This window comes from Rhipicephalus sanguineus, chromosome 3 (assembly GCF_013339695.2).
Source record: "Rhipicephalus sanguineus isolate Rsan-2018 chromosome 3, BIME_Rsan_1.4, whole genome shotgun sequence".
NCBI lineage: Eukaryota > Metazoa > Arthropoda > Arachnida > Ixodida > Ixodidae > Rhipicephalus > Rhipicephalus sanguineus.
The window spans coordinates 37,456,570-38,033,285 of NC_051178.1; the positions used below are offsets into that span (position 1 = coordinate 37,456,570).

The following is a 576,716-nucleotide window of genomic DNA, read 5'->3' on the forward strand; positions in this document are numbered from 1 at the left end:
ACAGAACTTGTTGACCCACAAAGAATCGATGTGGCCTAGCGTGCCTTCCAGTGTCAGCGTACTGTTTGTTATACACCTTCCGGCGTAGTTCTGTTGACCTTGTACCATTCTTGTTAGCTGCTTTCGGGGAGGGAATGTATTGAGGAAGGAGATTCCGCATTGCCCTTCCAAACAATAGTTCATACGGGGTCCGTTGAGTGGTGCCTTGTGGTGTCGATCTGTATGACATCAAAAATGTGTCTAGCTCTGACTTCCAGTCACTGTTCTCAAGTTGGCTGGTGTGGACTTGTTTCTTTAGTGTCCGCATGAATCTTTCAACCTCGCCATTCGCTTGAGGCCATAGAGGTGTGACTCTGTGATGCCGAAAACCGAGTTCTTCAGCGAAGTTTGCAAATTCTGTGCCTTGGAATGGAGGTCCGTTATCCGTCCGTACTTGTTCAGGGATTCCAAATTGAGCAAAAACTGCTCGGAGAAGTGGTAGCACTCTACGAGCATCTGTAGAGCTTATGATGTGCACAACTGGGTAACGTGAAAAGTCATCAATTATTACCATGGCATACTTTCCGTCGGGAAATGGGCCACAGAAGTCGACTGATACAGCTTCCCACGGGCTGTTTGGTGGCTCTGTGAGAGCAAGTGGTTCACAACTTGACTGGGGTACTGCTGCTTGGCATGGGAGGCAACCCTTGATGAGTGCATGTACTAACTTGTCCATGCCTGGGAACCATACTTTCTCTCGAAGGAGTTGTTTTGTTTTTATAATGCCTTGATGGCCACGGTGTGCAAGTTGTACCGCACGTTCCTGAAGATTCATGGGGAGGACCAAGCGTGTTCCCCTGAGAATGAGGCCATCAGGTGTGGTTGTCAACTCCGTTCTTATTGCAGCAAATGGTTTCAATTCTGCTGTTTGCCATTTGTCCTGCAAGTTATGTATGGCTTCTTTGACCAGCTTCAGTTGTGGGTCCATTTTCGTTTGTTCAGCCACTTCTTCGATTGAGAAGGCTTTTGGAATGCAATGGCGCTGGACGAAATGAACATACTCATCTGGAACTTTGTCAATTTGACAACCTGGCTTCTCAAAGGGCACTGGGTGTCTTGACAGGTAGTCCGATGGATTGCTGCTACCAGCAGTGTGCTGCACATCATATGCATATTGCTGTATACGGAGGGCAAGGCGTTGTATGCGGGCAGAGGGCACTGATTTGGGGTTTCCAAGGATGCTGACTAGCGGTTTATGATCTGTTAGAAGAAGGAATTTCGTACCGCACAAGTAGAGCCGGAAGTGTTCCATGCCCCAGACAGCTGCTAACATCTCTCGCTCGATTTGAGAGTAGCAGCTTTCAACCGGCGTCAGTGCTCTGCTTGCATATGCTATCACAAGGGTGCTTGTGTTCTCTCTTTGGATCAGGATTGCACCAAGGCCATGAGGGCTTGCATCAACCACAAGTTCTGTGGGCCTTGATGGGTCGAAGTACGCCAGTGTAGAAACATCAGACATGGCCTGTTTCAAACTGTCAAAGGCCTTCTGGTGGCGGGCAGTCCACTCCCAAGTCGCATTCTTCAGTGTCAGTTCACGTAGAGGCTGTGTGAGGTCGGCAAGGTTTCTCAGAAATCTGCCTGAATAGTTGATCATTCCTAGCAGACTCTTCACTTCTTGTGGTGACTCTGGTGTTTTGATTTGTAGGAAGGCTGCTATTTTCTTGGGATCAGGGCGAACTCCATCAGCTGAAAAGATAAGTCCAAAGAAGGTGAGTTCACGTTGATGAAAGTGACACTTCTTTTCATTAAGTGTCAATCCGGCTTCTTGGAGTCGCTGCAGAACGGCTTCCAGGGAGGTGTCGTGCTCCTGTTTTGTTTGTCCAAAGACAAGAATGTCATCACTGACATTGAGAACGTTGGGGATGCCATTGAGCACTTGACGAATGGTGTTTTGAAAAATTTCAGCTGCACTGCTGATGCCAAAGTTTAGGCGTTTGTATCGAAACAAGCCAACATGTGTTGAAAATGTCGTGAGCTGCCTTGAGGGTGCATCGAGTTCCAGCTGATGATATCCATTTTTCAAGTCAAGATTTGAGAATACTGTTGCTCCATTTAAGGCAACAATGATGTCATCCACTGTCGGGCACAAATGTCGTTCACGTTGGATAGCAGTGTTGACAACACGCATGTCAATACAGATTCGGATTTCATCAGGCTGATGCGGCTTAGGTACAATTACCACGGGGGACACCCATGGTGTAGGTCCGATGGCTGGCTCAATGATGTCTTCTGACAGGAGGCGTTCGAGTTCCTTTTCTGTGGCAACACGTAAGGCAAATGGAATACGCCTGTGTGGTTGAGCAACAGGTGGGACCGTTTCGTCCACAAAAAGGTGAATGTGCTGGTTCTTTAGCTTTCCAACTCCGTTGAACAACTTGGGAAATGCTTCCACGATTGACTTGTTATCTAGTTGGTCGTGAACTTGGTATGTGATCTGGACAAGTCCCAAGTTGGATGCTGCTGTGAAGCTCAAGAGTGGAGCACAGTTCCCGGGAATGACGAAGATGTCTTCTTCAATGCACTTGTCTTTGTATCTCATCGTGACAGCAAAAGTTCTAGCGGAGATGTTGCTTTGTACGGAAATACTTTGATGGATGTTGCCTGGAGATTCACATTTAGGCGGTAGCTCTTAAAGTCGTTTTCACCAACAATAGACACCGTAGCACCTGTGTCGATTATAAAGGTAACAGGCACATTGTTCACAGTAACAACGGCTTTTGGAGATGAGCCTGCTTGAGGGGAAGTCATGGCAACAAAGGCATATTCGTCGCTGCTTGAACCTGACTCAAAGGAGGCAGAGTGTTCTTTAGAGCTTGAACACCTCTTACTGCAGGCTGCCTGCGAGTTCCTGTTTGGGCCACTGTCACAGTGTACTGCTTGCACCATTTTCTTAGTTGAGCGACAAAATCGTGCGAAGTGACCAACCTTGTTACATGCATTGCATGTCTTGCCCCACGCAGGGCAACCTGATCGCCCACCTTGATGAGGCCACTTGCCGCCGCAGTTGTGACAGTTGTTTGGCGTATCGCGTTTGCCTGTGTCACATGATTGTCGAAAAGGTGGCTTCAGGTTTCGACGACCCTTGTAGCTGTGGTGCTTCTCCGAGTTTTCCAGATGGTTTTTCGCGCCTTGTTGCAGCGAAAATGCCGACTGAGTGCTGTCGACGCTTTTCTCTATCTCAGAGACGTCACGTTCAACGTCTTCGAACAGCCGTCCTTGCTTGAGGATTTCGGGCAGCTCTATGGCGTGCAGCATGGCATATTTCCGCCGACGGGTCGACGTTGTAGCGAGGATGATCTGACTCTTGATTTCAAGATCGACGTTCGCGAAGCCGCAGTGTCGGGCGAGCTGTCGGAGTCGGGCGTAAAACGCGTCCAAGCTTTCACCCACGTTCTGTTTTGTTTGTCTGAAACGATACACTGCAAAGGTTGGGTTGATTCGTGGTGCGAAGTGAGCGTCGAGTTTTGCTTTTGCCGCTTCGTACTCGGATGTGCTTTCTAACGTGCTGGCCGGCAGAGATTGGAATAGGTCGTACACCTCTTCACCGACGTAGTGAAGCAAAAGAGCTTTCTTGCGAGTGTCCGACGTGATGTTGCACGCAACGAGGAAGTTTTGGAATCGTTCTACCCACTTTGTCCATTCAAGTCCGATGTTGTTGGCGTCGGTGACTCGAAGGTCAAAACTCGGGAACGGCGGGAGTGCATTGGCCATGTTGCGCTTGCCTGAGAGTTTTCGGCTGCGTCGACGATGTAAATTCCTCGGGATTGTTGTCTTCAAGCTTCTGGGTGGTACGTTTCACACTTCTGACACCAATGTAGTGTTTGCATCGTGCCGGATGGCGTGGATTATGATGGAGACAAACATGATGAGGCGTGTTTACTTAAACGCCATGTTTATTGAACTCTCATAGTTGCCTACCGAATGAGCGGGCTTGGCTATATCCGGATACTACAATCAGCAACACAGGTCTGGTCTGGCGATCTACACACGATACCTCCTCGACCGAACTGTCTCACATCCGTTATCGTCTGGTACAGGGGAGTGGCAGCATGAAGCGATTCCTGGATAGCATGAGGGTTGTTCAGACGAATGGAGCCTCCGCTAGATGGTACCAAAGCCACCGGGATGCTTGTGACTCCGCTGCGAGAGAAAAAAATCACAGCATATCCACGGAGTGAATGATGATGAGTGGGCGAAGCTGCGGAGGTTCATCGGTAAACCGTGAATCTTCCGTGAATTCTGCCCAGTACATCATCACCGACGTGAGATCGGGCGCGTTTATACTAAAGGTTCGATGAGTTATGACGACTTGCAGCTCACTTTAATTTTACATGTACGCTGTGAATTTTCATTGTTTAGAAAACCATTGCTTTAGAAAACACCTTGCGTCTTTCGTTAAGCAGCTGGCGTCTTTTTCGTTTTGCTTTAGAAACATCTGGCGTTCTTTCGTTTTGTTTTTACAAAACATCTGGCGTCTTTCGTTGGTTTATTTCATCAATCAACGGCGTTTTGAACAAAATTTTTATTGTTTAATCACGCACAGGAGAAATCTCACCAGGCACTACCTTGGAGGTAAACAATGGCTGCTAATGGGAATGAGAGACAGAAGAAGTCGGCTTTTAGCTAACACTTACACTTCTACAGAGACAGAAGAATTCGGCTTTTAGTTAACGCGCACGCTGCGAATTTTTTATTGTTCAACAACGCACAGGAGAAATCTCCCACCGGCACCACCTTGGAGGTCAAAGGGTAAGACTTGTTACTCACTACTACGAGCACGACGAGGGACGAACGGGTGCCGCCTTAAGGAGCTTCGCCCCTAAAAATCCAAAGGGAGGTCGTTAGGTGGGAGAGATGCCATCCAAGGGGAGAAACCTTTTCCGCGCAGTGGCTCTTGGTGATTACTTTATTTTCCGTGTGTATTTTTTTTTTTCAATGCTCCGATGCTCGGCGCGCTCGCGCAAGTAGCACGTTGTACGTCGTCCTCGTCGTCTTTGCTGTTCCAACCATCGGACGCACCACACTCGCGCACTTCACTCATAACAGAAGTATTGAAGAACATGTCAAAATATGCATAAATAATATGATTGTTTCTTATCACTCAGAATACCTGGGGCTACCTACAACATATCAACAACAAAGATCAAATCTCCTCAATTCTTCCTTTTTTTTTGACAACTCCATCAGTTACCATGCCCATTCTTCACCCCCGTTCCTATCTAGCAAATTCTCGTAAAAACACGCACTTAAAAGCGGCCTAGCGTTTAGCAACTAACTGCCTTTCAGCGGGAACCACATGTTTCGCACGGTAGCTTCAGATCTCTTGCGAATACTGGCCTCCGCTCTTATCCCAAGCCCTGGCTTTGCTGCCAACATGAACGAGTGGTAGGTCATCGGAAGCATACGATCCTCATTAAAATGCTTATAACATGCATCGGCGAACGAGAGAAATTCGCGCTCCTACTCATTACACTAAACAACAATTTTGCTTATCACATGTAAAGGGAGGCTAAAAACTGTGATGTTTAGCCTCGCTTTACGAGTGAAGAGCTCAGCCTCTGAAATGACAACATACACCACGTACTGAAACACGAGCCGCAGCGCAAAGTTACCGCAAAAACTATCCTACCTGCAGCAGTGCAGCCTGCCACTCACTAACGCTTGCCCTCTTCAACTTCCGGCGGTATTCTCACGTTGCATTCCTTCAGACCGGTCCATTTAAGGTTACTGACAGCAAAAACTATTTTGCCTTCGAAGAAACACTGCGATTCGACGCCACAGTCCAGAAACGTGAGCAGAGCGTTGACGAAAGTGCTATATCGGTACTTCGAAGTCGTTTAAAAACGGAACGCCACCGGGAGCACCGGGAGTACTAAAACCTACCGCGCGCTCTGACGTTTTGATCACGTGTTGGGCCGACGCAGTGGGCTTCAATCGCGTGACGTAATGCTCCCTCCTTTCAATTTCCTTCCTCCATGGTTTTACGTCTCAAAATCACGATATGTACGAGATACGCCTTAGTGGAGGGCTCCGGATATTTCGACTATCTGGTGTTCTTTAAAGGCCAACTCCGGCGATTTTTCGAGGTCCATGGATCTCAATAAAATTCGCTGGGTACGTTCATTTTCACGTTCCCGTCATTTATGCTAAATTACAAGCTGAAGACATATGCAGATTCATTGCAAATGAATTTTATTGATTGCCCCGACTCTCCCACCTCGCTTCCCAGAATTATTGGCAACATTGTGTGCGTGACGTCATTTTTGTTAAAGCGGAAGTGACGGAACCGAGGGGCCCCTAGAGCGTCTGCTATCAACACCCTCTAGTGTTGCTGCTATCCGCAAGGCAACAATCGCGTGTTTGGCGATAGCTTCGTTGGCTGGGCGTGTGAATTTGAAGTTCCTTGTGCTAATGCGTGCGATAGGTTGCAAGTGGTGTCGCGTTGTGGGCTGCACACGATTCCCCGTTGGCAGTCACGAAACACTCGCACCTAACGATTGAGTGTTTAGCTAGCAATGCCGGTTTACCGCACGGAAAGTACGGTAATACCGTACCGGCTAAAGAATGCACATGCGTGAACACCACCAAAACACTTTCCGTAACATATACAGGGTGCACCGTGACCGGGCCTATCGGTATGCGGTGAGCTGCCCATCGTGCGAAACCTGGCAACCTCGAAATTCGGGAGATTCGTAAAGCAGGAGCAAGTGGGGGTGGACAGGAAAAGAAAACTGGCGTACGTTTTTGTGTATTTGTTTCTCAAGGCCGCAGAAACGCCACGCACGGCAGCTCCAAATGATTACACTTCGGCGATCATACTAGTACTGGTAATTACACGGTGCGTGCACGAATGAGTAATTAACGAATCAAATGTGCTGTGTTCCTGGCAGCTAGTACTAATAGCCTCTTTCCTGTCATCTTATTTCTTAGCATTTTTTTACGGGGCGCTACACCCAAACCTGCAACTAATAGCCCCTTCTAAATCTCAGTACGGTTTTCTGCAGGACACCAGTGTACTGCGGTAAAAGTGGCTTAAAGGGACACTAAAGAGCAAAACGATTTTTCTCGCATTAGTAAAGTAGTCTTCCACGAAAGCAAAAACAGCACGCTTTCTGAGCGAAGACGCTTAATAAGCGAGAAAACGCTCGAAAAAAAAATACAGGTGGCGACGCCACCTTGGAATTCCCACACCATTTGCCGTGACGTCACATATTTTTGACGGCGCCTGCTTGGGCCTACGTAGTTTCTAATCGGATAAATCGAAGAACATTGTCCTCTGAGGGGGCCAGAGACTTGACATAACGAGTTTGTGGAAATTTCGTCGAGCCAGTGGCGCCAAAATACGTTAAATGCTCTTTGAAGTATTTTACGTCACGAATTGCAAAGTTCGGCGCGAAATTTAAAAATCAAACTTTGAACTTGGTTTCCTCCTCTAATAATAAACCTACGGTGGTGAAATAAATTACACAAGAGTTCTCCGAGCACACTTTATCAATCTAAACCACTTCATTGTTTCTCTTTAGTGTCCCTTTAAAAAGCCTCCTGCACGCAATAAAACAAGCATCAGGGAATTTGAGAACCACTGTCCTTTAACTGCGACAGCAATTATATGGACACTCTCGGCGGGTTTTTGCAGTCATGTCCCGTATAAAGTCCAAATTGATAACATACCCCCGCGCATAGTATGGTCTACCGCGTGTATGAGCGCGTGAGTGCGAGCGACGAATGCGGCTGAAGCAGAGATCAAACAAGCCAGCCCATCTCCGTCGCTCGGAGGGCGCATTCGATAGCACCACGCCGTTCGGGAGGCCTGCCGTCGAAGCAGAGAGGAAATGCCTCGCCCGTCTTGAACGAGCATGAAAAGACGCGATAGGGGAGGGGTGTCGCTCGAGCAACAACTTTGAACTTTGATTCTAAGGGCGCGGTCGCGATCGCTGGCGCGCGCGCTATATTTCAGCAGCCGTCAGCGGGCGGCTCGTGTACCCTTCTACGTGCTGCGCTCTCAATGCGAAGACACTGTGCAGAAACAGCATCTTTCCCTAGAGCGGCCGCATTCTCTTACACCGACGTTTTGTAGAGTTACGCGAGATCGGGTACGTCCGCCGCGGTGGTATAGCGGTTACAGTGCTCGGCTGCTGACCCGAAGGTCGCGGATTCGGTCCTGGCCGCGGCGGTCGCATTTCGATGGAGGCGAAATAGTAGAGGCCCGTGTACTTAGATTCAGGTGCACGTTAAAGAACACCAGATGGTCGAAATTTCCGGAGCCCTCCACCACGGCATCTCTCATAATCATATCGTGGTTTTGGGACGTTAAACCCCAGGTATTATTATTAGATCGGATACAAAAGAGTTTGCTGCCAGCCTTACCCAGCCTTACATTGTATAACATATTAGATGTGAAGCATCTTATAGCGGAGTTCAATCCGGTAGTGGTGGTGTGCGGCGTGACCACCCTTACTGCGCATGCGCAAACCTTCTCCACTTCCCCTCTCCACATCACCTCTCCCCTTCCCTTCACCTTCCATTCGCCTTTCCCATCCCCTCTCCACTCCTCATCTTCCCTCCCCTTTCCCCCTCTCCCCTTCCCTCTCTCCTTTCCCCCTCACCACTCCACCTCTGAAACGCGGGCTCTACATGCCGAAACACTGCTTTGCATCGCCTCATGGTCCCCTTTTCGCAGCGAGATCGGGCTATAGGTGGCAGCACCGTCGCCACGTTTGTGTGCATAGGCGGTCGGCGGCGCATATACAAATGTACGCAGCGGCGCTTCGCCGTATGCGGTTTGAGTCGATTGTTGGAGAGTAACGCGCGTTGACGGCAGCCTATTGGTGAGGTATGTGCCCTCCATTGCCACATCAATGCACGCAGCCGTCCTAACGTACCTATTAATTGTGAGAGAAGTGCAATCTACCAATCAATGGGGTATTGGCCTTCAGTCACATTCGTGTTTTGCCCTGTGCTCGATGTTTTCTCTTGCTTTATTTGCACGTGCTTAAATTGTGTTTTGCCTATAACACAATATAAACTGTGTTGCGCGACTGGGCCATTGAAGTATTTACTTCTTGCTCTAGCGGCTACAAAGAAAGAGAACCTGTATTTCTGCGTAATTAGATAAAGTAGAACTTTGTGCACCCTACTTTTCTGTTTGCACGAATACGCGTAATGCTGTAAAAATGCGTGGCTTCAGGTCTTTTTTTACAGCTTACCATCCTCTGCAAACGCTAGTTCATGCTTTGCGGTATCGCAAGAATTTCCAAATTGCCAACACACTACGAGATGGTGTCGCTAAAATTCTGCATTCACACCTCGACATTTAGTACTTTTTTTTCGTTGAGGAAGACGCCGAATGAACTATGTGGCGTGCTTGAACGAGAAAGCAGTACCCACATTGAAATGATTTTGGCGAATGGACGGTACGATGGTTAGACCTAGCGCCATACCAACACGGGCGTGTACTCACTTATTAGAGTTCATACAAGCCTGGTAAGGCGAAATGCTTATATATATATCGTGTAGGCAAACGAACAAGCATTTGATTCTGTGCTAGCACAACGGGATAAGCTGTAATCTGAGGACACGCATGACGTACGCACACATGCGAACAGTGTGGCTAGCAGACGACGCAAGGAGCCTTCCACACCGCGAGGTTTCGTCCGCTCGCCGCTAGGTGCCGACTCTGCTCGATCTCGCCGCCATTAGCGGGAGATGGTGTCATTTTTTAGATGCGAAGTATCTTAAGGTCGAGCTCAATCCGGCGGTGGTGGTGGTGGTGGTGTGCGGCGTGACCACCCTCACTGCGCATGCGCATACCCTCTCCACATACCTCCTCTCCACTTTCCCTCGCCATTCCCCTTTCCCTCTACCCCTTTCCCCTCTCCACTCACTCTCTCCCTTCCCCCTCTCCACTTTCCCTCTCCACATTGCCTTTCCACTTTCTCTCTCCCATCCCCCTTTCCACTCTTCCTCTGAAACGCGGGCTAGACATGCCGAAATTTCTCCTGCACAACGCCGCGATGAGCTCGAGCGCATGCGCGTCCCCTTCCCTTCTCTCTCCTCTCCTACGCTGCCCCCCCCTCTCGCCCGCCTGTCGACCGCGTTCCCCGCTCGCCCTGTGAGAATTAACGGCCAGGCTAGATGGAAGACACGACGCGCGTAGCGTCCCTCTTCGCGTTCCACGACACGAGGTCGGTAGCATGCCCAACGAACGCCAACGGAACGCGATCGTGCAAGTGCTCCGGCTTCGCATCGCCTCATGGTCCCCTTTAGCGGGAGATGACGTAATTTTACAATTGGTTGCTATCGCATTCACTGCTTCGCCCTTGCGGTGAAACTGTGACTTTTTTAGCAAGGGTGGATCTTTGGCCTTGTTGGTGCGACATATGCATAACGTTAAGCGCAATACTGAATCGACGAGGACGGGACAGGGAGTGACACACACACAAGCGCTAACTTTCAACAATGCTTTATTGTGAGCCGGATCACTGCATAAATACATGAAAATTGCGGACATCAGGCATGCGCAAATGTGAAGGATCTAGAAATGACAATTCTTTTCTGGACAATGATAATGAAGGTGCGCTGACACAATCTTGGCCTAACTCGTGTATGGTGGCTGATTCAACTATCAACCGCGTGGTCTCATCTTTGTGCGTGCGTACGACAGAGTCCCGTCCCGTCCCTGCGTACGACAGAGTCCCGTACGACAGAGTCCCGTACGACAGAGTCCCGTCCCGTCCCTGCGTACGACAGAGCCCCGTCCTCCCTGTCCCGTCCTCGTCGATTCAGTATTGCGCTTAACGTTATGCATGTGACTTTTTCTTTTCATTCGCCCGGGGGGGGGGGGGGGGGGAGGCAGTTTAGGGTCTGCGCGTCTGTATTGGATGATGCCCACACTGCAGGTGACCAACGCGGCCTCCATTTCTCGCTAAAATTTGCGCAACTGAGAAAATTTTGAGGCTGGTCGGGCATTTTGGCGCAGCGTGGCGCAATTTCAACAAATTTCACGGTTTCGGCTCAGCTTGGTGCAAAAATAAGGAATTGTATCAAATTGGCGCAATTGGCCCAGCTGTTGCAGCCCTGAAGATGCTATAGATGGTCTTTTATTGTCATCGATGACATCGTCTTTTCATCAATCGTCCAGGCTATAACCACTTGAATATAAATGCGAAACAGCAGAGAATGCAGATGCCGCATGTTCGCGTGTCTTTCCATCCCCGCTGTACGTATTCCGCAGGCAGTCTGTCAGGCCGTGCTGCCGGTTCGATACTATTTGATAGTATGTTCGCGTTTTTTTTTTTAATTTCAGGCTATTGCAACCGCCCCAATGCCTTATTATGTCCTACTGTTGTGTTCCACTCTGCAAATCGAACTGAAAGAAATCACGATTGTCTTTTATTTATTTCCCTTTATTGATAAAGAAAAATCTCACAGGGTCCCTTATGCATTCATCTAAGACGACTGAAAGGCGAAAGCCATCTTCTTTTTTTTTTTTCCAGTCAATGCAATGAACATTCCCTGCCTCCCTCCGAGAAATTTCTGCGCCTAACGTGGTTTTCTTGCAGCCTCAAGGATCGGAGGCAGCGCAAGCTTTCTGCACATCAGCGGAGGCATGCACTGCCTCCGTGATCGGCCCATTTTGAGCAAGCGAAAATGTAATATGACGGCGTCACCTAATGTGACGTCACGATGATGGCACAAAATTTTATGATCTCTGACGTCATATGATGACGTCATCACGTAATTATTTTTTGCATCACTCGTGCTGACGCCACCGGCGGTCAATTTTCGTGTTTGATAAGGCATCTAAGGCTTTCGCCTTAAAGGGACTGTCTACCGTCCTTCATCGCTTTTCTCTTTTGTACCGCAATAGAAAGCGTACAGACTGAAGTGTCCAAACTTGCAGCGGTTTCTCTGGAAAGTGAGTAGAAATTTTTAAAACAGAATTTTTCGATCTGCGTTCGGTCTTCTTCCATTGGCGTGAAACATGCCCACAACACCGGTTGGTGGACGCGATGACGATTGTAGTGCCGGTAAAAGTTAAAACCGAAAGCCCATGTGATTTTTGTAGGATTACTTTATTTCCGCTGAACACTAACGTAATGAATGTAACAGTCGTTTTCAGCGCGCTAGCGCTTAAATGAAGCCTTATCATAGGATTACAGAACACTCGTTTTGCTGTAATCCCAGTCTATGCGTTTATTTTAGCACTGCTGCCGCAATCCAAGGCAAGTTGATTCGTCAAAAAGAGACGAAAAATGCACGCCTTCACAGCGCATCACATGTGAGACATCCTAACAACAATACAGCGGCCAGGTACGATAAGCGCGCGGGCCGCAAGACCTAGCGTATGAGTTGAAGCAGACGAAATCGAAGGCGGCGCCGCAAGCTGCGCCATCGGGCGCCTTTTAGGACGCGGGAGAAAAAAAAAAGCAAAAAATTGCTCTCTGACGCAACCGAAAGCTACCTCAAGTGCGTAAAATACAATTTCAAGTTATACATGTTTATTTTAAAGCAAAATGAGTCTACCTCCGAGGATTTCATGTCCTACCAGTAGATTGAACCACATCGCTGTTGGGTGGCGCTAGCGGTCATTCTTTCACAATTTTCAGCATCAAATTAAAAATATAAATATTCTTTGTGGGACAGAAGCATGCTCGTTGCCGCCGATGTGACGAACGGTCTTCTCATTTTCACCACAATCAGATAATTTTTTCCGAGCGGTAGACAGTCCCTTTAATACACTCTTCGGCAGTCGTTCCATGAAATTCCAGCTGCCGCTTGTGTTCGGTATATAGAGGTGGCTTGCAGTAGTTAGGCGGGATAACTGGTCTCCTAATACATCTTCAAACTACACTAGAATATGCAGCCGTCGTTTACGACGCGAAGATTTCATAGAATATAAGCGGCGGCTTAAGAAGGATGCAGTAGCGTCACTCTTTGCAGGCTACGCTTCACGTTTGCAACCCAAGGTGACAACTGAATCAAGCATGGCAAGTATCCCTAAACGTGACCGTGTTGCGTCCGAACTGTCAACGAATGCATGTAGTACCAGTAGCAACGCTGCCTCGCGATCGCCGCCATGTGCATGCAGCGCTGACACAGGGTACCGAAGCTGAATATGAGCCCATGGACACCACATGCGCTACCTGCGAAACAAGCGACAATCATTATGTACAGTGTCACAATAAATGAGTGCACAAGGCTGAGCACGCTGCCCCATGCGACAAAAGCGTCCAGGTCGACAGCCATTTGGCCTCTATCAGGGATGCAACAGCCAAAATAGGATTTGGAGCAATTTTTGGAGCAGGGAAATCTCTTTTGGAGCAGGAAAATCCAAATTTGGAGCAGGTTACGGGGAAAAAAAACTCCGTTTTGGAGCTCAAAATTCCAAATTTGGAGCAGCTTCACAAACAAAGCTTGCTTTTGGAACAGTAACAAAAAAATATAGGCAAACATTTCGATGCCACCACCACAATCATGTTTTCAGTGCATAACATGCTGAATAATGCCAGTGAATTCTTCGGAAACCAGTAAGGCCTTGTGCATTGGTGAATTTGCACCAAGGTCCATTGCACCTGGCCTACGCCACTGGCTGATCACGTCACTGTTGCAATCCACTTCATTCAGCACCGATGCGCTGAATTTTGTATTCCGCCCTGCTAAGATCTCAAGGAGAAAGTCCATTTTAAAGAGAGCCGCCATGTGCAGTGATGGAAGCGACATTTTGCTTTTTGGAGCACATTCTGGAGCAGAAAAATTGCTAGTCTGGAGCAGCTATTGGCATTTTTGGAGCAGATGGCAAAATATTCCAAATGACTCCCGTTAAAGCATTATTTAAGCATCTCATAAGCATTAATACTTATTATTAAACATATTGCACATACAGTTATCACTGCAAACTGCAACAAACAAATAATTAAGCAGATGGGTGGCCACTGAACACTAAGTAAGATGAGCTATATGTTTAAATTTTTGGGTACTTGTGGCAGAAATTATATAAAACCGATAAAGCTAAGCCCCAAATCATAAAAGAAACCACAATCACGTACAGCAGTTTAATAATCGGTAATAGAGCAAAGCAATCTGTTATTTTCATATTTGACCAAAATAGCCTGCATTTAAAACTTAAAAAAAGAGAAACTTAAGTGCAGATAGGTTGAAAAAACAGCCTTGCCATTTCTTGTGGCAAAAATGAGGCTGGAGCTGACAAAGTGATTAATATGACAATGGCACTACTTGTGGCATTGTCGATGTGCTAGTATGGAGCTAGTATAGAAACTCTATACTAGCATACTATACATACTATACTCGCGGACTTTTCTTGGCATTGAAGGAAAGGCTACGGGGGCGTAGCTACTGCACATGTACTGCTCCGCGACGTAGTCCGATTTGGCACGCGTTTCCAATTTTGTTTCAGTTTGTGAACCATCCGTATCTCCTGTGATGGCTGTTCGATTATTCGAGCGGCAATGGTCGAATAATAACATTGCATACTATTTGCTTCGTCTGCTTAGACAGCCATTTGTTAGTGAAATTCGTCTCAAGCTCCTTTGGCGAGTCATTGGAAAAGCTAGAGGGTGACAAGTGCTCACCTGAAGACGAAGACGCTATTTTGACTGTGACGCTATTTTGAACGCCATTTTGAAGACGCTATTTTGAACGTTTTCGCACGTGCAAAAACATGAATAGACACTGCGTAAAGTAAAAAAAAAATATTAATTTTATATCTCCTTGGTGCGTGCTGAGTTTCAAAGAGTGTCTCATAGAAAACAGAGTAATGCTGTTGTTTTTAATTCTCAAGCAGAAAACACGGCTACAATTGTGGGACTATATTCTTCAGTGGTAGCACACGCATAGTTTGGCTCTGCAGCCTTCTCTTCATTGCCAAGAAAAGTTGTCTGCTAGTGTAGAATGATAGTAGACAGCTTGTTTTTTTGTTTCGTTTAGGCTCGCTGGATGATCATGTGCTTAAAGTTCATTGTTTTCAGTTTACCAGCGCCATTTTGGAGCAGGTCCGGAGCAGTTACTAACAAAAATTACAGTTTGGAGCAGCATGGAGCAGCATTTTTCTTTTGTAGCAGCTTGGAGCAATTGGAGCAGCACTTCCATCACTGCATGTGTATATAGTTCAAGAGAAAAGACTAAGTCCGGTGTTTATATGTCCATCACCCTGCCCCCCCCCCCCCCCCCCCCCCCACGCGCTCATGCACACAAAGAGGAACGGGAAACGAAATAACAGCGAGCTGCTTTCTTTTCTGCAAAGCGGTGACGAAAATGAGTTGGAGAAAGAAAGAACGCAAGAAAAAACAGGGAAGTTGACCATACAACCCGCGAATTCGTGCACGTGAGTACTGCTATTTGAACAAAGGCAGCGTTGAACCGGAATCCACCAAAACAATAACGACATCCCCACTAAGATTTGCAGCACGTGTCAAACGGCTCGTTTGTCAGCTAACATTCTTTATGCGGTGCTTCCACATTAAATGGGCGTTCACCTTTGCTCATGCTAAACGACCCTGTAAAGCAGCGTTTGAACCAGCAGTAAAAACTTCATTTAGGCCCACCGGCCCACCAGGGGCGTAGCCAAGAGAGGGTTGGGGGGGTTCAACCCCCCCCCCCCGAACTTTTTCAGTTTTGCTTGCGTATATATACACGCACACATACAAACGCACGCACGAACATACAAAAAGTATGGTTGAACCCCCCCCCCCCCGAAAAAAAATTTCTGGCTACGCCCCTGCGGCCCACCAGCAAACACACCGGAACAGATTAACGTCCTGTTTGAGTCAAGCGCCACTGGGTCGAATTGGATTGGATGAAAGTGCCTCTGGTGCTTCTCCCAACATTAGGTCGCCAATACGGGCTTCGTTTTGCGTTAAAACGAGGCTAAAACTAGCGCAACCGAAAAATTTTGCGGTTACCGGGGGCGTTTTGGCGCAGCGTGGCGCAATTTCGAGAAATATCGCGGTTTTGGCGCATCTCGGCGCAGAAAAACTAAATTGTATCAAAATGGCGCAATTGGCGCAGCTGTTGCATCCCTGCAAATGCTGCTTTCGAAAATCGACTTTCAGTCAAAAACCGACTCTCAATCAAGCGAACGTAACGGTGAAAAAACAATTTTCCGCGCATCATTGGCATGCACTCTCTGGTATCGGGCTAGCAGACGACGCGCGAGCGTCTCGATCAAATAGTCGCGAAAGACACATGCCTTCGAAATGGGCTGGTTGCCCAGAATAAGTGCTTCATGATTCCAGTTTACAAGTTTTCATTATACTTTAAGCAACGCCAATACAGCCGAAAACTGAACCATATAGCAGCTTCGAATGCAGCCACGGCATTCGTTTCCGCGAGCGACGACGCCAAGGCGGGTCTACTACTATGGCGGCTAAAAGCCGCACTAACGCCGATGGTCGGTTCCCATCGCGCTCCGCTCCTTCGCCCAGGCACAGAAAAATAGAGGAGGCGTTGCTACTACACATGCGAGCCGCGATTTAGCAACGACAATAAACGAAGTACCACAGACAGTGAGAAGAGCAGTAGTGCGAACCAGCAGCAAAAACGCGTTTGTCTAATGATAGTACTTGCAGCGCCATCCCGCCTCGCTCTGTTGCAGCCAAAGGTACACTTTCCATTCCCTAAAGTGGTTCTCTGGTGACATCTGCTTCCTGAACGATCGCTTGCAAGATCACCGTGAGCTATACATGTACTGCTACCGCCTCTACGACTACTACGGCTTGTCACACAGCGATAACAAAAACACCGTATCAGGCGCTAACGCACGGTACACACGACACGAATACACAACTGCACTGCACATTTAATCACAGAACACAGTGATGTGATTGACTGAAGCTGTTTTGGAGCAGGTTTTTGGAGCAGCAAAAAGTGCGTTTTGGAGCAGCAAAAGGGGCTTTTGGAGCAGCTAAAAACACGTTTTCGAGCAGGGAAAACAACTTTTGGAGCAGCTAAATGCTCAATGCCAAGTGGAAAAATAGACCGTTTGAAGCAAAAAACAGTCAAATAAGGAACTCTGTTGAAATAAAAAGTTCTGTCCAATAATGGGTGTTGCATAACTCCACTGAATCACCGAACAGCCCCGAACATAACACAGAGCAGCCCCGTAAGCGCGAACGTTGGCGTTGCGGTCTTATAATGGCATAGAGTGGCCAAACAAACAACGCAGGTAGGGTATTTCCCAGATACAGTAGAACCTCGGTGATACGAACCTGAAGGAGGAGCCACAATATTCACATCGCCCGAAACTTTGTAAAATAAAAAAAAAACTAGCGAAATCTGTTTTCAAAACACGATATACGCACAAAACATTTATTTCTGTTAAAAAAACTCGCGTATGCCGTTCAGGTGTGTCCCACGTGGACGGACCAATAAGGGACGGCGCAGCTGGCTGCCGCGAAAGCGCGCGTCAAAGCTTTGCTTGAAGCCAACTGAAAACTATGTGCCAAAGTCCGCTCCACCATAGTGACAAGCGAAGATCGACACGAACGCCGAAAAGCTTCGTGCCTTTTTTTACGACTATATTGCCTTTAATCTACCGCTGCGTTAACCACGTACCTTCGGAGCTCGTAATCGCTATCAATTATCGCGTTGATAGCGACCGTGGTTTCGTGCGCGGCGGTTGCGGCAAACGATAGTTCCATTTTCAATCAGCGTGCGCTGGCAGCGCACGTGCCTTCAAAACTACGTCGTTTGTCGCTATCTATAATCGCATCTGCCACGGTTTTCTCCGCAGCGCTTGCGGATAGCAGCGTCGCTTTGACTGGGTGGGCGTTGGACGCGCTTGCACTTTCCGAGTTCCGTCAGTTTCATCGTCGCCATACATGCTCGTGTCAAGAGCGTCAAGAACGACCGCGGTTTCTTCCACAGCGGTTGTGGCAAACAATAACCACAGTTTTGACCAACGTCTAGTTCCGACAGTTGTGACCAACCTAGTCCTGTAACGCGCTGTCCGGGCGCGTACTTCGGAAGCTTCCAGCATTCTGCTCTCGGCCGTCGCTCAACGGATTCGGTACCAAAGTTCGTATCACCCGCCGCGACGCGGAAAAGTGTTCGGAACATCCGAATTTCGGCCCATTCGACACAGTAGAACTCTGCTGGGGAACTGCACGAATTCGCATCAGCCGGTTAAGTTTACATCAACGTCTCCTAAATTGGTTTACTTAAATGATATATGCGATGGGGTTCGCAAAATGCCTGCATCAGATTGGGTTGGATTTTTTGCCAATGTGGCTAGATCACGCACAGAAATTTTGATTTCCGGGAGTTTTCCTGCCAACCGTACAAACATAAGAAATGGTCGAAATCCGGCGCCCAAAAGCCTAAGCAAGCCAAACCAGCCCTGAACGAGCCTCGCCATCAGCATCCGGTCAGGTTAAAGTCCCTAGGTTTTTCCCAAGAAGAGGGAAAAATCTAGCGACAGGTCAGGTCAAAGCGCCGGGCGGCGTGCCGCGAAAGATGATGCACGAACCCATTCCTCTCGTGGCATGAAAATCCTGCTGCGCGGTAGCTTTGAAGTGTCGCGTTTTGTCGGCGGCGGCGCGCTACGCACGTTTTCCCGCTAGTGTGCTTATAGTCTGGCGCACTTTTGGCGCAGAACAGCGGAGATGTAGCAGGACGTAGCAGGTTTCACGCCTTGGCGCAGTTTGGCGCAATTGGCGCAGCTATCACATCACTGCAGAACACCTAAACCTTGCCTAAACGGTGCGCGATACGATGTGCTGTGGGTTCATGGTTGCCGCATGCCACGCCTCGACCGGATGCTCTCCGATTCCGCCGCTCCGAAGTTGAGAGCAACGAGGTGTGCCCCTTCCACCCAGCGGCTGCGCGATTTTTTTAATGAAAAATGTGTTCACAAAATGTCGATCCAGCGTTACCGCCACCTTTCTTCCCTTTCAATGAGGAACAGTAGTTTTCCCGCTGGGAGCACAAGTTCCCAGAGTATTTCCAGAGTACCGAAAATCCCGGAGATTTCCCGGTCGGTAGACACATTGTGGATTCTGGATGGATGGATGCTATGAGCGTCCCCTTTATAACGAGGCGGTGACATGTCTGCCACCATGCTCGAAGAAAAAAGAAGCTTCCTTGTTTCATGCTGGCCTAATACCTTATCTACATTTCATCTATGTTATTATACCAAAAAAAAATTATAAATTCACGGTCTATCTCTCTGCCTCTTAAGGAAGAATGACCTTATTTTTTTCCCCATTATTTATTTTTGTACTTTATCTCTACTTTTCTGCGACCAATACTCTAACCGTCTCTTACTTATTTCTATCGCGGACGTGTTCAGCTTTCCATTGTTGTCCCTAAAACCCAAGGCTTCCTGTAGACTCGTGCCCACAAGTATACCTGGGTGAATATCGCCACATTCAATCAGTACATGTTCCATCGTTTCCAGGTGCGCCGCCAGCTGGTGCCCGTTAAACAAACAACTTTATAACAAATAACTTTAGAGAAGTCAACAAGGTGTGATGATCCTTTTTTATTGTCGCCTAGATGCGAGACGGATAGAGCATGATGCGCACCCGCCGTCCCATGGCGGCTGCAGGGAGGTTGCGCCTGAACTTGGCACGCACGATGCCGCTGTTGCCGTGAGCACGTGTCACCTTGCCCCAGATGGCCCGCACCTTGGAGTACTGCTTCTTGCGGCCAGGCACCCGCGTCTTGCTGCAATGCAAACGCTCTACGTTAGCTCACAATACCCTTGCGGGACACACTATATTGTCTGCATGCACTGTTTCCCGCTTATGCCGCAAGTACACAGCCCATTTACAGTGAACCTCACCATACACACAACCCAATCCAAAGGAAATCATACAAAACAAGATGCCTTCAGGTCACTGAGAAAAACATGAACTTCATACAGCACACTAGAACAGGAAAAATATGAGAAGCCGCCCTTTTCAAGGCAGTTCAAGGTGTGATGGGAAAATTTGTTTCTCATAAAATAAAAGAGGTCACCCAGTGAAAGCACATTTGCTCAGAACCTCTCAGGGGAAAGAATTGGGGAATTCCAAGGTTGCAGATGATGGCACACGTATACAGCTGATTTGGGGCGATGATAAGCAGTTCTGTGCAGTGTCAAAAATAAACTGAGGCCTGAAAAACAGTGCAACAGTTAATTTTTCAGACAATGTAGTATAAAGAAAACTGCCTTTAGCATTTTGATTTGCAACAGGTGTGTTCTATGCTTCAAACAAGCAAAAAAAATCACGCCATATCCATGAAGTGAATGATGATTGAGGAGCTGGCTTGGAGATAATCGGGTAAACCGTGAATGCTCAGTACAATTCATCTATTGTCATATAAGGACGTCACACGTTGTTATAGCAGCAATTGTGGTCAGGTTGTTGTCGAACCACAAGCAGTCGCAGACCTTGTAGCTGTGGCCAAACGTGTGGTCGAGGAAATCGCGCTTGAAGCGCGCATTGAAGCCGCCAACTTCAGGTAGAGACTGCTTTCGGCGCTTGGCCGCTGCATCCCGCGCCCGTACCTCTTCGAGGTTCTCTTGCCGCCGCTTCCGCGCTGCTTCGGCTTCACGGGCTTGTATCTCGGAGTCTGCACGACGCTGACGTCTCTCTGCGGCCGTGCGAGCTCTCACCCAGGGTCTTGGCGGCGAGCCCTCCATTCCGGCGCCTTGTCTTCTTCGTTCATGTTATTAATATCGAAGCGCACTGCCGGAGTGGAGTGAGCGCCGCATGCTACAGTTGGCTATGCTATATGTGGTTTTGTCTGCGTTAATATCATCATCAAGGCACCCGAAGAACAAGAGAAAGAAGACCTCTTTTGCGCGAACTGCGCCTATAGCGGTCGCCTATGGAACTAAGGCTACGCTTACGGCGCGGGACTTTGCCCCAGCTTTAGAACCTGGCGAGCCAGCTCCTAAAAGTAGGAGGTATCTCGCAGGACCAACTCAGTTACATGCAGTTACAACAAAAGACCCTACTATGATAGCAAATTACTCTTCTGATCCTATTAGAAAACCCAGTGGCACTGTCCCAGTGCCATACATGACTACTGGTCCATTGTGACGCTGGGTACTGGGACGCTGCACGAGGCACGCTGGCGCGCTGCACACTGGTGCATCCGTTATGGGCCAAAATCGTGCTTTTAAATTGGTTTTAAAAACTGCGGTCATGCCCAAATCGTAATTAGGAGTGAAACACAAGCACTGCGACAAAAAAAAAAAAAAAAGAGAAAGACCTCAAAAAATAATAAACGAGCGAGCAGGAGTCGAACCCACCACTTTAAGGCACTGTACATCCAGAGTCTGACACGCTACCGCTACACCACACCTGGAAGACGAGAGCAGAGTTGTTTTTTTCCTTCATGTTATAACCACTTCCGGTAGCCAGTATTTTCACTTTTCTTGTTTAGAAAAGCAAATTTCAGTCTCTTCGTGCTCGCACAAACCTAACAGAAGATAGTTAATTTGTTTGTTATGTGCTGCCTAGGATCAGAACGTCTATCTGGCACGTTTTGCCTCAAAAGATATTAGCTAACCGCAGATGTGTTGCGGCAATTGCACTGACTCGTTGAAGTTAGTCATACTTATGTAGAAAACAATATGCATCTGAACTGCACACTGAACACTAATTTTCGTCACCTGTTTGTACATATTTTCTGTCCCTTTTGTTTATGTTCCGCATACTATACAGCAGCAGTAGTTCACTCTAGCCGAACCAACCGTTAGGCTTAGAGCTGTACTCCGTGCGACACGATCGCTGTGAAGAACGTGGATATTCAATTACGAAGAATCTAATAACCGTTCAAATGTAGTTTCGATCATACCTGACTCAAGCGAGGCCAATTTTGCACCTTCGACTACACAAATCAGAAGCTAAAAACACCGAGATTGAGCGTTACATTGGCTCACTGTGCTAGAGTAGGTTGATGCTGTTTATCAGACTAATACTAATGTCATGTCGTGTTGCGAATGATAAGTTCTTTCGATGCAGTTATATGAACTACATTCACGACACTCGATCACACACTTCAGTGAAAACGCACGCGCGCGCGCTCGGACAGATGAATGTGTTTGGCGTATACGTAAGTCCGTCGCCTAACTAAAACTAAAGCTAGATATGTGTAGTACAAAGAATAGAATAATATTTCGCATATTTCGATAAATCTTTCTTTCGAAATATCGCAATCCAATATCAAATCTTATACGAAGTCCACCCAGCGAGCCTAGTTTTTTACTAAGTGCCGCCAGTATTCCCAGTGCGCGGGCAGACACTGTACAGCGTGGCCAGTGCCTCCCGCAGTGTGCTGTAAGACACTGGGCCACACTGCACAGTATTCCCAGTGTCTTTCAGTGCGCTGTAGTACACTGGGACACACTGTATACAGCGTTCCCAGTGCCACCCAGTGCGCTGAAAGGCACTGGAAACAGTTTTTTCCCGATAGGAATGTTAAATAAATACCAAGAAAGAAAAAAGAAAAGCTGGATAGCCGAGCTGTTACAACGCTCGCCTTTGGATTGTGTGTAGGGGGGGTTCAAATCTCGCCTCGCTGGGAATCTTGTTTCGTCAAGAATTTCTTGATTCTCGCTCTCTCTCTGTCCCCGTTCTCTTGCCCATCAGAGTTATTGCACCCCACGCTGGACAAAATCACCACACGCATTCTGCGAGCGAAGCAGAAGGGGAAGAGAGTGCGTGCCGGCTCATGATAACCTTCTACGACACACAGCAAACCTCGAGCATAACAGCTCTGCTGTAAAAAAAAAAAAATCCAGCCAGCTCCACTTCGCGGACACTGTTGACACAGAGAAGCCCGTCCTCCTTCCATTCGTTGGCGCTCAGCTTCGGCCTTTCTTGCACGAACGTCGCGGTTGGCTCGGCAACGACATGCCGCTTCTCGCGTTGGCTCTCACTGACACTCGCGTCGGGCGGCTTCTTCATCGGGAGAATAGACAGTTATAGTTTAGCGGGCTTAGCGGGATCGAAATACGCATGCGCAGTATGCTAAATGACCTGTAGCGTTTACCGTATGCACGCTATTTTTCAGATTTAGCAGTACCGTGTTTGCGTGGTTAACAAAGTGTACATAAAACATGACGGCGGTTTTGGACGCCCACTTCGAACGGAATTTAGAGTTTATGTGGATGGATCCACCACTTTCGTAGCAAACGACTGTGTAAAATGGCTTCGCTTGCCTTCAGGTAGCTTCGACAACCGCATATTACAGATAACTTAGCGTAGTTTTTGAGATCGCTTTTCATTTCGAACGTCCCTAGGCCTAACTAGAAGATCGGTGTAAACAAATCTGCAACAAAAGTTTTCGCTTTTGGTGTGTATTTCATATTTATGTACTTTTATTATCACTAAAAAAAGTGTTGTTGCGTGCGGGGATACAAGCAAGCAGTCTCAGTTTTCTTCTATTCACTTTTTTCCAACGTATTCACCCTCCGCTAGGTGACGCAATCGTCCCAGCTAGGGCACGTAAACGCCTGTCCCGCTAAACTAAGCCTTCTGTCCGCCACAAACATTTGTGGCACGGTAACACTATTCCCTTAATACCCACTATCACGCTAACGCTAAACTGTAACTGTCTAATGAGAAATGTTCGCCATCTTGAAAGCGCAAACTCCTGAACACTGACAGTGACACGCTATTTTACACTCCACTGCGCCTCACCGTAACCACATCTTGGTGCGTTTCTCGGGAGGTTCACCCCTCGACATCTTCCGCCCTCGCCTCTCTCAGCACACACAGCCCTCCCCTACCTACCGAGCCTCACTCTCGCCCACACTGCGAGGCCATGTGATCACCACTACCACGACCCTGGACATGAAAGCCTAGACTAAGAACAGCTTCGCTGTTCAAAATAGCCGTTCCACTCGCACGTGGTCGGCCTCGGCGTTGCGCGCTTCCCTGCACCTCCGGCGGGTGCTTGAAGTGAAAACCAGGATGCATTATAGTCACGTGGTAGACGAGCGGTACATTTTTGCCCCTCTCACAGTCGCCCATCCACCCTGCCCTGCATGATGTGCTGAGTGCGTGCACCTGTTCAATGCTGTGGAACGCTTACAGAAGTAACGCCGTTCTCTCTGCCATTCCTTTATAAACGTAATGAGTTACCGTTACAGTTACACAAATCCTGAATGAAACAGAGGCAGAAGCATTCCTCCAAGAAGGAACCAGTTCCTAAAACGTCGTTCCTCAGAACGCCGTTCTGCACAACTGTCAGAAATCAGCAGACGAGGCATCGTTGAATGTGTTGAAGCCACGATGGCACGAGCGATCAGTGAATACATCTCCACAGTCACTATGCTGGTGGTAACAATAACAGGCGGCAGCGCTCCTTGTCGGCTACTGGTACGGCCACTAGCTGTCACGATTGTGTTTTCCGGGCAGCACTACCATCGTGTTTTTTTCAGTTTCCATCATAAACTAGCAAGTTTGCTTAAAAACATAAGGTGACCCTAGAGTTTGGTACGTATAATAATAACAATAATAATAATGATAATAATAATTCAACTGAGTACGTACAGTATCGTACGGTATGATCGTGATGATTGGCTCCCACCGGCAACATGTCTTTTCAGTTGTTTATTTTTGCATCAAATGGAAGGCCAAGCCCTCAAGAACCTAGAAAAGGCAGTGCTAAGCACGAGTGCACCCTGAAAAAGTAAGTACTGTATGTTTTTAAATGAACTGACAACTGCCCAGAACATAAAATGAGATGTCTCCACTGATGGAAAAATTGTCCGTCGCATTGACTCAAACCAACCCCGTTTTTTTCGTGAGAGATGAATTTATATTTTTATTTCTTAATTGAAAGTTGTGAAAAAGAACCTGTGCGCCTCTGGCGGCAAAAACGCGAACGATCCAATGAAACCGGTGACACGGCCGTAGATTGCTGTACGTGGTCGATGATTTGCTTGTTAGTATTGAAATATTGTTCGTTTCTTTATATAAAAAGTATTACTCCATAAAAATGTACATATAGGCCTGCGTTAGTAGTATGTATTAAAGTGGCGCTGCCTTCGCGTGACGTAATGATCCCATGCTCGTCAGCGCGTCTTGAGCAACTTTCAGTGTGCTCATGCAACCGTGCACGCAGTTTCCAGCTCGCTAAGATTTTGGAGCGACATAGTTTTGCTACCTACACTTCGTCTCAGAAATGATGCGCGCTGCTACTCGGCACATCCCCGCATATGCGTAGTGACGTTTTCGATGACTTGGCTTGGTTCGTGCATCGAGAGTAACGACGCCGGGACAAGCCACCCATGACACAGGCGCAGGCAACCTTGGACGCATGCGCACACAACACAGTACAGATACAGGGAAGGTGTATAATGCCACATCATCTCGTTGTAACAGCTTGTTATTTTCAAAAATAGCTGAAAAGCTATAAAGGTGGTTAAGCATAGTTACAGGAACTCCTGCGAAATCAGAACGACAGCTTTCACAAATCGCGAGAAGGGCTGGTGGCATCGCTATCAATTCTCAGCGTTGCTGGAGGAAGGGTGTGTCTGTGTTTAGAGCCTTTCAGATCGAAAAATACTGCTTGTAAAATAATTACGTGCTTTTGGGATTAAATATTGCAGCTACAAACACTGTGAAGGGTGAGCTTTCTGTCACGCCGTAAAAAAATGGGTCGAGAAAAATCAGTTGTCGGTCCCTTTAAAAGCTAGTTTCGATTCCTACTGTACCCTGACGTTACAACACGGCATGAGCTTCCAGTCACGTGCTCGCACAATATAGAGTGACGTTTCCATGGCCGCTCCGCACCGTGACTTTGTTGGTGACGCACAAGCAGCCATTTTGAAAGTTTTGGTGACGCACAAGTGGCCATCTTTGAAGTTTTGGCACCTGACATCATCACAACTAGCCAGACTGCTGCGTGAAGTCACCAGAATTAGTACTATAGCCTGACATCAAGCCAGTGTCGATGTCAGTAGTTGCACCATGGAAAAATTGACTTTAATATTAAAATAAAATATCTTATCAGCATTTGCTAAGCTTCACACTTGCTCAGAGCCGTCTCTACATACAGATTTGTATGGCAGAGTAAACTCGCCTTCGAAAAAAGGTGTCAGTACCCCTTTAAGCTTTCGGTAATATTTTCACATTTCAACCAATAGAACAAGGAATTTCCTTTATGCTTTCTTCAGCATCATTGCCTGCCATATGCTGCATATGATTATAGCAAGCGCCTGCTATTTACTGCATATGACGACAGCAAGCACACCTCCATATCAGCATCTTGTGTAAACAAAGAACAGGAGTGCCAAGAAAATGTCTGCCAAGCAGGGCTGTAACAAGCCATGCATTGCTAGCACCCATGCCACTGTCTCAGCAGTTCTCTGTTGCAAGGTTGTGATAGGCAAAGTGTCATGTGGTTTTACACCATGCCCTCGTTCCCTTGCCCACACTACACCATCACTCACCAGTGTTCCACAACGAAAAATGTTTTCCAAGGCCTCTCCACAATAAATCAATACAAATGCGCACACATCGAAAACACTGCTACTATGTCTTTTTTTTTTTTTTGCTCGTTAACATTAACGACAGCTACCCTGCCCTTGATAACAGACACATGGGAGCTGAAGAAAAAAAGAATTTCATTTCCCAGTTATATTTCTAAGCTTTAACAAGCACCCGCTAGAGTAACTTTTCACAACACTGTGTATCCATTATCACATCTGGGCACTTACAGCGATGACAAGTGGTGTCGTTTGTGCATCGACCCACGCAATACAGACACATCGTACGTGACACCGCAAACAAACATAAGGGTTTCCCCAGTGTTCCTTGAGCTGTACTGCGATAACAGTGAATGCCCCGAGTCACTGCTTTCCGCCGCACATAGTTCAAGGAGTATGTGCAAGAAGGTCACCCCATCAGTTCCAGTGAAGAGAGGAGCTATCGAAGTGGCAGCTCACATCATGGCTTTTTCGTAAATGTGAAAATTTTGGTGGCCACACATGCAATATGTATCGGACATTTGTTTTTCTTTTGCTATTCTTGGCCAACCAATGCCCACGTATCACAAGAGCTTTATTCCAGCGTGCATGGAAAACTGAGCTTTGGCTTCAGATTGTCTGTGACTAAGAAGCAACTCAAGCCAGTTGCGAAAGCACGGCAGTCTAATCGCCGTCACTATCAAGCTCTGGCGGCCCCCATGATAAGTCAACAGTGGCGGTTTCTGGTGGTGCCAACACGCAATTTAGACTTTGAAGTCATATTTTCATGTTCTAAAATGCAACAAAATGTTTGAGATTGTGTTTATTGCACGGCAAATTAAATTTTTGAGCTCTGAACTGCATTGTCAAATTTTGCTGAAGCAGAACAGCAGCAGAAAAAGCGTTCATTGTGGCGAGCATATTTATGCATTGACTCCTATGGACTGTTGACAGGGAACCGAGAATGTTTCATTGTGTCGGAAATTTCGTTTAAAGGGCTACTGACACAAAAATTTTGGCCTTGCGTTTTTTTTTTGCTACAATGTGTTGCTGGGGGCCTTGCAGTCATAACACGGCCCATCATTTGCTGCAGCGCGCGACAGATAATGAATTACAGGCTCCTCATTACCGACCAGTGTCAGTTTCGGTTTCAAAAATGACAAGTCACTGGGTGCAACTATCACCACCTAGCGGGAGCAGTGCTCAATCACGTCAGCACACAGAACTATGACGCACTTCCACACGATTCGCGAGCAGCCACCCAGCAGTACGCTGCTGGAGCAAATGCAGTAAAAAAAAAAATAGCGGCTATGACGTCATCATAGCTTGTTGCAATGTGGTCATATGAGGGAAGTAGGGGGTCACCAAGGGTCACCTTTGAGGGTGTCAATAGCCCGAGGGTGTCTATCGCTCAGGCAAACTTCAAAATTCATCTAAAATACCTTCCAAGCTATATTTATATTCGTTGGTGATATTTTGCAGATGACATACGCATGTTAACGGGAATCGATCCTGCAGGCTATCTCGGTTGCGAAATTTTGTGTCAGTACCCTTTTAAGCGGCGTTCGTTGTAGCGGGGTGCGACTGTAATTACTTTTCCAGGGTGCACTCGCACTTAGCACTACCTAAAGGAGGCTCTTGAGGGCTTGGCCTTTCACTTGATGCAAAAAACGACAACTGAAAGTTTTCGTGTCAGCACCCTTTTAATGCATTATTTATAGAAGGGGTTTACCAAGACCAAACTTATTAGTTGTAAAATGTGGGCCGTTGTAAAATCAAGGGAGGTATAATCAGGGTTCCACTATATTTCCTTATTAAAGTTGCCAGAACCCTGGGACTATTCTAGCTATAGTAAAGGTAATTAGAGTCTTGATATCAGCATCATAAACTCTGCTAATAACTAAAATTTCAAAGCTCTAAGTCAAGAAACAAAGAATTTTTTTTTTTTTGAGGCAGCACCGCTTTATAATATAAAGTTTTGTATCGTGAAGCAAATTGGCAATTTTGTCAACTGCCATATTAAGTCTTGACTGATTAATGACCAAAGCTTACTTCACATAAATATGCACAGACTCGCACTGTGTACAAACATGAAGTAAAGCAGTTTTTCACAATGATGTCCTACAGCAATTTCACCCCACATAACAATCGCAGCCCAAGCTTCGGTCAATTTTTTCAGAAAAATATGTGCGGTCATTATGTGGCTACATAGGGCAAACAAACCGAGGAAGTGTGATACCAGTACGCAACTTCCCTCCAATACTGGGCCGAGTACGATCCCTTGACGGATGCACTCAATTACAGTCGAACACGGATACAGTCGCCGACCGTTTATTCGGACTCGGCGGGAACCGCCGAAAAGTCCGAATAATCGGGAGTCCGAAAAAAAAAAAGGATTCACCAGAAAAAAGCACTTTTATTGGCCCAGCGGCCGGGAAAAAAAACTTGTCAGTGGGCAATTGTACATGTACGCGTACGCGCGACCAAGTCGGCCTGTATTTCAGCCAATGTTTGGCCACCCGTGATGGTCGACAGTAGCACTGTAACGGCCTATGCTAAATCCGCATTTGATGACTGGTGCGTCATCACGGCAGTCACTGTCCACATGCACTGGTTCGAGTAGCTGACGGATATCTCATCGCCCAACTCGGCGAAAACTCCCAAGCAACTTCCACCTGGTGAATAATCGCCGCTTTTTTCGCCATCGTCACGGCCTTGTAGTTGCCGCGTTTCTTTAGTTCCGACGGTGCACATGGAACGGGCAGCGTCGGAGCAATTTCAGCAGATCAGGCCTCGCACGCCAAGCAACAAACAAGGGAGCGGGACACTAAGCTCGGGATGCAGATCAGGCCTAGCCACAGAAACATCTGACAACGCAAACCCTCACACGCCAAAAGGAAACAACGTTGGGCTAATTGATGTTGCAGCGCTTCTGTTGTCGTACTCTCTTTGTCCGAATTAGGATCCGCGTCGTACTCGTACGCGCTGTCATTCTCCTCAAACGCCGCACCGAGCCGATTCCAATCTTGGCTTGGCTTGGCCTGCTGTTCGGCCGTGGTAGCTGTTCAATGGATACTTGACTGGCTAAAGCCAAAAGGCAACCGTTACGTGTAGCCAACAAACAGCCTTCGAGATCGGTAATTTCTGCGTGGATTTTTTACACTGGCACGATCTCCAGTTATAGCCAGTGCAACATTTCAGTGCTGGCAACCTATCAAAATTTTGTAAACATTGCTGACAGCTTGTCATGGCGGTCAACGTCGCACTCGATCAGCCAGCCGGAGTCTGAAAAATCGAACGGCGGACTGTGGGGCGTCCGAATTTTCAGTCGTGAGTTTACATTACTTAAATGGGTCGAGTGGCGGTGCCGCGAAGGTGTCCGAATAAACGAGCATGTCCGAATTTTCGGCGTCCGAATAAACGGTCGGCGACTGTATATCAAACCCACATATATCGAATTTTCGGCTATATTGAACTCGTAAATTATTCCCTTGAAAATCCTTTGTAAAAGTATAGAAGTTCGCACGTCTGTATCGAACAGTATTTTTACCCGCCAGCGGATATATCGAACGCCGCGCGAGCTGGAAGGTGCGCTTCGGCACTTGCTGCGCCCCGCGACCTTTGCAGCACCTTTGCAGCCTACACCCGAAACACTCGAAAAACGTGAGGGCAAGAGGGCTCAGACTGTACTGCTGTTGGGTGCGTTCTCCAACTTGTAGAACGCTTTTCCTTTTCTCTCTCTCTTTCTCATGCTTTCTCCGCATTACCGTCGGCTCGGAGAGCAGGAACGAAGGAGCCGGAGGCCTCCTCCTTTCGCCTTCTTTTTTTGTTGCTGTTTTGTGAGTCTTGATCAGTCAAGCACAGCCCAGCCCTTTTGTATTTGCTTGGCCGACCACAGCTCGCGCCTTTCGTACATCACTGCTGTCCTCGCAGGTAGCCCGGGCGCCCGGGTAGCCATCGCCGCCACCGCGACTGATCGCGAGCACTTTGTTGGCGGAGTTCACTTCCGTGAGTTGTCGCATACCACTGCATTCCTCTTTTGCATGCGTGCTCCCGTGTGAGCTCAAAAACATCGAGCTGAAGTTTCTGCTGGCCAACACGACAGCGAAGCTGCAACCGCTCGACCAGGATACCATCCAAGTCCTTCAAGGTGGGCTACAGGAGGCGACTCCTTGATAGGCTGCTAGTCAACCTCCGCATGGGCATCGAGCTGAAGGTTGACCTGCTTGGTGCCATTCAAATGGTGATGGGCGCCTGGCAAGACGTGAAGACTGACACAGTGGCCAACTGCTTCCGGAAGGCAGGCTTCGTGATGGTGGAACTAGCAGAACCCAGTGAAGATGGCGACGACGAGCGCATAGACGACGCATTTCGCGAGTTGTCGTCCGTCTTCCCTGCTGCCGTTCCATCCGAAGTGTCTGCGGACGATTTTGTGGAAGCGGACTGCAATGTTCAGGCTGTTGCGAGCCTCGTTGACAAGGACATTGTAGCTGCGGTTGCAGGGACCCAGGATGCCCAGGCCGACAGCTCAAGTGGCGACGAAGATCATCCGGACGAGGTGGCGGCTACATGCACGTACTCTGCTGCTGAAGTGGCGGCGGTGTTCGGCTCGATTTGACGTTTTTGCGGCGACATGGAGTGGACAGGGCTGTCGCACCTGGACAGCCTCAATAAGATCGAGGCCAGCGTCTTCAACTTCATTTCGAAGACGAAGAAGCAGGCCAAGATGAGCGATTTTTTTTCGCGCAAATAAAACATTCTGTTGCATCGTGTGTGTGGAATTAGTTGTCCTTCTTGAATGCGCTGATTGTAGGTGATCGGCCGCCACTGGTAAGGTCTCGGGGCCTGTATTTTTTTTACATCGAATTTTTCATACATCGAACTAATTCGCAATCCCCTTCAAGTTCAATATATCCATGTTCGACTAAGTGTTTTGGAACAGCTCTGGCACAGTGCGATGTATAAATGAATCGTAGCTCTTTGGACCCCATCTCTGGTTATAGGGAGGTCAAGTGTACAGCTACAAGCAACAACACCACAAATGCAGTGCAGCACTCACTTCTTCGCAGTGTAGACGAAGACAGCACGCTTGCCTAGGTAGAATCCTGTGTCCCGGCGTGCATCGACACCTTCAATTTTGAGCAGGGACGTGTGCTCATGCTGGTTGCGCAGGCCCCTCCGGTAGCCAACAAACACTGCCTTGCAGTACAACCTGCAAACAGCACACCAGAGCAGTGAGTCGGTAGCACACGGGCAGCCCCTATTCTAGATCAAAATTACAATGAAGCACACTCCACATGATGCATCATAATGACAAATGGCGATTTTGGTGCGTAAAATGAGGTGACAATTCACATGCCAGCAACCTACATACGCTTTGTCGCAGGTGTTATCATTACTCACGGAGAGTAGGCAAGTGCAAGCTAAAGTCGAGGATCAACCAATACATTCAGCTACCAAAGAACCACATATAACAAGTTTCTTGCTTCTAGTTGGATAAAATGATCAATATTCTGCCTACTAGGCAGCATTTTCCATACAAAGTATGACATTACTGTAACTAAAAGCCCTATAACGATGCTGACGTTGGGCAAAAGCTTTGCATGTGCGATTCTGTATGCAGCTCTCTGAAGACGACACCAATTGCTTCCAGTCCCCTACAGTATTGAGAGAGAAGCTAAGTGGGGGCACCCCGAATGCAACTCTGCCAAGTTCTGTCAGCATTTCGGATAGGTGCTGACCAAGTGCAAAGCTGTGTTGCTGAAGACAAAGCAACACATTTAGAAGACTTCGTCTTCAAAGTGAGCACTCTCATCAATGATTTTGAGAATGGGGAGCACAGTGACTGTGGTCAGCAATCATGCCGACCAACAGAAAAGTTTTATAGACCCTTTGTATGCCAACACTGCACAGGCACCGCACCAATGGCTTGTCACTACCTATGCACAGGATGTTCCCGTCAATGGGCCAGTACAAGCTGCCAAGGCAAAGAAGCTCACTTTCTTTTCTTGGAAGAAAGAACTTCAAGCCTGGTCGAGGAGGCTGGATTTAGCAACTAATGACTAGCACGGCATCGTCTAAAAGACAGGCAAGAGGTTGTTGAGCGGCATTTGGATGTGAAGGTGAAACAAGATAATAACTGTTGTGGTTTAACGTCCCAAAACCATGATATTAGAATGCCGCGCGAGATGCTGGCAATACGATTATGAGAGACGCCGTAGTGGAGGACTCCGAAAGTTTTGACGGGTTCTTTAATGTGCAACTAAATCTAAGCACACAGGCCTCAAGCATTTTCGCCTCCATCAAAAATGACGTCACTGGGATTCGGTCCCACAACCTGTGGGTCAGCAGCTGAGCGCCATAACCACCAGACCACTGTGGCGGATTGAAGGTGAAAGATTTTGCTTTTCTTTCTTCAAATGCTGCTGTCCAAGGCCCACACATTTAAAGGAGATTCATGCCGTCGAAGCAATCACTCCAAACTAAAGGTTACTGGGTATTTACGTGCAAACATGGTTGGGCATCACCAACCTCAAGCTTTGTGACAGGACGATCTAGCAAGTCTACATGCACCCAGTATACTATCGTAGCAATAGGAAGGCCTGGATCGCTCGTGACCTCTTTTGTGAAATGGCTGCACGAGCTTCATGACATCATCCGTGGTTGTGTTGGTTGACAGTTGCAATGTCCAGAACACTGGCCTGAAGCTAACATCAATTGAGCTGATGTTCCTCTAGCTGTATTGGGCACCCCATACAACAGCAGGCCTGCAGCCACTGGATGCCGGCACAATCATGATTTCAAAGCTGCTGCATTGGCAGCCCATGCTACCTTTGGCAACTGATTGGGATTTGGGCCTGTCAGGGTAGGCTTCCAACTTCATGAAAACGCTGTTGGAAGGCTGTGCACTTCATTTACAGTGCACGATTTGCGGGTCACGACATAGTAACGCGACTTCCTGTCGCGCACGTCATGAAATCTTTTCTACCAGTGCCATATGCCGCACATACCCACATACCGTGGCCCATAGAGTATGGGCATGCCCCACAGGTGATTCTCCGCATAAATCAACCCAGACTTTGGACATGTTCATCTGACAGTGTGAAGGAGCCCGTGTCACAAAAATGCGATGTTGGGGTCGGCGGCTTTGTCAATGGTTTTCCCTATGGAAGCAAAGAATAAATGTCACAGCTCAAGGCGGGAGTGAGTCAAGGCATTCTGCATGGCACTGAAGCCCTCTACAACTACAAAAGAGCGTCAAACTTTTGGAAAAAGGCCCTATACAAACGTCATGTCAAGACAATACCAATTACGGTGTCAGTGTCTGCTATCCACTTATATGCTTATTGTAACAAACATTCGCTGTCTACAACTCCTGAAGCTATAGTCAAGCGTAGCACAAATACACGTATGACCGCTAAGCCCGACATGCACATCATTGCTCTGTAGCGAGCACTTCATGGCTATGAAACTGACCCCTCTGACATTACGCCCAACTATGCACTATGCTTTACACACCAGTGTACTCAGCGCACCTGGCATGCCTACAATATGCGCACAACTACTCAATTTCACAAAGATGTCGATCCACCTTGTGTGACACTTGGCTTAAAGCAAATTATCGGGCATAGGGTGCAACTCGCTATCCACCTTGCATGAAATTGATTCCCACAATGCACAAGCTCTGCCAGATTTTTTAACCAATCATTCTTTTTGGATTGGTATACTGCTGTTGTCTAAATGTTTGCTTGACACCATTTTGTATTGACGTTCCTCATGTACAAGTACTCTCCTAGCCCCCCGCTCCTCGAATTCTATCTTGCTGCTAGCTTCTCAGCCCTCGAATCATGTCCATCCCATGTCAACCCCCGATTTGATGTATTCTCGTGAGCTCCCAAGCAACCATGCTCGAACCTCTCATCTCATGCACAAGAGCGCGTTGCTGAACCAGGAACCCCCCAATCCCCCCTTTCAAATCCCTCTCACCAGCTTGTACTTATTTTATTCCCCAGTGCCCTATTCATTACAGCTGCATTCCCGTTACTTTTAATTGTGTCGTTTAGCATAAGTCATTTAGCCGTTAGTTGTTATGGCGGTAAGTAGTGGCGTCCTCATGCAACAGTTTTGGCAACTACCCGAACATGCGACATTTGAAAGCTGTGCCACATTCTGCCGTCAAGAGAGCCATTATGAACAGGTTGCCCATCCATAGAGATGGTGGTCACCACATTCCTGACCATTGGAGTGGTTTATCAGCATGGCCGCTGCACAAATGAGCTGTCTAATGGGATGTGTGCAAGCCGTGTGATGACACTTCTATAGACGTCAGAACTATGTGGAGTTTCGAATACCACCTCTCGGAGCAGTATTGGGAAGTGCAAAGTCAGATTCCCTAGCACAATTTGCTATGCAACCAGGTGCAACTAGCGAGTGCGAAACAAGAATTTAGCTTAGTACTGTGTATTTTGCATATTTAACACTCTGATGGAGAGATATGAACTTCTCTAGTTGGACGCACCACCGAACCGCCCTGAAGTGTTTGTTGGATCAGTCGCCAGAACGACGGCGAAAACAAAAGCAGACGCAACAGTTCCATGTGCTACAAAGGAACGCTGCAATCGACGCTACTGTTGTGTTGTGAATTGGCATGGACGTAAAGGACTGAAAGGGACACTAAAGGCAAATAACAATTTATGTCAGAGTGAAAGCTCAATGTATGACGTCTAAAACGGCAATATTATCAACAGCAGTACCCTACTTACCGAGCAATTAAGCTAAATGTATCACACGATGAGCGCCACAAGCGGCAAATTTTCAAAATGATCCCGATGACGTATGAGAGTCTGCCTACAATTAATCACTAGTAATCAAACTAGCAGCAATAAAAAAGAACCTTCCGTGCATCAAGAGACGTAATAAAATGCTGTTTGTTCGTTTCTGCTTGGTTCATAGAAAAAAGAACCTCTTTGGCGTTGCCATGGGGAGCGGTGCGCGTGGTTCAAAGGTTCAGTTTTCGCCGAACTGCGCTTCGCCTGGCGCCCTGCTTCGCTCAAGCGGTCGCGTCTCAGTGGTAGTTTCGGTATCGCACACTGCCTCGTGTGTTTTGCGAGCTCGTGAAAGTCACTCTGACAGAAAGTTTGACGAAATGCCGCATGCATGTGATATTGCCAGCTGCCCGAATGGTGCACAACGCCAGGACGCGCCGCCGCGCAGCAAAGGCAGGCAACGTTGAGCACGGCAGCAGTGACGTGTGACTGAGGCACAAAAGTAGCACTACAAGGTTCCTGGACCACTATTTCAACAATCAACGTAAACTTAATATTTGCCTTTAGTGTCCCTTGAATAACAACGTTCAGTTTTACCAATTTCCATAGCTGTCTTACGAAGTAGGAAGGCAAAAACGCTGGATACGGGATGTTGAATGTGTTGGGTAAGCGAATTACAATCTCCACAGCCAGTCACACGAGAAAGTGTGATAATGTGGCTCCGCTGTTATTGTTCTGCCTAGCCCTGACGGAGAACCGTCGAGTTGGCCATGGTAACCATGACTATGAACCTCAGCAGAGTCTTTGACCGTGGTGTGCGCCGTGTAACACGAAGTGAGCCCCTATAGGCAGACTGAAGGCGCATAATAAACATCACGCACACTGCCAACTCCATAATCTGAATTGGCCATCACCACACAGCATCGTGCACACAAAGCCCAATGTTCCAATCTTAACTGGAAAATGCCAATATATGCGTCATACAAGTAAATAGCAAACTGTTAAGTCGTCACCACCTCGTTTGCAACTCGCAAGTACAAGCCATGCTCGCTTGTACTTGCGAGTTGCAGCATGCCGACATAACTTTTGCACTGTAGCTGCAGTTTGCTTTGATGAGCTTCCTACTTTTGTGAAGCATGGAATGGCGAAAGAATATTTCCAGCCTCCAGGTCCTTTATTTTCAGGACATGCCTCGACACAAACGAAAGAGTGCTTGCAGACTGCTCTCTCTGCACTACAGAGATAGGGCCAGGGCTACGATGAGGGCGCTGGTGGATGTGTTTTTAGCAGCGCCGCCTGGGCAGACTGAAAGCAACCACATGCCACTGTGGTGCAACCCTAAATGAGCGCATGGAAGCATAATAAACGTTGTTAGAGATCCAAACGGAAAACGAAGCACAGTTAAGGTAGCCTCTTCACCACCCAGAGCTACTACGTGCGCCGATTTGCAACATACCCTAAACGTCGAGTGAGCACAAATGAGTTCCGGCTAAAGAACAAGTCTTCGGGCAGGTAAGAGAGCTCTGTCTTTTCATGACGTGAACTTAGGTGCTGGGGCCCATTTAATAGTCGGAGAACAACAAGACATCGAGGATCCAACGTCACAGCAGAAAGTTGATTTGACGATCGTGTGTGCAGAAGTGCCCACAAAGATGAGCGTTCCAGCGGGAACACTTTCGAACAACGCCAGACGAAGAGGAACAGATGAACAAGACGAAACCCAAACACTATGACGGTTCCATCACCACACACGCAGGAACAGCGCTCACCTGCACAGGGGCCTTTTCCTGCCGCTCTCTTTGGCTTCTGCAGGTGCAGCGGCCTTGTCCGCCTTGGAAGAATCAGCGGGCGCTCTGGCGGGCTTCTCCTTGGCCATGTCTGGCACTGCACACACACAGGACGGTCACGCACTGCGTACTTGCCGATTCAACCGGCCAAGTACGCTACACGGTTCACGCGCAAATAACTCCCGACACCCAGTCAGCTAACGACTCCCTGAATGTGCCGGCACGTGAGCAAGCAGGCGGTTCGACAGACCGTACACAGCGCTTCAGTAAGCGGCTCACAGCGACAGGGCACAACGCGATCTGAATGAATCCGTGCCAGGAAAAATAGAAAACACCTATCCAGCTCCTATCTCATCAAGTTCAATTGTTGAGCGATACACCTATTCAATTATTTTGGTCTAGGAATTGCTCACGTTAGACAAAAATCACATTCGTAAATCGAGAAATCGCACGCGCACCTCACCTTCTAAAAAAATATGGACGAAAGGACCGGCTTTGGCTAGGCTTGACTCAGACCAGTTAAACAAACGTTTTTTCTAATCGTCGTGGCGGCGCTACATTCTAGTGATATAAATAACTTACCAGTACAGAAATATTATTATATGTAAAGCATTATCTTAAATATAACATAACTTTTTCGCTCAATCGACGAAAGTTTTATTTTGCTCAGTTTTAGGCATTAAGTTTCTCAGAATCATACCTAGGCCCGTATTTTCTATGTTTTTGGAGCTCTCTTAAACCGAAACTGAGACTGGTCGGTAATGAGGAGACTCTAATTAATTATCTGACGCGTGCTGCAGCAAACAGGGTCCCCAGCAACACTGCAGCAAAGAAACGCGAGGCCAAAATTTTTGAGTCAGTACCAATGAAAACCAGCAGAATTTTTTTTTTTTTTCTCCTCGTTTGTCGTACCGAACGTTAGCATGTTCTAGCTTCAAGAACAATCTAGTGAGTACTAGCAGAATCCATCACCAGAGTCATTCAATTGAAGGACTGTAGTAGTCGGTAGCATTGTGTAGCTGTGGATGACGAAATTAAACAAACAGCGCTAGACGCGGGATGGTGCTCCCGTCTTTGTGATGTACTTAGGTGCACTATGTGCACTCCTATAGGATGTCGAAAGTTCGCATCGTCCAATTTGTGCAAAAACGCCAACAGTCGAATCGAAAATTGTGTCATCTTCATCAAATCACTGGTGCGCCGTTTCGTCTAACCGCCTGAGCCCCCGGTGCGATTTGTCGAAGTCGGCATACTATGTTATTTTCTGAAAATTTACGGCGACAAAATTAGACATTACGGCGAGGACATTTGTTGCTGTCCAGTCTGTTTCTTTTGAAGTGTGCAAAAGCAACCAGCCCGTGTATGTGTAGCGTGCAGCCAGTTAGTTTTGGGTCTGAAGGATATATATATCTAAAATTCTGCGCGTGCGCAACTCTCACCGTCAAGGGCGTAGCCCAGTAGAGCAGCCGACCTTTTTTTTTTTTTGGGGGGGGGGGGAGGGGCTTTACGTATCTTTATGGGTGGGTTTGTATGCAAAATTGAAAAGCTTATAGAGGGGAAAGGTTTACCCCCCCCCCCCCCCTCATGGCTACGCCAATGCTGTAACAGCGCCAAAATACGGACGAGAACACCAAAGAGAAGAAAAAAACACAAACAGCTAGGCGCTGCCAGTTGCGAATGAGGGGTTAAACACGTTTAGTCTACTTGCATGCATGCTGTCGGCAACTACTGAATATACATTGTAGTATAAACTGCGTAGTCTTTCCCTTGTGCAAAATGGAATATCAAGGGTTAAATAACCACCAATATATGCCAGCTAACATGGGATGTTGTACGTAATTGATAAATATCTCAGTGTGAAACCAAGGAAAGCATCTGAAGGTACATACATGCTTCCTCAGGTGCATGATCGTTATGATGCGTGTGTGTAAAGTCTGAGTGAAGACAGCTCTCTTATTGTCTCGTGCTGCGCACGTATGTGCAGTAAACACAAAACAAATCTTTCACCGTTACTTCGTCTGGGCAGGCACTCGATGGCTCGTGAAAACACCCAACACATCGCGCAGCGAGTTCGATTTACACTATGCGCGCGACAAGTGGCAAAAACAAATGAGTACGCCATACCACTGCCGCATAGCTGCCAAGATTCGGCATATGCAAGACAGAACAGCTCTGTCATCATTCTGCGAGAAGGTTCTAGAAGAAACTCGAATTTTCGCGCCTCGTTTTGTATTCGTCATTGGTGACGTCAACGCTAGTAGCCAATAGTACATTTGTTGTGGAGCGCTCTCATTCGCCAACAACGATGACGTAACAACTAATCACGTGATAACAACAAAGTATAAATGCTTCACCGGAGCGAGCGGTAAGCGAGCGCTCCCGAGTGCACCCATATTGTTGTGCGCGATCGCGGCTCGCCATGGCTTCGATGTTCGCGAGGTTCTCTCTGACGCCGTGCCGGCGTGCCGCGATGGTCTGTTCGCGACGGAACCTGTGGAGACGCTACCCAGTCACCATCGGGGACGTGTTCGGCGAGATGGACCGGCAGCTGCGGCACTTCGAGCACGAGATGTCGCGCACTTTCCGCGACCTCGACCGATCGGGCGCCTTCGGACCGGCCTTTCGCTGGCTGCGTTCGCGCGACGTGCCCGTCGAGTCTGGCTCGGGCGACAAGTTCCAGGTGCAGCTGGATGTGAGCAAGTTCAGACCGGAGGACGTCAAGGTGTCCCTGTCGGGCAACCAGCTCACCGTGCGCGCCCGCTCCGAAGTCAAGGAGGGCAACTCGACCTATGTGCGCGAGTTCTCGCACACCGTGACCCTGCCCGAAGACGTAGACCCGGACACGGTGCGCTCCCTGTTGCTCGCCGACGGATCGCTGTGCATCGAGGCTCCCCGCGCGCTGCCCGAACCCAAGGAAGTGCCCATCGAGAAGTCTTCAACCGAGCAGCCTCCCAAGTGAAACTGTCTAGCGAGTGTGTGTACCTATAGTGTGTAAATAAATATGCGTATGTTTACCCCTTAACGATTTGTTTTTCTTACGGGCTGTCTGCGAAACCCCGATTCGTGGCAGCTATTACAGCAACGAATTGGCTAATTTCTCGTCCGTAATCCAGCGGGTAAAGCCGTCTGTAGCATTAGCTTGGCCTTCATGAGCATCTCGCACTTAATTACGTGCCAGATACTTCGTTCACGTGCTACTTGCAGGCAGGGGCGGATCCAGCTGCCGACTTTGGGGGGTGCGGTTCCTAGAACGGTAGAGGGCGGGGACAAGGTTCTCCTTTCTCCTTTTGGTAGTGGTAGCCGAAGCAACCCGACAAAGAAGGTGGGCGACAGGCACTAAAGGAAGGGGGGCAAGGGCTGACAGGCTTGGGGGGGGGGGGTGTCGATCGCCCCCTACCGCGCCCCTCTGCCATGCGCCCCTCTGCCATGGATCTGCCACTGCTTGCAGGTTCCCAGGCATACGTGACTACCCCAAACCTCCCGGGGTGCTGGCAGGTTTTTGCAGCGCGCGAACATAGGAAAAAAAGGACAGAGTAGACAGCAAGAGCGCTGATACTCTGTCGCTCTTTCTGTCTAATGTTCTTTTTTTCCTATGTTCGCGCGCTGCAAAAACCTGCCAGTACTATTACCAACCAACTAACCCAAGCCTCAACACTTATAAGCTCCGAGGTTGAACAAGTGGGCCGAAGAACTTTCTTCTGGGCGAGCCAGTGCTTGCGTTTGCTAAACATGTAATTCTGCTCCTCTGTCTCGTCTCTGTCCTTTCTTCATATATCAAGCATTGCGCCAAGAATAACATGTTAGGGGAAGAATACAGGTGCAGGCGCAGTGGAGAGATAAACTTCTGGGTGTAGGGGAGACACTGGAGTTTGGAAGGAAGCACAAGAGACATTAGTCATAGCCGATATGCATTTCAGATATGTTGGTCATGCATTTAACTAATAAATATCTTGAAAGTACATCGCTATTTGCTAGAATACGAGCATAAAAACACATGCAACTTTCATTTTTCTTCGATTAGCCTTGCATGCTATGGTGATTCTCAACACACCTAAAGTCAATAGCAGGAAGAAGACTGCCGGGCTCTCATCAGGGTTGAGTCTTCATCCTATACCCGCCATCAAACAGACTGGGAAAGAGGTCACGGCAGCACGGGGATTGCATTGTAATCAGGGTATGGATGCCCAAGAAAACTACTCTGAAGAATTTAAATATGTGCCGATCACATCAATAAATTCTCTTTACCAGACAATCTCGTATTACTTTACGGAAGGACACTAAATATATTTCGACAAGGTCCGAGACAAGCACATGGTGAACTTTTCATAGAACTTTAGAATATCGTGCATTAGAGAAATTTCACAGAAAAAAGGCAGCTGAAAAGAAATGTTCTTGCACAATCTCCACCTTTGTGTCCTCGTACAGTAATGACAGGCGATTCTTTGATTACCTTAAATGAAAAAATGATGCAATAATGAGCTTTTGTTGCATGGTTGGCAATATATGCAGGCACTGCACGAGTGAGCTCCTCGTTACGCAAAACATTTATTGTTGTATACATTTTTCGATATCCAGCATCACGTCAAGCACAACGTAGTAGACGTCAAGCATCATAAAACATGGCACAGTATATACACACACATCAAACTACGATTTTGTGACTCCTTATTTCGAAAAAGGCACAGTCTATTGTTGTAAGCAGGTGGAACAAACAACAGGTTTGTAGACTTGAGGGTTGTGTAGAGCACAAGCACCGTATATAAATCATGCATAGGATTAGACTGGGGACTACACAACAAGTTTACGCCGAAACACACAATAGATTGTGCAGTCAGAACCCATTCTTGGAATGTGCACCTTTTCTTAATATACACCTAAGCAAAATGAGAATGCACTAATATATCCGAGCAAAATGCACACTACGTAGCATAAATAGGGACACATGAGAATATGACTCAGGAAGGCGATCACAGGCAGCGTCCAAGAGCCTGCAATTGACTCGGGGTGGACTAAAGACGTTAATGAGACGTGCCTCCAAAACAAAGAGACCTCTTGAGCTACTAATGTTTTGATGCTAGAATAGCATGTTGTGGCCACTCACGATCAGGTCACACAGTGAAGAAACGTTCATAAAAATGACTGAAATGGCAACAAGAGTGATAAAATGCCACGGGTCGTTAACAAAGGATGCTAAGAATGAAAGGTCTAAAGCAGGAATCAGGCGAAGCCGATGACCTCCAAAATGCGCACGACAAAGTCATTACTGCTGGCCAGTGGGCTGTTGTTGAAAGTGTCGCAACGCTCGGTGCGACCATTCTCCAAGGACTCGTCTATGTACAGCCCCATTCCGCTCCTGCACAAATATGAGTGAACGCATGCATGTTATTCGTGCATGCCACATTTTCAACAATTAAAGCGACTGTCTGCAAAAGGTTTCCATATAGGCACATTTCGTGGTGCAATAGTCCTCACACTACAGAAGTGACTGGAAAGCTGCAGAGGCAAAGTGTGTGCAAACCCTACATGTCATTTGCAGCGAATGAGATCAACGCCCTTTTCCTTGTGCCTGCATGGGCAAAGCAAGGAATGAGACTCACAGATAATGACATTCGGCCAATTGATGCACTTTCGCAATTCGAGTAGGAGTGACTTGTACAGTCTCGACTTGGTAAATATTTGCACAGTTGATAGTCTGCAAGACAGATGCCCTTCCCAATTTACCACTCAATACGATCAACCCAGGCCGGTAGCCAGGCATTTTTTCCGAAGGGCGGGGGGGGGGGGACACTTGTTGAAAACCTTGATTATTTGAGAAAAATACCTATTTTACCTATTTGAGAAAAACACCTACCTTCATGAAAATTTCGGGGGAGGGGGGGGGGGGGCTAGGCCCCCACCCTGGCTACGGGTCAGGTCTAACCTTTTACAGGTGCAAATTTTCAAATTTCATTCCAGCACCTAACCCTCCGCTGCATTTTCCATACCTTGGTGTCCATACCATTGTTCTATCTGGCCACCAGCTGTCTGTTGTATGCATTACAAGACCCACCTTAGTCAATTTCTATTGCTTAATTAAATCAACTAGAATATCGGTTACCAACTTCTTCCTGCATGGGAGCTATGCTGAGTCACATCAGTTCTTACTGCACTGCGAGAGAAGTTATTGGAAGGAGGACAACATAATGTGGGCACCACCCACTCCCGCTAAAAAGATTCTTTTTTCTTTCATTCATTCATTCATTTATTTTCTCAAAGATACCTCGTTGAGACATTACGTGAGGGAGTAGGTAATCAAAGCCTAACAATATAAGTTGCAATGGGATGGTTTTGATAAGCCGTTTAAATGTTAACGGGTCTATGACAACGGCAGCTTTGGTGGGTAGGCCATTCCAGTCTCATGCTGTGCGCAGGAAAAAGGACTGCTGAACGGTATGGGCTAGTGGGAGATACTTATACTGCAGCAGAGCAACTAGTTCAGCCATCACGTGACGATTCAGAAAGTTTCAGAGGCCCAAAAGAAAAGCCAGAAAACTGCGAGAGTTAATCGTTCACTTTTAGAGTAAGAAACGTTTCACGATTGCCATTCATTATATCAAACCCGCGATGGTATCCTTGCAACACAAAAGTAAATGGATAATTTTACAAGTTCAGCAAAATGAAAAGATTGAGCGGATGTTTTATGACACTGTGATGTGTAACAAACTTTTACAGGTCACAAAACATGTGCTAAAACACCCTTTGCTGCGAAACAACATGTATGCGTCCGGAGGTGCATGCCACTTGAACAAAGAAATGACCGTTTGCACATTTATAACGATCCCGTAGTGATTACATTCGTTATTCAACTAAGAACTCCAAAGTACTATGCAGTAATTTGTGAGAAAAGGGAACTGCGACTGCTAGATGGAACACACAGAAAACGACGGCACTAGCCATAGTGCCTGTTCGGCGGCACGACGTCTCGAACCGGAAGTCGATGCAGTGGTGAGATTTTGCACGCGTTCTTAAAACGGACGGAGGCGTTCCGTTCTATCCAGCTGCACGCGAATGGTCAATGTGAACCACGATAGACGTCAGGGCCTTACATTGACCAATTGCGTGTGGCTGGACAGAACGGACCGCCTCCATCCGTTCTAAGAACGCGTACAAAATCGCACCACTGACGGGCGCCGTAGCTCACAATCCTATCCTTTGTGAGAGCCACGATTTTGCTATCCACCTATTTAGCCTTGTGGAAGAACAATATTTGGCAGATAGAAACGGGCATTTTTATCTTGTTATATAGTTGCCTGAGTGATACATTAAACCGCCGGCCTTTTGTTAGTGGCACGAGCACAGAGTAAAACTATTGCTTCTTTTCTAAGCATATGCAAATGAGCAGTTACTTCCGGTTTTCTGAAAGTCTTTTAGAAAATAGACATCGATAGTTCTGGTTTAACTGAAAGGGGCCCTGCAATACTCTTCGAAGTAGCCGTGGAATGGCTTCACTAAAGGAGCTTATTTCCTCACGAATCGACCACCGCAAAAATTTTTAGAATCCCTCCAGTACGAGCGGAGTTACAAAGATTTGTCGCATGCTGTAATTGCTTCCTCTCTTCTCTCGTCCTGACAAAAGAGCTGGAAGCCAAGCAGGGAGGGGTGACACGGGGGAGAAGGTAGGTTACACGCACCTCATGACCTTGAGCACTTTTTCTTTCTTCTTCTTCGAGTGCGCAACATATTTTGAGTGCGATCGCGTGCGCACGGGCAAGTGACGGCCTCCCGCGGCGGCCGCAGTAACTACCGAGCGCGACATGTTCAAATCAGCCAACTTGCGTCAGTGATGCAGTGATTTTGAGTCAATAGCACCATTTGTCGAGAGAAGAGGAAGTGATTTTTAGCTGACTCGCGTGTTCTCGGGAGCCTCGACTACCGATCGGCAGCATTTTCTGACCATGTTGAAAAAGTGTTGCAGGGCCCCTTTAACAGTTATGCTGGGTACGTATGATACCGGAGTATAACTTTACTTAAGATAAGGGCATATGATCTGTCAAATATTTAATTAAAATGAATTGGTTGAATTCACTGAAAGATTGTGAGGAGCTGGGATCGTTGTGGCACCTGGCGGAGCAGATCTCAACCATGCACTTTTTTCTACGCAGCCTCTGAGATCCGCTTTGATAGCGTGTGAAACACAATGCTAACCCAAATAATACGGCAGGGCACATGAACACCGATGTACGAGAGCCACTACAAGACACCTGACAAGGGTTACCACCACAATTTTACAGTTAAAGCTGACACGAGATCGCAGCAAGAGTGCCATAGTTGTCCGCCGCCAGTGTCCGTAACCGCTATCGTGCGAAATGAGAAAAAAATATCCAGGATCGAATCAGATTTGAACCCCAGCCCTCTGCGTGGCAGTAGAGTATTCTACCACAAAGCCACGCTGGTACTTGAAACTCATTTGCAAAAAGACCCTATACAGGCGTCACGTCAGGCAGGGAATCGTGTTAACATATGCAATCTTGCGTGGCAGAAGAGTAAAGTAACAACCGGGCGTCACACAATGCTAATTATGCAAACAGTATGTGGTTTTAAGCTTCCCACCCACTACAAAGAGCTCAGCCATAATTCTTCTTCATCATCAATCACATGCAGCATCAGCAAAGGGCATATAATGCCTTACAGACGTGTAGCGTGCACCTCGCTTCTCCACAGAAAGACGAAGAATGGCATAGTGGGTGCTTCCCTACCTCACAAAAATTATGATCAGTGGCGCAGTGGATACCTTGCATGTGTACTTGTATTAGTTGCCCCGAGAGAGTTTAGAACAGGCTCTAGAAAGGCTGCTCTTGCAGCTTTCACTGTGACTGTGCTGCGCGTGCCTCACAGGCCTGGCATTCTTTTTCTTTCCATTATTGTAATGGTCTATAAACATAATAAGGCGAAAAATCACTGTTTTGAAAAGTAACCGGTACGAGTCAACAAAATTTAGTGAGAGGTTAACAGCGTTTTGGGGAAACCAGTGGCTGAGTTATGCGATGCCTGGCCAAGTTTCACAGTCGTGTAGGTGCGTACCCTCCTCCAATCTGGATCATGTGCTGGTTGGCCGAAATGAACAGATGGGATGAGTGAGGCACATCCCGACTGGAGCCCACGCCAACCCAGGCGAATCGCTGTGGCTCGGGTACGAATGTGAAGAGGAAGGTCTCGCCGGTGCCAAAGTAAGTCTTGGTGCGCTCCTGCCACCGAGTTGAGCAGTAGGCACCAAAGCGCTCGTCACGCGTCGTCAGCACTGCCAGCAGCGTGGGCTCCCACGTGTCCGTGTGGAAGAAGAAGTTTGTCAGACTGCTGCCGTGCTCGTTGGTCGAGTAAATCACCTCTGGCTGCAGCATGGTGATGCGTGCAGGCAGCCAGCTCCACACGAGGGCCATCTGCAGTTACGGCAAGGGCACTAGGTGGGCAGAGGCAAAGTTTTTCAGGGCCCTCCCCTCTCCCCGTTTTCACCTATGCACATTTTCTCACTATACAATCGGCTTACTATCTCACTTAGTGGTGACTCAACATGTATCTATTGCAGTGGTCATGCCTCCCCTTCTTGTAAAGCTGGAGCAAATGATGCCTTGATAACTGCATTCCCAGAAATCATATATGTCATGCTTACCTTGTAACTAATGCTTCAACGCAATGCACATCTTGTACGTTTAGGTAAAACCAGCACAGGACATTATTTCATGGGAACAACCTCATTAATGGATGCTCTCTGAATGTACGTCTCGCCTCCTTGTTTATATTGGAGCAGCATTTTCTGTTTGTACACTAATAAGTAAAAAATGCATACTCAGGGTTCATACAGGTTTGAAAGGAGAAAATTCAAGGACATTCAAAGAATTTCAAGGGCATGTCACACGTTTTTCGAGGACTCAAAGAACATTGTGGCATAACAGTGCAGAAAACGGGACAATGAACACACAGGACACCTGCCCTGTGTGTTCGTTGTCCCGTTTTCTGCACTGTTATGTCACAATCTTCATGAGCCAACTAGCCCACCTAAGAACACTTGTGACTAAAAAACAACACCCATATGAGGATTTTTTAGTATAATAATGTTTCAAATTCTGACCAAATTTATCACATTTATACATCTACACTTGAAACTTGATGTAATAAAATCATCCCTACGCTCAAATTACTTGTTTTCACTAGAGCTGTGCGAATAGCAAAATTTTGGGTGCGAAGCGAATTCGAATAATAAAGATTGAGTGCAAATCGAATAGAATAATTTCTAATAATTTTCGAATATTTCTCAAACATTTTTCGAATAATTCGAAGTGAAATTACAGAAAAAGTTGCAAAGAATCCCTAAGTATGTTCTCATGAGATAGCAACATGAAAGTGTTTCTTTTTGCTAGGTTGATGAAGCGCTGGCGGGGTGGTGTTTCATAGCTGTCTTATCAAGAATGAGGCAATGTAGAGGCCGAATCGTATTTATGTACATGATTTGGTGCAACCAAAGTGTTGCCGACAACACTTTACACATGATAGGCAAAGATGACATTTCCTCAGCCTCTCCTTCTCTTTCAACTTCTGTGGAAGGCCAACTGATGTGGCGGACAAGGGTGTGCTCCCTTTAAGTCCGGAGTTCCAAATCTGCCTCGTAGATGTCGATACATAAGAACATCTGAAATTTTGGATGCTAAAAAGCTTTGGCGTCCGATTTTTCGGACTTCCTGCCCAAATTTCAGGTCCAAAACAGCATTAATTGAGCCCCCAACTCTGCCACATCTTTCATCTCCATATTTGGAACCAGCGTTTTCTTGCCATTTGCGACCGTAGCGGAGCTTGAAAGGCAGCTTTGCCGCAATACGGGGGTGTGAGGAGGTGAAGCATATTGAAAATCTAGGGACCACTTCCAATCAGACGTTGACTGTCTCTTGCCTAAGTTCGACCGTAACGGAGCTTGCAAGGCAGCCTTGCCGCAATACGAGAGTGTAATGAGGTGAAGCATATTGAAAATCTGAAGGGGTCACTTTCAACTGGATGTTGACTGCATTTGTCTTTGGGAAGTTCGAATAGTTCGAATAGTAAAATTTCAGTGCGAATCGAATTGAATAGCAAACACTACTCGAAAAATATTCAAAATTTCGAATATTTGTACACCCCTAGTTTTCAGTCCTTCGAAACTTAAAATTGTAACATAGAGACACTCTAAATCTACCCTAGAATTGTTTTTGCCGCTAACACACGCATGCTCGTGAAAAGTCTGTTCAGGTGTACCGAACATTGAGCCTCACGTACGTGGTCCGGGCAATGCAGGCTAGGTAGACAAGGTCACATGAAATGTGCCATGCAACCGAAATGCAAAGACGGGGAGAATGAATGCAGTGATCATGGAAGCAGGGCGAGCAAGAAAGTTGTGATCAGTGTCATCTGTCGCATAAATCATGAAATGACTAAAGCACACAGTAGGGTTCCTGTGGGAGCATTGACAGGAACAATAAACCACCGTTACCCGAAGTACCATCTGGTACATAACAGCGTGACTATTGAATCCACTGTTGCGTGCATGTGGGTGGCGTGTAGCCTTGTAAAAAAAATTCGGCAGATCTCATACCTTCTGAAAATTGGTTTCATGCAAAGCAGGCGGCGAGTAGCTAGCTGTCTATGCTGCATTTTTTGGCTTTGAGCCAAGCATTACGAGGTGGATCGACGTGTTTCTTTAAGTGTAGTAGCTTTATGCACATCGTGGGCTTAACAGGCCCGCCGACTACACTGGTGTTTAAAGGGTTACTTATGGTCTGACATAACGTCAGCACTCACGTTAGAGCACAGACATCAGTATTATAAAAACGAAGTGCACTTTATGTTGCGATGATGTGAATACCATATGTAACATTCGTTAGCGTATTCCTCCGGGGTCGAGCAACGCTTGATAATAGGTTCCTGAATCATAGGTGTACAAATGTAATGTTTATTAGACTGCTATAAAAGCGGAGCCAACCCTGGAACAAAAGTTGACGTTAGCCCGACATGACGCCTGTATCATAGGACTACATATATGTAATGTTTATTGCCTTGTTATAAAATTAGATAGCCAGCACTGCAACCACAATTGACGTTGCACCGACATAACGCCTGCAAAGGGTCTTTTTCCAAAGCAGTTTAAAGACCTGGCATTGCTCTGCGGTAGAATAGCTAACTGCCACGCTGAACGCTTGGGTTCGATTTCTGCTGGGATCCCAATTTTTATTCTTTGCATTCGTTGGGTCAACAGTGCCGATGTTTGTTTTTCTTTATGCTCTCGCATTTATATTACCAAAGTCTGTTCTCGTCGTTCCTTGGCATATTTATACAATCAGTCAGTCACCTGTGGTGCATACCTGCATACTGTGGCCCGTGGTATGTGGGTATGTGCCACAAGTGTCTGGAGAAAGGGGTTTGAGGACGAAAATTCTGTCATTTACATGTTATTCATGTCATGACCAGACAGTCATGTTCGTCAAATCCTCATACCCTCCCATGCCAATTTTGGTCTACACCAAGTTAAGGAGACAACTACGGGAGCACCCAGACGTAGATGGCTAGATAGATAGACAGATATGTAGATAGAAACGCTAAAAGTGCCTTTGGTTCACTAAGAAATGCTTCGCATTTAATAAAACCAGGCTCATGACTACGGCTGACAGATGTTTTAACGCAACAGCGTTAGTGCCCGCGCTTGAAGAAAAAAGCCACCTGTGTAAAAAACATTAAAAATTATTTCCAGAAATAACTTCGTTAAATCAGTTTTGATTCCAAGTTAGTTTCGTTATTTCGGGTTGACAACGATGTTGAACCTTGCGAGTACCTGCCGGGGAATGCAAATTTCCTCTTAGAAATTTTAGGAACTACGTAAAATCGGGTTTTCTTATATTGAGTTTTAACTGTATTATTATACTGTAGAAAAGTCTAGCTTTGATGCCATCTAAAGTAGTTATGAACACACTACAAATGTTCAGGACAGGTGCTGAGACATCTCTAGTATTAGCAAGGCTAATAGTACAGATGTAGAGGCTAGTATTAGCAAGGCTGCTAATACTAGCCTTGCTTAGCAAGCATCGTTGCAGTGTACTAACCACATGCACCGCTCGCTTGACAGGGAGAAAAGCAGCATAAATGCAGGAGACCAGAATGAAGTCATAAGGAGATAAGCAGAGAGAGAGAAAGCAAGACAAGATGCACTGATGGGTAAGGAGTGAAATGAATGACAGGACAAGGCACGAACAAACAGAATACATGCAAACTCGCACAGTGCATTGTTTCTGATATGGAAAGCTTGCGGCATCGACGTTAATCTACAACCAAAAGCAGGTCGCACTATGGACTTTAGACTGCACTGGTCCCGAAATCCAAGGGTTTTCAAGGACAGAATACAATTCCAGGACTTTCAAAAGCTTTGAAAATGTACTTTTCAAATTCAGGGGTTTTCAAGGACCTGTACGAACCCTGCATGATACTGTTGTACTGCTCCAAGTGATCCCAAATGTGAGTTTGTCTGCTTCAAAGCTTCTCCAAAACAATTTTTCAGCTCCAAACCTGCTCCGAAACACAATTCCTTCTGCTCCAAATCTGCTCAAAAACTAGAGCTGTGCGAATCAAAATTTCGAGTGTGAAGCAAATTCGAATATTAAAATGTGAGTGTGAAACAAATAGAATATGTTTCGAATAGCTGTTGAATATTCGTCATATATCTTTTTAATACTTCGAAGCGAAATTTAAGAAAAAAAGTTGCAAAGGATCCCTAAGGATATTCGTATGAGACAGCAACATGAAAGCGTTTCTTTTGGCTAGGTTGGTGAAGCGCTAGATGGGTGGTGTTCCCTAGTTGTCTAATCAAGAATGAGGCAATGCAAGGGCGAAATGTAATTATTTACATGATAATTGATGCAACCAATGTGGTGTCGAAAACACTTTACATGCCAAAGAAAAAGACGCCAATTCCTCAACCTCTCCTCTCCCTTCAACTTCTGTGGAGGCCCAACTGATGCGGCGGACAAGGGCACGCTCCCTTCGAGTCCAGAGTTCCTAATCTGCTCCGTAGACGTCAATGTATAAGAACATCTGAAATTTCGGACGTGGAAACTCTACAGCGTCCAGTTTTTTGGACTTTCTGCCGAAATTTGAGGTCCAAAAGAGCATTAATTAAAGCCCCCACCTCTGCTGCGTCTATGATCTCCAAGTTCGAACCAGCGCTTTTGTGATTCGATTCGTTTGCGGCCGTGGCAGAGTCTGTAAGGCAGCTTTGCCGCAATGCCAAAGTGTAATGGGGTGAAGTGTGTCGAAAATCTAAAGGGGCCACTGCCATGGCACAGTGCGGCTGGTGCGGCGACGTCTTTAGGGACTATACACGCGCTATCCGCACACCCGCTCCGCACGTGGCGGGACACCTGCCGCCCGCAAACGGAGGAGGAAAAACCGGAACGACGCCAATCGTCGCACACGGGGTACCGGTTTTTCCTCCTCCATTTGCGGGAGGCAGGTGATCCACCACGTGCGGAGCGGGTGTGCGGATAGCGCGTGTATAGTCCCTTGCAGATAAGCACCGGAAATGCATGGAGGCATGATGGCGGCAGGCGGCAAACGCGCCAGTGCGGCATAATCGCCGACAACCCTTCTGATAAGCATCTTCAGCTAACTGCTCAGTAGTGCATGTGGTCTAGCGCAGAGGTATGCGTATAACCCTAAAGTTACTGCATATGCTACCTTTACTAAAAAGTAGCATATACACTAACATTATATAACCCGAATGCGCTGCGCCGCCGTTCGTGCTGCTGCTTTGTGCGAGACCGCTAAGTGCACCGCATAGACGCGTTGCTTTCCTTTGTGCGGTCAGGAACGGAGCGGGCATCACGAACAGTTTCCTGACAAATGCGTGCGTACGGTATAGCAAGTGCCCCGGCAGTGACGGTGTCAGCTTAGTTGGCGATGTGCTGCTCACAACTAGGAATGATCAGCTTCACGCAGCAGCAAATATTGTGTATAGGTGGAGATTCGGCGATGTGTGTGTGCATATCGTTAACGTGCGCACACGCATTGTGGAAAGTCGAACAAGTCGTCCGCTTTTCCCCCACAGTCTGTGTTCCACGTCATCGTTTCCAAACGCTCCATGCGAGAGAGCCATAATCTATTCCGCGCTTTGCTGGTATCAGCGGCGCTCATCACAAGACGCAAATTTGCAATTGGCGGTTAGCACAAAGTTAAGCGAAGTTCGCGGCAGGTACCGAATGTATTCACAAGAGTCTGGGCGCACACCAAAATGCCTGAGAAGTGTACTGGGAGGCATTAAAGCTATTTTGGACGTGGCTGTGGCGATTTTACCGCTTGAGCGGAATACAGAAGTATGAACTCGTTTTTTTCGGAGTGGCCGATTTTTCGGACGACTTCGTGGTCCCTAGAAAGTCCGAAAAATCGGATGTTGACTGTATTCCGGAAGTTCGAATAGTTCGAATCGCATAGCAAACACTATTCGAAAATATTCGAAAGTTCGAATATTCATACACCCCTATCAAAAAGAACTTTTGCCTGCTCCAAAACTTGCTACAAATCCTTAACTGGTTGGACCACCACTGCAAAATGCTCAATTTAGCCAAGGTTTTGTTTTAGAGTAGCTTCATTGGCACAGCCGCATCTATGTTTTTGGCCAATTTTCACTTAACAGCAGCCAACACAAGCGCACTTGCAAACACTTATATGTAATCATTCTTATGATGGCACAGTGCCCCTTTGGAAACTCGCATAGACGGTCCCTCGAGGTATTATTGTGAGACCTCCTATGGAAAAGAGGAGGCATGCTTGTTACCTGCTCAGAGCTGAGCACTTCCGATCGGAAATTGGCCAGAGGGATGATGCCGACAGACATGGCCCGCATGGCTTTGTTCGTGCTCCCCTTGACGGACAGGCAGGCAGAAGACACATCCAGGTGGTAGCAGGAGCCTGGGGGGCCACTCTCCGACGCTGCCCGCAGACGTCCACTTGAGCAGCTTCGGATGTACATCTCGGACTTGAGCAGCTGCTGATTCAGCAACTTTGCACTGAAGCCCTGCACAGTTCCTCAAGTGATGTTCAAGTCATGTGTGTGGACGGCAGGCTCTTTGCAGAAGAACGTTGCGAAGTGGCCAAGTGTCACACGCATTCCCATTGCAAAGAGCAACGACCGAGTAGGGCATTGTTGGGACGAGCTACAATATGAACATGACACGTCCACTACTCTCAGTGTGAAGATGGCTGATGCTTACTTCTAGAGAGTGACAAAGCTGTGAAAGATAAAAAAGCGCAAGACACAAGTTTTTATTTGTGCTATTGCAAGTTGACCCTTTACACAAGTGCTTCATTCACATAATCTTGTGCCTTCCATTTAATAACACCAATTTTGTACCCTCAATTAAATCCCGTCTTCATGCAATATCCACCCATGCAAATACACACGCACCTGAATGTTGTAGGCAGTTTTGAGGAACCGGTCAACGTTGTAGGGTATTTGCTTGCAGAACACTATGATCCTGTCGAGGAAGTTGCCCGTGTCGGATGTGGAGTCTCCAGATGGGTCTTCCACTGCACAAACCACACCCAAACATGGAGTTCAGGAGAGAACTTATGCACAACGAATGGTGCGAGCACCTCAACCACTTGACTTACCCAGACAAGCGACACCTCAGCAGACATTGAACCTGAACTGGTTCAGTTTGGGTTCAGGTTCACTGCACTTTGATTTCATACCGGTGCAGTTATAGTTTAGAGAAATGAAAATTTATACACGGAATAGGTTCAAGAACTGATTCAGCACAGAAAACTTTACCTTTCCCTATGGCAACACATTGCACACTGTCATAGACTTGTATACATTATAGGGGCTCTTATTCATTCGAACGCACAACTCCACTCGTCTGGACCTCTCCCTTCTACGAAACTCCTGTCCCTTCTTCGAATCACATAGAATTGTGAGCACGGCAGGATTCAGGCTAGTGGGAACGGAGACTAGTGCTTTGAGTGACCGAGTTTATTCACATCAGTACACCACCACACACAACAATAAATATGTACAAATCTGAAGCAGCGGAGAATTTTGCATGGGCAACAAGAAAACAAAACAAAACAAAAACCCTGTGTAGCGATGGGTGTAGTTCGAAATCCTGCGCTAAATGCAGCTCCACTACTTTGAAATCCGAGAAAGTGCGCAGCACGGGAATCCAGCGATTTCCATTCGTAGAGTTCCCACTGCTCCCTTTACCAAACCGTCGATGACGTTGATGTTTGAGGTAAGCATGCACGGTTTCCTCGGTGCGAGTAGAATCTTGTCAGGGAGATTCGCAAACTGTGCGACATGTGCGCTACTTGCGACATGCGCACTACTTTTTGCTGTGCTTTATCGACATTCTGCTTCTATGGCAGACGAGATACGTGTCATCTGCAGCGAGTTCTGTGAGGTCGTTTCCCCTTCACATGTAGCAACGAAGCGTTGGAGAAGCGATGTTGAGAGGAGCAATCTGGTGCATGGCGAGATGGTGGCACCCTCTCTTGCACAGTGCGGGTGTCAGCCGCATGTTACTGAAGTGTTTTTAGCATATTGAAGTTAATTATCATGATTACTTCTTGGTTATTTCTGTTAATGATATTGTTTTAGACCTTATTCACTTATTTTTGTCCTGTCTTGAGCATTGCTAGCCTTGTTTGAGGCCTGTATTGAGCACTTGATTGTCAGTGTGATCCCGCCACAGGAGATCTACGGATGACAAGCTGAGCCCCTTAAGTGCTATGCACATAAAAATAGCAAGCACATGCTGAGAGAGTGATAATTGCTCAAACTCACTTTGTGTGACTTTCGCTGCAGGGTGTGATGGCAGCAGTGGAGCTCAAGGCTCAGTTGTCATGTGGTCAGTCACACCTCTCGAGTTGCAAGACAGACAGGCCCCCAAGGAAGTGATGTGCTTTCTCCAGGTCAGGGGAGGAGTCTCCCCAAGAAAATGGTAAGGAGGGAACGGGCTATTTCAATTAGTGTTGTTCGTGCCGGCACAGGAGAGCTGGCTTGGGTGCTCACAGGTCGTTGCCCTCTGGTATGGTAGAATGGTTCCCCTGTTTTTCCTGTAACAGCTCTCGTCTGGGTGGTGCCTTTGCTGCCCTAAGACTATTGGCACGCAAAGCAGCAAAGGTGCACCGACCCATCCTGGATGGCGGCTTGTTGCTCAGTAGGGGTGGTAGTTTGGGCTAGTTGGCGTTGCATTATCAACAAGGGTGAAGCGCTTAAAGCACGACGTGGACTAGGGTGGACAAATGACAGGCACTTACTTATAACTGAGGTTTATTGTGAAAAACAGGAAAAATACATACATGTACGGAATAGTGGCGCCAAAGGTCAAGGTCAACACGTGCAATGACTAACAGCGACATAACTTTTCAGAACCTGGAAAAGAGAGATTAACAGAGCAAGAGTAAGCAAGATTAGACACTGATGGTGAGATCACGGTGGCCACCGCATGTGCGGACCAGTCAAAAACATTAATTCTTTTGTGCTGAGGGTCACAGACGGCTTGCTCACACAAAAATCTCCTTCCAAGTCCATCTGCGCAGCTTCCACAATGACAGGGGGTCTGCTATGCTTCCACGGGCGAAGTTTGCAGTTCGGCCATGGGTGCCAGCTGCCTGATCGCGGGGCTCACAATGGTTGTGCGGCTTTATCATGATTCTGCGAATTCTTCACAGCCGCAGCCAGGCGAAGATGGTTCCTCCACCTTTAGTTTGGGATCATTACCAACCAGCATTGTAGCAGTTGCTTAGCTCTCAGGCTCAGCGTTGGGCATGGAAAGCTGAGCATTAATGTTGCTGTACTCACAATCAATGGGTGCTCATGCAAGTGCATCTGCCACAACATTGTTCTTTCCCGTCCAGTAGCAAGTGGTAATGTCGTATCGATGTAGAAGTGCCCATCACACCAGCCAGCCGCTGATCTTCCTGCTCAGTGTTAGTTATAGTTTCCTTGCCTAATGTTCGCTGCAGGGTTCAAAGGTGAGCTGTTACTGCCGCTCCGAATTGTTGCCCGTTGACAGCAGCCACCCAGGGAATGGCCGTAAGCCGGCCCCATATGCTGCCACGGTTCGTCTTGTCGAGTGTCAGTCATGCACACAAACAGACTTGACCTGTCACAACACTGGCCGCCCCCCGTCGGGCACAAAATGTAAGGGTTCTTATAGTTCTCAGTTAGCATGCACACAGAAGTCCGCACGTGCGAACCAGTCCCTTCTTTAGACTGCACTGCGCGCTTGCACTTCTGCAGCAGCCCTAACAGAGCTGTGAGCTCCTATTCCATGGTTCGCGTAGAGTCGCGACCACGGTGGTTTCATGCCAGTGGGAGTCCTTTAGATAAAGGTGCTTATTAACCCCTAGTTTGACACCGCTGCCAACTGCAGCCGATACACACAGGAACACCTCCATGCTAATGGGGGTTAAAACAACAACAGCAAGCATACATCGAGAGAGTGATAATTATTTCAGCTCATCTCACGTGGCTTTTGCTGCAGGGGGTGATGGCAGTGGCGGTGCTCACAGCTTGATTGAAATGCGTTGGGTCGCACCTCTCAAGGTGCTTTACAAAAAGGCTCCCAAGAAACCAACCCACATTCTGAGGCTGAGAGGAGGAAACTCCACCGAAAAGGGGAAGGAAGGTCTCTGCTACAGCACAGGGTGCGAAAGGAAGCGGAGTGGCAAAATGCCATCTCCGACACAACCCATCTCACTGCTGCGCGTGTAAACATCTCACGAGCCAATGCACACCACTTTGCAGATACTGGGATGCACATGCAACCCTACAACATGAAGCATGCACAAGATCTTTGCAGATGGAAGACGGCAATTAAGAGGGTAGCGAATTGGGCGAGTTGGAAAATGTCCATGATGGTTAGCGCAAACGCAACACGTGACGAAAGGAAGAAAAAACGCTTGTGTCATTGTTTTTTCTTCCTTTCGTCCGTGTTCCGTTTGCGCTAACCATCATGCGATAGTTGAGTGGTTTACCACATTCCACTAACTTACAGGAAAGTGTACATTGGGCAGACCGTACGCTGTAGAATGAGAAATTTTTGCTCACAGTGCAGGATAATAGTGTGGAAGGGGTTAAAGGGGCCCTGCAACACTTCTTCAGGTAATCATTGAATGGCTTCATTAAAGGAGCTTAGACTGCCACACTTTTCAGTGCTTTCCCTCTCTTTTCGTACTAGCGAGCGCACTGAAAGCTACGCAGGGAAGCGATGACAAGGGGGCAAGAAGCTACATCCATTCCTCAACACGCGTCAGACCTTGAGCACTTGCTTTTCTGGCAGTGAATGTGCAGCCACGTGGCGGCATCCCACGGTGGCCACTGTAATATGCAGCTCCCAATGCTCAAATCAGCCAATGGCTGCGAACTCTTGGCTTATGGCGCGGTCATTTGCGTTTATGGCATTATTTGTTGAGAGAAGAGGGAGCGATTTTGGGCTGACTGAAAATTAGAGTTGAACCTCTTTATGAGAGACACCGATGTAAAAGACACCAGTGTGCCTACACTGAAATGGGGGTTGGTCAGAAAATGAGAACATGGTACCCTTTATAAGAGACACCTCATATAAGGGGCAAAAACCGCTCCCCGGTGCGTGTCTCTTATCAAGGAGCTCAACTGTAATTGTAAATTACAGGCTGTATGCTGCACTATAATGTTTGACTCGCGTGTTCTCAGGAGCCTCGACTGCCGATCGGCAGTGTTTTCTGACCATGCTGAAATAGTGTTGCCGGGCCACTTTAAACAAGGCCTTTATGTTACAAAGTGAGTAAGTCACATCTAAGTCAAAGAAAGCATGGACTAAATTAACCGTGTCAACATTTCTACATTTCAGTATTTATGAAATACTGAAATGTAAAAGGAAAGAAGATGACTTTTAGGGCCTTGTTTTTCTTTGTTAGACATACTAAACAAACAATAATGCCATAACAGACAATGCCTGTTAGTTCTCATGAAATGTAGGAAAGATATAGACAAAAAACAGCTCATAATTTTCGACAGTAAAATCTTGCATGGAAAGTTACCTTTCTTTTTCTTCTTTCCTGGCAGCACAAAAGAAAGCGAGAGATGTACACACACTTGACAGACAGTCACCCATGCATAGCAAAATACACTGGCTTGATGCAATTCTTTCTTACTACAAAGCTGCGTTGATATAACAGCACAAACGTAGGCTGATAGTTGAATCAGCAGCTTGACTAGGGCCATCAATCTCGTGCACAGCAGTCGTGCACAGCAGTAGGACATGAACTTACACTAATATCCTGAGCAAGCCAAAATTACTGTTCCCACCAAGGAAAGACAGTGCATGTGGACTTCCTCAGAAGTCTTCTCGCTTTTGTTCGTGGCACAGCGCAGCATTACAATGACGGCTCACAAACACAATGGCAATGCGATCAGACTGTGGGAAGCATGGCGTGGAAGTACCTCCAATAATGAGCCAACACAACAACTCTAACAAACACAGATCTTGGAGGCCTTACTTTTGCTCGCAGGACCCTAAAAATCCTCATGGGTGTCTTGTGCTAAGTTCAGGGCGCACTTATTATGTGGGGGAAAAAAAAAATCAGTATTCATGACAGATTTCAGGAGCATGCACGCAGCGACCAGGCTGCTAAGCAGGATTACATGAAGGCCAGTGTTGCATGGATGAGGAAAGGGCCTGTACCCGGAATGGAAGGGAAACTTGAAGTGAGCAGTGAAATTGGAAGAGGCACTCACTCGTAATTTTACGGTATACACATTTTGAAAAGACCAAGAGCTTTAGAATTAGAAGGTGATTTCTAATAAGGGAATTATGTCACTTGTAGAGTACTAAATGCAGGATATTGAGCAAAAATAAAAGCGAAAATAAAGACTGTGCAACCAGTACAAAGAATACATCAGTTCAGAAGAAAATGTTTGTGAAATACTATAAGCTGTAATTATAAAAAGGCGGTACTTCAGCACATACCATAACCATTAGCAAGAATTGAGGAACTATTCATTTTGTATAACTTAAACAATACCTGGGGAAGTAACATTAATTAATTAAGAAAGCAAGTGAATACAGTAGAACCCCGCTGTTACGTTCCTCACTGCTGCGTTTTCCCGGCTGTTACGTCGTTTTCCGCCGGTCCCGGCATAGCTCCCATAGGATACAATGTATTGGGAACCCCGCTGTTACGTCGTAACTGTCGGACCGTTCCCGTGTGATACGTCGCGAAGTGCGCCCGGAGCCGACCGAGTGACTACCAAAGAGAGCGGCCATGGTGCATTTTCACGCAGCTTGGCCTCGTTTGACCGTAATATTAGCCGCATGAGAGGCGCAAGCAACAGAATCTTTCAATTGATGCAAACAAAAGCATGGCCTTCGAGATTGGCATTTACTATTGACAAAAGCATAGCCTCTGAGATTTGCATTGCACAAACATGGCGTGTATGACGTAATTGCTTGCGAAAGCAAGGCCTTCGGGATTGGCATTAACTTCTGCCATCGCGTTGGCGTAGACTCATCATCATCGTTATTTGTCGGAGAACGGGAGGAGTTCGAGCTGGTTGGAGCTCGCATGCTCGCATGGTCGTGCGTGCGGTTCGGGGTCGGACTCGCCGCGCCGGTCGTGATTGCATGTGCTTAGTTCTTTCATGCCTACAGCTGTTGGTGTTAAAAAAATCACATACGTTGATTACATTTCTGTGGATAAGGCCGTCCTAAGCTCCGCGTTTCTATTCATCGACTAGATCGCGGCTGAGCGCGCCAATTTTCGTGCTGCTCGTAAGAATTGAAATAAAATTCTGTACCACTAAATATTTTGCCGCTTTTCCTGTTTTTCGGCTCTTACGTTTCCCGTCTCTTACGTTTATTTCCTACGGTCCCTTCAAAAACGTATCAGCGGGGTTCTACTGTATTTGACTTTCTTAAGAGTACAATTACACTCACATATTCATACCTGCTTAACATGGCTGGGAGATGATCTTAAAGGTACTGTAATCTCTCATTTCCAAAACTATTCAAGGAATTAAACTACACACATATATGCATCCAGTTTCTTCATGATGGCGAAGCGCTAGGAAGAAGGGAGACTTTTGAAGAACACAGGACAAGGCATTACTAGCAACTGAAAGTCTTATTTAGAAACAATGCCCCCACAGGTATGTACGTCATTGTTAAAAGCCAGAATTAACCACGCGACCAAAAAAAAGAAACAAACAAACAAGAGATAAATATCCACGCATGCACTCACAAGAACACTCCTTTTGCATTCTCTCTAAAAACGCAACCTTGCATTCAGAGAGCAAAACGGACGGTTGGCTAACACAACCACTGCCACTTTTCCTGTTACGAAAGGCTTCAAAGATCTCTCTGACTGATCGGTTGATGTGCTTGTCAACGACAGCGTTTTTTTCAAACTCAGGTTGGCACGTGCACTCTTTGCAGTGCATTGCAAGATGCAAATATGGTGCCTCTTTTAATGCGCTTTCACATTCGCGAAGGCGTACATTTAAGCATCAGCCCGTCTGACTGACATAATGCTTTCCTCATGTAAAAGGAACATAGTATACGACACCTTTTTTTTGCAATTGACAAAATTGGTGCCATGTCTGATGTAACACCCATGCTTGGTTTTGGTTCTGCATTTGTTTGCCAATCTTTGCACTGCAGGGCATATTTCTGCCAATTTGTTTTTGGTTAAGAACAGTACATGCACCCCATACTGTGACGCTACCTTCTTCAATTTATGTGACGTGTTGGAACAACTGCCATCTTTTTGGTGCCGCCCTCAGCCTCACTCTCCCCGACCCGTGCCTTGATGCTCAACTGTCTAATCTCGCAGCGATTTTTTTCAGAAGGGTTCACTGACCAGGAAAACTGGCTCCTTTTAAGCGGTTGACCTGGGTCCAAACACTTTTTTCCCTCAAATGCTTGCACGATTAGGCTAGGGCTGATTTGATGCACGAAGTCGCTACGCCATTCTTCACTGTCTTAGAATGTGTGTGCTGAATTATAGCTCAACAAAGGTTTTTCCCTTCTAAGGTGGTGCATCCAGCAAATTTTATCAAGCAGAAACTTAATTAGCAAATCGAGGAACTGAATTTTACATTCTATCGGCACTATATCAATGAAATGAACTTTGCCTGAATTAAACGAAGGCTAAGGGTGCGTGCTGCTTTGTGTGTTTTGTTGGTATGACAATCACATTCCAATTACTAGTTAACTACACTTGCAATCTTCAAAAGAACCTGTACAAAGCACACTTTCAAGGCTTTTAATTTTTTAAAGCTTTAAGAAAACCAGAAATTTTTTTTTTTTAAAGCAAGAAGAGCAGAGCATGTGATAACCATACAAGTTGTATGCTCTTATGATAAAGTCCAAACCTAGAAAAACAATTGTGCAGTATAAGACAAGCACAATTTGGCTTCACCAGAATGCAAAACTTAACATTCACTTTGTGTGATCTAGTTTTTCTGGCCTCATTCCTGTGCTGGCTGAGCCTCCTCACTTGCAGCACCCACAGACCGGAGTTCCCTCTAGTAATTATTGTAGGAAATTGTATGCTCGCTGGAAAATGTGATAACACAATTTTGTGACAGTGGTGATGTTTAATCTCCACTGATTGTTGGCTCTTGCTATGCAGTAAACGTGGTTGTAATGTGCAGGCAATTTTTGGACTTGCGTAGTCGAAAAGAAGAAAGGAGAGAGAAAGAAAGGTCCGTGTTATACTGGAGCAGGCACGATATGCCCCATTATAAAAAGCCAGCTGGTCGAGACACCGGATAGTGATGTGCCTCAACCCCCCGACCTTCTGGTGCTCCTTGTTCTTTGCCTTGTCCTGTTTGTTCTTTTATGTCATAATATGTGCTAGCAATGTGAAGGAGATAAGAGGAACAGACATCCAAGACGAAGAAACGGCAGCTTTGGTTACCAGTTTTTAACACCAAAGCAGTGCTTAACTCTGAGGGCCATGTTTCTAGAGATGTGCATCTACTCATCCTTGGATGATAATGTAAGCACAAAACAAACTCACGGGACAAATCCTGGGTGAAGAGGATGAGGATGGTCATTGCGATGCGGTAAAGAGCACGCACACCCTCGAGCAAAAAGCAGTCCATGGAGCGCACCTGCATGGGACCACCACCGTTCGCATGACAACTTTTGCGCAATGCAGACAGAGACTATAGCAGATGCTTTAGAGTAATTATGCTGACTGATTTATTATTAATTTATTCATTCAAAAATATCTTAGAGGCCCGAAGGCATTGATTAAGGAGGGTTACAGTGAAATCAGAAGTAAACTTATAAGGAACAACGTTACAATGCAAGTTAATAATAACAAGAACAAAATACCACACAACAAAATTATTTCTAAATTTACAACTTAATACAGTAGAGTCCCAGTAAATGAAGATACTTTAATAAAATTGCTACTTAAGTAGAACAACTCCCACCAATATAACTGGTGTCGTACTAAAAGGGCCCCCGACACCCAAAAGCAAAACCTTGAGATGTTTGTGTTGTTTGATTGTCCTGTATACGTGGACACTTCTGGCCGATTATTAATGGCGAACAATACCATTAGGATATTTTAATTTGCTTTTAAAGTAAGCGTGAGAGCTCATATGAGTTGGCGGCACCTCACGACATCGCCACTGGTATGACGTAAACTGAGGTCTTGTGTGATGTTCCACAACAAAAGCAAGTATTGTCGACGCCGCAGAAGATTCACGGGGCGCGCACAGTACCCTGACTGGCACCCGAAGAGGGCTATTGTTCCTCACCCCTCTCGCTTTGTTGTCGGTGTGGTGTTGCATCGAACGCGACAAGTGCTTCGAGGAAGGCGTATCGAAACGCATGGACATGCTTCGCCAGACGACCGAGCGACGCCCGTGTTCCTGGACCAGCTGCGGCATCTGAACTCGCCGGTGACTGCTCCGCCCACTGATGCTACAAAAGCGAGACAGACAATAAACGGGGGGCTTTTTTGGTTTGGGGCTTGAACGCTTGCCTGTTGCATTCTTTATTCTGTGCGTCTGCCCCGGCACGATGGCAGTAACGCGACATGGTGTCAGAAGTTACTGGCTGACGTTAATAAAGTAGCATCACGCAGTACTTCTTCGCCTCTGAGGATCGCTCTGCACAGAGGACGACGACCCCAACATGCCTGGTGACGAGTCAACAGGGACTGACGTCAGTCAACACGCTAGCAAGTGCAGTGGCCAAAGCCTGCCGTCTCAAGAAAACAGTACACGAGCAACAGCATCAATTGTGAAACAATGCCAGTTCGTCTGTTACTACAATGGAAACTGATGTGGACACAGTTGAAAAGAAGAGCACGCCTTCGCACCCTCTTCAAAAGGAGCATCAAATGCATCGCGTCGGGGGCACAGCTCCTGAAGGTCAGCGGTGTCCTTTCTGCGGACAAGCGTCGCATAAAAAGCTGTTGTGCCCGGCAAAGGCAGCCAAGTGTTACCACTGCAACGTGAAGGGACTTATGATCAAAGTGAAGGGACACTTCAGTGCGGTCTGTTGCAAGAAGGGCTTCACTACCAGCAAGGTGGGACTGTCCTCGCTCCAGAAAGATAATGCATTGTACTTTCTCAGTACTGTTGATAATTGCGCCACGAGTGCCAAGATTATTGAAATGAGTATTAACGGAATGCCAGTTTCCACGAAGGTAGACAAGGGCGTTGAGGTATCGGTGGTTCCTTCAACATTCCCTGGGATCTCATCAAAGTTAAGAGAGAATGGGCTGTAACCAAGCCTTGGAACTGCGTAATGGATTACACTCTCCAGCACCTTCTAGTGGGCCGTCCTCTTTGGTTTCTCCTGAAATAATGCCACATGCGCTAGGGGTCCACGCTTTGCCTTGAATGTCGCCAATGCATATTGTCGCTGAGTGCCGCCAAATAAACACCTTAACAAACTGGTGGAGAGTGCTGTGCTCCCATTCGATGCCCCTGGAGCTTCGATCCTGTACCCTGCCATCTACCATGCCTCAAAACGCCGCCCAGCAAATGCCTCCTCCTGCACCGACCACATGTCCCGGTGTCCCTCGCATTTGCAATCCACCTATCTTCACTGGCGCCGATGGCACCGATGTGGAGGACTAGCTCGCAATATATGAGTGTGTGAGCGTACCCAATAAATGGGACGAAGCAGGCAAGTTGAGCAACTTGGTATTCTACCTCACGGGTGTGGCCAGCTTGTGGTACAACAACCGCGCATCCGATTTTGCGACTTGGTCCGATTTCAAGACCACCGTCATCAACATTCTTGGCCGCCCTACAGTTCGTAAGCTGCAAGCAGAACAGCACTTATGCAAACTAGCTCAGCAGGCCAGTGAATATTTCACAAGTTATATCGAAGATGTCGTTGAGTTGTGTAAGAAAGCCAACAGCACCATGTCTGAGTCTGACAAGATCCGGAACGTTCTGAAAGGCATTGACGACGATGCCTTCACTTTGCTAATCGCCAAAAACCCATTCACAGTGGCCGAGGTCATAACGCTGTGCTAGAGCTACGAGGAGCTCCGCCGGCATTGTTCGATGACCCGTCGCTCTCCATCACGCAAAGCAGAGCTTGCTGGCTTGGCGGCCATATATGACCAGGCCGCGTTGCTGGCAGAAGTAAAGTCATTCATACGCGAGGAAATTGCACGCGAGTTCTCTCTCCTGGCCTTTGCCCACCCGCCGCACGTTCAACAGTCCTCAACCACCCTTTTTCCTCCTCTCCACCGAGCGAGTGAGCAGGAAATTGCGGAGGTCATGCCTGAGTACCACCAGCAACCTCCGGCTCCTGCGCCACTGAGTTACGCTCAAGTTGTCGCCACGACGCCCCAAGCAACCCCTGCGGCTGCCCGACTGAGTTATGCCGAAGCCGCTGCTAGACTTCTGTCCTTCGAAGCGGATGTGCCAGCTACGTATGCTGAAGTCATCCCTAGGCCACGACTGCAGCCCACCATGCAGCCAATTCAGCAGCTGCCCCGTCATAGCATCCTGCGACATGAGTAGGACCTGCCCCGGCGAACCGATAGCGCACACCCGACAACCAGCCCATCTGCTTTGCATGCGGTTACGTCGGTCACGTGGCACATTATTGCCAAAAATATTCTATTCGATTCACACTCACACTTTAATATTCGAATTCGCTTCACACCCAATATTTTGCACTTTGCATAGCTCTACTTTTTCCACTGGCTGAATGTTGAGCACTTAGCATGAAGTGTCATACCAGGTGGTAGAAGGGCAGCCCACGGAATATCCAAAGCTCCCAGGTGTGGAAGATCTTCTCCAGGTCTTCCTCCTGTTGAACTTTGCGCAGCAGTCGCGAATAGGTCTTCTTCTGCTCAGGAAGGAAGTGAAAAAAAAAAAGGGATTGTGTTTCTGAAAAACACACACAAACAGGTGACTGGGTTACGGTGACAAGCAGAATGTCACTCACTGCTAGGCGCTTTGTCAGTTGCATGAGCGTGTAGGCCGAGGTGTCGTGCATCAGCCGGGTCTGGCTCAGGTGCCGCACTGTTGTACTCTCGATCAAGGAACACACGCACTCGTAAGCCTGCATGGAGCTCATTTTGTCAGCTCAGACAGCAGAAGTGGTTACAACCTAGGAAAAAAATAACAGATCTGCCCACAGAGAATTGCATTCCATCCACTAGCGCTTACTCATTTCCATGAGCACTTCTCCTCTCTTTCAGACGGTTGGCTTTCCCATACAGACACACCTTTGTGTCGCTGGTTTTAGGTCACAAACTTGAATGTCCTGGTAAATTTCGTCAGGAACTCTGACATTGCTGCTCTGCCACATCTAATGCTTTAGGCAGTAATGACGAACCTTTAGCTCTTAATATGCATAGTATTTACATTAGCCGAGAAAAAGTACTTACAGTTTGAGCGGAAACCAGCTAGCAGGACTGTTTCACAGGTGAAGGGCAGGTGCACTGAGATTCTATGGGCGGAGCTCACATTTTTTGCTTAGGTTGTAAGCGCGTATAGAAGCATGCGACGGCCGAAGCTACGTCAGTGCACTGCTCAGAAAGGCACAAGCACCACCAACAAGAAGTGATCTGCTACCAGAGTTCTTCAATCATACCAGTTGCAAAGCTCCTTCTGAAAACCAGACATGCCCATAGACAAATTTGCAGAGGATAGCAAACCGACTAATCACCTGGGAGTAACGACAGAAAAAACACCTCACTGCCGTGATCACTGCAGTCATCACTGTCATGAATCACTGCGACAAGAAATGCTTCACGTTGCAAAACAGCAAATGTGCTGGACACGAACAAAGTTACTGTAATTCAGGTTGTTGTCCCACATGCACACAATTAGGTAGAATAAAGCTGTCTTTTGCAGCATGATGATCATGGTGTGCTTGCGAGATTTTCAAGTCTCTGAAGAACAGCGGTTTGGTTAAAGCCCTTGCTGTAGTGACATTCTGAGTGACCCCAAGATTACATTGGCACCTGGTGGTGGGACAAAAAACACAGAAACTTCACCTACATCAATTACCATGGCGAATTGGAGCAGCATCATTTTTTGTTTTGGCTCTCCTCATGCACCATTGTAGCTGTGGAAAGATCTTTAGTTTGTGTAACTACCCGATTATGTCCATATTTCATGCGACCCCTTGTTGTTATAAATAGTACTTCACATCCCAATTTCAACATTACAGAAATTTAACGTAATGAAGGAAACTACCAACTTTACCAATTTCATTTAATCCAAGTTTAAATGTGCATGAATACTGCAAGAAATATGATACACATTTGAATTGAACAACTTCAACTGGTGCAAGAGCTTCAAGACAATGTTCACTGCCCGCCAACTCAAACACTTACAGACAAAGATCATTTTAATTCTAAGATTTCATTTCCAAAAAACTGTGCAATGTCTAAAGAGGGGTGCCACAGTTGAAGGCTTTGGATCAATTCTTGCCTCGTGGAGTTTTTTGATGCGCAAGTGTTTCTGTGCTTTGCCTCCATCACAAAGAGGCCACTATAGCCGGGAATGTAACCTCCTAATTAGTGCTAAGCAGCAAACAGCTGCAGTCACTCAGGCGAATATTAGAAATGGCACAGTGAGTGGGTGGCGCATGAGCTTATAACAACGTTCTTATCTGGTTCACCACGCACCTGTTCCTCGGACAGATAGTGGAGGAGCAGAGACGTGACGGGGTGCAAGAGTGGACAGTAGGTGATGTACGGGTGGCTGATGGACACAATGTAGAGGACCCGCTCGACGTGCTTCTGCCCCTCAGGCGACAGCAAGTAGTCCTCGCAGAAAATTGGGTCGGCAAATGCGGGCAGGTTCATGGGCCACAGTCTCCCCAAGGACTCCTTCACTGTGCGCTGGTAGTAGCCCTCTGCCAGCTGGCCCTTGCAGTGGTGCTGGCACAACCTCAGCCACAGCTCGCCTCGACTTGGGTGGTCTATGGACCAGTGCTGCGTTCGCACCACACTCTTGGCCTGCACACAACAGTGTTTGACTTAGTGATCAAAGTGGTTCTCACTTTGATTCTCATCGATGCCACAATGTGCTGCACCGTCATTTGCAGCTATCTGCTCGGCTACGTGTGTGGCATAAACTGTGTGGATTGACCGCGGTACAAGCAGGCCACGCTGCCGTTCGCAGGTTCACCGCCGCCGCGTCGTGAGAGACCGCTTTACAGTGCACGTCACTTTGTAGAAGCAAAAGTAGCTCGCTAGTGTTGAGCGGCACGGGCACCGAAAAATGTCGATGCACTGACAGCGAGCATATATACTGTAAGTTTTATGAGGCAACAACCCAAGTGTGCCATGTCTCATCCTGCAGGACCGGCCCAGCATCACTGAGACGTCAAGTGACCGTTGCTCGCAAAATGCCTGTCTTCACCGTGTTGAATGAACAGGCTACTCGCCGCACTCGTGCACGATCCAGAGTGAAGCAGGCATGAAGAATGCACAAACACGTGCATACAAGCGGCCTGGCAGTGATGGCGTGAGCCAGGTAGGCAATGCGCTGCATGCAACTAGCCAGGGATGATAGGCTCCACACTTGAGAGAAACAGTGTCAGTTCATAGCAAAGACTGTTTAATGCACTTGTGAACACGCAGCAGGTGTCGCTTCACAACATAAAAAAGGCTTAATAAGAAAAATGTGCAGAAAAAGAAAACAAGAAACAGCTTATTCTTAAGGACAAGTTTTTAAGGGGGAGTCCATATACAATGAACTATTGATATAACAACCGCCTTTCATAGCGCTTTCGAGTTCATTATAAACAGGTTCGACTGTACAACGATTTCCTCGGTGCATGTCTTTATAAAAGTGCAGCCATGCTGATGACCAAGTATTTAGAAACATGGGGCTTATGTGACTTACCAACACCTTTTAAGCATTCTGCACTGAAAAAGAGTTTACTATCATTTTTATTTTGAAAAATTGTCACACTAGCAAAGATGCACTTTGAGAGCTGTGAAAGCATACAACAATTAGTAGTGCAACTGCCAGATTGTATGCGGCACTACTATCTTTTCCATGAATAGCAGGCATGAAAAATGTTCTTCCCTCTCAAATTCTTAGTACAGTTGAATTCCTGAATAATGAAATCGCCGGGAAGGCGATTTCTGTTCGTCATCGTGAGAATTTCATTGTTACGAAAGTAGGAAAATACGCACACTAATTACTTCACACAACCAAGCTTTATTTAAAGAAGTCGCTGATCTTGCTTCGTGCTGCATTGAAGGAGCTTGACTACTCGAGTCTCGCAGCTTAACAAGCTTTGCAATGCTTCGTCACCATCGTGGGCACCGAGGAAAGTGCAAATGATGATGAAAGCATCAAGAACTTTGCACACTCACTTGCCTTTCTTGTGTTTTGTTGCTTTCCTTACTCTCGTCGTAATGTCATTTTCTCTGCACACACTTTTGATGTCTGTTGGCATGGCATCACTTTTGTGGGTTTCGTCCCTTGAAACGTCATGTGCCGACGTAGCTAAACGTTTTTTTTTTGTAGTTCCCAATAGAGGCATTAGCACAAAACTGTTCTCAGCGAAAAAGAAGAAGTGTTGTTGCCATCATCATCATCCGACCGAATATAAACAGCAATCGTCGCACCAATGCTTGCTGGCGGAAACGTATGTGCCCGACTTGTCGAATGAGCAGTGCTGCAACTTTCAAACTTCTGGGTTCCCAACTAGCTCACGGGCTGAAAGAAAAAAAAAAAGTCGCGGACCACTACCTGAAACTTTCGTTATTGCGGGAATGCTTTTTAATATCCCTTCGATGTTGAGAGGGGGCCAATGTATTGAACTCTATGGACGTTTGTTGGGGACGCCAGATTTCTTTGTTGCAGAGAGAATTTCGTTCTTGAGGGCTTTCATTATTGAGGGGTTCAACTGTACTCATCTGCATCCTATACGTGGCAATGTGCAGAATGTACAAAGTCCCTTTTAAGAAAGCTATGAAGCACTTCAATAAAAGGAAATTTTGAGGTTTTATGAGACGGAACCACATTATCATAAAGCACTAGATTAGAGCACTGCACGGGCCGGATTTTACGGCCCGGGCCCGGCCCGGGCCCGCTTTATGAAGCCCGAGCCCAGCCCGGGCCCGTGGTTCCAAGCGCGGGCCCGGCCCGGGCCCGGGCGTACATGACCGAACCCAGCCCGAGCCCGGCCCGGGCCCGTCGTTCCAAGCCCGGGCCCGGCCCGGGCCCGGGCGTTCATTGCTAAACTAATCCAGGGCGCGCTTGTTCATGACCAGGCCCGACCTGGGCCCGCTAGAGGATATTAGTTGTTGATGATGATTATTAATGATGCCGTGCGCTTTGTAGCGGGCGATCGGACGGAAAATCGGGTGTGTACATGCATCGAAACGTTGCTTTGCCCGCGGTGGTAGCTCAGCGGTTAAGCTCTTTCGCTGTTAAGTCCTAGGACGCGGGTGCGATTCCCGCGGCCACAGCGGCTGCAGTTTAGTGGGGGTGAAGTGCAAGAACACCCGTGCATATACTTATCTTTAGGTGCACGTTAGAGAACTCGAGGTGGTCGAAATTGATCCGCTGCCACTACGGCGTGCCTCGTAATCATATCGTGGTTTTGGCGCGTAATAGCAAGGAATATAAATGAAATGTATCGTATGTGTCAACCTCGAATAAAAGACCGAAATCTTTATGCCTCCAATGGGAACAACCGTGATCTGGCCCATTGTTAGTGCTGTTAATATATATATATATATATATATATAGGTTGGACACATTTCAAGAAATGTGTCCAACCTTCTAAAAATATCAGGAAAATGCGATATTTGATTGCTGCCTTCAGAATCGGTTTTTCTGTAGTGGCAGGGATTTTAAGATGGTTAAAGAAATTATTTGAGGCTGTAAATAAAAAGTTATATTAATTAACCTTTTAATTAGTGGACTTAGGTGGTTGTGTCAAATGGGAGAATTGAAGTTCTTCATGCCACAAACCCAACCCTACTTTGAGATTTCGACAAAGTGGCATCTAGTGATAATTACGAAGTAATTAAGTTCAACCAAATTCAATGGCGAAACCTAAACAGAAACATGGAAGAACGCAACTGCCATATTCTTCCGAGACGTCCAAAATGAGTGAATTACTTTTTCTGTAGCGCTAGGCATCTGAAGATGGTTAGAGACATGACTTGAGACAGTAATTAAGAAAATTAAATAAATAACTTTTTAATTAGCGGAGTTAGGTGATTGTGTCAAATTGGTGAATTGAAGTTCTTCGTGCTAGAAACCCATCCCAACATTGAGATTTCGAAAAAGCGGCCTCTAGTAATAATTACAAAGTAATGAAATTCAACCGAATTCGATGGCTTTCGCTGTTGAAAGCCGTTGCATTTCGTTGAATTTCATTACGCTACAACAATTACTAGAGGACGCTTTTTCGAAATCTCAAAGCTCGGATGGGTTCCTCGCATGAAGAACTTCAATTCTCCCATTTGGCACAATCACCTAACTCCGCTAATTAAAAAGTTAATTAATGTAACTTTCTTAATTACTGTCCTAAATGATGTCCTTAACTGCCTTAAGATTCCTGCCCCGCCACGGTGGTCTAGTGGTTATGGCGCTCGACTGCTGACCCGAAGGTCGCGGGATCGAATCCCGGCCGCGGCGGCTGCATTTTCGATGGAGGCGAAGATGTTTGAGGCCCGTGTACTTAGATTTAGGTGCACGTTAAAGAACCCCAGGTGGTCGAAATTTCCGGAGCCCTCCACTACGGCGTCTCTCATAATCATATCGTGGTTTTGGGACGTTAAACCCCAGATATTATTATTACCTTAAGATTCCTGCCGCTACAGAAAAAGCAATTGTGAAAGCCCCGAGCAAATATCGCATTTTCCTGATTTTTTGCGAAGGTTGGACACATTTCTTGAAACACCCTGTATATATACGTGTCACTTCAGCTTGGCACAGTATACCTTAGACCATGGAATGCATAACATTCGCGTGTGCTCGAAGGCCCGACTTACGCCTTTTAATGAGCGGGTCCGAGTCCGGCCCGGCCCGCATCCTCAAGCCCGGGCCCGGCCCAGGCCCGCGGCTTCAAGCCCGGGCCCGGCCCGGGCCCGCACTTTCAAGCCCGAGCCCAGCCCGGACCCGCCAGAAAACGCTTCGGACGGCCCGGCCCGGCCCGCGGGCCGGGCCGGGCCCGGGCTTTCGGGCCGGCCCGGGCCCGTGCAGTGCTCTACACTAGATACAGTCGAACCTTGTTAATATGTACCCACTTTACGCATACTAACGGCTTAAACAAAGTTGTGGTGAATTGTCGCCCAAGTTTCATGGAGCCTAATGCACTCGCCGAGTGCTTAAGACGTAGTTGTTTGTCCTATACCTACTGGTTAGTGTGCATGAAATAACTTCTCGTGCCACAAATGTTAGCTGCATCCCTGAACTTGCCGACGCCACAGCGTGCCACAAGAGGACTTTCACCTATTCAAGAAGTGCAACGATCTCTTGATCAATGATTTTGAGGGTAATCATCCGACTTTGATGGTAAGCGATGCCTTTGAGGGTAAGCATCAGAAAAGAATGAAGGCGAGATGGCCGACACTGACAAATGCCACAGTATGACTTCTCGTTGACAACCTTATCCCAATAAGTATCTTCAGCTATCTGCTCGGGTGTGCACTTGGCGTAGTGCTACTTTAAGTGTACTCCACACTTTTAATAGGCAACAACCTAAGCGCACTGGGCCACCAATCACTGCCATCTTGTTGTGTGGGACGGCTACTAATGTTGATAAAATATACATGCTTCAGAAAAAATGTATTAGGCATATATTTAAAGCTCATTCTGGGGCAGCCACTAGACCCTTATTTTGTAGCTAAGGAATAATTAAGGTGCACCAGCTGTACAATTATATTATATATATATAAGCCGAAAATTCAGATCGGAAACTCTTAGGCACATAAAAAATCTACGCAATCTAGCCAACCTGCGTGCAAGGAATCTAAACTAGCCCACCCGTCATGGAGAGAAGTGGGAGGTTGATATAACACGGTTAAACTCGGCAAACAGCGCTTATCTTACACTCTTCCAGCTCTTCTCAATCACTGTGACCTGAAAGGTTTTGACTTATTCAACTGCTCATACCACGATATCCATGAATCACTTGCAAAGATATGATACTTGATCTTTAAATCAATAGCACATTCAGTTACATATTTTTCTCAGTCCCAAAACAAAACTCTTAGATATATATTTGCTTTTTTTCCAATTGCATGTAGGTACTTCTAGGGTTGTAATCTATATAGTGTATAATGTTGTAATCTATATAATGCCTTGTTTGTGCAGTGTATTATGCGTCTTATATTTTGTTTCTGGATGACAATCGCGTCATCATGCTTGTTTTCTACACAGTGTAATAATTTCATTTTCAATCTGCGGTTCATATATGTATTAAAACCACAACTACAATGTGTACACCCTGTTGTGGCGCATTGCCCATGAGGTGCCATATCGCCATGCTTACCGCAGTGCTGCTACCGCTCCAACTTTTTACTTTATATTTATTTTTCTGCTTTCTTTTTCTGCATGGGGCTGTGAACTAGTCAAGATGTTTTAAAACACAGCTTTTTTTCACAGTCCTTTCTTTCTGTACGACAGAATGGAAAATAAACTTTGACTTTGAATTTGAGAATAGTATGCACCACTTTGTAGAAATGAAAGCAGTTCACTGTTGCTGAGTTGAGCATCGTGTGTGCTGAGAAAGCACTGTTAATATCATGTCAAACACATGTATATAGTAATACGTACAGCAAGTGCACTGCATGCTTTTATTAGCCCTTTCAGACTCCACCTATGAAGAACTCTCTGTAAGTGTGTCAAATTGACACGATGTTATTTCAAGGCACTCGATATACATAATGCCCGGGTGGCCTGAGCCCGGGCCGGCAACCTTGCAGGTGTTTTTTTTTTCTTAATAAAGTTTTTTCCGTCCGTCCGTATTATAACTCAACAAAAATAATGCCGTAATACATCAATTTATGTGAGTTACAGAGAGGCACGTCACACCAAAATATGCTCAGGAAAAATGGCAAGTTGTCCTAAACACCCAAATGGACCTCTCATTCTTTGCATTTGGTACTCCCCTTCGTGTGTTTGCCTTCTCTTGGAATCGAGTCTGTAGAAGCACTTATCTTGTCTTCTAGCTACATAGCCTGCCCATGCTCTTTTTTTAACAGCTAAGCTGTTTCAGCCGGCCATAATGTCGAGACTGTCGCAGAACTATCATCGTCATAAATGGGTATGTGCCACAGAATTTGGACAAATCCCGCTACTCACCACTATGGCATGGCCTGTAATAATCCTGATGGGTGAGAGAACGAGTACAGAGAGAGAGAGAGAGAGAGAGAAAGAGAGAACAACAGAGAGACGAAAAGAAAGACATAAAGAAAAAGAAAAAAATTCTTGCCGAAAAAAAATTATTCATGAGGTGGGATTCAAACCCGCGTGCCTTTGATCCGAACGTGAGCGTCCTAACCACTCAGCTATCCAGGCACACTAGCAGAGCATGGCATAGCCTTGAACACTATAGTGTAGCAAAGGAAGTGAGCGTTAGGAGCAGAGATGTGATGTTGAGGAGGAGGGAAAGGAGTTAGTGTCGAAGCTCGGGCATCCTGGTGAAACACTGGAGGGAACACAGCGCAAAGGAAGGCTGGGACAAGGAAGGGCGATGCACACACAGTGCTGGCTTACAACACTTTGATGAAGTGTTGTAAGCCAGCACTGTGTGTGCACGTCGCCCTTCCTCGTCCCCGTGTTCTTTTGCGCTGTGTTCCCTCCAGGGAAAGGAGGAGGGGAGAAAGTAAAGCATAGCACAGAAAGGATGAGAAAGAGAGAAATAGAAACAATGGACGAGCGGCGATGGGCCCGTGCTTCACTGTGCCAAATTTTGCGCAACTTAGTGCAAATATTAAAATTTGTTTCTTCTTGATTTCAACCAAGATGTCCTACAATGTCCTAGGACTAAGATGTGCACTAAGATTTCAACTAAGCATTTCCAATGCTTGCCCCTTAGACGTCACGGAAATTGCATGGGAATCAGGCTCACTAGTAGACCAATCTATGACCTTAGTGAAAAGGCTGAAGGTCTTTGCGAGCACATTGTGAAGCCAGCCACACCACGAGCTGATGGTTGCAGTAAACAGAAAAGTAATCGTAGTGCTGCACTGCCAGGTAGGCATACAACGAGCCATTAGAGAAGTTTTCTATAGGTGCGAAAGTCTCGAGGAACTGTGCGGTAAGTAATGGCATGGCAGTATTCAGAATAGGAGCGGCTGCACTGTTTTTCCGAGGAGAAATCAGCTTTCTCTTTATGGCCACTGGCACAGTACGCATGCCGAAGCGGTTCTGGCACAGCGTAGTGCAGGAAGCTGCATTTGCATCAAAATGGTGCAATTGGCACAGGAGGACCACCCATGGTACTGCGCTCAACCTTTAAACCTATTCAACCAGCCAGGCAGTCCAGAAGCTTCTTTCACTCGGTCAAACACTGCATTTTATGTGCTCACCTTACATGTCTGCTCATGCTTGTTTCTGAAAATCATGAAATCGAAGCTTGATGCATGACAAATGTAACAAATTTCTGGATGCAAATCTGAATAACTGCTCACTATACCAGTGCAATAAGTATTCGCTTACAACAAATATAAGTCACAACAGAGGCATCTGTGCATATGATGCAACTTCACTAGTGTTACAAAGTTCCATTGTATTCCATGGGAAGTTGGGTCATTTACTTTACAGGTAGGACCTACGATGTTAAATGAATGAAGTACTCTGTTCTGTTCTGTCCAAAGTGTCTGCAACAACAGCAGGAAGAAAAGCAATTATAGCTGCGTCACATTTCATCCATACTGTATTGGTCCCGAAAATTCTACTAGCATGCTTTCCCCATTTGTTTCCATTTGCTTCACTTGTTCAATGTGCAGAACAAAAAATTCACGCACAATCTCTTTCGGGAGCTGTGCGACTGACGCTTATGCATAGTAGGCCACGGCAGCCTTCTCTCAGCATCGGCACAGTGTCATCATCTTTCTAGTGTTCATTGGAATCTGGAATGGCCCCATGACCATCAAAACAAGTGTCTGGCATTACATTTTCGCAGTTGGAATTTTACAATGTTGACTTAGCATGCTTTTCTTCCAGCAAGACAAGACACTTCAGGGAAGCCCTTCACATTTCTTTCACACTGCCAGTACAACACATTCGTATGGTTCAGATATATTCACAGTCCGCAAGTGAGGCTGTGTAACCCAGTAGCTAAGCCAAGAAAAACTTTTTTGGTTTCCCCCATTCATTTTTTTTTTATAGTCTTACGAGACAGAGCGAGGGACAATTATCTCGTTCGGTTAGTCAAAAACTGACCTTGTGCCTCTCAAGCAGAGCCTGGCAGGGGTAGGATCTAAAACAAAAGCTGGAGGCTTTCATGCCTTGGGCATTCACCAATTTGCAAAGGGGCTCACCTCTTTCAGCCTCTCTTGCCTGATGAGCTGGACGACATCGTTGTGCGTTCTGTTGATTGGCGTTGGTGATGTAGGGATTGGATAGGGAAGCTTCGTCACGTCCACAAACTCTTGCTTGAAGACAAGAGGCAATGCCATTGTTCAGTCCTGCAAGCAAAACTACACCACACTCCTTTCCACCACTTGCATACTTTGTTGGTCAACACTTGTTGTCCCCAAGAAACACGGATTCGGTAACATGCGATTTTTCTATTCTCGGAGGTGCTAAACTTGTGGCTGGTAAACAAATAACAGTTCAGATCACCAAGCAAGTCCCTTCGGCCAAACTGCTTATTTTATTGCTTTCGTGGAGCACTGAATCCGAGCACGAAAATGTTTCGCAAAGTCAGTTTTTCAGTTTGTTTTCTAAGTCTAAAGCTGACTGAGACCAAAGATAATTTAATCCTGCTTATAAATGACAAGAATCACAGCCACTGCATGTGAAACAACAATGTAAAATCAGCTTTGCAAAATGGCAGCATGTGAGTGGGAGTCACAAAAACATTTATATCTCTTTGTGGGCTCAAAAACATCCCACATTTCGTCTCAAACTTGTACAAATATTCTAATGAAACTTAAGAGGAACTTATTTTGGTCTTGATACTTCTCTTATCCACTGAAAGATTACTGAATTGTGTCATTAGGGTTTTGCATAGGCTTGTGCAAATAGTAAATTTTAGATTCAAAGCAAATAGTGATGTTGGTTGAATAATTTCAAATCAAATTCGAATAGTATATATGACACATTATAAAGAAAAATGAGCATATTTGTCATGACCCAACTAACCTCCACAATACATATCTTAAAATTGAAACAAGGCATGTGCAAATGTCCTTCTTTTTGGTTCAAAGGGAAGTGGAAGAAACTTTGAATAGTAGCAGGATTTGACTTTCGGTAGACTGCAAGTGATAACCTGTAAAATACGTCAAGTTTTAAAATTGACTCTACTTAGAGCATATAAGCCAGTATGACAAGCTTTTAAACTTAAAAAATGATGAATCGATGTGAGAGTAATATGTTCATTTAACCTTGAAGTGGGGCTTCGTGGCAGTGCGGGTTTCCCCTGGATAGGTGTACTCACGGTATAGCACACCTGCACTGCAGAGAAACCACCTTTACAGGGGGGTTTCATGCTGTTTTATATGTCTATTCGTTCATTTTGAATACTTCGAAATTTCGGATAATTTAAATTCGTGTTAAAGCAAATTTGAATACTGTAATATAAGTTCGAATATTCACACAAGCCTACTTTTGCAGGAATGTTGTAGATAACAGTAAGTGTCAAAGAATAAAAAGTTTTCCCCCAGTGTTGCCATGCCATTCGCAACATGCTAAAATATACTCTGACGTCACCTTAACATGCCAGATAAGTGTCCCTGTTCTCAGTTTTGTAAGCTAGTAATCCTATATCAGGTGCGCAACAAAATCTGCGCAATTATTGTCAGCTAAGAGTCCAGTTGTCAACACTTCTGTTTACAGTTTTGTTGTTGTTACGTGCACGTTTGTGGTTGTATGTATACCAAGCTTACGTTGCAACTCAGCGAGCATGGTCCCCTAGCCATGAGTGATTACTTCTTGCGAGACTGTCCTTGTCCGGCACACGGCAGCAGTGCTGGCAATGCAACAAGCACCGCAACTCACTGTGTGTACGTTCTCTGTGCAAAAGTGGCTGAACACCACCAGCATACTGGTTAGCCGGCAAATGTAAATGGCTGCCAGTATAGCAGCACAATGAGTGTGGATTACATCGTCAATTTCATTAGGCCTATTGAGCCACAGGAGTATTAACATTGAAGCTTTTCCGGAGTTTAGGCGAAGCACCGTCGTATGTCATAGGAAACTTTTTATGTACACACAACTCCAACCAGGGAAAAAGCTGTAAAACCCAGCTGAAAAATAGTTAATGGATATTCAGGTGCAAAGTGTGCAACATGCCCGAGTGCTTTCACTCTGCTGCACTTTATTACAAGGAGCCGCTACTTGATCCTAGTAGCAATGCTACGTAAGCTTGTTGTTTCGTGCATTTCAATTAAATATTTTTTTACTTCCCAAACATCATCTTTACCCATATTTTCCGATGCATTCATGAACAGTGGGACAAATGTGACCCACTTCTTTGAAGCATGTAACAGCGCTAGGAGGTGAACTTTTCCAGGAAAAAATGTTCTCAGGCTTGCACTTGCTTACTGATGCACTACATTTAAAACAATTCTGTGCAAAAGAGAAAGGGTTAAGCAATGAATGCGAGCTCACCTTCGGGCCAGTCACAGCTCCCGCAGTGTTGCCGGCTAACCAATGCGCTGGTGGTGTGCAGCCACCTTTGCACAGAGAACATACACACAGTGAGTTGCGGTGCTTAATTGTTGCATTGCCAACACTGCTGCCGTGTGCCGGACAAGGACAGTAGTGCAAGAAGCAATCACTCATGGCTAGACCATGCTCACTGAGTTGCAACGTAAGCTTGGACAAGCTGGTATACATACAACAACAAAAATGTAAACAGAAGCATTGACAACTAGACTCTCAACTGACAATAAAACCTCAACAGAAAAACAATAAATCTTACAATGCATACGATTTAAAAACACAACACTTCTTTTTCATGATAAAAAAATGGTTCACACATTTCTTTTCCCATGCAAATGTGGTGTACTGCTATAATTTTCCTTGTAATTGTATAACTACACTAGAACAATCAACAAATTATTGCACAAAGGTGCGCCAAACCATTTACAGTTTTCATCCACTAAAGCCATCTCCGAGAAGAAAGACAGGCAGCCACGGCAGTTCCCTTTTATAGAAATTCTTAACAGGTGCACAGATACACACACAAATGGGGGTCCCCAGAAAAATATTTTCGGCTATGCCCCTGCAAGATGGACAATGAAAAATGGTTGCATGCTCCAGCAATATTCCCTGTTCAATTTTTCATTGCATTTCTTTTTTTCAGTCACTAAAAGTGCGACCTTTCAGTTGACAGTTGGCATTAATGTCACCCGTTTCTTTTTACCTATGTCGGCCATACATAACTACTTCTAAACGAATGCTTGCCAACGAGCTAAACCTTCCATCATTCTACAATTACCACTGACCTATATCTTTATTTGCTTCAAGACAATTTAGTCACACCATCGCTTCAAATAAAAAAAATTATACCTTTTCCATTAAGTGATGCTTAGAAAGCCAGCACTGCATTTATCTGTCGCTACAGGAAGGCACAGATGGTTCTTCTCAGGCCACACAAACTTTAGATGATATCCAACAGCTTGTAATGCGCAAGTACCAGAGTAACATCTTTATGCGCAGAACGATGACTCGCATGCTCTGCACTCTCCCGGATTGCTGGAGGTGCATAACAGATGCCCTGCCACATTAAACTTATGACTTTTTAAGTTCCGATACAAGTCTGATTGTTCAGCTACAAAAATACGGCATTGCATAAATCTATAAAAGCATGTGTAAAAGTAGTTTCTTCCCAATCAATGTGAAAACAATCCTGAAACGACACAGCTATCAAGTCGCATATAATATGCGTACTCCTAGTGTATTGCATCAAAGACTGGTGGGTGTGAGAAGGCACAAAAATGGGACTTACGTTATCCCCGACCACTATGCATGCAAGAGAAGCACAACTTTAATGCAGCGATGAAAGAAACAAGTCCTAGAACACACTCCGTACTATATTTGAGACTCGCAAATTAAGGCCACTCTGCGCTTTTTCTGGAGCGCACTTTTGATTGCGATCAGGGACAATGCAGATCACCTGTAATTGCAATCTGGCCTCCAGATCATTACTCGATGGGCGTCTGTGCCAAACTGAATCAAGATTAGCTTGGACCATGTAGAAGTGACCATCGTTGATTGTGATAAAGAAATCCAACCTAGATCGGCCCTGATAGTGATCAAAAGCGCCCATGTGACACCGGTGTTACACAACATATTTTGAACACAAACCTTAAATTAAAATGAACTCAATGGCTGGGTTAAGTCATAAACAATGAGTGACAGTCCAGCTTTAGTGGCAATGCACATGTTCCATAAGAAGGCATTATACTGCACACAACTCTGCATCAGTCCACAGCATTTTCTTTCCTTTTATACACTGACAAGCTCAACCACAAAAATTTGCGTACACACTCTCCCACTAAATCGCAGCAATATGCACGCATTTGAAAACCGAAAAAGAAGGAGAGCGGGATGTTAGTAGGCTTTCAAACCTAGCACAACGTTCGTGTCTTTGCATGCCAGCTAAACTTACCCCCTAAATTCAAGCCGCATATCAATTACAGAGGAACCACTTCATTCGTGAACTGCAAAAAGGTTAACAACTACGTTAGTTACCAATAGGGTTCTGCATGCTTTTCTCAACACTCTAACATTCAAAACACACCTACCGGTGAAATAAAACCCAACAAGCCGCATCTCTCTATAAAACTGAATTTCGGGTTCCCACGTGCAATCTTTTGTAACAAATGCACTTGCAGAAAGAAGCCCGACAAGCCGACGGCATGTTTTACGCCAACAAATTCATAACACAACAAGCTGATGTTCACCAAGAAAGATTCGTGTTAACTAGCACAAATACAGTGAAACTTTGCTTGAACATACTTCAAATAAAAACCCAGGGACAAAGATTGTGAATGACCAAAGTGATGTTGAAGCTTGCTAAAGAAAACATCAAGTGTTCAAATGAAATTTCAACCTATATTTTGTCATTCTGCTCATTCGAACATGAATTTGTGCTTCCTCTTGTGAAGAATGCAGTAAATTTTTGCTGCACTGCAAGGGTCAAGAACTGAGTCACTGTGTCCAAGATCTCATGAACCTCCTTGGGCACAACACTCTGCATACTGAATGCCAACATAAGACATCCAGTTTTTGGCACTCATGATCACCTGCACACAGTTATAGAGCCAAGGCTCCAGCTGGCTACGGAAATATGTAGGCAGCCAATCCAGTTCAACGCCAATCAGGACCCACTATTTGACATGTGGTAATGAAGGTAGGGTCACCACCTTTTCCCGCAAAAAAAAAGAAAAAAAAAAAGAACCGGCCCTTAAAGCAGGGGCTGACAGGAGATTAAATTAATGTTGAACAATAGACGCTATGCCAAGTCTTCAGCCAGCAGTGCCATTTCATGAAACATTGCTTTCCTTGAGCCAAATAAACTTCATGTACAAACACAAACAGCACATTCAGTTAACCGACTAGTCTAACTGCTGGCATGAAAACACACGTGATTGGAATGGCGCAGCGCTTATTACTCTGAATGTGATGCACTGGAAAAGAACCGCAATACTTTGTCCAGAAAACGCTTTTCTTTGCGTCTGAATCTGAAAGGCCAGTGGCATTAAAGACAAACAAACATTAAAATGTATACAGTCCACATGCCACAAAAATGTCTGATATTCATATACATACACGCACAATAATACACTCTATTTCAATGGTCGCTACACTTGAAAGAGATCTTAAAAAGTGGTTGACTAATAGTGTAAGAGTTTTGGTGATTGACGATAAATATTCACCGTCGCAGTTGTTGAACTGACACTTATAAAACGCCCCAGAAAATAAATATTTCCGATATTGTGACAAAAAAAAACAAACTGGCCAATGGAGGCCGGTGTGCACTGGCAACCGGCCCGCTATCTAAAAAACCGGCCTGGCCACTCTAAAACAGGACAGGTGGCAACCCTAACCAAAGCGCAGTTGTCAATTTAAAATTGTGGTCTCTGCATTAGCTCCAGTGCCATGCCATTGGCAGAGCTGATCGGAGAAGCCATGGAAGTGAGCGTCCGTCCTCGTTTGCTGTTTCTTTTGTCTATGTTTAAATTAGCACCGTGTTTTTAAGATGAATCCGTACCAACGAGCTCGCATCCAAACTCTTCTAGATCATGGTAAAGCTATGCGTCCTCCTTACCAGCAGCACTCAACATGTATGTGCCTTTGTTATCTGCCTTTCTACAAGAGGTCCCAGCCCTATTGTGCATGTGTTGGAAGGACAAATTGCCTCACTCCATCAATAAGAGAGTGTGTAAAAACGTGACCTTTTAGTTTTTTTTTATTGTAAATGTCGACCGTAAATATAAAACCATTTTCCTGCCTTGTCTTTTTCTCCACTGAAGATTATTTTGGGAGGTCTCTGTGTGTGTATACTATGCAAGAAAGGCGCTAAACATGTCATTTTCAAAGCGCCATAAAAGAATGCACGCGTAAATTCTGAACTCACGATTGTTGTCAAAAACATTGAATTCAAGATCTTATAATATGCCTCAAATTCAGCACTGAAATGATATTTCGGCAAATCTCCTCATGGACACGATAGCAATACTTCGAGGTTCATTTTGTTCTCTGTTTTTTTTTTTTTTATCTTCACGTTTTTTTATCTTCGTTTTTTAATCACGTTTTTTTTTTTTTTGCCTTCGCCACCATTCATAATTAAAGAAAACGGCTTACGAAGAAGCGCGTGTAACATAGTACGCAGAGCTAGCGTTACACAGCGATCGTGAACATTTTGCAGACACGGGGCTCACTCCTAGCTTTGAAAGAATACAAACAGGCCCGCAGAACTGCAGCATCTACCGAGACAAGGAAACCAGCAGTAAGCTACTTGTAGTACCACCGCTACTGTGTGATTTTGCACAAGTTTCGCTTTTATGCGTCCGGCTTCATCTTATCGCCTCAAAAAATCTGCAATGTTTCTTCTCAAGGCGCCGTGCATAGATCTCATCAATACAAGGGTAAGTCAAAATCAAGAACCACGACTCGCGCGAGATTAAACATCGTTATGTAAGCACTGCGAGAAACACGCCGGGCCCTCAATTTAAGCTCTCGAAGCAAAAGAAAACGAAGCGTGAAAAAAAGTTCATCCCAGGGGGGTGGGGCGCGATGTCGAAAGAACACGTACCGAGAGAAAGAGAGGGCGAGCGGCACATTGCCGAGAAGTCCAGCGTCGGCCACATCAACAGAACTGGGCGGCGTTTGTTCAGAAAACTATGCGTCCGCTGTACGCTACACTCGCAGCGATTCGACCCCCGCTTGAGTGCGTCCTCTTTCAAAGCCCATCTTCGAGGCGAAAGAAGAGTTTCGCGAGAACACAGCCAGCAACGACTTAGCTGACACTGCGGATGGCCACCCACCGTCCGTTATAGTTTCGGTTTCCGTAGCAAGTGGAAATTGTGAAATGCTTCCCGTTCAAAGTGTGAAACAACGATGGCGCCGCATTAGAGAAAAAAAAAATTGGTCGCTAAAACTCTTGACAGCCACAAACAGGAAATAACGTTGGTCAAGGTTTCGAAAGTGAGGATCGGCAGTTTCGTAGCCGTGTGTTTTCGGTCGACTGTGTGTGCGTCGTGCGTATTGTGCTCGGGGATATTCGTCGGCAATTTCGATCCCATGCCGGTTCCAGCAGGAACCACAGCCGCCCTAGTTTGTTCCCGTTAATGGTAAGCGAACATCGTGCACGTCGATCACTCATCGGAGACCTTTGGTAGGCCCAGGAGCCCGGCTCTGCCGGCGTCAGCCGGGCTAGTACCCCGTCAGTAGTTCATTGCTCCATGCGCTCTTCCTACTGACGGGCCGCCTTGCAGCGAAACAATGCCATCGAAGAGCTTGGCTTTGCGCTGAAACCTTTTGGCGTGTCCGTTTGCGAGCCGTTTTTTCGTCCGCCTCGATGGAGCGAGCTCGCGAAGCCGTGCGAACCGAGGCGGTGGCGACCGAAGTAGCGGCTCCTTTGTTCCTCTCCCTGTTGTTGGCCTCGATGCGACCCGACGGGAGCACCGTTGCCCGACCGTGGACGCGTGCTTGACTGTGTCCGATGTCGGTCTGCCTTGCAGCAAATGAACACGGTCCCGGTGGCGTAATTGTTTTGCGAGTCCGATGTCGAGGCGGTTTAGTTTGCTCGCGGTCGCATTGAACAAGGCCGTGCGCCTCGCGTGATCTGCAATTTTTGGTTTGCATCACACATGCCACTGTGTTGTCGCCTGTCAGCTGTTCGTGCAGCGACGCACGATGAATTTCCTCCCTCTCGTCGTACGTTCGAGTAGCTCCGCTGAGCTGGTATTTGGAATTTACGCTGCCTGCCAGTGCATCAGAGAATCACGCCTTCATTTTATCAATAATACAGCGGTCACCCTTGCAGATGAGTGAATCGGTGCACGTTAACAGCATCAACTAGTTGACGACAGTTTGGTCTATTTGTTGGTTGTCACTGAAGTTCACCGTCTTGTTGTACTTTCATCTACGTAGCATTTAATTCTGCGTCTTGCAAGTATATATATTTGTTTCGAAGCAAAACAATTTATTGGCTTCTTCGCGTTACTGAAGCCGCATAAACCCACACACAGTGGCAGTTTTCCTGGCATACATTCAGCGCTGCCTTGCCTCCATTAAAAGTCTCGCATATTTTTATAAAAACAGGGAACATAGCCATGTTTGGCCACATTTGCTTCAGCGCATTGAAATCCCTTACAGAGTCATTCATTGCAGCATCAACAAAGCCTGTTTATAATGTCAAGTTGTGCCATGACAGGGATTACAAGGATAAATATTACATCACTTTGTACTTGGCTATTCTTTAACATGTCTATTTTGATTTCATCCGCTGATGAAAGTGATTAGGCGACAAAAGTGGTCACTAAGCAACTCCTACCAAGTTCCTTATTTACGCTATGGCATATCAATGTTGTCATTTTAATTTGCTGGTTAAAAAAAAGAAAATAACTTAAATCCTGAATTGCATGCTCTAGTGTGAAATATCTTTAAGGTATGAGACAAAGTGGAAAAAGTGATTTTTTCTTTTTCAAATCTCATATTTTGGGGTTTTTGCTCATGTGAAGTGCGCAATTTATCGCCCATCATTTTGCTGCATAAAGTTTCTCTCTATGCAGTTTCTTTCAAAAGGTACAAGCAAAAATGTTAGACGAACCATCATCTACGAAACTGAAAGTGCCAGTTCTGTGTGCATCATAAAATTAGCTTGATATGTAGTATTTTGTTGGTTATTTAATAATCATATCAAGTGTGAACATGTAATAATGCTCTAATATCAGTGTAAACCCATCATTTTTAATCATAAAAGTCATAAACTTGTCACCGGGTGGATGCGCAATGTTGTACATATCAGGGACACATGTATGAGTTTGCAAATCATCAAACTTGCTGTGTAGGACGCTGTGTGTCATTTAAATAATGGCAACAGAAGCACATTTGGTATTTTGAAGCAGTTTGGCATCGAGCCTGGCCTCTACACTTCAAAAGCTTGCCTCACAAATGATTGGCACTGCGTCGTGAAAGCATCCCATCATGGCACTGATGCTGCAGAGCAAGCTGGAGAAAAAAGGGAAGTTGCCTCTCAAGCAAAGGCACACAAGAGTACGGTCCAGGATGGAACTAGCTACAAATTTTAGGGCTCTTCATCACCTTGTGTAAGCGCTGCACCTGTTTCAAATCTTGTTTTTGTTTTTCTCAGAACTTGCATTTTTGTTATTTTTCCGTACGCGAACATTCATATTGTTTTTGCTAATAAAGATTTTTCTTTAATACTTGGCACACTTCCTTATCGCATTAGTAGGTGTGCAATGAACCTCAATAAGCAAAATCGTGCCACAAGATTTAATTACGGCTGCCTGTTATAGAAGGTGCCCCCTAGTGTTAGTGCATAAGTTCTTGGTTATTTAATCGCTATAATTTTAATATTCATCTGATCTCATTTGTTTTGGTTCATTGCACTGGCCAAAGCTTCTTTTATGTCTCTGCAAAATTTTATTTTTTTTTTGTTGCATCGAATTTGAGTTGGGACTGTTAGTGTAAGGCTCATTTTAAAATAAATTTTTAATTACGAAAAATTAACAAGAATGGGACCTGCTTCACAATGCTTTATAACACATACCTTAATCTCAACTTTGCCATTTGCCTTCTCCGAGGTTTGGGAATGTTTTCAAAACATGACCAACTGCACAAGACAAGGGTACAGAGGCATGAAACACACAAATGCTGAACATTGGATCTATTCATCACTGTGTAAGCTTTTGTTATTCACCGAGAACATTTGAAGAAAAGTTCAAAGATACTAAGCTTTTATTACATAAGTACCTGACAGCACCCTCGCTCTGTTTGGCATCCTTGTCATCAAATGCGAAATTAATAATGAGCACGTTTCACCGTTCCTTCCATTGTCTCCCCTTTCTCAGCATCTTGATAATCAGCCAAGATTGCATCGTCAGTTCTTCCTGTCCACAATGAATGGGCTTACCAAGAAGACTAACACTCACTCACTTCCTTTTAAAGCGGTATGACTTGCTGTCTACCACCTTGCCACTTTTTGTCCTCTCTTCGAAAAACATAGCCACCCTGTTCACAGGATTTATTTGGTTTCCAATGCTGCATCTTATTATGTTGTTCATTCGTAACCAATCCCACTCCTGCAATAGCCCTGAATTAGGGATGGTCGATTAAAATTTTTAATTGATTAACTGTTAATAATTTGTCAATTTAGCCATTGATCTATTAATTGCTTTCGATGTGATGTTTTAATTGATTAATAGACATTTTTGATGGGTGCTTTAATAAAGATTTCTCATTGTTTGAGAGGAATCGTTTGTGTTTGATCTCGACCCAAGTCTTTCTATCAGATGTGCTAAAGATCACATGTGCGCATTTGCACCTGCTTGAAAATTTGCATGTTCGCCCACTGGGCACGGGCGCCTGTCGTCTTTGGGTTGTGTCACGGATTCAAGGATCTGTGGCCATCAACCATGGACGGTTTGGCAGCAGGTCGTATTTCCTCGAAGCCTGCCTACTCGAGCGCACTGAAATCGCAGGCGCTTTCGGCGACCGCACTAGTCGAAAAGTCGCGCTGGAAACATGCAGCGTGGCCGAAGGAGAGGAAGAAGAGGAAGTAAATAAGACACTTGCACTTATAGGGATGGCATCTTTTCTTCGTTTGTCCGTTATACATTGTGGAAGCCCTCGATAATACTGTGATTGCAGACTGACGTGATCTCTTCCTTCCTTGAGGTCATCTATGCGAGATTGCACAGCAACGTACTGGCTTCAAACATGCCATCGGTGCAGACATCCGTAGGAAATAGGGTGACATGAGTTTTTGCCTCCTGGCTAAAATAAACGGCAGCTGCACCAGTGTATTCCGCAGGTTTCACCTGGTCATTGCCTTAACTTGGTGCTACGTGCACCTCTTCAGTCGTGCGTACAGCCGGAACTGTAATAATAATAATGATTCTTGGGGTTTAACGTCCAAAACCACGATATGATTATGAGGGACGACGTAGTGGAGGGCTCCGAAAACTTCGACCATTTGGGGTTCTTTAACGTGCACCTAAATTTAACTACACGGGCCTCAAGCATTTTCGCCTCCATTGAAAAAACGGCAGGCGTGGCTGAGATTCAATCCCGTGACCTTCGGGTTTGCAGTCAAGCATCTTAACCACTAGACCACTGTGTAGCCTGAACTGTGAGCACTGTCTAATGTATCAGACTTTAGAACACAAAGTATTTCGTGACTGTCCTCCCTTCGTGTCACAGCAGAAGACAGGGGTCCTTATGCTGGCTGACATGGGATTGCAAACATTAGCTCAAAGCTGCATTTCCCCCGAATATGCAAACATACAGTATTGCCAAATGCTACAAGGGCATTTTTTCAATATTAATGGACTGTATGCTGGTCGTTTGGTAAACCGATGCATAAGGTTGCGCATATGAAAATAATCCGCAAGTACGCTTGCTTGCGCTGCATATTCGCCCAACCAATGACGGTACCTGTCGTGCTTCAAATGGAGACGAGGTCCTAGTTGCACATGCTGGGGTTGGTCTATTTTGCGTGTTTATGTCAAGTGAGCTAAGTCTACGTTTTCCATGTCATAGCGCAAGCAAACTGTGCTTTAACATGCTGTTTGTAGAAGTGACTAACTGCCATCAATTGGGCTAACTGCATCGCAGGAAATCTAGCTTTACAATCGTGAAAAGGGTATATACGCTATAAGGTGGAGTTGGGCTAGTTGGTGTATAGCATAATGAAAGATTATTATTAGCGTCCTTGTCCTCTTTACACTAGTAATCGTGTCCTATTATATATATATACACACATGTCACTTATTGCTGCCCCCATCATCATGCTTCATCACTCTTTTTCCCCCCGTTGTGTATGAATGAATGTGTGGTTGAAGGAAAGGAAGAAGGCACTATTTTCTGCAGCCCTTGCGGGAGCACAGCTCAGCGCCTTATAGGGGTGGGGGTAAGGTGGGATAAACGAAAAGTAGGAAGAAATAGGAAAGGAAGTGATAGGATGTCGACAGGCGCGACGAAGAGAGAAGAGGACAGGAAAGATTGAGGAGCCGGTCACAGGAGTTCACGGATGGGACCACGATTCAGCCAGGGGCACGATACATGTCGGTGATGAGGCGGCAAAGGCCCCGTCGATGAGAGGCGCACGGCATGGCAGTCGAGGCAGCCGTCACGGGGCGTCGATCAGCAAGAGGCATGAGGAGAGATCCAGGGCGTCGCGGACGATGCGACCGTTCTTCATGAAATCCTGCGAGCAACTCCTGTGTATTCCCTTCCCCAGTGCAGTGTAGCAGGCCGGGATGTACTAGCTCAGACCACCCTCTCTGCCTTCTAATTTATTTTCTCTCTCTTTCATTGGTAAACAATGATATCTTATTTGCTAAGGAGTAAAATATAATGGCAATAGGAACCAGTAAAAAAATAAACGCATATTACAATGTAGCACGTCTTGGACCACTCTCGCCCTGCGAACATGATTGTCCAGTGAAGCTGCATCAAACACCACACAGGCTGATGGGGGGGTATGTTTTATTACTTTAGAGTAATGGTAGTGAAAATTGCTTTGTGGTCGCTGTGGTAGACCGGGATTGGTTCCGTGACCATTTTCAGCAAGACAATTGAGTTTCTTTTGTCAGGCATTGTATTCATGCTATTCTTCTGGTGTCATTAATTTCCTTTGTCTACCCATGGCAGTCTTAGAAGGAACTGAATGAGTTGCTAACTGGGTCTCCCTCTTATATGTTAAAGCAGGAAACATGCGTGGAGAAGGAAGAGTCGTTTGACGGCGTTCGAAGCCCTCGTGTGAAGTGCAAAGCAGCTGCAACCTAATCTTTCCGGGAATGCATGGAAGGGTGTTCGCAGGGCGCCTTATGATCCATCATGCGGTTTTGATGCTTAGTTTGGTGGTTTTCTTTAGTGAAATGAATACTGAGCTCTATGCTGTATTCCTGATTGCAAAAAAAATATGCCATTTGCCTTCAATTGTTAAAGGGCCGCTAAACCACCCAGAGGTCGAAACTTGGTTTTGGCATTGCATAAGTCTACAGCAAAAGCATTCATTAGCTCGTCTGTCCACCTCTCCGAATGCCCATCCTCTGCGTCCGAGGTGAAAACGCAAGGAGCGCCTGCATCCGCTAGCAGAAGAGCACACAAGCGCGAGTGCCTGTTGGTGCTTTAGGAGCCTGTGTTTTGTTTTTTTGCCCGTGCGTTTTTCTGCCCACGGAGACGAAACCGTTGCCAGGTAGAGGTATACAGCTTCGCTGTAAAAACAAGTAAAAGCTGGCGGTTAAATAAAATTTTCCAGGAGTGCTGCTGATCAAGTGTTGCACAGCACTTAATTAAAGCATCATTCATTACTAACAATATTTGTTACATATTGCCGCAGAAACTGCCAGCACTCGAGTGCTATGCACACCACTCTGTGCATTGCAGGCGTCGCGAACCAAGCGAAACGCCAACATCGCTCGACTGCTATGCACACCACTCTGTGCAGCGTCGTGAACCAAGCGAAACGCCGACAGCTCTGTTACGACAAGCGAAGCCAGCCGCAGTGCACATGCCAGCCCTGCATGCTCACGAGCTCCGACCGAGGGGCCAGTGCGCGTGACAGATGAAGAAAGCGAGGTTAGAGGCAAATGGCTCATAATATCGTCAGACTCCACGTTCGCTCTCTTTCGTCCTCGTTCGCTCTGTCGGTTACGCCACCAACACCAACGGCGACGCCACTCTCCTAAGAACTGTGCTATAAAATGTCATCTCATGAATTAAAGCATGCCTCCTTGTCGGAGCAGCCGCACTTCGGTTTTAATATGCGCAGCTGTCAGTAGCGGGCCTGTCGCTGACGGCCTTGGTGTCGGAATGCCCGCTGTGAAGCGGCTGCGCCATATTACCCATCCGCCCCTTGCTTTCCAGGGTCAATAGCTAACAGTTAAAAAATAACATCCCAGTTTCGCTTAAGGGCGAAACAGTGAATGCGATACCAACAAATTGTATTCTCATACGAAGTAAGGCTAGCAGCTAACTCTTTTGGATCCGATCTCGCGTAACTCAACAAAACGCTGGTTTAAGGTATTGTTACCACCTTCGAGAAAAAGTTTTGCAGTTGTAGCCTAAAAGTTATAATTATGGCTTTGGTTTGTAGGGCTTAGGTAGATTTGAGTTTTAAAACGATGAAATTGCTAAAAATGTAAAAAATAAAACTTACAAAAATCAAAATGGGCCAAACTATGCATGTTGCGCCAACAGTAATAACTACAAAATGGTAGCTGGGATTCTATTGCGACTTGGCAGGTACCTAGTGAAGACAATATCCTGTGCATCTAACCTCCACAGTCACACCATCTCTAAGCTAAGGCGTGCTATCATAAAAAGATTGATAAAATTGATATTTGGCAGGTTTGTTTCGTGCACATTTGGCCCTAGTACAAAAGGTTATTGCTCGTTTTCAATCATTCTGTTTGAATGCACAGTCCTACCTAGTAGGAAATAGCACACAAAATGCGATGTGAAAATATTTATTAGAAGAAAGGTTATCACTGTTTACGTAATGTAAAATGTAAAAAAATCATGTTCTGAGAAAAATGGCTTTAAAGATTTGAACTGAATGTTCATGTAATAAAGGAACATTCAATATGTCTGAGGTTCACCAGGCTCATACCTTGGGACATCCTTTGAAGCGGCACAATCTCCTTTTGAGCCAGCTGAAGCACACATTCGTTTTTTTTTTTTTTTTTTTGTCGATGTTTTGCGTCTCCAGCTGACTCTCATCCACATGCTCCACAACGGGTCCAGGCTTGGTATATTGATTCCCCAACTTGCGTTGACACTTATTTTTCATCCTATACTTCACCATATTTCATGAAGTACTAAAGCTTTCTCGTTGAAAGGCCAGAACTAAGTTCAAGAGCTTGGAATAGCATTCGAAAAAGCACAGACAGCCAAGCGCAAATGTGCACAACTTGAACAACAGAATGCCACAGCTGGGTTTGTGGAAATCTTTAAATAAATGGAAAAATATCATGTCCCACATGCTTTAGAACGTAGTTAGACAACTTAGCATTACGTAATGTGTATACAAAGAGACATTTATGACAAGATTGCAGGTGCTGTGGAATCGGGTCAGGTGCATCTAGGAGGGGCTGGAAAAATAGTCATAACTTTCTAACGGCTCAAGATAACTATATAATTCTTTTTGCTAAGTATTCTTGAATAGACAGGGCGCTTGAAGGTCAGGGGTGAGACAGCTGCGCATATTGCTCATAATTGATAGGATTCTGTTTTCCTGCGCCAAGCTGCTCCAAAAGCATAAAAACCGAAAAAATTGCACGGAGCTGCTCCGAAACTGCCTCAAAAGCAAGAATTTTGATGCCCACGTCAGCTTCAGTGGGGAAAAAAGGCCAAGTTAACATGACTTTTTAAGCAGCGCCAGGAATACCAGAAAAACAAGACGTTCGCAGATCATAGACGCGCCCAAGCATGTTTCTTCTGTGCACCTTTCTAATGAAGGCTCCCATGGTGCCGCCGTAATCTCCTCTGGACTGGTGTAAATATGCGTCACCCCGCGAAAATGTGCTGCTGTGCCCTGAGCGTGCTGCTTCTACTTACTAGGCTGTGTGTTCTGGCACTACTGTCCTACTGTCGCTTAGCGAAAACTACCTAGGGGCATGCATAGCGGGGCTGAATATTGGGTTCTTTGTTGTGCGTAGCGTGTTCCTCCGGTCATTGCAGTTTTTGTGTCGATGCTGCTGTGTGTAGTCACCTACGCGCGCATTTGCCGTGAGCGAGTACCTTGTTGCGTCTACGCGGCGTCAACTAGCTTCCTGCATGTGACGTGTCTCTGCGATGCTCCGGCACATGGGTTCTCAAACTGGATTCCGCGAGCAACCAGAACGAATGCAACCCGCTCCCATTTTACCCCCATTAGCAACTAATTTATTTATTTAGACCAGCAAACTTTTCTGTCTGCTGCTCTAAATTTATTTATTTAGAGCAGCAGACAGAACGCACGGAGAGCTGGTAACTCATGCTCGTAAGTGTTCAAACCAGTTAAGCGACATGAACGGGCACATCGGTGCTTTATTCGTGGCTCATGGCGCGTCGGTGTTCACGTCGCACACTTTTCATACACAGTGATTTGACACTGCTCTAGCTATGTCAGTTTTGTAAACAAAATGCGCAACAAGCGCTTTGTTATATGCATGAGGCATCGCTTCGCGCTGACTGTGGGCTACGCAAGCATTTAGGCTTAGCTTTACGACCAGTGTATCGGTCGACGGGCCTTTCACTGTGCAACTGGCATGCCTTGTTTTTTGTTTTGGAAAAAATAAAACAGGCCTCTGTACGTCCAGCGCTTCGTTTGCGTTGCTTATGCTGTGCGATGCCTGAAGCATGCGACTCGCAGAGTGGCGCTGGGGGGGAATCGCAACTCTGTGTATTATGGGGGGTTCTGCATCAACGGTGATGGCCTTCGATATTAAAGGAAAGAGAACAGGCCAACGAGGGCAGTGTTAATTGGGTGTGAGGCCCACAGGCGCTGCGATCGTTGTGGCGTGCAGGGTTGGATCACGTGATCTCGTGTTGCTCCGGCAAACGGAAGCGGACGGTTGAACACTTGCTTTTAACTGCGATTTCTGGCGTTTTACACTTTGAACAACATTGTTTTGCTCTCAGTTCCTGTTTGTGGACATCTAGAGACTACACAATGTGGGCAAGAGCAGTCAAAGTTATTGGCGGCATGGCACTTTATAATGCTCTGCACCATAGTGCGAGCCTGTGATGTGAGCTTTCACTTTCACCGTTACCCTGCTTTGCAAGAGCGTGATGTGATACTGCTGTCACCTGACAATCCTTTGTTATTATTTGCAGCTCATGGGGTTACTTGTTTATAGAGGATATCTGTAGAATGAGCCCATCCAGTGTGACTTCTTTTTTATGTTGCGCTACAGGCGACAACATGGCCAGCTTCAAACACCAATTCACCGTCTGTAATTGTTGGGGTTTCACGTCACAAAACTGCGATATGATTATGAGGGACGCCGTAGTGGAGAGCTCCAGAAATTTCGAACACCTCCATGGGGTCGAAATTAAGCTTGAGGCGCGTACGTGTTCCTAAATCCAAGTATACCGACCTCAAGTATTGATTCACCTTCTAACAGCAGCCGCGAAGTGTCATACTGCTTATCCATGAAGTTGTAAATGCTGGACACTGTGAAACATAAAATTGCGAACACAGCTATCTGATTTAGTTGGAATCGGTTCATGCTTATGAAGCACGAGAAACAACACAGGCTGTTGTCCTGTGTGCATCTCTGCTTTGTCTCGTGTTTTTCGCGCTTCATAAGCATGAAATTTCCGTCTAGACCACAGTAAGCCACCCCTTGCAGCATGCTCGTGCATTCACCTTCGCTATTGAGCCCTACTGGGACCGTATTTATCGATCGTGATTGCCCCTTTGTGCGAGCTGCAGAACAGAGTAAATCGTAGAAAGCTTTCATCCAGATGTGGCTCGATGGCAATCGAAAACGCACCATGTGAAAACCGTAGAAAATTCACGCAATAAGGAGCAACAGATAAGTATTAAAATCATGCCGTAGACAAATGTGTGCATGTTATAGGTACACGTAATGTTATAGCTACAACTCTGAATGAGGTTCGCACGTGCATATAACTCTTGTGCGTTTGCCTCCAATAATTTGAGAAAGGTTGCGGCTGTATGTAGCAGTAAGCATGTTTGGTTGCTTCGCACAAAGCGGACAGACCTCTCGCGTCATTCTTTATACTATAGGCCTATGTGTACTAAACAGGAAGACAAATTAGCTGATGCCCTTTCTTTGTCGTGTCAATCGCGACCCGTCTTTAGATGCATGCGAACCCACACTGAATGAAGTTACATGGTGGTCACGTTTCTCGCGTTTCTTGCAACGAATATGTGCTTCTTGACTAAAGCACACAACTCGACGCAAAATGGTTCATTACCTTTTACAAAAGCAGCGTGCTCGGCCCTCATGGCTTCCATATCAGTGGCCGTAGAAGACAACGCCGGCAGTCAAGGTGGTGTCAGTTATTTTGAGGAACGTAATATTTTTTTTGGAGCACTTATTTCGCATTTCATACAGTCAGCGATGAAGCCACAGCGGTATTTTACTAATTTGTTGAAAGTGAAGAACAACAATAATAATAAAAAAGAAGACGCGAAAGTGGCCGCAGGCTGAGCTGGAGAGGGCTGGCGGAGCAATCCAACTTTGCACGTCACACGGACACCTCCTCATGGTGATGCCACGGTATGTCCTCACACCTAATACTGTGGCTGCGCGCGGCGAGAGGCGGTATCCCCCCCCCTCCCCCCTCCTTTCGATTGCCTTAATGCTGAAGAAAAAGTTAGGGGTTTCGTGGCACTCTGGAAAAGCCGTTTGGGGTTCCCCAAGGCCAGATAGTTTGAGAACCCCTGCTCTAGCGGTTTTGCACGAGAAGGCGGCAGCGAGCTGATGCGATGCGTGTTTGTGTCGTCCCCCATAAAAACGTACAGTACACTTACAACGGCGCCACTCTTGCAGTACCACACGCGCGTTTGACGAGATAGTCAGTGCGGTGAGGTTTCTTGGCACCCATGCCACACTCTTGAAGGTGGTCCCGCACGAGGTGGCAGCGAACGACGGTGTAGCGCGCTTTTGTTGTCTGTTAAAAGCGTGCAGTACACTTGACGCTATGTCAACCGCGTGGCCGAGCATATAGCTGAAGGCGCTTATTGTGATGTTCTCCTGACAAAGAGTAACGCTAGCCCACAGGAAGCTCTTGGGGAAGCTTGAAAAGCTAGGTGCATGTTTGGGCTAGTTGGTACTCCATTTGAACATCTAAATAGCGCGAACTTCAGGGACGAAAGACAGGAGAATGCGACACACACAAGCGCTAACTTCCAACTGAATTTTATTGAAGAAAACACGTGAATATATAGGGTAACACTACGCCTGCACAGCTTCACATCCACGTAACCACATTCACTCCTAAGTGATAAGATTTATCTCTCTAAAGGCACACCACCAGTTACATACCACTATCTTGCAATATGCCCAAAAAACATAGTTCCTTTGCTGACAGAGCAATGGAAGGCACGCTTATACAATGCCTAACATCCTTGGCCATCTCTGCTGCTTCTACTATCTCTCGCGTTTTTTGGTCATCATGAGCGAACAGTACAGCACATTTTTCAAATTCCGGCGTACACCCGCAGCTTCGGCAATGCGTCGTTGAAAAGCTAAATAAGCAGACGAAGCAGTAATCTGCTAAATCATATCACTGATCCTAAGCAGAGGCGTACGGCTATGTAACTACAGTCCTTGTGCAATAACATTTTTTAAAAATTTATGACAAGTGTGATGCTTCGTCACTTTATTTCTTTTTTTTTTCGGAAGTTCAAGGTTAACTTAGTTTCCAGAACCTTTTTTCAATTATTTCATATGTTTGTTACGTGGGCTAGATTAGTCGCATGGTATGTAAATAGGTAGTGTAGTTCATACCTGGCAATAATCTGTTCTTTCTCCAAAGTCTGTTTCAGTGTTATGTATATTCTGAGCCAATTAAAATATCTACTTGTGCCCCCAAGTTGCTACATATTTGTTTTTTCAAGCTCCTAGGACGACACAATAATGCCGCTAACTGCTCCAAATCAAGGATCTTCTGCTCCAAAATAGAAATTTTGCTGCTCCAAAAACTGCTCCCAATTCAGTTTCAGTCGTCTCACCCCTCGAAATTATTAAATCCCCCAAAAATCTGTGGTTTTTTCATAAATGCGTTTTTGAAGGTAGTGACCTAGCTTAAGGGAATATGTCTGCTTTAGGGTCCGAAGCGGTTTGGTGCTGTCAGTTCTCTAAAGGGACACTAAAGGCAAATATTAAGTCGACGTTGATTGTTGAAATAGAGGTCCAGAAACCTCGTAGTGCTACTTTTATGCCAAGGAAGTGCTTATTTTGAAATGAAATCACATTTTAGTGGTCCGCATCACGTTAGTGCACTTACAATCACCCGCCTGAAATCAGACTTTCATACGTCACTGCTGCCTTGCCCAACATTGCCCGCCTTTACTGCGCGGCTGCCGACACTAGTAGCAGCAGAGCGAAAGTAGCGGGACCCACAGCAGCCATCGGCCATCGAAGCTTGCCGCAATCGCCACAATGGATGTGGACAGAGAACTTGACAACGAGACATTGGCTCGCGACGCTGGGCTCTAATTCAGCGACTTGAGCCCCGATGAACGCGGCATGCTGCTAAGGGCTCGTAGTGCCGGCGTCGTTGCATGTGGCATTTTGTCGAACTTTCTGTCAGAGCGACTTTCATGAGCGCGCAAAACGCACGCGGCAGTGCGCGATCCCGAAACTACCACTGAGACTCGACCGCGTGAGTGAAGCAGGGCGCTGTGCGAAGCGCAGTTCGGCAAAAACGGAACCTTTGAACTACGCGCGCCGTTCCCCATGGCAATGCCTCAGAAGTTCTTTTTTCCATGAGCCAAACGGAAATGAACAAACAGCATTTTATTACGTCTTTTGATGCCTGGAAGGTTCTTTTTTTATTGCTGCTATTTTGATTACTAGTGATTCATTGTAGGCAGACTCTCATACGTCATCGGGATCACTTCGAAAATGTCCCACTCGTGGCGCTCATCATGTGATACATTTAGCTTAATTTCTCATTAACTAGGGCACTGCTGTTGATAATATTGCCGTTTTAGAAGTTGTCATACATTGAGCTTTCACTCTGACATAAATTGTTATTTGCCTTTAGTGTCCCTTTAAGCCAGAAGTAAGCGTTGAGAGCACAGCTAGTTTACGAGCAGTCTCCTCATGCCTCGAGATAGCGCGCGCGTCAGCGACTGCACCCTTCGAGCGAAGGAAGCCCCCTCTCCCTTCCCATGGCGTTCCATCATGCTTCTTATAAAAGACTGGCGGGGTTTTTCCTCTCGATGAGCAATCGAAAACAGGCCTCGCATGCGGGGCATGTTATCGCGTGCACTCTTTGTCTAACGGAGTTGGCCGGCTTGTTTCATCTCCGCTTCAGCGTCGCTGGTGCTCGCGAGCTTTTACTCGTAGGTAGAACATACGGTGTGCAGGGCTATCAGGGGCGTAGCCAGGTGAGGGGGTTGGGAGGTTCAAACCGGCGCGAAAATTTTCAGTTTTGCTTGTCAATATACACACGCACGAACGCTTCTTACACAGCATCGACAATAATTTTAACAATTCGGGCGTGATCCCTGCACATAATCTGTACAAATATAGTTTGAGTCACATATACAAACAAGATAACTATCGGAACATAAACAACATACGTAATCTTGTCCAACTTCAAAGAAAAGCTCCAAGCTACGGTACCAGACACTGAGAGGAATGGTTAGTGCCCACACCGCGTTCAAACTTCCAGCATTATTAAAATCTAACCCACGCAAATTCTGGTCTTCTATTAACCCCGCTAGAACCGATACAGTTTCCTTTATATTAGATGGCACGGCAGTTTCAGACCCTATTAAGATAGCTAATGCGTTCAATATCTATTTTCAGTCAGTGTTCATGCACGACAATAATGCTCTCCCTTCGCTTAGAAGTTCTAATCCAGAGCTGTCCGTCGACGATCTGGTAATTAGCACACATGGTATCCTAAACTTGATTCTCAAGTTAGATACGAAGAAGTGCACTGGCCCCGATAACATTCCAAATAGCTTTCTGGTGCGATACGCCCTGTGGTGTTCACGTTATTTGACCATCATTTTTAACAAATCTTTGTCTTCAAGTACAGTCCCCGAGTCCTGGAAGTTAGCCAAGGTCCTGCCTCTGCATAAATCAGGAAACAGACAACTCCTCTCCAACTATAGACCCATATCACTTACTTCCAATTCTGGAAAGCTGCTCGAACACGTCATTCATAAACACATAACTGAGTTTCTTGAATCGAATAATCTTCTGTCCTGCACACAACATGGATTTCGTCGCGGCTTCAGCACAATAACGCAACTGGTGGAATTTTCACATGATATTATTAGTAATTTAGATATTGGTAATCAAATTGATGCAATATTTATAGATTTCTCGAAGGCTTTCGACACCGTTATACACAGCAAGTTTATAGGTAAACTAGAGGTACTTTTAAATAATCCGCAATTAATTGACTGGTTAGCAAGCTTTCTAAACTCGCGCTCTCAATTCGTCTCATTCAATTCCAAGTCCTCGTCAGCAGTAGAAGTTACATCTGGTGTCCCACAGGGCTCCGTTCTCGGTCCCCTATTATTTCTGATTTTTATAAATGACCTTCCCAGCAATATTAGGTCCCAAGTTCGCCTGTACGCCGACGACTGTGTACTTTACCAGGTAATTACTTCTCCTAATGATTATGCCATACTTCAAGATTCTTTCTCGCAGTTTTGTTCTTGGTGCTCGGATTGGCAGATGCAGATAAACTTCCAAAAAACAGTAGTTTTGTCTTTCACGAACAGCCATTCTCCATCACAATATGCATACTCCTTCAACAACATCGCAGTTCCTCGAGCACAGACATACAAATACCTTGGTGTTATGTTCACATACAACATGCAATGGTCGCATCACATAGATTACATTACATCTAAAGCATTAAAAAAATTAGGTTACTTAAGACGTACATCATCTGCATCGCCAAAATCCACCAAATTACTAATGTACAAAACACTGATCCGCCCTATATTAGAGTACGCTTCGTGTGTGTGGAATCCATACAAAGTGTGTGACGTGAATAAAATTGAATCTGTCCAAAGGAAATCTGTTCGCTATCTCATCGCTATGACCATGATTTTTCGCCCTCATCTGCAATGAAATCTTTGAAGTTATCTCCATTGTGCGCTAGGCGTGATATTGACTCTTTGAAAACTTTTTCACTCTTATGTTCATTCATCATGCCGGCTATCTAATGATAATTACATCGTGTATGCTAATGCTCTTGCAACTAGACGTGGTCACAATCTTAACATAAGGCCATTCATCGCACGTACTATGTTCAAATACAGTTTTTTCCGAAAATTATTGTCTACTGGAACGATCTACCCGGTTCTGTTCGTGAAATGAATATGTCAGATTTTTTGGAGGCACTTGAATGACATTGTTGTCCTTTTTTTTTTTTTTCTTCTTCTTTTCATTTATGTACCCGGTTGTGCTCAAGAGGTGGCGATATTTGTTCTGAAGAAGAACTTGTTGTGCTGTTACTGTTATTCTTTCCTATTGTATGTACCCCACTCCTGCAATAGCCCTGCATTGGGCTGCAGTATTTGAAAATAAATAAATAAATAAATAAATAAATAAACTACAGAAAACAAATGCTTCATTACACAGTACCTACGCTATTAAACAGCTATAAATCGATGCAGTTTGATCTTTTTATGGCCTCCTTCAAAGAACTTAAAAAGGATGTATCTGGTTTCTGCATAGATTAATGTTGCAGTGTTTACACATCTTTGATTTCGTTGCCTTTTAAGATGAAAGTGTGAGTTGAAATACGTTAAAGCACTAGTATTCCCCTGTATATGTGCATGTGTGTGGCTTTGTGTTTGTGTAATTATTAGGGGTGTGCGAATATTCGAAATTTTGAATAGTTTTCGAATAGTGTTTGCTATTCGATTCTATTCGCACTGGAATTTTACTATTCGAGCTATTCGAACTTCCCAAAAACAAATACAGTTCAACGCCCGATTGAAAGTGACCCCTTCAGATTTTTTATTATGCTTCACCTCATTACACTCTCGTATTGTGGCAAAGCTGCCTTTCAATCTCCGTTACGGTCGAACTTTGCCAAGAGACAGTCAACGTCCGATTGGAAGTGGTCCCAAGATTTTCAATATGCTCCACCTCATAACACCCCCGTATTGCAGTAAAACTGTCTTTAAAGCTCTGTTACAGCTGCAAATGTATTAACTCAAGAAAACGCTGGTTCCAACATGGAGATGAAAGATGTGGCAGAGGTGGGGGCTCCATTAATGCTGTTTTAGACCTGAAATTTGGGCAGGAAGTAAAAAAAATCAGAAGCCGAAGCTTTTTAGCATCCAAAATTTCAGATGTTCTTATATATTGACGTCTACGAGGCAGATCTGGAACTCTGGACTTGAAGGGAGCACACCCTTGTCCGCCACATCAGTTGGGCTTCTACAGAAGTTGAAACAGGAGGAGAGGCTGAGGAAATGGCATCTTTGCCTATCACGTGTAAAGTGTTGTCGGCAACACTTTGGTTGCACCAGACCATGTACATAAATAGGATTCGGCCTCTACATTGCCTCATTCTTGATAAGACAACTATGAAACACCACCCCGCCAGTGCTTCATCAAAGTAGCGAAAAGAAACACTTTCGCGTTGCTATTTCTTAAGAATAAGCTTCGGAATCCTCTCTACCCTTTTTTCTGCAATTTCGCTTCGAAGTATTCGAAAAATATTCTAGAAATATTCGAGAAATATTTGAAAAATACCCGATTCGATTCGCACTCACACTTCAGTATTCGAATTCGCTTCGCACCCAAAACTTTGCCATTCGCACAGCTCTAGTAATTATGTAAAAGTGTAAGTGTATATATATGTATGTTCATGTTTAATACTGCCTCACTGCCAAATACAAAGGGTTGTAGGCTAGTCAAGCTGTCCGGGGACAGCTTTTTTTCTACAATCCTTCCATCTGTATCTCACAGAGATAAAGATGGCAAATATACTTATTATTAAACATTATTATTATACATAAAGTATGGCTGAACCCCCCCCCCCCTCGGAAAAGATTTCTGGCTACGCCCCTGAGGGCTATGTTATACATTTGGACTGAATACGGAAAATGTTGGCAACGGCGACAGCAAAAACCCGTCGAGAGTCTCCATATAATTGCTGTCGCAGTAAAAAAAAAAAAAAAAAGATTGAAGAGCCATTCCACTCAGTGAGGTGGACTAGCGAAACTGTTTAGCGCACGGCACAGGGGTGACATGGTGGAGGCTAGTTTGGTATGTAAGGCCAGGTTGTTAGCAGCCAGGCTGTTAACGTTCAATACATAATATTAATGCTGTAGCGAAGCCTTCGAACTTAGTAATGTGTTGGTAACAAAAATAGTGGTGCTGCACTGAGTGACTTGCACGGTCGCGAAAGGTATCAGAAACCCTTTCCTAGTGCAAACGCGGTCAGATGCTGAAAGGAGTACAATGGTGTCGGAGAGACTGGTTTTTCACCCTTCTTATTGTACGGCAGGCACCCGTCACACACAGTCGACACGATCCTTCCATACAAGCCGGATCCATCTGAGTGCGCACCGCGCAGCGAGAAACAACCGACCAGAACTATTAGTTGCCAGCAGCAGCTGTCAACACTGCCTAGTTGCGCGGAAAGGAAACCACAAAACATTGAAGCAAGTTGACGTAATGCACTGGGCGGGGCACCTCAAACGGCACGGTCCTCGCCTCCGGAATGAAGCGAGTTGAGAGGGAATGCGTCAGGTAAATGTAGCAATCGCTATATCTCCGGTTCTACTTTACCTTTTCGGAAAATTCTTTTGGCTCTATATTTCTGGTAAGGGTCCGATTCATTCCAGTGTGTTTTTCAAGCCAAGCGCGAGGTGTGGGTCATGACCTCTTTATGTCAATGACTGCGCCGTGCTGTTTCAGGAAATCCATGCTTAGAATGACGTCCCTTGAACAATGCTGTAGGACCACAAAGCTCGCCGCATAAGTCTGGCCGTCATTCGTGACTCGCCATGCAGGCTCCAGTCGGCATTATTAGGTGGCCTCCAGCTGTCCGGATTTCGGGTCCATCCCAAGTGGTCTTTATTTTCTTCAGCTTGGCGGCAAACGGGCCACTAACGATGGAGTAACCGGCTCTAGTGTCAACCAAAGCGGTGACATTGTGGCCATAGATAAGAACGTTGAGGTCAGTGGTTTGTCATCTTGCATTACGATTTGGTCGTGGCGTCAGATCACGTCTGCGTCAACGTGCTCCGATGCTGTTCGGGTGTGTTGTCAGGTCTTGGTGTGGCGGGGGAGTGCTCTCACAAAGGCGCTATTTGGTAGGTGGTGAGCTGTTATCTGGTGATTGCTGAATTGTTGGTGTCGTCGTCGTCGGATCTTCAGCATTTCGTCGTACAGCAGCAGTACCTCCATCAGTTGCTGCCCTTAGCTTTCCGGATAAGGTCTCTCACATTAGCCCAGAGTAGGACCGGCGTACTGGCTGCGCTGCGGTGACGTAGTGGCCTGCCGACGGTGATCGGGAAGGTTGTCGGGGTGTCCACTGCGCTCCTGAGAGGTAGTCGGCGATGTCTCATGGTCGTTCATCCCGCTGTGGATGCGGCACGTCGATGGAGAATCCACGCAGTCCCATCTGTCGGTATTGGCAGTGGCGATAGGTGTGGCCAGCTTCTCCTCAACAGTAGCAGAGTGGGCGGTGGTCGGGGGCGCACTAAACGTCGGTCTTCCTTGGGGTGTAGCGCTGGTCGAATGGTGGGTTGTATGATGCAGATGTTGGGGGCGGCGACGGTGTCTGGCGATGGAACTGTGGCTGTGGGTCGTCATGGCTGGGATGTGGAGGGGGAGCGTTGCATCGGGTGGCAGCAGCGTAGCTCGTGGCTTAGTGCTGTGGCTGTGGCGGTTCAAGAATGCTCAGCGACTGCTGGATTTCATCTCGGAACAATATTTTCGATCGAGACCGCTCGAGGCTGGGTTGGCGGGAGCATCCTTCGCAGCTCTTTGCTCACTATGGCCCTTATAGTCACGCGCAGATTGTGCGAGCAGAATGATTGAACATCTGCGTACCCTGGCGTCGAGCGGCGATGGAATTGTTGGGTGCGCATCTCCTGCTTCTTTTGAATCGTCGTTGCTTGGGAGACGAATTCCTGGATACTGCTTGGTGGGTTCCACATCAGTCCCGCGAAGAACTCCTGCTTTACTCCTCGCATGAGGAAGCGAACTTTCTTGTCTTCAGAAATTTCGTGGTCTGTGTGGCGAAGAGAGTAGTCATCTCTTCCTTGAAGATTGTCACATTTTCATTCGGGAGCTGGACCCATGTTTGCAGTAAAGCGGTGGCCCTTTCCTTTTGCACGACACTTGTGAACTCTGCGAGGAAGCTGGTCTGCAAGATGTCCCACGTTGTCAGGGCAGACTACCTGTTCTCGAACCTGGTCCTGGCGCTGCCTTGCAACGTGAAGTACACAAAGCGCAACTTGTCGTTGATGTCCCAGTTGTTGAAGGCAGCAGTTCTCTTGTACGACTCGAGCCACATTTCTGGATCCTCACATCATGATCCCCTAAAGATCGGTGGCTCCCTGGGATGCTCACGATCATGGGCGGTGGTGCACTGGCTGTCATCATTGACTTGCCGCAGTCGTGGTCATGGCCTTGGTCTTCCGAGCCGTGTCGGGTAGAGGCCCATACTCCTGTGGTAGGCTTTGTTGCCTACGGCTAGCTCGCTGGTTGTGGTTGGCGTCAGTGTCTTCACTGCGATGTGGGCTGGGTTCATGGCTTGACGGGGCCGTCCTGAACATGAACGAACAGCACATTCACCAGATGTCACGGGGTCATGACGTCGACGAAGGCAGCAGTTGGCATGTCCAAGATGAAGCTCTTTATTTGGCCGAACTTGTGGCTGGGAAACGGAAAGTAAAACTACAGCAATACACACTGTGCACTGATAGCGGCGAACAGAGTGTCGGCCGTCAAAAAACTGACCAGCGGTAAAGCGTGTCGGCTTTTATACGTGTGCTATCAAAGATTCCAGCGTTATCAGTGGTGGCCGCGTAATCTCTCGAAGAAACTAGACTATTCACGTCCTGCACGCAATCCTAACGAAATGATCTAAAACAATCGTGAAGCTTCTGAAACATCGCGGCGCGGTCTGCGCGGGGCATTGCAAACAGCCTTTGCGAGTGAAGCCTGAATACATCAAAATAACACGCATGGCAATATAATATGCAAAGAGGGGGAGAACGAATGCGGTGATTGTGCTAGCAGGCCAAGCAAGAAAGTTGCGAGGAGACGATCAGTGCTGGCTGTCACAGTAACCATGAAATAATAAGGCAACTACTGTGGTGTTCCTGTGGGAGCATTTAGAAGGACAATTAACCACCGCCACCCATAGTGCCACCTGCCCCGTGAGACCGCTACCAACTGTTGAGTTCAATGTCCTGTGCATTGTCCCATGCAGGCTTGTCAAATTAATACTAGGGTTGTGACTAGGACGGCGAGATGTTTTAATGCGATAGCATTAAGAATGCATGCTCGAAGAAAATTCCACCTGTGTAAAAATTGAGAGTAAATCACTGCTTCCTTTACTCATATATTTCAGGACAACCTTGGTTAAATCGGTTTTGGTGCCACGTTAGTTTCGTTAATTGAGGTTGACGACAACATTGAACTCTATGGGTACCTGTTGGGGAATGGAAATTTCCTCGTTAGATCGAGGTTTAACTGTGTGTGGTTGTGTGATATCACTACTTCATGGTCAGTGTTGGTGGTGATGCGTGTGCAGGTATGGACTTGTCCCTTCCGTCCACCTCCAGCTGTGGTGCCACTGCCATCTCGTGCAAGGCTCCCGCTGCTCCTTCCCCAGCTGCCCTGACCGAGTGTATCCAACTACGCCCACTCTTCTGGTGAGGGACTTTACCACTCCCTGCATTAACTCATGCATGTATGACGCTCCTACTGCAAGCCACTAAAGATCTATGGTCATAGGATACATGACAAAACATTCCACAAAACACTGCTTCAGCTTGCACGCAACACAGGCCCTGCAGCACACGTATAATGCACACGTAAACGTCAAGCATTACGCCTCGAGAGCAAGTCATCATCATCATCATAATGACAGCCATGAAAAGAATCCAGACATAGCTGGGCTCATTGTTGTTTGAAAAAAAAGGGTGCACCCAAGAGAGATGAAATACCAAAACGTTATAAGAAGTCAGAATTGCTACTTTCCATTATTTTTTTTTATGTTTTGTCTGGACATCGATGTATGCCGAGGCAGGCACGTAGCCAGAAATTTTTTTCGGGGGGGGCCCGAGGTCTAATTGTTCGAAAGAAAGTCTTTCCATGGCAAAAAGAAGAAAAAGTTGCCCGGAAATATAGAAGGTTGGACGAATTTCGGGGGGGGGGGGGGGGGCCTGGGCCCCCCCCCTTGCCTACGTGCCTGTGCCGAGGGTCCTCTTTGCAATCGACTTTTTGACGTTGGTCTGCATAATTGTTTGTACACAAACATTGCAATCAAATGGTTAACAGACTGAAACCATAAGCCGAGCTGAGTCTTGATCTGGCACATTTCTTGTGCTGTGCATGCTCTTTCATAGATTTAATGTTATCTGCACTAATCTTTCCGTTTTGGCCAATCCGGCAGGTAGGGCTTGTTTTCCATTCTGGTATGTGTGTGAATTTGTGCAGTTTTTTAGGCAGTACAGCATAGACCGCTTATAACGTAAGTCGCTGGAGTCGCGAATATCCGCACTATAAGCGGTACCGCACTATAACCAAAGTGCAAAACATGACCAACGGGTAGGCGCGCGATTCCGACTATCGAGGCATATGCGACTGGGACGTAAGTTTGCGTCTACTTACATTTGGAAATGTTGAATGGTTAGCGTCCGCGGACCTGCGGTGCCGACGTAACGAACGCGGAAAAAATGCGCCATCACGGGAAGTCGCTGCGGTAGCACACTGCGCGTGCGCGATGTCGAAAACGGTGGCGACCACAAACCACCACTCGAGTGTTTCACACGCCCACCCGCGTTTTTGTTAAAGATGTAAGTCACCCCTTCTAAATGCAACAACTGAAAAATGTTTCATTAACTCAGCACCAAACCGCAACTTCTGTAGTCTGCGGCCGCTGACATGGCAGCTAGCGCTCGTTAGGCCTAGCGTGCGCATTGCAACTTGGCATGCCGCCGCGAGAAGCTTGCCCTAGGCAACATGGAGATTGGGCGTAGAAGAGATCGCACTCGCGAGCTAAACCGAGGGCATCACGCGTGAAACGCAGTTTCGGTTCGTGGTCGGGAGAACAGCCGCGGCAACTACCCTGAAAAAGTCTCTCAGGCTTGTAAGTCCGCCTGTTGGTGGCAAAGGCGAAAGCTCAATCGCGTCTCAAAGCATTGTTACTTGCGGGGGAATCGAGGTTGCACACGCGATATCTGCGCTCTACGACGAAGCAACTATTTTCCCGACGGAGACAAATAGCGGTAACGCGCTCTTGATGCGGACGCGGGCGCCCGTACGTAGCGGAGCGCGCATGTCAAGCGGCCGGGGCAAAGCGCGCATGTCAAGGGGGGCAAAGGCTTCTCCGTCGGCCACGCAACCGCTCCCCCTCCTCACACCACGCACCCGCGCCGGGCTGCTGTCCCCCACCGCCGCCCCTTTTTTTCTCCCCCCGCTCCTTGTTCGTTCGTTCCGCGTCCGCTCCTCCTTCGTAACGCCGTCGCCGCTCTCTCCCCTGCCGGCGCATCTCCGCTGAGAAGCATGCTCCCTCCCTCGCATCTCTGAGAACGTTCCGGCAGCCGCATTATAACCGGTCGTTCATCTCGGGGGACTGCACAATAAGCGGTATGCGTATGCATGGAGTTCTATGGGAGGGTAAACGGGAGTCAGAAAAAACCGCATTATAGCCGGTACTGCACTGTAAGCGGTTACGTTATAAGTGGTCTGAGCTGTAGATGTATGGAAAGAAAGAGGCCTTCATGCATTTGTCTTGTATATTCGCTGTGTGTGCAGTAAGTGTTCCCATGGTGCAGTCCTCTGGAATGGCCAGCCACAGTTGAAGAATTGCACTGTTTTCAATGTCTGTTGAGTGAAATAGCAGTGGGACCTCTTTCTGAGCCTTTATCTGCTCTGTGGCTTGCTCTTATGCTGAAGATACTGCTAGAAGTGGTTCGCTTGCTAGCTTGGGAAAGCTTCCATAAAAGTGTATTGCGTGTCCTTCTCACAGCACCCTGTCGCCTGAGACGGAGCGTGGGGGCGAGCTGCCCGAGGAGGTAGCCGGCGGGGACATGGGTCTCCCCGAGGAGGAGACTGCGCTGTGGCCCGTCCAGGAGGAAGGGGGACCCCTGTCACCCCTGTTCAGCAGCCTGCAGGACGTATCGCCCCTGACACCACACCACGACCACACGCCCAAGGGTGAGCACGGGCACCTCGAGCATCTCTTTCACCGTGCAGGCCAGTCTCTGGCAGGAGGGTCAATCTGTTCACTGCAGAAGCAGATCTATACGCTAGTGTCCGGTGATGCATTGCACAAAAATTGTGGGCTTGTAGTACTGTACTATTTCACGATGTGCCGACTTGTTGAGTGATTGCAGATGACAATAAAGCAAACACATTATTTCAACAGCCTTGTCTTTTATTTTTTATCATTCATCCTGCTGAGTTAGGCGTCCTGGCTGTTACTGTGGGCCTCTACTTCTGGCTGCCAGAGTGCTTTCATATTTCTCGGGTTGCCCCACACGCACACCAGGAAGCACACTTTCATTTTCTCTGGCTGGATAATTCGGGCGTGGCCGTAACCATCCAGCCAGAGAACTGTTGCAACTTGGCCACGCACTGCTCTATATGCGAATGCAAGCCATCCTTTTCACAAACAAAGGAAAGAGAAAAGAGGCTCTTCTTACTTATCCCTTTCTATCACAAGTTATTTGTAGGGCGGAAAAAATTTTTTGATTTATTGTCTAGTTAAAGAGGTTATTGAAAAGCACGCAAAAAAAAATTAAGGAGACGGTTAGTACAATGGTTTTCACAGGACAACCATGTCCAGTATACTGGGCAGTAGGATTTATTTATTTCACTTATGGGTACACACATACGCTTTCTTTCTTGAAAGAATGTTGCTTTTGGTCTTGTCAGAAGGTAATTGTCTTCGAAAACACAACAGTTTGTTTTGACCTGATAGAAAAGAAAAAAAGAACATTTATTTTTTGCTGGGCTCATGGAAAAAAACGAATAGACGATCGCAAGTCAACCTCCTCCTATGCGTCTCCCTCCTTGTGGTCTTGGTAGAATTCCCAGCATGCTTCTGCTTCATTTTTTATAGCTGGGCTTCAAGATTGTCACGCTCCCTCCATGTTTAGCTCGATGCACACCAGTTGCATCCTAGTGTCCAGTGAACTGGGCATAAATGCATTCTCGCATTGAGCAAACTTGTGATTACAAAGGCTACTTTTTCGCAACACTGTTTCAAAAGAACATAAGTTAGCTCGCATGATTTAAATTATCTGATTGGCACGAAGATACTTCCTAAAATAATGTCCCTTACTTGAGCAACCCAAGTGCGCGACTTTCCTCATGGACGATGCCAATACTCTGACGCACCCTCATGAGGAAATGTGGCTTAGCGGGGACCTACATTACAAAAGCCTCTGATAGAAGCTGCATAAGTGGTTTTGGTTCAGATTTTGGCTTTGCTTGGTTTTCTGCACCGCCTTTTTTCTTATGTCCAGTACACTGGTCGTGGGGTCTGAAAGGGTTATACCAGTGCAGGCTTCGTCGGCTCGCGTGCGATCGTCCTATCTCAAAAAGAAATTGAATTTTTGAAGGCAGCCACGACACCTTAGACACAATTGCTTTGCAAATGCTTATTGTGGACTGTGACGTATTTAACTGATGTGCAACATGTGTTTCTTGTTTTCTACTGGTTTTCTGTCTTTTTTCTTTCTTTCTCTTTCCTTCTCGTGTCGTATACAACTAAGTGTCTGGCACAAAAATAAATCTGTTGTTATAGTCGGGTACAACTCAAGAAAAAAGCGGCTGTTCGCCATCAAGGGACCCCACTCCAGCCAATGGCGTCGCCTTGTCATTGTGACGTCACGCAGACCGCATTGGTCGCCGCGCTCACAAAAGAATCAAAAAGCGTGTTCGGACCTCAACCAAAATGGCCGCCTCCTCTGTTCGCAACAATCCATCAGCGTCTTCAGTGAGACTGCGCTCTCGCAAGCTGACTTTAAACCATAAGATCTTTCATGTGTTCTATACTAATGGGGAAATAAAAGAAATTGAACTAAAATTTTATCTTCGCTCAAAATAAAGGCTTCCAGAGGAACTACTTTACGGCACGGACGTACTCATAAAAGCTTGGGTCCAAGTGCTGCTTGTAGGTGCGTAGTGGTCGACTGCGACGTCACGATGACACTGCAACGCCATTGGCTGGAGGGGGGTCCCTCGATGGCGAACAGCCACTTTTTTCTTGAGTTGTATCCGAGTGTAGTATGCGCATCACCCCGTGTGCATCTTTTTTTTTGCTTGTCCTTCCGTGAGTTCCTGGCAGCGCAAAGAGTCATGAAGTCATACCAACTAGCCCCCATAGCAGCTTTACTGGGGAACCGCTATCGTTGCTGAAATCAAGTGTGTCGATGCGGCGCTCTTAGTCGTATTGCACAAAGGGGCATCAGTTGAACAGCAGTGCGGTGCGTTTGGGTTGTCGCCTGTGCAAAGTGTGCAGTACACTTGCAACTGCATTAGGCCTGATGCACTACCAAGCAGTTAGCTGAAGATGCTTGTCATAATGTGGCTCTCAAGTGACTGAATTATACTGGCACATTTGCCGCGTGCCGCCATCATAGCTGTGTGCATTTCCAGTGCTTATCTGCTGCATGCACACTGTGGCAGAGGCCCCTTCATATTCTCAATATGCTTTGCTGCATAAAGCCTTTGCATTGCGGCAGAGCTGACTTTTGGACTTTGCTGGGGGCACTAATGGATCGTCTCGGGAAAGTGCTGGTTCAAGCCTGCGAGATGATCGACCCGGTAGTGTCGAGTAGAAGGTTAAAAAAAAATTGGACTCTGAACTTTTTCAGTTGAACTTTCAGATGCACTTGTACATTGACCATATGGGGCTTGTGGCGGTGCCGTGAAAGTGTCAGAATTTTCAGGCATGTCCGAAAAATCGTCCGTTAACTGTATATTATTGGCTGTCTAGGCATGATGTCTTTCTAGTCTAGTGTGATGCTTCCTAAGTGGGCTACCCAGTGACAGTCCTGGTGTTTGCAGGAGGCTTGTTGGTGTCTGAGCAAGCCATTCCATCGATGCGGGGTGTGTGTGGTTTGCGCAACCTGGGCAACACGTGCTTCATGAATGCGGGCCTCCAGTGCCTGCTGAGCAATGGCCGCCTGGTTTCCTACTTCCTGGCTCGCTCGGGGCACGCAAGCGAGAGAGAGGACGAAGATTCCCTGACGGCGCAGCTGGCGCATCTTCTGTGCCAGGTGTGGAGTGGCAGCTACTCGTGCCTGCGGCCAGCTCCCTTCAAGGAGGCCTTGGCACAGGCCTGCCCTCAGTTCAGTGACTGCCGACAGGTGAGGCCACATGGAATGCAGTTTGTTAAATACACACTGGACAGATGGATCATTTTACTGCACCTGTCATTTAGAGCTTGAAATGGGATGTGTTCCAGCAGGTTGTGGTGTGCCTTGCGCTGTGACCCCTGCATTGTTTACACGGCATAGGATATGGATGCCATACACAAAATTTAACTGTGAAGCAGTTAATATGCAAAAACAGTCTCACTTCGTTCATTTTTAACGCCGCAGCATGGCTTTTTGTGTCATCATTCTCTTAACCTTGTCATTATTCTTGTCACATTGACGCGAAGTACTGTATTTGCATGACTAAGTCGGCCCCTCATATCAAGAGACTAAAAAATAGTGCTAAAGAAAAGAAAAAAGAAATGAATGGAAGGCAATGCAACTTTATTACTGTAGTTGCCGCACGGACTACTCACCCTCACTGTTACCCTTTAAACACCTGTAAGGGCCGCACATAAAAGAAAAAAGAATTCAAGCGGGAATTTTATGAGTGCACGAATATATATATATATATATATATATATATATATATATATATATATATATATATATATATATAAATAATAATTATCGCATTCCTGAGTTTTGTTGCCAATATTTTATTTTTTTTTTCCTTTCCCTATGGTACTGTATAGACCACTTATAATATAACCGCTTATAATGCGGGAACGGATATAACGTGGTCTTTTCTCTCGTAGAACCCTATGTATGCACACATCGCTTATTGTGCAGTCACGGGAGGCAGTGTGCCGGTTACAGTGCGAATGCCTCGAAGTCCGGCAGACAACTGTGACGGTGAACTCCCTCCTCAATGGGGTGCGGCAGGTGCCCCAAGGAGCGCTGGTGAAAGAAAGAGGGACAGAGGGAGAAGGGCGCACAGAGCAAACAAGCAAAAAGCAGGAGCAGCAAAGACACGGGTGTGTTTTCGTGGAGCACTTGTATTGGGTAATAAATTAAACAGTGCGGCGTTTTCTCTGCCAGTGTTCTAGTCTTTAAATCACATCTCAGGTGAGATGGCAGCACCGCTGCTGCAGCATGCATAGTCGAATGGTCGTGCGATGCAGTCGGTCGGTCGGTCAGTCTGTAAGCCTCACTCTCTTTGTGTCGGATTTTGCTTCTCCTGAATGATTGGTTGCTGGGCCTACTTTTCATCACTACCGCATGCTTTTGATGTCTTCATCCACACCTTCAGGCGCCAGGAAATGACAAGCCATTACACTGGAAACGAAGGTCACCATAGTAAAAGAAGTTGAGAAGGGCATGAAGAAAACTGCTGTGGGCTGTAAAATATGGCATCGCAGATACCACTGTGTTGGCACTTTGGAAGAATTGTGACAAGATGCGGCAGCAGGTGGACATGAATGCTGCTTCATCGTCCAAGGAAAGAATGCGCACTTCCAAACATGAGAATGTTGACGCTGCCTTGTTCCGGTGGTTTAAGGAAGTGTGGGCACAAAATGTGATGATTAGTGGGCCTATTCCGCAAGCGGAGGCCAAGTGCTTCGCATATCTTTTGGGGCACAATAAATTTGTGATTCGGAGATTCAAGAATCCTCATGGGATAACCTGTAGAGTTATTTCGGGTGTATGTGAAGAAGTCGACGACTGGGGCACAGCGTGGCTGAACATAAACGTTGAGACAATGTTTCTGCCACATGCGGATCGCTATATATTGTCACGCTGCATGAGTTCGCTGGAGCCAAGAAGCCAATATACAGCGCTTACGAAGCCGGGCTATTCTAAAACCTGGTCACGAATCGCACTCTCTTTATGAAAGGTGAGCCCTGCACTGGTCGTAAAGCTTCAAAAGAGCGTGTGACAGCTTTGTTCTGTGCCAGCTCAGATGGGTCAGGCAAGTGCCGCTTGCTTGTCATTGGGAAGTACCATATTTATTCGAATATGAGGCAATCACAATTATAAGGCGAGGGTTGAAGGACCCAAGAAAAACAAAAAAAAGTTTGCACACTAATGACTAATGTAAGGCTAAAAATTCCGTCGGAAAATTCCCATCTTTGAAATGCACAAAATGCAACTGTGTGTAATCATGTACAATCATCATCTGATGCATCAGTGCTCTCCTTGTCGCTGTTGCACTCCCAAAGTTCACTCTTGTCAGTGCCATCCAGCGAATTAGAAATGTAGCACTTGTTGAAAGAAGCTGCCACCATTGCTTCTGGTATAGCTGCCCAAGCATCAGCTATCCACCAAGCCACCACGCTTCAAACGCACGCCCAGACGGATCGTTGGAGGCCATCCACTCTTTGTAGAGGCGTCTCGCATGGTCCACGAAAGGCTTGACACACACGCAGTGGCTGTAACTGACTTGTCATGCCACCAGGGATGACAACCAGATTGGTGGCGTCTTCGTATAGCTTCTTCTTGTCCTCAGATGTCCCCGGAAAGCATTGACTGGCGAGCCAACAGTGTCCCAGGACGCTGGCATCACACAGTCTTGATCGAATTGATGACAAGTGCCTCAGTCATCCAACCATTTTCCTGGCAGCGAATGTGCACACCCTTGGTGAAATCTTCATTTTTAGGCATCATTTTTCTTTTTAGCACTACGTAAGGTGGCAGCTTGTGCCCATCAGCGGTGCATGTTAACATAACGGTGATCCGCGCTTTTTCACACCCTGCGGTACGTATGCGTACTTGGCGATCACCTTTCGTGTGTATCGTTTGAGCCGACAGCATGTAAAAAAAAATAGCGGTCTTGTGTGTGTTCCTGATCTGGCCGAGGAGGAAGTTTTGCTCTCTTCGCAATCTGATGACGTAAAGGTGAGAAGACAGCAGCTTTTCTTCATAGTCAGGGGTTGCACGATAGAGGTTCACCTTCTTAGTGAGAACTCGGCTCTCTTCATTTACTTCTGAACCCTCGACCTCGAACTGCAATCCGGAGATGCCTCGATCCACTGCGAACTCTCGTGCCTTCATCTGTAACATTTTGGTTGTCACGGCCAAGCCACGGCTCCTGGTTTCTCTGACAAATTCACTCAGACTTGCCTCCATCTCGGGAAACACACCCTTCCGCAGTTCCTGGAAAGCTTTCACGTCGCAGCGCATGCAAAGAGGGTCTCCTTCACCTTTCTCTAACGACGCATGTTGTCTTCAGGGATGCCATACTTCCAGCTTGCTGCACAGTTGCCCAATGCTTTGGCTGAGGTACATAGTTACTTTTCTTTTGAATGTTGCACTGTAGTGACGATGATGACTTGTCATGATGACTAGTCACAACAGAATGGATAGCGTAGGCAGTCCAGTCAAAGGACATGGGAGGCTACACGCACACCAGCAAGGAAACACAAAATACATAGAAAAGTGGCTGGATGGTGATTGCGGTAACTGCAGGACTGCGGTTTTGAACTTGGCTAATGGATTGCAACATACTGGATTTTTGCTGTTTTTGGCTGTTTTACGACGTCACGAGATGCACTGTTGGTGATCTCGGAGCTTGTGATGTTCTCGGCTGTACCCTTTGTGGACACGACTACCGTCAGATCGCATCTTTTTGTTTCTTTTTAGCTGACGATGACCCATTTGGTTACTGGGCAAACATGTAATAGTGTTACAGAGTTAAATATTCGGGTTTATTTACATTTTCATGAAAGGAAAATAATAGCATGCCTTGTCCCACACTGAAGCGGTAATTGATGTTAACATTGAATATAAGGCGGGTTTAGACTTTTAGGCCACAGTTTTCGGAAAAAAAAAAACGCGCCTTATATTCGAATGAGTACGGTATGCATGTATGCATGGCCGTGTTGCTTCCGCAAAATGGAGAATCATCCGATGACGAATAAAGCCAACGGCAAGGCTTTGATGACGCAAGACTTGTTCAAAGTTTGACGAGCAAATGGTGACGCAAAAGTGCCGTGTTGTCCTCATTTTGGACAACTGCACAGATTACAATGTAACGCCAAAGCTGACAGCTGTGAACTTGAAGTTCCTTCCGGCCAACACCACCATGAAGAGCCAGCCATTGGATCGAGGTGTCATCACAACTGTCAAGGTGCTCTGCAAGAAGCGCATGTGCGAGAAAGTTCTGTGGCATTTGCAGCAGAAGGAGCCTCTCAGAGTGGATTTTAGAGCTGCGATAGACATGACTATGGTGTTTTGGTATCAATTTAATCCATCTACCATCAGGAAATGCTTTGAAAAAGTAAGCTTCATACACAGTCACGGTACCGATGCACCCGCTGAGGACGACGACAGCCAACCGGTGAGCGCGGATGAGGTATGGTCTGATTTGGTCGCTAACCATATAGCATCCGAAAGCAACACATTCGAGGACTTTTGGCAGACATCAACGATGACATGGACCTGTGTGAAAACTGCGTAGTTAAACGCTCGAAGATGAAAGACATGAATAACAGGACTAGTGTTGAACTACCAGCTGAGCTTTATTTGGTAAAGGTGCTTTTTATAGCGTTCCTCGTCACCACTGACAAGAAGCCATACGCTCAAAAGTAGCCAGTAATAATAAGAACCCCAGGTGGTCGAAATTTCTGAAGCCCTCCACTACGGTGTCCCTCATAATCATGGCATGGTTTTGGGACGTTAAACACCAACAATTATTATTATTATTTAACAGTGCGACAAGACAAGTGATGGCGATCCCTCTTTTAATAGTTTCGAATGTGCACTATCTTACGGAAGAAATCCTTTTGCGGAACGCGGGTTGTACACCCAGCAGACACGAGCTCCATGAAAATGCAAGTGTGTAGACATCTAAGAACTGTATGACGTCGTTCTCTGGTTTCTCAAATGTAAAACCTAATCCACTGCCATACAACTTGAAAGTGCTGATCACACCATCAGTACAACCGTCAAGATCAGAATTAGGAACATGTTGCAGCACAAGCACAAAATCATCAGCGTATCTAAAAATTTTTACTACTCCTGAATCAGTAAGGTTAGCCTGAACGTTGTGATCAATACCCGACAAAAATATACAGTGGAACTTCGATTATACGACTTTCAGCGGACCGCGCAAAATCGTCGTATAATCCAGGCGTCGTATAATCGAAAAACCGAGAATATAGGCAGTGACGGTCATTGTTGCCCCACAACAGCGGGCACATAATGCCTAAGAAAGTCCGCGGCACAAACCTACGCTGCTCCGAGGAACGTAGATTAAATTAATTGAAAAAATGACAACCACGCATTTTATCGGAGGTGTGAACGAACCTTTATTTTTCACCTTTTAAAAAAATCTGTGATTTTCTTCTGAGAGTTTGCCCAGCCATGACGCATCAGCTTTCTTTCGATAGCTGCAACATCTGGCAGCAAGTCGCCGATCTCGTCGCGTGCGCAAGCAAACCGCCGAATGTGGTCGACGTAGCACAACACGTCCGCGTAAGTCGGAACGGACGCGCTAGCCTCTGCAGCGTCGTCAATCTCTTCCTCGTCGGAAGTTCCCGCAGTGTCGGGACGCACAGTTTCGATAATGTCATCCAGCGACACTTCACTGCACACTGCAACGTCGTCGTCGGCACCAACATAGTCCGTGAAAGATCCAGGCAGCTCCGGGCTGCCGAACTCTGGTTCGTCGTCAACAGGCACTGCAGCTTCACTGGTAGAACAAGCACCACTTCTATTAAAGCCGCAGTGCCTGAAGGAGTTGGCGATGGTTTCTGGCGTGACTGCGTCCCATGCACTAGCAATGTAGTGCATTGCATCAAGCACAGAAAGCTTCTTATCCAACTGCTTGCGTTCTATGCCCGCCAGCCGACGCTGCACCAGAAACTTCCGATATTTCTGTTTCATGCACTTGATGACGCCAGCGTCAAGTGGCTGCAGCTGGCTAGTGCAATTGGGGGGCAGAAATACAACTTTCACATTTCTCAAATGCGAAATATCTGATGGATGGCATGGCGCATTGTCAAGCAGAAGAAGAATCTTTCTGTTCTTAGCCCCCATTTTGGAGTCCAGCTGCTGCAGATATGTAGAAAACATAGCAGCCGTCATCCAGGCTTTCCGGTTGAACGTGTACTGGCACGGCAGCCTTTTCAAATTCTTGAAGCATCGCGGCTTCTCAAACTTGCCGATCACGAGGGCAGGAAGCTTTTCAGAGCCGTCTTCATTAGCGCAAAGCAATACGGTAAGATGCTCTTTGCTTCGCTTACCCCCGTGACAGCTCTCTCCTTTGAATGCCAATGTCTGATCTGGCTGCATATTATAAGATAATCCAGTTTCGTCCGTGTTGAACACGTCGGACGGCTTGTATTCCCGTATCAATTCCGGCAGCAATGCAGTCCACTTTTCTACAGTGTCGGAGCTGACTGACGCGCTCTCTACACAGCAGCGGCTGTACACAACTCCACTGCGTTTTTTAAAGCGATCCAACCAGCCATTGGAGGCTTTAAAGTCGTCAGTGCCGCAGCGCAATGCAACTGTCTCAGCCTTCTCCTTCAAAATTGCGCCATCCACGGCAATTCCTGAACTGCGGGCCTGACGCAACCACTCAACGAGGGCCTTCTCCATGGCAGCATATTTGCCATCTTTCGCGGCCTTCCTGTTTAGGCTGAACTTTGCCGCATTTAGTAGGATGCCGTCCTTCTTCGCGAGGATCGTTTTCAGCGACGACTCGGGAATGTTCAGGTCACGGGCAATGCTGGCCTTTGTTGCTCCATTCCGCTTCTCCGCCTCCTCGATTATGCGAAGCTTTTCTCCGAGCGTCAGCGGTTTTCGGTTCCGCGACATTGCGAGACGCAGCACTCGCAACCAAGAATTCGAAAGCTTCCTCGCACACCAATGTCCGAACACAGAAAATTTTGCACGTGGACACAGCAGCTGCGGCGCAGCACAACCAACCGATGAGGCAAACACGTGAAGGAATGGCTGAATGGCAGCACGGCAGTAGGCCTATTCGATTTGCAAGCTTCGACCAACCGCGAGCGGCTAAAACGCCCCAGCCCTCTGGTAGCTAGACAGCGGCGAGTTCCGGTTCCCACGGCTGTCGCAAACGTTGGCTCAACAATCGCTGTTCAACACGTCCGGTATAACGACACGAAATCTAGTGAAAGTTATCGCATACTAGAAAGCGAGCTCGAAATTATCTGCCATGTTATCTTCTCACAGCGGTCACTACAAAACCACCCAAAAGAAGAGAGAGAGAAAAAAAAAGGCGACAACGGAAGTGCGTAGTGCAATGCGATAAAACGAATGCGCTCTGGCTGGCTCCAGCCAACGTTGGCTCTGGCTAGCTATGGCCGATCGCGTGTCGAAAAATTGAAGAGGCCCTGTGGTGGCAGCGCGGATACGAACTCGGTTCCTCGGTTTCCCGACTTTTTTCCCCCGGCTGCAGTGTGTTTGCGTGCCAGCCCGCGTCATCGTAGGTCCTTTTTTTTTTTTCTCGGACAGTCCAGCGAAGCGTCGTACGAGGCGGGGCCGGCGTAAAATTGCGTCGTACAATTGAGGTTTTTAATACATTATTTCTATGGGGGTTTTGCCGGGACCAAGCCAATTCGTCGTAAAACGCGGGTCGTCGCAGGACCGGGGGACGTATAATCAAAGTTCCACTGTACTCTGGTTTTAGTTGAAGAAGCTGAGAGAATCATGTTACTCGCTCAACGTCACACTACTACGTAGGTCAGAATGACCATTTTGTGCTTCGCTGCATCCTATGTGAGTGCAGTGATGGTGATCGAGTGTGGCGTTGTGTGTTTCTAGCACGACTGCCAGGAGTTCCTGACGCTCCTTTTGGACACGCTGCACGAGCAGACCAACTGTGCCGGCCGAGAGACGAGAGGTTCTCCTTCGCAGGGCAGCGGCAGTGAGTCGTCAACCAGTTCCTGGGAAACAGCTGTCCCCCTTCGGTAAGAACCTCAGTGGCTCACATAGTGTTTATTTCAGCTACATGGCTCCTTTTGCAGCAGTGTCACACTGTACAGAACAAGCTTGCACAAACTGTGGACACTGTAGGCATTTTGGCACGAGGTGTATCGATGCCAGGCTGGTCGTAGGCACATTACAAAGGCTCAAAAGCTGTGGTTCATAGAGAAAGGGAAATGAGGTAAAAGGCTGCAATGGCGTTTCAGCCAGCATGGAAATGTTGGGTGGTACATGGATCGGCCTAAGCTTTGTTCTTTTAGCTCCGTGTGGCCGGCAGCTGCTTTGTCGCTAGACAAAGTTCAACAAAAGTGCCATGGTCTCGCTTCACCACCTCTACCCTCCTAGGCTCATCAATTCAAGCCACCCCCCGATGTTCACAACGAGCAATTTTTTGATCCGAAACAAAAGCCAAAACACAGCAATAAAGAAATCCAGAAGTGCATTTCAAGTCGCAGGCGGGAAGACTCTGCAGATCTATGCACTACCCACTATTCTCGAGGTGGCTGAACAATTGCAGCGCCACAGTTCCTTCTAGTAAACATTGTCGGAAACTGTATGCACCAGGGCACTCAAAAGTGAAGGTTCTCTCCTTGCTGCCGTCAAAATGCAGCAGGCAGCACCGCATTCGTGTGTTCAAGAGTGCCACTGTGACGAAAAAAGAGGAAGAAAGATAGCTCAGTGCTACACCTTCTACAAGTGAACGAGAAAAATGTATGCCACCAACAGTGGCATGCGAGCAGCTGTCCTGCAGTTGTTGGTCTGGCGAGGAGGTCTTGGTGATAACTCATGATGGCGCTTGCGTGAGTGTTCCTTCACAAATTTTCATCTTGTGAGAAAATGCCTTTGCATCTAGAGGAAAAGAATAAAAAACATAAGAAATGAAAGACACAGTGGAACCTCGGTGATTCAGTAAAAACTCGTTAATTCGGATTTCACAGGACCGGAAAAACTGTCCAAATTGACCGAATGCGGAATTATCGAAAGTATCGAGAAAACAATGGATAAATGCCTCCTACATCAGTACATTTTTATTTTCTTGAGAAATATGTCAAGTGAGTAATTATTTTGCATAAGAGCAGTGCAAAAACTGCAATTTTCGTCATTTGCGACATCGTTCTCAAGGTGAATGCGGCTCAAGACCCACGTGCCTTAATCCGAAACATGCTCTGAACCTTATTACTAGAGACCACTTTGATATATGAGCATGAATTAGAAGTTAAGAAGGGCTTTTATAGTGTTTTTATAGTGCATGTAAGTGCCTATTTTTGGCATTTGTGCCTAAACACCTATAAGTGCCTATAAATGCCTATTTTCAAAATCGGGGCATACAGTCAAATCCCGCTACAACGAAATTGATGGGGCGCACGAAAAAGTTTGTTGTCGCGGAATTTCGTTGCAGCGAAATTTCATCTATAGACCACAGAAGTTAGGAAGATCTGATGATCGTGACTCGTCCTTTGGTCCCGGCAAGCGCATGCATTGTCCTTTGCATTTAACTCTCGCTAACTCGGACACACTTGGCCGCACACCGAGTGAATGTATTTTCTCGCGTATAACACGCACAAAATATACAGAAAATTTAGCACTAAACTTTGGGTGCGGGTTATACGCGAATTTCGGTGCGCAAGTTGGCTTCACGGTAATGCAAGGAAGGTGGCTTTGCGTCAATACGCGAGTTATACACATGGGTTATACACAAGCATATACTATATGCAGGCTACCCTCGAAGCGTGCCGAGAGTAGCGCTGCGTAGGAGCGTGCCAAAGTTCGCTAGAGGCTAACTGAATACGAAGTGCCGACGCTCCGCACTACCACAATTGTAAGCGAGTGAAAGGAATGCCGAAACGCTTTGTGCCGTTTTACGACTTTGTTGCCTTTAATCTTTCTTCCGGTGTGTTAGCTGCGCACTTGAGCATATTCGCTATCGATGATCGCGACGATAGCGACCGCGGTTTTCTGTGCAGCGGCTGCGGCAAACGGTAGTTCCGTTTTCAATCTGTGCGCGCTGGCCGTGCGCGTGTCTTCAAAACTGCGTCATTGCAATGTGTAATCGCGTCTACCGCAGTTTTGACCGCAGCGTTGCTTTGAATTGGTGCGTGTTGCGCGTACGTTGGATGTACGCGTATTTTCGTGGTCGCCCATGATCGCGTCGACACGACCGCATTTGTGTTCACAGCGGTTGCGGCAGAATGTAGTTACGCTTGGACTAGGTGCGTGCTGGCCTTCGAGACGCCGTAGATGTCAATCACGATCGCAGGGCTTGTGACGACGAGCAGTAGTTTTGTTTTAAGTGCTACGTCAAAAACATGGCGGGAGTTCTTGAAGAACGATTCTTGCGCGGCCCGCACGCGCATCAAACCTGCCGGCAGCATCATGGCGGATGGACAATCTGCCGCCGAGCATCTCAATGGCGAAAAATTTATCGGGATGTGTGTGCGGTGGTAGAAAGCGTGTCTCCGATGAAGACACGGGTGTTGCGATGCGGCTGCACGGCTCTGGCAACGAGAAATGGTCGAGTTTCTAGCGAAATTTCGTGGCAATCCTGGGCAAGCTCCTTTTCCTTATGTGGCGACACTCACGAAAACTTCGTTCAAGCGTAAATATCCAGAAAAAGTATTCATTGTGACGAGACGTAGTTCGCATTGTTTTGTATGGGCGGCTGATGGGGAATCCAAAATTATTCGTTGTGGTGGAAATTTCGTTGTAGCGGTATTCGTTATAGCGGGATTCAGCTGTATAGAAACACTATTTAGCCTCAAGTTTTGCTTTCTAGTGCAGTTTGAGACCGTTATTTATGCTACCGAGCAACACTGACCGTTCGGAACTCTAAGAGCAGTGGTTCTCAGCCATGAATGTTTCGGGGACCCCTTGCGGACTGGTGGAAGCCTTTCAGTGAGAAAGGTGGGGGGGGGGGGGGTCATATATTAACTCAAACCCTTGCAAAGAATGGTCAAACTGAAGTGCCACGCTAATTCGATCTCCACAGCTTGTTAATAAGTTGTGCGGTCTCCAGCCACATTCAACCTGTTTCTAGCTATGTTTGCTCTTCAAATATGCAAGCTTGGAAAAAGTGTGCTGACATGCATATTTTGTAGAAAACTGCAACTAAAGCCTTACAGCCATCTAATGGAGAAGGGGAAGGATAAGTCAGCTCCGCCGCAATGCAAAGGTGCTGTGCAGTGAAGCATGCCAGAAATCTGAAAAGGCCGCTGTCACCGGACTTAATGTGTCTCCAAAAAGTGTTCTTATTTATTTATTTATTTTTTCGAGGATGGGTTTCGCGGACCCTCAGAAATGGCTTCGCAGACCCACATTTGAGAACCACTGCTATAGAGTTCAAGATATTCCTGTAGTTCAACCTATTCCCGAAAACAACCGCTAGCAGCTGTGAAATGTGATTCGCCGACCAGCTTGCTTGCCGTCCTGACATGGCGCGAGCGGTTGGTGGATACTGAACTGCAGAGAGCAAAGGAAGAAAAAAAAAGTGTGCACGTGGCTTTTGTTTTGTTTGTAATTTACTTTTCAAGGTGTTCCCTACGCGATTTGGCCCGGCCAATGTGTGGAATCCCTCCATTAAGGTCTTTTAGCAGTCTGGCTATCTGCGCCTGCTCTGCCCTTCCCAGCCATCCGGAAAAGAAAGAGACCCAGGAGTGTGTCTATTAGACTGTGTACACTTGACTCACCATGCTGAAAAGTAAAAGGAGAGACTGTGTTCGGCGAACCGTCCAGGAAAAAGGGCAATTGCATTGCTATGTTGAACTGTTGGCGCCTTTCTGCCTTCATAAACAATAACATTTCTTGCTTTCCTGTTGTAGATACAAGTCACAGACGTCTTTGTTTTGAAGTTGTTTTGAAACTGCAGCCGCCCCCTTGTTCAGATGTGCTAGCCCGATTGTTAATGCTCTGGGAAAAAAAGAAACACTGCGATTTTGCATGTTTAGTGCTTCATTGAACAAGTCAAGATAAATCTGATTCTCGTGAGACACAAAACTTCCGTAAAAATACGTGCTGACGAATCCTGGGCAAGTCACGGTGCCAATGATGACCCTCAGCGTACACATTTCAGCTCCACGAATTTTTTGTGTAGCCACGTAGGCTAGCAACGTGTTATTGTATGTTCTTTTCAGTTGCTGTTGAAACTAGTGCTCTTTGGCTTATTCGCCTTTTCGGTCGGTTTCAAGATTGCGATAGCAGCAGCAGGTGTTGCACCCAAGAAACTTCCGGTCACTTCAATTATCACTCTCTAACACCGAAGCAGAAAGCATGCTTTTGAAGTTGTGCCAGAGTAAGGAAAGACTCTTTTTCCGCTTTCAGGTAAAAAGAAGGCGCTGAAAGTGAAGGACTAACTCTTATAATGTTGTGTGTGCAGCTCAGTAAAATACTTTATAAAATATTTGGCCAGACACAGGGAAAAAGTGTTGAAAATGTGCCGGTTACTCGCTAAGGCTTTTGTTCCTCGACAACGCTACTCGGCTACTCCGGCGCACAAAACCGGAAGTCGTCCAGCAGCTTTGTTTGTAAACAGCGAAAGGGTCTATACACAGCGTCTGTCGGCATTTTTGTGGTGCATGATATGTATATATCGTATGTGGGTAGTCGCGTGAGCTGGCGATGTCCTCTTCCTCTTTTACAGCTGAACAATAACACGGCATTTGTAACAAATCGGTGATACTGAGAACTGAGACGCCTCATCTTCTGAATGAATCGTGTGCGCAACCATTCAGTCATTTGGAGCTGCGTTCACTCCATTGCTATCGCGAACCGACCAAGTACCCGCCACGTCGTGGGGTCGGTGCTGTCCTCAGCAGCCGCGTTCCGATGAAGATCAAACGTGATTGACTGATGGAATTCGTTTATATCCACTTTAATAGACCCCAGCTGTCTAAATTTGATCAGCAGTCCCGCTCTCTGCATTGTCCTTCATTACCTGTGTGTTGCTTTCAGATCCAGCACATCGTCGGTTGCGTCAAAATCGTTTTTTTTTTTTTTTTTTTTTTACATTGTTGATAGGTGGGAGCATGCTGCAACCGATTTTCTTGTTGTTTCGGGTTGTTGACACCGTAGAGTTTCCTACAATACTTACTAGAAGGAACTCTGGCGCTAGTGTCTATGGGAGCTGCAATGCATCGCGCTTCAGACAGCATGAGAATCATGGTTAGTACACGGATTTGTCTAAACTTCGTTCTTTCGGCTCCGTTTTGGCTCCGCGTCGCCTGCATCCGCTTTGTCGCAAAACGAAGTTCAGCAAAAATCAGCAGTTTCACTTCACCACTTTAACTTCGTTAGGCTCACCGATTCAAATCTGGTCATGAAGTTCACAACGATCCATTCTTTTATCCGAAAGAAAACCAAAACATAGCAATAAACAAAGCCACAAGTGCGTTCGAAGCCCACAAGCACGAAGACTAGGCAAATCCATGTACTACCCATCATTCCCATGGTGGCTGAACAATCGCAGCGCCAGAGTTCCCTCTAGGTCATTTTAGGAAACTCTATGGTTGACACCACATGGAAGATATTCGCCCACAGTTCTGAGAGTGAAATGTTTTCCAGCCCAGGCACATTTCTCTCATTGTAAGCATGGTGATGTGGAGAAGTCGAGGGTTCTCAGAGAAGGAAGATTGTTTTTAACAGGGATGTTGAGAGCAACCATCTTGGCGACGAGGATTTTTCACTGGACTTAAAAAAAGGCTGTGACGGACGACTACTCGTTACTTCACACCTTTTCTGTGAACATCTTTGTTTGAAGAGCAAAAGATTTGCTTGAAGTTGCCAGAGTAGTTTCTCTTAACGTTAAGACGTTTGCACAATGTCTACGCTGGACTAGTTAGTGGCTGGTCAATAATGAAAATTAACTTTCATTTCACAACTTGCTTCCTGAACAAAAATATGGCCTAAACAAGGGAAAAGGCTTTTAGAATCTCGTATTGTTTTGCAACAGAAAGCTGTTTGTGGTGTTCATAACTTCGTAATAAAATACTGCCACTGTGATTTGGAGTGACATTTATGGATGAAAACATAAGCCTTTCATTTCCGTCTATTCTGACCCACCGTTTTTTTTTTCAGCCAAATCAAGGCAAATCAACTTGTTATAAGTAATCACGAGCCGTTATGTGTTCGCAGGGGTCGCCATCTACCGTTTGAGCCATGTGTTGGTGGAAAGTATTCGGAAGCTGAAGAAAGTGCAGTGGTTGGCGAGGTACGGCCAGACAGCCCCAACGCAGCCACTGCAGTGTCTGCCTGCAAGCCTTCTAAGGTAAGGGTGGCAACTAAACATTTGGTTGCTTCTTAGAGGGATGTACATTCCTGTGACCATGACAAGTGCGCTGCAGCTGATCATGCGCATGCCTCTGGACAGTTTCGCTGGCGTTATGTCCTCCTACGGTTTACTGTATTTACTCGAATCTAAGCCGGCCCCCCAGAAGTTTGTGGCCAGAAAAAAAAAAAAAAAAAGGTTGCCTCAAGTGAGAATGCTAAATGAGTATGCTATAAATTGTCACAAGCTTTCCTACCTGAACAACTGCCCTCAAGTCAATAATTAAAAGCTATGGCAAGGTACTATTGCTGACTCAATGCAGAGTTTATGTGAGAAAAGGACAGGAGCCTAACTGTCATAGGTCCTTTTTATAAAAAATATCACAGTTTGACCGCAAGGACGAAGCAGTGAATGCGATAGCAACAAATTGTAATGTTATACGAAGTAAGGCTGGCAGCTAACTCTTTTGTATCCGATATTGCGTGACCACAACACGCTGGTGTAAGAGAAGGCGGCAGCTCCAGAGAGCAGTGCTCTTTTCGCACAGTCTCTTCGTGTTGAGAGCGCAGCACGTAGAGTCGTGCGCTGATGCTTGGCGAGACAGCGCGCGTGCCAGCGACTGCGCCCTTAGAATCGAAGTTCACAGTTGCTGTTCGAGTAACCCCGCCCCTCCCGCGTCTTTTCATGCTCGTTCAAGACGGCCGGGGGTGAGGTGTTTTTTCTCTGCTTGAGCATTCGACGACAGATTTAACACGCGGGTGGTGTTATCACATGTGCCATCCAAGCGACGGAGATGGGCCTGCTCATTTGATTTCTGCTTCAGCAATGCTCGTCGCCCCCGCTCACGTGCTTGTACCCGCGGGCAGAACATACGATGCGTAGGGGGATGTTATCAATTTGGACTTTATACGGGACATGACGGTGACGGCAAAAACCCGTCGAGAGAATGCCCATATAATTGCTATCACAATATAAATCTGTATGGTCTAATAAAAGACACCCTGTAATTGTATGTCCTAAGTATCCAGCATTACCCACTATAGCATCGTGAGTTTTGGTTGCCACTATGCATCAGTTCAACAGAAGTCTTGTAAGTCAGTTTTATCACAGAAATAATCTTTGAGAGAGTTGGTCACAGTGCAGCGAGTAACTGCAAGCAGCTCCAAAAAAAGTTGGTCGGCTACTCAAAATTTGGTCGAGTGGTGCGCTTATGAAAAAAGCTTTCATTTCTGGTAAAAGTGTTGTTAGTTCCAATAGCTTTTGCTTGAAAGTTGAGTTCATTATGGTTTCTCTGTTACCAGATCTTTTTCAATTGCGGTAAGGTTTACGTCGGCCAAACTGGCTGCTGTTTGAGCATTTGGCTTCATGAGCACCATAGTTCTTTAAAAGGTGCTCCTTGATCCAATTTTAGCTTTGCATTTCCAACAGTGTGGCTGTAAGCCTTTGCTAGGGCTATTCTAGCCTGCCACAAGGAGCAGTTATGTAGAGACATAACTGAAGCTTCTGTTGATCCATAGAAATAGCCCTATGAGCCAACCCTCACTGCAATGAGTTACAATTTGCGGGATTAATGCATGCATTAATTGTAGTGAACCTTTATGTGTGTTGTCATTGTTTTTTTGATAGAATAGGGCTTTTTGTGTCTTTACACGTCTTTGATTGTGCCAGATCAACGCGATTGGTAGTATGTTTCCAGATCCTTGTATGTTCCCAAATAAGTGTGGTTTGATGTTAGTGCCAGTGCCGTCTACAACTTGCATTGTCCCCATCTGTCGTGCGCTGCTTATTTTAAGTCGTGCGTTCTTACCAACCTGCCCGTGCCTTGCCCCACTTTACGCACGTATGGTTTAGAGGCACGTTTGATCATTATGCCTGTGGCAGGGGCGTAGGCAGAAATTTTTTTCGGGGGGGGCACCTCCTTGATCAGTAGTGGGGACGAGCAGGCAGATGTGGTCGAGTGTCATTTTCTGCTCTGTATGCTATGGCAAAAAAAAATTTCGGGGGGGGCACGGGCCCGGTGTGCCCTAACGTGGCTACGCCCCTGGCCTGTGGATGTTAGGCTGCTGTGAACAGGAGCACGGTTGTGCCGGCATGCAGGAGGGCGACTTAGTGAATGGCCGCTGCTCACCCCCACTGGCCAAGCGTCCCCGCCTGGACGAAGGACTGAAGAGTGACGAGCAAGAGCAGCGTGCCCAGGAGGCCTGGGACGAGTACACGGCCCGTAACCGGTCCGTGGTTGTCGACACCTTCCAGGGCCAGTTTCGCAGCACGGTGGGTGCACCAACGTATCTCTTCACAGCAGTACTTTGTATTCATCTATTTGATGTTGTCCAAGCTGCACTGTATGCTTACATGACATACTCCATTTGGAAAAATTGTTTAATGCACCTGGTATACCCCAAAATAGGACGTTTGGGGATTAACGCAGTGAGCCCAGGTAGCTTCCCACTATTTCTAGACCTCTTAGAAACTCTTCTGAGGCCTCCTTAAGCACCTTTGTTGCAGCCCTTTGGACGTCTTCCGCATTGTCATGTTTGTGTCTCTTTCGGTGCACGTTTTTTTCTTGGAAATGGGAAGAAGCCACAGGGCAGTCTGGGCTGTATGGTGGTGGTGCTGATAGTGGGGTAATGCTTGCCTGAGCAAAAATTTGCCGGCGATTGTGACAGGCCACCGTCATGGTGCAGGACCCGCAATGTCGCCAGCTCTTGACACAAATGTAGCTTTCATTGACTCAGCAGCAGACTGCACTCGCCGCTGTTGGCTTGGGCCTGGGACAGGTGCTCGAGCTGCACTGAGACGACGTCTGGAAAGGAGCGAGCAACCTCTTGGGCAAAGAATTCTACTTCATTCACCCGGTTGGATGGAGGAAGAGTCCAGTGGTGCGCGCGAAAGCTTATTGGCTGTTGGCAACAGCTTCCCCAGTACGTAGAATACTTGGTACTGGAAACACATCAGCTTCATGCAAAACCACTGGATCCGTGGTGCCAGTAAGTCAACATCCATGGAACCCAAGAGCGCCACCGGAGGTTGGTCGTCTGTCTCGAGGAAAAAACTGAAGTCGACGGACGTATTCCTCGAACCTTTGCACCGCCCAGCTGGCCGCCAAAGCTTCTTTCTCCGTTTGGCTGTACCGGTGTTCTGTGGGTGTGAGGGAACGGGTCACAATTGAGAGGTACTGTGAAAATATGAGAAAGGAAGAGGAAGAATTCAAGCATGGCATGAAGACCAGAAGAATATGAAAACGAAGTGGGAGATATAAAAAAAGAAGGTGACGTAGGCATAGGGGCCCTGGCTGTTCGATGGTGAGCTGGGTACGAGCGTCGCCGGCTTTTGTTCCGGGCGCTCCGGCTCCTTCTGTTCTATGGTATCGCACCGTAGTCTACGGCTTTTCAAGGACACCTCCAAGTAACCGAATGGCAGCCACGGAAATCTGCAGCGGCCAGGGAGCAGCACGACTATTAATTACGCTAATCACAGCATGAATACAAGAAAGATATGTAATTATTTCAGTATACGACCTTATTAGATAACAATATCTTCTTTTCTGTCATGTCTGTCACACCACTCCTTCAAACAGAGAACTTGGCTTGAAATCCATACTTGTTCTTTGTAGATCAAACGAAAAAAAGGTTATGAAAAAAAGAAAAACAAAGGTACACTGGAGAGAGGCCACATGTCCAAGAAGTCAAATATCACAAAACAAACCAAGGATGACAATCTTTAGAGAAGTAAAGAGAAGGTGAAACTTTAAACGCAGTTTTCTCAATACTGTTTCTTTTTGTCATGTTGCTGAGCTCGTGGAGCAGATATCTTGGCAAATACTTCACAGATTTTGATTCTGTTTCCTTTGTAACGCCCCTTGAACTATGCTTCAGGGGGCTGCATTTTTATTTTTTCATTTTACTCTTATAAGAATTTTTAGTAGGGCTTCTCGTTTGTAGTGCAAGTGTGCTTATTGCAGTGTCGCTGAAGAAAACGTAAATTGCAAGTTTTAGTGTTGCAAAAAAATAATTTTGAAAATGTTGCACCCTTCAGCATACATTTGGCTGTGCATACAGTATTTACCAACTTTTTACTTCATTTTGTAAATCCTCCAGCCCCTCCATGAGGTTCAATAGAGAAATAACTTGTCTCACAGGAATTTTTTATCCTATTGCCTTGAAATTTTTATGGAGGCATTATGGGGCCATTCTTAGTCTCTTCCAATTTTCATCAAGCTCCATCCAGAAACAAGAAAGTTGGTTCCGAAAAGCATGTCCCTTCTTAAATGGGTGAGGATTTCTGTGTGAACTCAGTGAGAAAGCTGCAGTTCCATTTGTTGCTCTGTCACGGAGGACGGAAGAAATAAGTGTAAAACAAAATTATTTTCTTGGTAGAACTGGCTTTTGAACCTTGGGTCTCACATTCAGAAGCTGAGTGCCTTGCCCACTGGGCTAAACACCCACACTTGTGAAGTATTAACGCAGTTAAAACATGAATATAAATGGAGTTGAGTTTACGCTGCTATCATGTTCACCAAACTGAACCACTTGCTCTTCACACAGTCCACTAGAACACGCAGCATCGAAAACTGCCATGCCACGAAAACAAGAAAGCTGCAGTCTAAAATTGCACGAAACCAAAGTGACAACCTGGATTATGGTCCTTCTGTTTATGGTGGGCACATTTTCTGTTACGTGACATCGCGTGCCAAATAAGAGTCGGCTAAGAACCATTAAGGCGTTGTTAATTTTGGTTGCCGCTCTGCACCGGCTCCACATAAGTCTTGTAAGTTGACTTTATCACAGAACATTCTGATAGCGATGCAGCTGGTACCTACGAGCGGCCCCCTAAAACACACGGTTGGAACAAAGCTTGTTGTAGCAGTGCCCTTACTGAAAAAACCAACTTTAGTTTGGGGTAAATGTGTATGCTAGCTTTGATTGCTTTCGCTTGGAATTTATTCTAGTCTTCATTGGTGCAGAATCGCTTCTTTCGAGTTCAGGATGAGAGAGTGAGTTCTGCAATATTCCCACTCAAGCGGCAGTGTCTTTTTTCTTGATGTTCGAAATAACTTTCCCTATATGCAACATCCATTCGAATGTTTAAATTTCTCTTATTAAGCCCAGGCGGTGTTGAGACGTAGAAGCCATGTTGAAGAGCGATGTCTGCAGCCATATGGGCCAAGGAGGAACCAAGGGTGATGGTTCCCTCTTAAGCACTGGTCTGTGACTCACACAACCAGTCAATGTTTCTTCCTGGTCTGTAGAAACAAAACCGAGGGTGCAAGACAAAATCAATGCTGTAGAACCTCTAGGCAAGGGTTACCACTGCATAAACCAGCAGCGTAGGCATACAAATATAAATCAGCTTATTTTCCAGCAATTTCGCAACAATAGATGTGATAGCATGTTATACAGATTATGTGATGGATGTTCATTTCCTTTAGTTTTGGTTATTGGCTAGGGTGCTACAGGTGAAGCCCTTTTCTAAGAGGCATTGATGTAACAAACAGTCATGTACAAGACACCAGTATGGCTAAATGGAAATGGCTCAGAGCCCTGCTTATAAGAGTGACACTTCATATAAGGGACAAGAACTTCTCCTGTGTCTTTTGTTGAGGGGTTCAACAGTATTCTTCTGAAGGAAAGAGCCGTGTACATTGTGAGCATTGATAAGAAGGACGTACCATCTGACATAACAGAACTTGTATTTCTGCTTGCCGACACAGCGAAGCACACAGATGACAACACTGAAGCACCAGTTGTATTTGTAAACCGGCACAATCGTTCAAATTGTGTTGTACTGAGTGTCATTTCCTGAGGCATTGCAAGACCTTGTAGAACTCACTCTCTGGTTTGTTGTAGGTGGTGTGCTCCGAGTGTGGCCATGTTTCGGTGACCTACGAGCCATTCATGTACTTACCCCTCCCCACTACCTCATGCCATGGAGAGACAGATTGGTAAGAACCTCTCTAGTATCGCCCCTTTTGTGAGTGCACTGTGTAGACTTGAGTTGTGCACGAGAATGGTGGCATACTTTTTGTGGCTCAGTCTTAAACACTGAAAGTTCCAGTATAGAGATTAATCTTGTTTTTTTTTTCAAAACATGAACAGAGCCAGAGTTCATTTATGCGTTTATTGAAGGCTATGCTTTAGCACTGTACAAAAGTGAAAAGGGAAATGAAGACTACACAAGAAAGGATGGGTGTTTTGTGTTGTCTTTAACTTTTTATGCTAATATACCTCCACTGTGATGCTAGACCAACTAGGTGAACAATCAAATTCTTCTATAAACGGAGTAAGCCTGTGGGTTCGCAGGATTAAGGGGGGACGCGGCTTTCGTATCGCGAAAAATGGCAAAAAATCGATTTTTTGAAAATCACATTTTCAGTTTCTGTAGCCCCTTTTATATCCGATTCCAAAATATCTTCACCGAAAACCACGTAGAAGTGCTATAAAAAAAATTGTTGCACCTGCCGGGGTGGCGAAAATTATTGGGGAAATTGCAAAAAAACACCGATTTTCAAAAAATCATAGCTCCGCAACGACGCCACCGGGCGCCGATATCTTGGGCTCATCGGAAAGCGCATTTCTCAGTCTTCAAATTCCCCGCCGCAGCTGGCTCCTCCCTTCGAAAACAAGCGCACAAAAAGCAAATGTTCGAAGGTCGTTTCGAGCCTTCCGATTGGTCGCGTCCGCCATGTTGCCTCAGCGCGCCTCGCCATTGGTCCGATGCTCGCTTCGGGAGATCGTCGTCTGCAGCTCGTGCGTCTCGAGCTCACGGCTGTCGAAAGTCGCGCTACTTCGTGGTGTATTCGCAATCGCTCTGTGTTCACGGCTCGACGATAACTTTGAACAAGAACTACGCCTTAGTTTGGAGCTACTAGCGGAAACTCGGTGGGATTACGATGGCGCGCCGCACTCGTAGCGAACATCGTAAACACGCGTCTCGGACCGATTCTCTAGCGTTGAATCATCGGATCCGTGGTTGGACGTTCTGCTTATGTGCACTTCGGACGTCGTGACGAAGATGATCGCAGGACGACTCTTTGTACTCGCGACCACGCATTACGTACTTTGAAACATCGGGCACCGCGGCCGGCGCGTCTACTGCTCGGAGTCGTCACTAGGCCTAACTCCGCTCACGGCGTCTGCACGCGAGACGAACCTCGAACTTTGCGGGCAAGAACAACGCGTTAGCGGACTCGCGGCAGTGTGCTTCTTCGCAAGGAACGAAGCGCCTCCCCCGCCGGCTCCTCGGTAGAGCGGATGGTCATTTTACGCATCGGTAGCGGACCCCGCGGCCGAGCTCGTCGCGCAGCGTGCGTGCGTCGGCGTCCCGAAATGCGAGGCCAAACACGTTGCGCGCCTATTTTTCGTCGCCGCACCTAGGCATATTGCGCATCGTCACCGAATGCCGCCACCCAGCACATCGCGTGCCGACTTCCCGGACTATGCGGCCGAGCACTTAGAGGTGAAATAAAGCACTGCATGGTGATGCAATTTAGGCGCGCTTGGGGCCGTGCTTGGTATCGCCGTAAGCGCTCATGAATCATCTGAAAAAATAAAAGCCTCGCAGAAAACCGTGTCCGCGACCGGGTGAATGATGAAGCACATCGCAGGCGAGGTTTACAAATTAGCTTGACGAGTGAAACAGGGAGATGAATTCATATCTGCCCAGTTCGCGTCTTGAATAAACTGCTAAGGAATTCCTATTCCACCAATGTCTTGGCCATAACTGCCTGTTATTTAGGAGGAAGGGATAGGTTGTCATGATGAGAGCCGCTCTTAGTATCCTATAAAAATGATTCAATGATCAATTGCAATCAAGACTGTTAATTATGTTAATGAGAGCATGAATACAAGAAAGCTGGCAAATCATCATAGTACATGACCTACTTGCATTACAATATCTTGTTTTTTGTCATGTCTATTACACCATTTCATAACTTCGTTTAAAGTCATGCTACATGTTCTTTGCATATCAGAAAAGGATTTTAAGAAAAAAAGAAAGAAAACAAAGGCACAACAGATGAAAGGCCACATGTGCAGGAGGTCCAACCTTATAAAACACATTAAAGATCACAATCTTCTTGTGTTTTAGAGAAGCAAGGCACCTCAAACTAAAGACAGGGCACTCGAGAAACTGCACATTACGAAGCACACAAAAGATTACGACCCCAGTGCCTTTTGATGAAGTAATATCGTTGGTACAACTTTAAAAGCCGTTTTCTCAAAACGGCTTTTCTTGCTTCCTGCTTCGCTTGTTCCGCTGATTTCTCACTGACCGCTGGGTCTATTTCAGTTCCGTTCTTCGTTCTATATTCCTTGAAGCACAGTTCAGGGCGTGACATTCTTGCTTTTTCAGCATGGCTTTTTGATAATTAGCTATTTGACGAGTTGCACAAAGCCTCGATGCCTGTTGCACAGTCACCTCATGAAAAATGAAAACTAAAAAAAAAATTTGTTGCAAATAAAAAAATCTAAGAATGTCATGCCCGCAATAAGACATCTTAGAATGCATAGCACTTTGAACGAATTTCCTATCGCATTTTTTAAGTGAGTCAGACTCGGAACAAGAGCAGAAGGTGAAATATATTGTACATCAAAAAGTTGTAAAGATATATTCATGAAATTTCTACAGTAGCATTAAAAAAACATTTCAAATAAGTGTGCCAATTTTCATCAAAATCCATGAAGAAATAAGAAAGTTGGTACCGAAAGCCACGTCCCCCCTTAAGTTTAGTTGGGTGCAAGTTTACAAGGCGGCAGTATTTCTTTCTCCGAGGCAGATGAGCCTGCACAAGTGGGTGCGTACTCAAGACCGATGACATAGCCGTATGGCCAGTGACTCCACCTTTCAGGACACAAGAGTTCTTTAGTTGCAGAGGCAATGGACCCTTTTTCCAAACATGCAGCGTGGCGCTTCCCCTGGTGGCAAAGTTGGCCGAGAGGGCACACCAGCCAACAAACATTCATGAGAATGTGAAGGTGTAGTGCGGAATTGCATTTTTCTGGCAAACTATTTGCATATCTTCTGCAGCAGTCTGTTGGAACACACTAGTGCATACACTCTTGAACCTTCAGTAAGCATTTGTGAGGATTTTACAGCCTTTAACATGTGGCAGGAGCACAGAAGGAGCGGCCAGCGAACTTGCTATCTTGAAGGCTGTGCTTTACCACCATACAAAAGCCAAAATAGGCATAGCTCTCAAACTCTGTGCGATGATAATGTGACAGAGTGAATTCAGCAGCCTTTTTCTTTACAAATGAAACAATTAACTATAATAAGTGTTACATTGAACAATTCGAACCATAGTATGCACATTTTGTTGCAAATTTTGACATTTTTTTGCACGTCTGTGCAATTTTGCATTGAGGCAAAGGATCACCTTTGAGATTAGCATCCAGGAACTGGTTGGAAGTGTTTGCGGGGCGCCATCGAAGACCAATTCCTTGTTTTCTCTTGAGAAATCGGGCAAGTATGCCAAGTGCTAGATCGAAAAGTCATAACTATAATGTGGGAGCTTTCTGAAATATTTGAGCACAAACAGAGCTGCCATAAGCAGAAAATTTATCTTAAACAGAAAAATGCCCATTCCTTCGATGCATTTTCAGTAACAAGCGATGTAAGGAAATGCCAACTTACAGTATACTTTCAATAATGCAAGCTCTGATAATCCAAACTTTCGGTTACTTCAGTCAAACTTAAGTTTTTGGTTGGCCCTCTCTGTTTTCAATGTATTTTAAAGCTACTTAATTCTAACTGCTCTGTCGCACAAGTTCAATTAATTCTTATCTTTTGCTTGTCTGTGCCTGTAAATATCTGCTGCCTTTGTCACTTCTGCTGACGATTTGCATTCTTATATGACTAACCGTCACAAATAAAACTGATTGCCTGCCTACGAAGGGGCAAAACTAGCTAAACCATTGACACCAACAATTGCAGGTTGACTGAAAAAGAAGTGAAAGAAAATTAGAAGAAAAAACACTGGACAGTCTGGCCTCGTTCTTACATGTGCCAAACGCTTCTTAAAGGGACTCTAAAGGCAAATATTAAGTCGACGTTGACTGTTGAAATAGCAGTCCAGAAACCTCGTAGTGCTTGTTTCGTGCCAAGAAAATGCTTATTTTGAAAGAAAATCACGTTTTGAAAGAAAATCACTCCAATAACCTTGCCAAGACGCAGCCACAGGCCACTCCGAAACTGCATATTTCACTGTAACGGAGCTTAGCTTGGCCAGCAACAGCAGAAGTAGAGTATCGACTGGTCAAAAATAGCAAGAGCCAAGCACATGTAGCAGTATGTGATACCGAAACTACCACTGATACGCACAGCTCGGCGAAAACGGAACTTTTGAACCACTCGCGCCGTTCCCCATGGTAGCGCCAAGAGGTTCTTTTTTCCATGAATCAAACAGAAGCGAACAAGCAGCATTTTATTACGTCTTGTGATGCACGGAAGGTTCTTTTTTTATTGCATCTACAGTCAACTGCCGATTTTTCGGACGCCTGATTTTCCGGACATGCTCGAAAATTCGGACGCTTTCGTGGCACCGTCACCAGCCCCATAGACGTCAATATATAAGAAAGTCCGAAATTTCGGACGCTGAAATTCTCCGGCGTCCGATTTTTTGGACTTTCTGCCCAAACTGCAGGACTGAAAGGATTTAACTGAAGCCTCCACCGCTGCCGCGTTTTATCATCTCGTAGGTTCGAACTAGCGCTTTCGCGAGTCGATCTGTTTGCGATAGTAACAGTCCGAAAGTCAGCTTTGCCGCAATGCGAAAGTGTTATGGGGTGAAGCAGACCAGAAATTCAAAGGGGCCGCTATCACGGCGCAGTGCGGCGATGTCTTTACAGATAAGCGGCGGAAATGTACGGAGGCGTGATGGCGGCAGGTGGCAAATGCGCCAGTAAGGCTTAATCGCCGACAACCCTTACGATAAGCATCTTCAGTTAACTGCTCGGCAGTGCATGTGACCTAGAGCAGTTGCATGCATACTGTGCGCAGGCGAGAATCCAAACGCGCCGCGCCGCCATTCATGCTGCCTCTTTGTGCGAGACCGCGAAGTGCGCCGCACAGACGTGTTGCCTTCACGAACGAAACCAGCTCGCCATTGCCGCGCCCGTGTGCGGTCAGGAATGGAGTGGGCATCACGAACCCTTTCATGACAAATGCGTGCGTACAGTACAGCAACAGTACAGTGACGGCGTCACCTTAGTTGGCGATGTGCTGCACACAACTAGAAATGATCGGCTTCACGCGGTAGCAAATGCTGCGTATCGGCGGAGATTCGGCGATGCGTGTGCGCGTCATTTACGTGCGCACGCGCGTTGGGGGAAAGCCGGACGAGTCGTCCGCTGTTCCGCCGCAGTCCTTGTGCTCCGTGTCATCGTTTCCAAACGCTCCATGCAAAAGAGCTGTAATCTATTCCGTGCTTTGCTGGTATCAGCGGCGCTCATCGCGAGACGCAAATTTGCTAGTGGCGGCTGGCACGTAGTTAAGCGGGGATCGCGGCAGGTACCGAATGTATTTGCGAGAGCATGGGCCCGCACCAAAATGCATGGTAAGTGTACTGGGAGGCATTAAAGCTATTTCGGACGGGGCTGTGGCAATTTGACTGCTTGATTGGAATAAAAAAGCATGAATTTGTTTTTTTGGACTGCCCGATTTTTCGGACGATTTCGCGGTCCCTAGGGAATCCGAAAAATCGGCAGTTGACTGTAGTTTGATAAGTAGTGGTTATTTGTACTCGGGACTCTTTGACGTCATCGGGATCATTTCGAAAATGTCCCACTCGTGGCGCACATCGTGTCCTACATTTACATTAATTTCTCGATTACTAGAGCACCTGTTGATACTATTGACGTTTTAGACGTTCTCACACGTTGACCTTTCACTCTGACATAAATTGTTATTTGCCTTTAGTGTCCTTTTAAGTCACTTTCACCGCTGGTGTTGTGTGGAAAGGCATACTAAGGTAAGGAAAGGGCTAGCAGCTGTCATGGGACGCAGCATATTTTGTCCCATAATTACAAACACATGCATGTGCCATGTACAGTCAAACCTCTTTTCAATTAATAGGTACCCAATTTAAACGTACTAACAGTTAAAACGTAGTTGTGACGAATCCCTGACGGGGTCTTATAGAGCCTAATGCATTCGCTGACCACCTAAATGGGCCCTCGCCAGGTCTGACCACATTGAGCTGACGAGCGCAATGCATACACTGGGCGTTCACAATCATGTCTGTCGAAATTTGCAATGCTAAGAGCTGCGGAAATAGGTCAAATTTCAAGCTGAACGCCGCTTTCCCTTCGTCTCGCGGGTGCACGCCCATAGAAGGAGGGTATGACGTACTAATAGGAATAGCCCTACGTAGTTGTCAGTGACGGTGGTGGCTTTTATTGCGGGCGTAATCTTTGTGGTCGCCACACTGTTTGAACAGCAACTAGCTGACATTTAAGACCACAGCCGCTTCATTGTTATGTCAAAGTTAGATGTATTTCTACCAGTGCTCTCGCGCTCAATTTATTGTAGTCAACTAAATATAGACATATTGGTCTGACAGATTCGCATGACTTTTTGCGTACATATAAGATGCATCAGCGAAAGTATCGGAAAAATGGTGCGTCTTAAGGGGAGACGCGGGTCTTTTTTTTTATTTCTTTTATTAGCTGGGTGAACTGAACGAAATTTAACAAACTTATCCCATTTTTTCTGCAGATTCCAAATCTCTAATTACCGTATTTACTCGATTCTACCGCACCCTCGATTGTAACGCGCACCCGTTTTCCGCGACCAAAAAAAAAAAAAAAAGTAATACATCGATTGTAACGCGCACCCATTTTTCGTGAGAGAAAAGAACAAAAAAAGTCCGTAGGAGTCAAACTTCGCACATTCAGAAGAACAAGTATTTCGATTTTAAAGAACTAAAGTTTCAAAAAAGTAAAACACAAAGTGAAAAAGCGGGCCTTGCCGCTAAAACTGTCACCACTACGGCGGCGATATGAGTCGCATAATGGATCAGTCCTCGTCGCTGTTGGACAACTCCTTGACGCTGTCAACACTCTTCGATTTCGGGAAACCGGCCCTGCTTTGATCCACTGAAACCTTTTCGTGAAGCTTTGCTGTAAAGAATATTCTGCTTCTATTTCCGCCAGTCTCGCACGCACGTTTCGGGAACTCCGAACGACCGCGATGCGGCCCGATTTCCGTCCGTCTCTCTGCACATGTAATAACTATTCTTTTAAATGCGGCATCGTGGTACACTCGTCGAGTATTTGGAGTCGGCACTTCCATGCCGTCGATGCGAACGCAGAACGGGATGACGAGCTCCTCAGCACACGTACGAACTGAAACAATGGCCGAGGCGCGTAGGAGGCGGCCATTTTGAAATGCCGATAGCAATATGATGACCGAGTTTTTTTTTTCGGTACTCGATTCTAACGCGCATGCGATTTTCGGACTCGTTTTACCGAAAAAAAGGTGCGCGTTAGATTCGAGTAAATACGGTAGATTTTTGGTAGCTGCATTAGTACAAAAGATGTGCAATCTCTAAAAGCATATTTCTTCGGGGAATTTTTGGCAACTTTGCTTTGTCAAACACAGAAACAAAGTATGTGGCAAGGCTGCCAGAGAGCTGGTTTAGCCGGTGATGCTAATCCGATTGTCTTCAACAAACATTGAATGCAAAATAAATAGACGTAAATGTGAGTGAAATTTTTTTGCTGCATACTGATTCTGATAATCGAGAATTATAATTTGGTGAACAACATTATAAGAAAATAAATAGCGTCACCGGCTAGACCAGCTTCCTGGCAATCTTGCCACATACTTTGTTTTTGTGTTTGACAAAGCAAAGTTGCCAAAAATCCCCGTAAGAAATATGCTTAAATATGTGTTAGAAATTGCATATCTTTTGTTCTAATGCAGCTATTAAAAATCTACTTAGAGATTTTGAATCTTTAGAAAAAGCTGAATAAGTGTATTAAATTTCATGCCATTCACCCAACTTTTAAAAAACCATTTTTTAAGACCCACGTCTCCCCTTAAACACAATATGGTACATACTCTACTGGCAATCATGCAGAGCTGCCTATATAACATTGCTGCAGCCCTGAGAAAGAAACATCATAAGTTGGTGTGTTTTCCCGAGTCATATTTATGACAACTTCTCATAATTCAAACAAAATCCTGGGGTCCCCTCGGGTTTGAATTATCGAGAGCCCACTGTACTTGATGTTTCGAGCGTCTAAGCACAATGATTGGAGATTTGCACACATCAGAAGAAATCGTAAAGTTTGCATACTAACTGCTGATCCAGAGAATGCTTTGTGACACTGGCATCTGTCACAACAATTGAAATACGTGGTGGTAACAAGCCATAGCAACGCCGGCGCGCTTACACCCCAGCACTTCGACCGGCCATTGCTAGGGGGTCATGTGACTGAAAAAGGTCCGTTGACGGTCGTAATTTGGTCATCAGCCTCCCCTATTTTCGTAAGTTCTACGGGATGCGAAACCCACAAGTAAGCCTAAGCGCAGAAGCTTTTTAATCTCTCACTTTGGATGTTGCCGAGAATAGTGTAATGCCTTGTCTGGCCTGTTGTGTGCAGATGTGACCTATGTACCCCTGGGTGGAGGTGATCCGGTACCGTACCGGGTGCGGGTGCCCAAACGCGAGAAAGTGCGCAGCCTGGTGGAGGCCCTGACGTCCCAACTGGAGGAGCCACCACCGCATGGCATAGCCCTGGCTGAGCTGGCCCACAATGGCCACATGGTGCAGCGCATACTGGTGGGTATTACCACTATGGTTGCATTTAAGACAGCTTGAAGCAAAGCTGTGAGCTGGTTGCACTGTTCTGCTAGGGCATCGTTCAGCAATGCAGCGAAAATGTGGGCTTAGAGAGAAAGAGCACTGCTCTTTGCTACAAATGCAGTAGAATCTCTTTGAAAGAGAACCTCAAGGGGTGGGGAAAATGTACACATATACGCTATTCTAAGCACCCTATTTCTTTCTTAATAGTGATACAGTCAATGGCTGATTTTTCGGACGGCCGATTTTCCAGACATGCTAAAAAATTCGGACACTTTTGCGGCACTGTCACTAGCCCCATAGACGTCAGTGTATGAGAACGTCCGAAATTTTGGACGCTGAAACTTTTAAGCGTCCGATTTTTAGGGCTTTCTGCCCAAATTGCAGGTCTGAAAGGCATTAAATGAAGCCCCCACCACTGCTGCGTCTATCATCTCGTAGGTTCGAACCAGCACTTTCGAGAGTCGACCTGTTTGTGACAGTAGCAGCGTAGTCCATCAATACTTTTTACTGGTCACGAAACTTCCCCGTCACTCTATGGGAGAGCTTTGTGTGTCGCCAATTTTGACCGCGGGGCGGCGCCACCAGTGTTAGGGGGGCACCCGCGGCACTCGTCGAAGCAGTCGGCGAGGCCTGGCGAGGCGACGGCGTGGTGTGTTTGCTTTTGTGTGTCGTGCTGTATCGCGTGTGTGTGGTGCTTTCTGTGCGTCTTATCGTATTCAAACGTGACGAATACTTAGCGGCAACGTGACGAACGATGCAGAAGACGTCCTGCGTGCCGCACGGTCGCTCCGGCGAACAAGGCGCTCGTCAAGGCCAGCGCGGCGACGGCGTGCTGTGTTCGCTTTGTTTGCGTCGTTTTATCGCGTGTGTGCCTGTGACCATTTTCGTATGCGACAAATAGTTAGCGGCAGCTTCACGAACGATGACGAAGACATGCTGTGTGCCGCACTGTCCCTCCGGCTATAGGAAACGCTGAAAAAGTATCGTTGTTTGTGTTCCCCAGCGACCTCGAAAGCCGCGAGCAGTGGAGGCGGGCGATACCACGTAAAGAAACGGGCGCATTCTCGTTCAGTTCACCAAACGTTCGAGCATGCGAAAAACATTTCTTTAACGAGGACATTATTCGCGAAGACGAATGCGTTATAGAAGAGGTTGCCGCGCGAAAGAGTGAAGCTGAGGGCCGGCGCTTTTCCTCGATTATTTGAATGTCTCCCGGCTTACTTGGCCAAAAAGAAGCCGGCACCTCGGCAGTTGCCTCACAGGCGGCCGGTCAAGCGTCATTGGGAGTCTTCGGAGGATTCCAGTGGGGAAAATGCTGTGCAGAGGATCCGCGTGGACGTCTCCGACGAATTGGATGCAGTAAATCATGGTAAATATCGCAGTTTTACGCGGCTTGCTCTTCTGTGTTCTTCGGCACGCGGATTATAACGCAAGTTGAGCAAACGTGATGGATTTCGTAAACCTTTGTGTTTTTCCCCTTGTTCTGCAGAAAGTATGCCGACGGTAAACACGGCTGAGGACAAAGCTTGCAAAAGAGAGGAGGCTGTGTGCAGCGCTTCGGAACAGTTGTTTGTGCTGCTAAGTTCTTCACTGTTTGCCTTCAGTTTCTGCTTTCAAAATAAAATGATTATAGCCAGCAATTTACTGTTTTGTTATGAGTATATAGAATAGATACAGCCCACTGGCTTTCACCTTTTAATAAAGTGCTAAAAGGATTGAATATTTCCTCTAGATCAAACAGCTGCACAGGACCCTTGTTCAACTTTCGTCCAAGTGAAAGAAGCTGCTGTAGAGCATGGCTGGGAAAATACAATATACAATCGCTTGGCACTTCGCAGAGTGCGAGGGTCCTTAGCCATTTTGCAAGAAAGAAAAAAAAAAAGAATCCAGGCCATGTGGCTCTGCAATGTGCCTGTAAATCTAAGTACACATGTTTTTGCGCCTCATCTCCCTGGAAGGCGAGCGCTTCAACAAGCATGTTTAGCAGCACACCTTAGCTGCTTAGCCACCGAGGCTGGTAAAAGAGCCTTATCAGAGTTTTCGCTCGTATTATTACAATATTGTTGTGATATTCACTTCAGAGTTTTGTACGTGCAGTCTGCCCGAGACAGAACTTAGCGACGCAAGGGCCGTCTACAATTTTTTTCTCTAACGTGGTATTTCCTACGTCGAGCGTCGGTGGCGCACGGAAATGTACCAGTAACGTTTAACTCGGGTCATGTATATTCAGAGGAATTTAAGCTAAGTCTTTTTTCAAAGCATGGATAAATCACCGGGAGAAAGTATCATCGCGTAAGTTGCGCGCATCAGTACGTTTTTTGGTGAAGAGACGGGATTCACGTTTGTCGTACGTACGGCTGTGTTGGTCGCGGTTCTTCCGCTGACGTCGGCTACAGCCTCGTGTAAAATAAAAAGCGTCAAAAAGGCATGACCGAGCAGTCTTTGCTAAATCAGCGTGCAGGGCGTGGCTGCACGCCGATTTCGCCGCGATCGAAAGGAATAGAACACTGCCGCAACCGAACAGACATTTATGGCCGCTACGCGCAGATACGAGTACGCTTCCTATACGCGATGGGTGATCAGTATATAAAAAAAGCCGCAGAAATATGTCCGTGAAGCCACCAGAGCGAGTCGCCGCCACGGAAACCTCTTGACGCACCAAAAAGCCGTTTAAGCGGCCGCGATGAAAGCCCCCTTGTCTGCACTAACGCCCCTGGCGGGAGACTATGTCCCTATACCAAACTTGGCCCGAAGTTTCGTGACCATAAAAAAGTATTGAGGGACTATGGTAGCAGTGTCTGAAAGTCAGCTTTGCCGCAATGCCAAAATGTTAGGGGGTGAAGCACACCAGAAAATCAAAGGGGCTGATATCACGACGCCGTGCGGTGGTGTCTTTAGAGATAAGCAGCAGAAACGTATGGAGGCATGACGGCGGCAGGTGGCAAACGCGCCAGTACGGCTTAATTGCTGACAACCCTTACGATAAGCATCTTCAGTTAACTGCTTGGTTAGTGCATGTGACTTAGTGCAGTTGTATGCGTACTGCACGCATTTAATAGGTGAGAAACCCATACGTGCCACGCTGCACCGCCATTCATGCTGCCTCTTTGTGCGAGACCGCTAAGTGCTCTACACAGATGCGTTGCCTTCGTGAAAGAAACCAGCTCGCCATCGCCGCGCCCATGTGCGGTCAGGAACAAAGTGCGCATCACGAACCCTTTCATAATAAATGCGTGCGTACGGTACAGCAACAGTACAGTGACGGCGTCAGCTTAGTTGGCGATGTGCTTCACACAACTAGAAACGATTGGCTTCACACGGCAGCAGATGCTGCATATCGGCGGAGATTCGGCGATGCGTGCGCGCATCGTTTACGTGTGCACACGCATCAAAGAAAGACGGACGAGTTGTCTGCTCTTCTACTAGTCTTTGTGTTCGAACGCTCCATGTGAGAGAGCCGTAAGCTATTCCACGCTTTGCTGGTATCAGTGGCACTCATCACAAGACACATATTTGCAAGTGGTGGTTGGCACGTAGTTAAGCGGGATTCACGGCAGGTACCGAATGTATTTGCGAGAGCCTGGGCGCAGAGCAAAATGCCTGATATTTGTACTGAGAGGCATTAAAGCTATTTCAGACGTGGCTGTGGCGATTTGACCGCTTGAGCGGAATAAAAATAGCATGAATTCGTCTTTTTGGACTGCCCAATTTTTCGGATGATTTCGCGGTCCCTAGGGAGTCCCAAAAATCGGACGTTGACTGTACTAAAAGGAAGGGCCTGAGGTGCCTGGATTCGAAAGTTGAAGATGACCTCACACCCGATTCGGTTTCACGGCGGGATTTCGACGAGGTGGACGTGAGAAATTGCATTATATCTGGCAAACAGTGAAAAGAAAGATGTGGTGCAGACAGTGAAGCCACTGCTTGTGTCTCATACTCATTCAGTCACTCACTCACTATCGCTGCCACTCGAGTCCGTCACACCGCCTCTCTCGATATCTCATAGCAATAGTCTCCTGTGCCATCTAAGTTGTTTGTGATCAGACACCTTATAAAGGGACCCTGAGACGGTTTTGATTTCTTACAATGTACAAATGCATTGAGCTATTAAAGCGAGCCCTTAAAGGGAACTGCGGTGCATTTTCGACCATATTTAGATAATGCCATTCTTAAATTGTATTAACTGTCCTGTAACAGTTAGGGTGGTTCATTTTGCTGAGATACTCATCAATAACTTTAAATAAGCAATAAACGATGAGTTGAATCAGAAACTGAAGCAAGGAGCTGCTCCGTGCTAGGTATGCGATGACGTCGCAAAATGCATTACATGCCGCCACAGCTGGCCAGGGTGTAAACATAGCACACGTGCTTCTATTGCGCAAAAAGCTAGCTGGCAATGTCATCTGATGCGGAATCAAGCTGTGACAGCCCGTGTCAACTTACCAGTGACGAGTTCAGCGATGATTGCAGCTACTATCTGAGCGCGGAAGCATCGCCTTTTGATTTTGACCCACTGGTGCGTGAAGTAGCTGACGTGCCCCGCAATATTGTGCGTGCTTGCTGTAAGACCCGATGTCAACGACGACTAACACGCTATGCAGCTAACAAAACCGAACAACATTGCTCGTGTCGTCTTCGCCTCATAGAAGAAAGCGCGCGCTGCAATCTGCTGGGCGAGGCGGTGATGGAAAAGAGTAGGCACGTTGCGTCACATACACAGGGTGGCCTGCGTTAAACACAGGCGTGATTCCGCAATTGGCTACCAATTTTTAAAATTCATTTTTTATAAAACTAAATGACTTACGGTTGTATAATTTGACACATATCATCAGGGTACCGAAGAGAACATATCTTGAAAGTTTAATTGAAATTGGTGAATATCGAAAAATCGCCAAAGTTCCCCTTTAAGATCATTTGCAGACTGATTTAAGCTCTTTGCGTCAAGTGTAGTTTGTTACAAAGCAATAAACATGCGTTTTTAACTTCCCTGATTTCATTCTTCATAGCATTGTTCTGTATATGCAGCACTGGCGATCGGTATGATTGAATATGTCCTGCCTACGTCACTGAACCGTCACTGAACAGCAAGCATCGTCCGCCTGTGATACAAGTGCCCCATGTTGATTTGAGCTGCACAACAGTGTTTATATCAAGGGCTCTTATTGGCATTTGTTAGGGCCAACAAACAACTGACAAACAAAGCAAGTGCGACCTTATGACCTCGTGATGCCACCGTAACCCGCCTCGACCTACTGAGAGCCTGCCATGTGCCGCCGACATCTATGCTGCTGTCTCTTTTTGGAACCCAGCAACACAAGACATGGTCTCTGAGATTTGACGGCTAGCAACTGCGCTTGGCAGCATTGGCTGTGTGCTCTTCTTCAGAAAAAAAAAGATAAATAAATAGAGAGAGAAAGGGGGGGGGATGTGTTTAGATTCGCAGGCAAACTTTTTACCAATTTTTTTGTGCAGATACGGGGGTGTTTAGAATCGTGAAAATACGGAATGCTCTGATTATGCTCAACATCCAATTTTTTGGACTCTCTAGGGACTGCAATATCGTCTGCCCGAAAAAACAAGCACATTTTTTCTTACTTTTACCAAGGGGTCATATCGTTGCAGCCACGTCTGAAATAGCTCCAAAAGAGGCCCTGCAACTCCTTTCAAGTAATCATTGAATGACCACCACACTCTAGGATATTGTTGCCTTGCAGAGCTCTTGTCCCAAAATGTTTTCTCTTGCATCAGCATGAAAATAAGGAAGTGTTTCTCAGAGCTTGGTATTCTCCTCTCTGTATTGTACAGTTTTTGGTGAAATTTGTAGCAGTGATGCAAGCGAGTCTCAGTGCCTAAGGAGTGTGCTGCACTGTCCTCGCGCCCAGGATGAAGACATGGCTGTGCGGTGTATTGGGGAGGGTGACCGAGAGGTGTTTGCCTTTGCCCTGGGACCTTGGGTTGAGGAAGAAGTGAAGGAGGACGAGAATGTGCCCAAAGAGGAGTGCCTTCCTCCCGGGGCCAGGGCATGGCACTCGTGCGCCATCTGCCTGGAGGACATGGCTGACGACCACCTGCACATGCACCCCTCCTGCCGATGCCTACTCTGCCATAACTGCCTCGAGGTACATCACTCGCACTCTGTAATGACTGGCTGAGGAAATGCTGCTGTCGCCACAGCACGCATGAAACGCGACAATTTAAGGCTAAGTAATGCGTGTAGTTCATTTCTGCCATCTTCAGTTCGTGTCATATAGGTAATTTTAACTCTTATACCAAACCCAACTCTTATTGGCCAGATTTGTAGCAACAGGATGCGGCCATTTCAAGCACTTGGTCATACTAGTCATTGTGTGCTTCCTCGTCTTTCGTCCTGTATTCTGCGCTGTGCAATTCAATACGTTATGAATTATACCAGAAGTTGTTTTGATGTTTCAATTCATGAGCACTGTACAAATGTGCAGCGATAGTTATTTTTATTGCAGTAGCAGTTATATGGACACTCTCGACTGTCTTTCGCTGTTGGCATCGCCGTCATGTCCCGTGTATGTATAAGTATATATAGATGTCACAAAAAAAAACAGTTCAGAAAAACACGTTTCGAAGCGCGGATTTTAACGGGCGACCCCTCCCTCCGCAGCGTGTGGCGTTAGACGGTTCGGCCATGGAGCGTACGTCCCTCAGCATACTAACGGGGAGCTGACTGTATGCATTCTCTTTCAGCATACCTAAATTGTAGACCAGCATGCTGCTGGACCTGGTGCTTTTTGGCCAAGCAGGGCCCTTGCGCCATTAAAACATACATATCATCATGCTGCTGGACAGCCAAGCTACAGTAAAAGCTCGTTAATTCGGATTTTGCGGGACCAGAAATACTGTCCGAATTAAACGAATGCCAAATTATCCAAATTATCAAGAAAACAAAAAATGAATGTCTATTACATCAATGCACTTTCATTTTCTTGAGGAATACGTAAATCCATTAGTTATTTTGCATAAAAGCAGTGCCAGAGCCGCAATTTTCATCATTTGTGGTTTAGTTCACAATGTGAACGTGGATTCAAGACTCGATCCGAAATGTGCTCTGAACCCATACCTTATTACGTACCAACAACGCTATTGTGAATGGCGATCACGCCTTTCTGAAGGCCCGCGGAAAAAGAAAGAAAAGGATTTGCAACATGTACATCAGGCAATATTTGCTGTGGCACTGTATGTATTTCTTTGCTGGCGGCAATGCGTACGCCACGAGATGCAAACTTGGAATTCGTGGTTAATGCGACTTACCCAAGAGCTTGGTCAAGGGCGCCTGCACTCAGGCACAGGACAGAATGAACAACCAGTAAAAGTTGGCTATTCCCAGAAAGTGGTGCACGCCACATATGTCCTTGGGCACGGGGAAATAGAGGATTGCTCGAAGTTTCTCTCGGTCGGGCTCAATGGAGGTTTCGCTCAGCGTGAACCCAAGTAGCTGAACTCGAGTCTGCGCTAATTGGGCCTTCGCTGGATTTAACGTCATCCCCATGACCCTCACCGTCGAACACATCGGCAACACGAGCGAAGTGATCTTCGAAGGTTCATGAATAAATCATGATGTCCTTGATGTAGCACATGCAGTATGACCAACAGGGCTTGTTGCTGAGCTAGTTGGTTCATAACTTGAGGTAAAACTGTAATGACGCAAAGAAGACGGGGACGAAGCGAAGACACAAACAGACAGACACGGGCGCCAACTTCCAACTGTTTATTATCAGAAACCGCGCCGATTTATATACGCTGCCAAACAAGGTAATCCCATAACAGAAATTGAGACATCGCAGAACTAACAATTCATCATGTGCCATAAATACAGAGACAAGGCATGCGCCGGAACTGCACTAACGCGATCGAACTAAGAAAACATGCCAGCACCTGTGAACACGTGCCACCCTAGTGAGAGGTAAAAAGAATACCGCACATTCTAAACTCTACATGTCTAAATGCTATCTTTCAAAAAGATAGCTTCTTTCTCGATTAGATCGAGAGATGGGGCACTAACGCACTGGCTACCTGCCCAGCTTCAGATTTACCGTAACCAGCTTCAGATTTACTCCTGCGTTAACCTCATCGCTATTTCATTATGCCGGTCAAGGCTACTCTCGTCTTGCATCAAGCGGAGGGTGGTACCGTTGGAAGTGCAGCTCCTCTTTGGAATTTTAGAACCGTCATGGGGACACACCCGAAGAACTTGCAAATACTCAAGTCGGAACTGTGGCGTCAAGTTCGCTTATACCAGGACTGGCTGAAGATACTTGTTGAGCGCTACGGTAACGGAGGAAGCCTCACGGATTTCCAAAAGTTGGCGGCGCAAAGCACAGAATTCCTTTGGCAGCGAACCCGACTTGGACTTCCACGGCGAGAGCGGGCAGTTGCAGGCACGTCTTCTGTAACCGTACTTGGAGGTGCTTCAGTTCCTCGCGGCGTTCAACGTGTGTTGGAAAATGGACCGAAATACAGCTACCAGCCTTCCGCGACGCGGTCGCAACTTGTGGCCATGGTACGGGATGTTGCGAGTCGCGCGTCCGAGCCTGATCGGGAACGGGCCATTGCTGACGGAGTCGACTGCCTACTACGCACGGTGAGTGACAAGCCAGGGAAGAAACCCCCGATTAAGAAAATTGTGAAGTGCTTAAAAGAGGAAGGACTTGCCGTTGTCGAAGCTGATAAGGAGGGTGGGTTTGTCCTGATGCCAAAGGGATTGTTCGATGCGAAAGCACAAGAGGCGATTCAGAAGAATTTCAAACCGTCAAACGTCTTGCCTAAAAAGCAAAAATCTTTGGCTTACGCATGCTAAAGGAAAGAAATTTGAAGACCCTTCAAAAAGAAGTAAGCAAGACTGTAAAAGATAGCCTTGATGTCTTTTTCACCGGCAAGACTCACAAGACAGAGTGTCCGCTCAGAGTGATCGTCTCCGAGAAGGGCACGTGGCAAGACGAGGTCAGCAGCTATCTGCAACGATGCCTCGGCAAGCTGGACGTACAGGACCCGTTCTTGGTGCGCAGTTCGACAGACCTAGTACAAGATCTAGCGCAAGGCAAGTTGGCAACCGCTAGGACTGCTTTTTCTTTTGATGTGCAGGACCTATTTTATTCCGTACCGCAGAGTGGTCTGTTTGATGCAGTACGCGAGTCCATCGAGGCGTCGGGTGAAGTAGACTTCCAGAACTATGCTGGGATGAGTACGGATCAATTTTTAGAGTTTTTACGATTTTATTTGCATTCCACCATCGTGTGTTTTAACGGTTCATATTATGTTCAGAAAAACGGCATCTGCATCGGCTCATCTGTGGCCCCGGTTTTGTGCGACATCTTTCTTTCATCCATTGACAAACGCATTCATACCAAAACCGACAACAGCAGTGTTGTTAAGATTTACAGATATGTTGACGACTATCTTGTGTTTTTAAGTTTACCCGACACTAGCCTTGACGGAGCTGTTGCTGAATTAACTAACATCTTTTTAAAGGAATCTGGCGGACTAGAATTCACTTCGGAATTGCCTCAAGACAATTCCATTCAATTTCTGGATGTTAAACTTAGTTTCACGAAGGACCACCTGTGCTGGATGTATAACCCTAGGACTAAGAAGAGCCTTTTGCCGTATGACAGCGCACATTCTAAGCTAATCAAGAGAGGCATAGCTATCACATGCCTCAATTCAGCTTTGATGAAGTCATGTGAGCACCGTCTTGTTACGGGATTTAGTAATCAGATTAACAGGCTGAAAGACGCTCGATTTCCTCCCTCCGTAATCACGGGTGTGTGCGAAAGCCTCTTGCAGAAGTTGAAACGTGGAAGAAAAAGTGCAGGAGCCAAAAGAAAAAATGAGTACGCACGTAATTCCTTACGTTCACCGGCTCTCGCACAATATAAAGAAGATCGCAGCCAGATATAGTGTGCGCATTGTATTTTCCGCTCCATGCAAACTGGCCAGGATTTGCCCTTTGATGGCGGATAAGCAGCCAGCTGCTTGCTCCAAGAAGCACGCCACGCGATACACCGAGTGTGTCAGCAATGTGGTATATAATATCCCCCTAAGCTGCGGTAGGGTGTACATCGGCCAAACAGGCCGGTGTTTCAACGATCGTGCAAGGGAGCACCGCTTGGCGGTTAGCAGCAACATGGGCGGGCACTTGGCAGACCACTGCAAGCGCTGTGGTTGTGCGCCACACTTCAGCCAGACCACGTTTCTTAGGAGAGCAAACAGCCGCACTGAAAGGGAGACAATTGAAGCGTTTCTAATAAAGAGGGCAGGTAGCCAGTGCGTTAGTGCCCCATCTCTCGATCTAAGCGAGAAAGAAGCTATCTTTTTGAAAGATAGCATTTAGACATGTAGAGTTTAGAATGTGCGATATTCTTTTTACCTCTCACTAGGGTTGGCACATGTTCACAGGTGCTGGCATGTTTTCTTAGTTCGATCGCGTTAGTGCAGTTCCGGCGCATGCCTTGTCTCTGTATTTATGGCACATGATGAATTGTTAGTTCTGCGATGTCTCAATTTCTGTTATGGGATTACCTTGTTTGGCAGCGTATATAAATCGGCGCGGTTTCTGATAATAAACAGTTGGAAGTTGGCGCCCGTGTCTGTCTGTTCGTGTCTTCGCTTCGTCCCCGTCTTCTTTGCGTCATTACAGTTTTACAGTATGACCACTTTGCTTCCCGAGAATGCGGTCTACAAGTCTCTGAAAAGTGGCAGGATCATTGCAAAGACCAAAGGGCATACGAGTGAACTCAAACAACCCTTTGTGGGAGGTGAACGTGGTCTTGCACCGGTTACGCTCACCCATCCGGACCTGTAGGTAACCTTTGGAGGCATCAAATATGTTGAAGTGCTGCGCAGTGCCGAGGCTTCCTACAATGGGGCTAATCGTGGGAAGCGGATAGGCATCCTTATGGGTCACTCCGTTCAGACGGCGGTAGTCTACGCACAGGCGATGGCTGCCATCTTTCTTAGGCACCAACACAATTTGAGACACCCAGGCGCTGGACGATCGGCGAACAATGCCAGCTGAGAGCATTTCGTCCAGCAAGCCATCAATAACCTGCCTCTTGGCCAGGCTGACTGGCCTGGGGCTACACTTCAAAGGACGCGCGTCGCCAGTTTCGATGGAGTGGCTCGCCATTTCGGTACAGCCCGGTTGATCGGTGAAGAGCTCATCGTACTGGCGTAACAGTGCGGACAGACGAGCCTTCTGTGTATCATCCAATTGAGTCGCACAGGCCGTTAAAGGATGCGGAGCCTCTATGTGTCGTGTCACTCTATCCCAATGGGGATTTTCAGCCGACAAGCAAATAGCACAGCTCCCGAACCTTGCACGCGACATGGTTCTGACGCTTCTACTGCACAGGCAACAGTATACGCCGGTGGGCTGATGAATGGCTTCAGCTGGGAAAAAGGTCCGTCGCGATAGCCTTCATTTGCAATGTCCACAACGATACCGGTTTTTAGGAGAAAGTCCCGACCGAGAATCGCAGGAACACTGAGCCCTGGAAGATGAACAAAACGTGTGCATCTCATTCGATTTCCCCATCTGACAGTCAACCTTGTGGCGCCAGCGGACTGGGCCACGCCTTTTGCTAGGGTGAATGTCGTTTGGCAGTCCTGCAAGCGCACCGAGTGCTTCCGCAAGTGGGACAATACCTGTTTGCCAAACAATGAAGCGCTCGCACCCATGTCCAGCAATGCTGAAAATTCGCTGCCGGCAATGGTGGCCAAAATAAATGGCGCGTGCGCACCAGCAAGACTGCCTGCCTGGTACGCAGAGGGGAGAAGGGTTCGGTCGCTCATGCCTTCACGAACGACCTGCGCTCCCGTTTCCCTGCCTCACAGGAGGCCTGAAGCGACTCATCAGGAGCTTGTGCGCGGAGCTCGAGCTCGCGCCACATCCTACTCTCGTAGTCATCGGGTAAGAATTCATGCGGGAAAGCCGCGCAGAACTCATCGAGGGTTGCTGCTCGGTGGCCTGAAAGCCGATACCACTTATCCTCTGTGTCAGTCAGTGCAGCTGGGACGATGTATCCGAGCACCTCCTCATCGTCTAGACCCATGGCTCTTTGGTAACGTGTGAGGGAGTCCAGGTAATCTCTTGGACTTTGCAGATCACTGTATCTGCTGTAGGTCGGAACGGCCAGCGTGACAGTGGGATGAGTGTGTTTCGAAATGGCCGAAAGCATTTAGACTGCCCCCTTGAGTGAGTGCCTGAATCATCTGGGCGGCGTTTGCAGCAGCGTCTGTGCGCCCGCTTCAAAGGAAGCTGTCGGTGCATTAGCGGCGTGGTCGAGCGATGGGGAACAGTCTCCAAGCTCAATAATCGGCACGGTTTCAAAAGGGATATTCCAGCTGTCGCGCCATTCTCGAGGAGTGATGTGACATGGAACTGCCATGCATTACAAGGGGAGCAGTAGCAGTCCAATTTGCCCAGTGTGCACTGTTTGAATTGGGGTTGGCCCCGCTCCCAAAACACGCTACATCTTCACTGGGAGCTGGTACATAGCGCCTCATGTCATCCTTTCTGGGGGTTGTGACGGGAGGGTGCTGGATTATGCTGCTCGAAGGGGGCACTGGCCCTGTTCTCGAGCAAAGCGGTATCTGCTAAAAATGACAGCGGACAAAACTCACGCCTAGCAGACATAACGCGGGTAACATGGGGAACCTGATTCGCAAAGGCGTGCTGACTCGGCTAAGTCTAATCAAAGGCTTAAAATGAGCCTTTGATACCGCATTGGGCACCAGTGTGGTAGCCTCGGTACTCACCGGAGTCTTAAGACCACCGCGGGTTCAGGCTTAGCGAGCCACAGGGCCGCGTCTACCATTGCCTGCTCGCACTCGCTCAACTAGCGAAGGTGTTGAGTGCCGCGTGGCCAAAACACCGTGTTCGATATAACAACACACACACAAACACTTTATTTGCCTTTGGCGGCACCCCAACACACAGCACACGTCCGCTCCCGGGACACGGGGAAGCAAAGGGCTTCCCGCACGGACGGTACACCAAAGGGGGAACCGCGAGCACGTCGCAGCTAGCAGTGGCGAGCTTTGACGCGCCGCTCAGGAAAAGGTCCTGAGCGGCTATGCTGTGCACTCTGGTGATGACCACTGGGACTGGTCGTGAGAGCTAGGGCAAACTCCGTACGAGTGGGCCTCCGGCAAGTGCGGCTCGGCGTTGTACGACTTTGCACGAGCACTAGGCATCGCTCTTTGGCTTATTGACGGAACCGGAGTTAACGCAAAGGTAAACATGTCCGCCGAGGATGCCGAGGCACCCAGACAGGGTACAGTCCACCGATTCCCAAAGGGGACGTCGAACGAGAAGGAAACACGGGCTTATCCAGTGCCGTCCAAGAAGAGAGAGAGAGGCAAGTCCTGGTGCGCACGTGTGTCTGTCACGCCGAATCTTGTGTCATCGAGACTGTGCGCAGCGCAACCACAACCGGCACGTGGTGACAGATGGCGCCACTTGCCGTTGCGGGAGAACGGGCGAGAGAAGGGATTAGCAGAATGGCGAAATGCCCGCACAGAGGCTTCGGCCGTGCCTCGGATCCCCACAGCGTGTGTAATTAATGAACCAAATGTGCTGTGACTCGTGACAGCTAGTAGCCTCTTCTAAATCTTAGTACGCTTTTACGCGTGACACCACGCCAAACTTTTGCAGCGAAAGTGACTTCCTTGTGCTTTGCATGCAATAGGTGAAGGCCAGAAAATTCTAGAACCGGGGTCCTTTGCTGTTATTATATTTATTGCGGTGGTGTTGGGGGTGTTTTACAGTGAGTTATGGCTGTCCCCGCACAATCGTGAGGTTTGCACAAAAATTCATGAGTATCCCGTGTAAATCGGATCGTTGGCAAGTGCGCACATCACCAACACTTGTGCATGTCGATGTTGTGAGGCCCAGTTCCTTCGCCAAGACTGTCCGCGTCCTCTTTCAGTCCTCGTCCACCTTTCATAGGACGTCTGATTTCGAGGACATGGCTTGCATTGACGTAACAGGCATGTGTAAACTCGAGCACAGTAACACGTGTCGGTGCATTAAAGAAAAACAAGAGCACGACGCCAATGCTATCTGTAATCTAAATGCAAAGGCACACGAAGGCGCATTAGGGCCTCCAAGATCCACGCGCACAATCTCGGAGGATACGATGCACCACTCATGGCCTATTCTGACAAACTGGCAGCGCAGCGCATATGCCCACACTTGGTTTCCCGCAGCCGCACGATTGCTGCATTGTCAATGAAAATGCAGGCAGTACCTGTGAAGTAGCGTACATTCATATCAAACGTTGTGGGGTGAAAATCGGTTTGCAAAAGCTGTGCTTGATTACATTTCAGGCTAATGGGCCTCGGCCAGGGCCACAGAAAAATTCATATCATCTCGAAATTCTTACGAGTCGTGATTGTATCACCAAGATTCTACTGTATTTGATGACACAGGAATCCCCTTTTGAATGTTGCCATAAAATAATTAGTCAGTTGTAATGAAGCAATTTTTCTGGCACATTGTGGGGCTCTATAAGCTTTGTTATAAGAAGGTTTAACTTAGTTGATGCAAGCTGTGTTGTTCTTTATACCTGCTGATTATCTACCCTTGTTGTGTTCCTTTGAACAGATTTCATGCAAGCACTATGGCAGCGATTCGTTGATGTGTCCGGTGAGCTACATTTCCTTCTTGCTTCATTGACCTTATGAGACAAGCGATGGCCACTGGAGTGCACCAGGCGTTCAACTTAGTTGGGAAGTCATGATCACAGCAAAGGCGAAAAGTAGCCGTGTGTGAATATTCAAACGAATATTACAGTATTCAAATTCGCTTCGAAACGAATTTAAGTTCTTCTAAATTTCGAAGTATTCAAAATGAACGAACAGACACATATAAACCGCATGTAACCCTCTGTAAAGGTGGTTTCACTGCAGTGCAGTTGTCCTATGCTGTGAAAACACCCATCCAGGGGAAAACCGCACTGCCGCGAAGCCCCACTTCAAGGTTAAATGAACACTCTCATCGATTCATCATTTTTTAAGTTTAAAAGCTTGTTATACCGGCTTATATGCTCTAATTATTGTAAAGTTTAAAATTAGGGGTGGGCGAATATTCGAAATTTCGAACATTTTTCAAATAGTGTTTGCAATTCGATTCGATTTGCACTGGAATTTTACTATTCGAACTATTCGAACTTCCCAAAAACGAATACAGTCAACGTCCGATTGAAAGTGACCCCTTCGGATTTTCAATATGCTTCACCTCATTACACTCTCCTCGTATTGCGGCAAAGCTGCCTTTCAAGCTCCGTTACGGTCGTACTTTGCCAAGATGATGATGAATCAACTTTTATTAAGCCCAACTGTGTTGGTAGTGCACGCAGGCACCAGACGGGGCGGTTCCCTAGTTTCGGGACCCGTATGTATCTAGCAGCTCCTGGCCCCTCTCCGTCAGTGCAAGCTGAGTTGGTAGGGCGGGGCTGGATAACAAGGTCTCACATCGCACAAGGGATTGGGGGTGTTGGGGGGGAAGGGAAGGAGGGGGGTTTTTTAGTTCAGTGCACTCTGTCAAGATGTGCGGCAGGGTGCCATTCTCGCTCTTGCAAAACGGACAGAGCGTGTCGTGTTCCGCAGGGTACATGCGGTTCATCAGTACAGGATGTGCAAGCGATCCCGCCTGCGCTCGACGCAGTATCGTCTGTTGTTGCCTGGTCAGTTCGGGGTGTGGCTCTGGCAGTCTGCACCTTTCCTCTCGGTACATCCGTGTAATGTCCCGAAAGGATTGGAAGTGGTCCCTAGATTTTCAATATGCTTCACCTCATCACACCCCGGTATTGCGGCAAAGCTGCCCTTCAAGCTCCGTTACGTTCGAACTTAGCCAAGACAGTCAATGTCAGATTAGAAGTGGTCCCTAGATTTTCAATATGCTTCACCTCATGACACCCTCGTATTGCGGCAAAGCTGCCTTTCAAGCTCCACTACGGTCGCAAATGTATTAACTCAAGAAAACGCTGGTTCCAACATGGAGATGGAAGATGTGGCAGAGTTAGGGGCTGAATTAATGCTGTTTTCGGCCTGAAATTTGGGCAGGAAGTCAGAAAAATCGGACACCGAAGCTTTCCAGCATCCAAAATTTCAGATGTTCTTATATATCAACGTCTACGAGGCAGATTTTGGAACTCCGGACTTGAAGGGAGGACACCCTTGTTCTCCACATCAGTTGGGCTTCCACAGAAGTGAAAGAGGAGGAGAGGCTGAGGAAATGGCATCTTTGCCTATCACGTGTAAAGTGTTGTCGGCAACGCTTTGGTTGTACCAAATCATGTAAATAAATACAATTCGGCCTCTACATTTCCTCATTCTTGATAAGACAACTATGAAACACCACCCAGCCAGTGCTTCATCAACCTAGCGAAAAGAAACACTTTCATGTTGCTATCACATAAGAATATGCTTAGGAATCCTCTCTTGACTTTTTTTCTGCAATTTCGCTTTAAAGTATTAGAAAAATATTCTAGAAATATTCGAAAAATATTCGATTCGATTCGCACTCACACTTCAATATTCGAATTCGCTTCGCACCCAAAATTTTGCTATTCGCACAGCTCTATTTAAAATGTAACATATTTTACAGGTTATCACTTGCATTGTACTGAATTCAATCCTGCTACTATTCAAAGTTGCTTCTACTTCCCTTTGAACCAAAAAGAATGACATTTGCACGTGCCTTGTTTCAATCTTAAAATATATATTGTGGAGGTTAGTTGGGTCAAGACAAATATGTTCATTTTTCTTTATACAGTAGAACCCCGCTGTTACGTTCCTCACTGCTGCGTTTTCCCGGCTGTTACGTCGTTTTCCGCCGGTCCCGGCATAGCTCCCATAGGATACAATGTATTGGGAACCCCGCTGTTACGTCGTAACTGTCGGACCGTTCCCGTGTGATACGTCGCGAAGTGCGCCCGGAGCCGACCGAGTGACTACCAAAGAGAGCGGCCATGGTGCATTTTCACGCAGCTTGGCCTCGTTTGACCGTAATATTAGCCGCATGAGAGGCGCAAGCAACAGAATCTTTCAATTGATGCAAACAAAAGCATGGCCTTCGAGATTGGCATTTACTATTGACAAAAGCATAGCCTCTGAGATTTGCATTGCACAAACATGGCGTGTATGACGTAATTGCTTGCGAAAGCAAGGCCTTCGGGATTGGCATTAACTTCTGCCATCGCGTTGGCGTAGACTCATCATCATCGTTATTTGTCGGAGAACGGGAGGAGTTCGAGCTGGTTGGAGCTCGCATGCTCGCATGGTCGTGCGTGCGGTTCGCGGTCGGACTCGCCGCGCCGGTCGTGATTGCGTGTGCTTAGTTCTTTCATGCCTACAGCTGTTGGTGTTAAAAAAGTCACATACGTTGATTACATTTCTGTGGATGAGGCCGTCCTAAGCTCCGCGTTTCTATCCATCGACTAGATCGCGGCTGAGCGCGCCAATTTTCGTGCTGCTCGTAAGAATTGAAATAAAATTCTGTACCACTAAATATTTTGCCGTTTTTCCTGTTTTTCGGCTCTTACGTTTCCCGTCTCTTACGTTTATTTCCTACGGTCCCTTCAAAAACGTATCAGCGGGGTTCTACTGTAATATGTGGCGTATACCATTCGAATTTGATTTGAAATTATTCGACAAAAATCACTATTTGCTTCAAATTCGCTTCAAATCTGAAATTACTATTTGCACAATCCTAGAGAAAAGGGATATGATCTATCACTCTCTTGGCTTCAATTCCTGGCAAATGGTTTGCAAAGGAGGCGCTAGTCACTCTCACTTGCCTCGTGCATTTGTGGTCGGAAATATTTTGGTTATTGCCACTAATTTGCATTTTTTGTCTTTCCCTCTTTCATTTTCAGCTATCCCTAAGCTTTCGGGTGCCCCAGCTCTGTTAGCTGGAGCACCCAGTGCTTTCGTGAGTCGATCCGTTTGTGGCCGTATCATAAATCCATACGTTATGAATCAAGACCAGCTGGCCCGACTTTCCGTTTTGTTGTCAGAGTCCAAAAGGCAGCTTTGCCACGATGCCAAAGTGTCATGGGGTGAAGCATATTGAAAATCTGAAGGGGCCACTGTCATGGCGCAGTGTGGTGATGTCTTTATGGATAAGCACCGGAAATGCTCGGAGGCATGATGGTAAAAGATGGCAAATGCGTCAGTACAGCCTAATCGCTGACAGCCCTTATATAAGCATCTTCAGCTAACTGCTCAATAGTGCATGTGGCTTAGCGCAGTTGCATGCATACTGCACACATTTAATAGGCAACAGCTGAAATGTGCTGCACTGCCGTTCATGCTGACTCTTTGTGCAACACCACTAAGGGTGCCGCACAGACGCATTGTCTTGACGTAGGAAAGCAGTTCGCCATCGCTGCACCCGTGTGCAGTCAGGAACGTAGTGGTCATCACGAACACTTTCTGGGCGGTACCATCAGAACGTAGTAAGGTACAGTTAGCTCCGCGGCAGTAGGTTGAACATTCGCAAATGAGTCTACATCACGCATGGATTTCAGTCACAGATATTCAACATACCACAGCTTTTGTTCAAATAAGCTTAGAACATCCATTCTTGTTTTTTTTTTTGTTGTTTTTTTTGCATTCTGTGTTCATTCCAGGTCATTCTGATGTGCTTATTTACTTCAACTCTCTCAGTTTAGGCAAACTGTGGCTCCCAAAATGGCACCTGAGATTTAAAAACTACATATTCTACTAGAAAAATATATGCATATTTGAAATTAGCACACAAATATGCATACAGAATTTAAAAAAAAGCCGCAGTGTCTCCCCTTAAGAAGGAGTTTGTCAGAGTGCATCATATATTTGAAGGAATCGGACACAAAGATGTCTACCATAATCGTGCAAGAAATGACAGTGGAAAGGACACTCAACTGCTTAAGAATGCTACTTCTAATGTCATTTGGAACAAGTACCCCCCTGTAGAAGAGACAAAATTGGCCTCAGTACAATAGGTTTTTAGTCATACCTTGGATGGAGTGTACAAAAAATTTCGTTTGAAGTGTGGCACTCTCAATCATTGTGTTGTACGTGTGCAGCTGTGCAACCTACCTGTGAAAGCCGAGGCCGAGTTCGTGCCCCTGTCTCGAATGAGCAGCCAGCGACACAGGTCAAGGTGAGCAAAACACCACAGACCAACATTTCATTATGGTTGTTCTTAACTGGGGCGTGCTAATGTTGAAGCTTTGCAATGCGAATAAAACTCAACAAAACGCAAAAAACTGTCGTTGAACATCGAATATGTACGTGTCATGAGCAACAGGCATAAGAGATGACGAACATTTGGGGGTTTTGAGAAAACAGGTGTGTGACCCGAGTCGTAATCGAAGGGAAAATGAGTTTGGAGTAGGGGTGTGCGAATGTTCAAACTTTTTCGATTAGTGTTTGCTATTCCGTTCGTCTCTCACCGGAACTTTACTACTCTAAGTATTCGAACTTTCAAAAAATAAATATGACGGTTTATTATAACCGAAAATAAATATAACGATAAAAAATCTGCGCGGCGTGCTTGGTCTTGCGTTTTGGGGTGCCGACGTGCGAAACTGCTAGCTGCTCTATCGGTGCTTTGAGCGGTCGCTGTGCAGCATGCTTGGCGTGGGGTCCGCTGCCAATGCATAAAATGACCATCCATGGTTCCAAGTAGCCAGCGGACAATGCGATTCGTTGCTTGCAACGAAGCACATTGCGGCTTCTTTGCTTTCGCATGTCCGCTAGCGCGATGTTCTTGCCCGCAGAGTTCGGATGCCAATGCTGCAAATGTGGTTTCGGTTTCATACTCGATTGACTCGTTTTGCGAAACTTGCTTTCCGAATAATGTCTTAGTGCCGCGAAATCAGTGGAATATAAAAATCATTATTATCACCCAAAAAATGGTGAAATATCAAGTTATCCGGGCTCGTGGCAATACTGCACATTGTGTCACCTGCATCACTATGCGACAGCTAGCAGCAGTTTCATTTTCACGCAGCGGACAGCATGCTGCCGCCAGGTGTACGGGTAGTCGTGCAAAAGTTGTTCTTTTCTTTTTGGCCATGTTTTTCACTACATTTTAACGTGAAAGGGCTACTTGGCCAGGTTTGTGAAAGCACGCACTCGTCCGGCGTCCGCAAAAGCCGTGCACGAAAAGGCATGAGCTCTCCCACCGGCACTGACGCCAGTGGCAACGTGTAAAGTGTTGTCGACGCCACTTTGGTTGTACCAAATCATGTAAATAAACACAATTCAGCCACCGCATTTTCTTATAAGACATCTAGGGAAACACGACTTGACAGCACCTCTCCAGTGCTTCATCAACCTAGCCAAAAAAAAATGCTTTCATGTTCTTATCTCGTAAGATCCTCTGCAGCTTCTTTCTGTAATTTCGCTTCGATGTATTCGAGAAATATTAGAAAATTGTTTTATTCGATTCGCTCTCAAACTTTGTTATTCGAATTCACTTTGCACCCAAAATATTGCTATTCACACAGCTCTAGCTTGAAGCTGGTATTGTGCATGTGGGCACGGTTGTAAAAGGATGGTAGTGACAGGCGTTCTCTCTGCAGCCTGTGACACAGGTGTTCTGAGGTGTGGCTGGTGACCTCGACAGCGTTCTAGCAAGGCTTCTCAGTGATGTTGATGTTCCATAATATTCTTCTTGCTCTACTACATATTTTTTGGGAAACAGTATTTCATTATGCACAGGTAATGCTAATGTGTGTAATGCACACTGCTTGTGCATTGCACACAAGCAATGCGTGCTGGAGTACTTTTTATACTGGCAAAAAATTTCTTCCCGTGACCTATGAAAAGTGACCGTTTTCTTGTGGTAATGAAAGAGTTAAGCAACGCGCCTTGTATCGAGGGAACTACAGGAGATTAAACATCCGGTCATCCAGCACGTAGGCAAAGGAGGGCTAGAGGGGCTCGACCATTTCTTGTTGCCAGAGCCGTGTGGCTGCATCGCAAGACCTGTGTCTTCATCGGAGACATGCTTTCTGCCACCACATGCGCACATTCCGGTAAATTTTTCGCCATTGAGATGCTCGGCGACAGATCGTCCATCCGCCATGATGCTTGTGCGGGCCTCGGAAGAATTATTCTTCAATAACTCCCGCCATGTTTTTGATGTAGCACTCAAAACAAAACTACTGCTCATTGTCACAAGCCCTGCTGTCGTGAAGGACATCCACGGCGTTTTGAAGGCACACGCGCAGCCATCGCACACCTAGTCCAAGCGTAACTACATTCTGCTGCAACCGCTGTGAACACAAATGCGGTCGTGTCGACGCGATCATGGGCGAACACAAAAATACGGGCGTATCCAACGTACGCGCACAGACTAGACGAGATCACAGATAGCAGCAACGTAGTTCTGAAGGCACGCGCATGGCCAGCGCGCACAGATTGAAAACGGAACTACCATTTGCCGCAACCACTGCACAGAAAACCGCGGTCGCTATTGTCACGGTCATCGATAGCGAATACGCTCAAGTACGCAGCTAACACACCGGAAGAAAGATTAAAGGCAATGAAGTCGCAAAACGGCACGAAGCGTTTCGGCTTTCCTTTCGCTCCCTTATGACGTGTAGTGCGGAGCTTCGGCACTTCGTTTTCAGTTAGCCTCTAACGAACTTTGGCACGCTCCTTCGCGGCACTACACGCTCGGCACGCTTCGAGGGTAGCCTGCATATTGTATTTCCTCGTGTATAATTCACGGGTATAACTTGCGTATTGACACAAAGCTGCCTTCCTTGCATTAGCGTGAAGCCAACTTGTGCACCGAAATTCGCGTATAACCCTATTCTGTGCGTGTTATACGCAAGAAAATACATTCACTCGGTGTGCGGCCAAGCACGTCCGAGTTAGCGAGAGTTCAATGGGAAAGACAATGCATGCGCTTGGCGGGACCGAGCCATAATGATCAGATCTTCCGAACTTTTGTGGTCTATGCATGAAATGTCACTGCAACGAACTTTTTCGGAAGTCCCTACAATTTGACTGTAAGCAAGGAAAATATTATGGAACATCAAAAAGGTTGTGTAATTCTTTGTTGGCTATTAAACACAGCAATAAAAAACACTATATAGAGAGAAACATTCAAAATAATAAAATTCAGAATTTGCATTTTGCAGATGGATCACCTAGGAATATAGTATAAGACATAATGCCATAAACGATGCAGCTATTAACATACACAAGAAAATCCAAAATGAAGTACTGCTTCATTGCTCATGCCATGCGGTGAAGCACTTTCTGGTTTTAGCGAGACACAGGTGCACTCGTGCACATTTCGCTCCCGGAATTTTATGGACATGTTAGTGCATGCAAACGTAAACCCTCGTTCTGCTGCCCACATAACACCTTGTTCTCGGCCAAGATGTAAGACTTGTAAACACCTTCAAGATGACGTTATAGTTAAAAGCACCGGAAGTGATTACGTCAATCATATAAGATCTAGTTTTACCTGCACTAGTTCAAACATTACCTATGGGATTGAATGTTCATATTGTCAAAAACGGTACATTGGTGAAACGGGACAACCTGTTAAGTTAGGTTAAACGGGCATCGCGCGGACACGGTGAAGAAGTTGCCCAAAGCAGTGGCACAGCATTTTAATGTAGCAGGTCACAATTTCGAAGATCTCAAACTTTACATACTTCAGCCAAACTTCCGGTCCCCAAGGGGCAGAAAATATACAGAGTCATACCTTATTCACAAGTTCAATACACTCCAGCCAGCAGGTATTAACGTTTCTAAGGGGGCTCTTGAATCGATTCGGTATGGGACATACACAACGAAGAGCAACGAGAGTTAAGCCCTTCTAGGAATTTCGAACCTACTATTGTTAAAATGCCAAGTGCTTCCACTGACAATAATTCAGCGAAACGTACACCCCCCCCCTTCCGCTTTTTGCTCTTTTTTTCCGCCTTCCTTATGACTCACACAGTTCGTCACGGCGGCGTCTCCCCCACCCCCACTCTGGAGAGGGCATGAAGCATATACACACGATAGCTAAAGAAACCACTTCCAGCCTTGAAGAAGACAAGTCCACTCGCCAAAACGTCGGCTCGAGCACCCACCCCCTGTTTACGGATTTTTTCATTGCAAGCTTCCATCTTCCACTTCCTGCCATTTTTTTTTTTATTCGCTCAAGAACAAAGATGTTTCTAAAGCACGGTCTCTCCTTAAAGAAGTAATGACACAATCTTTGTATCCTGTTTTTTTCTATTGCAATTAACAGCTATGGCCTACTTACCACAGCTGGTAACCTCATTTCCTCGAGCACATGACGGCTAATTATATGTAGATATTCTTGTAGTACCTAGTCACAGTTTCTGTTTTAGAATGGGCTGAGCGAGGTGGGACCAAGGTAATCTTATTTTATGTGTCAAACTCTGCTGGCGAGCGCACAAAATAGTGATGCACTGGCTGATTGTAGTTGTTGGTTGTTTACATTAAAGCTGAATTGATGTTCATATTAAAGAACCCCAGGTGGTCAAAATTTCCGGAGCCACTACGGTGTCTCTCATAGTCAAATCGGGGTTTTGGGACATTAAAACCCAAATTTGTTATTATTATTGATGTTGATGCCGCAAAATTTTGTGCTCCGCAGCACGGCATGCATTGCGAGGTTGATTTTAAAGGCTATATTAGCCATTGATATTTTGTAGATGATGTGTAGGTGTGTCCACATAAAAGTTACATTTTACATTGTCTTCAACATTTTTTGTTGCTGCTCTTAAGATTGTCCGTGTTTTCCTCTGAGGCAAAGGCAGCGCATCCCTTTTTTCAACATTGTGCCTTCGTAGCTGTTGACAGGGGTTACAGAATCTTGTCACATTATTTTACACTGACAATTGGGGTTCATAGGGCTAGTTGAGCGGGGCTATCTTAACCAGATTTGTTTGTCTGCAATGTCCAAGTGTGGAGAGCGACCTTATGCGAATAGCAAGTGCTTCCGTGTTGCAGGCTGGTCACGGTGCCTCTCTTGTTTTGCCTGGAGGGTGGCCAGCCATGGCGAGCACCAACACTGCTACGAGTGCCTTGCCACTGCCCTGCCAGCCAGCTGTACACAGCTGCTGCAGCCCACCTCCCACCTGGTAAGTACCTCACAGCTCTAGCTGAGGCGCTACAGGCTAATACAGATTTACCAGACAAAACTCTGGTTTACAAAGGTTACCATGGGGACAGGCATGCTGACCAGGGTCTAGCAATACAGTGCACCTTGTTTAACTCAAGGCTGTAAAATTGGAAGAAATTTTGAGATAAGCAGAGTTTGGAGATAAGCAAAGTGAAAAGTAGAGATTTTTGTAAAAAATTTATTTATGATCACCTCTTAAAAAAGAGATTCTAAATTGGCTCAACGTAAAGGCTTCAAAGAAACAATAAAGGCATACCCAGCTCCATTTTGCAGCGCTGCCATTTTATTTAGTGCTGCAAAACTGTGTAAGGCTCTTCTGCTCTGCAGTAGCACTTGGACCTAGGGAGGTGCCTTTGATCTCCCTCATGCATCACATGTGCCGAATGTCACCGCAGCTGCACTCCGCTTTTGGCAGAGTGCAGCTTAATTTGGTTGCACCAAATTGCCTTCAGCTGAGTGCAGCTTGCACCAAATTAAGCTGCACTCAGCTTAATGTGGTGCAAGCAAAGCATATTTCTTGTTTCGGTTGACGTCAGCGACTCTCGATGGCTGTATCAACACTGCCACTTTCACTATTCAGAAGAAGGTGATTTTGCTCTTCTGATGTCCTTGGTAGAAAAGACTGAAAAAAGGTGTCAGTTCTGCAAAAAGGAATACATACTTTTTGTGCATGATCTAAGTGAGGTGAAACATGCTGAGGTGGCAATATGAATTCATCATGGAGTAATGAAATATGGCGTGAAAGATGCTTAAACGAAATATCTTACGAGATGCAAGAAGTGATAGACTGAGGCTTGATTTCATGGAAGATATGCTTTCTGTTCTGTTATAGTTGGAAAGAAGGAAACACGTAGAGTTATTTCGAACCATTTCTAGTGAATGAATGAAGTTTGCATGGCTTGGATCCCAGACTCAGGCAGCATATTCTAATTTCGGGCGAAGCAGTGTTTTATACATGGTTAATGTTAAGGATGAGGCTGCTTTTATGAATTCACGACAGAGATATCCTAATATTCAGTTAGAATTGTTAATTACCTATGAAATGTGAGATGCCCAAGACAGGTTTGCTGTAATGTGAGTGCCGAGGTATTTGTACGAGGACACATTATCCAGAGCAGTGTTAGCTAAGTAGTAAACAGGCGGAACAGATGATGTTCGAGATATGCGCATATGTTTGCATTTCCTTGTGTTAAGTTCCATCATCCATGTATTGCACCATTGGTTAATAGCGTCAAGGTCAGATTGAAGGATTTTAGTATCATCAGGGCAGGTTATTTCTCGAAAAACAACACAATCATCGGCAAAGAGGTTAATGTATGAGGAAACACGTGAGGGTAAGTCATTTATGTAAATTGGAAAGAGTAAAGGGCCTAGTACTGTCCCTTGTAGGAGGCCAGATTGTATGGCAGCATTGTATGGCAGTTTGTTATATACAAAAATTCGTTATAAACATATACAGTAAAAGCTCGTTAATTCGACTCTCGTTAATTCGGAAAATCGGTTAATTCGGGCACGTCATCTGGTCCCTGTAAATATACGCATCACTCTATGAGACTGGGCGCTCGTTATTTCGGACAGATTTGACCGCAAATCGGATAATTCGGCGACTTTCGGGCCGCTGGCGAGGCTCGAAAACGAAAAAAGAACAATTCGGAACAAAAGTGAAGCTCAAACGCAGCATCGCCATGGATATCAATTATCGACTTGGCTTGGATTGAGACTGGTTGAACGCCTTTTTTTCGCGTGTGGGTTTTGTTGCTTTGTTCCCGTTGGTGTGCTGCATCGTTGATCGCCGATTTATCGAGCAACGTTTCAGTACGGCTCTTTTAGCTTGATCGTTGCTGGTGCTTTTGTGCTGACTTCTCGTGCGACCGCACTCTCCACCGATGGCAACGCCGGCGAAGCGGCCCAAGTACGAGGCCAAGGACTTCACCACCAAAGTAGAAATTTTGCGTGCTCTGAATAACGGGCTCTCCCGACAAGAAGTGATGAAGAGTGATGAAAGGGGATCCTTCAATCGGCGGCAAGAAGCAAGGAACGAGTAAACGTACTTTTATCCGCCAACGTGACGGGAACAGAGCGCTTGCCGCTTCTCGTTATCGGAAAGGTTCAAAAGCCACGCTGCTTTAAGAACATCAACAATCTTCCCGTGGATTACCGTGCCAACCGAAAAGCGTGGATGACGGATGAAACTTTTGCGGTACTGTAGACATCATGCGAGCTGCTGAGCACCTTGAAGAGCTCAGAAAAATTGTGTCCGCGCGAATTTCTGCTCGAAAACAGACAAGCATCCGCGATTACTTTGTTAAGTAAAGGTATGTTGAAAAAACTCGTGCATTTATTGTTTATTTCGACCATTCGATAATTCGGACATTCGGTTAATTCGGACATTTTTTCCGGTCCCTAGAAATCCGAATTAACGAGCTTTTACTGTATTTTTCACACTGTATCTATGACAAGACTATTCTTCATTTACTTCGTTATAACTGATAATTTGTTATATCTGTGTTCGTGGTTTGAATGTATTCATGGACACAAATTGGGAGCGTTTAGTAAGAAATAATTTTAGCCAAGAAAGCAGGTGAGAGCCAGTGTTAAGCTGGCGTAGCTTGTGAAGAAGCAGTTTATGGCATACCTTGTCAAATGCTTTAGGAAAGTAAAAAAAATGCAATCAATTAAAGAACAGTGATCAAGAATGGTGTGAAGTTTGTGAGTGAATGATATGAGCTGGTTCTCACAAGAATATGATTTGCAAAAATTGTGTTGTGATGGCGAAAAAAATGAATTTGACTCTAGAAAGTTAGCAAGGTGTGAAGACAAAATATGCTCAAATACCGTATTTACTCGAATCTAACGCGCACCTTTTTTTCGGTAAAACGAGTCCAAAAATCGCATGCGCGTTAGAATCTAGTACCGAAAAAAAAACTCGGTTATCATATTGCCATCGGCATTTCAAAATGGCCGCCTTCTACGCGCGGCGCGCCTGGGCTATTTCAGCCATTGTTTCAGTTCGTATGTGTGCTGAGGAGTTTGCCATCCCGTTCTGCGTTCACATCGACGGCATGGAAGTGCCGACTCCAAATACTCGACGAGTGCACCACGATGCCGCATTTAAAAGAAAAGTTATTACATGTGCAGAGACGGACGGAAATCGGGCCGCATCGCGGTCGTTCGGAGTTTCCGAAACGTGCGTGCGAGACTGGCGCAAACAGAAGCAGAAGATTTTTTACAGCAAAGCTTCACGAAAACGTTTCAGTGGACCAAAGCAGGGCCGGTTTCCCAAAATCGAAGAGCGTTTACAGCGACAAGGAGTGGTCCGACAGCGACGAGGACTGATCCATTACGCGACTCGTATCGCCGCCGTAGTTGTGACAGTTTTAGTGGCAAGGCCCGCTGTTTGACTTTGTTTTATTTTTTGAAACTTTAGTTCTTTAAAACCCAAATACTTATTCTTCGGAATGTGCGAAGGTTGACTCCTACGGACTTTTTTTGTTCGTTTCTCTCGCGAAACATGGGTGCGCATTACAATCGAGGGCGCGGTAGAATCGAGTAAATACGGTAGTTTTTATGTAGATGAGCTAAATAAATGCTTTTTCTTGTCTTTTTGCCCCCATTGTAAGTCTACCCTATTCAGTGTTTTCAAGTAACATATTTGGATGCACTTGGCATGTTAGCATGCCTCTTTTTGGGAGCACTTCTGATGAGCCGAACTCCTGATAAGACGAACAGATGACCGCGGTCTCTTCGAGTTCGTTTTAACAGGAGTCTACTGTAGTTTGAAATATTAATCCATTGAAATTGAGGGCCCCAGTCCAGGCGATACCGAAGCTGAGGGCTCTAGGCATGCAGGAAATGCGCCATCTGGGTTACATCAGATCGGAAAGTTCACGTGACAAACTTTGAAAAAGGGCACGTCGCAGCAGAATTTGGTCAGAAAAAACGCAAATTCGTTTCAAATCTGCTGGGAATAGATTTGATGAAGACAGAACGTAGTTGAGCACGAAATGAGCCTGTGCGGACGAGCATCACCATCGCCATTTTGGGATGGCGATATCACTCGGTCGACTCATTTTGTGTAACGTGCTTTCTGAATAATGTCTTGGTGCCACAAAGTCAGCCTGCGGTATAAAATTCATTAGTATGTCCCGAAAAACTGCAGAGTATCACGTTAGCCTGGCCCGTGGCAATAATGCACGTTACGTCACCTGCGCCACTGCGCAACAGCTAAACCCGCCACGGTAGTCTAGTGGCTATAGCGCTCGACTGCTGACCCGAAGGTTGCGGCATCGAATCCTGTCTGTGGCAGCCACATTTTCTATGGAGGTGAAAATGCTTGAGGCCCGTGTACTTAAATTTAGGTGCATGTTAAAGAAGCCCCAGGTGGTCAAAATTTTTGGAGCCCTCCACTACTATATAATCATATCGTGGTTTTGGGGCGTTAAACCGTAACAATTATTAATTATTGCGCGACAGCTAGCAGCACAGTTTCGTTTTCACGCAGCGCACGGCACGCTGCCGCCAGGTCTTCGGGTTACATTATAAAGGAATTGTTTCCTTTTTGGTCATGTTTTGCACTACATCTTAACGCGAAAGCGTTACTTGGCCAGGTTTGTGAAAGCGTGCACTCGTCTGGTGTTCATAAAAGGCGTTTGCTGAAAACACGTGACCTCTCCCACCCAAACCGACGCCAGTACAAGCAAATGCCGTAGAAACCACTCGCAGCTGCGGAGCAGGAGAGGGAAATCCGCGCAGCAGATGAGGAACTACCGACTCGAAGGGAGCGCGCCCTTGTCGGCCACATCAGTTGGGCCTTCACAGAAGTTGAAGGAGGGGGAGGATAGGTTGAGGAAATGGCGTCTTTTCCTTTCATGTGTAAAGGGTCGTTGACACCACTTTGGTTGTACCAAATCGTGTAAATAAACACAATTCGGCTTCTGGTTTGCCTCATTATAAGACGGACTAGGGAACACCACTTAGCAGCACCGCTTTAGCGCTCTATGAACCTGAGCAAAAGAAACTCTTTCATGTTCCTATCTCATAAGAATGTGCTTATGGATCCTCTGCAACTTTCTTTCTGTAATTTCGCTTCGAAGTACGCGAAAACTATTCGATTTGCTTTGCACTCATACTTTAATATTCAAATTCGCTTAGCACCCTAAATGTTACTATTCGTACAGCTCTAGTTAAGTGCTTCTTTACATCGAGGTCTAACTGTAGTGCTACCTCTCTGTGCATGGCAGTCACATAGCAAAGTTTATCTGTAGTGATTTGCTAGTGAACTTTATGGTTGCTGTAAAGTGCTTGTTATTCTCATAGGCCGTGCTTCTAGTGTACCGTGCATCTAGTGTACCGGACCATGCTTCTAGTGATTGGGCAAAAAAACTTACGTACATGAAAATAAATGAGTCATTCTTGGGATAAGGACATCAGATGGTATGGCCGGTCAAGAGTCAGTTGTGAGACATATCTTGGTATGAGAGAATGAGTTCTGAACCATTGCTGCTACAATGTCAAGCATACTTTGATGTGCACTGCATGTTGCAGAGGCTTGCTTCACGCTGTCATTGGTGGACGCCTGGGGTCAGAGGTGTTCGCGCTGCCTGCCCAGCCGGTGTGGTGGCTGTGAGGTGGCCCGAGTGGGCTGGGTGTCGCTACAGCCGGGTGACTGCCTTGCCCTGTGCTGTCTGGACGATGACGGGCCTTCCCGGCGAGATGCGTGGCCGCGACCGGCAACCAGTGGCACCGCTCGGCCATCGGGGTCCCTGTCCTTGTACGACTGCCTGCAGGCGTTCAGCGAGAGGTGAAGATTTGGTCACTGCAAGGGGAGGGAATTGAGTATCCGACCAGTGGAGAAAGTCGTGGACAATGCAGGCCATAATTTCTAAGGGTCAAAATGCTTACTTACCCGGTTTTGCAGCAGAATAAGTATAAACATCGTTCTCACCGTATTTACCTGCATAATGATCGGACTTCGCTTAGAAAAAATTGTGGGCACTACGTAGGGCGAAATTTTCCGGAGAAGTTGAATCAAGTTTCTGGTCAGGATCATTATGATGGCTACTGTGACCAGGCAAAAGAAGGCTTACCTTTGTATTGGAATAACACTTATGCTGTGCATGAATTGCTCCGTGGAAGGCATGTTATGTACATGAGGGATCACGAAAATTAACAAAAAGTAAGAAAGGAAACCACTCTGTGGCATCTACAATGCCTGTACATCCTCCTTTATGTACGCCGGCTCTTAAATCCATGTAACAAGCTCTCACTTGCCTTAGAAGTCATCTGGGCCAAGAATGCACAAAAATCTTTAGCTTTTTGCTGCAGGATCGTGGGTCTTAAGCACATGTTTTGTGTCCGTCTATCCAAAAACCACATGAAAACAGCCTTGTTCATATCAGCATACGTAGATGTCTTTAGCGTTTTTGTTCTGGATCTTGTGCCTGACTCCGCTCTGTTGCAGATACTTTCTTTTGAGTTTAAAATCTTTAATAGGAAGCTTGCTGAGATGCCGAACCGGGCAGCAGAATAGTTCTGCTTCTCGTCCGTGGGAACCGCATTCACAATTGCAAGCTTGTCTTTGTGAAACAAAAGCTTGCGTCTTCTGGCCACGGAAATCATTTTCACAGTGAGCTGCCACATGTAACAGACAACTGCTTAATGAGCCAGACATGCCGAGCCAGGGACTTCGGCTAAACAAACAGGTACGGTAGTGCCACCAGATGTCACGGCGTAAACAAAACCTACGGAACGTGGCCTTCGAGATGGCGTGCAGGCTTGTAATCTCGAAGGCCTTGTAATGAGGCTGCACCACTTGCAGTACTGTCTATTCTGGTGGCACTCATATCGTCATTGTTTTATGTACTCGCTTGCTGCTTTCTTACGCGTTGCTCTTGCAGCTTGCCCCTTATTTTATTATTTTTGTAATTACACAACTTACGCGTTCTACATACGAATTTTTAGTAGTCTTCCAGCTCAAGATAATAAATGGTCAGTGTTGCAAATTCATCAAATTAAGGTCAGTTACGGTAACATCTTTGATACATAGGGGTCACAAATATACAGGCTTCTATAAGGACAGCGTTTGGGATTCGAAAAATTTGTAAAATCCAGAAATTTGTTACACGTAGGTTAGTCATGTCCAGGTTTAACTGTACATATAAAATGTGCTTACTTCATGCAGTTGTAAAGGTGTGGGGGCAGTGTTTTACATGCATCACTTGCTCATGCGGCAGTGAGACCCTGGATGAGCACAACCCATGGTTCTGCCCTGTGTGCCAGCGCAACCAGCGGGCGCGCAAGACTCTCTCGATCTGGCGCTCCCCTGACACACTCATGGTCTACCTCAAGCGGTGAGTGGCTCAGGTGGAGCATGGCTCTGTATGCTCTGGACCCGGCCTCTAGGTGATGTTCACCACTATTAGCAGTTACAATGGGTTATTTGTGAGAGTCTACTGTATTAAATCTGCTTATATTTGGGGCTTTGACCAATGCTAATATTATTTGCAGCCATCAGTCTATGGAACCTTCAAATAAAATAAAGTGCTTCAAAATTGTTCGAGATCTCCTTTAAAGGGACAAAAAATACATTTGAGCACCTTGTGGATTCATTTAGTGTCACACAGGTAGATACAGTAGAACCCCGCAGGTACATTTTTGATGGGGCCGTATAAAGTGAACGTGACAGCTGGGAAATGCAAGATCCGAAAAACAGGAAAAAAAATATATGTGGATAGTGGCAAAACGCGCACAATTTTATTTCACTGCTTACACTTGAAAAAACCATGCAATGTTGCCCGGTGTGTTTATTCACGCCCATTCAGCACAAAATGTTTCTCAAGCACCTGCACTGTCATGTCTCTTTAATAAATCTAGTGCTGCTATGGCCGACACCTCCCAAGCAATCAATTTTGGATGTACCTTCGTGACATTGTTGCCTGATGCATCAGCATATCCGGATGATGTCTTCGCACTGTCTGCACAGTGTTGGTGGCTCGTAGCAGACGGCCTAACACCTTGTACAAGTGAAAGTAGCCCCAAAGCAATAGTACAAGATGAGAATGGCCCCTGCTACATCTTCTACAAAAGTTCCTCACTGGTGCATGCTCAGCCAGGATCTGGTCCAAGAATGGAATCACAGAAGTGGGGATGGCATCATCCACAGAAATGTAGCAGTGTATGTGATTCTCTTAGCACCAACGGTTGGAGGCGTGTAAGAGCTAAGCATGACCACTGTGTTGACCCCAAAGAAACACATACAGGGCAAGAAGATGGCAGGCTTTTTCGACAAATAACGTGGATGTCCGCACAGACGTGACAGCAGTTGGTAATCTTGAAGGCCTTACTTTCGCGAGCACCAAGAACAGGTTTTTTTGATGGTGTCATAGATGACATCGTTGTATAGAAAATACAAATCTCGATGCTTTTGCTCTCGGGAACCTAAATTATGCTTGCATCACTCATGCGGCTAATCACCATGATCAAGCCAGGCCAAGCTGCATCAAAAATCAACATGGCCGCTCGGCCAACTCGGAGTGCACTTGGCGATGTATCATACGAGAATGGTCCCACAGTTTTCACATAGCAGTGGGGTTCCCAGTACATTGGATCCTGTGGGAACTATGCCGCGACTAGTGGAAAATGGTGTAACAGCTGGGAAAATGCAGCACCGAGGAACTTAATGCGGGGATCTACTGTAATGTGGTAACTAATATTTGGACAGCCGTTTAGTGACGTTTGATTGTCGAGGGATGCGAAATGCGTTGAACACTGTTGGAAATCCTGTCAGTTTCATTGTTGAGGGGGTGTGCGTTAACCGGCGCTTGCTTACTGGTGTGCAGGTTTGTGTTCCACGAGTTCTCTGGTAGCAAGGTAGACGAACGGGTGGAGTTTCCTCTCGAGAGCCTCGACCTGGCGCCCTTTGTGTCGGGGCCCGAACCGCAGGCAGCGGAGAGCCTCCTGTACGACCTGCATGCCTACATCTGCCACATAGGGGGTGCGTCGGTTGCCTCTCTAGTGCATGAGAAATTGATGAAACACTCTGTCTTGGCTGTGGCCCCTTCTTAGCCATAGGAAAGTGTTGGTGTGGCATTTCTTAGGCATTGTGCAGCATGAAATGAGCTCAACAGGGCACTGAAGTTACAGCATGGAGTAGCAAGGCACGCCAGGCTGATGTGTTGAAATTGCTTGGCACCGAGCCTAGAAAAACATTGATGTGGTCTAACTCAGGCAAGACAGTGAAGTTGCTTCCACCGTATTAACTGAATTTACATCAAACAGTGAATTTGCCTGCACTATAGCTGACATTTGTTTTAGTGTACCTGCACAGGGGTGCAACAGCTGTGCCAGTTTGATACAATTCCTTAGTTTTGCGCCAAGCTGAGCCAAAACCACCAAGTTTGTCAAAATTGCACCACGCTGCGCCAAAATGCCCTACCAGCCTCAAAATTTTCTCTGGATCTTTTAGGCTGGCTAAGCAACGTCATGTTGCGCCCAGCATACAACCGATCGAGAAGAAAAAGAACCTGGCTTTCGCCTTAGAGTTGTCTTAGTTCCATGCAGGGTGCACACAGGTTCTTGGAAACCCTTGAAAACCGAAAGACTGTTTTCAAGGGCCTTAAAAACCTTGAATTTCTGACCAGTCCTTGGAAAACCTTGAATTTGTTGAATGCTAAATTTGAATCGGTATTTGTCATCAGGAAAACAGTTTTTGTTGCTGAACTTTTATCTTTTGTTTGAGCTCTGAAATGCGGCCAAGAAACCGTACCAATTTTTATAGCCGACTCTCGTTAGGCAGCTGGCGACATTGGACTTGGCGCGAGTCTCAGAGGCAGCGTTCACCGCAGATGTTGTGTCAGTGACTTGAAATGTCACCACCGGTGCTAGCAGAAGTATCGACTGCGAGCACAGTCACCCCATCGCTATCGCATGTCCATTGTCTCCGTCCAACTAGTCCAACGCGGCATCCGTGTTTGTGCGCGGGCTTAAAAACCTAGTCGTGCCCTTGTGCTGCCAGCTCTTTTTGGAATGAGTGTGCCTTCTACGTGTTATTGCAAGGGGTGCAAGTGATGTGTTGATACGTGAAACAATGCCCGGAAAAAGCAAATTTCAGGCTACGTGTCTCCACCATGATGACTACAAGCACTGGATTGCACCTGACACGACGAATCCGCATTGGGCTAAGTGCAAGCTTTGCGGCAAAACGTTTGATGTGACTGCCATGGGTGAATCCGCTTTAAAAAGTCACATGAAAAGTGCCAAGCATATTGGCGCAATCAAGATTGGGGCAAGGGAGTGCGCTGAAAAGCTACCTGACGCCTGCTGCGACAGAGCAGTCCACTAGTGTCTGCATTGCAGTCTCCAAGCTTACGATGCTTCTAAAACGCATGAGCTTGTCACTGACGCAGAAATTCTTTGGACATAGAAAGTCGCCACGTCCCACTTCTCGTACAGGTCTTCATCCCAAGCAGGGGAGTTATTTCGACGCATGTTCCCGAACAGTGAAGTGGCAAAGGCGTTTTCTTGTGGTGAGAAGAAATGCGCCTATGTGACATGTCATGGTCTCAGGCCTTTCTTTCTTTCGGCCTTGCAGTGAGAAATAGAACACTGTGAATTCTTCGTCGTACTTTTCGATGAGTCGGCAAATGACTACAGTAAAAGCTCGTTAATTCGAATTTCACGGGGACACCCAATGAGTTCGAATTAAACCAAATTCGAAGTAACGAAATTCATTGAAAAAACAGCAAGAAATGAGACCGGGTTGTTGGAAGATCACTCAAAACATTTATTTGCGAAAATAATCCGTGATCACTGTCTGCTTCTCTTCTTTGAATGCGATCGCCATAGCTTTGTTTTCCAACGCGCGAACGTGGCGGAAAGCATCCTCTTCGCCTTCCTCGAAGCTGAAGAATAGGCGTGCGACACGCATAGCCTCCATTAGCTCCGAAGCTGAGCGCCGCGCCGGCGCCTCATCCTCTTCGTCATCCGCAACTACATCGACGACAGGCGCTTCTCCGCCAGTAACCTGCGCGATGATATCATCATCGGTGATTGTGCCGCAGACCACTGCACAGCGATCCGCATTGACGTAGTCGTTGAAGCTCACGTCCTCCAGCGCATCCCGCAGTCCGGCAGGAATGACCGCGGCCTCACGCTCGTCGGGCTCGCAAGCTGTGCCAGTGCTGGCTGTGCCCTCACTGGCCACACAAAAGCCACTGTCGCGGAAGCAATTGGCAACAGTTGTTGCCGTGACCTGATCCCAGGCCCGCACCAACATATGCAAGGCCGCGAGCAGCGTCACATTGTAGCCTTTCGTACCGGCGGCGCACAACGCCAAACGCTCCAACATGTGGCGCCTGTAAAAGCACTTTAAGGGGGTACATGGTACCTGGAGCTATTTTTTTTTTATTTATGAACCAAATTCAATTTAAAAGCACAGGTATATGTATTTTGTTGTGCCGATTTCAAAAATGCAGTGATTTTTTCTGTGACTCAATTAGTTAGCGAAATAATTAGATATTAATTACTAATAATTGGTGAGACAATAGATAAAAATCTACTGAGCAGAAAGTTAAATTTAGTGCATGAATGCAAAGTAGAATACATAAGGATTGAACTGCTGCAAGCAGTTCTCAAATCCAACAACAATTAGCAATTTAGGAGCTCATCAAAGCTTAGATGTTTATGTCACAGCCACTAATGAACTTGAACAAAAGCAAATAAAAAATTATAGAGAGAGAAAACAAATAATCTGCTTGCAGCAGTTCAAGCTTTAGGCATTCAGCATCACATATAAAAAAATTACAGCTGTAGCTGTCCTAGGAATTTAGATATCACTGTACCAAACAAGAAAAAGGAGTAAAAAGCTTGTTCTGAGAAAATCGCGAAAAACGTAAACAGCTCAATTTATTCCAGAATATCATAAAATATTTACAATTTACCAGTTGTAAATGATCAGTAGCCCCCTGGCACATAGTCTGTCTGCACATTGTTGCCTGTGTGGCGTTTTTTCAGGGCTCGGTGCATATTTTCTGCTGATGCACGCTTTCGAGTTGAAGCTTCCAGGCGCCGCTGATCTTTTTCAGCCATACGATTACCTTTGAGGTAGCTTTGCCACGTCTTTGTGTGGAGGCCGCGACGGCTAATGTTCATCAGCGAGAATATATCATTAAAAGCTGTTTGTCGGTTTCCTGTAGCTTGCATGGCGCGAGCCGCGAGAACATTCACACAGAACGGGTTTGCCTTCGGTTCACCACGGACGCGTGGCGAGCTCCAAGTCCACGTCACGTCACTGCAGTTCGTGCACACGAGACGCAGCTTGACGGCGAGGCCGTATTCACGATCGTCTCTGACGATTTCTAGGTCACCAGCACTGCATAATTTACATTTCGCATGCACAAGCAGAGTGTTCACCAAATCTAAAAACACACTCGCGTCAGGCGTTTCACATGCGGCATCGGCGTTGTCGGTCAGCAGATCCCGTTTCCTTTCCGTCGCGGGGGTGGACGACAGCTGCAGCAGTTTATCTTGAGCTCTTTTTCTGCCCTCTTCCAATTCTGCGGGCTGCAGAAACTTCGTATCGCAACGCACGCGACCGTCGGCACCTCCGCACGACGACGGGCTTGTTAGGCCTAGGTCCGTATCGGCGGCATCAGCAGAGGCGGCGGCCGCGACGCTTTCGACGTTCGGCTGCGTTACACTCCTCTTCCTGATGTTCTCGATAAGTGCGCGTCGCACTTTCTTCGCCCCAAATGCTTTTTTCGTGTGCGACTTCTTCCGAGCCATCGTTCTACACTTCAGCCACACCGGCGTTGGTCACACACTGAAAACATGGCGCATGGCCGACAGCGCGGATGAGCGCTGTGCAGACGACAAGAAAGGAATTCCGCCAATCGTATGCCGAACTCAGGTCACGTGCGCTGGGCAACGAATGAGGGCTTGCGCTGGGACTCTTTTTTCGCGCGCTTTTTTGAGAAAGCCAATGGCAGCATAGAACAGGAGTTGGCGGGAAAATGAAGAAGAAAAATAGCTCTTTCCAACGAGACCAAGATAGCCACGCTACGACGCGTGAAACGGCCGCTGCGTTTTGCGAAAGAAGGGCCTTTTTAGCAATAACTTCGGCTGCAATTCTGCCAGTATTGTTGAAATAGAGTTATGCTACGGCTAAAATATTAATGCAAGAGCTGAGAAACTTTGTGTAGTCGTGTAATAAGACCTCTAGATTTCGAAAATGCCATTTTCCAAAACTCGATTTTTTCGCGGTTTTTTTCGTCCCAAAGACCCGTGTCCCTCATTAAGTTCTTAATGACCCCCTGGTCCATTGGTTGCAGGGCTGCTGTTGTGTTCGGCGGCAGAAACGAGAGCTTAATCGCCTTCAAGTCCACATCAACCACGTGCGCCGAGCAGTTGTCGACTACCAAGAGCACCCTTCTGTTAATTCAAACTTGCGGTCGAGCTTTATCAGCCACTGTTTGAAGATTTCCCGCGTCATCCATGCCTTGGAGTTGGCTGTATACTCTGCCGGTAGTGTGCGGATGTTCTTGAAGCAACGAGGCTTCAGGGCCCTCCCTATGATCAGCAGCGGTAGTTTTTCGGTCCCGGTCATGTTTGCTGCGCCCTTTGCTTCTCTTCCCGCCAGCACAGTTGTCGCCTTTGTAGGTCAACGTTTTGCTCGGCAGCAGCTTATAAAATAATGCGGTCTCGTCGGCATTAAATATATCGCGCGGCGAATACGCGTGAAGGTGTTCTTGCAAAGCACCGCTTTGCCACTTTGCACATGTCTCGCTGTTCACTTCTTTTCCTTCGCCAGACACGGTGCGGAACACAATCTCATGCCTCTCTCGGAAACGATGGAGCCAGCCCTCTGAAGCTTTAAAATCATCAATGTTCAGGCGAAGCGCGTAGTCTGCTGCCTTCGCCATAACGATAGGGCCGCTCAGTGGGATGTTTTGGCTCCTCATTTCCTTGATCCACATGAGCACTGCGCACTCCAATTCCGGATACTTTGCCGAGCGGAGCCTCTTGCGACTGCCAGTGAACGCATCAGTTGCGTAGGCCTCCTCAATCGCTCTCTTATTTTTTATATATGTTGAAAGAGTGCTTTTGAGGATGCCATGCTTCCTTGCGATCTCAAGCTTGCTTGTTTTGCCACCGTCCACTTCACGAAGGATTTCTACCTTCTCCTTGAGCGTTTTGGTGCTCTGTCCTCTTCTGCGAGAAGTCATACTGGTGTATTAAGTGCGGATATGCTAGGTCCAACAGCTGAAGGCAACACCATCACAAAACCCGCGACACGGCACCGAATGACTCCGTAGCTTTGACGTCCACGAGGCCTAGCGACTGAATGTGCGGCACACAAAGGGCACGGAGACGACAGAGACGACACAGACACGTCCGGCACGAACGACCTCACGATGCGAAGAGCGAGCGAGCACAATCCAGTGACGCCGTGCCGTGACGCCACGTATCCGGGCGGCGCTGCCATGGCGCTGCGCTCAGCACTCGCGCCATCTATTGTTGAGCCATGAAAGCTCGCGGCGGCAGTATAAAATACCACCACGCAGCGGCGCGCAGTTCAAATTATCGATAGAGGAGCCGATGCGCGCGTGAACTAATGAGTTGGTTAACCCATAGACGCCTATATATCGTGGCCGGACCATGGCCATCAGTTCGAATTAACCCGAAAGTTCGAATTAATGAGGCGCGAATTAACGAGCTTTCACTGTATCTGCACAGTAAGCAAATGGATGTGCACGTGAGGTGTTGGGACTCCACCCAGAAAGTGATGACTAGGTATTATACCTCCGTTTTTCTGGGACATTCTATAGCGAATGACATTCAGGAAAAGTTGCTAAGCTCGCTTGAGCCATTGCTCCTGGCAAAGATTCTTCATATATCTATGGACAGTCGCAATGTCAATCTGAAGTTTTTTAAGGGCCTCCAAGAGCACTTGCAAGAACATTACCAAGTTCAGTGTGTGGACTTGTGCAGTTGTGGACTTCACACGGTGCACAACGTGTATAGAGCAGGAGTTTCAGCTACTAAATGGGGACTTGATTGCCTGCTGTCTAGTCTGAGCACACTTTTTAAAGATGCCCCGGCATGGAGAGAGGACTTTTTGTCAGTTACAGGCCAATGCACTTTTCCTCTCACGTTTGCTGCCACAGGTGGTTGGAGAATGTCCCTGTCATTGAGAGAGCATTGGCGGTGTGGTCTGAGATCAAAAAGTACATTGAGGCTGCTAGAAAAAAAGTCAGTCTGCCGAAGTGTGCCTCGTTCAACAACTTGTTTGAGTACAGCTGTGATGCTTTGCTGCCAGCAAAGTTGAATTTTGCGTTGTGTGTGGCAATGGCACTGAAGCTTTTTCTGGTAGAGTACCAAACAGACAAACAGTTTTTTTTTCTTGCAAAGGATTTAGAAACTGTTCTCAGGAAACTGCTGATGAAGTTTTTGAAATGTTTGATCTCTGCCAGAGCAATCGTTGGCCTGCTGAAGATCGACATTGATAATGCTGAGAATCATATTCCGCTTGAAAAGGTGGATATAGGCTACAAAGCCGAGCAAATTATCAAGAATTCTCGGTTAAGCTCAATGGATGTGCTTCAGTTCCGGATGGAATGTAAACAGTTTTTGATCAGTGCCACGAAGAAAGTCCTAGAGAGAAGCCCCTTGAAGTTTGCATTTGTTAGGGCCTTTCTTCACTGGACCCGCGACAGATGTGTTCAAAGCCTGATGAATGCCTTACAGGTTTTAGAAAAGTGTTGGATGCCCTCCTTGCTGCAGGCAGAATAGCTGAACACTTCTAAGACGCTGTGCTGGCCGATTACATGGTGCTTCTGCACCAGCAGAAACATAAGCTTAGACAATATGACAAGAGTGTTGATAGGCTGGATGAGTTCTACCCTGACCTCTTGAAGTTCAGTTCAAGCTACTCCAAGCATGGAGCATCGTAATGCTTCTGCTTGTCCTCAGTCACGTCCAGGCAACAGTTGAACGTGGATTCAGTGTGAACCGACAGGTGTGCGTGGAGACTCTCAAGGACCTTTCCTATGTTTCATAGTGGGTTGTGTGCGATGCGGTTGAGAAGCCAGGTGGTGTTCTTCAGGTTTCAATCCCCAGGGAACTGAGGATGGCAGTGTCAGCTGCTAGACACAAGTATGGAGCGTACTTGGAAGCCGAGAAGAAGCAAAATATTGAAGCTTCAAAGCAGAGGAAAAAGCACTACATAGAGGAAGAGCTCGATGGAATGAAAAGAAAGAAAAAAAGGCTAGAATTGACAATTGATGACCTCATGGCTTCTGCAGATGCCTTTGATGAAAAAGCAGACGCTAAAAACGATGTGGCACACATTGTTAAGTCAAATAGCTTGAGGAAGACTGCAAAGGACAAGACTGTTGAGCTACTCTCACTCAAGCTCCAAATTCAGCAAAAGCTACTGGAGCGTACCTGAAGTGGGCAGGCATGAGGATTTTTGCGCTTTATGCGTTTGAAGCAATTTACATTGTGATAATTGGTAAATATATCTTTATTTATTTATTGTATTGTGACATGTATTTTTTTTGTGCAATAAATGTCAGACCTTTTAAGAGCACTGTTTCAAGATCTTCGACATGGGAAAAAAAATTACCTCTCGAAGAGGTCCTTGAAAATCCTCCTATAGGGCCTTGAAAGTCCTTGAATATCCTTGAATTTTCTCCTTTGAAGCCTGTATGAACCTTGCCATGAATTAGGGCCAGTGTTGCTCTTTAGCATTCAGGTACTGTTGTACATAACGGCGTTTGTCTACCACGTCTGCTGATAACCATATAGTTTTATTTGGAGTATTATTTCATAAAGTACAATTTTATTGATCCAGTATTCCGTTTATTTGCTAATGTCAAAAATAATCACTGAAGAGGTGATTCCAGAACACTGAACTGCATGACGCCCTTATTTTTGCATTATCGAGTGAAACATGGAGTTCTCCTGAGATGATTTTGTCCATGAGATTTTCAGTGAATTGAAATATTTCTAGCTCTTCTTAAGAGCCCCATAATGATTATTCAAATGCTTGAGTGTAACTGTAACTTGGTTCATCAGTGTACTTTAGGATGTGAAATTAGCTGCTCCAGAGTGCTCCCAGATGCAAAATTGCCTGCTCCAAAGTGCTCCAAGATGGAAATTTTTGCTGCTCCAAAGCGTTCCAAAATGAAAATTTTGCTGCTCCAAAAATTGCTCCAAAGCAAAAGCCCTCGGTAGCATCACTGCTTGCTTCATTGAGCTGCTCCAATGTAGGAGTGTTGTTTTTGCCCCTTCTGTTAATATGCTCCAAATTTAACATGTTCCACTCCAAGATTGAGATTTTTTTGGCTCTAAAAATTGCTCCATAAGCTTGTCCAGCTCACCTACCCCTTCTATACAGATTTGTACATAGAATGTGCTTAGAATGATGAAAGCGTGAAACAGTTCACAATAAGTGTGTGCCAACTTACCACTCCACCTGCAGGTGTCAACTGTGGTCACTACACGGCATACACGCGGCACTGGACTACGGGCGAGTGGTACCACTACAATGACGAGTCGGTCTGCAAACAGCCCCCGCCTCGGCCAGAAGACCAGGCCCATGCCTACATCCTCTTCTACCAGCGGCGCTCTGCCGGTACTTGTGGTCCTTTCACTCTCGGGCGTGGCATTGGTGCAACAAGCTTTTACGGCAGCAATCATGTGGCAAGCAGACTGCTAAGGCCTTGTTTGAAAACGGCTCTCCCCCCGCCTCGAACAAGTGGAAAGCGCCACAGGAACAGTTCGCTATAATTCTGATGGCTGTACTGTGGTGGCAAGATGTTCGTGCTGCAGCTTGATGTGCATGTGCATGAAGCAGGAATGAACATATCTGCTCGTGTGTTTAAAAATGACATCTGTAACTCCCACATCCATGTCTTTTCTGCTTTTAGTTAGCATTGTAGCCACTGTGCATGTGTTGTTGCTGTGTAGAACATACACATCTTCTGACTTAACTTGGCTTCACTTTACATTTTAATTGATTCACTTGCACCGTCTAAATTAGTGTTACTGTACTACTCCTGACACCTCTCGATTGTGTTGGTCTGCCCCTCAGTCTAATACCTTCTGTGAGAATTGACTGGTGTTTTGGAGAAAAAGAGCAAAAACGCCAACCCACTGTCATAGCTTGGCACCACTCACTCATTAGTACACTCACTCACCCTCACTCACACTCATTTGAATGTTGTGAATGTGAGTATGAGTGAGCAACGAGGGTGTGAGTAAAGGTGAGTATGAATGTGAGTGAGTAGACGTGAGTATAAACGTGAGTGACTACTCATGAGTGGGAGTAGACTTGAGTATGAATGTGAGTGAGAGCTCATGAGTGAGTAGGCGTGAGTATGAATGCGTGTGAGTACTCATGAGTGTGAGTAGACATGAGTGTGAACTTGAGTGACTACTCATGGGTGTGAGTAGACGTGAGTATGAACGTGAGTGAGTACCCATGAGTGTCAGTAGACGTCAGTATGAAAGTGAGTGAGTACTCAGTAGTGAGAGTAGGTGCGAGTACAAACGTGAGTGAGTACATATGTGTGCGTAGTCGTGAGTTGAGTGTGAGTGTGTATTGACTAGTGTGAATGGATGCGAGTGAGTGTGTGTCGTGAGTGAGTGTGTCGATGAGCGTGAGTTGCTGTGAGTGTAACGTGAGTGATTAGCGATGACTGTGAGTAGTGCGTATGAACGTGAGTGAGTACTCATGAGCGTGAGTAGATGTGAGTATGAATGTATCAATAGTGTGAGTGGACGTGACATAAGCGTGAGTGAGTACCGATGAGTGTGAGTAGACGTGAGTTGAATGGGAGTATCGATGAGTGTGAGTGGACGTGAGAATGAACGTCAGTGAGCACCGATGTGCATGAGTTGCTGTGAGTATAATGTGAGTGAGTACTCGTGAGTGTAAGTAGACGTGAGTATGAATTTGAGTGAGTACTCATGAGCGTGAGTACACGTGAGTATTAATGTGAGTATTGACGAGTGTGAGTGGAAATGAGAATAAACATTAGTGGGGGGAGTACCTATGAGCATGAGTATAAGTATGAAAGTGGGTGAGTATCAATGAGGATGAGTGGAGTTCTGAGAGTGAATGAGGGGAGTATGAGTGGAGTGAGTAAGAAAGTGAGTGAGTACCGATGAGTGCGAGTAGAGTGAGTATGAACGTGAGCGAGTGCCGATGAATGTTAGTGGACATGAGTATGGATTTCAGTGAGTTCCGATCGATGTGAGTACTGTCGAACCCATTTATAATGAACTCGAAAGTGCCGCGAAAACTGGTCGTTATATCAGTAGTTCGTTGTAAATGGATTCGCCCTCAGAAACATGCACTTAGCGACCAAGCCGCTTTTCCTTTCCTTTTCCTTTCGACATCAGTGTTTCTCGGTGCCCGTGCCGATCAACACCAGCGAGCTACTTTCGTTTCCACGAAGCGCCGCGCACTTTATCTCGCACGGCGCAATGGCGGCGAATTTGCGAACAGCAGCATCGTGCGCCTTTACTGCTTGTACCGCCGTCAATCTGAACAGTTTACGCCACACACACAGCCGAGCAGATAGCTGCAGATGACTGTGATAAGGTTGTCGGCGATAAGTCATAATGGCACGTTCATTGCTGGCCGCCACATTGCCTTCGCTCTCTTCTGATGCGTATCCATGGAAGAATCGCCGCAGTCACGCGGATGTCGTAGTTATTGATCGACCGGTCTCAGCCGTTACCGAAAAGACGAAAGACATTTCGTGGCACATTGTGGGGTCGACACAGTGAACTTATATGTGCGGAAAAGTTATCGCGGTCATCGCTTATTGCATTTTATGGTCTCTTGCGTTCCAAGGCATAGGTTCATTGCAGGCGGTCATAGCTGCAGAGAACGGCGCCAGAAAAGGTTGTCATGCAAAAGCTGATCACAAGGCTTCATGCTGCCTCTTATTTCTTTCTTTTTTTATTCCTCACTGCCATTCTGCCACTGAAGAAACGCCCTGGAAAGTGAGCGACCTAGTCCGCAGCGTCCGAAATCAGTGTGCGGTGCTCGCCAATCTAGGGTATCTTCGTCGCCACTAAACTGGAGCGGGGCACGCGCGAGTGCGCGCCTCTCTCATGCTTTAGAAGGCCTGCTTTAACTTTTTTTCTAGAACTGTGTGAATACCAAATTTTGGGTGCGAAGTGAATTCGAATATTGAAGTGTGAGTGTGAATTGAATCGAATATTTCTCGAATATTTCGAAAATATTTTTCGAATACTTCGAAGCGAAATTGCAGAAAAAACAGTTACAGAGGATTCCTAAGCGTATTCTTATGAGATAGCAACATGAAAGTGTTTCTTTTTGCTAGGTTGATGAAGCACTGGCGGGGTGGTGTTTCATAGTTGTCTTATCAAGAATGAGGCAATGTAGAGGCCGAATTCTATTTATGTACATGATTTGGTGCAACCAAAGTGTTGCCGACAACACTTTACACGTGATAGGCAAACATGCCATTTCCTCAGCCTCTCCTCCTCTTTCAACTTCTGTGGAAGCCCAACTGATGTGGCGGACAAGGGTGTGCTCCCTTCAAGTTCGGAGTTCCAAATCTGCCTCGTAGACGTCGATATATAAGAACATCTGAAATTTTGGATGTTAAAAAGCTTCGGCGTCTGATTTTTCAGACTTCCTGCCCAAATTTCAGGCCCAAAACAGCATTAATTGAGCCCCCAACTCTGCCAGGTCTTTCATCTCCATGTTGGAACCAGCGTTTTCTTGAGTTTATACATTTGCGACCGTAGCGGAGCTTGAAAGGCAGCTTTGCCGCAATACCGGGGTGTGATGAGGTGAAGCATATTGAAAATCTAGAGACCACTTCTAATCTGCCCCGCCACGGTGGTCTAGTGGTTATGGCACTCGACTGCTGACCCGAAGGTCGCGGGATCAAATCCCGGCCGCGGCGGCTGCATTTTCGATGGAGGCGAAAATGTTTGAGGCCCGTGTACTTAGATTTAGGTGCACGTTAAAGAACCCCAGGTGGTCGAAATTTCCGGAGCCCTCCACTACGGCGTCTCTCATAATCATGTCGTGGTTTTGGGACGTTAAACCCCAGATATTATATTATTACCACTTCTAATCTGATGTTGTCTCTGTCTTGGCAAAGTTCGACCATAACGGAGCTTGAAAGGCAGCTTTGCCGCAATACGAGAGTGTAATGAGGTGAAGCATATTGAAAATTTGAAGGAGTCACTTTGAATCGGACGTTGACTGTATTTGTTTTTGGGAAGTCCGAATAGTAAAATTCCAGTGCGCATCGAATAGCAAACACTATTAGTAAAATATTCGAAATTTCGAATAGTCGCAGACCCCTATTTTTTTCGCTTCGTATGCGCCATATTTTTACCGTGACCATTTTTGAGTGTTCATTGTAAATATAGGAGGCTTTGAAAAATAATTGCTATATGTGGACGTAGCTTCAGTGCTTAACATAAGAAAATCGTAAGTGCACCCAAATATGGTCGTTATAAGCGATAGGTCATATGTGGGATGGTTATAAGTGGGTTCGACTTATATACATGCACACATACAATTGCGCATGCATAAACATAAAGTATGATTTACCCCCCCCCCCCCCCCCCCCGAAAAAAAAAAATTTCTGGCTACGCCCCTAGCTGGGAGTGCGTTGATTCGACAGTTAACAATTACCAGGCTACAGAATAAAAGGAGAGACCGTATTCTGCGAACCCTGCGTGAAAAAGGACAGTTGCACAGCTATGTTCAACTGTTGGCACATTTGTGCCGTCATAAGCAATACAGTCGAACTCCGGTACAGTCAAATCTCGTTAATACGTACCCGCTTTAAACGTACTAACGGTTAAAACGTAGTTGCGACGAATTCCCGACCGAGCCCCATAGAGCCCAATGCATTCGCTGACCGCTTAAGCCGTAGTGGTTCGCCCTATGCCTACCGGTTAGTGCGTACCCTGCGCCCGAGATAACTTTTTGTGCCATAAAATTTTACGTCACCGCTGAAAATCTCGACGCCACAATGTGCCGCCAAAGGTTTTCCGTCTTTTCTAGAAGTGCGGAGATCGGTCGATCACCGATTCCGACTTCCGTGCGATTGCGGCGACGCCTTTGCACGTAAGCATCGGGAAAGAACGAAGGCTAGGCGGCGGCCACCGACGAACGCGTCAGCATGACTTATCGCCGACAACCTTATCACAATAAGTATCTTCAGCTATCTGCCCGGACACGCGTGCAGCACAGCGCTACTTTAAGCCTACTGCACGCTTTTACTTGGCGACAACCTCAACGCGCTGGGCCGCCGATCGCTGCCGCCTCGTGCGGGGCTGTGTTCAAGCGCGCACCGCTATGTAGAAACAAAAGCAGATCGCTGTTGCGGAGTTGAGCATTGCGGGTCGCGGACGCCGCGAAACCTCGCTGCATTGACGATATCACGCTAAACGCACGCGTACGGTACAGCAAGCGTAGCGCTGTTGTAACCATATTGCACGCTTTTATTAGGCGACCACCCAACGCGCCTCCGTTCGCTGCCAGGACCGCTACAGCGTCGCGGAGGAAGCTCGACATCGCTGCGTTAACCGAACAAGCTACTCGCCGCATCTGTGCACGGTCTGGAACGAAGTGGGCACGAAGAACAATCCCACGACTGATGCGCGCGTGCGGTACAGCAAGCGGCCCGGTAGTGACGGCGTACGTGAGCCGAGCAGGCGACGCGCTGCACGCAACTACCCAGGAGACGATCGGCTCCACGCGGCCGTATCGCGTGTCAGTTTTCGTTTTGTAGCAGATCGCGGTACGGACGCATACACATATATTGCGGAATGCAGACACTGTCCGTTTTGTCGCTATGTCGGTCACTGCGTATCCCGGACCCTCTAATAGTTTCGAAATGCTCTTTGGCGTGGCCACCGCGCGCTATCGGGCGGTCGTGCGAGAGTGCTAGGATATTTTCTCCACCTTGGCAAAAAGAAAGAAAAGGCTTTGCGATGGGTACTTTAGACAATATTTGCTGTGGCACTCTATTTCTCTGCTGGCGGCGATGGCGTACGCCAGGAGAGGCAAATTTGTACTTGGTGGTTAATGCGTACTACCGTTTAGTGCGTAGTTATGCCGCGTTCCCGGCAGGTACGTATTAACGAGGTTTCACTGTACAACGAAAAATTCTCGCTTCCCCGTCAACAGTCCATAGGAGTCAATGCATAAATATGCTCGCCACAACGAACGCTTTTTCTGCTGCCGTTCCGCTTCAACGAAATTTGACGATGCCATTTGGGGCACAAAAATTTAATTTACCTTGCAATAAACACAATCTCGGACATTTTGATGCATTTTAGAACATAAAAATAGGAATTCGAAGTCTGAATCGCGTGTTGGAACCACCAGAAACCGCCGCTACCGCTGTTGACTGAGCATGGGGGCCGCCATTGCTTGATAGCGACGGTGATCAGACAGCCCTGCTTTCGCAACGGCTTGCTTCTGAGTCGCAGACAATCCGAAGCCAAAGCTCAGTTGTCGACACGGGTGCAATCGCGAAACGATAGCTTTTCCGATGCCTTTTCCGATGCTAGTGGTCAGAGCGACGGTACATTCGCCACATCCGTGTTATCAACGCGAGCAGCCCTGGAGTGCAGTCACGGAATGGTGCCTTTTCTAATGCCAATGCTTTTCGTGCTTTTCACACTTGGCCAGTGCGACCAGTGGTCGCAGCAACCATTCGTCCGCGTTATCAACGGGATCAGCCAGCCGCGAGTGGTGGATAAGAATAGCATAGAATAAGGCGTAAGTCATCGCTCCACGATAGCACACCTGCATGTTGCTGTTGTCAGCGAATAGCTAGTGTTAGCGTGTTGGTGCAACTGTGCAGTTCGTGTTGTGCGCCCATGTCTGTTTGATTCGTTCGCGGAAGCCGTTGTTTCTGCGTGCTTTTCAGCGTGGCGTCGCTATGCATATATGAGAATCGCGTCGTAACGCTGCTGGGGACACAAAGGAAGCAGCAGACACTTCTTGAATATTGGAAATAAAAGTTTCACTGTTCTACTAGCTCAGGTCAGCCATATTTTTTTAGATTTCACTACAACGAAATGTTCGCTTCAACGCACATTTTTCCGAGCACCGTCAATTTCGTTGTAGCGGGGTTTGACTGTAACATTTTTTGCTTTCTTGTCACAGAATAAGGTTGCACGTCTTTGTGCCTACATTTACGGCGTTAGAAGCCTAAAATGTGTTTTGCCTGCCTATTTTTGGCACCTCAAACGTTGTTTTGCGTGCCTGTTTTTGGTGCCTAAAACACGTTTTTTTAATGCCTAAAAATCCGGCCTCTCGTAATAAGGGAGGGGGCAGAGCACGTTTAGTGTTAATACGCGACTGTCTTGAACCACGGTCACATTGTGAACGAAGTCGCGAATGAAGACATCTGCAGCATTTACATTACTCTTATGCCAAATATGTACCATGAATTTACGTATTCGTCAAGAAAATGCAAATGCATTGATGTAATAGACACTTGTTTATTGTTTTCTTGATACCTTCGATAATTCGACATTGGGTTAATTCGAACATCTTTTCTGGTCCCGTGAAATCCAAATTAGGGACTTTTGCTGTATAGTCCAGGGGTCACAAACTCAACTCAGCTAGTGGGCTGCAGTCACGAAAATTTACTCTTGCAAGGGCCATGACTGTAAAGAAGGTAAGGGTGAGGGGTGGGGGGTAGCTAGTACAGAATTCCTGCTAACATTGCCATTTGAAAGGCCCGAATATTATATACGGGTCATTACTGAAGTGGATTTGGCGCAAGGATTCCAACAACACATCAGTACCAATCTCAATCTTCGAAATGACTAAAATCTGGACGCTGATTTTGAGTTTTCTTTCGCTGGTATGTATTAACACATGGTGACCAAAGGGGAGCCTCATGAAAATATTGCTTAAGACCAGTCATGCCTGTGTGGTTCATGAGCGTACTTACTAAAAAAATAAAAATAATATTGGACAAAGAGAGTCATGTGCAGGCTGCGGGCCGCTAGCGAGAGGTTGGCGGGCCACATGTTTGAGACCCCTGGTATAGTCGATGTAATGCTCCACAGGATTCCACTCTAGCAGAGGCTGGTGCCTGTTCCGGGATATCCTATGGTGAAAATCCGTCAGACATTCCATATAAAACATATACGTACGAGGGTGGTCTGAAAAGTTCTCGGCCTGATGTAGAAAAAAAGCGTCTTGGACCTTCAAATTTATTTTTATTTTTCAACATAGTCTCCTCTAGACTCTACACACTTGGTCCATCGATATTCCAGAGCCAGGATTCTATCCTTAAAATGACTTTGTGGAAGTCCTGAAAAGTACTCATCCAAAGCAGCAATCGCTTCTTCATTTGATGAAAAACGTTGCCCACCAAGAAAGATTTTGAGTTTTGGGAACAGGTGGTAGTCCGACGGGGCCAAGTCAGGAGAATGGGTTGGGTGCTCCAACAATTCGTACTTCAAATCATAAAATTTAGCCATTGCAAGATGTCCTTTGTGCACCGGTGCATTGTCCTGATGAAAGATGATTTTCTTCTTCTGCAAACGTGGTCTTTCCTCACGAATTTTCTTATTCAATTGAGTCAAACGGTCAGAATAATACTCCCCAGTTATGGTTTTAGCCTTTTCAAGATAATCCACAAGCAGAATGCCTTTAGCGTCATAATAAAACAGAGGCTATCACCTTTCCTGTGGAGGGAACTGACTTGGCTTTCTTTGGTGCAGAGGACCCGGCTTCAGTCCACTGCTTTGATTGTTGTTTCGATTCCGGTGTGTAATGGTGAATCCAAGTTTCATCCATTGTTATAAATCTGCGAAAAATGTCCGCTGGATTTTTGTTACACAGCTCCAAAGCACGCTGTGACATCGTCATGCGGTTGCGTTTTTGCTCAGGAGTAAGGATGCGCGGCACCCATCTTGCACAGAGCTTGTTCATGTGTAGTTCTTTATGCAAAATGTGACATACACGTTCCACTGAGATGCCAACAGCCTCGGCAATTTCACGCAACTTCACTCTCCTGTCTTCCAAAACCATATTGTGCACACGGTCAATCAATTCAGGAGTTGTTGCACTTTTTGGGCGCCCTTCGCGCGGGTCATCTTCAATGCTCTCTCTCCCCCGCTTAAACTCAGCAGCCCATTTCTTGACTGTGGAGTATGAAGGTGAATCTTGCTCGTAAACTTTAACAAACCTTTGGTGAATTTCATTCGGAGATAAACCTTCTTTTACAAAGAACTTTATCACCGCACGGTACTCAAGCTTCTCCATGCCTTCCGGTGCTTCACACTACACCCACTGTGATCGACTGTCAAAGCCAAACTGCTAATCGGCACTAGATGGCGTTTCATCTGATACTTGCGGAGACTTGTATGAACGTGCACATGAGTGCTACAAGTTCTCGCTCGCGTGATTCTTATTGAGGCCGAGAACTTTTCAGACCACCCTCGTATGACATTTCTCTTGAACGAGTGTTAATATCCACGGTTTGTCCCTAAGACTATCCATTACGAATCTGCGTTTTCAGATATAACGAGAATATCTGAGAGATCATCTTGGGTGCGAATGCCATTCCATTCGAATCATACCAAAACATTCAGTGCGACAGACAGATGTGAATGAGACCCGGCGCGGTTGAGTGGGTGTGAGTGGTAATGATTGAAGATGGGAGCTAGTAGTGGGTGAACGCGAGTATCTGTGAACGGGAGTGCACTTCATTATGAACGTCAGGGGCCACCTGTGAGTGTGAGTAGAACGGAAAGATTGGCATGTTCATTCATGAGTACACTCACTTCAAAGGTGTGAATATCTGTATAAGTGAGTGACGAGGCGTATGAGCAGACATGAGTATAAATGTTACTTAAGAGTGTAGTAAGTGTGAGTATGAATGTGAGTGAGTACCCATGGCAGTGGGTAGACATGAGTGAACGTGGGTACAGATGGCTGTCACTAGGTGTGATTATGAAGGTGAGCACCAATGGGTGTGAGTAGGCGTGAGTGAGTTCTTGTCAATGTGAGTGGGAGTGAGTATGAACTGAAGGCGAGTAAGTACCGATGGGTATGAGCAGGTATGATTATGAACGTGAGCCCACAAGTGTGAGTACACTTGAGTATGAACGGGAGTACTTATGAGCGTGAGTATGAACGTATGAACGAGAGTGAGTACCCAATTGGAGTGTGAATGTGAGTGAGTGCCGATGAGTGTGAGATGACATGAGTGTGAACATGAGTGAGTACGAGTAGATGTGAGCGGAGGCTCCACTTGTATACCATGCTTGTGGTGGGTGTTACGTCTGTACAGCCACTTGTGGCTGTACGACGATTTATATTATGCAAGGAAACATGAACACTTTAAAAAGCGCAGCTTAGGCGTTGGAGTCACAAAATGGCTAACGTTCGACACCAGAATCACGCTCGTGCCACAGCGCCGGTGCAGTCGCGCGCGCACTTCGTCGTCGTTGTCTTCAAGCGAGACATATCAATTCTTCCCCCCTTAGACGAAGTCTCCATAGCGGTCTGGAGGCCGCCTAACCTCTGGTGGTCGCAGTTGCCGGGTGGTTCCTGCTTGTGACGTCGAGGTGGACAGTTGCGAGGAAGTCTTGTCTTGCGTGTTGAGCGAGTCAGGCCGTTGATCAGCAGAACTCGACGGCGTCTCTTCTGACGTTGTGTCCGAGAAATCATCTGTTAGACTCCAATCTGTCGGTGATAGGGTTGTGTGTCCGGTCTGGCTCGTTTTCCTCATGTGGTTGAGATGACGCCGAACCTTTCCGTGGTTGCTTTTTACAAGCCAGGATCGCGGTCCGACGCGGCACAGTATTTTGCCTTCAATCCAATCTGGCTTTTTCAAAAACTGTCGGATGAGCACTCTCTCTCCTAGTGCTAAACGACGGGATTTCGTGAATGTCTCCTGGCTCTCAGGGATGGGTATTTCCGTCGCCCGTTTGAGAAGATCGAGAGGACATAGAAGCTCTCGTCCAAACATTGCTCTCGCAGGTGACATTCCTGTAGCGCTGTGAATGGTCGTGTGCTGCCTATACAGGAATCTTGCAAGTCGACACTGTATGGACCTGTCTGTATCCCTCAGGAGTGCTCTTTTCAGCTCTGCCACATAGCATTCTGCCTGGTCGTTTGTGGCAGGATGGTAAGCTGGTGATGTTGTAGCCTGTATGCCATTTGCCGTATAGAACTGCTTTATCTCGTTGGAAATAAAGGCTTTTCCGTTGTCGGAGACGACCTTTCAGGGAATGCCAAACGTAGCGAAGATGCTTTGTAGCACATCGATGACAACCGCGGATGTTGCTTGCGTCACGTGCCGGACTTCCACCCACTTTGTTTGTGCATCCACAACAACCAAGTAGGTGCGCGCCCATGTAGTGGCCCCGCAAAGTCATCGTGCACCGTGTGCCACGGTGTCTTGGGACGGTCCCAGGAAAGAATAGGAGCTTTGGGTGGGCTCTTCTGCGTTGAAAGGCATTCACGGCACTGTCGCACCGTTTCCTCGATAACCTTGTCGATTCCGGGCCACCATACGTAGCTCCTTGCGCACTTCTTCATGGCTACCATGCCTCGGTGACCAGCGTGCAGAAGTGCCAGAACGTGGGATCGTGCTGAGCTTGGTATGATCACCCGGGATCCAAGTGTGAGGCACTCGCGATGAAATGCTAGTGCGGTCGCTCGTCGTCGATAAGGAGCGAACTCATTTCCAGTGAGTTTCTCCACTGTGCCATCCTGCACTGCCTTGTGCAGCCTCTGCAGGATGCTGTCTTCTTGTGTCAGCCGTGCTATCTCTGTAGCAGTGAACGGAGGTCTCGACAAAGCTTCGAACAATAGTACGTCGCCTGGTGGCCAGGGTTCATAGAGACGTTCTGGTAGTGGCAATCGGCTCAACGCGTCCGCGTTTTGATGGTTCCTGCCATGCCTGTAGACGATGGTGTAGTCATAGGCCGACAACTTGATGCACCATCTGGTCATCCGTGGTGAGAGGACTTGAGCCGTTGGCTTCCCTGGACCCAGTATGCCGAGAAGCGGTTGATGGTCTGTGACGAAAGTCACCTTCCTTCCCGCAATATACTTGTGGAACTTGTGTGCTGCAAACACTACAGCAAGGCCTTCTCTGTCCAACTGAGCATAATTGCATTCCGCTGTCCCTAGCGTCCGAGATGCAAAAGCGATTGGCGCCTCTCCATTTTGGTCATCACGTTGAGACAGAACAGCTCCTATGCCATACGGTGAAGCGTCGCATGAGACGAGAAGCTCCTTCCGTTCGTCCTAGTGTGCCAGTACGGTCTGACTGAGAAGCAATCCCTTAAGTTTATCGAATGCTTCTTGATGCTTGGTCTCTCATCTCCACGTGGCGTCTTTCTGAAGAAGCTGGTAGAGACAGCTGGCGATTGTCCCTGTTTTTCAAGAACCTGTCGTAGAAAGCCAGCATTCCAAGGAATGATTGAAGTGCTTGCTTGCAGTTTGGTGCTGGAGCCTCCGTCATTGCTCGAACTTTCTCTTCGTTGGTATGGACCTCTGTCTCGTCAATTCGGTGTCCCAGAAAAGAAACTTCTCGCGCTCCAAAGCAGCACTTGTTTTTGCTGAGGCGCAAGTTGCAATTGCGCAGCCTCTTCAGAACTTCTTCCAGTGTCTCGGCATGTTCAGTGGCGTCTTTTCCACTGATGATCACGTCATCTAGGTATGCGCAAACGCCTGTAATGCCAGACAGCATAGTCTCCATAAAGCGTTGAAAAATGGCTGGCGCTGCAGAGATTCCGAAAGGCAATCGTTTGACCTTGTAAAGCCCTTTCAGCGCGTTCAGGGTCAATATCTCTGCTGTTTCTGGCATTACGTGAAGTTGCTGGTAAGCTTGTGCCAAATCCAGGGTGCTGAAGACTTTGTCTCCCCTCAAGTGGCTAAGGACTTCATCTGTTGTTGGAAGTGGGTAGTCTGCCTTCTTCGATACCTGGTTCACTGTGCAACGGTAGTCGCCACATATTCGCAACAAGCCGTTTTTCTTTCGAACAAGTACGAGAGGCGTTGCCCAATCCGAATGCTGCGCAGGCTCGATTATGCCTTGACTTTGCAGTCGATCCAATTCAGCTTCTACAGCTGACCGCAGCGCAAAAGGAACTGGTCGTGCTTTTAGGAACATTGGTGTCGCTCCTTCCACGTGTTCAAGTTGTACCGCAGGACCGACGTGTCCTGAGATGTCCTCATCGAACACAGACTGGTACTTGTCTAGAAGCTTCGAAACAAGTTTGTCTTCTGATACGTCATTGATGCCTGTGATCTGTATACCCAGATGAGGAAACCAGTTTCGTCCGAGGAGATTACAACCTGCTCCTTTGATGACAACAAGCGGTAACGTGAAATTCCTGTTCTTGTGCGCTACGTCCACTGTTGCACATCCGAGAACTCGGAGGGACTGGCCTGACCATGTGCGTAGGAGAATGTTGTCCGTTTGAAGCCGTGGTGGGTCATCTGTCCACATGGCTTTGAACGTGGCCTCACTGATGAGTGTGCAGGCTGCACCCGAGTCGACTTCGAACTCCAAGGTCATGCCATGTATGCGTAGTTGAGTCATGACCTTCTGCGTGCTGGACGCGTCGATTAAGGTGTTGAGCTCGTAAGTGCCACGTCTGGTGAATCCTGTTGACTCGTGACTGGTGCTGAGGCCACTGTCGAAATTCCTTGTCAGGGATATTCGATGTTGTTGTTCTTGTTTGTTCTTGCCTCTTTTAGCTTTTTCAGGCAGGCCTTTTCAATGTGTCCGCGTTTCTTGCAGTAGTTGCAGGAAGCTGTCTGAAACTTGCAAGTGTCCGGACTATGCTGCGCGTCACAGCGCCAACAGTGTTGTTTCTTCTTTTGGGCAGAGGCACTCGAGTGACGTTGATTTTCTGTCTTGCAGATACTTGTGCAGGCTTCGTGAATCTCTTTTGAATTCCATTTTCACGTTTTTCTGATCTTCGACGGCATTTTCAGCTCGCAGTGCAATGTCAAAGGCTCTCTTGAATGTCAAGTCCTTTTCTGCTAACAGCCGTTGCTGGACCTGCTCGTTCCGAAGACCGCAAACGAAATGATCACGCAGCATTACATCAAGAGGCAGCATGGTTGGATTCGCCACAGCGTCTGCGCTTGTTCCAAAATTGCAATCTGCTGCTAGCTTCTTGAGCGCTGTTATGTACTCACTGACCATTTCGTCATGCCGTTGGTCACGACGTTGGAAGCGTGCCCTGCAGAAGACCTCAGACGGCTGTGGATAGAAGTGACCCCTGAGCATCTCGACTATGTCATCGTAGCTCACTTGGTTGGGCTGCTTGGGTTGAACGAGAGCGCAGACGACGTCGTAAGTCTGTTCCCCGCATAACGTTAGCAGATGAGCACGTTTCTTGGAAGCGTCCGTAATGTCATTAGCCTCGAAGAAGAACTGTAGCCTCCCATACCAGGATCTCCAGGAGCCGGAGCTGCTGCTGAATTCGGGTAGCCGACCAAAGTCAGGCGTCGCCATCTCGTTCCGTTCCTTGACGTCGGTGAAGTGCCGGTGAGTCCAGAGTCTTCCTCGTCGCCAACTGTTACGTCTGTACAGCCACTTGTGGCTGTACATTTATTTTACACAAGGAAACATGAACACGTTAAAAAGCGCAGCTTAGGCATTGGAGTCACATATGGCTAACGTTCGACACTAGAATCACGCTCGTGCCACAGCGCCAGTGCAGTCACGCGCACTTCATCGTCGTTGTCTTCAAGCGAGACATGTCAGTGGGATAAGGAACGGCCGGAGGACTTCCGACAACCTCATCAGGCCATATTTCGAGATCGTACGCCCATATCACTGAATGCCAGGTGGGGTACTTCTCCACCCTTTAGAAAGGACCGGTGTGTTTCCGGCCGGCCCTGGGAATTGAACCCGGGACCTGCCACATAGAGTACCCGTGAGTGTGAGTAGGCGTGAGTATGAACATGAGTGAGTGCCTGCCTATGGGTGCGAGTAGGCGTGAGTGTGAACGTGAGTGAGTGCCTGTGAGTGTGAGCAGGCGTGAGCATGAAAGCGAATGAGTGCGGAAAGTGTGAGTATGAACGTGAGTGAGTGTCTACAAGTGTGACTAGGCATGAGTATGAGCGTGAGTGAGTGCAAAGGCTGAAAAATTGGGGTGAGTGAGTATGAGTTATTTTTTTATAGTGCTGACCTATGCCCATTGTAGACTTCAATAAAAGAATGTTAGGGTGGTAGAATGATGCTTTGTTGATGTTTCTGATGAGTCCTTGTATGATCAAACCCAACTATATCAAATTTGGGTAAATCGAATCGTTTGAATTGTTTGTACCAAACTATTTTGGGAGCGAGAATTGCTGGAACATTTCATACATTGCACATTGAGCAGCATGAAATGCCCCAAGCGTTAGGCTTTCTCTCACAAGATATATGCCTGTGGTGCATGTATTCTAGGGTTGCCACCTGTCTAGTTTTAGACTGGCCCAGCCGGTTTTTTAGATAGCTGGCCGGTATCTGGTCTGCACCTAAGACCGGCCGCCATTGGCCATTCTTTTTGTCATAATATCGCAATTATTTATTTTCTGGGGCGTATTATAAGCGTCCGTTCAACAACTACGACTGTAAATATGTGTCGTCAATCACCAATCTCTTAAGCTATTAGTGAACCACTTTTTAAGATCTATTCAAGTGTAGCGATCATTGGAATAGAACATATTATTGCACGTGCATGTATACATGAATATCGGACATTTTTGTGGCATATGCACTTTGCACATTTTAATGTTCATTTGTGTCTACAGTTGAACCCACTTATAACGATACCAGTTTTAACAATATACCAGTTAAAACAATCAAAAGCTGCTGTACTGTCGACGTTTTCTATGGTAAAATAACCCGCTTACTACAATGCCCCCATGCCACATTGTTGTTTATAACAATGAAGTTTGGCTGGTGGGTGTCCGTGCCGAAAGGTGATGGAACACTAAATCCTTGAAAAGAAAGAAGAAAGCGTAAAATTTGAGCCACTACACCCCTGCCAACGGCCGCGGCGCACTCATAGAATAGCAGCCGTCCTGCAGCTTTCTCAGAATCGACAGCCTTGCGTGCCTCTCCGGTCGCCCTTCTACCCCTCTGAACATGAATGGGCTACTCCGCACCACCCTTCAAAACACGAATGGCCTGCCCCAAGTGCGCCGCCTGTGATTACAGTCAGCTCACTTGCCCCTCATTCTGAGCAGTTCTGCGAACTTCACGTAAAACGAGCAAGGCTGACATACAGAAGGCTTTCGATTTCAAGCCAGTGAAAAGCATGTGGCGACACTTGTGGCGATCTCACCTCAGCATTTCTCAAGCTGATGGGCTGCCGCAGCAACCTGTGTGCAGCATGTCACCTACAAAGGTCACACCATCACTGCCAGGGCACTTGCTATCGTACGCACGCGTTTGCCTTTGAAAAGCGTTCGTTATGGCATGCCCGCTCCGTTCCTGACAGCACACGGGCGTGGTGATAGCGTGCTGCTTTTGAATGTTTGCACACCACTAGTTTTTAGAATATTTTGAATATTCGCACACACCTAGTTATCGCCTACTAAATGCGTGCAGTACGCATATATCCATACAACTGCGCTAGGCCACATGCACTACCGAGCAGTTAGCTGAAGATGCTTATCATAAGTGTTGTCAGCGATTAAAGGGGCCCTGCAACACTTTTCTGAGTTATAATGGAATTGGCCTGGTGTGCGACCGATGGCAGGGCTGCGAACAGCGTCTGTATGACGTCAGAGCGGGGATTCGCACGCTTTTGTCTGCTACGTAGGCCCAGCGCCGTGTTGAAACCACCGTTGTGGTAAATTTCAACAAAAAAGCAGTTCACTTGGTTATCTTGCGCATGGTGTTTATTGACGCTGTTTGAACAACCGTGGGTCTGCTTTTAAGGTTCATTTAGAACTACAGCTTTTTATTTCTTAGAACTGCAGCCGCTTGTCTCCGCGGCGAGTGCTGCGCAATGGGGAAGTACTGCTCTGTGCCTCAGTGTACTTCGTCCGCTCATGAAAAAGGCGTTAGCTTTCACAACTATCCTAAGGACCCGAAGCTGAAGAAGTGGACAGTCAAGCTCAGAATGGGAAAGCGCCCCACGCCTTTATCGACAATGTGCAGTGAGCACTTCGCGGACAGTGACTTCTGCTACCCACCGTACGCGCCACTCTTAGGTAAGCTTGTGACCGCGTTTAAGTGCTTCGCCAATACTTAAGCCGTTTATTGCACGCAGGCTATAAGCATAGGCGACTTACACTAGGTGCGGTGCCGTCCCACAACCTGCCGCGAAGGCCCCTAGACAAGGAGCCGACGACGCGGCCTCCGAATCGCCTCGCACGTAAGCGCGCCTCGTGAACTCAGCTGAGCGGCGCAGGATAGCTGAGACTGCGGCTGCATTTGGATGGTGTACATACGTATTTTACTTATGAAGGCAGGCGTGTGCCTAGCGGAGTGCTTATCATAAATTCATAAGCGAAACCTATTGCCGCTGTTTAGTGCACATTCTCTAAAAGTTTTTACCCGAGGCAGTACAGACACTTTTTTTAAAAGCGGAGCTCTTTAAGCTTTTCGTTAGGCTGCGTGGCGTGAAACTGGACCCAGCTTGCCTTTTCCACGTTAATCTCTGTGGCCCTGTGCGTGATATAATCAGCGATTAATATTTTTTATATTATTAGACCCATGTGAAGGCCCTGTGTGGTTTTAATATGAACTGCGACGTAATATCGTTCTCACTGAACCAACATAACGGGACAAACTGCGATCATGGGCATCGGCAGGGGGGTGTGCAACAAGGCGGCACTTGCGCACTTGTTTGCAGGACGAGAGCTGTGAGGGTGATGCGATCTCCATCAACGGCCTCGACCGCGCATTCAACAATGTGGCCTGCGTCGTACACCGCCTCGCCCTCGATGAGGCACCGCAACCTTTCACAAGCTTTATCTACATACTTGTAGATGCTGGAGAACAGCACGTTTACTGAAATATTGAAAGAAACACCCACAATAATTAGTATCGTACAGCGGAAATAAGATAACGAGTGAGAACACTCACACATAGTTTCACTTTCTTAGCAGCAATGCGGTCGGTGGCATCGGCGCACTCGTTGGCCATCCGGAGGATTTCTTGACCCTGTCGATTGGGCCACAACTGAAACAAGTTCAAGATTACACTCGAAAACATTCGCTGCAGGCATTGGTTGACCGTTGCGAGGCTGTTCGTTCGACAAAGTTCCCGCCTGAAGCAGACGATCCGCATACAGGAGCAGTGGCTGCTGAAGCGAGGTTGAGAGCGGAGTCCCCGCTCTGACGTCACACGCGAGAGGGCACCACTCCAAGATCTCGAGGGCAATAGTCTCACTTTTAGCGCTTGATGCTTCGCGAATCGCATGCCGCAAAAATTTTTAGAATCCGTTAAGTACGTGCGGATTTACAGGGATTTGTCGCACACTTCAAGCGCTTTCTCTCTCCTCTTGTACCAGCGAACACACTGAAAGCTACACAGGGGGGGGGGTGACAAGGGGGCAAGACGATGCCACCCTTTGTCAGCGCGCATCATGACCTTGGGCACTTTCTTTTCCTTTTCCTTCGTACACGCGGCTGACTTTCACTGTGATGGCGAGCTTTTGCGTGGGCACGTGGCGACATCCCGCGGTGACCATGGTAACTATTCCGCCTAAAATGCTCTAATCAGCCAATGGCATGGAACTTGAGTATATGACGCAGTGATTTTGAGTATATAGCATTATTTGTCGAGAGAAGACAGAGCGATTTTTAGCTGACTTTGAGAATTTATTATAAATTCCAGGCCCTGTGCTGCACTATAATGCTTGGCTCGCGTGTTCTTGGGAGCCTCGACTACCGATCGGCAGCGTTTTCTGACCATGCTCAAAGAGTGTTGCAGGGCCCCTTTAAGCTGTACTGGCGCATTTGCCGCCTGCCGCTGTCCCGCCTCCACACATTTCCAGTGCTTATCCGTAAAGACATTGCCACACTGCACCATGACACTGGCCCCTTCAGATTTTTTTTATTAGCTTCGCCCCATCGCACTTCGGCATTGAGGCAAAGCTACCTTTCGAACTCTACTGCTGCCGCAAACGGATCGACTCTCGAAAGTGCTGGTTCGAACCTACAGACGCAGCAGAGGTCGGAGCTTCAATTAATGTCGTTTTGGATCTGCAGTTTGTGTAGAAAGTCCAAAAAATCAGACGGCGAAGAGTTTCAGTGTCCGAAATTTCAGACGTTCATACATTGATGTATGTGGTACTTGTGATGGTGCCACGAAAGCATCCAAATTTTCAAGCTTCTCTGAAAAATCGGCAGTTGACTCTATTCTGCTCTTTTTTTTCATGCAACCCGTTCATAACAATTATAGGTTCTAACAATGTAATTTTCGTGGCACTTGAATATTGTTATAAGTGGTGCAACTATAATATCGATGGCCTGGTGGATTGATACGCAACGAAAAGGTTTTTATGGACGAAGTATGTGCGGCTCCTTTGCAGTGCAGCACGTTCAGAGGAATAGCCAAAACCTCACTTATTTTTAGTACAAGCATAATTCCAATCACGGGTATTTTTATGCCGGCAATTAGACTAGCTGGTTAGCTCAGTGTTCTGTTTTTGTGTACATGTACATTAGGTTTATTTCTCCGAAGGAAAGCAATGTTACATTACATAGCACTGCATGTCAAAGACTTGACATGGCGTCTATTGTTCAACATTAATCTCCTGTTAACCCATCCCCGCCTCCCTTTGAAGGGCCACTTTTTTTGGGGGGGGTGGGGGTAGGTGGCAACCCTAATGTATTCATAAGTAAAGAGCAGTCTGAGGAGAAGGGCTGTTTACATTAATTCTGCGTTTTCTTGCGTATCACCCACCCCTCCACGTAACCTTCACGTCCCCTAACTACTAGCCCAGAAAAAATAAAAATCTGGAAAGAAAGAAAAAAGTGTGTTTTGTAACAAACCTGCCTTCCTTGGATTATTATGAAGCAGTGCCTGTTATACTTTATACGTTGTCATTTTGTATTTTTGCATGTGTGAGAATGTCGCGCCTTTTACATGTACATACTTGAAATTCTAAATTGCGTCTCTGCCTTCAGGTGAGTGTTTGTCACCTTCTGGCTCTTCCATCCACTCCCCTCGGAAACTTGTAACGAATTTCACACAGAAATGACAAGCGTTATGCAATGTTTATGGCACGGAACATTCACTTTCCACTGCAGCACAAAACACACACTAAAGTGGACCACGTACTTCGCTTCAGAATACGTATGCAGAAGCCCCACCCCTATAGCTTTCCCTTCACTGTCAAGAGAAGTTGTCCACAAGTACAGTAATACGTCAATAACTCGGAAGTAGTGAAAACCGGAAAATATTTCGAGATAAGCAATGTGACTGAAATTGAAGTGAAAAGTCGAGTTCTATCTTAAATCTTTACCGCTACTGACCACCTTTTCACCAAAGCTTCTAAACTGGTAAAGATTTTAAAGAAAATGAAGACATGCAGCGCTGCCTTTTTATTTAGTGCAGAAAGACCGAGTAAGGCTGGTCTGCTTCGCAGTGACACTTGGACCTAGCAAAGCATCCTCTAGTTGCTTGACATATAGCCACGCTGCTACACTCACTGTGGAGCATGTTTCTTTTTTCAACTGACATCCACACCCCCCGAGTAGCTGTGTCAACACTGCCATGTTCACCATGTGCAGGCTTTGACAGCATGTTGTTAAGGTCAAACCAGCCAATGTTGCAGGTAAGGTCGGTGTAGCCCACCCCTTATTTCTCTGTCAATGCCGTGGTGACTGGAAGGCTCTCACAACAATACATCAACACAATAAGTGCTGCTTTGATGTCTGGAAAATTCCAACCTCGAATTTTCTTGTTTCACTGGGGCTACCTTTCAGTGCTGCGTCGGTGACTTGCTTTGCTTTGACAGCATTATCTTCGCTACACCGCACGGCCAATGAAAAAAAGCTGCATCATTTGCGTTGCATAAATAAAAATTGGGGGACGCTTAAGCTTCACCTTTAAGAGTTGATCGCGATAGCGATATCCTGCCCCCAGTGCGCACTTCGAACACCACGAGTGTTTAACAGAATGCGCGCACCAAGGTGTGTGCCTTAGTAATGGGTAGCATGCTTTCAACCAGGAGCAATTATGCGCGAGAAACTTTTTCGGAGTTACGATGCACCCACTACGTGGTCTTAAGGGAATACGCGCAGTAATGTGTGTGCCTTTGTAATGGGTAACTGTCTTTAAACCACCAAGTCGTTATGATATTGACATGGTGTGACGCCCGATGACAATGTACGCTTGTAACACGCAAGATTACTGCGATGTTACATCTCGTACTGTGACACCTGTATACAGGACGCGTATTTTCGGGAAGCATGAAAGTTACTTTCAGTGCAGCTCCAAGCAGAGGCGTGGCTGTGTGGTAGAACACCTGCTTGCCACGCAGACGGCCTGGGTTCGATTCTCACTCGAACCCAACATTTTTATTATTTATTTTATTTGCAGCTTTTTCGATTTTTCGGTCACGGACAAGATGATTTTTCGCTCACAACCAACGGCGCCGACGCCGACGGCAGAATTTCTTCGATACGAGCTCTTTAACACTATCGCGTTAAAATGAATACCGAAATCACACCTCTGATGGTAAACAAAATGAGCTGCGCCAAGTGTGCTGTTTCGCAGGGCCTGCGTTTGTGCATGTCCATCACATCACATGACATAGCGCAGGGTTGCTTGACAAAGTTGTCATGCTGCTAGGTTTCGACTTCACATTTGGGGACAGCGTCCACTTTGTCATAAGCCTTGTGCAAACCATGTGAAATGGACAGGTCCACTTGCGGTCTGTATTTCGAGATATCGGAAAGTTGGCCCGAAAATGCTTCGAGATAAAGGGCAATAAATACATTGCACCTATGGGAAATGATTGAGTACAACGGAAAATTTTGACTTTGCCTATTTTTCGAGATATGCGAGTTCAAGTTAACAAGGTTTACTGAACAGTACACCACAATGAGTGTGGTTGTGGAGTGCTGGATTGCACCCATTTGGCTAGATGACGACTTTCAGCAAGATTAATTCATTTGATCGCTGCCTAGGAAGCATCATAAAATGTTGTTAATGCTTGTGAGGCTTATTGCTGTAAGCAAAAAATAATTACAACCTAGACTATATGGTGATGTGTGGAACTGTGCAAGTGACGTACTGCTGTAGCCAGTCAGTCTGTGGCATTTACTGCTACAGACTAACTGGTTTTGAGGTAAGGGGTAGCCAGTAGAATGCCTGAATTCACTGACTATGCCTAGTCTCTTGTATTCTGTGGCAATCCTTTCACAGCAAGCAATAAATAATTCATAGCTATGTTGTGCTTTCTTGAAAACCATGCTGGATTGCTGCTGTATTGTGAAGCTCTAAATGGAGAGTCTTATATTTGAGCCAAATTTATGCAGCATATTAGTTGTTGTAGGCAGACAACTCGGACTGGTAGAGCAAGTGCAATGCCTGCTCTGTTGTGGGAAACAGCAAAGTGGGAGAATTTTTTGTGGTCAGGAGGAATAAAAGGAGCAAACCACGGGGCTCGACTGTTATGAATTACAGTATCAACCTGACATTTTGCAATGTGTTGGCACTGCTGGCCTAATTGCCATGTACTTCGGCTGTTCTTTGTGTAAGTGCCTCAGAAGTGCACATCAGGGCTTCAGGAGACAAACACAAGTGCCAGAAATGCTGGCATATCCGACAGAATTTGCTAGCCTACATAATCTTTTGCTGCATTCAGCTGCTGCCAGGAAAAGGGGAGGATAGAAAAATAGCTTTGTCAGGTCAGTGTGATGCCAACAGGCACGTTGTTGTTCACCCTAAAATGGTCTAGCACCTTGCCCATTGACGCAGTGTCCGAAGAGGCCCTCGGTCTGCCGGCACCTGGCCTGGAGCCCATGCTTCCCGAGCGAGGTGCGGCCACTGCGACTTCCTCCCTGGTGCTGAAACCGGGCACCGTGCAGCGAGTCCTGTGCCGCCTCAACCGCAGCCCCTCCCCGTGTGGTTAGTCATGCCTCGACTGTTGGGGTTTCAATGAAATGAAGCAGTTTTTCTTAATGGGAAGCTTTCTTTTTGGTTTCACACATTCACCGCAATGTGGATTACTGTTGCCTCTCAGTGGTTATTCCCTTTGTGCAAACATGGCAATGCCGGTCCTTGTGAAAAATCAGCGCAGTAGCGAGACAGCTGCGCATATTGCATTTTTGATACAATACCATTTTCCTGCACCAAGCTGCTCCGAAAGCATAAAAATCGCAAAAATTGTGCGTAACTGCTCCAAACAGCCTCAAAAGAATTTTGATGTCTGTGTCAGTTTTAGTGGGGAAAAAAAGGCTGAGTTGACATGATTTTCCAAGCAGCGTCAGGAATACCAAGAAAATAATGTGTTCGCAGAACACACAAACGCACCCAAGTGTGTTTCTTCTATGCACCTGTCTAATGGTGCCGCCATAATCTCCTCTGGACTGTTGTCAATATGCGTGACCCCGCAAAAGTGTGCTGCCTTGCCCCGAGCGTCCTGCTTCTACTCGCTAGGCTGTGTGTTCTGGCACTACTTGCACTTTGTGAAAACTACCGAGTGGCATGCGTAGCGAGGTTGACAGTCAGCGTCTTTGTTGCGCGTAGCATGTTCCTTCTGTTTTCCTGTCGATGCTGCTGCGTGTGGTCACCTACGCGTGCGTTTGCAGTCTGTGAACGCCAAGTTCGAAGTTGATGATAAATAAGTTTGACGATGGTGCTGTTACAAAGATGCACTTAGGAAATGTGCAGAGGCGCACTTTGTGAAGCAGACATGGAGTAATGGCTATGCAGCTTCTGCAGAGATGAGCATGAAACAGAGAGATTTGGGCTATGGCATTTAAGGCTAGCAAGCAGCGGTGCTTCATGAAGCGAAATGTTCACCTTTGCACAATGGTATGCCAATCACTGGGGAACTTTGATTTTCGGACTTCTGGCAGTTCGCTGGCAGCCGGAGCTAGCCAAAGGGTCAGCCAGCTAGTTCCAGTCGGGATAGAAAACAACGTCTTGGTCACGTGTGTGGGAATCCCGAGACAACCCGAAGCTGCCCGAAGAATGCAAAATCGAACACTGGAACAGCCAGCGTAAACGTAAGCAAATGCTACCGCTGTGGCAGCAAACGAAACCTTGCGCCGCGTGCGCGTTGGTTTTTTCTGCATTGCCTGTTTGGAAATATGTGGCTAGGTTTGCTGAAGAGCTGAAGTGATATTCCCGAGCATACGCATTTGGGATACGATCACGTGTGTTCACAAGATCACGTGCAACTCGCCCCGTCTGCAGACAAAACAGCCAGCTGGCGCACAGAGCCTCGAGAACGATGCAAGGTGACCTGCCGCGCCACTAGTGGCTTAACCAGCTCATGTCTGCTTAGTACATGTAACAGTCACTGCACAACACGACGCAAAACCTCGCGAAAGTGATCGTGTCCCCAAAAGAGCTCGGGAATATTATACCTGCTCGGCTATTGCGTACTACGTCACACACACGCACGTGTTGACCAGCTTGCGTTTTGTCTTAAGGGGGGAAGCGGGTCTTTGAGACCGAAAATCAGAAAAAAAATCGAATTTTTGAAAATGTTTTATTTGGATTCTGCCGCTACTGATGCATAACCTCGCCAAGTTTCATGCGTCTTAGATCAGTATTTTAGCCGTGACAGCATTTTATGTGCCGTCAGCGAGCTAAATTTTTAGCGATGAACGCGTAAAAAACGGGCTTATTCAGCGCCGCGCTGTTGCCGTTCTACGTTACCTACGGCAGCCATCTTGGTCGCATTCGAAAGAGCCGCGCTTTTTCTTGAATATCCCGCCGCCCTTGTTTCCGTCCACTCAGAATTCACGTAGAAAATCCGCGCCAAAAAAGGTCCCTCCGCGTGAGCCTATTGGCACAGTGAGCCCACGTGACTAAATAACGCCTTCCGATTCGTCGGGCCTCCCGCGCTGTCTGCTACAGTGCACGTAAAGCGGCAAGTTGATGTCGCCGTAGTATAACTGTGTTGTTCTCGTCGATTTACGTCCGTAAAGTTCCAACCCGCGCAAGCTGGCAAGAAACTGGAGCAGGCGTTTTTATCATCCTCAACAAAGACTGCACGTTGCGGCGGCTTACTGGCACGGCGCCAAGTGAGCTAGACGAAGTGCGCCGCAGCCGCCGGGAGTGAATTAGGCCTACGCTCTCGGCCGCGTTTTGGAACTTTGATCGTGGCGAAGCCGTATCGAAAGTTGCGCAGCGCTCATAAATTCGAAAAAAAAAAAAGAAGCGAGATCACGGCTCGGGCAGGCTCGGGTGCATCAGAAGCGCATCCAGCGGAGGACGGCGTGGTGGCGAAACGCGATTCATCGGTCGAAATGCCGACTTCACCTGTGTCGGCGGCCGCCTCGACGACGTCAGTGATAGGAAGCGTGGTAGAAGGATCGACACGACGTTCTTGACTAGCACCGATCGTGCGCAACAGCAGAAAAAGACTGAAGATAAGATCTCCGGCTTATCGGCAACTTCCGCTAGCGAGCGCAAGCTGCGCACGCTCGCTACAGCGTGCGAGGGCTCTGACCCGTCGGCGGCTAACTACGGCATCGTCGACTTCTCCGCAATCAACAAACTGCTTGAAATGACATGCACTGGGGCCGTTTCGATTGGAAAATGTGATAGGCTACTCTCCTGGTGTCTTCTAAGGCATTTATTTGCAAAGTAAAGCATTTTTACTTGTGTAGCGCTCCTTGAAGATACAGAGTTTTGTTTTTTGCTTTTTTCTCAGTTTCAATTTTTTGGCCACCTTTCATTCTTTTAGCGAGCGTTTCTCAGCTTTGGTACACTCGATTTTGATCATTTTTGTATTACTGAAAAGCTGGATGTTTAGTGAGTGCAACAAAGTGTCATATGTTACTATAGAAAAGCGTAAGTTTTTACAAGAGAGAAAATAACAAAAATACATTTTCTCGGTAATCGAATGGCGGATTTTGAAGCTTCATAACTTTTGTTGTAGGAAAGCTAGAACCATGAAATTTGCTTTTTGCACTCTTTGATAACTGTAGAATGCAATGACATTCAATTCAGCAGGATCCGAGTAGCCAATTTATTGAAAAAGTGATTAAACAAAATTTTAATGAATGATTAATTAAAAAAATTGTCGTAAGGGCTACATAAAAACCGAGTTCATATTTGATATTTACACATGTAAATACATGATCACCGAAGTTTTCATTATCCTAACTTAAATAAAAAGATGCTTCATGTCAAAGTGCCTCTTCCCCCCTTAACATGAGACATGCGGCGGCATCGGTACCAGGAGTGCGCATTATATCTAAAATAAACTTATGTGTGGTGCATCTTCGACTCGTTTTGGCAGATGTTGCCTGGGCCTCTTTTCCAGTCCTAAGTGGCACTTCCAAAAATCTCATGTAGCTCAGCTTTTATTTGAGCTACCGACAATGAAATAAACAATGAAAGGATGTATACATTTCTTAATTCATCTCCGTTTTTTCACATAGACAAGACATAGCTAACATAAAACCACACCACATATACTGGCCCGTAGATCGAAGTATGCTCGCACGTCGTTCGTGACCAACAAGCATCACATAAAAAACACTGAAGACCTGGTTGAAATAGTTAAGTTCTGAAGGGGTTCACGTACGCAAACATACAACGGAGCGAAATAGCTAGTTCGATCACAGTCGTCTTTGCTAAGTGCACAGAAAGCACACAAGACACAACAGTCGAATACTACTACAAAAAAATTAACTCGAAAAGGGTCTCCATGTGTGCGTACGAACGTGTACATAACTTTTGGGATATGTGCATGACACAGTAGAACGTGACAATGCACCACGTTGTTCACGGAAGGACAAAAGCATTTTTTTTATTTGCCCAGTACAAGTGGTTACTGTTGCTTGGCGTGTGCAAATACATACCACTGAAAATATTGACAATAGGGAAAGTTGCTTTTCTTGTGCAAATAGCCACACTGCTGGGATTTTTATCAAAATAGTACGTACGAGGGACTATTACATGAGTATGTATGGTATTTGCGAGGCACACTGCTGGTGTCATCTGGTTTCAGTTGCACAATCTGACCACTGCAAGGTGTCTACGTTCTGCTCATATTTCAACAACCAAGGCAGCATCATCAGGCCATTTTTACAGGGACACTGGAACACTAAACCAAACATTCAGTGTTCTAGTGTACATACTTGTAAAAAAATATGTTACTTACCATGGCGGACTGCATTAAGCATGAGTTGGGAGTCTGTTTTGCTGTTGCTGGATTCAGAAATAATTTGGCTAAGATCTCTGGCAGTTGTGTTTGTAGCTACAGTTGAACCCCTCAAGAAGGAGATTCTCGTGGCAACAAAGAAATCTGGTGTCCCCGGCGAATGGCCATAGAGTTCAATGCGTTTGCCTCCTCTCGACAGCGAAGAGATTTTAAAAAGCACTCCCGCAATAACGAAAGTTTCAGGTAGTGATCCGCAACACGTTTTTCAACCCATAAGCTAGTCGGGAACCCAGAAGTTAGAAAATTGTAGCACCATTCATTTGGCAAGTCGGGCACATACGTTTCCGCCAACAAGCATCGGTGCGACCATTGCTGTTTACATTCGGTCGGATGATGATCACAGCAACAAGACTTCAGTCTTTTTCTAACGCCTCTGTTGGCAACTACGTTGGCACAAGATGTCTCAAGTGACGACACTCACGAAAGTGATGTCATACGAACAGACATTCTGTCGACTGCCTAACCAAGGTCGGCCTAACTACTTGCAACCACGCGTCTCTCAGTGTGCACAGGATCTCCCACACTTTGCTTACATACAGTGTTGTTCGGCCTTTCGGAAAGGCGAGCAAGTTCGCGCAACGTTCTTGATGCTTTTTGACATCATTCGCACATTCCTTGGTGCCCACAATGAAGCCGTGCAAAGCTGCAAGACTCGAGCCATCCTTCAAATAAATTTTGGTTGAGTGAAGTAATTGGCGTGCATATTTTTTATTTTCGTGACGACAAATTCTCACAAGAATGAACAAAAATCGCTTCCCCGGTGATTTCCTTATTGAGGGGTTCGACTGTACTACAGTGTGGAAGGACAGACATGTAGGACAGTATGTACACTTTATTCAAAGAAGAGACTGTTGTCTAAAGCAGCAGTGAACTATGTTTATCACGGTTCGGTGCGCTAGCGTCCACTCCTGTTGCATTATGGCCCAATTCTATTCCGCAGCGGGTTAAAAACCATCAAATGAAGTTGTGCATTCAAGTGCTGCTAGGCTACAGCTGTGAGTTGGGAAGGGACACTGCGCACACTTTCGAGAGGGGAAGGCATCCTCTGAGGCTACAGGGGCAGCTCAAACTTGACATCCACTGACGCAGACCGTGCCAGGCCCACGATGGTCGAAAGGCGAACCACCTGTGGTGGGAGGGAGAGAGATTCATTAGTCCTCTAGACTTGCCTTTTACAATTTGGGCAGAAAAGCAAAGGAATTCCCAGGCTCCTAGAGAATATATCTGGAAACCTTGGTTGGGTTTGAAAGGACCCCTGACAGCAAAACTTTTGTTTGTGACTTTTTACTGTAATTTGTACCCTTGTGTCTGGTAATGCCAAAAGTGAATCGTAAATGCTCTAACATATCGTATAATTAACGCTGGCGTCACTAACTGGGATCACTTTTAGCGTCACTTAGAAACATCCGCCTAAAATTGTAAGAAACTAGCACCCCACAGTTGGGGAGTGCCTTGGACCACGTGAAGTCAAGTTTTGGTGACGTTGACAGTGCTGTTTTCAAATCGGCGCCCCGCGCTCGGTTAAGAATGAAACGATGTGGGTACTTTGGTAAGAATTAAGCCTGTTAAGAGTATGTCCCCTCAGGAAAAATAAAAGCATTCTTGGCATAAGCAGCCAAAACCACCTTGAGAGCAGCCCGACAACAGAGCGAGAGGTGTGTACGCCCCGCGAATCTGTGACGTCGACAATACTCTCTTTTCTTGTGAAACGTGACATGGGGCCTTCGTCTATGTCATACTAGTGGCTGCCAACTCAGATGAGCACTCACGCTTACTTTAAAGCCTAATTAAAATAACTTAACAGTAACGTTCGTCACTAATAATCGGCCATAAGTGCCCGCGTATACAGGACAATCAAACATCTCGAGGTTTAAAGTTTGTTGTCAGGGGCCCTTTAAGAGAAATACAGCATAGGCGCTATCTTCCGCCAAGCAAGCCGATTTACAGACCTCCACTGAATGGCAGTACGAGGCCAAGATGTGCAATTTACATACTTGTGATGCTTAACCATTGCATTCATCTAAAGGACAACCTACTGTGCGGCTACATAAACAAGGTTTTTCCAAACTGTATCAGCAGTGAGTGAAACATGAACACAATTCACTTAGTTTCCAAATACTAAACAGCCTAAGCTTTTAGAAAATTTTACACGTGTGGTTGGGTACAACTTTAAAAGGCAGCAGCATTTCCTCCACAAAGGCAGATGAATATCAGTCTGCACCAATGTGCAGGCACTCTAGGGTGATGTCTTGGGTCGAACTACAGTAGACTCTCGTTAAACGGAACCTGAAGGGACCAGGAAAATATGTTCCAATTAACAGGAGTTCCGTTCACTAAGAATCAACAGAGGTGCAGAATACAAGCCCGAAACCAATCTATATGAGGCAGTTGTTCCGTTTACTGAGAGTTTACTCTCTTTCTTTAGTCATGTGGAGGGGCAGGGGCAGGGCAGACGTGCTTCCATCAGTACAATGGAGCCTTCACAAGTATCTAACTAGAGTAAAACCTCGTTAATTCGAAGGCCTCAGGACCGAAAAAAATGTCCCAATTAAGCGGGATTCCCAATTATCTGAAACAACGAGAAATAAAAGAAATCAGCCAGAAAACGTGATACATGGAAGTCACACCTTTATTGTGGCAAGTCCACCTACTTGGAAAAAAATTCGTCTATGCGTGACTTAAAGTCATGTTTTCCAGCCTGTCAACGAGGCGCAGCATGTCAGCCTCGCCGCCGTTGCACTCGACGAAGCTGCGCACAACACTAAAGGCACTGTTGACATCTGCCAAAGGGGGTGCTCGGAAGGGCTCATCATCGCTGTCAACATTATTGGCCGAGTCTCGCTGTTGATGTCAGCGTAACAAGTCTGCACTGTGCACTCCTCATCCGCCGCGTGCAAAGCCTCATATCGAGTGCAGAGGGTCTCCCCTTCTTCAAACAGGAGAGTGACAGTGGTGACAGCACACTCAGCGGAAGTTGCCTCTTCTTTCACAAACCTGGCGCGCTCAAAACACCGTTGAAAAACGGTGGCCTCCACCAGCCTCCATGCATGAACAATGAGGCATATAGCACCGAGGAGGTCAATGTTATACTCTTTTCCGTTGTCATAGCAAAGGAGCATTCACTTCAACAGATTGTAGCGATATATTTTCCTCGTGTGGTGTATGACGCCCTGATCCATTGGCTGCGACCGTGACGTCGTGTTCAGGGGTAGAAATACCAGCGCGATTGCCTGCAGGTACTGAATGTCGCCATGAGCTGGGCAAAATTATCGACAACGAACAAAACACTGCGCCTTGCGGCTGCAAACTTGCGGTCAAGGTGCCGCACATATTCATCAAAGATTGCAGCCGTCATCCAAGCTTTCTTGTTTTTATAGATCAGGTCATCCTTGGATGGCAGTCGTGCATTTTTGAAACAATGACGCTTTTCTCTTCTGCCAACAACATGCAGTGGCAGCTTGTGCTCGCCGCACACGCTTGCACCAAACAAAACAGCGATTCTGTTTGCGCCCCTTAATGTCTGCCTCGTTCATGGCGAACGTTTTCATAGCAACATTTTGTAGAAGAGAGCAGCTTCATCAAGGTTGTAAACATCTGCTGCTTCGTACTTGGTGAGTAGTGGAGCCAAGGTGTGCTGCTTCCAGCCGTCGACAACAGACTGATCCACGCTGCCACTCTTGCCACAAACAGTCACGCATGCCAGGTTGTTGCACTCCTTGAATCGGCAAAGCCACCCACTGGTGCATTTAAACTCAGAATACCCAAGTTGCAGTGTCAGCTGATTGGCCTTCTCACGCAATATGGTCCCATTGACAGGAAGGTGTGTGCGTTGGCTTTCTGCAGCCAGTCAATCAGAGCTGCTTCAACGTCTGCGTACGCAGGCGGGCGTACTCGTGTACGCTTTGACGAGTGCACCTTGCTGCACACGTCGAGAATTTTCTGCTGATTCTTGATGTTGCACAGCGTTGAGAGAAGCACGTGGTGCTTTTCGGCGAGAGCCGTTTTCGACGCCATCGACTTGCTGGGCTCTTCAATTAAGCACATCTTTTCGTGCAGGAACAAGCTCTTGTACTTTGGCATCTTCCTTCCAAGCACACTTCAATCAACCAATTCACAGGGAAGAGTGCGCAAGCGGAGACAAAAGGAGCAGTTGCACCAAATCATACAACGCTCGCCAGCTGACATCCAAATGACACAAAGACTCTACAAAACATTCACTTCGCTAGGGTGGCTAACATTGCTGTTGGAAAGATGATGATCATGATCGCAACCGCACACACCGCCGCCTGGCGATTGCTCAAACATGGCGTCTACGACGTATTTCCGGTAGAAAAAAAAAAACATGGCCTTCGAGATCTGTATTTAAAAAAAAAAATGTTGTGTATGCTTTAGTTACAGCCTCCGAGATTCGCAACACCCTTTGCATACCTCGGAAGCTGCGGCCAACTGTGCCAATTAGCCGGGAAGTGGCAGTCTGGCCGCACCAATTGTCCACTTAAATTTACGTGTAAAAATTTGGGACCATGCAAATAATGCAAATTATCCGGGATTCTCAATTTACAGAGTACAAATTACCGAGGTTTTACTGTACTGGCAACGTGACAAAGACAATTTTTTAAGCTTCATTTGTTTGAAGAGATGCCCATAAAGCACTGTATTCGGAAGACACCAACACCCAAAGTGAGACAAGTGCTCATATGTCGTCTCTTGCCTTCTTTCTTGCATCTGGAGTGTGCATCTTGCCCGAGAGGAAAAAACAGTAGTAATGAAATTTCAGGTTCATTCATAAAAATGAACGCACAATGTGCACAGCCGAAAAGAATTCCTCAGATAAGTTGACCCAGTTCGCTGTACATTCTTTGAGATGATTCACATATGCCACAAACTAAACATGAAAGTTGCTTGCTCCAATTCATACAGAGCAATTTGTCTTGATTAGCTTGGCATCACTCTCTTGCCGAAACAATGGCTCCAGCGACATTGCCTGTTGAACTACTTCTCACGTGTTTGAAAAAATCCGTAAACAGGCGGTGGGTGCTCGAGCCAACGTTTCGACAAGTGGACTTGTCTTCTTCAAGGCTGGAACTGATTTCCTTAGCTATCGTGTGTATATGCTTTGTGCCCTCTCCAAAAGAGGGGAGAAGGGGTGGGGAGGGGGGGTGGAGAGGCCACCGGGACGACTGGGTGAGTCATAAGGAACAAAAAAAAAGGGGGGGGGGGCGGGACGGGAGGGTTTACGTTTCACTGAATCATTGTCAATGGAAGCACGTGGCATTTTAACAATAGTAGGTTCGAAATGCCTAGAAGAAGGGATTAACTCTCATTCGTTTTCGTTGTGTATGTACCATATCGAATAGATTCCAGAGCCCCCTTAGAAACGTTAATGCCTGCTGGCTGGAGTGTATTGAACTTGTGAATAAGGTATGACTCTGTATATTTTCTGTCTCTTGGGGACCGGAAGTTTGACTGAAGTATGTAAAGTTTGAGATCTTCGAAGTTGTGACCTGCTACATTAAAATGCTGTGCCACTGCTTTGGGTAACTTTTTCGCTGTGTCCGCGCGATGCCCGTTTAATCTAACATTAACAGGTTGTCCCGTTTCGCCAATGTACCGTTTTTGACAATATGAACATTCGATCATGTAGATAACGTTTGAACTAGTGCAGGTAAAACTAGATTTTATATGATGACCTAGTGAATACCTAGATTACACTAGTCATCACCCGCGACATTGCAAACAAGGGATATTTGTAGGACAGGCGAGGCGTATAAGAAGGATCTGTAGCAATGACAGCGACTACGTTCACCACTTAAGCAACCTAAAGGAAACATTAGTTAAAAGAAATTACCCGCATGATGCTCTAAACAAGGCCTTCAACGAAGCATGTCAACTAGATAGGAAATCATCACTAGCTCAAAGGGCCCCCGTAGCACAGCCTAACCAGCCGCCAGCATTTATAACCAAATACTCAAATGCGCTACCAAACATAAATAATATCCTCCGTAAGTATTACCCAATACTGGCAAGCAACGAGCGCCTTAGAAAGCGTTTCCCGGAGTACCAAAGGTCGTGTATCGCCGCAATAAAAATTTTAAGGACATGTTAGTGCACGCAAAAGTAAACCCTCATTCTACTGCCCACATAACACCTTGTTCTCGTCCAAGATGTAAGACATGTAAGCACCTTCAAGATGACGTTATAGTTAGAAGCACCGGAAAGTCCATCATATAAAATCTAGTTTTACCTGCACTAGTTCAAACGTTATCTACATGATCGAATGTTCATATTGTCAAAAACGGTACATTGGCGAAACGGGACAACCTGTTAATGTTAGATTAAACGGGCATCGCGCGGACACAGCGAAAAAGTTACCCAAAGCAGTGGCACAGCATTTTAATGTAGCAGGTCACAACTTCGAAGATCTCAAACTTTACATACTTCAGTCAAACTTCCGGTCCCCAAGAGACAGAAAATATACAGAGTCATACCTTGTTCACAAGTTCAATACACTCCAGCCAGCAGGCATTAACGTTTCTAAGGGGGCTCTGGAATCTATTCGATATGGTACATACACAACGAAAACGAATGAGAGTTAATCCCTTCTTCTAGGCATTTCGAACCTACTATTGTTAAAATGCCACGTGCTTCCATTGACAATGATTCAGTGAAACGTAAACCCTCCCGTCCCCCCCCCCCCCCCTTTTTTTTTTGTTCCTTATGACTCACCCAGTCGGGTCCCGGTGGCCTCTCCACCCCCCCCTCCCCACCCCTTCTCCCCTCTTTTGGAGAGGGCACAAAGCATATACACACGATAGCTAAGGAAATCAGTTCCAGCCTTGAAGAAGACAAGTCCACTTGTCGAAACGTTGGCTCGAGCACCCACCGCCTGTTTACGGATTTTTTCATCGCAGCTTCCATCTTCCACTTCCTGCCGTTTTTTTGGATTTTCTCACGTGTTTGAATTTCCTTGTTACAAAAGCTGCTTATGCATTGTTTTTGCTTAGCAGCAGAACACTGTTGTCATCACTGGTTAAGAGATGAAAAATTCTTGAATACGGGGTGTCACTTGAGTCTTAATTGGTCATCACTAGTTAAAATATTCAAAAGTGTGTTTCAGTTTGCCACATGGCAGTGAGGCAGCGTTACTTGCTTAGAGCTGCACCTATGAAAATTTGGAAGAAGAAGAATGTGTGGTCTCTTCACCACATCTACAGTTTTTCCTCTTTTCAGATCCTAACTCTCGTTTGTCTCTAATGGTAACTCGAGTAGTAGTTTAGTTTAAACTTGTATAAGCACAATTCTGCTCGCATCTTGTTACTTCCTTTTTTTTTTTATTAGACCCTTAAGTTATGCTAATGTTAAATGCTTTTGTTTAAGAGTCGTGGCACTTCATAAAACGACTTCACAGCAGCATGCAGCGAAAATATTTTTTTTTACAAGACACAATAAAGCTTCCAAGGTTTCTGCCCTTGGGGAGCCCCAGAAACAGATAAAATGGTTTTAACAAAATGCTGAGTAGCCATTTATCCCAGCACTGACAGTGGAGGCCGCTCTCCCTTTGTGCAGACTCTCCACCCCCCCTGGAAGTGAGCAAGGAGTGACCACTTGCCATCTTTGCTGCCTCGTCCAAGTTGTCACAGGCCAGGATCTTGAGCTTGCTGGTGGCAATCAGGGCTTTGGCCTCGTCCACCTGAGTACCTGTGCACCATTCAAGAAGAGGTTGTGTTCTCCACCCACCATGATCTGCTCACAGCCGAACACTCGTCATCACCAACTATAGGCAGTGGACAGTTTTGTACCGAATGTGTTGCTGCGTACCAGCTGTGATTAATGCTTCAAACTGAAAGCCTGCTGCGATATTTTGCCAGGAAAGGAAACCCCTTTCCAGATACCGCAGGGGAATGCAAAGCCTAGCTCCAGCACAGCATTCATGTTGTGCTGTTTGCACAGCTGTCTGGGAGCTGTAATATGAAGCTCTGACTGAATCCAGATATATATTACTGTATATGCTCCCAGGTTACAGCACCAGTACATGTTATTCCCGGTTTTGGCTTTGCACTTTCCAAGTTTTTTTTTGCATAGTCCCGAAAGAAAAAGAAGCAACGAAATGTTTAAGTAAATCTTTCTGTGGGTTTCATTTGTGGGTCCATTAAAGGGAAGCACTATGCAAGCCTTTGTTTGTCGTCTTTGATTTTCAAGTCATGCCATCATGCTCATCCTGCTAGGCTGAGCACTTTCACATGACGCTCATTGTACAAAGTTCGCAGGATCTAAACTCGTGCTCATACAGAGCCCACTGGCACGGCAACTTACTTGCTTTAAAAGGAGTGTCTGCCTCTTTAGCAAAGCCTGTACTCGTGGGAATATCAGCAGCACATGACTACTGATAGACATCAACCATGGTTCTCATTTCTGAGAAAAAGTGCAGCTAGACACCTCATCTGAACACTGCTTATGCTTAAAAAAAATGTCAGTTTTCTCTTCACCAAAAACAGGGATGTTACTGGCTTGTGTAAATTGAACTAAAACTGCAATGTTGGCTTACAGTGAAGAGATTAGCACTCCACATGTTTCAACGATGACATTTTTTTTAAGCAATGAAGACAGCTGAATGTCAAGTGACAACTTTTTGTTAGTGCCTCCTGATCAAGCAGTAGGCTATAGAGAAAAGGTTACCAAGAAAGATCCTACATGGCAAGCCAGAAGTCATCGCCAAAAAGAACCTGGTGGATTAGGTCAGCAAGGTATATGTATACGACCGGGCTAGTTGGTGTGCATCCATCACGTATTACAGTGTGCACTTTGCAGAACAGACAAGCAATGAACAAAGACAAGAGCTGACTTCCAACCTACCCCCCCCCCCCTTGCCTCTTGGGGACACCCCCCTGCGCATGCCCGCGACTCCAACTACATAACCCGCACTCCCACATTTTAAGCACATTATTCCATTTTTTGGTGCGGGTTATATGCTAGAAAATACGGTATACAGTTAAACCTGGACATAACGAACCTCTATTTAACGAATTCCTGGATTTAACAAAATTTTTTCATTCCCTAACTCGATCCTCATAGAAGCCCATGTATTTTTTACCTCCATGTAACTAAGGCATTGTGGCAAATGACTTGGGTGTAACGTATTTTCCATGCTCATCATTCATTATTTTGAGCAGTAGATCTGCCGAAAATTCGGATAAATAATGCGTGACTTTTGCAATTGCTAAAAATAAGGCAATCGGCAATCATGAGAGGAACACATGCGAGTGCAGTCAGCCAGAGCAGTCGATCCAGTGTGCCGCGATGATGATGATGAAAGCCGCTAGCTCCCCTAATGCCACTTTTTGGCAGATCCGAGTTTTTTCCCCCTTTTTTTTTCGCTTATGCATGGTGACACCAGATGTCGCTTTGTGCGTACCTGATTTTGTTTCCTTTTTTTAGGCTTTTGCGTGTTTTGTTGTCATTGCATCGTGTGTGAGTAGACGCGATGCGAGCCTTAACGCGAATGTCAACGTCAACAGTGCGTATTGCACACTTCTTACAGTGATTGTTCGCTTTGAAAATGAGTTCGGCGAGAAAGCATAAAGTTTTCTCTTTCGAGGACAAGCTGTCGATTGTCAATGCGGTCACCGCTGGCGAGAAGGATGTTGCTGCACGATTCAACATTCCTGCCAGCACCCTCTCGACTACTATCTTGAGTGCGAAAGACAGCATTCGCAGTGCAGTAGAGTGGGGCACAAGCTCGAAGAAAAAAGATGAAGTCATCAACGTACGCCGATGTGGACAAAGCTGTGCTTACGTGGTTTTTGGACACACGTGCTCGAAAAATGCGCATAAGCGGTGCCATCCTACAACGAAAAGCGAAGGATTTTGCTTGCATCCTGGGCCACGACGACTTCAAAGCTAGCAACGGCTGGCTGCAAGAATTTAAAAGCCGAAAAGGAGCCGCCGGGAAGATCATTAGCGGTGAATCGGCCTCTGCCGACAGCGATGCTTGAGCATCGTGGGTGGTCGAGGAGCTGCCTGGCGTTTTGAGCCGCTACGAGGCAGCTGATATTTATAACGCTGATGGAACAGCTCTGTTTTATCAGATGCTGCCTAATCGCATCCTGGCGCTTAAAGGAGAAGACTGCCATGGAGGCAAGCAAAGCAAACTCCGCGTGACGATTTTGCTTTGCGCCAACAGTGATGGCAGTGACTAACAGGTCCTGTTGGTTATCGGGAAAAGCACCCAGCCCAGATGCTTCACGGGAACGAAGTGAATTTCAGTAAAGTATGTGGCCAATTCAAAGGTTTTAATGTCGCGGGTTATCTTTTCCGATTGGTTGAAAGACTTCAACGAAGACATCAAGCGACAAGGCCGCCAAACCTGTTTGCTTCTGGGCATGCTCTGAGCACCACGTTGACAGTCTTCAGCTCTCAAACATAGAGATAATATATTTTCCTCCCAATTGCACATCCCTGATACAGCCACTGAATAAGGGAATAATCAACAGCTTAAAGTGCTGCTACCGCCGTCGTGTGATAGAAAAGATTCTCCTGGACATCTGTTTTGAACGGCAAACCAAGATCAACACCTATCAAGCAGTCTAGATGATCGCTGCATCGTTGCAAGAAGTTGCAGCTCAGACGGTTTCAAATTGCTTTGCCAAGGCCCAAATAAAGGTCGTTGAAGCTGGAATTTGCAACGACGAAGAGGGGCCTGTGAATTCAGCGGATGTAACCGAATCGTGGGATGCGCTACGTGCGAACGGGGGAGTGCCTGGAAACGTTGAACTTGGCGTATTTTTGTTTACTGACAACGGCGCTGTATGTACTGAAGAAATGTCACATCGCGGTCACGACGAAGGTGCATCAGAGAAAGATCCACTGTTTGCCGCGCCTACCGCGAAGGAAGTGATGGACGCGTTGGATGTTTTGCGTCGTGCCGTCAGCGCGCAGAATGATTAAGCTGCATTTCACGAATTAACTTCCTTGAAGTGCCGCTTGATATCATCATATATGAAGAAAACACAAGCCAAAATCACACAGTTTTTTTTTTTCTTCTGAATAAATGTGAGAGGTGAGGTCTTCTGAAGTGATGTCCGTCTCCTTTTGTTTTGCGTGATACTTGCAGATTTTCACGTGAAACTGCATGTAACGAAAACATGCGTGTAACCAAATATTGCCGGCATTCGTCAATTTCATTACATCCAGGTTCAACTGTATACACAGAAATGCACATGTGCAATACATCCTGCTGTTCACTCATGGCAAACAGCAAGGTGTCGTAATGTACACCTTCAAGAGCACTTAGAAAGGTCGGAGGGGCAGAGATGGCTTCTTGACACAGCACTGTCCACAGTGTGGATGCACCCGCTTTTTTGATGGCATTACAGTTATTGCTAGACACAGGAATTGGCTCATAACAAAAGCAGCAATGATAGAGGAAAAAAGGGGCGATCAGTCATCCTTTCGAGAAAAAGAGTTATCTCTCTTGTGTGGCACATACGGTGATGCGCCAGTTCCTTGAATGATGTCGTTTAGTTTGTCATTGTCGTGAGCAAATGGCACGATGTATCACACATGGGCATTTTTTTTTGTGTGTGTATGGGTGTGTTTGTTTGTTTTTGTTGTGAAATTAAGAAGTGGTTGGAAGTCGGCGCCTGTCTCCTTTTTTTCATCTGTTGTGCGCAAAACAAAAGTTTTGTTCATTTTAGAAAACTGTTGATATGCCAGGAGAGAGAATCTGCAGTTAAACTTCTCAAATCTTTGACTTCACTATATTAAAGTAGAATCAGCATTTTATGCGAAGTATACAGATCTTTTTTTTTTACAATAGAGATATTTTATAATTATGTTGACAGTCAGGCACCTGTTGTCATTGCACGTGAACTCTTATGTTGAAGTGGAAGTACCCTGTTGCCATAAAGCTATGTTTGAAATGCAAACTTACAAAGCCTGTTTAACAACTTAGGGGAAGAGCGGGAATCAAGTCGCAAAAATAGCCAAAACAATCAATTCTTGGAAAACACTCGTTTTGGCATCTGCACTCTTATTTACGCAGTATAGAAACGATTACGCTGAAAACGCACTAAAAAACAGCGCCCGAAAAAAACAATTTTGTAAGCAAGGTCGATGTAAAAGAAGCCCGAAATCGCGCTAAAGCGGCGCAATTCGCGGCCTCGTATCTTGTCTTTCCCACCACCAAGCGCCGCCATCTAGGCATCGTTTCAAAACTGCTCAAAGTCCCGCTCCTCTCACTTACGATCACCGCGTACAAAAAGCACAAACAACAAAAAATCGGAGGGCGTTCTCCCGAACCTTGCGTTCGTTTTCGCAGTGCTCCTATAGGCGCAGCGCACGACATCATCGAGGCGCTTTGTGTTTACCAGCGGAGTGCTCGTGAGCTAGGCCTTCTTTCGCAACACAGACGTCGGACTCTGCCCAGGCAGCGCTCAGAAAAACACCGCCACGAGCGCTCTCATTGCAGCCCTGGCGCTCACTGGGCAGTACAAAGAGAGCCGTCTGCAAGCGAATGTGCACAGGCCACCTCTTTCATTGGTGTCGAGGCGCGGTTTCCTGAAAATCAAGGTCCTGGAAGGCTTCTTCTGCCAATCCACGCTTCAGAAACTCTTTTACATATGACGAGCTCACCTGCGGAATCTGATACACAACTAGTGACGTGCTAAGTAACCTTGTACAGTGCCAATACAATACAGTCGAACCCGACTATATCGAACCCGTTTACATCGAATTATCCTGTATATCGAACAACTTCTAAACACGGTACAGTTACAGTGAGAATATATAGCAAAAATTACGTATTACATCGAACAAGAGTAGCAGCGACACCCGATATATCGAACGTCAAGTGGGGCAAAAGTGCCCCCAGAAGTTGGCTTTCCCTCGTAGCGGCAGAGAAACCGGCGCTTTTCCCCACTGCTCACTCCAAAAGTGGTTTAACCCGGTGGCGCATGGCCCACTCTCCCAGCCAGTGCCACCGCGCTAAGCCTACATTGTGCGAGCACAGCGCCACATCTTGCTCGGGGGCTGTTAATCCTAACTGCAGCCAATACGCGAGATGCACGCGCGCCATGAGGCACAAACGACTTTACAGGGGGTGCTAGCACCCCCACAACATCTTTGTTTTTGTCGGCACCAATTTCGCACAAACCTTTCTCAATCCCAAGTTTTTTACCACAATTTCGTGCACAATAGTTTTTGGCAAGTTTAACTGTTCCGATATCATACGCACACTCAATCTGCTGTCAGAGCGGAAAAGATTTCGAACTTTCACTACGTTTTCATCACTTTTTGCCGTTAAAGGGCGTCCTGACCGTTACTCATCTTGCTCAACTTGCTCTCTTCCCTCCCGAAACAATTTGTGCCACTCAAAAACAAAAACACTATCAACCCACGGCATCACTCCCATAAGCAGTCTTGATCATATTATGCGCAGTTTTACCCAGTTTGAAGCAGAAGTGACTGTGGAGATGACCCCAGCGCAGTAACATTCTTTACCACGTCTTGGCGGCAGTCCTACTACTTTCCGGACACACCCTATATCCATGGCCCACAGAATTCTATAGAGTTGGTAACTGTGGAGAACTCCCGAAATTGCTTTTGTGCTGATTATTCAACCCATTTTCCAGAGAGCCCAGAATAGCTTATTTTGACTCTGGTATAGTGCAGAGTGACATTGCAAAACAAGTGGCCTCTTTCATGCCGAACGAGATTGCTTGCGACATTTGTTTCCTGAACAATTTAGGTCGCTTGCAAGGTGTGTTTAGTGCTCGTGTTTGCTACTACAAAACACCATATTTGGTGCATCGAAAAAACAGCAGGAAGGGGTAGGTGGAACCTTGCGATGAAAAAAATGCGTAAACAGGGGGTGGGTGCTCGAGCCAACGTTTTAACAAGTGGACTTGTCTTCTTCAAGGCTTCAAGTTCCGGTGTTGAAGAGGACAAGTCCACTTGTCGAAACGTCGGCTCGAGTACCCGGTTTACAGATTTTTTTCATATCTGGTGCTTAAGATGGGTAGCTCAATTATGGAACTACACTGGTTGTAGAAAGTCGCAATACAATGTGCCCTCTCCAGTTCTGGAGGCATTCAGAGTTCCCCTTGCCCCCCAGTGGCTGCCAGAAAAAATTCTCCTCAGCTTTGGTGGCTGCTCTGTTGCACTGCACACAATTTGAATAAAGAATGTGACCACAAAAAACTCCATCTCCCTCAACTAATTCACCACCTTTGTGGCAGCAGTGAAATTTTGATGTATTAAAATCATAGGCAAACCCACTGTGTTATGATTGAGGTTAAAATTGCGTAGTGTTTCACAGATATGAGGCAATGAAAGGTTAAATACTTCGTTATATTGAGGTTTACAGCTGCAAACTTAAATGAAATGCTGCAATACAGAAGTATTCACTGCAACTACCTAAAATGTGATTGGAGAAAATTTTATAAACCTTGCCTGTTCTTTTAATAACACAGTACGAAAGTATTATCATGGCATGGCTCTATGATGTGGTTTAAAATTCCTGCTTATTGTTTTCTATGCAATGTGAGCACCAAGCATCACCACGGACCTGAATTTCACAGACAAATGTGACTCATGGTTTCTGTGCTGCTCCGATTAGGAAACCCACAGCGGGCGACCATCAGGACAGCCTCTCTTTGGCAAAAATGCAAAGAAAGTGACTGACAATCCTCACGAAAACTGCTGTAGGCTATGATTTTCTTTGTTTACCTGCTGCACCTAGATTAATCTCCACTGCAATATGCTTTGCCTTACATGCAAAAGACGGGAATGTGGTTAAAGTGCAGTTTTCTGTGCAGTGTTGTGCAGGTTTGCTTAGCTAGGGTAACCGGAAAGAGACCACACACAGTGGTGCTATCGCTTTGTGCCTTTGCTAACCAGCAACTGGCCCTTGTCTGCATTAAGGCGAGATCCAACAACAGACTTTGTGACAGCATACCTTGGAGCCTGACCACAATGGGGATCTTCAGGTCAAGCGTCTCGGCTGCCTGGATGACACCCTCTGCAATGATGTCGCACCGCATTATGCCACCAAAGATGTTCACCAGGATGGCTTGCACCTGAAACACACAGTCTTGGCTTGCAACAGAGACAGTCCCAGCAGATTTGATGCCTCGGCGCAGCATGCGATTGTCACAGCTGGCAGAAAAAGAATTCTACATTCACCACTAGTGGCGCTGGCTAACACTAAAGGGGCTACTTTTCGCATAACTACCCAATAAGGTCGAATGGCTGCTGCTGTAGCTCGAATGATACAGCAGCGGATGCGTAATTCAAAGGATCTGGGTTCGGTCGGCACCTGCGGCCAGTCGTTTTCTTTTCGCCCGCTTTAATCTATTTCCATTGATGTAATACAGTTAAACCTCAATATAATGAAGCTGATAAAATCGCCAACTTACTTTATGTTGAATATCGGTCTTTTATACATGGTATGGTCACCAGTGGATTCTTTTTTTTACATGGAAGGTGCAGCAAGAAATGCCCAAGTATTCTGGCAGTGAAAAAAAAATATTACAGCATCTCCCGCTAAAGGGGACCATAAGGCGATGCGAAGCCGGAGCACTTGCACGATCACGTTCCGTTGGCGTTCGTTGGGCATGCTAACAACCTCGCGTCGCGGAACGCGAAGAGGAACACTATGCGCGTCGTGTCTTCCCTCTAGCCTGGCCGTTAATTCTCACAGGGCGAGCGCGGAACGCGGTCGACAGGCGCGCGAGAGGGAGGCAGTGTAGGAGAGAGGGGGAGGGGACACGCTTGCCCTCATCATGGCGCTGCGCAGGAGAGAATTTTGGCATGTCGAGCCCACATTTCAGAGGAGTCAACTGAAGCAAGTGCTGGACTGAACGCGTGCAGCGCTCTACCACTTGAAGGAGAGGAGACTAGAGGAGGAGAGTAGCGCATGCGCCGCGAGAGCAGAAGTGAGAATGCAGGAGACGCGCAAGCAGGTGCTGGTAGAGAAGTGGAGGGAGTAAGCGCAGCTGTTGGAGAGAGGGAAGTAGGAGAGTCTCGCATGCATAGTGTGAGTGCAGACTACCAGGCCGCGGGACATACCCCCGAGCAAGAGATGCTTCGCACCTAAAAAGCTAACTTAATAACATGAAAAAAAGGGTTTTGTTGACCCTGAAAACTGGCTGCCATATTTACAGCAAACTCCTCATCTAAACTTCTGCATGCAGTCATAATCAGTGTGAGCTAAGCTATCGCGCACATTCTGCCACGCCGTCAAAGCCTCGGGTATTGCCCAGAGCGATACAACACTGCTCCCCCCATTCAGTGCATTGACCACACAATGTCAAAAGCCAATGCAAAACACCAAAAAGAGGTTCATTTCAAATGCACAGGTCACAGCAGAAATTACGGCAACCTTCTTAGCACATGCTAACTGCGTTATCTTGCAATACTGCGCTTCCACCATGTCTGAAAAATCGAGCAAGACCTGGTGTGATGTCCGAAATGTCGGTTTCTGCTAAGCACTGGCTCAGTCTTGTAAGTGGTCTTTATTACAGCACACCCACATAATGTTATAGAGTTAGTATCGATGTGGCAAATAATTTGGAGCAGCTAAAAAATAATCGCTCAGCTGCACAAAAACATGGTGCAGTGGTGCACTCACCAAAAGAGGTTTTACTTGAGGTAAAAGCACCTGTTAGCTACGAATGCTCCCGCTGGGAATTTTTCTCTGCTTCAGCGAGTGCCGAATAGTCCCATTCGACTTCACGATGATAGAGTGACCTTCTCCTCGCTGATTGCCAAGACCCAAGTCTAAGTGATGCATAGAGCTGAATATGCAACTATGCTGCTGCATAGCGTATAATAGCAGTGATACCAGGGTGCCCTTCGTCTTAGCAGTTCCGGCAGTCAGGCGGAGAGCACACGATGCATCCTTTCACTCCCCACAACTGCCAGCAACTCTAGCAGCTGCTTTCTAGCGTGCAACGAGCAGTTTGATAAACACATTCACAGCAGCAGTGTGTAACTGAAACATTTGACCACTGGCACCAGTGAAACTTTGTGGTACTGAAATCATGGATAGACATGCTTCATTACATTGAGGTTAACAATGCATTATGTGCTATGGAAATCAATCTCTAAAAAGTCGAATACTTTATTAATTGAGAATTTTATTACACAGAAGTAACTAATTACTACACTTCAAATAAAATTCTGCTATGCGTTCCTTTGCTTTATTATCTGTTGACTTCATTAGGTTGGAAAGGAACATGCCCCTCAATACATTCCCCAGTGACTTATCTTTGTCTATCCTTGCATGCAATCTATAATGCAAGTATTTTTGAGGCACCTTCTGTGAAGAAAAATTCTTTTGACGACCATACACTTTGCATAAAATGTTCAATTGCAATGCAATGAAGTTTACACATAAAGTAAATTGCTGATTTTACTGACTGTTATATTAGGTAATTTATGTTGAACCGCAGTACAATACTGGGAATAGTTGGAAAATCATTACATGCTGTACTACACTGGCTGCTGCTACTGGATGATGACCCAGCCAGACTCGATACGCTTTTGGTTAACCGGGTGATAGCCACAGGTGGTCACCTTCGGATCAGGAAGTGATGAGCCGGAAGGCCTCGGTGACCTGCTTGGCTGTGGCACCCCCTCCGACATCCAGGAAGTTGGCCGGGCTGCCACCGTGAAGCTTGATGATGTCCATAGTTGCCATGGCCAGCCCGCACCATTAACTGCAGCAGCCAGAGGCACTCTAGTGGCACAAATGCACATGCACAGTGCAACAAGGCAGAAGTGATAGAAAATTGTTGAACAGGGATGAGGATTGTTGCAACGCTGGTTCATCCATGGTTGTCATCCTACCGTGCAGTTGCACGCGGTGACAGCATGCAACTCTATGGCAGAACGACAACAACGGGAGAGTGAGCCATCTGCCTGGCATCTAGTTAGAGGAGGCATTGGTTCAGCAGTTGTCTAGGGCACTCATGTTCTGTGCTGTTTTAAACACGGACACAGCTGAACCAAGATACCATATCAAAACCATATAGTAGACTGACTTAATCATTGTATCAAACAGTTGTTACATGTCCGTAAAAATCCCATACAGAACCAATCTACTACAGTACTATGCATATACTATAGTCACCTCTATGACCAATATACACCTTGACTATGTGCTCCTCTCAAGCTCTTTCTACCCATCGGATAAAAACATTTCTCAGTGACCTCCAGCCAGATATCTATTGTGCTGTACACTCAAACCTTGATATAACGAACTTGGATATAACGAATTATCTGTTATAACTAAGTAAACAGAATAATAGTCTTGTCATAGATACAGTGTTAAAAATAAACGTTTATAACGAATTTTCGGATATAACGAAGTTATTTCCGTGGCAGATGCGACTTTGTTATAATGACGTTTGAGTGTAAAGCGTTTTATTTAATAACAATGATATCTGGGATTTTACGTCCCAAAAACACAATATGATTATGAGGGACGCCATAGTGGAGGGCTCTGGAAATTTCGACCATCTAGTGTTCTTTAATGTGCACTGACATCGCACAGTACATGGGACCCTTGCATTTCACCTCCATTGAAATGCGACTGCTGCGGCCCGGGTCCAACCTGCGACCTTCGGGTCAGCAGCCGAGCATACCATAACCACTGTTTCACTGAGGTGGGCTCTTTTTTATTTGCATCATGCACTGAAAGATAAAATAGCACACAATACTACCAAAAGAATAAACTTTCATCAACACTAAAGTTTGTTTGGTTATAGAGCATTGTCACTGTCGCCTCGAAGCAACAGCATGGCTACGTAGAAAGGCAGCAGTAGAAAGAAGGCTGTGAATTATACAGCATTTGACATTTAGCGTTTGCAATGTGGCAAGAAGTTGAACCTGCAAGATGGTGTTCAGCGGGAACATGCCATATCCAGTCATTCACAGTAGTAGTTGTTCAAGCCATAACGAACTCGCGCAGCTGGACACACCCACTACTCACCGAGGCAGCCGATGTCCCCGTCGAGGGCAATGTAGTTGAGGTTGCTCTCGTGGGCCTCCTTCTCACGGATGTCCTGCTGGGTCCAGTCACGCAGGTCAAACAGCTCCTTTTGCCTGAAGGCCGCATTGTCGTCAAAGCGGCACTTGGCATCTAAGCAGTACACTGCACACACACACACACACACCAGTCCTCTGAATGCCATCACATAAACACCCTCAAGTGTGAAACATTACTCCTTGGCACTGAAAGCACTATAGTAAAATGCACGCCCATTGATTTGACTCTGTCTAACTCCGTTTTTTTTTTTTTATTGTTAATTTCATCCCAAGCCTGCACCATACCTCACTAATCTTTTTTCATCATTTTGGCCGCCTGACTTCGCACTGCTATTTTTAAAACCAAAAGGAACCATGTTATACTGCTGTATTTCCATGAAGCATAACCACAAATATCTGTTTCGTGGAAAACTGAGAACATTGAGCAGCACTGCATTCATGCCACTATGATAACAGGCCTAGAGGTGTGGGAATATGTATTAAAAAATTTCTAATAACAAATCGAATAGCATTCAATTTGATTCGGTACTTGACTCAAATAGTGCATATTCAAAATAACTAATATTTTTCTGCATGGGAAGACCTTAAAGGAACAAAATATTGAAACAGGAAGGGGTCATTTTCCTTGTTTTAATCACTGAAAAATTATAGGTGTAACCTTAAGGTAGGTCACCACCTTCAAAAACGCAAATTTTTGAAAAAAAAAAGCAATTTTTTGGGTTTTAATATATTCCAGCTCCCTGTCTATTCAAGAATATTCAGCTAAAAGAATTATGTAGTTATCTTGAGCCGTTCGAAAAGTTATGACCATTTTTACAACCCCTCCTAGGAACATCCAAAACTGAAACTGAAGGTTTCCAATTCCACAACACCTGCCATCTTGTCACAAATGTCTTTTCGTATACATATTACACAATGCTTAGTTGCATAAGTACATTCGAAAGCTTGTGGACCATGTTGTTTTCTATTTATTTTAAAATTTCCACTACGCAGCTGCGGCACCCTGTTCTTTAAGTTGCGCGTGTTTTCGCTCGAGTGTCTATGCTTTCTTGTATGTGATTTCGAGCTCTTAGACCTAGTTCCGGCTTTTCAAGGAGAATGTTATAGTATGACATGAAATATTGCCAAGTATAGGACAAAAAAGAAGCGTCAACGCAAGTTGGAGAATCAATATGCCACGCACTGTGGAACACGTGGATTAAGTCAGATGGAGACACAAACGAGCTAGGAAAGCTCGCTCAAGAGGAAATTGTGCTGCTTCAAAAGAAGTCCCAAGCTATGAGCCTGGTGAATATCAGGCATATTTAGCGTTTCTTTGTTACATGAACATTTGGTTCAAATCCTTAAGGCCGTTTTTCTCAAAACGTGATTTCTTGCATCCTACAATTATGCGAACAGTGTTAACTTTCCTTCAAATAAATATTTTCATATAAAATTTTTCGTGCTGTTTCTTTATAGGAGGAACTGTGCATTCAAGCAGAATGATTGAAAACTAGGGGTAACTTTTTGTACTATCGCCAATCGCGTGCAAAACAAACCTGAAAAATATTAACTTTATCAGTTTTTATTATAATGCACCTCAGCTTAGAGATATGGTGGTCGTGGAGGTTAGATGCACAGGATATTGTCCTTACTATGTACCTGCCAAGTCGCGCTTGAATTGCACCAACAGACTGTTGGCGCAACATGCACATTTTGGCACATTTTGATTTTTATAAACTTTATTTTTTACATTTTTGGCTATTTAGTCATTTTAAAGTTTAAATTTACCTGCGCCCTACAAGCTAAAACTATAATTATAAGTTTTAGACTAAAACTGTAAAATGTTTTCTCGAAAGTGGTGGCCTACCTGAATCACAATCACTGTGCACGCTTTATTAATGCTGCCAGTATAGGCACACGTAATTTATGTTTGAGTATAAAAACTAACTCTTCTGGTTAAAATCACAGTAGACTATGAATAGCACTTGCTCCGCTGCTTTTCTTTTCATAAACAGACCTTTGTTGTTGTTGTCCTCGATGAGTGGGTTGATTTCAACCAGTGTGGCGTCATACTTGAGGAACACTTTGTACACGTTCTCTATTAGGGTCACCGCCTGCACCAGAGAGAGAAGGCAATGCCCTCCTTTATATACTAGTAACTGCGTCACACATTTCATCACATCTTGCACTTGGCTATCATCTATGCTTCACACAAATGACATCTGTACCTTTGCCCATAGGATGCTCTTTACACTGAAATATTATGCGCAAATAATGTATTGCAATAAGCTCAGTTTGTTCGTCATCAGTTTCAACTCCGCTTGTGGCATTAGTTGGGCAGGCCCAGTCTTGTGATGTGTTTGTCGAAGATTGAAGTACCGTATTTACTCGAATCTAACGCGCACCTTTTTTCCGGAAAAACGAGTCCAAAAATCGCATGCGCGTTAGAATCGAGTACCGAAAAAAAAAAAGAAACTCAGTTATCGTATTGCCATCGACATTTCAAAATGGCCGCCTCCTACGATTTCTGCCATTTTTTCAGTTCGTACGTGTGCTGAGGAGATTGTCATCCCGCTCTGCGTTCGCATCGACGGCATGGAAGTGCCGACTCCAAATACTCGACGAGTGTACCACGATGCCGCAATTAAAAGAATAGTTATTACATGTGCAGAGAGACGGACGGAAATCGGGCCGCATCGCGGTCGTTCGGATATAGTTCGGAGTTCCCGAAACGTGCGTGCGAGACTGGCGCAAACAGAAGCAGAAGATTTTTTACAGCAAAGCTTCACGAAAAGATTTCAGTGGACCAAAGCAGGGCCGGTTTCCCGAAATCGAAGAGCGTTGACAGCGACGAGGACTGATCCATTACGCGACTCGTCTCGCCGCCGTAGTGGTGACAGTTCTAGCGGCAAGGCCCGCTTTTTGACCTTGTGTTTTACTTTTTGAAACTTTAGTTCTTTAAAACCCAAATACATGTTCTTCTGAATGTGCGAAGTTTGGACTCCTACGGACTTTTTTTGTTCTTTTCTCTCACGAAAAATGGGTGCGCGTTACAATCGATGTATTACTTTTTTTTTTTTTTTGGTCGCGGAAAACGGGTGCGCGTTGCAATCGAGGGCGCGGTAGAATCGAGTAAATACGGTAACTTGTCCACGGCATACCACCTACATCTTTCTCTATTCGCCTGTGACATATTAGAGTTTCTCACAATAATACCTAGAGGGAAATCTGGCGCCACTGTCTATGCAAATTCCTTAAAGGGCGCCGTTGCCGCGATGGGAATGACGGTATACGTGCCTGCGAGGCCTGCATTGCCTGGTGTTGAGCGAGGCTTCGGCTAAAAATGGATGCGACTGCGCAAATAAAGCTTCTATGAAACAAAACTTTTATAAACGGATCTTATTCACACGTATTATATTCTAGAATAAAAGCCCACTCACCTGTACGACATAACCAAACGTCGAAAGAAAGAAACAGACGACGCGCAGTCGCAGAGTGAACGCTGACCTTGTCGTCTGCCTTCCAAGTTTAGCAGCCGTTCGTTACTTTTTACACTTTGTAAAATTGTACATCAACGCATAAGTTTCCAAAGTTAAATGATCTCGTTTCTGAAGGTCACTACGTGCTCCTTCAGTACGAAATCAACCATTCTGACACAAGGAACGCGTTGAAGCCAGACACGTCTTCGAGGTGTCCGGGCTCTTCGTAAACGATACCAATCAGAGCCAAGTCCAAAGCGCACATATACAGTCATTCCCATGCATACAACAGCTCACTAGCGCCAGATTTCCCTCTAGGTAATTGTGAGAAACTCTATGGTCTGCGATACACCAGAGTTTTGACCAACCAACTGTATGGGCATGACCACTAATAGGTGCCCAAACTCCAATGAAAGAAAGAAGTTTTTGTCAGTGTGTCATGCTGGTTTTATGCGCTAGGTTGCTAGCCGAAATCAAATTTAAATCCGAGTCATTTGCACACCAACAGTGTATGCCTAACTCAGTTTGCTTCAGAACGAGGCATGCATTGAGGAGAGAGTGTCAAGCAATGGGCTAATTCCATTAAGAGCAGGTTCCTGAAGTTTACTTTGCTGCAATGCAAACGTATTGCGTGCACATGTTCCATTAAATTCGTCATAAAATGAGCACTGGGACACAGCCATTGAAAGCTCTTTCTGAGGTTGCTGTGCAGTCAGTGCAAAAAAAAATTCCTTTGCTTTGTCAACGTCACATTTGCCTGTCTCACATTTGCCTACCACATTTGATGACCTCAGTGTTGTAAACAGTATGGAGAAACTCACATAGAATTAACAACACCACATCCTAAACGATTTCACTGCAGCTCGCTATCTCGCGAGAAAGCAGTTTTAGAAGTTCTCCAAGAATTTCACCCCATAGAGATACTTGCCCCATCGACTGCTGCTGGGTGGAAGCCAAGGCCCCGGACGAGTTCGGCAGTGCGATCCTTATCAACACCCTTGGTGATGTCGATGGGCAGCTTGAGGATGGCCTCAGGGTTTTCCTTGGCCACTTCCTCAATGTTGACTCCACCCTGGGGACGAGGCCACGATCACTGGGCCCTGCAAAAAACACCCACACTCTTTGGACAGTGGATATAAAACAGCTTTCAAGTAGAATTCACTGTAATCACAGGTAACAAAGGACAGAACCTTCCTCATTCTTACTCAGTGAGGCACAAATTATGTCGCTATAAGCTTCCTGCTTCATCTCAATCCTGAATTAAAGTCATGAAGCTGTAGAGGCAGCCACACTTAACGTGACAAGCTCTAATGTATCTCTCCGCAATTATTCAGGAAACGTCGTGCTGCCAATGTGGCTCGTATCTGCAAGTGATCTTGGTCGGCAAGAAAAAAAGGTGTAATATGTGAATGCTCCAGACTTGTACACGTTACACAGATGAAGTAACCGATTACAATTACTTCCTTTAAAATGTAATTCATTACAGTGGTCAATTACACCCCCAGAAAAGTAACTGAGCAATTACAGAAATGCAATCGATTAGTTTTGCGTTACTGTCCTTCAAAATTTTATTGCCATAACACAATAACTGAAGTTTACTCAGACTACAACGAACTACTTGTGGCTTCCATGGTCGAGAGAAGGTGGGAGGCTTGCGTGAAGGCTGGCAGGCTTGCAGTGGCTTCTGTGATATAGTAGTGTTGCACGCTATTAACTTTCAACAGGAGTTGTTCTTCAATCTTGTTGTCACTGATTCTTCCACATTTTCTAAGAGGTTACCTGCTGCACTGAACACTCTCTCAATGCATGCGCTGGAGACAAGGGTAGTACTATAATGCAGGAACACCTTGTGCAACAGCTCGTAGTAGCGCAGTGCTTCAATGCTAGCGTCCATGTCCTCCACGAAGTGTCGCGCTTCGCTGTTGCTGGCGGTTGGGTAAGACGTTGCAGGTAAGGCCAAGAAAAGGTGAAAAAATAGGCTGTAGGGCCATCCCGTAGAGTGGTCGCATATTTTGAAGACTGGTTAACAACTTGATTTGGAAAAAAAAATGTAATTAATCCTTGGTAATCAATCACAAGAAAATGTAATTGAATTATGCAGAATGTTAGTTTTGAGGAGAAATCAATTATATTAAAAATTACAAGAAAATGTAATTGATTACAGGCAATCAATTGCTTGCAATGCATTACATACAACTCTGGAATGCTCAGTGATAAAGCTGACTCAGAAGACCATTGCTGAACACATGCATCGCAGTCGCCAAAATTCGTGACGCTGTAATGCGTCTCGCTCGATTCTTTGGACATATGTGCACGCGATGTCACAAAACAAAACTTGCATAGGGAAGCACAGAAGCGGTTCAGAAGAAAGTGCACAGGACAGGAAAGACGCTCACTTGCAACTGATGATCACTGTGAAAAAACTTCCCACCATGAAAGTTTATGCACAAGCGCAGTCACAACAAAAAATATTTCCACTGTAAGCAGAGCACAAAAAGTACTAATGCCATATTGCAGAGAAGTACAAAAACTATCAGAAAGATAGCAACTATACTAGAAAGGGACTTTGATTCCTTCCCCATCAAATGTACCAACGGCACACTGATGCACATGTCTGCATCCATGTTTATCTGGTCTGCCTCAAGAATTTCTCTTTCACGCTGGCCCTTTGCTCAACCTGTGACCTCTGCGTCCTCAAAACGTGCTATGCAACCGCATTTTCTGCAGTGCACAGGTAGGTGTGCCCCGTCATTTTGAGCCTTCAGTGATGTCCAGTACTCTCCAAGCCTGTTGTGTGGTGAAAAACAGAGTTAAAAAATCTCAAGAACTGTAGTGTGTCATTGTCAGGAAGTTCTGTCGTGAATGAGAGCGAACACTGTTTAAAACAGCTCAAGACACTGCAAGCTACTTCTGCATTGCTAACATTAGCGGGATAAAAACAATAAAATCGTCAACATATCTACATAGTACTTTTAAAACATGTGAACAGTTCAATTTTTGCTGAAGTATGTGGCAGTCAAGATTTGCAAGATAGATTTCACACAAAACGGACGCCACACACGGCCTAATGCAAATCCCTCTTACTGTTAAAACTAGCAAATGTAGAAGCTAGGTAGCATGTCAATAGCTCAATAGAATTATCTGCCGTAATTAGGCAACCATTCTGAAAAGACCACACCGTAAGAGTCAACTGCCTCCCGGACAGTCCATTATATCGGGACAAGGACCAGATATACAGTCGAACCCACTTATAACGATTCCAGACATAACGATTTATCCATTATAACCGAACATATTTCAAGTTTTTTCCTATGCTACCCATTGAAACTGCGTCCACATATAGCAAACATTTTTCAATGCCTCTTACTTTTACAATGAACATTTCGGACACGGTCGCGGTGAAAATATGGCGAATAGGAACCGAAAAAAAAATGAAAACAGGCCTCTTAAAGCGTGAGAAAGGCGCATGCTCACGCATGCCCCGCTCCAGTTTATTCGCGACTAAGATATCCTAGACCGGCGAGCACCGCAAGCAGATTTTGGACACTGCGAGCGAGGTCGCTCACTTTTCAGACGTTTTATCAGTGGCAGAATGGCAGCAAGAAAAAAAATAATAAATAGGAGGCAGCATCAGTCCTTGCAGTCAACTTTCACGCGGCAACCTTTTCTGATGCCGTACTCTGCAGCTATGACCGCCTACGATGAACCAAGCAATGTCTTGGAGTGCAAGAAACTGTTGTGTCGTGCAACCTCTGGCAATACAACACATGGTGACAATATAACAGAAGCCATAAATGCAAGATGCGATAACCGCGATAACTTTTCATGGCACAAAAAGTTCACTGCACCCCTCAAATCGTCGATGCCACAATGTGCCACAAAAGGTGTTCTGTCTTTTCAGTAACAGTAGAGACTGGTCGATCAATGAGTATTTACGGATTCCATGCACAGTGATGCTACTGGCTTAGGCCACTTTGGAGCAGCTTTTGGAGCAGGCAAAATTGCGTTTTGGAGCAGCAAAACTAGCTTTTGGAGCAGGTGCTCTGCCTTCAACAATTCATTCTGAGCCGAAGAATTCTTAAAGAAGTAATAAACATCGACCACAGCAGCGTCGACATCCGAGCCAACAGCACTCAAGCCGCGGGCAAATGAGTTGTGCACTTTGTGCAAGCAGCACTCTCCTACATCTATGATGTCAGGGTATGCTTCCTGCATCTTTTTTCTGAAGCTTTTCATTGCATCAGGGCCACCCGTAGAAAAGCAAATGACATTTTTCTGCGGCAGGTCCATCATTGCTCTCCGCACTTCACTAGCCAAAATTTCCGAAGTCGCAGAGCCCAGCCAGAAAGACTGTAGGTGTTCCACAACTCGCTGCATTTTGTTGGAGAAATAACTACAACATCAAGTTGTTGGCACCTCTGTTCAGGAAGAGGGGTCTCGTCAATGCTAACAGATAAAACCACATCCGGCTTGTTCAGCTCGTCAAGCACAAGTTTCTTGAAATGCGGCCCGAGGCCATCACTAACTATGTAGGATGCCTTGAACCTCTTACTGCTTCGCTGTAAGAGATTCCGAAACTCTTCGGAATCTCCAAATAAATAAGAGATTCCGAAACTGCTTCGCTGTTTCGGAATCTCCAAATAACTTGGGAAACAAGGCAGTTGCTGTGTCGGCCCACGAGTATGGGATGGATGCCCTTGAGAGTCATGCCAAGCACCAACAGAATTTCTGCGTTTGTCACGCGGTCACACTGCAAAATGTTCCATGGACTGCCGAATTCCAAAGTCGGCTGGATCGTTTTCGGCCGCTGCAGCCCACCTGAAGCGTCTCAATGACGACTGGTAGCATCAATGTACCGTTTCATGGCTGCATGTCGCTTGACTGCTGCTACGCCATGTTGCCTACAGTTGATGCTTTGATTACAAAAAAAAAAAAAACACAAAACGCAGTTCCTTCGTCCGCTTGACAACACCATATTGATACAGTATAACCTCATTACAACAGACCTTCATAGTGAAGAGGATTTTGGTCTGTTGTAAAGGGAGTATGTAAAATCCAAGTACTGTTACAACAGACTTTCGTGTAAACACTGATTGGGTCTGTTATAACCGGAGAGAATTACGAGTCACAAAACATGATCTTATTTTTAACGGGGCACCAAAAAAAATGCGATTTTTGGAAAATCGCATTTTCCAGTTTCTGTAGCCCATTTCTATCTGATTCCAAAATATCTTCAATGAAAACTACGTAGAAGTGCTATAAAAAATTTGTTTTGCGTCTGCCGACTTGGCGAAAATTGCGGAAATATAAAAAAAGCGTTTTTCAAAATTATAGCTCGGCAACGGCGCAACTAGGCGCCACCATTTTGGGCTCGTCGTAAAGAGCATTTCTCCGCGTTCAAGTTCTCCGTTTCAGCTGGCTCCTCCATTCAGTAACAAGCGTACGAAAAACACCGTTTTGGCTGCTTCTGCGGTATTACCGCAGAAGCAGCCAAAACGTGTTAATGCTCGCTTCGGGATCGTCGTCTGCTGCTTGTGCGTCGCGAGGTCGTGGCTGTCGAAAATTGCGCTATTTAGTGACGCGTTCGCACTCGTTCTGTGTTTACAGGTCGACGATAATTTGGAATGCTTTAGTTGGGCAGCTGCAAGTGGAAGCTCAATCATCAGATTACGATAGCGCGCCGCACTCGTCGCGAACATCGCAGACGCGCGACTAATAGCGTTGACTCGTTGGACCCGCTGTTCGAGGTTCTTCTTATCAGCACTTCGAAGCTTATGACGAAGACCACCGCGGGACAACTCCTTGTACTCGCAATCGAGCATGACGTACTTTGAAACATCGGGCACCGCGGCCACGCACATCGCAACCGAGCTTTCTACTAGATGTCGTGGTTAGGCCCAACTCCGTTCACGGTGCCGATGTACGAGCCAAATCCGAACTTTGCGGGCAAGAACATCGCGCTCGCGGACATGCGAAAGCGAAGAAGCCGTAATGTCCTCCGTCTCAAGCAACGAATCGCATCGCCCGCTGGCTCCTCACAACCGCGGATGCGCATTTTGCGCATCAGCAGCAGATCCCCTAGGGTGCCTCAATGACCACGCGCTGCGCGCGCATCGAGGCACCCTAGGATCTCCCGGCCAAGCTCGCCGCGCAGCGACCGCGCGGAGAAGCGGTGGCAGCGGCTCGCAATTTCGCGTGTCTGCGTCCCAAACGCAACACCAAGCACGCTGTGCGCCTTTTTTTTGTCGCTACAGCTAGGCATAGCTGATCATTGACAGACCGGGGATCGACGGCCTTCGTTCTTAAATCGGTACGTCGATATCCGCGGTGCGCTGCTCCCGTCCCAAAAGTATGCTAAGCGATGTTTGAAGTCGGAAGTTAATGACCGTGGTAGAAAAGTCCGCTCTAAAGGAGTCCTGACCACCTTGCTGGCCTGAAATTTTAGTCAGTTATATCCGAATGTCCGTTGTACCAAAATCCGTTGTAAACGAAGCTCAATCAATGGAACTAATACGGAGGTCGGCATAACGCCGCAAATTCGTATGTAATATCCGAATGTCTGTTGTTAACAGATCCGTTGTAAAGAGGTTATTATTTTGTCTCCATTTTCATCACTCTCATGGAGAACGTCCGCGTACAGCGCGATGTCGCTTTCAGTGGGGGAACCTCATGTAGTTAGTTTCATTTCTGAAAGTCAGAGTACACCCCTTTGGCGCAGGCTTGGCGCAGAATCGCCAAATTTTGAGGAAATGTAGCAGGTTGTAGCAGCCAGGGCACTTTGGCGCAGTCTGGCGCAATTGGCGCAGCGGTAGCATCACTGCATGCAATTGTGGCGATGCCTTCATGGATAAGTATCAGCAGCCGTCGATGAACGAGCCATTAGGAATTATCACCGACAATCTTAACATAATCATCTGCAGCTACGTGCTCGGCTGCGCGTGTGGCGTAAACTCTGCAGATTGACGGCAGTACAAGCGCGCCATGGTGCCGTTCGCAAGTGCGCCGTCGCCGCGTCTTGAGAGATCGCCTTAGCGCACGTTGCTTTGTAGAAACGAAAGTAGCTCACTGGTGTTGAGTGGCGCTGGCACCAAGAACCGTCGATGCTATGACAGCGAGCGTACACTGCATGTTCTATTATGCAACAATCGAAGCGTGCCGCGCGGATGTCGAGTGCGCGTTGCTTGCGAGATGCTTGTCTTCACTGCGTTGAATGAACAGGCTACTTGCCGCACCCGTGCACAGTCTGGAGTGAAGCAGGCAGCACAAACATGCACATACAGTGTACGTATACAGCAAGCAGCCCAGCTGTGATGGCGCGAGCGCAGTAAGTGACGCGCCGCACGCAACTAGTCCGGGATGATAAGCTGCATGTGGGGGTGCCATGGTTCGGTGAAACAGTGTCAATTCATTCGAAAGGCAGTTTAATTCACTCGTGAGCACACAGCGGGCGTAGCTTCATGACGTGCAAAGGCTTAACTTGTCACCGAGGGGTTGTTAGGACCTTTTAATAAAAATGTGCAGAAGAAAAAATGGCTCGGTTGCTAATTGCACGTTTTTAAGGGCAGGTCTATACTGATATAACGACTTTCGAGTTTATTATGAATGGGTTCGACTGTAATAATATATATAGGCTTGTGCAAATAGTAAATTTTAGGTTCAAAGCGAATAGGTCAAATAATTTTGAATCGAATTCGAATAGTATAGTATATCACATATTATGAAGAAAAATGAGCATATTTGTCATAACCGAACTAACTTGCACAATATATTTTAAAATTGAAACAAGGCATGTGCAAATGTCATTCTTTTTGGTTCAAAGGGAAGCAGAAGCAACTTTGAATAGTGGCAAGATTTGGTTTTCGCAGTAGAATGCAAGTGCTAACCTGTAAAATATGTTATGTTTTAAAATTTACTATACTTAGAACATATAAGCTGGTATAACAAGCTTTTAAGCTTAAAAAATGATGAATCGATGTGAGCGTAATATGTTCATTTAGCCTTGAAGGGGGGCTTCACGCCAGTGCGGATTTCCCCTGGATAGTGTATTCACGGTATAGCACTCCTCCACTGCAGTGAAACCACCTTTACAGGGGGTTTCATGCCGTTTTATATGTCTATTCGTTCATTTCGAATACTTCGAAATTTCGGATGATTTAAATTCGTGTCAAAACGAATTCGAATATTGTAATATTTGTTCGAATATTCGCACAAGCCTAGATATATCACTTATAACAATAAAATCCTTCAGATTTGTCAATTTTCCCATTGCCCTAATGTAAAAGCAAACCCTATAAAACAATATAATTATCAGCAACAAATTGGATACAACTGTTTCATACATGTACCGACAACCGTGCACTTCCACAAAATATTACTCCTGCCTCTTTTATCTAGAATAACTGCACAGATGCTGGCACCTTGACTCCGTAATATGCCTTGTTCAAATTGCGATCACGAATTGTTCACTGGCAGTAAATCTCTGCCTCAGAATGTTAACTTCTCAACAAATCTGGGCTGGCAGGTAAATGGACTCCAATAACATCAGCACTCTGTCCCATGTCTTTCTTGTGTTTCGTTTTTAGGGGTGTTTTTTTTAAAAATTCGATCCATATTCCAGTTTGTACGGTACTTATGGACTCGTGAGTGTCCTCAACAAACGGGATGACACCATGAAATTGGCCACCATCAGTCTTTAACTAGCCGTTATTGACGACTTCCTACCGGCTATCCTGCCGTTCAAAAGCTTTGCACAGAAACGCACCCGCAGACGCGATCTCAACAACTTGGTGAGAATTTTACCAGTTATACTGTGGATGTCATTGACCTGTGCAAACGTGGCGATGCAACTATAAAAGAGGCAGATAAAATCAAACATATATTGAAGGGTATCGATCAGGACACATTCCAGATGCTGACATCAAAGAGCCGGGGTACTGTCGCCCAATTTACTGAGCTGTGCTAAAGCCATGACGATTTCCGCTGACAACGCTTCGTCACCCGTTGCCCTGTCCGACATTGAGAACGGTTGTCCGGCTTAATGCCATCACAGGATCCCATCCTTCTCTCATAGATCAGAGCTTCTGTGCAAGAAGAAAATGCTAGCCAGCTCTCGCTCATCTCCAGCCTGCCAGAGCCAAGTATGCAACTCGGTCCCATACTACGGCACATTATACAAGACCAAGTGTTTGAGGTCCTTCCACCACACCGGGAACCACCAGTCACCAAGGACAATAAACTGTTCACATGGACTGCCTGCCTTAAACCGTATCACAAACCCCTTGTCCTCACGATGCCACAGACCACCTCCATCTTTAGCAAGGGGGAAGATGTGACGAAGGAGTGCAGCTGCAGTCAGATCACCAGCACTATGCAGATGAGGCTCGTGCTGGACGTTGTTGCTGTTTGCATTGACTACGCTCCTATACTTTAGTGTCTTCTAGTGCCTGTTGTTGACGTCACGCCTCAATCCTTTACCTTAACACTAAACATCCATGTAGTTAAACAGTGAATTTGAGTCTGTTGTGGACAGAACATGGTTTTACTGAAAGCAGTAAGCAGAAAACTTACATTGTATTCTCGTTCCATCATCAGCGCAAAGTAGTACTCGCGCCGGTTGTACAGGCGCTCGGTGACCAAGACCTTGTTCACCTTGATACCCTTTTCACCTGTCTGTTTGGTGCGAAGAGTGTGGCCAATCATCTGGGAGGCAAACTTCTTTGCTTCAGCAGGCCTGCAAACAAAAAGCCATTCATACAGAGATTCATGACGCCTGCAACGAGCTGAGTAAGTTTGCTATGCAAACAGGCCGCCGCAGTTCCTTACCCACTCTATTTCACCAGTCTTTTTTTTCGTTGCTCATTTAAAAGAGAAACATTCATTACATTGTTGTGTGGCCAAACTATTACAGAGAAACAAGCACCACCAAGCACCCAATGAGTATCAGCACGAAGTGCTGATACTCATTGCATTGAAGGAGCAAGTGGCAACCAGAAGCTCAAAAGGATATCTGCATAGCCTCCGAGTTTGGTAGCAGTTACTCATAGAAAAGTGTCTCTGGGATGCGAGTTTGTACACCACCTCGAGATGGGCAATCCACAAGCAAGAGGTTCTCACTTAATTAATGACCTCTCCCTGTTTTCCTGGTATTGAGCAAAGGGAGGATCCTGATACAGTGGCACAACTGGGACAAAGGGAAGCAAGACTGTGATCTTTCATCAGATGATGGCTTGTATCAATGGAATGAAGGGTGCATTATCTTAAGTCTAGAGGCACAGCATCCACGTCAATGATTCCTTGCTGGTCACATGATTTACAGGTGATGGGCCTTCACAAGATGCTGATGCCGCTGTATTTGGCGGCCTGCTGAAATGCTGCGCAATATGATGGCTCTCACCTGCTCAAACCAATGACACTCTTTAATAATTGTGCCCCAGTTGATACAGATGAGCAGGTTCAAAGTGTTATCTGCAATTCCCTTGAGGATGTGACCAGCCTTTTGTCTATTGGTCAGGTGTTTGCCTATCTTATGACATATTATTTTAAAAAATTAGCATTTTTGTCATGACCCTTGTACAATATTTTTAAGGGTTGGAACTAGGTATGAGTGAACGTCACTTTTTTGGTTTGAAATGAAGTGGAAGCAGCCTTGAATAGTATCAAGATTTGAATAGCAGTAGGGTGCAAGTTACAAGTGGCGCAGTACGTTACAATTTAAAAATTACTATACTTAATGCATATAAGCCCATATAACACGCTTTTAAACTTAAAAAAAATATGTACTGTAAAGAAGAAGAGTGGCCTCAGCGGCATTGCTCTGCGCTTGAGCGGCATCACCATCGGCATGGGCTCGTGGTTGCTGCGCTTGGCCGAACGCTGCTGACCGCTGCTTGTTCTTGCCATATTCTTTGCCAATAAACCTCTTAGCAAGTGGTGGAGGCTGCTCGGTTTCGATCGCCCTGGAACTTCGGAATCGCACCCTACCCCCCATCATGCCCAACGACGCAAGTGCCACTCATCCAAGTCCTCCAACGGCACCGCCCACTCTACATTGCGCCGGTTCCTTGCGTCTGCGAGATCCCCCCATCTTCTCGGGCACTGACGACAAGGACGTGGACGATTGGATCTCCACATACGAGCGCGTGAGTGTTCACAACAAGTGGGACGATGACTCCAAGTTGAGCTACGTTTCTTTTTATCTGTCGGACGTGGCCAAACTGTGGTTCATAAACCACGAAGCTGACCTTCCTACGTGGTCAGTTTTCAAGACCAGCCTCACCCAGGTTTTCGGTCGGCCCGAGGTACGAAAACTCCGCGCAGAACAACGCTTGCGCACTCGATCCCAACAGCTTGGTGAGAACTTCACCAGCTACATCGAGGACATCCTTGACCTTTGCAAGCGGGTGAACGTGTCGATGTCCGAAGAGGAAAAATCAAACATATTATGAAGGGCATTGAGGACGACGCTTTCCAAATGTTACTGTCGAAGAGTCCCCGCTCTGTCGTCGAACTGACAGAATTATGCCAGAGTTACGACGAGTTACGACGGCAACGTCTTCACACCAGACGTCCTTCGGTGCCTGACGACTCTCTCGCCAGTCTTGGCATCGGAGACGACCACGCTCCTCTGCTGTCGAAGATTCAGGAGTTCATACGCGCCGAGGTCGCTCGACAACTCTCTTTGATGTCTTGCGTCCCAGACCAACCACGCAGCTCGGCACCTACGCTCCGCGACTTCATCCAAGACCAGGTCGCGCAAGCTATTCCGCCAGCCCGTGAACCGCCGCCAGTCACTGCACCACTCACGTATGCAGAAGCCGTTGCCCGACCTCTTCACCAGACACTCCAGCCACCACCTATGTATCCACCACCGACCTTTTCACCGCCCCCTATGCCGATGCCACACCGGCCGCCTTTTCCGACCCCTCAGCCGCAGCTAGGAGCCTACTCCAACCCATGGCGGACCTACGATGACCGTCCCATCTGTTTCGCTTGTGGTGGTGTTGGCCACGTGGCGCGTTATTGCCGTCGTCGCACAGCTTCTCCTCCAAACATTCGACGAATGCCGTCTTTCGCTCCTCAGTTTTCCTCTGCGCCTTCCAGCAATCCGTCCTCTTCATTTGGCCCTGACCCTGATCGCTCCTTCGCACCAGCCCGCCGCTCACCATCTCCACGTCGTCGCTCGCTTTCTCCGATGCGTCGACGCACCGGACCCACCGAGCAGGAAAACTGATGGCCGCAGTTCCCGAGGCACGAACTGCGTCCCCGTCGCCATGCACAAGTCCTCGCCCCTCTCCAGCCAACGTAATTGAAGTGTCTGTCGATGGTACCGTCGTCATGGCACTTGTCGACACGGGCGCCGCTGTATCCGTAATTTCCGCCCAGCTGTGCCGCGAACTCCGAAAAGTTCTGACGCCATTATCCGACCTGTCTCTTCGAATGGCGAACGCGCAAAGCATAACACCTCTCGCGGCCTGCACCTCACGAGTCGTCATCCAAGGACTTGTGTATACCGTGGAATTTGTTGTGCTGCACTCGTGTTCCCATGACGTTATATTAGGCTGGACTTCCTTGCGAATAATAACGCCGTCATTGACTGCTGTCGCGCCGAACTCAAGCTTTCTGCACTTCCAGACGCTGATGCTGTCGAAACCCCCCTTCCGTGTTATAAACTGTGCGTATCCGACGACACCACCATTCCCCCGAGTTCTTCCATGCTTGTGCCTGTGTCGTGCGCCGCTATTTCAGATGGCAATGTTCTCTTTACGCCCTCTGACCTCTTCATTCACCGCAAGTGTTCTCCACTGCCCGTCGCTCTCCTTACTCTCCACAGTGGCGTCACGAAGACGCTCGTTCACAACACACTGGCGTGGGCCCTTACATTTGTTCCATGGTGAATGCCTTGGTCGCGTACAGCCGACCGGCACCGTTTATATTTTTCACGCTCCGGCTACTTCAGTTTCTACGGACATCAGCGCACTCACTTCTGACCCTGCTGTTGATCAGCCACTCCTTGACGCTTTCCATCGCTCCATCGATGCCGCAACGTCTTCTTCAGAACGAAGCCAGCTGATCACCCTACTGCGGAAGTTTCGCGCTTCTTTTGACAGCCATGCTTCTGGTCTCGGCCGCACATCGACCATTTCTCACACGATTGACACAGGAGGCCATGTGCCTCTACAGCAACGTCCCTATCGAGTCTCGGCGTCGGAGCGCCGTGTTATTGACGATCAGGTTGCTGACATGCTCCAGCGAGGTATTGTGCAACCTTCCAACAGTCCTTGGGCATCACCGGTCGTTCTTGTTAAGAAGGATGGTTCCATTCGCTTCTGTGTCGACTACCGACGTTTAAACAAGATAACCCGGAAGGACGTTTATCCCTTACCGCGAATCGACGATGCCCTCGACTGTCTGCAGGGAGCGGAATACTTTTCTTCGCTGGATTTGCGATCTGGTACTGGCAAGTTCCCATGGAAGCATCTGATCGCGCGAAAACAGCATTTGTCACACCTGACGGATTATACGAATTTACTGTCATGCCTTTTGGCCTATGCAATGCCCCAGCCACTTTTGAGAGGATGATGGACACTATTTTACGAGGCCTCAAGTGGAACACCTGTTTATGCTACCTCGACGACATAGTTGTCTTTTCCGCCGATTTCAACACCCATTTAAGTCGTCTCGAGCGCGTTCTCACATGCCTCACTGACGCAGGACTTCAGCTCAACCTAAAAAATGTCGTTTCAGCGCCCGACAGCTCACCATTCTTGGACACGTCGTATCGCGGGATGGCATCCTTCCAGACCCAGCCAAGCTTCGCGCAGTCGCCGATTTTCCTAAACCGAAGAACCTCAAGGAGCTCCGAAGCTTTGTCGGCTTGTCATCGTACTTCAGACGCTTCATTCGAAATTTCGCCTCCATATGTGCGCCCTTGACAGACCTACTTAGCGGCGACAAGGACCTTTCTGCTTGGTCACCAGCCTGTGACGACGCTTCACCAAATTACGCCGTCTGCTAACTTCGCCGCCCATCCTCCGCCACTTCGATCCTACCGCTCCGACGGAGGTCCACACTGATGCCAGCGGCGTCGGACTTGGCGCTGTGCTCGCGCAACGAAAAACAGGGTTTCATGAATATGTCGTCGCCTACGCGAGCCGAACTCTGACGAAAGCCGAGGCTAACTACTCAGTTACCGAGGAAAGAGTGTTTAGCCATATTTGGGCCCTTGGAAAATTCCGCCCTTACCTGTATGGTCACGCATTTGACGTCGTCACTGACCACCACGCCCTTGTTGGCTATCCACTCTTAAGGACCCCTCTGGACGACTTGCTCGCTGGGCCCTCAACTTCAGGAGTACGACATCCGCGTTATTTACAGATCCGGTCGCAAGCACACGGACGCTGACGCCCTTTCTCGCTCACCGGTATCGGATGACGGTGCTTGCCTATCTGTCCTTGAGCCTGCACTTGTATTCCCGCCCTACGCAACATGACGGCGGAGCAACGGAAGGATCCCTGGATCAGTGCCCTCATTGGCATCCTTTCTGATCCCGTCACCTCTTCGCCGTCTCGTGCTCTCCGTCGCCAGGCTACCAACTTTTGCATTCGGGATGACCTTCTTTATCGACGCAACCACCTTTCCGACGGTCGCAAGTGGCTTCTTGTGATACCCCGCCACCTCCGTGCTGTTATATGCGATGCTTTCCACGCGGACCCCACAGTGCGCGCATGCAGGCCTCTTCAAGACATACGCTAGGCTTCGACTCCGATTTTATTGGCGCGGCATGTATAACTACGTACGGAAGTTCATTCGCTCGTGTGCTCAGTGCCAACGACGAAAGTTACCTGCCGGACAAGTCTATCCGGCACAACCTCTTCCCTGCCCTAGTCGACCCTTTGACCGTGTTGGCATCGACATATACGGACCTCTGCCATCAACTCTAGCAGGTAACCGCTGGATTATCGTTGCGGTAGATCATCTGACGCGCTATGCCGAAACAGCCGCACTGCCGACTGCCACAGCCCGTGACGTTGCCACGTTTCTGTTGCGACATTTCGTTCTGCGACATGGCGCCCCTCGCGAGCTCCTAAGCGATAGAGGGCGTGCCTTCCTTGCGACGCTTTGAAGGCACTACTTGACGAATGCCGAATCGTGCACCGCACAAGTACAGCGTATCATCCGCAACGAACGGCATGACAGAGCGCTTCAACCGTACTCTTGGCGATATGCTATCAATGTACGTCGCCTCTGATCATTCAAATTGGGATCAAGTTCTCCCTTTCGTCACCTACGCTTACAATACTGCGGCACAAGCTACTACTGGATTTTCTCCGTACTTTCTTCTATACGGACGAGAACCGTCCAATACAATGACACCATTCTTCCATATAAACCTGACGAGTCCGAAAGTACCCCCCTGTCCGAAGCTGCCCGACATGCTGAAGAATGCCGTCAGCTTGCCCGCTCCTTTTCTACCGAGGACCAGTGGCAGCAGCAATCCCGTCAACCTGGAGACCGTTCGGCACCAACTTTTCCCCCTGGCTCTTTGGTATGGCTTCGGGTACCCGCTACCGCACCCGGCCGCTCCGCAAAACTCGTTGCCAAATACCTCGGACCATACCGCGTTGTAGAGCAAACGTCCTCCGTCAATTACCTCGTGGAGCCCATCACACCATCGACAGATCTACGCTATCGGGGCCGCGAACTGGTCCACGTCTCTCGTATTAAGCCGTACTACGACCCAATCGTTGTGTCCTCACCCTAAGCCGCCAGGATGGCGCCTTTTTCTGCGGAGGGCAATTGTAAAGAAGAAGAGTGGCCTCAGCGGCATTGCTCTGCGCTTGAGCGGCATCACCATCGGCATGGGCTCGTGGTTGCTGCGCTTGGCCGAACGCTGCTGACCGCTGCTTGTTCTTGCCATATTCTTTGCCAATAAACCTCTTAGCAGTACATTTATCCTTGAAGTGTGGCTTCGCGACAGTGCAGATTTCCCCTGGATGGGTTGTTTCACGGCACAGCAACCAGACGCTGCAGTGAAACCACCTTTACAGGGGGTTGTGCACGGTCAAACGTATACATATATTCGTTCGTTTCGAATACTTCGAAATTTCGAATAATCTAAATTCGTATCGAAGCAACCAAGCTCATGCCAGCTTTGTGGGTGTCAAACAAAACTCTCCCTGTGCCTCGACGATAACATTTACATTGTGTCCCACAGGTCGTGATCACTTATTCAATAGTACCCAAAAATCCAGTTTTCGAAATCCACGCAATCAGGGCTGAAAAAAGTTCCTGGTTCTCACAGTTTGTTCGAGACCACCACAGCTGCGTGGTTGGCATAGAGGCCAAAGCCACACTGTCCTCCACCATGGTAGGGCTGGGGTTCACTGCCGTGGTGCACCAGAAATGTGGTTAGGCTGAAGCCCACAGGAGGCACTAGCTCCTGAATTTTGTCCCATTTACTTTCACTTTTCTGCTCAACTTCTCGGCGGCAACACTGTATACACCCATCGATTTATGGTCCACATCAATTTCAACCACCTTGGCTTCTTTAACCTCCTAAGGACCCACAGGCACATGAAGCCTCAGCTATTTTACACAGAGTGAGAAGAAGTTCGCCTCAAGGCTTATGTACAACAAAGAAAACAATAAAATAACATGTGGTTTCACACATGAAGTGTAATGTTAGCTGTTGAAAAACGCAAGTTCTTTTCAATGCAACACAACTGAAAAAATTTAATCTACGTATCTTTTAAACGGTGCAATTGCCCTGCATGACTATCCCACCAAGTAGCAACATGAGCCAAACAGCCACATTTTTTGTAGCTCTAAGAGATGGGCCTCATGCAGATGACTTGCACTTACTTAATTTCATGTCTGCATGAAATTCAGGAAGCGCAAGTCAGTAGGTGCAGAGCCACACGAAAGCAGGAGATCGCACGCACCCCTGTGGTTTTCTGAATTGCGCGCTAAGCGTTCTTCCTGCCAACCTTTATTTAGCCTTTTATGGGTTCTACCTTTTCTATTACAATTCTGCAGAGCTTATTATGGACAAAAAGAAAAGCAACTCTGACACAGCATTTATGTTTGTACTCAATTATTATAGTGCACTAACATGTGGGACCTTAGTATTTTGACTGCATTTTTTCCTTCCAGTGTCTTTTCCCATCGCCTCTTTTTCTTGCTCAAATCCACAAATTACCTTTTTACAACATAATCTGCAAAGCCCTTATTCTTTAACCCATTTACTTGTTTGAAACGCAGCTTCCTTGCAGGCGACCAGCACATATATTTGTGGAACACCCAAGTCACACAGCAAGAGCGAATGCCCCCTTTGAACACCCAAGGGAATCGTTCAAAAATCTTTTTTCCTCGTGAGCTAAGCTAAAACTCTTAACCTATGTGACCTGGTTCCTAAAATTTTCGTTTTTTTCTTCCTCACTGTGCTACTTGAACCAGCAACATTGTGCTCAGCCCTACAACACTAGCAAAATGCCTTGATGGTTAACTTAATCGTGCAGCAGTGTTTCGGAGATGCTGATGTAGCTTGGCAAAATAGTTTACAGACACGAAGGCAGGTTCTTGCCTGCACAAGGTACCCAGGCAGCCAGTTTTTTGTGGCCTTTTAGCAAATTCTTTCAGCTCAGATAAGTGCACATGAAAGAAAACTGTAGCTTCTAGCGACAAAGTGACCTGCCTTGCCATTAAATTGCCAAGTGACGGCATCGTAGTCTTAAACATTGCCATAGGAGCTCGAACCTGACTTGATGGACACTTTGATGCTTATCCTTAAGTTGGCTTGACCTTTTTGTATAAAGTACTTCTGACAAGTCAATGCTGTCGTAACACAGGAACGGTACTCACGAAAAGGCCATTTTGACGCCACCCTTGAGCCCACTGTCAAAGGTCCCCTTGCCACGACCCCCGGCTAGGACCAGAGCCTTGATCACGACGTCTGGTGTGCCTGAAAATCAAAGCACCTGTACTTGACCTGATCACTATATGTGGTGTTTAATGGTGCACGTGTGACCACAGCAGTAGTCAGGATATATTGATGGTAAAACTAAGTCTAACAGTTAATGCGAAATAGGCTGTCTAAACAGCTGTTAACTGGCAAAAATGTGTAAGCATTAAAACTGTAGTATGATTAGTAAAATGGCATATGCCGAAAATGTGTGACAATGTGAATGAGAGGGTTGGTGGGTAGGCGTTAACTCCCATTGGTTACAGTCATGTACCTACACAACGGTAACCAAATTATTTATGCACTATTGCATTGCAAAAACAATCTCGGGTTGCACTTGAACGGCACGAGTAAAATATTTCTTACTGTAAAAAAAGCATCAGCCTCGTAGTCTTTCTTTATGCTTCTGAATTTCAATTTACATGGGAGTTCATTCCTAGCAGTATTCAAACTTCATGCTTCAAGGCAGTAATGCACTGTACATAGTACGCGTACACCTTTCTTTCAAGTTCAGCTCAATGGCGTTGGCTACATTGCCTTAGCGCTTGGCATGACCAGCTCGGTTGCCTGACCTCAGTTCACCTGTGAGGGCACGTGAAAGACCGTGTGTACCAGAGGCACATCATTCGAGAACTCAACCAGTGGGTGCACGTTAAGTTAAGGAGCGTGCTCTAGCTGGCGGAGTGTGCTCTCCTAAACTTAACGGCTAAAAGCGACTTCCAGGTGCATGATTACGTGCTCTACACGCTCTAACCCTGGAATGGTGCACGAGAGCTCGGACCTGCTATGGCTTCCGGAAAACTGACTTATTTCCAACTCTCTCCACTAATGAAGTCCGTTCTCCTTCCCCACTCGCTGCTACCGGCGCGTAGCTGTGTGTGTTCTTAGGCACGATTGCAAACTGTGTGCGTTGCGCAGTTTGTGGTTAACGACGGCCCGATCATTACTTCCCAGATGCACAGATACGTAACCCATTCCTGTATAGTCTCAGAGCGGCAACTTCCCGTTGCTAAGTGTACGTACTTCTGCCCGTTCTCATGCTATTTTGCAATAGGGTACCTCTGAGAGCAGCAAGAACGTACAGCTTGCATAGCTGCCTCCTTTGCCATGCATGACATTCTACGAGCTTGCCACTGATAGCAAGAATTAGAGGAGTTCATTTAACAACGCCGCTACTTCAAGATGCACACGAAGTGTGTATGCGGAAGCAACATCACGTTACCGGCGTGCGACGTGTTCGCGCCCCCAAAAGCAGTCGGCAAAAATCGCCGCTAATTTAAGCTCCGAAGGCGTCGCACTCGAGCATGCTCCTCTGGAGTTCGGAGCGTGCTAACTTAGCACACCCATTAATGACGATGAGGACCAGAGGAGGTGTGTGTGTATGGCAAGTTCAAGACGCGTTTGCAGCAACGCATTGATATAAACCGAGGGCATCTCCCAGATGTAGTTTTCAAAAAATCACCCTGTAATTGCTGGTAAATAAATGGCATTCTTGGTCCTATTTGCAGACACTGATTGACCCCCTGCTTCTGCATGTAATATATGATTCGTGGAAAAATGTCAGTTGACTCTGCTTCGTCCTCTATTTACGCTGCTGCCACTACTCTATATCGTAGAAGACTTACTAGCGAAAGGTGTGTACACCCGCCATATTTGTGCGTTGCGGTGAAATATCTTGTATGGAAATGCAAGGTCACCAACAGAGACAACATGGATTTGTAGCAGATATATTTTGTGGGAAACTGTAAAACGCACTGACGAGGATGATGTTACCTGCTCCGCATCTCCTGCCTGCTCACCACATTACAGTGACAGAAATAGCCCTTAATTACTGAGATCCTCAATGCAGATCCTAACTGCGCGCGACGCAAAACCTGCAAGAACAAGTGCAGTGCAGCAGCAGTGAAGGGGAGAGGTGTACTCCCACGTTACGCATTTTTTTTGCCACATGCAGTGACAGCACCCCTCTGCGGTACCATTGTTGCCAATAAATACCTTGCTTGTTTCTACTCTGGACTCTGACCCTTCACTGTGTCCGCTTTTGTACCGAACACACAACAACCAATGAACTTGTCATTGACAATGCCCAGCTTGTGACATTGTTAAATTGAGATTATAAGTTGACAACACACAACTAAGTCAGTAACAGATATTTCTAAATTTATTTTCAAGTTGGAGATACGTTCACACTAACCAACTGTGACACTACTCAAACAAACCAACATCCTTGCTTTCAACTACCAGGCTTAAAGAACGAGTGGTGTAGAGCATGTCACATAAGAAGTACTTCGAACCAATGTACCGAACTATTTCTTGATTGTAAATAAAACTCAACGCTAACATGAGAGACAAAAAAGAAAAAAAAAACGACGTCATGCATGAACCGTATGTGAATCTATAACCCAATACACACCACTATTTAATGAATTTTTCGGAAAGTTATTTACCTCTAAATGTTTGCTCTTCATCGAACTTCCGTTGGAAAACGCTAGAACGTGGGTTAACACCTTGTGCTTCCTGATTAATAACAGCATATTACGGCAATGTGCACTAGGTGCATGTGAAGCGAACGCATTCATAACGTTACGAACAAATAACGTAACAGACCGTAGAACATGAATGAATGGGCGTTTACAGTTCTGCACCGCTTGGACGCCGTGCAATCATACCTAGCCGCTGGGCGATCTCCTCCGCCTCCTCGGGGGTGGAGGCGACGCCGAATTTTGGCACGGTGACGCCGTTTTCTTGGAGAAGCTGCATGCTGACGTTCTCGTGAAGGTTCAGGTTCCTGCGCTGAACCCATCCTCCCAGGGCATCCTGTTTGACCTTGGAGGTGCGGGCGAGACATTTGCATCAGTGACCCGGAGGGCACAATCATTGGCACAGTGCCCCGTATACATTGGGTGCGAACGGTTGTTCGATTAGCGCTTTAACACCGGTACGTCGCAAGTGATCATAGTACACGGCAGTAGGTGTGGCCGGCGACTCCGTCAAAAGCGAGAAATAAGGCGCAGTTGCAAAGTGTGGCCTACAAAGTGGCAAACAATGTTGGGGCATCAATAAATAACCTTTCTTCGAGTACAAAGCACTTCACAAAATCTGAAAGAATCTCTCGGGACGAATCCAGCTGTTCACCACGACAATCTTTTCGAGCGGCGGCGCGACATGGAATGAATCGTAAAGGCAGGACGATATCTGTCACACCACACGGAAACATCAGGACATGCTCTCCACCTTTAGGTTGCGGTGTACAGCGATATTTCCTGCGATCCCCACCGCTCTTCGTAGGAAGGTCGCCATTTTCGCCCGGCCTCTCCGGCAACTGCAGCAGAATGTGGGACGGCAGTCCGAAACCGAAACTAATTGCTGCATTATTTTGCATGTCGTTCGGAATCATCAAATACGTAGATAACCATGTAAATAAAATGGTCAGTAGTATTTTGTTTAAATCATAGCATTTATCTTTTTCTGTATATTAATTTCACACAGTGACATTTAAATGCTAAGCTCCATGTTTCCTAAGGGAACCTCGAATGTCACAAATAAAAACGCGTTATCGAGAAGGGGACGTTCATGAAAGCAGAGAAGTTCAGAAACAAAACTCGAGGCCGACAAACGGTTTGAGGTGCCATTACGTATCCCGCCCGCTAGGCGCCGGAATAGGCTTCGTTTGATGCACGGACGAAGTGTGATTACTACGGCGGGCAAGTTGTTGTGCGGTTGTCGACCGAAAAACTTTGCGCGCATCACCGCCGCCGTATCATGTCTCCGGTACCAGCGTGAACAGTTCAACGACGCCTGCATCAGCGGAGATCCGACGCGGTAAAACTTGTTTGCTCCGCCGTGTGCCGACTACCTCTCCGTGAGTCATGCTGCTCAAGTAATCGCGAATTTCAGCCCCGTGTTTGTGCCGTGGGGTTTTTGTGTGGCGATTGAGAGGGTGACTCGCGACTCCTGTACCACGTTCGGTGTTGTCATCGAAGTGGCCGGTTTTCCCGCAACGGAAGAGCGATGCGACAGTTGATTCTCGTTGTCTGGCAGAATGGCAGCATTGCTGCGATTTAAACACGTGCCTGTGATACAAAACTGCAAAGGCGCTCTTTGTGAGTAGGGCGGACCGGGGTATTTTTGGCGTGGGCAAGGCTAGTCGCGTGACATCCGCCGGTTGCCTGCCTGCCTGCGCGTGCTCAGGGAGCCGTGTTGCTCTGCTCCGAGTTATTTTTCGCGTTGTGTCACGTAAACCGGCCAGTGTGCAGCTTCTGTGTTACGGAACGAATTACAGTCGCAGTGGAAGTTTTCCGATTCTCTCCCCATCTGCCATTTCACGTGCCCAGTCCGGAGAAGAAAGCATTAAGTATTAAACAAATGATTTTAGATGCAGCGAGACGTTTGTGATGCCTTCGTTGAAACTGGGCAGTATGTAAGTGGCCCCTATGTTTTAGCGCAGCCGTGTGAATGAGCGGTCGTGCAGCGTTTCATTCCATTAGCGCCATACGACTGTCATTCAGAGCAGAGCAGACTGTTCCTACGTATGAGCAAGCAGTGTGCTTCGAAAACGTCTCTTAATTTACATGACAGGCCAATTCTGTTGATGCCCGTGTGCATGTCTTCGTTGCTGACAGCGTGCACCACGTGATCAGGTGGAAGGCCCATCAGTATTCTGGGAGTCACAAGTGAACCTGATATTTACAAGCACCATGGTGGCAGCAAAGACGCCTGTAAAAGACCTGCTGCTCTTTGAAAGGAGAAGGTGTCGCATACTAGTGGAGCACCTGCACTGTGAAGTTATAGGAAATGGGCGTACAAGAATGCTACAGTAAAAGCTCATTAATTCGAGAAATCGGATAATGAAGCCGTGGTCACCATCCACAATCACGTTGTTGGTACATAAAAAGATATGAGTTAAGAGTTTCCGATTAAGACTCGAGCAGAAACTTGAAAACAGCACTAGGATGGGACCACGGTGTTAGAATAGGTTGACACGACAGAGAATAGGATCGACAAGACTGTTTTCAAGTGTTGGTATGTACCAACGAGCCTTCATTAATACACTTTTTCCGTTTATACCCAAGTGGGGGCACGTGGCCAAACGCTGTCCATGATGTCCCCTTTTTATAGCGGAGGGCCGCTCAAGTTTCTCCGCAGATGCCAGTGCCTTCCCTTCCCCTACCGAAGAAAGCCAACTTCTTCCGTGTGGTACAACCCCTCCTCTCCCTTTGGTTCTCACCCATTTTCGAAGCTCGCACTGCGAATGTAAAACATCTCGTTCTGCGATGTCACCCAGGCGGGGGACCGGTAATTGCTGCTGCTTTGCCATAACAGCATTGTCAAGACGAAGGGGTTCATTCCAGCCGTAAAATTTTACTTATTCCAAAATAGATAGCACCAAGAAAGCAGACGACAGGCATCGCTTACTAAAGTGCACTGAAGAAGGTAAACAAATTTTGTTGCATGCGCTAGCAGTGCATGGTCGGAGTTTTCAGTATCTGCACGAAGCATTGACCATAACCAGAGTTAATTGCTGCTTCACAACTGCACTGATCAATCGAGTTACTGGTCGACACACATCAGCGTCTTGGTTGTGCTGGCATTGAAGCAGAAATTGCTACAGTGCCAGGGATGCAACACGTGCGCCAATTTGATACAATTCCTTATTTTTGCACCAAGCTGAGCCAAAACCGTGAAATTTGTTAAACTTGCGCCACGCTGCACCAAAATGCCCGACCAGCTTAAAATTTTCTCAGTTGCGCAAATTTGAGCGAGAAATGGAGGCCGCGTTGGTCATCTGCAGTGTGGGCATCGTCATCCAATACAGATGCGCAGATCCTAACCCTAACCCCCCGCGAAAGAAAAGAAAAGTCAGTTTCACCGGAAGGACGAAGCAATCAATGCGATAGCAACAAATTGTAATGCTATACGAAGTGAGGCTGGCAGCAAACTCTTTTGTACCCGATCTCGCGTAACTCTACAAAACGTTGGTTAAAGAGAATACGGCGTTTCCAGGGAAAGATGCTCTTTCTGCACAGTGTCTTCGCATTGAGAGCGCAGCACATAGCAGGATATACAAACTGCCTGCTGATGGCTGCCGAGATAGCGCGCGCGCCAGCGATCACGACCGCGCCCTTAGGATCAAAGTTCAAAAGTTGCTGCTCGAGCGACAGCCCCCCGCCCCCCTCGCGTCTTTTCATGCTCGTTCAAGACGGGCGGGGCGTTTCCTCTATGCTTCTGTGGCAGGCTTCCCGAGCGGAGTGGTGCTATCGCATGCGCCCTCTGAGCGAGGGAGATCGACTGGCTCGTTTGATATCTGCTTCAGCCGCGTTCATCACACGTACTCGCGCACTTTTACCCACGGTAGAACATACTATGCACAGGGATATGTTATCATTTGGGACTTTATACGGGAGATGACGGCAAAAACTCGTCGAGAGTGTCCATATAGTTGCTATCGCAATAGAAAAGGGCAGTGATTCTCAAATTTCCTGATGCTTGTTTTAGTGCATGCAGAACGCTTTTTAAGCCACTTTTGCCACAGTACACTGGTGCCCTGCGGAAAAGCATACTGAGATTTAGAAGGGGCTACTAGTACTAGCTGTCAGGGACATAGCACATTTTGTTCCTTAATTACTCATTCGTGCACGTGCTGTGTAATTACGAGTACTAGTATGATCGCCGACGTCTAAAAAATTATTGGCAATCATTTGGAGCTGCTGTGTATGGCGTTTCTGCGGCCTTGAAGAACAACAGACAAAAGCGTATGCCAGTTTACTTTTTTCGCCACCCCTACTTGCTCCTGCTTTACGAATCTCCCAAATTTCCAGGTTGCCAGGTTCGCAGGTCCACATTAGCATTTACTGTGCCTGTCGAATTATTTGACAGGTCCTGCAAATGCTAATGTGGACTTAGTCATTGTTCGCACTGTGGGGTGGCTCAACACACTGCTTTTATTGAAATAGCAGTGTTCACGTGCACTGTGCACGAGTTAGCTGATGTTGAATGGTTTTTACGTATTTTTGTTTTCTTTTTTAAAAGTAAGCCTTCTTTGTTATACTGCTTCAAATTTGGGATTTCGGGCTAAAAATTCAGTTTTTTTTTTTTCGCAACCTGCTCCAAATTTGGATTTTCGTGCTCCAAAAGCAACATTTTACTGCTCCGAAAATTGCTCCAAATCCTATTTTGGCTGTTGCACCCCTGCAGTGTGTTCGGCTTCCGTCTTTTCGCCAATAATAAAAATTTATGAAGCTATATACAGTGTGGTGCAGAGCCAACTTGCACATTTCAAGTTGTTGACAAAGCCGTTGATGGCAATCGCAAGAGATTGATGACGAAGTTGCAGCAATTTATGAGGACCTACGGAGGCACGTGTGTGACTTCAAGAAGCGTTAGCAACAACACATTGATGTAATAAGAGGCCATCTGCCAGATGTAGTTTTCAAGAGATGACCTTGTAATTGGTGGTAAATGTATGACATACTTGCTCCTATTTATAGACACTTGCCTGTTTTCTTCCCTGCGTCCGTATGTACTACTTGAAATATAACGTTAATGAAAACGAACAAACAGTGAAGCCAAGGAAGGCACAGGGGACTTTAATTGTTCTGTTTTAGCTGTAATGTGAAGAAATTAAGGAGGACGAATGAATGAATAAATTTTATTTAAAATTAGTCCGGCAGTTTTCCACGAAAAGGCAACTTTATCAACTTTTTTTTAACATTTATATCACAATTACTACAATACAGTTAAAACAGTACAATTAATGGCCCCTATACCTGCCGTGGCTTTATTATCTGTTAATAATAATAATAATAATTGTTGGGGTTTAACATCCCGTAACTACGATACGATTATGAGAGGCATTGTATTGCAGGGCTCCTGAAATTTCGACCACCTGGGGTTTTTTAAGGTGCACCAAAATCCAAGTACACGGGCCTCAAGCATTTTTGCCTCCTTCAAAAATGCGGCCGCTGTTGCTGGGATTCGATCCCGTGACCTTCGGTTCAGCACTCGAGCACCTTAAGAGCAAGACTAGACCACCTTAAGAGCAAAAAAGGGGACGCAATACAAAAACAGGCATAAAAAGGAGAACAACGACACAGGCGCATTCTCCTCTTTATGTCCCTGTTTTGTATTGCGCCCCCTTTATTGCTCTTAAAATGAATCCTTACCAAAAATAGCCCAAATGGCTGTTTTGCTACAGTACACTAGACCACCGTGGCGGCTTCATTATCTGATGGTTTGCATTAAGGTTGTATCAAACAAAGAAATGAGCTCTTGAGATTCCCTACTTGAGATATGTGCGTTGACTCCGTACCACCCTCGCTGCTGCCGCTATTCTATGTCATAGAGGATGTACTAGCGAAAGGCGTGTACACATATGTCATATTTGTGTCATGCGGGGATATATTTTGTCTATTTATGCAGTGCCATTCAGTGATTCCATTCCTGCGCCAACTGCGCCAAAGTGCGCCCAATTGTATTTACTGCGCCATTCTGATAATATCGACGAAAATTGCGCCAAACTGCGCCAAAGTCTCGGGTTTGGGGGCGTCTATCACCGGCAATCGCACCGCCGGCGCGTCAGAGCATGTGCAGCTCGATCTTGGGGCTGCCAATAAAGTCGCAACCATAAACCAAGAATTATTCCGCTGAATAAATAGTGCTCGCGCGTGCGTTCTGAGTACCTAAGCCACGATGCCATGCATGGTGCCGACGGAGCTTCTGTTCTGCAAGTCGGCTCGACAGCAAAACGCGCTCTCCGCAGAGGCTCGTGACGTCTAGACCTATCGGTAGCGAGAAAGTGCGACGGCTATTCATCGGCGGACGTCGTCTGTTCCAGAAACGCTGCTGATGGCTCGTTTCAAGCGTCGCACGGCACGTAAGGAAAGCAATGTTCAGTAATAACTACATGCGTGCCGCTAAAATGTCTGTCACTTCTGTTTCCGAACATCGCGGAATGAAATCTGGGATCGCTCGCAGTAGATATATGGGACAATATCGAATTTTCCTTGCTTCGCGTTTATGGAAGAGCACGCGAACGGTGGAAACGCGTTCACACTTTTCCTCAGATATACTTTATCATTGGATCTTCATCCAGAAGAGCTTTTTCGTAATTCCTTCCGCCAGCACGTCCGAGTTTGTAATCACTCTGCGGTAAATACCCCCTAAAAGGCCCAACCTTTCGAGCTCACGTGCTAGGGTTCCAATTCGAACTTTTTGCTTGCTTTTTTAAAAATGTCATCTTATTAGTAAAAACATATCTCCTGGTAGGAGCAGCCGCAAATGCGCAGCTGTCAGTAGCGGGCCCGTCGCTGACAACCCACAGTGAAGCAGCTACGCCATGTTACACGTCCGCCCCTCGCTTTCAGGGGTCAATAGCTAACGGTTAAAAAAACTCAGTTTCACTTAAGGGCGAAGCAATGAATGCGATACCAAAAAATTGTATTGTTAAACTAAGTAAGGCTAGCAGCTAACTCTTTTGGATCCGATCTCGCGTAACTCAACAAAACGCTGGTTTAAAGGGGTGGTGCCATCACATTTCGAGGCTATAACAAGCCTGTTGTAGGTTTCCTCTCTATGCAAGGACATTCCACACGAAGGGTCGGACACAGCAAACGTTTAGAACATATTTTAATTCACTTCCAAAGTGCACCTAAATGCCCATTCTCCCGATCGAAACCCATTGCTAGCGCGCCAATACTGACGTAGATCTGTAGGATGGTCAACGAAAGTTGTAGTGACGTCACACCAAGTCTGCTGCAGTAACGTCAGTGACCTCCGGACCTCCGCCACTTCCGCAACGTACGTACCGGCTGTAGTGAACTAGAATATATTCTAATTCACTATAGTACCGGCAAAACATCGGTTGCTACATCACTCGCCGAGTTTCGATCGCTTCCTGGCTAAGTGCGTCACAGCCTTGTGTGGTCACGTGACCACGCCTCCTACACTTCTATGTCACTGCCCAACCTCGGTGCCCAGAAACCGAAACCGAAAGTTGTCCACATCAAAAGGCGATATTACATTATTTAGCGAGAATACATGAATCTTGGTGCGTGCATCATGCTTCCTGGAGCTAGAGGAAACACTTACAGCAAAGAATGCGCAAGCCACAAATTTAGTGGCACCACCCCTTTAAGGGAATATGGCCGCTCCAGGAACCGAAGCGTTTTCTTGCTCTGAGTTCTCTAAACGCGAAGTAAGCGTTGAGAGCACAGCAAGTTTACGAGCCGTCTCCTGATGCCTCGAGATAGCGCGCGCGCAAGCGACTGCGCCCTTCGAACGATGCGGTCCCCCCCCTCCGCTCCCCTGGCGTCCCTTCATGCTCCTTACGAAAGACGGGTGGGGCGTTTCCTCTCTGTTTGATAAGCAATCGATGGCAGGCCCGCAAGCGGGAAGATGTTATCTCATGCGCCGTTCGTGCGACGGAGACAGACGGCCGGCTAGTTTAATCTCCGCTTCAGCCGCGTTCATCGCCAGCGCTCGCGAGCTTTTACCCACGGCTCGAATGCGCGTGGTGATGTTAATAATTTAGACTTTATACGGAAAATTACGGCAACGGCGACCGCAGAAGTCCGCCGAGAGTGTCCATATAATTGCTATCACAATAAAAATTTTTAAAAAGTTGAGGAGCCATTTCACTCTGTGAAGTGGATGATAAGCGAAGCTGTTTCGCGCATGGCACAGAGGTGACATGGTGGAGGAGTTGTTTGGTATGTAAGGCCAGGCTGTTAACGTTCAATACGCAATATTAATGTGAAAGCCTTAGATGCTTTATCAAACATGAAAATTGACCGTCAGCGGCGTCAATCGATTGATGCTAAAAATAATCATCATGTGATGGCGTCATTATCACGTCATAGATCGTCAAAACTTGTGACGTCATCATGGCGTCATATGTCGTGACGTCACGTGATGACGCCATCACATGAGATCGTCACTTTACACTGCTTCCATGATCGGTGCGCCGATCATGAGCTAGCGCAAAACCAGGTGAGGTGCAGAAAGCTTGCAGAGAGGGAGGGGGAGGATCAACCCGTCGATCGAGAAGAAAAAGAACCTGGCTTCCGTCTTGGGGTTGTCTTAGGGGAATGCATCAGGGACAGTGTGGCTCTTCGGCATTGAGGCACTGCTGTACATCACGGCGTTTGTCTACCATGTCTGCTGCTAACCACATAGGTGTACTTAGAGTGTTATTTCATAAAGTACAATTTTCTTGACCTGGTATTCTGTTTATTTGCTAGTATCGAAAATAATCGCCAAAGAGGTTAATCCAGAACACTCAACTGCATGAGCCCTTATTTTTTCATTAGCGAGTGAAATATGGAGTTCTCCTGAGCATAGGCGTGCGCAGGGTTCCCCATCAGGGGAGAGCGAAGGTTCATCGCAATGCCCCCCCCCCACCCTAAGTCAATGTATGGGGCAGATTTTGTGCCCCCCCCTCTTAGGTGACTAGAAGGTTCAATGTATGGGGCAGATTTTGTGCCCCCCCCCCCCTCTTAGGCGATTAGGGGGGGGGGGGCGCCCCCTTGCGCACGCCTATGCTCCTGAGATTTTTCCATGAGGTTTGCAATGAATCGAAGTATTTCTAGCCTTCATAAGAGCCCCATAATAATATTCGGGTGCTTGAATGTTAATGCAATGTGCTTCTGTAGTGCACTCCAGGATCTAAAATTCGCTGCTCCAGAGTGCTCCAAGATGAAAATTTTGCTGCTCCAAAGTGCTCCAAAACAGAAATGTTGCTGCTCCAAAAATTGCTCCAAATCAGAAGTCCTCGGTAGCATCACTGGCCATTGGAAATGTGGTAGCCAACACGGATTTGTAGCATACATGTTTTTTTGGGGAACAGCGCAATCCTATCTCTTGGGGCAAATGTAGTGAATCTGGCACCCTGTCCTGTCTTCTCTCATTTTTCTTCCTCGGTCTCATTTGTGCCACAAATATTTCGTTATGCAAAAAGCGATTTGCCCAGGCCAGAACGATCTCTGCTATTACCTGCTCCACATCTCCTACAAGGCTGAGTAGACGCTGCCCTTTCGCCGCACTGCAGCTAAGAAAGGAGTTCTCAGTCACGCAGATCTTCTTAGAACGCCTCGCGAGCCATGAAACCCGCGAAAAGACGTGCAGCGTGTGTGCAAAGCAATGGGAACTCAAGGCGGTGTGAAGGGGAGAGCAGAGAGGTGTGTTAAAGGGACCGACAACTGATTTTTCTCTACCCAATTTTTTTTACGACGCGACAGAAAGCTCACCCTTCACAGTGTTTGTAGCAGTAGTTAATCCCAAAAGCACAGTCATTTTACGAGCAGTATTTTTCGATCTGAAAGGCTCTAAACACGGATGCAGCTTTTCGATCTGAAAGGCTCTAAACACGGATGCAGCTTTCCTCCAGCAACGCTGAGAATTGATAGCGATGCCACCAACCCTCTTCGCAATTTATGAACGCTATCACTGTTCTGCTTATGCAGAAGTTCCTGTAACTATGCTTAACCACCTTTATTTATAGCTTTTCAACTATTTTTGAAAATAGCAAGCTGTTACAATGAGATGATGTGGCATTATACACCTTCCCTGTATTTCTACCGCGTTGTGTGCGCATGCGTCCAAGGTTGCCTGTGTCATGGGTGGCTTGTCCCGGCGTCGTTACTCTCTTGATGCACGAGCCAAGTCATCGAAAACATCACTACGCATATGCGCGGCCGCATTGAGTAGCAGCGCGCGTCATTTCTGAGACGAGGTGTAGGTAGCAAAACTATGTCGCTCCGAAATCTTAGCGATTTGGAAACTGCGTGCACGGTTGCATGAGCACGCTGAAAAGTTGCTCAAGACGCGCTAACGAGCATGGGATCATTACGTCACGCGAAGGCAGCGCCACTTTAATGCATACTACTAACGCAGGCTTACATGTACATTATTATAGAGTAATACCTTTTAATATAAAGAAACGAACAATATTTCAATACTAACAAAAAAAATCGTCGACCATGTACAGCAATCAACGCGTGGCTGTCTTCATCGGATCATTCATGTTTTTGTCACCAGAGGCGCCACAGGTCATTTTTCGCTACTTTCAATTAAGAAATAAAAATATAAATCCATCTATCACGAAAAAAACAGGGTTGGTTTGAGTCAATGCGACGGACAATCTTTCCATCAGTGGAGTCAAGTCATTTCATATTCTGGGCAGTTGTCGGTCCCTTTAAAAGTTTTCTCCCCACATTCATCGGCAGTGCCCCTCCTCGGTGCGGTTCTCCCCTATATGCCAATATTTAGTTTAGGTATGACATTCCGTTGTTAGTAAACATGCCAGCAGTAGTGTAAAATTAACATTCTGTCATTTAAAAACACAAACAACCCTGCATATGTGGCATTGTTTTGGGCACTGTGTTCAAATTGAATTAATTTGGTGCAAAATTATTCAAAACACCTTTATACACAGTGCTACACTTCGCATAGCATGACTTTACAGCAGTGGCATATATTGCATCACATATCTTTGCACATTCACCAGTATGACCTAAAATAAATGTAGTCCAACATGACGGTGATGTGCTGCCATGTAAAAGCTGTTATCCGAGTGTGTATTTAAACATTTTTGTTCTAAGAGTTGAGCTGCAAAAGGTGTTGCTGTGTTGAGCCACGTACTGCTCCCATGTTCTCTTACAAACATGGCAGTAGGGGCATAACGCAAACATTTGGTCGGGCAAAAAGCGGCATTTCAATATCGAACGGCAATCGGGCATATAGCGTCATCTGTGTTAAAATCTGAAAACTAAAAAAAGAACGGCTATAGGCATGCATGTTCACACCTACTTATTGATAGTACCCAGGGCACTTCTATAGCTGGCTCAGTGCCTACAGGTGTGTTCCAGTGCTCATCGGAAAAAACTATTTCGTTTTCTACAATTTTTGCTGTCTATTTAGACAGCTAAGCGGACACTGGCCGCATCAAGTCTGATTCCAGTTGTAATGAACCTGGAAAAATATGTCCGTGAACATAGCACCATAGTGCAAAACCTGTTGTTAGGCTATCTTGTTGTGGTGGACACAGTGGCAGCGGAGTGGGAAGCTTTCTCTGGGCCTGCTCACCGAGCAGTGTTTCTTATGCGCTCGGATTATTGCAGGTGCGACGCAGATGAAAAGGGTTCTTGCGGGGGCAAGCGTAAATGAAAAAGAATTAAGGCGTATGACAGCAACCATCTTTTGTTCATCTTTCATGATTTTGTTTATTCTGCTTATTTCTGCTACGTTTAGTCATGAAACATGCTTGCATTGCCATTTCATATCACTGCACCCACTTCCGGTGTATATCTTGCATTTTTCGCAACAGGCTCTACTCGAAAGTAAGTGCCTGTCCGTTCTTGTTCACATCATCCATATGTTCGCGCTTTAGCCTTAACAGGCAGTACCGACTAGCCTAAACCTGCACTATTCTAAGTTACATTTGAAGTAAGCTACACTAACTTTTTCATAGGCTTGAACATTAAAGAAATTTAAAAGCATGATTTCATGTGGTTTTCTTAGCTTTCTATCGTCAAAACAAGAAGGTTTCTTATTGTGTAGACATCATTTGAACCAATGACTGTCTTAACTTGGGAATGTGGGATAGTTGTCTAGGTGCCTTGGATATGTTCAATGCCCGTGTCACACGGGCGTTCGGAAGACCTTCCGATAGTCTGTTGACTCAGCGGTCAAGCACGAGCTGCTACACGGGATGTTTCGAAGGCTATCGAGTCAATAGTCTATCGAGTCAGCGCAGCACCCCACAACTCCATTCGATGGCCATTGAGCGAGGGAAGCGGATAAAGCACGAACGTGCCCTCACGATTAAAAAAAGAGTAATTTAGCAGTGTGTTTTAAAAACCGTATATGTGAGCGTTATGAATTATTTAATAAAGTATTTTTGCCACTTGAAGTGTGCAAACTGCACACATTCTGAACAAGAGCAATGTGCTTGCCTTCGTTGTGCCTTCTTGCCGTGTCTCACTCACCACAGTTCTGCAGCTCAACAACTTAAAAACTAAATATGTGTTCATAACTACTAATAAACAATTTATTGAAATGTTTAAACAAAGATAACAGATATATATCTGTGCATTTAAGTGGATTTATCTTATTTAAATTTCGATGACATGAATACCAAATTAAAGATACGCAGCGCTACACAATTTTTGCGAGAAATGCCCGAACCCCTCAACGGCCATTCAAAACTGCCGTGTAGCAGTGCGACAACTCCATCGAGGTGATAGAGTTGTGGCGTTTCAATGGCCATCGACTGGATGGCCTTTCAAAAGTGCCCGTGGGACACAGATATAAGGCATAAGCGTCGATAACGGGGGGAGGAGGGCGCGATGTGAACACTAAGCTACATGCAGAGGACGTAGCCAGGCACACAAACTAGCTATGTGCACTAGTGATGCAGAACTATCGGTAAATTGACTATCGATACTATCGATAGTTTTTTTGAAACTATCGATAGTGTAAACAAACTATCGATAGTGCTACTATCGACAAACTATATTACTATAGCGATATCACGATATTACTATATTAAAATATTACTATAGCGATATTACTATATTACTGCCACGCGTGTTTATTGCTTTGCTTTGACGTGTTCGGGTTTCACCCACAAAGACTGTTAGCAACGTTTGACACAGACCGCGCCGCAATGTGTGAGAAGCTTCACAATTGTTTGAAATCACTCTGTTAAGATTACACGCCGGACGCGAATAGTCAAGTTTATTCGAGAACTTAGGCGAGCACCACCGATAACGCTGGAAGGTTTGATGACTGATGTATAAAGGACGACGCGTTCCACCGATCATCAGATTACTCAATTAACGGCTGACGACTGCTCCCGCCGCTATCAGTGCGCAGCATGTATCGCTTGTATTTTGAGTTTTGATTTTCTGGACACAAGTTCGCCCAAATAAAGAGCTCCGTATTTCCCAGTCTTGTTGCAGCATTCTTCACCGTCACAACCACGTGACAATACTATCGATAGCGGCATGAATAATGAGGCGGTTGCTGGCCGGCCATATTGCCAAAATATTTGCGATAGCCTACTACCAGCTTCGCTTAACTTATGAGCAATTTTTGGCAGAGAAATTAATTATTTCCGCAGTCAAAATGGCGGAATATGTCCATCAATAAATTCGTATCCAAAAGCAACCAGTTACACCTTACAATTAACTTCTTGGTATTTTTTTATTTTGAAATAAAAAAATGCAATATCACTTTGAAGCCGCGCAGTCCTACCCCATGTAAAGGCTTTCTTTCCGCTAAAGCTGAACAGTTTGACTTTATGATCATGTGTCAGCAAAGCACTCTGGTGAAGAACGCAATGATGTCAACTTTCTTGCCCTTCAGCCTGCTCCTCCGTCTCCACTATGTACCACGCGCGCGGAAAACCAAGTTTATTCTGCAGTGAGTCCGCGCTGTTGATTTTATACTGCCAAAAGTACCATCCAATTTTTTTACTATCGATAGCGCTATCGATAGTATTTTTCACTATCGATAGTTCGATAGTGACTCAGCTATCGATAGTATCGATAGTACCATCGATAGTTCTGCATCACTAATGTGCACGCGTCCAACAAAGGAAAGTGAACAGTGTGTTGGTGGAAGCTCAGAGAGATTGGCCAGCTGTGTCGGAAGCAGCCAACTGTAAGTGTGGCTGCCCTTTCAGCACAGTCAAGTTGAAACAATTCAACATTGAAGCCAAATGATGTAATATGATTGATAGGCACCTCCACTGGTACCGCCCTACCAATGCCCTGCTCTGTCTTAAAGGAGCACTGACATCAAATTTACGCATGTCAAGCTTTTGCATCCACGAGTAGTTGTCTACCCCCTAGTAGCAATTCAAGACTGAAAATGCAACTGAGGGACGAATAGCTATCTGTTTTATTGCTTTATATCACCGGTACCTAGCACAATTCAAAACGCCTGCAAGCCTGCCATTTTTTAGCGCTGGCAGCGCTCCCTCGCGGTCAACTCCAGACCGCGCCCCAGTTTACCACTACAGAAAGGAGTGACGTGAGGATCAGCTGCTCAGCTAACATTTCGTCTGCTAGGCGCGCACATTCAGTCATGCCTTGTCACCAGCGTCGCCGTCAAAAGTATCGACTTGTGTTGAAGACGACATTCTGAAACTTTGAATCACCGCGATACGCGATGTCGCGAATCATTTTTGCTTCGACCCTTTGCAAAACAGCGATTCAGAAATGGACGCCGTTCCAAGCAGCAATGAGGAGATGCCCGGGGACGCACACTTGGGACATACTCGCTGGTGTCTCTCAATTATCTATATCAGAGAATTTTAGCATGCACGGCATTCCGGTATACGCAAAGGGGTCTATGGAATATCGGCATAGCGAATGCACACCAACGGAGAAATATAATACGATAGGTTTCTACAATAACAATTCTGTGCTTGCCAGGTTCTTCTTTGCACCGCCAGATGGCCCCACCTATCCGGCCTCTCACAGTTACGGCTGCAGTAACCCGGTCACTCAGGATGGTATTTGCGGAATGTATCACACCTTACACGTAGCACTAGTGTCGATGTCGCAGCGTGATCAATCTTCCGTTGAGCTTTTGCACGCTGTTTGCCCTCGAAATAAAATTACTTCCACGCGACGGACGCCATTCAAATTTGGCCAAGAAGACCTATGCATGCCGAGCAATCGAATGAATGGCACATCTCGACTTTAAAATTTGATGTCAGTGCTCCTTTAAGGAAGGCACCTAAGAGAAAACTGGAATGGGAGATATGGCACTCCCAATATCTTCGCTCCTACCTGCATATTGTCTGCATATTTCTGGGAGACGTATCCCGAGGTGTGTTCAATACTAAGCCCTGGCTGTGGTTCAGGACCTGCTTAAGTACACCTATGCAAGAAATGTCAGTGGGCGAGTGCAGTAGCGCTTGTACTCCAATAAAATGGTACAGTAGTAAAAAATGTGTGGTCTCAGCCCTGACAACTTTATCGAAGCAATTATCTTGCCACTTGTGCCTTTGGAGGCATTTATTTTCTCACCATGTGTAATCTTCTCTATTGTGTTTTTAAACTTTGACCGTAGATACAGATAGCCCTCTTGACAGCCTCAGGTATGCAGCCACAATGACAGGAAGAAGTGACGAAAAAAGTAGATGCTTTCTGACTACCTTAATAAACGTTCTACTGGTATAACAGTTACTTGTGTCTGCTCATTGCTTGGAACTATTCTTGTTGAAAAACTCTTTTGACTGCATAGTGCTGTTATACTTGTTGAAAGGGCAAATGTATTGGCTCGTCTTTTTTCTGTAAGCAGTGTGCCTAAAGTTTTGCCCTTGTTACAAAGTACACAGCTGTCATATTTTAGTTGATGGCAAAGCATGACACAACATCTGCAACATACACGTGAGCCGTGTTGATGTGCATGGTGTTTTTGCTTTAAAGTACCGTATTTTCCGGTGTATAAGACGCACCTTTTTTCCTAGATTTTCGCTGGTGCGTCTTATACAACGGTGCGTCTTATATACGCAAAAAGTCACGATTCTGCGAGACCAATTTCTTTATATTTAATTTATGAGTACGATAAACTGAGCTCGAGAGCATTCGTAAAAATATATCTAATTTTGTTGTAACAATGAGGCGGCTGCGATCTTAGGTGTCAGCTACTTGCTGTTCAAGCAGCGCGGCGACCATGGAGATTACGGCCGCAATAAAAGCCACCACTGTCGCGTGCCCCATTGTACTGTTTGAATTGTTTGTTCTTAAACGAAGAATTAAACCCACAGAACTGAGGCAATAAATAAAAAAGAGCACCACAACGGTCCATTGTAACGTTGTAGCGCCCACAATATCAGTTACAAAAGCGAAAGTACCACTTCATTATCATCATCATGAGTTTCCGTGTGAGACGTCGCTGCAGTCCAGCAGTAGTCGCAGCTTCCGCCTTCCGGTCGCCATTTACGTTTTGTATGCGTGTGTAGGTGGTATCCATGGAGGAAAGAAAAAAATATAGGAGGGAGCGCGCCTAGCGTTCACAAGCCAACCGCCTCTGAAGCCGCGCCATTCCTCCTCTGAAGCTTTGAAGCCGCGCCAACCTCCTCCGAAGCCGCTGGCTCGAGGCTCACTTCCCATGATGCTCCTGTTTCGTTTCCTTTTTTGGTGGGCTCATGAACAAAAAACAAAAATTGACGAGCGCGCGCGTCTAGCGTCCACAAGCCAACCTCCTCGGACGCCGCTCCCCCCCTCTCACCGCTTGCCTATCACGTGAGGGTGCTCATTTCCCAGCATGCCCCTGTTTCATTTCTTTTGGCTGGGCTTCAAAAATGTCACGTGACGCTCCCTCCTGGTTTTTTTTTTCCTCCATGGTGGTATCCGACGATCGTGCGGCGCGTTCGTTGTTTATGTGTTCTCGCCAAGTCTGGTAATGCCCTAAAGGTGTGGTAGCCACCATAGTACAGGCAGTGCCAATGATGTGCTTCAAGGTGCTTACAATGCTGCGTAAAAGTTACTCAGAGGCTGACGACGGTAACCCAGCGATGCTGCCAACCAAGGCGGAAGAACTTTTGACAGTGCGCCGGAGGATGTGGCTTCAAATCCAGTAGAATAAATAGTGGTTTTCTGCGCCTTAATAAAACTGCTGCTTACAGATATTCAGTGCCGTGCGTGACTACGCATTTCGCAATTGCGTGGGTCGTGTTTTATCATGTCGACTGAGTTAAAAATAGATGCGTCTTATACAAAGGTGCGTCTTATATATCATTTTTTCTTTCGAAAGTCGTAAAAAGTAGGGGGTGCGTCTTATACAAAGGTGCGACTTATACACCGGAAAATACGGTAGTATTGACGGATGTTGAAACTACCATGTGCCTGTCACATGTGAAAGATAAATTTCAATACTAACATTCATATGAAAATTGCAGACCTTGTGTTGTCAGCGTCATCCCGATGCCATGGCACATAGCATAGCTTTTTTTTACATTGTTTAGAAGCGACGTTCAGAGATTGTGCATTTAGAAAGTAAATTAGCCCCCTTTTTTTCTTTCTAACTGCACTCTTGCTGTAGCCCGAGTGGAATGAGGCAGCATGTCATGGTGCAAACGCTGTTTGGGTGCTGAAACTGGTTTTTACAAATAAGTATTATTAAGTTGCTCATTGTCTATCTTTTGTGGCTTACCAAGTTTGCTTCATGGTATTGTCAAAAGCTAATCTGCTTTCTCTTTGATGTTTTTTTCAGTGGTCTTGAGGGCACGATTCTGCCTAGGTCTCGGGACCGATCTGTGAGAAGCCATGCAGAAGGTTGGCGGCAGTGTGTCGTCGGGGCGGCCCATCAAGTGTGTGGTGGTGGGTGATGGCACGGTGGGCAAGACGTGCATGCTGATCTCGTACACGACGGACTCGTTTCCGGGCGAGTATGTGCCCACTGTGTTCGACAACTATTCGGCAGCCATGATGTGCGACGGAGTGCCCGTCAGCCTGGGCCTCTGGGACACTGCCGGCCAGGAGGATTACGACCGCCTCAGGCCACTCTCGTACCCACAGGTGAGCACTTAAAATGCTGAAGCACAAATTTCCAAGTAACACCACTTTGTTGAGCGACATTGGGCACGTTAAGTTAACCTTTTGAGGGTCGAATTTTTTCACGAAATCCAGTCCAAAAATGTGTAATTTTTTTATTGCTGAAATAAATTCTTTACACGATTCTATTTAACAAAAAAATTGTCTAAAATTTTTTTTTCGTGACCGTAAAGTGACGAAAAAATCATTTTTGTTGTTACATACACGTGGTTTATTCGCAGTAAAATCAAGCAAAATCCTGAAAAAGAAAGCTTAAGTTTATAAATAAAAATTATGCATTGTATTAAACATAGCTCACTTAAAATGCTGAAGCACAAATTTCCAAGTAACACCACTTTGTTGAGCGACATTGGGCGCGTTAAGTTAACCTTTTGAGGGTCGAATTTTTTCACGAAATCCAGTCCAAAAATGTGTAATTTTTTTATTGCTGAAATAAATTCTTTACACGATTCTATTTAACAAAAAAATTGTCGAAAACTTTTTTCGTGACCGTAAAGTGACGAAAAAATCATTTTTGTTGTTACATACACATGGTTTATTCGCAGTAAAATCAAGCAAAATCCTGAAAAAGAAAGCTTAAGTTTATAAATAAAAATTATGCATTGTATTAAACATAGCTCACAGACATACAAAAATAAGCACACCAGAGTACTTTTCCGGTTAAAAAGGTTCCTGCTCTAACACTAAAAACTCAGCGTGTGATAGTCTTTTGAAGCATGGCTCGCCACGCACGCTTTTCATATATCGCTCCTTGATCGTCATCGTAGTCTGAACTCGTCAAAAAATCCTCGTCTGACAAACTGAAATCCAATTAATCAGATCTGATTCGGCACTTGGGGAATAGTCCGCATCAGAAGAATCGCTGCTCGACTCACCGGCAGCAGAGCAACCGGCACGCGCTTCCATAGCGTAAGCGAACTGCATCAGTGAGCGCACGGAAGAAAACTATGGTTCTGCGGCTGTCCGGAAAGCAGAACGAGTGAAAAATCTACAGTAATCCTTCGCCTTATCGCCAACAAGACGTAGTTAGTTTTTCTGAGACCCCAAAACAGGAAACGCAATCACAGCGATGTCGTTTGTGTAATTTAGCGCCGCACGGAAACAGATGTAATCGCGCCCCGGGGTGCAATAAACGAGAGAGTAACAAGCGGTCACCCTTTGAGAGATTAGAAACCAAACAGCCATCAGCTTTGCGGGCGCAAGAAGCGAAAACCATCCCAAGTACGAAATCGAAACCAGCCGCACCGCGTGTGCGCGTTCCGATGCGCAACTGAACGCTGCCGCGCCGCTTTCGAAAGTAAAAAAAAAGACTGAGAGGCATCGCCGCATTAAAAAAATTCCACGTATTCCGAAAGCATAGCAGCACATTCCAAGCAAGAGAAATGACTGAAGAAGGCGCACGTTTGAAACCAACCGCGCCGCAGGCGCGTTTGGTTGCGCAAGCGATAGCCAGTGCGCCGTTTTGTGAAGCATAAAAAAAAGCAACAATGGAGAGACATCGGCGCATGAAAAAAATTCCACGTATTCTTGAAGTGTGGCAACACAGGCCAAGGAAGAGAAGTGATCGAAAAAGGCACGCGTTTTAAAAATAAACGCTATGCCAACATGTACGGCGAAAACCCTCAAGGGGTTAAAGGGACACTAAAGGCAAATAACAATTTGAGTGAAAGCTCAATGTATGACAACGTCTAAAACGGCAATATTATCAACAGCAGTGCCCTACTTACTGAGAAATTAAACTAAATGTATCACACGATGAGCGTCACGAGCGGCACATTTTGGAAATGATTCCGATGACGTGAGAGAGTTCGACTACAATTAATCACTCGTAATCAAACTAGCTGCAATAAAAAAAGAACGTTCCGTGCATCGAGATACATAATAAAATGCTGCTTGTTCGTTTCTGTTTGATTCATGGGAAAAAATAACCTCTTTGGCGATGCCATGGGGAACGGCGCACGTGGTTTGAAGGTTCCGTTTTCGCCGAACTGCGCTTCGCCCAGTGCCCTGCTTCACTCACATGGTCGCGTCTCAGTGGTAGTTTCGGTATCGTGTACTGCCACCTGTGTTTCGCGCACTCGTGAAAGTCGCTCTGACAGAAAGTTCGACAAAATGCGGCATGCATGTGATGTTGCCAGATGCCTGAATGGTGCACGCCGGCGCGCAGTAAAGGCGGGCAACGTTGGGCACGGCAGCAGTGACGTGAGAAACACCGCTTTCATTTGAAGTGCAGTAACGCGATGCAGACCACTAAAACATGATTTTATTTCAAAATAAGCACTTCCTTGGCACAAAAGTAGCACTATGAGGTTTCTGGACCCTTAGTTCATTAATCAACGTCTACTTAATGTTTGCCTTTAGTGTCCCTTTAAGGTTGTGTCATACATGAAGTAGAGGATTTGTTTCACGGTATGTGAAGCTTGCTTGAAATTCTTACATATAAAATATGCCATTCTATTTGCTTTTGTCACGGTCATTTCTCTGTGCTTAATCCACTTAAAATTGTCGGAAAAATAGACTGCCAAATACTTATAAGACTCATTGCTAATTATTGAATTGTTGATGTGTTAGCTTGTTTCTAATTTATGAATCCGGTTGGGGAATGATATGCAGCAACATTTCCGGATGTTCAGACTCATTTTCCAGTTTGCTGCGCCAAAGCAAGGTTTAGTTGCTCCAGAAGTGGCTTTGGTCACATCACTGTGAATGCCATTTCGATGCATGTGCCTCACACAGTGAAGTGCAGTGAGTCTGATCTCCTTTAACTTGAACAGAGTTTGCACGGTCATAAAGGCAAAAGAGTTCAAATTGGATATGAGGTTGAAGAACCTTCTGTTTTATAGTGCCAGATGTGCGTCATAATGTACCAACAGCTGTGAAAGGCTTTCTTTCTCTTGTGCTTTGCAGACAGACGTGTTCCTCATATGCTTCAGTGTGGTCAGCCCATCTTCATTTGAGAATGTCACCTCCAAATGGTTCCCTGAGATCAAGCACCACTGCCCTGATGCACCTATTATTCTTGTTGGTGAGCAGTTTTTCTTTTTTTTTACATTGATCTTCTGCTAAGCCATCCCCTGTATTTGTACCTTTAAAAAATGTCAACTTGGAAATAAGCTTTGATGACGTGGTTACATTTTCGCATTTTAAGTGTTTTTGTAGTTTTGCTAAAACTTCTCTGAACAAAGATTGGCGTTGCGCAACGGCTGTTCAAATAGCATTGCAATAACTTTTTCACTGATAACCTTGAGAGATTCTAAGCCAGACAGCCATGACTTTTGCAGGCGCGAGAAGCGGGAACTGGCCGAAGGACGAAACTGACACTGGCCGTCACACGCCTGTGCGCTGCTGTAGTAAAGCATTTAAAAACAAAAAAACACACACATCGGCACTAGAAAAAAATTTCATGTATTTCCGCAACGTGACAGCACATGTCAAGTAAGAGAAATAATTGGAAAAGGTGCGCTTTTTAAACATGCAACTGATGATGTACATGTATGTCATTGACCATTTTGAAGGTGTTCGCGGAGGACATGCATGTGCGTCATTTATCCTGAAAGGGTTAAGGTTCTGTCTTAAACATGCAGAAGTGCTTGATCTCACCAAAATGTAGGGAGCACCTGTGCATTTTTTTTCCCTTTTTCTTGGTGGGAGAAGCTTATAGCTATAGTATTAGGATGGTAAACAACTATAGCAATGAAAGAGATGCATTTGTAGCCAGGGAAGCCCACTGTTCTTTTACGTGAAGGTGTGACACTTGGGAAATGTGGATGCTTAGAAAATGCACAATATTTTGATTGGCTCACAAAGTTGGCTTAAAATGCCAAAAAGAGAGAGACGGGGGAAAGAATTTTGATATGCTGGAGATGCTAGCCTCGTTAATCGCTGGCTTGCTACTGCAGGTGCCGGCTGATAACTATGGTATATACAATGACCATATGGATTCATGAATATCATTAGATGTTATAAGATTTCATTTTGGCAATATACTAAACGTTGGTGCTTTCATATCTTTTGTGTTCTCAGTTGGATTCTCTGCCACAGCAGCCATAGGGGTGAAGTGAAAAGTGTTTGTTTAATTAGCTTTAGATTCTTTTTTAACAACCCCAGGTGGTCAAAATTAGTCCTGAGATCTCTCGTACCGCGTGCCTTATAATTGTTGTTTCGGCGTGTAAGACATCAGAAGTTTCACTGAAAGTTGGCACCAGGAAATTGTAAAACACTGGAATGTATCGATGAGGTCCTGCCGCAAAGCACCGAGTTAAGATCACACATGCTGCTCCCTTTCTGCAGACCTAGCTCTTATACAGAGCCATTAGAATGTGGCGCTTGGCTGAAAATTGTGCACATTGCAGTGATGCTACCGCTGCGCCAATTGCGCCAGACTGCGCCAAAGTGCCCTGGCTGCTACAACCTGCTACATTTCCTCAAAATTTGGCGATTCTGCGCCAAGCCTGCGCCAAAGGGGTGTACTCTGACTTTCAGAAATGAAACTAACTACATGATCGAGGTTCCCCCATTGAGAGCGACATAGCGCTGTACGCGGACGTACGCGGACGTTCTCCATGAGAGTGATGAAAATGGAGACAAAATACAGTATAACCTCGTTACAACGGATCTGTTTACAACAGACATTCGGATATTACATACCGATTTGCGGCGTTATGCCGACCTCCGTATTATTTCCATTGATTGAGCTTCATTTACAACGGATTCTGGTACAACGGACATTCGGATATAATTGACTAAAATTTTAGGCCAATAAGGTGGTCAGGACTCCTTTAGAGCGGACTTTTCTACCACGGTCATTAACTTCCGACTTCAAACATCGCTTAGCATACTTTCGGGACGAGAGCAGCGCACCGCAAATATCGACGTACCGATTTAAGAACGAAGGCCGCCGATCCCCGGTCTGTCAAGGATCAGCTATGCTGTAGCGACAAAAAAACGGCGCGCAGCGTGCTTGGTGTTGCGTTTGGGACGCTGACACGCGAAATTGCGAGCTGCTGTCACCGCTTCTCCGCGCGGTCGCTGCGCGGCGAGCTTGGCCGGGGGGTCCGCTGCCGATGCGCAAAATGCCCATCCGCGGTTCTGAGGAGCCAGCGGGCAATGCGATTCGTTGCTTGAGACGAAGGACATTACGGCTTCTTCGCTTTCCCATGTCCGCTTGCGCGATGTTCTTGCCCGCAAAGTTCGGATTTGGCTCGTCCATCGGCACCGTGAACGGAGTTAGGCCTAACCACAACATCTAGTAGAAAGCTCGGTTGCGATGTGCGTGGCCGCGGTGCCCGATGTTTCAAAGTACGTCATGCTCGATTGCGAGTACAAGGAGTTGTCCCGCGGTGGTCTTCGTCATAAGCTTCGAAGTGCTGATAAGAAGAACCTCGAACAGCGGGTCCAACGAGTCAACGCTATTATAGTCGCACGTCTGCGATGTTCGCGACGAGTGCGGCGCGCTATCGTAATCTGATGATTGAGCTTCCGCTTGCAGCTGCCCAACTAAAGCGTTTCAAATTATCGTCGACCCGTAAACACAGAACGAGTGCGAACGCGTCACTAAGTAGCGCAATTTTCGACAGCCACGACCTCGCGACGCACAAGCAGCAGACGACGATCCCGAAGCGAGCATTAACACGTTTTGGCTGCTTCTGCGGTAATACCGCAGAAGCAGCCAAAACGTGTTTTTCGTACACTGAATGAGGAGCCAGCTGAAACGGAGAACTTGAACTCGGAGAAATGCTCTTTACGACGAGCCCAAAATGGTGGCGCCCTGTTGCGCCGTTGCCGAGCTATAATATTGAAAAACGCTTTTTTTTTATATTTCCGCAATTTTCACCAAGTCGGCAGACGCAAAACAAATTTTTTATAGCACTTCTACGTAGTTTTCATTGAAGATATTTTGGAATCGGATAGAAATGGGCTACAGAAACTGAAAATGCGATTTTCCAAAAATCGCATTTTTTTTTGGTCCCCCGTTAAAAATAAGACCATGTTTGTGGCTCGTAATTCTCTCCGGTTATAACAGACCCATTCAGTGTTTACATGAAAGTCTGTTGTAACAGTACTTGGATTTTACATACTCCCTTTACAACAAACCAAAATCCTCTTCACTATGAAGGTCTGTTGTAATGAGGTTATACTGTATCAATATGGTGTTGTCAAGCGGACGAAGGAACTGCGTTTTGTGTTTTTTTTTGTAATCAAAGCATCAACTGTAGGCAACATGGCGTAGCAGCAGTCAAGCGATATGCAGCCATGAAACGGCACATTGATGCTACCAGTCGTCATTGAGACGCTTCAGGTGGGCTGCAGCGGCCGAAAACGATCCAGCCAACTTTGGAATTCGGCAGTCCATGGAACGTTTTGCAGTGTGACCGCGTGAAAAACACAGAAACTCTGTGCTTGGCATGACTCTCAAGGGCATCCCATACTCGTGGGCCGACACAGCAACTGCCTTGTTTCCCAAGTTATTTGGAGATTCCGAAACAGCGAAGCAGTTTAGTTGTAAGAGGTTCAAGGCATCCTACATAGTTAGTGATGGCCTCGGGCCGTATTTCAAGAAACTTGTGCCTGAGGAGCTGAACAAGCCGGATGTGGTTTTATCTGTTAGCATTGACGAGACCCCTCTTCCTGAACAGAGGTGCCAACAACTTGATGTTGTAGTTAGGCATTTCTCCAACAAAATGCAGCGAGTTGTGGAACGCCTACAGTCTTTCCGGCTAAGCTCTGCGACTTCGGAAATTTTGGCTAGTGAAGTGCGGAGAGCAATGATGGACCTGCCGCAGAAAAATGTCATTTGCTTTTCTACGGATGGCCCTAATGCAATGAAAAGCTTCAGAAAAAAGATGCAGGAAGCATACCCTGACATCATAGATGTAGGAGAGTGCTGCTTGCACAAAGTGCACAACTCATTTGCCCGCGGCTAGAGTGCTGTTGGCTCGGATGTCGACGCTGCTGTGGTCGATGTTTATTACTTTTTTAAGAATCCTTCGACTCAGAATGATTTGTTGAAGGCAGAGCACCTGCTCCAAAAGCTAGTTTTGCTGCTCCAAAACGCAATTTTGCCTGCTCCAAAAGCTGCTCCAAAGTGGCCTAAGCCAGTAGCATCACTGACATTGTGCACCGCACGTGTTCCGTGTTCATTATTTGTCATGCTTGCTGTGGTTTGTGGCGAGCGGTTTGGATTCATGGATTAACGCAAGACGATTGTGGGGGTGCTCTCACCCCTTGTAAAGTCATTTGGACCTCATGGTGCACACGCGTCTTGCGTATTAGTCGCAGTTAGGTTTAACAGCCACCGAGCGAGAGGTGGCGCTGTGCTCGTGCGGGGTAGGGTTAGCGCGGTGGCGCCGGCAGCGCCACCTGGCAGGTTAGACCAGCGCACAGGGAACAGCGCGAGTTGCTTTGGGGTTTGGCAGCATGCGCGAACGGACGTCTCTTGCGGTGGGTCCGTGGGGGACGCTTCTGTGGCTCGTTTCCCGTGGGTCCCTTGTTGTGAGTTGAACGTTCGCAACGCCACATTCGCAATACCTTGTATATACACTCAGACCTCATTATAACGAAGTTACATCTTACAAAAAAATAACTTTATTATATCCGAAAGTTCGTTACAAAAGTATATTCCTAACACTATGTATTGCAAGACTATTTTTCACTTACTTTGTTATAACCGATATTTCGTTATATCCGTGTTCGTTATATCGAGGTTTCAGTGTATGTGCGTTGTGTTGCTTTTGTGTTGTATTGGCATAGTATAAGGTTGTTTTAGTGTGTTACTAATTGTGTATTAGATTCGGCTGGTGAGCTCGCCGTGATGTAAAAGCAGGTTAATAAATGTACATGTGTTCGTGTTGGTTGCCCAATGGCGTGACTGTGTCCATGTGTTCCGGGAGCACGGTGATCTCAGGAGCGCGGTGATCTCGAGACCTCACGGGATTGACACAAATGGAAAGTTGTTACAGCATAGACCGCTTATAACGTAACGCCGGAGTCGCGAATATCCGCACTATAAGCGGTACCGCACTATAACCAAAACAACATTTTTGAAAGGTTGCACGTGTACAAAACATGACCAACAGGCAGGCGCGCGATTCCGACTATCGCGGCATGCGACTGGGGCGTAAGTTTGCATCTGCTTACATTTGAAAATGTTGAACTGTTAGCGTCCGCGGACCTGCGGTGCCGACATAACGAACGCGGAAAAAATGCGCCGTCACGGGAAGTCGCCGCGGTAACACACTGCGCGTCCGCGATGTCGAAAACGGTGGCGACCACAAACCACCACTCGAGTGTTTCACACGCACGCCCGCGTTTTCGTAAAAGATATAAGTCACCCCTTCTAAATGCAAAAATTGCAAAATGTTTCATTGACTCGGCACCAAACCGCACCTTCTGTAGTCCGCGGCCGCCGACATGGCAGCTAGCGCTCGTTAGGCCTAGCGTGCGCGTTGCAACTTGGCATGCCACCGCGAGAAGCTTGCCCTAGGCAACACGAAGATCGGGAGTAGAAGAGATCGCACTCGCGAGCTAAACCGAGGGCATCACGTGTGAAACGGAAGTTTCGGTTCGCGATCAGGAGAACAGCCGCGGCAACTACCCGAAAAAGTCTCTCAAGCTTGTAAGTCCGCCTGTTGGTGGCAAAGGCGAAAGCTCAATCGCGTCTCAAAGCATTGTTACTTGCGGGGGAATCGAGGTTGCACGCGCGATATCTGCGCTCTACGACGAAGCAACGACGAAGCGCGCATGTCAAGCGGCCGAAGGGGGCAAAGGCTTCTCCGTCGGCCGCGTAACCGCTCCCCCTCCTCACACCACGCACCTGCGCCGGGCTGCTGTCCCCCACAGCCATCCCTTTTTTTTTTTCCTCCCCCCGCTCCTTGTTCGTTCGTTCCGCGTCCCCTCCTCCTTTGTAATGCCGTCGCCGCTCTCTCCCCCGCCGGCGCATCTCCGCTGAGAAGCACGCTCGCACCCTCGCATCTCTGAGAATGTTCCGGCAGCCGCATTATAACCGGTCTTTCATCTCGGGGGTCTGCACAATAAGCGGTATGCGTATACATGGAGTTCTATGGGAGAGTAAATGGGAGTCAGAAAAAACCGCATTATAGCCGGTACTGCACTGTAAGCGGTTACGTTATAAGTGGTCTGAGCTGTAAGCAGTTGGCCATGCCTTGTGCAGGGACCAAGATGGACCTCCGCGAAGACAAGGAGACTTTGCAGCAACTGTCAGAGCAAGGCCTGTCCCCAATCAAAAGGGAGCAGGGCCAGAAGCTGTGCTCCAAGATTCGTGCCATCAAGTACCTCGAGTGCTCAGCCCTTACGCAAAGAGGCCTCCGACAGGTGGGTTCCCTTTTCACTCTACAGTCACTGGCCGTAAAAAAAAAGGGCAAAACCAATCGAGAAGGTGTCGCCAATTACGTGTCCATTTCAATGCACTGATGTAGTTTTTACGTTTTACGAGCAATGAAGCTATCCGATGCAGCTTCCCAAGGGATGCAGAAGATGTTTTCTCAGGGTCAGAAACATTGATGAATGCAAGCAACAATTTGAATCAATTTGCTGCTATTACAGTGGGTGAAAGAAGCCCAGAAAATAAATTTTGCGTGCTCCTGTATGAAAACAAGCACAGCGCTTGCACGACACTCATGTATATTACCAGTCCGATGAACTTCATCTCATCCGGAGTCACTTCTTTCCGTGGCTCGTCTTTTTTGCTGTATGATTGCCTTTTCAGAATATGCGTCCATGCATACTTATTAGTTGTGTTGCATAGGCCGGCGATTATTTCTGCAGTAAAGAGCACGGAGGAATTGACAGTTCCTACGAACCACCACGTCGCATTTTAGAACACAATGCCCAGATGCACTCCCGGTTGTCTTCTTGAGCTTCACTTCATTCGTCACACAGCCACTGGCAAGCGGTCCTGCCCAAACAATGTGGACACTGCAGATTAGAACTGTAAGCTTTAGAGTGCACTGGATATCTTAACCCTTTGCGGTCTGTTGTCGGCCCCTGCCTGACAATGCAACACAGCCGCAGCGGTCCGTGGTCGGGTGCTGCTGGACAAGTTCTTTTGCGGTTGATTCACACACGCATTTTCTCACTACATGATGCACCATCTGTAAAAGAGTAAGTAAGCTTCTTTTGCTTGAGCTTTGTGTTTTTTAGGTGCGGACCAGGATGGATGGAAGGTGGGAAAGGGTTTCGGACTTCAAAGGGTTAAGGTTGGAGCGCGGGAGTGATGAAATGGTTTGGAGATGAAAACAAAACTTACTGGTGGATACCCATTGACGTTTTGGGGTGTTCAATGCACTTTCGCTGTCCATGTAAAAATCCAATGAATGAAAATCATTTTCGGAGTCTGTGCTGCTGCCATCATCAAACATTTCTGACTTGCTGATTGGCGTCAACCAAAATTTTTCGTTTCCGGAAGGAAGCTGCGTGCAACGTTGTGCCATGCCCAAATCTGCATATGCTTGCTACCCTCAACTCAAGTGGTAAAGGGAGACACTGGTTTGAGAAGCGGAAAAATTTTGAAAACAACAATTTTCTGACATTTTTTTGTCATAATCTAGAAGGTCTAAAAAAGCTATTTCTAAAATATTACACCCATGTAATGCATACCTGCCGAGTTATTTGGTCTTGAAGTCGGTTTCATGACCAGACCATTTTTGCTTACCAAAGCACCTCAAAAAGTCCTATTCAACAGCACACCATGCAGAGCCACGTTAAGTTGTATAACCATTTTGGTCTCGTTTGAAAGACACACTCATCTATTAGCTGGCAGAGGTGAAGCCATTGTGCTTTAAAAAGAAAGTGCTCGCACAGCATTGGTGCATTTCTATCACACGTGGTAAATTGTTCCTTCCATCTTAGATGCTTGAGGATGCGTCTGCTAGACAGCGATGCATCGTCGTGTTATCCGCGATTTTGTGGAGATGCCTAACTGATGACAGTGCAATGGCAGGCAGTCATTAGCAGTTCAGAATTGCTCATGCATTTGGGAGGAAGTGATATCGGCAGCTGCAAGAACGCAGCAAGTCACCAGCGAGACCCGAGTAAAAGTAACCATACTAAGAAGAATAATGATGACTATGTTCCTGGTGGCTTCTACTATCATACGAACACCAATTCATGCCTCTTCCAGATCAAAATAAGTGGCCACCATGTTTCTAAACTTTTTCTCATTTTCTCAAAACCACATTTTTCATCACATTATAGGCTGTTTCCCACAATATATTTTAATGTAGCTGTCAGATTTTGATCATTCTTGTGGTATTTGAAAGCTTATGCATTGATTAGTTACAGAAAACCAAGAAATTACAAAATTTCATTTAGAACTGTGATTTAATTAGCAGTAAAATTAAGTAACAGTTTCTGATTTCTCATGAGTGTACTTGCTAAGGCCATAACTTTTGAATGGATGCAGCTAAAAATAAAGTAACAGTTATTTTGCACTTTCTGGTCTTTATAGGATGCAGTTACATCAAATTCATAAAGGACTTTTGTGAGAAAGCTGTCAAAAGTCTGGGCAGAATGCAAGTGTATGGAACAGTCAATATTTTGAAATCCGTGCATGATAGACAAAAAGTAATTGCATATTTGTTTTCAGCAGCGAAAAATACATACTGTGTGTAAATTTTACCTGGATATACGAAAAATTAGAACAAGCAGTTTTTAGACCAGTGCCTTCCCTTAATTAATGGCTTTTAAAATTCCTTTCGCATTGTAAAAAATAAACACCATGCTAGCTGTTCATAAGAGCTCTGAGTGCGGCAAAATTTGAAGTTGAAACCATATTTAATGGGCTATCGAATGGTATAGGCATGGACCGGAAAGTATTAAAGGACACTGAAGTGAAGCAGTGAATCATTTTAAACTGAGGAATCATTACAGTTGAACCCACTTATAACGATCTATCGGTTATAACGACCCTATTTTGGTGCACTTAGGATTTTCGTATTCTACCCATTGAAACTGCGTCCACATATAGAGAACATTTTTCAAAGCCTCCTACTTTTACAACGAACATTTCAGACACGGTCGTGGTAAAAATATGGCACATACGAAGCGAAAAAAAAAAGTTATAACAGGTCTTCTAAAGTGTGAGAGAGGCACGCGCTCGTGCATGCCCCGCTCCAGTTTTCTCACGACTAAGATATGCTAGATCGGTGAGCACTGCATGCAGATTTCGGACGCTCCAAGCGACCTCGCTCATTTTTCAGTTGTTCCTTCAGTGGCGGAATGACAGCGAGGAAAAAAAGGAAATAATACCCCTGTCACACGGCAAATCTAATGTCATTTACAGCTAATGTCATTCGTTTGTAATGCCATTTGTGTGCTGTCACACGGTTAAACTAATGCCATTCGATGAAAACGTCATTTCCCGTCGAATGAGTTCCTGAAACACATTCGCATTCGATTTCGGACCGAATGTCTAGTCTCAACGCCAGGGACCTTTTAGGGAGATGACTGTTGACTTACGTATACGTAACTTTTGCAATTCGTAAATATCGTATTAATTACTAGATTAACTTATACTGGTTTGATGACGTAAAAGCACGTGCAAAAGTTTCTAAACGAACGCTACCCTCATCTACAGCAGCTGGACGCCGGCCATGTTTCATTTGTGCTCTCTTGAACGTTGCTCTTGTTGTTGCCTCTATCGCGGGTGTTGATCGTCCTATTGCACGTGTTTTGGTGATCAAGGACACGCTGTTTGAGCAACCGTTCTCTTGATACCATGTACGTAGTTTTTGAGGATATCGTCGTGAGCATAGATGTCTTTAACCTTCGACTTCGTCCAGAGCTCTCTGTCGGCGCGTGGAAGGGACCTGTTCCGTGCGGAGCGAAGAAGAAATGCTGGGCCAACTTGTTGGCATCCATCGTGTAGCCACTCGTGCACCCAGGAACGCAATACGTCGGCATCGTTCACTTGCTGAATGCTGTCAGCACACCGCAGCTAGAGTACAAGGATCGCAAAATGAGAATTCAGCTAAATATGCATGTAAACACAATGCCAAACCACGTATGCAGCCACGGACAGATTGCTGCGCAATCTGTCCGTGGCTGCAAGAAGGAACAGCAGCGCCACAAGATGCGAGAATCGGTGGCCAGTCCACGCAGTCACAGGAAGAAAACTGTACCTAGTCTAGTAACGTTGGTGTGCGCGTAGCTTGCAAAATGCTTTGTTGCGTTGAGCGACCAGGCTACTCGCACCCGTGCACGGTCCGAAATGAAGTGGGTGCAAGGAACGCACAAACGCATGCATACAGTTACAGCAAGCGGCCCGGCTATGGTGGCGGGAGTTTTAGTAGGCAACGCGCTGCAAGCAACTAGCCAGGGATAGTCAGCTCTATGTGGCGGTACCGCGCTTCACTGAAACGGTGTCAATTCATCAAAAGGTTTGTCAACATGGTGTCAATTCATTGCAAAGGCAGATTAATTTACTTGTGAGCACGCAGCAGGTGTCGCTTCTTGACGCGACAAGGCTTAACTTGTCACTGGAGGGTTGTTAGAACTTCATAAAAATGCACAGAAAAAAAAATGAAAAAAAAAAAAAAAACGGTTGGTCGCTAAGTGCACATTTTTGAGAGCGAGTTCATATATACAATGAACTACTGATATAATGACCACTTTTCGTGGCACTTTCGAGTTAGTTAAGAACGTGTTCGACTGTATTGAAACTCTAGTGTGGCTAATTTCACCATCATGGGTTTTAAATAGAAAAGGAAAAGGAAGGTTGAAGTTGCATTTTTTAAATATCTTGCTGAAATCTGCAATTGAAGTCACTGTGAAATCTGAGCTTTCAAAGTCTCTTTTTGTATTTTGGCCACATTGGGTCAACGAAACTTGCTGAAACTTGGTATGTTTCAGCGAATTTGCTGAAACTTGGACAATATAGGCACTTTGTTTTTATCGATTAAGAACTATTTAGGCCCTAGCAGACAGCATCAAAATCTGACATCACATGGTGCATGAACTCCGCATGGACGTCAGCATCTGCATTTTCTTTCCGCACGCCTTCTCACTTAGCAGGTGTCTTTTCAGGACGAGAATTGTGCTTTTCGTGTTGTGAAAAGGTAATTCACTAGCGATCTTTTTTTTTTTTTTTTTTGCTTAGTGTCTCTTCAAGGTTTCGAGCTTGCATCATGCTGTGCACAATTTGTCAGTGCTGTACTTGTGCATAGTGTTCTACTTTACATGCCCTTGTTCATGATAATAAAAACAGCAGTGTCTACCTGGACATCTGTGTGCTGGGGGGGCTGCTACTGAGACATTTCTGTGCAACGCGCAGGTGTTTGACGAGGCAGTGCGGGCAGTTCTCCGGCCAGAGCCTCTGAAGCGGAGGCAGCGGCGGTGCAAGATTGTCTAGGGCTCTTCTTCCCACCTAGTTTTTGTCCGAAGGGTGGTCGTCCAGCGTCGTCTCTCAACCCCTGTGTGAAGCTTGTCCCTACGCCTAGACCCTCACCGAGGACACATAGGTGCAAACGCATCAACATAAGAATAGAGTGTCGACTAACTGGGCAGCACTTATTTGTGTCGTGCCAGGTGCAACCAATACAGCACTGCTGCACCTGTTCTGTCTGTGTTTTTTTGTTTTTGTCACTTTTGCTCTGTGCTGCCACTTTCTTGGGCAAAACTACTGAAATTTTGTTCAGACAACTTTAAAAGATGATGTTGCACATACCACTGCTTTGATATTTCTCAAATTTGGCAACAAGATTGCTCTTCTTAGTTGCCATTGTTTAACAAAGCATTTATCATCACTGAACAAGAAAGTAGGGCTGGTTTATCTATGTTCTTGTGATATTTTTTTTAGCACAAAATGCTTTTTAACAAAAACGTTCTGGGTGTGTTATGTCTATTTTTTTTAAATTAAAACGATACAATGAAATGAAGGCATGTCACTGCAGAAGCATGATAGTATTTATTTTTTCTGGATGAATCAGGTTAATGGTGATCCTTGAGTGCCTTACGGAATGGCAGTAAAATGCGCTCTTATTGAAAATTTCAGCGATAACGAAGCAGCATTAAGCACACAGTCTTCTTTTAAAGGTACCGATAGCTGTATCCACACAAGCAGATGCATAACAGAAGTTTGGCTGGAGTTGATGAAGAGCTGCAGCCCACAAAATGTCTGTTGGGCATTACGTAAGCGTATATCTTCTGCTTTGTTTCTTCATCAACACACAAAATGAAATTATTCCTGGCATGCCATCTACTGTTTGTGCATTCCTGTATTTGTTAGCACTTCAACACATGAGGATGCACCTCCACATTTGTCAGACGTTGTGGGGAACACTGGCATTGGTGCAAGAACAAAAGAGGATCTTTGGCGAGTGTGTTCTTCGTGTGTGCCCTTTGTACAAGTTGAAACAGCGTGGAAAGCTCCAGTGCGCTATAATTACTGCTTTGCCATGCACAACAGTTCCTGCTTATTTTTGTCTCCAGCACATTGTCGCCAGGAAAGTTTCCCTGATGGCAGTAAAATGTCATGTGTGACATGATTATAGTAATTATGGTTAGCCGATAAACTGCAAATTGCCATGGTTCATTAAAGAACTGCAAGTTTAAAAGGATGCTAATTAACAGCAAGCTGCACTAGCATAATAAATATGTGCAATTTTTTAACGTAAAAATAAACCTGCAGGCACATGCCTCGCCAAGCACGGCTCGGTTCAGAGTGCAGTAGCAGAGACGACACTGTATCCCAGAATAGTGGAAAGAAGCAATCGGCGAGCAGCTGAGAAATGTGTGCCATGCTAGGCATGAACATCCTTTGTTGCTAATTTTGCATGCAGCATGTGCTGCCCTGTCACCCTTGGTGTTGGTGCTTCAAAACAGCACTGCTACAATTGCCACAAAGGTGCTACACATTGATTGGTGTTCCACCGAGGCCTGCGACTGAGCTCTAGCCTTATATTAGTTATGCCTGTGGTGCACAATGGCTCAAGCAGTTTCACAGCATTAGTTTGGCACTCACTTGACAGAGCAGTGAAGGGGCCTTGACACTGTCATGACAGTTTAGAAAGCAGTTCATAAAATGAGTGGCAGCTATTATTGCATCACAGGCCGGAAAGCGCTGGAGGCAAAGTGCACTCAAATTTCAATACAACCGATCGCAAGGGACATCTAAAATTCATTTATATTGAACAATTGTTGTACTGAAAAAATCAAATTTTATTTCACAAATTACAAGTGCTACGAAAGGAGTTCCCTATCTTCACTAGGAGCATGTCCACAAATGTGTTAATGTCCAACAAGCGCAAAAAAAATGGCACGAAAACAATGTAAATGTATTCCATAATGAATGCACACTTATTTGGAGGTCTGTGATCATTGTCTGGTGGAGGCTTCACGTTGTCTGCATTCTTGTGCACTGCCGTGGCATTGTTGCCAAGAAAGGTACGCATCATTGTCGTGCGCTTTAAAACATTGGCATTCGACGCCAGTTGTTTGCTTGTGATCGTGGGTGCTATCTTGGTGTCTTCTTTGCTCTCAGCGTCCTCTTTTCCTTAATTGCGAACGGTGTTGACGATCTCGTTGGTCATCAGTGCAACTGGTGTGCATGCTTTGTCTTTGCGCTGCTCGTAATCTTCAAATGCTACCAAAGCATCCGCGAAGAGTCGTTCTTCGACTTCATCTCACATACCACACGCATCACATTCCTTACTATTTCAGGTGGCGTCATAAGCTGTCCCACTTTCCTCTAGCAGCAGTTCTGAATGGTGGTTGCTGTCACGCTCCATTAGTAAGCATTTCCACAACCGGTCATGCATTGATATTGAGATTGACAACTTCATTCGAAGGTTATTCGAGCTGTCGCTGAAAGAGATGCCTCTTTATGACGCCTCTTGGAACGAGGGAGGCCAGAATTCCAGCCACCACATTTGTTAACAGAGTGTTAACGAGGTGCACCGAGTAGTTTTCAGCAATAATGAGGGTTTTCCTGCCGATTCGTCTGATCTGACTGTTGGCCTTGATTGAGACAGAGGAATTGAGACACTAAAAATGCCCATAAGCCCGCCACCCCTCGAACTGCAAAGATGTTCCTTTCCCTTTGAGAATCAAGGCATTGGTAATAATAACGTGCAGGTTGATTGTATGCCACACACGACATTTCTTTGCTGTGGGCACATTTTGTACAGTAGCCCTTGAAGCCAAGCATGTCCTCACAGTGTGCACTACTTACCGTACACTGTACCATGTTTACCTTGTTGTCATTTTTGGTGCATGACTAAACTATTGCCACGATTCTTTGAACAGACAGCACAGGTCAAGTGCAGTGAGCAAGAGTGACCCACAGTCAAGCCTTGTTGCAGCATAGTAAGAGAAAGCATTGCTTGAATGTCTTCCAGCGAGAAGAGTAGTGCTCCCAAAGCCATTAGGCACGCTGAAACAGTTAGCATCTGGGTCATGATAGGGATGGAGATAGGATTTTCTTAATTGCTGTATTTTTTAAATTTATTCCTATCCTATCCCTATCATTAATTAATGGTAGGGATAGGTATTTCTGAATGGATTGGTGGTTTGCGAATTTCACATTAAATTGATCGCCTTCCATGCATGGTTTTTCAAGTAACATTTTTTTTTTTTGGTGAAAAAATCCGTAAATAGTGGGCGAGTGCTCGAGCTGACATTTCGATGAGTGGACTTGTCTTCTTCAAGGCTGGAACTGATTTCCTTAGAGCTGGAGGGGAGGGCAATTGTGAAAGCGGGGTTGGGGTGGCTGCCTTAAAAAGGCGGATTACTGTTACAAGGAAAAATGCAAAGGAATGCTGCGCAGTTCGTTCCTTCCTCTATGGCCTCATTTGGGGGGGTCCACCGTCTCCAGCATCACCTGTTGCTTGGCATTCTAGTGTGATTTCATTTTGCACCTCTTGCCTCTCTCTGTGAAGGGATCGATTGATTAATGCTAAAAGTGGGGCCATTGATACTTTTAACCGATTAATCAGTCATTTATATTACCATCCCCACTTTTGAGCACACTTGGTCATTAGTGTGTAGCATATCTAATTTGTTTTGAACATGCTTACTGTCCTACTGCACTGTATTCAGCTTTATTTTGTGCAACCACTGGACTATTTTCTAGATATTGCATTGTGAAACATCATGAGAGTTGCAAAATTAGTAACGAGAGAATACCCTTTATTTGCACACCTTGAAGGGCTTCATAATAAGCTTCCAGAAAGCATTGCTTGGTGGCATTAATGGGCCCTGTGCACACTAGTTAGAAGCTGTTGCTCCAAACGTATTCTTATTTGCCATTTCATTTTTCGTGCAGACTTTTTCAAAAGAAAGCACCATTTTGGGCAAGCGCATTTTCACTTGGAACAGTTCTTGTGCTTATGCTTACCAAGGAGCCGAATGAGAGCACATGTTTGCGGCTGCACTGGCCGCTCAATGCTTCATCGAATGCACAATCAAGTGCTGCTAGTTTGCTTTCTAAAGCCACCCAGTGACAACCACAACTTTGGTGTTCGTAGTTTCACATTAAGAGTTCTGCCTCACTTCTGTGGCAATTTCCAAAGGCCCATGTTTTTGCACACTAGAATTACTGTTAGCAAAGAGACAAAAAATACATTCCTTGCATATTCAGGTGCCAAACAGTAGCAACACTTCCATAGCTATGCCTACAAAAGTGAAGTGTATGTTTCTCTTATAGTCTACCTAGTGAAACAGTTTCGTGCAATAGGTGGATAGCAAACAATCATGTCATCTGTTAAAGCACTACTGGTTCAAGGCCCTTTGCTGCTCTGAGGCATCTGCTGTTCATTGGGGAGCAAACACATGGATTTTTGCTAACGTAGTTATTACCGGCTGTCCCGTGACAGTTTTCCTGAAGGCCTCTGTGGACAGATGAAAAATGTTTTGCATTGCAAGGAGGGAAGCACGCATGTGTATATGAGTAGTCTTGAATGATACATGCAGACTGGCATGGTGTGGGTCCCAAGCGTAGCAGCCAGTGCATGCAAAGGTTATGCATTGCAACACGCAGTAGTCAGTGAGGAGCACTTTCCCACTGCAAAACAACGTGCAGCTTTCTGGGAGTGTATGAAAGTATTACAGCTTGCACCTTTCGCAACTGTCCTGCAGTGGTTGCACTTGCTATTCAGCTGGGCTGCACAATGCACCAAGTTGTCGTGTAGTAGCTTGTGAGACAAAGGACCACGACTGCTGATGAAACATGGAGAAAGCAACCCGACTATGAAATGCATTCGCATTTAAAAAAAAAATAAAGCTGTTGTGGTAATGAATTGAGTTGAATAGCAGTGGCACTAACTAGAATAGGCTGGCTTACAAGAATTTCTTTGAGGCCTTTAAGCAGGGAATCCTTAGTACAATGCAGGATCTGATTGATGTAAGGTGTAGTGGGTCTCTGAGGCCAGTGCCCTGACTTCTGAGGAATTGGAACTTGCTACTGTTGCTATAAACTGGCAATAGATTGGTTCCCATCTGTAGTCGCACTATTGTGATCTTGGGCGGTGCCATCCAGAGGCCTGCTTGCCAGAGGTAACAAGCGAAGCTCAAAGGGCCCTGCAATGTATTGTTACCCTTCCATGATGGGAACATGAGTGGTAATAAACATAAACTACCATAGCAACCACTTGCCACTCTCATTTTAAAGAACAAACTGCACAGGGGGGTTATAATATAAAGACTAGAACAAATATCTGAACAAGTACTCGCAATAAATTCAGTGGTGTGACATTGGAAATTACTGCAAGCATGCACGATACCTATGTTTCACTTGTCACTCGCTTATCTTGGTTCAAATACAGTAGACTCCTGTTAAACGGAAGCTGAAGGGACCAGGAAAATATGTTTCATTTAACAGGAGTTTCGTTTACTGAGAGATGAAAAGGGGTGCAGAATTCAAGCACAAAACCAATCATGTTAGAGGCAGTTGTTCCATTTAAGCAGCAATTTCATTTAAGAGAGTTTCGTTTATTGAGAGTCTACTGTATTGTATGTGCAAGTTTAGTGGAGCATGTCTGATATGTTCATTTGTGGCTCATGCACGAACAAGCACTTGGAGACTGTTGTCCTTGATGAACCATCAAATTTAAGCAGCTGCCGGATTGCTTGTGTGTAGTCTGCTGAGCTCAACTTGGAGAATGTGTGTCTACTGGCACAAGCATGGGTCAACATTCTTTTTTGTTCTTATAGGAGTGCTCCTGTGACCTGCCACTACACCACTGACAGTGGCTAGACAAAGCTGTGGCTTTGTGCGGTGAAGGTTTTACAAAGAGCTCTTGCTTTTGGAAGGAATCATTCAATGTATATAAAGTGTTTACTAAAAGCACGCTTCTGTCTAAAATGTTGTTGGTGCAGAAACAGTAATGGAACATTTTGGGACGTGTACGAAATTAGCACTTTAAGGTTCATGTGCCGAACCAACACTTCCACAAGCCTGAGTGCAATGTTACAAAACCTGGTTACATGGTCCTGCAGAACTAATGATTTGTGATGTCTACGGTTCGCATATAATTGCATACTCGTTCACATTTTTTACTGACGTGATTCTTTTGGTCTAATATGAACGTGCATCCTGTTGTGCTTTCAGTTTTTAAAAACCGATCAATTCATTTTTTCAAAGATATTACAGGGACATTTTTTCCTATATACCTACATATGGAATGTGGAACTTGCGTGATTTTTTTTTTCACCTTTATGCTTTAATATCCAAAGACTTACTTTTTTTTGAAGAATTTTCTATATTGGACATTTTTGTCAGCTACGCTTTGCTGACAGTTTGTACTCGGCTTTTAACACTTTTGTTCTTGCACTGTTTATTGCAGTGGTTTTTGTCTGCTTTTGTAGCATTTTAACATTTTACATTTGTAAAAGTTTTTTAGTGTTAGATACTTTTCTAGTCTGTTTCTGTATCTTAGAAAGTTTTTGGGTGATGCTAGTTATAGTGTTAACGCTTATTTCGTGTGTGCACACTATATTACGACAATATGTGCCATCAACTCATTTATTGTGGCACACTTGGGCATTTCATGATGCCGACTGCCTCACCGAGTTCTTGGTTCAGCCATTTCATTGGTAGAAGGAATTTTTGTTCTCATGTTTTACTGTGGATCTAACCATGTTTGTGTGCTTTTGCCCCAATAGCGTTGAATTCCTGAGTGAAAAGTGCCAGCATAACTGTGGTTCGTGTAGGACAGAGTTGTCATGTTATGTTCTGGCTGAAAGGTTCTTGCTTGTCTGTGTTTGCGTTACATTTTGTGAAAATATTGGGCATCGTGCTTGGTTCGCTCTACTGTGCCTGCCTAGAGCGATCTCATTGCAGTGTGAAGGAATGCCAGAGTCCTCTTGCCTTGTAGCAGTTTCACTTCTCACACATAACGACATGCCTGCCAACACTCACCTTGAATGTAATTTGTGTATAAGTGCGTGGTAATATGTGCATTTGTGTGGGCTGAGAGAAAGTGGGATCAGAGGGAACACCTAGCTCTGTGTGGATCTTCGTTCAGCCATTTGTTTCGGCAGGCCCACCTGTTCTGGAAATTTTAGGAACTGCCGTCTGTGCCCAAGTGTGACACCTAGATGAAGGTGCACTAGCATAGGTACAGTATGCTCTGTGCACAGTGTTGTGACCTGTCGACTTATTGATGCTGATATGTGATTGAGGAGAGAAGGGGAGGAATGCGGCGCTATCTTCTGCAACTCTTACGAGCGCAAGGCTCGCCACCAATTGGTGCTGGAAGGCGAGATGTGTGCGCAAGCGGAAAGGCAGCATTGTCTTTGAGCAGCAACTGTAATAAATAAGATATTCTATGAACAATAACTGTGGTCTCTCTGCCTGTTCACATGTGATGTGGGACACGACAGGGCCCTGCTCCGGTGGTAGTAATGATTATCCCTTCTTACTGCTTGAAGACACATACTATAATGGACTGGGCAATATGTTAAATATTCATGTCAATAAATGAATTAAATTATGGAAAAAATGCGGCAGATCTCACGTATGGTGGGAATCTATGTAGTGCAAAGCAGTCGGCGAATAGCAGCATACACCGCATTGTCTGGTTTTGTGAAAAATCAAGCCATCCACTATCGCCTATTTGTCATGCATGCATGCACGTACATATCTGCTACGGTTATGAAGCGCATCTTCTGGCATATACAGCATATAACCTGTCATTTGTGTTTGTCATGTTCATGCTGTACCATTTTAAATGCGAAGCATTTCTTAGCGAACCCAAGGCACTTTGAGCTTTTCTATCTAGCCGCCTACATCTGGGTGCTCTCGTGATCGCCTCCTTAGCTTGATGTAGACCAAAATTTGCATGGAAGGCTAAGACGGTTTGACGAATATGACTGTCTGGGCGTGACATGAATAACGTGAAAATCCTCTCGCGTATGTCGTCAAACCCTTTCCTCCAGACACGTATGGCACATACCCGTATACCACGAGCTATGGTAAGCGAGTATGCACCACAGGTGATTGACACTTTATATCTTCCCAGAAACGGCGAGAACAGACATTGGTCATTTAAATGCGAGAGCGTAAAGAAAAACCGACATCGGCAGCGTTGACCCAACGAATGGAAAGGATAAAAAATTGGGATCCCAGCAGAAATGGAACCCAAGCATTCTGCGTGGCAGTCGGGTATTCGCAATGCCCATAGACTGTCGCGCCACCGAGCGGAATTCAGGAGCGTCCTCTCGAGGAGGGTTAGTAGACGACAAAATGGCGGCACTATGCAGTCGCTCCCTTGTACTCCCTTGTTTGGCTGTGCTAGCCTCAGTGATAACGCGTTGGCAAGAAAGGAACACTACGACTTTGCATGTACCCTGCATCAGTGAACAAACCGGGCCCTCCGTGACACGAGAAATCTGATTCGTTCTTGCGAGACGCGAAGTTTTCGTGAAAATACGTCGCAACTCGCGCTTTCAATGCTAGCCCACAGTGTACACATACTATCAGCTTCGCGAGGCTTTCTGTAGCCACGCAGGTAAGTTAAATGTTATCGTCCGACATATTCAGTTGAAGCTCACCCTGTTTTACTTGCATATATATAATTGGTCAGTGTTTCTTGTACTGCATGAGTCCCATAACACTGTACGCGGTAGGGAGGCCGCTCGGGCTCGCGATGTGCTCATGTATAACTGAGCGATCTCAAGTTGCCGATACATTAAAATAGGGCCTCTATCCTTTGTCAGCAAAGCGCTGTTACGAATCGTGCGAGCGACGTTTCAATCATTCGAGGACGCGTCTGCTCGACGCCTTTCGTGGAGCGAACGCTTTCCATCCACGCCGTCCTTCGCCAGTGTGTTGGGTTTCATAGCCACCGCTGCGCCGCTTGTTTTTGTACGTTTGTTGATAGGTGGCAGCACACTGCAAGCGATTTGCTTGTTGACCGGTCTGAGAGCAAAACTGGCAAAACGTTCTCCGCGCCCAGACGTCTCTCTAATTGTAAACGTGGTGACGCGGAGTGGTCGAAGTCGTTCGGCGGAGGAAATTCTTCAGATTGCTTTCAGCAGTGGTGTTGAGAGAAACCATCTTGACGACGAGGATTTTTCACTGGACGTAGAAGACTGTGAAAGCACCGAGAGTGATAGCGACGATGAACCACCAGCTGCTAACTCACGACGAGCGAGTTGCACTTCACGTCCCCTCGTGCGTTAATGTTCTTTCACGCTCGTAACTCGTAAGTCACCTTGATTGTATTTAATGTATAATATCCTTGAGCGAGATCGAAATAAAAGCACAGTTCCTCTTGTGCATTGCATGTATCATAATCATTGTGGATATTATGGAGCGCCGCATATTATGGAGCTCGACCAGCGAAGCGAAATGGTTAGAGCGATGGATCGTGCAGTCACGGCCACTATCCACGCCTCTCGGCTAACTTCTTCGACTTTGCGAAAAGGACACGTGTGCATTCTTTTCAATATTCATATTTCGATTTTGCTGATCGAGCCTGCAACATGCGAGTGAAGTGAATTGCACACGGCTACAGTCTCAGCATGGCTGTGACACAAGCGCTACTGAATGGCATGTTAAATGCTTGTGTTCCGTTGAAGAAGTAACTCCGCGTTTCCGACTGCGCAAGTAATGACGAAGGGGTATTATCACAGAACACTTTTATGTTTGCAAGCCATCATCACGCGCAGCAGCGATGGCGCTACTCGCTGGCGGCCTACTACTGCGGCAAATCCGTCAGGCAGGCTCGGCCGCTCGGTACGTACTACCTCGGAGTGCCGTTCAGCTCATACGTCAATTATAGTTCATACTGGTTTATGTAGCACGCAGAGGATTTCGCAAAGCATCGTTATGCACGGTAACGGAACTGAAACATAACCTTTCACTTCGCAGCAAATAATTAGGTGGCGAGTACTTAGCACTTTCCATGGTTTGGGAAAGTATTTTAGTCTCATATCCATTTCAGCGCAGCTCATGACTTCATCGGGTGAAAGTGGCATGGTCCGTACGTCCGCACGTCCTATCTATTCGCAATGCCCACGAACTATAGGTGGCGCGCCGTGCTTTTCAATATGGCGCCAGGAGGAGGGTCAACCCGTTTGTTAGCATAGGAACAGATAGGACGTACGGACCGTGCCACTTTCACCGGATGAAGTCATGAGCTGCGCTGAAATGGATATGAGACTAAAATACTTTCCCAAACCATGGAAAGTGCTAAGTACTCGCCATCTAATTATTTGCTGCGAAGTGAAAGGTTATATTTCAGCTCCGTTACCGTGCATAACGATGCTTTGCGAAATCCTGTGCGTGCTACATAAACCTGCATGAACCAGAATTGACGTATGAGCTGAACGGCACTCCGAGGTAGTACGTACCGAGCCTGCCTGACGGATTTGCCGCAGTAGTAGACCGCCAGCGAGTAGCGCCATCGCTGCTGCGCGTGATGATGGCTTGCAAACATAAAAGTGTTCTGTGATAATACCCCGTCGTCATTACTTGCGCAGTCGAAAACGCGGAGTTACGTCTTCAACGGAACACAAGCATTTAACATGCCATTCAGTAGCGCTTGTGTCAGAGCCATGCTGAGACTCTAGCCGTGTGTACTTCATTCGCATGTTGCAGGTTCGATCAGCACGATCGAAACATGAATATAGAAAAGAATAAACACGTATGCTTTTCGCAACGTCGAAGAAGTTCGCCGAGAGGCGTGGATTGTGGCCGTGACTGCACGTTCCATCGCTCTAACCATTTCGCTTCGTTGGTCGAGCTCGAGCGTGTTGGCAGCATGCGGCGCTCCATAATATCCACAATAATTGTGATACATGCAATGCACAAGAGGAACTATGCTTTTATTTTGATCTCGCTCAAGGATATTATACATTAAATACAATCAAAGTGACTTACGAGCGTGAAAGAACATTAACGCACGAGGGGACGTGAAGTGCAACTCGCTCCTCGTGAGTTAACAGCTGGTGGTTCATCGTCGCTGTCACTCTCGGTGCTTTCACAGTCTTCTACGTCCAGTGAAAAATCCTCGTCGTCAAGATGGTTTCTTTCAACATCACTGCTGAAAGCAATCTGAAGAATTTCCTCCGCCGAACGACTTCGACCACTCCGCGTCACCACGTTTACAGACGTCTGGGCGCGGAGAACGTTTTGCTCTCAAACCGGTCAACGAGCACATCGCTTGCAGTGTGCTGCCACCTATCAACAAACGTACAAAAACAAGCAGCGCAGCGGTGGCTATGAAACCCAACACACTGACGAAGGACGGCGTGGATGGAAAGCGTTCGCTCCACGAAAGGCGTCGAGCAGACGCGTCCTCGAATGATTGAAACGTCGCTCGCACGATTCGTAACAGCGCTTTGCTGACGAAGGATAGAGGCCCTATTTTAATGTATCGCCAACTTGAGATCGCTCAGTTATACATGAGCACATCGCGAGCCCGCGCGACCTCCCTCCCGCGTGCAGTGTTATGGGGCTCATGCACTACAAGAAACACTGACCAATTATATATGCAAGTAAAAGAGGGTGAGCTTCAACTGAATATGTCAGACGATAACATTTAACTTACCTACGTGGCTACAGAAAGCCTCGCGAAGCTGATAGTATGTGTACACTGTGGGCTAGCATTGAAAGCGCGAGTTGCCACGTATTTTCACGAAAACTTCGCGTCTCGCAAGAACGAATCAGATTTCTCGTGTCACGGAGGGCCCGGTTTGTTCACTGATGCAGAGAACATGCAAAGTCGTAGTGTTCCTTTTTTGCCAACGCGTTAACACTGAGGATAGCACAGCTAAGCACAGCCGAACAAGGGAGCGACTGCATAGTGCCGCCATTTTGTCGTCTACTAACCCTCCTCGAGAGGACGCTCCTGAATTCCGCTCGGTGGCGCGACAGTCTATGGGCATTGCGAATTCCTATGCTAACAAACGGGTTGACCCTCCTCCTGGCGCCATGTTGAAAAGCACGGCGCGCCACCTATAGTTCGTGGGCATTGCGAATTCTACCACAGAGCCACGTCACGGCTTGAAACTGCTTTGGAAAAATACCCTATGCAGGCGTAATGCCAGTGCAGCGTCAGTTCTGGTTGTACTGCTGGTTATCTAAATTTATATCAAAGCAATAAACATTGCATATGATACTATCGTCATGCCGGGTTAACGTCAGTTGTGGTACCAGTGTTTGTGCCGCTTTCATAGAAGCGTAATAAACATTACATTTGCATTCCTATGATTCAGCAAGCTATAACGAAGCGTTGCTTGACCCTGGGGGATTACGCTAACGAAAGTTGCATACAATATTCACATCATCGCACCATAAAGTGCACTTAGTTTCGATAATACTCGCGTCTGTGCTCTAAAGCGAGTGCTGACGTTACGTCAGACCATAAGTTACCCTTTAAACGCCAGTGTAGTCGACGTACCTGGTAAGACCACGATGTGCACACAACTATTACGCTTATAAAAACACGTCGATGCACTTCGTAACGCTTGGCCCAAAGCCAAAAAGATATCCGGCAGATCCCACGCATTCCGGGAACCTATGTAATGTGAAGCAGCCAGCAGAGAGCTGCTTACATCGCCAATTGTATCTCTTTGAGGAAAATGAAGTCATTCATGTCATGCGATCTAGTTCACTATATATCCCATGTGTCATGCATGCACAATCTTTTATATAATGAAACGTGTGTTCTGGTATATACAATGCATGACCCGCCATTTATGTTCGTCATGCACTTATGTCATGCCATACAAATTTTGCTGTATATCCAGTTAACAAAACGGCCGGAAGCGCAACAAGATAGTGTCATGTAAATCATGCTGGACATGAAATCCATGTCATGATTGTCATGTCACCACCTACCATTAGCGTTCATCATACAGTCGCGTCGCGCAATACCAATATTGGTGTATATCAAGCTGGGGAAACGGCCGCTGGTGCACCATGAGCGTACATGTAAATCATGCTGTACATGAAATGCATGTAATGATGGTCAGGTTACCACCTGCCATTTGTGTTATTTATACAGTTGTGCAATATATCAGTGTTAATTGCGCTGTATGTCAAGCTAGCGCAACGACCGCGAGCAGACCAAGAGCGTGTCATGTAAATCATGTCCTACACGACATCCATGCCATGATTGTCATGTTACCACCTGTCATTTATGTTCGTAGTACAGTCACGTCACACTACTAGTTTTGGTGTATATCATACCAGGGAAACGGCCGCGAGCGCACCATGAGCGTGGCATGTAAATCACGCTGTACATGAAATGCATGTAATGATTGTCAGGTTACCACCTGCCATATGTGTTCCTCATACAGTCGTGTCGCGCAATATGAACGTCACGCTGTATGTCAAGCTAGTGCAACGACCGCGGGCACACCATGAGCGCGGCATGTAAATCATGTCCTACACGACATGCATATCATGTTTGTCATGTTACCACCTGTCATTTATGTTCGTCGTACAGTCACGTCATGCAATACCAATATTTGTATATGTCAAGTTAGCCAAACGGCCTCGAGCGCACCACGAGCATGACATGAAAATTATGTCCTACACGACATGCATGTCATGATTTTCATGTTACCACCTGTCATTTATGTTTGTCATACAGTCACGTCACGATATACCAATTTTGGGGTTACCAAGCTAGCGAAACGGCCTCGAGCGCACGATGAGCATTGACATGTAAATCATGCCCTACACAACATGCATGTCATTTTAGCAGGCTCGAGGTTAGGGCCAGTTGGTATAGAGCGTGCTTGGCGAAAAATTGAAGGGACCGACAACTGTCCAGAATATGAAATGAGTTCATTCCACTGATGTAAATATTGTCCGTCGCACTGACTCAAACCAGCCCTGTTTTTTTCATGAGAGATGGATTTATACTTTTCTTTCTTAATTGAAAGTCGCGAAAAATGACCTGTGGCGCCTCTGGCGGCAAAAACATGGATGATCCGATGAAGACGGCCAAGTGACCGTTGATTGCTGTACGCGGTCGACGATTTTTTTTTTTTTAGTATTGAAATATTGTTCGTTTTCTTTATACTAAAAGGTATTATTCCATAATAATGTACATAGAGGCCTGCGTTAGTAGTATGCATTGAAGTGGCGCTGCCTTCGCGTGACGTAATGATCCCACGCTCGTCAGCGCGTCTTGAGCAACTTTTCAGCGTGCTCATGCAACCGTGCACGCAGTTTCCAGGTCGCTAAGATTTTGGAGCGACATAGTTTTGCTACCTACACTTCGTCTCAGAAATGACGCGCGCTGCTACTCGGTGCGGCCGTGCATATGCACAGTTACGTTTTCGATTACTTGGCTTGGCTCGTATATCGAGAGAGTAACGACGCCGGGACAAGCCATCCATGACACAGGCGCAGGCAACCTTGGGCGCAGACGCACACAACGCTGTACAAATACCGGTAAGGTGTATATAGCCACACATCTCATTGTAACAGCTTGCTATTTTCAAAAAATCACAGCATATCCACGGAGTGAATGATGATGAGTGGGCGAAGCTGCGGAGGTTCATCGGTAAACCGTGAATCTTCCGTGAATTCTGCCCAGTACATCATCACCGACGTGAGATCGGGCGCGTTTATACTAAAGGTTCGATGAGTTATGACGACTTGCAGCTCACTTTAATTTTACATGTACGCTGTGAATTTTCATTGTTTAGAAAACCATTGCTTTAGAAAACACCTTGCGTCTTTCGTTAAGCAGCTGGCGTCTTTTTCGTTTTGCTTTAGAAACATCTGGCGTTCTTTCGTTTTGCTTTTAGAAAACATCTGGCGTCTTTCGTTGGTTTATTTCATCAATCAACGGCGTTTTGAACAAAATTTTTATTGTTTAATCACGCACAGGAGAAATCTCACCAGGCACTACCTTGGAGGTAAACAATGGCTGCTAATGGGAATGAGAGACAGAAGAAGTCGGCTTTTAGCTAACACTTACACTTCTACAGAGACAGAAGAATTCGGCTTTTAGTTAACGCGCACGCTGCGAATTTTTTATTGTTCAACAACGCACAGGAGAAATCTCCCACTGGCACCACCTTGGAGGTCAAGGGGTAAGACTTGTTACTCACTACTACGAGCACGACGAGGGACGAACGGGTGCCGCCTTAAGGAGCTTCGCCCCTAAAATGGTTGGAAAGCTCAAAATAAAGGTGGTTAAGCATAATTACAGTAACTCCTGCGAAAGCAGAACAACGACAGCTTTCACAAGGGCTAGCGGCATCGCTATCAATTCTCAGCGTTGCTGGAGCAAGCCTCCATGCGTGTTGGGAGCCTTTCAGATCGAAAAATACTGCTTATAAAATAACTACGTGCTTTTCGGATAAACCACTGCAGCTACAAACGCTACGAAGGGTGAGCTTCCTGTCGCGCCGTAAAAAACTGGGTCGAGGAAAATCAGTTGTCGGTCCCTTTAAGCGCGATGGACAGGACAAAAGACGGGATACACAGGACGAAGCACTACTAACAATTGTGAACATTTATTGAAAACATTGCCGCAGCTAGACAATGTGCGCATGCACGCAAGGCTTCCGATGATCTGCACCAAAAACAAACAGAGCCAGGCACACACACACACACATTATATATATATATATATATATATATATATATATATATATATATATATATATATATATATATATATATATATATATATATATATTGATGCAAGCCATGAAACAGTCTTTAAAGGGACACTAAAGGCAAATATTAAGTCGACGTTGATTGTTGAAATAGCGGCCCAGAAACCTCGTAGCGCTGCTTTTGTGCCAAGGAAGTGCTTATTTTGAAATAAAATCACGTTTTTTAGTGGTCCGCATCGCGTTAGCGCGCTTCAAATCTCCCGCCTGAAAATACGACTCTCATACGTCACTGCTGCCGTGCCCAACGTTGCCCGCTTTTACTGCGCGGTCGCCGACACTAGTAGCAGCCCAGCGGAAGTAGCGGGACCCACAGTAGCAACAACGGCGCTGCGGCAAAGACTTGCTCGGATGGGCACATTCAAAGCCGTCACCAAGTTGCGGTTGGTCTCGTAATCCTCAGTACGAAAGTGCAGCGAGCACACACGCAGAGGTTTTGACTGTTTAGCACACTGGCGCAATGGCATGACTCTAAGCCACTTCGAGCGTAAGGGTTCATTCCGCGGCACCCAGTGAAAAGACACACCGGTTTCCTTGCTGCAGCACTGGCGTTGTGCACCATTCGGGCATCCGGCAATATCACACGCATGCGGCATTTTGTCGAACTTTCTGTCAGAGCGACTTTCACGAGCGCGCAAAACACGCACGGCAGTACGCGATCCCGAAACTACCACTGAGACGGGCGAGGCACAGTTCGGCGAAAACGGAACCATTGAACCACGCGCGCCGTTCCCCATGGCAACGCCACGGAGGTTTTGTTTTCCATGAATCAAGCGGAAACGAACAAACAGCATTTTATTACGTCTTTTGATGCTCGGAATGTTCTTTTTTTACTGCTGTTAGTTTGATTACTAGTGATTTATTGTAGGCCGACTTCCCTACGTCATCGGGATCACTTCGAAAATGTCCCACTCGTGGCGCTCATCATGCGATACATTTAGCTTAATTTCTCGGTAAGTAGGGCACTGCTGTTGATAATATTGCCGTTTTAGAAGTTGTCATACATTGGGCTTTCACTCTGACATAAATTGTTATTTGCCTTTAGTGTCCCTTTAAACTACGCGCGCCCTCCCAGCGGACAACGGCGCCTTCGCCGCACGCGATCGGATCGCGTGAGATGGTGACCAGGAAAGAGAGGAAGAAGAAGTGAGGAGCCGCTCGATCAAGAGGGAGAACGCTTCTGGTTTTGACAAGTTAGCCCTCAATAAACAGTTCTCACAAGACTACCTGAATTGTTCGTTACAATATATATATATATATATATATATATATATATATATATATATATATATATATATATATATACACAGTGCTGGGCAGTATCGAAGATACATGTATCTTAGATACTCTTTGGGTATCTTGTATCTGTATCGCGATACGTCTCGCAAAACAAGTATCTGTATCTGTATTTCCGATACATTGAAGAATGTATCGTGTATCTTAAGATACAAGATACTGCGATCGCACCACCACCGTCCGAAGCAATAAACGTTGGCTGAGCTCCGCTTCTCAAGCTGATACTGCTGTCACGAAGTCACCAGAATAAAACTAAAGGCAGTGACATTATTTTATCTTTCTGCAAGAGTTTTCCAGCGAGGTAGGCGATAAGCTCTGAGCGTCCCTATATATTGGTTGAGCAGAGTTACGAAGTGGCGCTCGCGTCGTCTCGACAGACAAGCGCGCGAACGTCGGCGCCCAGCCGAATTTTTGTTTAATCGTTTTTTTAGTTTTGTCAGTGTCATGACACTTGGCACTTAGCCACTCTCCTGTGCCGCGTAGTACTATGCGTGCGGCGTCTCTCGCACACATGCTGATGCCGCTGTAAAGTCATTATCGAAGTTCCTCTTGTGCGGTGCTTCGTTACGCAGTCTGAGAATGCAAGAATGGCGGGTTGCTTTGGCTGTCGTGGCTTTCCCACATCAGCGATTTGAAGGATCTCGTGGATGTAAGTTTGCATTTTATGCAAGGATTTAACAGAACAAGCATTCACCTAACAGACGTTATCATGGCGTAAGTCTGTTTTTCTTTCATTCAAAGAGTTTTTAAAACCATAACTTGATTGTCAGCAGTTCTTTCTTTGCTGTCCTTCGTTTCCATCCCATACATTGGCTATGCCTCTGCATTCTTTTACAGCGAAAGCTGTTATGAGATCATTTCAACGGCCGTTTTAGGGGCGAAGCTCCTTAAGGCGGCACCCGTTCGTCCCTCGTAGTCGTAGTGCGTAACCAGTCTTACGCTTTGACCTCCAAGGTGGTGCCGGTGGGAGATTTTTCCTGTGCGTTGTTGAACAATAAAAAATTCGCAGCGTTAGCTAAAAGCCGAATTCTTCTGTCTCTCATTCCCATTAGCAGCCATTCTTTACCTCCAAGGTAGTGCCTGGTGAGATTTCTCCTGTGCGTGATTAAACAATAAAAATTTTGTTCAAAACGCCGTTGATTGATGAAATAAACCAACGAAAGACGCCAGATGTTTTGTAAAAGCAAAACGAAAGAACGCCAGATGTTTCTAAAGCAAAACGAAAAAAAAGACGCCAGCTGCTTAACGAAAGACGCCAGATGTTTTCTAAAGCAATGGTTTTCTAAACAATGAAAATTCACAGCGTACATGTAAAATTAAAGTCAGCTGCAAGTCGTCATAACTCATCGAACCTTTAGTATAAACGCGCCCGATCTCACGTCGGTGATGATGTACTGGGCAGAATTCACGGAAGATTCACGGTTTACCGATGAACCTCCGCAGCTTCGCCCACTCATCATCATTCACTCCGTGGATATGCTGTGATTTTTTGGTGGCGTAGTTGTCCGCCGCCGCCGGTGTCCGTAACCACTATCGCTCGAAATAAGAAAGAAAACGAAATAAGAAAAAATTTCCAGGATGGAACGGGGTTCGAACCTGGGCCCTCTGCGTGGGAGCCCAGTGTTGTACCTCTGAGCCATGTCGGTGCTTGGAACTGCCTTGCAAAACGACGCTATACAGGCTTCATGTCCAGAAGGAACCACATTAACATATGTAATTTAGTGTGGTAGAAGATTGAAATAACAACCACGCCCCACACAACGCGAATTCTGTAACCAGGCGTCACACAGTGCGAATTGCGCAACGAGTGGGCTGTTTGATGCCTCCAACCCACTACAAGGGGCTCTGCAATAATTCTTCATTGTCATCAGGCACAACACCAACAAAGTGCGCATAATGCCTTACATGTTTTTAGCGGGTACCATGGCTCTCCGTTGAATGACGAAAAATGGCATAGTGGCTGCTTCCCTACTTCACAGAAATTATGATTTGTAGCGTAGTGGGTTCCTCGCAAGTGCACTTGCATTGGTTGCCAAGGAAGCCCATGAGCCCATCTTCCATATCCTCAGGGTCTCAATAAAGTTTTTCCCCTTCTGTCCGTCTCTCTTTCTCACGTCAATGTATGTTATATTGCATGGTGGGAGCGACCGGGCGTCACACAATGCGAATTACGCAACTGGTGAGCCGTTTAAAAGCTTCCAACCCATTATAAAGGGCTGAGCCACAATTCTTCGTCGTCATCAGTCGTCACGTAAACAAAGTGCACATAATGCCTTACATGTGTGTAGCTGGAACCTCGCTTCTGCGCACAATGACGAATAATGGCGTTGTAGGTGCTTCCCAATTTCACAAATATTGTGATTTATGGCGTAGTGGGTACATTGCTAGTGTGCTTGTATTAGTAGCCCCAAGAGAGTTTACCACGGGCTCTAGAAATGCCGCTCTTCCAGCTTTCGCTGTGACTGTGCTGCGCTTTCCGCGCAGGCCTGGCATTTTTTGTCTGCTTACTTTAACGTGCTCCCAAGGTAAGCTCTCTACTTTATTCTTACTTCTAACTGTCTACGTCATTTCTGCTACTGTTCTTCAAGTGGAATGTAAGTTTACATACTTATATTCCACTTGAATTTACTGTTATGCAAAGGTGATGTTGAGAACAAATATATAATAATCCGGGCGCTCCTGGACTACACAGTAATGATAATTCTGATTACTGCTAAGTAAAATAGCAAAATTGAGTTTGCATTATAATAACGTAAATTACTAGGCGCCATCTTAAATATGTTCGCAAATATATTCGAGAAACACTGCTATACCAAAGGCTCCGTTTTTGTCATGAGCGTCCCAAACAGTCGTTTTTCGCCATTTTCCATAGGCACTGAATTTGATTGTCGTAGCTATTAGGGGTTACCTGCCGCGGTGGTCCAGTGCTTATGGCGCTTGACTGCTGGCCCGAAGGTCGCGGCAGCCGGATTTCGATGGAGGCAAAATGGTAGAGGCCCATGTGCTTATATGTAGGTTTTAGAACCCCAGGTGCTCAAAATTTCCGGAGCCCTCCATACAGCGTCTTTCATAATCATATCGTGGTTTTTCGACGTAAAACGCAACAATTATTAGCTCTTGGGGGTGCTTCGTGTATCGTGCTTCTATACTTATTCGCTGTTTGATACGGAACCGCTTTTCTATTTTACTTGCATATATTCGCTTTCGTTGTTTAGGCTTCCCTGAATTCTTTTCACTGTTGCTACTCACCAGGTAATCGGATCTATAAGGGGAAATGGTGTGAATAGCGGCTGTGTGCTGCAGCGCTTTGCGCAACTGCGCAATACGCCTGAAACGTTTCTGGGCTGCACATGTTCTTGGTGACGTACACCTGTCCGGTGATCCGTTATTGCGAAAACCATAATGTTTACCGGCAAGGTAAACTCGACAGCGGTATTTGCACCATTGTGCGAAGGCTTCTTATTGAAGTTCATATGGTTAGTTGACAACCCGCTTGCTGTTCAGCAAGCAGAGCAGCGACTAGCTCTCATCAATTACAAAAGCTACAAGCAAGAACCGTTATCAACGAAATGTATAAAGAGCTGTCATGTTAATCAGCTAAAACAACGCCAATAAGTTGTTTCGGAATGAAACAGATATACCTTGAACAAGAAGTACAAAACTTTTGAGATACTAAGAGAATTTCCATTCAAATGAAACACAATTGGTCGCAGTTCATAAATTTTCAAGTGAAAATTTATGTGCTTAGGCGTTTAATGCTGCATTACATAGATATATATTAACAAATTTGAGAATGTATAGAAGTATCTTAAGATACAATTGGAATGTATCGTATCGGATACAATCAGTGTTGCAGTATCTTGTATCTGTATCTCAAATACTTCTTGCCTGAGTATCTTGTATCGTATCGCGATACAATTTCAAAGTATCTTTGCCCAGCCCTGTATATATATATATATATATATATATTGTAGCGACGTGTTCCGACTCCGTAATGGGTCGTCCTCTCGAGCGCCTTCCAGTGGGTCGTTCTCTTCTCTGAGAGCACGCCCCTCGTGCAGAGAGTGACCCCGCTTGGACTGTCGCTGCCGTGCGCCGTCGCTGAGTGCCCGTTAATAAACCTCTTGACAATTTGGTGGAGGTGCTGTGCCTTTTAAACAACTACGATCCGCATTCGATGCCCTTGGAGCTACGATCCCGTACCGTGCCTGCTACCATGACTCAAGACGCCGCCCAGCAAACGCCTCCTCTTGCACCGACGCCATGTCCGGGTGTCCCCCGCATCCGCGACCCTCCTATCTTCACCGGCGCGGATGGCACCGACGTCGAGGACTGGCTCGCAATCTACGAGCGTGTGAGCGTCCCCAATAAATGGGACGAGGCAGGCAAACTGAGCAACCTCGTTTTCTACCTCGCGGGTGTGGCAAGTCTATGGTACAACAACCACGCATCCGATTTCGCTACGTGGTCCGCTTTCAAGACCGCCATCATCGACGTGTTTGGCCGCCCTGCCGTTCGCAAGCTGCAAGCCGAACAGCGTTTACGTGAACGAGCCCAGCAGTCCGGCGAGTCTTTCACGAGCTACATTGAAGACGTGCTCGACTTGTGCAAGAAAGCCAACGCAACCATGACTGAAGCCGACAAGATCCGCAACGTCATGAAAGGCATCGACGACGATGCCTTCACCATGCTACTCGCCAAAAACCCTCGCACTGTGGCAGAGATCATCACGCTGTGCCAAAGCTACGAGGAGCTACGCCGGCAGCGGCTTATGACGCGTCGACCTCCATCACGCGACGCCGATCTCGCTGGCTTGTCGGCCGTGTCGGACCACTCCGGCTTACTCGCCGAAATAAAGTCATTCGTGCGGGAGGAAATTGCCCGCCAGTTCTCCTTACTGGCCTTCTCTCACCCGCAGGATGTTGTACAGTCGTCGACCACACTGCTGCCTCCGCTACGCCGGGCTATTGAGCAGGAAATCGCTGAGGTTATGCCAGAATACCACCAGCCCCCTCCGGCGTCTGCGCCGCTCAGTTACGCACAAGTTGCAGCCAGGCCGCCCCCAGCGCTCCCTGTGGTGCCCCCGCTGACATACGCTGGAGCCGTCGCCAGGCCTCAGGCCTTCGAAGCGAGTGTGCCGGCTGCGTACGCCGACATCATCCATACGCCCCGACTGCAGCCCACCATGCAGTCGTCATATCAGCAGCCACCCCGCCCCTCGCGTCCTGCCACGTGGATGGGACCTAGCCCGGCAAACCGATGGCGCACTGCCGACAACCGCCCGATCTGCTTTGCGTGCGGTTGCGCCGGTCACGTCGCCCGCTATTGCAACCGCGTGCAGCCGCCTCGAGTCGGATCAGCCGTCACCAACCAGTCCAGCCGCCCGTATTATGACCCGCAGCCGCCTATGTCACCGACGTTACGCCCAGGTACATCTACCCGTCGTTCACCGTCCCCACGACGCCGCTCACTGTCACCGATGCGGCCTCGTCCGGTCGCACGAGACCAGGAAAACTAGTCGTCGCAGTCCAAGAGGCAAGGGCTGCGACGCTATCGAACAGCCAAAGCCCTCAGCAAAGCCCATCAAACGTAGTAGACGTGTTTGTAGCGACGTGTTCCGACTCCGTAATGGGTCGTCCTCTCGAGCGCCTTCCAGTGGGTCGTTCTCTTCTCTGAGAGCACGCCCCTCGTGCAGAGAGTGACCCCGCTTGGACTGTCGCTGCCGTGCGCCGTCGCTGAGTGCCCGTTAATAAACCTCTTGACAATATATATATATATATATATATATATATATATATATATATATATATATATATATATATATATATATAGATATCCGAAGGCGAGCGTCTTAACCACTCGGCTGTACACTGCAGGCACGCTAGCACAGCATCGCATAGCCTTGAATGGCATAGTGTAGCAAGGGGGCGGGAAAGCGAAGTGAGGGTGAGGATGACATATTTGAGGTTGAGGAGGAGGGAAAAGAGGAAAGGAGAACGAGTGCAAAGAGAGAGAGAGAGTGAAGGCGAGAAATATAGACTGAAAGAGAAGAAAGATAAATACAAAAAGAGAGAGATAGAAATCAACAGATACAAATAAAAAAAGAGAAAGCATGCATAGCCATAATATCAAGAGGTGGGAAAGAGAGAGGTGAGAAGATAAAAGCCTAGCCAAGCCAGGGCCAGCTAGGTGCCCAGCAGCTCTGCTGTGACCCAGCCTTGTGCGACTTAGTGCAAGCTGCGATATTTTTTTTTGTATGGTTGTTTCGATTCGTGAAAATTCCTCTTTTTTCATGGACATTTTTTCTGTGAGTGATGGTTATAGACACGGTAAGATTTCCTTTAGGGAGGAAGGATTCAAGACAGAACAGAATAGGGCGTCAATGACCTCGAGTAGTTTACTGCGTATTGTTCATACCACCACACTTAGTTGCTTGAATCCCTTATCAGTTCTTTTCTCTTTGTAAACAAAACGCAAAATTGTTCAAAATTACTCCGTGGTGGCAGTATAGTAACCGCCACATGCTTACCAGTTGGTGAAAGCGATCACGTTCGTTGCATAAATCTTGCATAGGTAACGCAGTAGGCTCTTAAATGTGCAAAAATATTTTTGCTGCAACAATTAAATAGCGCCCGATCGTGTTCGAAACACAGGCCGGGCAAATAGCGTTAAGTTGAAGTTGACACTCTGGGACGCGCCATAAAATCATCATCCACATCGAAGTTCACTGTGTTATTGAACATCTGTTGGAATGTATACTACGCCGAAGTGATTAAAATAAGAAATGAAAAACGTTCAGTGCAAGCCTTTTGACCAGTACAATAGTAATGTATATTGATAAATTATTTGTGCAAGTACTTTAAAGTGGCACATCTAAGTAGAAAAGAATAATGAACTGGGCGTTACTCGAGGACACAGAATGCCTCCTCGTAGTTTGCTGGGCAGGCGAAAGCCTCGGCGAACTGCGGCATGTTTGCAGTGGGCAGAAGACAGAAAAGCCTGGACGTCAGGGCGTCTTCCGCGACGTCCTCCTGGGTGCCACACGTGAGAAGACAGAAGCGCCTGAAGAACGTCTGCTGCGCCGGCTTCCAGTAGTGGGCCACGTTCGAGGCTCCTCGAAAACTCCGCGATGCGAGACGAAGGGCCTCGAACGCCGATGTGGCGGCCATCATCCACAGCACATAAGGTGAAGGCTCCTCGAGGTGAATGCTCTGCGTCGTCAGCGTTACGTTCAACGTCGAAGCGAGAACCCGGGTGCACTGCTCAAATCTCGCCATTGCCCTGCGTTCTCGGCTGCCCCAGAATTCGGCAGTGTGATTAAAAACGACAGCACGATGCACTTCTTTGGCCATCAGGACACCAAGCGTCCCCGCTACGAACTCGGGGGGAACGTCCTTAGGGTACAGGAGTGGTTGTACGCGGAGAGATGCGGGCACTATCAGGGCATTGGCCTCGACGTCGAACTGTGCTTTGTTCCCGAATAAGTGAAGATCGTCGTCGGCCGCGAGTTTCGCGTCGGTGTTAGCCAGGAACCTCTGCTGCTGGTCTTTCCGCAAGCGCATGTACGTCGCCGGGAAATCAGCGGGTGTCATTCCGGCCAAGAGAGCGTCGCTGGCTTCGACTGAGGCATTCGAATCGCTCCAGTCATGGAGGCGCAGTGAGATGGTAGACAGGCTTCGCTTGGTGCGGCGTTGCATGGCGTTTCCCATCCAGCGAAAAGAACCGCTGGCGGTAAAAAGGGACTCGCGCACCACACTGAAAAGGTCGGTGGTTACCGCGCCACCGTCGCCGTGACTGCCGAAGATTAGGTCGGCGACCACGTTCCTCGTGACCCAGACAGCTTCCGCACTGGCTTGCAAGCAGGCAAGTAAGATGCCGATGTCGCTTTTGTTATGCAGGGTGCGCAGGTAATCGAAACGCAGCCCGTCCAGAAGCACGTTTAGGTACAGGTAGTTTACGCCGTGATTGGGCAAGTCTCCGAACAGTCGTAAGACATTTTGGACAGACGGGAATGCGTCCACTGTGACGCTAGAGTTGTCGATTAGCTTCTGGCTTTTTGGAAGGTGAGCGTTAAGAGCCGCTAGCCAGCTGGCAGAGCTGAGTGCTTCGTTCAGTGTATTCAGCATCGGTATATCCAGATGTCGACGTCCATTTTTGCTGCCTTCGTTGGTCAGAATTCGCTCAACCCTCTTGTCCACCTGCATCAAATCGTGCGGATCGAAAGTCCCTGGAACACTGCCAGCGTTTTCGGCCACGTCTGCAACGAGCGTCCTTAGGTACTCATCGAAAGGCGCTACCAATGATGGGCGAACTTTTTGCTCTAACGTCTTTCCAGGAAATACGACCACACTAGGCTCAGCCCCGGCACGCACCAGCTTGACACCGAACACCGTGTGAACGCCCTGGGCAAGTGACAAATCGATGAGGCGCACCAGGAGGTCCGGATAGTGCTGGATCTTGAGAAGATCGTCATAGAAGCCAGCAAAAGGCCGCAGCATGTCGGCGCGCAGAGATTCTCGGTTCGGTTCGACCATGAACGATGAGCAGAGCTGGTAGAACCTTGCGACGAGACGCGTCTCGCGGGGCACCGTCTGGCTCCAATCTACGTCCAGTAGCGCACGACTGATGCGGCCTGCTGTCCTCTGTACGCTCTCGTCAACGTAGCTGATGCGACCTCCGGTGGCGGAGTCCCACCGGCCGCACACGTGCGCGTGGAAGTCGTGGCACGGGTCGACCGTCTCGTCCAGCAGAGTGTGCAGCGATGCCAGGGCCTTGGTACAGGCCGCGCTTGTGCAGTACTCAAGATGGGTGCGTGGGTTGCGGCGCGTCAACAGGATGATCAGCACGACGAGCAACGGGACGAACAGCATGCCCGTTCCACAGAAGAGGCCGCACACCTGCTGCCGGCTGTAGAACCAGGACATGGTCAGCTGTGTGAACTCGCGAACCGTAGTGGTCCCAACTGCATAGAAGAAGCGTCACGCAGACATTCACAATAGAGTGAGCGTGACTTGTCGAGTACGTAGACGGAAGACAAACGCAGAAACAGTGCTTCTTTTTCCGCAAACGTGTTTTAGCCATGGTATTCAAAGTTTGTCGTCATGTGTGTTTGTGAAATACGGGGTGGTATGCAAATGTATATGCAAATGACATTGCATTGATGAGTAACGCGGGAGACGAATTACAGCTCATGATTACTGAACTGGATACGGAAAGTAGAAGAGTAGGTCTGAAAATTAATATGCATAAAACTAAAGTAATGTGGCACAATCTTGGCAGAGAACAGCGCTTTGCGATAGGTGGTGAGACGCTGGAAGTTGTAAAGGAGTACGTCTACTTAGGACAGGTAGTAACCGCGGAGCCGAACCATGAGAGTGAAATAACTAGAAGAATAAGGATGGGATGGGGCTCATTCGGCAAGCATTATCAAATCATGAATGGTAGTCTACCACTATCTCTCAAGAGGAAGGTATATAACAGCTGCATCTTACCGGTACTTACCAACGGAGCAGAAAACTGGAGTCTTACAAAGAGGGTTCAACTTAAATTGAGGACGACGCAGCGAGCGATGGAAAGGAAAATGATAGGTGTAACCTTAAGAGACAGGAAGAGAGCAGAGTGGGTCAGGGAACAAACGGGGGTTAAGGATATCATAGTTGAAATTAAGAAGAGGAAATGGATATGGGCCGGGCACGTAGCACGTCGGCAGGATAACCGGTGGTCATTAAGGGTAACTGACTGGATTCCAAGAGAGGGCAAACGCGTGAGGGGAAGACAGAAAATTAGTGGGTAGATGAGATTAAGAAGTTTGTAGGTATAACGTGGCAACAGAAAGCACAGGACCGGGTTGATTGGCGGAACATGGGAGAGGCCTTTGCCCTGCAGTGGGCGTAGACAGGCTGATGATGATGATGATGATGATGCAAATGTTTTGTAGCTGGCTCCGTTTAAAATAATTTATTTGCCTGCACTCATACATTGTACGCTTTGAAATGGTCCCACTGTGCAGCAACATCCATCATATTTGCCGCATGTATAGCAGTCTCCGCTCTACAGTGCATAGCCTAGCGGCGCCCCATGTAAAGATAGTCATGGGGCGTCCCAAGTGAGTACTCCCGAGGAGGAAGCCGCGCCTCTCGAAGCTAGACGGGTCGCCCGACGGGGTGTACTACGGGCCCGTGCTTCGCTGTGCCAAGCTTTGTGCGACTTCGTGCAAACGTCCCGCATTTTTTTTTTTTTTTTCAGCGGCATAGAACTTTCGCTTTTCCGTCTCGTCTAGCCGGCGGCCATGGAGGAAGGCCAAAACTAGGAAGGTGCGTCACGTGATTGCGCTAGCTTCGCCAGGTTAAACTCCTCTGACGCCGCCTCTTCCGATCAGCGCACGGTGCCTCCTAGTTAGGATTAGGCCCCCGCAGCGCTCGCAGCAGACGCAACTTGAGACCAGACCAATAGTAGCGCTTGCCTATCACGTGATCACGGCCTATACTTCTCCCTTTATTTTTTATGACTAGGCTTCAAGGTTGTCACGTGACGCTCCCTCCTGTATTTTTTTTTTGTATTTTCAACCGAAATCTAACTGCACGAGCGCCTTTCGCCCGACCGATCGTGCATCGGTAGGGACAGAAACCGCGACCTATAGAGTTGAGCGGCGCCACCATAGCTATATATTGCGGGTGTTGGCATAAGCAATTCTAGAGGCTGGTCTTGGCATTCTCTTAAATAAATAAACGTAGTTTGCCACTTACATCGCACCGTCAGCTTCTGTCTGGTCCAGGCGCTTTCGGATGCGGTGTGGAACTTCCCGCGCTGGCCTTGCTTGCTGTCCGACGACTGCGGTGTTCGCGAACTGTTAGTCATGAGCGACATTGGTGCTTCGACAGTAAATACAGTTGTACCGGCGGGAAGCAGTGACTAGAAAACAACAGTCGCATGCTATAGAGGACACTGAGCAATAGCACTTAGTCTCTGCAATAGACTAAATTGAGTATAGTATGGAGGGTGCCGAAAGGTCTGCGAACACGGTCAAACGGTCTCAAACCCGACTATATCGAACTCGAGTCAATCGAAATATCCCGTATATCGAACTATTTTCGAACACGACAATGCTTTAACGTCATTGCAGAGGAAAGCTAACGGCTAAATCGAACAAAAATAGCCGGAACACTTGATATATATCGAACATCGGGCAGTGTGAAGCGCCTCAAGAAGTTGGCTTTTGATCACGGAGCGGGTCTTTTCATCGGGAATTTGGGAGAGTCAGCGCTGTGATTAAAAGGGCGCCGTGCAGAGCAAATAGAAACTATCGCTTGCCATCGTGTGCTTTCTTTCATGATTCATCGTCGTGGCGGCAATCGTGTGGGGTCGCCGTTAGCTTCTCAGCTCCTTTTGGTAACGCAATGGGTGCCATGAAGCGGAAGTATCTAGCTGTTCCCCGCAAAGCTGGCGATAATCAACGGAGCCGAACGTAGAGAAAAGAAGTCCGTCGTCGCCGCTGCTTCCTAAGATGCCCGCTAAGTGTGATATTGAAAGGCATACTAGAGACATACTAGAGGTTTCCGGCGCTCGACGAGTACGCACAGATGCATATGAGGATGTTGAGTCGCTGTTTACATAGATACGGTATTTTCTCGCCCCTGTATGTGACCCACATCCCCCAACTACAAACCGCGGTAAAATAAGAACTAAAGAACAAAAGATTCCCGCTTATGGTCATCAGCCGCCATTCTTGCATTATCGAGTGGTGCCGTGAAGCCAACTTGCGCACCGAAATTCGCATCGAAAATACGGTAAGTTCCTCACAATATTTATATCGAATTGTACGATATATCAAAGTAATCCCGTTTTCTTGCGAGTTCAGTATATGCTGGTACATGCACACAGGCCCGGTTTAGAGGATCCGTGTCGATAGCAATGCTGTGGGCAAAATCGCGTGCATGAGATAAGAAATTGTAGGAAGAAGCTGTGACGCCACGCAGTCAACCTTCGCAAGCTCCGTGAAGCCGTCCTGCTGGCTCTTTCTCGCGCCTCCAAAAGTCGACCAAACGCGCATACGGGATTGGCCCAGTTGTTCATGATGGTGAAGCGCTAGAAAGAACGGAGACTTATGAAGAACACAGGACAAGGCGCTTCATAAGTCTCCATTCTTTCTAGTGCTTCACCATGATGAACCAACACGCCCAACTGGCAGTCATTCCAGTACGTCTGGTTCAGTAGTAGGGTTACCAACTCTTCAAAGAACGACAGGAGGAGCGAACATAGGAAGCCAGCGAAATCAATTTTCTCTGTTGCGCTACCTTCCAGACAAGTCCATTGTTTCTCTATTGTTGCGGCCTCTTGAAGTGGTACTTCGACTGGCTACGTGCTGATCGCAAAATTTCCTCTTGCTAGAGAATGTACTCGTAAATATTGCCGCACTTCACGCGGAAGTTCACATTTACTTGCAGCGTTGCAATTGAACACGATTTCTTTGGTCTCTCCACAAACTCTTCATAACCGAAAATACCCTCTTTACAGGGGCGTTGCTGATTGAACAGAAAAAAAAATCACAGCATATCCACGGGGTGAAATGATGATGAGTGGGGAGAAGCTCCGGAGGGAATCATCGGTAAACCGTGAAACTCTTCCGTGAAATTCGCCCAGTACATCATATAAAGAGTGTGAAACATCGTGTATATACTAAACATCAAACTTTTATTGTACTGTTGGTTTACGTGGTCCCTTCATTATCACCGCTTTGTTATCGGTGAAATGCAAGGAAACTGTCCGCTCCCGAGCGAAATAGAAAGCGCGCCAAAAGCGACCGCGTTCGCCGCTCGCCCTGTGAGAATTAACGGCAAGGCTAGAGGGAAGACACGACGCGCGTAGCGTTCCTCTTCGTGTTCCACGACGCGAGGTTGATAGCATGCCCAACGAAAGTCAACGGAACGCGATCGTGCAAGTGCTCCGGCTTCGCATCGCCTCATGGTCCCATTTAGCGTCCCAAAACCAAACATCTTGCTCAAGGTGTGCTTTGCGTTTTTCGTAGAAATAATTTCTTTATCGTGTACATTAAGATGAAAAGTTGAAAGCTCACTAGAGTATATCGCCCGCAAAGTATATCTTTTAGTGTGATTTAACTCTTGTACGGCGGGGTCCTCGCGCCGTTGCCGATCCACCTCGCCCGTTGCCGATCGGGCGAGGTGGCTACATACCACTACTACAGAGGAGGGAACGACCCACACCCTAAGGAGCTTCGCCCCTAAAAACTAATTCTACTAGCTTGAGGAGGTTCGATGCATCACAAGTATTGAAAAACGTTTTTCGACAATTACGATTACGTTTTTCGACAATTACCCACCATGGCCGTGGCTCCAACGGCACGTGGCTCCAACGGCGCCAGTGTCGCCCCATTTCCGCATTGCAATGGCTTGCAAGCTTAAGTGGCTGAAGTCCCTCGCAACCACAGCTAGCCACCGCAACGTTGCTTCGTGCGTGCGATTCGCGCTAACCTGGTGTTCCGTAGCGTGACGCACGTTGTTGGCGTACGTTGAATCACATAAAAATGTCTAACTGGACGGTCCGGAAGAAATCCGGGACATATAGCTGTCCCGACAGGAACGGCGCGGGACTCGCGACGCTGTATGAAAAGTTGGAACATTACCATAAAATCCGGGACCCTATTCAGTAGGTTTCAATTGATGCGTACGTGTTGGCTGCTCTCTGAAGTGTTCTGAGCACGTTCGCTTTTTGCAGAGTTTTCTTTATCTCGAGATTCTTTAGTAGCATGTACACAACCACCATCAATCGAGGAATCTCGATGAATGATCTCACTAAAGATGCCGAACGGGCTACTCGCGAAACCCCAATGGTCCTGGACTCGAAGTTTGTGCAGCTGTGGGAAGGAAAAGCCAGCTTACATCGCCATTGACTTCACCAAAACAGCAAGAGAGACTTGAAATGCCGCCTAGCACAAATGGACAGGGACTATCGGGGAGTATTCCAAGAAACCTAGCCAAACACAATGGCATCGACTAAGTGGCAGGCTGAACGGTATGTTAGGAAGTAAAGAAAAATAAAACGTCTGGCAGCTCCTCTGACAGTAAAGCGTAGTCTGTCCAGTACAGGCTGTCGTGTGACATCGCTGCCGGCGCGTCAAGTGGCGCCAGCTATGGAGGATGAAAAAAAAAGAAAACGGAACGCCAGGCTTGGGCGGAACGCGCAGCAGAGTCGCAGTGAAAGTTGGAAGCCTTTCTAGAGTCCGTTCCAACTTTCTTGGGGAAACTAATACAAGTACACATGAAAGGTATCCACTACGCCATCATAAATTTTGTGAAGTAGGGCAGCACTCACTATGCCATTCTTCGTCTTTCTGCGGATAAGCGAGGTATGTGCACTTTGTTTAAGCTGATGACACGGACGTCGGCAGGGGGTTGCAGAAGGGACACTCAAGCCACATCAGCACCCAAGCTACACCAGCGCTCTCCCCCAGCCGCGATGCAACACGGCTCTGCACCCCCAGAGACAAAATCCTGCCGAGACTCATGGCTGATGACGAGGAAGAATTATGGCTCAGCAGTTTGCAGGGAGCGGGAAGCTTAAAACCACACACTCGTTGCGCAATTAGCAATGTGTGAAAAAGGACAGACTGATGGGCTAGTTGGTAGTGCATATTTCAGAACAGTAGCGCAATGAAGCACACGGACGGCGACAGATCGAGACCGGACACAGCGCTAACAACTCAGTGTTTATTGCACGTGATCCTCTTGTTATTGTTGCACGCCTTGTTATTTTACTCTTCTGCCATGCTATATTACACATGTTAACGCGATTCCTTGTCCGACATTACGCCTGTATGGAGTCTTCTTGCAAATAAGTCTGAAGCACCAGCGTGGCTCTGTGGTGAAATACTGTACTGCCACGCAGAGGGCCCGGGTTCAAATCCCATACGATACCGGATGTTTCTTCTCGTTTCATTTTTAGATGTGAAGCATCTTATAGCGGAGTTCAATCCGGTGGTGGTGGTGGTGGTGGTGTGCGGCATGACCACCCTTACTGCGCATGCGCAAACCCTCTCCACCCCTCTCCCCTACCCTCTCCCATCCCCCTCTCCATTTCCGCTTTTCCCATCCCCTTCTCCCCCTCTCACTTCCCCTTTCACCTCCCCACTTCTCCTTTCCCCCTCCCCCTCTCTCCTCCCCTCTCCCCCTCTCCTCTGCCCCTCTCTCCTCCCCCTCACCACTCCCCCTCTGAAACGCGGGCTCTAAATGCCGAAACTACTCCTTCGCATCGCCTTATGGTCCCCTTTAGCGGGAGATGGTGTGATTTTTTTATTATTTCACGCGATAGCTGTTACAGACACCGGCGGCGGCGGACAACTACGGCACTGTTGTTGTGATCTCATAATAGCTTTAGCTGTAAAACAACTAAGAAACACGTAATCTATGTCCTCCTAGATTCCGGAAGCACCCATCTCCACTCGCTAAGCTACAGCATCGAATATTTGATTATGGTTCTCGAAAAGGGTACCTAATTGGCACGAATACTTTGCTGTCGAAGCTTGAGGACATGAATCTAAAGCAAATAAAAGCAGCAATTTGGAGCTAACGAGCTACAGAGCGCACTGACAGCCACTTGATAGATTTGAGGTGGACGGCAACCGCTTTCGGCGGTGCGACCATGTTTCCCGGGCGCGCGCATGCGCAGTTCACACCCGGTATTCCTGTGTACGCAAAGCATTTTGCGTATAGCGGAATATAAAACGCTCCAACAAATGCATCCTGATCAGACCAAAAGAGCGTCGCGGAACAAAATGCTCATTTACAGCTATGTGGGCAGGAATTAGTGTAAGAAATGAAAAAAATCCATAAAACCGACTGGTGGGCTAGTTGGTACTGCATATCTTATGTTAGAGCGCAAGGAAACATGAAGACGAAAAAAAAAAAAAAACACCAGGACACAGCGCTACTAACAACTGAGGTTTATTGCCCCCACAAATTAAAATTTGCTACCTAAACTTACATATACAGGGTGTTTCTTTTTCGACAATACATATTTTTTAAATAAAAATGCTGTCACTGTCAGGCCTCAGTCGTATCCGCAAAACGAACTCTTCGTCGAGGTGGAAAAACTTTGCCGCACTAAAGTTACAGTGAAATGAGCAAATAACAAAAAACTCATTAATTTTTGAATTATTAACTTGAAGGCTGTTATTTATATCGAAAAGTTCTAGAACGTGACAATTTACGGCATATTCATTTTTTTTAAATCTAAAAAAAAAAACACACGTAGTTTGAGATATTACTCATCCAAATTGCGGACCCCAATCCAGGTGATACCGACACTGAGCCCTCCGGTTGCGCAGGAGGTGCACCATCTGGGTTATGTCAGACCGGAAAACTCTCGTGATAACTTTCAAGATAGGCTCGTCGCAGCAGAATTTGGTGTGAAAAAAACGCCGAGTCGTCCCCAAAACCTCATTTTACCACTGATTCTCTGCGTTTAGTATGTATACAGTGCTTATCCTTTTTTCGCGCTGTACCCAAAAAAACACAGCTTCCGCCTATTCTTTCACTGAACAGCGTAAAACTAGGCGGCAGCTACTGCGGCGCTACTTCTCGCAGACAAGCGAAATAGTTCTTTGCATTTAATTAGAGTTTAACAAAGACGGTGATAGCGAGGAGAGCGCGAGGAAGAGGGAACAACGGTAGCGAGACAGCTTCCGCGGCGGCCACCTGCGATGCCACAGTAAGGCGCGCCGTCTTGCGGTCGCCGATGACATCATCACTAAGGCATGCAGCGAAGGCGTCCACATATACCATACATGGAAATAAAGCGCTGCGTGAACGGAGGCCTGTCTGCGGCGGCTGTTGTGCAACGCGCCTACGCGCTGCCTTTCGCGATCTTCCGGTCAGTGAGGCAGTCGCGCCTCAACTTATCGTAAAATCAAGACACCTAAGCAGCTGCCCTAATCGCATTAGGCAGTATCGTAATCGTCGGTGAATTTGTTCCCTACCACCACGCATAAGGCATACTGCAGGACATCGCTGACCTCCAGACAGCTCGTTACCGACTACTCCTCGCTGACCCTCGTAATTGATGCCCATCTTACACACTAATACTTTTTAAGCATGCACTGGACACACTAATACTTTTTAAGCATGCACTGGATAGCATTGGAGAGAGTGAGTGAATGTGATGTCTCACGGTCCCGCTTTTGTTGTGAAGGATAGCTAGCTGTTGAATCGTTACAGATATCTGCTAAAACAACTGATTTATGATTAGGGTGGCCCTTCACTATTAAAATACCTCCATAAGTTCTTGTATTTCCCTTAAACGCATTTTCGTGATAAGTGTCGTAACATGAACTTGGCGTACTTCGCAGATGTTCTAATTTTTCACTTCGTTGACTAAAGTCGAGTTGCTTTATTTCTATGAAACTTACGACAGGGAGCTAACTTTTTAAACTGTGTAAACACCGTACTAAACAGTTTAAGCGCTCGCTCAATCTATGAATCCGACTAGCCCCACAATGTTCCTTGCTTAAGCAAACTGACTACTAGTTCATTTTCAGCAGGTTTTTTTTTTTTTTTTTGGTGGGTGAAATAAGACAATGCTTGGTCTCCACCTTTGCAGCCCCACTTCAAGCTCACCCTTACAAAAATGCGTATGCATACAGATGACGACGCGGTGCGTAGCAGCCCGCGCAGAGAACCGTTAGTGGTACACCGTAATCTGATTTAAGGATCTTTCGGAGGGCCTGGTTCCCTGACACAAGCTTTCACAGCATTGTCATCAATTGTCGTTGAAGAAAACACTAGAGGTGTGGGTCACCTAGAGAAATTTACTGATATGATTATAGTGCCAGAGGCGCCGTCAGCAGTAAAGCGACAGCACCCAAACCAACTGGCCAAAGCTCCCTTTTGCGACAGCAGAACCTTACTGACGCAGCAACTTACAACTTCTGGTTGACTCACATTGGCAGTGGACGTGTCTGCTTTGCCCCCGGACGACGACGCTTCCGCTAGTGGCCCGACCATGGCTGTGGTGCCACTCCAGACATCGGAACTTTTTTCGGGACGACTGCCTGGCGACGTGGCGGAGGACATTGTCGCCAGATTCGAGCAGGTTGCGGCCTGGACTGCGGGGAGAGCTGGCTTCAGCGCGGGCGCGAGCGGTGTCGAATGCAACGACGACGTCACGGGCTCGTCGGAAAACATCGAGGGCTGCTGTTGATGCAGGGCCGTCGAGAACACGGAGCCTCCGTCGCGAGGCTGGAAGGCAGCATGCGGCGGCAACACCGCCGGCGTCGGTGCCGTGCTGGTGGCCGTTTGGTACCACTCGCACTCGGCTCCGGCGACACCCTCCGGCGGAACCGATTCTGGAGACGTCACGGCCGTCGCGGGGCGCCAAGTGGGAAGCTCTAGCGTCGCGTCGTCGCCAGGAGAAGTCACAAACGGCGTCCAGATGGGCCGCTGGTGCGCGGCTGTACTAAATCTCACCCCGTCGGAAATGCCCTGGCAGCTGTCCCGTTGGAATGGCGCGATCTCTTCCACAGTTCTCGAGGGAGGCGCAACGTTTATTTGTTCGCTCGACTGCGGTGCGCTCAAGCCGGTCGCAGCTTCTGCAGCGGCTTCTCTACTCGCAACAAGATCTTTCGCACCACTCAGGGAGCTTGCGGGCGCAGGCTCATCAGAACCTGGCGGTGCCTGCTGGGTGCGATTGGACAGCGTCGTCTCCTCTGCGGATGCCCACCTGTTTCCGAGTGCGCGCCGTTCCTTCTCGTCGTCGCTTGATGCGCGCTGTCTCTGGCAGGCTTCATCATTGTGAGCATGGCTGCCATAGGATGTCTCGAGGGTTTCGACGCCCTCGTCTTGTGCTTCTCCTGCAGTATGTAAAGCAAGGATTCGCAATAAGAAATCGCGATTTATTCGCCATCGTTGTGTATGTTTTAAACTTTTCTCGTTACAACGGCAATATCAAGGTTGACACAAATACTTAACTGATTCTGTTTTCAATATTGAGGTCCCTGGAACTTTAATGGCTATGACCAGCAGATGTACACAAATTTGACACGGAAGCCCCGATATAGTCTTTAGGAACGCCTTACTGGATGGCTCCAGAAATTTCGATCGACCACCTGGGTTTCTTTAACGTGCATTGATATCGCACAATATAGGGGCCTCCAGCATTTCGCCTCCATTGACACGCGACCGCCGCGGTCGGGATCGAAGCCGCGACTTCCGCGTCAGCAGCCGAGTACCGCAACCACTGTACCACCTCGGCGGCTTATGACGGATGGCAACTGTTGACCCGAGGATCAAACATTATGATCGCGATTCCTGCACCGCAGTGATATTTATGACTTATTCGGTGGTTTTAGGTTTATCGTTCGCGCTTCCATGACATGCAGAAATATTATCGTAAATCAAACTTTATTTTTCAGCACCAATTTGCTGAGCGACAACAATTATCCACTCGTTCAACCTCTCAATCCTGTTGAACATAACCGCAACTTTGCGCCAAAATTGGCGCGGTGGTCTTCCCGCGAGTCCCAGAGCATGCTTGTCAACGCTGTTGTGATCAAAACCACCACAGCTGAAAACTACTGGCCGAGCGTCCACCCAGTTGTGGAGCACGTGACAGGGGCGCTGTCGACGCGTGTCTCCTAAGGAACAAGCGCTGTCCGCTCCTGCGTGTCCCAGAGACAGGCGTCGTGCGGGTGCATGTGAAGCAAAGCCGCGTATCGCGGTGCCGCTTGATCACCGCGAACGCCGCTGTGCAGTCGCTTGCATGTGAAGCAGGCTAATTCACGAATCGATAATTTCAAAAGTTTTTGCAGTTAAATATATGTTTAGCACACATCACCGTCCACCGGCTACATTTATTGGCATGCGAATAAGTGCCGCAATTTATTACAAGCTGCAAATTATGAAATCAAGCTTGATATAAACAAAGCTTGCGACCGATCACCACATAGTAATCGTTCTAAAAGATTTCAGTGGCGCAACAGCGGAAATAGTTGCACTGTGTGTGCAGATGCCCAGCTTGTTCGGCGATACGCATGAGATTTTAAAGGGGCCCTGCAATACTTTTTCAGCATGGTCAGAAAAGGCTTCCGATCGATGGTTGAGCCTCCTGAGAGAGAGAGAGCGTATTTTCTGGCTCCTTAGAATTCGCGAGTGAAACATTATATTGCGCCACGTGGCTTATAGTGAGCACGTGGACTACAGTGCAGCACGAGTCCACGCCCACTGGCTGATTGGAGCATCGTGATCTGCATAGTTATTGTAACCCTCGCGGTATGCCGCCATGGGCCCGCGCTGGCGCTCGCGATCACACTGAAAGTAAGCCGGGCGTTCAAAGAAAAAAAAAAAAAGAAACGAAAATTGCTCAAGGGCATGGCGCACGCTGACGAAGGGACGCATCTTCTTGGTCCCTTGTCATCCACTCCCCCTCCTCGTAGCTTTCAGCGTGCTCGCTGTTACGAAAGGAGAGAGAGAAAGGAAAGAGAAAGCGCTTGAAGCGTGCGACAAATCCCTTTATTAATAATAATATCTGGGGTTTAACGTCCCAAAACCACGATATGATTATGAGAGACGCCGTAGTGGAGGGCTCCGGAAATTTCGACCACCTGGGGTTCTTTAACGTGCACGTAAATATAAGTACGCGGGCCTCAGACATTTTCGCCTCCATCCAAAATGTAGCCGCCGCGGCCGGGATTCGATCCCGCAACCTTCGGGTCAGCAGTCGAGCGCCATCACCACTAGACCACCGTGGCGGGGCGCAAATCCCTTTAACTCCGCTCGTACTTGACGTGCCCGCAAAATTTTTGCGGCAGTTCATTCGTGAGGTAATGAGCTCTCTTAATGAAGCCATTACTTGGAAAAGTGTTGAAGGGCTCCTTTAAGGTCAAGACACTAACAGAAGAAGGCAAGTGCAAGCACTTGTGCGACGCAGATGTTGAGTTGGGGCAGCGGTCATAGAAAGTTTTCTCGGTGACTGTAAATCTGAAATTATTATATTGTAATGCACTGAGAGAGATGCGGCCCACGTGGCATACCGTCGTCGCCACTTTCACGCGGAAATCGAAGAGCAGCGCCAACCGCTAGCCCGACCGAGATCGTGGCATTGCCCCCCTCGTAAATAGCATCATCTCGATGCTCGCGCCTGGAGAGGTGTGGCGCGACATATTGTCACGGGTTCGGTACGTCGATGACGACAGCAGTTAGCGCGTCTGAGATGAAAATCTTTATGGCCGAATTTGTGGCAGGGAAACGGAAAGTCAAACTACAGCAATACCCACTGAGCACTGATAGCGGCGAACGGAGCGTCGGCCATCGATAAACTGATCTGCGGCTAGGAGTGCCGGCATTTATACATGTGGCATCGAACATTCGAGTCTTATCGCTGGTGGCTGCGCTAGTTCCAGAGTAAACTGAACTGTTCGCGTTTGTGCGCTCAAGTCGATCAGAAGATTCCAAAATAATCTGGAAGCTTCCCAGACATTCGGGCGCAGTTTGCGAAATGCAGTGGCTATACGTGTAATGAATCGGTTACATGGAAATACAAAAAGAAGTGCACGTGGCATTGCCCCCCTCGTAAATAGCATCATCTCGATGCTTGTAACAGAACATGGAAGGGAGAAAGAAAGTACATACACCAACAAAGTACAATGATAAAGGAAGAAATCATGGCCGATCCCCCTTAGAATCGGTATAGCACAAAAGTGAAACATGTCTCCACAGGAGTAGTTGAGCGGTTATTGTGCATCGTTTCGCCACAAGTGCGAAGGAATGAATACTTTAGCAAGAAATGGTAATGTCACACGAAGAACGGCAGGCAGCTCGAAACTTGCAGCACGCTCAAAAGCAGAAAGGACATGCTAATGATTAGAGGCCGGATTTTTAGGCACCAAAAAAGCGCGTCTTAGGCGCCAAAAATAGGCAGGCAAAACAGCGTTTTAGGCCTCCAAAATCGTAAATATAGGCACAATAAATTTTTACGTAAATTCAAATAATTTCAAACAAAGATGTGCCCGACCCGTATCTACGACAGGAAAGTCAGAAGTGTTGTTGTTCATGATGGCACAAAGTCGCCAACGGTTGGGGACAGCCATGAAATTGTCCTTTTTCCCGCATGGTTCGCAGAACACGGTCTCTCGTTTTAACGCGATAGCGTTAAAGAGCTCGTATCGCAGAAATTCCGTCGTCGGCGTCGGCACCGTTGGTTGTGAGCGAAAAATCATCATCTTGTCCGTGACCGAAAAATCGAAAAAGCTGCAAATAAAATAAATAATAAAAATGTTGGGTCCGAGTGAGAATCGAACCCAGGCCGTCTGCGTGTCAAGCAGGTGTTCTACCACACAGCCACGCCTCTGCTTAGAGCTGCACTGAAAGTAACTTTCATGCTTCCCAAAAATACGCGTCCTGTATACAGGGGTCACAGTACGAGATGTAATATCGCAGTAATATTGCGTGGTACAAGCGTACATTGCCATCGGGCGTCACACCATGTCAATATCATAACGACTTCGTGGTTTAAAGACAGCCATCCATTACAGAAGGCACACGCACTACCGCGCATTACCTTAAGACCACGTAGTGGGTCCATCGCAACTTCGAAAACGTTTCTCGCGCATAATTGCCCCTGGTTTAAAGCATGCTACCCGTTACATGAGGCACACACCTTAGTGCGCACATTCTGTTAAACACTCGTAGTGTTCAAAGTGCGCACTAGGGGCAGGATATCGCTATCGCGTTCAACTCTTAAAGGCGAAGCTTAAGCGTTCCCCAATTTTTATTGTCTGGCATGGTGAGTCAAGTGTCCACCGTCGAATCAACACACTCCTGGCTCTCTTGCGTTTCGGCGTGGCTGAGAATGGCAGCACAGGAGCAGATGCCCAGACCACTAAAAGACCAGAAGGGAAGGATGCCTCGTACTGGCCGGGGCTAATCGCGTAGGGTCAATTTCTCCCCTCTTGGTGAACACCCCGAAGAGCCCCTCACCAGGTTTGAGCATTTCGAGCTGACAAGTGTAATGGATGCACTGGCCGCTCACGATCACGTCTACCAAGGTTTGCGACGCTACGCGCTGCGGAAAGACGTGAAATTTCAAACTGAACGCCGTTGCCCTCTTTCTCGTAGGCGCGCGCCCCCAGATGGAGGGGCTGACGTACAACAATGAGTGGTCCTGCGTAGTTATTTGGGCACTGACGTCGCTCACCTAAGTAGACATTGATGCTCTGACGTCGCTAACAATAGGACATGACGCTGCGAGAAGTATTCGAGACGACATGTGCAATTTGTTTAATCTGTTGCTTGAATGAATGAACGGAAGCTGAGAGAAATAATAAAACACAGAAACGGAATTTAACAGCGAAGCTGTTCAGGCTAGCCATAATATGTGCGGCCTACCACAGAACGGATATGTGCCTATCAGAAAACTATCACCATTGTTTAAACGGGTATGCGCCACAGAAATTGGGTAAATACCACCACTGGTCAACTAAAGATGAAGAAGACAACATTTAGCCCAACAAATGGCTGAGAAGCGATGGCGGCGAGCAGAAGACCCCCAGTACGTACAATACTAGGGAACGGGAAAGGCAACGGCGGCTGCGAGAAGACCCCGAAGCGATGGAAGGCCTACGTCAACGACGACGTGCCCGTAGATCTGAGAGTTGCAAACGCTTGGTTTCAGCGCGAGATTCTGTCTCGGGAGTTTGGACATCCGTGTCGTGTCTGACAGTCTGGTTTAACTCGAACCTCTGTACGCTGAGGATCAACGTAGAAACAACCCAGAATCACCTAGCTAAACCTTGAAACGACCTAGCAGCAACCTAGAAACAACCTGCATCACCTAGCTAAGGCCTAGAAACAACCTAGAAGCAACCAGATAAGTCTTCAGAACGGTCCAGTTTCGCTGTTTCGAGCCTTTGCTTGGCTTAGCGCAAGCTTCGCCATTTCTTTATATTTCTTTTTACTTCTAATCGCAGCGAGATGCCAGACTTATCTGCCGCAATTCCGCATGCGTTCGTGTTCTCGTCATTGCCGCGTCGTGCCAATGCCAGCCCCGACAATGCTTGGCGCCTTTTTGGTGCCTTTTTGGAGCATCGTCCCTTACAGCAGTTCTAGCTGTGCGATGCGGTGTAACGATACGTGATCCGAGCCAGCCTCTACAAAAGTGTGCGCACTGAGGAGTCCATCCCACAGAAACGAACGCCGAAACGACACAGCTCGTCAACGCGGATGCACGGGGCTAGTGGCAAGGGTTTCAAGATCGCCTTCTCGCATCACGGTTTCTCGGCTCATAATGAACCAAGTTAAAACATTCTTATGGTAAAACGCTCTTCATTGGGCACGCAACAACGCCCAGTGGCTAACTACAATTTCTTATGTGAGGTCGGAGCGGCGTTTTCAGAAGTAAATTACAAAGAAAACAATAGCCGCGTGCGCATCACACTTATTATTTATTTTGATCTAAACCCTCCTTTCCCCTGACGGCACTGCACGGTTTCGCATTCGTTCTCCACCTTCCCGCGGCTGCACAAAGGGACCTCCTGTTCCCTTGCCCACCACCACACGCAGGTCTTCAAGGCTGTTCTTGACTTCCTTGGGCACACTGTACTGGACAACCGGCTGTACAAGCCACCCGCCGCGTCCTCGACAACGGACGCCACTCTCCTTCTTCTTTCTGATTCCCATCTTCATTTCTCTCTCCTCGTTCCCCGGCAGACGCTGAGACGGGCTTCCATTCAGGTTCACTGCTGCTAGCGCGCTTGTTCTTCCCGAAGTTGGTTGAACTAGAGGGCTAGGTTGAACCCCATAGAGTTTTAAAAGGTCATTATTGCCCGGTAACATGAATAAAGGTTTCAAACTGCACTTGAAAGCGAAATTTGAGGTTAAATAGTGCACATATAGGCACCGTTTTTGAAAATAGGCATTTATAGGCACTTATAGTCATTTAGGCACGAACCCCCAAAATAGGCATTTATAGGCACTGTAAAAACACTATAAAGGCCCTTCTTAGCCTCTAATTCATGCTTATTTATCAAAGTGGCACGATAGGAACGCGAGGAACAAAATAGGCATTTGCCTAAAATCCTGTCTCTACTAATGAGACATATACCCCTGCCACACTGGACGTTTTAATGTCATTCGAACAGAATGACATTCGCACCTAATGAGATTATGCGGCTGCTACACAGCAATATTTAATGTCATTAGAACCGAATGACTTAGGCGATCGAATGAGTTCGAGAAACACATTCGCCATCGCACTAGCACCGAATGTATACTCTCAACCCCATAGACTACTTGAAATGTGGCACTCAGCATTCTCAATTTGAGAAGAAATAATGCAAACACGCTATTAATTTTGAGTTTTTTTTAAGGCATCTGTGATCTTAACGAGAGCAGTTGTGTTATGGTTGTGTGGAAGGCTGTCGCAAAAAACTTTGTACTCTCGACCTCAGTGGTACAGAGACCACTCGCAGGCTTCCGGCCGACGGCGCGGTCGGCCATAATGTAAACAAACACACGCCGACGCGCACGTGTGCTTGCAGCGATGGCATCAGCTTCGCGTGCGCACTGTACCCGGACGGAGACGCTTGCTCTGACAGCAACTAAACGCTTTAGTTGCTGCAGCTTAGCGTCGTTGTTCAGTGGCACCGCCATGTCCGCCATGTTGCTTGTGTTCATTCTATCAGCTGCGGCTAAAAGCTAAGGCTCGTGTTGGCTTGCAGTGGCCAGAAATATTCCAATACAAAATTTCTATGCGTGTTTTTTTTAGCAAAGCGACTCCCTACATGTCTTTTAAAATAAACAACTTACGTTTTCTACCACGCTACATTTACCTTTTCTGGCTTTTTTTTCTAAATTATCGACATTGGTATCACGAACGAATGACATTACTTTTTCCTGTGTAGCACCACCTCATATCAAATGACATTCGTTGCGCCGAATGACGTTCGAACCAAATGACATTAACACCTCCAGTGTGGCAGGAGTAATAAACAACAGCTAATGAGACATAAAAGTTTTATCTGTTCAGCTGTTTACACAAAATAACGGCAAGTGGAATGGAAAAGAAAGAGGACAAAAACCTTAGGGTCAAAGCAGTATGAATGGTTACATACACATTACTGACACACAACTGTACACAATGGATTGATAGGTGCTTTAATCTAAAGCTTCTCTCTTCCGTTGAAACTCCCCTATTTTCTGGAAGATGTTTTCTTCCTATTTGAAAAAAAAAAAAAAAAACGCCAATGGAACTTGGTTAGTAATAGCTTTCTATTTGAAAACAACAAATTTTGCATCTTGTTCATGGCCAATTTAATACTCCCTTGTGGAACATGACTGAAGCCCCAAACTAAAATAAATACGAAACAGACATCACACTTTTCGAGCATCTCACAATGTAAGATAATTTTGAAGTCTGAAAAGAGTGTCCCTGACCATGCAGAAACACTGGCATTTGCAATAAATACCAGATATAGTATTTGTTGCAAAGTGCGGCAACCATGCCAACATATAGCTATATTAAATGTGAAGCATTTCTTAGCGAACCTCAGACACTTTGGGCGTTTCTATCTATCTATCTATCTATCTATCTATCTATCTATCTATCTATCTATCTATCTATCTATCTATCTATCTATCTATCTATCTATCTATCTATCTATCTATCTATCTATCTATCTATCTATCTATCTATCTATCTATCTATCTATCTATCTATCTATCTATCTATCTATCTATCTATCTATCTATCCATCCATCCATCCATCCATCCATCCATCCATCTATCTATCTATCTATCTATCTATCTATCTATCTATCTATCTATCTATCTATCTATCTATCTATCTATCTATCTATCTATCTATCTATCTATCTATCTATCTATCTATCTAGCCGCCTACGTCTGGGCGCTCTCGCGGTTGTCTCCATAGGTCGTAATATACCAAAATTTGCACAGCATAGGATGAGTGTACGACGAACACGACTGACCCCTCAAGCTCTTACCATTTCGCCTTTATTCTTCCACCCTGCATGTTTATGTAACTTATTGCACCACACGCCTTCTCGCGTTATATTTTTTAGCTTATTTCTGGTTTTTCGGAATAGGCTACCCAAACATCGCTTAGTGGCGCTGCCACTCTTGACAGGCAGCGCCATCTCTGGCATAAAAATAGAAACTGGTGGCAAACAAAGCGCGTTTTTCCTTCTCTCCAACGCGCTGCCGCTAGCTTCCGTGCACGTGCAGAGCTCTCGCGGTGCACTTTCGGGCCTCACAATCTACCGCCTGCAGTGCGGCTTCAAAAAGGTCTTCAAGCTGGACAGGCACTTCCGAAAAGCGAACTTGATAAAATGAGAAAGGCTCGTCAATCACGTTTACGGTGAAGAGCAGACGATCGACGTCAAGGACGCCCGACTCAAAGCGAAATGCATTTCCCAAGTCGTGATTACACCGTGTAGGACGTATACCTCGAGGTACGTCTCATTCTGGCATGTTAAATAGGCGTAATGGTCCACATGCACTCCTAAGTGAAGCCGTACACGCTGTCGATGTTCTGCGTTGTGGACTATGAATCATATGATTGTTATTTTGATATGGCATGCTTGCAGTAGCAGCCGCGTACTTTCGTGAGCAAGCGTTTGCGGCGTGCGAAAAAAAGAAATTATACGGCCCTGACGCTTTTTCCTGAGAAGGTTAGAGTCAGGTCCTCCGTGCCGCTGAAGCATCACCCGCCGATTAAGACGCGAGGCAGCTAGCTGAGCTTTAACCACTGTGAAGCAAGATGAACTGCTCGCCTCGTTTTCTCGGCTCTCGCGTCATGCTTGCACTCACTTTTTATGACGATATCGACATTACAGGCGTATAAAACCTGCTGCGCGAACACGGCTAGAAAATCGCACGAAGTCAGAAGGTGACAACTGCAAGGTGGCACTTGCAAATAATGTATTAAATGTCAGTTATATTTAGCGGCTCAAATATATATCGCCCTAATAAACTGACGAAAACAAAGCAAACCAGCAGAACGATGTCAAAATTTGATCAAAACGCACAGACGTCCGTTCCGGCGTGATAAAGCAGCCTTCCCGACGCGTAAGTTGCAGGCGCCAAACTTTTGACAATGTGCCGAGGTCAGTTGAATTCAACCAACCGCGCAACGCCAACGGTATAACGCGAGTGTGAACGTTAAAGAACGACGGGTAGGTCTCACGAACACGGGGAATCAAAACACAAACTTGTTTCACCTACAACCGTAACTAGACTTTAACAATGAGAGAAGACAGCGAGTAATCATTACTGTACATAGTCGCTGCGTGCATGCGCCGCGTTACGTACTGATTCAGGTTGTCGAAACGAACAAAAGCGATGAACTGAGACAGCCAAAACACGGTACCACATCATCTCGCCCTTGTTGCAAAGGAACGTACGGTCATCCTTATGCAATCGCAATCACAGCACACCTTATAGGGCTGAACAAGCATGCACTGCGTGCACACACGGCCGCTTGTTGGCGAGGCAGGTTCGCAAATTGGTTACTGCGGCATTGCACTCGGGAAGGTGCACGGGGAATAAAGCTAAAGCGGCTAAATTATCAGAACTCTAGAAATATTACGAAACCCCGCTGTCATAGGCGTGCGCACAGGGGGGGCAGGGGGGGGGGGCGCCCCCCTAATCGCTTAGGAGGGGGGGGCACGAAATCGGCCCCGTACGTTGACCCTTCGAGTCACCTAAGAGGGTGGGGGGCGCAAAATCTGCCCCATACATTGATTTAATAGGGTGGGGGGGCGCTGCGATGAACCTTTGCCCCCCCTAATGGGGAACCCTGCGCACGCCTATGCCCGTTGTTGTTCAAATGAAGTGAGGCCTAATGAAATATGATCAAATAAGTGTGGTGATCTCTTGCCGTGAGATGGAGGAAACTGTGAGTGGCGCCCTCGACTGTCGTCAAACGGAGGACTCGTCGGATGCTTCTCCCTGGATGGCGAACGAGGAAGGCCTTGGTCTTCTCGACGACCTCTGAGTGCGTCTTCGTCTGTCGGTAGGGACATCGTCGCCTTGTGGCCCGCTTCCTTCTTCTTCTTGTTCACCTTCAACTGTGGCTCACCCCCACTGCAGGGGATTGGATAAGACTTGTGTGGTTTTATAAAATGTTATAGCACTTTAGAAGGGAGGTTACAGAATAGAAACAGTACAAATTTGATAGGAAATTTTAGCCTTCGATCTAATACGTAAAAAAAAAAAAATCGGATTCTGCCGAAGCGCGACTGCACGCACCTCTTCTTTGTCCGTGCGCTGCACGCGCAAGTAGTTCAACAAAACGGTTTCCTCGAAAATGGATGCCTGAAATGATTCCCATTGGTACTAGTACTGGGAATCGTTACCATGCCATGGCAATGGGACCATAACATACCGCGCCCTGGTACCATGGGAACTGTCGTTGAAACCAATGCTTCGGCAAAGAGACTTGTTTTCATCAGACCCGACAAGGCCAAGTCCCCCTATCGAAACTTTCGCTCCGACGGCATACCTTACCTCGAAATATGAGCTCTAAAAGACACTTTAGGCAACATCCTGTGTTGCAATTTGCTTTAACAACAGGTTCGCTCATGCCAGCCGTTGGCTGGCATGAGCGAGTGTCGTCATCATGAACAGACACGCGCTATCTTCGTCCTATTCTTGTTCATTTTGTGCTTCGCTCCCAGAACGCGTGCGCCGCATTTGTTCAACGTGGGATGGAATAACTCTGATGGGTGAAACAGCGAGTACAGAGAGATAAATAAAGAGAAAAAGAAAAGAAAGTTAAATTCTTGACGAAGAAAATTTATTGACGAGGTCGGATCCGAACCCGCGTTCCTACGACCCGAACGTGAGCATCGTAACCACACGGCCATTCAGGCGCGCTATTGCAGAGCATAACATAGCCTTGTAAAGCATAGTATAACAAGAGGGTGGGAAAGGGAAGCGAGGACGAGGAGGAGGGGAGAGCCTAAAGCTTAGCATATAAAGAAAGAAAGAAAGAAAGAAAGAAAGAAAGAAAGAAAGAGAGAAAGAAAGGGAAGAAAAACAAAAAGAGGAAGAAAGACGGAGAGAGATAGAATCAAACAGAGGGAGGTACATACACAAAAAGAGGAAGCGAGAAATAGAGAGAAAGAGAAAGAAAGGGAAACACAGATAGAAGGAGCGAGAAATCGAAAGAAATAGCTATATAGAGAAAGAAAGAAATAGGTAGACCCACAGAAGAAAGGAAAAGAAAGAGAGGAAAGGAAAGAAAGAGATTAAGAAAAAGGAGAAAAACTGCAGGGTGTTTAAACAAAGTCGCGCAAAGCGAGGCACAGTGAAGCGCAGGCCCGTCGCCACTCGTGCTCCCCGTCGACCGACACGACTAGCTTGGAGATGCACGGCTTCCTCCTCGCGAGCAACCTCCGCTCTATAGTGCATATGCATAGGCGAGCGCAGGGTTCCCCGTCAGGGGGGGCAAAGGTTCATCGCAGCGTCCCCCCACCCTACTAAGTCAATGTATGGGACAGATTTTGCGCCCCCCCCCCTCTTAGGTGACTAGAATGGTCAATGTTCGGGGCAGATTTTGCGTCCCCCCTCTCAGGTGACTAGGGGGGGGGGGCGGCCGCCCCCCCCCCTGTCCCTCCTGTGCGCACGCCTATGTGCATATGCACTATAGAGCGGAGGTTGCTCGCGATGTCTGTGGGCGTGGCTTCGCTACCGCTCATGCGCGGCTTGGCCAGGTAGTGCGGTATCTGATCGCTAGACGACGCGATGCTTGCTTCTCTTTCTTTCTATCTTTTTCTCTGTCTACTTCTTTCTCTCTCTTTCGTTGATGTCCTCTCTGTCTCTCTTTTTCTTTCTGCATTTCCCCCTCTCTTTCTCATTCTTTGTGTGATACGCTTTACTCACTCCTTTCCCTCCTCTTCACCATCACATCTCTCCTGACGCTCACTTCCCTCTCCCACGCCTTGCTACACTATACTTTGCAATGCTATTCTATACACTGCTAGCGTGTCTGGATAGCCGACCTCTGGAGGGCACGATTAATTGACAGAAACGCTGAGCCTCCGCGATCAACAATAAACGTATTCCGGGAACAAGTGATATAAATACGCGGAGTATATGAGCGTTCTAATGACGGTCTAGACTGGTTTCCTGTGTTTAAATATGCCTGATTACTCATTTTTATAATATCAATCTAAGCGCAACGGTTTCCTGCCCTGTAATAAAGGAAAAAAAGTGCCTGGATAGCCGAGTGGTTCGGACGCTCGCCTTCGGATCGAAGATACGCGGGTTCGAATCCCGCCTCTTGAAAATTTTTTTTTCGGCAAGAACATTTCTCGTTCTCCTTATTTATATTTTTCTTTCCGTTTCTCTGTTTGTTTCTCTCTTTCTTTCCCTCTCTCTCTCTGTGCTCGTTCGCGTGGTTATTACAGGCCATGCCAGAGCGGTGAGTAGTGGGATCTGCTTAAATTCTGTGGCACATACCTATGCATGATGATGATAGTTTTCGGCATGAACGGATGCCTTTCTGTGGCGGCTGTTGTGGAACGCGCCCACGAGCTGCCTTCCGCGGTCTCCCGGTTAGTGAGGCAGTCGCGGTACACTCCGTCTGCGGCGTTTGATGCGAAATGGGCTGCACGGAATTGTCCTCGCCAGTCACGCTAGTCACGGTGTTCTCTTCTTAATGTAAAAATACAGAATAGTCTCAGCCAGTTCTTTCTGAACAATGAGCGACGCAACTGGTGGAGCGACTCAACTGGGCTCAGAATTTGCAGTGTCGTGATTGTCGGCGATTTTTTTTTTTTTTTTTTCACGGAATGCCTCTTTCCTTTTGACTCACCTCATTCGTCACTGTGGCCTCTCCTTCTCATCATCCCCCCTTATGCAATTCGAACCAAGTTGCGGTTCTGCTTATTCATTTGATTGAGTTTCTAAATGCTTAAAGGCATTGCAGATGGGAGTTGAACAAGCAACTAAGGAACTGAAATAAATGTCATAAAATATCACCCACAATTTATAGATGTGAACTAGAATGTAACGGAATTAAGCGAAACAGAAACAATAATAACTCAATGAGCGTGTGGTGGTAGGGGGGGGGGGTAGTTGGTAAGACATGGCAAAAACAAAACTAAGCCTTGTCCATTTCTTTCTTTTCTCCTGTTTCTGAGCGTAGCTTTATGTTTATTGCAGTAATAACTCAACCAAAACGTTAAAAAACGCAGCTCGTTCGAAAGTACTAGCGGAAAAAAAAAGAAACGTAAATAAACTAGGTATTCTTTGTTACCTATGTATTGTCTGCTACAGGTGACACGCCATACGGACGGCGGACTAGGTGGCTTGAAGCACTGGTGAAGCTCCATATCTTACTTTGTGAATACAATATGATGCTACAACTTTACGAAAGTTGTTATGTTTAGTGCATCTGAGGCTGGCACCGGAACAAGATATTCACATAGATATTGTTTCTATTTTTGCACGAACTAGAATATTTTTGAAATTCGTGTTGGCCTGTAAGCTCATATATCGCTCTTCGCACAACCTATATTTCCCTATATGTTTCTATCTGTTGGTTGCCTCCACTCAATTTTCTTGCTGATGTGCATTTACTCTAATATCAGAGTGATATGTGCGGTTACCCTGATTAAAGACGAACTGCCAACAGTTGAAGAGTTGTCACAAATGCAGCTTTGTAAGCAACACAGCCCCCGTTGAAGCGGCTGACGTGAGGGCCTCGTTACACTCAGTACAGGAAAAAGGGAAGCGCGTCTCCATGTTCAGCGGGGAGGTTACGTGTTGGAGGCGGTGGGTCGTTACGCCTGTTCACCTTAAATGCAAAAATGGGGCGCAGTACAAAACAGGGACAAAAACAGTGTCGTCATTCTCTTTTTTTGTCCCTGTTTTGTACTGAGCTCCATTTTTGCATTTAAGATTAGTCGTTATCAACTAGCCCAAATGGCTGTTTTGATACAATACATTTCGTTATCCCTAACCTATTCTAACACCGTGGTCCGGTTTAAGCGCTCTGTAAGCCCGTTTATCGGGGGGTGGTACGAGGTTGTGAACTTATGCTGAGTGGACCGCACGCAGAATATCGTCTATCACTTGAGAAAGGTAGGTACGGCTTCGGTCTGTCAGCGATTGCCGTGGGGCTCCGAACACTGAAATAAGATCCCGAAGTAAAAAAAAAAGTCCCAGTTTCGCCGCAAGGGCGAAGCAATGAATGCGATTGCAAGAAACTGAAATGTCACACGAAGAACGAGAAGCAGCTCGATACTTGCTGCGCGCCGCTGAAGCACAAAGAAGGACGCGCGAAAATAACGCACAGGCATGCACAGGGCAAGCGTGAACTAACAACTGTCGCAGTTGTTACGTCTTTGTGCTTGAGCAACGCGTTGCAAGTGTCGACAATATAGAGTTTGAGAATTGGGGCTCCAGAAAGCTTGGGGGGCAAGGAGCTTGCGAGCCGCCAGGGCGCATAAGCAGAACCCAAGCCACTCTGGGGCTCTTGTGCTCGCGTTGGCCCAAGACCCAAAAATCTAAAACAAGTGTGGGTCCCCAAGACGTCTTGGGTCACCACATGACTATGCAGACGCCGCTCGGGCCACGACGCTGTATGGCCCGCGTCTCGCATGACTTTAATTTCACCACGTGTGGCGCCCCGTGCGTTTGCGCCAACGCAGCTTGCGTTTGACCCAGTTCTCAAGCTCTGCTAATCCTCCGAACGCAAGAGCATTCTATATATACCCAACGCAGCTTGGTGACCCAGTGTCTTGGGTCCCCAGATGCCCTTAGATATTTCTTTTTCTTTTAAACTGCGCCGCGTGGAGTGACCCCCTGCGTTTCCTGCCACACGGGGCAGTCTGGTGCAAGGTGTGCCTGCCTGGTGTGCCCAGTGTTCTTTGTTTTTTTAGGGGCGAAGCTCCTTAAAGCGGCACCCGTTCGTCCCTCCTAGTCGTAGTGCGTAACCAGTCATAACGCTAGTACCAGATCTTGACCTCCAAGGTGGTGCCGGTGGGAGATTTTTCCTGTGCGTTGTTGAACAATAAAAAATTCGCAGCGTGCGCGTTAACTAAAAGCCGAATTCTTCTGTCTCTCATTCCCCGTTAGCAGCCATTGGCATGTTCCAGTAGGAAACGTTAGTAGAAGTAGAAGTGTAAGTGTTAGCTAAAAGCCGACTTCTTCTGTCTCTCATTCCCATTAGCAGCCATTGTTTACCTCCAAGGTAGTGCCTGGTGAGATTTCTCCTGTGCGTGATTAAACAATAAAAATTTTGTTCAAAACGCCGTTGATTGATGAAATAAACCAACGAAAGACGCCAGATGTTTTCTAAAAGCAAAACGAAAGAACACCAGATGTTTCTAAAGCAAAACGAAAAGACGCCAGCTGCTTAACGAAAGACGCCAGATGTTTTCTAAAGCAATGGTTTTCTAAACAATGAAAATTCACAGCGTACATGTAAAATTAAAGTGAGCTGCAAGTCGTCATAACTCATCGAACCTTTAGTATAAACGCGCCCGATCTCACGTCGGTGATGATGCACTGGGCAGAATTCACGGAAGATTCACGGTTTACCGATGAACCTCCGCAGCTTCGCCCACTCATCATCATTCACTCCGTGGATATGCTGTGATTTTTTTCTTCCACATCATGAGTGTGCCCAGAAAAGGGCCACTTTGTCGTGCCCGTCTTAAGGGCAGTTTTAAAATTGAAAGTAAATAAGGAGCGTTGCGTGATAGAAAACATGCTCAAGCTCCTCCGAGATTTGCTTACGACCAGCGGTAAATGGTGTGTATAAATAGCTCGCTGTTATTTCAACGGCGCATGCATGGGACATGGTGCAGTTGTCTAATACAGCAGGCTGGGGAGCGAGAGGTCGATGGTTCAAATACCCGGTCGAATGCTTCGGAATTTTTTTTCTTCTGCTTTTCTTTGTGTCTTTTTATGTAGATATACAGACGTATACATATCCGGGGCATGGCGGCGACGCCAAAAATCAGCCGAGAGTGTCCGCATAATTGGTATCGCAATAAAACCAATAATAACGCTCGTTGCTGTTTGAAGCCAGGACGGGAGTACCGCGGACTAAGACGTACCGAGCCCTTCCTTCTCCCCCATCCCACCCCCGTTTTCACACTTGCCATTTCCTGCTCTCTTGTTTGGGATGAAATGCAGTGGCCATGTGATTCGTTAATCAACAGTCCTTGCACTCTTCCTAAGAGAATCAGTGTACGCTCCTACAGGGCAGTAACTCTCCGCCAAGAGAGAGTTCACGTGTCTCTTTAAAGAGAGTCATACACGTGGCTAGTCAGGACTCGCCGAAGAGAGTAACGACAGATAGTCTTTTTTTTCCTTAGAGTTTATGCCCCTACCGGGATCATCGCTTCGCCGCTCGCGAGGTTTGTAAGCTAGAAGTTCGGACTTTTTCGCGGAGCATGTTTGGTGCTCTCGAAGTGTTTGTTCGACCGTTACATCGCGCGTTGCAACGTGTGCTTTGTCCGGCCGTCGCAGCTCTCGATAACCTATAAGGTCATATCGTCGGCGTAGAAGCTGTGACTGAGCCCTTCGATTTCGTCTAGCTTGTCTGGTAGCGCCATGTAGCTAGGTCACCGTGAGCTAGGTTGAAAAGAATGGCCGATATCACCGATCCTTGTGTGGTGCTGGCGCTCCCCAATTCTACTACCTCGGGAGTAAGCGTCCCGAGACAAAGCTTGTCCTATATCTTCGCGAGGAAGTCTCGGACGCAATTGTACGTTAGTTCGCAGGGGCCGAGTTCCTGCCGTTTGGCCAGCACAGTTGCGTGTGTTGCGGTGTCAAAGGCTTTCTTCAGGTCCAGGCCAAATGACCTTAGTGGACCTGGTTGGACTATCTATAGCCTGGTGTTTGATCTGTAGCATCACGCCTTGCGTAGAGAGTAGGACTTTTAAGGGCTCGCGTTTTCTTTGTTAGACGCAATAATAATGAGAACTAACAGACGATAATGCCAAGGAAATTACAGGGGATGTTAGTTGTAGTAATTGGGATATAAATGTGTAGAAGGTAAGGTGGACGAAAAGATAACTTGCCGCCGGCAGGGACCGAACCTGCGACCTTCGAGTAACGCGTCCGATGCTCAACCACTGATAATTGCTTTTAAGACGCGAGAGAACACAATCACAAGAAAGGACGCGGGACAGAGCGTTTTAAAGGGTCCCTGCAACACTTTTTCGAATTATCATCGAATGGCTTCATTCAAGGAGTTCATAGCCCCACCACGAATAAACTGCCAAAATTTTTTTTAGAATCCGTCATGTACTAGCGGAGTTACAAGGATGTGTACCACGCTTCAAGCGCGTTCTCTCTCCTTTCGAACCACCGACCCAGTAGCTAGCCGGAATTTTTTCCGGCGGCGGGGAGGTTGAACCACCTAAAGCCCCTCCATGCGTTTTCCGCCGGCTAGGTTAAGTAGCGCCAACTCGTCCGCCCCCTCTCCCTTTACACCGGTTCCCCGCCTAGCAGAAACCGAAGTGCCGCCATGATGTTTCTGCTGCTTTTCCGGTTGATGCACCTGCCCCATGCCCGCCCATGCCCTCGCGACGCAGAAACACCGAGCGAAAACTCGCTCGGCGGCAGGCAGTTTACGACGAACCTCAAAACAACAACACTTGCGAAACGGAGAAGCAAATATGAGCTTTCTCGCGTGTGCACGTGCGTGCGCAGAAACAAGATGGAAGGAAAAAGCGGAAGGAAGTGGCTCAAGAATTTCCTTCCGGAAGCTCCGGAACCGGAAGTGGGCGTCGTCGTCGAACAATAGATGGCGGTACTTAAAAAAGCTGCAGTAGACGCGATGGAGGGGGTTTAGAACCACCCTTTTTACATGTTTGTGCGTGCTTGTACGCGAGATCGGGCTATAGGTGGCAGCACCGTCGCCGCGTTTGTGTGGATAGGCGGTTGGCGGCGCGTATACAAATGTACGCAGCGACGCTTCGCCATATGCGGTTTGAGTCGATTGTTGGCGAGTCGCGCGTTGAATGCAGCCTACTGGTGATGTATGTGCCCTCCATTGCTACATCAATGCACGAAACCGTCCTAACGTACCTATCAATTGTGAGAGAAGTGCAATCTGCCAATCAATGGGGTACCGGCCTTCAGTCACATTCACGTTTTGCCCCGTGCTCGATGTTTTTTCTTGCTTTATTTGCACGTGTTTAAATTGTGTTTTGCCTATACCACAATATAAACTGTGTTGCGCGACTGAGCCATTGAAGTATTTACTTCTTGCTCTAGCGGCTACAAAGAAAGAGAACCTGTATTTCTGCGTAATTAGATGAAGTAGAACATGGTGCACTCTGCTTTTCTGTTTGCATGAATACGCGTATTGCTGTAGAAATGCGTGGCTTCAGGTCTTTTTTACCGCTTACCATCCTCTGCAGACGATATTTTCATGCTTTGCGGCATCACAAGCAACGTTGCTTGTTGGGCGAGTTGGAACGAGTCAGTCATAGCGTAGTTTAGCGCAAAAAACAGGCAACAGACGAGTGAGAGGACAAGGACACAGCGCATTCTTCCAACTAAAGTTTATTGGATTGGAACGCATGTATATATACACGCAGGGAAAGCAAGAAAAGAAAAAAAAACCAAGAAGTAAAAATCGAAAGGTGAAAAGAATAAAAGTGCCGATAAGTCACACACGTGTGCCAACACCGCCCACCTTCCCATGTCTCGCCAAAAACAAAAGCTCTTTGTCAGAAAGATGCAAGGAAGGCGTGCTTACGCATGCGTCCCCAGACCGTTTAATTTCCTCAGCCTCGATGATTTCCCTCACCCTTTGGTCCCGACTGCGTGCAAGGACCGCAGTGTTATCAAAGAGGGGCCTACACTCACAATCCCGCACGTGGATGCCGAGGTGCCCCGATACTGTCGTTTGGACGCTGTAGTAGTGCTCACGGAGCCTCTCGTTCAGGCAACGTCCCGTCTGACCCACGTACTTTCTACCACACGTCAGAGGGATGGCGTACACAACGCCTTGAACGCATGGAACGAACTTTCGCTTATGGTCTGTGGTGCAGCCTCTCTTTTCTTTCATCCGAGAGGTCGAACTGCACAAGCCCGAAAGCTTTTCAGGGGCCGAAAAAACCACGCGAACCCCAGCGCTTTCCCCGATTTTCTTAAGCCTGTGCGAGACATCATGCACATAAGGCACCACAGCTGTCTTCTTCTTATCTTGCGCCCTCCATCTCGCTCTGCGTTCCTCCTTCTTCCTGGGGTCCCTGATATCCCTAAGCAAGCCTTCAGTCACAGACGACACCACGTCCGGCGTGTAACCTGCGACCCTAAGGCGGGACACCTGCTCCAGAAAGGCGTCATCCACCTTGTGGTGACACGACTTGCACAGGGCCTTTTGCAAGGCCGAGTGCGCTATTGCCCTTTTCACCAGCTTCGAGTGGCCCGACGAGAAGGGCAGCAATGGCTTCTGAGCACGAGGCTACATTTCTAGTACAGTAAGTTACATTTCTAGTACATCGGGCTCTTTTTCATGTTTCAATGTTCACTCCAGTTTTCTCATTTCTCTGGTGATCGTCAACCTGTGCCGAGCACGCTCCATGTCCTATTGCCTACGCCTCAACTTGCTCCCCCCGGATGTTCTTGGTCTTTTTGGACAGTTCGCCCCTTCCAGGGGTCACGGAAGAAGGATGTGCAAGGTCATAAGGTCTGAGTGTCTTCGTCAGGCTAGGGTATACAAGGATGCTTTACATATCCGGCTTCAGCAGGAACACGGACGGAGCCATCTGAAGCGGAAAAGGTGGCGTGAGCTGTGTGGTGTGATCGAGTGCTCTTTGGAGTCTGTGTGGAGACGACAGCTTCTTCTGCTACGTTCATCTCGCCCTGGACGCTCAGCGGAACCGCGGGACCCACAGAGGGGTGTTCGTTTGGAAGGTGACGTACGTCTACCTGATTTCGTGATACGGACGCTTAACTTAGGACCAAAATTCGCTGTAGAACCTTCGAGGTCAAGTGCTGAACTGTTATCGTTTGTTAGGAGAGTGTCGTCTCGGGTGGATGAAACGGACAGTGCTAGGTGTGTTTCCGCAGGTGTTGACGTTCTGTTTCGGGCCAGGCCCTCGCGTGTTGTTACCCCTGTGGCACGTGTGAGGCGTTTCTTTCTGGAAAATAACTTAAGCTTGCTTACGTCTGATAAAGAGGGTGGTTTCATGGTTTTGCCCTATGCTTGCTTCAAAGATAAGGCACTTCAGGCCATTAATGCGTCGTTTAACCGGCGGAATGACGTGTCTTTGTTGAAAGTTAAAAGGCACGCAAAGAAACTCTGCGAGAACATAGGTTTGGAAAGTTTGGCTCGCAGTATTGAAAGGTGCAAGAAATGCTCGTTAGACTTGTTCTTTTCGGCAAAGACCCACAAGGAAGGGTGCCCATTAAGGGTCATTATTTCGGAACGAGGTTCGTGGCAGAAGCTTGTGGCGTCGTTTTTGTTAGAGAGCCTGCGATTGCTGAAAATTTCTGATCCTTTCTTGATCAAGAACGCCGATGATGTCATTGAATTTTTGAAACCTCTTCCCAGTATGTCCCTTGCCGCTTTTTCCATTGACGTGAAGGATTTGTTTTATTCAATTCCTCACAAAGATCTGTTACATTGTGTCGAAGACGCCATAGATGACTATGGTGCTGTATCATTTTCTGGAAAGTTGGGTATTTCCGTGGCGGGTTTTTTGGATCTTCTTACACTGTACCTTAAGTCAACCTTTTCTGCCTGGGCTGGTGATGTGTTTTTGCAACGTCAGGGCATCTGTATAGGGTCGTGCATTGCTCCGATCCTTAGCGACCTGTTCTTGGCCCGCATTGATAGAAAACTGGAAAACCAGTTACAAGGGGCTAGCGTTGTGAAAGTTTTTCCGGTATGTGGACGATTTTTTGGTTTTTCACTCGGCAGATTTGGCAGGTTGCGAACAGAATGCCATGTCTATCTTGAAGGTCTTCCAGGACGAGCTCCAACCCCTTGAGGCCACGTATGAGCTCCCTGAAGGTGACACCATCAAGTTTCTAGACTTGAGGCTGTTTTTTTCGGGACATCACACCTGTTGGCGGTATGAGCCTCGTGCTCAGAAGCCATTGCTGCCCTTCTCGTCGGGCCACTCGAAGCTGGTGAAAAGGGCAATAGCGCACTCGGCCTTGCAAAAGGCCCTGTGGCAAGTCGTGTCACCACAAGGTGGATGACGCCTTTCTGGAGCAGGTGTCCCGCCTTAGGGTCGCAGGTTACACGCCGGACGTGGTGTCGTCTGTGACTGAAGGCTTGCTTAGGGATATCAGGGACCCCAGGAAGAAGGAGGAACGCAGAGCGAGATGGAGGGCGCAAGATAAGAAGAAGACAGCTGTGGTGCCTTATGTGCATGATGTCTCGCACAGGCTTAAGAAAATCGGGGAAAGCGCTGGGGTTCGCGTGGTTTTTCGGCCCCTGAAAAGCTTTCGGGCTTGTGCAGTTCGACCTCTCGGATGAAAGAAAAAAGAGGCTGCACCACAGACCATAAGCGAAAGTTCGTTCCATGCGTTTCAAGGCGTTGTGTACGCCATCCCTCTGACGTGTGGTAGAAAGTACGTGGGTCAGACGGGACGTTGCCTGAACGAGAGGCTCCGTGAGCACTACTACAGCGTCCAAACGACAGTATCGGGGCACCTCGGCATCCACGTGCGGGATTGTGAGTGTAGGCCCCTCTTTGATAACACTGCGGTCCTTGCACGCAGTCGGGACCAAAGGGTGAGGGAAATCATCGAGGCTGAGGAAATTAAACGGTCTGGGGACGCATGCGTAAGCACGCCTTCCTTGCATCTTTCTGACAAAGAGCTTTTGTTTTTGGCGAGACATGGGAAGGTGGGCGGTGTTGGCACACGTGTGTGACTTATCGGCACTTTTATTCTTTTCACCTTTCGGTTTTTACTTCTTGGTTTTTTTTCTTTCTTGCTTTCCCTGCGTGTATATATACATGCGTTCCAATCCAATAAACTTTAGTTGGAAGAATGCGCTGTGTCCTTGTCCTCTCACTCGTCTGTTGCCTGTTTTTTGCGCTAAACTACGCTATGACCGGCATCACAAGGATTTCCAAATCGCCAACACATCACGAGATGGTGTCACTAAAATTCTGCATTCACACCTCGACAATTAGTACTTTTTTTTTCGTTTAGGACGACGCCGAATGAACTATGTGACGTGCTTGAACGAGAAAGCGGTACCCACATTGAAATGATTTTGGCGAATGGACGGTACGATGGTTAGACCTAGCGCCACACCGACACGGGCGTGTACTCACTGATTAGAGTGCATACAAGTCTCGTAAGGCGAAATGCTTATGTATATCGGGTAGGCACACGTACAAGCATTTGATAGTGTGCTAGCACAACGGAATAAGGTGTAATCTGAGGACGCGCATGACGCACGCACACATGCGAACACCGTGTGGCTAGCAGACGACGCAAGGAGCCATCCACATCGCGGCGTTTCGTCCACTCGCCGCTAGGTGCCGACTCTGCTCGATCTCGCCGCCAATGCACATGCGAAATTGAAAGTTTGAACCCCGCCACCCTGGCTATACGCTAGTGCAGCGAGCGTGCTGACAACTACGCAGAAAACAGGGGGGGGGGGGGATGAGAATGATGCAAGAAGCTACGACCATTCGTCAGCGCGCGTGATGACCATGACCAGGGCCGTACCCAGGAATTTTTTTCGGGGGGTGTTTGAGTGTAGAACGGCCAACTTTGGCAACTGGTGGTCGCTGTGAAAGCGTGCAAGTATGTTAGTGTCACCCGAAAAGTTAAATCATGCAAAAATTTCGGGGGGTGTCAGAAGCCCCTCAACCACCCCCCCCCCTTAGTTACGGCCCTGACCATGACCACTTTCTTTTCTCTTTTTTTCTTCGTGCGCCCTGCGTATACTTTCAGTGTGGTCGCGAGCGCGCGCGCGGGCACGTCGCGCCGTGTTGCATCAATTGTTGAAAGAAGAGCGAGCGATTCCTAGCTGATGTTGAGAATTAATTGTAAATTCCAGGCCGCGTGCAGCACTATAATGTTTGGCTCACGTGTTCTTGAGAGCCTCGACTACTGATCGGCAGCGTTTTCCGACAATGCCGAAAAAAGCGTGCAGGGCACCTTTAGTGGAATCACGACTGCTTGCTTGCGAGCCTTTCGTAGTGAACCGATAATTTCGCTTCTAGCTATCCCACGCGCGCTTGCATGGTGCCTTCCTCTTGGTTTCCCCTTCAGGCAGGCGTTGTGCCCCTTTAGGTGGCAGTGGTCAGCCTGTTTCTTCCCTATTTCTTCTGTGTCTTCGTGTCTTTTTCTGCATCAAAACCAAATAAATAAATAAATAACATTTGCTGTTGCATCTTGGCTGATTGCTGTTGTTTAGTGATCTGACCGAATATATTGTCACGTGGTTGTGACGACGAAGGACGCAATAACTGAAGCAGGTAAAGATGAAACCTTTTTATTGGGTGAGCGCGTGCCCAAGAAAAGAAAGACTCAAAGCGCTAGAAGTACTCGTTGTACAAAGATAATGGCGCGCGGGGGCGTCGGTCGTCGATTATCTGATCACCGGCGCAACGCGTCGTCTTTTGTACATTATTGAGTGAACATTCCAACTTTATCACTGAAGCTCGCGTCAGCTACGGAACAAACTCGGCTACTCGTGTCGTGCGCGCTATCTTATCAGAATAGTCTAAAACAATCGAGAAGGTCCTACACATCGCTGCATAGCCTGCGCCTAGCCATGGTAACTGTTTTTTTGGGTGAAAACCGATCACATCAAAATAAAGTCATACGGTCCTTTATGCATTTGCCTCACACGACTGGAAGGTGAAACCCACAGTATAGTTTTAACGCGATAGCGTTAAAGAGCTCGTTTCGCAGAAATTCCGGTGTCGGCGTTGTCGGCTGGATTCCGAGGGGCCGCGGGTTTCAAACCCGCGACCTTCGGGTCAGCGGTTGAGCACCATAACCACTAGGTGACCGTGTCGGGTTGTTTACAATATAGCAAAACCTAGCTACAACATAGCAAAATCTAGTTAAAACGTAGCAAAATTTACTTTCAACATAGCAAAACCTAGCAACAACCACTCACACTTAGCACCAACCGGCGCAAGCCTAACGACTTGAGGATCGACCAGCTTCGCCGTGCCAAGCGTTGCGTGACTTAGTGCAAGCTTCCCGCGTTTTTTTTTTTAACACGAAAGTGTTTTATGCCTGGGTCCACCAAGTCTTTGATGACGTATTTCCGTCACGGAAATACGTAAGCAAAATGTACGCGATCAGATGGAAAAGAAGAACTTCCGTTGATGATTGTCGAATCCATAACCTCTCAGTCTGCGGCGATAACTTGCGGGTGCTTAAGCCACTGCGATAGCGTCGACCATATTAAAGAGGCTCCACGAACGCGTCTTTTATATCTTACACTTTCCTCTCGCAGTGCTTTTCACTCGTGGGGTGGTGTCACCGTCTGGAAGTGGAAGAGTGCGTGGTCCCGGCAATTATCTCCGCCAACACGTTGTTGCTACGGCCGTTCCGATCGGCGTGTTTTCAAACGGACAAGTGTAATTTTGTCAATGCCTTAACACACTGCGAGGTGGCGGCTTTAGCCAAAGCCTCGCTCATAGCATCCGTCCTTACTAAATAATAGCTCTCCGACGCTCGCCTGGCTGTCACACCGCGTACCCCGCTCGCCCTGTGAAAAATCACGGCCAGGCTATAGGGGAGACAAAACGCGCGTCGCGTCACATCAACCGGTACTATATCTGCGAAACGCCAATAGACATTGTGCAAGCTCTCTTATATCAATGTAAAATAAACATTTAGTTACTCTTGTGGGGACACGTTTTACTTTCGTGTTATACTGATTTCTATGACGGAGGGATCAACCGTGTGTTTTGTTATGAACCCTTGGTGTCGGCTACCAAGGAATGGGAAACGTAGTCAAAGAAGGATGAGAGTTAGATGGAGTAACGATAAAAAGTTTGCAGTGATAAAATGGAATCGGCTCGCTCGGGAAACTGGAGATCCTTCGGAGAGGCCTGCGCCCTGCAGTGCACATAAATAAACGATTACGCTGATGATGATGGTGTCGGAGATTGTATTTGTAAAAGCCCGCAAAATATAGGCGTCCCATCGATTTCGCTTTCACGAAGTGAGTTAGCCTTTCTCAAAACCGATAATAAGTGTCGTATGTTGACGACCATGGCGAGACGACAAAGCCGCCAGCAAGAGCGGCTTCGAAGGTTCGGTCGTTGCCAGCGGAAAGTTGTCTTTTCGTCCAACTTAATTTCTTCAAATTTATATCAGAATTACTACAAATACTTTCCTGGCTTGATTGTCTGTTGGTTCTGATTGAATATTTGTCTAACAAGGATAAACGAACCTGTAAACTCTCCTTTTTTCGTTCATTCATGTGTATGGTGCTTTTTGCAATTACAGAGATATTTCTGTTGTATACATTGATGGGCGAAGAAAGTTTTCTTTTTTTTCCAAGGAGGGAGATGGTGTTGTGTTGGGTTTAGTTTTCAATGCTATGCAGTCTCGCAACTTTAGAAGGAAGTCGTCCGTTTGTATTACTGCGGCGCTTTCCGCCCTGTGCGTTAGGCCTACCGTTGAGGGCCTCGCCGTATCCTCGGCTGTACGTGACATCCACTCCACACGACACTCCCCCTCTCTGAACCAACGAACAAAGCTTTATTGATATTCCCTTGCCTTCGAGAGGAGGATGAAGAAGAAGATCATTCTAACTATCCTAGAATTCATTAGTCATAGCGTTCATATGTGACCACTTTTATCTATAAATTATTCGTTTCATGGCCAATCCCCCAGAGTGGGTGTGAGCCATTCATTAAGGCAATCATCATCATCATCATCGAGCTTAAGAAGTACGCATGCACATATGGATCCCCCTTTGCTGCATCCACTGCCAAAATCGCGACCTTCTAGGCGATCAACGAAGAACCATCCCCCGGGCGACGACGATGTGCGACGCGGTTACCCGTTGGCGGCTACTGCCAGCACCGAGGAGGCACAGCGGCGTGCCAACGAGCTCGACCGTGAGGTCGGGCTGTCATCGGGTGTCGAGCAGGGAGCGACGCAGAGAATTCCCGAGCCGCGCAGCGCTGTCCGAGCAGTCCACACTTACCCGGTAAGAGCTTATAGACTTATGCGATTTGGGCTTATATGCATGGCGGGTTGAGCAGTACCAATGACACAGGCATATTGAGTGCTTCTTCCTTTTTCTTTTTTTTCGTGTCTTGCATCTGTATCATGATACGTTCGGCAGCAATTATGCCAGTATCTGTTTTCGTGTAGTCTGTGTTCAGATGGAAGTTGCACTTAGGGCCCTTGTCGTGGCTATTCGCTGAAACAACTTGAAAGGCAGACGCTAAGCGGCAATGATGACAATCATTTGGAAACTTCAATCATAAGTTCTTTAAAAGAAGTGAGGTGAAATGTGGGAGCTAAAAAAAAGCAAGGAAGTACTTGTAGCATGCTCTTTTGCTATAAACGTTATACGTGGTACAAGTTTCGAGAAACACGTTCTAACACGCGTCGTGAAATTCACTGCATTTCAAGGTGACAGGCTTACGGACGTGATATTTTACAGTACAGAAACTTACTAACTAAAGTTAAGTGCTTCTGTAATGTTCAGTGCGTAACTAAATCAGCGCACTTTGCGTGTGCACTGATTCAGTTACTCCCAAAAACCGCCTAAGACGCTGCGTTATACGGGGTGTTTTAAAATGAAGATGCTACAGTAAGCCAGCTGCCGCGTTCCCGCACGAACTCTAAAACGAGTCGGAAATACGTTACAGCTGTAAGAGTTACGTTGACAAGACAGGCATGAAAGATGCACCAAGGTTACTTTGAAAAGAAAGCTTCTTAATGAACTTGCTTAATATGTACTGATGGGCTAGTTGTGTTAGTGTCTGTTTTTGCGTCTTTTTATGTGTACGTATTTGTTGCCCTTTTGTGCGCCGCCTATTCGAAAATTCTTAATTGAACATTCTTGCTATAAACGTGCCACTGTAAGCGAAAATGTACCCAGCTGGCAGGTCTTGGGGAATGATGCTCCCGCTAAACTCCGGGGGCCTCACTCAAACTCGAACACATCGGGATGTACCGGAGTATCTACATTCATTCGGCGCTGCTTTATTCCCGTGGGCGACGGACGGAGGAAAACGGCGCTCATTCCCTGATTATACTCCGATGGATGCTCCGCAAATACCCCGGCGCATCACTGATCAGCTTACATTGGCTGCTGGAGGAGTGACGTAGGCAGCCTCGCCGCGGGACCTCTGACCGACACTTACCTTCCCACGGGAGAGGTTGGGTGATTGAGACCCCTGCGTATATGTTCTGGGAACGGGATGATGACCAGGCTTGTACCCCCCTTTGCTGGACCGAACGGTGCAACTAACAAGAAGGAGACAACGTGGCCGGTGAAGGGGAAGCGAGGAGTGGTGGAGAGAGACGTTCCAGCAACGGTAGAGATGAAGAATCCTTCTTTAGCTCTCTAACAGTTGTAAATATGTAAATAAACTTATTGTATCAATTGGAAACCTAGGGTCATCGAGTCATTGAAATCGAACTCGCTTGTAACACAAACATGGCATAGGCCACCCGAATCGAAGTGCAGCGAGGATTGTGCGAAGCCTTCGGCCGCGTTCAGAAAAAGGAAATTGTTCCGTGGACCTTGTGGACATTACAAGCGACTAGAAGCGTCAACAAAGGTTGTCATCGACAGCAGCAAGTTGCGGGAGCCTTAATCGGGTTTTGATGCCGTGCAGCAGACGACACATTGTGATCTCGCGAGTGGCGAACAAGCGGACGGTCGCGGGTGTGGCGAAAAACTGGTAAGTGAGCTCTTGTTGAATTATCTGCATCATTTTCGCCGAACAGTGCTAAAATTGGATACCGTTATGTTGATAACCGCACAGGTTACCAAGACTAGGCTAGTATTACAGGATGGCACTAAAAAATCCAGCGGAAATTTCGAAAATGCAGTGTTTGGACCAGGTGTTTTAAAAAAAATATTAATAACTTCGGTAACTAATTAATAACTTCGGTAACCACTGTAATATTTGGAGCGTGGAGTGACTCCAGAGATATGCATTAATGGAAAACATTAATGTTGTGGGTTGATTCAATAAAGCGTTCTTAAGTGTTATAAAGAAACCTAAGTGGTAAAAAGATATTTTTTGTTGTGGTTAGTATAAATAAAGGGTTATTTTTGTCCGCTTTCGAGACTGATAAACGTCAGGTTGAGGTTTATCATTATGTGTAAATAATCTTGATCTTTAATGTAAACTGAACTAATAGAACATGAAAAACTGAAATCAGTAATAATTTTTTTTATAAACTTAGCGAATTGAGATGGAGAAAGCTGTTTAGTACAGATTTTTAGAACGCATATACGTACTCATTTTATTTTGATATGATAAGTGGTATCCGAGATACCAATATAGAAATTTAATTGGCACTTCGGAGGATGTGGTCCATCTATAACAAGAAAGGGAGAGAGGAAGCTGACGCGACCAGTTTGTGGGTGACGGAGAATGCGAAAGGAAGGCAGGGGTTGCTTGGCACAAAAACGGGTTATGGGGCGCTTGACGTTTCGTTGGAAGGGGGGTTATAGTGTAGTAGTAATGGTTTGAGGATAAGAAAAAAAAACGCTTATTTCGGCAACCCATTAGAGAGCACGGCTCAGTGTCGTTGAGTGGAGGGGAAATGGTGGTGAAAGAAAATGAAAGAGAGGGCAGTCTTTTCCGTGTTGCTGAGGGGGGAGGGTAAAAATGCGCTGCGGCTTTTGTTTTCTTTTCCGTCCTGCTGCCAAGGCCGTGTATGTAGCTTTTTTTTTTTTGGGGGGGGGGGGGGGCAGTTTGGAGGCACTATTAAATTTCAATTTATATCCCCGACCAGACAGTTAAAACTGTCCGGATGTTCACCTTCAAGTAAAGTGTCTCTGTGAATAAAAAAGTTTCTTTCTATCTCTCTCTGAGGACCAGTGGTCGAAGACGGGACATAGTTTGGACCTGGAAATGACGCTGGTCCGTGAACAAAAGCAGGGAAAAGGAAATTCCTCGAATCCTGGTGCACTCGTCGTGACGCGTCGGCGTGCAACACCATCGGTGGCCTCTTGCCGGACGTTTGCAAGGACCTGTGTGTTGAGTAGACTGATCGACCTTCCCTCATTTTTGTGAGAGTGTACTGAAGATGCAATTGGCATAGGTGGTGTAATGTTTGTACCTTTTATTCTTAATTTGTTTTGTTAAGTGGGAGTAATTTTTTAAATTTGTGCTCGAGGCTGTACGTTTGGAAACTATAGATGTTCACGCAATAACTATTTTGAAAAATGCCTGTTACGAAAAGTTTCATGGCAGAGCGGGCGCAGCATATTAAGAAAGGTACAACGCCAACTTGCCCCGAAGCCTGTTTTGCAGAGCAGAATACAGGTACGCTTTTCTCATAGAGTGGCCGTAAGCATAGAAACAGTACGCGCTTAATTTAATATGCGGGAAGTAGGACGATAAGCAGTGATGAAAATGGAACTGTAATAATCAGTAATAATATTTTATAAAATGAGCAATAAAAAGTTAATCGGGAGAGGTATTCTTGAGACTGTCACCGAGAGTACCGAAATTCGCCCATTTTAGGGAAAAAATGGTTTTTAAATGTTGAGAGGAAGTAGAGGTATCGTTTTAGAAATGTATGAAAAAGTTGCGCGCGTTTTTCATTTTGTTCGCGGTGCGAAATTGTGTTTTTATCACAGTGCGGCTGGCTGACAACAGAGTACATGGGATCTGCTTCATGATATTGACTCCTTTGTGTGGTCCGTTTAATTAGCGCTGTTCTGTCAAATTTTGTCGTTAATTTTAGTATTGACTATTCTGAAAGCACCTGCGTGTTCTCATGGACTGGTACCCTGTATGGGATTTCATGAGTATCTGTGGCTTGAGTGTCCTCAGTTTTCAGTTTCTAGCATGATTTACAGTCCTCATGTACTCCTTTTTTGCTAAATTATGCAGGAAGAAATCAGCTGAACCCTTGAGTCGTCAATGGATATGATGAATGGTTCCCGGCGACTACGCTTCCTCCGTTTGTTGTGTATTCTTTTGCAACATTCTGGGCTTCATTTTGAAACGCTGCTCTTAAAACTTGAGTGCTGTTGATTTCACGTGATCTGTCTTCTGCTTTGTTTCTTGGTAGCTTTTTGCATCTTTGTTTCTTCTTGTATTGCTTTTCCAAATGCTGCATCATGAACCGAAAACTGCAGCTTATTGTGAATAAATGAAATAATAAGAACTCAAGTGTTCTCTTGAATTTCATCTTTCAGAGCTCTGCGGGAAAAAAGTACACTGTGACTCTGCAGTGTTTGCATGAGAATTCCTTCATGTAATCAACGCGTGACACGAACAGCATAGAGTAAAGAAACTGTAACAGCGGAGCAAAGAGAAAAATACTCCCGATGCATATCTCACTGAAATTCCGTCCGGACGAAGTAAGGAAATGCGTAAAATACTCCGGAGGTGATACGAAAAAACTCCGGATAGCCGGAGTGGAACAACAGCGATAAATACTCCGGAGGTGCCACGAAAGAACTCCAGCCCGCCGGAGTGAAAGGACAGCAAAAAAATCACAGCATATCCACGGAGTGAATGATGATGAGTGGGCGAAGCTGCGGAGGTTCATCGGTAAACCGTGAATCTTCCGTGAATTCTGCCCAGTACATCATCACCGACGTGAGATCGGGCGCGTTTATACTAAAGGTTCGATGAGAGTTATGACGACTTGCAGCTCACTTTAATTTTACATGTACGCTGGGAATTTTCATTGTTTAGAAAACCATTGCTTTAGAAAACATCTGGCGTCTTTCGTTAAGCAGCTGGCGTCTTTTCGTTTTGCTTTAGAAACATCTGGCGTTCTTTCGTTTTGCTTTTAGAAAACATCTGGCGTTTTTCGTTGGTTTATTTCATCAATCAACGGCGTTTTGAACAAAATTTTTATTGTTTAATCACGCACAGGAGAAATCTCACCAGGCACTATCTTGGAGGTAAACAATGGCTGCTAATGGGAATGAGACACAGAAGAAGTCGGCTTTTAGCTAACACTTACACTTCTACTTCTACTAACGTTTCCTACTGGAACATGCCAATGGCTGCTAATGGGGAATGAGAGACAGAAGAATTCGGCTTTTAGTTAACGCACACGCTGCGAATTTTTTATTGTTCAACAACGCACAGGAGAAATCTCCCACCGGCACCACCTTGGAGGTCAAGATCTGGTACTAGCGTTACGACTGGTTACGCACTACTACGACTACGACTACGAGGGACGAACGGGTGCCGCCTTAAGGAGCTTCGCCCCTAAAATACTCCGGAGGCGCCACGCAATAACTCCGGACAGTCGGAGTAAAAGCTTTACTCCGGAAATCTGGAGTATAAAAAAGTCCCAGTGCGGGTCGCTAGAGTACAAGCATATAGACCTTATGCAAAATCTGCTGCCATCTAGCGGCCGCCGTGCGCATTTCCGCCATGTTGAAGGCTAAGCGCGCTCCGCATTTGCACACACAGAGCGTACGTATCGGCGTGTGGCGGTTGACAGGAACGGCAATGCCGACATATTTTCGTGTACCGTGTTGCTCAGATTGAGGAAATTGGGGTGCTGAAAAGAGGTTCACAGACAACTAACCTCCATATCATTAGATTACCTCGCGGCCGACGAGAAGCGGCGATTCGTTCCGTTGCTCCGGCTACCGCTCACGACTAACGCCGTGTTTACGTTCGCCGTTCTTAATAATGCGGTATGTGACAGCATCGGCACTCATCAGAAAACACTTTTTCGTGTCATGCCGGAACCAGACAGTTTACGCGCCGTGTGCTTGCAGGCACAGACAAACCGCGGCTTCGTGTACGATCTTCAAAGCTGCATCGCGGCTACTCGTGCATGCCTGCGCTGCTGTTGACATTACTTATTCTATTGCGATAACAATTACATATTAGACTTCTCTAACGATCGAGTGCGTCATCGATTCTCAGCGAACGGACCGATTGTGCTGGAGCGTGTTGTTTGTAGCTGGTTTTCGATTGTGGAGTTTAACAAGGTAGCATTTGGTTAGATGCTTCGCGCGTATAGCTTCACTATGCGTATTTTTCAAGCATTTAATGTGCTATCGCCACGAAATTCAGAGGGGCGGCCTGGATAGACTGACCCCCCCCCCCCCCATTACTTTGCTTTATTTATAAGTACCCCAAGAAAAGCACATATATCAGGCTCTCCCAGTAGATGACCCCCTTCGGAAAATCCTGTATCCACCTCTGTGTACTATGCAATGTTAACAGATGTTTGTGTGTGACACTTTTCGTATGAAATTGAAAAAAATAATGTTGTACCGGCAAATGTGTAACACTCGACCATGGGTGCGTTACCGTTGGTTACGCGCTGAAGTGGGTTCGAAAGCGTTCAGTCGGCAACGCAGAATTGCCTTGCGGAAACGGGTTGAAATTGTAAGGCGCCAGTAGGCCCCGAAACTGTCGACGTGAACGCGAATATTCTTGGCGTATCGCGTTATTTACGAGCACATGCCCACTTTGAAATAAGTCAACAGCACTTTCTTACCGTCATCGCTGTGCCTAGCCGTGTCGCGCGCCAAAGCCTCCTCCCAACCATCATACACTACACGCATGGTATTCAGACAGCTAACAAAGCTTTGTTCGTTGCATTGAAAGCAGACAGATAAGATTTATAAGCTAGAGCAAAGCTTCATTCTCAACGACGGCAGGCCTACATGTGACTTGGTGACAAACTTGTACCTTCTCGTTGTGAGGCGATTCTTTACACGTAATAACTGTCAACGTAATAACTAGGAAATGCCGGTAACGCTTAATTACATGCCGTTACACACTCGTCTGACGTTTTTATGCACCGGTTACCCACTATCAAAGCAGATACAAGCAAGAAGTTATAGCAGCGACAGCAATACGATTCGGACACAAGCTTCCAACATGGCGCCAAATCGGTAGTTTCGTGAAACCTCCGACAGATGGCAGCAATTTTGCATAAGGTCTATTACTCCCACTTGGGAGTCTTTCTTTATAGGGGACAGTTGTTTACATGGAAAAGTGGTGGGACACCGCAATTTATGGCATACAAATTTTTAACAGTCCGGAAATTTGCACGGAATTTAAGATATCCAAAATAGAATTTCAAGGCCCCAATCCAGGCCATAACGGAGCGCGTTCCGGGCGCGCAGGTGAATTAGTCATCTCAGTTTAACTTTCGCAGCGGCACAGTGTAGCCGGCTCGACGTAGAGCCAGTGGCGGATCCAGAGGGGGGGGGGGGGCAGTAGGGGCCACTGCCCTCCCCCAATCCTGTGTCAGCCCCCCCCCCCCTCCCTGCCGCCAACCCGTGCCGCATCTCTCAGTACCGCCAACCCGTGTTCGCACCGGCCACTCAACCCCATACCTAACAAAAGCTTAGCGCAGGAAGATGTGCCTATATCTGAAGTGTGGTAGCCCGTAATTTGTTTAATTCTTCCAATTTATTACGATTAGAAAACCGAAATGAATGGAATCTGTGTTAGCACAAATAAACATTATTGATGCTGTGATGGGGTCATTGTGGTAATAGTAACTACTGAAAACAAAAAAGTCAAGACCCCCCCCCCACCCCACCCCCCTTGAAATGAGTGTCTGGATGCGCCCCTGCGTAACATGAAAGGTGCCGCACAGAATTTCTCTTAATTAAAAATTTGCACTTTGCAGAAAAAGACATCCTATATGGAGTGCCTCGGAGCACACTAGCAAGCGCTAAATGTTGTGGGAATAGAGAGCGCCTTGTCGTTTGCGCATCGCACTAGACCTGTGCGCCGCCACCGCCGCCGCGTTATAATTGCGGTGCGCCGCCGTGTGTCTTTCCTTATAATACGAACGGGGAATCTGGACATGAAATACCTCCATGATAAAATGCATCCCTTCGCTGGGATGTGTCCGTTGAATAGACTGTCCATTTCGGCCGCCACTGATTGCCTAGTGCTGAGCGAGCAGCGCGCGTTCTGTTTCCGGTTCTTCCGCAACGTCATTTGGACGTCACGAAGCTTTCAGAACTCTTGAAACAAATGAGAGGGACGGAATGCGCTTCAACGCAACGAACGTAGCTTCCAGAGATCCGCTTTACGGCCAGTGGCGTACCAACTCGTTCGCGAATGGGGGTGCTGGCGTTGCTCACTCTCTTCTCACTCTCTCTCTGTCTGCCTGTCTGTCTGTCTCTCTCTCTCTCTCTCTCTCTCTCTATATATATATATATATATATATATATATATATATATATATATATATATATATATATATATATATATATATATATATATATATATATATATATATATATATATATATATATATATATATATATATATATATTTGACTTGAGGTGATTTTTTATATTCATAGAGCTGATCACATGACTTGCTTTGCAAAACTGTTTGTTTAAAATCAAGGAAGAATCTGCACAAACAGATTGTGCAGGCGACAACACAGCAGTGTTTAATATCATTTTGGAAATATTACCGTGAAGTTTAAAAAGTACACCCGAATTTAACCTGATCATCTCAGCATTGCATTAGCAAACTTCCCAGTCTTAGTTTGGCGTTGTAGATACGGTGAGTATGAAGAACCTGCTATGACTCTAATATCTTAAATTCTCACTTATTAAACAAAACATGTGGCTGAAAAAGCAAGGTACTTCGCAGAAGCCTTCAGCATATAAGCCGGATGCCAATTTATTTACTGTTAGAGCCCTCTAATATAAAGTCTTTCTTAAAAAGAAGACCAAGTTCAGTCCATTATTACTTAAACAGACCATATTGAGCTGGTTGTGTATACTTATAAGATTATAAATTACTACGAATTTATTTACTAGGTGTCGTTCCTTGCCCTCCTACTTTTCCCAGCTTGGGTGGAGGCAGGCCCGTAGCCAGGGAGGGGCCCTGCCCCCCCCCCCCCCCCCCCCCCCCCCCCCCGAAATTTTTGATGACACATAGTGTTTTACCGAGAATAAATAGGAAAATAGGCGTTTTTCTCAAATAGTCAAGGCTTTCAGCAAGTGCACCCCCCCCCCCCCCGAAAAAAATCCTGGCTACGGGCCTGGGTGAAGGGTGGACGGAAAAGCGGTGAAGTGGCCATTTACTTCTCCCCTCCGGTTCCTCCAAGTAAATAGCCTACGTAAACTGTACAAGCTCAATGTTCCTTGAAAAAATGTGGGCGATTATAACGTTAAAGGGACCGACAAATGGGCAGAATATGTGATTACAGCCTGGCAGAAATGAAAAGACCGTGAAATATAGTGACAGATTCCAGCATCCTTTTCGCGTTATGAGTAGGATTTATATCTTTAAATCGTGCTTAAAAGTAACAAAAATCGGTATGTCGCGCAGCCTAACGGAAGAGTCTTGAAGCTGGAATATGAAGTCAGTCACTTTACTGTACGTAGTCACGTTGTCTGATGCTGTCATGCGCGCCATAATTGGTCCCTCAAATTTATAGTATGTATATTATTATCTATCCCCGCTCTGTTCTGTGCTGCCTACGAGTAAAAAGAGTTGCATGTTGAGAAGCGGCGCTGCCTTCGCGACCGCTAGTGGCCCATGTCGAGCCGCGGCGCATGCGCGCGGAGTGCACGCATGCGCAGTAAACCGCCACGTTCGAGCACGAACCGCTCTCGCCCTCACTGTGGCAGCATGTGTTGTCAAGTGTGTATAAAACTTCATATTCGCCGCAGATAGAAAAATTATGATTAAAAATGTTTCACGGCGTTTTCCAACGTCTCCATTCCGTGACTAGACACTGAGCCGTTAGCTTTCCGTTGCGCTAAAGAAAAGAGGTGCCCTAAAAATTGGTTGTCAGTCCTTTTAAACTGCCCCGAATTGTTTCCTTCGTATAGGTGGTTAGCTGTTAATGATTGGTCGAAATTTTCTGGGTCATGCTCACAGCACCTGCTCGTAAAAACGACGCAACAAATGACGCGTAAGTGATCCACCGCGTAATTACCACGTACGCATGACTGCGTAAAAAAAAATAATAATGAACTATTCTCAATACGCCGAATGTTTGTCGTTGGTTCTTCGCTATTCGTCGAAAATTTTCAATGTGCCATAAAAATCGTCTTCTTTGTACGCGACGTCACAAGTAAAACTCGCGGCGTTAAAATTAAGTGTGCACAATAAGCAGCACATTACTGTGCTGAACAATAACTCATTTTTTTTCGCAATAGCCAGACAGTGTCTCTTTCTGAATGTAATTTAAGAAGGCTGCCCGCCAACCCCATTTGCAGCGGCTGCTTATAGCAGCGGGCGAGATGGATTCATATGTGTCTGATAGATACTTTCAGTTGTAGTATAACGATGTTGAGCTGTTTTTGCGCGTGTACAACTCTCTGTGAACTGATCTTTGCTGACAGAGAGGTAGAGAGCGAAATAAACATTATTAGGAACAGACACAATCCTTCGCAGGTGGGCAGCCTTCTTAGTCTAGAAAACCGTGGACGCTGATCATCTCCCTGGTGAGGTAGATCAAGTAACGGGGCAAACTTGAAAGCTGGGCTTCTGAATGTGCTCGAGCCCACTGCCTTGTTGCAAGCCGCCACGATCGCTGCAGGCAGCCATATGATAAGCCAAGTGAAGCAGGCTAATCGGAGACTAAAATGGGAATCTATTTTAGCTTTCCTGGCTAGGGACAACTAAAATGCTGGACACTTCTGCACACCCATCAACTCACAGCAGCTTGAATATGGAGCAGTGGCGATGCTGTTCGTTTCAAGAAAACTGAATTCCTGAAAAAGGAGAGCGTTTGATCGGGCTATAAAACGTTTACTGGTTCCCGCCAATATGTGCTTCGCGGATTACTTAAATTTCAGGCCAGGAAGAACAAAATAAAATCATGGCAGATTGCTGTAATGTCATGTAGCCCCTGCTGAGCGGTAGCCTCCTCTGAAATGCTCGAGCGCAAGACGCACAAGCATGGACTTGGCAGCACGTACCGCAGGTAGCCTGCAGTGCGTGGTCATGACACACGGAGGACAGTCGTCGCAGCAGAATCATAGGACAAGTTTTATTACAAAATTACGTTATTGCTGCGTTCTAGTAAAACTCTGCCTTACTTGTTTTCCCCAGTCTGCAGCCGACAATAACCACTGTCGCCGTGGGGGGGCTATCGCCCCCCTTGCCCCCCCCCCCCCCCCCCCCCACGGTAGGTACGCCTATGTTAACGGCGCATCGGAGGCCGTGCATCAACTCCGATCGTGTTAGCCGTCGAATTAGGTTTACTTCGACTGCCCGTCTAACGTAGCTGTGAAGGTCGGTACGCATTCCCTGCATCGTTCACAAACATCTGGGACACGTTCATATGCAAGCTGAGACTTGTGAAGTTTCTTTAACTGTCCTGTTACTGAACATTTCGTCCACTTTCTTTCTTCTTACGCTGGGAATGTGCTGGCGGGCTCGGTGCGACGACGTGATCAAGAGCCCGATCACGTCACGGCTCACCGCTTTTTCGAACAACTGAATGCGCTCTGCCGAAATGGACATCTCCATTAGATAGACCAAGGAGGATACATAGAACTTGCTGGAGTGGAGGGGCCGCTCGTAGAGTGAAGCCGCCCGTCGCCATCTTGCCAGAGGCAGAAAGCGCGCTCCACGCCGTCGCGCGCCGCGGCTTGCGTGCGTTATTTGACGCTGTGGGCATTTAAACACCGACGGTTTGACGATGGTGGCCTCTTGTGTCGCTTATGGATGTACAAACAGGCTGAAGAAAGGTTGTGGCCTCACATTCTGCCCGTAAGTACGCGAAAGCGTCTTTGAGTGAGCCATTCCGCGCGCGTTACTGAGGAGTGCTAACTGACGCGGACGCGGAATGAGCGCGCAACAAATAATAGCCGTGATATTTTTGACAGTTTTCCTAAAGATCCCACAGTGCGGAGCCTGTGGGAGAGGGCCGTTCACCCTGTAAAGTGGAATGCGAAAGACGAAGGTCATCTATATATGCTCCGTGCACTTCGTGCCGGATTGCTTTGACTGCTTGCTAGAAGCCGTTTTTTTTCTGAGACCCGAGCATACGTAAATGGGCTGAGAGATCCGGCAGGAAGTGCAATGACAGAAGAACTGAAAAAAAAAAACAACTGGATTTGTTGGCACTTTCATACGCATATGGCAAGCACCAAAATAATACTTGACGAAGTTAATTGTCGGCCAGGATCAGCTGAAGTACATGCTGACACACAAACTCAGTCAATACCATGCCGGAAACCTCTTTGGGTTAATACGTGGATGAGGCGGTCATAACAATGCAACAGCTGCACAGCCTATGGCTGTATACAAGTACCTGTTGGTTCAGACGGAAGTTACAGTTCAGGAAACTGCTCCCAAGACATTGCCTCCATTTTGAATGCAGCCACTATAGCTGTATTGCTGCCATAGCAGATGCAAAAAGCACGCTCATTGACAAGTGCAGATCATCAGCCCTGCAGGCCGATACTGACCCGAAAGCCTCTCTGCTTTTGTAGGTTTCGTGGTGCCATATACATAGCAGGCTTCAATGCTCGAAAAGTTCGTACAACAACTACACGTGAGCAGTGAATCACAGCCCTGCACTCAGGTGAGTTGCACCTTTAACCCTTTCAGGCCCAGTGATTCCAATTGGAATCATCAATTTTCTAGGTCACTCAGGAAGCACCTGGTAAGATAAAGCGTTGCTCTTTTTAAGAGCTCATACTTAGCATCTGCTCTACGTATGGTGCCAACCTGGTACATACAGCGAAGCGAAATCACCTGTGAACAAAGAAATAACAGAAACGGTCATGCTGTTCGCGCATTTCGCTGAGGCAGCTTCTTCTTTCACCATGCAGAGATAGGGCACTTATTTTAGTTTTGCGTTGAAAATTGGAATGTTGGCTATTGGGAATTATGCTATCCCATCTAAATAATTGTTTGAGTAATGAATTAAGTAAAATATTGTAAATATTATTAAACAATAATTATTGATTAAATTAATTTCGACATTAATTACTCTTCATTGAAAAGTGTGAGCAATTTTTTTTCATTTTTTAATTACCATGATCATGCACATTTCAAAATTTAAGAACCGGTTGCTTACACTTAAAATAAATTAATTTGGGACTGAAAGGGTTAATTAAACGGAAGAGCAGAGGTCGAATTATTTCACCGTCGCAATACGTCACTGGCATGTGTGAAGAAGTAGAGAAAGGGCTCGTGGCTACAGGCTGAATGTGATGTCATCATAACGTTGAAGAAGGGCAAAACACCTCATCCTGGAAGTTCTGGTAGCTTCCTCCGAGAAAAAGTGGTTCCATAAACTGGAGCGGCACATCCTTGACTTCGACCCTCTTGAACGTTTACAATTTGTGCAAGCAAATCGCTGAATACGTAAAAGTCAGCATACGCCACACGACGGAGGAACGAAACCGAGAATGCATCAATAATAAGGTGAGACCACCTCTGTCAAGGGCGATTACCTTCAATCACCAGTGGGACACCGGTCATCATGTTTTTCACCGTGCGTCTGATTTAAGTGTCTCTAATGCCTGTGCAGGTGAATTCACTTCTATATATGTCGCTTGGCTGCTTACAAGTCGGAAATAAATGTTTGCAACCAGAGCTACTTGATTTCATTGCTTTACAAACGCGGGCAACTTCATCGGCAGCGCGAAGTAGCATGCGTGCGGCAGCGCTTAGCTCTTTTCTTCCACTGGCAAGATGGCCGCCGCGTGCTCGGCGCGGCTTCACTCTCCCCAGTAGGGGCGCATAGGCGACTTCCACTCCAGCAAGTTCTATGTATCCTCCTTGAGATAGACACATCGGGAATAACTTACAGGAAGTTGTTTCTTTCTCTCCTCCGGAAGTCACTCAAATATTGCATGAGCTCAACGCTGCGGCGTCCTTCAGCGTTAAAGGGACCGACAACTGGCCAGGACGTGTGATTAGATCCTGGTGGAAATGAAAAGACCGCGAATTATTGTGACAGATTCAAGCACTCTTTTCGTGATCTGAGTAGGATATATTTTTAAACCGCATTTAGAAGTCGCAAAAGACCGGTATACGTCGCGCAGCTTAGCTGGACTATGGAGGCGTTCACTTTGCCGTGCCTGGTCTGATGCTTTCATGCGCACCATAATTGTTACTCAAAATTAAAGTACGTTTGTTATTCATCCCCGCTCAATTCTGTGCTGTGAACGAGGCACGAAAATTTGCATGCTGAGAAGTAGCACTGCATTCGCGGCAACCAGTGGAACATGTTGAGCCGCGGCGCATGCGCGCGGCGAACCACCGCGTACAAACACGAACCGCTCTGGCGCCGCTCACCTCCCACTGTTTGCAGCATATGTTGTGTGAATACGACTTCACAGCCACCGCAGATCGAAAATTGATTATAAATGTCCCACCACGTTTCCTGCGTTATTATTCCGTGATTAGCACTTTGAGACGCTTTGTACACAATTGTGTACACCGCTTAATTTAGTTGTGTCGACTAGTGGCTAAAAAAGCGCAGGATACATTGATGTTTTGATGAACTGCACCTCCTGCTTAATAAATGTGTCTTCATTTGACTTCATTTTACAGTGTAATGTAGAATACAGTCACTTTGCAGAAGGCACTACCATGTTCGACGTGTACATTGCATCATCATAGGACTGCTGGTGCTTGCTTTGAGCTTTTAGTCCCTGACGTAGTTCCACAGCTGCCTCCCTCTTCATGGCCCCGCATGCTGTTTGCCTACTCGTACTTTTACTTATCCTTGAACGCGATGGCGTTAAAGAGCTTGTTTCCCAGAAACTTCGGCGTCGCCGTCGTTGGTTATGAGCGAAAAATGAGCGTTGTCCATCAGCGATAATTGATGCAAATGAGCGAATAATAAAAAACTTTGGTGAAAGTTGCAATCGAACCCCGGCCTTCTGCGTGGAAAGCAGGTGTTCCACCACAAATCACCGCCATTGCCTGGAATTGCTTCCCCAAAAAAGCCCTATACTGATGTCACGTAACTCGAGGAGTCTCCTTAACGCATGTAATGTAGCGTGGCAGAAGCGTAGAATCTCGCCAGGCCTCAAGACATGTGATTTGCACGAGTGAGGTGTTCCCACCCATTACAACGCGCTCACACATATTTAATCATCAGCAAAAGCATCAACGAAATGAACAGCTGCGTAGGTGCGCGTGTCGCCTCACGGGCGCGTAGTGGGCACTTCGCAGTTGTACTTGCAGTAGGCATTGTAGGATAGTTTGAAACGGCCAATGTTACTCGCACGGAAGATCATTTCCTTGCGCCACGGTTGAGGCGTCCACCGAGAACCGAAACGAGGCTACCGATTGAGAAGGCGACGAGAGCGGGCCCCAATTACGCTATCGCGTTATACTCTTTAGGCGAAGCTCAAATGTCCTCCAATATTTTTACCTTTTCGTCCGCGTCCGCCCTACAATTGTTGGTACGAAACAAGGGTAGTTGAACAAGCGGATAACTTTTTTGTTAGACACAGCCAGATGAAGCCAAGGAAGGACAAACGTTCACTGTGTCACAGATTATACATTGACTAAAGAAGCGAACCACCTAATTCTAGATTAAACGGCCATCATGCTGACACTGCAAAGAAACTACCTAAAGCAGTGCCAGAGCACTTCAACATGGCATGCACTGACACTCCAAGAGAAGGAAAATTTTAGCAACCGTATCTCATTAAAGTGTTCGATAGAGTTCTCCTCCACCATTCAGGGAGGGTGAGAATAATCAAGGTGTACTGGACAGCAACGATTTGCTGCCCCGATGAAGGCCAGTCCCCCTTGCGGAAATGTTGCCTCCCGCGATATTGCCTGCTGGATCATATTTGCTGATCAATTTAGGCCTTTGTCGTCTCCTTAACTTCGGCGTTGTTTAGATTGATACGAACTCTTTCGATCGCTATGCTTGTCAGGTGCGTGAAAGTTTTGGGGCAAGGTCAGCAAGCAGCTTTCTTTATCTTGTTGCAGCACTCTGGGAACTCACGCCGCTATAGCCACACAATATTAGAGGCCGGGAGACATCGACAACACCAGCAGGAAGTCCTTCAGAGTGCTTGTGCCACGGCGATGGAGCGCTCAAGGAAATACACCTTTCCGAAAAGGTTATCTGATTCCTGCTGCTCGGAAGTCACATATACGTTTCAAAGCGATTCAAGAAGAAAGGGGCGTAACACTGACTCGAGGCAGCCCCAGGCAAACACTGGCCACGTCTCTCGTTCGCAAGCGAGTTCATCGAAAAGGGAGGTCCCTGCTGTTAAGCCATCCACCGACGATTTGTGCGCTGTCCATCCAGACAGAGCCACTGCCAACGCGGTATCGACAATGCTAAGGGACATCGTCACGGCTTTGTTTCGGAGGCGCGGTGCACATCATCACGCACAAAGGAATGAAGACGCCGTTCTTGCTTTTACCGACAAACGAAATCAAACGCTGTACAAGAACAAGCCAGCACGTACTCTTGCACTCTACTGCTTTGTGGTGAAAGCGAGGAGAGAACCAGTAATAATGTATTCCCATCGCACCCTAAAGACAAGCGCGAACCAGTGGACAACGTTTATGCATTGGAAACCGGAAGCAAAGGCAAAGCCAAATTAGACACGTTGCCCACGACGGATTGCGCTGACTTAGCAGAGAAAATAATATGTCAGAAAGATACGACCCGGCTACCACACGGAGAGCGGCATTCCGGAATGGCGGCTTCAGCAGATGCTTCTGACTTTCAGCGCCAACGTACGAAGCTTTCCTTCCTTTCCTCACCTGGCGACGATTGTTGCGCTATGGCAACTATGGGCTCTGCTCAAGCTCAGAAAACCGAATCTTCACGCTGTGAGCCATCAAGTACTGGGCATGGCACTGACAACCAGCGTACAGTGACAGCAAGAGCCTTGGCAATTGTTTCTCCGCATGAAATGCGGCAGATTGTGACCCACGATGCACCAGAGTGTTGCTGCTTAACGGAAAAGTGGGAGCCCCGTTGCAGTGCCAAAGCATTTGCGTGCGCCAGTCGCTTAAATGCGGAAAGAAGCGGTGGGCTTTCAAGTCCCCAATTGCCTGCTTTGACACTCATCAATGCCACTCCTGCCACTTCGTTCGGCTTCCAAGACTCGTGTTGCAGCTCAGGTGAATTTGGACAGGCTTTTCAAGGAACCGCCTCAAATGTTACAGTAGCTGGCGGCAGTCGCACAGCTGTCACATCTTTCGATACGGTAGTTTTCGAATTGGGCAAAGCGTCAAACTCCACTTCACCAGTGACGTGCAGTACACAAACAGGTCCAAGCATGATGTGCTTACCTACGCGAGAAGTCGTGAAAACGAAGTCCGCTGAAACCCAGACGACGGAAGCCCGGATCACTTGCACTAGAAGTGCACAGACTCAGAACGCCGACATGGCTTCGACTGAGGCTCACTCTCAGCGATTTGGCCACTATACCAACCGTAGTCAGTACTTGCCCACCTCGCAATCATTCAGCGGCTTCACTCCCAAAGCGCCTCCTTGTTCCAGTATTGCACTAATTCAAGGAGGTCTTCCAATGCACCTGTGTCCACCACGCACGGTCGGTGAAAATTCCTCAAAGTACGCCGACGAAACAGGTCTGAATGAAGACAAAAGAAACACCTTTGAAGAAAGGACACTAACTGATGGCTCAGGTGTCCCAAACCAGTCCATTCTGGCAGAAAGAGTTTGCTTATCCAGCGGCAGGCTTGTTTTAATTTCAAGTTTCACGGAGTCACCTACTTACGAGTATCGAAAAAACTCAAGACTTAAAGCGTCCAGTTATCCCAATCTTAAGAAGCACACAGCGAAGACGAGTTTTGCGCCCTGCAGTAGCAAGGCCGTGGAGCTTCCTTTGGGTCTGCAATGTGCCCAAGACGCCATAGAAATGTGTCTCTGTCCTTCTAAGATCTTTGGAAGATTGTTTGGAAAGCATCAGGTACCTTCTATGCCAACCATTCCCAAAAGGACAGCCTCTGTAGGAGGCGGTGTGACCCGAAGCGAAAAAGATGAACTCACTGAGGAGGTGCTTACTACTACCTTCAAGAAAAACACGTTAGAGGAACCGGAGATGCATCACCCTGCAAATTCTCTTACTCGCGTGGGCAAATTAGACCAAGAAAGCTCGCAAACCACTGAAGATAAACAACGTGTGGACAGTCCCAAAGTGCAGTCGATACCTTCTGCGTTCCAAGCAGTTAGTCGTGATATGTTCACAAATCTACCATGTATTACTGATGCGCGAAAGAATTCAGCTAATATTGCCACAACTGCCATCCCCTTGGGACATGTCTCAAGGCACAGCGAACAGGTGAAACTCACTGAAGACTTACGCTCGATAATCTCCTGCGATTACGTGCTACCAGAAGAAGGAGCACATCAGCCAATCTCTACTGTCACGACGGCACTACGAGAAAAGAAAGGGGTGCCTCCCGTGGTAACCAAGTTACGTGAGTCGGGGACTACGCCGATAAAACATAGTACCTTGTCGTCTAAGTCTCTTACGGTAACTCCGTGGCGTCGCGAGAACGAGCCTGATGACGAAAAGTCACGCAGCCCTGAAGAAAAGCCTTTAGTCCCTTTGGTGATCGATCCTGACACGTCCACAAGGTCAGCGTGCAAGAGTCTTCCGCGAAAACAATCTGATGACACTGCCATGAAGATCATTTCAGTAGGAGACGTCGCAAACAAAAACGATGCCTACCCAGATGCCAGATGCTCACTAGATGCTTACCCTACTGGATGCTTACCCAGTGCTATCTCCGTCAAGGACATGTTAAGGGAAGAGAAAGTGCACCAGCAAAAAGCTGTGGTTCCTGGTGATTCAGAAGGAGTAGCTGCTGTGCTGCTTATGGACAGTGAATTAGGTTGTACCACGCAGCCGTCGCGGTTTATCATGTCGTCTCAGTGTTTCTTTGTGACAAGTAACAAAAGGAAGTTTATGAAAAGAAACTCCAGGATTGCCGCCAGCGAGCCGCTTGAGAGCACTATCAGAATGCAGCCGGAGCCAACTGGCAACATGATGCTGCAAGCAAATAGCCACAAAGCGGACTCAAATCAAATTGCGCATCAACCAATGAAGGCCGATCGCGGTCGCAGTGAGATTTCGAAGGCGAGGCAAGCTTCTCAGATTACCACAGACGCTGCAAGAGATGAGAAAATATCGGATAAGTTATCAAACTATGACGCTTTTGCGGTTCCAGTACACCCACAAAAATTTATCTCGTATTCCTGTGACTGGGTCGACGAAGTTTCAGCTTCTAATCCGCCTGTACGAAGCTTCAGCGCGAATGTAGTTACCAAGCGAGCGTCGGTACTGCAAGAAAAAACCACCGAGCGAGTCCCTCAACCTGGCATAGCAGACGCTGATCCGTTAATTACTGGCGTAGTTCATTACTGCAAGAATGTAAAGCATAAGCCTCGAAAAAAAATCTGGCCAGGGAGCTACTGTTTAACATGCAAAATCCCAGACATCGTCATGGTCTTCCCGGACCGACTATGGTGCTCCTCCAACCCAAAGTAGAAAAGTACATAGTGCCTTGCAGTGACATGGACGTAGACAATAGGCAAAGACGAAAGCATCGCCGCCACAGCGAAATACCAGTTAGCAACCAAAAGAACAAAATTGTGAAAAATGAGATGCGGGCGCCCGTTATATCGGTAAAAACCGAAGAGAAAAGACCAGTGGCTAAATCGGAACCATCCACATGCTGCTGCGTGTCAATGGCGGTGTGCACCGCCGTCGCCGCCCTTGCTTTCATCTATCTCTATTTCACGAATCTTAAGGAGTCTTCGCAACCCAGCACAACTCCACTGCCTCCAGCTGGTGTCTACTACTGCTCGACGGAGTTCTGCAACAGAGAAGCTCAAAGACTCAAGTCCCTCTTAAGCAGTACGGCGGGGCCTTGCGACGATTTCTACCAGCACGTGTGCAACAAGTGGGTGCGTAGTCAGCGCTTGGAGAACTCTGGAACTGGGGCGGCCATTTCTAGCGACACGATGATCCAAGACGAGCTCATAGATAGCCTGACAGCCGATTTGAGGAAACAAACCGGTGTAGCTCTCGAACTCTACAACGCGTGTACAGACCGCAGCCAATCAGGAAGGGCACTCGCAGCCATGGGCGAGTTGTTCCGGCAGTGGACAATTCGTCAATGGCCGGCGGAGGCGTTAGTATCCACGCGAAATGTCTGGTCTTTTGCTGGTGAGCTTATTAAAGACGTTGGCTTGAATGCTCTAGTGGACGTACACGTAGCCGTCGACACGGAAGATCCCACCAAGGTCGCTATAGGCATGAGAAAGCCGTCCTTTCTATTTTCTTGCAACGATGCTACCCGTCCTGCTGTGATTAACATGATCCAAGACGCTCTTGTAGAAACTATGGCCGCTGTTGGGCACTCAGGAAGTCCACAGCTCGTCGACGAGGTGATGCAAGTGATCACTCGCTTCAGTTCTAGTCCATCGGAGCCGCCACTTTCGGAAACCGGCATGCGCGGCTTCAGTGTCGTTAGGCTGTCGGACATGGACCCTGGCATCGCCGACCTCCTGAGTGCTACTTTTGGCAATGACTCCTTCTTCGATAAAGAAACGAGGGTAGTGCTCAAGTCTGCAGATTTTCTTCAGGGACACCTAGTAGCAGCCCTTCGAGAATTGCCACCGCGAGCTGTGATGAACTATTTGGGCTTTGTGGTTTTCATCAACCTCGCGCCATTCTTCCTGGATAGGCACCGGCTCCTCCGGCAGCTCTTCAGCAAGAGTGCACTCGGCCGGGCTCTTCCCGACGGGACGGGTCGCCTCTGCTTGGTGGCCGTGGAACGCGTCTTGCCCGGATGCTTCGCGAAGACATCGAGCCACTATCTCCGAGACTCCGGAGGCATTGTCGCCAACAAGCTAGCGCAGCTGGTGACGAGCTTTGGGCGCAGCGTCGAGTATCTCGCCTGGATGGACGACATGGGATCCGTCATGTCCCGCTATCTACTCAAGGAGTATGCGACGTTGCCACACAGCAACGACAGCACATTCTGTCCCACGTCTTCTGTTTCATACGCGAAGGACAGCTCGGTCAAGTTCTTCGTGGCCTTGTCGCGAGACCGCCAGAGAACAATTCTGAGCCCCCTGACGAAAAGTGACGGTGCTGACGTGACGCCCGTGCCGCGCTCGCAGCTTCTGACTACGGCGACGTATGATGCCCCCAGCAGGCGCCTTTATGTCCCTGCGGCGCTTTTCAATGCGTCCGTTCCTGTTAATACAAGCCACTTCTCGCTTCAATTTGCGCGCTTTGCCGTGCGCTTCTACCGAGCTGTCTTGGAAGCGCTACTTCACAGGGACGCCGTGCAGCCTTCACTGCGCTACAGCGAAGACCTGCAGCGTCGCTTCGAGGATGTACTCAGCTGCTTCGAGTGGGAACTTCGGCAGCTGCCGGCAGGTCTGAGTCACTCGGCCGTGGCCCCCAATTCGATTACGGCACGTGGCGCTTTCCTGCAACAGACGGTCGCTGTGCAGCTAGCCTTCAGAGCTTTCCAGGTATGCAGACTTTACATATACGAGAGAGCATACACTAGACTGCATAAACTCGAGTGTGTCGATGACTATGTAGGAGTAATGGTGATTTACAGAACCTGAGGGAAACAATGTCATGAAAGAAACGGACAGATGAACTCAGCGAACATTACTTTCTTTTCCCTGCGTCGCATAAGGGCACTACATTTCTGACGAACCGCTGCGCATGCGGTCCTGGATACAGCGTTGATTTTTTATATACACCGTTTGTCGCATTATTTTCAGAAATGGTTCGTTCTCCGAACAAATATGCCTCATACAGCCTCAAGTAGACAACCTCGCCTAAAAATCAGTTATATAAAGCTGTTTGAGTAATGTAAAAAACAGTGAAAAGTGCGTTGAATAGTAACTCATTGCAATATATTGTAGTTTAGTGTCGTGTGTTAAATTTTTTATTAGCCTGAGCATAGTTCGGCAGTATCACTCATGAGTCGACTCACTCAGACTCAGATCGAGCCGTGAGTCTGAGTGAGACCGGGTGAGTAATATTTCGGTGAGTGTTAGTCCGAGTGAGTCCGGTTGACGAAAAATGCGGTGAGTCTGAGTCCAAGTCAGCCCTAAGCATAAAATACAGGGTGTCCCAGCTATCACGCAGCATGATTTTAAAAAAGAGGAACGGCGTTACGCGAAGCGAACCTGTTGCATATTGTTCCTTGTACACTGGAGTAGCCACTGCTATTTTAAATGCGGAGCATTTCTTAGTCGCACCTGCGGTATCGGCCGCCGTCCACACCCCCACTGCGAATGCTCGGCTGGTCTCGTGCCGGCAGCAAGCCTCTCCTCTCCCTCCCTCCCTCCTCTCGATCGAACGCGGGCGGTGTGTATATAAACGGCGGAGTGCGCGTTCGGAATTCAGTCAAGGGCGTCTTGGCTTTCGCTTGACTTGACGCTTTGCTTGACTCGAGTAGATGCGTTTGAAGCAACAGTACCTTCAGTGAGCGTCCCACCACTCGTTGAAGGCAACGTTACCCCACCCTCACTGTCGTCGGCGTCAACAACAGCAAGCAACGCAGAAGACAAGGCTGCGAAGAGACGAGCATACGACGCTGAACGCAAGCGTTTGAAGCGAGTTGCGGACCCGGAACTTCGTGCACGAGAAGCTGCTGCGAGATGGCAACGACGGGCTGCGGATCCTTCACTCGGGGAACGAGAAGCAGCTGCGAAACGGCAACGACGGGCTGTGGATCCTGAACGTCGTGCTCGAGAAGCAGCAACCGTTCGTGAACGTCGAGCAGCGGATCCATCACTCGGGTAGCGCGACGCTTCTGCGAAACCCAATTACGCAACATTCACGCGATACCCTTCCCCCCCACCCCCCCACTCTGCGACGCATTTACTCGAGTTCCCCCCGTGGGAAGATGCGGGTGACATTTTTTTTCCTTAATGAGGTTTAAATATTTAGTCATAACTATCATTGTAACTCGGCAAGTACTCATATAATTGTCAAAATGTCAGTGAGGCGTATGTAGGCATGTTCAAAGGACATCTAACTGTGCAATTTTTAACAACGTACTAATTACATACTCATTCTTTCCGGCTGATAACCAAATCCCGCGAAATATGAAAAATAACACGTGACTATGCTCCCACCCGCAAAGGAAACCAGCGCCCTCAAATAAGCTTACTACAAACAATCGCTTTGCCTGTTGTCCGTTGCGAGAGACAGCGTTCCGCATTTTGGCAAGGGTACAGGTCGGGCGCCAACGATATGCGTGCAATTTCGCTGGGATTCGTTCCGTTCGATAGTACGCCACAATCATTGTCCATATCTCACGGGCGACTTTTCTTGTTGATAACGCGGCAGCTGTCCTGATTACGGCCTGGCTCTGTAAAACCAAACGGTGCGTTTCTTAGGCCGGGGAGTGGCAGATAGGGCGATGCTTTTTTTTCTTTCTCCATTTTTTCCTTGATACTGTCTACCTCATGGGAGCCTGTTTGAGGGCGCTGGTTCCCGACGCGCGCAAGTCTAGTCAGATGTCACCTTTCATATTTCGCGGGCTTTCTTGATTAACCGGAAAAAATGAGCGCGCAATTAGCACGTTGTTGAAAGTAGCGCAGATAGATGCCATTTGAACATGCCTACATACGCCTTATTGACATTTTGACAATTAGGTGAGTACTTGTCGAGTTACAAATATAATTATGACTAATTAATCAAACCTCATTACCGAAAAAAATAGCAGTGGCTACTCCAGTGTGCTAGGAACAATATGCAGTAGGTTTGCTTAGCGTAACGCCGTTTCTCTTTTTTTAAATCGTGCTGCGTGATAGCTGGAACAACCTGTATATTGCTTGAGTGAGACTAAATGAGCTCCTTACTTTTTTGCCGACCTATGGTTCTATCTACACAACTTCAGCATTACTATCAGCCTTATGTGGGCTCACGTTTATACTCCCATGAACTCACACATATATACTTCAACGCGCTAGTGTTCATACGCTAGCTGAATATTTATTGATCAGAGGCGTGAGCTGCGGAGGGCAGGGCAGGTGCCGTGACACCCCCCCCCCCCCGAAAAAGAAAAAAAACTTTCACAGGAAGTTCTTGGCAAAAATGTCTGATATGAGCCATATCTTTCAATAAAAAAATCACAGCATATCCACGTGGTGAATGATGATGAGTGGGGCGAAGCTCCGGAGGATATCATCGGTAAACCATGAATCTTCTGTGTAACGCCCCATCAATCGTCATATAAAGAGTGAGAAACACTGTGTGTATATTACAAACATCAAACTTTTATTTTTCTTAATTAGATGATGCTTGACCTGCGTTGTCCCTTCATTATCACGGCTTTATGGTCCGTGAAATGAAAGGATAGCGGTTCCTGTACGGGTTACAATTGGAAATTTGAAAATACCAGGTCTATACGCGTCCCTCGGATGGTCGTTGGTTTCATATGATTAAAAGACGTGCACGTGAGAGCATATTTGGCTGTCATATGTTGTATTAACCACTCATTGTTCTTTTCGGTAATATCGACATTCAGGTCACCAACTAACACGAATGGTCTATTCTTGTACTTGTCATAATTACACGATGCCGTGTCAATGAATGTCCTGATATTCCCACTCGACAAATTGGGCTCAAGGTACATGGTCATGATGATGCATCCATTAAAATTGATGGCAGCATATTCACCGTTGTGGCTCTGTGTCGTTGGTAGTAGTTTCAGATCTTGTGCCTTTTCTGTTTGTTTTACGTATACGGCCACACCACCTGCAGGACGCTCTGCATAATCGATGCACACGACTGGAACGTATCGTATGATATACGGTCTTTTGGCGTTCCACGTCTCGGTAAGATAGAGAACGTCCACCGCAGTAAGTACGGGGTCCCGTTCCACATCGTCTACAAGCTTGACATAAAACAGAAGGCAACAACAAGTAAAGAAAACATAAGAGAACGGCAGTCTTTTGCCAAGACGTTCGACTATCTCGTGGGTGGGTCTCTGTAGCCTTGTCTTCCAGCGAAAGAAAAAGCGCACCAAGAGGGAGCCTCATGGCGCGTACTACTTCTGAAATGTTGTCTTCGGGCGTCGTTGAAAACACGAGACGTAGTGAAGAAGAAAGAACGCCACACAGGCGAACACGCACGAGAGTCTCGCTCGTCAACGTCGTCTTCTTCTACTGCATACCAGAACGCGCGCTTCTTACGAACTATAGGTGGCTACTACAAACAAACGAACAAACGGAGGATGGACAGACCCACGGCATAAGGATCTTCGCCCCTAAAAATGTCCTCACTGTACTGCAACCACTGATAACTCATATTTGAAGGTACGAGATCAAAAGGCGCCAAATAGAGGACCAAATATTGTCTTAAAGATCATTGACGCCATGGTCGAAAAAGCTAATTCTACGCTAACGGGCTCATGAGTCGACTCACTCTGACCCACTCGGACTCCGATAGGGCCGTGAGTCTGCGTGAGTAATATTTTGGTGAGTTTGAATCCGAGTGAGTCCGGCTGAAAAACAATTCAATGAGTCTAGTCCGAGTGAGTCCGGTTGACGAAAATTTTCGTGAGTCTGAGTCCTAGTGAGCTCTAAGAGCAAAACATATTTCATGAGTGAGTCTGTGTGAGCTCCACATTTTTTGCCGACTTATGAGCCTGAGTACACGCATGTCAGAAAGGGCGATGAGTCGCACTTTTTTGCGCGACTACAGCGGGATCACTAAAGTGGTGTCGGACATTTTAACGGGATAGCGTCAAAGAGCTCGTTTCGCAGAAATTCCAGAGTCGGTGTCGGCGCCGGTGACGGCGTAGTTGGTTGTCAGCCAAAAATCATCATGTTGTCCGTGACAGAAAAATCGAGAAAATGCAAATAAATAAATAATAAAAAATGCCAGGCCTGCGCGGAAATCGCAGCACAGTCGCAGCGAAAGCTCGAAGAGCGGCATTTCTAGAGCCTGTCATAAACTCTCTTGTGGCTACTAATACATGTACACTAGCAACGCACCCACTGCGCCACAAATCATAATTTTTGTGATGTTGGGAAGCACCCACCACGACATTACTCGTCATTCTGCGGAGAAGGGAGGTACTCTCTGTAAGGCATTATGTGCAGTTTCTTGATGCGACGGCTGATGACGATGAAGAATTGTGGCTGAGCCTTTTGTAAGCTTTAAAGGACCTACTAGTTACTTTTTTAGCATTGTGTGACGCCCGGTCGTTATTTGACTCTCCCACCACGCTTTATAGCGTACGCTAACGTGAGAAAGAGATAGAGAGAGGGAATTAACTTTATTGAGACCCTGAGGAAATGGATCATGGAAGCCTTACGGGCTTCCTTGGCAACCAATAGAAGTGCACTTGCGAGGAACCCACTACGCTATAAATCATAATTTTTGTGAAGTAGGAAAGCAGCCACTATGCAATTTTTCGTCATTCTGTGGAGAACCGTGGTACCTGCTAAACACCTGTAAGGCATTATGAGCACTTTATTGATGCTGTGGCTGATGACGACGAAGAATTATGGCAGAGCCCTTTGTAATGGGTTGGAAGCATTCAACAACCCACTCGTTGAGCATGTCGCATAGTGTGACGCCTGGTTACAGAATTCGCGTTATGTGACGCTTGGTTGTTATTTTACTCTTCTACCACGCTACATTACATATGTTAATGCGGTTCCTTCCCGATATGGAGCCTGTATAGGGTCTCTTTGCAAAGCAGTTTCAAGCACTGGCATGACTCTGAGGTAGAATACTGGGCTCTGTTATGCTAACCTGTTAGCTCTGCTTCCCGGAGAAGTATCCGACGTGATAACGTGTTTGTCGAGGGAGGCGTTTGAGAGCTATGACGAGGTTAAGGAGGCTCTGTTGAGAAGATATAAATTGTCACCCGAGGCTTTCCGGCAAAGGTTCCGGTATGCAAAAAGGGGCAATGAGTCACACGTTAACTTCGCGTTTCGTCTTAAAGCCGATTTAATTGAATGGCTCAAGGGCGAAGATGTCTATGACGACCGCGATAAAGTGGTAGAGTGTATAGCATTGGAGCAATTCTACCGCTGTATCGAAGATGATGTCAGGCTTTGGCTGCAGGATAAGCTTGGAGAAGTACAGCTAAACAAGGCAGCAGAGATGGCTGAAGAGTACTACACTCGTAGAAACTTGCACAGTAGGGCCGTGCGTGTTGAAAAAGCTGAGGGAAAGGAGGGCTTTTCAAAAAAAACCTCATGGCCGGAAACCGGCTCCGCACCGTAATTTCAGAAAAGACCCGTCTTTTACGAAGGAGACTGTGAGGGAAGGGCAGACGGTAGCGCAGAAGTCGAGTGAGCTGCCCAAACAGCGCACTGATACTACACGGGCGTTTGAGTCACGGAAGCCGCTAATCTGTTACAATTGCAAAAAAGAAGGGCACATCGCGGTAAATTGTAAAGAAAAGGTTGCTTTCGCAACGATCCGTGAATCAGAAAAGAACATGCGGTTGTTAGAGCCGTATATTAAGGAGATTAGTGTCAATGGGAAAACGTGTCGAGCACTTCGAGACTCAGCGGCAACTATGGACGTTGTCCATCCTTCATTAGTGTCTCCGAACGACTTGACAGGAGAATGCGCATGGATCAGGCAGGTCGCCGAGGAGCAGAGCACTTGCTTACCGATCGCTACGGTGATCATTGAAGGCTCTTTCGGTAAGCTTTACACCGAAGCGGCTGTGTCTGCTGCTCTCCCAGCTTGTTTTCCTTATCTTTTTTCGAACAACTCGGAGCAGCTTCTCAAAGAGCAGGGTAAATCGTTTTTTTCTAGCGTTGCGTACATGGCCCACACGCAATCGCAAGCGCGGAAGCATTCACAGGAACTTGATCTCGTTCCATGTAGTACACCACCACCGGCAAAAGCGGCCGAGCTGCGTGACCTTGGCAGCGAGTCGAGCGAGCCTCGGACAGAAAACTCTCGGGGTGGGTTACTAGAGCCGTCTGAAGCTGATGCGGGCAGCGTTGTCTCCGTCGGCGGAGAAACCGAAGTGGCGCCGTTGGGCGAGGCGGGCAATACGCTCAAGCCTGTAGCTGAAAGTTGGTGTGAGCTGTCGAGGGTTGATCGAGCGACGCTCATTCGAGAGCAGCGTGAAGACATCTCGATAAAAGCGGAAAGCGTAAAAGTGGGAGTAAAGAAAAAGAATGCTTCAGAGGAGGAAGGAGCAGAAATTCCGACTTTAGCGATGTAAGCGAAAGGGGTTCAGAGGTGATGTTGGAGCAGTTGAGCAGTTGGAGCCAAGGTTAAGTCAAGTCCAGAAGGAGGACTTGAGAAGGATTGTTTCTGAGTTTAAAGACGTGTTTTCCAGCCGTCCCGGAAAAACGACGGTTATTAAGCACGACATCGAGCTAACATGTGAGGAACCAATCCGTAGTAAGCCATATCGATGTTCCCCTGTGCAGAAGCAGATCATGAAAGAGGAAATCGATAGAATGCTTGAGTTGGGAGTCATAGTACCGGGTGAGAGTGACTATACATCTCCTCTAATATTGGTTCAAGTGCCGGGAAAGGATCCTAGGCCATGCATCGATTATCGGCGCCTTAACGCCATAACTCGAGACCAGACCTATCCGATACCAAATCTAGAGGAAAGGGTGGAAACGGTGTCAAAGTCAAACTACATTCCCACGCTAGACCTCGTGCGAGGTTATTGGCAGGTTCCCCTTACCGAGCGTGCTAGCCGATACGCCGCGTTCGTTTCTCCATTCGGAACGTATCGTCCCCTTATGCTGAGTTTTGGACTGAAAAATGCGCCTTATTGCTTTTCGGGTCTAATGGACCGCGTTCTTAATGGCCTGTCCGAGTTCGCACTGCCGTATCTCGACGATGTCGCCATCTTCTCGAACACCTGGAAAGAACATGTCGAACATTTACGAGTCGTGCTGAACAAGTTGAAAGAAGCGGGTCTTACAGCGAAACCTGCTAAATGTCACCTAGGATGCGGCGAGGTGTCTTACCTGGGGCACGTTGTGGGGCGTGGCCGGCGCCGACCTTCAGAGATCAAGGTAGCCGCCGTCGTGAACTATCCACGACCAACCACCAAGTCTGAGATAAGGGCTTTCTTAGGGCTAGCGGGATACTATCAGCATTATGTGCAAAACTACTCTACCATTGCCAGTCCTCCAACTGACGCACTTCGAAAGTCGGAGCCAGTTAAAGTGACATGGGACTCAGAAAAAGAGAATGCGTTTTGCGAGCTGAAACAAACCTTAAGCGGAAAACCCGTTCTCATGGCACCCGACTTTTCCAAGGGCTTTATCATTCAGTGCGACGCGAGTGATCGCGGAATGGGAGCTATATTGTGCCAGGAAGATGACACTGGTCACGAAAGAGCAGTTTTGTATTTAAGCCGAAAACTGAGCTGCAGGGAAGAGGCATATAGTACCTCTGAAAAGGAATGTGCCTGCCTCGTGTGGGCCGTTCAAAAGCTGGCCTGTTATGTCTCCGGTTCCAAGTTTGTGGTCGAAACGGACCACTGTCCTCTAACCTGGTTGAATAACATGTCGTCTAAAAGCGGCCGGTTACTGAGGTGGAGCATGATACTCCAACAGCACAACTTGAACGTTCGTTACAAGAAAGGAAAGCTAAACGCGAACGCAGACGCACTGAGTCGCGCGTTCTAATCAGTGCCGTCTTCGGCTATTTTTTTGGTTTTCGCTGGCAAATTGGGGCAAAATTTTGTCCTCATTGCGGCCTCAGCTGAGCGCTTCCATCCTGAGTGATCTCAAGGGGCCAACATTATTTTGAATTCTGTTTCATTGCGTTTGTTACACGTGTAATATTTTGAGTTCTGTTTTTATGAGTTTTGTGTCCCACATGTGCCTCTTGATATAGAGGGAACAAAATTTCGACAGAAACGTAGTTAGGAATATATTATTCTATTTAGGTCTGGTGTTCTGTCGGGTGAACGAGGGCACTTGCTTGTGTCGTGTGTTGTCTGTTGTCGGACCGTTCTTGACAAGTTGCAGAACGTTCAACAAGTGCTGCTACCAAAGATCGTCAGAAGAGACGAGCAAAGCAAGTCGACACATCTTGTCGACAAGCCACTGGAGCCGGGATCCGGCCTGGCGACTGGGATCTGTTCACGGAACGAAGCGTGGAGCCAAATGTCCCCATGACCCTGGAGGTGAACCTGGATGGACCTGGCGAACGCGCGCGCCCGGCATCCGAGCCACATGGAAGCAGCTCGTCTTTCCGGCGCATAGTCTGGCGGCGGGGGTGCTGTTATGCCAGGGCTCCCAACCCAAACTTCCTTGCTTCGACAAGGCATTCAAGCTGGTAAAACGTCTGACGCAACCAGCGTCAACACCCGCTGATGCAACGAGGCGGGAGTATTACGCAATCCCCGGTAACTCCGGCGATTCGTCTGACGCAACCGAAGGAAATCTCTCCCGCAACGTGCGGCAAGCCCTCTCATCCGCGGATCCGGTTCGAGCCAGCGACCAACGGCGGTTCCTGATTGGAAGCTTCGCACTACTGGCTGATGCAAGGTATCGGCCAGGGCTATAAAAGAACCAAGCTGCGCGGAGAGAGAGAGCCAGCGAGACAGCGAACGAAGAAATCCCGGGTCGTCGTCGCACCGCTGTGCGAGCGCCATAAGCTGTCGGCCCCAGCGCCGAATATGTAACGCCTCTGTACATATGTATATAAATTTGCCTTAACTCACCGTCGCCTTGATCGCTCCGTCTATCAGCTCTGCGCAGAAGCAGTCGCAAGCTGAGACACCTGTTACCCAACAGCTCCCACGCAGAGGGCCGAGGTTCGAACCTCGTTTCATCCTGGAAAATTTTTTATTTCGTTTTTTTTTATTTCGAGCGATAGTGGTTACGGACACCGGCGGCGGCGGCGGACAACCACGGCGCCAAAAATGGCCCTTGTTGTGATCTCATAATAGCTTTCGCTGTAAAACGTTCCGGGTTGGAGTGAGAATCTACCCATGCCATCTGCGTGACAAGCGGGCGTTCTACCACAGATCTACGTTATTCCTTCAAAGTGCCTCGAAAAAGAAACACTATATTGTCACGGGTTCGTGACGTCGACGACCAAGGCAGCAGTCGCCGTGTTCAAGATGAAACTCTTTATTTGGCCGAACTTGTGGCCGGGAAATGGAAAGTCGAACTACAGCAATACACACTGTGCACTGATAGCGGCGAACAGAGCGTCGGCCCTCGATAAACTGAACCGCGGCAAGGCGCGCCGGCATTTTATATATGCGGCATCGAACATTTGAGTCTTATCGCTGGTGGCCGCGTTAGTTCCAAAATAATCTCAGCTGTTCGCGTTTGCGCGCTCAAGCCTACAAGAAGATTCTAACACCATCCGGAAGGTTCCCAGATATCAGGGCGCGGCTTGCGCAAGGCACGGCTGCACGTGCTGCCTTGCGCTTGTTAGGTAAAATACACTTGTTAGTTAAAAATAATGAAAGAAGCACGTGTGGCATTGCCCCGATCTGAAAAGAATGTTGCAGTGGCTTAGCTCGGCTATGCCAGGATAACGTAGCGTTAGCAAAGGTTCAGCTAATTATACTGAGCTTTCCTGATTGTCTAGGATTAGCGTGATTATCATGCTTACTGCTGCTCCAATGACACACACACACGGTATACGTATTATGTGGCACATGAATATTTATTTTGCCAGGCAACTACTTCGGGATCCGATGAGTTAAGCTTCTCCGCTCTTCTGCGCCGTTGAGCAGCATTTACGCTCTCCTTCTCCATGGCTATGCCACACTGGCAAAAGCCAGTCAGAGGCGCTATCAAGCGGCTCCAGCGCAGTGTCAGACGACGACTGCACAACGAAGGCGAATAGATGCGCGCGCGCCGGTGCCAATACGTCTGCCAAGGCTACGACGTCACTCCTCTGGAAAGCGCAGACCGGCGGCGGCGACGGAGTGCGCGGGAGCTGCCGGCTCCTGTGCGGGATATCACTGATCCTCGCGCATGCGCAGCACGGCTCTTGAGGATTCACGCGAAACTGGCTCGGCTAGGCCAGTGTAGCTAACGCTACAAAAGCATCGTCCCGATGCTTGTAACCGAACATGGAAGGGAAAGAGTGCATACACAAATAAACTACTATGATAAAGGGAAAGAAAGCAGAGTCCTAAGTATAAAACAGCTTCAGGCGCACGATATGGACGACTACAGGTCGTGCGTGGCGCCGCTGAGAGTTTGTGATGCCGTCCGGGATGACCTCGTAGCCTAGAGCGCCGAGTCGTCGAAGCACCTTGTATGGCCCGAAGTATCGCCGAAGAAGTCCACGTTGGCGTATCGGCGTCCAGACCCAAACACGGTCACCGGGTTGATATTCTATGTGGCGTCATCGAATATTAAGTGACAGCTGTCTACCCTCTGTTTTGATGCGCAGGCGGGCGAGCTGTCGGGCTTCTTCGGCGCGTTGCAAATAAGCGGCGACGTCGAGGTTGTTTTCGTCGGCGACATTTGGCAGCACTGCGTCGAGCGTCGTAGCTAGGCTCTTTCCGTAGGCCAACTTGTAGGGCGTCATCTGCATCGTTTCTTGCACGGCTGTGTTGTATGCGAACGTCACGTACGGAAGGATGCAATCCCGCGTCTTGTTCTCGACGTCGACGTACATGGCCAACATGTCGGCGATGGTCTTATTTAAGCGCTCGGTGAGCCAATTGGTCTTTGGGTGGTAGGCGGTGGTCCGGCGGTGGCTTGTCTGGCTCTATCCCAAGATCGCCTGAGTTAGGTCAGCAGTAAAGGCCGTACCTCTGTCGGTGATAAGGACCAATGGGGTGCCATGGCGAAGGGCGATGTTCTCAACGAAGAACTTGCCTACCTCGGCGGCACTGCCTTTGGGCAGGGCCCTTGCTTCGGCGTAGCGGTTGAAGTAGTCAGAAGCTACGACGATCCATTTATTTCCGGAAGTCGACGTTGGTAGCGGCCCCGGTAGGTGCATCCCGATTTGCTAGAATGGCCGGCTAGGAGGTTTGATTGGCTGAAGAAAGCTTGGTGGTCTTGTCGGCGGCGTCTTGCGTCGCTGACAGTCTCGGCATGTCCTTATATACGTTGCGAGCGATGTCGGTGGAAAGGAGTGGCCATTGTACCTTTCCTGTATTCTTGCGAGCGTGCGGGAAACACCGAGCTGTCCAGCCGTCCGATCGTCGTGTAGCGCCTGGAGGTCTGCTGCTTGTAACGCCGAGGGCACCACGAGAAGGTAGTTGGCTCGAAGTGGCGAGAAGTTCTTCAGTAGAACGCCGTTTCGCAAGGAAAAGGACGCCAGTCCTCGCTTGAATACCTTCGGAAAAACGTCGGTCGTGCCCTCGAGGTACTCGACAAGGCGCCTGAGTTCCGGGGGTCGGCTCCCTGTCGTTCAGCGAAGTTGTCGGCGCTTATGGTTCCCAAGACGCAGTCATCATGCCGGTCGTCCTGCGACGGTAGGTCGACGGGGGCGCGAGACAGGCAGTCGCCGTCGGAGTGTTTTCTTCCGGACTTGTAAACGACGGTAATGTCGAATTTTTGGTCTTAGGCTCCACCGTGCGAAGGGTCCTTCAGGTTCGCTAGTCAACACAAGGCGTGGTGGTCGCTCACAACTTTGCAGGGCCGGCCGTAGAGGTAGGGGCGAAACTTCGATGTAGCCCAGATGATGGCCAGGCACTCCTTTTCGTTTGTAGAATAGTTGCTTTCTGCCTTTGATAGCGACCGCCTGGCGTAACTGATGACCCTTTCCATCCCGTCAGTCTTCTGCACAAGGACGGCGCCGAATCCTACGCTGCTTGCGTCGGTGTGGATTTCCGTATCGGCGTATTCGTCGAAATGTGCTAGTATCGGAGGGGCATTTGAAGGCATCGTTTCAGTTCTTGAATTGCTTCGTTTTGCACCGTTTCTCACTTGAATGGCACGTCAGTCTTAGTGAGGTGCGTTAGAGGCTCGGTTATTCGCAAAAATTCCTTGACGAAGCGTCGGTAGTAGGCGCACAAGCCGAGAAATCGGCGTACAGCCTTCTTGTCGGTGGGTGGCGGGAAGGCAGCGATGGCAGCTGTCTTCCGCAGGTCGGGGTGAACTCCAGACATCCTAATGACGTCGCCCAAAAACAAGAGCTCCTCGTACGCGAAGCGGCACTTTTCTGTCTTCAGGGTGAGTCCGGAGGTCTTGATTGCTTGAAGTACAGCTTCAAGGCGGCGCAGGTGTTCGTCGAAGTCTGAGGCAAATACAACGACGTCGTCCAAGTACACGAGGCACGTTTGCCACTTCAAGCCAGCCAGCACTGTATCGATAAGACGTTGTTAAGTCGCAGGTGCCGAGCAAAGGCTAAAGGACATGACCTTGAAATCGAAGAGGCCGCCTGTTGTTATAAAAGCAGTCTTCTCTCGGTCTCTTTCATCGACTTCGATTTGCCAACAGCCGGTCTTGAGGTCCATTGAAGAAAAGTACCCCGCATTGTGGAGTCGATCCAGGGTGTCGTCTATCCGTGGGAGGGGGTACACGTCGTTTTTCGTGATCTTGTTCAGGCGGCGATAATCGACGCAAAAACGTAGAGTCCCATCCTTCTTTTTCACTAACACCACAGGTGACGCCCACGGACTCTTTGGACGGTTGGATGATGTTGTCGCGTATCATTTAGTCGACTTGTTTCGTTACCGCCTCGCGTTCTCGCGTCGAAACTCTTTACGGGCTCTGACGGAGTGGTCTGGCATTTTTCTCTGTAATGATGCGATGTTTTGCGACAGGGGTCTGTCGAATTCTTGACGACGACAAGAAGCAGTCCTTCAGCTAGGACTTTGAGCTGGTCTTGCTTGTGCTTCGGGAGGCTCGGGATGACGTCGAAATCTGGTTGGGCACATCGATCCTTCGAAGCAGGTTCGGTAGTAACGAAGAGGGCGAAAGCATTGCTGGCGTCCACGAGTTCATCGATGTAGGCGACCGTCGTACCAATATAGAAGTGCCTATATTCGTGGCAGAAATTTGTCAGCACTAACTTTGCTTTGCCATCACGCAGCACGGCTATGCCTCTTGCGACGCAAATCTGACGGTTCAGAAGCAGATGCTAATCGCCCTCGATGACGCCTTTAAAGGGGTCATGAACCACTCCTCGGGCTTGGCGTGAAAAACACCCTGGAATGAGTCGGACCCTTCCCAGGAATATATAACCGGAAGAATTTTTCGCTATGGTCTCTAAATTACGTCATCATAAAACAGCGCACACGCACGAAGACAAAACAAGAAGAAGCGTTCGTGTCTTTGGATCTTTCCTTCTTCTTTTGTCTTCATGTGTGTGCGCTGTTTTATGATGAAGTTTACAAACTTGCCCAAATAGCTACTTTGCCGAAGTACGTCGTTGTGACTAATTTTCCAGCTGCCCCACATGTCACTTACGACAGAAAACACAGGCCTTATAAATACATTATAAACGCCGCGGTGGCGTAATCCAAGATGAAATGCAATTACCAAAACAATGCTTGAAATCAGATCCTTGTTTTACGAGTGTGTATAGATAAATAAAATATGTCAGTATATCGTTTCTTTTTATGAAGCCGGTCGCTAGTAAGGACAGAAGCCAAATTATGTTCTGAAAGATTACTTCTCTTAGAGAACTAGGTAAACTTGGCAGGGAACTCTGCTTCCAGGAACTTTTGCAGATCCGGCGTACGTGGAACATGGACTTCCGGCTCGCGCAGCTTCCTGGCCTCAGCGTTGACCAGCTTTTCTTCATTTACTACGCCCTAGATAACTGCGAAGCTGCGGACTTGGTGTACCAGGAACAGCGTGGTCACTGGCTGCCGGCACACTACCGCGTCAATGTGCCGCTGCGCAATGTCGTCGAGTTCGCGGAAATCTTCAATTGCCCGCCCGACTCGGACATGGTACGCGTTAGCTTCGTACCGCGCTGCACGGTCGTCACCGTCGACCGATGGGATCACAGCCGTCCGGACAGTTTGTGAACTCTTCTGTTACATACACGAGTGACGTCCAATTGTAATCGTTTCCCCTATCGGTTTAATTCTCGACAATAACGCATTGTTGCTGTCAAATGCATGTATTATTTTTTAAGCTTCTAACTGCACATAAACGAATTGCTATACTATGAGGCGGCGCCAAATCACGGCGTTTTGTTGGTGTTGTACGAGCGCTTTTTAAACACGAATGCGTTACTTTGCTAAGTTGGGGAAAGTTCCTGCTCGCCGGAAGTCCGCGAATTCGTGTACAAAAAAAAATTCGGCAGATCCCACGCACTGTGGGAATCGATGTAATGCGAAGCAGCCAGCAAAGAGCTGCATACATCGCCTTGTTTGTCTTTGAGCCAAATGAAATCATTCGTGCCATGGCATCTAGTCCACCATATATCGCATGTTTGCCATGCACGCATGCATGCACAATCTAGTAGACACCATGCCAATGAAACGCATATTCTGGTATATACAATGCATGACCTGTCGTTTATGTTCATTACGCACTCGTGTCATGCCATACCAATTTCGGTATATACCCAGTTAACAAAACGGCCGGAAGCACACCATGACAGTGGAATGTAAATCATACCGTACATGACATGCATAACATGATTCGCATGTTAAGACCTCTCATTTATGTTCGTCATACAGTCACATCGCGCAATATCAATTTTGGTGTATATCAAGCGAGCGAAATGGCCGCGAGTGCATCACGAGTATAGCATGTAAATCATGCCATACATGACATGCATGTCATGATTTTCATGTTAACACCTTTCATTTACGTTCGTCATACAGTCGCTTCGCGCAATACCAATTTTGGTGTATATCAAGCGAGCGAAATGGCCGCGAGTGCATCACGAGTATAGCATGTAAATCATGCCATACATGAGATGCATGTCATGATTTTCATGTTAACACCTTTCATTTACGTTCGTCATACAGTCGCTTCGCGCAATACCAATTTTGGTGTATATCAAGCTAGCGAAAAGGCCGCGATTGCACCATAAGCGCGGCATGTAAATCATGACATACATGACATCATGTCACGGTTTTCATGTTACCACCTGTTATTCATGTTCGTCATACAGTCGCGTCGCGCAATACCAATTTTAGATGCGAAGTATCTTAAGGCGGAGCTCAATCCGGTGGTGGTGGTGTGCGGCGTGACCACCCTTACTGCGCATGCGCATACCCTCTCCACACACCTCCTCTCCACTCACCCTCTCCACTTTCCCTCTCCCCTTCCCCTCTCCCATACCCCCTCCCCCTTTCCACTCTTCCTCTGAAACGCGGGCTATACATGCCGAAATTCTCTCCTGCGCAACGCCGCGATGAGCTCGAGCGCATGCGCGTCCCCTCCCCTTCTCTCTCCTCTCCTACGCTGCCCCCCTCTCGCCCGCCTGTCGACCGCGTTCCCCGCTCGCCCTGTGAGAATTAACGGCCAGGCTAGATGGAAGATACGACGTGCGTAGCGTCCCTCTTCGCGTTCCACGACGCGAGGTCGGTAGCATGCCCAACGAACGCCAACGGCACGCGATCGTGCAAGTGCTCCGGCTTCGCATCGCCTCATGGTCCCCTTTAGCGGGAGATGGTGTAATTTTTTGGTATTATCAAGCTAGGAAAACGGCCGCGAATGTATCATGAGTGGGGCTTGCAATTCATGTCGTACATGACCTGCATGTCAAGCTTCCATGTTACCACCTCTCATTTACGTTCGTCATGCAGTCGCGTCGCGCAATACCAATTTTGGTGTATATCACGCAAGCGAAACGGCCACGAATGCGCCATGACCATGACATGTCAATCATGTCGTACATGTCATGCAAGTCATGATTTTCATGTTACCATGTCTCATTTACGTTTGTCATACAGTCGCTGCGCGCAATACCAATTTTGGTGTACATCAAGCTAGCGAAGCGGCCGCGAATGCATCATGAGCGTGGCATGTAAATCATGACATACATGACATGCATGTCATGGTTTTCATCTTTCCAACTGTTATTCATGTTCTTCGTACAGTCACTTCGCGCAATACCAATTTTGGTGTACATCAATGTACTGAAACGGCCTCTAGCGCACCATGAGCGTGGCATGTAAATCAGGTTGTACATGACTTGCACGTCATGATTTTCATGTTACCACCTCTCACTTACGTTCGTCATACGGTCGTGTCGTGCAATACCAATTTTGGTGCATATTATGCCAGCGAAACAGCCGCAAGTGCACCATAAGCGAGGCATGTAAATCATGACATACATGTCATATATGTCATGGTTTTCATGCCAGCACCTGTTAATCATGTTCTTCATACAGTCACATAGCACAACACCAATTTTGGTGGATATCAAGCAAGCGAAACGGCCACGAGTGCGCCATGAGCATGACATGTAAATCATGTCATGATTTTCATGTTACCACGTCTCATTTACGTTCGTCATACAGTCGCTGCGCGCAATACGAATTTTGGTGTACATCAAGCTAGCGAAGCGGCCACGAATGCATCATGAGCGTGGCATGTAAATCATGACACACATGACATGCATGTCATGGTTTTCATCTTACCAACTGTTATTCATGTTCTTCATACAGTCACTTCGCGCAATACCAATTTTGGTGTACATCAATGTACTGAAACGGCCGCTAGCGCACCATGAGCGTGGCATGTAAATCAGGTTGTACATGACTTGCACGTCATGATTTTCATGTTACCACCTCTCACTTACGTTCGTCATGCGGTCGTGTCGCGCAATACCAATTTTGGTGCATATCATGCCAGCGAAACGGCCGCAAGTGCACCATGAGCGAGGCATGTAAATCATGACATACATGTCATATATGTCATGGTTTTCATGCCAGCACCTGTTAATCATGTTCTTCATACAGTCACATAGCACAACACCAATTTTGGTGGATATCAAGCAAGCGAAACGGCCACGAGTGCGCCATGAGCATGACATGTAAATCATGTCATGATTTTCATGTTACCACGTCTCATTCACGTTCGTCATACAGTCGCTGCGCGCAATACGAATTTTGGTGTACATCAAGCTAGCGAAGCGGCCACGAATGCATCATGAGCTTGGCATGTAAATCATGACACACATGACATGCATGTCATGGTTTTCATCTTACCAACTATTATTCATGTTCTTCATACAGTCACTTCGCGCAATACCAATTTTGGTGTACATCAATGTACTGAAACGGGCGCTAGCGCACCATGAGCGTTGCATGTAAATCAGGTTGTACATGACTTGCACGTCATGATTTTCATGTTACCACCTCTCACTTACGTTCGTCATACGGTCGTGTCACGCAATACCAATTTTGGTGTATATCATGCAAGCGAAACGGCCGCAAATGCACCATGAGCGTGGCATGTAAATCAAGACATACATGTCATGGATGTCATGGTTTTCATGCTACGACCTGTTATTCATGTTCTTCATACAGTCAATTAGCACAGTACCAATTTTGGTGTATATCAATCTAGCGAAACGACCGCGAGTGCGCCATGAGCGTGGCATGTAAATCATGTCATACATGACATGCATGTCATGATTTTCATGTTACCACGAGTCAGTTAGTTATGTTCTTCATACAGAAATGTCTCGTCATACCAGTTTTCGTATATATCCCTTCATTTAAACGGCCGCGAGCGCCCAGAGACAATGTCATGTAAATCATGCTGCACAGACATGCGCGTCATGATTTGCATGTTAGGACCAGTCATTATGTTCGTCATGAATTCTTGTCACGTCGTACCAATTTTGGTGTATATGAAATAAACGGAACGGCCGCAAGAGCCTAAGGTCGTGGAATGTAAATCATGCTGTTTATGATATGCGTGTCATGATTTTCATGATATGACCTGTCATTTATGTTCGTAATAAGGCTATGTTATGACACACCAACTTTGGTATACATACGATTAACGAAACGGCCAGGAGAGCACAAAGTCGTAGGCGGCTAGATAGATAGATAGATAGATAGATAGATAGATAGATAGATAGATAGATAGATAGATAGATAGATAGATAGATAGATAGATAGATAGATAGATAGATAGATAGATAGATAGATAGATAGATAGATAGATAGATACGCTCAAAGTCGCAGAAGTTCGCTAAGAAATGCTTCGCATTTAAAACACGTGACCTCTGCCACCGGTACTGATCGATGCCGGAGCCCGCAGCAACTTGTTAGTAGGCCTTCAACTTTTTGTAGTAAAAGTGTCGCAGCAGCATGCATGGCTGCAGCGAGTCTGATGTCGACATCGACAGAAACATGTCGTCGAAGCGCTCTTTTGAAGAGGAGGGTTCAGGGGACGAGCGTGAGTTCAAACGCGAATGCTGTACACCCAAGTAGCCAAATACGAGAAGGCTTGTGAAAAGCAGACACCGGGAACCTGCTTGAAAAACTGACGTTATGCATTTCATATCCGTACGTGAATGCGCGAGAAAATGACGTGCTCGTTGGGCTTGTCAACGTAGTTCTATAACACATCCTATAACACAATTCTACCTCGCGCATTGTTTCATTCTTTATAACACAACTCGACCGCACCGCTTTGCCGCACCCCTCCCTGACGACAACCTCGCCAAAGGAAACGCTTTCGTGCTCTCGTTCGTAACTTGTAATGAATATGCTTAGGGCTCCTTTGCAACATTTTTGTATTTATAGTGGGAGATGTATTGGGGGGTTTGAAGACTTGCAGGGTTTATTGCATTCAATTTAATAGTGCCACGGCCACTGGATGGCGTGATAGTGTCAATAAGTATGCCTTTTGCTTTACTGCGAACGAATACATCTACAAAAATAAATTCTCCACTAATTCAAGGCATTGTTGACGAATGAAAATAAAGTTTACAGGTGTGTTCAAGCGTCTGTGGCAGAGTTGCCAGTTCCGCTTATAATAAGCGCATTTGGGCTTCTTTTCTCGCCGAGTCGCTTGTAGAATTTTACAGTCACTTGTCGCGCTTTTTGGGCTTATTTGCATTTTTCCAGCAAGTATAGTTCACCAATAGTGCGTTTATCGATGAGCTGTTGTAGTTGAGTGTTGAATTCAAACATACGTTGGGGGAATCAACAAGTGACGGTAATCACGCAAGGGAAAACGTGCATTCAACCGAATGAAGGCTACCCTGGAGACAATTTTAAAAGTAAATATGTGCTTTCGTTGATAGTTGCGCATATTTTCGCTCTACAAAATAATCAAAACTGATTTTTTAAACTCCCCTTGGTACTTGAGTGACAATTTTTTGTGTATATAAAAACATTTTCAAGAATGGGAAAATTTATTAAATTTCCGCTTCTTTCGGGCTTTTTTTGCGAAAGTCGCGCGGCTTTTTGGGTGCTTCTTTTGCTATGATTATTTGCTTCTTACCTGGGTAGCATCCGGCAACTCTGATCCGTGGTCTCTGCTGTGAAAAAAGTCACAGTTTCACCGCAAGGGCGAAGGAATGAATGCGATAGCAACAAATTATAGTGTTACACGAAGTGAGGCTGGCAGCTAACTGTATTGTATCCGATCTCGCGTAACTACAAAACGATGGTGTAAGAAAATACGGCCGTTCCAGGGAGCGATGCTCTCCGCATAGTCACTTCGCGTTGAGAGCGCAGCACGTAGAAGGGTATACGAGCCGCCCGCCCCGCTGTGATGGCTTTCGATAGCGCGCGCGCCAGCGATCGCGACCTTAGATTCAAAGTTCAATGTTGCTCCTCGGCTCAGCCCTTACCGCGAATGAAGGTGCCTGTGTGACACCGGTAAAAGCTTCGCTCTAAAGAGAGGACAGACGGAAGGGCGCCATTCTGTCGTTTTGTTTTACAGCGAAAGCTGTTATCAGATCACAACGGCAGGGGGTAATCGTCCGCCGCCGCCGGTGTCCGTAACCGCTATCGCGCGGAATAAGAAAGAAAATGAAACGAGAATAACATTTCTAGGCATCAAACTGGGCGACAGATACCACCGATGGTGCGTGTTACACTTTGCTCCCACCCACCACCTGCCTAACCATCGGTAAGCAGTCACTCTGTGCTCTCGGCCACGGCACTGGTGACAGTGATGGTGTTTGGGGCCCTTATATATATTATAGCGAAAGCTGTTTTGAGATCACAAGAGCCGATTTTGGCGCCGTAGTTGTCCGCTGCCGCCGCCCCTGCCCGTACCCGCTCTCGTGCGAATTAAGAAAAACTGAAGGTAGAAACAAATTCCAGGAACGAATGGTATTTGAAGCCGGGTGCCGCTGCATGGCTGTCAAGTATTCTACCACAAGGCCACGCTGGTGCTTGAAACTTCTCGCACAAATGCCCTATACAGTTGGTCTCATGTCGGGCAAGCAATCTTGTCAAGATATGTGATATAGCATCGTAGAAGAGTAAAATAACAACAAGGCGCCACACAATGGGAATTGCGCAACGAGTGACCGGGTCGTTCTTTGCTTCCAACCCATTACAAAAGGTTCAGCCATAATTTTAGGGGCGAAGCTCCTTAAGGCGACACCCGTTCGTCCCTCGTAGTCGTAGTCGTAGTAGTCGTAGTGCGTAACCAGTCTTACGCTTTGACCTCCAAGGTGGTGCCGGTGGGAGATGTTTCCTGTGCGTTGTTGAACAATAAAAAATTCGCAGCGTGTGCGTTAACTAAAAGCCGAATTCTTCTGTCTCTCATTCCCCATTAGCAGCCATTGGCATGTTCCTGTAGGAAACGTTAGTAGAAGTAGAAGTGTAAGTGTTAGCTAAAAGCCGACTTCTTCTGTCTCTCATTCCCATTAGCAGCCATTATTTACCTCCAAGGTAGTGCCTGGTGAGATTTCTCCTGAGCGTGATTAAACAATAAAAATTTTGTTCAAAACGCCGTTGATTGATGAAATAAACCAACGAAAGACGCCAGATGTTTTGTAAAAGCAAAACGAAAGAACGCCAGATGTTTCTAAAGCAAAACGAAAAGACGCCAGCTGCTTAACGAAAGACGCCAGATGTTTTCTAAAGCAATGGTTTTCTAAACAATGAAAATTCACAGCGTACATGTAAAATTAAAGTGAGCTGCAAGTCGTCATAACTCATCGAACCTTTAGTATAAACGCGCCCGATCTCACGTCGGTGATGATGTACTGGGCAGAATTCACAAGAAGATTCACGGTTTACCGATGAACCTCCGCAGCTTCGCCCACTCATCATCATTCACTCCGTGGATATGCTGTGATTTTTCATCGTCACCAGTCACAGCACAAAGTGAACATAATGCCCTACATATGTGTAGCGGGTACCACGCTTCTCCGCAGAATGACGAGTAATGGCGTAGTGGGTGCTTCCCTACTTCATGAAAGTTACGATTATTTATGGCGTAGTGGATTTCTTGCATGTGTGCTTGTATTTTTTGCCCCAGGAGAGTCGATTACGGGTTCTAGAAAGGCCGCTCCTCCAGCTTTCGCTGTGACTGTGCTGCGTTTCCGCGCAGACCTGGCGATATCTTTCCTTGCGCCTCACACCATTAACACTAAGCCGACAGTTAGCCAACACTAGTAAGCATTTGCTAACACTTCCGACAGCCAACGCTGTCTAGTACTAGGGTGGCTACTAGTACTAACCAAAAGTTCGCCAATGCTTCAAAGCACCATACAGTGCTAGCCGAAATTAGCTTGCGCGAGCTGACAGTGAGCCAACATTAGGAAGCGCTAGTTGAGCCTGCACGAGCCACCAACATTAGCCGATAGTAATCAACAGTAGCCAACTCTGTGCAGCGCAAATTAAGCCAACATTAGCACGCAATAAGACGAGTAGCGTTGTGCATAATTTTAGCATAGGCCTAAGAACCGATATCAAATGATTTAGCATTTTAATCACGCAATAAAGTCACTACATCGCTGCCGAATGTATCAGCGCGTCGAGGCACTCGCCAGAACTATTGCGGGCTGAAATGACCGCTAAGCGAGCAAACCTATGACGAGAAGTGATCGTGGCGTGGCATGAAAACTGAGATTACTAATGTGTTTCATTTTTCTCTTCTGTGCTCTTCATTGAACCCCAAATAGACGCCGTCGCAAAAAAAAAAAAAAAAAAAAGATCACTACAGCTACAAAGCACGGCAGAGGCGCTGGCTGGCATTTCGCCTCTGGATTTTTTTGCCTTCGCGGGTCGGATCTCTATACGAAAGGGTTCTTTCTCTTCCTTCTTCTGGCTTCTGTACGTATGGGAGCTGCCTCTTTCAGCACGTCGGACTTCTGATTCGTGTTGCAAGTAATCCCCTTCGTTGAATCGATGTTCCTGCACCCTTGTAGTTCGTCGGGCCCGGTAGGGCGGTTCACCGAACAGACCGCATAGGAACAACCATGCTTCACCACCATTTCCGTTCCACAGATTCCCTTCTCAACATGAGAGGAGGAAATGACATGTAATGCCGTTGTAAGGAACAGCAGACAAAGCCTCGCTTCGATTCAGTGGCGCCCGCTCAAGTTCAGACAAATCAGGCGTCAGGCACCACGTCTGGCACTATGGCAACGACGTCAACAGTACGTTGGAAAGGACAAGCAACAATGGTGGGCAAGCTTCCCCACGTAAGACTTTCAGCTCATTTCACTGGGGCGCTCTGAAACGTCACGGGGCGAGTGAAATGTGGTCATGTGACCCCGTTTAAATGAAGTCGAGGCTAGGCATTTTTTTTCGTTGTATTTTGAATATTCTAGACAGAATAACTTCGGACTGCGGGCCGCTAGTGCTGCCGTTCTTGCTGCACTAACATGTCCGTACTTCAGTTCACGCAACCCACGAATAAAAAATGGGGCGTTGAATAGTGTTGGAGGGCCCCTTTAAAGTACTGCGTGGCCAACGGGACGTTAGAGAGCTTTATTGCCGGGTACCCAAGCGGCTTGCGTACCCAAGACGTTGGGGCAGCGGTACCGCGCAGGCGCGACGCGCCCAGCACATGCGTCCCCAGGTCGCCGGGACCGTACCTGCGCAACAGCAGGAAAAATCGGCGAATGTGTCCAGGAAGAGGAGAAAGAGAGCTTTTTCCCGCCATTCTTCTGGTCCCTTTGGCTGGTAACTGCTATTCATTACCGCGCTGTAACAAGACTGAATATTTTAAAGCGAAAGCCTTAGATTCCTCATCAAACGTGAAAATTGACTGTCGGCCTCACGTGTCGGCAGCGTCAGCACGAATAATGCAAAAAATCATCAGATGATGACGTCATCATTACATCACACACGGCCAAAATTTGTGAGGTCATCATGACGTCACATGATGACGTCATCGCACGACATCGTCGCTTTGCAATACCTCCGTGATCGGTGGCCCGATCACGGAGGCAATGCAAATCTAGGTGATGTGTAGAAAGCTTGCAATTAGGGGTGTGCGAATATCAAATTTTTCGAATACGAATCGAATACGAATATCCACCTTCGAATATCGAATCGAATATCGAATATCAAAGGAAAAATGCATCCACAGTAACAGTATTTTATTTAACATGTAGCTATTTGAAGAAAAAAAAAACATCAATAGCCTGACTGGCAACACAACATACACTGCTATCTCCAGAACACAATGTCCAGGCTAGCACAATGCACATCACGACACAAGCAAATATCACGGCACAATGAAAGTAATGACTGCATGTTATCATGAAAAAAATAGGAGTTGCTCCACATGATCAGGCAGCAGGCGCTCCCTTGTAACAGAGACAACCCCCCCCCCTGCTACTGAAAAGGCACGCTCGCATGGAACAGAAGTGGTTGGTATAGGGAGTTACATGGGGCAAAGCTTTGCCAGACTGGAGTATCTGAAGGTGCCTACAGTCCGCCACCAGTCACATTGTCTTTCCTCAGAAGTGGTCCCGCATAGTGAACGAGTGGTAGTGCGGCAGGTTACGGCCGCATAATATTGAAAATGTACGGTTACATGATCGCCAACAGCGCTGCACGTCGGAGATGCACCAGCAATAAATCATACGTATTGGGGCGCTCGTCGCAGGCAGATATCGTGCCTCCGTGTACTTACGATGTTTATCGCTCCTCTCGGCAACGTTTTTAGCGATACGAACGCAGCAGAAATGTGGAAGGCGAGTTATTTTAGGCATGATAATCGAATTGCATATTCGAATTTTTCGAATATTCGAAGCTATCGATTATTCGAAACTTTTCGAATACACGATTTTCGAATCGAATACGAATATTTCGATTGTAATATTCGACGAATATTCGAAACTTTCGAATATTCGCACACCCCTACTTGCAATGCCTCCGGTCATGGAGGCAGTGCGAAACCACGTTACTTCCAGAAAGCATTCGGAAGGGGGCGGGGGAGGAGCAATAATAAATCGACTGAAGAAGAAGAAGATGGCTTTCGCCTTCGAGTCAACTTAGGCAGATGCCTAAGGGACCCTGTGCATCTTTGTAGCACAGTGATCGCACCACGCTCTATCATAAGCCGACCGCTGAGAGTGATTTACACGATTTTATTGCAAATACATCTTATTACGACTTTCGATGCGAAAGATTTGTATTTATCTAGGTTAGTATGATTGCACCAATTCTGTTCAGCATACTTTCAGACGACCGTGAACAAGCCAGCAAACGTATCCCCGTGTGACAGCAAACAAATGACATTACAAACGAATGACATTAGCTGTAAATGACATTAGATTTGCCGTGTGACAGGGGTATAAAATCCTCTAAAAAACGGTAAACGTAATTCGGTAACACGGTAACGTAAAGAAGCATACGTTCAAGCTAAAACTCCATAATGACGCCATTAGCTTGTGTAGAAACACCGCCGCACGTGTGCGCAGGCTCTTTACAGTTTGCAAGACGCCATCGGCTGCAGCAAGATGCCAACTTGCTGTGCTGTTGGCTGCTCGAGCAACATTGCCAAGGGTGCCAAGCTTTGTTCTGTTCCTCGTGGAAATGAGGAGGAGGAGGAGGAGAAGAAGAAAAACGGAAAGACAGGGAGGTTAGCCAGTTCTCAGACCGGCTGGCTATACCAGACCGGAGCCATATCGCTCACCGTTTGAAGTTTTCGTGGAAATGAAAACTTCAAACGGTGAGCGATATGGCTCCATCGTATCGAAAGGAATAACTTTGATTGCCCCCGAGGGAGGCTTAGTGAAGAGTCGATCACTACTAAACCATTTCGCGTGTATTTGCCATTCGAAATCTTTTAGTTCAAGCTAGAGCACTGCACGGGCCTTGATTCTCGGCCCGGGACCGGCCCGGGCCCGAGACTCGTTCACGTTTACCCGCCCGAGCCCGGCCCGACGACTCAAAGCGAGACCCGGGCCCGGCCCGTACCCGAGAAAAAATATTGCCTACCCGGCCCGACCACAGATCGGGCCCGACAGGGCCCGAACCAATAGGTGGTGTTCAGGCCCGTAGCCAGGAATTTTTTAAATGCGGATGCATTTCTCAGTCGGGCTATGTAAGGCATCCGGCGTTGTCCGCGCGCCTCTCCGCTCTCACTCCCTCTCCCACAGCAACAGCTGCGGGCGCGCGCGCTTATCCTCGCCCCTAGCAACCGGAGCAGGTGGTGCGGGCAGAGTAGCGAAGAGTGAGTGGAGAGGAGGAGCGCGCTCTGGCGTGTGAGGGCGCTCGCATCGTAGCAGCTCGGCGGAGCTCTCGCGTTGTGGAGAGAGTGTAGGAGAGGGTAGGCTCAGTGCTTCGCCGCTCCTTCTCTCGCCGTTCGCTCTCTCTCCTCCCTGCGCCACCGCCTCAATACAATGCGTTTGAAACGCGTTTGTAGCGTTTGTGCTGCCTTGGCACAGCCTGAAAACAGTGCGTTCTAAACGCGTTTGTGCTGCATTGAAGGCGGTGGCAACATCCCTGAGGTGATTACGAACGCACGTAGGAAGCGTTCATTGAAAGAGGCGCCCAAAAGAGAGACACTTGAGCGCGTCGATGTGCCCAGCTTTACGCCATTAAAATTACTACGCCGTGTACTCTCGGCGCAAGAAATGCATTCGCATTTCCTCACGATTCCTTTCGGGGAGGTGGGGCATTTTTTTCGGGGGGGGGGGGGGGCACTCGCTGAAAGCCTTCACTATTTGAGAAGGATGCTTAATTTCTTGATTTATTTTCGATAAAACACCATGTGTCATCAAAATTTCGGGGGGGGGGGTTGCCCCCCCCTAGCTACAGGCCTGGTGGTGTTGCCCGAACATAAATCGACCGCAAGGCGTTTTAAGTGGCAAATATCTACGCATGCTTGGCGCATGCTTCGCTAGCAAGTATACTTTAACCTACGGTACTTTCTTGTAAACAAGGGCTGGCTCACCGTGGAAACAGTTGAGCGGACATACTGGGTACGATCAACGTTTGTTCGGCCGTGGTATACTGTACCTAATTTTCTAGGAATACAATCGGGATCATCAAGATAGTTTTGTAGCAGATATTGTAAGAGGAAAAGTGATTTGCAGCATGAGTCCGGTTTCTATAACGAGCGCAATAAAAACAGAGGGGACAGAGAACATAACGCTCACTTCACTTTGTTTTTATTGCGCTCTCTATTGAAATTTAAACGGACACGAGTGTGAAGCAATGAATCGGCTTAGATTGATAAAATGTAGTCTGACAAATCTAATGTCGTTAGTTTCGCCATCACAGGTGCATTAATAAAGGAGAAAATCAAGGTCAAGGTTTCATTTTTAAATTTCGCGCCAATATCTCCACGCGTGACAACACGAATTTCAAGGCGTATTTCTCGTATTTTGGCGACTTTGGCTTGTCGAAATTTCTTGAAGCTTCGTATGTTAAGTCTATGACCCCCTCGGCAGACAATTTACTTTATTCTTACCGATTAGGAACTGCGTAGGACCTAGCAGGCGCCGTCAAAATCTATGACGCGTGTGATGCGGGAACTTCAAGGTGGCGTCACCAGCCGTAATTTCTTTCTGCGCGTTTTCTCGCTTCCCATGCGTCTTTTCGCGGCAGGCGTCGTGATTTTGGAATTGTGAAAGAGCAATTTACTAATACGACAAAAATCGCTTTCCCTTTAGTGTCATTTTAAAGCATGGCGTAACGACAAAGCCAACCATGCACCCTTCTGGATATGTAGCACATATATCTTCATCCTAGTAGCACCTTGGCATATCAGAAGAAATAGAGGAAAAAAGCCAGACTTATTACATTTGTTGTAAATACACTATTCTAGATAAAAATTATAACGAACCGCGCGCACCACGTGCACTTTGGAAATACGTATAAGAAGCCGAATGAAAAAAAAAAGTTGAAAAAAAAGAATGAAAAAAAAAAAATTTGTCATAGCATTGTTTTCATATATCTCATCACTGCTATAATATGCAGTCAAAGTTTTTGTGCCATAGTTTATAGTTTGTTTGTTCGCATGTTATTGTACAAAAAATTATAAAGAGATTCCACTATAAGCACACCATGCGCCGTTGCATCACATGTCCTGCCGCGCTAAAGTTTCTTGCACTGCTTGCGCTAGCCGCAGGGGCGCACATCTGTCTTGCTAAATGTAAAGGCGTCGGCAGTCGTAGTTCTAATCTTCCACCACTGGAGCAAATTTAGGATGTCTTTTTGGACCTCTGCAGGACGAAAATAGCTGTCACGCTGATCCCTTCATTTCTCTCGTTCTCGAACGTTGTACCACTCTTCAATGTAATCTATAAATGCCTCTGAGGGCTTCTCCTTGCAGTTTTCAGCAGTTTGTTATGCACGGCTTGCACAGGTCGTTTTTTTTTTTCTTCATATTATAATGGTGTATGCCTTCCTAACGATGTTGTACCGGTAGAATGTGGCCTTCGCTGGTAAGACTACAATGGTATAGGACTGGAAATAGGTGGACGAAGTGATTGCGATCTATTTTGGGGGTTCATTCCAGTTTGGTAATAAAGGCGCGAATAAGCTTCTCGACCAGTGGCGTAGCCAGGCAAAGTTTCGTGAATTCGGCCCGTTAGCTGAGGCGAGTGTGAGACCCCTAATATAGCGGAACAAGACGAACGCTCAGATGGTAACAATGTGGGCACCAAAGCAGGCTGCGCATGTCCATCTCGCGTCACGTGACCTCTGGGAGCCTAGACGGCGCCACGGAAAAAGAATGTCTTTATAGGGATTTTATGCAACGAGACTCCGCGCAGTCTTTCGTTTTACTGGAGGGTTGGAACTTGCAAGATCGTTTGTCCGCCTTGGAGCTCCGTGATCGCGCTTGCGATGACAAGTTTGTGTGGTCAGAGCGATATAACCGCCGCCGCCCTCGGAACACACGGACACAGTTCACGCGGTCGGGCAACAAAACGTGGAGGTTTATTAAAACACTTATTTACATATATGGCGAGCTCGCCGGCCGAATTAGTAACCCGTAACACGCTAACAATGAATACTGGGAAACATAAAACGCACTCTCAAGACAGTATAAGACATACAGTACAATATAACATAAGACATACAATAAGACAACATAATACAATACAAATGCGGCGCCGCAGATGCACGACTCACCACGAGGGTCCGAGGGCAGCGAGCCGCGGTACCGTCCCCGGACCCACCGCGAGGAGACGTCCATCCGCGCGCGCTGCCACACCCCAAAAGAGAGAGTCACTCACTGTTTCTATGCGCCGGCCTAAATTCGCGGCGGCGATGCCGGCGCCACCGCGCTAAACTCGGGTTACAGCGCCAGCGCATCCCTGACCTTGGACGAACGTGTCCACTTACGCCAAGCACGTGCGTTCCAAACACAGCGGTCGCGCCCAAGTTACGGCAGTCGCCAATACAGGGGTGATATAGCACCCCCACAAGTTATAGGTATAAATTTATTATATTACATTTATCACTGCGACTGGAGAATAACATTGAGGATATGAAATAATAAAGAATGCAAATAAAGCACGGAATTGCGAGATGTTAACTATATAGGCGCCTGGTCTATTTTCTTTTAGCTCGCCCGTTTCAGATAAATCAAGTAGCCCCATACTCAAGAAGCGGAAGATCAGTGCTTGTCGCTCATAAAACTTCTCCAAATAGCTTGCCCCACATTAAAAAAATTGTTTTATCGAGATAAAATGTGAAACGTATATGTAAGAGCAATGTACGAGGAACACAGTTGAAGCGACACTAAGGAAAAAACAATTCTTCTATTATCAGTAAATTACTTTTAAAATTCCATAATCACCACGCTGGCCGCGACGAGAGTCTGTGTATGCGAGAAAACGCGCAAAAAGAAAATGCGGTGCCGACGCCACCTTGAAAATAGTGCGACAAACACCGTGACGTCATTAATTCTGACGGCGTCTACTGGGATCTACGTAGTTCCTAATCGGTAAAACTTAAGTACATTGACTTCTGACAGGGTCATAGACTCAACATACCAAGTTTCAAGAAGTCTCGTTGACCCAGTGTCCCCAAAACACGACAAATACAGTGTGAAATCCGTGACGTCACGCACGGAGATTTCGGCGCGAAATTTAAAAAATTGAACTTTGCCCTTGATTTTCTCCTTATGATGGTGAATCTAACTACATTCGAGTTCTTACAGTACACTTTATCAGTCTTAGCTGATTCATTGTATCACCTTAGAGTCCATTTAAGAACTCAGCAAAGTCCGAGCCCGGCCCGACTTGAGCCCGCCACCTCAAACCCGGGCCCGGCCCTAAGCCCGGAGCTTCAGACCCGAGCCCGGCCCGGGCCCGCCGTGAAATGTACTTTACCCGGACCGGCCCGGCCCACGGGCCGGGCCGGGCCCGGGTTTTCGGGTAGGCCCGAGCCCGTGCAGTGCTTTAGTTCAAGCTAATGGCTCGATACTGACGCCTAAGTTAGACAAAAAAAAAAGAAAAAGCGGCGTCACAATATCGGCCACACTTTCTCGCACGGTTTTTATACCAATGAAAGCAAGAGTATTTTCGCTCGCTCGTACTAGACACAGGTACCTGAAATTGCCGACAGTAATTACAGCGAAAACCTTAGTGTTTTCAATTTCCCAATCATTTTGCGAAAGTTTACTGCAACGATTCAGGAAAATATTTCTTAAAGAGCTCTTCTTTCTCTCTCAGCCATGGCGCTGCCCGTGGGTGTTGTGAAATTAATTTTCCACAAGTCGTTCAAAGCTTACTCTGAGAAACCGGAGTTGTTTCTCTTTTTAGCGTTCATTTTGCCAATGTGCATAAATCGAGGGTGGCGATGAGATGTGTACGATAACAAAAGAGACATGGCACGTACTACGTAGCATCGATTGATGAGCGTAATTTACTTAGCAATATGGTGCGGAGCTGTCGGTCTGCAAACTACATTTTTTGACGCATGTTTGTTCTCTAACCCTCTACTTACTTTTTCTTTTGATCTACATGTTTCCTTGAAGCGGGTGTAAACGTTTTTTTATTCTTTGTGTTGTCAATTTTTATATTGTCAACACGAAAGTGCTTCATGCCGGCGTCCACCAAGACTACCATGACGTATTTCCGTCACAGAAGTACGTCAGCAAAATGAACGCCATCAGATGGCAAAGAAAAAACTAAGAAAAAGTTCCGTTGACAGGAGTCGAACCCATGACCTCATCGTCCGCTACGATGGCTGGCGGGCGTTTAGCCCGCTGAGCTACCGCCAAAAACATAACGGGGGTTACATGAACGCGCCTTTTATCTGCCACATTTTCTTCTCACAGTGCTCTTATATAACGGGGTGGTGACGTGTGCCACCAGGCTCGAAAAAATAACTTCGTTGCCTCCACAATTAGCTCCGGTATGGTGGCTACGGCAACGCGCTGTTGCTACGACCATCCCATATGGCACTTCCAATAGGAGAAGTGTAATTTCGTCAACGCTTTAACACATCCCAAGGTGGCGGCTTTACCCCAAGCCTCGGTCATAACATCCATCCATGTCGAAAAATAGCTCCCAGTCTCCGACGCTCGCCTGGCTGTTGCACCGCATTCCCCGCATTCCCCGCATGCCCTGTGAAAATTAGCGGCCAGGCTAGAGGGAAGACGCGACGATCGTCGCGTTTCGCGACGCTTTGAAGGAGTGCATATCGAATATCAGTGCTTACTATGTGCTTACTGATGCCATCTTTGCGCGGGATTCACCATATGCGGTGTCCACATATATCTTGACAACTTCAGCTACCGCAAGGGTTAAATGATGATTATGGGCGTTAGTCGTCGGTACGGAGACGTGCCACAAGGCGTCAACGTGGGTGCGTCCACCATCAAGCGGTGCTATATCTGGCAAACAACAATAGACGTTGTACTAGCTCTCATATGTCAATTCACTATGAACAATCAGCTACTTCTGTGACGACACGTTTCATTTTTTGCGTTATACCGATTCTTATGACGGAGGGATCAGCCATCTTTTTTTTTATGTATGTTGATTTTCCGAAATGCGCCTACTAAATAAACACCACGGTATCCGAAAAGAAAACCGGCAGCAGTAAAGACTTCCTAGGGTTGCGTTTAACACGTTCTGCCTCTTGATTTACTGGTGTGAGCGATCGACGCATTCTGCACTTATGAGCTCAATTATAATGCGCAAATGCCACGTTTGTCGTTGTCAAAGCAGGTCCCAGGTCCAGAAAGCTGTTTGCGCGTAAGGTGCCGCAATGGGATTGCTCATATATGCCGGCACCAGTGCGCGATTTGTTGCTTACAACACACGACATGATACCTAAGGTACCGAACAACTACACCAACTACATATCTTATGTAAACACAGCTTTGTGAATCTGCGCCCAGAATTGTCGCATTTTAAGCAAGCGCTTCTACCCGCCGCATGCGGTTTGGGCGCGCCTTGCGAGTCTCGCATAGGGTGCCTTGATGCCCGCGCGCTCCGCTCCGTGCTCCGCTGAGGGTGAGGACAGGCGCGTCGTCTGCTACGACGGTCGCCATTGCGAATCCCGCCGCAGCTCGGCAGCATGCGAAACGCGCTACACAAAGCGCTTGCGGTGCGCGGATACGTCCGGAATTAAGTGCACACTAGTGAGCTTTCTCTTTTTCTTTTCTTTTTTGAAGCTTGGGCAGCTTTTATTGCTGTCGTTGCCTAAATGTTTATCAAGGAAGCATGTAATTCATGTAAGCTGACGGCCTGTGCATGTGTTATGTGCTAGAGGTAGACGTAGACTCTGTTATGTTGAAAACGAATCCTCTTCCTTACGCCGGAAACGACAAAGTCTAAAGCCTTACTTAATTTTCTCGTAAGCTCTGCATTCCAAATACACAAATAATCGCTTAAAGTATTTGTATACATGTCAGCAGCAGCACTATATGTATCTGAACTAGAGCACTGCACGGGCCCGGGCCGACCCGAAAGCCCGGGCCCGGCCCGGCCCGGCGTTTCCTGGCGGGCCCGGGCTTGAGGTTGCGGGCCGCGCAGGACTCGGGCCCGCTCATTAATAGGCGTAAGTCGGGCCTTCGAGCACAAGCGAACGTTATGCCTTGCATGGTCTAAGGCATTCTGTGCCAATTAGCTTGATTAGATAATCATATTGTACATGGCGATAACGTTTCCGGGACGACGTTAGAATATGAACGATTTATATTTCGTCTGCTTTTGGTGACTGTTCACCATATATAACGTTAATGTTTTTATCTTGCTGCACCAAATTATTAATCAGGACAGGAGCCTCTTTTAAAAAATTGTGTAATTAATGTTTCCAAAGCGAGTGTAGAAAAGAGCATTAAAGAAAATGTCCCGGGTTTGCTTCTATCCACTTTTTCGTGTTAGTTGTACACTACTTCTAAATAAATTTTGTTGCTATGTTTTATTTTCACTATACTGTTATTTTAATGACTTGCCATGTGCCATTCCATGTAACACAGAACCTCTAAAAGACGTCTCGAAACGGCTACGGACGGCTATAAACGTCTTGGTTTACGAGAAGATCAAGAATAGACATTTTTAAAAAATAAAGCACTTAGGCAATATTTCATTTATATTCCTTGTATCACGTGCCAAGACTACGATATGATTACGAGGCGCGCCGTAGTGAGGACCGGATTAATTTCGACCACCTGGAGTTCTTTAACGTGCACCTAAAGTACACGGGTGTTTTGCATTTCGCCCCATCAAAATGCAAACGTTGTGGCCGCGGGAATCGCACCCGCGTCCTAGGACTTAACAGCGAAACAGCTTAACCGCTGAGCTACCACCGCGGGCAAAGCAACATTTCGATGCATGTGCACACCGGATTTTCCGTCCGATCGCCCGCTACAAAGCGCAAGGCATCATTAATCATCATCATCATCAACTAATGATGATGGCCCCGGCCGGGCCATCATCATTAGTTGATGATGGCCCGGCCGGGCCATCATCATCATCATCAACTAATCTAGATGGCCCCGGCCGGGCCTGGTCATGAACAAGCGCACCCTGGATAAGTTTAGTAATGAACGCCCAGGTCGGGCCTGGGCTTGGAACCACTGGCCGGGGCCCGGCTCGGGCTGGGTTCGGTCATGTACACCCGGGCCCGGGACGGGCCCAAGCTTGGAACCACGGGCCCGGGCTGGGTAGGGGCTTCATAAAGCGGGCCCGGGCAGGGCCCGGGCCGAAAAATCAGGCCCGTGCAGTGCTCTAATCTGAACACACACAATTTGGTGTTGCGAAGCTACCTAAGCGCGATTAAGGTGGCTCATTTTGCTAAGTTTACATATTGTACACATATCATACATATCATACATATCGTTTACATATCATACATATTGTACACAGAATAAAGGGCCGAGGGGCAGTATGGTGCGAATATCCTGCTAAAATGAAACGAAAGCTTCTTTAACATTATTATTGCTGACATTTCTTGCTCTCAGTCTGTAGCCGCTACTGTATCGGCACTCGAGTTGCACCTTGAGTCCTTATCAAAACGATGAATACGTTGTTGAGTAGTATGCCGTAAAACTTTGTATGCGCGCAGTATTACTGCGTTTTTCCTTCTTCATTTTGTATCTGCAGTTTCTTTTTCTGTATCTGCACATTTTCTCGCATGCCTAATTGCATGCACATTATTATTGAGTGTTTCCTTTACACTTTGTGCAGCAGATGCACGGCGTCGTTTATTTGTCTCTTTTAATAATAATAATATCTGGGGTTTTACTTGCCAGAACTATGATGATATGATTATGAGGCACGCCGTAGTGGTGGGCTCCATCAATTTTGACCATCTGGTGTTCTTTAACCTGCACTGACATCGCACAGTACACGGGCCTCTAGCATTTCGCCTCCACCTAAATGCGACCACTGCGGCCGGGATCGAACCCGTGACTTTCGGGTCAGCAGCCGAGCTCCGTCACCACTATACCACCGTGGCGGACGTATTTTTTAAGGCGAAAGCCTTAAATGCCTCATCAAACGCGAAATTTGACCGTCGGCGTCCCGCGTCTACGGCGTCAGCGTACCACGACGTCGGGGACCAGGGATGCAAAAAATCGTCACGTGATGACGTCATCATTGCTTCAGAAATTTTGGCGTGACGTCATATGATGCCGTTATCACATGACATCGTAGCTTGGTCAAAAGTGGGCAGATCACGGAGGCAGTACAAAACCAGGTGAGGTCCTCCGATCTTGGAGGCAATGCAAAACCGCGCTTTGTGCGCAAAAAACTGAGAAGGAGAAGATGGCTTTCGCTTTCGAGCCGTCTTAAGCGAACGCATAAGGGAGCCTGTGAGTTTTTATTAACTGGTTTTCCATGACGCACTCATTGTACAACTTGGCTTTGTTTCTTGTATTTTTTTACTGACATAGCGTGTCTACTGTACACAATGGTTCCCCGTCTTCTTGTTGTTTTCATGCGTCTTCTTTGCATAGACGCTTCGCGAAAACTGTTTGTACGCGCATTCACGTATGAGCCTTCACGGCTTACATTATTAAGAAATAAATTATGCTTGCTCAAAGAAATAAAATACTGAATGTGTGTGTGTGTGTGTGTGTGTGCACGCGCGTTAATATCCAGTGTACAGGCCATTTATTTGTGCGCATTAATGCTGCGCTGGCAGAAGCAATCACACAAATAAAACGCAGATTACACAATAAAACACAACTGCCACTAGTCGATTCACAGTGATCGTAAATGACTAAAAAAACAGGAACTGCGTAATTATTTAAGACAGGACGAAAATGTAACCTTGAAACACAGAAACAGGGAAGGATAAAAAACATTTAACTGCAGACATACATACATGGGCATCAGACCAGCACAGAAGGCGTACTTGAAACACGGAAAGGAATATAAAAAACAAGAACCCGCCGTGGTTTTAGTTATGGTGCTTGACTGGTGACCAGAAGGCTGCGGGATGGAATCCCGGCCACAGCGGCCCCATTTCGATGGAGGTGAAATGTCAGAGGCCCGCGTACTTAGATTTAGGTGTACGTTAAAGGACAACAGATGGTCAAAATATCGGGAGCCTTATCGGGGTTCTTGGGACGTAAATTCTCAGAAATAATTATTATTAGGAAAAAAAGAAGGATCTGATCTGCAGACAAGCACGCATAATATATTCCATGATACATTTCAAAATCAAAGGCAGATACAGGACCAACCAAGTGCAGTGAACAATGTTCGCGAAGAAAAATGCAGGATTCATGCACACGTGAACCAAAGCATTTTAAGCATGTAGTTGATATCAGTGTGTCCATTTATTACGCAAGGTTAACACCGGCAGAAGTTATCCTTGCATGTGCGTTCGAAATACCGGACGGAATACCGGCTGCAGGTGCATAATGTGTTCTTCGGATGCCGCTTGTTACGTTTGATTTTTACTATCCAAAGAAACCTCGTATCTTCTAAAACGATACAGCTCCCAGCGTTTCTGAAATGATTGGTGCACTGCGGCACGCAACACCCGGCCATGGTGACGGTAGCGAGCGCATAAAACTGGAGGGAAACGAGCACCGACCTAAAAACAGCACGCGCGCCACACACAAGTGACCGGGCGGGGGATTCAAAATGGCGGCCACGCTGCCGCCAAGGCCGAGGAGGCGGCACCTGCCCTTTCAAAGGCTGACACCACTCTAAGCGGGGGCACTCTAGTCTCGCACGCTAATGGCGGCCGAGAGTGACGGGCTATTCGCCGCGATAGGGTAGCCGCGAGATCGGGCTACAGGTGGCAGCACCGTCGCGGCGCCAGTGTGGATAGGCGGTCGTGGGCGCGCATACAAACGCACACAACAGCGCTTCGTTGTGAGCGATTTGACCCGGTTTCCGGCAAACAAAATGCGTTGACTGCAGCTTTCTGGTAATATGTGCGCTCTTCACTCCCGAATTAAAGCACGAAGCGCGCCGAATGTTACTATTACTTGTTAGAGAAGCGCATTCTGCCAATGAATGGGGTTGCTCTCCTTCAGCAACAGTCGGCGTTTTCGCAATGGATGACGTTTTCTTGTTTTATTTGTACATGTTCAGCTTGTGTTCCACCTACTACGCACTGCTGTAGCGCGACTGAATTAAGTATTTACTTCTTGTTCATCTGAATACCCCCCAACAAAAAGAAAGCCCGTATTCCTGCACGATAACTCGAAATAGCACCTCGTGCACTGCGTGCTCAAATTTTCATCCGCATTTTTTATTCAGTTCTCCAATGTAGGACAGTTGATAGGTTTACTGAGGAAGGCTACGTGGCTGACAGCGCTTTAGCGCTACAGAAGCGTTTAACACGCACACGCTTGTTTTTATTCTAGTAACAACACAAAAGTAACTATACAGTACGGAACTTTCTTCGATTAATTACTTGCACGACAGTAATGGAACAAAGGCCCGGTTATTTCACGGGACAAAAGTACGTTTTTTCACGCGAATTATGTCCGCTGCCTTCCGTCAATATATTACAACGCAACACAAACGTTCAAGATAATGTAAAGCAAAAAAGATGTGGCTTCGCGTGAAATTACTACGACATAAATATAAAGTGCGCCGTTTGGATTAATTTTGACCATTGGAGTTATTTAACGTGTACCTTAATATAAGTACACGGGTGTTCTTGTATAAATTTCGCCACATGTTAAAATTGCGCAAGGCAACTCAGTTTTGCGATTTCCATTTTGTGTTCGTTTTAGGGGACAATTTAAGTACCGAAGTGTCAGACGTGACTTGACAAAAAATATTTCTGTGTAGTGGGACCAGGACCATACACAACTAAAGCTCGTCGCGTAACCTATAAGCGACAGTCCCGAAGTTATACACCTAACCACAACCCGCAAGTGCATGAGAGCCCTTTTTTTTTACCACTGAGTCACTAAAAGGCTATATTCACATGAGATTTAATACTTCTCATATTTAGGACAACGACAAGTGCACTTTTTTACAATGCGCGTGAACCACAGAGCGGCACCTACACTGATATAACTCTCGTGAACGGAGGGTACAATGACCACACAGAGCACTCTTGACAAGTGCACTCACTGACCTTATTGCAGTACATATACAGCCGATCAAGGCCAAATGCTTCTTTACGTCGCGTTAGGCATACGTACGAGCGGTTAAAGTTGCACTAACGCAACGGAACAAACCGCCTTCTGAGGACCTGCATGACGTTCGCACACATGCAAACACAACGTGGCTAGCAGACGACGCATGGAGCAATCCACACTAGGCGCGGTTCAGTCAGAAGCCGCCAGGTGGCGACTCCGCTCGATCTCGCGGCCAATAGCTGACGGGTAGGAGGAAACGGTGCTGAGAGGAGGTGTTTGCGCTACATTTGAAAAATACAGGAACCTTAATGCGACCTAAAGTCAATGGAACGGGAAAAGTACCGTATTCGTTTTCTCTTCGCCGCCGCGCGCTTCCCGCTCCACCCCCTCGCGCACGCGCGCTCGCGACTCGTTTCCTGTGGTCACGTGGTCATTTCGCGCCTTAAATGGTCTTGCTCACTCGCCTTGCCTGTTTCTCTCGGCCGCCAAAGCACGATGCTTTGGAGGGTGATCCTTTTTATAGCTTCAGAAAAGCGTACACGAACTTTACGGTATCGTTCGGACGATTGATCGTTAACAATACCATCAAGAGATCGAAGAATGTCTGGGTGCAGCGCTTTTGAATGCAGCAACCGACGAGAAGCGGGCAAAACGCACTTTGCTATTCCGAGCGGGGCAATAGACGCCTAGCGACTGGCTGTGTGGCTGCACAGAATACGGCAGGAGAAATTATGTTCCTATGAATGATACCCGCCTTTGTGAGGTAAAAAATTCATAGAGTATTCGCAAATGCTGTTTCGCGGAATGTTCATATTGCGGGGTACCTCGTATTACGTTTGGCGCCAAATTAACGCCTTTGGGCTCACAGATAACGATCAGCACGCTACATGCATGCTGTTGTTGCCCATATTCATGCTTTTGCAACGTAACATGCACCGAGCTGCGAATTCTTCGTGAGCGTTCGCCACATATTGTTTTATACACAACGAGATATGTGTGGCATAGTTGTTCTTAAAGGGACACTAAAGGCAAATAACAATTTATGTCAGAGTGAAAGCTCAATGTATGACAGTGTCTAAAACGGCAATATTGCCACCAGCCCAACATGACAGGTACGGCGAGCGCGAGCCAATAATCCACAAGCATGGAAGAAGATGTTCTGGGACAGTGCGCACTCTCGCTCTGAGTTGTTGTTGTTGTTGCGTTGGCAGCCATCTTCCCACTCTTGTGTGCGTCTCTCTGCCGGTGCAGTATTTCCCAGTTCAAGTCCTTCTTTAGCACGTGCCAATATTATCAACAGCAGTGCCCTACTTACCGAGAAATTAAGCTAAATGTATCACACGATGAGCGCCACGAGCGGCACATTTTCAGAATGATCCCGATGACGTATGAGAGTCTGCCTACAATTAATCACTAGTAATCAAACTAGCAGCAATGAAAAAAGAACCTTCTGTGCATCAAGAGACGTAATAAAATGCTGCTTGTTCGTTTCTTTTTGATTCATGGAAAAAAGAACATCTTTGGCGTTGCCATGGGGAACGGCGCGCGCGGTTCAAAGGTTCCGTTTTCGGCGAACTGCGCTTCGCCCAGTGCCCCGCTTCGCTCACGCGGTCGCGTCTCAGTGGTAGTTTCGGTAGCGCGTACTGCCGCGTGTGTTTTGCGCGCTCGTGAAAGTCTCTCTGACAGAAAGTTCGACAAAATGCCGCATGCATGTGATGTTGCCGGATGCCCGAATGGTGCACGCCGCAAGTGCACGCCGCCGCGCAGTAAAGGCGGGCAACGTTGGGCACGGCAGCAGTGACGTGTGAGAGACTGATTTTAGGCGGGTGATTTGAAGTGCGCTAACGCGAAGCGGACCATTAAAGCGTGATTTTATTTCAAAATAAGCACTTCCTTGGCATAAAGGTAGCACTACGAGGTTTCTGGACCGCTTTTTAAACAATCAACGTCGACTTGAGATTTGCCTTTAGTGTCCCTTTAAAGCTCCTGAAAGCGAATGACGACCACATTTCCTGAATGACAAGAGTTCTGTATGCTCAGTAGGGCGCAGTATGGGCGCAGCTGTGGCATCAGTATGGGCGCAGCTGTGGCAAACTTGCAGTGAAATAAATATCGGAGGGGTCACTGTGCATCTGTTGTATGGCTGCATGTAGTTTCCATACGCATGCACGTCACGTATTCTAGCATGTAACGAGGCGATCAAAAGAAATGTGAACAGCGCGGCGCCCGCGTACGCTGTTCGCATTGTTTCCATCGCGCTCTTAGCTACGCCAGAATCATTATCAATAGCATCATGCGCGTGCCAACAGACGCTCGCCTGCTCCTCTCCGTGCTTTGCTCTGTCGACAACAGCCGCCGTGACGTCACCTGTATGATTAGGTGACGTCCCGAGCAGGAGACGCTGTCAGTGGGCGAACAAGAGCCTGTGTTCTGCTTGCAGAGGCGCACGCTTCTTGCGTTTCCATCTCGGACGCTGACGAAGGGCACTCGGAGAGCTGGATAGACGAGCCCATAGGCCTCCCAAGCTCGGCCAGGGGGCGCTGCGTCGCACGCGTTTCGCCGCCTTTCTAGCAAAAACCGGTCGCTCCACCGCCCGCGCCTGCCTTTTGACTGCGCTGTCTCAGCACGTTCCCGCACCCTGCACGCGCTGTTCTCTGCTCGCCGTGCACGTGCAGCTTCACGTGTCGCTTCCTCTGAAGGTTTAGAAAAATCCCAGAGATGGAAAAAACGTTTTCACGGTGGGAATCTCACCAGAGGAGAACGGTTGATCGACAACCTTTTCGTGACCGAGCAGGTCGTCAAGGGCGATGCTGTTTGTGCGAGCGCTACGTGCGTGCCGATGCTGAACGGGCACATTTCTTTGACATGAATAGGGAGGTGACTGCGCGAGTTCTGTAATTATGTTACCGGTAAAAAGCACATTCGTTGCGGCAGTCGTGTCTACTCGGATCTCGAGCTGTCATTAAACACCCAGCACGCTTTCGCGTGCGTTTTCTATTGATAACTTTTCGATCGCATGGATGCCAAGTTTGCCGGCCGGCTTTAAATTTATTATGAGCTCAGTGTGAAGAGCATAAATTTACATCTGTCCTGTTGAGTCACTGGCTGCATCGCAATGCGCAGTGTTCAGTTTCGTGGGAGTTTCACTTTTGCCGAGGTTTGCATCGAATGATAACAACGTCGGATCGCAAGTTTAATGTCACCTTGGATTTTTTTAGAGCTCCCTTTGACAGCATAATGATACGCTCAAAAAAAAAATCATGCCCACTTCGACCATGCATGTTTCTTGCAGAGGCGTGTTTCATTTCGAATAATATCGACGCCTGATCACGCACCGTGCTCGCTTATTCTAACGTCGCTTTGGTTGTTTCGACAGCTCGCTTGGTCAGCATCATACTATACAGGGGCGTAGCCAGGGAGGGGGGGGAGGGGTTGGGGGGGGGGCTCAAACCCTCCTCGAAAGTTTTCAATTTTGCTTGCGTATATGTACACGCACACATACAAACGCACGAACATAAAGTATGGTTGGACCCCCCCCCCCCCCCCCGAAAAAAATTTCTCGCTACGCCCCTGATACTATACAATACCCACTGGGATTACTCATGTTTATGATTATGCCGAGATTTGTGCCCAATGATAAACGCATCTGAATTCGCGAAGCCATCGAAAATTTAAGTGCCGCCTTGGTGGGGGACTTCGGATTAATTTCGGCCACCTGGGGTTATTTAACGTGTACGTAAATCTAAGTACGCCGTTGTTACTGCATTTCGCTCCCATCGAAATGCAGCTGCCGTATGCGTGAATCGAACCCATGACCACGATATTAGCAGCGAAATACTTCAGCCTGCTAAGCAATCACGGCGTGTCGTATGCAAGGCCAATATAAACGCTCAGTGCAAACATGCAGCTTAATTCTGTTTACAGGGAGCCGCGACGGGAAATGTACCGCAATCAGCTGAATTAAACACTTAGTACTCACGGTACGTTATTTAAACTGTGGTGTAATAAGCCCACATGCTCCGCTGCTGTCACATTACAAATGGTTGACTCGGAAAGCCAGCGCGCAATCTAGAAACGTACAGCGGCTGTCTACTTGTTGTAGCTTCGGTTCACAAACGCACTTCCCTTTCAAATGAGCACGATCATCGCGTTTCTCCCCGTTAATAGTTCGTAATACTGTGCACGACAAAAAATTGCTTCAAGGTGACAAGACCGCGAAAGCATCGCGGCGAACTGCCATAATCCACTCTTGACGCCTCTGCTCCTCGCACTGCTTGCGTTGGAAACGGTAGAACTTGACGGGAAGTTTTCGGCCCTTCGTCATTTTTAAACATTTGTGACAGTTCACAATGCAGCAGGACTGCGTGCCTGCTTTCGAGTACGACGAAGGAACGGCACCCATAGCGTGAAAAATGCGAGATAAAAGCCCCGGGGAGCTAGGGTGCCTTGATGCCCGCGCTCTCCGCTGAGGGTGAGGACAGGCGCGTCGTCTGCTACGACGGCCGCCATTGCGAATCCCGCCGCAGCTCGGCAGCATGCGAAACGCGCTACACAAAGCGCTTGCGGTGAGCGGATACGTCCGGAAATAAGTGCACGCTAGTGAGCTTTCTCTTTTTCTTTTCTTTTTTGAAGCTTTGGCAGCTTTTATTGCTGTTCTTGCCTAAATGTTTATTAAGGAAGCATGTAATTCATGTAAGCTGACGGCCTGTGCATGTCTTATGCGTTGGATGTAGACGTAGACTGTTATGTTGAAAACGAATCCTCTTCCTTACGCCGGAAACGAAAAACTCTAAAGCCTTACTTAATTTTCTCGTAAGCTCTGCATTCCAAATACACAAATAATCGTTTAAAGTATTTGTATACGTGTCAGAAGCAGCAGTATATGTATCTGAACACACACAATTAAGTGTTGCGAAGCTACCTAAGCGCGATTAAGGTGGCTCATTTTGCTAAGTTTGCAAACAATTTACTCGTTTATTATAAATGGCATCATACATATATTGAACAAAGGGCCGAGGGTCAGTATGGTGCGAATATCCTGCTAAAATGAAACGAAAGCTTCTTTATCATTATTATTGCTGACATTTCTTGCTCACAATCTGTAGCCGCTACTGTATCGGCACTCAAGTTGCACCTTGAGTCCTTATCGAAACGATGAATACGTTGTTGAGTAGTATGCCGTAAAACTTTGCATGCGCGCAGTATCAGTGCGTTTTTCCTTCTTTTTGTATCTGCAGTTTCTTTCTCTGTATCTGCAGGTTTTCTCGCATGCCCAAATTATTGAGTGTTTCCAATACTGTTTTACACTTTGTGCGGCATATGCACGGCGTCGTTTATTTGTCTATTTTATTAATAATAAAATCTGGGGTTTTACTTGCCAGAACCATGATATGATTATGAGGCACGCCGTAGTGGAGGGCTGCATGAATTTTGACCAACTGGTGTTCATTAACCTGCACTGACATCGCACAGTACACGGGCCTCTAGCATTTCGCCTCCACCTAAATGCGACCGCCGCGGCCGGGATCGAACCCGTGACTTTCGGGTCAGTAGTCGAGGACGTATTTTTTAAGGCGAAAGCCTTAAATGCCTCATCAAACGCGAAATTTCACCGTCGGCGTCCCGCGTCTACGGCGTCAGCATACCACGACGTCGGGGACGAGGGATGCAAAAAATTATCGTCACGTGATGACGTCACCGTATGACGTCATCACGGCTTCACAAATTTTGACGTGACGTCATATGATGACGTTATCACATGACATCGTAGCTTGGTCAAAAGTGGGCAGATCACGGAGGCAGTGCACAACTAGGTGAGGTGCCTCCGATCTTGGAGGCAATGCAAAACCGCGCTTTGGGCGCAAAAAACTGAGAAGAAGATGGCTTTCGCTTTCGAGCCGTCTTAAGCGAACGCATAAGGGAGCCTGTGAATTTTTATTTCATTAACTGGTTTTGTATGACGTACTCATTGTACAACTTGACTTTGTTTCTTGTATTTTTTTACTGACATGGCGTGTCTACTGTACACAATGCTTCCCCGTCTTCTTGTTGCTTTCATGCGTCTTCTTTGTATAGACGCTTCGGCGAGAACTGTTTGTATGCGCATCCCTGTATGAGCCTTCAGGGCTTACATTATTAATAAATAAATTATGCTTGCTCAAAGAAATAAAATACTGAATATGTGTGTGTGTGTGTGTGTGTGTGTGTGTGTGTGTGTGTGTGTGTGTGTGTGTGTGTGTGTGTGTGCGCGTGCGCGCGCGAGCGCGTTAATATCCAGTGTATCGGCCATTTATTTGTGTGCATTAAAGCTGCGCTGACAGAAGCAATTACACAAATAAGACTCAAATTACACAATAAAACACAACTGTCACTGGTCGATTCAAAGTGATCGTAAATGATTAAAAAAAACAGGCACTGCGTAATTATTTAGGACAGGGCAAAAATGTAACCTTGAAACACAGAAACAGGGAAGGATAAAAAACATTCAACTGCACACATACATACATGTGCAGCACAGAAGGCGTACTTGAAACACGGAAAGGAATATAAAAAACAAGAACCCGGCGTGCTTTTAGTTATGGCGCTTGACTGGTGACCCGAAGGTTGAGGGATGGAATCCCGGCCGCAGCGGCCACATTTCGATGGAGGTGAAATGACAGAGGCCCACGTACTTAGATTTAGGTGTACGTTGAAGTACAACAGATGGTCAAAATTTCGGGAGCTTTCCACTATATACGGCGCCTCTCATAATAATATCGGGGTTCTTGGGACGTAAATTCTCACAAATAATAATTATTAGGAAAAAAGAAGGATCTGATCTGCAGACAAACATGCATAATATATTCCACGATACATTTTAAATCACAAAAATAGCGAAAGCAAAATCAAAGGCAGATAAGGACCAACCAAGTGCAGTAAAGAATGTTTGCGAAGAAAAATGCAGGATTCATGCACACGTGAACCAAAGCATTTTAAGCATGTAGCCGATATCAGTCTGTCCATTTATTACGCAAGGTTAACACCGGCAGAATTTATCCTTGCATGTGCATTCGAAATACCGGCGGGAAACTTACGCTGCCAGTGCATAATGTGTTCTTCGGATGCCGCTTCTAACGTTTGATTTTTACTGTCCAAAGAAACCGCGTATCTTCTAAAACGATGCAGGTCCCAGCGTTTCAGGAATGATTGGTGCACTGCGGCACGCAACACCCGGTCATGGTGACGGTAGCGATTGCACAAAACTGGAGGGAAACGAGCACCGACCTAAAAACAGCGCGCGCGCCACGCACAAGTGACCGGGCGCGGGGTTCAAAATGGCGGCCACGCTGCCGCCAAGGCCGAGGAGGCGGCATCTGCCCTTTCAAAAGCTGACACCACTCTAAGCGGGGGCGCGCGCATCGAGGCACTCTACGGGGAGCACGTTCTCCGCGCGCGCAATGGGAAAACCAAGCAAGAGCGACCCGTCCGAGCTACCGGAGGTTTCCCTTCTCTCCGCTGGGGCGGTGGACGGCGCTGCGCAAACTTGAGCGTTGGAGGCCTATAGCGAAGGAAAGAGCGAAACGAGAAAGCGCGTGCAACTTCGCCAGCGTTCGCTGTAGCCTCGGGCACAACCGCAACGCCAGAACTAAATTTTGACCTCTGGGTGGTTTAGGGGCCCTTTAACAGAGGCCGCTAGGGGGCCAACGTGAGCGGATGCCTGCAACGTCGGCTCTGGCAAACGGTACGTACTACTCCTACCCAATCTCTCCTACGGCCACTAAACTGCTCGAACAGCGACACAAGTGCCTAAGGAACACAGAGACACCGCCCATTCCGGGCAAGCTCCGACCTTCTGTGTGCTACGAACAATTAGTGCACCAAGACGCTGACCCTCCGAGCTAAGCCTCTCTGGGACTCCGCACCTCCGCCGACACTGCCAGCGACGCCTGCCGTTACATGGAAGTAGCGGTTGAAGGCCACACCATCACTGCAGAAGAGTTCCAGGCAGACCATTGGACACCTGTTCTCTACAAAGCCTACGCGTCCCGACCAGCCAGTTCACCAAAACCGTTTCTCTACCCCAACGCTACCTTCGAGGCGGCTAACCCAAACGCCAGGAACGCGGCGCACGACGCAGCAGCCGCTACTGGCAGCGGCACGACGCCAGCCCGCTTACCACCTGCGACCAAGGAGACTCGAATCACTGTGAAACGCAGCAAGCAGCTGCCACTGCTCCCACCGAACGCTATTCGCGTCGTCGTTCGCCCACGAGGTGAACTGCGACTTCGAGATATCCCAACCCCTCGACTCACGAAAGCAGTGCAGGCCGAACTCCAGATCACTCTACCCGACGACTTCTGTCTGCGCATCCACCCCACCAATAATACATTCACTGCGGCTACGACACACTCCTCAACAGCTGAGATTCTGAAGACGCTGACCTCACTCACTATTGGAGACCATACCTACCCATGCGTGGCGTACGTGGCAGCCCCACCGGGCGCTACAAGAGGAGTCATCTCAAACGCCTTTGACGACGAGACCCCAACGCAGCTGTACCAAGATCTGGTCAGACGAAATCCGGAGTACACTATACTCGCAGCTCGACGGATGGGGAAGACGCACTCCATTCTCATCACCTTCGACGCAAATGAAGTCCCGCACTCCATTAAATATATGGGAGCCATTCAACCGCTGCACTCCGTACCGAGGCAGTCCGGATGCCTGTACGAATTGCAGACAGCCTGGTCATCGTTATGACGTCTGCCCAAACCCCAAGTCTAATCTTTGTCCACGTTGCGGCACACAACACCTGCCCCAAGAACCTCCTTGCACGCCCAAGTGCATTCTGTGCGAGGGCTCTCACCTTACCGGCACTGGATCATGCAAAGGACGAAACCTTCACCAACCACGCAAACAGATAAAGCAACCAGAAACGCAGCAACAAGAACCGGTCGCGCACGGGGACAACTTTCCCCAGTTGTCGCCAGGGCCCACCCAGCCCACCCAGCCCAGCCAACACAAGCAAGCCTGGACCGGGCCGCTGAACAAAGACTGGGGCCCTCCCCGCTCTTCCTCCAAGCACGCATCATTCTTGACAGCGACTCCCACTCTACAAGACGCCCTGGCGAAGTCTCGGGAGGAGGCAGCGGCGGCCAAAGCAGAAGCTCAAGCAGCTCGAGCAGAAGCCGCAGCCCTTCGAGAACACATCGCGAAGCTCGAGGCCCAGATAAGTACTCTTGCCACAAGCTATCCAAATCCACCTACCCCCGCTCCAACTGCATCACAACCTCCTCCCCCCAATCCACCCACAGCCCCTATCATAGCCAACCACGTCAACTCTACTTCCTCCCCTCATTCTCTAGAGTTAGATGCTGACACGGAACTTCCTCGGCACTCAACTGAGTGCACACCGCCCCATCCCTCCACACACTCCTCTCTAACCGACATACCAAATCTGCTTGAGTCTTTTACTGCTCGTTTTGAGGCGAAATTGCAGGAAGCTATCACTAGCATCAATCAGGAATGTGCAACGCTCAAAGATGCGGTAGTACGTGTAACAACAGACAATGCTGCGCTTAATCACCGTTTTGATGCCCTAACTCAAGCATTCAATGACCGCTACAACAATCTTGAGTCACAGCTCAATTCTTTCGCAACCCGCCTTCCAAATCGAGACCTCACCCCTAGTAAACGCAAGAAGCCTAAGGCAGCCGAAGGGCAAGACAGCCCAATCCCTGCCGTCGCTCACGACTCCCACCCCGGCGCTGCGGCCCTGCCCTTATCGACTCTCATGATGGCAACTCCAAACCATAATCTTACACTCTGGCAGTGGAACTGCCGAGGTTTTGGCCAGAAGCGTCATGTTGTCCACCAACTTCTGTCTTGCGCTGTGGGACCCGACGTCCTTGCCTTGCAGGAGCCCTCTAACCCCCTCACCCTACCCGGCTATACTTCTATTACACCCACATCCCCTACACCCTCTCGGGTAGCGTTTCTAATTCATCGCTCAATCACCTCCATTTCCCATTGCTTAGCAGTTCAAGACATTGATCACCTTTTAATTGAACTTGTGCCGCAACATGCTAGAGCGACCAGTCCTGTTCATACTGAATGTATATAGCAGCCCTAGTGCCTACAAGGCAACTTCGAGCACCTCTTTACACTTGCGAAACGCTTAGCGAATAAGTGCCCTCTCCTCGTCGTGGGAGATTTTAACGCCCCACATACGGACTGGGGTTACCCGCGCGACACACCAAAAGGACGTCGGGTGTGGTTAGCAGCGCAACAAACCGGTCTCTTCCTACTCACAGATCCTACCTTTCCGACACGCACGGGAACAGTGTCTGTAAAGACACTACACCAGACCTTACGTTTGCACATCGCCTCCCTCATGCCACATGGTGCAACACGCAAGAGAATTTGGTAGTGGATCATTACATTATCGAAATTCTCTTAAATATGCAACTACCCCGCAGGCCTCGCAGAGGCTCCACTTTCACTAAGTGGGATTCTTTCCGCACATATAGAGCAAGCCGTACCCACGCCGCTATCACGGACATCACCGAATGGTCCAAACAACTTCGAAGTGATGTCCAATCTGTAACTTGTCCTATACGAGGAGGACTGCCCAAGCGACACAGTTGACTCCCGCCTCCTACATTTATGGGGCGCTAAAACAAGCTTAGAACGACGCTGGCAAAAGCAGCGTTGGAACCGGACTCTTAGACGTCGCCTCGCCCAGCCTCAGCAAAGAGATAGAGACCCACGCCAGCCGCTCTTTCACGACAAAACTGGGAATCACTTTGCAACAATTAGATGGCAATATGAGTTTGCCTCAGACTTGGAACTTGTTTAGGCACTTAATTGACCAACGCAGTCTAAAACTACCCAAAAGGCACAACCTCACAAACTCCTACATACTTCCGATATGGCCTCCACCAGAACTTCTTCCAGGAACTTCGAAATCATTACTTCCTTCCAACATATCCTGTAGTAACACACCCCGACTATACAGGTCTCCCTAATGACCTCACTGACGAACCCATTACAGTAGCAGAAGTTCAAGCGAACCTACAGAAAACTAAACACTTGTTCAGCCCCTGGTCCGGACGGGGTGCACAACAAAGCACTCCGCAATCTCGATGCCCAATCCATGCCGTCCTTACTGTTACTTTAATGAGTGCTGCAAAACGGCACCCTCCCACCTCAATGGAAAGACGCCAAGGTCATCTTTATACCCAAACCTGGGAAACCTCTGCTTACCTCTAACCCTCAGGCCCATATCCCTCACCTCATCTGTCGGCAAACTTATGGAGCATGTACTCCAAACAAGGCTTTGCCAGTACCTAGAAGGCAAGAATCTCATGCCCACTTGCATGTTTGGATTTCGTCCGGGTCTTTCCACACAGGACGTTTTCCTACAACTAAAACATCATATTCTCGACTCTAAAACCTGTGACACCAAAGCTATCTTAGGTGTAGACCTCACTAAGGCATTTGACAACGTTATACACTCAGCTATCCTACAGAACCTTGTAACTTTGGGAGTCGGTGCAAAGACGTACAACTACGTCCGAGACTTCCTCAGCCACCCGCAACAGCCCACTTACCTTTGGCGACCACACCCTTCCGGGCATCACGCTTGGCGCACGAGGTACACCCCAGGGAGCAGTTCTTTCCCCTCTTCTTTTTAACATTGCGCTTCTTCATCTGCCCCAACAGCTGGCTCAGATCCCCGACATCCATTTTAGCTTCTACGCCGACGATATCACTGTCTGGGCAAACCACGGCAGTGACGCCGAAATCGAAGAAAACCTACAACTGGCACCGACCACCATTGACACATATGTACGGGAGCGTGGCCTTACCTGTTCCCCTTCCAAATCAGAGCTCTTTCTCTACCGCCCGAAGCAATGTAATTCAGTCATTCCCCCCATCTCTCTCACGCTAGGGGACCATCCCATCCCACTAGTCTCTAAAATTCGTGTGTTAGGGCTAGTTCTCTACTCGCATGACGCACACGGAGAAGTCATAAGGACTCTCCAAACACACGCTCGGCAGACCACTCGACTGATTCGCCGCTTCGCGAACCGTCGGGCTGGCCTACGCGAGCGAAACACGCTACGCCTCACCCAGGCTTACATCATAAGCCGCACCACATATGCCCTCCCTTACATACCCCTCCGACAGAAGGAGAGAGACCGGGTTAACGCGCTAATACGAAGTTGCACGAAAACGGCTCTACGACTTCCACCCAGCACATCCAATGCCCGACTCCTCAAACTAGGTGTACATAACACATTTGAGGAACTCGCGGAAGCCACCTTTATGGCACAAAGATCTCGTCTGTCTAATTCAGTGGCTGGGCGCACTCTGTTGTCCCAATTAAACTTAACCCCAATTACACACTCGCCCGAGGGGGTCCCTCTTTCTTCTAACCTCCGCTCTCACCTCAACGTACCCCCAATCCCGAAGAATATGTACCCTGTGCGAGACGAGAAACGCAGAACGGCAAGGGCTCGGGCCCTCGAGAAACAGTATAGCGAGGACCATGACGTGGTCTACGTGGACGCAGCGGAATACGCGTCAGGATCCCGTATGGCCCTGGCGGTAGCTGACAGTCAGGCAAAGCTTCTAACGTCGTGCTCAATCATCACCAGTTCCTCCACAGAGGCAGAAGAGGCAGCCATCGCGCTTGCATTTGTTTCTACATCTGCCTCCACAATCATAAGCGACTCAAAATCAGCTATCCTGAAATATGCCAATGGCTTTATTTCCCGCACCGCTGCTCGCCTACTACGCTTCTGGCAGCCCCAGCGTTCCATAACGCTCGTCTGGACGCCAGCACATGCCGGCCTCCCTGGCAACGCGGAGGCTCATTCCCTAGCCCGAGGTCTCACATTCCGGGCAGGAGAAATGGAGCCCCCTCCACAGGCCGAGGAGCACCTGCTCTCCTTTCGAGATATTCTCTCGTATTATCGGGACCAACGAAGAGTATACACCCCCCCAGCCCCAACCCTAACCATAGCACAGGCCGCACATTGGCGACGCCTACAAACTCAAACTGCTCCATACCCCATATTACTAAACGCCCGATACCCAGACCAATTCTTCTCTTCATGCAAACTTCGCGGCAAACCAGGAGATTTCCTACACATCCTCCTCACATGCCCCACCTTCCCTCATCCCCCCATCACCGGCTGTGGCGGTGTCTTACTGGGAGTCCATCATGACCAGCACTTCTGCTTTCGATCAGCGTCGGATCATCTCCTGCGCGATGAAGAGGATTGCGCTTCAGGGACTTTCCTTCGCTTTGTAAGGGTGCCCCCTCATATTGAGGGAGCACCCACGTGCCATGTAGGGGGCTGGGCCCCCACGTTCACACACTGGCAATAAATGTTTCTACCACCACCACCCTTTAACAGATAGGTTACAAGCGATCAAACGTAAATGCCTGCAGCGGACCACGTAAGTGCCGTGCGCTTCGCATTTCTTTCATCGCGTTAGTACGCGCGCGTGCGTGCGTGGGAAGTGAAAATTGCACTATTTCTCGCCTAATCATTTAGATAACGGTATGCTTCATTCGGGTAGGGTGTACTAAAACAGGGGGAGTGCTCGGAACAGCCGTAGCACCAATGCACAGAAAGTGAAGCCAAAAGATGGTCAAGTCGCAATTGTGGCGCTGCGATCGGTATCCTGCAATTTGTCGTCACCGAAATACTGCAGATGTAGAATGCCCGCGTCAAACTTAAAAGACCCGGGTTCGAGATGCAGCTGTAGATGGGGGGTTTTTATTTTTATTGTCACTTGTTAAAGATGTACTGGGTTTTTTTGTTTCTTAAAACTAGTTACAAATGCTACGCTTTGTCATAAAAACTAACGCGAAATGTCAAGTAAAATACAAGTGAGAGTAAACATTCGCAGTATTGCGCAGTAAATACACAGCACAGTATTCAAACCTTCGCCGTTTCCCGCTTACCGAATGTCGACTACTTTCAGTTTTTCTTTTGCTGCGAGTGTTGCACATACCCGCATAACATGAACTGTGGTATGCGCGCATGTGCCACACGTGACTGATGGAAAGAAAAATGATGGAAAGGGTTTCATGACGTACGCGACAAGCATTTTGCGTTGTTCATGTCATGACCAGTGAATCGTGTTCTTCATACACTCACTCCCAGCTATGCCAATTTTGGTATATTGCAAGTTATGGAGAGGACCGGGAGAGCGCCCAGACGTAGGCGGTAGATAGATAGATAGGTAGATAGATAGATACGTACATTGGAACGGCCAAAGTGCCTGAGGTTCGCTAAGAAATGCTTCGCATTTAATATCTAAATGATGAAGTGTTTCTACGTATTTGAAAAGCTGTATTAACTAGGCTTGTGCGAATAGTAAATTTTAGGTTCGAAGCGAATAGTACTTTGGTCGAATAATTTCGAATCTAATTCTAATGTATATATTGAATATTAGAAAATGAGCATATTTGTCATGGCCTAACTAACCTTACAATATATTTTAAAATTGAAACATGTGCAAATGTCATTCTTCTTGGTTCAAAGGGAAGTGGAAGCAACTTTGAATAAGTTAAACCTGAATATAACGAAATTGACAAATTCCAGAAAGAATTCGTTATAAACAGGTTTTCGTTATATCCAGTTTCAGCACGAAAATTCGGAAAATAAACGCACCACAAAACACAAGGGGAAATGAAGGCTGAGCTCACCCAAAACATTTACTTAGCGGCAAAAAACAGCGTTATTTTGCTCTGTTGCTTGTTTGTGAGGGATGGCAATACTGAACGTCCGTACGACATCAATACAACGCCGCTCCGTCATCGTCTAGCCGTGACCTCTGAGATTGGCTCCGGCAACGCGGCGTCGCGTTGCCAGACACCGTGGTCGCGGAGTTTCCACCAGCACCTAATTTGACATCTCTTCGGTAGTGACGACACAGTTGTCAGCATTAAAGAAATATCGCAAAAGCTGCACGTTGTCACAGGCTGCTCCATGCGCGCGCAGCAAAACCCATGCACGCGCGCACGGCGTCGAAAACGAAGAGCAAACTCCATATGCGGTGCGGCCCCACACATGCGGCGCGAATTCGAAGCGTAGCGACACCGAGCAAGGTTTTAGGGGCGAAGCTCCTCAGGGTGTGGGCCTGTCCCTCCATTGTAGTATGTAGTAGTAGGGAGCCACGCATAGTGGGATGTATCCACTCCATGTGATAAAGATGACGACATGACCATGAAGAATAAGGGAATAAGTGCGTTCCATTATAGTGGAATGTACCCACTACACGTGATAACGATAACGATGACGCTGATGACCATGAAGTATAAGCGCGTTCCATGACGATGACGACTGATGACCATAAGGAATAAGCGCGTTCCAGTATAGTGGAATGTACCCACTACACGTGATAACGACGACGATGACGCTGATGACCATGAAGTATAAGCGCGTTCCAGACCACACATTCTGCCATGGATGAAAACGATCGTGAACACGCTCTCGCCCTCGAAAGGCAAAACGGCAACGCCGACAACAAACGTTCCCCTGAGCTTAAAGGGACCGACAACCAAATTTTGCGGTACCCGTTTTCTTGACTGCAATGGGAAGCTTACCGGTCAGAGCTTCTAATCACGGAGTGGTAACGCGGAGAACGCCGTAAAACATTTGTAATCAGAGTTTTTCGATCTGCAGCGATTATGCAGTCTTAATATCACATGCTGCAAACAGTGAGAGGTGAGCGCGATAGCGATTATACGCCAGCAGTGGTGACAAGTTATGCCCTAAGTATAAAAAGGCAATGTTACGTTTGCAAAGCCTGCGGCGCCGCGACTACTGCTTTCTAGCCTATTAAAATTATTTTACAATAGTTATAGCGTTTTTCTGGGGCTTCTTGTAGAAGTACTTTGGCCGTACACAGGTCGCTTTATCACATTTTAGTCAAGCCAAGCCAAGCTAAGCCTTCGAAAACGAAACAAGTGGTAGGATACACCAGCAGTGTTGTTCATGAAGTGGTAGCAATCCTCCACAGAACAGTAAGTCGATGGCATTTTGCGAGCAGCAGCGCATACTCGCGTGCTACTCTTCAAAAGTCCGATACAACGAGAGCAGATGAGAGTCGAGCTACGCGGGAAACGCCGCCGGACGCCTCGCGCATGCGCCGCAGCCTCCGTTTCACTGGAAGCCGCGAAAGCGGCGCCGCATCTCATGTTTTACTTCTTTTACCTTAAAAACAAACGGGATTTGACAATAACATACATATTCAACATTTCAGCCCTTGTTCTGGTGCGTGTAAAAGCATTGGACTACGTACAACAAAGTGCTTAAGACTGCATACGTCTAGTTCATGGCGCTCGCGCTAGGCTGCGCGACATGCCGGTTTTTGTTACTTTTAAACGCGATTTAAAAAAATATAAATCCTACTCAGATCGCGAAAAGTATTCTGCAATCTGTCACTATAATTCACGGCCTTTTCATTTCCACCAGGATCTAATCACCCGTTCTGGCCAGTTGTCGGTCCCTTTAACGTCATATATGAGGACCCCCGCGTTTGTGTGTCAGGTCTTTGTGATGATCGAGTGGGCAAAATTTACGGGGATTGACGGTTTACCTAATTACCTCCGGTGCTTCGCCCACTCATCATCATTCACTTCGTGGATATGGCGTGATTTTTTAAGAGCTGGCTCGCCAGCTTCTTAAGCTGGGGCGAAGTCCCGCGCCGTACGCGTAACCTTAGTTCCAGAGGCGACCGCTACAGGCGCAGCTCGCGCAAGAGGTCTTCTTCCTCTTGTTCTTCGAGCGCCTTGATGTTGATAATAACGCAGGCAAAACCACATATAGCATAGCCAACTGAAGCATGGGGCGCTCGCTCCACGCCGGCGCGTGGTCTAGCTTGATAGGAGACCGCTAGAGGGCCACAACTGCGCGCTTCCTCTCTTTCGACAGTCGTCAGTCAGTGCGCTTCGATACTAATTACATGAACGAAAAAGACAAGGCGGCGGAGCAGAGGGCTCGCAAGGCAGCAGCAACGCGGGCTCGCCGCCAAAGACCCTGCGGTGAGAGCTCGCGAGGCCACAGAGAGACGTCAGCGTCGTGCGGACCCCGAGATACAAGCCCGCGAAGCCGAAGCAGCGCGGAAGCGGCAAGAGAACCTCAAAGAGCTACGGGCGCGGGACGCAGCGGCCAAGCGCCGAAAGCGGTCGCTACCTGAAGTTGGTGGCGCCGACGCGATTTCCTCGACCACACGTTCGGCCACAGCTGCAAGGTCTGCGACCGCTTGTGGTTCGACAACCTGACCACAATCGCCACTATAACAACGTGCCACGTCTTTATATGACAGCAGGAGCATTCACGGTTTACCCGATTATCTCCGAGCCAGATCCTCAATCATCATTCACTTCGTGGTTATGACGTGATTTTTCTTTAGTGGCGTCACCTGGTGTCACGTTAATGAAGTGCAGTTCAAAGACTACTGCAACAACCGAAGAGTGACGCTGCCAACGCAAAAGCCGATTTTCTTTCCTTTACTTTAAAAGAAAACCGGCGCGGCTAGCGTGTAGGGATGGTAAAATCGATGAACGATTAATCGATTAATCGATTAAAGGTCCACAATTAATCGATTAATCATAATCGACTTCTGTCTTTCGGTTAATCGAATTAATCGATTAAAACTATTCGATTAATCGATTACGGCATCCTCCACTCCCGCCCCCAACCTCGCCCCTTGGCCGGAGTGCATGACTGCGAGGCGCGCTATCCTGAGACGCAGCCCTGAACGCTATCCTTAGACGCAGGAAGTTGCAAAGCCGAATACAACTACTTTTTCTGGTTCTATTTGGGATGCCGTCGATCGCGCACTTCTACGCAATTGCGTTGCACTGGAGTACGATCCGATGAACTAAATGCCTTCTCAGTTCAAGACATACTATAGTAACCCTGTAGTCAGGGCTGGGCAAAGATACTTTGAAATTGTATCGCGATACGATACAAGATACTCAGGCAATAAGTATTTGAGATACAGATACAAGATACCACAACGCCGATTGTATCCGATACGATACATTCCAATTGTATCTAAAGATACTTCGATACATTCGAAAATCTTTTATCATATATCGGTATTAACGGTAATGCAGCACTAAACGTCCATGAACAAAAATGTTCGCTTGAATGTTTATTAACTGCGACCAATTTTGTTTCATTTGAATGAAATGTCTGTTAGTATCTCCAAAGTTTGTATTTCTTGCTGAAGCTATATTACTTTTGTTCCAAACAACTTATTCGGTTTGATCTAGCTGCTTACCATGACAGCTCTTTGTACACTTGGCTGATAACGGTTTTGCTTGCCGCTTTTGTAATTGAGTGGAGTCGATGCTCTGCTTGCCGACCAGCTAGCGGACTGCCATCTTCAATAAGATGGCTCCGCACAATGGTGCAAAATGCCGTTGTTAAGTTCTACCTTGCCCGTAAACATATCATGGTTTTCGCAATACCCGATCACCGGACAGGTGTGCATCAGCGAGAACGCTGGTAGCGACATTCTTTGCTATCCATCTTGTTTACGCAGAGGACATAAAACTGCAATTACTTTTATATTCTACTTATTGCTGGTGTAAAGCGTTCGTTAGCGACGTACTCAGTAATGCGCGATCTTCTAAGAATTTTTCTTTTATGAGAGAACATCTGCAGCCCAGAAAACGTGTCAGACGTGTTTCAAAGTTCATGAAATGCCGCAGGACACCGTCGCTATTCACACTATATCGCCAATTAAGCTCCGATTACCTGGCGATTACTAAAGTAAAATATTTAGAGAAGACAAAGAAAGAAAAACAAATATAACTAAGTAAACCAGAAAAGCGGTTCTCTATCAAATTCGGGGAATAAGTATGGGAACACGATACAGGCGGAACTCCATAGAGCTAATAATTGTTGAGTTTAACGTCGCACAGAACCACAATATGATAATGAGTATACGCCACAGTGGAGGACTCCGGAAATTTCGACCACGTGGTATTATAAAACTTAATGTAAGCACACGGGCATCGAGTTACGACCACCGCAACCTAGGGTGAGCAGTCGGTCGGAAACTCGGAGAACGCGAAAACGAGCTCTCACTGCGCGTCTCTTACAATGAGCATCTCGGGTGCGGCGCACGCCTGCTTGGTAGCCCGGCGCTCGTGACCGTTTCAGTGACCGAATAATTTCGAGATTAACGTTTTCAGTGCCGCCGACACCTTTTTCAGTACTGCTAGCCTTTTAGTAAAATAAATTCAATCCTGCCTGCATTGATACCTTGGTGGGCAAGAAGTCGGAATTGCAAATCCTTGCCTAAGTCTCTCATTGGAGGGGCCGTAACTATTAGTGCAACAAAATTATGCAATAATGTTTTCAATGATGGTGAAAGCTGATGTGGAGGAGAATAAGTGGACAAAGTTTAAGAATATAAAAAATGGGTTTTTTTAATTGTCAGAACTTTCCATTGTTCGTGTTTTCTTGAACTTAGCCCGATCGTATCTCTTTACTGAAAAAGTATATAAATATAAGATTCGGCAGTTTGGTAGATAAGTATGTGAAAAACGTAATGCGGGTTTTTTGTCGCTCTGCTACAAGGCTTTTTTGTGATAAAGACCTTCAAAGTAAAGAAAATAACGTTTCCTGGGCCAATTTTGAGGCTTTTATAAAAACATTTACGCGTACCCACAAAAACTAAAATACCTGAGCAGAAGCAAAAACATGCACCTATTTAGTTAAAGAATTTCAGCTACTTAACTTTAATATATTTTGTGCAATTCATAACGAAAGTTGGCCAAAACAGCAGAGCGGATGAGCACTCCACTCCACCTCTTCGTCATTATTGATTTCCTGTGCTTCGAAAATAAATTTTGGCGGCAAAACAAATTGCGGATCTCTTCTTTCCAATCATCAGGCAATAATATATAAAATTTTGAAATAAATTTAAGAGGTCGACCAGCCATCGTTTGTTCAGATCTTCCGTGGAATCACCCAGCAGAAATGACGCAGACAGTTAAACTAGGAATAAAGCAGAGAGCTTACCTTAGCAGCACGTTAAAGGCATATTGCAGTAAGCAGACCGGCCGAAAAAAAATATAGAAACATAGGTAATGTATGGGATGGACAGCTAAGAAAGAACGTCTGCTAACAATCAAATCATGATTTTATGAACTCTCAATAAAATGAAAACAGACGTACGCCAAGATAACGCCTGTTAGGTGAATGCTTGTTCTGTTAAATCCAGCATCGGCACTGTTAGTGCTGTAACTGTTAGAATCTTATTTGCCTGTAAGTCAATCTCGTCGCATGTAATGCAAACTTACATCCACGAGATCCTTCAAATCGCCGATGTGTGAAAGCCATGAGACGCAAAGCAGCCCGCCAATCTTGCATGCTTCAGACTTCGTAACGAAGCACCAACACAAGAGAACTTCGATAATGACTCCACAGCGACATCAGCATGCGTGCGAAAGGCACCGCACGCATTGTAGTACGCGGTACAGGAGAGTGGCTAAGTGGCAAGTGTCATGGCACTGACAAAACTAAAAAAAAAACAATTGAACAAAAATTCGGCTGGGCGCAGACGTTCGCGCGCTTGTCTGTCGAGACGACGCGAGCGCCACCTCGTAACTCTGCTCATCCAGTTTATAGGAACGCTCAGAGCTTATCGCCTATCCTCGTTGGAAAACTCTTGCGAGGAGATAAAATAATGTCACTGCCTTTAGTTTTGTTCCGGTGACTTAGTGGCAGCAGTATCAGCTCGAGAAGCTCGAGCTCAGCCAACGTTTGTTGCTTCGCACGGTGGTGGGGCGATCGCAGTATCTTGTATCTTAAGATACACGATACATTCTTCAATGTATCGGAAATACACATACAGATACTTGTTTTTCGAGACGTATCGCGATACAGATACAAGATACCCAAAGAGTATCTAAGATAGTATCGAAGATACATGTATCTTCGATACTGCCCAGCACTGCCTGTAGTCTATCGCCGCACCAATCCGAACCCACTTGAGACTTGGCACAGCATGCGAACTGGCCTAGATCATGTGTTTGACGTTGCAATGGAGTATTTGCCAATACCTGCAACGTCAGTAGCATCCGAGCGCCTTTTTTCGCATGCTGGACGTGTGGCGACCCAAAGGAGGTGTTGGTTGTCGCCCGAGCATCTCGGGCAACTGACATTTCTTCGCTCAGTAGAAAAAAGCATGTGGCTCGGAGCGGCCACCCCATGAAACAAAACAAAAGGGGACTGTTGAGAAAGAAAGCAGCATGTGGATTCGCCAACTTTCAAAAGAGAAGTTTATTCTTTTCTGTAAATTTCATACTTGCCAGCGCATCGTCTTGTAGCTTATTTTGTTCGTGTTTGTTTTTTTGCCGCGCTGTTTCATCGTGTTGCCGCATAAACGCAAGTCTGCTTACATTTGATAAACGAGTAGTTTTCGTCACCTGTAGTGTCAATCGCAACTTTATTTGTATTTTATTCAACCCTCAGATTTTACTCGTTTCTTGTGTGGGTGCGGCATTGTAATATGCGCTGCTTATTTACTCACTGGTTCTTAGTGCCGTTCTGTTTTACTCTTTAGCAAATAAAATATTGTTTACCAATGAAACAGAGAGAAAATGTGTTATAAGGCAGAGAGGGTGGCCTGAGCTAGTACGCCCCTGCCTGTTACTCTGCACCGGGGAAAACGCAACGGGGCAAAAAGAGTGATGAAGTACGATGATTAGGTAATCCGTATATTGTAGCGTATTGAAGAGGGGAAACACAAACACTCGTTTATTGTAGGCGAACTTGTGCCCAGATAACTAGGTGCAAAATCAAGGAGTCCGCTATAGCGTGCCACACATAAAAAGTGTCCGTTCGACGAACGCACTTCTTCTTCTCGCCCGCTGGTCAACTCACAGTCTCGTGACCGTGCGCGAGAGGCATGCGTTGCGCGGCCACATGAAGCACGAGCAGGCGCGAGACGTTGCGGACGCTAACCCAGCGGCCCGCTGGCTTCTTGGTAGAGAAAACTTATTGTCGGTAGTCTCTGCGGCATTAGCCCCCTCCGGAATACGCATCGTCCCGATGCGCGATGGGGGGAAGTAGACAAGAAGGGAGCGTTTTCACTGTCTCTCGTAATAGGGCTTCATGCGCACTACGTGTACGACCTCCGCAGTGTTTTGCCGTTTTGAGCGCTCGTGTCCATCGGGGATGACTTGGTAGTTTAGGTCACTAAGTCGTCGGAGAACCTTATATGGACCAAAGTACCGACGGAGGAGCTTTTCTGAGAGCCCGCGGCGTCTTATTGGTGTCCATATCCACACTTTATCGCCTGGATGGTACTGAACTTCTCGGCGGCGCAGGTTGTAGTGGCTTGCGTCCTTGCGTTGTTGTTGAATTATTCGGTGTCGTGCCAGCTGGCGCGCTTCTTCAGCTCTTTGTAGAAAGTCGTCAACTTCAGATGGCTCGTAATTGTCGTTGTCTACTGGTAACATCGCGTCGAGTGTCGTGGTGACAGTGCGGCCGTAGACCAGCTGAAATGGGGGGACGCGGGTAGTTTCCTGTAGGGCCGTATTGTAGGCGAAAGTTGCGTATGGCAGGATTTCGTCCCACGTCTTATGCTCAATGTCCACATACATCGATAGCATGTCAGCAATGGTTCGGTTTAGGCGTTCCGTCAACCCGTTCGTTTGTGGGTGGTATGCAGTGCTTTTTCTATGACTGGTATTAGTCATCGTCATCAAGGACTGCATCAACGCAGATGTGAAGGCTGCTCCTCGATCGGTAATGACGACCATTGGGGCACCATGTCGAAGAACTATGTTTTGAACGAAAAACTTGGCAACTTCAGTTGCCGTTCCTCGCTCAAGGCAGCCGGTTTCAGCGTACCGTGTCAAATAGTCCGTCGCGACGACGATCCACCTTTTCCCTGATGACGACATTGGAAACGGTCCGAGAAGGTCCATTCCCACTTGTTGAAATGGAGTCTTAGGAGGGTCTATGGGCTGGAGAAGGCCGGCCATCTTGAGGGGTGGTGCTTTGCGCCTTTGGCATTCGCGACATGTCTTCACGTAATGCCGCACAGACGCAAACAACTTGGGCCAGTAATATTTTTGGTGAATTCTGGCGAATGTTCGACTGACGCCCAAGTGGCCCGCCGACGGTTCATCGTGACAAGCTTCTAAGATTTCAGGCCTCATGGCTGACGGTACAACGAGTAGGAACTTCTCCTTGTTGTGCTCAAAGTTCCTCTTGTAGAGTGCATTAGCTCGGAGACAGAATGAGGATAATCCTCTCTTAAATGCGCGTGGAACTTGGACGTCAAACCCTTCGAGATGCTTTATCAATTGGAGCAGTTCTGTGTCAGCCCGTTGATGCTCGGCAATTTCTGAGGTTTCCATTACACAAAAGAATGGGAAGTCCTCTTCTTCTGAAGGAGTAGAGTCGAGTGGCGAGCGTGACAAGCAATCAGCATCGTTGTGTTTTCTGCCAGACCTATATACAACGGTAATGTCGTATTCTTGGAGCCTGAGGCTCCATCTCGCAAGTCGTCCCGACGGGTCTTTTAAGCTTGCCAGCCAACAAAGTGAGTGGTGGTCGCTGACGGCACGGAACGGCCTGCCGTAGAGGTATGGCCTGAATTTGCTGATAGCCCATATGACTGCCAAGCATTCTTTTTCTGTCGCGGAGTAATTTCTTTCAGGTTTTGAAAGGGTGCGGCTCGCATACGCTATCACTTTCTCTGCTCCATTTTGCCACTGAACGAGGACCGCGCCGAGGCCGAGATTGCTTGCATCTGTATGGACTTCCGTGTCAGCGGTCTCGTCGAAGTGGGCGAGGATAGGCGGGGCTTGCAAACGTTGCTTCAATTCACTAAAAGCCATCTCTTGCTCAGCATGCCAAACGAACGGTATCTCCTCCTTCGTGAGTCTTGTTAGAGGTTCGGCAATTTTTGAGAAATTTTCCACAAATCGCCTATAGTAAGCGCATAAACCCAAAAATCGACGCACCTCTTTCTTGTCTCTTGGCTTTGGAAATCGTGCGACGGCCGCAGTCTTGTCGGGGTCCGGGCCAACACCTTCAGCGCTGATCACATGACCCAGGAATCGAAGCTTCTCAAATCCAAACTGGCACTTTTCCGGTTTAATCGTCAAGCCAGCGGACTCAATAGCCTGAAGTACTAAACGTAGTCTCTCTATGTGCTGGTCAAACGTTGCCGAAAAAACCACTACGTCGTCCAGGTAGACTAAACAAGACTGCCATTTGAGGCCCGAGAGGACACTGTCCATCATGCGCTGGAATGTCGCTGGCGCACAACAGAGGCCGAATGGGAGTGCTTTAAATTCATACAGGCCGTCCGGGAGTTACGAAAGCAGTCTTTTCACGGTCTCTTTCATCCACTTCAATTTGCCAATACCCGCTTTTTAAATCCAACTGAAGAAAAATATCTTGCGTTCCGGAGCCGATCCAATGTATCATCGATTCGAGGCAAGGGGTATACATCCCGCTTGGTCACGCTGTTCAGTTTGCGGTAGTCGACACAGAATCTCAACGTATTGTCCTTCTTCCTCACAAGAACTACCGGCGATGCCCATGGGCTTTTGGACGGCTGAATGACATCGTCCTCCAACATCTTCTTGCACTTGACCCTTTATGATCTCTCGTTCTTTCGGCGATACTCGATACGGATGTTGGTATACTGGCCTTGTTGTTTCGTCTGTTATTATTCTGTGTTTAACAATCTGGGTGCGCCGAACTTTTGACGAGGTGGAGAAACATCCTGCAAAATCTCTTATCAGGTCTTGTATGATTTTCTTCTCGGCTGGCGACAGATTTTGGCTGATTGCAACTGTCCCTCCGACATCATGCACATTTTCTGAGGCAGGTGGTCCTGACGCCAGGCTACTTAAATCTGTCACAGCTGCAAAACTGTGTAGAAAGGCAATGGCAGTGTTTCTTGCAACATGCTGAATTTCATTTCCGAAATTCGTGAGCAATACATTGGCACACCCACCACGTAACTGAATAATGCCCCGAGCTATGCAAATGCCTTTCTTCAGCAGCAACTCGACGTTGGCATCCGCTATGCCTTCATAGTCGACGAATGCGTCATTCCTTACGCCAACCAGCACGCTGCATCGTGGTGGCACCGTTACGTCATCGTCGATAACACGCAATGCAGGACACTCCGGCTCCTTCGTGTCTATGGCCAGCTTAGTCGAGAAAGAAACGCTAGAATTCTGCAGGTTGATTATAGCCCCGTTCGCCAACAGAAAATCCATCCCAAGTATTACGTCCCTCGAGCATTCTGGAAGTACGACGAAATCAGCGACGTAAATAGAACCTTGAATTCCGATTCTTGCGGTACATCTTCCCAGAGGTGTAATGAGATGGCCCCCAGCAGTACGTATTTGTGGTCCACTCCAAGGCGTCAAAACTTTCTTTAAGTCCTTTGCGATAGCATAGCTTACGACTGAATAATCAGCACCTGTGTCGACTAAAACTTTCAATTCACACCCGTCTACGGTAACGCGCAAGTCCGAAGAAATTTTTTCTTTACTTATCTTAGTCCTCGTATTCTGCTCGTCGCTGCTGCGCTGGGGCCTTGACGGAGGATCTTCGCTTTGTCGGACATCAGCGGCCTTGCCTCCCCAGGTCGCTGGCTTCAGTTTTCCTGACGGGGACTCATTGAACGGCGCCTTGTTGAGCTTGAAGTTGGTGAACTTGAACGCCGAGGGCTTGGCGATCGATAACGAGCAGGCGCTGGTGACCTTGGCTCGTGCTGGAAACTAGCAGCTGGAAATTGATGCCTTGACAAGTAGTCCTCGATTTCGACGGGTCTTTCACCATTTCGGGGGCATGGCGCATTTACGGAAAACCCGCGGAGACCGACTCTTCGATATGGGCACATTCTATAAAGGTGTCCAGCTTCTCCGCAATGAAAACAAAGCGGCGTCCTGTCGGGTGTGCGCCACACGTCGCTTTTTCGTGGCCTCAGATCTCCTTGAATAGGTGAGCCGCTCGAAGCCGATGGACGGCCACCGGGGGCTGCAAACGAAGCACTGTGCACGACGGGTTGGCGCAAAGCGTCGGCGTACGTTGGTACTCGACGTTCCTGCAATGGCTGTTCGAGTCGAACAGGTTGCGCCTCGGGTTCCGCTTGCAGAATGGCGTGACGAACTTCATCCCGAATAACAGTGGCAAGAGTTGAGACTGTCGGCGTAACTTGTGGGTGCAGAAGCTTTCGAAGCTCTTCCTTTACAATGGATCGTACCATTTCCCTCAGCGCTTCGCTGTTGCTGCCCATGCTTGTCGAAAGGACCTCTGCAGGTACACTACTGGCATCACGGTTGTAGTGACGAGAGCGCTGCTGCAATGCGCGCTCTATGGTCGTGGCTTCGCTGCGGAACTCGGCAACGGTGCGTGGTGGGTGCGAACCAACCCTGCGAATAAGTCCTGTTTGACTCCTCGCATCAGGTGACGCAGTTTTTTCTCTTCGGTCATGTTCGGATCGGCGCGTCTGAAAAGGCGGGACATATCCTCGATATACATGCCAACGCTCTCGTTCGTGCGCTGGTTTCTGGACTGGAGAGAATTCTCTGCCTTCTCTCGACGATCGGTGCTGGCATACGTAGCGACCAGATGTCGTCGAAACTCTTGCCAGGTCGGTATCACCGCTTCGTGGTTTTCATACCATGTCCTCGCTGCATCCTCCAACGCGAAGTACACGCGGCTCAGTTTTCTTGCCTCGTCCCAGCCGTTGATGTTCGCCACCCGCTCGAAGTGTTCCAACCAGTCCTCCACATCTTCGTACGTATCACCGTGGAAGGGCTCAGGCATGCACGGTGGAGACACGACGAGTTCGGATGTCACCGGGCTGGTCATCGTTCTTTCGTTGGCAGTGGACGATGCCTGTGTTGCCGGAGCAGTAGGGAGCGGTCCAAATTCAGGCGGGTCTCCTCGGAGGCGGCGGCTTGCACGCTGGTGTACTGGAGTCAGTTCACCAGGCTCCAATCGCTGAGGGTCAGGGCTCCGCTCTCTTGCACCCAGGGGACTTCCAATCATACCCCGCACCTCCACCAGAATGTAGCGTATTGAAGAGGGGAAACACAAACACTCGTTTATTGTAGGCGAACTTCTGCCCAGATAACTAGGTGCAAAATCAAGGAGTCCGCTATAGCGTGCCACACATAAAAAGTGTCCGTTCGACGAACGCACTTCTTCTTCTCGCCCGCTGGTCAACTCACAGTCTCGTGACCGTGCGCGAGAGGCATGCGTTGCGCGGCCACATGAAGCACGAGCAGGCGCGAGACGTTGCGGACGCTAACCCAGCGGCCCGCTGGCTTCTTGGTAGAGAAAACTTATTGTCGGTAGTCTCTGCGGCAATATACATAAGGTACGTTTGCTAGCGTAAAGAGGACAACGACGCTAGTGTCACGTAGGTGACATTGAGCTGGCCGGCGCACAGACGAGCAGAATGGCAGACCCCGACGGCAATAAAACTAAGGGTAATTTATTGGGGCTGACTTGCGCCCGAAAGAAGCTAAACACACTGCTCGGCGACAGCGAACAGAAAAAAAGAGCCCAGCGTGCCGGAACAGCAACTGACAGAATCCCCGCCGGGGGGTGTGTCGATCCATTATCACTCCGTTATCTTGCAGCACATCCGGGCATCAAGCTGGCTTGCGGATACACTCCAGCACATACAAAACGCGGATAAAGAAAGCGATTAGAAGTCCGCTTCTTTTCTAAACACACGTGGCACTGCCCCTCCGGGAGACCGAGCATCGTCCCGATGCTAAAAGAACACACTAGTTACAAAGAGAGGAAATTGTTAGAATCTAACAAGAGCGCAATGATGAAAATGTCTCTTAGTCTGCTAGCGTTCAAAAAACTTCTTGAGACGCGCAACCTGGACTACTTCAGGTCGCGAGCGTCGCCGCTGTGATTGTGTCACTCCATCAGGCACAACTTCGTAGACAAGGGCCCCGAGTCGTCGCGTTATCTTGTACGGTCCAAAATACCGGCGTAGTAGTTTCTCGCTGAGGCCCCGGCGGCGAATCGGTGTCCACACCATAACGCGGTCACCGGGTACGTACTGCTGGTCGCGCCGTCGTAGGTTGTAGAGTCGGCTGTCCGTGTGTTGCTGCTCTTTGATACGCATTCGGGCGAGCTGGCGGGCTTCCTCGGCACGCTGAAGGAAACCGGCCACGTCCCCATGGGTGCTTCCGTCGTCGACGTGAGGCAACATTGCATCCAGCATGGTGCTGGCTGGGCGGGCGAAGACAAGCTCGAAAGGTGTCATCTGCGTTGTCTCTTGTGGTGCGGTGTTGTACGCAAAGGTGACGTAAGGGAGGACTTCGTCCCAAGTCTTGTGCCCGACGTCAACGTACATGGCGAGCATGTCGGCGAGGGTCTTGTTCAAACGCTCCGTCAGGCCGTTTGTCTGCGGGTGATAGGCTGTGGTTTTGCGATGGACAGTGTGGCTCAAGTGTAGGATCTGCTGCGTGAGTTCTGCGGTGAATGCCGTACCTCTGTCGGTGATAAGGACCATGGGTGCGCCGTGCCGGAGGAAATGTTCTTCACGAAAAAACTGGCGACTTCGATTGCAGTGCCGGATGGTAGTGAGGCTGTCTCAGCGTAGCGTGTCAGGTAGTCTGTAGCTACCACTATCCACTTGTTCCCGCTCGTTGAAGTCGGAAAGGGACCCAGCAGATCCATCCCGATTTGCTGGAATGGTTTCTCCGGTGGTTCGATTGGTTGCAGGAGGCCGGCGGGCCTCGTAGGCGGTGTTTTCCGACGTTGGCAATCTCGGCAGGTTTTGACGTAGCGTGCGACGTCCGCGCTCAGGCCGGGCCAATAGTATTTCCCTTGGATTCGTCGCAGTGTCCGCGTTAGCCCCATGTGTCCTGCTGTCGGCTCGTCGTGACAAGCCTCTAGAACTTCTTGCCGTAAACTGACTGGAACCACAAGTAGGTATGTTGTGTTTTGCGGCGTAAAGTTTTTCTTCACAAGCACGTCGTTTCGCAGGCACAGCGACGAAATCGCGCGCCTGAACGCTTTTGGCGGTGTATCGGTCTTGCCTTCGAGGTATTCCAGCACGCCGCGAAGATCAGGATCGGCGCGTTGATCATTTGCGAAGGTATCAGAACTCACGGGCCCGAGGAATGCATCCTCGTCGTCGTCATCGTATGGCGCGACGGTATTAACGGGGGCTCTCGAAAGGCAGTCGGCGTCCGTGCTTTCGGCCTGACTTATAGACGACGGTGACGTCGTACTCCTGTAGTCGCAGGCTCCACCGAGCAAGACGACCTGAAGGGTCCCTTAGGCTGGCAAGCCAGCACAGGGCGTGGTGGTCAGTGACAACCTTGAAGGGCCTCCCGTAAAGATATGGTCGAAATTTTGTGACTGCCCAAACGACAGCGAGGCATTCCTTTTCTGTCGTTGAATAGTTCAACTCCGCTTTCGACAGGGACCGGCTTGCATAGGCGATGACTCGCTCGAGGTCGTGCTTCTTCTGGATCAACACTGCGCCAAGTCCGACGCCACTTGCATCTGTGTGAACCTCGGTGTCGGTGCTTTCGTCGAAGTGACCCAGTATTGGCGGTGACTGCAAGCGTCTCTGAAGTTCACGAAAAGCGTCCTCCTGGGGCTTCTGCCACGAGAACTGCACGTCGGCCTTCGTAAGGCGTGTGAGGGGCTCGGCGATCCGTGAGAAGTCTCGCACAAAACGCCTGTAATACGCACAGAGGCCCAAGAATCTACGGACAGCTTTCTTGTCAGCTGGCGTCGGGAAATTTTCAATGGCTGCCGTCTTGTTGGGATCGGGGCGGACCCCTTCGCGACTGACCACGTGTCCGAGAAAAAGTAGCTCTTCGTAGGCAAAATGACATTTCTGCGGTTTCAGAGTGAGTCCCGACGCCTTGATCGCCTCTAGTACGGTCTGCAGTCTGTGAAGATGCTCGTCGAAGGTGGGTGCGAAAACGATAACGTCGTCGAGGTAGACGAGGCATGTCTGCCATTTCAGCCCGGACAGTACCGTGTCCATGACACGCTGAAATGTCGCTGGTGCTGAGCATAGGCCGAACGGCATAACCTTAAACTCGTAAAGTCCATCCGGCGTGATGAAGGCGGTCTTCTCACGGTCCCTCTCGTCCATCTCGATCTGCCAGTAGCCGCTCCTGAAGTCCATCGACGAAAAATACCTGGCGCCGCAGAGTCGGTCTAACGTATCGTCGATTCTCAGAAGCGGGTAGACGTCTTTCTTGGTGACGCTGTTTAGGCGGCGATAATCAATGCAGAACCGTAAGGTACCGTCCTTCTTTTTCACCAGCACCACGGGTGAAGACCATGGGCTCTTCGAGGGCTGTATAATGTCGTCGCGGAGCATTTCTTCCACTTGTCCCTTGATTGCGTCGCGTTCCCGCGCTGAGACGCGGTAGGGACTTCGGCGAATAGGACGCGCCGATTCGTCTGTAACTATGCGATGCTTCGTTAACGGCGTTTGTCGGATTTTTGCTGACATTGCGAAACATTCGCTGTAATCCAAGAGGATGCGACGTAGCTTCTCCCGCTTTTCTTGTGGCAGGTCAGGGTTAATGTCGAAGTTTGCCTCATTGGTAGCCATCGATGGCGCTTCTTGGGATGAGTCGGAGAGCGCTAGTGCACCGCTTACTTCAGCTAGCTCTTCCAAGAAAGCGACCGTTGTGCCCTTGTTTAGGTGCCTGTGTTCTGCGCTGAAATTGGTGATAAGCACAGATGCTCTACCCTGACGTAGCTGGACGACCCCACGCGCGACGCAAACGTGGCGATCGAGAAGCAGCTGCACGTTCGCTTCCACGATCACATCACCACTTGATAGCACATCGGTTTCGACGAGTGCCATGACGCTTGTATTTGGCTAGATGCTTACTTGGTCGTCGAGGATGGTGAACGGGGCGCGGTGGCGATTTCTCTGTACTGCTGCGGACTGCGTTGTCAGTGTTACGGCTTTCGTCTGGAAGTCGATCACTGCGCCGTTTTCGTTCAGAAAGTCCATCCCCAGGATCACGTCGCGAGAGCATTCCTGTATAATGATGAAGCTCACAGTGTAGCTGTGACCGTCAACAGTCACTCGCGCTGTGCATCGTCCGGTAGGCGTGATCAGGTGGCCTCCTGCTGTGCGTATTTGCGGGCCGTCCCACATGGTTTTCACTTTCTTAAGTCGATTCACAAAGCGTCCGCTAATGACGGAGTAGTCGGCCCCGGTGTCGACCAGTGCAGCCACTGGGCGTCCGTCGAGGGTGACCTGCAAATCGGCGTTTGATGTCCGGCTTTGATTTCGATTGGTCACCGACTGTGCAGTCCGCCGTTTCCCGCGGTCACGGCTGCGCCGGGTGGAAGCATCTTGAGGAAGCTCTGCGGAATCCAGTCGGATCGTCGTAGTGTCGGATTTTGTCGAAGCGGTGGTTTCAGTCGAGTCGTCTGGTTGCGTCGGGGTCGCTGGAGGGTTTTCCGGTCTTCGCTTGAGAGCGGCGTCACCTCCTGACGTCGCTGGCGTTAGTTTCCCCTATGGGGACTGGGTGATCTGCCTTTCGAATTCCCGCTATTCGCCGCGAGATCGACCTATAGAGGCAGCACCGTCGCCGCGTTAGTGTGGAGAGGCGGTCGGCGGCGCGTATACAAATGCACACAGCGGCGCTTCGTTGTGAGCTGTTTGAGCCGAATGTCGGCGAATAAAATGCGTTGATTGCAGCTTACTGGTAATATATACGCTCTTCATTGTTGAATCGATGCACGAAGATCATCCAACGTTACTATTACTAGCGAGAGAAGCGCAATCTGCCGATGAAAGGTATGCTGGCCCTGGGTGACAGTCTGCGCTTACACGCTATACGACGTTTTTTGTTGTTTTCTCTGTACGTGTATACCTTGTGTTCTGTGTACTACGCACTGCTGTAGCACGCCTGAACTACTTAAGTGTTTACTTCTTTTTCATTTGTATACCCACCCATACCTGTGCAATGAGTTCAGTAGCACTGTTCGCGCGAATACGCATACGCATGTAAGAGTGTTTAGCACAGTTTTCATCGATTGATTACGTGCACGACAGTGATGCAACAAAGGTCCGGTTATTTTGTGGAATAAGGGTTTTTTTTTCTCGAACTAATCATGAGCGCTGCCTTACATCAATTTATAACAATTCCACACAAACGCTCAAGATATATCTTGAGCGTTTGTGTGAAATGTGAAAAAAAAAAAAGGATGCGAAAATAATGTGAAAAAAAAAAGGATGAGGTTTTGCGTGACATTATATGACAAAGATGTAAGGCACGCCGTCGGAATTAATTTTAAAAATCTGGGTTCTTCAAAGCGTACCTAAATCTAAGCACACGGGTGTTTCTGCACAAATTTCGCCCAAAGTTAAAATTGCGCGCGGGAACTCCGTTTTATCACTGCCGTGCAGAGGCGTAGCCAGAAATTTTTTTCGGGGGGGGGGGGGGGTTCAACCATACTTTATGTATGTTCGTGCGTGCGTTTGTATGTGCGCGTGTATATATACGCAAGCAAAACTGAAAAAATTTCGGGGGGGGGGGGGTTTGAACCCCCCCAACCCCCCCCCCCCCTGGCTACGCCCCTGCTGCCGTGTCATTCCACTATTCCATTTGCCGTGTCATTCCATTTAGGGGACAGTTTGAGTACCGAAATGTCAGACTTCACTTGATAGAAATATTTTGCTGTAGTGGGACCACGACCGTACAATAAAAGGGGCATTTTAAGCACAACTAAAGCTCATCATGAACTACAGTGCCGCAGTTATACACCTAACAACAACGCGAAAGTGCATGAGCCTCGCTTTTGTTTACCACAGAGTCGCTAAAACGCGGCATTCACACACTATTTAATGCTCCTTATGTTTGGGACTATGCCAAGCGAACATTTCGACGTGCTTGAACCAGAAAGCGGCACCAACACTGAAATGATTCTGGCGAACGAAGGGTACGACACCAATATACAGCCCTCTCGAAAGTCGCACTCACTGATCTTATTACAATGCGCATGCAGCTGAGCAGGCCCATTTGCTTCTGTACACCATGTTAGGTATACGTATGAGCAGTTAAACCCGCGCTAACATAACAGAACAAACCGCCCTTTGAGAACGTGCAGGACGTACGCGCACATGCAAACACGACGTGGCTAGCAGACGACGCAGGGAGCAATCCACACTAGGCGCGCTTCAGCCAGTAACCGCCAGGCGGCGACTCTGCTCGATCTCGCGGCCAATAGGCTCCGTGCAGACTAACTCCGCCGCCAATGAAGGCGCCCCTAGCGGGAACAAGCGCAGACTTGACGGGATACTCTCACTCGCTCGCCCTGCTCGCTCAACGGTTCCGCGATGACGGCGCGCGGCCTTCTCGCGGGCTGCTCGTTTTGTGTCGGTTATGCCAAACTCGAAGAATAATTGCTGCGTTGTTGGGTGCAGTAACACCTACAGAAATTCTCCAGGTACGCGATTTTACTGGTTTCCAATCAGAGACCATACGCAATCTGCACGTTTGCCTAGCATGTCAATTACCCTGTGCGCCTTGGAGATACAAAAAAGAAAAAAAAATGTGCCGGCCTAAATAAGTGCACTAAATGTACATCGCAGAGCAGACTCATTGCCAAGACGAAGTGTCAAAAGGTATTACTTCACAACTTTGTCGCAGTAATTATGTAGAAACGCTCATTTGCCGAAGCATTTCTGTTTAATAACATGCGTGCTGACAGTTCGGCAACTTCCTGATGTGGCACTTCGACATACTGCTTGTATATACTCAGCAGCTTGCCTGAGAGCCTACATAAAAATGAGCAAATAATCCGTTTCAAAAGAAACAAGCTCAGCGTTTGAGTACAGGCAGTAATGAGCATGAGGTGGGACTGCGATGCCGCGTCGCTGGTCTCTGCCCGGAGCACGTCAGACAAAGTGCACTCAGTGCTGCCGAAAAACCTCAGCACGTGCTCGACGTCGATGCTCTTTGCCCTAACTGTAGAGGCAGAAGTTCCTCCTGATTATTTGTAATGAAGCTGACAAAAGGAGAGAAAAAAAAAAAAGAAACTCGCTCACTTAAAAAAAATTTTTTGTGTGTGATTGCCACAGTCGGGTGTTTCGGGTAGACATTTTTAATTAAAGGAAAGCCCCATGATCGCGGTTTGCTTGTCTTCGATGCGCAAGAAATTCATTCGGGCACAATGGAACTGCCGTGGCGGTTTTATACTTTCCTGCGACTCCGGCACGGCACTCCCAGTTGGCCGCACGGATGTCCCTTCTTTAAGTGATAAGAAAACATTACATGACCTATAACTAAGAAAAAGCAAAGTTAAGCGACATATATATATATACCTCGATTTTCACGGATCTTCCCGGCGCGTTCATTCGCATCTGTGGTGCGCACTTCCCCGTGACTGACGATCCGCCGTGCAACGTCTCTTCCACGAAGCCGTGAACATGCCTCGCCAGCCTCGCTTCGATCGAGAAGCTCTCTGCCCTTATTTAGATTAGCTCCTCGGAAGAAACCATCTATAGCACGTAGCTCTCTGAACCCAAATAATAATTGACACGCTTTGCAGTGCCATGGCTAGCTAACAGCTGCTGTGACGACCGCTCGGCCGCACTGGTTGAAATCGGCGCAGTGAACGCAATGCAATCGCCGGTGTTGTCGTCTCTTTCAAGCAGTCGCCAAGTCTGCTGCCACGTTAGCCTGAGGGTGACAAGCTGTGATCGTTTAGTGAACGAAGCGGCGCGCAGTTTCGCTCAACGAGCCCGTTGCCTCCGTGTCGTCTTCCCTTGCTCATGCATTTTATGCTGCCGCGTTCCCCTGAGGGTGCACGAGGTCTGCCGAAAAGAAGCATACCCTCTAACATCAAGGGTCTGTGGCAGCTGCTAACAATTTAACGTCTTTTGAAAGCGAGCGGAAACGAAAACGCGTCGAGCGAAGCAGCAGAACACGGCGCAGAGGCTTGCTGCCGCTTGCGTCGTCTGCTCCCATATCCCGTCAAGTTTGCTGCCGTGGCCGCTGTGGCGCTGGAGACCGCGCGCGACTGTGGCGGCTCCTAACGTATGCACGGTGCCTATAGGGCGATGGCGAGCGATGAGAGGTGGGGGACGGAGACCTGAAGCGACGGGGGGCGGAGTCTTCGGCCTCTCGTAGGTATGCCTCAATATCTCGGGGTCGCTGGCCGGGAAAAGGTGGTGGGGCGTTAATTTCGTATCCGCGAAGACCCATCTGGCGATAAGGACAGTGTCGCAAAAGGTGATCGGCCTCACCGCAGTGGAAACAAAGCGGTCGTTGATCTGGGGTTCTCCAGACGTCAGTCTTACGTGGTGCCGTTGGCGGGTACGTAGCGGAACGGGGGGGCTGCCGCGCGCGTGGCGGTGGCGCACCAGCTTGCATGCGATGTTGTGGCGCGTAGGTTTCTCGTCGCCAGCCGGTTGATCTTGATGGGGCTTTCAAAGCGGCGGCGTAGGTGTGAACTCCTGGTTCCTGGATGGGTGGCGCTGTGGCCGAGGCCGTTTCGGTGGTACCAAGTGTCGCGAGCGCTTGCTGTACCTCGTCCCGCACTACGTCAGCGAGTGATGACGTTTCTGGTTGTGCACCCGGTAGCAGCCTGCGCAGCTCATCGCGAACGATGGAACGAATGGTGTCTCGGAGCGACTCAGCGGTGGCACTACGGCGATCGTTGCTGTCTGGCGGTGCAGCGTGGTAGTTGCGGTCGTACGGCTTTGCACGTAGCTCGAGCGTCCTCTCGATGGCGGCGGCCTCGCTAGCCCAATCTGCGACGGTTTTCGGAGGGTTGCGAATAAGAGCCACAAAAAGTTGCTCCTTGACGGCCCTCATGAGGTACTGAAGCTTCTTGTCTTCAGTCATGTTCGCATCAGCGTGCCGGAATAGCTTTTGCATTTCCTCGGCAAAGATGGTTACGGCCTCGTTAGGGTGCTGCTGGCGAGTTTGAAGTAAGGCGTCAGCCCGCTCTTTGCGGAGGATACTTCCGAATGTTTTCGATGCCTGCCTCCTGAAGGCATCCCACGTTGTCAAGTGAGGTTCCTGGTTCTCGTACCAGGTGCTAGCGGAATCTTCCAGTGCGAAGAAAACGTTTCGAAGTTTATCTTCGTCGGACCACTTGTTCAAGGCTGCGACCCGCTCGTAACGCTCCAGCCAGTCTTGTACGTACATCCTCGCAAGCGGAGCCACGAAACAACGGGGGTTGGCGAGGCTGCTGGATGACGACCGGAGTTGGTGCGCTGGTGGCCTCCATTGGTGACGTTGACCGGTGGTTCAGGGGACGACTGGTGGGTTGAAGCGGTCCCAATTCAGCTGGTAGCCCTTTTAGGCGGCGGCTACTGCGGGTTTCGTCTGTCTTGTCTTCTCTGGTGACCTCGTCCGTGTCGGCCGCTCGAGAGGTACTTGGGCTTGGATCACGGTTCGAAGGGGGTGTGTCGATCCATTATCACTCCGTTATCTTGCAGCACATCCGGGCATCAAGCTGGCTTGCGGATACACTCCAGCACATACAAAACGCGGATAAAGAAAGCGATTAGAAGTACCCAGCACCTCCACCAAATGTCACGTAGGTGACGTTGAGCTGGCCGGCGCACAGACGAGCAGAAAGGCAGACCCCGACGGCTATAAAACTAAGGGTAATTTATTGGGGCTGACTTGCGCCCGAAAGCAAGCTAAACACACTGCTCGGCGACAGCGAACAGAAAAAAAGAGCCCAGCGTGCCCGAACAGCAACTGACAGAATCCCCGCCGGGGGGTGTGTCGATCCATTATCACTCCGTTATCTTGCGGCACATCCGGGCATCAAGCTGGCTTGCGGATACACTCCAGCACATACAAAACGCGGATAAAGAAAGCGATTAGAAGTCCGCTTCTTTTCTAAACACACGTGGCACTAGTAACCATCTTTTATTTACTGTATACTGTCCGTCTTATAGGGTATATACACCATTTTCATAATTGTTGAGCTAACTTTCCTACGATGCAGTTAGCCCAATTAATGGCAGCTAGTCACTTCTTCAAACAGAGTGTCCAAGCGTGGTTTGCTTGCGCTGGGACGCGGAAAGTGTAGACTCGGCTCTTTTGACACGAACACGCATAATAGACAAACGCCAGCACGTGCAACTACGACCTCGTCTTCTCTTGAAGCACGAAAGTTGCTGCCATTAGTTGAGAGAAAATGTAGTGCAGGAATGCGCACTCGCGAACTGTGAAAAGGCCCTTATAGACCCTTTATGTAATCTAGCAACTTTACGCGTGGTTTACCGAACGTCTAGCATCCAGTGCATTACTATTGAAGAAGTGACCTTGTCGCACTTAGTAATACTTTATGGTTGCATGCTTAGGGAGAAATACAGCTTTCAGCTAGAGGCCCCCGTCTTCTGCTGCGACAAAAAAGGACAGTCGCGCAATTTATGTTGTAATGTCTGGTACACTAGATAGCGCTCACAGTTCAGGATGTACGCACAATTGAAAAGGTGTGAGTGGCGCCGTGTTACGGCAAAGATCAGGTGAAACCTGCGGAGTATACTGGCGCAGCTGCAGTTTTTTCTAGCCGGGAGGCAGAAACTCATGTCACTCTATTTCCCGCAATATTTATTAGAACTAACAGACAATAATGCCAAGGAAAGTATAGAGGATGTTATTTGTAATAATTGGGATATCAATGTGAAGAAAGTAAAGTGGACGAGAATATAACTTGCCGCCGGCAGGGACCGAACCTGCGACCTTCGAATAACGCGTCCGATGCTCTACCACTGAGCTACGGCGGCGGTCATACCCCGTCCACTTCATAGGTACACATGTGCAAGGGCGTAGCCAGAAATTTTTTTCGGAGAGGGGGGGGGGGAGGTTCAACCATACTTTATGTATGTTCGTGCGTGCGTTTGTGTGTGTGCATGTATATATACGCAAGCAAAATTGAAAAATTTCGGGGGCGAGGGGCTTTGACCCCCCCCCCCCCCCCAACCCCCCCCTGGCTAGTGGCTACGCACCTGCACATGTGCATTCAAACCTAGGAGTGTTAGTCAGCGCCGATCACAGCCATGGCGGCGAATGTGGAACACTCTTTTTCTGTCGCTTTTGGCGTCACGTAGCAAGTGACCTTTTTTTACGAGCTGGCAGCTGACCAATAATCCCTCGCATACTACCTGAAGGCACCGAGTCTGCCAGAACGAGACCCTCGCTATGAATGAGGGAAAGAAGGTGACTTTTCAAGGGCTCGTTTTTCTTTGTCATACACCCTTAACCTCCCCTGTACTTCCTTTCGCATTATTGTCTGTTAGTTCTAATTAATACTGTATCTAACAAAGAAAAAAACGAGCCCCTAAAAGTAATTCGAAGGTCGCAGGTTCGGACCCTTCCGGCGACACGTTATCTTTCCGTCCACTTCACTTTCTTCAGATTTATATCCCAATTATTACAAATAACACCCCCAATACTTTTCTTGGCAATATTGTCTCTTAGTTCTAATTAATATTGTGTCTAACAAAGAAAAACGAGCCCCTAAATGTCATCCTCTTTCCTTCTATTTCCCGCAGTTGCCTGTACGGATGGTCTGTTTGAGGCCAGTATATTTCTGTGTAATCTCTGCATAGGTGACCTCCAGAAAAAGATCGCGTCAGTCCGCAATTATAGTATTATGTAGGGCTTCCACGATATCTAACCGACAAACCGAGACAAGATGACTTGCTTACTAGAGCGAGCGTCTTATTTAATTTCTCTTCGTCTCTCTTTTACCTTTCTCGGGATTTCCTCACCCTCCGCCACACTACATGTTTCAACTGCGACTTTCCAACCAGTGTGGTCCCCGAACGCGCCTCCGGTTTCGATGAACTCGAGTAGGCAGGCTTCGAGAAAATGCGACCTGCTGCCGAATAGTCCAGGGATGATAGCCACAGATGCTTGATTCCGCGACATCAACCAACGACGACGGGCCCCTTGTGTCCAGTGTGCGAAAGTGTAAATTTTCGCACACTGCACACAAGGTGCCCGTCGTCGACACTTTCGAAAGTGGGAATTTTGGATCGTCAGCGCGTCTAATGAAAAGATTTGGGCCCATATTAAACACGAACGATGCCTCTCAAACAAAGAGATATCGGTTTTAAAGCACCCATTAAAAATGTCGATTAATCGATTAAAAGATTCCACCGAAAGCAATTAATCGATTCAAGGCTAAAACAATTAACGATTAATCGATTAAAAATTTTAATAGATTAATCGTTAATCGATTTAGCCTTTAATCGATTAATTGCTTTCGGTGGAATGTTTTAATTGATTAATCGATTAATCGACATTTTTTATGGGTGTTTTAAAACCGATATCTCTTTGTTTGAGAGGCATCGTTCGTGTTCGATATGGACCCAAATCTTTTTATCAGACGCGCTGACGATCGAAAATTCCCACTTTCGAAAGTGTCGACGACGGGCCCCTTGTGTACAGTGTACGAAAATTCCCACTTTCGCCCACTGGACACAAGGGGCCCGTCGTCTTTGGTTGATGTCGCGGATTCAAGCATCTGTGGCCATCATCCTTGGACTATTTGGCAGCAGGTCGTATTTTTTCGAAGCCTGCCTACTCGAGCTCATCGAAACCGGAGGCGCGTTCGGGGACCACATCTGGTTGGAAAGTCGCAGCTGAAACATGCAGTGTGGCGGAGGGTGAGAAAATCCCGAGAAAAGTAAAAGAGAGACGAGGAGGAAGAGGAATTAAATAAGGCGCTCGCTCTCGTAAGCACGGCATCTTTTCTCGGTTTGTCGGTTAGATATCGTGGAAGCCCTACATAATACTATAATTGCGGACTGACGTGATCTTTTCCTTGAGGTCACCCATGCAGAGATTACACAGAAACACACTGGTCTCAAACAGACCATCGGTACAGGCAACTACGGGAAATAGAGTGACATGAGTTTCTGCCTCCTGGCTAGAATAAACAGCTGCTGCGCCAGTATGCTCCACAGGTTTCATCTGATCGTTGCTTTAACACGGCGCCACTCGCACCTTTTCAATCGTGCCTACAGCCTGAACTGTGAGCGCTATCTCATGTTTCAGACATTACAACATAAATTTCGCGACGGTCCTTTCTTGTCACAGCTGAAGAAGGGGGCCTCTAGCTGAAAGCTGTATTCCTCCCTAAATATGCGACCATACAGTATTACTAAGTGCTACAAGGTCACTTCTTCAATAGTAATGCACTGGATGCTAGACGTTCGGTAAACCGACGCGTAAAGTTGCGGATTACATAAAGGGTCTATAAGCCCCATTTCACAATTCGCGAGTGCGCATTCCTGCGCTACATTTTCTCTCAACTAATGGCAGCAACTTTCGTGCTTCAAGTGGAGACGAGGTCATAGTTGCACGTGCTGGCGTTTGTCTATTATGCGTGTTCGTGTCAAGAGAGCCGAGTCTACACTTTCCGCGTCCCAGCGCAAGCAAACCGCGCTTGAACACTCTGTTTGAAGGAGTGACTAGCTGGCATTAATTGGGCTAACTGCATCGCAGGAAAGCTAGCTGAACAATTATGAAAATGATATAAACCCTATAAGACGGACAGTTGGGCTAGTTGGTATACAGCATAATAAAAGATGGTTACTAGCGTCCTTGTCTTCTTTACGCTAGCAAACGTGTCTTAATATGTATATACGGATTACCTAATCCTCTCCCCATCATCGTACTTCATCACTCTTTTTCCCCGTTGCGTTTTCCCCGGTGCAGAATAGAAGGCAGGGGCGTACTAGCTCAGGCCACCCTCTCTGTCTTGTAATATATTTTCTCTCTCTCTTTCATTGGCAAACAAGATTTTATTTGCTAAAGAGTAAAACAGAACTGCACTAAGAACCAGTCAGGAAATAAGCAGCGCATATTACAATGCCGCATTCTAAAAGGAAAAATACGTTCTTTGGGCGCAAAATGTTTCAGAAAAGAAGACAAATAGGACAGAGCGCACTGTGCGCTCTGTCCTGTCTATCTTCTTTTCTGAAACATTTTGCGCCCAAAGAACGTATTTTTCCTTTTAGAATGCAGTACCAACCAGCCCAAGTAGCCACCCTGTTGTACGATGCCGCACTTACACAAAAAACGAGTAAAATCTGAGGGTTGAATAAAATACAAAGAAAGTTGCAATTGACACTACAGGCGACGAAAACTACTCGTTTATCAAATGTAAGGAGAGATGCGTTTATGCGGCAACACGATGAAACAGCGCGGCAAAAAAACAAACACGAACAAAATAAGCAACAAGACGATGCGCTGGCACGTGTGAAATTTACAGAAAAGAATAAACTTCTGTGTTGAAAGTTGGCGAATCGCCGTGCTGCTAACATTCTCAACAGTCCCCTTTTGTTTTGTTTCATGGGGTTGCTGCTCCGAACCACATGCATTTTTCTACTGAGCGAAGAAATGTCAGTTGCCCGAGATGCTCGGGCGACAACCGACACCTCCTTTGGGTCGCCACACATCCAGCATGCGAAAAAAGGCGCTCGAATGCTACTGACGTAGCAGGAATTGGCAAATACTCCATTGCAACCTCAAACACATGATCTAGGCCAGTTCGCATGCTGTGCCAAGTCTCAAGTGAATTCGGATTGGTGCGGCGATCGACTACAGGGTTACTATAGTATGTCTTGAACTGAGAAGGCATTTGGTTCATCGGATCGTCCTCCAGTGCAACTGGTGCAACGCAGTTGCGTAGAAGTGCGCGTGGTGCGAGCAGCAGTAGACTGAGCCGCAGAGAGGCGGGTAAGTTCATTTCTGCCTCGATGGGGTGGAGCCGCCTCCTGCCCGGGCTTGAAGTATTGGGAGTGCTTGGAGTGGGACGCCGTACGCGACGGAGATCAGGGCGACATCATATCTTTCTCTATGGGGTATGGCCGCCGCCATCTCCGGGCTTGTTCTGCTAGCGCAGGAATATGCGCTGCAGTGAAATGCGCTGTAGGTTGGGGGGCGGGATTGGGGGGTGCCGTAACCGATTAATCGAATGTTTTTAATCGATTAACTCAATTAATCGAGCGGCGGAAATCGATGACGATTAATCAATTAATTGTGGACCTTTAATCGATTAATCGTTCATCGATTTTACCATCCCTATACTAGCGTGGCGGCACCCGCGAGTGGCTGGATTAGTGTGCCTCGATGCAACAAAAACGCGCATCAAGGCACCCTAGGCTGGATGAGGTTTGAAGGGTTGATGCGCGACACCGCCGCTTCGCGCTCCCGTCGGCGGGGCAACCGCAGAAGATGCATGCGCGGCTACTGCTCGTGCCAAAATGACAAAATTCGGGGCAAAATCCCTAGGTTGTCGGCGGCGAAAATTCGTTATATCAGGGGTGCCTCCCGCTGCCACTTTGTTACATAGAGGTCGCAAGTACATGTGCTTCTATGGAGTAACGGCGGGGAATAGAAAAACTTCGTAATATCGAGGAATTCGTTGTATGGAGGTTCGTTATAGGCAGGTTTAACTTAGTTGCAGGATTTGAATTTCGGTAGAATGCAAGTGATAACCTGTGAAACAAGTTTTACGTTTCAAGATTTACTATACTTAGAGCATATAACCCGGCATGACAAGCTTTTAAACTTAAAAAATGATGAATGGATGTGAGGGTAATATGTTCATTTAACCTCGAAGTGGGACTTTGCGGCAGTGCGAATTTCTCTTGGATAGGTGTGTTCACGGTATAGCACCCCTCTAGTGCAGCGAAACCAACTTTACAGGGGTTTTCATGCCGTTTAATATGCCTATTCGTTCATTTCGAATACTTCGAAATCTCAGATAATTTAAATTAGTGTCGAAGCGAATTCGAATACTTCAATATTCGTTTGAATATTTCAAGTGCTCGAATATTTGCACAAGCCTGCAACTTATCCCATTTCAAGCTAGAGGCTTTCCAAACATACGAAGCCAACGACTAAGTCTGGCACTGCCCATGCAAGCCACACCGATGCATCGATCTTTGAAATCTTTATTACTTCCGTTTTTACTTGTATGCTCGCACTTGATCTACAGCACCGCAAAAAATCTCAGAATGCAGGCCAGATTACCAAGCAGCCAACATTGCAACACCACGCAACATGTGGCCATGCAGCCGACTTACGGCGCAGCGCCTGAGGTTGTGGCGGCCACTCAAAAGTAATTTGACTAAATTTCAAACACCTTTTCAAACTAAATCAAACACGTATAGTTAGTACTTGGACTGCAACACTAAACTATAAGTGAGGAATTCTGCATATTTTTTAATGCTAATGCCTGTACAGTTCATCAACTATTGACTCCTCAACTTCAATACCATTTTCTGCACTTATCGCCAACCTCATAAACCAAAAATGCACTGGCATTTTTAGTTCATACAGTTGTCTGCACTGTCTTTGTGGTTTATAAGGTTTTTTGAATGATCTTTGTAAAACTCACAAAAACTAAAAAAAAAGTTACACAGTATGACTGCAGACCCTGCCAAGCACACTGTGGGAAATAGCCGCAGCTGCCAACGGGCCGTACTAAGGAAGCACAGTTGCTTCATTAATAACTCGGGCCTTTTTGAGGCAGTCTGCCTATTACTGTATTTATTTAACATCTTTCATGGGTGGTGAAATATTCAAATCACTGCAAAAAAGCCCAAACACCCCCACTCGTCATCCCAAAATAAGTTACAAGAGTGAATAGTGAAACAAAGTGTTTGACCGCGATTTTTTATAACATAATCGGAGTGGGTCAAACGCAGTGTCTTTGGTGCGGAATGACCCCTTTACTGGATGAAACTTGTATTCTAGACGAACATACCACACTGGGCCTGCAAAGGTGGCTGTAAACGAAGCACAACCTTTGAATTCATACTTTCACACAATGAACAGTATCTCTGGTCCATTCAAGATAGAAAACTAGCACACAGAGGACAACATCCGGGAATGTGGCATTTTACAAATGGTATCTTGGGGCATCCAAGAGCAATCTCAGGTGCGCCGCGCTTTGGCCTTTCGTCTCGTGTCGGCAGGTGAACCCGTGGCCCCCTCGGTGTTCTTGGCTGTGCCACTAATCTGCTTCACTAGGGTCCGCAGTGTCTGTGCAACATCAGCACCCATGGTGAGCAGGCGTGAAGAGTAGTAGCAGGCAAGCAGCGCAACCACTGTCACAGGCAGGGCAAGCAGTGAGGAGCGGGCCACGATCTCGTGCTCGAGGTGTGGTGGCAGCTCGGGCGCGTGACGCAGCGTCACGTGACGGTGCGACGTGTTGCCATGGAAGCAGGTGCCGCCATTGTTACTGCTCCCCTCTAGCTGGAGGCAGTAGGTGCGGCCGTCACGTGTCAGCGGTGGCAGCAAGAAGAAACCGCCGGGACCCGGTGTGACCGTGTGCAGTGTCTGTTCGGGTGCATCGTCCACCACCACACGAATCTGCAAACAGCATGCATATTGCTGGCAGGTTGATCAGTCTGTATAAGGTACTATCCCACCCCACCTCACAAATTCACCTACAGCTATGTCATGCACTTGAATGCACTTTAAACTCAAAGTGAATCAGCAAGAACATATCCCTGTAATGAATAATATGTCAAATATTGTCTCATATATAAACAAAGTCAAGTATAAATTTTTGCTCGAGTTTCTTTGAAAGGAAAATGAGGCTTACATTTATGTATTTACTTTTTATACCGCATCTGTTTTCATAACGGGAAGCGCATGTAATCTACTACAGTAAAAGCTCGTTAATTCGAATTCCACGGGAACGCTGAGCAATTTCGAATTAAACAAAATTCGAAATAATGAAAGTGAGCAAAAATGGGTGGATTTCGGGGGTGGGGGCACGAAAAATATTTATTGGCCAAAAAAAGTCGGTGATGACCATCTGCTTCTTTTCTCTGAATGCCACAGCTGCGGCTCTCTGTTCCAGCGCGCGGACGCGGCGCAGGGAATCCTCTTCACCCTCTTCAAAGCTGAAGAAGAGACGCGCCACATTAAGTGCCTCCATCACCGCAGAAGCTGACGGGCGCACAGGCGCTTCGTCATCTTCGTCTTCCTCACCTTCTGGCTCTTCACCAACAGGCTGCGCACCGGCTACTTGAGCGATAATGTCCTCATCAGTCAGGGCACCACACACTGATGCACCGGTGTCAACTTCAACATAATCGGCAAAACGTACGCCCCGAAGAGTGTCGCGCAATGCCACTGGCATGAGCTCCTCAGCCCCGTCCACGTCGACGTCACAACTATCCTGTGCACTTCCAGCTGCAAATCCACTGTGGCGGAAACAGTTTGCAATTGTGGTCGCGGTCACCTGTTCCCATGCGCGCACCAACATGTGCATGGCAGTGAGCAGCGTAATGCCGAAGTCCTTCCTGTCGCCCCCGCACAAAATCATTCTCTCCAGCATGTGATGCCTATAAAAGCACTTGATGTTCCTTATCACACCCTGGTCCATTGGCTGTAGGGCCGCAGTCGTATTTGCTGGAAGGAACACTAACTTTGTTTCTCAGCTCAACGTCGACTTTGTGCGCCGAACAGTTGTCGACGAGAAGAAGAAAGCGTCTGCCGCCCAGTTCCATTCGCCTGTCGAATTTCAGTAGCCACTTCCTGAATAGGTCACCTGTCATCCAGGCTTTCTTGTTTGCGGCGTACTCCGTCGGCAGTGACCGAATGTTTTTGAAGCACCGTGGCTTGAGTGCTTTGCCAATCACAAAAAGGGGGACCTTTTCCGTACCGGTCATATTTGCGGCGACCAGAACAGTGACACGCTCTTTGCTGCGCTTGCCGCCGGCACAGCTGTCTCCCTTGTAGGTGATCGTCTTGTCTGGCTGCAACTTGAAAAATAACGCTGTCTCGTCAGCGTTAAACACGTCCTGTGGTGAGTAGCTCTCCAAGTACTGCTGCAGGGTGTCGCTTCTCCAAGTAGCGCATGTTTCGGCGTCCACTTCCTTTGCCTCGCCGGATAACGTGCGGAATACGAGATTGTGCCGCTCCCTGAAACGATGAAACCATCCCTCGGAGGCGACAAAGTCTTCAATGTCCAAGCGCAGGGTGAAATCGGCTGCCTTGGCCATGATGATAGGGCCGCTCAATGCGATACTCTGGGCTCTCATTTCTTTAACCCAGATAATCAAAGCCGACTCCAGTTCCGGGAACTTCGCTGTCCTTAGCCTTTTTTCGACTGGCGCCAAAATCCTCGGCTTCATAGGCGTTTTCAATGGCCGTCCTGTTGCGTATGTAGGTTGACAACGTGCTCGGAGGTATGCCGTGCTTCCTCGCAATTTCGTATTTGCTCGAGTTCCCTTGGTCAACCTCTCGCAAAATCTCCACCTTCTCCTTGACAGTCTTCGCGCAGTAGTTTCCCCGCGGCATCTTGCAACTTCGATGCGGAATAAGACGGCTTGACGGCGTGAACGAACAACGTGCTCGAGGAACAAAGTGACGCTGCCGGGTGCGGCCTAGGACTGCTAGGACTACTCCGCCGACTCCTCAGCGTCCCGCGGGTCCCGCGTATACAAGTGGCGCCAGGCGCTGGGATAGCGGGAGGGCTACGGAAAAAAAAAAAATTGCTCCCTGGATTTCGGAGGCCATACTTTGCTCGCCCTTTGCTCGGAGGCCACTTAAAGCTCGAAAAAAACCGGTCGTGCCACCTATCGTTCGGCTGTAAAAGCTTCCACTAGTGTTTGACGATGATGACGCTCGGCGGCGCGCGCTTCGAATTACCCGTAGAGGCGGCAATTTCTGTTCGAATTAACGAATCGTTTTACACATGGTCTCCTATGCACTGCGGACCGGACTGCGGCGACCATTTCGAATTATCCAAAATTTCGAATTAATGAGGTGTGAATTAACGAGCTTTCACTGTACACAGCATAATTAGCTGTATGAATGTGACATACAAGATAGGTAGATAAGGCAGAGTGAACAAGGCAATACAAGGTAGTAATAAAGTAAAAAATAAACTAGAGTACAGTCAAACCCTTTTAGCTTGAACTCGCATAATTCAAACCAATGGATAATCTGAACTGGCCCATTGGTCCCGGCAAATGGATATGTAGTATTTGGATGGGGAAAAACTCCTCAATTCAAAGCTGAAACACACGCCACGATTAATTTGAACAGGACTGCCCAGCCACAGAGACTACTTTTCATGCAATCCCAAGCCGAATGCCAAAGTTCGATTCGTCACTAGCCACCACAGCTTCACAAACTTGTAACCATGTGCCCATTCCGCCTACACTGGAAGGTTTGAAGCAGCTAACGGAAATCGTGCAGCCTTGCTTCACGTGGTGCTACGTGACATCGTCTCGCATGTTTACAGGGGCGCGATCCTTTCCTTTCTCCCATGGGTGCGAATATGGCCCCTCTTCTGAACTTCGTCAGTGCTGTGAGAGTGGTGTCATCCACACAAAGACAATCGTTGCATGCAATTGGGTTGGCACCAGCAGTTGTAGACATGAAAGAACTAAGCACACTAAGAACTAAGTGGTGGTTGCGGATGCGAACACTCGTCTAATTGCTGTTCCTGCCTTCTACAGGTGTTTTTCCTAGACAGGCCGGGCTCCCACTAGTGATTGCTGCAGCACCTGTCATTGCATCATCCAAGTGCCAACGTGGAAAGTTGTATTCTGGATATCTGGCCACATCATATCTACTGTTCCCAGCATTCCTGTCGTCGACCTGCGCCTGCGCGGATCTTCAGTCTAGGCATCAAAAGCAGTGCCAGGAGGCACGCCCGCGTCAAAGCAGTGGTGGTTGCGGATGCGAACACTCGTCTAATTGCTGTTCCTGCCTTCTACAGGTCAGTTGGTTTTACTCAACCCTTGGTATTGAGCTCTGTCTTATACCGCAACCACTGCTGCTGCTCCTCATTGTATTATCCGCACGCTCGTGCATTCACTTGTGTTTTTCAACAAGTTCCCTGCTTGTGGCATCACGATGCCTACGAATGCAGAATTAGCTAAGAGAATCGAAGACCTTGAGGCAAAACTTGATAGCCGATTGACAAAGCTCGTGGACAGAGTTGTGGTTGACGTCACAATGAGGCTTCGAGAATCGGGCTTCGATCTCGGTGCTGTAAATTCAGAGGTCAAGGGCATGGATGCTGGCCTGAAAATACTTAATGACATTGTAGAGGCAGTCCGTGTTCAACAACAAGAGCTCTGTTCAACTAACAAAGCTCTGAAAAATGAGAACGAGACTCTAAAAAAGAAGGTGGCTGACCTGGAGCAGTACACTCGGCTGAACAACGTCGAGATCAAGGGAGTGCCCTCTTCCCAAGGGGAGGACTGTGTTGCCATAATGCAGTCAATTGGCAACAAAATCGATTGTCCTGTATCAGGCACTGATCTTGACGTTGTTCACAGAGTGCCAGCCAAGTCTGGACAACAGAATATTGTGGCCCGTTTCTGTTCACGAGAGCAAAAGAATGAGTTTGTTAGGAAAGCACGCAAAGCTCGCTTGAATACACGTGCTCTTGGGTTTTCTGGAGAGGGTACCCATGCTGTCTTTGTTAATGATCACCTCTCGCCGGATAACAAGAAGCTTTTTGCTAAAGCACTTGTTCTCAAAAAAGAGAAACAGTGGGCGTTTCTTTGGACTGATAACTGTCAGATAAAAGCAAGGAAATCTACTGATTCCAGGGTGTTTCGCATAAAATCAGAGCTCGACCTGTCCATTATCTCCTAGATATATTTTACTTTGGCAGTTGTAGCGTCTATCCAATCGCAGGATGGCGTATATTTCACCGTCTGAACTCTCATCACGGCTGTCTAAACCATGTAGGGCGTTTGTTCACTTTAACGCTCGAAGTATAAGAAAAAATTATGATAATATTACCACATTGTTGTCAGCCATTGGTCACCAGTTCTCCATCATCTGCATCAGTGAAACGTGGCTATGTGAATCTGACAGGAACCTATTTAAGTTTCCTTCCTATTCCTCCGAATACTGTCATCGAAGCGACGATGCACATGGTGGAGCAGCTGTTTTTATATCATCATGCCTTCACTATCATAGGCGACTGGACATGGCACTAAATATTCCTGGTTGCGAATCCGTGTGGATCGAACTTCATGAACCACATTTTTCGCAAGATAGTAAGAATTTAGTTGTTGCCTGCATCTATCGCTCACCGTCGTCATCTGTCTTGGAGTTTTGCCTAGCTTTAGGAGAGGTGTTGAATACTCTGTCATTAGAAGGGAAGCGGGTGATTATTTTAGGAGACATGAATATCAATCTTCTTGATGACACCAACGCAAAGGTTTCCGAATACATTTCCTGCTTCAGTGGATATGGCTATGAGTGCCTCATAACTGCACCCACTCGTGTTCCATTTCAAGGCAATGGCACTATTATAGATCACATTTTGTCTAACCTCATTAGTCCTCCTGAAGCAGCTGTCATCGAGGTGCCTGTCACAGATCATTATCCTATTTATGCAAGCATAGGCATTTCCAGTAATAATAAAACAAGTCGAAGCTTCAAGAATAACCTAAATACTGCATCATTCATTAACATCATCGAGCAGTGTGATTGGTCGTCAGTTAAGAAGTGCAAAAATGCTGAAATAGCCTATCAACAATTTTCCTCCATCATTTCAAATGCAGTCATGGCCGCTTCAACATTAGTTGTAAGCAGAAAAAAGTACCTCGTCCCAATTAATCCGTGGTTGACACCTAACCTGTTAAAATGTCTGCGGAAAAAGGATAACTTATACAAAAAGACGAAAAAGTCCCCTTTCAATGTTAACCTTCAAAAGCGCTATAAAGAATACTCAAACACATTAGGTAAGTTACTTAAAGCCGCTAAATTAAAGTACTTCGAAGATAAAATAAAGCGAGCCGGAAATGACGTTAAGCAGCAGTGGAAAACTGTAAACTATTTTCTTGGCAGGACTACGGTACATTCAGATATAACCTTGATTCACTCAGAAAATCGTGTGATCGAAAACCCATCTGATATCGCGAACTCTTTTAATGACTCGTTCGGCATTGAAATTCCGCAGTCGACAGCATCCCTCGAATACACTTGTTCACGATTACCACATTCATTCTTTCTTTATCCGACGTCACCCCAAGAAGTGTTCACCGTTATCAATAGTATTAGGAATACAAGCGCTGGTCTCGATAAGTTCTTTGCTGCCGACATGAAACTGATAGCTCATTTAATCTGCGATGCATTATGTTACATTATAAATCTTGTATTTGAAACTGGATTTTTCCCGACAGCCCTGAAAAAAGCAAAAATTATTCCCGTCTTTAAAAAAGGCGACAAGCGCTTAATCTCTAATTACCGGCCTATAGCAATTATCTCATTCTTCAGTAAAGTCATAGAAAAGCTTTTTGTGGGACGGTTAAGGTGTTATTTAGACAAGTTTCATATTCTTTCTAATAAGCAGTTTGGTTTCAGGCCCGGTTACTCAACTGAACTTGCCATGATATCCCTAACTGACGAAATTAAATCTGCTATTGATAGCGGTTGTGTTGTTGGAGGTGTTTTTCTTGACCTTTCAAAAGCATTTGATTCTATTTCTCACGTCATTTTATTTCAGAAACTAGAGTCAATTGGTGTATCTGGCGTCCCACTAGAACTAATTCGTAGCTATCTGCGTGATCGAGAACAGTTGGTATATGTGTCCGGTACCTTTTCCAACCCTAAATTCATCAACATCGGTGTTCCGCAAGGTTCAATTTTGGGCCCGCTTTTATTTTTAATCTACATCAACGATCTTCCTCATTGTCTAGCACATTCGTCCTGCATACTCTATGCGGACGATACCACTATAATAACTGCAGATAAAGAGGTTGACTCGATGTTGTTTAAACTAAACACCGACCTGAAAAATATCGTTAAATGGTTCAATAAGAATAAATTAAATATAAACGCTAAAAAGTCAAACTTTGTTGTATTTTCGTCACCTAATCGAATTATACCTAGGAACCCCACTGTCTACGTAAGCGATACTCAAATTCACTCTACCTCTAGTACAATGTTTCTCGGGGTCGAACTTGATGAACATTTAAAATTTAATTCACATGTATTACAGCTTACGCGGAAAGCCGCATATGCCATTCGAATCTTGCTAAAAGTTCGCCCTTTCTTTCGTTTTGAAATATTGTTGTCACTTTACTACGCTTTCTTTCACAGCAACATAATCTATTGCATTTCATCATGGGGAAACACGTATGCCACTCATTTATCAGCCATCCAACATCTTCAAAACCAAGCATTGAGGATAATAACGTTCAGTAGCTTCATGTCCAATGCATCATCCTTACTCTGTTCACATGGAATTTTATCAGTTCAGAAGCTGGCCAAATATTTTCTCGGCATTCTTATCTACAAATATGTGAATGGAAAACTTCCCATTCCTTTACTAAACTCAAGTCAGTTTCCTCAGGCGTCATCTACTCGTTTTGCAAAGGCTAATAACTTCCTTTTACCCAAACCCAGGACTAATTATGGCAAGTTTACCATAAAATTTTCGTCTGTATCCTTGTGGAATTCTTTACCTTTGGAGATCAAAAATAGATCCCTCGAAATGTTTAAAAAAGGCTTGCGTTCGCACTTATTAAATTCATAGTGCTTAATATTATACAGAGTATGTTATAGCATTTTTGTGTTATTTTGTGCTTATCTTCATATTTTGTATAACTTATAGTCCCTATCTCGTGCTTATCTATATATTTTGTATATCTCAATTTTTCTTTCCTTACCGTCATAATGCTTGATATTATACTGAGCGAATGTTGTTGCATTTTTGTGTTAGTTTTTTCGTGCTTATCTACACATTTTGTATAACTTATATTCGCTATTTCGTACTTATCTGTATATTTTGTTTATCTTAATTTTTCTATCCTTACCACTGTTTACTATTGCGTTGTATCTCTGATTAATGATTTTATAGGAGGTCTCACTCACAGTCTTGCGACTTTGAGACCTCCTTCTGTATTTGTATATAACACATGCAATTTATCATTTGTATTTCAATTTCAAAATAAAAGTTCAAATACACACAACCACAGTGAAGAATACAAAGGCAGCGTGTGAAGACCACAGTAAGCATGGTCAACAACATGTCAATGCCAATGCGATACCAAAGCCAAACTCTGAGGCCAATCTTTTGCTAACAACGTGGTAGTATCATAGCCACCATCTTTAAAATAGCAAATACAGATTTCGGGGTCTATGCCTTTGTTGTTAGAAATGTAAAACATGTCATGGGTTACGTTGTCAGGCTAACACTGTAGTCTAGCTAGGCCAAGCTGCATCAACATGGCCGCTTCCATGGCCACTTAGGCCAGTTCAGAGTGCCAGTTAGTGACATATCATACGGGAACGGTACCGCAGTTGCATTGCAACAGCGGGCTTCCCAGTGCCTTGGATCCTATGGGAGCTATGCCGACAAATGCCCGAAAGCGAGTTAGCAGCAGAGAAAACACGGCATCTGCAACCATAACGGGTGCTGAGTAGTGGGCTTCCACTCTAATGTACACTGTACCGCTAATCAAAGGGACACCCACTAGTTCATAATCCGAACAGACTTTCTATATTCTTGGAGCTCAAATTAACGAGGTTCGACCGTAATAAACTTTAGTGCGTAATGTACTGTCAGACTGCTAATGACGAACAAGAGAGTTCAAAGGGCACTGATAAGCAGGCAGGCTTGAGCACTGCAGACGCAACAAACACTATTAGCCAATAAACTGTTTTCCTTAGGCCTTATGCTCCTGCACGTAGGTGGTGCAGACAATTCACACATTGAAACTAAGCACCACCAAGCCTCTGCCTTGACGCCGTGAATACAGCCCCTGAAAAAGGTGTGACATCTCCATTCTCAAGTTTCTATAATTCTGGCCCTTGGACTGTGAACCGTGGTTCATCAATATCGAGGCCTAATTTCGTTGCCATCATTTCATATTGCAGACTGCCAAATACGAGTGCTGTTTCTTGGGCGAGTTGGAAATTCATACTTGGAAGGGTAGCGCTAGTGGACACGAACTAAAGGAAGACACACGAACACACGGCACTTCCGTCTTTGTGTCCGTGTGTCTACCTATAGTCCGTGTCCACTAGCGCTACCCTTCCAAGTTCCAAATAAGACACTTTCGCAAGTGCACTCACCCTGCTAATTTCTAGTTTTTGTCTGTGCCATTATGAGAGCTCATTCACCCCAGTACCCAAACGACAACCTGAAGTGAGAGATGCTACAATGCACCACTGACTGAACCATTTCAAATTCAACCGGAGTGTCAAACCAAACCAAAATGACATACCTGAACCAGAATTTCAGCTGGAACTGAACCCAAAGAAATATTCTCGGAACATGCAAAAGGCCAAGCCAAATGTGAACTAAAAACAATAACAGTTATTGGTTCAGCATGAAACAGTTCAAGCACATGGGGCAAGAATGCAATTACGAGAGATAAGTGACACCTCATTGGCGACGCCCACTAACAGACTGTGATGACTCATGTGCAGTGTTTCGTACAAAGATGGTGATAAACTACAGGTGTGCGCTTGAAGCTTTACACGGACACCCATGCCTAGATGCTCGCAACCGGACTTGCGACAAGCGCAAGCCAGCTCGCTGAAACGTCGGCTCGAACACACACGCCCTGTTCAGTTTTTTTTCAACGCAAGCTTCCATCTTCCCCTTCCTGTCGTTTCTTTAGATTTGCAGCTGACCATGTCACTTGAGTTTCGCAGCTCAAACAATGTTTTAAAGGGCAGCACGTATTAAAAAAAATTGGGTAAGAAAATTAAATAACAAGAAAGCTTGTACGCGTTAAAACTGGTCTTAGTGAAGGAATAAAAAATAATAGTAGAAATACTGGAAATAAAAGTAGAAAAATAAGCTTGAAAGTGTTTCAGGCAAAGAGAATCTTTTTTTTTCGTGATCTATAATGTGCTTTAAAATGTGTAGTGTGCACGTACCTCACCACATTACGGCCACTGGCGTGGGTTCGGACTTAGCGAGTCACAGGGCCGCGTTTGTTGTTGCCTCGCGTGAGCTAGCGTGCCGCTGCACACGTGCGTTGGGCCACGAAGGCGCCGAGTGCAGCGCATCAAGTACGCAGCACTGCTCTCAGAAAATCCGCAACAGTTTACTGCCTGCGGCAACACCACAAGACGTGGTACCACGCTTGCTTCCCAGAGGCGGCGGGAGAGGCAAAGGGGCTTGACCACGCCAAGGGTGGAAACACCGAACAAAGCGTGGCACTAGCATGCTCCATGGGCAATGGCTCATGGCTCATGGCGACATGTCGCTAAGGGTCCCTCGCAACCACGCTGCATAATCTCACGACCACTGACCAATCGCTTGAGACAGGGCAAAGGTCCATTCGCGTTGGCCTTCGATAAGTGCGGCTCCGCGTAGTATGACTACGGCGCAGTATGACTACACTGCACCGCTCTTCGGCCAAGTGTTCAGAAGCAACAATGTAAAGTAGGCGCTCGCTGCTGGCGCCAGGCACCATTGGCGAACTTCGTCTGAGCGAACCCCAAAACAAAGGAGCCGACGGACGGGAAAGAAAACATGTGCCTACGCTACACTGTCCAGAGAGAGAATCTAACACACGTGAAACATTTCGCGAAACTCCGACAAGCACCGCATTTGAGATCTCGCTCCGGGCGAGGGAGGCTGACGTCATCGCCGCTCGCCGAGCACATAGGACCGCAATAGATGGGAGAGTCATGACCAGGCATGTGGACGGCAGAACTAGGCAGAAACATGCGCAATAGCAATGGACAGGCCTCAATCCCACAAACGTTGGACTTGCATGGCATCCCACACACAAAAAAAAGAACAACTGAAAGAAAAAAAAAGTAGCAAGACAATCACGAGGAGCATTGTGCATCTATTGCCTTTCATGCTCCCTGCCACAACTTTGCAAACAGTGACCAGCTCAAACACATGTACATTGGCAAGTATATGAGATATTGGAAAGTATTGGATTAAGGATTAGCGAGGAATATGTTAAGAACCTTTTTTGTCTGAATATGGCATTGTCCACAGAATATTCATGCCAAGTAAGCTGATTGCTATAGCGCGAACTCAGGACTAGGACAAAGAGACACACGAAGACGAGCGCTTAGGTCTCTTTGTCCTGGTCTTGAGTTTGCGCTACGGCAAGCATCATGAAATACCAACTAGCCCAACTGCCACCCTTCAACACCATGTAAGCATGAAGACAACAACTTTCTCACCTTGAGGCTGGGCAGGTGTTTGGGGTCTGTGACAACCTGGCCTGTGATGTCCATTTGGTTGAAGAAGCGGAACACTATGACCCGCACATTTGTCAGGTCCGCGTTGGTGACCTGCAATGTTTGAAGTGATAGAGAAATTTCACGGTGCTTGCCAAATGTTCGTAAAGCAGTGTGTTACAAACCGTGGCTGATGTGTGTGTAGTCATCATCTGAAAATATATTTTGTGAGGATGCTAAAGTTTCAGACCTGCTACATTGGCTAAAAGAAGCTTTACTACAAATTTCACCAAATGATTGTTCCACTGCACTGAGTGCACTAAAACAAGTGCAGCAAGAGAACTACAGGGCATCATCCAAAACTGTGTCATGTCAGCATCCTAATCTACAGCTACTACAGTGTTCATTCCATCACTCCCTGCACGGTCCTCAGCTATCTCCAATCAAGGCAAACTCTATCCATCACCGCAGTGCTCACCACAAGTTCGCGTTTGGGGGGCTCGGCCCTCTCGATGTGTGGGTTGGCGCCTGGCTTGAGCTGCAGCTGGTAGGCACAGCCGGGCAGGAGTCCGCGCAGCCGGAAGGCGCCCTCGTTGTCACTCAGGGCTTCCTCCTGATGTCCCTGGCAGGTGCCCGTGCCCAGTGCTTCCAGAGACACACCTGGCTCGGCTTCGCCCGTCACCGAACTCACCAATCCCAGGCAGCTAAATGCCACGCGGTCACCCCTGCAACCACCACAATTTACATTTTGCCAACCTGTTTTGCCCATACGTGTTTTGCCAACACGTATGTGAGCTGTACTTAGATTGCCATCACCCACGTTTCTTGACACTCATGCATGGTGCTTTGCATTGTGCTTTGCAGGCAAAGAGAAAAATTCGGCGAATTGACAATGATATACAAAACTGAAATAAAAATCATGTTTATCTTCAGCGCGCATGCTACAAAGTTGCAATTTATTAACATAGGTTAGAAGCCAAAAAAAAAAAAAGACTTTTGGTGCTGCACATTCTTAGCCAACTCTACATCAAGGTTGCTCACTGACAGTCGCAGAAAGTCGTAAAGGTGTTCCTCGGTTAGTTAGGGGGAGTTCTGATGTCATGCCGCGGGTTGGCGACCCCTGGCGTGGGTTTACTGGTGCAGGCTTGTATTCATCTGCCCTTGAGAGGGAAATGACACTCCTTTCAAAAGTTTTACATGCCTGCTGGTGTAAATAAATCTTTCACGCAAAGACACAGCTCAGTGGTTTCATTTCCTTCTAATTGTTAGACTTGTGCATATATATTCAGCGCTTCAAAAATTGAGCGTGCACTTTGTTTACCATCTCTGTCATTTCTAGGTTAGTTTTCCACTTTCAGCACACAGAGAGATGGACCGTATTAAATCTTGGGAAGTGTCATTGTGATTGGCTTTATTACACGAAGAAAGCCAATCATTGTAAAAAAATTCTGTACCAGATGAGCTTGAGCATGATTGTAGTAATTGCAACTTGTGATGCCTACATTAAGCGCCAGTCATATAAGGCACTTTAAGTTATGATTAGACCTGATCCAGTATGAAATTGTCTTTTGTGGTTGGCTGTCTGCAGCAGCTTGTGAAATGAAAGCCAATCGCAATCGACAAACTCGTATAAACAAAAAGCCCACATGACGCCGCCTATTGTAACTGGGTAAATACTGACAATGAAATGGCAATGTGTCTTGGCATTTATTCCTGCTTCTTCTTTAGTTTGACTCTTCAGATAATTTGATGAGTTCGTTGTACATTCCACAGTTGAATAAACAGAACTTGAGCATGTAATAACAATGAATCTATTATTTAAGAGATGCAGCGAATACTTAAGGGGGGACACGGCTCTTAAAATCTTTTCTTTATTTCTTCATCGATTTTGATGAAACTTGGCGACTTTATGTATATGAGTGCGCTGATTTCAAATATGTAATTACTTTTCTAGTATAGTATTGTGTAGTTTTTAAAATACAAAATATTTCATGTGCCCATTGGGGAGCAAGATTTTTTCCAAACTGAGAGAGTTACAAAGTAAATCAGCATATCACAATAATCTGGAATCAGAAGTGAGTACAATGTAACAAAAACGGATGTTCTAAATCCATTTGAACAAAAGTTATTTTATGTTGAACGTTCACCAATGAGTCAATTTCAAGCTGAGATTTCACTTGTGAGTGTTCAACATATTGTAACTTTTCTTCCAATGGGTTTAGAACATCCATTTTTGTTGCATTGCACTCAGTTCTGATTCGAGATTATTGTGATACGCTGATTTACATTGTAACTCTCTCAGTTTAGAAGAAATCTTGCTCCCTGATGGGCACATGAAATATTTTGTATTTTAAAAACTGCACCTTATACAAGAAAAATAATTGCATATTTGAAATCAGCACACAAATGTAAATAAACTCAGGGAGTTCGATCAAAATCGATCAAGAAATGAACTTTTTTCAAGTGCCATGTCCCCCCTTAAAGGCTTGCTTTGTTAAGTAGCTGCAGACTTCATCATTATACTAGTACAAAGCTTCAATTCCTTAAGACTATTAAAAATACTAGTTATATTACTTCTAATACAACATGCTCAAAACGCGCCAAGTAAATAAGACTATTCACTGAAGAAAAGTGGAGGCAGCTTATACCATGTGTAATCAGAAACAACTTAACAGCCTGCTGTATCGTATCAGATCTAAGAGCACAAGCTATCAATGTATGCTTGAACTACATGTGCCTTTCTTTGCTCTCTACTAACCCCCTTTCCCTTGTTCTGGCATAAAAGACCGATGGCAATAAACACAGGGGTTCGCTGCTGCTACGCATGCGTGTTGGTTTCATCGACCGTGGCCCGATCGATACTGTCACAGACTTAAAAAGTGGCCCAACCAATTGTGCCTTGTAAATACAGGCAAACCTACTCCCTCCTCCTGCACAGACATGGTGTAGTAAGAGATTGTTACCCACAACCGAAAGAGAAAACAGAACCAAAGAAGACGAAGGAGTCCTGAGAAAGCTCGATGAATGTGAAGCTCGTGAGCTTCAGAACGTTGATTGGCTGAGGTAGAACGTGGCCAGCTAGCAAGAGCACAAGACGCTCGGCCGACCTTGGCGTGTCCCTGAAACGAGCGAGTGCTCCGGACCGGGCCTAGTGTGCAGTTCCTGTGGTGAACGAGCGTGCAGGCCAGGGCGAGCAGCTGATCACAGATTCGGGTCCGGCACAACCAGTTGCTGAGATCGTGGTGATGATGCCACGCCTGAGCGGGTCCGGCACAACCAATTGCTGAGGGCGTGGCCTCGGTGCTACGTTGGGTGCCACATGGGCCTGCACCTTCCTGAACGTGCAGTTCCTGGTCTGCTCATACACTCTCACACAACTTGATTGAGCACCTTTCCTGATAAGTTTGCATCGTCTGCACCTTCCACAGTACTGTGAGTGACGTCCGATGGACTTCATAGACTTCCAGATAGTGAGGACGCAACGAGTACTCCCGTGTGCATAGTTGGAGAACTGTAAGGTTTAGGACTTTAAAAGGAGTAATTGTATTGTTTGGCTTTGAGGGAATGTAATTGTTATTCTGTGATGACAATAAATGTTTTGCTTGTCCTTGACTTGGCTGTTTATGTCTGAGGGCCCAAGAACTACTACACATTGTTACGTTTGGCCTGAAAATTCATCGAGGCAGACGCCATTGAGCGTACAGCTGTCCGCCAGAATGCTGTCTTCCCCCCCGTATCGGCGCTTAGACGGAGGCAGGAACGCCAATTCTTCCTGGAGGAGCTTATGCCGAGCGAGCGAGCAGGTCGCCGTGGATGGATTTCCCAGAAAAAGGACGTTGGAATTCGGAGACCCCTTTTTGGCTTGTTATTCTCTGCGTGAGATAGCACCGCAGGAGAGCTTCTCACCCAGCCACTTCTGCCTTCTACCCTACAGCAGCAGGGAAAATTAACCTGTGCCGGAGGGAGCGGTCTGCGTGTTTTCCGGAATTCGACACACCCACTTTATCGTGCGTTTTGGTCAGCGTGGGATCGCGCCGTTGAAGACGCTCCCATCAACCCAGGTGGGGCCTTCACCCGAGGCAGCCATCATTCAACGCTTCTTCCGAGTATTACCGGCAGTGGAAGCGGAGGTCATCGGTCCTCCAACCCCTTTCCCCTTTGGACTGAAACTCCTCGCCGACCTTCTCACCTACGAGTCTTCGGGGCGTGGCGAGTGTATTGTGTGACTCTTTGCCTCCTTTCGGGAGGCCGGACGCCAAGACGACAGGTCACCGGATTGGCGGGAGACGCTGACACCGGTTTGCCCGTGCTTCTGCAGTGACGGTCTCGGGGCTATAAAAGCCGAAGACTTTTGACGTTATTTCTCTGCTCTTTTTTTCACTCCAATCTCTTAACCATGTAAATAAATCTACGTTCCTTCTTGAAAGAACGCGCCTCCTCACTGGGAACCTTCGGCTATGGGGACGGACGGCGGGAGCCAGCTACCGTAACGAGACCCGCCGAACCCCACTCCTTACAACTGGTTGGCAGCGGTGAGATGGACCTTGCGACATGGTGCTGCGTTTGTGGTGAGTGCTTGATCTTTGCTATGACTTTCCAGGCTTCATTTTGCGGTTACACTTGAGTAGTGTAGAAGCTGGATTGTGTTTTTGAGGGTTAGGTAGATCAACTAGTTATGCGTAACGAGCGAGTTTGAGGGATCACCTAATTATGTGTGAGCAGGACCAAAGCAAAGCGGCAGTCATGAATTTGAGGACGATGCTGAAAGATGAGCTTTTGTTTGTGTGCGAGCATCTAGGCATCAAGGTAGATAATAAAATGGCAAGGACAAATATGTGGAAGATGATTATTAGGGAATCCAGTGAGGAAAACATTAACGACGCGTTAGTAGCTTTCAAAAGGTTTGAAGAGCGAGAAAGCCTAGAAAGAGAACACGAGAGACAGGAACGGAAGGAGAGGCTAGAAAGAGAACGCGAAGTGAGGAGAACAGAAATGCAACGTTGGAAATGGTCTCAAGTAAATTCAAGGATTCACCGATTCAGAGAGGGTGAAAGTATAGAGCGTTTTCTTACCTCTTACGAGAAGGTTTGCACAGAACTAGGGCTAGACCGGGACTATTGGTCTATTGCATTATACAGTGTTCTTCCGTGTGACTTGTTAGGTAAGATAGGGTACCTTCCCAAGGAGGAGTTCAATAAGTACGAAGTAACTAAGGCAGCTTTATTGCGGTGCTACGGTATCACCCTGCTGCGCGCCGCGCAGACCCTCCATTCTGAAAAACAATTCCCGCGCATCTTTTTAAGAGAGAGCAAAACAAGACTGACTTGCAGAGAGATCCTTCTGCGGAGAAAAATGCGCGACAGGTCGTTGTTAGTGAAACCGACCCAGAGGAAGGTACGCGTTTCTCCGATTGTGCGAAGGTAGAGCGTGAGCTAGAAAAGGAGAGAGAAAAACACGAGAAAGAAAGAGAAGAACGCGAGCGAGCCTTAGACGAAGAGATTGAAAGGTTGAAGCGTAAAGTTGAGGCAATGCGGCGAAGTCAGACGTCCGCAGAGGTTGCGCACGAAAGGTGCGAAGAAGTGGCGAGTGCGGTGCACTTTAAAGCCACAGAGAAAGCCGCTCCTTGTGAGATACCACCAGGGAAAGGTACGCGTCTCTACGAGTGCGACATGCGCACGGAGCCTTCTGCGGAGAAAACCGAGATACAGGTCGCGGATAGTGAAATCGCGCCTGATAAATGTACGCGTTTCTCTGATTGTGTGAAGGCCGAGCAAACAGAAGACGAGACCGCGGCTGGTATCGAGTCTGAAAGGATTCCGAAAGGCACTCCGTGTGGGACCGAGGCTGGTTCCAGCCGCCCTAATAGGGTCATTGAGGAGTTGGAGACTTCCCTCGCACCCGAACACGTGAATGGCCTTGCGGAAGTTGAAGGAGAAGAGGACAACGCTAGTCCTAAACGTAGTGGTGACGCAACGCTCCAGAAAGACAGTATGATCGGAGAGGGCCTCTCTAAAAAGGTTCCTATTGATAGCGGAGGAAATGCCCCAGAGTGTGAGAGGGTAGAGAGCCATACTGTCGAGAAGGGCCCAGCTGTAGTTTATGCAAATGAGAGCAGAGATCAATTGGCCCGACAGTGCAACGGAGTGGAGAAGTCGAATGACTTAGGCAAGAGAGAAAGTGGCGCTCAAGCATCCATGAGTTGTGAAGATGCCGATGTCGCAATCCAGAGTGAAGTCCACCGTAATCGGGGAAATGTTCGCAAACGTCGCCGCAAAAGAAAAAAGCGGACTCGTGCGGCGCCGCGAAGTGTTGAGAGAGGTGGCACACGGCAGAGCGAAACACAGGACAGGCGAGCGGGCAGTTTGAGAAAACGCCCTTTGAGGCGTACAATCGGGTGCAAGCGACCGCCGCAGCGCAGAAAGAAAAAGGACAGGTCATCGGGCAGTTCAGAGAAACGTCCTTCGGGGCGCGCAGTAAGGTGCAAGCGGAGAAAAGGGGGAAGCGGGGGAGAACAATGCGCATCTCCACGACGGAGGGTGCCTTCGACAGGTACAAGTTTGCGGGGACAACCATGTCAAGGTATTCCTAGACGCAAGGCAGGAGGAGCAGAGCGCCGAGCGAGAGCAAACAAAAGGAGAGGATTGCCACTCTTTCCCCCGCGTCTCTGGCATCCCCTTCACCTTTGTGAAGGAAACCGTCGGAATTCCCGAATGAGGCGTGACGGAGAAGTACAGCTAATGGCGCGCGCTCATTGTAGTCTCTGGTGATCTGAAATGCCGCCAAGACCGCGACCGCCACGAGTACGACTAAAAGCGGAAGAAAGCTGTAAGCTTGTCGGAGAATGTGACAATTTGTGGAAAGGATTTTTTGTAAGGTTATTCTAATTTGATGTAGTGTTATTTTGTTATCTCCGTGACTAGTTTGTTTAGCTAAGCAGTTTCTTACTTTTGGTAATTTTAAGCGATGTATGTGTTTCTTTTATTGAGCCTATAAGCTTTGTGAGAAATAGTTGTGGGCGCAATATTATAGTAACTTGTGCGGAAGCTGTGACCCGCACGCAAGTGAGCTGCACGCGTAAGATGAGTCACGGTAGTCATGAGTGAATATTGGTACGACCGCTAATTGTGAAGCAGTGGTATAGCGTTTGTCGATCGGAAGCGAATTTCACTTGTTTATGTTTTTATGTATAACGCGAAGTAGTATACTGTCACCCATTTTAAGGGGGCCAATGAGCAATTTTGAGGAAGGTTTTAGAGTAAAACCAAAACGGTTTTTGAACTGCTCAGGTTGGCGCTGAATGTGGCTGTTTTAGTGGACCACTGTCAGGGTTGACAAGCATGTGGGGCCGGATATTCAGCACGAATCCAACGCAGATTACGTCAGGTGCTCCCGAGGTGTACGGCATCAAGAGTTATTTTCTTTGCGTGTTGTTTTTCGTTAACATTTAGGTTCTGTCGCGTGTTTAGAGAAGTTGAGTTTCTAGGGATGTGGCGTATGGCTAATTGTGTGGTTTAATGTTTCAGCGCTCTATGAATGCGAGCAGTGTAGAGCTAAAGAGCACAGCAGAGCGCAGTGCGTTCTTTATCAGAGCGGCTCTCAGGGACGGGTAGCATTGACCACATGAGCCTGTTAGTACGCGATGTTTATTCCCTCTATTTTGTTTAGATTCATTGAATGCTTACAGGTCGTGTGATCACGTAAGCTGAGCGTTTCTCTTTACCGAACATTAAGCATAGGGACACGTTTCAGACAGTTGTATGACGCAGCTGAATCTGTTGTGAAAGAGTTTGCGAGTACGTCAGATTGTGTCTCAAGTAGGTAATAGCGGCTACGTTTTGAGTTTGTTTTGAGTGAGACTAGAGAATACGCACAGATATCTTGTGTAGATTGTAGGCAGCCTTCATGTGAAAGTTGTGTTGTTGGTTGTTTTTCGTGTAGTTAGATATGAGAAGGTAACGCTACTTAGCAGTGCGGATGGTAGGAGCAGACTTGTTTTAAAATTGGTTGTTTCAGGGATCTAGAGTCAGATTATATCTGCTTTTGGTGTTGTTTTGCTTGGACGGCCAAAGATCCCTCTTGTAGCATCTCCTCATCATGAGTGTTGTAGCTTTGGCGGCACGAAATTCTGCCAAAATTTTAGAGTAGCGGGTTTTTTCATTTAGTTGTGTGTCTTGAGAAGCCTGGAGAGTTTTAGCGAGTCCAAGGCGCTTGATCACGGCATGGCATTGTGTGTGTGGTTCACTTTGCTGCTGTCGATCATTGTCAGGTGGTTTGGGAGTTGTTTGCGAGTTCGCAGTTGCGGTTCCAAGACAGGACGTCGTCCTCGTCACCAGCCTTTCTCTTCGTGCCCAGCGGTTGTGAGCGCTGGCAGCCGAGATTTTCCGGGTGGTGGAGGAGCTGTTACGTTGGCCTGAAAATTCATCGAGGCCAGACGCCATTGAGCGTACAGCTGTCCGCCAGAATGCTGTCTTCCCCCCGTATCGGCGCTTAGACCGGAGGCCGGAACGCCAATTCTTCCTGGAGGAGCTTATGCCGAGCGAGCGAGCAGGTCGCCGTGGATGGATTTCCCAGAAAAAGGACGTTGGAATTCGGAGACCCCTTTTTGGCTTGTATTCTCTGCGTGAGATAGCACCGCAGGAGAGCTTCTCACCAGCCACTTCTGCCTTCTACCCTACAGCAGCAGGGAAAATTAACCTGGGCCGGGAGGGAGCGGTCTGCGTGGTTTTCCGGAATTCGACACACCCACTTTATCGTGCGTTTTTGGTCAGCGTGGATCGCGCCGTTGAAGACGCTCCCATCAACCCAGGTGGGGCCTTCACCCGAGGCAGCCATCATTCAACGCTTCTTCCGAGTATTACCGGCAGTGAAAGCGGAGGTCATCGGTCCTCCAACCCCTTTCGCCTTTGGACTGAAACTCCTCGCCGACCTTCTCACCTACGAGTCTTCGGGGCGTGGCGAGTTATTGTGTGACTCTTTGCCTCCTTTCGGGAGGCCGGACGCCAAGACGACAGGTCACTGGATTGGCGGGAGACGCTGACACCGGTTGCCCGTGCTTCTGCAGTGACGGTCTTGGGGCTATAAAAGCCGAAGACTTTTGACGTTATTTCTCTGCTCTTTTTTTCACTCCAATCTCTTAACCATGTAAATAAATCTACGTTCCTTCTTGAAAGAACGCGCCTCCTCACTGGGAACCTTCGGCTATGGGGACGACAGCGGGAGCCAGCTACCGTAACGAGACCCGCCGAACCCCACTCCTTACAACATGGCTTTCAACAGTATAGCTGCACTAATGTGTTTACCTGTCAGTCGTGTCTTGTGCCTCAAAACCACCACATCAGGTTTTTATGCCATGGATGAGTCTTCTTCTTTCTAATCGGTTGTATATAAAAAGTCGAGGAAAGCACTAATTATAGTATATGCAGAGCATTCGAGAAATTGAAGCTTCATTGTGCAATTACTGGTTGACTGCCATGCCATCAAGAATCAAAATGAGACATGAGCTTTCTTTTATCATTTAACAAAAATAGAATGCTTAACGCTTCTGAGCTGTTTTACTAGGGGGCAGCAATGGCAATGACGAACAGCCAATCATTCTTCCTTGCCTTTGATATTAACTCTCACTGGTTCGTGCCACTTTGAAAGCTACTGCAGGGATGCATAAGAGACCAGCTGCTGACATAGACAGTCCACGAGGAAAGCAAAACCATGTCACTCACGTGATGTCCAACTTGACAGTGGCACCTTCCCCAACAGTGAGCATCTTAGAGGCAGGCGAAAAACGGTACTCCTTCATCATAGGTCGAAGGAAGTAATTGCCAGGGCTGAGATTCGGGAAGCGGAGCCGGCCGTCTTCGCGCGTCCGGCTGTGGTTGCGGTAGTCGGTGGCTCCACTCAGCGACACCAAGACACCCGCCAGGGGCTGCCCGCCAGCCTCTGACACTGTCACCTTCACCTCGGCATACTTGAAGGCCTCGAAATGGCCGAGCTTGTCCAGTGGGCGCAACACGTAGCCATCCTTGCTTGCCTGCAAGATGAGAACAGTGGCCGAGGCGTGTTGACAAGATTACAAGGCACACCCCATTGGGGCACTCTGGATTAATTTTGGCCACCTAGTGTTCTCTTAAGATGCACCTAAATCAACGTATACATGGGTGTTCTTTGCATTTCACCCCCATCGAAAATGCGGCCCCCATGGCTGGTAATTGAACACGCGGCCTTGAGCTGAGCTGCCTCCACAATGAGAAACATCTCTCGTCACCGTGTTGTCTTGTGCAAAATAATTTCAAAGAGAGGAAGTAAGACAAACGGTAAGCCAGTATGGACGCATTACCTGCACTTGCAGGTACTGTGCAAGTATCATGGCGATATTACCGAAGGCTCTGCCATTCACATAACACCCATGTATTCATTGTCATTTAGGAGGTGATTTGCAGGCTTTGCGAGTGCCCTTCAACTACTGCAAAAAAACCTGAGCTGACCTCGTCCCAAAAAGTATCTTTCTGAAAACAACTTTTCCTAAACAGCACATGTTAGCCGACGAGGGTACCGATATGGGCTTGTTGGTTCATCGTACACTGGCTTGTAGCCAGTTCACGATGTCATCACTGTCGTGTGATTGTGTGTGCCTATATATGACTGATCCTGGAAATAAAATTTCGTTGTTGAAAGTTAGCACTTGTGTTCGTCCTGTACTTCCGTGTCCTCGTTTGTTTCCACGCTGTGCTACAAGCCAGCACATGTTAGGTCTGTTTCGACTTTGGTGGAAAATGACAACAGTATGCATTTCAATATACAGATCATTCTCGATACACGTGCATCAAAATAAAAAAAAACTTTGACATCTCAATAACACGAACTATAAGATGTGCTTATCTGAACCTTACGAAGACTCCACTTGTCTCGGACAGCTTACAGAGAATGCAAGATGTGCGAGTGCTACAAATTTGTTTTTCTCCAAGACAGTGTAAAATGCATAAACATTAACTTTCCTTTTGCACATATAAATGTCACAAATCACTCGCACTGCAGAATGGCTTTTCACATCCTGCTTGCAATGCTAGCCTGCATTGACTGGCCACAGTGAGCACAGGGATGCCACTAAACTCTGTTGAAGAGCTATGGCAGGTTTTGCTAACGGTTAAGTACAAATTGACAAGGAACCAAAGCAAACCAGCCTGTACAGACATGTGGAACCCCACTGCTAGCACACTTGTACTGTGAATTGTGCATGAATGAGCACTGCACGCCCTTAACACTAAGTGAAATTTATAACCAATCATCATACATCGGCAACTAGTTGATCCAAGCGAATAATGCTAGATTTAAAAGTTGGTTTCAACTTCTATGACATCCAAGACCATTCCAATTTGCGTGTAACAAATATGCATGGAATAATTCAGTGCAGGCCCATAAATCTCACAGCGGTGAGAACTGAATGCCACTGCCATGATGGTGTTTTTACAAAGATAACAAACATGCCAATGAGCAGCAGTTTCGTTCACTCAGAACTGTTATGCAAAAACCTGTCCAGGTGGACCTGAGGTTCTTTAATGGGCACCTGAACCTAAGTACACGAACCCTTAGCATTTTCACCTATTCCGTTAGTGACAACCAGAGGCTTCCATTCTTTAGAAAGTGTTGTTAGTGGAAACCACTGGTTTCTGCTCACAATATTTTGTAACAACGGTAATGGGCTGCCAAACCCAGAGTTTTTCACTTCCACAGTTTCCAAATCAGAGTTTCGGCCATAGCTGGAAACATTTGGTGACAAGATCAGGTATCATTGGTGTCTTCTTGTGGAAGATCTGTAGGAGCGAGGAGTAGGGGTGTGTGAATATTCGAAATGTCGAATATTTTTTAACAGGTTTGCTATTCAATTCGATTCGCACTGGAATTTTACTATTCGAACAATTCGAAAATCCCAAGGACAAATACAGTCAACGTCCGATTGAAAGTGACCCCTTCAGATTTTCAATATGCTTCACCGCATTACATTTCATATGCGGCGAAGCTGCCCTTCAAGCTCTGTTACGGTCGAACTTAGCCAAGATACGGTCAACGTCCGATTGAAAGTGGTCCCTAGATTTTCAATATGCTTCACCTCATCACACCCCGTATTGCGGCAAAGCTGCCTTTCAAGCTCCGCTACGATCGCAAATGTATCAATTGAAGAAAACGCTGGTTCCAACATGGAGATGAGATGTGGCAGAGGTGGGGGCTCAATTAATGCTGTTTTGGACCTGAAATTTGGGCAGGAAGTCCGAAAAATCAGACGCCGAAGCTTTTTAACATCCAAAATTTCAGATGTTCTTATATATCGACGGCTACGAGGCAGATTTGGAACTCTGGACTTGAAGGGAGCACACTCTTGTCCGCCACATCAGTTGGGCTTCCACAGAAGTTGAAAGAGGAGGAGAGGCTGAGGAAATGGCATCTTTGCCTATCACGTGTAAAGTGTTGTCGGCATAGGCGGGCGCAGGATCCCCCATTAGGGGGGGCAAAGGGTCGTCACAGCGCCCCCCCACCCTTCTAAGTCAATGTAGTGGGCAGATTTTGTGCCCCCCCCCCCTCTTAGGTGACTAGAAGGGTCAATGTACGGGGCAGGTTTTGCACCCCCCTCTTAGGTGATAAAGGGGGGCGGCCGCCTCCCCTGCCCCCCCCCCCCCCTGTGAGCACGCCTATGGTTGTCGGCAACACTTTGGCTGCACCAAATCATGTACATAAATACAATTAGGCCTCTACATTGCCTCATTCTTAATAAGACAACTATGAAACACCACCTCGCCAGCGCTTCATCAACCTAGTGAAAAGAAACACTTTCATGTTGCTATCTCATAAGAATATGCTTAGGAATCCTCTCCAACTTTTTTTTTCTGCAATTTCGCTTCGAAGTATTAGAAAATATTCTAGAGAATATTCGAGAAATATTCGAAAAAATTCGATTCGATTCGCACTCACACTTCAACATTCGAATTCGCTTCGCACCCAAATTTTGCTATTCGCACAGCTCTAGTGAGAAGCCTTTCAAGGTCATGGCTATCGACTCTTACCTAACCAACGGCTGCTTACAATAGTGCACACGCTGCTAATTTTTCGCAATGACACGCACCACTCTTGATTCAATGTCTTCTTCAATTGCACCAGAACAGTGCTGTTTCGTTGCAATGAACATTTTCAACTTACCAATGTGATAGCAGGCTCGTTGAAGCGCAATTCCGAAGGCACAGTACAGCACCCAACATACTGAATATGGCCATAAAGGTGTTGAATACACACACTGCACAATGCTATACTTTTGCAAGGGATTTTTACAGTAGTGTCAAGACTTCAATATAGACAATAACTGAACATATATTAGATCAACTGCACTGGCAGAATTGAACAGGGTGGTCTGGATAATTGTAATTTGAAATCAGCCAAGTAAATTCCAGAATACTGCATGCTACAACACTCTGCAATCGACCTTTCTAAACATTGAAGCCAGATTTCATGATAACACACTCAGGTGCTTAAGTCAGCTGCAATCAACTGTGGCGTACCTTTATTTTGATATAAACTATGGGACACTCTCATTTTCACTGTGACCTTGATTACCCAGCTAATTTTTCCCCAATGGCAAGTACCAGAATCAATGTCTTCTTCAACAGCATTTGCCAGAACAGTGCTGGTAGTAGATCATGGTTTTAGAATTTTAGGAAGTACAAAATGCATGTAAAAGGCCCACGCATTTAGCCAAAAGTGAAGTTAATGACTCCACTCACCGCTATCACAGTGTGGGTGTTACTTTCTTCGCTGGGTACAGGTCTTCGAATATATTTAATGGTTCAACTGTTGCCTTCTGGACCATCACAGCCATGTGACAATGTGTAAAGGCTTAACAATGCTCTACAAGCACAGTATTTTTTCGTTACATAACATTAGCTGCATGCTCCGGGATTGGCTGGAACAGCTTCCCGAGTTATTGCCCCTGGTGGAAAAATGACCACTCTTTGCCTATGTGAATGGTAAGCTTTCTGTCAGGTACCAAACAAACTGGTTGCTGGTGGACGTGCGACAAATGTGTTGCTAACTGCCAGCATAACAGGTGTCAACAATTTCTGTTTATAACAGGTTACAATACAGGAAACCTATCTGGAAACTGCACACACAGGTAGACTGAAAGCTGTAGAAGCAATACGCAAGGCAACTAGCTGAAATGTCTGATCTCTCTTCCCCTGTCTTGGCAATTACTGTAAGAGCCACCTAGTAGCACCAAATGTTGACACAATGTTGCCGCCACATTGAGAAAGTTACTTCAACGTTGTGGCAACATTGCATGCTCCTTGGGGATGCAGGTTGATCTGTGCACTTAACAGGTTAAATTATCTGTGCGCAAAGAAAAGCGTCCAAACCGAAGTACACACATACCTGAACATCGTACTTGGACTCGGAGGTCGAGCGGTCCAACTAGGAATCGACCATCTGCATCAGATTCAGTCTCCACCTCAGGCCGCTTGCCTGCCATGTCTCGAACCACGACATGCACACCTCCCAGTGGTGGTTTCACGCGACCATCCACAAAAAGGCCAATGCGCCCCTAAGCGGTGCAGCTTCCTCTGCACAGTCGTTGCCTACGGAAATGCGCAATGCAGGCGGACTGAACAGCAGACGCCTAGATCGAGGTACGAGCTCAGCCGACACCAATGGAGCAAGCATCAAGCTGAACCGAAAGAGGAACTTGTCCCCAGCGTGCTGACCGGTGCAGAAGGCACCACTGGACAGGTGTAGAGGCTCCGACAATGTAGCCATCAAACCAGGTCGGTGACATTCTCTTCGGCAATCACAATGCACCCACAGTGTGCCTGCAAAAAAGAAGAAAAAAAAAAGATAAGCCAGAACTGATTTGGATGATAAAGCTCTGGCACACCTGACTCTTATGCGTTCCCAGCTCTTTATTCACATGACTTCCAGTGAACAGAATAAGCACATTGCCATTGTTTCTCATATGAACCTGTACATTAAGTGTACTTATTAGAGTATTTGCAATAAGTAGCCAAATGCGAGGGTTATTCAAAAAGTAAGGGCTATTTGCGAATATTTAAATATTTACACATCAGAATAAAGATTTCTTTGTGCACAATCTGTAAATTCTTCACGAAGGTATTGAAGTTATTGTTCTGGCTCAGTAGTCGTCTGCTTGTCAGGGAATGCAAACGACAATGTCTGTGAAAATCATTGCTCCCGCCTGTTGTGAAGTAAGAGCTGTTATTTGATTTTTGCACGCAAAAGGATCATCAGCTTCTCAAATTTACGAGTAGTTGAGCCTAGTTTATGGACCTAAAGTGATGAGTGAAGAAAAGGTCAGAAAATGGTGTCGAGACTTCACAAATGGCGATGCAAATGTGCATGACAAAGAGCAGAGTGGCAGGTCCAGAATCCAGACCAATGACACTGTTCAACAAGTGGACCGGGAACTGCGATAAGATCGACGACGGACAGTTAGTGGTCTGTTGGATTAATTTCCTCTTGTCGGCTGCACTACAATTTGCACGATTGTAACTGAAAAGCTTGGATATCACAAAGAGTGTGCAAGGTGGGTACCCAAAATGCTTACCGACCAACTCAAACAGCAATGAATTTCCAGGCGGCGAACTTCTATGCAGAGGGCGTAAGGAAACTGGTGCAGCGGCAAGAAAAGTGCTTAGAAGTTAACGGTGATTATGTAGAAACGTGAAGTAGGTTGGTACTGAACTAATACCGCCAATCAAAATTTTTATGAACGAATATTTATTTATGGGGATCAAATGGCCCTTAGTTTTTGAATAGCCCTCGTATATTTGCCATAGATTTTATTAACTTATTTTACCCTCAGAGTTTTCACATCACAGAGGTGAGGGGCATATTACAAATCAAGAAGGAAAAAAAATTAGTATGATAGTTCAAAAGAAAATGAAGAAGATTGCACTGGCCACACAAGACCTGAAACTGTGAAGCTGGTCAATCCAATGGCGTTTCTTGGCTGGTGCTAGGTTTGCTCGAGTGCCAAAAACTCATGAGCAAATCTGGTGTTGGCTCCACCAGTGCTCGCACAGACTTTTCGCCACTAAGCTGGACCGACTTCGGGTTGACTGCTCATGGCTCGTTTCCGCGCAGCTTCCTGCTCATTCTCGTGCCGAGCATAGTCCGGATATGGCCACCCTCGCCATTGCTTCGTTGGCCATGAAGATTCAATCAGCTCGTAATCGGCGGCTACGTTCTCGATTGGTGACACATTGAGCCTCACGATAAGCAGCCTCTTCTTAGAGTATAAGGACCTTCCTCGGGCGGCCCATGGCCAGAACTGCCTCGGCACAACGAGGAGAGGCTTCTTTATAGCGATTCCGAAGACACACACATGCGCAGTAACTCTATTTATGATGTATTTTTTGACGTAAACGGTTGCTAGGCGACACCAATTTTAATCTTGTCGCGGTCTCTACACAGCTCCTGCGTGGCGCATGCAGTAGTCAGCTGTCGCAGTAGTCAGGTGCGGCGGCTCCTACATTGGCTTGGTGGTGGCATGGCTTCGGCGCATGCGCGGCTTGGCGTGACGTTACGGTAGCGAGGCACAACGAGGCCAGGTGGTGCGCAGCTGTGAGGTTTCTATGGCAATGATGCAGCAAGTTTCTTTCCGGACGACAGCTGTTTTTATGATTTGACTAACAGCTGTTAAAAAAAAGTTGAGTACCCAACAAATTTATACGAAAATGCTTATACAAGTGCATACTGTAATTAAATCGAAATAAGGCACAAGTTCAGGGGAAGAGATCCTTGAACAGGGTGTGTCACTGGAGCCAACGTCAAGGTAGCAACTGTTTTCCTCAGCCTTCATCCACCTCTCCCCCTATGACAGTAGGGGAAGAGGAGAAAAGGCCACGTGTAAAAAAATAGGGAGGAGGGAAAAAACAAGTCAATGGAAAAGACAGGAAAAACAACAAAAATTGAAAGGACTGTCTACCGCTCAGGAAAAGCTTTGTGATCGTAGTGAAAATGGGCAGATTGTTTGTCACATCGGCGGCAAAGAGCACGCTTTTTTCCAATAAAAACGAAATTACGTTTATGATTTGGCTCTAAAAGTCATGAAAGCATAATCGCTAGCATCACCCAACAGCGATGTGGTTCAATCTGTTGGTAGGAGCAAAAAAACTCTCGCAGGTAGACTTATTTTGCTTGAAAATCCATAAATGCAACTTAAAAATGTATTTTATGCACTTTTGGCAGCTTTCCTTTGCGTCGGAGAGTAATTTTTGCTTTTTATCTCACACATTCAAAGAGGCACCCACTGGCGCTGCCAGCAACGTGTTCACCTACCTGCCTACGGTGGAGAAACATGAGCCACGCAGGCATGGCATCCATGTTGGCTGTCATGTCGCATATGCAACACAGAACACCTAAACATAACTGCAAAACACCAGGGACCTTCTATTTTTCTGTCAAGCACATCTCATGTTCATTTCAATTGCATGTTTGGCACGAGTGGGACCACTAAAGTTCTTTCACAACGCCGGCGTACCAGTGTTGCTGGAACAGACCAAGTTTTCTGCTCAACTGCGGTGGTTTTTCAGGCTGACTAAAGAAAGCTGGAGATTTTGTGGCAATAATACTTTATTTGGCAGGTTGTGAGCTCTAAACAACCATTACAGTAATTGTTTTATTATTAAACAAAACCTAATGGAGCCTGCAAAAACTGCATGTAGTTCCAGTTTTCTACTTTCACCGGCGCAACAATTGTCATCGCGTGCCGTAACCAGTGTTGCAGGCATCCTTACACCATTTTATGATGACAGAACATAGATAGAAAAATTCTGTTTTAAATATATCTGCTTGCTTTCCAGAGAAACTGCTGCAAGGTTGCACACTTCAGACAGTGTGCTTTCTATTGCGATACAAAACAGAAAGGCAATGAAGGACGGTAGTCAGTCCCTTTAAAGCAGCTTCGCGCTAGGGCTGCCAAGCCTGAAGGAAGTGCAGAGCTGGGCGGCCTTCTTTGTTTATTTTTAGTTTTCTCTGTCTTTCTTCCTCTCTCTCTTTCTCTTTCTTCTGTCTTTTTCCCCCTCTTTATTTCTATTTATTTCTTTCTCCATTTCTTTCTCTTTCTTGCTCTATTTTTCTTCCCGTTTCCTTTTTTTCTCTTTCTATATACCTCGTTCGCTTCCTCTCTCTTTCTTTGATTCTCTCTCTTTAACTCTTTCTTTCTCCATTTGTTTCTCTCTTGCTCATTCTGTGTACACTATGCTTTACTCTCTCCCGTACTCCTTTTCCTCCTCCTCACCCTCACTACCATTTCTCACTCTCCTCCTTCTTTGTCAAACTCAGTTTCTCTCTCCCCTATCTTTCTTTCTCTTCCTTTTATATCTCTCTCCGCAAAAAGCAACACTGCACGCTGAGCTATTCAAGGGATTGGGCACTCTCAAGGACATCATACAGCTGAAACCTGATGCCTTTCTCGCTAAGCCTCCCTCGCAGGATCCCCATCCCGCTGCTCGACGTCATCTGCGCTGGACAAAGTGGAAAGCGCGGGCGTGATCCACAGGATCGACAAGCCAACACCATGGTGCTCCGATCTCGTTGCCCGGAAAGACAATGGTTCCTACGGTCTGTGCTTTGACTTGACTCAAATGAACAAGGTCGCCCTCTGCGATTGCCATATTCTACCAACTGTTGATCAAGTCCTTGGCCTCCTCGGCGATGACAGTTTTTTCAAAGCCAGAAGTTACCAAGAGCTTCCCAAGAGCTCACGACGTTCATCCCCCCACATGGCCAATACAGTTTTTGTCGGCTCCCCTTTGGCATGACTTCCAAAAACAGACTGCAAAAATCCTGGAGGGCCAAGGAGGAGTCGCCAATATGATAGATGACATTCTGGTTTTTTGGACACACCCACCAGGAGCATGATGCCAGACTGAGCCAGTTGCTATCTTGCATTGCAAAAGCAGGCATCACATTGAACCAGGACAAGCTGTCGTTACTGGGTATCTGAGGTCTCCTTTCTCGGAGTCGTCGTCTAGGCACAGGGCATCAGGCCAGATCCAGCCAAGGTCGAAGCAGTCAGAGCCATGGAAGCTCCAACAGACGTCACCGGCGTTAGATGACTGCTCGGAATGGTGAATGATCTCGCCAGATTCTTGCTACATTTCAGACGTCACAGCGCCCATCGGAACCTTGCTGAACAAGTCCGTGAGTTGGTTGTGGCAGCACGACCAAAAGTCAGCATTCAAGAAAATTAAGGAGGTCAGACAGGCGCATGGCTAAGTACTACCCATTGTAAGCCACTACAGTGTCTGCAGATGCAAGTTTGTCCAGGCTTGGCACAGTCTTGCTACAGGCCCAACCCTCTGGATAGCGCTGCCCAGACGCATTTGCTTCGAGGTCAATGACCAAGACTTAACAGCATTACAGCCAGACTGAAAAAGAAGCTTTGGCAACGATGTGGTCTATCCAGTTCGTCCATGGCATCAGGTGATGCCATGGCGAGTTCATCCGTGGCATCACCTTCGACGTCGAGACTGATAACCTGCCGCTCGTTTCACTTCTGGGCAAGATGGACCTGGACATGTTGCCACCTCGTATTCATAGATTATGGCTCAAGACCATGCGATACCAGCCATGGCAGATACCTTGTCGTGTATCACCTACAAGCCATCCACTCCCCTAGACACAATGAAACTCTTTGTAGCACAAGTAGTCAGTCGGCTGCATGTCAGAGGTGGCGTCCTACAGTGCAACCGGCATCACCTACTGCCCTTTGCACCTACTGCCTCCAGAGAGGAACCACCGCAAACAGCTGCAAGTTCCCCTTCAGGAACCTCAGCGTGCCAACAGTGTGGAACCAACAGTTCCCCTCGGACAGTCGATGCAGCAGTCCCCTGCAGCCACGGAGCATAGTGGCGGTGTGATGCGAACATGTTATGGCTGGTGTGTTGTTCCGCCACAACGTTTGAACTTGTGAAACTTTTGGTGTCTTTGGCTTCCTCCGTCCTCCCATTGGATCATCAAAAGCTTCAAGGGGGAAGATGTAGAGATCACCACAGTTCAGCCCTTCCATTAGACTGCCACTGAAGCGTGGCGCCGCCTGTAACTTATGTGCCTATATAAGTTCGGGCCCAATAAAAAGCGGGTACTTTTTCGTTTGGGCAAGCAGCATGTACGTGTCAGTCCTAGCGTGCCACTGGTCCTGCGGCACTAACCACGCGACAGCGTTTTCTCGCTTGCTTCTTCCTTATTTCTATCTTTTTCTCTCTCTATTTCTTTCACTTTCTTTGACTCTTTCTTTTTATGACTTTCTTTCTCTCTCTCTTTCTCATTCTTTTATACAATGCCTCACCCTCTTCTCTCCTCCTTTTCTCCTCTTCACCCTCACTTCCCTTTTCCACCCCCTCGCTATATGATACCATACAAGGCTATGCAACGCTCTACTAGTGTGCCTGGATAGCCGAGTGGTTATGATGCTGTCCTTCGGATCCTACGATCGCAGGTTCGAAACCCGTCTCGCCCAGAAACTTTTTTAGCCAACGATTTTTGTTTAGTTCTTTTTTTGGTCTTTCTCTCTCTCTGTATTCGTTCTCTTGGCCACCAGGATATGGCATCCCGCACAGCAGAAATTGCCGCACGTGTTCTGGGAGCGAAGCAGAAGATGAAGACAACGACGATGAAGAACAGGACGAAGCGACTGCGCGCCGGTTCTGTTTCCGACAGACAAATTACGGTGAGCTTAAACAGCTCCACTATTGAAAAACAGGGTCTCTTTAAGGAACTGATGTGCCCAAACAACATACAAACAGAATTAGATTCAAGACAGCCTGGTACAGGAACAATTACTTAATTCCTCAGGCATCTCTGTGTGCAAGTGGACTAACGCTGCAACACCTTCCTTACCTGGACACAGTCAGAGTGATGGCAGTTGGCTGAGATGTGTCGAAACTGATGTCTTTTTCCCTAAACTCGTGGCATCCGACTGGTCGCACGGCGTACGTTCCTTGCTTGGGCAAGCAGTGCCGAGACGAGCCCGCAGGGACTTCCAGGTTCAGGGCGGCAGCGCTGTCGTCGGTGTGAACCACTTCGACGCGAGTGGCGTGGCTCGACACTACGGTTGCACGGAAACCCGTCTGCTGCAACGTCAGACGTGACACGGCCTCGTCGACAGCATGAAGCTTGCCGCCAACTCGGTCGTGTTCCCAGCACCATTCTGGGCGGTCCACCCAGAGCCTGTATTTCCCCACGGACAAACCGGCAAAATGGAAGCTCCCATCCGGTTGAACCTCTGCCGTGGCCGTTTCGGCATCCTCCGGCAAGTTGGCAGCACGCAGGAACACCTTGAGACCTTGCCCACACTCCTTGATGCAGGCCACTTTACCTCGAATCTCGGCCCTGAATCTCTTAAAGGCCACTTCGTCTGTTTTGACAACGGGAACGTCCAGCGACATGTCGGCAGGCACAAAGCGAAGGCCCGAGGCCTCCTCCTCCTTTCCGACAAAAGGTCGCAGAACATACTTGCCGGCCTTGAGAGCAGTGCAGAATTTTCCGGAGGAGTCTGCAATCACCGTCGACGGCTCCTTGCTGCCTTCCACGATGATCCTACGGCTGGCACCTTCAATGGTGCCACACACTTCAAACTGAGAAGCCACTATGGCGGGAAGCTCGGGTGTGTTGGGCGACACACGCACGGGGAACGGGTCGAACGTCATGCCGGGGGCCTTGACATGGATGACGTACTGGCCGGCTTTCATGTTCTCGAGATGGAATGTGCCCGAGGCATCGGTGGTCGCCGCTCTGCTGCCACCCAGGAAGACTTCGGCCTGAGGCACACCGGGTCCCTCTTCGGAGACACGCACCTTGCCACTCACGCTGAAGCCTTGGACCTGCGAGGTCAGACAAAGGTGAAGTGGGCAAGTCGGCGATGGTTCAGTGTTCTTACAGTGTTAACGTCTAAGACTGCGTCAAGCCAAAACTACCAGGAGACAGCACTGAGTCAAGCCACTGGGTGTGTCCAGATATGATCGAGCACGAGGTCCCGGTCACCATTCTCGATTTTGATGAAATTTACTGTAGGTCTAGGCATTACACCCAGAACAATGATTTCGAAGTTAGTTTTGCGAAAAAAAAAAAAAAATGTTGTTCGCCTGAAAAAAAAAAAAGATACTAATTTTGGCCGCAAAAAACACTTTTCCGCCAATTTCGCGATTTCTGAATTTTGAGCGCACCTAAGGAAAAAAACGGTGCACTTCTTGGTCAATATTTATTCCCCTTAAAGAACAGTGAGGTACAATCTTATGAGTCTATTATTTTCCTGCTTGTCAAAGCATTTTGAAGAAAAAAAAATCACAAACATGGCAAATTGCACAAATACCTGTATTTCAGAAATTATTGCTGTAAGCAAGTTAAAGTGAAAATAATAAAATCAGTAAATATTAACTTTGATACTTTCGCTCTCTTTCAAAAATTTGCGTGGTTTTATCGCGTTCCGTTTTACTCGATAATTGGGCTGAAATGTAAGTGATTTACCAAATACGCTGAACTTTGAAAATAGTTTTCTCAAAAAGGCCATTTTTAATCTTTTTTTAAAATCCCTCTGATTGCAGACAAGGATGTCATCTACCATTCTGCATAAAAAAAACATAGCATTAGTTTGGTTGCTAACAAGTTATAGAGCGTCAAATGTGACCAAGCCAGCCTAGCGGCTGCGTCGTTCATTATGTACTCAAAACTCGGATATAAGTTGTTAAAAATACTTGTACGTGAAATAATCAGAAATCAGCGGCTCCACACCAACAAATGTGCAGCCAGGTGTCATGGTTCAGCAAGCTTTGTCTTTTGATCAGCCGCTTGACAAACCCGCAGCAGCGGCCGCTCGATGCTGCGGGCGCTTACATTACATGAGTGCCGCTTCGACTGCGGATGAGCTCCACTTGCGCGCCGAACTATGCTCAGAGGATGAACAAGAGAAGGAATGCATCACTGTGAAAGTGAAAGGCTCTTAAGTGCCAACAAATGTCATAATATGCAACGAAAATTCTGCCGGCAATTTCGCAGTGAGCGCCTCCAGTAGTGCACTCAGGCTCTCAGTCCACGGGCCACGTGGACGAGTGGATGGCAGTTGAGCGTCTTCCAAGGGAGTCCTGCCTTCAGCTCCCTCACTTGCCTTGCGTTTCGATGTGTTAACAAACACGTTGCGGGGCTAGTTGGTGATACATTCTTATTTAAAATATTGCAGTGCTACATTTCAATGTGTTATGCTCGTGGTTACCGTGTTGAGACTGTGAAACACCTGTGGCACATGCCCGCATAACATGAACTGTGGTATGCGGGTATGTGCCACACGTGACTGATGGAAAGGGTTTCATGACGTATGCGACAGACGTTTTGCATTATTCATGTCATGACCAGTGAATCGTGTTCGTCATAGACAGATCCCCTGCGATGCCAATTTTGGTATATTGCAAGTTATGGAGACGACCAGGAGAGTGCCCATACGTAGGCGGCTAGATAGATAGATAGATAGAAATGGCCAAAGTGCCTGAGGTTCGCTAAGAAATACTTTTCATTTAAAATACTCCAATGCACACTGGTTTGATTTCCTTCTTCCTGCACAATGCGAATGAAAGGGTTATGTGCACTGTGTCCGTTTCCATTGCACAATGGCCATTGGAGTTTCGATCAAATCACAGGGTGCTCTGTTAACTCGATAGACTATAGTGGCTTGGCGGTCTTCGAAAACGCCCGTGTAGCAGCTCGAACTTTACCTTTGAATCAACAGACTATTGGCTGAGAGACATTCCAGACACCCATGTAACTCAAATATTACTCTTAACGACCAGCGATTATCTTGTTTTTTCAACACATGCCCTGCCCATGCCCATTTCTTTTTGATTTCAACTAAGATGTCCTTAACACGCGTCTGTTCCTTAACCCACTCTGCTCTCTTCTTGTTCCTTATGATTACATCTACTGTTTTCCTTTCCATGGCTTGCGGCATTGCCCTCAATTTAAGTTGAACCCCTTTCGTAAGACAACTGTTATAGCGCGAACTCGGGACAAAGATAAAAGGTGCGCGAAGACGAGCGCTAACTTCCAACTAGGTTTATTGTGCAGAACACGAAAATATATAGGTGGCACAACCACGCGACAAAAGATGAGCAATGCAAGGATAAGCAAGGCAAAAAAATTCAAACACCAAAAACATACAAAAATAAACCTTAGGAAACATCAAGGAAAACCGTGTACCTTTTGTCTTTGTCCCGAGTTTGCGCTATAACAATTGTCATGACCTACCAACTAGCCCAAGCCCTCCACTTCAGGTTTCTGCCTGTAAGTAAGTACAGTTGAACCCCTTTATAAGAGACACTGATATAAGAGACACGTGGGGTATAAGAGACACCAGTGTGCTACATGAAAGTAAGGGTTGATGGAAAATGCATAACTTAGTACCCTGCTTATAAGAGACACCTCATATAACAGGCAAGAATTTCTCCCCCATGCATGCCTCTTATAAAGGGGTTCAACTGTACAGGTAAGATGCAGCTGTTAATACTGACGTGCTGCCAATCAAGTGCTGCTCTGTAACTGTGTCACTTGCCTGGAACTTGTTGGGGAAGCGGTGGCCGCCGTGTTTGACAGAGAAGACAGCCTGCCGTGGTGCAATGTCAAACTCAATGCGTTCCGCCTTGTAGAAGGGCAGCAACTTGTACGAGCCCGGTGGCACAGCGGGGAACACAAACTGTCCGTCACTGCCAGAGGTCACGGTGCACAAGAAGGTAGGCCAGCCGGCAGACTGAAACCACGGGGCGGGCTGTCCTCGCAGCCTCGTAGCTCCACCTTGGCCCCCGTCTCAGACTTGTCGGATGCGAGCACAAAGTGCACGCCTCGAATCGGGTCACCCTCGCCAAAGACTTCACCACGAACATCGTAGCCGGCGACCACGAGGCTCTCGGTGGGGGTACCATTGTCGTCGTACCTGGGAGCATGTTTGGCCGATATTACCAGCGGGTATTCTGTTGGTGTAATAATTCAACTAACATAGATATTACAATTAGCATGCAAGAAAAAACATCAAGCACAGAGAGTATTTGGGGCATCCATGACTTCTGTTACCATGTGAACAGCAAGCAGTACATTTCAATGTCCGAGCTTGTGAGTGAATGTCAAGACTTAGCAGTGGCCCACACATTAAAATGTGCAGTGACTGACCAATGAGGCGATCCATATACCTCTGAGTCTTTTTCAAGCTGCCGTGAGATGGTGACACTAAGTGACACTTGAAAGATATAGGGCCTTAACCTCAATATTAAGTAAAACGATTCTGGTATTTTAGCTCTTTACAAAATACCCACACTCCCCCGACTGCACAGCAGTAATAACTGAACTGACCCGCCGATTACACATGTCGCATTGAACTGAGCTTTTAATGTGCAATAAATACAAAACAGCGTTGAATATGCACCTTAGTCAGCAACAACTCCAGATTTGGGCCTATGCAAACGCTCTTAAGAAAAAGATATCCCAACTCAAATAAGCAAACTAAAAGCAAAGACAATGCCAGTTGCATGTGTTCACTCGCAATTTGACCAATTCAAATACTTCTGCTGAAAAATGCATTTTCAAGATAATGAGTACCTACAGTCGGATACAACTTGAGAAGTCCGCGGCGTTTCCTGCTGAAAGGCAGATGCACACAAGCCTGCACTAATGGGCGCGCACTCCGGACTGTCGTTGTGAGCCGGTGACCTCGCCTTCGGAGAACACTGACAAGTGCATGAGCGGGAGTATTTTATCAGTCGCGGAGGCAATCAGCTGCAGTGATGTGATTGACTGAAGCTGTTTTGGAGCAGGTTTTTGGAGCAGCAAAAAGTGCGTTTTGGAGCAGGTAAAAGGGCTTTTGGAGCAGCCAAAAACGCGTTTGGGAGCAGGGAAAACAGCTTTTGGATCAGCTAAACGCTCACTGCCAAGGGGAAAAATGAACCGTGTCAAGCAAAACAGTCAAATAAGGAGGAACTGTTTTGAAATAAAAAGTTCTGTCCAATAATGGCTGTTTGCATAACACCATTGGTTCACCGAACAGCCCCGTAAGCGTAAACATTGGACAAGGGTGTCAATGCAGGCTGCCGTTGGCGTTGTGGTCTTATAATAGCTTAGAGTGTCCAAACTAACAATGCAGGTAGGGTTTCCCAACTACAGCAGAATCTCGGTGATACGAATCTGAAGGGGGAATGACAATATTCATATCGCCCAAAATTTGGTATCATCAAAAGAGTAGCAAGACCTGTTTTTAAACCACAATATACGCACAAAACATTAACTTCTGTCAAAAGAACTCGCGTATGCCTTTCTGGGACACACGTGAACGGACAAATAAGGGACGGCGCAGCTGGCTGCCGCGAAAGCGCGCGTCAAAGCTTCACATCAGGCCAACTGAAAACTAAGGGAAGTCCGCTCAACCATAGTGACAAGCGAAGATCGACACGAAAGCCGAAAGGCTTCGTGCCAGGAGCGTAGGCAGAAATTTTTGCCTGGGGGGGGGGGGGGGGGGGGGGTCGGCACCTCCTTGATTTGAAGTGGGGGCCGGGCAGGCAGGTGTGGTCCCGTCATTTTGGGCTCTGTATGCCATAGCAAAAAAAAAAAAAAAATCCGGGGGGGGGGGGTGAGGGGGGGCGGGTGCGCCCCTCCTGGCTACACCACTGCATCGTGCCTTTTTCTACGACTATATAGCCTTTAATCTACCGCTGCGTTAGCCGTGTACCTTCGGAGCTCGTAGTCGCTATTGATGATCGCGTTGATAGCGACTGTGGTTTCGTGCGCGGCGGTTGCGGCAAACGGTAGTTCCGTTTTCAATCCGCCTGCACTGGCTGCGCACGTGCCTTCAAAACTACGTTCTGCGTCGCCTGTATTGCTATCTATAATCGCATCTGCCGCTGTTTTGTCTGCGGCGTTTGCGGGAAGCAGCGCCACTTGGACTGGGTGGGCGTTGGACGCACGTGCACTTTCGGAGTCCCGTCAGTTTCATCGTCGCCATACATGATAGTGTCAAGAGCGACTGCGGTTTCGCCCACAGCGGTTATGGCAAACGATAACCGCAGTTCTGACAGTGTGCGCACTGGCCGCGCGCGTACTTCCGTCGAGCGACGGCCGAGAGCAGAATGCTGTTAGCTTCGGAAGTACGCGCGCGGCCAGTGCGCACACTGTCAGAACTAACAGCATTCTGCTCTCGGCCGTCGCTCGACGGATTCGGTACCAAAGTTCGTATCACCCGCCGCGACGCGGAAAAGAGTTCGGAACATCCAAATTTCGGCCCATTCGACACAGTGGAATTCGGCTGAGAAATTTCACGAATTCGTATCAGCCGGTTACGTTTACATCAACGCCTCCTAAATTGGTTTACTTGGATTCTCAAAGAGCCTGGATCGGATTGGGTTGCAATTTTTGTCATGTCCAAATACGTCTGATATGCAGGTCTTTCAGTACACCTGCTGAATTCCGATGCGTCTTCGTGGCCTCAATATGCCTCTTGTGTAGCATGTCGCTTTATCGCTGCAAAACCATGCTGTTATTTCTGCTGTGTAGCTACCCCTAACCGTGGTCAGCCGTAACCGTAGTCAGCTTAACCACGGTTAAAGTTGTCCGTGTGACAGGGGTATAACACTCGTTCGAGTAGCGGAACTTAAAAAAGGGTGCAAAAATAAGACAGGCGTGGACGTCGCTGTACTAACAACTGAAATTTTACTTCTATGTTGCTGCGGCGGTGCTGTCACACCAGCTCGCGGCGAGCCGCTCCTTCCAAGGTGCATGTTTGGGGAGTCACGCCAATTTGCAGCAGTCTGGAGAGGGTTATGTCGGTTATGGTTATGTCCCCAAAAAGCGCCGGGCAGCGTGCCGAGAAAAATGATGCACGTACACATTGCTCTCGCGGCACGAAAATTTTGCCGCGCGGCAGCTTTGGAGTGTCGCGTTTTGCCGCCGGCGGCGCGCTGCGCACGTTTTTTCGCTAGTGTGCTTATAGTTTGGCGCAGTTTTGGCGCAAAACAGCGGAGATGTAGCAGGATGTAGCAGCTTTCACGTCTTGGCGCAGTTTGGCGCAATTGGCGCAGCTATCACATCACTGATGTCAGCCGCCTGGGCTCTCCGGACTTCTTAGTTGTATCCGACTATCATGTGTTCCAACAACATTCCTCTCAAGAAAGAAACAGGTCGAGAAGTTGCACTTAATTGAAAGTTCCCTCCAGACTATTCATTTCACACTCTATCTGCAGTAGAATCTCAGTGAACAGAAATCACTTAACCCTTTCAGGGTCAACGTCATACATGTACGTCCTCTGCGAACACCTTCAAGATGGTCAATGACGTACATGTACATCATCGCTTGCATGTTTAAAAAGCGCACCTTTTTCGATCATCTCCCTTACTTGGCATGTGCTGCTACATTGCGGGAACGCACAAAATTTTTTGCTTGTGCCGACATCTGTTTGTTTATTGTTTTTTTTTGTGCTTTACTACAGCTGATATGGCCAAGATCTCGTTATTCGCAAAGCGCTTACATTTAATAGCCAGGTGTGACGTCACACATGCACTGATATCTGCACAGCAGCATGCAATGCACGTTATCACACAGTGGTGCGCCGGCTAGTTTGGTTTCGTCTTTCGGTCGTTCCCGCTTCTCACGCCACAAAACTGATGGCTGCCTGGTTTAGAATCTCTCAAAGGGTGACCATATTGTTACTATCTCGTTTGTTGCTCCCCGGGGCACGATTGCACCAGTTTTCATGCGGGCGCTGACTGACACAAACGATGCCGCCGTGGTGGCGTTTCCAGTTTTGGGGACTCACAAAAACTGCTTCCGCCTCATTGGCGATAAGACAAAGGATTATTATAGGTTGCTGATTTGTTTTTGCTTTCCGGACGCGCAAAACCATACAGTTTTCTTCAGTGCGCGCCGGTTCCTCTGCTGCAAGTGAGTCTAGTGACAATTCCCCGAATCGCCACTTGACTGCCACATCAGAATCTGAATCATTGGATGTCAGCCCTTCATACGAGGAGTTATTTACGAGTTCAGACTGAAATGTTGATGAGCAAGCGACACCTCAAAAGCGTCCGCGGCGAGACGATGCCGACTTGATCAAAGCTGACTTTTCTTGCTCCGTGTTTCCACTCCAGCCATTTCGTGCACTTATGTTTGTACGTCTGTGAACTACACACACGTTTATCGCAACGGATAATTTTTCAACAGTCATATAAGCTCTTTTTTAGATCTTTACTCATGAATAAAACCATGTTTGTGTAAGAATAAAATTTTTTGTCACTTTATGGTAATCCTAAAAAAGTTACGACAATTTTTTTCTAAAATAGATTCACCTGAAGAATCTAAATTCACAAAAAAAAAATCGACCCTGGTGGGTCGCATTTCGGGAAAATATTTGACCTTCAAAGGGTTAAATGGTATTGCAGTTCACGAGTTAACAACTGTCTCTTATTTGATTGGCTTTGTATTTGGCTGCTGCAGCCTTACACATCTATCTCAGAAGATGAAAATCCTGATAAATGCAGCATATTTTCCAGGTACCTTTCATTCCTATTTCACGAGATACTACTGTGTGCTGAAGCCTGCAGTCGACATGACATGAAAACAAACTCCTTGCAAACCAGGATGTTAAACTGAACCCGAACTGTAAACCACACCCGAACCAGAATTTTAGCCAGCACAGTGCCCGGATAAGAACCAACGTTTTCGGACAGTGTCAACACCCGAACCAAAACTGAACTGGAGAAAATAAGAACAGAATGGTTAGCGGTTCAACACAAAACAGTTCAAATATATGAGGCAACAATGAAATCACCACAAGTGATTCTTCGTTGGTGACTAGCAGAATGTGAGCACTCACAAGTAGCATTGTGAACAACAATGGCAACAGACAACAGGCACTATGTGCTCAAAGCTATACACATACCTACGCCTAGACACTTGCACATGTGATCCCAGCCATACCAATTGTGTTCAGCAGCTTAAATGTTGTTTAAAGAGCCCTGCAGAATCTTCCAGTTTCCAGTTTGACCTTCAGGTGACCTTTGCTGCTATTATCACATAACCAAAAAATAAACACTCCAATATACATAGATAGAAAAAGAGATGCTGTCCAAGAAGGCTAAAAATACAAAAACTAACAATTCGCTAGCATGGCTTCTGTAGAAGTGACAGTATGACCACAATTCTAGTGCATGGTAACAAGATCCGGTAGGGGCACGAAAAATGTGTTTAATTTCTGGGGTTTTATGTGCCAAAACGATAATATGATTATGAGGCATGCCATGATTGGAGTTTCCAGATTAATTTCAACCCCCTGGGGTTCTTTGATGTGCAACTAAATCAAAGTCAAACCCACATATATCAAGCTCACAAAAAAATGGGAATTAGTTTGTTCTGTATCTTTGCCTTTATCATGAATATGATGAAGACGAACATAATGCTCAATAACCTGGTGAAAGAGCTCACGATTGGAAACCAAACATTGGAGTGTAAACAGGAATGTGTATACCTAGGGCAATTACTGACAGGAGAGCCTAATCACAAAAAGGAAATTCACTGAGTTCGTTTAGCAGGCACTCCCAAATAATGACAGGAAATCTGCCACATCATTAAAGCGAAAAGTACTTACTGCCAGTTCTAACAAACGGGGCATGGAGTATAACAAAGAAACTAGAGAAAAAGTTGAAGATCGCTCAGCGTGCAATGGTACGTGAAACGGCAGAATGGGTCAGGGAACAAATGAGGTTGCAGATATCCTAATCGAGATCAAGATCTGGGCTGGCCATGGGTATGGTCGTGAGCGATGACATGGAATCACAGGATGTTGCACCAACTGGTGCTTTCTACTCACTCCCCATGGCACCCTCCTGCTAGTTCTCCCAAATGCATGTTAGGGCAAGCCAACTTCTTGGGGCATTTCATGCTGCCTGATGTTCGATGTATGAAGTGTTCAGACTATTTTTGTTCCATGTAGCCGAAGCTTTTCCTATGCATTTACGTCAAAGCATCGTTGAGTTCAAAAACAGTTCAATATAAAGGATAGTTCAGTTTACCCAAGTTCAACATTGTCATGTTTTACTGTACACAAATGTCATTGCATGTCGCGCCCATCCGAATGCAACTTTCGTTGCAAGGAACTGAGACCGCATCCTCGAGCTTAGCAGCACGACACCTTACTTTCTGAGCTACACGGAGGGTGGCAAGCGAAATGTGCTTCTGTTCCTCACCATGGCTCAACACAGGTTTGCCATCTATACAGTATAATGAAGGAATGAAGACAATGACAGGGCCCAACGATCATCACCACGCGAGGAAAGCACCACGAGATTGGCGTGTGAACACCACCATCTACTCCCGGTGTCGTTTTCCAATCTACCGCCTCTTTGTTACGCTTGCCCAATAAATCTCATTACATTTGGTGGATTGTGCCAGGTACCCACATCGCCTGCGCCCTGGAACTTCAATCCTACACATTGTCGTCGACCATGCAAGCTCACGCTGCCCAATGGATGCCATCTCTGGCAGCTACCGTTTGCCCCGGCCCTGTGTCGGTCAGCGACACCCCTCAACAGTTGCGGACACGGAAGACCAGGATGTCAAGAACTGGCTGTTGTCCTACAAAAAAGTTAGTGGACCCAACAGGTGGGATTACGCTGCTAAGTTGAGCACTGTGAACTTTTACCTCACCAATGTGGCGAAGCTGTGGCATACAAACCACGAATCCGAGTTCAAGAACTGGTCCGCTTGCAAGGAGGCAATATCCGCCATTTTCGGTCACCCTGCCATATGGAAGTTACACGCCGAACAACGTCTGCACACACGAGCACAGGAACCAGGTGAAACTTTTACCGCCTATACCGAGAAAATAATCAATGTCTGCAGGCACATCGATGCCTCAATGAGCAAAAATGCCAAGATACAGCATATTATGAAGGGTGTCAATGACGATGTTTTCCAGATGCTCTTCGCGAAGCACAGTGTCCAAAGTGGCAACCCTGTGCCAGAGTTATGACGAACTGAGGAGGCAACGAGCTCTCCTGTGACGTTCATCTCAGACGATCCAACCAGTCACTGCACTGGACGTCATGCCTGACTAGTCATACCTACTCGCACAAATGAAAGACTTCATGCGTGAGGAAGTGGCTCGTCAGCTTCTCTCCTACCTTTTGCTCAGCGCCAGGAGCCACTGTGGCACGCAACCCCATTGACTCCCGCGCTCTGACATGTACTTCAGGAACATATTTTTAAAGCCATGCCGGTGCCCTTTCAGCAGCACCCTGTCGCCACGCCTCTTACTTACGCTGAGGCAGTGAAGCGGCAGCAGCTACAACAGCCCTTGCCATTCTATGGAGTGGCGCATACCTCAGCCCCGACACAGCCGTCTGCCACACAGGCTGCTCCCATCGCTGCAAATGCCTGACGAACGTGCGACAACCAGCCGATCTGTTTTGCATGTGGCGGCCGTGGCCACATCGTCCGATACTACCATCGTCACGTGCCAAGCTACACAGACGCCCGTTCACAAAATAACTACATGGACTGTTCCCCATCTCCTTATGGAAGTTCGGATCCTCAATCAAGTACATTTTCACGTGACTATCCACAACCTACGTCTCATCGCTCACCTTCACCCATGTGTCTCCGACCAGCCCCTGAAAATGAGAGAAACTAGTCGCCACTGTTCAGGAGGCAAGAACTGCACTGTCGAAATGCTCAGGTCCCTGAACTTTGCTGTTGAGTGTTGAAGTTTTTGTAGAAGGCACTCATTAGGGTTGCCAGGTTTAAAAGACAAAATGCAGGCAAAATATAAAGAAGAACTAGGCGAAAAGTAGCCAAACTTAAAACAAGCACAGAAATGTAGGCAAAGTAGCCACGCTTGTGAGAAAGCAACATTATTTTTATTTAAACAATTAAATGTATCAGCTGTTTGGTTGGTACATAAATGCTCTGGTTCAAGCACGAATTGTTCACTTTAGTAATAATTTTGTGTGGAATGGTGAGGTGACTTGCACTGCTGCAATAATGGCATTCTTCACGTGTCTTACGTGAGCTTTTTTAAAACGGCTGGAAGTAACAGTCTTTTGGTGACAGGAAATAGGAATATGACATGATTAGGCCCAGTATCGTGATTACTGATATTCAAAGATGAACTGTAGTGTCTACTTTAGAAATCATTTCTCACAGGATGCATGACGAAGTGCTAGCAGCTAATACTCCTGAGTAGCAGTTCGAACGTAATCAGAAATGACACAAGCAGCTCTTCAAACATCCAATTTCTAATGTTCTGAAGTTCAGAGCAACCTCGATAGTGCTGTTTACTTCCAATTAGTTTGAAATCGTGTTCCCCAAAAATGGTGTGCAAACTTAAGCCATTGGTGACCATTTTCCACGAGTCTCAGTCACACATACCAGGGCAGTCGGTTCCACGAAAGATCAAGAGCTGTACACTTGATGTATCCGATTTTACTGATAATTTTGTATGTTGTGCATATATGACTGCATAGCACGAAATCGCAATTCATTTTCAAATGAAAAATTTTTTCAACGCAGGAAAATTCGACAAGCGTCGCCGGTTGACGACGACCATTTTACAAAGAGTGCGTTTTCGTAAATTCGCAACCATGCTGAGAGCTGCTGAAGCTACATATTACAAATATCTTTCTTTTTAGCACAAATAGAAGTGAAGAGGAAATAGCTCTTATCATTTGATTGAATTCTGAGCAAATTATGTATTTTTAAAGGTTCTTGAAACACGCTGGGTCTTGGAAAATTAGTCAAACTTGGGACGCTATGGCTACTTCTGTGAACATCTTAGCTTGTTCATATTTGCAGTATCAATAGGCCTTTACGCGAATAATGAACCTCTGCATTTGTATTTCTTTAATAATTTTCAAAGTAATAAATTTCATGCTCGAAACGTCAAAAAGACAAAAGTGCTCCTCGATTCAAAGTGTATAGTAAAAAAAAACCCATCTCAATTTTGTTTAAAGTCCTACAAAATGTTCTCAAAGGACTCCAGAATGTGTCGTCGACCTGTGTAGGCCCACTGATACTGCAATGTCCCCAAATGCTACGAGTTTGGTTATCTTGTCATACTGTGTCTGGTTGCGAACTTCGAGGAGGACACTGCCACTTCCCATCTTTGTTACAGTACCTCGGCCGATTGCTTTGGTGAGAGTTCCGTGAAAGGTGAAATTGCTTGGACTGTTTTTTCGTTCTTACTGTGGACTACATGGTACTTGGGAAAGGTCTGCTTAGGTTGCGCAATAGTGAAGTTCTCATCGGTACGCATCTTTTCAGGCGGCGATCAGGGGGTGCGGGAAAAGGATTTTCCATATGAAGCGCTTAAAGTTCGGCAGTGATGGTGGCCACCCACCACTGAGTCCACAAGGGGAAGCTACAAAGTAGAACACTTGAAGTCGCCAGCCATACACCGCCACTATAACCAAATATAACTACCCAAGATTGGGCAACTACACAAAGTTAACCCTTGCCACCATGAAAAACGAAAGTAAATGGAAGAGAGGAGAAGACAGGGAAGATTAAAAGCGAGAGAGAAAGAGGAAGATGTGAGGAGAGAGAGAGACAGGAAAAGGCGACTGCTGATTTCCCCTGGGTGGGTCAGTCCAGGGGTGCCGTCTACGTGAAGCCGGGGCCAAAGGGGTGTGTTCCCTCTGCCCTTAAAGGTCCAATAATCCGGCGTCTGCCCCACCCCCAGGATCCCCTTTCCCCCCGGACATGGCTAAGCCACGCACGGCAAGTGGGAGGGGTCAAAACCCCCTTATTGGCTCGCGTCCGTGGTGACACCAATCATTGCCCAGGATTGATGACGCCCTTGATTGTTTACAAGTGCCGAATTTTTTTCATCGTTACATTTGCATTCGGGGTATTGGCAGGTGCCGTTAGCAGATGCTGATGGTCCAAAGACATGCTTCGTCACACCTGACAGTCTACATGAATTCAATGCCATGCCTTTCAGCCTCTGCAATGTGCCGGCCACCTCTGAGCGCATGATGGACTCAGTTCTGCGGGGTTTGAAATGGAACGTATGTCTCTGCCATAGGTTGGCAAACTCACTCATGAGTCGACTCACTCAGACTCTGATTGAGCCGTGAGCTTGAGTGAGTCTGTGTGAGTAATCATTTGGTGAGCTTAAGTCCGAATGAGTCCGGTTGAGGAAAATTTTAATGAGTGTGAGTCCAAGTGAGTCCTAAGCAGCCATGGGCAAGTTACCAGTAAAAAGTAACAGTGTTACAGTTACAGTTACCTAAGCCAAAAAAGTAACTCTGTTACAGTTACAGAGTTTCCAAAAGTAACATGTTACAGTTACTGTTACTGCGAAAAAGTAACGTTGTTACTTTCCTGTTACTTTATAAATAAGTAATCGATCTCAAAACAAATGATTAATTTATTTAATAAAAACGGACCAAGGCATGCGGGTACGTGGTAAAACCCTAAGATGAAGGAACATAAGAGGGCCCGAGAAGAGCAATCGTTGTGTACACCTCCTTTTGTCGCAGCAATAAAAGCCCTAGGATGCTAGAACTGGAAATCGTGGTTGATTACTGGAACGACGGCAGTATCCTAGGACGTTTATTAGCGATACCCAGAAACGCATGCGAAGAGGAACAGGGAGTGCGTCGTGAGCGAAGACGATGTAGATTGTGCCTATTGCCTATGTAGGTGTATCAGACCCTGCTCCGAGAGCTTTGCGTCAGCTGGGCATACCCTGTTATACCATAAGACATGTGTTGGCGAAGCCCAAAAAACCCACACCTGCGGACGATCAAAGCGGGATCATCTGCAAGTACAATACGGGATTGCGCTGCGACTTACATCGCCGAAACAGGCAAAAAAAAGGGGGGCGGGGGTGTTGCTAAAGACCTATGAGACGCGTTCTGAGAAAGACGCGGCTTGTTGGACACTCTTGGACAACAGCGAATAGCTTTGACCTAAACAATGGGGCGACGCTCGCTAGTGGACGAAGGGGGGGAGGGAAGAGAGCTCCTGGAATCGTGGTTCGTTAGCCGCGACGCATCGGCTTGCAACAATCTGAGGATGCCACCTGCATAGGAGGCGACAGTCTATGTCATTTTGGTATAATTGTTGTGTTAAGTCGCAGTGAACCTTCTAACATCAGTTGAAAGAGGTTTTAAAAAATCCTTAGCTAGTTCACGGTATTGCTGGCTCTCAGCCATTTCGCGCACTGCTGCTTTCTAACCGCCTGTCAAACACGATTAGTTCGGAACCACTGATGAAGGAGACTACAAACTAAGCGCCCTAATGCTCCACCGATACACCAAGAACCGAGCTAGAAGCTCAGGTGAAAAAAAAAAAAGAAGATACATGTGCCGGAAAAAAATGCACGTGCTGTTCAATTGCAACATGACTGATTTACGACATCTAGTTTACAAGTAAACTTGAAGTGTGTTAAAGACGAACCTCCGACCTCGACCTTCTCTTCTAAACTGCGAGGGGAGCCTCATTGTGGAAAGTCGAATGGTGGAGAGGATATGGAGAAATCGTTTAACGTCGGCCTTTAACGTGTGCTGCGGATGCATATTTTATAAAAACAGAAGTAACTGTAATGGGATTTCACGTTACAGTTACTGTGTAAAAAGTAACAGTGTTACAGTTACAAGTTCCTCTAACTTAAAAGTAACTAGTTACAGTTAAGTTACTGAAAAAAGGAACTAGTTACCGGTAACGCGTTACTAGTAACTAGTTACTACCCAAGACTGGTCCTAAGTGCAGAAATATTTCTTGAGTGAGACTGAGTGAGATCCCCATTTTTTGCTGACTTATAGGGCCCTGTCTGCTCAACTTCAGCATTATTATCAGCCTTATGTCAGCTCACGTTTGTACTCATGTGTACTAACACTACTAACACACTAGCGGTCATACGCCATCTGAATATTTATTGTTCATAGGCATGAGTTTACAAAGGGGGCAGGGGGCTTGACCTTTCTCCCACAAACTCTTTCACGGGAAGGCCTTGATCAAATGACTCGTTTCAGTCATCTTTTTCAATCACATGTCCTTACTCGATCACAACCACTGATAACTTCCATGTGAAGATACAAAATCAAAAGGCGTATCGTAGAGCACCAATTATGTGAGATATTGGCATTTAAGAGCATTGACACCATTTTCGAAAAAGCTAATATTACACTAATGGACTCATCAGTTGACTCACTAAGGCTCACTCAGATTCAGGTCAAGCTGTGAGTCTGAGTGAGTAATATTTTGGTGAGTATGAGTCCGAGTGAGTCCAGCTGAGAAAAATTTTAGTGAGTCTGAGTCCGTGTAAGTCCGCATGAGGAAAATTTTGGTGAGCCTGAGTCCGAGTGAGCCCTAAGCGCAAAATATTTCATGAGTGAGTCTCAGTGAGCTCCACATTTTATGCCGACCTATGGTCTCTGCTACCTCGACGATATTGTTGTCTTTGTGCGAGATTTCACAGCACATCTTGTACGCCTGAAACATGTCCTGATGTGTATGGAGAATGCCCAGCTCCAATTGCATCTCAAGAAATGTCGCTTCGCTACGTGGAAACTTACAATTCTCGGTCACTTCGTATCCAAGGACGGTATACTTCCAGATCCGGCTAAACTACGTGCTGTCGCTGACTTCCCCAAACCGACGACTGTAAAGCACTTATGGAGCTTTGTAGGACTATGCTCCTACTTTCGCTGGTTCTTAAGCAACTTGACCTCTATAATCGCGCCTTTGACTCAACTTGTAAGCAGCGCCACCGATGTCTCATCATGGTCTTCCGAGCGTGAAAAAGCATTCTCCACTCTTCGCCGTAATCTGACATCACCACCTACATGCGCCACTACGATACTATAGCTGCAACCTTTTCCTCATTTGGTAGCACTCCCGAAAGCTTCCGTGAAGTGGAAGCACCCAAGAAAATATTGACTGTGTCGAGACATATCTCGCATCGTTTTCTATGGGCAGCTGATGGGGGATTGAAAATTGATCGTTGTAGCGGTGTTCATTATTGCAAGAATCGACTGTATTATGAAGCTCACACTCCATGATCACGAACCTGAAAAACCTGCAGCAAAAAAAAACATTTGGGCTAGTTGGTACTGATTCACCTTAAATGCAAAAATGGGTAGCACTACAAAACGGGGACAAAAGGTTCTTTTGTTTCTTTGTAGTGCAGCCCACTTTTGCATTTAAGGTGAAAGAAACTGTTCCAGCCTCTCCAAAGTATAGGATGCATTCCTAGCAAGAGAGATTGGAAACAGCAGCCACTTTTACCACCAATAAATGTTTACTTGGCAAGTTGTCACAAACGTCCAAAATTCTCGCTTGCACGCCCCTTCGTGCATTAGGAAGGGCACCGTTCTGTCGGAAGAGAGACTTGCCCCAACGGACCTTGCGGGGTCAGTACCTGTGTCGCGAGCGTCTACAATTCTCGATCGCACACCCCTTCGTGCATTAGGAAGGGCGCCGTAGTGTCGGAAGAGAGACTTCCCCAAACAGACCTTGCGGGTTCGGTACCTGTGTCGCGAGCGTCTACAATTCTCGCTCGCACGCCCCTTCTTGCATTAGGAAGGGCACCGTTCTGTCGGAAGAGAGACTTGCCCCAACGGACCTTGCGGGGTCTGTACCTGTGCCGCGAGCGTCTACAATTCTCGCTCGCACGCCCCTTCGTGCATTAGGAAGGGCGCCGTAGTGTCGGAAGAGAGACTTCCCCAAACAGACCTTGCGGGTTCGGTACCTGTGTCATGAGCGTCTACAATTCTCGCTCGCACGCCCCTTCTTGCATTAGGAAGGGCACCGTTCTGTCGGAAGAGAGACTTGCCCCAACGGACCTTGCGGGGTCAGTACCTGTGTCGCGAGCGTCTACAATTCTCAATCGCACACCCTTCGTGCATTAGGAAGGGCGCGGTGGTGTCGGTAGAGAGACTTCCCTCAGCGGACCTTGCGGGGTCGGTACCTGTGTCGTGAGCGTCTACAATTCTCGCTCGCACGCCCCTTCTTGCATTAGGAAGGGCACCGTTCTGTCGGAAGAGAGACTTGCCCCAACGGACCTTGCGGGGTCAGTACCTGTGTCGCAAGCGCCTACAATTCTCGATCGCACACCCCTTCGTGCATTAGGAAGGGCGCGGTGGTGTCGGTAGAGAGACTTCCCTCAGCGGACCTTGCGGGGTCTGTACCTGTGCCGCGAGCGTCTACAATTCTCGCTCGCACGCCCCTTCGTGCATTAGGAAGGGCGCCGTAGTGTCGGAAGAGAGACTTCCCCAAACAGACCTTGCGGGTTCGGTACCTGTGTCGCGAGCGTCTACAATTCTCGCTCGCACGCCCCTTCGTGCATTAGGAAGGGCGCCGTGCGGTCGGAAGAGAGACTTCCCCAAACAGACCTTGCGGGTTCGGTACCTGTGTCGCGAGCGTCTACAGTTCTCGCTCGCACGCCCCTTCGTGCATTAGGAAGGGCGCCGTAGTGTCGGAAGAGAGACTTCCCCAAACAGACCTTGCGGGTTCGGTACCTGTGTCGCGAGCGTCTACAATTCTCGCTCGCACGCCCCTTCGTGCATTAGGAAGGGCGCCGTAGTGTCGGAAGAGAGACTTCCCCAAACAGACCTTGCGGGTTCGGTACCTGTGTCGCGAGCGTCTACAATTCTCGCTCGCACGCCCCTTCGTGCATTAGGAAGGGCGCCGTTGTGTCGGAAGAGAGACCTCCCTCAGTGGACCTTGCGGGGTCGGTACCTGTGTCCCGAGCGTCTACAATTCTTGCTCGCATGTCCCTTTGTGCATTAGGAAGGGCACCGTGTTATCGGAAGAGAGACTTCCCCCAGGACCTTGCGGGGTCGGTACCTGTGTCGCGAGCGTCTACAATTCTCGCTCGCACGCCCCTTCGTGCTTTAGGAAGGGTGCCGTGGTGTCAGAAGAGAGACTTCCCCTAACAGACCTTGCGGGTCGCTACCTGTGTCGCGAGCATCTACAATTCTCGCTCGCACGCCCCTTCCTGCATTAGGAAGGGCGCCGTGCTGTCGGGAGACTTCCCCCAGTGGACCTTGCAGGGTCGGTACCTGTGTCGCGAGCGTCTACAATTCTCGCTCGCACGCCTTTTCGTGCAAGGAAGGGCGCCGTGGTGTCGGAACAGAGACTTCCCCCAACGGATCTTGCGGGATCGGTACCTGTGTCGCGAGCGTCTACAATTCTCGCTCGCACACCCTTCGTGCATTAGGAATGGCGCCGTGCTGTCGGAAGAGAGACTTCCCCAGCGGACCTTGCGGGGTTGGTACCTGTGTTGCAAGCGTCTACAATCCACGCTCGCACGCCCCTTCGTGCATTAGGAAGGGCGCCGTGGTGTCAGGAGGGAGAGTTCCCCAGAGTAACCCTGCGGGATCGGTACCTGTGTCGCGAGTGTCTACAATTCTCGCTCGCACGCCCCTTCGTGGATTAGGAAGGGCGCCATGGTGTCGGAAGAGAGACTTCCCTCAGCGGACCTTGCGGGGTCGGTACCTGTGTCGCGAGCGTCTACAATTCTCGCTCGCACGCCCCTTCGTGCATTAGGAAGGGCGCCGTGCTGTCGGAAGAGAGACTTGCCCCAACGGACCTTGTGGGGTCGGTACCTGTGTCGCGAGCGTCTACAATTCTCACTCGCATGCCCCTTCGTGCATTAGGAAGGGCATCGTGGTGTCGGAAGAGAGACCTCCCTCAGTGGACCTTCCGGGGTCGCTACCTGTGTCGCGAGCATCTACAGTTCTCGCTCGCACGCCCCTTCCTGCATTAGGAAGGGTGCCGTGCTGTCGGGAGACTTCCCCCAGTGGACCTTGCGGGGTCGGTACCTGTGTCGCGAGCGTCTACAATTCTCGCTCGCACGCCCCTTCGTGCTTTAGGAAGGGTGCCGTGGTGTCAGAAGAGAGATCCCCTAACAGACCTTGCGGGGTCGGTACCTGTGTCGCGCGTCTACAATTCTCGCTCGCACGCCTTTTCGCGCATTAGTAAGGGCGCCGTGGTGTCGGAAGAGAGACTTCCCCCAACGGATCTTGCGGGATCGGTACCTGTGTCACGAGCGTCTACAATTCTCGCTCGCACACCCCTTCGTGCATTAGGAATGGCGCCGTGCTGTCGGAAGAGACTTCTCCAGCGGACCTTGCGGGGTTGGTACCTGTGTTGCAAGCGTCTACAATCCACGCTCGCACGCCCCTTCATGCATTAGGAAGGGCGCCGTGGTGTCAGGAGAAGAGTTCCCCCGAGTGACCTTGCGGCGTCGGTACTTGTGTCGCGAGCGTCTACAATTCTCGCTCGCACACCCCTTCGTGCATTAGGAATGGCACCATGCTGTCGGAAGAGAGACTTCACCAGCGGACCTTGCGGGGTCGGTACCTGTGTCGCAAGCGTCTACAATTCACGCTCGCACGCCCCTTCGTGCATTAGGAAGGGCACCGTGGTGTCAGGAGGGAGAGTTCCCCCGAGTGACCTTGCGGGATTAGTGCCTTCGATGCTTTCCTGCACCGGAAGCAAAAGGCGCGTGTTAAGTGAGTGCATCTGCGGTGGCGATGCGTACGCCAAGAAAGAATTTGACTGCTTCAGCAGTTCACGTTGAACCACCAAAGAGCGTGGTCATCGGTGTCGCAAGTCTCGCGTGGGCGGCGAGCGCAGAGTGTCCCGCGTAACGAATCGGGTTGGCTGCAGCACCGGGCACCCTCGTTGTCTACCGCAGCTGCGAGATCATCAGCGGCACCACATTGCCTCCCCATGAGCACCACAAGTTGGCACGGTCCGTAAGGAACATTTTACAGTGATTTTATTGTTGCCTTTTTTTTATTGTAGCCAGCTTTAAGTACCATTGCATTAGTGTACGCTGCGTCGCATAAAAGCTCCGAAGCGGGAGCAGCATCTTTCTCAATATTTTTATTTCTTTTAAATTCCTGTTAGTCTCCATCGTGTCGAGTTATCTTACTAACATATCACATTGTATTGTTTTGTACCTGTAGTTAATCATTCAGTACATAGTTTGTGTGTCGTTCTTTTTTCATTGCACGTGCTTTTGTTTCCCTCTTTCTTCACAGTGTATCTTTTGCCGTTGCCCTTGCTCTAATTAAATGCTTGTTCGTTGCTTATCAAATGTCCATGTCTGCTCAATGAGTCCGTCAGTCATGCTGAAAACCACTACACGTGCAACCCCGCATGGGTCGACCGGCCATTAAAAATTCGAAATGTACCATTTCAAGGCCTTTCAGGCGTCACAGGCCTAAGCGTAAAGTGGAAGCCTGCGAGTCTGCTGCAACGCTGTGTTAGATCAGCGAGGCCTCACCGAAGTGTGTGACACAAGTGTACTGCTGCACCCATCTTCCAGCTGCTGAAAAATGTTGAGGGAGCTGCTTGCAGTAAGTAGCTTACAGTATACATACAGCTGCCCAATTTTCTAACGTGAACGCACGAGCATTGATCGCTGAGTTGATAAGGGTTAGTATAACAAGGCGCAGTGGCGAAATGAACGAGAATATGTGCATGAGTGCAATGAGCAGTCCTGTGCAGCTGTCCTCTGCTAGGCCGTTCCAGGAACTGGACACCACCCTGCTTCTTTCAAGTGCCATTATCATCATCCTTTTTTCTTTTCTGAATGCTGCCGTCAAGTTATAAAGAACAGGTCAAGGGGTTGCTCTTTAGATAGGCTGCATATACACCAGCTGATATGCGTGTGTACCAGCATTTTCTTCTTCCTGTGGTTCACGCGGAACTTTTCTGCAGGAAAAAATATATCTGCCACTGCAAGCCAGAAACGGGACAAAAAAGCTGGCGGGTTTGGTCTGTTTCGCATAACAAACAAAAGCTGCAGCGGACTGTTCACCGGTGTACGCATATTCTCGCTTATTTTGCAGTCGGCGGTCGTGCGTTCAGGTTAAAAAATTGGGCGGCTGCACATATCGGATGTGTGCATGTTTCTCAAACTGCCAATGAGAATCTTGTCAATCTTGGTCTGGTCACCTAGGCACTGGTGCAGTAAATGTTTGGAGGAGCGCATAAGCACCTTGACGGTGGTGCTGGAGCGGCCCAAGCTCCAGATGGGGTGAGAGGCAACCAGTGTGTACTCTCCGGCAGGTGGTGTGAAGACGAGCCGCCCCCTTGGTGCAGGTCTTCTGCAGCGTCCTGCCCTGGTTGTCACGCAGCTCCACCGTCACCCCGGGGGGTCCCTCCTGTTGGCCATCGCTCAAAACCTGACTCCACACAGAAAAATGTAATGTGTTTTACTTTGCTAACGAAACGATTTCTCAAGTCTACAATTAGGGATGGGTGAATATTCGGACACTTCGAATTAATAGTATACAATTCACTTCGACACAAATTAGATTATTCGAAATTTCAAAGTATTCGAAATGAACTAATATACAGGGTGTTTCAAGAGTGGCAGGCATCGTAAGATCATTGAAGACATCATTTGGGACAGTAATTAAGAAAGTAATTTAATTAACTTTTTAATAGCAGAGTTTGGCGGTTATATCAATAGAAAATGAATTTCCTCATACAAGAACCCACTGCGCTTTGAGATTTCGAAAAAGTGGCCTTAGTAATTATTGCGGCATAATGAAATTCAACCAAATTCAAGTAGACAGCCAGAATGACACACTGTTCAGGACAACGATTACAGAGGTGTAGTTCTGCGTTCGTAAAGTATGCGCGCCACGGTGCTATTATTGCAAGCCCAGCCCACACACTCACACAACGAAGTCGGTGATGGTTGACAAATGACGCTCCTCATTCGGACGTCTCAGACGAATACGGCAGTTGCGCTCTTCCGCGTTTCGGTTTCACCGTTCATTTGGTTCAATATTCCTGCACAATAGCGCTAGACGCCGCTTTTCGAAATCTCAAAGCGGCAGTGGGTTCTTCGTATAAAGACATTAATTCTTCCATTTGAATAAGCGTAACTCCACTAAATTAAAAAGTAATTATTTAACTTTTCAATACTGTTCCAAATGATGTCTTTAAATTTTAGCCATCTTAAGATGGCTACAGAAAAAGTAACTGTGGAGGCATCGAACAAATATTGCATTTCCCCGATTTTTGAGGATTTTCGGACGCATTTTTTGAAACATCCAGTATATTTGAAAGTTGCCTGTAAAGGTGTTTCACTGCAGCGTGGCGGTGCTATGCCGTGAAACCAACCATCCATGCCGAATTCGCACTGTCGCGAAGCCACACTTGAGGGTATACATTACCGTCACCTCAGTTAATTATTTTAAATTTAAAAGTACGTTGTACAGGCTTACATGCACTTAGTATACTCATCGTTAAAATGCAACATATACCACTTGTAACATGCAACCATTCAAGTCTTGCCACGATTCAAAGTTGCTTCCACTTAACTCTGAACCAAAAAGAATGGCATTCACAGTTGCTTAGTTCAACTGCAAGTTAGTTGGGCGTGACAAAAATGCTCGTTTTTTCTTAATAATATGTCATATATACTTTTCGAACTATCCAATTCGAATTATTTGACCAAATCACTATTTGCTTCAAACCTTAAATTTACTCTACTACTTCTTGCATGAAAAATTTTTCTTAGACAAAGGATGAAACAGACACGGACAGGCAAACTTCCAACTGAATTTATTAATATAATATATAATAAATAATAATACTATAATAATATCAGGGGTTTAAAGTCCCAAAACCACGATATGATTATGAAAGACGCCGTAGTGAAGGGCTCCAGAAATTTCGACCACCTGGGGTTCTTTAACGTGCACCTAAATCTAAGTACACTGGCCTCAAACATTTTCGTCTCCATTGAAAATGCAGCCGCCGCGACCAGGATTCGATCCCGCGACCTTCGGGTCAGCAGTCGAGTGCCATAACCACTAGACCACCGTGGTGGGCAAATTTTTTACAAGGTGAGACATATATACATATGTGTGTGACAGAACTGAAAAACCAATGACACAAGTGTGCAGAGTACCAGCGCGCATCAACTAATTACTCCCCCAGAGACAGTGCCCCATCCAAAAAGGTAATTTCCTCCTTTGTCAACGATATCAAGGTCATGCTACACAACTGATATTTCACGTTGCATTTGGGTTGCCTCCACAATCTCACGTGTGCACTGGTCCGCCTCATGGAGCGCACCGCTCAAACAGCGGTCTACACCCGCACTCATGGCAATGCAGATGGCGCCTGTCCATGTCTGTTTCGTCCCTTGTCTCAGAAAAATTTTTCACGCAAGAAGTAGTAGAGCATGGAGCTCGAACCCACACGTTGTTCAAATTACTATTCATCCGTCCCTATCTAGGATGTCTTAGGTACAAAAAAACCAGTTACAATTGCCCTAGTTCAGTTCTCTGAGTACAGTGTTCGTTGCTTGAAACTAGAGCTGTGCGAATAGCAAAATTATGGGTGCGAAGCAAATTCGAATATTGAAGTGTGAGTGCGAATCGAATCGAATATTTTTCGAATACTTCTAGAATAGTTCTAGAATATTTTTCGAATACTTCAAAGCGAAATTACAGAAAAAAAAGTTGAGAGGATTCCTAAGCATATTCTTATGAGATAGCAACATGAAAGTGTTTCTTTTCACTAGGTTGAAGCGCAATGTAGAGGCCAAATTGTACTTATGTACATGATTTGGTGCAACCAAAGTGTTGCCGACAACACTTTACATGTGGTAGGCAAAGACGTCATTTCCTCAGCTTCTCCTCCTCCTTCAACTTCTGTGGAAGCCCAACCGATGTGGCCGACAAGGGTGTGCTCTCTTCAAGTTCGGAGTTCCAAATCTGCCTCGTAGACATCGATACATAATATCTGAAATTTTGGATGCTAAAAAGCTTCGGAGTCCGATTTTTCGGACCTCCTGCTCACATTTTAGGTCCAAAACAGCATTGAGCCCCCACTTCTGCCACATCTTTCATCTCCATATTGAAACCAGCGTTTTCTTGAGTTAATACACTTGCGACCGTAGCGAAGCTTGAAAGGCAGCTTTGCTGCCATGCGGGGGTGTGATGAGGCGAAGCATATTGAAAATCTCGGGACCATTTCTAATCTGACGTTGACTGGTCTTGGCCAAGTTCGACTGTAACGGACCTTGAGAGGCAACTTTGCCGCAATACGAGAAAGTAATGAGGTGAAGCATAATAAAAATCTGAAGGAGGCACTTTGAGTCTGATGTTGACTGTATTTGTTTTTGGGAAGTTCGAATAGTTCGAATAGTAAAATTGCAGTGCGAATCGAATCGAATAGCAAACACTATTAGAAAAATATTCGAAATTTCAAATATTCCCACACCCCTACTTGAAACACAGCAATTTAGGGCAAAGTAAACCATGTGTGTTCCTTTCTAGTCTTCAGTTCATGTCATGTCGGCACATTTGACTTGCATACTTGCACCAAAGCCAACGTTACTTTTTTTTACAGGTCAGATTTGTAGCAACATGACATGGTTATCTTGGGAATTGGCGCATATCAGTCATTCAGCTAAAAAATTTGATATGTTTCAAACCAGAAGCACTGTTCAGTGCACAAAGTGCCACAGTTACTTTATCACTACCATACGTCACTACTTCTAGAGGCATAGCGAGGTGTTATTATTTACTGAATTTATTCGGTTAAAATACGTAACCTCAATGCTATTTCGGCATCATAGTGTCGTGAATGAATTGAAGATCATACACAGTGAGTTCAGAGTTTGAAAACGAGGGTGATTAAGTTCACGAAGCAGAACAGAGGAGGTGCACCACCGTTTGCCAGAAGCTGCCCAACGCTAACAACGAGAAGTTGTGTTGCAGCGTAGTAGACTGATCTAGATGGCTGGAAATAATGGCAAAGAGGTGATTTTATTGCCACGTTGCCTTGACCACAAGTGCATGAAATTCGAGAACCATACCAAGGCCAGTTTTTAAGGTAAACCAGTATCTCCAAATCAGGCTAAAAAATTTGTGCTTCATTTCACTTTTTCTCATTTCAGCTGTCAAAAGGCAAATGAAAAAAGTTAGCTGAGCTCTTCTAAACCTCGTTATCTCGAGTGAAGGGTGTATTTGGCTTGGTTTTGCAAAAACTATACACAGCAGTAGTTTCAATATTGGAACACTTGAGCTTCTCTTCTATAACGTCTGGCCTCCCTTGTGTCAGCAGGCCTTTGCTGCGATTTCACAGCTGCATCTACTGGATGATTGGATTCAACCTGTTGCTTGCACTGAAACACACACACAGATGGCCCAGCTTACACACCATCCATGGCGAGACTTAGTGACCAAGCGCCAGCGAAGCAGCCGCTAAACTTTCGCCTCGTCACATGGTATTGCAGCATAGCAGTGAGGCTAAGAGCGGGCACAGCTGCCGCGATGTCCCTCCGCAGCGGATCACACGGAGTGAGGGACCTGCAGCGGCTCTTTTGCTCCGATGGCTCAAAGTCACAGTGATGCCTCCTTTTCAGGAATTTTCTTAGAACAAAACCATGTAATCTGCACTCAAATCAGCGACTAGAGAAAAAACGGCTACATGCTGCGCATACCACCACATCCATTGCATGCTGCAATAAAAATGCCTACTTTGTCCACGATGGAGAATCCTTTGAAGACAAAGTTGATGTCTTGTGCTGTGCTGCAGGGGTCCGTAGTGCCGTCGATGTGCAAGTCTACGGAAGCAGGCTCGAAGACCCAACCGGGAGGTGGGTCCACTCGCAGCGTATAGTCACCACGGTCGTACAGCGGGATCAAGTAGTACCCATTGTTGGGTGCTCCTTCAGTCTGATACTTCTGGCTGCCTTGCCGCGTTAATCTGAAGACAAATATAGAAAAGGTTGGAACGACGCCACACGCAAAGAATGCTCGCTTTTCTTTCATAAGACGAACTTTCCTAGTGGGTCAACATCCACTCCCTCGACAGGTTTGTGAATGTTAGCTTTAGCAGCATAGTGCTCAACACAAACAAGTGCGTTTAGGAACTTCTCTTGGGCACCAGCATAAGTAATGTAACAAGGTGTTCAACTGAGCTAGTTGGTACGCTGTAAAAAAGGAATTGTCATCCTTTTCTTTTCCTTCCTGTGTTCCACTGTTGTTTTGTCTGTTTCTACGGCAATGTAATAAGGAGCAAAGTGCAGGCAGGGTTGGATGACAAGTCGTCCACGCCACTACAAACACAGTGGAGGAGAGCCAGAAAGATTGTTTTGGTCAAAAGATCAGATCACGTATCCCTGCGCCAAGCTGCGCAGGAAATTATTGGTTGTGCCAGAGAACAATGTTTCTTTTCTTCCTCTTAAACATTGCACACATTATGCAGAACTGCCATAAACGTGATAAATGCGTGTACACATGACAGCACATACTATTTCCTTAACGAAGTAGTAGTCTTGATACCTCAAAGGTACAAATTATTTTGTACTTTACTAGAGCAAAGAAGGATCTATAAGTAAATATGTGCGGTATTTAGTTTACTGAAAATACTACATGTAAATTCAAGTGGTAGTAATCATAGAGTTTCCTAAAATGACCTAGGGAACTCTGGCGCTGCAATCGTTCAGCCACCATGAGAATGATGGGTAGTACACGGATTTGCCTAGTCTTCGTGCTTGTGGGCTTCAAACGCACTTGTGGCTTTGTTTATTGCTATGTTTTGGTTTTCTTTCGGATAAAATGGATCGTTGTGAACTTCGTGACCAGATTTGAATTGGTGAGCCTAAAGAAGTTAAAGCGGTGAAGTGAAACTGCTGATTTTTGCTGAACTTCGTTTTGCGACAAAGCGGATACAGGCGACGCGGAGCCAAACGGAGCCGAAAGAACGAAGTTTAGACAATCCGTGTACTACCCATGATTCCCATGCTGGCTGAAGCGCGATGCATTGCAGCTCCCTATAGACACTAGCGCCAGAGTTACCTCTAGTATATTGTAGGAAACTCTATGGTAGTAATAACATGTGGTACATGAGCTGCTCAAATATTGGCGAAGCGTGCACTAAGCCGCGCGTAAGCCTTGAAACAACAAAATTGGACGATTCTGAAGGCTAATCTGGTTGCTTCTCGGTAGTTTCTAGACCATAGCTAGGTGATGAGGGTTGTTTCTAGGTCGCTTCTAGGTCATTGCTAGGCTCAGCTAGGTGATGCTAGCTTGTTTTCTTTGTTGATTCTCAGTCTGCGTTGTTCAGGTTAACCACACACAGTCACAGACACTACACGGATGTCCAAACTCCAGAGACAGAAGCTCGGGCTGAACCAAGCGTTCGCACCTCTCATAGTCTACGGGCACGTCATCGTTGGCGTAGGCCTTTCATCACTGCGGGGTCTTCTCGCAGCTGCCATTGCCTTTCCCGTTCCCTAGTTGGCGAAGTGTTGCCTTCTTCGTTTTTAGTGGACCAGTGGTGAGTCTTACCCAATTTCTGTGGCACATACCCATTTATGAATAGCGATACGGCCTACACTTATGGCTACTTAAACAGAGTCGCTGTTAAAACAGTTCATGCAACTGTGTCTGGTGAACAGCACGCCACCTTGAATATTCACCACATGAAAATCACTGTAGAAGTCCTACAACAATGACAAATCGAAAATGTAAGAGCCAGTCCTTTGTTGTCTCTTTCCCTGGTCGAGTGTTTGCATGCCTCACATTCTCCTAAGATGAATCCTTACTAACTAAATCAATTTTCTGCCATTCCATGCAAATCACTGCTTTCATGAGAAAGAAACCTGCTACACAATGACATATCAGGGTGTAGAAATATGTGGCCATCCACTATGTCTTCAATAACGCATGTGTGTCACCAATAAACACTTTAACGCAGGCCTAGTAGAAGTTTTAAGACGTTTCGTGATGTATCCCAAAATGCCCTTGCATGTGTGATGTGCATCGTATTAACATATAATTTCACAAACAGCTTTTGAAGGATATATACATAGTGAAAGCCCGTTGATTTTCTGAACCAAATGGCTGTCACGCAATCTATAGACGACAGCAACTTTGAAGCACCACCCAAACAAGCCAGTCGAGGCTGTGTGGATGCTAATGCCAACAACCTTCTTAGAGTAAGTCTGAATAACAGAAATTGGCATTATCCACCACACTTATATCCAGCAACGTGATCCCAGGTGAAGTAAAACAAATTTCCTTTGAGGTAACAATGCTATGCCACAGTGTCCTTCAGGAAGTTCTACTAGCATTTATTTATTTGAAATATTCTCGTCGAGGCATTTCAGAAGTGGACTGCATGTATTACATATACAGAAAGTACACAAACAGAATTACTGAAACATTATTAGTGACAGATTATGAATGCACATTGTGGAAATGGTGATGTGAGGTTTTCGCGCTGTTTTCAAGCCCTGTGACATGTGAAGTTATCGCGATGATTCACAAAACGGGCAACAATGCTACGAAGAACTTGAATGAAAAGATCGCAAGCCCCCCAACTCGCCCAACTATCAGTATTACTGTAAAGACCTCCTCACCCAAACAATAAAAAAAAGGTGCACGGTTGGCTCGCACTGCACGACTGTAAAGCATTTGCAATGGGAAATCTAAATTACAGATTCGTGCCCTGCCTCTTCCATGCGCACTGTAGATATTTTTTTTAATTGTGCGCAGGTTCTCGGCCTGTCTTGAAAAAGGCATGCAGACGAAACACGCTACAGTGAAATGACGCGTGTGTGCTCTTTCAATTATTCTCGCTATTTTCCCCAAATGGCCGAACACTGCATCTCTGTAGCAAATCTTCAATGAGGAATCATTACTGCGTCGCAAATTTTAACGAAAAACCAAACGCAATGGCATTTTTTTTTTTCGCTATTCGATCGTCACTTTCCTTCCATGGCCACTTAATGCTCAAGGTTGAAGATGAGGAAGTTCAACTACACACGTAAGGACAACAAGGTGTGACACAGCACATCTAAGCAGGCACATAGTTCCCATCGTAGCTAGCCGTAGTGCGTTAAGGCGCTTCGTGAGTTGTTCACTCGAGTGCCGGCAGAACGAACGCAAGTTTTCTCGCGCAAGTCGGCATGCGGGGGCCCGGTACGGGAAACTCCTTCCAGCATTTTACACTTGCCGGATCAGCCACGAGAAGAAATCGTCCAGGCATACTTACAATTTCACTTCGACCCGTGAGTAGTTGATGGTCCGTTGGGACCGAATGAAACCACCGCATCCATCACATCGTCCGATTTCGCCCTCACGGCGGCCAATAGTAAGGCTGCAATGCTGCACATAAAGCCCGCCATTGTACGCTATAAAATTAATTTAAAACTAAGCAACAGTTCATTTAGCGGAGCCACGGCGCCCGCTCACTTCCTTCGTGGGACACTCGGCGCAAGCAGACAGGCAGCAAACCACGTGCCATGACGTCATCAGCACTGTTGGCGCTGTTGCGAAGCAGTTTCGGTTTTTGTTCCATAGGAAACACGACAAATGTCCCACTGGGACTCTTACACCAACGTTATATAGACTTAATTGTTTCAGTTTTTCAGTGCATGCACTTAGTTGGGCCAGTTGGTCCTGCATGTCGATGAAGTGGATGCGCTTGAAAGGCGAGGTAGAAGAAGAGACGGGACAGACATTGTGCAACTTACAACTGTAAAAAAAGCCACAGTTTCGCCGCAACGGCGAAGCAATGAATGCGATAGCAACAAATTAGAATGTCATACGAAGAACGGCAAGCAGCTCAGTACTTGCAACGCACCTCTCACGTGCAAAGGATTGGCGTAAAGAACACACACAGGACGACCGCGAACTATAACAACGGTCACAGCTCGACACTTGCAGCGCACTGCTCAAACACACTCGAAAAGAACGCACAGGTACACACAGGACGAGCACGAACTAAATGTGGCGGTTGTTACTTCTTCGTGTTTAAGCAGCGCGCTACAATTGCCTAACGCTCTTATACTTCTTTTTCTTTAAAACTGCGGCGCGTGGAGTGACCCCTCCACGTTTCCTGCCGCGCGGTGGCGTTAGACGCATCGTTTACTTAAAGTTTACGTTTACTCAGCGTTCCACATCGTCAGTGGCTACAGAAAGGGGCCACCTTTTAGTGCGCGTCTGAAGAAAAATGTACTAGCATTGCTTTAAGCGCGCCCCTCGCGCAATCTCGCGGGAGATACTACACATACTGAAGCACCTCCGAGCTCTGCGTGCCGTTAGCGTCCTTTGTGGCTTTTATTTATATACATTACATATCCGGACATGACGGCGTCGACAGACGCGACGGCAAAATTCAGCCGAGAGTGTCCATATAATTGCTATCGCAATGAAATGGAGCAGCGTCACTTATACATTGAAGCACGTGACACAGGGCCTGCGCATTACACGTTACTGAACACTCAAGAATTCAATCTCTTTCTTAGATAATGTCAACGAAGCTATGCTGACACGCGATTCTGCGCGTCCTAAATATATTTTGCTTCAACTACGAGCCTCGCCGATTGATTGTGGTTGCGGGATATACTGTGCACTGTTCAAATTTCGGGGTACAGGAGCACCTTGCAGTGAGTTTGCGAGATGATCATTGTTTCGTTCCTGACATTATTGCTGTGTTCTCTTAGACGCTCGTTAAGGCAGCGCCCAGTTTGCCCTATATACACCTTTCCACTGAAAGCGGAATGTTGTACACAACGCCCTTCTCGCATTGACGAATTTAAACCTGTTTCACCAGTGGCGTAGCCGGGGGTTCTGTGCAGGACAGAACTTCTTAAGAAATTCTTTCTCAAAACTACTCAGGACTGGAATAGGGTATACCTGCCGACGTCGTAATTTCAACGGACGTGTTCTTTGCCCTGTTGATCTGACTTTTCTTCCTTTAATCTTTCTCTTTTGCATGACACGTGTGTGCTTATCATGTTTTTGTTCCTGTTGAGGTGACTCAACTTTCTAGGTTCTTCGGCGTATTTATATTGTATATCCCTTGTATACCTTATCGTGATTATCTCTGCAGTTTGTTCTACCGTTTCTTTTTTTTTTTTTTTCCTTTCTGACGCTTTGTGTATAAAAAAACTTGAACTGTCCAAACTGATTGCAAACCCCTCCCCCACTGTAATGCATTTGGCGCTGTGGTACCGAATAAATAAATACATGCTCTAAGTGCCATTGCATTTCCTTTAGTTAGCGCATTCATGTCGGGTATAATTGAAGCCGTACAGTGTGTTGTGGCCATGTACTCACTTCTGAATGCGCGGTTTAGCGCAAGAGACATGAAATACTCATTTGCATTGTTCAGAACCATTTCTTACATTCGGACGCTCTCTTCAGGTCTACACACCTGAAGTGGAACCATGCTATTGGGTTTAAAGGAAATTATTTTGCCCTCCTCTGGGCCCTTGCATAAACGAGAACATCACCTCATGGTCATCGGCACCTTGACCCGAAGATGCACTTGCAGGTGCCAGTTGATTTGTTGCTGCCGTGTTTTCCTTCTGTGCTGGAACCAGTGTGTGAGCAACGAACCTACAAAAGAAGGTTTCAGCAACACCGAGCCAGGAAAACTAAAGGTTGATCGGCTGCAATGCTTTGTACGCTAACGTCGTCCTTGTTCCAAATCACAAAATCGCAGTACTAACGCTGCCACACATACATCTGTGTTTGTACTTGGTAAAGTAGCGATGGGCAGTTCTTAGCCCTAGTGCACCCTTGTTTGCTGAGACAAAGCTGTTACTGCCAAGCAGCTCAACTTATCATCTTTAACTCCCTAGCAAAAATTCCAATAAAAAGCCAATAGCCTATTGGGTTATTGACACCTATTGGTCTATTGGTTCATAGGTCTATTGGAACTGTATTTGGCTATTGGTCTATTGGTTCTATATGCCTACTGGACCTATATTGGTGTATTGGTTCTCTATTCGCCAACTGGAAGTATATTGGCCTATTGGTTCTGTATTTGCCTGCTGGCATTGTATTAGTTTTGTATTTGCCCATTCTCAGCCCCATTAGAATAGTCTTGCGCAAGTGTTTATGGGTGTGCTTGTCGTCATGCAGGAAGGCCCACACTGTGGCAGCCCCTGCAATGATAATCACAGTGATGAATGGCATGTTCAAATATATTCTCAATCAAAACTACAAGTGCTTCTTCTGGCCCTTGATGATGTTGGCGATCTTGCGGGCGACTATTTTGCCAAGGCAACTATGTCTTGTGTCAATTTTCTGGACTGCCTCATCCGCACTCGAGGAAGTGCCTGAAATATTCTGTAAATAAACAGAGCCATGCAATCAGAAAAACAGTAACACATGTTTAATTAAAGTTTACCTTCGAAGCAATGTATAAAAGTAGGCGGCACAGTGAGAATTATCTAGACCTTAATTCACTGCACATGTCACAATGTTGCAGGAGCTGAACTATAGCAAAAAACTGAGTGAAATATTACACACCAAGTGGCTTATTGCGTGGAAGAAAAGTTTATCGGCAAAATTTGCGGCAAAAAAGGAAGGAAAAGAAAGGGGCAAAATTTTTTTTTTTAATTAGCAGCACCTATCCCCGTTTACACGCTTGCGTCCTTTTTTTTGAGCTGTACCCAAGAACGAACTGCAAACTCGTCCTTAAATAACAGCAAACTCAATAATCACTTACTATCTGTAGTGTCTTTTTCACGATGTGGGCGACTATCATACCTAGAGCTGCCACTAAATCTCAACTTAAAGATGCATGAAATAAATTAAGCTAGGGGAGATTCACGATGAGGCAACGGTAATATGTAAGACAGTAGTAAAGGCAGCCTAGATTCCATATCGTGCAAGCCCAACACAGCAGTCCATGGTTGCAATGAGTTGGATAACACACGTGCTGCATGTGACGTGTATGCAATTAAGCCAACAACATTAAAAACCCACTCCTGCGATAGCCCTAATTGGGCTGCAGTATGTAAAATAAAAAAATATGAAAAAAATCGCACCAGTGCAGTACTATCTATGCACATTTTGTATAATGAATTATCATGTGGCCTTCTGTGGTTCTTGTGACATTATGTCGAACAAGTATGATAAGCCGATTGGCGCGCACTACAACACAAACCGCATCGACTAGAGCGTTTACTATGAGGCGATAAACGCGTTTTCGGCTTAACACGCACGTTGTAAATACTTACAAAGGGCTTGCGAGACTCCAACTACACTCACGAGCAGGGCGCGTCCTTTACCTCTAATCTATGCTACGTTTTTTTGTGCTACTGACAAAACAAAAAACAAACTGCAATAATATATGCGCTCAATCATTCAACTTCTGAGAGCGTGTGGACTTGCAATCGAGGCGTCGCTGGTCTCGCTGTCATCAAATACCGGAGACAAAGGACGAGGGACTTGTTTCCCGACCTTTCAGCTTCGTCCCAAGTTTGAATACAAAAAAGGTGATATCAAATAATACTAAATAGGAGTAACTACCATGCCACTCAACTCACCAAACAATCGGAACACATGGGCCTTGTTGCTCGTCTTGCATTATTCTTGGTGCCACTTTGTAGAGTCGAAATCGGTCGAAATCCAAGACATTTATGGCTCAGAACGTCTCCATCTGGGCACGCTGAACACAGTCTTCACGTTATCGTCGCGGAAGCACACTAAAGCAAACATCGTGTAAGCAGGCTTACGTGAAGCATCGAAAACACACAAAGCGCGCTAGGCGACAACACAACGTTTTGGCTTAGTTGGCCGCAGGCTGGGCTTGTCTTCGTATCGGCCGAGCGCGGATGGCGCGCCAAACGCACGGTCGGTCGCGTTTGCAGTCCACAATTCTTTCTCCTGTATCTTTACAGCACTACTATATTGCTTAGCATAAATAGTTATAAACTTTACATATTATCCAAAGCTTATCTTAAAGCTTGCACATGGCTTAGCCTGCTTAACCAAGGAACGTGTAAAAAAAAATGTTCACAAATGCAGCGTCGCCACGCCGCGCACCGTCTCACTTTTTTTTTTTGTTTGTTTGTCACCTGGCTGGTTCTATGCCGGTTGTGATCTCATGGCGGTTTCTTTTTATTATTCTGTGGTGTCGTGTTGTCGATTCCTTCGCAAGTTCTCTTTAGCGTACGGCATGTACGAAGACACCGTACCGCCGTGGTCGACACGCAGCCTTTTTATAACTCTTTTAGTCGCGTGAGTTGCTAACTGCACACGGTGTCTCACGGTGTACGATTAAGCTCAATCGGGATCAGACTTATCAAAAGTGAATTGATCCCGTCTGCAGCTTGCGTATAATGTAGCCAATCATGATCAAGAAATTTGATCGGGATCGGGTCCGACGCGCTCAATCAGTCATAAGATGTTTATAAACAGCTACCAATAGGCGGTAGCTGTTTGAACAATAAAACTCCTGTTGGCCTTATACATCTTCTGTTAGTACATTAAGAAACCAATAGGAGTACTTATTTGACCAAACAACTCCTATTGGCCCAATAAGTCCCGATAGCCAGCACTGATTTGACCAATACAACTCATATTGGTCCAATAGACACCAAAAGGCAGCCCCTATTTGACCAATACGACTTCTATTGGGCCAATAAGACACCAATAGGTGGTGGCTATTGGTGTCTATTGGTACCCATAGAAGTCTTAAAACACCAATACAGCTCCAATAGATGTCCTATAGAACCAATAGCGATTTCCTATTGGACCAATAGGAAATCCTATTGGTATTTTTGCTAGGGCTGACCAAGCTTGGTCAGTTAAAGATGACAATAAGGCCTTTTCCACAGCACGAACACTCAACGGGCATGTCAGGCGTGGCGCCAAGTTCGACATATTGCTGGGAAACAAGACGCCCTGCTTCATTAAAATGTGCGTTTTGATTGGTTCTACTCATGCGCACGTTGTGCGCATGTGGTGCTTTTGGCTCATTTTGTTTTCCGTACTTGACTGGTGGTGATGAAAATTTGGTCTCGTGGGGGTAACAAATTTACTTAAGAAGGCTTGATGATGGTTCCTCAATTTCTGTGTGGCACACATCATAAGGTGTGGATGCCGTGATTCGGCCAGTTCGATAAGCTAGCAGATTTTTACTATTTTACGCTCATGCTTTGCTTTCTTGCTCTCGCCTCGATGCTCCTCTGAGCTCTCTCATTTACGCGCAGTATAGCGTAAATTTGACGGCACCTCCCAAAAGCTCGTGGTGGGTCAATGCGGATCTGTCGTAAAGACGACGCAAGTCTGCGCCTCGGGAACTCCTTACGGCCGACACATAAAGGTCGCTGTAACAGGGGTCGCCGTATCAGGGGGTCGAAAAATTTCGGCCACTTCTTTTGTAGGAGCCGGAGCCACTGGTCGCAGAGGTAAGTTTTGTGATTTGACTGCGTTCACTTCTTCACCAAGACGGCGCTTCTTCATTGCCGATGACGCTAAGTCCATTGCAGCCACTGGTCGTGCATGTAGCTTATTGACGAGCGGAGGAAGCCAGTTGCATGTTCAGGCCGTCTGTGCAGGAGCGCTCTTCTCGTGCACGTACGCCGTACTCCACGTAGAACAGGAGCGCAGCGAGACGCAAGCAGACTTCGTCGTTTCCGGCCATGCACGTTCAGTGTGCGGCAAGGACTTCCCCATCACTCTTGTGGCTTGTCAACGCACTGGGAGCAGTTTACCTGGACAGAAATAAACATTAGCATCTACGGAAAAGTCAAATAATTAAACACGTCTTACTTGAGTGACGACGGTGCCGGCGGCGACTTTCTATAGAGCTGTGCACGGGCCGTATTTCCGAGCGCGAGCCCGGCCCTGGCCCGCTGACTTTGTCGAAGGCCCGCCCGAGCCCGACGGCAAAGGGCTGCGAGCCCACCCGGCCCGGCCCGACGTACGAAAACACAATCCCGGGCCCGGCCCGGCTTTTTGAAGGTTCGCTGCGAAAAGAAAACGTCGTTTTCCGGTAATTTGGCATTTTATTGAGCATATCAAATATTGTCAAACGACACACGACGAACAGTCTCTAATAGAGACTGTTCGCGGCACTTTTGCTATACAAGTAGATGGCCCCATGCCACCAACAATGAAGTTCGCTCGCCAAAGCCGTCACGTGTATGGTGTATGCTAAAGCCCCTCCATCACGTCTACTGGTCGGCGGAAAACTCATGGAGGGGCTTTAGTGTATGCCAATGCAAGCGTCATGCTTGCACGAATGCGATCTACGTCGGGTCGCTCGTCGCTGTCGCGTGCATTTTCACTCATATGGGATTTGGCCTTAAATATAACGCGGAACAGTCGCGTGGCGCCGTCACTAGCTCAGGTGGTGTTACTTCTCTGTTTGTCGGAGTGCAACAGAGGCAGTGCTTTACCTGCTCCGCTTTTGTTTAAAGTAGCGAATAAAAAGTAAAAGCGGTAAAGGGCGGTCGCGGAAAAGGCGCGTGCTGGAAAACAATTCCCGCTCATTCTCTATATTTCGGGCTTGAGTCGAGCTTCGCGCCGGGCCCGAGCCCGGCCCGATAAAACTCCAAGTAGCCCGAGCCCGGCCCGGGCCCGAGGTGAAAATACGTCGGCCCGCCCGAGCCCGGCCCGCGGGCCGGGTCGGGCTCGGGCTTTCGGGCTACCCGGAGCCCGTGCACACCTCTACTTTCTACTCACGGCTCCCGCACCCAGCCACTCGTCACAAAGCTGTCGCCCTCGAGGGCCTTTCTCGACTTCAGCTGCTCCCGGGTAATAAAACTCGTCCTCAAAGCCAGATATTCGTGAATATTGGAGATATCGACGCGCGGCCAGAAGTCCACATCGCTTACACAGTCACCCGCACGAAGCGTGAATGGGTCCAGTCCGCAGAGTCTCGTCTTTCGTGCGTGCCGCTCGCGCGCTCTTTTTGGCACAGCGTTGCGGTGTAGTGGTGTAGTGGTGTAGTCTTCGAGTGTCGCTGACATCGCGAACGACGCTCCTTGGAGATAAACTTGCGTCGCGCTCGCACTTGATCACATCTGCTTGCTACGCCAACGCTCGCAACACGACTGCACCACTGTTCACCTCGGCCGCCTCTGACCAAAAAAAAAAAAAAAAGAAGAAATGGCTGCCATCGCAGAGTGCCTAGCATCGCCGCCGTTTGTGCAGGCTCGCTATAGCGCATAACCTGGCTGCGCCCGATCGTGTCCAGAGAGTCATGGGGCGTCCTAAGAAAGTGCGTACTCCCGAGGAGGAAGCCGCGCATCTGCCGGGCAGTACGAGCGGCGACGGGCCCGTGCTTCCCTGTGCCAGGCTTTGCGCGACTTAGTGCAAACTGTCCGCATTTTTCCAAGCCCACAGCTCGACTCGGCTTTGCACTAAATGCATGGTTCTTAACATCTTGCATTTTCTTCCACCATACCACAAGTGCCGCGGCCGAGAAATATTATCTGACGTCTTTGTTCTTTGTCTTCTTTGGGCTCAAATATGCAGCCAAGATTTTGTTTAAAGTTCGATTGTATGATAATGATACGATCGAACTTGAGAACGACTTGGCAAATGTTCATATTTTGTGTACTATATGGAAAATGAGCCTGAATATATCAAATGTGCACATAATTCGTACACTAGAAAGAAGAGACCAATATAGTCATGGTACTGTACAAACAATGCACTATTAAAACAACATGGAACGTACAAATACCCAGGTGTCATAATGTCGTCTGAATGCTCGTAGAAACTTCAGGTAAACGCTGTCATAGCAAGGCTGGGGAAGCCTTGAATTTCATTCAGAGAAACTTGCGATGTTCGCATGCGAATTTAACGCGTAGGGAATATACTACATCTGTACGACCAACATTAGACAACCACCCGTTTGTAGCACGAAACCACAAGGAAATACACGGATTGCTCAGAAAGAAGGATTCTTAGTTGCCAAAAACTTCGTCCTGGTCCGGGGTTAAAACTCCGGACCAGGACGAATGGCTATGTTTTCTCGCGTTCTCGAAAGCCTGACAATATTTCGTAGCACCGTCGTGCATCCCCTTTTAAATGCGAAGCATTTCTTAGCGAACTTCTGCGACTTTGAGCGTATCTATCTATCTATCTATCTATCTATCTATCATATCTATCTATCTATCTATCTATCTATCTATCTATCTATCTATCTATCTATCTATCTATCTATCTATCTACTATCTATCTATCTATCTATCTATCTATCTATCTATCTATCTATCTATCTAGCCGCCTACGACTTTGTGCTCTCCTGGTCGCTTGGTTAATCGAATGTGCACCAAAATTGGTATGGCGTAACATGACTGTATGACGAACATAAATGACAAGTCATAACACGAAAATCATGACACGCATGTCATGTACAGCATGATTTACATGCTACGCTCATGGTGCGCTGGCGGCCGTTTCGTTAGCTTGATATACACCAAAATTGGTATCTTGTGACGTGACTGTGTGACGAACATAAATAACACGAGTTAACATGAAAATCATGACACGCATTTCATGTACAGCATGACTTACGTGCCACGCTCATGGGGCGCTGGCGGCCGTTTCGCTAGCTTGGTATACACTAAAATTGGTATCTTGTGACGTGACTGTGTGACGAACATAAAAACACGAGTTAACATGAAAATCATGACACGCATGTCATGTACAGCATGACTTACGTGCCACGCTCATGGGGCGCTGGCGGCCGTTTCGCTAGCTTTATACACCAAAATTGGTATCTTGCGACGTGACTGTGTAACGGACATAAATAACACGAGTTAACATGAAAATCATGGCACGCATGTCATGTACAGCATGACTTACGTGCCACGCTCAAGGGGCGCTGGCGGCCGTTTCGCTAGATTTATATACACCAAAATTGGTATCTTGTGACGTGACTGTGTGACGAACATAAAAACACGAGTTAACATGAAAATCATGACACGCATGTCATGTACAGCATGACTTACACGCTCATGGGGCGCTGGCGGCCGTTTCGCTAGCTTGATATACACCGAAATTGGTATCTTGCGACGTGTCTGTGTGACGAACATAAATAACACGAGTCGACATGAAAATCATGACACGCATGTCATGTACAGCATGACTTACGTGCCACGATCATGGGGCGCTGGCGGCCGCTTCGCTAGGTTATATACACCAAATTGGTATCTTGCGACGTGACTGTGTACGGACAAAATAACACGAGTTAACATGAAAATCATGACACGCATGTCATGTACAGCATGACTTACGTGCCACGCTCATGGGGCGCTGGCGGCCGTTTCGCTAGCTTGATCTACCCGAAATTGGTATTGCGCGACGTGACTGTGTGACAAACATAAAACTTGAGTTAACATGAAAATCATGACACGCATGTCATGTACAGCATGACTTACGTGCCACGCTCATGGTGCGCTGGCGGCCGTTTCGCTAGCTTGATATACACCGAAATTGGTATCTTGCGACGTGACTGTGTGACGAACATAAATAACACGAGTTAACATGAAAGTCATGACACACATGTCATGTACAGCAGACTTACGTGCCATGCTGGTGCGCTGGCGGCCGTTTCTCTAGCTTGATCGACCCCGAAGTTGGTATTGCGCGACATTACTGTGTGACGAACATAAATAATAGGAGTTAACATGAAAACCATGGCACGCATTTTCCTCAATGACATACAAGACGATCTATGCAGCTCTTGCTGGCTGCTTCGCATTACATCAATTCCCACAATGCGTGGGATCTGCCGGCTTTTTTTTTTCCCTCGAGCTCCTAACCTTGATTGTCTTGTCTAAATTTTAAGTATTTACGACGCGCTTACACAGCACAGGCCCCGGACCCCTTTGCTTGTTATTTCCTTGCGCAAACACAGCCATAGTTTTGTGGCTTTTACTTGAACACAAACCGACTAGCCCAGCAATGTTTACTTCTAGCTTACACAGCAACTGCTGAAACCTTAAACTAATCAAACGTTGTTGCCTGTGACGATCACTTCATTTATTTGAATGAAATCACAGATCGTTCGCCATATGTTCAAAACTCCAAACAGAACTTAACCGACGGAGCAGGCTTCGCAACCGAACACGCACAGCACGCTGTGTATACAAACACTGCGCAACAACACAGGCAAGGAAGCAGAAGCCTAACCGTTGCATTCAGTGATTGAAAAGGGGCCGGCAAGTCATTATGAGTGCGCCAAGGCCATATAACAGTCATGATAAGGAGTCCTCGATCGCCATACGTGCAGGTGTGAAAATTGATGGCTGGCAAATGACAACAGAAGCAGTCGAAACTGATCGTGCTCCTGACGGCAACTCCGCTCGATTTCGCGTAGTACTCTGCTTGAAAATTCAGTGCAAATTGTTTTATGAACTTGCCCACTAATGTTTCAATAAGTCGACCAGGAGAGGCCGTCCGGCAGCGTCGAGCAGCCTCACGTAGCTAGAGCACGCGTGCAGAGCGGCACCCGAGTCCTCGTGATGACGTCACACATGAGAGGGCGCCACTCAAAGATCTCGAGGTGAATACGATATTATACAGGGCTATGTTATGTTCCATCAGCGTGCCTGGATAGCCGAGTGGTCAAGACGCTGGCCTTCGGATCGTGGGTACGCGGGTTCGAATCCCAGCGCTTATTCTTGCTTCCCAGCATTTTCTCTTTCTTTATATCTTTCTTTCGGTCTCTCTGTTTCTTTCTCTCTTTCTTTCTTTGCCCTCCTCCTCACCTCACATCTCTCCTTCGCTTTGTGCTTCCCCCTTGCTATACGCCAGACAAATCGGCGCACGCGTTCTGGGAGCGAAGCACAAGAGGACGAAGAGAGCGCGTGCCGGTTCATGACGATGATAATTTCGGGTCGCGACATTTTACGCCGAGCTAGGATAGCTTCGTCGTTAAAACAAATGCGTGATAGGTTGCAGCAAGATGACAAGTTTGGCAAGTTGGTTAACGTTCATGTCTGAAAATTTGGTTGAAGCGCACCGAAAAACACAGAGTCGCAGAAGCAGACAGGACAGCGCTTACATATTAAGCGCAGTCCTGCCTGCTTCTTCTAGTCTGTGTATTTCGGTGCGCTTCAAATTTTCAAACATGAGCGCCATAGGGTTGACCGAGGGGGGGGGGGGGTCTTTTGCTTCTGCTGACAGAGGCCCCCTACCCTGCCACGCCGCTTCCGGAGTCCTCAGACCGCTCGCCCGTGTACGTTGGTTAACGACGCTTTTCTCCTGAAAGCTCGCCCATATACGCCCTCCTCCATATCGACCCCAAAGTGAAATTCACCACCAATTCTAGTTGGCCCATACCAACTTTATTTATTTTCCACGCAGCCGTATGTATTCCCGTCAAAAAGTTGTAACGCCTTTTGCGTTACAGACACGATTTTGCCACCAAAAATTGCTCGAGAACTCACCACAAAATGTTGCGCGTGAAAACTTTGCATTGCAGTTCCTCGTACGTTGTTTACCCCGCTTTGCAGCTACTTTCTGTAATAACTTCTCTCTTTTTCACGGTGATTCCTAACAAAACAAACAAACAAAACAAACAAACAACTTTATTTCAGCATCAACAGGGAAGAATACAACTCTGGTGAGGCTACAGGGTGCTAGCAAAAAGCCTCTAACGGCTTGACAAAGGCCAGCACCCCGTTTACAAAACTACAAAGCAAAGCAAAACAGCAGTGGACAATCAATACGTGTACTTAAGGAAAAGCCTATAAATATAGTGACGGCTTATCAGTTCATTTGTCAGTTTACATTTAGATTTAGATGACGGGGACTAAAAATGGTGGGGGCGGAAATTGCACTTATAGAATTAACTTCAGTAATTATGCTAGGCTACCTAATTGCTTAGTTTATCGCATTAACGGAGGAGTTAAGAGCCTGTGGCAGCAAGTACTTCAGCATTTGGCGGCCATAGTTTGAACGAGTGTAGGAAACGTTCCATGTGTGACTGCTTCGTGTGGCGTATGTTTTGCATGTGGAGTTAAGGTGGCGAGTTTTTCTAGAAAAGAGTCGTTACTTCTGCAGTATGCATCATACCGTTTCAATAGAAGTGTGTTGAACAGGTCCGACAATGATGTTATTCCAAGATCTTCGAATATAGGCTTTGTATGGGCATCATATGGTTCATTTGAGATGATTCTTACGGCTTTTTTCTGCAGCCGATGGATTTTGGACAAGTTTGTGTCAGTCGTTGTGCCCCTACTAGATAGCCGTAGTTAATGTTGATGAGAAAAGGGAATTGTATAAAAGCATTTGATGTGCTTTGGTAGGAAGTAACGAAAGCGTGTTAAAATACCCACTATTCGCGAAAGCTTGGAGTAGACGAGATTAATATGTGCGTTCCATTGCATATTTTCTTCAAAAAGAACACCCAAGGTTTTATTACTGGTACCAGTTCTATTACTGAAAGACCAAGGTGCAGGATAATTGAATTGGCTTTTCTAGGGCGAAAAGAACTGCTTTTCTTGAAACGTTTATAGTTAGGGAATTAATTTCACTCCAATTATTCATATATTGAGCACCTCATTCGCTTTTTTTTGCAAGAAGAGGCAGACTATGATGTGTCAAAATAAACTTGTGTCGTCTGCATAAATTACAACGATGAATTTATGTCTATATTAACAAGGTCATTTGTATACAAATTGAAAAGCAATGGGCCAAGCATGCTTCCCTGAGGAACGCCATGTAGTAATGGTTTGAAGCATGAATGAGAGTTTTTAATGTGCACGCTTTGCTGGCGGTGCTGTAGGTACGACTTGATGAGAGAGAGGAAGCAACCTCTGAAACCGTAACATTCTAGTTTCTTTAAAAGTGTGGCGCGATTTATTCTATCGAATGCCTTTGAATAGTCAATGAAAATTCCAAGTGCATAAAGTTCGTGTTCAAAGGCATCAAGGATTATTTCTTTTTGCGTTAGTAAGGCGCTCTCTGTCGAACGTTTTTTTGTAAACCCAAATTGATAGTGTGTCATGATGTGGTGTTTGTTTAGGAATGAGGTCATTCGTATGTGTATTAGTTTTTCGACAACTTTAGAAAATATGGGGAGTATTGAAATAGGTCTGTAGTTAGACATGTTAGATTTATCACCACCTTTATAAATGGTAATAACTTTGGCTACTTGAAGCCGGCATGAGGGTCCTAGCTCATGAGGGTCCTGTATACCGCTGTGGTTTGGAAAACTAGTCCAGCGAACGTTTTATGTGACATTTGTTCACCTTCGCGTTGCACGATGCCATGTGTTCCGCCTCTTAGACTGCTTCTTTTCTCAGAGCAGCCAAGAAGCCTACGGCCTCAAGCTTGGATGCACGTTTGATTCTATAGATACTGGAAAGTTCACTGGAAGGGAAGGGGAGCAGTAGGAATCATGTTTAAAAAATGCATGCTGCATGGCATATGCTCATGTTTGTCATAGAATCAACTAACGCACGTACTAGATGAAAAAAAAAAGCAGAGTAGCGGGAAATTGCTTTCTGAGGAGCCGATGAATGTAGAGTGCGAGGCCACTTGAGTAATTATTATTATGAAACGTCCAAGAACTTACAAGTGAGTGAGTAAAAGCTTTATTAAACATGTCCGGCGTCATTGAGCGGGGTGGCGGGGTGGGGCTGCAAGCATCCCGGCCTAGGTGACAGCCTCGAGTCCTTGGACCCGGGTGGCATCCTGGGCATTCCGGACGGCCCACAATTGATCGGCAAGGTAGTGGCTTAGCAGAGCCGTCTCCCATCGCGCCTCGCGGTTCGAGACTGCCATGTCTACCGGTTTCGTAGGGGACTGCTGCTCGCTACGGTACACTAGCTTCCACAGCATGTGCTGCAGCGTCGCTCTGGCTCCGCACGCTTTACACGCGTCGGACGTATAAATGTCTGTGTAGCAGAGGCGAAGGATCACCGGATTCGGGTATACATGTGTGTCTGTAGTTGTCTCCAGGCAACCCGCTGTTTCTTGTTTAGTTTGGCGTTGGGTGGTGAATATTAGCATCTGTTCAGTCTGTAGTGTTGCGTGATGTCTCCGAAAGTGGTCATGCGATCCCCCCACGTCCATTCCTGCATCGCTGTCGAAGTGTGTGAGACATCGGGACTGTCGGCAGGCGTAGCAGCTCAGCGTGTAAGTCCTCGAGCCGCGGCGTGGGCAGTCGCGTTGCCCGCAAGCGGAGGGTCCGTGTGGGCGGGGGTCCGTATGAGGAAACTGTCGTTTTTGCGGCAGATGTTGCCTTCGTGAATTTGAAGAATCCGGGCCGCTTAGCGGTAGATCCGGCCGCTGGTGTAGTTGTGTATCGCCGTCTGCGAGTCGCATATATTATCACCTCAGCGTCCGTAGTTGCTATCGCGAGGGCTATGGCAGCTTCTTCGGCCGCCTCCGTTTCTTCCGTGCCTATCGTCGCGCTCGTGACGCAAGTTCCTCCGTGATGCGTGATCGCGACCGCGAAGCCGCAGTGGCACTCGTAACGGGCTGCGTCCACGTAAACCGTTTCTTTGCTATTGCCAAATTTCTTTTCAAGGTCTTGGGCGCGCTTGTTCCGCCGACCGATGTGATGTATCGGGTGGCAACGGCAGAACGAGGATGCGCTCGCGAATACGTCTGGGTATCCCGACCTTTTCGCCGCGCTGCGTATGGTAGTTGATGACCAGTGTCTCGAGGATGTGTCGACCGGTTCTGGTCTTCGCCAGACGTTCGTACTCGGCGATGTTGTGTGCTTCGATTATCTCGTCTAGAGTATTGTGCAACCCCAGCTCGAGAAATTTTTCCGTGCTAGTATTGACCGGTAATCCGATTGTGCGTTAGTACGCCTTGCGGATGAGACGATCTAGTTTGGTGCGTTGAGGCCACTTGAGGTAGGAGGCGACGTACGTTATGTGGTTCATAACGAAAGCGTGTACCAGGCGAATGGTACTGCTTTCCTTCATTCCGCTATGTCGATCTATTATGCGTTTCAGCAACCAGATCGTTTCATTGACCGCGCCCTCTAGTCTGCGAATGGTTTCGCCGTTGTGGACGCTGGCGAACAGGCGCAAGCCCAGTACCCCACTGGTGTTAAATTGTGGGATGACAGCGCCGTCTGATGTGACTAGATTAATTTCTCTGTATGAGCACTCGGTTACGGAATCGACGAAGTTGGGTTTACGACACCTGCGCGAGGGTCTGTAGCAGGGGCTCCGATTTAGCAGCGGAACATTGGAGGCCCGTTTCGCGAAGGTAGTCCTGCACTACGTCGACGGCCTCCTGCAGCGTTTGCTCTACGTGGTCGTAATTTCCCTCGACAACCCAGAGGGTGATATCATCGGCGTACAAGCTATAGTGTAGGCCTTCTATCTCAGCTAGTTTTCGTGGTAATCCGACAAGCACGAGGTTAAGAGCATGGGCGAGATTACGGAGCCATGCGGCGTGCCGTACAACCCATGTATATGTGTTGCGATTCTAGTCCGCGCCGATGCTAAGCGGGCCGGCGGCCCGTAAGGAAATTCCGTACGCAGTGGTACGTTCTCTCGCCCAGTCCCAACGCTCGTATGCTTTCAAGTGTCACGGCGTGGATAACGTTGTCGAACGCTTTTGTGGTCGAGCCCGAGTATCACTTTGGTGGATCGTGTGGGATGGTCTACGATATCGTGCTTGAGTTTAAGCATAATGTCCTGCGTGGAAGGTTACGACGGAACCCCAGCATCGTGTGCGGCAGCATGTTTCGGTCTTCGAGGTAGTTTGGTGAGGCGAGCGGAACCACATTTCTATGACCCCTACCAACGCAGGACGTTAGGGATATCGGTCGAAGGTTGTCAATCTGTACCCGTTTGCCGGTTGGGATCATAATTATGCGCGCCGTGTTACACGAGATGGTATAGCGCCGCATTCCAGCACTCGTTCATGTACGTAAGCCGTCAGTTCTTCTATTGACTCGTCGTCCACGTTACTAGCGTTTTGTTGGTTATCCCGTCCGAACCTGGCGCCGATTTGTGTTGAGCTGGTGCAGTACCGCCCTCACCCTGCAACGCTGAAGTCCTCGTCTAGCTCCGCGTTACCCTCCCCCTCCCAGGCGTATGCCGAGTGCGCGATGGGGCTACGTGACTGGAAGTAACGGCTTTGCACGTCATCTAGAATGTCCGCCGACGTGCCTTTGTAGTCGTGCAGCAACTTGTTAATCTTATGCGCGTGCGCTTTTCGTCTCCTCCGGATCCAAGAGGTGCCGGAGGAGATGCCACGTCTTGGCCATTCTCAGCTGGTTCTCCATCCTGTTGCAGATCTGCCCATTACGTTTTGCATAACTGTAACGCGTGCTCTTCCATGTCCCTGCTTAGCCGTGCTATGCGACTGCGCAGCGTTCGATTGTGGCGCTGACACTTCCACCTGTCTTGCAGGCTGCGCTTGGCTTCCCACGTGTGTAGGAGTTTGCTGTCTATCACTTCGAGCTCTGCTTCTGGCGGAACCTCCCGCGTCGCCGTTTCTATATCCCTCTTGAGCGCCGCGGTCCAGCTATCTATATCCTCGACAGCCGCACTGTCACGATTCTGCTCTTTCCGGACTTTGCGAAACGCGTCCCAACTCACCAGCCGGTGCTTCTTGCCCTTGGTGCCTTCCTGATGAACGCGGTGGTGAGTCCAGCATCGACTTGGATCTCGATCACTGAGTGATCGCTAACCAGGTCCTCCTCTGTATTGTGCCATCGCGCGCTATCAACGTTCTTGGTAAACGTCAGGTCGGGTGAGGTAGGTGTCTGCACATAAGCTGTTGCCCCTGCGCGTAGGCGCGGAAGGGTCTATAATTAGCTCGAGCCCCTCATTCTGCGCATCGTTCCAGAGGCGCTTACCTTTTGGCGTTTCGTAGCCGTAACCCCACGCCGCGTGGGGCACGTTGCAGTTGCCCGTGATGGGCAAAGGCCCGTCGACAGCTGTCTCGCGCGCCTCTTGCAGTAACGTGCTAAAGCGGTGTCTGGCTTTGGGTCTGCTATACACGTTCAGCGCAAACAGGCCGGGGCTGCGCCCTTTCGTCTAAATGAGCTCTATGAGTACGTGCGGTATGCTAACGTTCATAAGTTCACGCTGCGCCACGGTGAGTTTACGTCACACTATAGCGTTGCAGCGGCTGGCGGTGCTCCCGCGTTCACAGCTTCGTCTATACCTTTGCACCCCGCCAGCCTGACCGGGTCATTGATTTCCTGCAATAGTATTACTTCCGGTCGTTGCCGGCTACGTAAGAATTCTTGGAGAAGCGCCCGTTTTCTCCTGTACTCCCTGCAGTTCCACTGCCAGATAGTGAACGTGTTCCGTGTGCTATGCTCTCGTGGGCGTTGTGTTTGTGTGGTTTCGTGTCTAGAAAAAAAAGAGAAAAGAATCTTGGTGACGGGGCGCAGAAGTCTCTGTAGGCGCGAATTTTCTTACCTTTTATGAGATTATTTTGAAAAGCTTTGATGACGGCCACGCAACTACGGTTACTTGTGTATACAGCGATCGCTTAATTGAGGCTTCATTCTGGTATGCCCCGTTTATTTATACAGACAGGCCAATGTAAGAGTGTATGTCACATAGCTCGCCCTCAGGAATTGCTTGCCTTTCACACAAGAAGCTTGTTTGTGGATACGCAATCACGGCGACCGCGCGCAATGTGCGCTCACCGTATACATATTCTGTAAACAGATAGCGCCTGTAAACAATTATGTCTTTATTTTTGTCCAAGATTATTATTTGACTGTAAAAACTTTTTATATTTACAGAAATGCCAGGAGGCCTTCCGCGTGGTGCTTATACGTGGAGCGCCGACAGCCAAACATGAAGAGCGCGCCGGCGTTATCCTACCTAGCACGGAGGATAGGCGCACCCGACAGAGGGCGACTCCGTAACTGCACGACCCCAATACGCGCACACAACCAATAGGCGCGCTCGCTCTCTCGCACGCCCGCAGCAGCAAACATACGCGGAAGACAAAGGTACAGGCTGGCTCACATTAAAGGGGCCCTGCAACACGATAGAACGGCAGCCTGGACTAGTTGTTGATTTGGAATCGACATATTTGCACAGCGCAAAATGAGCAAGGACACGTGAAAGGACATAACACAGGCGCTGATTTCAACTCAGTTCAGCGCTGACTTCCACTCAAAGTTGAAGTCAGCGCCTGTGTTATGTCCTTTCATGTGTCCTCGTTCATTTTGCGCTGTGCAAATATGTCAACCCTGCAACACCTTTCCAAGTAACCATCGAATGGCTTCACTTATGGAATTCATTGCCTCACGAATCGACCACCGCAAACAATTTTTAGCATCCGTCAAGTACGAGCAGAGTTGGATATTTTGTCACACCCTGCAATTGCTTTCTTGTCTCGTCCCGGCGAACGCGCTGGAAGCTAAACAGGGAGGGATGGCACGAGGGGAAAAAGTTACGTCGCGCGCGTCATGACCTTGAGCGTTTCTTCTCTTTTTTCTTCGAACGCGCGCCATACTTTCAGTGTGATCGCGTGCACGTGGTGGCCCCCGCGGCGACCGCTGTATCTATGCAGCTCGCGATGCTCAAATCAGCCAATGGCCGTGGAATTGGGTATATGGCGCGGTCATTTGGGTATATGGAACCATTTGTAGAAAGAAGAGGGAACGATTTATAGCTAACTTTGAGAATAATTTGTAAATTCCAGGCCGCCTGCTGCGCTATAATGTTTGGTTCGCGTGTTCTCAGGAGCCTCGACTACCAATCGGCTGCGTTTCCTGACCATGCTGAAAAAGTGTTGCGGCGAGCCTTGAAAGCGAAAGCATTATATGGTTCATGGTCCAAAATATTTGGAGTCCGGCGCCGTGAACACGAACGGAACGAAAAGGTGAATGAATCGTGAGGTAATTAAAGGTGAGTAAAATGTGAATTAAAGTGAAACAAAATTAAAGCCAGTTCTATGCCTGTGAAATGTGATTAAACAGCGGAGCTGGCAAGCAAGCGCCATCACCTGGCGGACACAGATCGAGTTCTTCATCTTTCTTCTTCTTCCTTCTTTAACCGCTCGGCTGGATACCCTACCCAGGTCCTGCTAACTGCAAGCGAAAGGCTATTGAAGAAAATGAAATCCGTGGAAAGAGAGGTGCAAAGAAGCCAGGATGCTAAGAAAATTTCGGTGATTCCCTACATGCATGGTTTTTCCCATAAAATTAAGAAGGTGGCGCATAAGTATGGTGTCAAGGTAGTTTTCTCGGCAAAGAACAAAGTAGGGGGCGTGTGTCCTGCTGTAAATAATCTGTGCGAAGACAGGCCTAGAGATATGAATAATAAATGTTCCAAGCGTGCTGATCACCGGGTGGTTGAGTGCAAACGAAATGTAGTTTATAAGATTCCGTTCAAATGTGGGCGGTGTTATGTCGGTCAAACTGGCCGATGCTTGAATGTTAGGTTAAAGGAGCACTTGGCCAATTTGAAGGGAAGACCGGAAACACATATAGCAATGCATTGTGCGAGTTGTTCTTTGGGTTCGTGTAGTCCTTTGTGTAACCAAACTGGTGTTCTGTATACTCATCCTAATCAAGCTTGGCACATCTCTAGACTTCAAGACATGTGTGTCAGTCATCCATCCGTAGCGTTGAATGATAGTGAAATTGACTTGCTAAACAAGATGTGATAGTGCAACGTGTCTGTTAAATGTTTTATTGTTCTCTATGTAAAGCAATACACTATGCTGTTCTGCTCATGCGCAGTGATCATGAGGTGCGTGTAGCGAGTATATATTGTTGTTTCTTATTGAATAAAGGTGAGTTGATAGTCTGCGCTGGTCCTTGTGAACTTTTCGTCTGTGTCTTCATGTTGCGTGCGCAATAGTATCATTAAACACTACATATGTACTCCTACGATACAGGCGTCATATCAGATTAACGCCTGTGGTTCAAGTTTTGGCTCCGCTTTTAAAGTAGTCTAATGAAATTTGCATTTGTATTTATATGCTTCAGCAAGCTATATTGAAGCATTGGTCGATCCCCGGAGGAATACATTAACGAAAGTTTCTTATGATATTCACATGATTGCACCAGAAAGTGCACTTTGTTTCGATAATACTGACCTATGTACTCTAACGTGAGGGTTGACGTTACGTCACACCATAATTTACCCTTTAAACGCCAGTGTTGTCGACGTGCCTGGTAAGCCCACGATGGGCACGCAGCTACTACACTTAGAAAAACACGTCGATCCACCTCGTAACGCTTGGCTCAAAGCCATAAAATGCAGCATAGAAGTACGGCTGACTGCTACGCATGAAACCGATTCCCACAACGCGTTGGATCTGCCGAATTTTCGTTACGTGAGTATTACCGCAGGCCGCGTTTTTTCAAGGCCAGTGTCTTAATAGGTACTGGTTTCGTCGTAATAAAGCAATCGACTGTGAATGTCAAAGTAGTTTGTGTCACGTGAGAACACAGACGAAAGCTCACCACTTTGCTACCCAGTTACCGTGTTCGTTTGGGCATCCTTGTCGCGATGTTCAAACTGTATAATACCTTGAATTTGGGGAAAAGGGTAAGACTTAAAAAAGCTACGTGCACCGTTGAGCCAGCACTGTATTTGCAGCATGGAGACATTTTATCTACACCTTACTTTGCATACATCAATGGAGGTCGTTTGGCAAATAATGCTCAGCGTGAAGTATTACACTAAATTGTATGTGAAGAGAACATGGTGGCATGTCAGCATTCCATCTAATAAGATGTAAAGTAGTTTCTTCCTCGGCAGTGGTAGATCTGCTCATGCTGTGTTTAGACCTGTGGCATGTTCACAGACACGTTCAGGTAGACCGAGTACCGGAACGCCTCTGCAAAAACCGGATCCACATGTAGCACTATCTTCAGACCCCTTCTCTCTGGAGTTGTCGACGTGACTGCCTAGAGACAAAAACAAAGGGGTTGGCTGGTTTATCTTTGCACTGTTTTTGTTCGCATATCTCACAGTTTTCTCACTGAACCCATAAAGAGGATGACGTCAGGTTCATTGCTTTTGATGAGAAACATGAAAGGATGATCAACGGTGAATCGCATTGCCTGCGCAGCGACCTTTCCGGCAGACTCAATTACCGCACTGGCCATGCTAGCCGTAGGCTCGGTGCCTTCTTCGTTCACCTCGACTACCGCCTTGTGGATTATCTCAGACACCGCCGGCCGACCGCTCTCGAATATACCCGAGAGATCCGCTTCGCCCGGCGTGAACAAGTCCATGACGCCGAGATCTTCCAAGGTCTCCTTAAGAGGCAAGGTATAATCCAACTTGAACTTCGGTAGGCTGACTTGCACGTCTTGCACCAACCTCATATTTGCAAGAAGCATGGAGATCCTAGTCCAAGTCATCGACTCTTCTAGGCAGTATAGCCCTTCTACTTCATCAGGCAGGAGGATTACCATCGATGCCTTTTGGCCTCTGTATGGTATCTCTAAGGCCCTGGCACCCAGCTCCTCTGAATGGCCTACTTTGAAACTGCTGTCTGTGAACATCATGTTCACTCGCACGTTGGTCTTAGCGTCGATGCGGAAGTTTTGAAGTATTGTATTAACGGGAGGGAAAGGGAATTGCCAAAAGCTCTTGAAGGAGATGGCACTGGTAAGAACGAGCGCAGTGCGGGAGTCGACGCTGCCGGGACGAAGCATGTCTCGAACCTTGGACGCCGTTTGCTCCGAGATCCACGCGTTGGCTTCCCGTCGAACCGCCTCGTGGCCGCTCGTGAAGTCGACGGTCTTCAGCGTTGCTCTGTATGACGATTCCAGGAGAACTACGTAGCTGCTTCGGACTGGAAATCGCTTGTCACTGTAGAGTCGATTGGCCACGAAGAATGTGGCATCAGGAGCGCAGCCAGACAACATCGTCAGCAAGCTGCAAAAATGCTCGCGGATCTTGTACTTGCTAGCCTTGAGGTTTAACAGGGCAAATATTTGTTTAGAAGTGGTGCTGCCCGCTCCGCCGGCAAGCATTGCGAGCGCACATGTTACGCTGAAGGGCGAGCACACAACGTTTTCGTTCTCCATGTTTTTTGACTGCAGATGCTGGTACATGCGTATAGTAAACTTGAGCAGCGCATCGCAATAAGTTGTCGACAGCATTGTGGAGCTGGTCCTGGAAAAAAAAGCAACTGTGGGTTAGACTTCAAGACAGTTATTCGGTACAGGTTCGTAAACTTGCTGGGCAACGCACTGCAGCACGTCTGCCACCCATTAACATGCACGAAAACTTGCAATGAAGCAGGAAAACACCGTTTTCTGCTTTCCTCTTCAGTGGTCCTATGGTTTACCGTGGCTACCGAAACGGCTTAAAGTTCCCAACCCTTGTCTATACAGTACCCTCACTTGAACGTCTTTAAGGGAAGTACTAATAAATAGATAAAACATTGCGCACGTTTACTTTGACAATGATGCCGAAACTGGACCGAAACAGAGTAACAATTTTCTTCGAGTGCTATATTCATTCCGCACTTCATCGGAAGTTTTGCTCCGCCTGAATCGTCTAGTTGTCAACAACGAGAATTGCGATAGGAACTCTTATAGCGTGACCAGGCTAACATATATACGCTAGAAGACAAAGGGGCGAAGATACAAAACAGGGGCGTTTACTTCAGTACATGGGTTCTCAAACTGGGTTCCGTGAAGGACATCTCAGGGTTCCGCGAGCAGCCAGAACGAATGCAACCCGCTCCCGTTTTACCCCCATTAGCAGCTAATTTATTTATTTAAACAAGGAAATTCGCATTGCATTTTGCATTTAATGAAGCCACCGTACACTGCACCCGCATATCAGGTGCCTGCGGGTAGCGAGAGACCCACGTGGTAGCAGCACTCGTCGTCTAGTGCGCGCCACGAAACTTGCACTATTTGAGCACCCGTGGTGACGGGACGCGCGCGGAGCGCTGGTAATTCATGCTCGTGAGCGTTCCAAACTATTCAAACAACATTAACGGGCACCTCGGCGCTTTATTCGTGGCTCATGGTGCGTCGGCGTTCACGTGGCACAGTTTTCATACGCGGCGATTTGCCACTACTGTATGTCGGTTTTGTAATCAAAACGCGCGACGAGCGCTTTGATACGCGTAAGAGGTGTCCCTTCGTGCCGGCTATGGGCCACGAGCATTTAGGCTTAGCTTTACGTGTTTCGGTTGACGGCCGTTTCGCTGTGCGACTGGCATGCCTCCTTGTTTGTTTTTCAAAATATAAAACAGGCCTCTGTACGTCCGGCGCTTCGTTTGCGTGAACACACTGCTTAGGCTGCGCGGGGCCTGAACCATGATGTGTATCGTCGGCGGACGCTTTACGTGTCTCGCGGAGCGGCGCGGGGGGAATCGTAAGTGTATAGTATTATCGTGAGTTCTGCATAAACGGCGACGGCCTTCGATATTAAGGAAAAGAGAACAGGCCAACGTGGGGTTACTACTATGGTGCGCGTATCAACTACTTAACCTACCCCCCCCTTTTTTTTTCCCGCTTTCGATTGTCTTCCTGCTCAAGAAAAAGTTCGAGGTTCCGCGGCACTCTGGAAAAGCCGTTGGGGTTGCCCAAGGCCAGAAAGTTTGAGAACCCCTGCTTTAGAAAATGGTTGACACCACAAAAGCGCGCGCACACCGACTAATCTCGTTGTTCTCTTTCAAGAGGCTGGCGATTACAGTTGCCAGCCTACCTCGCGTCAATTCTTCCCTCTCAAGAGCGACCGTCCCAGTCGACCGGTTTAGGTGCAATAGATCAGTACTATGAAGAAAGGTGGTTGCGTGAAGGAAAAAAGAAATAACCAAAGTAATGTAGTAAATAATGCGAAGGGGTGGCGGGATTGCTTATCACTCGCGGGCGTGCTACGGCTTTGTCCGTACTACGTGTAGAACCTCGGCACGTGGATGTCGTCGGCTCAAACACGGATCAGAGCTTTGGGGCACCACCTCGTAATTCATATCACTGAGGCAGCGTACAACTTTGTAAGGGCCAAAATAGCGTCGTAAGAACTTCTCCGAGAGCCCACGATGTCGGATAGGTGTCCACACCCACACGTAGCCACCCGGTTGATAGTGGACGTTCCGTCGACCCAGGTTGTAACGGCGAGCGGCGGTATGCTGCTGCGTGAGAATGCGGTTTCGAGCACGCTGGCGGGATTCCCCGGCTTTCTCAATGAAGTCGTCAACGCCGTCATTTCTGCTGGTGTCTTGTTCCACTGGGAACACTAACGGTATTGTGACGCAACGTCCGTAAACAAGCTCGAATGGTGTAAGCTCGGTCGTCCCTTGCACTGCCGAAGAATTGCTGTTTGGGCAAGTGCATAGGCCCTTGCACAGCTGTAGTATAAGCGAACCTCACATACCGCAAAATTTCATCCCATGTTTTGTGCTCCACATCATGCAATATACACCGATAGCTTGTCGGCCAATGTTACGCTTAATCGCTCCATCAAACCATTGGTTTGGGGATGATAGGCTGTGGTTTTCCGGTGGTAGGTGTGCGTGAGCTTGGCGACCCGTTGCAATAGCTCCGCAGTAAATGCTACACAGCGATCAGTGATGAGAACAGCAAATGCACCGTGACGCAACACAATGTCGTGGACGAAGAATCACTTCGACAGTAGTTCCCCTGGGTACAGCTTTTGTCTCCGCATAGCGAGTTAGAAAACGGTTGCGACGATTATCCATTCATTTTCCGAGAATGACGTAGGGAACGGACCGAGAAGATCCATTCCCACTAGCTGGAAGGGCGCTGGAGGCGGGCTCAAAAGCTGGAGGAAACCGGCAGGGTTGACGGGTGGAACTTTACGCCTCTCACACTCACGGCAGGTTCTGACAGCGCTGAACGGACGAATATACTGTGGCCAGAAGTATTTTGGCGTATGCGCGCTAATGTGCTCGCAAAGCCCAAGTGACCTAAGTGTCCTCGCAAAGCTTCAGTGATTTTGTGAGACTGCGGCTCGCATAAGCGATCACAAGTTCTGTGCCGTCCTGCCAATGAACTAGAATGGCTCCGAGTCCTACGTTACTGGCGTCCGTGTGAACCTCAGTTTCTACAGTGTCGTCAAAATGTGCCAGCACTGGAGCTGTTTGAAGTCGCTGGTGTAACTCTATGAAGGCCTGTTGTCCCTCTTCCGTCCACACGAAGGGTCCATCCTGTCGCGCTAGTCTCGTAAGGGGTTCCGCAATTTTGGAGAACCCTTCAACGAAACGACGGTAGTAGGCACAGAAGCCAAGGAACTGCTGAACGGCCTTCTTGTCTTCAGGACGAGCAAACTCGGCAACGGCAGTCAACTTTTCTCGGTCTGCTTGAACCCACTCAGGGCTCACCACGTGGCCTAGTAACTTGAGTTCCTCGTAACCAAAGTGACAGATTTCAGGCTTGACAGTGAGGTTTGCCTTGCGTATTGCTGTGAGTACGCTTTTTAGGCGTGTGAGATGTCGAACGTGCTTGAGAACGACGTCGTCCAAGTATACAAGACATGTCTGCTGCTTTAGTCTAGCGGGCACAGTATCCACCATTCGTTGAAATCTGGCGAGAGCGGAAGAGAGACCGAAAGGCAGTACTTTAAATCCGTAAAGCCCGTCGTGATTCACGAACGCGGTTTTCTCGCAGTCACCCTCGTCAACTGGATTTGCCAGTACCCTGACATGAGATTTAATGATGTAAGGAACTGAGCATGGCGTAGACGGTTCAAGACGTTATCAATTTTGCGGCAGGTGATAAGCATCGCGTTTGGTGACGCTGTTAAGTCATTGGTAGTCAACGCAGAAGCGAAGTGTGTTGTATTTTTTCTTTACTAGTACCACAGACGACACCCATGGACTTGTCGACATTTGAATGACGTCATCATACAGCATTTCCTGAACTTGATGCTTAATCTCCTCCCTTTCCTTTGGGGACACGCGGTATGGATGTTGGTGAAGACGCTGCGCCCACTCCGCTGTAACAATACGGTGTTTGGTAACGGAAGTGCGTTGAACGTTCGATGCTGTGGAGGAGCAACCCGAGAATTCAGTCACAAGGCTTAGCAGCCGCTCCTTTTGCGGATATGACACAGCATTAACGTGAATGCGACTACCTAGGTTAGCAGAAGTTGTTGCATCCGGTGAAGTCACTTCCAACGTGCCGATGTCGGAGATGTCGGTGATATCGCTGAGAAAGGCGACAGCGGTGCCTTCAGGGACGTGCCGAAATTCATTACTGAAGTTGGTTGACAGAACTTGCGAGCCTTTATTCTGCAGCCGGACAAAGCCTCGGGCTATGCATATGTTCCGTTTGAGAAACAGGAATATTTGCCTCGGCAAGGCCTTCATAGCCGTCGAATTTGTCGAATATGGCGCAGGTTATCAGTCAATATGCTACTCTTCGGCGGTAACGTGATGTTGTCGTCGACAACCCTCAAGGCATTGACATAACTGTCGTCAGTGCTGCCCGCTAAGGCGTGCGCCGTGGAAAAGGTTACCTGCGACTCTTGCAAGTTAGCCTGCAGAAAGTCCATTGCGAGAATTAGGTCCCTCGAGCAACTCGGCAGTATACCGAAATCTCCAAGCTACGTAAACCCGTGAATGCTAGCTCGCGCTGCGCATCTTCCCGCCGGAGTAATGAGATGGCCTCCGGCCCTGCGCATCTGCGAAATACATCACCTGCCGAGCGAAGAAACAGTGTTATGTGCTCCCATTTTGTGTAAGCGAAATGAATCTGAGCTTACAGCACATTTATGACCTGGCCATGCGTTGGCGGACTGCAGCATGGGAGCGAATGCGGCCTTTGCCACGGACAGAGCATGGCGGACAGCATCTATTTAGTGCAAACGCTGATACAGGGTAGTAGCATCTGTCCCTAATTTATTTGGCATTACAAGGGTGCCTCCTCAAAGTGAGGGAGCACCCACGTGCCATGCAGGAGGCTCGGCTCCCGCGTTCACACACTGGCATTTTATTTATTTATTTATTTTTATTTCCAGGTACTGATGGCCGATGGGCCGTTACAGGGGTGGGGTGCAAATATGGCGCAAATCAATCATTGTTTACATGAAGTAGCAACGTATAGCTAATACATATTTTCTAGAATTCATAATGTGTCAGTATACATAAATAATAAAAAAGTAAAAAATCTGACACTTAATTATCATGTCAAACATAAAGCAGCAATGCATAGGCGATAGAAGGAAAATTTACATCACAATATTTCGTTCTCCAACTTACATTATACACAGATTACATCACCTACTTCACAGTATTATACATCGCAATACTAAATTTTACAACTCAAGTGAAATATGTGAGATTAGCTACATTCAATCGCAAGAGAAAGAGAGCTGACGTTCGTGAAGATTTATTCAGAAAATATTTCGTAGTGTAGGATTCAAATTTTTCTAAAGTTTAACAATCCCGTATAGTCTCCGGTAAATCGTTCCAGTCTTTTATGGTTCTAGGGAAATAAGAGTATGCGTATGTGTTTACCCGAGATTGGGGGATTGGGAAGTTTCTGCGGTGATCGCTTCGTAGGTTTCGGACATGCTGTGGAATGAGGTACTGCGCTACATCAAAGTTAAATGTATTTCGAGAAAGTAAATACAAGAATTTTAGTCTGGCTATGCGACGGCGTTCAAAAAGGGTGGGCAAGTTTAGTTCTTGCAGCATATCTGTCACAGAATCAGTGCGGGAGTACCTTGAAAGAATAAATCTTGCCGCCCTTCTTTGCACTCGCTCAATTTTATTGATTAATCCTTTCTGATAAGGGTCCCATATGATGCTTGCATATTCTAGTGTAGACCTTATTGTTGCTATATACTCTGTTAACTTTACTGGTGCTGGAGCGAGCTTTAACTTGCGCCGTAGGAACCATAGCTTCTTTTCAGCGGTAGAACAAATATTATTGATATGTTTCTACCACCACCTCAACTTGAGCACGTGCATTAAATTCGCGACCGTGGAGTGTATGAGAACTTGGCTACAAAACTACGCTCCCGCCGCTTTCCGATCGGTTACCCAAACAGGCACGGGTGGCTTCTGTTCCGACACTCGACTTTCTTTAGGAAAACACAGTCTCCTAGAAGAAGCCAGTGCACCTATGCAAACCCCGTTAAATGTCGTGCGTAAAAAATGGTTGCTCTCTCCGTCATAGGAATCGCTTTAACACGAAAGTGGAACACGTCCTCACAGTAGTAGTTGAATATTTATTGTACATTGATATATAAGAGCTTTCCCAATCTTTATTCGTGTTTGGCAGATATAGCACCGCTTGATGTGGACGCACACACGTTGACGCCTGGTGGTCCATCTCCATCCCTACGACTAAAGTCCGTGATCATGATTAAACCTTTGTGGTAGCTCTATTATTTAACATAAACCTGAACACAGCATATTATGAATATGGCGTCAACATGCACATAATAAAGACTGGTACTCGATATGTACTCTTTCAAAGCGTCGTCATCTGAGCAGAGAAACGGCGAGGTGTGTGCTCCCTAGTAATATAGTAACCCACGCTTGCGCTCAGGCGTACACTACGACAGAGCGCTTCAGGAACGTGAGAGGCAGAGTTCGTAGCTCGAGCCCATGATCGTGCGAAAGCGTACTGCATTCTGCTCACGTGTCTCTGCACCAAAACACCCACTTGCACGGCACGCGCCTCACCGACGTCGTTGCCTTTCTGCGTCACTTATTGCAGCCGCTTTATTAGTTAGTGCCAATGCACTCGAAGTAATAGGCGGCGGAAAAACACCGTCGGTCCATTTGAAAGCGGCCCTCACACGCTGACGCGAAAGGAGAGTCATGTAACGGCGTCGTCACCGAATCAAATCACCACGCACGCCGAATTTCACTGACCATAGAGTTTCCCATAATAGCGCAGCGAAAGCCTCCTCTGCGCTGAGTCGACCGAAACGTTAGCAGTCGGCGCTTGTTATTGTCACGACGCATTACTCGTGGCCTCCGAAATGGGCTCCGGTAACGCGCCGTTGCTATAGTGTTGCTCAGGCCGTTCAATTCGCACGGGGAGAGCGTAATCAGAGAAAGCGATGTGACAGCCAGACGAGCGTCGCTGATTGGACGCTGAGCTAGGGATAAGGTCACTATCCCGCGGAATGTTAAAAAGTAAAAAAAGATCACACCAGGGCCGGGGTAGAAACGCGACGCGCGTCGTGTCTCCCCTCTAGCGTAATGGACCTTTTAACACGAAAGTGTTTTATGCCGGGGTCCACCAAGTACATCCGTCACGGATATGACGTTCATAAAATGGACGCCAATGGGTGAGAACGAAAAAAAACCAAGAAAAAGATACCCCGCTGGGAATCGAACCCATGACGTCGCGGCCGCGACGGCCTGCGTCCGACACCATACCGACTAAGCTAACTCGAGAGACGCTAGACGCGGCGCGAACGCGCCTTATATCTTTCACACATTCTCTTTCGCGGCGGGCGGAGCGGCGCGGTGCCGCCGTCTGTGAGGTGTGAAAAGAAGTAATGCTTCACGATCGACACTAGTAGCGCTTACTCCGAGATTGCACGCGATATCGGAGGTCATGGTTAAAGCGTCTCGATACCAGAGAGGTAGGCTGGCCGCGCTGGCGTCACCGAGGCACCCTTGACGCAGTTACGTTCTTTGCCTTTGGCTTCGTGTTAGCGTGCGTCGGCTCATCGTAGTAGTGCAGCTTCCACGTGCACCAACGGGATTTCTCCGCGGCCGACTGCTTCAATTGCGAGAGCACCGACTAACAAAACTGCTGCAATATGCGTTGCAGAAAGGACGCCATTTCGACGGGCGAACGTCGTGCCTTGGTGGAGCGAGAGCAGCGCCTGCGAGACAGGCCAGCGGGACGCACGCGTTTGCGGCTCATGCTACGAATCTCTACCTCCCGTGTTGCTGGAGCGCAGTGTGTGTTATGTATGCATGAGCACAGGCGTCGGCTACTCATTACTAGAAAGCGCACACCGTGCCGTTTATCTCCTTAATTGACGACGCTTTGAAGAAGTGCATACCGGGTACCAATGTTGATTATGAGCTTGTTGATATCATCCTTACGCGGGATTCACGATTCGCTGTGTCCAAATTAATGTTCACACCGTCAGCTACCACAACGGTTTAATCATGATCATGGGCGTTAGTCGTCGCGATAGAGACATGCTGTCAACATGGGTGCATCCACGTCAAAGGTGCCATAGCTGCCAAACACGAATAGACATTGTACAAGCTCTCATATATCACTACACAATAAGCACTACATCTGTGAAGACACGTTTCACTTTCGTGTTATACCGATTCCTATGACGGAGGGATCAGCCATGCTTTTTTCACGTTGAACGAGCGCCTCTAGCGGCGAGAGGCGAAAGCTCGACTGGTGGCTTAGGGAGCCCATCGGGCAATGGTTCTTTCTCTCGTGATCGGCGCGGCGGAGCCTTGTATCGTCTTCGCTTAGCTCACTGTGTCTCACGCGTCTGCCTTTTGGAATACTTTTGCCACTAAGCGGTAGAGCTTCTTGACTTCCGTAAACATTTCGCGTGCTTCCGCGCATCATTCGGATCATGTTTTCGGCGGAACACATGAAGAAACTTCGCGACTCCGGAGGTCAGTGGATCAGCGATTTGTCGTCCGTGCCGCAGGTGACGAGCAACGTGATAGACAATCATTTCGGCGAGTCGCATCGCCAGCTAATAAAAGGCTGGATGTTTAAAGAGGAACGGTATGTCCGCCGCATCGAGTGTACGACACAGCGCCAACCTACCGGCCTCGACCTCGTCGTGCTCCATGAAAGCGGGGTGCTACAAGCAAGAAACAACGAGTGGCCATTTTGAAAATATACGACTGATGATGCCATTGATCCAAGGTGATCCGTCGGCGTTGACGCGGTGGATTGCTTGTACCCATTTCTTGCGTCTCGTCACCTGACGCGTCGCGGCAGGAAATCTAAAAAATCGCACGTTTGCAGGCTTTCCGCTTCTATTGCTGCAGCCTACGGCAGCACATCGCTGCAGCATCGCGAAGAAAATGAATAAAAAACAAATGAGCTACGTACTCTACACGAACGGCAACAGCCAACACGGACAGCCGGAGAGCCCGCACGTCCGTTCGCGGTGGCGGATGTCACCAAAAATACTTCGGGCGCTAGCCGCTAGTAGCGCCGTCGTAGCACTTCCGGTGCGCATGCGCAGAAGGCTCCCGTGAAAAAGGCCCATTTCGCATAGGGCGAGTGGGGAACGCGGCGCGACAGCCAGGCAGGCGTCGAAGAGCTAATTTTAATAGGGATCGATGCTATGAGCGATGCTTGGCCGGAAGACGCCAAATCGTGGTGTGTTAAAGCCTCGACAAAATTACACTTCTCCTATTGTAAACACTCCAAATGGGACGGTCATAGCAATGGCCTGTTGTAGTTATTCGCGGAGGCCGCGCCTTACTTCACTCGACCGCTTACAGATGGCGGCACCACCCCGCGAGCCAACACTGCGAGAGGAAAGTGTGAGAGGTAAAAGGCGCGTACGTGTAGCCGCCTTCATGTGCTCGATGATAGCGCAGTTGGTTAAGCGCGCGCCAGCCATCGTCGCGGACCGAAAGGTCGTGGGTTCGACTCCCGTTCACGGAGCTTTTTCTTCTCGTCTTGTTTTATTTGCCATCTGATTGCGTCCAGTTTGCTGACGTATTTCCGTGACTGAAATGCGTCATGAAAGTCTTGGTGGGCCCCGGCATAAAACGCATTCGTGGTAAAAAAAATCCCCTCAAGCTGGTTGACATCTGGGGAAAACTGGGTGACATCTATGGTCCGTCTCCGTGCCTTCACATAACTTATCAGATGACCTGATAGATCAGTTAGTACATTCGTTTCAAGGTGTTCAGGTCTACCACTGAACTAATACCTGACAGTTTGCGCTTGTACATAGGCACATGATGCCTGTAGGCACGCCGGATTCGACTGGGTTTGCATGATGTGGGATTCTTCTCCTTTGGACATCGTGAGAAAGCAGCGCCAGCCTAACTAACGTCCGCCGTCACACCGTAAAGCCTTTCGAACGGCCCGGTAACCACAGTCACTCGTGCAAGAAAGCGTTATTTTTAGCTCAATACAATCTTCTGGACTGACATTTTCACTAGCGTTGATACTAATGTGGTTGGGGTGCACTAGATCAATCGTAATACATATATGCTTATGAAATGAATAAGCGTAAACGAAGAATCTACGTAGAAATTTTCGCGGAGGATGCTTTGACAAATGTAAATAATTACGTTGTGGAATACGCTTTAGCAGAAGGAAGTGGGAGGAGCAGTCAGCACTATTTAAAATAGGAATTTCGCGGTTTAAAGACAGAAGCCCGCGTCTTCAGCACTTACCCCTGAATTTTCAGTCTTCTTTTCTTCTTTCTCGATATGCTGGTCTCGATATGGTGCAGTCTCGAATTTGAAACTATCCTGATCACATGATTGACAACAGTAGGTGAAAAGACGGGTTCCTATGAATTAAGAAACACCCAAACTAATTTTGACATCTGTATTTTGTGGTCTAAAACGAATGTCGTCTCTTCCCGTGAACGTTTGTTCGTCATCATGATCTACGTCTTAGGCGCATACGCGGGTAACAAAATGGGTGGGCCATGAACCTGGCGCGAAGAGTTGTTGGAAGAACAAGCGTCCAGAAGGAAAGAAGGACCATGAAAAATAATGCATGTCGATGATCAACTTCAGCGAGTAAAAATAATGTCATAACAAGGTAATTTACTTCTACTAATATACTTACTACGAACCCATCCATGTAGCCATAGGAGGTCCCCCTGTCAGTTTCTCTGAAACTTTGGGACACCCTGCTGTAAAACGCTAACCATGTAACTCAACTGAACTATTTAATAAACTTGACTTGACTTGACTTGAATTATTTCTCACTGAAAGGTGGACCCCTTTGGAGGAACCCTGCACCCGTGTTCCTATGAAGGGGGATACTTGGCCATGTTCGAGATTAGAACGTTGTGACGGCCAAAGACATGGCTCCTTAATTTTCTCATGAAATCAAGTCACGTTCGTTGCGACAGTTATGTTGGAGTTACATGGTAGGTAAGAATATTACAGCATGAGGTCCCAGAGCTCTAAAAAAATGGCCAGGATACCTCGTATAATTAGATAGCAGGGACTTTATGCAAAAAAACACGAACGCGTGTACAGTTAGAATGACACACAGTTATTAAATGCGAAGCATTTCTTAGCGAACTTCTGCGACTTTGAGCGCATCTATCTATCTATCTATCTATCTATCTATCTATCTATCTATCTATCTATCTATCTATCTATCTATCTATCTATCTATCTATCTATCTATCTATCTATCTATCTATCTATCTATCTATCTATCTATCTATCTATCTATCTATCTGTCTGTCTGTCTGTCTGTCTGTCTGTCTGTCTGTCTGTCTGTCTGTCTGTCTGTCTGTCTGTCTGTCTGTCCGTCCGTCCGTCCTTCCGTCCGTCCGTCCATCCATCCATCCATCCACCCACCCATTCATCCATCCATCCACCCTCTATCTGTCTATCTATCTATGTAGCCGCCTACGATTTTTAAAGACGATAGTCTTTCTTGGGGAACTTAAACACAGAAATTTTGGTCTGTCTTTCTGTCTGTCTTTCTGTTTGTCGGCACGTCCCTCGATTCAACCACTCGGCCAAAGTTGAACCACTTGCCCAAGGGCCAGCCATCGTGAACGGCTGACTAGGTTCATACTTGTGTACATTGTTGATCAAAAAGCAAACATTACGCATATCTGAGGCGCAACATCACTAGGTAAGCATTAGGTGGTGTGTTCCTTTAACAGAAAATACATAGATACGCAATTTTAAAGACCTTGATGGTATGCGTTTAACGTTGAGACAGTAACGCGTTTATTAAAAGATTGCCACAGCTGAAGCGATCAGCGCTCCAAGCCGAGCAAGCGCGAGCGCCAACAGCCACCGTCTTCGTCTTCTTCTTTCGCAGGCGTTCTTGTCTGCGCCGTACCATGTTACAAATCACTCCCCCGCGGAAAAGGAGCCATCCTGGCGACCTAAGGAACAGGTACAGCTGGTGGGTCATAATGCGGCTTCAGTCGATCGACGTGAACAGTCTCGCGGCCGCGACGACGGCGGCCCGTAGATGATTGAACAGGCTCAATCATATAGTTAACTGGGGATGCTTGACGTAGGACGCGGTAGGGGCCTTCGTACTTAGGCAGTAGCTTTGTGGAAAGGCCAGGAGTGGAGGAGGGAACGCGAAGCCACACCAACGTTCCAGGCGAATACGACTGAGGAGGCAGGTTTTCGTCGTGACGGTCCTTCTGGCCCTACTCGCCCTACAATGTTACAACCCTAGTTTCTTAAGCTGCGCTGAAAATGCGACTGCGCTGAAACTTGTCTTCCTCCGTGCCCTCTGCACAAGCTCATGTTGTGTTTCGGTTTCGGTTCAGTATTGCATTGTACGAATGACAGGGGGCGCCGCTTTACCCAGGCGACGTGTAAATAAAAGAGTGTGTGGAGAGTACTCGCTGAGTGCGGACGTTTCTTCTCCTTCGGCGCATCACGCCAAACAGCGTGTTCGGGCTGGCCGGCGTCCCCACCGGTCGCGTTGGTCACCGCCGGTCTTCGCCTGCCGCTGCGCCGGGAGTACCAGCCCGCAACACAGCACTCGTGTTTCCCGACGTATTGCCAGATGGCGTCCATATCTCACGCAGCGCCTCTTCTATCGTCTTTAGACGACATTTGCAGCGAAGCACGCAGATACGCGGCCAATTTTTTGCTCTCCTGGCCGTTTCGTTAATCGGGTGTATACCAAAACTGGTACTGCGTAACATGACTGTATTACGAACACAAATGACTGGTCATAACATGAAAATCACGACACGCATGTCATGAACAGCATGATTTACATTCCACGGTCTTGGGGCTCTTTCGGCCGTTTCGTTAATTTCATATATACCAAAATTGGTATGGCGTGACAAGAGTTCGTGACGAACATAATGAAAGGTGCTAACGTGCAAATCATGAGAAGAATATCATGTACAGCATGATTTACATGAAATGGTCTCGCGGCCGTTTAAATGTGGAGAGGGGGAGAGGGGAAGTGGAGAGGGTATGCGCATGCGCAGTAAGGGTGGTCACGCCGCACACCACCACCACCGGATTGAACTCCGCCATAAGATACTTCGCATCTAAAATCGTGATATGCATGTCATGTATGACATGAGCTACATGCCATGCTCATGGTGCACTCGCGGCCGTTTAGCTCACTTGATGTACACCAAAATTGGTATTGCGCGACGTGACTGTATGACAATCAAAAATGACAGGCGGTAAGATGAAAATCATGAAATGGATATCATTTACGGCATCAGTTACATTGCACGCTCATGGTGCACTCGCGGCCCATTTCGGACGTTTGATATGCACCAAAATTGGCATTGCGCGATATGACTGTATGACGAATATAAATGACAGGTGGTGACATGATAACCATGATATGCATGTCATGTATGGCATGATTTACATGCCACGCTCATGGCGCACTCGCGGCCTTTCGCTCGCTTGATATACACCAAAATTGGTATTGCGCGACGTGACTGTAGGACGAACATATGACAGGTCATGCATTGTTTATACCTGAATATACGTTTCATTACATGGTACATACCAGATTATACATGCATGCATGACAAACATGCGATATAGAGTGCACCTGATGTCACGACCTGAATGACTTCATTTGCCTCTAAGAAAAACAAGGCGATGTATGCAGCTCTTTGCTGGCTGCTTCGCATTACATTGATTCCCACAGTGCGCAGGACCTGCCGGTTTTTTTATTATCTCTAACAAGAAATTGTTACATGTAATAAATAAGTTAATAGTTATGATGACTGCTGAAACATTTCACAGCAATGCTTATGCATTCGTCTAAGACGATTCGAACGCGAAAGCCATTCGGTGCGGCTATTTTACTATCATCATTATCAGAATCGTCAACATCATCATCGGTGCTGGAAAGTTTACATGAGTAGCTGCGCACTTTGTCGATACTCTGGCTGATGCTGCTGCTGATTATGATGAATTATAGCTTGTGGAGACGGTTTGGCGCGAGGCTTACCCAACACAAGTGCGATAGGGAAGCGACGCGACGCTCCTACAGGCTTCGGCACATAAAGACGTTGCGGCCGGGTTCCTCGACTATCCGACAGGGCACAGAAAAGGCACTCTAGCCAGGATGTTAACAAACGTGGATTTATTAACCCAAGATGCAGCAAAGTACGACAGTCACGGATAGCGGGCGGAACAGGGTAATCCGGTTAGACCTATCGAGTACGCGAGCCTGCGGTGCTATCGGCTACCGCGCAAAAGAGGCCACGAAACGCGTGAACGAGAAGTCGCCTGCAGTGGTAGTGTGGGTCCATCTCGTTGCAGGCCTGAGAGCATCTCTCGCGCCGACTAAGCTCCAGACAGAAGAGCTCAGGTAGAGAGGGGGCCCGAGAGCTGTCGTGGCCAGCCAGTGACGTAAGGTTACAGCACGGTGACGTATGCTAGCGTGGTGTGCAGCGCCGCAACGGCTCGCCGCTTGGAAGGAAAAGCACAACTTGCTCGGGAAACAAAGCCCGGCGCCGTGACCATGGCCGTCATGTTGTCGTTTAAGGCGGTTCCCCGTGGTCGAGCCGTGCGGGGCCGGCAGAACGCGACAGCCGAGAGACTACGCATGAAAAACAGCACAAAAGAGACGGGACAAGAAAGGAAACGAGACACGGCGTTAACAACCAAATGTGTTTATCCCTTCAGTCAGCGTAAATACACTTCATCACTATCGCAGAAGCTATTGGCCGCGAAATCGAGCGGAGTCGCCGCCTGGCTGCTACTGGCTGAAGCGCGCCTAGTGGGGATTGCTCCCTGCGTCGTCTGCTAGCCACGTCGTGTCTGCATGTGCGCGTACCTCCTGCACGTTCTCAACGGGCGGTTTATTCTGTTATGTTAGCGTGAGTTTAACTGCTCGTACGTATACCTAACATGGTGTACAGAGGCAAATGGGTTTGCTCGGCTGCATGCGCATTGTAATTAGATCAGTGAGTGCGACTTTCGAGAGGGCTGTGTATTGGTGTCGTACCCTTCGTTCGCCAGCATGATTTCAGTGTTGGTGCCGCTTCCTGGTTCAAGCAGATCCTAAAGTGTGCTTGGCATAGCCCCAAACATGAGGAGCATTAAATAGTGTGAAGGCACCGTTTTAGCGACTCGTTGGTAAACAAAAACGAGGCTCTAGACCATGCACTTTCGCGTTGTTGTTAGGTGTATAACTGCGGCACTGTAGTTCATCGGTTATGCGATGAGCTTTAGTTGTGCTTAAGATGTCCTTTTAATATAGTGGTCCCGCTACAGCGAAATATTTCTATCACGTGAAGTGTGACACTTCCGTACTCAAACTATGCCCTAAAAAAACACAGTGGAATGAAACGGCAGCGATAAAACGGAGTTGCCGCGCGCAATTTTAACTTGGGGCAAAATTTATGCAGAACCACCCGTGTGTTTAGATTTACGTACGCTTTGAAGAACCCAAATGTTCAAAATTAATCCCGACGACGTGCCTTACATTTCTGTGGTATAATTTCACGCAAAACCTCATTCTTTTTTTTACATTATCTTGAGCGTTTGTGTGGAGTTGTTCGAAATTGATGGAATACAGCGGACATTATTAGTTTGAAAAAAAAACAAACAAAAGACACTTATTCCCATAAAAAAACCGGACCTTCGTTGCATCACTGTCGTGCACGTAAGCAATCGATCAAAGCTCTGTGCTAAACTCTTACCTTTTTATTCTGTTACTGGAGCAAGAACAAGTGCGTACGCGTTGAACGTCTCCGTGGCGCTAAAGCGCTGTCAATCACGTAGCTTTCCTGACTAAACTTATTAACTGTCCTACATTTCATGAAGAACTGAACAATAAAAAAATGCGTATGCGTATTCGCGCGAACACTGCTATTGAACTCATTGCACATGAATATGGTCTGGTATACAAATGAACTTGAAGTAAACACTTTAGTAGTTCAGTCGTGTTATAGCAGCGTGTAGTGCAGAGAACACAAGCTAAACACGTAGAGAGAAAACAACCAAAAACGTCATATAGCGAGCATCCGTTTCATAAGCAAATTGTGCTTCTCTTACTAGTAATAGTAACGTTGGATGATCTTTGTGCATATGAAGAGCGTATACATGATCAGTAAGCTGCAATCAACGCTTTTTATTCGCCGACAATCAGCTCAAACCGCTCACAACGAAGCGCCGCTGTGTGCATTGGTATACGCGCCGCCAAAGACCTCTCCACACTAACGCGGCGACGGTGCTGCCACCGATGGGTCGATCTCACGGCCAATAGGGCCATTGACGGGACAGGATATGTATCTCCTTCGGAAGAAGGGAAATCGAGGGGAGGCTTACACATGCCTCGCCGCTATTTTGGATGTGAATTGTTCGACTGCCTAGGAGCAAGCATGGGATTCCAGGGCAAGGTTAAGAGGTCAGGGTGCTCGGAGATGCCTCAATCCTAAGAACGTGGCTGATCTTCTCAAGCTCGGACCGAATTTTCGTGCGCGCCCTGATCTGGATAAGACGGAGCTACTCAGACTGGTTAGAACAGCTGTTGGTAGAGCAAGAATGGATGAAGGTGACAGGTGGATCAGAGAAGGCGTTAACTGCCTGCCTCAGCGGGTTAAAAAATGCAACACTGTTTGGCTTCGCGCAGCGGTTACCGTTCTTCGAGAATCTGTGCTGAAGCTGCTCCTCTCCGACAAAGAAGAAGGATTCGTCGTGTTGCCCCGAAATATCTACAAAGAAAAAGCAGACGCGGCCAATCTAGCTAATTTCAACTAAGTAGAAGGAGTGGTTCCAGCGAAGGTAAAAAGAAAGGCTGTTCCGCTATGCGAAAAAGCCGCACTTGCAAAGCTGGCATCCTCCGCAAAGGCCTGCGAAGAGACCAGCCTTTCGGCCTTCTTCAGCCCCAAAACCCACAAGGAACGGTACCCGTTTCGGGCCATTGTTTCTGAGCGTGGAACCTGGCAACGAGAAGTGGGAGTGTTTCTGCAAAGCTTTTTGTGCCTCCTTGATGTCGACGACCCCTGAATCGCTGCATGAAGACTCCAGGTATTGTTTCTGCCTTTCTCCTGGTTGAGTGTCCAGTGGGTGTGCGTGCCTTTTCCGTGGATATCAAGACCTTATTTATTTGATGCCTCAGGAAGATTTGTGCACCGAAGTTAGCAATTGCAATGACAAATACGGGGCTCTTAAGTTTCAAAACGCATGTGGAATCACTGTGGACGGGTTCCTAGAGTTTTGAAGTTTTATATGCAATCCACCTTCACCTGCTTGGATAATAAGCTTTTTATACAGCGGAAAGATGCATGCATAGGCTCTTGCATCGGCTCTGTTCTTAGTGACATTTTATTAGCGAGCTATGACCGTAATCTTGAGAGCAAGCTAAGCAAGATGAGCATGGTAAAGATGATGTGATAAATGGATGACTTTTTAACCTTTTAGCACTAACCCTCCTGACGCGCAGCCTGTTGTTGCTGCAATTTTTGACGTGCTGCTCACAGAATTAAGTTTCAAATGGACCGCTGAGCATCCTTCAGACAATAAACTTTGCTTCTTAGACTTGAAACTCTCGTTCTCAAATAGCCATGTATGTTGGGGCTATGCGCATAGGTCTCAAAAGCGCCTTCTGCCTTTTTCCTCTGTGCACTGGAAGATTGTTAAATGCGGCATTGCAAGAGCTTGCATGGAGGCGGCGCTAGACAGGTCTTGTGACCACCAAGTTGAAGCAAGTTTTCTTTCGCAAGTAGCACGCCTGAAGCTTCCCGGCTTTCCAGCAACGCTTTTGACTAACATTGCGGAGAGCCGCTGTACATTGCAGAGAGCTGCTGTACAATCCGAGACAAACTCGCAGGAGACTCTTGCAGTTATCTTTATGTTCCCAAGGTAGCGCACAATCTCAATAATGTTGTCGGCATGAAAGGCGTTAGGGTATTGTTTTCTGCCCAAAATAAGCTTGGTACCCTGTCCACCAAGTCAATCGAGAGATAGAGAACAAAAGAAGAACAAAAGAACTAAGAAGCTCAGGCAGAAGATTTTTGAATGTCGTCAAGGTGTTGCGTACAAGATTCCTGTTTCTTGCGGGCGTTATTATGTCGGTCAAACGGGGCGGTGCGCTAATGACGACATGCGCGAGCATTCGAACAAGTTTTAAAAAAAACATGATTGATCCCTCGGTCATACGAATCGGTATAACACGAAAGTAAAACCTCCCTTTACAGAAGTAGCTGAATGTTTACTGTCCATTGATATAAGAGAGCTTGCACAAATAATATTGGTATTTGGTAGCTATCGCACCGTTTAACGTGGATGCACCCACGTTGACGCTTCGTGGCACATGTCCGTCCCGACGACTAACGTCTACGATCAATGAATAAACAAATCTTTGTGGTAGCTGTAGTAATTATTTTTTAATTTTTATTTACATATACTGTCGTCTCTTTGCGAGAAATTGCAAGGGTGGGCACATAAGGTGCTTGAAAACCAGACATAACATAGCACAAACTAGCATGCAACGCAAAACTGCTTTAGTGGGCAAGCGAATAGAAAAAAAGGTGTTATACAAGTGCGCGTGTGAAAAATCAGTATGGCATCAAGAAACAAGTGTTGAATGGTAGAAAAAAATCGCATAATATCTAAAAAGCGCACATGACATTTAAAACTCACGAGGCATTTGCCGATGAATTTCTTCCCCAAATTGTGCGGAAGGTAACTGCCGAAGTGCGCTGTTAAGACCATTCTGGAGTTCAACGGTGGATGGTTAAACGCGGACGGAACGGGACGAGATGAAGGGGACCAGTAGCCCGAGCAGGGCGCTTCACAATTGAAATTGGTGCCGCAATGAGCGAAGACCTATCTTGTGAAGAGCGATAAGGCGTTCACACGTTCGTCTATGCGTGTCAAGCGATGTGCGTGCGATGAAGGAGAAAGTGGCGGTCGTACCTGCTATATCATTGAACCTTATCGCTTTCTTTTGCAAAGATTCCAACTTGACAACGTCACAAGTGGAGTAGCGGGACCAAGATGGGCCTGATTAGGGTTATATATGCAGTTAGTTTGCGATCCTTGGTAGCGTCCTTGAACGTACGGTTCAAGTAGAATAGTTTGCGAAGGGCCTTCGAGCGGATGCGGTCTATGTGGTTCTGCCGTTTCAAGTTATGTGTAAAAGTCACCTCAAGGTATTTGAACTCATCTACATATGTAATGTTAGTTTCTCTGTAACCACAAGAAAAACGTAACTTTATTGGAGAAGGTCATTGATACTGCCTTCGTTAGATCAATAGATAGTTGCCAGGAATCGCTGCAAGCGCAAAAAGCAGAAAAAAACCGTTATTTAATAGAAACTGGTCAGTACTATTGGAAATTGCAGAATATGGTTCACAGTCGTCTGCATAGGAACGAAGATTAACTGGGGCGTTCTGAGTGACCTTCACGACGTCATAACAAATAAAAGCGGACCCAGTACAGATCCTTGGGGAACACCGGAATTAACTTCTACCTTATTGGACTTCGGTTTGCTAAAGGAAACATACTAATGTCTTCGATGCAGGTTATCAGCGATGCAAGCAATCAGTTTGTCATTTTTTATTACCTCACGAAGTTTGACAAGAAGTTTTCTGTGACAGACTGAGTCGAAAGCTTTTCCATAGTCTATAAATATAGCGTCCAGCTGACGTTGACTACTAAGAACCGTAGCAATGTCATGCGAAAACTCAATTAGTTGCGTAACTGTCGAGTAGCCGGGTCGAAAGCCATTCTTGCAGGAGATGACATTATTTTCAATTAAGTACTTAGCAATATGTTTATGTATAATGCGCTCCAGTAACTTAAAGTGGTAGACAACAATGAAATGGGCCTGTAGTTAAAAATTATTTGCTTTTTACTGGAATTAGAGACTGTGATCACGTTAGCTATCTTCCAAATGCAGAGCACGGTGCTCGTCTCAAGTGGCTTCCTGAAGATGATTGTTAGGTAGCATGCGTTACCCTCAGAGTATCGTTTGAGAAAATATTAGGAACATCGTCAGGACCACTGCATTTGGTTGTGTTAACGTTCACCAAAAGGTTATGAACACCTCCGTAAGTAATAACAATGTTCGGAAGTGCTGGGAGGGTAAAAGGGTTAAAAGATGGAATGGCGTCATCGTCATCGATGACAACAGATTAAAAAAAAAGTTACAGCATATCCACGGGTGAATGATGAAGAGCTTGGGCGCAGCTCCTGAAGCAATCATGGTCTCGGGATTCGCTTCTCGTTGAGCCCGTTTCGCAGCGGCGTCCTTGGTGCGCACCGTCACGGGATCCGCCTGGCTGCCGCCAAGCGAGCGCCCGCCGCTGCGCATCGTCCATGCTCCGCCAACGATCCGACACCTACGGCGACGATCCAGGAGAATGAGAGAGGCGCTCGCTCCCCGCGCAGCCCGCGCAGCAGCCAATCGGAGAGCAGCGGCACTTCCAGCGCCATCTAGTGTCGATTCACACAAGCGCCATATTGCACACAATTCTATTGGACCAACGCCATCTAGGAAATGAGACGAGAAATGGTGATGACGACACAGATTGTGTACAGCGTCATCTAGAATATCGTCCCTGAACTGCAGTTTGTATGTACTTCTATGAGACAGCGCCATCTATTGCATCATACGGGAGATCCGTTTACGCCGGACAGCGGAGACGTGATAAGGTTAGACTAAGAGGAGTTACGCCCCTAAAAAAATGTTGAAGGCTTCGGAGATGCAAGAAGGCTCAGAAGAGGGAATACCATCGATAAGAAATGACGAAGTGCTAGAGTATTTAGGATGGATTGTTTTGAGAAACCGCGAGGTATTAGCTTTCAGAACCGTTGATAGGGTCACGTTATAGTATAAGTGTTTCGCCTCATACATTTTGGCTTTTAGTGTGGTCTTCAGTGAGCTGTGAGGACTGGCTGAAGAATGGTCTTTGTGACAGCGTTTGCGAACACGTTTAACACGGCGCAAAAGGTGGATGATTTCGCGATTGTACCATGCATGACGTCCGCTGCGCTTTACACACTTCATAGGAACATCACTAGAGATACAGTTGTGAATAATACTATGAAACATGTCGACCAGAGAGTCGACCTCACACTGGGCACTAAGAAACAAAAAAATCGACGTACGTAGAAGCAAGTATATTCAAAATAGACGCGTCGTCTGCTTTGGTGAAGTTCGATACGTACTGGTTTATTTATCTCACATGTAACCTCCACACTAGCAATCACCGCCTTATGATCAGACAGGCCTTCAATCACGTAGCACTGGTGAAGGTAAACATTAGACAGAAGTCTGTCTGGTTGGGTAAGTAAACTGAGATAACTGATATTTATTCTCCAACCAAAGTTACGAAGACACGTAAAAACCCGACGTTTCGGAACCAGCTCGGTTCCTTCCTCAGGGGGGACTGCGGCGGCTTGGCAGCGGCCTCTTTAAGGCACTCTCGCGGCGGTTAACGACCCCACGCATTACCGAGGAGCGTAGCCCATGCGCATACACCGGGGGGAGAGTTCCGAGTGAACGGTTGATATTTTGAGTGGTCCTCTGTATATGCCACGACTCCAGTAATAACCTCCTCCTCCACTTGGTTTCACTTTCGAGGATGGCGGTTCCGTTGAAGTCTATTCTGTGGTCAAACGTCTCTGCGTGCTCGGCGACGGCGCTGCGTTCTTTGTTGAGTTTACGGACGTCGTTGACGTGTTGCCTAATCCGTTCGGGGAAGTTTTTGGTCTCGCCGATGTATGACGAGGGGCAGTCGGCACACGGTATTTTGTAAACGACGCCGGGCGCCCTGTCCTTTGTTGGTCGGTCTTTCGGGCGGGGAAGGAGGCGGCCCAGCGTGCATGAAGGCACGTGCGCGATGTGCACGCCTTCTTTTCTAAAAATCCGAGCCAACGCATCGCTGGCTCCCTGGACGTATGGGACCGACACGCGTTTTGGAGAGCTGTTCGTCAATGCTGGCTGGGAGTCGCGTAACCTCTTTTTCTCTGCGTGGCGGGCGACGGATCGAATGAAATTTCTGGGATAACCGTTTTTTTCTGAGGTCCGCAATTACGCGGGCCTCTTCTTTCCGGCGTTCCGTGTCAGTGGAACATATCTTTTTGGCTCTCTGAAGTAATGTGGACACAACGGAGGCCTTGTGGGTGGAGGGATGGGACGAATCGTATTGAAGGTATCGGCCGGTGTGCGTCGGCTTCCTGTAAACGGAGAACTCCAAGTCACTGCCCCTTCTTGCCACCTGGACGTCGAGAAAGGGGAGGGTGCGGTCGCGTTCGCCCCAAGGCAACCCAAATCCCAGGTTTGTCACCAATTTGTCATCCCGCCCACTCACTAATCAGGAAACTTCTGTTCTGGCAAAGGGACACGGGTATAACGTGTCAACGACGCCCCGTTTATCGAAAGTCGTCGCGGCTGTAGAGGAAGCCGTCCAGAGTGTGAGGCCAAGCGCCAGAGAAGAAATTAGACTAAATCAATTGGAATCCTTTCGAAATTGCCGTCACAAGGGAAAAAGAACTTGACCGCAGAAGAGAGCAAAGCCCTTCGGGAACTCCGGCAAGATCAGAGCATTGTCATCCTCCCCGCTGACAAGGGCAACTCAACAGTGGTGTTGGACAGCCGGGACTATGACCGGAAGATTTCGGCCCTTTTAGAGGGTGACGCATATACGCAGCTAAAAAAGGATCCGACGAAGCAAACTCAGACTCTGCTAAACAAGCTACTCTCCGAAATTTTCAAGCACCACCCACAATTAAAAGCACTCTACCTAAGTCTAATCTGCCGCAACGGCTCCGCACCGGGTTTCTACGGACTACCCAAAATTCACAAGCCTGGCGCCCCCCTCCGACCGATCGTCGACTTCACTTCCTCTCCATGCCGAGCCCTTTCAAGCTTCCTGCACCGAATCATCGCCCCTCTCACCCGGAATACCCCAACTCATGTCCGCGACTCCAGCCACTTCGTGCAGCTAGCATCAGAGGTGAGCATCGACGAAGACGAGAGCCTGGTCTCGTTCGACGTCGTATCTTTGTTCACCAATGTGCCGGTACCCTTATCTGTATCCTGTGCCCGTGCTGCTCTTGAGGGTGACGATGGCTTGAGTCAAAGGACCCCACTCACTATTGACGAACTCTGCCGCCTACTGGAATTCTGCCTGTCCAGCACGTATTTTTCCTACAAAGGAACAATCTTCAGGCAAAACAGTGGAACCGCAATGGGGGCCTCCATCTCCGTCACAATGGCAAACCTGACCATGAAACATATAGAAAGGGAAGCACTTGCTTCCTTCTCGCCGCGACCCAAGCTCTTTCTTCGCTACGTGGACGATTGCTTTTGTGTCGTGAAGACATCTGAAATTGAAAACTTCAGACTGCACCTAAATTCCGTTCACCCAGCCATACAGTTCACGGTCGAGTGTGAACGCGACCGCACCCTCCCCTTTCTCGACGTCCAGGTGGCAAGAAGGGGCAGTGACTTGGAGTTCTCCGTTTACAGGAAGCCGACGCACACCGGCCGATACCTTCAATACGATTCGTCCGATCCCTCCACCCACAAGGCCTCCGTTGTGTCCACATTACTTCAGAGACCCAAAAAGATATGTTCCACTGACACGGAACGCCGGAAAGAAGAGGCCCGCGTAATTGCGGACCTCAGAAAAAACGGTTATCCCAGAAATTTCATTCGATCCGTCGCCCGCCACGCAGAGAAAAAGAGGTTACGCGACTCCCAGCCAGCATTGACGAACAGCTCTCCAAAACGCGTGTCGGTCCCATACGTCCAGGGAGCCAGCGATGCGTTGGCTCGGATTTTTAGAAAAGAAGGCGTGCACATCGCGCACGTGCCTTCATGCACGCTGGGCCGCCTCCTTCCCCGCCCGAAAGACCGACCAACAAAGGACAGGGCGCCCGGCGTCGTTTACAAAATACCGTGTGCCGACTGCCCCTCGTCATACATCGGCGAGACCAAAAACTTCCCCGAACGGATTAGGCAACACGTCAACGACGTCGTAAACTCAACAAAGAACGCAGCGCCGTCGCCGAGCACGCAGAGACGTTTGACCACAGAATAGACTTCAACGGAACCGCCATCCTCGAAAGTGAAACCAAGTGGAGGAGGAGGTTACTACTGGAGTCGTGGCATATACAGAGGACCACTCAAAATATCAACCGTTCACTCGGAACTCTCCCCCCGGTGTATGCGCATGGGCTACGCTCCTCGGTAATGCGTGGGGTCGTTAACCGCCGCGAGAGTGCCTTAAAGAGGCCGCTGCCAAGCCGCCGCAGTCCCCCCTGAGGAAGGAACCGAGCTGGTTCCGAAACGTCACGTAGCACTGGTGTTCATTACGGGCAAGCTCGTCGTTTACAAAAACAAGGTCTAAGATAGAATTCTCTCGAGTTGGGCAGTTAACAAGTTGAATCATACCAAAAGACAAGGACATCTTGAAATAGATTCACAAAGCTGTCTATCGTCACCACTTGACTTGAGCGATTGGCAGTCAATATGTGGGAGATTGAAATCGCCTGCTAATACCAGTTTCCCATTGTGTAACCTGTGGTGTGCTATGTAGTTTCTTACAAGGTCAAAAAAAAAAAAAAATATCCCGGCCGCGGCGGCTGCATTTTCGATGGAGGCGAAAATGTTCGAGGCCCGTGTACTTAGATTTAGGTGCACGTTAAAGAACCCCAGGTGGTCGAAATTTCCGGAGCCCTCCACTACGGCGTCTCTCATAATCATACCGTGGTTTTGGGACGTTAAACCCCAGATATTAATTAATTACAAGGTCAAAAATGCCATCAGTCACATCAGGGGGGCGGTAAATTGCGCCTAATGCCATAGTTGGGTGTGTCCAGATAAGATCGAACACGAGGTCCCGGTCACCATTCCCGATTGTGATGAAATTTACTGCAGGTCTAGGCATTACACCCAGAACAATGGTTCCGCAGTTAGTCTTGCGAAAAAAAATTTTGTTCGCCTGAAAAAAAATATACAAATTTTGGCCGCAAAAAAACGCTTTTCCGCCAATGTCGCGATTTCTGAATTTTGAGCGCACCTAGGGAAAAAACGGTGCACTTCTTCGTCACAATATTTATTCCCCTTAAAGAACAAGTGAAACACAATCTTATGAGGCTATTATTTTTCTTGCTTGTCGAAGCACTTTTGAAGAAAAAAATCACAAACTTGGCAAATCGCACAAAATACCTGTATTTCAGGAATTTATTGCTGCAAGCACGTTAAAGTGAGGATAATAAAAATTGGTACATATTAACTTTGATACTTTCGCTCTCTTCAAAAATAATTTGCGTGGTTTTACCGCGCTCCGTTTTACTCGATAATTGGGCTGAAACGTAAGTGATTTACCAAAAACGCCGAACTTTGAAAATGATTTTCTCGAAAAGGCCATTTTTAATTTTTTTTAAAATCTCTCTGATTGAAGTCAAGGGCGTCATCTACCATTCTGCAGAAAAAAACGTTGCATTATTTTGGTTGCTAACAAGTTATAATGCGTCACATGTGACCATGCCAGCCTAGCGGCCGCGTCGTTCGTTATGGGCTGAAACTCGAATATAAGTTGCTAAAAATACTTGTAGGTGACATAATCACAAATCAGCAGCTCCACACCAACAAATGCGCAGCCCGCTGTCATGGTTCAGCAAGCTTTGTCTTGCGATCAGCCGCTTGACAAACCCGCAGCAGCGGCCGCTCGATACTGCGGGCACTCACGTTACATGAGTGCCGCTTCGACGGCGGATGAGCTCCGCCTGCGCGCGAAAACTACGCTAAGAGGACGAATGAGATAAGGAATGCATCACTGTGAAAGTTAAAGGCCGTTAAGTGCCAACAAATGTCATAGTATGCAACGAAAACACTGCCGGCGATTTCCCAGTGAGCGCCTTCAATACAGCACGGATGTATTTTTTTCCCCTGCTGTTATGCCCGAAGCCGCATAATATCGTGATAAGCGCTCGACTTGCGTTGAATATTCTATCTGCGGACGCACAACAATACAGTATTGTAAAAGCGGTTCTTTAATGAAGCAAAGGACTTGGACACACTTCTTTTCACAGCCGGCTGACACAAGTGTTCTGGCACGAGATGAACAACTGCAGTTTGAGTTGCTCGACCATCGGAAGCACGTATGACAGCTTTCTTTAGATGTCAATGGCTTTATTTTGTGTCATATGTTGCTCATAGAATGAACCTAATTATCTTTAGCCCATCAGAAGAGAGAAAGCAACACATGAGCGCACTACTGGAGGCGCTCACTGGGAAATCGCCGGCAGTGTTTTCGTTGCATACTATGACATTTGTTGGCACTTAAAGGCCTTTAACTTTCACAGTGATGCATTCCTTATCTAATTCGTCCTCTTAGCGTAGTTTTCGCGCGCAGGCGAAGCTCATCCGCCGTCGAAGCGGCTCTCATGTAACGTGAGTGCCCGCAGTATCGAGCGGCCGCTGCTGCGTATTTGTCAAGCGGCTGATCGCAAGACAAAGCTTGCTGAACCATGACACCTGGACTGCGCATTTGTTGATGTGGAGCTGCTGATTTGTGATTATGTCACGTACAAGTATTTTGAGCAACTTATATCCGAGTTTCAGCCAATAACGAACGACGCGGCCGCTAGGCTGGCATGGTCACATGTGACGCATTATAACTTGTTAGCAACCAAAATAATGCAACGTTTTTTTCTGCACAATGGTAGATGACGCCCTTGACTTCAATCAGAGAGATTTAAAAAAAAATTAAAAATGGCCTTTTTGAGAAAATCATTTTCAAAGTTCGGCGTTTTTGGTAAATCACTTACGTTTCAGCCCAATTATCGCGTAAAACGGAGCGCGGTAAAACCACGCAAATTATTTTAAAAGAGAGCGAAAGTATCAAAGTTAATATGTACCAATTTTTATTATCCTCACTTTAACGTGCTTGCAGCAATAAATTCCTGAAATACAGGTATTTTGTGCGATTTGCCAAGTTTGTGATTTTTTTCTTCAAAAGTGCTTCGACAAGCAAGGAAAACAATAGCCTCATAAGATAGTGTTTCACTTGTTCTTTAAGGGGAATAAATATTGTGACGAAGAAGTGCACAGTTTTTTCCCTAGGTGCGCTCAAAATTCAGAAATCGCGAAATTGGCGGAAAAGCGTTTTTTGCGGCCAAAATTTGTATATTTTTTTTCAGGCGAACAAAATTTTTTTTCGTAAAACGAACTGCGAAACCATTGTTCTGGGTGTAATGCCTAGACCTGCTGTTAATTTCATCACAATCGGGAATGGTGACCGGGACCTCGTGTTCGATCTTATCTGGACACACCCAGTTACGGTTCCGAGCATAATCTTACACCATAGTGACTCAGCGCCTGCAAGGTCAGGCAAAAGGAAAAAAATCAGTGCCTTTCTTTAAAAAATCGCTACGCCGCCCCCTCGACCACCGATTGTGTCCTTTCTTAGTACAGTATAATTTTGAGGGAAAAATTCGCTGTGTAGTACTGCGTCGTGTAACTAAGTTTCTATCACGCAGATTACAGTCGGATTATGCGATTCAACGAGACAGTTGAAGTCTACGACCACTGACCAGGCTTCTTGCGTTAACGTTCAAAAGTGTGAGCTGCTTATCAGGAGACACTCAAACAGGGCACCGTGAACCAGAGGCCTTCGGAGAACAGCGTTGCGCTTCATTCCATTTGTGGCGAACGTTATCGATAATCAAAGCATTAAAACGCAGCTGAACTGATCTCGCACAGTTGCTTAAGTCAGACGAATGCTGCCATAGATTTCTGCGCAGGACGCGGACACGGGCGGAGAAGTCCTTGTTAACAAATATTTTAGTGCTCTTGAGTTTCCGTGAAGTTTTCAATATTTGAAGTTTTACTGTAATGAAGCAGTTTTATTATGACAGGTCGCCCTTTTTCCTGCCTTCGAGTACCGAGTCTATGGCAGCGTTCTATAGCGCCGCAGTGAGCTTATCTTACAGCAGGCTGGAGACAGAGGCTAAAAGAGTTTCCTGGGTTTCATGCGGCGCTTCGGGCAGGCCATGGATAACAAAGTTATTTCTTTTCGACCTGTTCTCCAGGTCGTCATTTGTCATGTGTCACTTCTCTATTGTAAGCGCGTATGCTTAGGCATGTTGGTAATCCATGTTTCACTTTTTTGAGCGCACAAAAGAAGAAAGACGAAAAACGACGCGGATGCAGAGCTGTGTCCGCGTCGTTTTTCGTCCTTGTTCTTCTTTGCGCCCCCAGAAGTGAAAGATCTGTATTGTACTCTTCAGACTAACTACGGTCTGCTCGAGTTCTTGCAGGCGCTGGGCTGTGTAATTATTGCTGGAAGCAAGAGACTGTAATTTCGTCAAACGGTCATCGAATGAGGAAATCTTAGCAGTTAGGTCAGCTATATGCTGACCAATGCGAGCCTGCCCTGCCGGCAGTTCGGCTAACAGTTTTTCGGTGTTCGGGCCGGGGTTCAACTCAATGTCTCCTAAAAGAAACAACTGTTTTCTCAATGAGTGTAAGAAGCATAACAGCAAAGACAGGGAACGGGCTGGGCCCGGCAGCAACAAAAGGAAGCGATCATCACTTCTACAACATTTGTAGTCATAAGTATTGCCTACCTGCAAGACAAAAAATACCTAACTGCAGCAACCGAATGCCATGCCGCTGCCGGACCCACTGAAGAGCAGAGCACTTGTGCAGGTTCTTTTAAACTGTGGCAGCACAGTCGAGGTTCTGGTAGAGCCAGTAAGTGCGCAGGGGCAACAACTTGGCGAGAGCGGAAGGCCGGGGCGCAGTGTCGACGGGCACTCGAAACATAGCGGCGGTGTACACGTGTCCTTTGGTGTGCGCGAAGAGCAATGGAAATGAGATGATGTACTGCGCAGGTGCCGGGGAGGTGCGACACCTCCATTGATTTCGCAACCATCGAAGAGGCCGGCGATCTGCAAGACGAATAAGAAATGTCCAAACATGCAGCGTCGCCACGCCGCGCGCCGTCTCACTTTTTTTTTGTCACCTGGCTGGTACTATGCCGGTTGTGATCTCATGGCGGTTTATTATTATTCTATGGTGCCTGTGTTGTCGATTTCGTCGCAAGCACTGCGCGTCTGCAAGTTCTTTAGCGTGTTTTACTAGTACCGGTTTACCGCACGGCAGGCACGGAGACACCGTACCGCTGTGGTCGACACGAAGCCTTTTATTGCGATAGCAATTATATGACAGTCTCGGCTGTTTTTTGCCGTCGCCGCCGTCATGCTGCGTATATGCATAAGTATATATATATATATATATATATATATATATATATATATATATATATATATATATATATATATATATATTGTTGAGGTGTTTATTAGACGGCAGTCGGCGACGATGCTCAATGGCGACAGTCAAGCAAGAACACGAGCTCAGAGCGCGAGCGGGAAGAGCCCAAGAGGGCCGACCCACTAGAAGGCTATAGAGAGCGCAACCCCTTACTCAACTCAAAGGCTTCGCTACAATTACCCCGGGAACGAAAAGGGAGCCGTCCGGCGACCTAACAGCTCGTCACTATGAGTGGGTCATAGTAGGCCTTGAGGCGCTCCACGTTGACTATGTCGCGCCCTCGACGGCGCATGTCCGAAGATGGTTCGATGGGTTCGATCACGTAGTTGACCGGGGATGTGCGCTCGACGACCCGATAGGGGCCTTCGTATTTCGGCAGTAGTTTTGAAGAGAGGCCAGTTGCAGTGGTAGGGACCGAGAGCCATACGAGTGCTCCAGGGAGGAACGTGGACTCGGAAGTGGTGGTGCCACCGCGAATGCTCTTCTGCCGCTCTTGTTCCTGCGTTGTAAAAGACTTGGCAAGCTCGCGACACTCTTCCGCAAGCCTGGCTGTGTCAGAAATCGGCGCACACTCAGTTGAATCCGGCTTGTATGGGAGTATCGTGTCGATGGTGTGCGACGGGTGCCTTCCGTACAATAAGAAGAAGGGTGAAAACCCAGTTGTGCTTTGAGGGGCGGTATTATAGGCGTAGGTGACGAAGGGCAGAATGGCATCCCAATTTGTGTGATCGGCGGCGACGTACATTGAGAGCATGTCGCCGAGCGTGCGGTTAAAGCGTTCGGTTAGGCCATTCGTCTGCGGGTGGTAAGCAGTAGTTTTGCGGTGAACAGCATGGCACTCTTTGAGAATGGCTTCGACGACTTCCGACAAGAAGACACGGCCTCGATCGCTGAGAAGCTCCTGGGGTGGACCGTGACGCAGCATGAATCGGTGTAGCAGGAAGGAGGCATTGTCGCGTGCTGTAGCCGCTGGGAGGGCGGCGGTTTCGGCGTATCGCGTTAGATGGTCAACAGCGACGATGGCCCAGCGGTTACCAGCCAAAGTCAGAGGAAGTGGTCCATACAAATCGATGCCCACGCGCCCAAACGGACGGTTAGGGCAAGGTAATGGTTGTACACCAGCGGGTGACACGTGCGTTGAAGGTTTTCGGCGTTGGCAATCGAGGCAGGAGCGAACGAACTTCTGCACGTAGCGGTACATCCCTCGCCAGAAGTATCGTTGTCGAATGCGGTGGTAAGTTTTGGATACCCCAGAGTGCGCACATTGTGGATCAGAGTGGAAGGACTCGCATATTTCAGAACGCAGACTGCGGAGTATCAGTAGCCACTGGCGGCCATCGGCGTTGTAATTGCGTCGGTGCAGTAGGTCGTCACGAATGGCGAAATGGTGGGCTTGACGACGCAACGCGCGAGTGGTTGGAGTTGCCGACGGATCAGTGAGCAAGTCTATCAGCGAGGCGATCCATTTATCCTTGCGCTGTTCGGTAGCGATGGTGTGAACGTCGATGGAAGAAACAATAATGTTACGTGACGAGCATGGGGTATTGTCGTCAGGCAAAGGCGAGCGCGAGAGGGCGTCGGCGTCAGCATGCTGGCGTCCGTTGCGGTACAGCACGCGGATATCGTAGTCCTGTAGGCGAAGCGCCCAGCGGGCGAGGCGGCCTGAGGGATCCTTCAATGACGACAACCAGCATAGTGCATGATGGTCGGTGATGACATCAAATGGGCGACCATACAAATAGGGTCGGAACTTCGTAAGGGCCCAGATGATCGCCAGGCATTCCTTTTCGGTGACGGTGTAATTGGTCTCGGCTTTAGTAAGCGTACGACTTGCATATGCCACGACATATTCAGGGAACCCCGGTTTGCGCTGCGCAAGGACAGCGCCAAGGCCAACACCGCTGGCGTCTGTGTGTACCTCTGTAGGGGCCGTAGGGTCGTAGTGGCGTAGTATGGGAGGCGACGTCAACAAACGACGGAGCGTTGCGAAAGCGTCGTCGCACTCTGACGACCACGAATGGAGGGGCCCGTTACTTCCGAGGAGCTTCGTCAGCGGCGATATGATAGTCGCGAAGGTTCGAATGAAGCGCCGAAAGTAGGAACACAGTCCTACGAAACTGCGCAGTTCGTTGACGGACGTCGGTTTCGGGAACTCGGTCACGGCCCGAAGCTTGGCTGGATCGGGGAGAATTCCGTCCTTGGACACGACGTAGCCGAGTATTGTCAGCTGCCGTGCTGCAAATCGGCACTTCTTTAGATTCAGTTGCAGACCAGCGTTGCTTAAACGCCTCAACACATGCCGGAGGCGTTGAAGATGCGTGGAGAAGTCTGGAGCAAACACAACGACGTCGTCGAGGTAGCACAAGCACGTGTGCCATTTCAGGTTGCGCAGAATAGTATCCATCATGCACTCGAAGGTGGCGGGCGCATTACACAGCCCAAACGGCATGACGTTGAAATCGTACAAGCCGTCGGGCGTGACAAAGGCGGTCTTCGGTCGAGCGTCATCAGCCATAGGTACTTGCCAGTACCCTGAGCGCAAATCGATGGATGAAAAGAATTCTGCTTCTTGTAGGCTGTCAATCGCGTCGTCTATGCGCGGTAGTGGATACACGTCCTTACGAGTGATCTTGTTGAGCCGTCGGTAGTCCACACAGAACCGCACAGAACCGTCCTTCTTCGCAACAAGAACGACAGGAGACGCCCAGGGGCTGTTAGAAGGTCGAATAACATTGCGTCGAAGCATGTCGTCGACTTGCTCGTTGATTACGCGGCGTTCTGCGGGAGATACGCGATATGGACGTTGCCGCAGTGGCGGTTGGGCGCCAGTGTCGATGCGATGCGTAACGGTGGACGTGCGGCCGAGAGAAGTTTGAGCGACATCGAAAGAAGCGCGAAATTCTTCCAAGAGACCCAGAAGCTGGGAACGCTGGACCGGCGTAAGGTTGTCAGCAATGGAAGAAGCGAATACGTCATCGGGCGATGAACCAGACGTGGTAACAGCACTGAGCGTACTGTAGTTGGGGCAGTGCGTGTCATCTGGTTCGTCCATAACTTGTGCGTCTTCGAGGGGTTCCACGCTGCCGAGACATTCTCCTCGCACCAACGTAACACTGTACGGAAATGGGTTGATAACAAAAATTGACGTGCTGCCCTGAGTGACTTGCACGGTCGCGAAGGGCACCAGCAAGCCTTTCCTCGTGCAAACACGGTCATATGGCGAGTGGAGTGCAACGGTGTCGGAGAGACTGGCGCAGTAGACGGACACCGCCGTTGACGAGTTTGCAGGCACTGTCGTGTCGTCTTTGACGAGTACCTTGCTCACAGACGATGGACAGTCAGCCGGCGTCAGATCAGAGAATGGTGAGAGCTCTATTTCGGCTGGTGCGCAATGAATCACGGCGTCGTGGTGGGAGAGAAAATCCCACCCTAGGATGACGTCGTGAGAGCATGCTGGAATTATGATCAATTCGACGGCGTACAGAGCATCGTTAATCATGACGCGGGCTGTGCACACCGCTGTAGGGTGAATACTTTGGGCGCTGGCTGTACGGAGGGAGAGCCCGGGAAGTGGCGTCGTCACTTTTCGCAGTAATCGGCTAAGTTTGGCGTCAATAACGGATACGCCGGCTCCAGTGTCGATAAGGGCAGATGCGCGAACACCGTCCACAAACACGTCTAACACGTTCGATGGGCTTCTCTGAGGGCTTTCGCAGTTCGACAGCGTCGCAGCCCTTGCCTCGTGGACTGCGACGACTAGTTTTCCTGGTCACGTGGGACCGGACGTGGCCGCATCGGTGACAGTGATCGGCGTCGTGGTGACGGCGACGGCGTGTAGATGGAGCTGAGCGAGACGACGGTGACATAGGCGGCGGTGAAGCGTAATACGGGCGGCTTGACTGGCTGGTGATGGTTGAGCCGACACGAGGCGGCTGCACGCGATTGCAATAGCGGGCAACATGACCGGCGCAACCGCACACGAAGCAGATCGGGCGGTTGTCAGTAGTGCGCCATCGAGTCGTCGGGGTAGGTCCCATCCATGACGCAGGACGCTGTGGACGAGGCGTCTGCTGATACGACTGCATGATGGGCTGCATCGGTGGCCCAGGTATGACGTCGGCAAACGCAGCCGGCACACTCGCTTCAAAGGCCTGAGGTCTGGCGACGGCTTCGGCGTAAGTAAGTGGGGCAGCCACGGAGATCGCTTGGGGTGACCTGGCTACAACTTGCGCGTAACTGAGCGGTGCAGGCGCCGGAGGGGGCTGGTGGTATTCCGGCATGACCTCCGCGATTTCCTGCTGAATAGCGCGGCGTAAGGGAGGCAGCAGCATGGTCGATGGCTGTTCAACATGCTGCTGCTGAGGGAAGGCCAGTAGGGAGAACTGGCGGGCAATTTCCTCGCGCACAAAGGACTTGATCTCGGCTAGCAAGGCGGACTGATCAGAAATGGCCGACAAGCCAGCGAGATCGGCGTCGCGTGATGCAGGTCGACGGGTCAGCAACCGCTGCCGGCGCAGCTCCTCGTAGCTTTGGCAGAGCGTGATCACCTCGGCCACAGTACGAGAGTTCTTGGCGAGCAGCATAGTGAAGGCGTCGTCGTCGATGCCTTTCATAACGTTGCGGATCTTGTCAGACTCAGGCATAGCTGCGTCGGCTTTCTTGCACAAGTCCAGGACGTCTTCTATGTAGCTCGTAAAGGACTCACCGGTCTGCTGAGCTCGTTCACGTAAACGTTGTTCGGCTTGCAGTTTACGAAGCGCAGGGCGGCCAAACACGTCGATGATGGCGGTCTTGAAAGCAGACCACGTGGGGAAATCGGTGGCGTGGTTGTTGTACCACAGGCCCGCCGCACCCGCGAGGTAGAAAACCAAGTTGCTGAGTTTGCCTGCCTCGTCCCATTTATTGGGTACGCTCACACGCTCGTACATCGCAAGCCAGTCCTCAACGTCGGTCCCATCCGCGCCGGTGAAGATAGGGGGGTCGCGGATGCGGGGGACACCGGGGCAGGTGGTCGTTGTTGGAGGAGGCGTTTGCTGAGCAGCGTCTTGAGGCATGGTAGTTGGTAGGGTACGGGATCTTAGCTCCAGGGGCATCGAATGGGAGCACAGCACTCTCCACCAATTTGTTGAGGTGTTTATTAGACGGCAGTCGGCGACGATGCTCAATGGCGACCAGGGGCGTAGCCAGAAATTTTTTTCGAGGGGGGGTTCAACCATACTTTATGTATGTTCGTGCGTGCGTTTGTATGTGTGCGTGTATATATACGCAAGCAAAACTGAAAAATTTCGGGGGGGGTTTGAACCCCCCCAACCCCCCCCTTGGCTACGCCCCTGATGGCGACAGTCAAGCAAGAACACGAGCTCAGAGCGCGAGCGGGAAGAGCCCAAGAGGACGACCCACTAGAAGGCTATAGAGAGCGCAACCCCTTACTCAACTCAAAGGCTTCGCTACAATATATATATATATATATATATATATATATATATATTATATATATATATATATATATATATCTTCAAATGGGGGTGTTTTGCTTCAAGCAGGTCTACACGTTGCGTCGCGGAAGGCTTCTTGCAAGTCAGGTCAGGTTACCAGCGAGCGAGAGCGCGAGCGACAACCACAGCCACCGATTGTCGTCTTTCTCTTTCACAACAGCAGAGCGTCTGTCATTCGCATTCAGTACAATTATTCCCCGCGCAATAAGGAGCCATCCTGGCGACCTAGGGGCCAGAAAACACAGGAGGATCATAGCACTGTTTGAGTCTGGACACGTGAACGATTTCCTGGCCACGGCGGCGATGGTCAGAAGATGGTTCCAGTGGCTCGATGAGGTAGTTCACCGGCGAAGTCTGCTGAAGTACACGATATGGACCGTGGAACTTGGGGACCAGCTTGGAGGAAAGGCCAGTAGTAGTACACGGCACACGCAGCCAAACGAGCGAGCCAGGAGCGTAGGTAGTAGTACTAGTGGACGCGTCGTGGTGGTGCTTCTGGCGCCCCTGGTCTTGTGTTGTGAATGTGCGTGCGAGTTGGCGGCATTCTTCAGCATATGTAGCTGCTTGGGATAGAGTTGTGGACTCTGAGGCATCGGGTCGGTACAAAAGAATAGTGTCCATAGTACAAGAAGGCTCGCGTCCGTAAAGTAGGAAAAAAGGGGAGAACCCAGTAGTGCTTTGAATGGCGGTATTATAAGCGAAAGTAATAAACGGTAGTACGCGATCCCAATTGGAGTGGTCTGACGAGATGTACATAGACAGCATGTCGCCGAGAGTGCGGTTAAAGCGTTCCGTCATCCCATTGGTTTGAGGATGATAGGCGCTTGTGGTGCGGTGGACGACGCGGCACTCACGCAGCAATGCTGTGATCACGTCTGAGAGAAACACACGACCGCGATCACTCAGCAACTCTCGAGGGGCGCCATGACGAAGGACGAGATTGTGGAGAATAAAAGTGGCAACGTCCTTTGCTGTCGACGAAGGAATGGGTGAAGTTTCGGCGTACCGTGTGAGGTGGTCGACGGCAACGATTATCCAACGGTTACCGTCTGCAGTGCTGGGAAGGGGTCCGTAGATGTCGAGGCCGACGCGGTCGAACGGTCGGGCAGGGCACGGCAAAGGTAACAAGGCACCGGCGGCGTGTTGAGGGGGAGTCTTGCGCCTCTGGCATGTGGAACATGCCCGAACGTACTGTCGAATGAAACGGTACATGCCACGCCAGTAATACCGAAGCCTGATCCGAGAATAAGTTTTAAGGAAACCTGCGTGGCCGCATTGTGGGTCGTCGTGGAACGTCGAACAAATTTCAGACCGGAGGTGACGCGGAATGACGAGTAACCACTTACGGCCGCCGGGTGTGTAATTTCGGCGGTACAGCACGTCTTCGCGAGTGGTGAAGTGCTCGGCTTGCCGACGCAATGTCCGAGAAGATGGAGAAGGGGTCCGACCAGACAGAATGTCTGGAATGCAAGCAAGCCAAGGGTCCTTGCGTTGCTCAGAGGGCATGTCGGAGATGGTGAGGGCGGTGGTATCACAGGTAGTAGGTGGGAAGCTGGCAGAGTCAGGAGACAGGGGTGAACGGGAGAGGGCGTCTGCGTCCGAATGCTTGCGGCCAGAGCGATACACCACGCGGATATCGTATTCTTGGAGCCGTAACGCCCATCGGGCGAGGCGACCACTTGGATCCTTTAGTGACGACAACCAGCACAGGGCATGGTGGTCAGTCACGACGTCAAATGGGCGTCCGTACACGTAAGGCCGAAATTTCTCAATCGCCCAAATAATGGCAAGGCATTCCTTTTCAGTGACAGAGTAGTTGCTTTCGGCTTTGGTAAGAGTTCGGCTTGCGTAGGCAACGACGTACTCTTGGAAGCCATCTTTCCGTTGCGCAAGAATAGCGCCTAGCCCGACACCACTAGCGTCTGTGTGGATCTCAGTGGGTGCAGATGGGTCGAAGTGTCGCAGAATAGGAGGTGACGTGAGGATGCGGCGCAGTTCGTCGAAAGCGTCGTCACAAGGGGAGACCACGCCGAAAGATCACTAGAGCCAGCGAGGAGCTTGGTCAAAGGAGCGATGATGGTAGCGAAATTGCGGACAAAGCGCCGGAAATAGGAACAAAGGCCGATGAAGCTTCGGAGCTGTTTCATGGTAGTTGGTTTTGGGAACGCGGAAACAGCTGTAAGTTTGGTGGGGTCGGGAAGAATACCGTCCTTCGAAACCACATGCCCTAGAATCGTAAGCTGCCGAGCGGCGAAGTGGCACTTCTTCAGGTTCAGTTGCAGTCCCGCAGCGGAGAGGCAAGCAAGAACTTGCTCGAGGCGGGTTAAATGGGACGCGAAATCGGTAGAAAAGATGACAATGTCGTCTAAATAACAAAGGCAAATATTCCATTTGAGGCCTCGAAGGATCGTGTCCATCATACGCTCGAAAGTAGCAGGCGCGTTGCAGAGGCCGAAGGGCATGACTGTGAATTAGTAAAGGCCGTCGGGCGTAACAAAAGCCGTTTTTTCGCGATCGGCCTCGGCCATGGGCACCTGCCAGTAGCCAGAGCGCAGATCTAAGGAAGAGAAGAATTCTGCTCCCTGTAGGCAGTCTAGGGCATCGTCGATGCGCGGCAGAGGATAGACATCCTTGCGCGTGATACGGTTGAGACGGCGGTAGTCCACGCAGAACCTGATGGATCCGTCCTTTTTCTTCACCAGCACAACTGGAGAGGCCCAGGGACTGCTGGACGGCTGGATTATTCCACGCTTGAGCATATCGTCTACCTGTTGATCAATGACACGACGTTCGGAAGATGACACACGGTATGGACGCTGTCGCAATGGTGCATGTTGACCGGTATCAATACGGTGGAAAACTGCTGACGTTCGACCCAAAGAAGGCTGGTTGTGGTCGAAGGAGGCTCGAAAACGCTGGAGGAGTTGGACAAGCTGTTTCTGCTGCACAGGCGTAAGGTGGGAATCGACAGCTTTGCAGAATACGTCGATAGGATCAGCTGTGTCAGTTGCAGAAGTGATGGCACAAGGCAGAAGTGATGCCGTGTCTCCAAGCGTTGTATCGTCGAAAATGTCAGCAAAAGTAGTGAGGCTCCCCAGACATTCGCCGCGTAGTAGGAGCGACGGGCAAGCAGAGACGTTGCATGCGTAAAGTGCCGCAGAACCATTGCAAAATTTGATGACGGCAAACGGGAGGACGAAGGTTCGGTGACGCGCACTCGTTACAGATGGTTGAAACAAAACAGTAGAGTTAGTGGCAGCGGGCGAAAACACAGGCACTAGGACGGCGGACAAAGGCGCGATGTGGACGTCAGCTGCGGCAAACACTTTAGGGGGACTGCGGTCGTCGAGGTCAGGGCACGGATTCGACAACGTCAGTTCAGCACGAGCGCAGTCTACGAGGGCCTGATGGGTTGAAAGAAAATCCCATCCTAGAATGACGTCGTAGGATGATCGCGGAAGAACGACAAACTTGACGGCATACCGAACATCTTGAATCACAATATATATATATATATATATATATATATATATATATATATATATATATATACCGAAGAATGTCGCCCGCATCTTCCCACGGGGGGAACTCGAGTAAATGCGTCGCAGAGTGGTGGGGGTATCGCGTGAATGTTGCTTAAATGGGTATGGTTTGGGAATGCTTAATTGTTGCACGATGGGCACACCAAGTACGACTTGAACGGCTCCAGCGTGCACGAAGTTCAGGGTCCGCAGCTCGCTTCAAACGCTTGCGTTCAGCGTCGTATGCTCGTTTCTTCGCAGCCTTGTCTTCTGCGTTGCTTGCTGTTGTTGACGCCGACGACGGTGAGGGTGGGGTAACGTTGCCTTCAACGAGTGGTGGGACGCGGATTGAAGGTACTGTTGCTTCCATCGCATCTACTCGAGTGAAGCAAAGCGTCAAGTCAAGCGAAAGCCAAGTAAAGACACCCTTGACTGAATTCCGAACGCGCGCTCCGCCGCCTATATACACACATACACACCGCCCGCGTTCGATCGAGAGGAGGGAGGGACGTGCTGCCGGCACGAGACGAGCCGAGCATGCGCAGAGGGGGTGTGGACGGCGGCCGACGCCGCAGCTGCGACTAAGAAATGCTCCGCATTTAAAAGACGTCACTGCAGCAACCGAATGCCACGCCGCTGCCGGACCCGCAAGGATACGATGGGAACGTAATCAGAGCAAGCGGTGTGACATCCACAAGAGCGTCACTGATTAGACGCAGAAGTTAAGCGAAGGTCGCCATCCCACCGCATAGAGTTATTGAACAGCACGGTGAGACTAGAGGAAAACACAACGCGCGTCGTGTCTACCCTCTAGCCCGTCTGCGTTTTTTCTCGGGGCCATCTCAAGCGGCAAACGCGTTGTTACAGCCAGGCGGGGCAGGCGGGCGTCGCATAGCTATTTTTATATGGATGAATGCTATGAGCGAGGCCGAGGCTTGGGCTAAGGTCGCCACCTCGCAGTGACAAAATTGCACCTCTATTGGAAACACGCCGAATGTGACGGACGCACTGCAACGTCGCATTGGAGCAGCTAATCGCGGAAGCCACGGTCATAATGCATTACTTCACTGTACCGCTCCGAGACGACGATACCACGCCCCCGGCCGAGCACTGTGAGAGGAACGTGTGAGACATAAAAGGTGCGTTTGTAGAGCCCCCAGAGGGTGTGACCGTGGCGCAGTGAATGGCGTGCCCGGCATCTGTTTTCGCGGACCGACACGCCGTGAGTTCGACTCCCGTTGGTGGAACTTTTTTCCTTCAGGTTTCTCTTTGCCACCTTATCGTGTGCATTTTCTTGACGTCATTTCCGCGACTGAATTACATCAGTGAAATCTTGGTGGACCCCGGCATAAAACACTTTTGTGTTAAAACAAGCTACAGATCACCGGAGAAAAAGACAAAACTCCAACCAGAAATTTATTTTAGGATACCCGACCTTTCGAAGCCTGTCGAAGCCTCACCGGCTTCTTCTTCAGGGGTGAGAAGGCCCGAGACGCACGGCGCTTATATACGCCTTCCTGCCGAAACTTGTGGCAAGCCTTGGCAGTAGAGGGAGTGCAATGTCCCCGTGGTGCGGTTGATGTTTCCCGCTGTCTGTTGTATATGCCACGACTCGAGGAGGAGCCGCCGGCGCAAGCTGCTTTCCTGTTCCAGTATCACCGCATCGTCAGGACTAATGCGGTGGTCAAACTTCTCGCAGTGCTCCGTCACCGCACTTCGTTTGCCGTTCAGTTGACGGAGATCGTTCTTGTGATGCCGCATTCTTTCTCGAAAGTTCTTTGTTTCCCCAACGTACGAGGCGGGCAGTCGGAGCACACGATCCTGTACACGACACCCTGTGCATTTTCCGCAGGTGCGCGGTCTTTGGACAGAGGGATGAAGCTCCCGATGGTGGTAGACGGCTTCCGGACTACTTCGACCGCTGCCTTTTTCAGTATGCGCGCTATTGTTTCGCTGGTGCCCGCGAAACAATAGCGGGAAACATCAACCGCACCACGGGGACATTGCCCTCCTTCTACTGCCAAGGCTTGCGACAAGTTTCGGCAAGAAGGCGTATATAGGCGCCGTGCGTCTCGGGCCGTCTCGCCCCGGAAGAAGAAGCCGGTCAGGCTTCGACACGTCGGGTACGCTAAAATAAATATTTGGTTCGAGTTTTCTCTTTTTCTCCGGTTGTCTGTTACCGAACCAGACAGACTGCTTCCGAATGTTTACCTTCAAGCTACAGATAGTCTGTTATCTCGTCGTTGTAAAGATTACGTTTCCCACCAATCTTTTAAAGATACCACTTTCCTGTCAAAATATCATGACGAACACACACGTCTCATTTCAGAAGCTGATCACATCCACAAAAGATTACACCATCTCTCGCTAAAGGGAACCATGTGTGGATGCGAAGCAGCGGGGCGATGGTTCGCTTGAGCGGGAGATGGTGTAATTTTTTAGGAGCTGGCTTGCCAGGTTCTTAAACTGGGGCGAGGTCCCACGCTGTAAGCTGCATCCATTCATTCAAAGCGTCGTGGAACGCGAAGAGGAACGCTACGCGCGTCGTGTCTTCCCTCTAGCCTGGCCGTTAATTTTCACAGGGCGAGCGGGGAACGCGGTCGACAGGTGCGCGAGAGGGGGAGCGTAGGAGAGGAGAGAGAGAGGGAAGGGACGCGCATGCGCTGGCGCTCATCGCGGCGTTGCGCAGGAGAGAATGAGGCGCGCGAGAGGGGGGAAGCGTAGGAGAGGAGGAGGAGGCGCATGCGCAGTAAGGGTGGTCACGCCGAACACCACCACCGGATTGAACTCCTCCATAAGCTTCTTCGCATCTAATAGCGCCCCCCCCCCCTTTTCCCTCCTTCCGAAAAAGATTCATGTCCCATTTATCTCTTTAGTGCCTCTGCGCAGGCTGTTTTCAATTTTCTGTTGTTTCATTGCGATAGTGATGAAGTATATTTATGCTTACGGAAGGAATAAATACACTTGGTTGTTAGCACCGTGGTCTGGTGTCTTTTCTTGTCCCGTCTTTTAGCGCTGTTTTTCACTCGTAATCATGAACGAACCAGACCAATGCGTACCCTACAGCTGAGGGTCGACGCGCCAAGGGAAGGCGCTGTCGATTACCATATCCCCCCTCCTAATAACCGGGGCCAGCTTGTGAATGAGGCTGTCCGATGCCAAGTGGTAAGATTGGCAAAGCCACGAGGGGGCTAAGCAAACAGGGCATTGTCCAAGGACGATAGCGTCGTCTTCATGAGGGCCGGTCATGAGAACGTTGCCGCACAGCACGGAGGGACGAAGTTGTCGCTCCACTTGAAGCGTGTCCATAGTCGGCCTTGGTCACAGAAGAGTCCCCCACGCCAAGGAGAGTCCGCTGCCGGGAAGTCAGCAACCCAGGAAGAACGGGTAAGACTACACAGAGGTGGGAGCCAAATCTCTTGAAGTTCTTCAGCGGAAATCAAGACGCACCAGAAACAATAGAAGAGACAAGCACTGGCGCTTACTAACAACTGCATGCTATGTACCAACTAGGCCCAACAAAAGTTTTACTCTTGAAGTTCGTCGGTTAGAAGTAGACAGCTGAAACGTACGGGGCGTGGCTGGGGTTTGCATGCAGCAGCCAACCGCAAAAGTCACTGGGACGAGTGCTGGCAGCAACGCAGGCTGGAACAGCAGGCATCCAGGCAAGGGCCAAACCTTGAGTGGGTGGACCAGCCGCCGACAGCGGTTGCCGAGGCGGCCGGGAGGAATCTGCGGGGCAGAAGGCAGGAACTATCCACAGCAGAAAGGACCAGGGAGAGTCGGGCAGCAAGTAACGGAAGCCGGAGCGCCCGCGTTCAGCCATGGGCCGGAACTTGAGTGGGTGGACCAGCTGTCCGAAGCAGTGTCGAGGCCGCTAGGTGGCTTAGGCAGTGGGTAGGCGCCAGGTGGTTAGGGTTGTGATGTCAGCAGGACAGTGTATGCAATGGCGTCGGCAGGGAGCTGGCAGGTGCGATTTGGGAGGGGGAAAATTGCCACATCCCCAAAAGACGTTATCTTGGATAGCTGGTTCATTTTGATGTAACAAATCTCGATAAGAACAAACGGAGGCCTCCGCCAGATGGCAACCTCATATGAGAGCGCACAGCACAATGCTTCGCCGCTTTCTAACGCACTCTTTCACCAGTCCTCATAGACTGGCAATTATTATGAACGGAGAATTCACAATATGAAAAAGGCTGTTAACCGGTTTGGGGTAAGGATTGTTTCTACTCTTTCGTCGAAACTTTCCAGAGTGTGCACATTGATGCACAAAGAAGTATTGTTGGCCTGAATGAAGCACCACGCCAGACATTTAACAGAGCTTGGTTCGGGTTTCCTTGTCTCTTGGGAAGGTATACATAGGCCAGATGGCGCGCTGTTTTATTAATAGAGCACGGGAGCACGGCTTTGTGATAACTTGACGCTCATTGCAGGCAATGTGGGTGCTCACCAAATTCCGTAAACACCCGTCACGGTGGCCTAGTTACTTTAGTGCTAGAATGCTGACCCAAAGGTGGCAGGATCGAATCGCCGTCGCGGTGGCCGCGCTTAGATGAAGGCAAAATGCCCGTGTGTTTAGATTT

At 47.3% G+C, this 576,716-nt stretch overlaps 9 protein-coding genes across 11 annotated transcripts in view; 4 read left to right on the plus strand and 5 right to left on the minus strand.

The window, feature by feature from the left end:
• Positions 1 to 2,574: 2,574 nt before the first annotated feature.
• LOC125757807 (uncharacterized) lies at positions 2,575 to 3,937 on the minus strand. The gene has a single exon (XM_049413976.1). The coding sequence runs from the start codon at positions 3,748 to 3,750 to the stop codon at positions 2,575 to 2,577; it is 1,176 nt and encodes a 391-aa protein (XP_049269933.1). The 5' UTR covers positions 3,751 to 3,937.
• A 15,585-nt stretch (positions 3,938 to 19,522) lies between these two features.
• Positions 19,523 to 37,228, minus strand: LOC119386571 (60S ribosomal protein L35a). The gene is made up of 3 exons (XM_037653859.2): positions 37,002 to 37,228; positions 31,527 to 31,679; positions 19,523 to 19,722 (listed from the first exon to the last, which is right to left on the minus strand). Exons 1-3 carry the CDS (start codon positions 37,106 to 37,108, stop codon positions 19,548 to 19,550), a joined length of 435 nt encoding a protein of 144 aa, XP_037509787.1. The 5' UTR covers positions 37,109 to 37,228; the 3' UTR covers positions 19,523 to 19,547.
• Positions 37,229 to 39,408: 2,180 nt separating this feature from the next.
• On the plus strand, positions 39,409 to 40,041 carry LOC119386570 (heat shock protein Hsp-16.1/Hsp-16.11). The gene has a single exon (XM_037653857.2). The coding sequence runs from the start codon at positions 39,439 to 39,441 to the stop codon at positions 39,976 to 39,978; it is 540 nt and encodes a 179-aa protein (XP_037509785.1). The 5' UTR covers positions 39,409 to 39,438; the 3' UTR covers positions 39,979 to 40,041.
• A 1,504-nt stretch (positions 40,042 to 41,545) lies between these two features.
• Positions 41,546 to 83,180, minus strand: LOC119386566 (GTPase-activating protein skywalker). Of its 2 annotated transcripts, XM_037653851.2 has the most exons (11): positions 82,961 to 83,180; positions 78,307 to 78,371; positions 76,014 to 76,160; positions 67,176 to 67,508; positions 65,483 to 65,599; positions 65,273 to 65,383; positions 62,070 to 62,163; positions 53,470 to 53,591; positions 52,840 to 53,079; positions 46,080 to 46,435; positions 41,546 to 42,372 (listed from the first exon to the last, which is right to left on the minus strand). In XM_037653851.2, exons 3-11 carry the CDS (start codon positions 76,149 to 76,151, stop codon positions 42,237 to 42,239), a joined length of 1,647 nt encoding a protein of 548 aa, XP_037509779.1. In that variant the 5' UTR covers positions 76,152 to 76,160; positions 78,307 to 78,371; positions 82,961 to 83,180; the 3' UTR covers positions 41,546 to 42,236. The 2 variants fall into 2 exon arrangements, with proteins under 2 accessions (XP_037509779.1, XP_049269131.1); XM_049413174.1 differs by lacking the exon at positions 78,307 to 78,371 and having other exon boundaries at positions 82,961 to 83,153.
• Positions 83,181 to 83,350: 170 nt separating this feature from the next.
• LOC119386565 (uncharacterized) lies at positions 83,351 to 215,790 on the plus strand. Its single transcript, XM_037653848.2, is given in 20 exon segments — positions 83,351 to 83,498; positions 104,839 to 104,959; positions 107,281 to 107,468; positions 110,328 to 110,629; positions 118,310 to 118,455; positions 124,595 to 124,727; positions 126,825 to 126,998; positions 130,574 to 130,636; positions 130,638 to 130,668; positions 139,331 to 139,509; positions 145,416 to 145,652; positions 154,169 to 154,210; positions 158,637 to 158,713; positions 163,546 to 163,676; positions 169,262 to 169,517; positions 170,950 to 171,066; positions 172,555 to 172,709; positions 181,197 to 181,349; positions 203,659 to 203,808; positions 215,654 to 215,790. Coding segments are annotated over 19 exon segments (2,688 nt in total). The 5' UTR covers positions 83,351 to 83,498; positions 104,839 to 104,840; the 3' UTR covers positions 215,689 to 215,790.
• On the minus strand, positions 208,904 to 251,936 carry LOC119386568 (succinate--CoA ligase [ADP-forming] subunit beta, mitochondrial-like). Its single transcript, XM_049413182.1, is given in 13 exon segments — positions 208,904 to 209,213; positions 215,697 to 215,785; positions 223,041 to 223,175; positions 225,662 to 225,796; positions 225,799 to 225,804; positions 227,079 to 227,240; positions 229,134 to 229,222; positions 231,516 to 231,670; positions 231,672 to 231,695; positions 240,163 to 240,325; positions 248,455 to 248,554; positions 251,224 to 251,380; positions 251,789 to 251,936. Coding segments are annotated over 13 exon segments (1,428 nt in total). The 5' UTR covers positions 251,927 to 251,936; the 3' UTR covers positions 208,904 to 209,138.
• A 189-nt stretch (positions 251,937 to 252,125) lies between these two features.
• LOC119386569 (ras-related C3 botulinum toxin substrate 1) lies at positions 252,126 to 286,786 on the plus strand. 2 transcript variants are annotated; one of them, XM_049413180.1, is made up of 5 exons: positions 252,126 to 252,416; positions 268,791 to 269,085; positions 272,029 to 272,146; positions 278,291 to 278,451; positions 283,409 to 286,786. In XM_049413180.1, the coding sequence occupies exons 2-5, from the start codon at positions 268,834 to 268,836 to the stop codon at positions 283,484 to 283,486; spliced, it is 609 nt and encodes a 202-aa protein (XP_049269137.1). In that variant the 5' UTR covers positions 252,126 to 252,416; positions 268,791 to 268,833; the 3' UTR covers positions 283,487 to 286,786. The 2 variants fall into 2 exon arrangements, with proteins under 2 accessions (XP_049269137.1, XP_037509782.1); XM_037653854.2 differs by having other exon boundaries at positions 252,127 to 252,416; positions 268,781 to 269,085.
• Positions 286,787 to 365,301: 78,515 nt separating this feature from the next.
• On the plus strand, positions 365,302 to 412,734 carry LOC119385384 (neprilysin-1). Its single transcript, XM_037652832.1, has 3 exons — positions 365,302 to 367,101; positions 381,195 to 381,431; positions 412,519 to 412,734. Exons 1-3 carry the CDS (start codon positions 365,302 to 365,304, stop codon positions 412,732 to 412,734), a joined length of 2,253 nt encoding a protein of 750 aa, XP_037508760.1.
• Positions 412,735 to 448,755: 36,021 nt separating this feature from the next.
• LOC119386573 (nodal modulator 1-like) overlaps positions 448,756 to 576,716 on the minus strand; it is a 327,869-nt gene continuing 199,908 nt past the window's right edge. Inside the window, 3 exon segments of the mRNA XM_049413977.1 lie at positions 448,756 to 449,245; positions 460,025 to 460,135; positions 460,500 to 460,746. Of these exon segments, the coding sequence (XP_049269934.1) occupies positions 448,808 to 449,245; positions 460,025 to 460,135; positions 460,500 to 460,746 (796 nt within the window). The 3' untranslated portion in view covers positions 448,756 to 448,807.

What these genes read in the sequence shown, in the direction of transcription:
- LOC119386566 (XM_037653851.2), bottom strand. Translation starts at nt 76,151, where the DNA reads ATGGCATTGCCTCTTGTCTTCAAGCAAGAGTTTGTGGACGTGACGAAG. An exon ending in GGCAAGAGAGGCTGAAAGAG is followed by an intron (nt 67,509 to 76,013) that starts GTGAGCCCCTTT and finishes TGTTGTGTGCAG; the next exon opens with GCCAAGAGTGTGGTGCGAAC. An exon ending in GGCTGCCCTTCTACCACCTG is followed by an intron (nt 62,164 to 65,272) that starts GTATGACACTTC and finishes GGTCCCATGCAG; the next exon opens with GTGCGCTCCATGGACTGCTT.
- LOC119386570 (XM_037653857.2), top strand. Translation starts at nt 39,439, where the DNA reads ATGGCTTCGATGTTCGCGAGGTTCTCTCTGACGCCGTGCCGGCGTGCC.
- LOC119385384 (XM_037652832.1), top strand. Translation starts at nt 365,302, where the DNA reads ATGGCGGTGTGCACCGCCGTCGCCGCCCTTGCTTTCATCTATCTCTAT. An exon ending in TAGCCTTCAGAGCTTTCCAG is followed by an intron (nt 367,102 to 381,194) that starts GTATGCAGACTT and finishes CTCTGCTTCCAG; the next exon opens with GAACTTTTGCAGATCCGGCG. An exon ending in GCCCGCCCGACTCGGACATG is followed by an intron (nt 381,432 to 412,518) that starts GTACGCGTTAGC and finishes GCCCTTTAACAG; the next exon opens with AGGCCGCTAGGGGGCCAACG.
- LOC119386569 (XM_049413180.1), top strand. Translation starts at nt 268,834, where the DNA reads ATGCAGAAGGTTGGCGGCAGTGTGTCGTCGGGGCGGCCCATCAAGTGT. An exon ending in GGCCACTCTCGTACCCACAG is followed by an intron (nt 269,086 to 272,028) that starts GTGAGCACTTAA and finishes TGTGCTTTGCAG; the next exon opens with ACAGACGTGTTCCTCATATG. An exon ending in CGCAAAGAGGCCTCCGACAG is followed by an intron (nt 278,452 to 283,408) that starts GTGGGTTCCCTT and finishes TGCAACGCGCAG; the next exon opens with GTGTTTGACGAGGCAGTGCG.
- LOC125757807 (XM_049413976.1), bottom strand. Translation starts at nt 3,750, where the DNA reads ATGGCCAATGCACTCCCGCCGTTCCCGAGTTTTGACCTTCGAGTCACC.
- LOC119386571 (XM_037653859.2), bottom strand. Translation starts at nt 37,108, where the DNA reads ATGGCCAAGGAGAAGCCCGCCAGAGCGCCCGCTGATTCTTCCAAGGCG. An exon ending in AGGAAAAGGCCCCTGTGCAG is followed by an intron (nt 31,680 to 37,001) that starts GTGAGCGCTGTT and finishes TGCTGTTTGCAG; the next exon opens with GTTGTACTGCAAGGCAGTGT. An exon ending in TTCGTCTACACTGCGAAGAA is followed by an intron (nt 19,723 to 31,526) that starts GTGAGTGCTGCA and finishes TTTGCATTGCAG; the next exon opens with CAAGACGCGGGTGCCTGGCC.